Source organism: Dama dama, chromosome 17, assembly GCF_033118175.1.
Source record: "Dama dama isolate Ldn47 chromosome 17, ASM3311817v1, whole genome shotgun sequence".
Lineage (NCBI taxonomy): Eukaryota > Metazoa > Chordata > Mammalia > Artiodactyla > Cervidae > Dama > Dama dama.
In genome coordinates this window covers 45,243,229-45,730,815 of record NC_083697.1, presented here as the reverse complement: position 1 = coordinate 45,730,815, position 487,587 = coordinate 45,243,229, and the positions used below count along the sequence as shown (strand labels likewise).

General features: G+C 37.5%; 2 protein-coding genes and 1 pseudogene across 3 annotated transcripts; 1 reads left to right on the top strand and 2 right to left on the bottom strand.

The window, feature by feature from the left end:
* Window positions 1-1,753: 1,753 nt before the first annotated feature.
* SLIT2 (slit guidance ligand 2) lies at window positions 1,754-387,677 on the bottom strand. 2 transcript variants are annotated; one of them, XM_061164461.1, is made up of 37 exons: window positions 387,373-387,677; window positions 384,622-384,693; window positions 383,403-383,474; window positions 371,908-371,979; window positions 153,069-153,140; window positions 139,977-140,048; window positions 133,681-133,752; window positions 130,931-131,094; window positions 128,278-128,416; window positions 109,146-109,217; window positions 108,578-108,649; window positions 104,108-104,179; window positions 99,942-100,085; window positions 99,666-99,829; window positions 98,680-98,703; window positions 94,820-94,970; window positions 91,132-91,206; window positions 89,412-89,555; window positions 84,722-84,865; window positions 83,060-83,226; window positions 82,006-82,138; window positions 77,586-77,654; window positions 74,422-74,493; window positions 73,868-73,939; window positions 71,550-71,621; window positions 68,268-68,431; window positions 58,951-59,075; window positions 58,714-58,811; window positions 53,742-53,881; window positions 34,622-34,715; window positions 29,072-29,209; window positions 28,721-28,961; window positions 25,013-25,143; window positions 12,539-12,693; window positions 5,845-6,136; window positions 5,055-5,266; window positions 1,754-3,534 (listed from the first exon to the last, which is right to left on the bottom strand). In XM_061164461.1, exons 1-37 carry the CDS (start codon window positions 387,549-387,551, stop codon window positions 3,293-3,295), a joined length of 4,593 nt encoding a protein of 1,530 aa, XP_061020444.1. In that variant the 5' UTR covers window positions 387,552-387,677; the 3' UTR covers window positions 1,754-3,292. The 2 variants fall into 2 exon arrangements, with proteins under 2 accessions (XP_061020444.1, XP_061020445.1); XM_061164462.1 differs by lacking the exon at window positions 98,680-98,703.
* On the top strand, window positions 254,026-255,493 carry LOC133071916 (nucleophosmin-like; annotated as a pseudogene).
* A 148-nt stretch (window positions 387,678-387,825) lies between the features above and the next one.
* On the bottom strand, window positions 387,826-390,020 carry LOC133071842 (uncharacterized). Its single transcript, XM_061164706.1, has 5 exons — window positions 390,000-390,020; window positions 389,530-389,826; window positions 389,276-389,419; window positions 388,391-389,085; window positions 387,826-388,015 (listed from the first exon to the last, which is right to left on the bottom strand). Exons 1-5 carry the CDS (start codon window positions 390,018-390,020, stop codon window positions 387,826-387,828), a joined length of 1,347 nt encoding a protein of 448 aa, XP_061020689.1.
* Window positions 390,021-487,587: the final 97,567 nt, after the last annotated feature.

Genomic DNA, 487,587 nt, shown 5'->3' with positions numbered 1-487,587 from the left:
ATCTCAGGAAATCTGTGGTGAAAACATTCTGAAGATTGAGATAGCTATTATTCAGCAAACACATCTTAAACGGAACATATGTCAAATCTCCATGGCATATTATCTGAAGGGACCTCCTCACTCGTGTGAGACTTAAGTAAACACATTAGGGATGTTTAATTACTTTATCTTTTCAGATTACAAATGTATATTATTCTGTGTAGTAGCCTTGATTCTGAAATAGGCAAAATGGGTTTTAACATATTGAATTCTGTTGGAAATGCTCCAATGTAGTTTCCTATTGAAGAAATCCTATGGTCAAGGCCTTAGAAGTAAGCAGACTTTCATAACATGAATAACTGCCCTTAATTTGTTTCATTTACTAGTAATTATTTGACTACTAAATTTCCTCAAAGAAGAGCTCTTGTAGAAAGCAGTTGCATCATGAGGCAAATAATCCCTTAAGAAACTTGCTGAATCAATCCAATTTCCAACAAACATAATTCTATTTTGTGTCTTTATAAGCAAGAAGGAGAAAGGATAACGTTCTGGAAACAACTCATATTTCAACTTTTTTGCTTAAAAAAAACAACAAAAAGAAGTGTATAATGTAGATTACTTAAATGGACATAATTAGTACAGAGAATAATTGGGCTGTTGAAAGAAGGCACCACGGCTTTAAAGTCCCTTAGTAGAAAGGGTAGCAATTACTGAGCTCCTGCCTCTATCGCTTGAACACAAAACATGTGTGGGCTGAGAGAGCTGATGGGCTGAAATTCAGTTCCCCCATTTTTGAGCTGTTTATGCCTGTGGACACAAGGAGTATAAAAACTCACAGGTTTGTCGTGGGACATGAATGAGATATTTCACATAAAGTCCTATGTATAGCACCTGCCATATAATAAGCCCTTAAAACACAATGACTATTAAGATAACACAAATCTTTGCAAAAAGAAGCAACCAAGCAACCAGCGAGAATAAATACTATAAAAGTTTTATAAGGACTATATAATATTTATATAATTAAAATGCATTTTAAAGAATAGTGAATAATTAGACATTTGTGTCTGTGAAAGAGGCAGAGTATGTGTGTGTGTGTGTGTGTCTGTGTGCGTGCGCTCATCAATGCAAGCTCACATACACATGATTTTCCTACAGGGGACTTCCCTGGTGGTCCAGGGGTTAAGACTTCATGCTTCTAGTGCAAGGGGCGCAGGTTCAATCCCTGATGAGGCAAAGAAGATCCCGTGTGTGGCATGGCTCGACCAAAGAAATAAAACGACTAGGTTTTCTTGCAGGGAACCAAAGAACTCTTGATGGGTGAGGATTAACATTCCACTCAGTCAGTGTTATTTCCCTGTTCTGGATGGAATACATTGCTATTACCAATCCTTGCCTGAAAGCACCTGTGGAGCAAGGTTCTCTTTGTCTTTTCAAAAGTTTTCCATTTTGGTTCTAACTGAGGGGAAAAGAAGAACAGAAACAAAGTCCCATTTTGGTTTAGTTAGATTTCATTTTGTAATATCTGGGGGGAAGAAATGAATTGAATATGCACATTTTTTTAATTAGCCAAGAATGTGTTCTGCCCGCCATCTCTTTCATGTGGCCACACCAAACCCCGAGATGTGACAGTATACCAATCTCAAAACAATTTCTGGCAACAAAGATGTACTAGTTTCCTTCCCTGTTCTCTTGTTATCACCTTGATCAAGACATTCCTAAGGAGGGAGCTCTAAATAGCATGCAGTTTCTAAGAAAACCAACAAACTGAAGATGAAGTAAATATCTGTTTAATTTACATACATCAGTAGTGTAACTGATATTAGTCTGGAGAAAGACAAAGCACACTGAATTATACATGTACGTCTAGTTTTCTTTGTAAAAAAAAGTTTTTGGAAAGAAACATCTGCAACTTTACAGGGTACCCTGGGATTTTAATGAAGGAAGAGCACAGTCCACTATAAATTCTATTAATTCTACATTGTAATTTAGCAGCAAACATGTTAACATGGGAACATTAAAGTCATAAAGGAGCTTTATTGTTTGTGAAAAAAAAAATCACAGTTCTTGACATTACAGCCTTTTCTCTCCCCTCCCCAACCCCGGTAAAAGGGCAAAAAAAGGTCAAGGAAATATTAATTTGTAAAAGATCTACTTTTCTAGTGTCGATTGCTACACACCATTTCTGTTCTGGGAGGACATGCTGCAGAAGGGTGCTTCTTTCTGTACAGTGACCGTCCCACGCATAGACTTTACATGCCCTCTGCAGGTGTCCTGAATGAGGCCAGTAGGTCAGTGACATCAGTGGTCAGATGTCAAGGTAAACAAACAGATCAACACACATTTATCCCAAGATAACACCCTATGTTAGTACTATTGCCAAAAAAAAAAAAAAAAACCCACAAAAGAATCCTGATTTTTAAGTTTGAAAAATGTACAAAAATATCAGGACAATTATAAATTAATATATATTAAAGCATCGAGAAACAGCAAAAGGATGGCCTAAAATGTTAAGTACAATGTACTTTGATACAATAAATATTTCTCATTGAAACCGAATACTGTATAGGGCTGTTTAGAACTCATAGAAACAAAAATTCATATTATTACTAATTTATTTATCAATAATCTATTGGTTCTTTATCATCTCCTTTGTCATTTATATTACAAAAAATTAATACTGGAAATCGGTAGATAAACACTTTTGTGTGCTTCTCCTGCTAACATGCTGACGTTTAAAAAGAAGATAAAATTTATTTTAGCACTCTCGTCTCCTCTCATGAATGGAACCCTGGTCTTCAGGATACCTTATGTTTTGCATAAAATATTTCTCATCCATTCATTCCGGCTGTGAATTCTGGAATTCCATCCATCTGCCTTGCACCCTCACTCACACACATGTGCTTGGTCAGTCCTTCCTTGTGAACCATGTAGATGAGAACCAGGGCGCAGAGAATTATGCTCTGAGCAACTTCTCATCAGCAGAGAGAACCTTGTCTCTCTCTTGGGTATGTGCTTCTGCTGATCTCCAGCAAATTAGAAGCTGAATCCAAGTTATCATGGTTCGCATTGTTGTTCTAATGCCTTCAGGTGTATCATTCTTTATACTTCTCCGCATCGGGGAAGCTTTAGTTCAAGCATTTCTTCTTTTTTTTCTAAATGCAGAAAAAAAGTCTTCATTCTCATAATAAAAATAAGTCTGTTCTGTATTTTACAATATATTTCAAATATTTCCACTATGAAGCATTCATGAGTCCAACACGGTCAAGAAGTAGACAACATTTTCCAAAAACCAAAGCTGCCAGGGATGCGTTTAGGAGGCGCAGCGGGTACAGCCACACTTTACCACCTTCTCCACCTCGTCCACAAACGAGGACCCATCAGTGCATTCGAAAGAGTATTTCCTTCGCTTGCTCCTCAGAGGTCCGCAGCACTGCCCACCTGCACAGCCCCCTCTGCATTCCAACCGAGACACCTTCTTGGTCGTCTGGCAAGCAGCGTAGCCCTGCTGCTTTTGGTAATAATCTCTTATCCGTTCCCCTCGACAAGAGATTTCTAGAAAAGAACAAAAAGCACAGGCAGTGTAAGGGCAGTTGCAGTTAAGTTGTGCGAAGTGGCTATGAATCTACTGCTCAATTAGGGAGATGCTGCTTTGGCTTCCGGTTTGTAAGGGCTATTTTCAGCGTTTTGCTCAAATTTGGTATTACAGGCTGGTGGCACAGTCTGCTCTGTTCTTTGCAGAAGACTTCTTCTTGGCGTTTAGTTTGAGCAAGTGAATACTCTATACATGGACTATAAAAATACTATGCTTTTGGACCGACAAGAAAATTGGATTCCTAAATCTTCTCTTTTATATAGCAAAAATATACATATTCTGTTTTTATACTACTAACAGCTGGTTTTGTTTACCACAGGGCACCGTTTCAGAGAGTGTGCAATTTAATTTATTAGACCTAGAGTTTAATACCATTCAATCTGTTACTTAATACAAGTAACATTCCACTAACTTCATAAATCACCCGAATACAAACTAGTTCAAAAAGAGCCATCTGCTAGAAGCCTCCACGGGCACGTTCCTTTCATCTCATCCCCCATATCCACACAACAAAATCTCTGCCAGCTGGAGGTGAAGCACATCCTGTTCATGCAGACACAGGAGCAAGAAGTACGTGGGTTGAAATGTCAGCCCATTTCTATTCCTCTCTCCTGCATAATTTGCTATCTTAAATCAGTTGATTCTAAGGTCAAAGGTGATTTTGTCCTAAAGCTAGAGCAAAATTATTAGCATCTTCTTTTCTGTGCCAGAAGATGAATGAGTGATCTATACAGATGAGAACAGCAGATGAAGGTAAGAAAAGTGAAAAGTGTTAGTTGCTCAGTCATGTCCCAACTCTTTGCGACCCCGTGGACTATAGCCCGCCAGGCTTCTCTGTTCATGGGATTCTCCAGGCAAGAATATTGGAGTGGGTTGCCATTTCCTTCTCCAGATGGTCTTCCTGGCCCAGGGATCGAACCTGGATCTCCAGCATTGCAGGCAGATTTTTTACCATCTGAGCCACTGGGAAGCCCAAAGGTAAGATGGAATGAAGGGAATGAGCTTCTGCATAACAGAAAAAGGAGCATTTTCATAGCAAATCATGACGTGGGAAGACATGTGAAGGCCGTGTAAAATTCTGACAGTGAAAGTGAAAGTCACTCAGTTGTGTCCGACTCTTTGCGACCCCATGGGCTATACAGTCCATGGAATTCTCCAGGCCAGAATACTGGAGTGGGTAGCCTTTCCCTTCTCCAGGGGGTCTTCCCAACCCAGGGATCAAACCCAGGTCTCCCTCATTGCAGGCAGATTCTTTACCAGCTGAGCCACAGGGGAGCTCACCATGGAGGTTTAGTACCTTCCATATCTGTGCCTGCCTTACACTAGAAAGTAAATCAACAACAGCAACTACAAATAGTGCAAAGAGCTGGCATTTCTCAAGTCACTCTCCTCTCTGTGTGTCTCCCTCTCTCTGTTTTCAAAGATGACGGCCCCTCTTGCTCTGCCAAGAGAGACTGAGGGCCCAGCTGGCTCAACTCACCTCGATCACAGCTGTCCCCGGTGTATCCGCTGCTGCATTCACAGTAGGGCTGCCCCAGTCCTGAAAGCCTGCATTTCCCATGCTTGCACTTGATCGCCTGGCATGGGTTAAACAGATCCTCCTCTTCATCACAGAGGACGCCCCCATGGCCCTCTAGGCACTTGCAGCTGTAGGAGAACGCATTGATGGGCAGGCAGGTGCCATGGACGCATCTGCAGAGGAGGAGCAATGCAGGGACGGAAACGTATTAGGCAGAGAGGACAGGAACAGAGGGAGGGTGATGGAGGGAATGTAAGGGAGACAGTGCTAACGGACCGACTTCTTTCTCTCCCCTCTATCCCTTCCCCCTTTCCTTCTTTCCTTTCTAGGGTATGGGTTTCAGGCAGGTGCCATGGACGCACCTGCAGAGGAGGAGCAATGCAGGGACGGAAACGCGTTAGGCAGAGAGGACAGGAACGGAGGGAGGATGATGGAGGGAATGTAAGGGAGACAGTGCTAATGGACCGACTTCTTTCTCTCCCCTCTATCCCTTCCCCCTTTCCTTCTTTCCTTTCTAGGGTATGGGTTTCAGGCAGGTGCCATGGACGCATCTGCAGAGGAGGAGCAATGCAGGGATGGAAACGTATTAGGCAGAGAGGATAGGCACGGAGGGAGGGTGATGGAGGGAATGTATGGGAGACAGTGCTAATGGACCGACTTCTTTCTCTCCCCTCTATCCCTTCCCCCTTTCCAGGGTATGGGTTTCAGGGTTGGAGAGTGTGGGTTTAACTCCCAAGCAGCGCAAACTCACTTATTTCCGAGACAGGGGTCATTGGTCCTCTGATCGCAGAGTGGCCCTGTCCATCCTTCCTCGCACTCGCAGGTGAAGCCGGCCTGGCTGCTGGGCTGGCATGTGCCGTGGGCACACACCTTCTTGTGGCATGGTTCACAGCCGGGCAGGATGCCAGTCTGCATGGGCACCTTCCGGAAGTCCTGAAGTTCGCTGTTGATGTAAAGGTTCCGGATGCAACCGTGGAAGCTGGTGCCATTCTGCCCAGGGGCCTGGCGCAGAGCTGCGGCCACGTTGTTCTTCCCGGGCATGCCTGGGGAGGGACACCGAGTCAGAAGTCAGGTTCCCTGGGGTTCCTCAGCCAGGGGCCATCCGGACCCTCTTAGCTCTTCCAGTGGGATAGGAGCAGTCTGTGCGACTCTTCTTTCGGAGAACCAGACAGAACAAGCATCCTGTCCTGCGGTTCTCAACCAGGCTGCACATCAGAATCACACTGGATCTTTGAAGAAATACTGATGCTGGGACCTCAGCCCAGACTGATTTGATCAGATTACCTGGGTGGAGTGGGGGAGGGAGAAGGGATGTATGTTTCTTTGTTTTTATTTTTTGGAAGCTGCTCCAGGCAATTCTAGTGCACAACTAGAATAAAGACCCTAGGTTCACTGGTAGTCCATTTATAATTTTTAACATTTGGTTTTTAAAAACCTTATATAGAGGTAAATATCTATAAAATCTGAATTCGGGTCACTGTACTTAAAAGTAATTTTGAGAATGGGAGAGGGATTACTGCTCCTTTACCTCCACACCCAACTCCCAATTTGGACACACACCCCTGAAGCCTAGGGTTTCACAAAGCAGTTTATTCCCTGACCAACCCCAGGGCCCAGAGAGCTCAGAGGACATGCTCAATGTCACTAGTAAGACTAGGCTAGAATTAGGCTGATAAGACCAACTTCCCTAACCTCAGGCCATAGTTCAGTCTGTTGATTTTCAGAGGATGAGAGCTGAGGTTCACAAGGACCATTTGCCCAAGTCCTGACAAACTTCAAGCTGGCAACTAGTCCAGCACAACACTGGCAACGTCCCAAGCTCAGCCACGGATGTCATCGCCGGAAGAACTCACCCTGCATCCTATCAGGATAGCACCTCATTAACATCTTAATTTTTCCCTTGCTAATTGGGTGAAACATTCATATTCCAAGAAATTGGGGCTATAAAAGAAATTCTTCCAAAACCAGAATTTGCAATCATGTGTGTGTGTGTATGTGTGTGTGTGTGTGTGTGCTTAGTCGAGTTGTGTCTGACTCTTTGTGACCCCATGGACTGCAGTCCATCAGGCTCCTCTGTCCATGGGATTCTCCAGGCAAGAATATTGAAGTGAGTAGCCTAGCCTTTCTCCAGGGGATCTCCCCAACCCAGGAACTGAACTGGGGTCTCCTGCAATGCAGGCGGATTCTTTACCAGCTGAGCTACCAGGGAAGCCCCATCCATATCTATACACACACCGCACACACACACACACATATATATGCGTAGTGTGCTAACTTGCTTCAGTCGTGTCTGACTCTTTGCGACCCCATGGACTGTAGCCTGCCAGTCTTCTCTGTCCATGGGATTTCCCCAGGCAAGAATGCTGGAGTGGGTTGCCATGCTCCTCTCCAGAGGATATATATGCATATGTGTGTGTGTGTATATATATATATACACACATATACAAATATATATACACACATAAATATATACATACACACATATATACACACATGTATATTCCACTAGTGACAGTCATCTGGTAACCCTCATTTGGTAAAGCTGAGGAATCTTTCCAGACCCTGAAATAGTTCCTGGATGGGATCCCACGTGAAGCAGGGGATGGAGCCAAGGTCTTCAGAGCAGCTGACATTCTCCCCTGCACTCGACTCTGAGCTACTGGCTGGGGGGCTGAAGCTGGGAAAGACCATGGCTCTCACTCTCTAGAAGGTCTGTTGGTTCTAAAGCCCAAGAACCACAGTACTCTCTGGGCCCTGCCTTGTGGTAGCATTTTCTCTCCCATTCAAAGAAGACCCATTCAAGGTCTAGCAGGCACCAAAGTCAGACAGTGGCTTATACAAAACCACTAGGCTAGAGATCAAAGTCTGTATTTTTGGACTGTGTGCATTCGGGCCAGTCATTTCCTCTCCTCTGGGGCTCAGCTTTCTCATCTGTAATGCCCACGGATGCAGAAATACCTAAGACCTACCAGAGGGGGCGCTGTTCAGAAGGAGGCTTCCCTGGCCCCCGTCTTTCCCCACCTGAGATTCTGACCCAGAAGGAAGGGGTGGGCACAGAAACGTAAACATATAGCTCAGGTGAATCTGATGCAAATGGGCCTGGTCACACTTCACCAGGTACTGAATTAGGTGTCGTGGATTGAAAGTCGTGAGTTTAGGTTTTTAGTCTGCCTGTCTGGCCCCGGTAACTGGATTGCTTCCTAGAAAGGGGTCAAAAGGACATAATGTTCCATTTCCAGGAGAGGCCGAGTAACTGTAAATTTCTTGCTTGGGGGTAAGTTCTTCCTCTTCTTCTTTTTGAAGAGGCTCTCAAACATTATTTATTTATTTATTTTTCCATATGCGGAGTCTTTGCTGTGTGGGCTTTTCTCTGGTGATGGTGAGCTGGGACTACTCTAGCTGCAGCGTGTGGACTTCTCACTGCCGTGGCTTCTCTTGCTGCGGCACACGGGCTCTGGGGCACGCAGGCCTCGGCAGTTTTGGCACATAGGCTCAGGGGTAGCATCTTCCAGGCTCTAGAGCACAGGCTCAATAGTTGTGGTGCATGGGCTTAGTTGTTCCGTGGAATGTGGGATCTTTCCCGACCAAGGATTGAATCTGTGTTTCCTACACTGGCAGGTGAATTCCACTGAGCCTCCAGGGAAGCCCAAGGGGGTAAGTTCTTCTAATGGAATCATATTCATTCTGCGAAAACATGTGGACTCTAATATCTGTACATTTATGATCCTTTCTTCAGAAGTTAAAAAAGAACTTCTCCCAAAACTATTTCAAGAGCTCACACAACATGCATATATGCGTGTGTAAAGACTAAAATACAGACCCGTAAAGTTCCACGGCAGGGAGAAGCAATTAGTAAATGTGTTCCTTCTATTCCCAAAGTTAACAATGATACAGGTCTAGTTTTGATTATAGTAATTTGTAAACGAAAATGTTGATACATCACACATATAGTTACTTTCGGGAGGATATCATAAAGTAAAGAACTATCATAACTCAACGTTTTCAGGTGCTTGGTAGACTTCTGACCAGAGAACTAAGTTTTAATTGATAAAAACAAAAGTAAGGTCTAGGGATTTTTCCTTCAGCCTTTTCTCTATGCCATGGACCATAGCTGGGATTTACTGTTGATAAACAACAGTTACTTTAGTAGATACCTTTTAGCCTTAACAGACCCTACATGTTTCAGAGTGACAATAAAGGGACCGAGGGTCAACACTGAGATTTTGTCAACACTGTCCAATGGGGACATTAGGAGAGGATTTGTGATGTGCGGAGGGTGCCTCTATGTGTGGGTCTTTAAAATAAAAAATCCCGTTAATACAGGTCTTTCCTGTAGTTCAAACAGTAAAGAGCTTGCTTGCAATGCAGGACCGGGATTTGATCCCTGGGTCAGGAAGATCCTCTGGAGAAGGGAATGGCAATCCACTCCAGTATTCTTGCCTGGAGAATCCCATGGACAGAGGAGACTGGCGGGCTACAGTCTGTGAGGTCGCAAAGAGTCGGACACAACAGGACAACTAACACTACACTAATATGTGTTCTGGCTGGACTTTGTTACACAACAACATGAGGATTATATTGTTTTGTTTTACGGAAAGCTTATATCACTGGGTAGCTGAAAACCCAAGGGTGGGGAAAGCTGCCTCCCTGTTTTGCTAGAAAATACTCTTGGAGAGGTTTATAGCCTAGAATGTATCACCACCTTCAGGCTAGCCTCTCTGGGGAGTGTTCCTCTTTGCAGAGGTTGTCTACCTTTCTCTCCTTTGCTAATTCAGCTTCTCCTGCCTTCATCATAAAGAATTCAGGACTGTGGTCTTAGGACTGTATTATATTTTTTAAATGTGAATTACCCTGAGACTCGCCTCTGAGAGGAAAGGAAAAGAGCCCAGTGCTCTGTCTGGCAATGAGGCTGGTGGAAAGTGGTTTTCTTCAGGCTTGAGAGGACAGAGGCACTGTCTGCATTCTTCCAAGCCCTCTATCCTTAGAAGGACTGGTAGTGCTGACTTAAAACTCTTCTTCCCCCCTTTTTGAAAAATGTTCTTTTTTAAAAACATGGAATTCTGTTTATTTATTTTCTTTGTTGTTTAGTCACTAAGTGATGTCCGACTCTTTGTGACCCCACGAACGGCAGCACGCCAGGCTTCCCTGTCCTTCACTATCTCCTGGAGTTTGCTCAAACGCATGTCCATTGAGTCGGTGATGCCATCCGACCAGCTCGTCCTCTGCCTCCTCCTTCTCCTCCTGCCCTCACTCTTTTCAGCATCAGGGTCTTTTCCAGTGAGTCAGCTCTTCACATCAGGTGGCCAGAGTATTGAAGCTTCAGCTTCAGCATCAGTCCTACCAATGAATATTCAGTGTTGATTTTCTTTAGGATTGACTAATTTGATCTCCCTGCTGTCCAAAGGACTCTCAAGAGTCTTCTCCAGCGCCACAGTTTGAAAGCATCAATTCTTTGGTGCTCTGCCTTGGTTACTTACTTACTTATTGGCCATGCCATGTGGCATGTGGGATCTTAGTTCTCAACCAGGGGTTGAATCCATACCCTCTGCATTGGAAGCACAATCCTAACCACTGCACCACCAGGCTTCTGGCCCAAGCACTCTTATTCCACACTTATTTATTTTTTTAACCACATTCTAAAGGGGTCTTAGAAGATTCAGTGAAATGATTGCTATTGAAAGTGTAAAAAAAAATCAGGTGAAGGACAAGTTCGGAAACAAACAAAAAGTCACAGAAGTTAGACTGTTTACTTTTCTGCTAAGAAGTTGAGAAGTAAATGTCATTGCAGGTGGCTTTGCGTGCAGACAGACCTGAACTCAAACGAGGTCTCTATCATAGCTTCATAGCTTTGTGAACTTGGACACGTTCTACGGAATCCCTGAGATAATCCCTTAGGGATTATAAAACAAAAAATCATACCTACTTCCTACAGTCTCTGGGGGTAAGACTGTAAAAGAAGCATTGTGCTGAGAACACAGCAGTTGCTCAGCAAATATAATTTCTTTCCTCTCCAACCACAGGTAACATCAGTGACTTTCAACTGCTATTCATTGTAGCAACAATGGAGGCTCTTGCCTGTTAATGAATCCCATAGTGTGATTCCCATGAAGCAAACAGATCAGTCATCTTGCTGCTCAGACTTTATATAAGATACTTTTATTACAATGCATTGTGGTTTCATGAGGATGTGCCTGTCTTCTCCACTCCCCTGGGTACAGAAGGGATGTTCCTTTTCAGTTTTTTATTATTTATGCATCTATTAACTTAGTTATCAGCTTACAGCAGGTGCTCAATAAATCTTTAAAGCATTGTACCAAAGACTTTTAACTGCTTTTAAAAAAATTGAAATTCTATAGGAGTGTTCAGATTGTCTACTGCTAAAATTATTAAAATCAGAAGTGCTCTGGAATTACAGAAAATTTTCAAACCTGCTTTTAGGGAAGGCTTTGAGGGATTGGTAAAATTATGTAGCATCCCAAGGTTGTTCTTGTGAAAATAATTGATGTAAAGTTGAAAGTACCTGTCATGGTGAAGAAATTGGTTACAATGACCCATTCAGGAACTTTGGCTTATTTATCTGTAAAATGAGTTGATTTTATCAGTCAATTTATCTCAGTTCAATGTAATTTAATTTGATGAAACTCAATTCACCATTATATGCTTTCTTGCTCATTTGCTTGAAATTTGAAATTCTATCTCCAGGTTATATCTACTCCTCCAGATTTACGCAAAAGTTCAAGGTTTCTCTACTGCGGTTCTTTTTCTCTGTGCTCCTTCAGATCTCTGTCTATCCCTCACCTATTTGCTCATCTGCCCTCTTGTTGCTTAAAAATAATCTTCACTCTGTCTTTTCAAGCCCTAAACCACCTTTTCAACCTTCTGTCTTCATCATTCCCCCTAAGGTCTGAGCTCAACAAAAGTACTTCTCATTGCCCCAATACAATTTGTGAACTTAATTTGTTCATTCATTCATTTGATTTCATTAGTAACTATCCTATCCTGTAGATGAGTTTGCAGAAGATACTCCAGCATAGCGACATCTGACTGGGAATGTTACCCTCCTTAAGGGAGCTGGGATGAGTCATGTACTCCTCAGTTTGCATCGAACTTGTTTTCTCATCTTTTTCATTGTCTGATTTGACTTCTAACCAGCTTTCTTTTTCCATACACCAGATCAAATACTTATCTGATATGTAAATCAGCTAGCAAGTGATAGACACAAAGAAACATTAATGCCCTTCTCCACCCGACTACATCTTTAGTTAGACCAAGGGCCAGCATTACAAAATAGACTCTTACAACCATCTAGGACTCTTTCTTTTCTATCCTTGCTGTCCATCAATGACTGATCAATGACCATGGCACCAGGCATTAACAACTTCAGGATTAGTCTGTGATGAGAATCATGGGGTTTGGGAATCCACAAAATTTGGGAAACGGCTTACCTCCAACATAGAGAGGGGAGTCAAAATTCAGAGTGGACTGCTTTGACAAGTTGGTAATGATTTTGGGGCTCCCTCCGTCCACTGAGAGGGAGAGACTTTGATCCAGGGCGAGTAGTTCTACAATGTGAAAATTTCCGTCATTGATTGTCTCCACACTAAAACAAAAAACAAAACACAATAAATTAGCTGATTCTCCAGTTATATATTTATTAAATAAAAAGAGCTACAATACAAACTGGACTAAGTTCTTTTGGGGGAAATATACTCCTATCTAACATTAATAAAGATAAGTGGTTGATTTTAAAATGAATATTTTCAGGGAGATACAATCTTTTTTTATTTCTTACATAATATAAAAGTTTTCCTAGGTAATACAAAAGTTCTCCCATTGAGATAGCGTTGGTTGCTCAGCTGTGTCGAATGCTTTGCGACCCCATGGACTGCAGCCCACCAGGTTCCTCTGTCCATGGGATTCTCCAGGCAAGAATACTGGAGTAGGTTGCCATTTCCTTCTCCATGGGATCTTCCCAACCCAGGGATTGGACTCAGGTCACCTGCAATGCAGGTGGATTCTTTACCATCTGAGCCACCAGGAAAGCCCTCCCATTGGGATAAGTGGAAATGAGTACATTTTGTTACTATCTAGTCACAATCTTCTGGTTTTCAGAAATTATAAAATATAATTTATGCATTTTAATATTAGAGTTTCATTTCTTCAGCTGCTGTCATTCCAAATTGTGTTCAAAACACAAGGAGCCTAGAGCTGTGCCAAATATACTCTTTAGGCATTGATGTTAGGGGATCACTGGTCTCTGCACTCTTAAGCACTACACAGTAACACTTACCAGAATCAAACATACATATAAATACAGGAAGAACCAACTTGGTAAGATCACTGTATTTTTTGAAGTTTGTTAATTGAAAATATATCCTCATTTTATTTGCAATTTTCAGAAGATTTTCCATCAAAGGATATTACTATGAAGATGATTATGCTCAGTGGAGAGGTCGAAATAGCAGATTAACTGGAATGCTTAACATAGTCATATCTGGAGAATCTAGTGATGATAATGGTTCTTCAGTTTCTGTTCTATAACTTTAAAGGGCTGGGTCTAACAATCATTAGACCACCTTCAATGCCACCTTCTAAAAACTTTGAGAGGGCTTATGGAAATACATAAAATGGACAAAAACAAAGAGATTAAGAATTTTAGGTAAACAGAACATGACAAAAATGAAGTTGGGTGCAATTAGTAAGTAGGTGCTATAAGGTTTAAAGGTGACTGTTAATCTAGGACAAGTGTTATATCAGGCCAATGAAACAGGACAAACAAAGAAAAAATAGGATTGATAGTGAAAATTAAAGAACAAATATTTGAGATATTGATTGGAAAGACTGGAAAAATGGCTCAAAAAGGGAACTATGGGAACATATAATAGTAAGACTGAGAATACCTAATACTCCCCCAAGCAAGGATGCATGCGTGCTCAGTCACTCAGTTGTGTCTGACTCTTTGTGACCCCAGACTGTAGCCCACCAGGCTCCTCTGTCCATGGGATTCCCCAGGCAAGAATACTGAAGTGGGTTGCCATTTCCTCTTCTAGGGGATCTTCCCGACCCAGAGATTGAACCTGTATCTCCTGTGGCTTCTGCATTGGCAGGTGGATTCTTTACCATCTGAAACACCCAGGAAGCCCTCCCTAAGCAAAATGATTGCTTAAATTTCCAGGCACTGAAACTTAAATTTGCAAATAGGTCAAGCCTGGAAAATAATGAAAAAAAATGTATTGACATTTCTGTATTGTTAATATCACAGGAGTCTAATAAAATTCCATTGTTTGCCAGCATAGACCAAAATGATTTTTGTGATTTGACAATATAAACCATAATGCACAGCTGTGAAAACCCTTGATGTTCTCTGGTCTTAAGTAGTTAAAAGAGTCTACATGTGTGGGGATTTTGATATGCTGTTTCAGATATCATCTTTAAAAAAATAAATGTTAGATATGCCAATCAATTTTTTTGCCACTTACACATTTAATTACCCCAACAAATGACACGACTAAAATCAACAGAGGAAATAATATACAGGGAATACTGGTGGGCTCGCTTCCCCTTGTGGCTCAGCTGGTAAAGAATCCACCGGCAATGTGGGAGACTGGGGTTCGATCCCTGGCTTGGGAAGATCCCCTGGAGATTTCCTGGAGAAGGGAAAGGCTACTCAGTCCAGTATTCTGGCCTAGAGAATTCCACAGACTGTATAGTTCACGGGGTCGCAAACAGTGGGACACGACTGAGCAAATTTCACTACATGTCCAACTACAGGTGTGCTCAGTCGCATCTGACTCATTGCGTCCCCATGGACTGTAGCCTGCCAGGCTTCTCTGTCCATGGGATTCTCCAGTCAACACTACTGGAGTGGGCTCCCATTTGCTCTTCCAGGGGATATTCCTGGCCCAGGGATCGACCTCATGTCTCCTTCATCTCTACTAGTGATCAGTAGGCAGATTCTTTACCACTGAGCCATCTAGGAAGCCCCATATACAAAGAAAATACTTTCTTAATAAAGTTACATCCCAACTGTTAGTGGTCTTAAATATGGTTCCTCAAAAGTCATATGCTGAATAGTAATAGCAACTACTAGTTAGACATACAGATTTTGCAGGCAGATAAACCTGGATTTGAATTCTGGTCTTGCATTTATTAAATGTTTAACTTTAGATAAGTTACTTAATTGCTAATAAACTTCAGTCATCTCTTCAGTAAATGCTAATAAATATTTCCCTTTCCTATGGTTAAACTGAGGTCTATCCCTGTGAAATGATTTTTTGTTTTAATGCAGAGCAAAACATCTAGCCTATAGAAAGTGCAAAGTTAAATGGTATGCATTGGTATCACCATCTGCATCACCATCATCACCATCATTATATAAATAATTGGATACTATTTCAGGATCTTCTTCAAGAAGAAATTCAATTAGTTCAGCTTTATTTTTAACATTAACTGTAAGATGACACTAAAGATTGGTAGAAATATAATAACGCAAGCATACAATGCAAGAAGCACTATTGTTGTTCAGTTGCTCATTTGTGTCCAACTCTTTGCGACCTCATGGACTGCAGCACGTCAAGCTTCCCTGTCCTTCACCATCTCCTGGAGCTTGCTCAAACTCGTGTCCATTGAGTCAGTGATGCCATCCAACCATCTCATCCTCTGTCATCCCCTTCTCTTGCCTTCAATCTTTCCTAGCATCAGGGTCTTTTCAAAGGAGTCAGTTCTTTGCATCAGGTGGCCAAAGTACTGGAGCTTCAGTTTCAGCATCAGTCCTTCCAGCAAATATTCAGGATTGATTTCCTTTAGAATTGACTGGTTGGATCTCCTTGCAGTCTAAGGGACTCTCAAGAGTCTTCTCCAACACCACAGTTCAAAAGCATCAATTCTTTGACCATCAGCATTCTTTATCGTCCACTTCTCACATCCATACATGACTACCGGAAAAATCATAGCTTTGACTATATGGACCTTTGTCAGCAAAGTATACGGATCTTTGTTGGCAAAGTAATGTCTCTGCTTTTTAATACACTGTCTAGGTTGGTCATAGCTTTTCTTCCAAGGAGCAAGCGTCTTTTAATTTCATGGCTGCAGTCACCATCTGCAGTGATTTTGGAGCCCAAGAAAATAAAGTCTGTCACTGTTTCCATTGTTTCCCCCTTTTATTTTCCATGAAGGGATGGGACCAGATGCCAATGTCTTCGTTTTTTGAATACTGAGTTTTAAGCCAGCTTTTTCACTCTCCTCTTTCACCTTCATCAAGGGGCTCTTTAGTTCCTCTTAACTTCCTGCCATAAGGGTGGTATTATCTGCATATCTGAGATTATTGATATTTCTCCCGGCAATCTTGATTCCAGCTTGTGCTTTATCCAGCCCAGCATTTCTCATGATGTACTCTGCATATAAGTCAAATAAGCAGGATGACAATATGCAGCCTTGATGTACTCCTTTCCTAATTTTGAACTAGTTCTTTGTTCCATGTCTGGTTCTAACTGTTGCTTCTTAACCTGCATACAGGTTTTGCAGGAGGCAGATAAGGTGGTCTGGTATTCCCATCTCTAAGAATTTTCCACAGTTTGTTGTGATCCACATGGTCAAAGTATTTAGCATAGTCAATGAAGCAGAAGTTTTTCTGGAATTCTCTTGCTTTTTCTATGATCCAAGCACTAGTACCATACAAATGGCACGTGTTCTCATTAGTAATAAGCTTTTTAAGAAAAATTTTTGTTGGGAGTATAGCTGATTTACAATGTTGTGTTAGTAACAAGGCTTTAATAGATGATTTCTCTCCCAACTAGCCCAGGAATAAAATCCTACAGAAAATAATCTTCTATGATGATTCCACAATTTGTGCTTAGTAAAAATCACTGAACTGGAAAAAAATACATAATAAACTTATAATGATAGCTGAAGATTATGAAAATGCTTATGAGGTATATAGATGTGAAACTTGTTTTTTGATCTTATTTTCCCATTTATAAGTGAAATTCAGAATGACTACATTTTTCTCTTCCCCAAAACTTTCAACGTCTAATCTGATGATTCCAGAACTTGTAAGAGTTACCACTGAACTTAATCCTGTCTGTATTTCCCAGGAATTAAGTGAGGTTTTGCCAAGCTTTTAAACAGATAAGTACTGTGCAATTAATATTTTTAGATTCTTTGGTTTTACGATGATATTGTGTGGATGGAGCCTGATGAGAATATGGCCAAGCTAAGAGTATTCAAAATTAGTGTTTCAAGCTGTCTCCTTAAGCCAGAGATCTGGGGTTTGTCCAGGAGTTCTTTATTATCTATATACCCTTTTAAAATAAAAGGAGTTATTGACACACCAGTTGTTGCAGAATAAAACTGAGCCATCATTGATTTTACAGTCTATCATGGTCATCTCATACCTATCCACTTGCAATGTGTAACATCCTTCTGGGTCCTGATAAGTATTGACAAACACTCTCACTTCTCCCTAGGGAACTATACATTCCAGGTCCCACAAAAGTTGCAAGTGAACCACTTAACAGTAAACCTTTCCACTGGGAACATAAATTGCATTTACTACCATTATTATGTAATTCAGTTTTACTATACTCATCTATTACCTGAGATTTGTTTTCTTGTGTTTGTAAATGGATGTGTGAAAGCTGTTACTCAATTGTCTCATGCTTTGCTACAGAGTTTAAAAACTTGGGGCTTAAAAGAAGAGGGGCCTTAAATTGTCTTTGATTGCCTTTATATCTGCAGGACACATTAGCAATGACAATATTCCTTTCTCCATGATAAATTTTAAGGTATTTCAGTAGTGAAGATAAATATTTCACTTCCTTCACTTATGTGAACTCCTGCTTTTTGCCTTAAACACTTAGAGTATTTGTTGGCATACTCTGTGCAGTGGAATAGGAATCAGAAACCAGACAAATTCAACTGGCCATCTCATTTTGGTATCTCTGGGCTAAAGATGCTTCATCTGTGAAGTAGGAATGCTAATAAAAAAATTTCCCTGCCCAACTGTTTAAGTGAAAAGAAATGGGAAGCCAGATGGGATTAAATGTATTTATGTACTTGCATAAGATCTTTCAGAAGAAGTTTTTACAAAATAATTTATCACGTAAATGTGTTTTGGAGGAAATTCCAGATCTTCCTCAACTTACAACTGAGGAATATACTCACTGTAAATTGAAAATATGGTTAAGTTGAAAATATACTTAATACACTGAATCTACTGAACATCATAAACCTAGCCTGCCTTAAGCATGCTCAGAACACTTATACTAGCTTACAGTTGGCCAAAATCATCTAACACAAAATCTATTTTATAATAAAGTATTGACTATCTCATATAACTTATTGACTATCGGATTGAAAGTAGAAAAGCAGAATAGGATAGTTTTAAGTATGTTGGTTGTTTACATTGGTGGTTGCCTGAGAGCCCATGGCTGGCTTGCTGCCACTGCCCAGCATCACAAGAGAGTATCATACCACATATAGCTAGCCTGGGAAAAGATCAAAATTCAAACCTCTAAGTATGGTTTTTACTGAACGCATATTGCTTTTCCACCATCATAAAGCTGAAAAATCACTAAGTGGAACCATAAGTTGGGGACTGTATGTATGTAATTTAAATGAAAATGCTCTAAAATAGAGAGAGACTTCTACATTTGAACATAAGATAGGAGTCACATGTAAAACAATAGTATCTGCACCTGAGTCCTTATTCTTCAGTATCGGAGTATCCGAGCATGAAGAGTATCCATAAACCTCAGCATTACCAATTATCCTACTCTGCCTAGACTAGGCACTTTCCATTAGTTACTTCCAAGTCTCCCCATGAAATGGAAGCACAAATTGTTCAGAGTTACAAAGCTGGTAAAAAGTGGTGCCTTCCCATATAGCATGTCAAGAACTGCTGAGTTATTTACCTTGGAAAGAAGACTATATAAAATCTATCTACTGTATGTCTTTCCAACGATATTAATTCTTTTTTTCTTAATGTAAGCCTGTACGTTGCATAACCCAGAGGCTGTGTAGCTAAGCAAGCCTAACAGTCTGCAGAGGCAAGTTCTCTGAAGTTGTGCAGGTTCCCTGAATACTGAAACCAATGAAGGCATGGTCTGATCCTGCGCTTTTGTAACGCGTACATCTGATTTCCTAATTTTTAAACAGTAATGACTATGTTTTCAAAGAAGCTGTTTGGTTAGGAAAATGACATTAATTTGAATCTAAAGAAAGAAGCAAACAACTGTGATTAACATTTTTTTTTTTTTTTTTTTTAAAGTTTCTGCCTATCTAGATGAAAAGAAGGTCTTTTGAAGGGCAAGTGATTATCAGGCTACTTGAGAAAATAGTGTTACTCCGTCCCTGTCTGAGGGTACTGCTGATGCTGGCTTCAAGTTTGGGCTGTCATTCATTCATTCATAGCACTATTAATAAGTCCCTCTTTATGCTATTCTCTAAGTATTCTAACAATTAGGCACGTGTTCCATATTCTACATCCATCCACTTGTTGGGCTGCTTATGGCATCTTTGTTGCTGCTGATTAGCTCTCTTAGCAGGGTGCAGGCTAATATTTAATAACTGGCTCTCTGAAAAACAGAATGAGTCTGGATTTGTAGCATCTGCTGATTACTGTGGTGGAAAATATTCCCAACAGGGTGACATCAAATACGAAGCCTTGAAACTTGGATAAGAGAAGCAACGCACACCGTTAGCTCTCAGGACACAGCTCAGCTACATTACTTTCACACAAATGGTTTTCACATTGTGGTCCCTGGCCCAGAAGATCAGACGGAAACGAAGTGAAAACTGGGGCTCATCTGGGATCTGAATCACAAACTAGAGGTGGAGCCCAATACTCTGTATTTTAACATACTTTTCAGGTGACCGTGGTGCAGGTTATGTGAAATCAATTGCTCACCAGTGCCTATATGCAGGCCCTGTCAGCAGTATACATGTCTACAGGAAATCATGTAAGAAATATAATGAGGAAATGTGAAAACCACTTTAGTTCTACTGGAAAAGAAACCAGTACTACATCTTGGTTTTCTTAAACACACTTACAAGTTGTTAATTACTACCTCTAAACATATTTCTATGAAATAATGGTTCTCATGTCGATTCATTTGGGACAATAATTGACATCTAAGATCAAAAATTTTAAACCCAAAATACACGACAATAAAACAATATTAATGGATGCCAATTTCCCCTAATTCAACAGATTTCATTTTACTAAAATAAACAAAATCCATTTCCATTAATGTAGAAAATTAACTAGGTAATTGAAATGATGCACCTGGTGTACAAAATTATTCCCATATGTGATGCTCCCATAGCACATTAAATAATGCATAATTTGGGAAACAAAGTCTTACCGAGGTATATTTCACATAACATAAAATCATGCAATTAACTGAACTCAAATTCTCCAAGGTAAAAATAGGTAAAAATATTCCCTTTTAAAACATTAGTATAACGTATATTTAATAAAGTTATATAAAGTGGAAACACATCAAGATTTGAAAAGTTAATTCAACCAAAGAAAATATTTATTAAGCCACTTAGGTGAAAGCTGATGGCAACAGTGTTATTGACGGGCTTTGCTGTAATGATGGAGATGTGGTACTTTTTATCAGAGTGCATATTCTTATAAGGCCTGAGCAAGGACAGAGGCATTTAAATAAATGCTAGAATATTAGTAAGAGCAGAAATAGGACTTTGGACAAATTTCAAGTTGAAGGTGAAAGAAAGAAAAGGTTAAGAATAATTCATTATACCTATGATAACCAAGAAGATGGTGATGCCTCTCAATGAAATTAGGAATGTATCAGGGTGAAGCAAAGGAAATGAAGTTAGTTCTGGACATTCTGAATTTATGATCCCAACAGCTACCATCACTTATTATTTGGTATGCATTATAAATACTCCACATGTATCAAATCATAAAATTTTTACTACAGTCCTACAAAGATGAAACTATGATTTATTATCTCCATTTATCAGGTAGAACCAGAATCTGACTAAGACACACAGTTAATTGACAGCAAATCTGGGACTTGAATCAAGGCAGATTGTCTTTAGAGTGCCTGTTATTTTCCATTATTCCAATTTTGGTTTTGAGTTGTAATGATGTTCAAATGGTTCAAAAATCAGAATGATATAAAACTGTACTTATATACCAGTTGTGACTCAACCACATTCTTTCCTCTCTATCCCTCGTTTTTTCTTTATGAAAGTACATGGAAATAAAAATACAAGGACACTGTTCTCTACCTTACTTTGTTTTGACACTGCTCTCTACCTTTTTTTCTTTTGAACTGAGCAACAGACCTTGGAAATCTTTCAGTATCCTACATAGAGAACATTTGCATCCTCTCTTCCCCTCCCTTATTCCTTTTTCCTTTTACAGTATATTCCATTGTGTGGCTGCCCATAGTTTATTTAGTTAGAAACTTGGGTTGTTTCCTAACTTTTGTTTTTAGAACCAACACCACAGTGAATTACCTTGTGCATATATCATTTCTATGTCTCCAGGTATATCTTTTGAATAAATTCCCAGAAGTGGGAAAGCTATTTCCAAATTGCCCTTCATAGAAATTAAAAACATGATATACTTCTAGTGTTAATGTCTGAGGATAGAGGATGCACTTTTAACTCTTGCTGCACTCCAGGAATAGACACAGAAAGATTTTCCTCTATTGTTAGAAGGGAGATGATAATGAAGACAAAGTGAGGGAAGAGTGAGGACAGAGCTAAGTGTAGAATCAAATGCTCAAAGAGATTTTATGGGGTAGGTACCATATTATTGGAGAAGGAAATGGCAACCCACTCCAGTACTATTGCCTGGAGAGGCCCATGGACAGAGGAGTCTGCTAGGCTACAGCCCATGGGGTCACAAAGAGTCGGACACGACTGAGCGACTTCACTTCACTTCACTATATTATTACTTACAGATATGAATTTTAAAGCACAGAAAAATTAGTATTATGAATTCTGAAGCACAGACAAATTAAATAACTTGCTACAGTTTATATATAGTAATTGAGAAAGCCTAGATCTGAACACATGTCTTAGCCACTATGATTCAGTTCGGTTCAGTTCAGTCGCTCAGTCGTGTCCGACTCTTTGTGACTCCGTGGACTGCAGCATGCCAGGCTTCCATGCCCAACACCAACTCCCAGAGCTTACTCAAAATCATGTCCATTGAGTCGGTGATCCAACCATCCAACCATCTCATCCTCTGTTGTCCCCTTCTCCTCCCACCTTCAATCTTTCCCAGCCATCAGGGTCTTTTCAAATGAGCCAGTTCTTCGCCTCAGGTGGCCAAAGTACTGAGTTTCAGCTTCAGCATCAGTCCTTCCAATGAATATTCAAGACTGATTTCCTTTAGGATGGACTGGTTGGAATTCCCTGCAGTCCAAGGGACTCTCAAGAGTCCTCCAACACAACAGTTCAAAAGCATCATTTCTTCAGTGCTCAGCTTTCTTTATAGTCCAACTCTCACACTATGATTATTATTTGTCAAAAACTAGATTCTCCTAAGCTGTTGAAATCATTTAATGTTCTTAATCGTGTCTATGTCACAGGAACTTTTTTCCTACTTATTTGGAATACTACTATATTCATATATATGTGTGTGTATATTATCTATATCAATAGATCAATAAATTAATCTATGTATGATCTCTCTATTCAAATTCTTGGTGACTGTTGCTTCGTTTCTTTTACTTAAAAATAATGCAATGTTTGTTGATTGTTTTGACATAAACTTAAGAGCAAGAAATAAACAAATGTTATGTTTTCCCTGACCCTCATAACAGATGTCTCCATTAGATGATCTTCAAGCGGAAACCTCTACTTCTGGTTCATAACAAAAAGTGTGTGATATGATACTATTCTTTTTTTTATAGATGTTACAAGGTATACTCTATTGTTAGGCAAAAATCGTAATGAACATAAACTTGTAATAAGCTCTTTAGAGTAAGTCCTCATTTGGATATAATCATTTGGGTTTTTATAACTCATCTAGAAGCATTTTAAGTGTATTTTATGTGAACACTAACTTTAATAAGCCAACTCCAGGAACTTTTACTATAGTTTCTGAGAGTTCTATGCTGTTTCATTGCATAAAACAAGACAAACAAACAAAACACCAAAAATGAACCATAAAATCAATATTATGAAATCTTTTTAGGAGCTGAAACAAATTGAGGCTATAAAATTTAAGACCTAGCAACATTTAAAATATTGGCACTAATTCATCACCATTTAGAAATGAAATAACTATTGTAATCTACTTGGAAATCCATAATTATGTGTTTGTTTCCAGGCTCTAAATATTCCCAAGTGGCTTAGCTTACCACCAAAAAGACTTATTGAATTCCATTCATGGCTACAATTGGCATCTAATTTCCCAGAACCATTGTGAAAGATTAAATAACATGTGACGCACATGGAAAATATATAAGTATGAAGTCAGTAACACAGAGGCCAGTATCTCCATTTATGTCTCAGTTAATGCCCACAAACTTGGTGCCCAGTGCGTTTGGTCTACAAATGTGTTTTGTTTGCCACAAATGGCATTTTAAAAATGTGAATCATATTTAAGGAAGGAAAATTTTATATTTAAAGTGTTAATTTTTTTCTTGAAAAATCAGAAGCTCTGGCAAAACCTGGGTCCACATTTTCACATGGCAGCATTCAGGGAGACCCGAGTAGATGGGGTCTAGTCCTGTTTTGACAAACATTTGCTTTTAGTTCACTCTGCTTACAACCATGCCTATATGTTGCCAACACCAAGGCTGTTTGTAATACAGAAAAGCTTCTCTAAAAGGTTAGAATACTTTTAAGAATAAAAGAATGAGAGCACATATCATTTGCTTGCAATTAGCCCACTCAGTTCATTTAAGTTATCCACCTGGAAAAACTGACTGCCTATGAATTTGTGACCCTGCTCTAAATGGTGGCACTTATTTATACATGTGAAGAAATAAACTCGATAACTAGGTAGCTTGTCTGCCAAATGATTGGTGTTGACACCCAAAGGAGGGGCTCTGAAGGTTATGCAAAAAGCATACTTTGAGTAGTGTATCCTCCCCCATTCACATATCAGTACATCATTACCCATTTAGTATATCATCAATTCATTATATTATTAGAAACTTCCAAAATGAATGATACGATTATACACATCTTGGAGGTGTCCACTGGCTTCTTATGTGTAAGCTTCTTAAGGGCAGGAAGTTTGTTGCTGAAAGCTTAGAACTGTGCCTCGCACACATCAAATGCTCAATAAATACACATTGCATGAATAGTAACCTTAAATTTTTCCCTATACTGGGTATCCTGCATCTCTTTCTCTAGAGTTACTCTCCATCCATCTTCTCCATCCATCTTCTCCCTGAGCTGAGCCCTGAGAGGCTCATGTGTGAGCTGCATTACCGACATCAGTGGGTGTCTGATGTTTTCTGGCATCTGATTGGCCGGAGAGAAGTATGGGCAGGAGGTTGTTGGGAAATCAAGTATTTAAAACCCTGATTCCTTCCCTGAGGCTTGACAGCATTCCTCCATTGAAGGTGGAGGTGCTTCTTTCTGTCAGGCAGTCCTCTCTGCAATTCCTTTTCTGAGCATTGATTTCCATAACTGCTGTCTCCCCTCTTTCCTTCAAGCCCCTGGGCAGGAGCAATATCCTGAGTTACTAACTTCAGATCACTCCACTGTCCCAACCAATCTTTGTAAATAGTCATCTAATAAGTCTTTCCTCAATTATCCAACTTGAGTATGCGGTTATTGCCAGGCCTCTAACATACTTACAAAGTCTGCTGTAGTCAAATTATTCCTCCCCCCTCCACCCCATAACACAATAATAGAAGGAAAGCAGTTCTGCATTAAGCAATTGTTTTCACCTTTACCAGTAGCTGAGAGGTCCTCACCTGTAAATGGCAGAAGCTGGGTGGGAGCCGGTGTCATAGCTGGCACGAACTCGTCCTCGGTAGAGTTCTACAGCGATATGGTCTTTATCACCCTTATACAGGAGGATTCCACTGTCTTCATCTGTGGCAATCTGGTGGGAAGTAACCTTGACATTAGTAGGATGAATAGCTGTTCATACATACATCACTAAGAAGAAACAAGACTTCCTAGTGAAGAGCTTTTAGTCTAGTTTATTTCTTCTTTACGGGTCTGAGAAAATACTAATACACACTGAAATGATTACTTGAAAGATGACCCATTCCTGGATTACTTTGTTATAAATAAATTCATAAAGAACTTCAAAATGTTTTTCAAATTCATAAACACATATTTACTCTCTTTCCACGCATATTAGCAATGTTAAAGCTTAATGATTCATGTCCTATGAAATATGCAAAAATAAGGACATTACACAATTTATACTTCAGAAAATTAAAATTGAAAAATATTTTCCATATCAAGTTCACAGTGCCTAATGTGAATCAAGTTTCCCCTCTTATATATTAAGCTATATTGTCTCAGTCAACAATGATAAAATCTAATCAGGAATAAAATGGTCACATTTCCTTTCCGTTAAAAAGAATAATAAGAAACACTTAATATGCTTCAAGTAAAAAATAAATTTTAAAAAGGAAGCCAGTCCCCAAAGAAAAAAAGAAACTCTTAACATTACTGAATGTGCTTAGAACTTCCTTTGTGGGAGATTTTCACTTACCTGTTCGTTTTGCTCCTGTTATGGATTTTTCTTTTTAAGGTATATGTGAAATGCGATTGTATTGAGCACAATGGAGTTTCATGTTGCATGTTAAATTATGCCATGATTGGGGGAAATCTTTCTTTTTATTCTGCTTTCTGACTTTTTCAGGATTTTAAGACTTAAGCCCAAACACCACTGAGTACTTCTCATAACAACCTGGGTGGCAAATGCTGGAAGTTAGGGAGGCAGGCTTTTTAAAGAACGTCACCCTGCCTTCCGGGGTCCCATTCCTCGTGACTTCTCAAGAAGCCTTGGCCCCTTGCTGGAGTGCCAGGGTAAAACGAATAAGGAAGAGGGTCACAGGAACTTGGCTACACACATTTGAATGAAAAACATATTGAAATATCTTGCTGAACAGATAAAACAAACATGCAGCCCCAATCTGCCTCATGTAAATTTATGACCCCTAAGCTAGCCTAGACTAGAGATCTCTTCAAGAAAATTAGAGCTACCAAGTGAACATTCCATGCAAAGATGGGTTCGATAAAGGACAGAAATGCTATGGACCTAACAGAAGCAGAAGATATTAAGAAGAGGTGGCAAGAATACACAGAACTGTATAAAAAGATCTTCACGACCCAGATAAGCACGATGGTGTGATCACTCACCTAGAGCCAGACATCCTGGAATGTGAAGTCAAGTGGGCCTTAGAAAGCATCACTACGAACAAAGCTAGTGGAGGTGATAGAATTCCAGTTGAGCTATTTCAAATCCTGAAAGATGATGCTGTGAAAGTGCTGCACTCAATATGCCAGCAAATTTGAAAAATTCAGCAGTGGCCACAGGACTGGAAAAGATCAGTTTTCATTCCAATTCCAAAGAAAGGCAATGCCAAAGAATACTAAAACTACTGCACAATTGCACTCATCTCACACGCTAGTAAAGTAATGCTCAAAATTCTCCAAGCCAGGCTTCAGCAATACGTGAACCGTGAACTTCCAGATGTTCAAGCTGGCTTTAGAAAAGGCAGAGGAACCAGAGATCAAATTGCCAACGTCTGCTGGATCATCGAAAAAGCAAGAGAGTTCCAGAAAAACATCTATTTCTGCTTTATTGACTATGCCAAAGCCTTTAACTGTGTGAATCACAATAAACTGTACAAAATTCTGAAAGAGATGGGAATACCAGACCACCTCACCTGCCTCTTGAGAAACCTATATGCAGGCCAGGAAGCAACAGTTAGAACTGGACATGGAACAACAGACTGGTTCCAAATAGGAAAAGGAGTGCATCAAGGCTGTATATTGTCACCCTGCTTCTTTAACTTATATGCAGAGTACATCATGAAAAACGCTGGGCTGGAAGAAGCATAAGCTGGAATCAAGATTGCCAGGAGAAATATGCAGATGACACCACCCTGATGGCAGAAAGTGAAGAGGAACTAAATAGCCTCTTGATGAATGTGAAAGAAGAGAGTGAAAAAGTTGGCTTAAAGCTCAACATTCACAAAACTAAGATCATGGCATCTGGTCCCATCACTTCATGGGAAATAGATGGGGAAACAGTGGAAACTGTGTCAGATTTTATGTTTTGGGGCTCCAAAATCACAGCAGATGGTGATTGCAGCCATGAAATTAAAAGACGCTTACTGCTTGGAAGGAAAGTTATGTCCAACCTAGATAGCATATTAAAAAGCAGAGATATTACTTTGCCAACAAAGGTCCGTCTAGTCAAGGCTATGGTTTTTCCGGTGGTCATGTATGGATGTGAGAGTTGGACTGTGAAGAAAGCTGAGCGTCGAAGAAGTGATGCTTTTGAACTGTGGTGTTGGAGAAGACTCTTGAGAGTCCCTTGGACTGCAAGGACATCCAACCAGTCCATCCTAAAGGAGATCAGTCCTGGGTGTTCATCGGAAGGACTGATGCTGAAGCTGAAACTCTAATACTTTGGCCACCTGATGGGAAGAGTTGACTCATTGGAAAAGACCCTGATGCTGGGAGGGATTGGGGGCAGGAGGAGAAGGGGACAACAAAGGATGAGATGGCTGGATGGCATCACTGACTCGATGGACATGAGTTTGCGTAAACTCCGGGAGTTGGTGATGGACAGGGAGGCCTGGCATGCTGCGATTCATGGGGTCACAAAGAGTCAGACATTACTGAGTGACTGAACTGAACTGAACTGAATCTAGCCTAACCGTGTCTACTGGGGTCTGAATGACTTGCTCAAAGGTAAATGGTGACTTGGTAGAAAGACTTAAAATTTGAGTTTGTAAATTCAATTGGAAGTTAAATGACACTTGGCTGAATATTCTGTCAAGGTGTTTTCTGTCTCATTTGCGCTCTTGTCAGCTGCAGATTTCCTAAGGAAAGCTCCCCACTCCGCCCACCTTCCCACTGTAAAAAACCTGAACTGCAGAGCCACAGAAATAAATGAACCAAATGGCATTGTGCATGCTGAGTCACTTCAGTTGTGTCTGACTCTTCGCGACCCTGCCAGACTCCTCTGTCCATGGGATTGTCCAGGCAAGAATACCGTAGGGGTCGTCATTCCCTCCTCCAGGGGATCTTCCCCACCCAGGGATCGAACCCGCCTCTCTCACATACCCAGCATTGACAGGAGGGTTCTTTCACACTATGCCACATGGTAAGCCATTACCTAAGCACAAAATAAAGATATTTTGCTGCTGTCTTTCTCAGTGTGAGTGTGAGTGTGAGTGTGTGTGTGTGTGTATTTTATGTGATCAAGTAGTGAATAAAAATACCTGGTGTCCATTTAGGTTTGACAGACAGAAATGTTAGAGAGACTAACAGGAACTTTTCACACAAGCAGCATGATCTGTCATTGTGCTATGCCATATGTAACTGTCCCCTTAAGAAACAACATCACTCACAAACCGCCAGGCACATTTATGCTAGGAAGCTGACCTGATTTCAGATGAGATCAGCTCTTGGTAGTGGGGGAACCTTACCTGAAGAGTGATGTTTGTTTGAGGCCGGACCTTGGCGGAAGGGATCTGAAGATAAGACTCTTTGTTTACAAAATTCACACTGACCAGTTTTTCACACTTTTCTCCCTGGTAGCCAGGCAAACACTGGCATATTGGCTCATTGATCCTGATGATGCATTGAGCTCCATTCTGACAGTCAAAATTATCACAGGGGCTGGTACGAGGGAGAACCATGGGTGGAGAAAACTCACAAAACAAGCCACTGAAGAATGAACAGGAAAAAAAAAAATACATTGACTAGATGTTACTTAATTGCCAATATGAACTGAGTCCTATAATACTTTAAATACAAACATTCACTTGCACTGTTACCTGTAGCCTTCAGGACAGGTGCAGGTATAACCGTTCACCGCATCGGTGCAGTGGGCTCCGTTCTTACACTTGTGATCTTGGCAGTCATCGAAGTCGATGTCACAGTGTTCTCCTACGTATCCTGGGGTGCAGTCACATCTGTTTGAACAAGCAGGTAAATAGTTTCAAACCTCACTGAGCCAAAATGAGCACAACAGTTGTGTTTCCTCTAGGAAACTGGTACTGTCTTCGAAAAAACATTTAGAACAGGCTCATAAAGCCTAAACATTAGCAGATGCCTAGAAAACAGTACTATCTGCGAAGCCTTCCACGTTTCTCACTGTGATCTCTCAGAGGAACAGCAATTTCCCCTCTCAGATGACAGCATGCCTCCACAATCCAAATAAGATTAGACTAATTGCACTGGGGTTCACTCTTTCCTCTTTCCCTTCCTCCCTCTCTTCTTCCCTCACTCTATTTGGCTATGGTGTCCTCTATTTCCAGCTAATTCATCTGAGTACTGACATGATAAAAGTGTTGTGTTGTAAAACATATTAAGAACCTTAAGCAAATTTTTAAGAACAATTAACATTTTTAATTTTCCAATAGAGACTGGATACATTAGAGTAAAATATAATATTATGAAAAGCAAACATATTAGTATTAGATACTCTCTAATTCATCATGAATCCAGACTACTGTTAGGGCAGAATGGGGGCTGACCTAACTGGGTGGAGCAGGGAAGGTTGTACTGAATTCTTGGGACCCAATCCTGGACAGCTTTTCAGACTGTTCACTCTGGTGGTGTGGGGCAGAAGGGATGGTCTGGCTGCACAGCTGCTGAAGAACCAGGGATGATAATACAGCTGATGTTCTCTGAGCATGTTGCTTCAGGGCCTGTTCTAGTCACTTTTTCATATATGGATTCACTGGATTCTCTCCACAGTCATGTGACATTGGGGACACCATGCCTCCTTGCTACAAGTGAGGGAACAAGCCACAAACTGCCTTGCCCAAGGACATCCAACTGGTTTGCCATGGTCAGGAACTGAACCCAAGCAATCTGGTAAGAAGCCTGAATTTCTAACCATAGTTCTATGTTGTTAAATTAGTTACTCAGCATTCCCTTTAAAAACTTTTTCATCAGTGCCGACCACTGGAATTCTATCTATGACACCAAGACCCAGTACTTTAAAGGTGCTCAGAGAAAGGCAATATGGCATGTGCAGTGATTATTAAACTATGCTTTGTGAAGCTACTGGCACTCCTACAGATATGGCCATAAATAGGGAGGGGGCTTCTGGCAGCTTCCCTCTGTACCCCGCCACCCAACAACACTTAACTGCTGTGATTCATTAGTGTTACACATTGGCTTCCATGAGTATTTCTGTTTGGAGTTTAAGAAAGGGTTTACTGACAAAAAAAAACCAGGAAATTATTTTAGCCTAATAGTATTTAGACTTTGCAATTAGGCAGAGCTGTGTTCATATTTTGGTTTCATTGTGAAGTGTATGTAATCTTGACTACATTGCTTAATCTATGTGTTACTCCCATCTATAACATATATATAGTAATTTCCACCCCACAGGTGTTTGTTAAAAGTTTAAATAAAAACATTATCTACAAAATAATTTGCATAGCATTTTATATATAATACATGATCAATAAATAAGTTTTAAAAATAATTCTATGTAATTCTTTATAATTCTAAAAAAAAATCTTTTCATGGTTTAGACTGTACTAATTATTTACTTTTCTATTTCAAAGCCACTAAGATGTAAGTGAATGAGAATAATTAAAAACACTCTAGTGAACGTGGATATTATTGAATGCCAAAGGTTTTGCCTGAAAATACAAAATCAGTATTTAGGAGTTACTGGAGAACTGATGAATTAAAATAAATGGGAGTATATACCATCTAAGGGCACCACAGACTTGGCCTTGCATGTATGAATTAAGAAATGAAATGAGCTCACTGCATAAGCATGCTTGCTCTAGAGCCAGTGGTTTTAGTGCTAAATCATAACAAAGCAAAGTAAACAAGCCTGAAGTTAAATGGATTCTAAATGACCACAGACATTCTCAACTAGATGGACAAGGCCTGAGAAAAGGGCTTCCATCAATGTTAATGTGAGCAGGGCTGCTCAAGTAGAGAGCATTAAAAGAAAGAAGAAATGCTTTGGAACACTCTGAATTATTTATCTGAGAAGAGAAATCAAAGTAAAAGATAAGAGAACCACGTATTCACCAAATAGGCTGTCTAAGAGCTATTTTATATTCTTTTCTCGACAGATACTATTTTTCAAGCCCATTAGAACTCGGAGTCACATCATGACCAACATTTTGGCCTTTCTTTGACTCCTCAGGCAGAGTTTCAAAACAGGAAGAAAATATTTAATTATGAATTCCTTAAAGTTTATATTATCAATAAAATGTATCACATTCCCTGAACTCTATTATCTGACAAGGAACAAGGAAGAAAGCAAAGACTATAAAATATATCGTTTAGAAGCCCCAAAGCTGACTAAGTAAGATGTATGCTTGAAAATTCTACTTATGGCATATCATAGTCTAAAAATATCTCAAAGCAATTTAGGAGATTTATGAGGTATAGAATAAAGCAAGAGAACTAAAACCAGCTCTATTAGCTTAGTAATAAGAAAATGTAGTTGAAGAAACAGTACAACTTGTCCAAACAATATTTGTTGGTAGAAATTTTCTTTAGCAGCTTCATATAATTTTGGTTTCTAAGTCCACTTACTTTTTTGCAACTTCCTTTCCCACAATGTGCAATTATTCATAATATGGGATTAATAGCAAACACTATGATTTATCCTGTTTCCTGCTAAACTACATACAAACTCACAAATTACTGCTGAAAACCATGGGTTCCCAAATCAGTTAATGTTTAATCCAGTAAAATGCATTATAAGGAGCATGCAATCTAATTGATAGTAATTAAAGATACTGAATTAAGGGTAGGCTTTTTGAAGATGAACTTATTTTTGAATGGTTTCCTTTAAGTTTGACTAACAGTCTATCTTGTAATTACAATTCACAAAGCTTTGTGAAACCTGTCCAGCAGATAAGTCCTTCTGTAAAACCATCTGCTCTACTGATTAATTTCTCTAAGAAATGACAATATTTGTTATGTAAATGATGGAAGTTCAGTTTGCCAAATTCATTAAGGGGAGATCAAAGACATTAAGACTTAAAATAATATACCTATGTATTTGGAAGAACAAAATGCAATGCAGAATTTTGTATAAAATAAAGATTTCAATAAGACTTTTGTTTTTCCCACATACGGTTCGAAACTAAAATATGAAAAGTAGAATCAAATATATTTTCTTTTAAAAAAGCATCAAATAAAATCAGCAGGTGCTGCAACTGTATATTCTAAAATAATGAATTTTAAATCAAATTGAATTAAAATATTCTCTAAATGAAACTTGAGAGTAAGTATTTTACTCAGATTGATCTTCGAAAGGCAGTAGGGGTCAGGTGATATGACCCCATCTCCCATTCAACTTGGAATATTCAATAATCTGTTGACAAGTATTAATATGTTGTCCCAGCTCTAATCCACCTATTCTTATAAAACTGACCTGAGTAATTTTTAATTCTCTGAATCCTATGGCAACTAAGCCTGAGTATGAGAGGGTGAATAGCCATAAAGCTCCATAAAAACAAACGATGGCAATATTAGCACATGCCCTGACGCATGGCAGAGGCTCAGTAAATACTGGGTAAAGAAACCAGCGCACTGGGACGACCCAGAGGGATGGGAGGGGGAGTGGGGTGGGAGGGGGGTTCAGGGTGGGGAACACATGTGCACCCACGGGGGATTCATGTCAATGTACGGCAAAACCACTGCAATATTATAAAGCAACTAGCCTCCAATTAAAATTAAAAAATTAAAAAAATTAAAAGAACAAAAAAGAAACAAGTATTGCTCTTTGCTAGTTGTCTCCTGTAGGCACAGCTCAACCTGAGCCTTACAGTATCATTTCTGAGAATCCAGCTTATCTTCTGTAACAAACAGCCTGCCACGGTGATAAAGTGTAAACCTTCTCAGAGGTAACCTGTAGTAGAAAAACCACCCAGCTGGGGAGTTAAAATCCAGCTCCAGCTGTACCCTGAGGAACACTGAGGCCTCTGGACAGCCACGGACCTCTCTGGGTCATGGTTTCCTCGTGTGTAAAATAAAGGGTTCCTACAGGATGATTTCCAAACTACTGCCTGGCTAAGAAAAGAAGTTGCTGTTGATAGATCCTTAAAACATCACAGAATTCTACACATGACAGTGTATATGCTTCCATGCGTAAAACAGATAACCAATGGGAATTTGGTGTATGGCTCAGAGAACTCAGACCAGGGCTCTGTAACATCCTAGAAGGTTGCAAAGGGGTAGGCGGTGGGAGGGAGGTCCAACAGGGCGGGGACACATGTATACCTATGGCTGACTCGTGGTCAGGCCTGGCAGAGACCAACACAATACAGTGAAGCAATTTTCCTTCAGTTAAAAATAAATAAGTTTGGGGAAAAATGAAAAAACAAAACAAAACCAAACAAACACCCAAAAAACAAACAAAAATATTACAGAATTGTGGCAAAGGAATAATTTCATTTGATACGAAACATATTTTGGGAAGATTGCTAGCTGGCATGACTGCATGCCTTATCACCCCACCCAGCATGCACATGAGTGAAGCAGACACTGAGACAACAGACGTAAGCGGATTGTACCAAGGCAAGCTGGGACATGTGGTCACTCTGCGTCCTCCCTTTGGGTAGTTAAAAGTATTACTGCAGACCAAAACATTTTCAGTTACATTAATTTAAACTTCTTATTTCACCAAAGATGACTTCCATTCAGGTAACAAAGCATCTAGTAGTTATTATGAATTTATTTGGGTTTCCCTGGTGGCTCAGCTAGTAAAGAATCCGCCTGCAATGTGAGAGACCTGGGTTTGATCCCTGGGTCGGGAATATTCCCTGGAGAAGGGAATAGCTACCTACTCCAATATTCTGGTCTGGAGAATTCCAGGGACTGTATAGTCCATGGGGTTGCAAAGAGTCGGACATGACTGAGTGATTAAACACACACACACACACACACACACACACACACACATTCACAGGCCATTTTATTTCATACAAAACTTCCCTTGAAAAGTCACAGAACAAAAGGAAACTCTGTTGTACTAAAAAAAAAGCTCATACTGTAAATAAACATTTATAAAAATGCCAATAACCCTGGAGAAAATGCCCTGTAAATCCTGAGCAAAGGTGTGAAGCTAGATTCTGAAAGAAGAGGGTTCCTTAACCAAACGCCCTCCTTGGGACTTCCCTGGTGGTCCAGTGGCTAAGACTCTGAGTTCTCAATGCAGGGAGCCCAAGTTCAATCCCTGGTCAGGGACCTAGATCCCACACGCTGCAACAAAGATCAAAGATCATGCATGCCACAACTAAGACCTGGTGTAGCCAAATAAATAATAAATACCTAAATAATGAAAAAAGAAAGGCCCTACCCCCCAGTCATGAGCCTCAAGGCAGCCTCAGACTTACTTGTATCCCTTTGGTGTCAGGATGCACTTGGAGTCATGCTGGCAGGGGTTCAAGTCCTGGGCGCAGAAGTCCAGTTTCTCCTCACACAACTCTCCTGTTAACAGGGCAAATGGCATTAGGTCATAGAGAAAGGTTAAAAGCTTTCCTGCCAGTAGGCCGTGTCATGGGTCTGAGAGGTAAGCATAACTTGTGATTGGCAAAAATAAAAAGTCACAAGACATGGAAGCAAAAGATCCAAAATGCTGGCTCTGCTGCTAAACACTTCTATGACTTGGGACCACACAACTATGGTAAACTGTGACGAGTAGGAGCCCCTTTAGGAGCAGTATGCTGGAGGAAAAGGAAATATGTATGCTTTTAAATTTTTATTCTTTTATCCTTTTTTATTTGGACTTTTTATTGAGGTATAACATATATTCAAAAGATAAATGACTAGCTAACAAATGGTCACAGACTGAACCCATTCATATAACCAGCACCCGTATCTGAAAACACACCATTTACCATCATCATTTACCAGAGGCTTGACTCCAAGGATAAGTAACCACTACCCTGACCAAAGATTATTTGTGCCTGTTTTTGAGCTTGATGTAAACAGAATCATTTGGTAGGTATCCTTTTATATCTGGCTCATTCTGTTGTTTTATGTTTGGAAAAAAAACATAATTCTCAAATCTTCAGGGTCTCCAAGGTCTTATAAGCCCAGAAAAAAAGGCTGTTTCCCTTTTATGACTTATTGGAACGGCTCAACAGAATACGCCTCAGCTACATCCATCACAACAGAAAGAAAACAGCAAAAGGAGAATCAATCAAGATAGAGAACGTACGCTTCTTTCCATCAACTAGTTTATAAAGAATAATTGTCATCCATAAATAAGAACTATAAGCATAACCATGTCAATTCTAGACTCTCTGTGCTGAATTGCATGTCTGATTATCTCTAAGGAGATTTCTTCATATACAAATAACACAATCATATATTATTTTCAGACACATTGGACCAAATATGATTTTCAGTGAGAACACTTTCCTGATCATTGTGTGAGATTTTTAAGATGACGGGAAAGATATGAGATTTAAAAGTTCTTTCCTTTTCTACCTCACCTTTAAATGATTTTATATGCAGTAAATAAATGAATAAAGTGAAACATCTATAGGCAGCTGCTGTTCATTTCCAAGAAACAATTAGAACTTTTATGTGTTCAAAGTGTGTAGATTTAAAGCAGCACTGGTTAAAAAATCAGGAGTTTGAAGCAAATCTCTTTGTTACAGACTGTTCTTCTAAGGTATACTTTGCCAAATGGTAGAAATAGTTGCCTAACAGCTAAATTTGGTATATCATTTACACTTCAAGGATCTTTTCCCATGATTTAAATGCATACATGTACTAAGCTTGGAATTACATCAATGTGGTGTATGATAATTAGGTTTTTTCCTGTCTCTTAAAGAGAACTAATTGCACTAAAAGTCTCATATATTTCTTTCATAAGGAGACTTTCTGTGTCTTTAAATCTGTGATACAAAGAGTTTTTATCAACATATACATGATGAGCTATTTTTAAATAGGGTTTATTTAAAGCTTTTTACTTTCAACTAGTATTACTTTAAATGATACAGCTTGATGGGATGTATTCATTATAATCTATCAAGTTACTGTGATGAAAGTGCTGTCAGTTTTCAAATTAAATCTATCCAGTTGGATACAGACTCTTTACAGTAGTCTATATCTAAGGCAGCTTAAATATTATTCTATGTATGCTTCACTTTATACCCAAATAAGAAGTTATTTGAAAAATGATAAGAGGAAATGCTTTACTTCTTATTCATTGTGATCCAATCTAATCCAACCCAATCCAATCCAATTAAGACATTCTAAACCACAGTTCACACGGATGTACTAGATGATACTGATGCGGGGGGTTACAAGGATGGATGTAATGGACTCTGCTCTCAGTCAGCTCCCAGTCTACCAGCAGAGAAAGTCTGAGCTGGAGACAGAACATAGAGTAAGAACTTCATTTCTAAGAGAAGAAAACAGGAGTCAACCCTTTATTCTCTGTTAAGTATTTCTCCATAAACTTAAGGTGGAAAGGAGTGAGAAAGGAGATCAGTCTAAGAAACTGTTGACTAAACAACAGCTTTAAGACTAAGCATGCCAGCTTACATGTGAAAGCTACCTCAATATCAAGATTTCATTATTTTATAAGGGATCTATCTTAAAAGAATAGCATGTTGTTGTTGTTTAGTCACTCAACCATGTTTGACTCTTTTGTGACCTCATGGACTGTAGCCTGCCAGTCTCCTCTGTCCATGGGATTCTCCAGACAAGATTACTGGAGTGGGTATCCATTCCCTTCTCCTGGGGATCTTCCTGACCCAGGGACTGGACCCACGTCTCTTGTATTGGCAGGTGGATTCTAACAAATGAGCCACCTGGGAAGCCCATAAGAATCCATGGCAGCACATTGATCAAGACTAATAACTATACTAATTACTTTAGCCATCAGAACAGCAATGCTAATTGCTAAAGTTGTGTATGATAGATCATTGTGACCATCACATAGCTGCACATTTGACTCTGGTAAAACTGGCTGGTTACTTCCAAAGGATTTATCTTCATTTAAGTATCACCAAATATGATAATACTAACAAATAATACAAAGCATTATCTGTTTCCCATTACTGCCTGACTCACTTTTAAAGCCCAATCTTCCACCCTATATTCTTGTCACCTGTGCCTATTCACTATGTTATGAATTTATCTCAACTCTATGCCTGGGTTAATGGTGCTTCCTTTTGCCTTAGTAGCTTTAATAAGTTCTGCTGTCAATTTTCTCATCCATTATATAACCTATTCTTTATGAAATCTTCCTGGATCTTTTCAACCATCTGTTACATGTCATTAAGGGTGGCATTATACATCAATTTGTTTCAATAATTTTTATATATCATGTTTGCTTGTGATTCTCTTAAGGCACATGTATTTTATGTATTTATTTATTGACTTAATAAACATGTATAACAGTGCTTACTGCTGTGTATCAGGGAGGAGCTTCTCAGGTGGCTAAGTGGTTAAGAGTGGTAAAGAGCTTGCCAGTGCAGGAGATGCAAGAGACGTGAGTTCAATTCCTGGACTGGGAAGACTACCTGGAGAAGGAAAATGGCAATCCACTCCAGTATCCTTGCCTGGAAAATTCCATGGACAGAGAAGCATGGTGGGCTACAGTCCACGGGGTCAAAAAGAGTTGGACATGACTGAGCATGCATGCACGCTGTGTATCAGACTGCTTTAATTAAACATTGCATAAATATGTAGTCGCTTAATGTTCATGGCAACCATATAAGGTAAGCTTGTAGGGTTCTACTGCTTTGGGTGCACTGGGTATTCATTAGTGTTTATCTCATTTCTTCTCTTTGATTGGAAGATCATTGAGAGCAACGTGTTTTGAATATTTGTCTTTACATCTCTCTAGGGTATGGGATAATGACATAATAAAATAATATTTATTGAAAGAAACATTCATGCCTTTTAAGGAAAGAACTCTATCTTGTTGACCTATATTCAACTTCTTTCACTTCCACCTTTAGATATTTTTTCTCTTTAATTTCTACTTAATGATTAGCCACTCATCATTAACAATAACTAGCTTATGTTCCTTCCTTTAAACATCACTTAAACACTTTTTAAATATTAAAAATGTGTTTTCATTGAACTGTTCCTTGAATTTCTTCTAATTATATTGTGTTCTGCTGTATTTGAGGGAAGTCAGCTTTCAAATAACATCTCACAGTGGTAAGATATAGAAGTTTAATATAAAATGGGAAATGAAGCAAGCTCCATAGACAAATGCAGGAAGGTTTATCTAGTCCTAAACCAGTAAAAGGAAAACTGGACATTTGAACACTGTGTTAGATTTCTAAGAAGAATGGAAACAAAAGGCTCTAATAGTAACGCACTCATACGCTTTAATTATTAATACTACTGAACTATTTCTCCCAAACTTCACAGTATTGAGAGGACATTATACACTTTTTCTTTTTGGCATATGTATAGTCAGAGCTAGTACTGTGTTAGTGGAAAAATTAGGGGGAAAATAAAGGAAAGGAAAGCAACTGAATCTGTTTCTTTTTGTGATGATCCAAGGCCTTCTTGATATAATATCATCAAGGGCTCCCTCCTCTCCTGAAATGATGAAGTGTGTGAGGTGATAGAATGGATGGAAAGGTGAGCTATAATCTATTAACTTATAAGCAGGTCTTTACATTTCTAACATGGCATTGAGGGGAAGGTATGTCAGGCCATTGGAGTGGTTAAGGGCAATGTGTTTAGATACAGGTTAAATTTCAGTGCTCATGAATCCCTCAAGAGACAGAGTCTAGGCAAACGTTGGATTCATAATTTGGCTCCAATCAACTCCACAAAATCCCAGGAAATCCTATTTATTTGGCTTCATCCTGAGCCCTTAAAAGTCCCCAATGACAAAACAATAGCATAGAACCCAATTGTTGCCTGACATTTGTGATTTCACTTTTGATCAGACGAGTAAATTAATCTTCTTTGTGCTTCCAGCTTCCAGTGATTTTTGTTGATGAGAGGGCAAAGCTCTGTGTGTGTGTTGGCTGGTTGCCTCTGTTTAGAGAATAAATAGAGGAGTCAGCCAGGGAATGTACTGTTACTTTCTCAAGATTACAGAAGTTAGTGAATGATCAACTGAAAATTGTGAAGAAAGAACAGCACGTGTCCTAAACAGAGGGTTTTTTTTTTTTTTTTTTGGTAAGAAAGTGACATCTAGGTTTTAGATCACCTCTTCCTGATTGTGTCTGTCAGTTAAGTATGGCAGACAGTGAGGTTTGAAATGATTACGTTCTACAGTTATACTAAAGATTGCTGTTGATGCAGTAAGGCAGGAGTGATGCCCACTCCTACAAGTTATCCTGAGTCCAGAAGAAGATGTAATCCACTGCTTACTGAGCATCTGTATATGTGGTCTTTCTGAAGGACCCGATGTAGCAGTAATATGACTGTACATCCTGGCTTGCTCCGGGCAGTCCTGTGTTATACCTGCTGTCCCAAGGTGATTTTCAATAGTGTCCCCATGCACTCACATACACATGCCCTGATTTGGGTGACAAATGCTACGGTCACCTTGTGGGTGGAGCAGTAAAAGCTGGATCATCAGAGTTAATGCTCTGTTTGGAGTGAAGAGTGAACCAGCCTAAAGAGATCCTGGGGAGAAACGATTATCACTTGGGTGAAATGACATGTGGGTTCCTGCTTGGAATAATCTTCTGCGACTTTTTTGATAGAAAACAATGGACTGGTTGCAGAGAAGTGAACTATTTTATTGTTCTGGGCCCCAGTTCTTTACGAGTAAAATGAGGTTCTGGAATTGAAGTTGTGCAAGGTCAACTGTGGCTATAAAAAAAAAATTTTTTTAAAGGCAAAGTGCTCCTAAAGAGATGGCAGATAGCAAGTCAGCAAAGGAAGTATCATGCCTTAGCTGAACCAAACAACATTACTGCATCAGTGCTGAGAAAGAACAGTGTCGGCATGTACCTTAATTCCACTGAGGTACCAATACTGTGCGTATTACTGCAACGAGGCAGAAATCTCAATGTAATTGATAGTTCCTATGGGAAACAGTGCCTGGAGCTGGCCTTGTGTCCTGCTTCAGTTTAGATCCGTGGACCTAATTTTAAGGTTCCCTACTTCTTAAACACGTGCAGCCCTTCCTTCATCTTCATTTGTACTTCTGGTGTCTTAAGTCATCTTTTTATTTGCATTCCTTATTACCACACTCACTGAAATAGTTTTAGAACTCTTTCACAAACTTCTTGCCTGATATCTATGGTAAGATCTGCCTTTGCATTTTTTTTTAACAAGTGATTCTGGTAGTCGACCACCAGATTTTTAACATCACCATATATTTTGAGTACATACTACATAAGAAGACTTGTGTTAATGCTAGGAGTATGAGGAATGTGAGTATGGAGTATGGTGAATAAAAAAAATGATATCCTTGTTCTCATGGAGCTCATACATGAGAGGAGGAGGAGAAAGATATTGATCCAATAATTTCACAAGTAACTATAAAATAGCCTGAGTGATGAAGGCTAATAAGTGCTCTGGTTTGCTCTAGAAGGGCAACTGACTGTAAGGGAGTTTTTTTGGTTTTTTTTTTTCTGAAGAAGTAGGGCTTGGATTGTAGGTGAAGAGGGGATAAAGAGCACTTGCAGAGGTTCTATGCAGGAGGTGACATGGAAAACATGAGCTCGGAGACACTGGGAGTGAGCTGGGAGAGCATGGTGGCAGAGAAGGTCACAGCGGGTACCAGGGGCCACAAGGTAGAATGTCTTTACTTCATGAGCAGTGGGCGCCACTGAAGGGTTTTATGATGGAGGATGGCCAGATGGCATCAGTATCTTGGAAAGAACATTCTGGCTCTAGTGGAGGATGGATTGAACAGAGACAGATACAAATGGGTGAGAGATGACTCAGTTGGTACTCAGGTGATCGTAGAGGAGATGTAGATAGTCTGGAGAGACATTTCGGAAACAAAATAGATGGGAACTGGTGTTGGATTGGGTGGGCATAGGGGAGAGAGGAAACTGTCTGGGACTTCTAGATTTCTGGTATGAAGACTGGAACTACCTTTCAGAGACATGGAGAACACTGAAAAGATTAGGTTTTCTGGGGCAAAAATCAAGAGTTTGAAATATAGTGATGTAGCGTCATGGGTTGAATTGTGTTCCCCCCTAGCTCCCCCTCAAAAATATGGTGCAGTCCCTCAGTACCTCAGAATGGGATCTTACTTGGAGATAGGGTATTTACAGAAGTAATCAGGTTAACATGAGGTCTGTAGGTGGGCCCTAATCCGGTATGGCTGATGTTCCTACAGGTGCCTGTGCTCAGTCGTGTCCGACTCTTTGCAATCCTTGGGACTGTAGCCCGCCAGGCTACTCTCTGCATGGGAGTCTCCAGGCAAGAATACTGCAGTGGGTTGCCATGCCTCTTCCAGGGGATCTTCCCAACCCAGGGATTGACCCAGTGTCTCCTGCAGCTCCTGCATTGCAGGTGAACTCATTACCCCCGAGCCACTGGGGAAGCCCATGATGCTCCTAGAACAAGGAAACCCGGCACAGAGGGCAGCCCATACAACGGACAGAGAGTGAAGACGGCCTTCGACAGGCCAAGCAGAGATGTCTGCAACAGATCCTTCTCTCAAAAGGATCTAATGCCACCGATACCTTGCGTTTGGACTTCTAACCTCCAGAACTGTGAGACATTAAATTCCTATAATTTAAATCACCCAGTTTGTGACAGTTTGTTATAGTAGCACTAGTAAACCAAAATAGCTGGTAAATTCTAAATTACTAGGGGTTTATAGTGGGGAATAAAACTTTCAACTTATGCAACTATTTCTTTTCTTCCCTCATTCTCTTTTTCTCCTTACATCTTTCCTTCCCTCCCTTCCTTCCGCCTCTTTCCTTTTTTATTTCATTCCATGTGACTGTTTTCTCCCATGTCTGAAATACTCTTTAAAGCTTCTCCAACAGAGTCTGTAATAAGCAATGAACAAGGAGAGGAAGTGGCCCCTAACCATGACCTTTACACTTCAAGAGTCAAGGTTTGAAAAGAGCGTATCAGCATGGTTTAGCCCTCCATTCGCTGCCAGAGTTGGATGCCTCTCCACGAAGCACTTTGAGTCTTGGTTGACTTGGACCAATCAGTCCTTGGCCCTCTCTCCAAGAGGCATTGGCATTAAATGGTGAGGATTGCAGGACAGGCCACCCAAATAGTAATGAAGATTCTCCTCCTTTTAGGGTTAAAAGGTGATAATGGCAAGAGACTCATAAACTACTGTCTTATGTGGTGGGGGGGGGGGGCGGGTAGAAAGGTGAGTCTAATTTCTGTTTCATCTACTTGACAATAAATCTGGAGACTGGTTTGAACTTTGAATGACAGTTGCAATGAAAAACAACTACCAACATCTCTATTATCATTAATTACAAAATAATAATCTTGAAAGTGTTTTATTATATTACATCAAAGTCATCAAAGCTTGTGGTAGGTAGATGACACCTGAGTTGAGCCTTGTCACTAAAAACGACTTACATTTTCTATAAAGACATATTTCTTAAACATGCTTTTTCTTAAAATATACTGGTTTAACTTATGGCACTGTTGAAAATTCTTAACTGTGGTGATTCTTTGTCAAATCAACGAATAATGAAGATATCATATAATCCATGAGAGATAATATTAAATTTTTCCTGAAACTAGTAAGAATAGTATAAGAGGAAATTAACAACATATAGTAGAATTATTTTATATGTATTCTGGAGTGGCTGTTTAACTTGACTAAAATTCAAACTTAATTTCAGTTTAACAATTTTCATAATAATATATTAGGGAGAAACTATTTTGAACTAGAATTAGCAAATAAAAGGATGTACATGACAATGTCCTTACTCTGGAGGAGTTAAAATCTGGAAAAATTAGAGACATAAGATAGATGCTTAAGTTTCCCTTAAGTTTCATTTAGTGACTGGTATATGGACAGCATCATGCCCTACAAACTGGCTGAATAATTTATTATTTTATTTATTATTGAAAAATATACTACACAGATGCAAAATTCACTATTACCCTTAAAGAGACTTCTCTTGGCAAGGTAAACTGTGCCATTTAGAAAAGAAGACGTTTTTGAAGAGCTGTTGGATTGACAGTTAGTTGCTTTCCATCTACCAAGAAATTTAGGCAACAGCATAACTTGCAGAAGCTTACTCAGTTCTCAAACCTGCCTAACAGAGAAGAGGTTGTCCCTAGATCAGGGTTCCAGGAATTTTCCAACTCAACTCTGTTGATTATTCATTTTTTTCACTCACTGAGCAATAAGAAAGTGTGGGTTTTAATTAGTAAGTATCTCATGTATATTTTTCCAAAAATTAGCACTGTATGTCCAAATTGGCCATATTTACAAACATAACAAATGATTTTAGATATAGGCACATGACACCGTTGGAATGCTTAACTCTCACTAGTTTTTGCTAATATAAGCAGATTAGTTTCTCTCGTCTCTGAAACAGAAATAATCTCAGGGTCCATTCAGGGCACCATGGATGTATGAAGGGGGTGGGAAGGATTCCGCAGCAGCCTGTTCTTATTCCTATTGATAAACTTTACCAAGCTAGTTTCTTTTTTAATATGAAAGGATCATTGATATTAATAAAAACGGAAAGGTAACGTATGACCACAATCTGGATAACTGAACCAGAATTCTAGTGTTAAATTTAATCTGTTATGACATTTTCAAATACACTTATAACAAAGGAGGAAGTCTGGTTGAATTCCTGACGGCATCCCCAAGCCACAGAGTTCTGAAGGGTCAAACACATCATTCTTCAAATATTTGCATTGTGAGCGCTTCCTTCAGTCAAGAAAAACCTGGAAAAATGCTACTAATTCTACTCTGCATGAATTGGTACAGAAAGGAAAGCTATCAAAAAAAGGCAACCTACTGTAAATAAATTGATATTTCACTTCTTAAGTAACACTACTTGAGGGTAAGGGATGGATAGCTTTATTTATAGTTTTGTATCTCTTCATTGTCATTGCATTTGCCAGCAAATTATCTGTCACAAATTAGATACTCAATGGCTGTTGAAAAATGTGAAAGACAGCACTTATTTGATTGCTTTTCAGAGGAAAATACTTTATAAATGTTAAGGAGAAGGAGGTCTGGATGGCATAAGGGATAATGTAAGAAAGAAGAGAGAGTAAGGAACACTGGTAGCAGATTCGTGTTCTGAGATCCCAGCCTCAAGTATGCCCTTGCAGGCTGGACTTGAGAGACTACCCTGTTAACTCAGATATCCTGATAATCTTGTCTGCCAAATGATGACTATCCCAATGGGAAACAGAGAGGATGAACTCTGGAATCAATAGGAAGTATGAGTGTAAATGGCATGTTTGAGAAAGATTAAGATAAACAGACCTGAATTTTCATTATCCTGTTTTTCATTATCCAATTTAAAAAAATCCATGCAATTCCTTAAAAATTGTACATTTCTCATTTGTTCTTATTCATATAAAGAATACAATCCTCTCTCCTCTCACAGACCTTGCAGGGAGACGGATGGACTGTATTAGATAGTGGACACAGCTGATGGGATTACGGGAGTCATTCCAGGACGGGTTAATTGAATCGGACCTGAAAGAAAAGTATTTGTTTCCTCTTCTTTCACTGAACCAGGCCAGTCCTATTTGTTCCATGGTTTGCTCATTGTTATAATCCCAGGCACCAGAGCACATTAACATGAGCAGATGCCCAGTCGCCAATCTGAATAGTCAGTATCCTTATCAGTAGTGATAATAATAAATGAATTTATTTCCATCAGTAAGTAAAGAATTACTTATGAACAGAGAGTTTCTGCTTCTTATTTTCATAAGACAGTTAATTCTTCTTAAAGGTTCCTTTTAACAATAATCTGATGCTTTCTTACTTGTGTTTACTACCCTGAAATTTGTTCTATCAATTAGCAATAGTTAACTGACCTTCATAATATGATCAATAAACTATCCAGAGCATACCCACATCTCTAAACTTAATCAAATCTAACTGTTAGTATAGAAATATAGAGAACTGATCTTGAGGGGCTGTGAATTTTTGAAGATATATTAGCCACTGATAAATGTCCTCTTGGTTCAAAGGGTGTGCAAAATGGAACACCCACATAACAAACACTGCCAGAGTGCAATCTCTCATGAGATAAAGTTTATCATAATTCAAAACAGGAAGGCTCAAGGAAATATAAGTGTGGGAATTAATATGTTTCAAAAAAGAAAACCATTTTATATTCTCACTTTTGTTCTATATGATATGAAATGGGTGGCTGTATAATGCTCATTGGCCAGAAAGTTTGATTACACTTTGTATTCAGAAACTATTCTCTTTATTTAAAAACTAGTCAAGTAGCTATATTTTGCCATTCACTTTCTTGGAATGAGCAACGACTGCTTCGCACTGGTGAAATAACTGACCTAATCTGAACTTCCAATGAAGAATCAAAGCCGAAGAGCTTGACAAGGGCTAATGTTTTATGTATTCTCATATCACTTTCAATTCTGAGCACAGTATCCTGAATGATGTATTTTCTCAATAAATATCTTTTGAATTTTTTTAAATGGAAAAATTTACCTCTTCAAATAAATAAGCAAAAAAGGAGGTGTTTTTCAGTACTTCCTCGCTGGAACATTATGTCTAAATAGTGCAGCCAATTCCAACAACCACAAAAACTGCAGAAATATTTAATTTTGTTTTCGGAATAAATCAGTCCAAATTATATTGACTAAGGCTTGGTTAAGCTAAACTGTTGTTCTGGGCTCAATGGGCCTTGTCTATTAACTACAGAGCAAATAGGATCCTTAAAATCTTTTCTAAGATTCAAATGCATTTAAGAAGGCTTTGAAAGGTTGGAAGATATGTGAATGCAAACCATACAGTATAATTAGGCTGCCAAAGTACTCTCTCTAGTTAAAACAGACTGCAAGTACAACTGCAACTATATTGACACTGAGAAACAGACTTTACACATCTTGAGGCATAATTAATGAGAGAAGGAGCCATTGTTAATAACAGATCATGAAAATCCAAAAATATACAAAAAACCCTAAAAAAAGGCAGCCAAGTTGAAGAGTTCTTCAGTATTCAACATTTCCTTATACTTCAAAGTGTAATAAGAGGGCAAAGAAAACCAAAGGCTTGTTCGTAAATAAATCTTTTCCTTTGGATGTGAGTATGGTAAATAAAATGAAAAATAATAATTTTTTAAAAAGACAATACTGAAAACCACTGGGGGAGAAATTTCCTTCATGAATATAACTTATTTTAGGTAGAATTTTCTCTATCAAAAGTTTGTTAGAATTCCTCCATCATTGAGAATGACATCAATCATCTAAACCATGTCACTGTAGCAATGACAATTGAAATTAAATGATGGAAAACTTGAACTTGTCCTCTATGACAGCCCATGATATTTCTGGAGTATAGACATCTAACATTTTCAAGTGTTTTCTTATACATTCTTCCATTCTTCGACATTATTCTCAAACATCAAAATGAAGTGGGACAGATGTCATTAAAGATTGTGAGAGGCCCCAGAGTTGATACATTTTAGTGCCTGGATGAGAAATTTGAGCTTTTCCCATTAGCTTCATAAATTCATCAGTATCCCACCTGCCCTATGTAATGGAAGCCTGGTCATCAGGATATTAATTATACAGGCACCAATTAGACACTTTCTTGTTTTCATGTCTAGATTACGTAGATTGCTTGTCTGCATCTGAATTTTGTGACTATGGATTTACCCTTTTCAAAAGCGCATGATGGTCAATTATTTATAGCACGCTGAGGAGGCAGCAGAAGGAAAGCTTGTTTGGCGCTGAGGATGAGTCAGAACCACTATGGGATGTGAAAAATGCCAAATCTGGAAGATGGCAGCAAATAAGAAGGGACTAATTCCAGGGGAAGGTCCCAAAGTTAGAATGCAGGCCATGGGTTCAGTTAGACACTTGTTTGCATCTGGACCCCTATTCCCAGGTGACGCTAGTGGTAAAGAACCTGCCTGCCAATGCAGGAGACATAAGAGACGCGGGTCCAATCCCTGGGTCAGGAAGATCCCCTGCAGGAGGGCATAGCAACCTACTCCAGCATTCTTGCCTGGAGAATCCTCATGGACAGAGGAGCCTGGTTAGCTACAGTCCACGGGATCGCCAAGAGTCAGACACAACTGAAGTGACTGAGCACACACACATCTTCGGGTAAGTGCTTTGTTGCTGTTTTACACAAAGCGAGTGAACAAGTGAAAGTCGGTCAGTCGAGTCTGACTCTTTGTGACCCACAGACTGTAGTCTGCCAGGCTTCTCTGTCCACGGGACTCTCCAGGCAAGAATACCAGAGTGGGTTTCCACTTCCTGCTCTACAGGTCTTCCCAACCCAGGGACCGAACCCAGGTATCCTGCTCTGGCAGGCGGAGTCTTTACCGTCTGAACCACCAGGGAAGTCCTGTTTTATAGAACTTATTGCTCAAATTTTTATTGCTCATATTTACAGAGTTCTTTGGGGCTTCCCAGGTAGCTCAGTGGTGAAGAATCCCCCTGCCAAGCAGGATACATGGGTTTAGTCTCTGGGTTGGGAAGATGCCTTGGAGAAGGAAATGGCAACCCACTCCAGTATTCTTGCCTGGACAATCTCATGGACAGAGGAGCCTGGTGGCCTGCAGTTGATGAGGTCACAAAGAACTGGACATGACTTAGCAACTGAATAACAATAACAACAGAGTTCAACTTAACTATATGTCAGCTAATTACAGAGTTTCTTTTTACTTACAAAAGTCACTCTGAGTGCTATAAAGAAGTTGAAACTACATTCCTAGTTATGTTTGGGATTCAAATAATAGAAAATGATTTGACTGCTTTTAAAAGAAATTTAGTCAGCAGCAGGTTCTTAGAAATGGAGACATCTTTTATAAACATAAGCATGAAATTTAGTCAGTACATGAAACCACGTGGTGATTTAAAGCACTATCATACTGCCAAGCTTGCTCCTGAGAGTATGTGTGTATATATATATATGTATATGTACATATATATATAAATATAAATATTTAAGGACATATTCTTGTGACAGAATAATGGCCACTGTGTTTCCTGAGATAGAATCAGGCCTTAGAAGTCTCTCTCCCAAACCACCAATTGCTTTAGTACTTGTAAAAAAAAACAACATTTGACCAAGGATGGTATTGGATGCATTAATCCACAGAGAATGTATAGACTATATTTTTTACATTCTCAAATAAGACATAACTTTTTTTTTCATGCTTTTTAACTCTGCACATAGTAAGAATAAGTGAACAATTGATAAATCATCTGAACTATGTAGCAGAAAAAAAATGAAGAGGAGACAGATCTACGGTAAAATATAGTCCATGTTAGCCTTTGAATCATACTGCTAATGCCATATAAACAACTGGAGCTGTCAAGACAAGCACACCCTTTTAGGATAATGTGCCTGAACTTGGCACTTGAAACTTTTGTAAGCTGAGTGAGTAAAAATACAATATTATTAGGTATAATTCTGAATTTCTAAGATAAAAATTCAACAAAGATTACATGATGACTCCCAGGACATGCTGATCAACCTTGTCACTATAGGACTTCCCTTCCCAGACCCTGATATATTTGGAAAATCATACAGACTATAAGTGCCAAGGATTTAATATGATCTTTTTATGCTTTAAAAATACTGCCTAGTACACATGACATTCTATGAGTTTGACATCATTTAAAAAAAAACAACTTCTTGGGCTTTGTAATTTTTATCTTAGAAAATGTTTTAATAAATGTATACACCTTTTAATATTTTTCATGTTTCAAAATACTGAAGATATTAATTTAAAATTATGGGAAAATTCTCACTATTTAACATTTTTTCTACCTACACTCTACCTACTGCACTAATTGACTTACATTTTTCATGATAAAAATAATATATTTGTAATGTCTTTAAAAAAGGAAAAGCATACAGACAAGAAGAAACTAAAAAGCATTAGTCTTTCTTTTTTGCCACTTCTGCCCACTCAGAGAGTTTCTTTTGCGGCTTTCCAGAAATTGGTAAAGTGCATTTCAAACACCCTTTTGTAAGTGTTTGGTATAGCTATCCACATATCAAGGATCTGAATGACTGATTTGACATATTCATATCAGATTTCATTTTAGTCAACATTCCTTTTACCATGTACACACCATGAAATCTATGTAGCTTTAAAAGAAAGAGGGAAACGAAAATAAAATCATAATAGACTTAAAAGGCAACTAACCTTTTTCCACCTCATTCAGATTAGCAGCTGGCAGCAACAAAGACAGAAGAGACAAAAGACGTTTTACATTGCGGTACACAGCAGGGCACAGGAAGCCAAGGCACAGCATTAACAACAGAGAAGCCCAGGGTGAGACAGCAAACGGAAGCAAGGCTTACATTTCTTACCTAGAGCCGGGCCAAACGCACAAACAAGGAGAAAATGAGGCAAAAGGCAGACGCCATCACAGGGAGCGAGAGATCTCAGCTAAACCAGGCGACTTAACAGGCAGCTTTACTTGTAAGATGTGCACATAATGGTTTGTGTGTGGGCATTGGAGATTTGGAAAACAAAGAGATAATGGAAAAATTAAAATGCCCTGAATTTTTTCTGCAAAACGCATTCTAAGTCTTTACATGCCCAACTTGTAGGGAAACTTTCCTTTACTGAACATATGCCATTCCCATCAAGCAATATCCATGGTTAAAAAGTGATCAATTTTGTTTCAATTTTGTATTATGGTCCTATGAGAAGAGGGTTAATTAAGAAACAGTCTCAGAGCAGATACAGGGTTCTGCCTCTTAGGAAACGTGCAAAACCACATTTTTCAATGCAACACCTGAATTCATACGAGAGCTTATTTAAGAAAAGGTGTCAAGTTTTTCAGCATCTCAAGGGTGCTGTGTTTACAATGTTCATTTTTGTAACTTTTGAGCTAGGGTAATTTGAGGAATTCTTTGACGATTCACTTTCAAGGAATGCCTTGTTTTTAGAAAGGATATAATAAGAGCTTTTAAAAAATGATAAACCAGAAGAAAAAACACAACTCTCAAGCTAATATTGAATCCTGGAGTGGATTTTTAAATTATTTGTTTAGCCATTTCAGAGTCTTACTTAATCCTTAACACAGTCATTTTAATTTAGAGTCACAGTGAATTAAAACTTTTCAAAGATTAATCTTGTCTAAAGAATCCTAGCCATCAACAGTCATATGCTATACATAAGACAGATGATGGATCGAATTAAGTAGAAAAGAATGGTTTGGAGGACTTGGGTGGGGAAGGGAGAGTAAGGGTTACATAACAGACAGACAATGTTGACTCTTAAAATTTATGTTATCAATCTCTGAAGTAGGAAAGGACATAGTTTTGTCCTCTAATAAATCAATAACTATGTACTGTGGTATTTTGGTTACATGGGTTTAGATATATTTAATAAATTTCACAATAGTGGTTCATTTAATTTGAAAATGGGTAGCCGTGTTTTATAGCCTGCTCTTCACATCATGACCTCGTTCTAAGACTGCTTTCAGATCTCTGAATTTTCTCTGTTAACAAATCATATCCATTTTGATTCTTTTTTTTTTTTTCCATTTTGATTCTTGACGTGTGTGCTAAATGTAAATATTTTCACCATAGTAATTTACGAGCTTTCCCTATGAAGTCTTATTTGCTCCTAGTAAAGAGTTCATTTTCTCATTGAATGCCTCAGAGAGATAGAGTAAAAAAGTCTCCAAGCAGTAAAGCAACTTGCAACTTGAATGATTTTTAAACAATGACAACATTATTATATTCCCTGAGCACAGTAGGGTTTCTGTTCCAAGATTTCAGGCTCATTAATCAGATTCCAAACTTAAATCTCAAACAGTGCAGTCACAATATAAGGAAATGCCTCCTTAACTGCAGACTTGGATGAAGCAGACTTGGATAAAGCTCTGGAGTCCAATTTATACCTTCCTATAATTAAAGGCCACTTATGTGCCACTGATTTCAAAATCTGCAGATGGTTGCTTGATATTTTGTAAATGAGCTCATTTCACATACAGACAAAAATGCTACAGCTAGTAGATGAGATACAAACATTGCCTGGTTTAGGTATCTGCTCCAATGCCAATTCGCAAAACTTTTCACTTCCCACAAAATCCAACCCACAGTTACAGTGATCACAGATTCATATTTTGTATGCTATGAACTTTCTATTGAATGCAATATTTTTATTTATTCTTAGCCTGTATTAAGGCAAACTGATATTAGCAATAGATAAGACCAGAACAAGAAAAGAAACAAAAAAACAGAAGAGTCTCAATTCTTATTAAGCACCAAATAGCTCTTGACTATTTGGCAGGTTCCCACATCATAGCTTTTTGAGATGTCACATTTTGGTTCAAAAGTGTTTGTGCTAAGCTTTGGAGTTTTTTTTGCATATGTTTCAAAGAAAGAGATCTGACAGCAGGGAAATGAAGCTTTGTAATAAGTTCTCAGAGGAAGTTGCACTGAACTGAATCACTTTAAGGTGGAGAAAACATTCAAGAAGATCAGGTGTAGGAAGGGAGCCTGGGAAAAGGAAGGAAGAGAAGGTAAAAACAAAGACTCAAAGAAATGGATACAGAATAACATAGCAAATCTAAAGCCAAAGATGGACTCATGGGAATCAATTCAGAGGAAACTGCTACTTTATGTAAATCACCATGAAAAAGGCATGTGGGAACCTGAATGCAGTAGTGTTGTCAGGCCTAGGTTTTCATTGGTAAGGGAACATAGAAAAATTCCTGGCGTCTGTGCTCAGGAACACATTGGCTAACCAAACCGTTCTTGAAATTCTCAGGTCCAATTTGTCCTCATCAGAGTAGGATAGTTTAAGGAGGCCTCTGACATTAAGGGAATTAAGCTTTTTCTGTAATGATCAGAACAATGATGGGATAAAATAAGTATTCTAAGAAGGTACTAGCTCCAGATTTTAGTGCAAGCACTGGGCTGCCTGTATGAGGCTGGATTCCCCAATTCAATAAAACTCACAATCTCAGAATAACTCCGAGGGCTTCAGAATTTGTGCACTCATATGAATGGCAAGTACCTGAGGTGTGACACAGGTAATACTGATATGAATGTCAAAGCTTTGTAACACCTAAACTCTTCCTAGCCACGTTAGAACGTTAGTATGTTAGACCGACTCAGTGTCTTTAATTAATGTAACATAACAAAGAATTCAAATTCTGGCCACTAAGGAGTTCATGGGCTGCTTATATGTAATAGAGCAATTGGTGATACAACACGTTCAAATTTCTACTGGAAACAGTATTATTACGTCATTATGGCATCAGGTACTTCACTGTTGTGAAAAATAAATCATACCATGGAAAAGGCAGCTGCAGAATTTCTCAGACAGACCCAGGATGTCAAAACAAAAACTCATTATTCTATTTACCATTTTTTCCCATCAAGAAAAGTACCTCTTAAATTGCAAAGCTTGAGTATGCCATAAAAGCTTAAATTTCAATGCTTTTCTAACGAATCCTTGGGAAAATTAATCATACAGCTGTGCTTCCATTTTTCATGTTTAGAGATGTTAACCTCAGTCATTCAAGGAAATATTTTACCCTCTGATATTCTTAATTGTATATATGGAAATAAATACAATTAATAAAAAATACCCAGCCAAATGAAAATGGTAACTCTGAACAGAGTGACAGAATCTACTACCCCATTTATTTCTTACAAATAAAACATGAAACATTTTCCTTTTCTCTATCAACTTTAAAACTAAATGAAACAAGATTGAACCTATGAAGTTTCTTACTCAGAGTCACAAAAATCAATCAAAACAGACATTCTGACAGAATAAGTAAGTCATAAACTTGATGTTGACTTTACAGCAAATTGGTTTATCCAGGGCAGAAGTTTATCAGTTTCGATAGTCTTATGAGATTTATCACCCTTATTCCTGACATTTTGTATCAAGATAGAAAAAAAGGGGGAAGGGGAGATAATGGTCTGATAAGATTATCCAAAGTGATCAATGTATATATTCTTGACTGTGACTTAGTTTGAAGGATGAGAGTTCTAAAGGCAAACACTCTCGAATGAAGAAACAAATATGGACATGAAGAATTTCAAATGCTTAATTCTGTTTTGTCCATGTAAAGAAAGGCTCCCTTTTCAAATACATATTGGTGGGTTGGCCTGCACAGGAAAAGTGCTTTGAATGAAAATGTCACTCAGTTGTGGGACTGAAAGCTTCAGTATGATAATTTTCTTTGTGCTGGAAAGCATTACTTTATGAAGATGCCTGTGTTATAACTGAGCTCGCCAGGACTTTTATTTGGTTGGCTGAAACCATCTTTAACTCTGTTATTACATTATACCTAATTTCCAAAACACGAATCAGTTATTGAATAATACAATGGTTTACTACACACATGCAGCATAGCTCCGGTGGTGCTTTCAAACGCAGATTGATGGCATAGCAATCTCCCTTTTCCTACCTGTGTACTCAGGTGGGCAAAGGCATGTGTAGTTATTAATTCCATCGACACATGTAGAGTTATTTTCACAGTCATTATCTTCACAGTCATCAACATTGATTTCACAATTTTCTCCTTCAAATCCATCAGCGCAAATACACCTGAACACCAGGGGAAGAAAACATAAAAGAAATCTTCCTGCATTTTCAAACCATATGGTCTAAATATTGAAAAAACTAAATATACTCATCAGTTACAGAGCTTTTAACGACAGGAAATTGATTTTTAAAATGCTTTTAAATGACATGGTAAAAGCATCAATTTAAGGGACTATCCCCCAAATCAGAAACAATTTTAGAAAGAAAATTTATGCTGGCTGCAAGATGGCAAATGGTCCCCTTGTCCTATAAGTCAATAAATCAATACATTTGCAGGTCTAAAACATGAGCAAAGTTTACAGCCTTAGATAACTTAATCTTGAGTTGTACTCTAATAAAATAACTCATGCTTCTTTGCTCATAAATAAGGAGGAATGATTCTGACTTTTAAAAAATTACAACTTTCTACCCTACCTGTAATGTTCTTTATGTCTCAAAGCAAAAAAGAAACCTGAAAATAAACCTTTGTCTTCTTTGTTATTATAAAATGTGAATATTCTCTTTAAACCTTGACAAATACAATTTTCCCCCCACTGGCATAAAACACTGTACCTTTAATCTTGCTAGGTATCAGAATAATCTATGGGTAAAGTTTTGATGAAAAAGAGACTTCATAACAGAATGTAGAAACGGAGCATATGTATCATTAAGTGAAAGTTTCTCAGTCCTATACGACTCTTTGCAACCCCATGGACTATACAGTTCATGGAATTCTCCAAGCCAGAATACTGGAGTGGGTAGTCATTCCCTTCTCCAGGGGATCTTCCCAAACCAGGGATCAACCCAAGTCTCCTGTATTGCAGGCAGATTCTTTACCAGCTGAGCTAGGGAAGCCAACATATGTATTATAAAAAGTGACATTTCTAACAAGCTTTAGTACTAGATTAGCATTCTTATGTGAAATCATTATTGTCATTTTAAGAACTCTGTTTCATGATTCATGAAGTAGATCTGAAGTAATTGTACTGTAAGATTAAACAACTCCAGATTAAAAATGTTCACAGCATGTCTGTCTACTCATATTACGGCTTGGAAATGAATCATTAATTTTCTGTTTCAGTGGGATCTACATCTTATCATTACACACTGTCTGTTTTAAAGGAACACACAATATACAACAGATGAATATATGCTTTGCAGTAGGGGACTGCATGGCTAAAAATTAGTACAACAGAGCTACTACTTTGTCTTGACCTAATTTGACTTGATTAATATAATGTACACATGTGTTTTTAAATTGCTTGGTTTTGTAGCATCCTAATCTGAGAATGGGACTTCCCATGTGGGTGAAGAACCCACATATTAATGCAAGAGATGCGGCTTTGATCCCTATGTAGGGAAGATCCTCTGGAGAAGGGAATGACTACACACTCTCGCATTCTGCCCTGGAGAATTCCATCCATCGAGAGAAACCTGTCAGGCTACTATCCATAGGGTCAGACAGAGTCGTACATGACTGAAGTGACTTAGCACGCACGATCTGAGAATACCGCAACGTCTCTGTTTTTCAGTTCAGTTCAGTCACTCAGTCGTGTCCGACTCTTGGCAACCCCATGGACTGCAGCACGCCAGGCTTCCCTGTCCATCACCAACTTCCGGAGCTTTCTCAAACTCATGATGCCATCCAACCATCTCATCCTCGGTTGTCCCCTTTTCCTCCTCCCTTCAATCTTTCCCAGCATCAGGGTCTTTTCCAATGAGTTCGTTCTTTGCACCAGGTGATCAAAGTGCTGGAGTTTCAGCTTCAGCATTAGTTCTTCCAATGAATGTTCAGGACTGGTCTCCTTTAGGATGGACTGGTTGGATCTCCTTGCACTCCAAGGGACTCTCATGAATCTTCTCCAACACCACAGTTCAAAAGAAACAATTACTTGGCACTCAGCTTTCTTTATAGTCCAACTCTCACATCCATACATGACCACTGGAAAAACCATAGCCTTGACTAGATAGACCTTTGTTGGCAAAGTAATGTCTCTGCTTTTTAATGCGCTGTCTAGGTTGCTCATAACTTTTCTTCCAAGGAGCAAGTGTCTTTTAATTTCATGGCTGCAGTCACCATCTGCAGTGATTTTGGAGCTCCAAAAAATAAAGTCTCTCTCTGTTTCCATTGTTTCCCCATCTATTTGCCATGCAGTGATGGACTGGATGCCATGATCTTAGTTTTCTGAATGTTGAGTTTTAAGCTAACTTTTTCACTCACCCCTTTCACTTTCATCAAGAGGCTCTTTAATTCTTCTTCACTTTCTGTCATTTGTGTATCTCTGCACAAAGGTTATTGATATTTCTACTGGCAATCTTGACTCTTTAATTCTTCTTCACTTTCTGTCATTTGTGTATCTCTGCACAAAGGTTATTGATATTTCTACTGGCAATCTTGACTCCAGCTTGTGCTGCATCCAGCCCGACACTTTGCATGATGTACTCTGCATATAAATTAAATTAGCAGGATGACAATATACAGCCTTGATGTAGTCCTTTCCTGATTTGGAACCAGTTTGTTGTTCCATGTTCGGTTCTAACTGTTGCTTCTTGACCTGCATACAGATTTCTCAGGAGGCAGGTAGCGAGGTCTGGTATTCCCATCTCTTGAAGAATTTTCCAATTTGTTGTGATCCACACAGTCATTGGCTTTGGCATAGTCAATAAAGAATAAATAGATGTTTTTCTGGAACTCTCTTGTTTTTTCAATGATCCAATGGATGTTGGCAATTTGATCTCTGGTTCCTCTGCCTTTTCTAAATCCAGCTTGAACATCTGGAAGTTTATGGTTCACGTACTGTTGAAGAGTGGCTTGGAGAATTTTGAACATTATTTTGCTAGCATGTGAGATGAGTGCAATTGTGCAGTAGTTTGAACCTTCTTCGACACTGCTTCTTTAGGATTGGAATGAAAACTGGCCTTTCCCAGACCTGTGGCCACTGTTGAGTTTTCCAAATTTGCTGGCATATTGAGTGCAGCACTTTCACAGCATAATCTTTTAGGATTTGAAATAGCTCAACTGGCATTCCATCATCTCCAGTAGCTTTGTTCATAATGATGCTTCCTAGGGCCACTTGACTTCACATTCCAGGATGTTTGGCTCTAGGTATATGATCACACCACCATGGTTATCTGGGTCGTGAAGATCTTTTTTGTATAGTTCTTCTGTGTATTCTTGCCACCTCTTCTTAATATCTTCTGCTTCTGTCAGATCCATACCATTTCTGTCCTTTTTTGTGCCCATCTTTGCATGGAATGTTCCCTTGGTATCTCTAATCTTTTTGAAGAGATCTCTAGTCTTTCCTGTTCTATTGTTTTCCTCTATTTCTTTGCATTGATCACCGAAGAAGGCTTTCTTATCTCTCCTTGCTATTTTTTGGAACTCTGCATTCAAATGCTCTATCTTTCCTTTTCTCCTTTGTCTTTCACTTTTCTTTTCTCAGCTATTTTTAAGACCTCCTCAGACAACCATTTTGCCTTTCTTTTTCTTGGGGATGATCTTGATCACTGCCTCCTATACAATGCCACAAACCTCCACCCATAGTTCTTCAGGCACTCTGTCTATCAGTTCTAATCCCTTGAATCTATTTGTCACTTCCACTGTACAGTCATAAGGGATTTGATTTAGGTCATACCTAAATGGTCTAGTGGTTTTCCCTACTTTCTTCAATTTAAGTCTGAATTTGGCAATAAGGAGTTCATGATCTGAGCCACGGCCAGCTCCCGGTCTTGTTTTTGCTGACTGTATAGAGCTTCTCCATTGTTGGCTGCCAAGAATATAATCAATCTGATTTCAGTGTTGACCATCTGGTGATGTCCATGTGTAGAGTCTTCTCTTGTGTTGTTGGAAGAGGGTGTTTGCTACGACCAGTGCATTCTCTTGGCAAAATCTGTTAGCCGTTGCCCTGCTTCCTGTTGTACTCCAAGGCCAAATTTGCCTGTTACTCCAGGTATCTCTTGACTTCCTACTTTTGCATTCCAGTCCCCTATAATGAAAAGAACATCTTTTTTTTTGGTGTTTGTTCAAGAAGGTCTTGTAGGTCTTCATACAACCATTCAACTTCAGCTTCTTCAGCAATACTGGTTGGGGCATAGACTTGGATTACTGTGATGTTGAATGGTTTGCCTTGGAAACGAACAGAGATCATTCTGTCATTTTTCAGATTGCATTCAAGTACTTCATTTTGGGCTCTTTTGCTGACTATAAGGGCTACTCCATTTCTTCTAAGGGATTCCTGCCCACAGTAGTAGATATAATGTAGAGTTAAGTATAAAGTAGAGTTAAATTCACCCATTCCACTCCATTTGAGTTCACTGATTCCTAAAATGTCAATGTTCACTCGCCATCTCCTGTTTGACCACTTCCAATTTACCTTGATTCATGGACCTAACCTTCCAGGTTCCTAGCATCAGACTTTACTTCCATCACCAGTCACATCCACCACTGGGCATTGTTTTTGCTTTGGCTCCGTCTGTTCATTCTTTCTGGAGTTATTTCTCCACTTTTGTCCAATAGCATATTCGGCACCTACCGACCTGGGGAGTTCATCTTTCAGAGTCCTATCTTTTTGCCTTTTCACACTGTTCATAGGTTTCTCAAGGCAAGAATGCTTAAGTGGTTTGCCATTCCCTTCTCCAGTGGACCACGTCTTGTCAGAAGTCTCCATCATGACCTTGTTTTTAATACTGAAATATCTCTAATATCTATGAGAGGGACTAACACATATCTTCCTTTTGAATTGAATTTCTGTTATTCTTTATAAAATAAAGCCCTTGGATTTAAAAATAAAAAAATCATGTTTTCTTATTCTTGTTTTGATCCTTAGGACACAGAAGATCACAGAGTAATGGCCTACCAGAATCCATCCTTTTCTCCTTCTTTTAAGTGGCAAGTTCCTCCATGTTTACATGGGTTGCTGATGCATGCATGAATTGGAACATCACAGTCCTGCCCCTGGAGAAGAAATGGCCAAGTTAAGTTGCGTGCAAAGAAAATAGTTCTCAGCACATAAAGAAAGCACAACCGAATAATAAATACCCATCAGGGAGAACTACGTTTTCAGATCTTGGTTCCCACGACAGCTTCTACTCACCTTGAAACCATACGGACAGGTGCAGCGATAAAAGTCAACTGGATCGTTGTTACAGGTGCCATCATTTTTACATGGATTTGATAAGCAGGGATTACATTTAGCTAGAATATTGACATCCACAGGACCTAAAAAGTGATTGAAAAATATGAGAAGAGGATGATTTTTGTTTCCAGTTCACTTAAAACTATTTCAGTGTCTTAATGTACCAGTAAATTTTGTATAAGATTATTATACAGTAACAATTTTGTATAAAATTATTATAAAGTAATAATTTATCTTCCATGACACAAGTTATGGAAGTCAGCACCATCATATCATCTTTAAGAACAAAACAGGAGGCCGCCTCATTTGGGAGACAATGGTGAGAATCTCAGATGTCAAGGGGGACTCTAGGTTGTGCACTTAGGTGGTTAGGATCTGACATTGGCGATACCAGTGTCAAAGGGTCAGTGTCTTCATTAGCTGAACAACTTATGTGGATGCTTTCATGGCCAGTGCTTGCAACTTAGCTGTTTGTTAGCTGCATGGAAAGGTACACCATGGATCCCAAAGAAGCATGCGTGTGTGCCCATGTGTGTGCTGGGGGATTGGGAGGGCAAGTTTAATGAATATGCAGAAATTCATTAGTGTAATTACAAATGCAACAGTGTGTACCTGTCCTGCTATGATTAGTTCAGGATATGTTATTTTCCTGCAGGAGATACAAACAGTGTCACTTTTAAAATAAACCAAAAATGAAACCTCCAGTATATCCTTACTTATGTCCTTCTGGTTTTGTTAGCATATTGGCACGGGATGGGTAAGATTTCTGTATCTTTCTCACTGAAGAGGTCACTACTTGCAATCTCACCTCTTGGGGTACAAATTAAAAAACTCTCATAATCCATGAAAGTTCTAGATTAAATGGAGGTTAAATTGAAGTTACTTTCCTTTGGTTGCACCTATTTGTTCCTTATGTAAGTGGCTAACAATGTAGATAGTGTACTGTCCTCAATAAAATTGTATAAAGTTGACGATAATTTTCACACCATTTGTGAAAGCTCACTAGACTGCCTTTTGGAAACTGTCTGTGAGGACACTCTGGTGGAATGCCATTTTCATATTTAAAATACAAATATTGTATAGCAAACTGTATTTTCGCTTTCACCATCAATCTCTGTAGTTCTGTATCCTCATTGGAACAAACAGTCATAATTCTCAGTGCATGTTTCAGCATACAGAATTTCTAGCAAAGTTATCCGAGCCCTCTCCACTCCATTCCTATCACTGCTGTAACCTTCCAAGGTACCTCCACCCAAAAAGCTGTATGACTTCTGCTGGTATAAACTTTCTTTAGTCACATTTTTCTACAGTTTTTACACTGGTGAGCTGTTGGTCTACTTACAGAAACTCATATGAAAGAAAAATGTGAATTAACATCATGGCCATTAAAACTATTCATATCTAAACCTTAACCTAAGAAATACATATTCATATTTTGGTTTTGGAATGCAACCCCAAAAGGTAGTGTTCTATATTCTTCAGTTTTTCTATTAACAAACAGCTGAAATTTACTCAGACAGTTTCCTGTTTTGCTTTTTGTTCCCCTGTTTGGGAATAAATGAGTCCTGGGGAGGACTGTGTTAATGGAACGGGGTGGTGATTGTGCTGGGCAATACTTCAGTCATTAGGGGAGGCCTTGCCAGTGTCCCCTCTGCTTTTTCTTGATACCAGAATAACTAATGTAGTTGCTGTATCAAAATTATAGTCATACTGAGTGAAGTTAAGTCAGATAAAGACAAATATATGCTATCACTTATATGTGGGATCTAAAAAAATGGTACAAATGAACTTATTCACAAAACAGAAATAGTCACAGATGTGTTAAACAATCCTATGGTTACCAGAGGGGAATGGAGGGAGAGGGATAAATTGGGAGATTGGGATCGACAGACACAGTTCTATATGTAAAATAGATAACTATTAAGGATTAGTGTATAGCGTAGAGAACTATACTCAATACTCTGTCATGATCTATATATGGAAAGAATATAAAAAAGAATGTATATATGTATATGTATAACTGATTCACTTTGTTGTACACCTGAAACTGTAAATCAACTATATTCCAATAAAAATTATTTTAAAATTACAGTTGAGAAATTCCTCAATTAATAGCAAACTGAGCATCGCAGAAACTTAATTTCTCACACTCCAAATGTATTTATCAAATGAATTTAGCTATTCAGCACATTGGAGAAGTGAATGGTGGAAGTTACAGCAGTAAGTTAAATTAATGTCACACACCACAGTAAATGACTTTGTGTTTGCTAAAATGATCACACTAAGAATCATCACTAGGAAAGGAAATATATAAATGGTAATGGATCCCTGAGCTAGGCTAGAAGAAAGAAGAATCTTGGAACAAAGGCGTAGCATGAAGCAGCTAAGAATGTACATCAGCAAAACCTCAAGTCAGCAAATGCAAGGACTGTAAACATTCATCTGGCCACTTCCCAAGACCTTAAGGAAAATTGTCTTTAGTCTATTTATGTGCTTGCAACCTTGAAAGGCTGTGGTCTGAATGGAGGGATTCAGGGTTGGCAGCTTCTAAGTTTATTCTGTGGAATGTGACATTTTTCAAAAATTATGTTTGATTATTTAGATGAGAAGCTAGAGACTGTTTTAGGAAAAAAAAAACTGGGTAAGTTTTGAAGAATTATTTTAGTAGAGTGTGCAGATGATAAAACTGCCAGGCTGAAAAATAAAAAAAAAAAAAAGAAGAAGATCCTGCATGTTGCAACTAAGATCCAGTATGGTCAAACATTTAAAAAATAAAAGAACAACAACAACAAAAAACAAATCCAGGCTGAAGTAGTCTCTGCTCTGATTTTAGCACAGTCAAGATTTATTTAATAAATATCCACAGAGCCATATCTGATTAATAAGCACTATCTAATTTCTCCACTTTTTTCCAAGACCAAGTTTGGCTTTTTATACAGCAAATCTGCTCAACTATTTTCAGTATCTGCAATTTCTTGTGGGTATGGGAAAGGAGATTTGTTGCTCTCCTGACATATTCGGCCTAGCTACAAGAATCAGCAAAGCGAGCTTTCCCACATGCACAGGCTTCTCTTGATGATTTCCTTAACCACAAACTGTTTTGGTTTTGGTGGCATCAGAATTAGGAACATATTCTTCAGCTTGGTAAAGTTCATTACTATGGCAACCATCCTATTTGCTTCTCCTTTTTTCAAATCTCTCTTTTAAAATCAACTCTTCAAAGATAATTTCTTATTTACAGCTCTTGAGTTGGAGAGAAAGGTAGTTAAAAAGATGTTTGTGAATTATAGAATTTCCAAATAGCAGCATCCTCTGGTATGTCCAAATATCTTAAAATGATATGATTTCTCTTACTATTTTATTTAGATTATAATCCCACCTAACTAAATGTTCTTCTTATAACGTGATTTTTACATCCACCTAGTTTATCTAAATCCACTTATTTTTGTATTCTAACCTCTTGGAACTATATCCCTTGGATACACAAGTCAAACAGTGGAAGTATTGCTCTGTGTGTAAAATCAGGTGTGTTTCAAAGACAACTCAGGAAAAAAGTAGAGGTTACTTAACACTGGGAATAACTAACAAGCAGTTAAGTAATAGAGACATCTATGGATCAACTACTGAATGCCACTGTAAGAGAATGTGGAAATTGGGAAGGCATATTTTGGAATATGTGTTTTAAGTTTCTGCAAGGCAGGACTTCACTAGGTAAATGGAAATATGAATCTGAAGTTCATAAGAAAAGTCATGGCTAGACACTTGAAGCCACAGGGCTAAGGAGAGAACTCCACTGTGTCAATATTAAAGGGTGGGTAAGAAAAACAAGTCAGCAAAAGAATGAAGAGACACCGGGAATGTACAAGCAGCAGTGGAGGCCACCACTGTGTACGATGAAAAGGGGGCAAATAAACAAGCTAAAAAGAAGCTACTAAAATGGGCAAGAGAGAGCCCACTGGAATCCCTACAGTTTCAAGGAAGGGGTAGAGATGGTCCCTAAGTGACAGCGGGCTAAAATCCTACAAACGTGCATTATATAAATGGTTAAATAAAAACACAAAGATGGGTATTACACCTCTGGGATCCCTGGGCTTGGCCCTTTGCTACAATCACATGTGAACTTAGGCCAGAAAATTAACTTCTTAAATCACACTCAAGTGAAAAAAGAGCAATAATTATTTTATGGAGTTAATGTATCAGAGATAATATGGAAGTACACTATTTAAGAACGGAATACAAATCATTGGTTTCATCTCCTATTAAAATAAATGTCTGTTAAATTGTCCCCAGTGTTTGAAGTTTTTTAAAAAAGTATAATAAAAAAATAGCCTTTGCTTTTTAAAGACAGTGCTTTTGGCAAATAACTATGTACAAACCTGAATTTTTTTTTAGCCAGTAAGAAAATCATAACCCTCTATAGCTATGGCTATTTCAAATTTATAACTATGTGGTAGTGATACTAAATTTGAAAATGTAAAAAGAATTTGATAAAGTTTTAAATTCTACTTCAAAACTGACCTATTAAAATTTTCATTACTTCTAGTTTGGGTTAAATTATTTAATCCCCTTCATACTTTAAATAACTAAGGTCAATATTAATTAACAGTTTTGAGACAGAAAATAAAAGACTTTGAGCTTGTTAAGAATACCCCCTCCCACACACCCTCCAACAAAGGATACTGATTCACTGGGGGGGCGGGAAATAAAACTGATAACATTACAATATTATTAGTGAGAGATGTGGAAGTTTTTCCTAGAAATTCCAGAACCTAGAGCATTCTTAACTTGCAAAATTAGAAGAGAGCAACCATGTGGTGGTGGAATATTGGTCATTCTGGGATATGAAATGGTCCCAGGCTTCCTGACCCTTAGCTGATCGTCACAGATAAGTAATGAGATATGTTGAGCATCAGACCCTTGCCTCTTGATCTGGGTTCCTGGCCACCAGACTCCTGGCCACCAGACACCTGGCCATAGGAGCTGCTTCCCCTAATTTGTGTTCCATTCTTGTTCTACTTGACACACTACACCAGTCTCCTGTTTCCCAATGGACCGAGTGGTACTGCTTGTTGTTGTTCAGTTGCCTGGTTGTGTCTGACTCTTTGTGACCCCATGGACTGTAGCACACCAGGCTTCCCGGTCCCTCACCATGTCCCAAAGTTTGTCCAAGTTCATGTTCATTGCATCCATGATGCCGCCCAGCCATCTCATCCTCTGACGTTCTCTTCTCCTTCTACCCTCAAGCTTTCCCAGCATCAGGGACTTTTCCAGTGAGTTTGTGCTCATCAGATGACCAAAATGCTGGAGCTTCAGCTTCAGCATCAGTCCTTCCAGTGAATATTCAGGGTTGATCTCCCTCAAGATTGGTTGGATCTCCTTGCTGTCCAAGGGACTTTCAGGAGTCTTCTCCAGCACCACAGTTCAAAGGCATCAATTCCTTGGTGTTCTGCCTTCTTTATGGTTCGGCTCTCACAACCTTACATGACCACTGGGAAGACCATAGCCTTGTATATGGACCTTTGTCGGCAGAGTAATGTCTCTGCTTTTCAACACACTATGCAGGTTTGTCATAGCTTTCCTGCCATCCGAAGAAGCAACTGTCTTCTGATTTCATGGCTGCAGTCATTGTCCACAGTGATTATGGAGCCCACAAAGAGGAAATCTGTGGTATTGGTTACATTTCCACAACTGTTTGGTTTGGATATACATTATTAACATTGTATATATGTTTCTACCACCAAACTTCCATATTATTTTGTAATTATCCCTTAAAATGTATCTATCGGTAGAATATAAGCTCCATGAAGGCTAGAGTTTTTCTGTCCTATTTATTATTGTACTCTTAATATCTTGGAACCATTCCTGTTGTATAATAGGAATTCATGCAGTATTTGTTGAATGAAAGAAGCAATATACCAGTTGTTTACGTTAGACTGTTCATTCTTTTTGGTGGCTTCCCAGGTGGCGCTAGTGGTAAAGAATCCACCTGCCATTGCAGGAGACATGAGAGAAGCGGGTTTGATCCCTGGGTTGGGAATATCCCCTGGAGGGGGAAATGGCAACCCACTCCAATATTCTTGCCTGAAGAATTCCATGGATAGAGCAGCCTGGTGGGCTACAGTCCAGGGGGTCGCAAAGAGTTGGACACGACTGAACTGATTTTTCATCACATGGTTCACTCTTTAGCACATTTAAGTGTTTAATAAATGTCAAATTAAAAATGAACAATTTAGTTGCCTGTTAGCTGAAGCCTCCTGAACCAAGAACAATAAAGGGACTATTAGAAATTAACAGTATTCTACATTCCATGCTGGTGTTTTCAGTGAAAACCTGGAAAGGGCAAAATCTCCATTTTCTGCTTGAGCACTCTAATTTCATCTGATATTTAAAAGATGAAAACAGGACACCTAGGTTATAATAACAAGTCATGATCATCTGCTTCCCATTCAAGAATGTCCTAATCTGGGTATTTAATTAAATATACTCTGATGATGTATTTTAAGCAACTCATTTATTTCTGTTGTGCACTAAAACTATGATATACCACAAAGAAAATACTCTGCAAATGTAAGATAAAAATGGTGTTGAGAGAATTGATTTCTCAAAATAATAATACAGTGTTTGCTAGCAGAGAAAATATTTAAATTCTATTTAAATATAGATATGTAAACATGTTTGCAAATAAAGAATATTCATCTTCCTGTTGAAATTACATATTTACAAACTTTAATATTAGGAATATGTACTTACATGACTTTCATGAATAAATAAAACATATTAAACTGGCATAACTATGGCAAAAGTTAAATTAAAATATAAAAAAACAAAATATAAAATATTTAAAGCAGCATTATTTTATTACTTTCAAGCTCATAAAGCATGTAAGCTCAAAAACATAGTACTCAGTAGATTTCCCAGAGTTAATTATTTTAATGAATGGATTAGAATACTTTGCCCCTTACCAATCCAATTAGTAAAGTAAATATTTCTAGCAAAGCACATGAGACTGGTTCACAATATTTTGACAAATACTGGGCAATGTTGGGAAAGAACATTGTGAGTTTCAATGTTTGCTATCTTTCTAAAATTATGTTATAGAAGAACCGAGTAAATCTAAAAGCTTGTTAAATGCAGTTACACTATATTTATTGAGTTTTGAATGTTTATGCTTCTTGCATAGACTTTATACCTATGCTGTCCGGCTATGCAGTTTAAGGTATACCCCGAAGTGTGTGTGATGTGTTACTTTGGTAACAGTGAACAGTAAACTAAACTGCCACAGTTCCAACATTTTCTTGTATCACAGCTGGGCTCCTGCAGTTCCTCCGCTTGCAGGAGCGAGGAACTTACACTTGCCCGCTTGTTCAAACAACTGGCCTACACATTCCTGCAAGAAACCTTTCATAGCCACTCTGAAAGGACGTCTTCCTCTGAGCCCTGTAGCAACAGCACTACCGAATATGGTAGCCATTAGCTATATACAACTACATTTAAATTGAAATACAATTAAAAAGTCACTTCCTCACTTGCCTTAGCTACATTTCAACAACCACATGTGGCTAGCGTCTACCATATTTGGATAGCACAGGTATAGAAAATTTATATCACTGAAGAAAGTTCTATCAGGCTCTACTGATCCAGACCAATGTTCCCTTAGTATAGCTTATTTCCATTCATGCTATACTAAGAACAAACAACACTATTAATGGAAAAAAGTAAAATCAATTAGTTATAAACAGACATTTATTTTATGCATGTATGTTCATTTGTATTCATCAGATTTCTGAGAACATTTAATAGATTAATGTGAACTATGATGCTCTAAGAATGAATGTAAGTATGTAGCTTTTGTCAAATTGACATTATCATGAAATTATTTTTTCAAGAAATATCTCTATGGAATCCTAAGCTTAGAATTATAGATAAACACCAGCAGTTTTCAGAGTGGAGTATGAGCATCCCCGGGTACAGAGAAGTGTAAAAATAGTCTGCAGTTGCTCAACTTGCCCATATAGCCCTTCTAGAATTACTCTGCCCAATAACATGCCTACAAGCAAGCTTTATGCCAGTTTCTCATTCCCTATCTCCACTCTGACCTTAAAAAAAATGGTATACTTTCAGTCCACCAGAAATTTACCATGTGGCACACTGCCCCTAGGGAATGTCAGAGATTACCAACAATAATTTAAACCACTGGTTATTTGCAAAGGCTCTTGCAGTCAATGCACATAATCCCAGAGAGGCATTTCCAATAAAATTTACATTTTGAATATAAATGTTAACATACTGATAAATAACTATGCTGCCCAACCAATCTCAATAAGTATTACTAGCAACAATTACTTCTAAGAAAACTTAGAAACTCACAGATCTACTGGTAGCAAATTTTAAAAATGCAAATTATATACATATTTTTTGTAGCAAAAAATGATACAATTCTCCGAGGTATTGGAAATATAAATTCAAGGAGAAAAATAAAGTTCGAGAAAAAAGAACAATGCAAAATATTGAGGATCTTCTTTTTATTTCTTTCAACATTAGCTGTGATATTTAGATTTATTTGATTAGAAAAAGTGGAAAGATACACAAAACAACTTTAACATTGGTTATCTTTTGGCATCGTCCTTAATTGTTACATTTAGTTCTTTAGTCTCTTATTGTTCCATTTTCCTTTTCTTTAGATTTTCTATGTTGGGCATAGATTAGGTTTTGTAATAAGAGAAGAAAGTATTTGTTACTAAGACACTTATAGAATTCACAAGTACATAAAACAAAGGGAAAATAAAAGGATTCAAACAAGCAAGAAACAGCACCATCAACATAGGAAGAGTGCGGCACAAAAGGTGAGGCGGAAGGTCTGGCCTGAACGTGGGGAAGGGCCCGTGCCTCCTTACCTGGCATCAGGAAGCCACAGGGCCCTGGAAGCCCTAGGAGCAGGGTACATGTTAGACAAAGCAAAAGCAAAATATTTCACTTGTTAGAGGCCATGAGAGGAATTTCCAGAAATTTTGTACTCTTTATTTCTCCTTATCTTTTAAAGAAAACTTTGTCGTTTCCAATGGATTGTTTCCGCAATTTATTTGAAAAGCCTAGTTCTTTACTAGGTCTCCGCATGTAACTGCTCTGTCTTCTCCAAGTACAGGAGAAAACTAACTACTTATTGGAGTTTTTCAGCTATCCCTCTGCAACCTAGCAGCCCATGGTATTCTGTTTCTTTTTTTAAATTAATATGATCAAGTTTTATTTACAGAAGGACAAGTGGTTAAAAACCATACCTTGACATGTAAATTTTTTGGAGGGAGTTGTGAGAAGTAGTTTATCTGCCATTTCTCCAGGACCAGCACAGCGCGCAATTCCCGGCTCTTTGTATTCCGACTTTACCCAGTCGGATAACCACTGCATGTTACAATCACAGTAAAGAGGGTTGGCTCCAATTGCTCTGGAAAACACCACCACAAGAGCACACACAGGTACACGCACACACACACAGATATGGAAGTATTGTTATTTCCTAAGGGAACGTAACTCAGTGATGCTTACTAAAAGTCCCTATAGCTTTGCTGATGAAAATGAAAATGGCGGCATCAGGGATTAGGGATTCCCCATTTTTCTCACTTATGTGCTGCTGTGACTTAGTGAGTTGTCCCCCCTGTTAACACCTAGCGGGCTCTATAAGGTCTCCTTGCATTTGCAGACAGCTTTATACTAGGTGCAAGCAGGCCCCAAGTGTAGATGAACACTTCCTTCATTCACCAATGATTTACTTAGAATCCAATCATTATGCCAGGTTCTGAGGACTCCGCTATGAGTAATACATCATTTTTAACCTCCAAAACTCCTTCTGCAAAGGAGAGTAACATAAACTCATACCTACAAATAATTTTCACTAGAAGTGGTATAGTAGAAGAATTTATAACTGAACAGAGGGTAACTTCTCTGGGAGCCTGGTGGTTTAAGTCTGAACTTTTAGATATTTGGATTCAAGTAGGTGGAGAAGGTTGGAAAGGATGGTTCAGAGTAAAAGATCAGCATGAGACAAGAAAATAAGGATGGATGTGAAATAATAAAAGTGCATAAAGCAAGCTCCCCAGGGATTTTGAACTCCCTCTGTCACTTTAAAGTTTTTCATAATAGGAAATGAAAAACTGGTGCCTATTCATATAAGCAGCTATAGTGACAGGAAAAATAATCACGATAATAGCTAGCATTTATTGCTTTGTTGTGATATACAAGAACTGTGCTAAGCCATTTCTATTATTTATCTCATTTTATTCTAAATAGAAGAGGTATGAGATCAATACTGCTAATAACCGGTTTTACAGATTGAAAAACTGAGGCCACAGACATTAACCAATGGGTTTACAAGCTTGCCATGCCTGGACACAAACAGTATACACATGAAGAAGCATTTAAAAACTGATTGATTCTGATTTATAATTAACTTCAAATTAGTAATATTTCTAGGTATATGGTTTATGCAAAATTATTCTTATATGAAAAGACTTTCAAAATATCCTTACAAAACCACAATACTTTATATTGTAGCTGTTTTAATGCCCAACTCTGGCCAAGAATTGGAGTGAAGTAAATGTTATGCTTACATGTATTTCAGATTCAAACCTTTCTTCTAAATTAAAAATGAGGAAAATGATGTTTTTGAGCCATCGGATCTCATCTCTACTGACATTTCCTAAGGCCTCACGGTGCCAAGAGACACAGTAAGAAAAGTGAATGGGGCAGAGCTCTCTATGACCCAGGGGGTAAAAGACAATTGTATAAAATGAAATATATAACAAAATAAGACTCCTGACAAATCGCTCTCACTGTTGGGGAGAAACGTCACATGGTGCAAGCAGCACCGTCCTAGGCAGACTCTTCCAGTTCAGCCGTCTAATGGTAGCAGAGTGGCCTCCTTTAGTCAGCGCTCTCTGCCGCAGGGCACGGCCCTGCACCCCGGAGCCAGGGGTCTCATTCCCAGGGACGCCCGGGCAAGCAGCAAGTGGAATTTGTAGAGGAGCAGCCCTGACGTCCACTTTGAGGTAGGTGCTAGGGCTGACACGTGAAAAAAATGGAGGTCTTGCCTCCAGGAGCCTAGTAGTTTAATGTAAGGGGTATTGAAAATAAGCACCAGTCAGATGGACAAAAACCTACATGGATAACACAGCCTCTCTAAGGGAAATGCAAATGTAGCACTGTTGACTACTGGCTCCTATTCTCTGCCCATTCCCTTCTCTCAATTATCTGAACTTCTTATCTTCTTGGACTTTGGTAGGTTTTGGAGAGGAGGACAAACTGAAGAAAAAATAGAGCAACTTCTTCTGGAGAACTGGGAGCCAACTGACAATGATGTTTAAAGTGCCACCAGGAGACACCAAACAGCCTGACAAAGCTCTGGACTCCAGGGCTGGTCGCTGAACTTCCTCACAGGTTTGCTACAGTCTTAACAGTACAACTAACAGTTATGAAACAGAGGAATTTGATCCAAGTGAGATTTTTTTGGACCTCAGTAATAAACTGTTTTATTGTACTCCCAAAAAATATAGAGGTATAAACAACCTGCTATAAGAAAGAATGCAAAGGAAAAACATTTCACCCAATGTGAGGATTTGGCCATTTCCCTTTATCACACAATAATGTCTAAACATTTTCTAATTTACTTTTACATGGTACCATAGTCAACGCTAGGCTTCCCCAGTGGCTCGATGGTAAAGAATCCACCTGCGGTGCAGGAGTCGCAGGCAGGAGAGGTGAGGTTCATTCCCTGGGTACAGAGGACCCCCTGGAGAACTGAAATGGCAACCCATTTCAGTAGTCTTGCCTGGGAAATCTCAATCCAAGGGGTTGCAAAAGAGTCAGACACAGCTGGGCATTTAAACAACAATGAGAGTTAATGCTGAGTAATATTTGCTCAATAAATGAATCTAGTTTGAGTAAATCAGGGTGGGCTTCTTGGAGAAGGTGACCATTGGGATGTAACTTGGATAAACAAGGTTTGGGCAGACTGAACTGAAGGTGATCTAATATTTAGAATCAGAGAGTATTAAGAGAAAAGGAATACACTAGGAAACTGGGGGAATTCCCTGGTGGCTCAGACGGTAAAGAATCTGCCTGCAGTATGGGAGGCCTGGGTTGGATCCCAGTGCTGGGAAGATGCCCTGGAGAAGGGAACGGCTACCCACTCCAATATTGCCTGGAGAATTCCATGGACAGAGGAGCCTGGCAGGTCCCCGCCATGGGGTCGCAAAGAGTCAGACACAACTGAGAGACTTTCATTCATTCATTTACTCATTCAGGAAGCTGGGGAGTCACGTTTGTAAGAGGAGATATTTTTATAAGCAAAGAGAACTCAACTAACAAGGAGTTAGGAGCAGAAGAATAAATTAAGTCTACCTTATAAAGAGCACTGTATTTAGATTTAAAATATTTAGATCTTTAAAGATGGAATCAATCACATTTTATGATGTGACAATAAAAAAATGGCAGGGGACCACTTGTTCCAAACTCACTTGCCAGGGAGTGTTTGCCCTTAAACTCATATTTATGAAATAGATACTCACAGGTGTGATAATGCAGCAAGATCATTGAAAGCACCTTCAGGCACAACAGAAATGTCATTTCCATGTAAAGAACTAAAAACAAAAGAAAAGAAAAGTTAAATTTCCTATTATTTCCAGGGAGTTCAGAAAAATCCCCAATATATGAGTTTTCAGTAACAGTTATTTAAAATCAGTGTAGAAAAGATGGTATACTAAATAGTCTTCACACAACTGGGTATCTATTTGGGGAAGCAAAAAGTTAGCTCCTACTTCATATCATATGCATAATAAATTTTAGATGGAAGAGTTAAATGCAAAAATAAAACTGAAAATGTACTAAAGTAAAATATAGATGAATTCCTTTTTATAAACATGGGATATGGAAGGTTTTTTAAAGTTCTATGTTATAAAACTCAGAAATCATAATGAAGAAGAGTGATATATTTTTAACAATGTAAAATATATCCATAATATAAAACAACAAGCCCCATTGCTTAGCACAGGGAACTATTTTCAATCTCGTAATAAACTATAATGGAAAAGAATCTGACAAATAATATATACATATACGTATATATATGTATGTGTGTTTGAGTATACACACACGCACACACACACACCCACATAACTGAATCACTTTGCAGCAATAAGAAACCAATACAACACATCAACTATATTTCAATTAAAAAAAGATTACATATGGAAAACAGAATGGGAAGTATCTGCCACATACATCAGCTATAAATATATTAATTCCTTTGTAAAAAAGACCTGTAAACTTAGAGTCAACTGCATAAAGACAGGCATGTTAATAAGGAGAAGACAAAGTAACCATAGGAAATGAGAATTAATATCATCAAGCTAATAGAATAAGAAATGCACACACTCAATAAACACAATATACACAAATGCTCTAGTAATTGGAATTGCAAATTAAAAGAGGAGTGGAAAATAATGTTCCATCTGTCATATGACAAAAATGAAAGGATTTAGAATATTTGATATTTGCAAGAGTGTTTTGAAATAGGTAGTCTATTAAAATAATAAATTTTTAAATTGTTTGGTGGACAATAAGATGACTGCTCTCGGTATTCTTCTAATATGCTTGACAGTAAGATGGATGTGTAAGAAAGGATATTCATTCCAGCACTGTATAAAGTAATGAAAATTTGGAATCAACCCAATGACAGTAAAGATGAGGATACTTAAATAAGCTATGGTTCCTTCATTCTATCAAACAGTCTGTAGCAGGTAAAGAGTTGAGGAATATTATATGTGATGGAATGGCAAATCTAAAATCTAAAGCATATTGCTAAATAAAGTCAATGACAGACTTAAAAAAACCTGTTTATGGTTTTTAAGTTATATTGCTGTGGGCATAAATATATCAACATATAAAAACAAACATATAAAATAACCAGAAGATATCATTAAACTGTTTAACTGTCAATTCTGGGGAGAGAATTGGGATAGAAGACCCTGTTTTATTTCATGTACTGTAAGATACATTTTGTATAATAAAAATATTTTGTGCTGTATTATGTAACTTTTAAAGAAATTAAAATTTCCTATTTTTTTCAAAATTCTTTAGATCTATATAAAATTATTTCTGAAAGGTCCGTCTAGTCAAGGCTATGGTTTTTCCAGTGGTCATGTATGGATGTGAGAGTTGGACTGTGAAGAAAGCTGAGCGCCGAAGAAGTGATGCTTTTGAACTGTGGTGTTGGAGAAGACTCTTGAGAGTCCCTTGGACTGCAAGAAGATCCAACCAGTCCATCCTAAAGGAGATCAGTCTTGGGTGTTCATTGGAAGGACTGACGCTGAAGCTGAAACTCCAATACTTTGGCCACCTCATGTGAAGAGTTGACTCACTGGAAAAGACCCTGACGCTGGGAGGGATTGGGGGCAGGAGGAGAAGGAGACGACAGAGGATGAGATGGCTGGATGGCATCACCGACCTGATGGACATGAGTTTGAGTAAACTCCGGGAGTTGGTGATGAACAGGGAGGCCTGGCGTGCTGCAATTCATGGGGTGGCAAAGAGTCGGACACGACTGAGCGACTGAACTGAACTGAACTTTATATTATATCTTAAACTCATATATTATCAAATAAATGACCAAAGCAACAACATATTACAAAAGAAAAAATTATGTTGCCCAAGTAAAAGCTGTTGAGAAATGATACAGTAAGATATAATTTTCCATTTCTAAATTTGTAGTAAATTCTAATGCATATAATCAAAAAATCCCCAAAATAAAGCACTTATATTACTAAAAAGCAACGAAAGACCCAGATCCTCAAGAAATAAAGTATTTTGTTAAACATAAGATGCTTACAGTAATCGAAGAGACTTCAGTCCATCAAAGGTTCGAGGAGGAATACATCTCAAACGGTTATAACTAAGAATTCTGAAAGTACACACAGGCGGATTTGTTTTACTCAGATATCCCCAAATGGCCAAATAGCATTTTTAAAATAAAGCAACTGAAAAGGGTTACTTGAGCATCTTAAAAAAATTGAGGGCACAGATGCATAATATTTTGTTAATCTTTGTGCTGTTTCATACTACAACACAGTCAATTCTAAAATACAGTCTAGAGTGCTTCCTACGGCTGTCATTGGTGGTTGTCTCAACTATGCCCTCCAAAAGGTGACTTCCTCCGGAAGTCTATCTTAAGGATTTCTCCCAACCCTGCCACAAATGTAAGTTATTCTTTGTTTTCTCCCATAGAACCCAACACTTTTTATAGGATCTATATTTGTTTACTGAGGCTTTACTTGTCTGTTTCTCCCAACAGTATTAACATTCCTTGAGGGCAGAGACTGTTGTGTACACCAGGAATGTCCAGTGAATTAAGGAATTAACTTAGTACCACACTTTCATACTCACAAGGTAAGGAGCTGGGTCATGTTGCTGAAGCTCTGATTAGAGAGAGTGCTTATTCTGTTGTTACTTAAGTCTCTAAAAAAGACAAAGAAAAAACAGGTCTACTGTTACCATAGACATTGACATATTAGTGATTCTTAGAAAGAGAGGTTCTTCCTGTTCACAGTTGTAGCAGCGTTGGTTAGGACTTAGCTTTTGTCTGGAAATAACAAAACATTGGGTAATCCTCTGAAGTAGATAATTATTCATCATTATTCATGCCCAAGCCTGCTGAAATTAGAAACGACCACATGCCTTGCTCCGGCCAGTGAAGTGTGGCCGCCACCAGAGCTGGTTGAATTTCAGAACAAAAGCTTCAGAGTAAGCTCACTTTTCCCTTAACCCTCTGCTCCTTCCTCTGCAAGGCTCCTGACGTTCCACAGAGAAGCCCTGCCCATTGCTGGGTCCCAGGGCAATCACGTGGAGGCCATTAACAACAGACATATTTGACAGGTGAGAAACAAACCTTTGTTCTCGAAAGTTCCATCGGTTATACTTTATCTTCACTGTCACATACAAATAGTCAAATAGGATAACTGAAAGAATCCCTCATCTAATTACATTGACAAAGCCATCATTAAAAACAACACCATAATTAAAAACTGCCTTTGGCAAAGTCACTGGCATACAGTTGTTTCTTAGTAAATGTCTGTTTAATAAATGATGAGAAAATGAGAGAGATGTGAATTTTCTACCCATGCCAAATGGGTATTTACAAGCATCATTTGTATCACAGGTTGTAAATGATGTGCAGTGAACTTGATCTTATTTTTATTTTATATAATGTATACTCCTTGTGCTAAGTTGCCTCAGTCGTGTCTGACTCTTTGTGACCCCATGGACTGCAGCCCACCAGGCTCCTCTGTCCATGGAATTCTCCAGGCAAGAATACTGGAGTGGGTTGCCATGCCCTCCTCCAGGGGGTCTTCCTGACCCAGGGATTGAATTGCATCATTTATGTCTCCTGCATTGGCAGATGGGTTCTTTACCACTAGCGCCACCTGAGAAGCCCATATAATATATACATGATATACATAATATAATGACATATAATAATGATATTTTGTAAGCATAATAATATATAATGCAGCATAATATATAACATATATAATGATGTTTTCCATTCTGCTTTAGGAAAAATGGGTGAATATATACATACATACACTCACATACATAAAACAGTGTGATACACGTTAGGGAATATTCACTGATTTTTACCTAAAACAAAATGCCAAATATAAGACTAAAGGAAGATTGATGAATAAATGGAAGATTTGGATTTTAATTTATGTTCATTTATGTATGTGTGTGTATTTATGTTTAATATATTTTTCTAAAGAAAATTTATGAATAAGTACAAGACTTAGAAAAGATGCTTCAGATTATCCATATTAAAAGGTCAAAGTATCAGTAAAATGGACCAATGAAACTGTGAAATGGTGGGAATGTTACAGAAGCTTTATAATCCATCTTAGTTGCTGAAGTACTATGGCTAAATTTAAAAAATAAATACATTTATACTAGCAGTAGTTACCGGCCTGAATGTGAAAGCGAAAGTCGCTCAGTCATGTCCGATTCTTTGACACCCCATGGACTGTAATCCATGGAATTCTCCAGGTCAGAATTCTGGAGTGGGTAGCCTTTCCCTTCTCCAGGAGAACTTCCCAACCCAGGGATCGAACCCAGGTCTCCTGAATTGTGGGCGGATTCTTTACCAACTGAGCTATCAGGGAAGCCCAGTTACCTGCCTAGAGTTATATAATGAGTCATTGGTAAAACCATTTCTGGATCTATAAATTCTCATTTTTCATTTCCAAACTGGTTTTAAATAATCACACGCTGTCTCACAAATGAACCAATTCTGCTGAACTGACCCTTTGGAAATTGCAGAAATTTAATGGTTTATTTAAGAGAACAAATGTATGTAATCAGTTCTTGCTGCTATTAAATAAATAACTAGAGGGAGAACAAGTCATCTTGGAGGGTATTCTTTTTTTCTTAATTTAACCATTTGTCAGTTAATAGTCCTATATACTTCTCACAAAGTGTTTGATTTTCACATACTTTTAAGGAAAACTGAAAAGGATCAACAACATTTTAACTAGCTTCCACGTGCTCAGGGTAAAGTTTATAGTGAGAAACATAACTATCTAGGTAGTTACCTAGGTTAGTAGGTAGTTACCTAGGTTAACTAGGTAGAATTCACTAATTAGGATTAAATCCCTCTTCTAAGAATACTAGAAATCTAAGACAGTTATAATTACTCTAAAATCAAACAGACTTAAAAATAAAGTATTTCCCTTTATATCCAATATTGTTGCTGATTTTTGTTTTGTGACAAGTTTTATCAGTTACCAACAAGGCTACTCTAAGTGTGACATTATATATAGAAGATTATATCTTTTAAGAAATATTGTGCACATAACTAGATTGAAAGGAAATGTTTGTATGTTTAAATATACTCTTGCATTTACAATTAAAGACTTTAAGAAATTGTTTACATACATTAATGAAAGAGAGATGCTACTTTAGGATGACATCAAACCAAACGAAAAACAATTCAATGCTTGATGTTTATACTCAGAATGTCAGCATCTTTGTCAACTATACTTCAGTACTATGTAAGTAAACGTGGATTTTAGAAAATAAATTTAAATACTGGAAACCCATACCTTAATTCATAATGTATTATATGAGAATCAAGCCTAAAAACTAGATTTATAATATAGTATCAGTAACGCTCTTACCATCTGCTCTGTTTTGTTTAAAGTTGAGAATATAAACATTGTTTTCCATTTTTCTTTCCTTGGATTGTCATAAAATAGCTCACATTCATCTTCAATAGAAGTATTCAACTTACTCCAGGTCTATAATTCTCTGATACTTAGATTTAATTGTATTTGCACTTTACACAGACAGGACCTTCTTCTAAGATGCACCACTGCCTGACTGATAATCAATGAAGATGTAGCTAGTGATCCAGAACCACAATGAGCAAGACAAGAAGCATCTAACTGAAAACAATTTATAGAATCTGAAAGGTTCACTAAATCTTCTGCCCCTACTATCCACATTTACATGAAAGCAAATAAGATGTTGAAAACAGAAAAATACCATACAATACTCACATAAGTGTTAAATGTTTGTAGTTAGAGAGTTCCTTAGGAACCAGGGTAAACTGGTTCCCATCCAGATACCTAAAAACAAAGAAAATATTATTTTTTTAAAAAGTAACAGTAGTGAATCAGAAAATAGTTGAGCAATATTTCACTCTTAATTGAAGCAAGGAGACACTTGACAATTTTAGCTTTAAGAGGTCATGTTCCCAGATAGGATTGCGATTTAACAGAAGTAGAGAAAAAACACACACACAGTTGTCCAATCCAGTAGAATTCTTCTGTGGATTACTTACGCTAAATTATAAAACCAAGGAGACTGGTGAGTCCAGTCCTTTGTGCTTTATCTAAAAAGGCAAGGCATGTATCCAACCATTTGTGTGTCAGCAAGAAGCGCCAATCAGTCAACTGTATTTTTAATCAGGCTTCAGTGTACTTGTGTCTATGTGGGACCAATACCATGAAATGCATTCACTACTGGCAGAAACTTGTTACTACTGACAAGACCAATCTTCACTGCCTTATTGTATCAATATGCTTAGTAAATAACAATGGGTGATTGATCGGATATATTTAGGAATTTTAATGTAATTAGATTTCAGTTTAAAAAGATCTGAAAAATAGTTTTTACCCTTGTATATTTGCTTGGTGATATTAATTTTAGAAGGTTTCATAGAAAATTATGACATCTAATGCACAAAAACAGTACATTTATGTAAAAGTAATTAATAATCAAATAAAACATGTTAGTAAAATTTCCCTTTCCGACTAGAGTCAACAGAATGATGAGAAAATAAGGGCTAACAGACAAAACACAGAAATAAATCCTTAAAGGTATATCCATGATATCACACACACAAAAATAATTCCATCTCCTCCCAAGGCTGTTCTTTCCCAGAATGTAGATGGTGATGAGTAAAAACGTCTTTCAGCAACTTGGCCATCTGGTTATAGATGTGTCCACAAACAATTCTGCCACAGTAGGTATGCAGCCTACTGCTCCAGGGCTGTGGCCTATCTCCAGATCTGAGGTTGACATTCATATTTTTGCTAGATACACAAGTAGCTGAGAAATTTTCTAAGATGACAAGCTATTTCAAATATTTCAAAATGATAAAAGTTATATAAAAGGCAGAAGTTATCAAAATATGTAAAATGTGTGATGAAGAGTCAGGCTTTTCTTAGGACTTCTTATGCCTATTCAAATTCTCTGACTTTGTCTTATTTCAACTCCTCTCCCCTTTCTTTTCTCTAGCTAAGAATAGTGGTACCACTAGAGGGAAGCATAATCCCATATACCTCAGGACTTTCCCTTTATTCCAGAAAGCATTCTAACACAAAACTAAAAATTTTCAGAAAGTGCACTATGGTTGCTTACATGTAAAACAATCTAAGAGGGACAGTACATGGAAATGATTAAAAATAATGGATGCCATTTTTTCTGAATTGTTCACTGCTACATACTTATTTTTTCCGAATTCTTTAATAATTTAATATAATATGCACATGGAAATTTTCTCATACATGCATATATGTTACTGGAAAGAGGGATCCTGTTGAGGTGGTATGGTTCTAAGAAAAACTCTTGGGGCAGTAAAGCAAGAATGCACAGAGGTGAGTTAATATCTTTCTCACTTCTAGAACATATTTTCTTTTAAAAAATAAGTTTTTAATAATTTATAGAGGAATAGATTGAAGATTCAACTATCTGACAGAAGAAACACATAGATGGCATAGGCCAATCTAGCAGGTTCTCAGATATAGTTTAATAAGGAAGTTAAAAGGCAAACTACCGCACAATTGCACTCATCTCACACTCTAGTGAAGTAATGCTCAAAATTCTCCAAGCCAGGCTTCAAAACTACATGAACTGTGAACTTCCAGATATTCAACCTGGAGTTAGAAAAGGCAGAGGAACCAGATATCAAATTGCCAACATCCACTGGATCATCAAAAAAGCAAGAGAGTTCCAAAAAAACATCTACTTCTGCTTTATGGACTATGCCAAAGCCTTTGACTGTGTGGATCACAACAAACTGGAAAATTCTTAAAGATACGGGAATACCAGACCACCTGATGTGCCTCTTGAGAAATCTTTATGCAGGTCAAGAAGCAACAGTTAGAACTGGACATGGAACAACAGACTGGTTCCAAATCGGGAAAGGAGTACATTAAGGCTGTATATTGTCACCCTGCTTATTTAACTTATATGCAGAGTTGAGAAATGCTGGGCTGGATGAAGAACAAGCTGGAACCAAGATTGCCTGGAGAAATATCAATAACCTCAGATATGCAGACGACACCACCCTTATGGCAGAAAGTGAAGAAGAACTAAAGAGCCTGTTGGTGAAAGTGAAAGAGGAGAGTGAAAAAGTTGACTTAAAGTTCAACATTCAGAAAACTAAGATCATGGCATCTGGTCCCATCACTTCATGGCAAATAGATGGGGAAACAATGGAAACAGTGAGAGACTTTATTTTTTTAGACTCCAAAATTACTGCAGATGGCGATTGCAGCCATGAAATTAAAAGATGCTTGCTCCTTGGAAGAAAAGCTATGAGCAAACTAGACAGCATATTAAAAAGCAGAGACATTACTTTGCCAACAAAGGTCCATCTAGTCAAAGTTATGGTTTTTCTAGTAGTCATGTATGGATGTGAGAATTGGACTATAAAGAAAGCTGAGTGCAGAAGAATTGGTGATTTTGAACAGTGGTGTTGGAGAAGACTCTTGAGAGGCCCTTGGACTGAGAGGAGATCCAACCAGTCCATCCTAAAGGAAATCAGTCCTGACTGGTCATTGGAAGGACTGATGCTGAAGCTGAAACTCCAATACTTTGGCCACCTGATGCAAAGAACTGATTCATTTGAAAAGACCCCGATGCTGGGAAAGATTGAAGGCAGGAGGAGAAGGGGATGACAGAGGATGAGATGATTGGATGGCATCACCGACTCAATGGACATGAGTTTGAGGAAACTCCAGGAGCTGGATATGGACAGGGAGGCCTGGTGTGCTGCAATCCATGCAGTTGCAAAAAGTCAGACACTACTGAGTGACCGAACTGAACTGAAAATTATTTGATGGTAATCTGGTAAAAGGACAAAGGCATGGGTCAGTTAAAATGGTAGAAAAGAGATTCAGCATCAAAGATAATCTAAATGTTATGCTGAGTGTTATGGTCTTGGCTGGGTTATTCTTAGAATCAATTTGCCTATAGAATACTCTACAGGCATCTAGCTTCTCAACACTGGATGGCTAGTAATCTTTTGAAATAAATACATATCAAAATAACAATTAACATTTTAATTACACACACATATAAAGCAGGGCTCATAGTTAACTAACAACTGTGATTGGTACCGAGAGAGAGAAACTGAACACTTAACAACAGCTCACTCTTAGAGGGATGATCACACACTTTTTCTGTAAGTGTCAATTAAAGACCAAATTACAATTCGTAAAACTGCACATGATTTGAAAACAAGTTCTTTGATAACTGAAGTGACATCTTCTTGAACCTCATTACTTATATTCCAGGTTGCCAAAAGTTTATCAAAATTACTGGTTTGTTGTGCATGAATTCCATTTTTGATACATAGTTTAACACAGTTGAAAAATAAACAGAGGCGAAAGACTCAATCACATATCAAGCATCTGCCCCGGATCTTTGGTATAGAGATACTGGAATCGGACAGAGCCTGCGTGCAGCATTGTTCAAGCAGTTGATGCTTTGATTTATTCCATTCCACATATAAAGCAGGAGGCAGCTAAGCAAGTGTGCGTGGTGCTTAGTATCCTGTATATGTATAGTGGCCATGTAATTTGTGGTTATATATCAGTTTTGCAAGTGTTAGGGATCACTGGCCCCACATCCTTCCTAAAGGACTCTGATTCAAGTCCAAAGGGGCACTACCTCTTTTTAAGGCTGAAGATTATGTCAGCTTCTTCTACACCCTACATATTTATGTATCTCCTGTGGTGAGATATTCTCTAAGGGGACACGGGGTAAAGAATAATTAACCATATGAAATACTCTAGTCACTGAAGATAAACTAAAGATGTAGAATTTCTCAAGGTGCATTTGATAGAACGTTGGCTTTGCAAGATAGTCCATGAGAAAAGGGCTGTGGAGACAACCAGTTGTGGGAGGCACACTAAGGCTTACCTCCCCCCTGGGAGCTCACAGAGCACCTTTGCATAACAGAGGCACTGGGTAATCCTACAGTGCAAAACAAAGAGAAACACACAACCAGCCTTTCCCAAGGGGACCTGAACTAGCTCTTTGCTTAGGGTTTTATATGATACTAATGAATGGTCCACGGAATGAATGTACTTTGCAAATGAGACTCAAAAGATTTTTGTTTGGTCTCCATTTCCCTTGGTGTGCGAAACAGTACTCATTCAGGAAAAGGGAGAGATGAGCTCTACTTACAGCTCAGTGACGTCTCTTGGAATTCCTTTGGGCAAGATCTTCAAGGCTTTGTTGCTACATCGAACCACTGTGTCCAAGCAGGTACACTCCGCAGGACAGCGAGACAGTGGGGAACAGCTGTTGTCATCGTTTCCTGAATTGCCAAAAGACACATAGGAAAACCGGATTTGTGGCTCTGAAGGTGCCAGAAGGCGTTTTATGCCTTCAGTTTAACAAACACAAGAGACTTCAGCCATATAACGATTTATGCTTAGGGCATTAAGGATTTACAAATCGACACTGTATGTTCTGTGTAGGGCTCTTTTCAGACCGCCTAGGGCAGAGTTCCAGAAAACAATTCACAGTTAGTATTATCAATACGATTACAATGTTACGTTCTTTGTTCAGCTGTTTACACTTTTTATTAGAATTATAATTTTAATTAGAATATATAAATGTAAAGTGAATTATGGAAAAATTGTAAGCAGACATGAAGAGACAAAAAGGGACAGATTATTTTCTTTAAAAAGCTTAGCAAAAAATGTATGGGTCCCTCATTTGAAAATATAGAGCTCAAATGAACTCCACTTTTTGGCAAAATAATAGCACCTACATTCTACCTACATTACAGACCTGTTATGAGAATCAAATGCAATGATATATAGAGAGTACTAAAAATGAAAACTATTATTTTTGTTATGTTTACTAGAATTTCTATTTTATGAGTCAAATGCCTTTATCACTTAAAAATGGTAATTACTAAAACAGATGCTTGGAGTAATAAAGAAAAGCAAAAATGAAGCTATATAAATAGTATCAATCACAGGTTGAAAATGGGAAAATCTTTAAAAATGTTCAGAAACACATATCAAGTAGAGTTAGATGTGAATGTACAGTTGGAGCAAGTAAGTGCTTGTTGCTTAAAACAAAATAAAACCGCAAAACAAAGCAAAAAAAATGCATAATAACTACAGCTATCCATTACCTGAACCATGAAATGCTGCATATGCCCTATAGCATCGGAACAGTCACCAGAGAGTGTCTGTTGATCAAAGCCCCGGCTGGGCCTTCTTACCATCGTCACAAGTGAAGTCCTGAATGGCCACATCCTGGATGGGGATTTCTTTGAGGAAATAGGGCTTCTGGCAGCGAGGATTTCCTGTTACAATTCTTTTCCTCCTGAGCCATTCTCCCAACCAAGCCAGGTAGCAGTTACAGTTGAAAGGATTGGCCAAGAGGTTTCTAAGCACCACATGCAAACAATGCAGAGTTAAATTTAGGGGTCTGCTTTTGTATTTCTCAAAATTCCATGCTACCATTTTCCCACAACATACCACCCCCAATTCATGCTCAGTCACATACAACATACAGGATGCATTCACTGGCTACAAGATTTATGTCTGGAACTTAAACAATAAAAACAATATTTTCATATGAGAATTCTTCAAATAATTACATATGAAAAATAAAGTGAAGGTGGCAATTCAGAGTTTATGCAGGGTACCCTGATGGATATCTCATTTAGAGATAATTTAAACTTGTCAGAGATCTGACTTGCTGTCAAACTTCTCTACACTGATAATGCAGTAATTTAATATAAAGATGAAGGCTGATTACCTTATATTATTGAGTTTAACCTGACAACAGCTATTTCATTAATTTGTCATTTCAAGATTTCCATCTCTTATTTGCTCTAGGGAATAGGTTTCCCATCTAAACTGACAGCTGAGTTGATTAAATGCCAGTTATAAAAATGAATTTATTTCTACAAATCTCAATACTTTTGGCATTGCACCACTTCAGCACTAACCTATTGACAATCCCATTATTTATAAACACGGCATCTTTAACATGCACAAATTAGTCACTCGATGGAAAATGTCACATTTTATGTGGAAAGAGGATTAAATACGTTACTGATGGATAGATGTTTCCTTCAAATTATTTCTTCTGGGACTTCAGCTATGTTAAACATGATTTTTTTCCTTCTAACTACCTTTTCAGTTAAATTAGTATATTTAGATGCCACTCTCACCAGAAAGCCGTATCAGCTATAAGATTTATCATTTCAGATACTGCTTTTTTTAGATACTTACATACAAGGGGCTTAAAATACCTTTGTTTGTTTTGGAGAGTTTGTTTTCTGACACTTTCTGAGTTCTGCCTGTAGACCTACAAATATTCTTTATTCTTTGACTGTCTACATAAAATGTGCTCTTGGATAGGCTCACCCTATTTCTTTAATATCTTCTTAATATCATAGTAAATGCCCTATGGTGAGTTTTTATTGTCGGTCTGGTCATCATAATATATCTCCTGTCATTGTGAATGATCCTTTGAGTACAGTTTGTTGGCAATAACCCTATCAACTCTGTTTTATGATACTTGTACGGCAAAGACACCAATGTGAGAACACTGGGGAAAAAATACGTTTCTCTCATTTGCAACTCAATCAAATTATAAGATTACCATTTACAAATTAAGCCACATCACACTGTTATAAATAATTCACTGAAAAATACTATAATTTTTGTTAAATTTTAACATAAGATAGCAGGCAATATTGTAAGAAATATTAAAATAAGTTTAACATGATAAATTTGTCCTTAAAAATACCTGTCTTTAATCCTATGTTTATGAAACTCTTAGTAATGCATTAAATTGGTATCAATAAAAGTAATAAATATCAAACACTGGCTTAATTAGTACATCAATGAAGACTATATTTCATACTTACAGAGTAGATAAAGAATGGAGAGTATCAAAAGCTCCTGGTGCAATGGTAGTAATCTGATTATCATATAAAGAAAGCAAACGCACAGAGCTGAGTCCTATGAAACTGTCATTCCCTACACAGCTTATGCGATTACTTCTCAACATCCTGAGGGGGAAAAATACAACATCGTTAAGAAGATAAAATATCAATTTTGCCTATCTGAAGACCACAATAACCCCTCTTTGCAAATGCATAGCATTCACTCCTGCTTTCTGGATGTTCTCCTATCATAAGGAAATGCTGATATGTACAGTCATTTCCCTGTATCCCTGATGGATTGATTCCAGGACCCCCTGCATATACCAAACTCGTGGTCCTCCATATCTGCGGATTCTGCATTCACTGCGGATGCTTGAATCTGTGGATGCAGAATCCACAGATGTGGAGAGCCAGTCACACTAAGAAACCTGTGCAAGAACAAAATGCAGTGATAACACTCGGTTACAAAAACTCAAGAGTCTCAATATGGGCTTACAACCCTATCTAATGAAGGCAGAATGTTTCCCTTTGATGGTACAATTATGGTAGCATCATTACATAATATCCTGATTCACCCACACCTCCCTAAGCCCTGGAAGCCCTGTGATTTGTGTATTCTCTGAAACATTACATTTGTTGCTGAACAGAAAGGAGGCAGAAAAGAATCAATAGCCAGAGCGGATACAGGACTAAGGGCATCTCAGGGACTTACAGCCAAGTCAATGTCAACAGTGGCTGGGGGAGCCAAATTTGACTGAGCTTCCACAAAGCCTTTACAAACTATTTTATTTGTTTTGAGGAGACAACAGTTAAGAGATCCCAGTTGTTGCTTTGCCTTAGCCTGGCAAAGCAATAAAAGCTACTCTACAGTTAAGAGATCCCAGTTGTTAAGCTTAAACCGGTTTCTTTTGAAAGAAATTCTGACCATTTTTTCTTTAGTCACTGACATTAGTAGGATTAAAACTTTTATCATTTCCTCATCACTGCTAAAGTTCTGGTGGTTCTCAATTCTGTTCGCAAACTGTTTCTTTGCAGGGCTTAGAAGGGAATGAAAAACTTCTTTAAAAATCCATTGTAAAAATAAATAGTTGCCATAAACTTCATTCAGAATTGCTAAAAAGTTAATATTTTCCTTAATTTTTCTAGATGTGGTTGACCACCCTGTTAGAAGACTGCAAAAATAGCAACAAAACTTTCCTTTAAAATTCTACACTGTCCTCTAATAAATTAAAAGTACCGGCTTTCGCATTCTGCTAAGTTACAGATAACAAGAAAGGATAATGCCCTCCTTATCAAGGTGTTGTTTTGCATTTGGAAACAAATGCACAACAGAAAAGTATGACTATCAGCGCCATCCTTTGTCATAAATAAATAAGAACATTTGGTCTTAATCTTATTGGAGTCACAGACTTCTGGGAAAAGTTGAAAAAAGCTTTGCTTTCTGTTGCTGGAAAAATCTGTAAGCACACATATGTACTACATTTTGCCTGCAATGCTGGGGCTTCAAAGACCCACTGAAATATGTGCATGTACAACTAAGAGGTTCACTAGTCCTAAAGGGTTGAGAAGTCGGCAGGCAGTGAAGGGGGAGGGGTCTTGTCGAAATCTTCATAGCTCTAAGCTGAAAGATACCACTTAAAGCAATAGCTGTGTCCCAGTAAACCCACTGAAGGCCTTTCAATACCTTTAGCTTGTCTCTAAAGGATTTGTTTTGCAGCTTGAGGCACAGTGGGATTAAGTAGAGAGTTAGTGGGTGTCTACCTCAGATGCCTAAACACAGGAGGCATAAAGCATTTCTAGATATATAACGAAGGTGAAAACTGAATTTAGAGAACTTGTCTCATAGACAGTCCTGTGACTGGAGCTAGTCAGAAAGAAAGACTTTGATAAACTCCTTAGAGTGCTCTTATGGGCTGAACTGTATTCCTCTAAAACTCATATGCTGAAGCCTTGCATGCATGCTCACTCAGCTGTGTCTGACTCTTTGTGACCCCAGGGACTATAGTCTGCCAGACTCCTCTGCCCATGGGATTTTCCAGGCAGGAATACTGGATAGGGTTGCTATTTGCTCTTCCAGGGGATCTTCCCGATCCAGAGATAAAACCCACTTCTCCTGAATTGGCAGGCAGATTCTTTATCACTGAGCCACCTGGGAAGCTCCAACCCCTGATGGGACTGCACTTGGAGATAGGGGCTTTAGGGAGCTAGTTAAGGTGAAATAGTGGTTCAGATGGTAAAGTGGCTTCCCTGGTTGCTCAGATGGTAAGGCAGCTGCCTGCATTGTGGGAGACCCATGTTCGATCCCTGGGTCAGGAAGATCTCCTGGAAAAGGAAATGGCAACCCACTCCAGTACTCTTGCCTGGAAAATCCCATGGATGAAGGAGCTTGGTAGGCTATAGTCCATGGGGTCACAAAGAGTTGGACACGACTGAGCGACCTCACTAAGATGAAATGAGATCCTAAGGGGGAGCCCTGACCTGATTGGACTGGTGTCCTTAGAAAAAAGGACACCAGAGTTCTCTTGTCCCACACACAGAGGAAAAGCCATATAAGGACACAGACAGAATGTGGCCATCTAAAGCCAAGGAAGGAGTTTTCTCCAGAAACCAATCATCTCAGCACCTTGATTTTGGAATTCTAGCCTCCAGAACAATAGGAAAACACATTTCTGCTCTTTAAGTCATTCAGTCTGTGGTATCTTGTTATGGCAGCCCAAGGCTGACTAAAGCAAGCAGAGTTACAGACAGACCTCGCCTCCCCTTGAAGCCCCTTGTACAAGCCCCTGTGTCTTTGTCTTTTGAAGTAAAAGGCTAACTCAAGAGTTGATGATTGTGAAATATGAAGATATAGAAACAAATAGCCTAAAGAATTGTTAGGCTAGGGAACTGGTAACAATTTAGACCATAATTCTGCCACATGGCAGTTTCACAGATCTCCCAGTTTCTTGAAAGATACAGATACAGGCCTGATACACATTCCTAAGCTGTTTTTTAACAGGAGATAAACTCCCTTCAGGTAAAAACTGCTGACCCTAGAACTGGCTGAAACCAGAAAATCGATGATGCTTGAAACTTAACCTTGATGCCAATCAGTCCAAGAACTGTCCACGAACTGACCACGCCCTACCTCCTTGAACACTATAAAACTCATTACCCACTCCAAGGTGGGTCCCATGGTCTGGATGGCATTAGCCCTCTGTGGCCTCCTTAGCCTGGCAAAGCAATAAAAGCTACTCTTTTCTACTTCACCAATATCTTTCACCACCTTTCTATTCAGCACTGGTGAACAGAGACTGAGTTTTGGCAAACACCCCCCATTGCCCACCCTGACACACACTGCCCCTTTAAGGAGAAGGCTCTAGTAACATCAGTGACTCAGCCACTATCTAAGAAGGCAGGCTTCTGCCCGTTGCAGGACTTAGTTTTGCCAACTTACTGAGACAGCTTGCGGGAGGGGGATGGGGGCATGAGTAGATGTAGTCACCTGTAGTATAACTTCTCTGCCCTCCTTCTACACACTCCCAGTATCTACTCCATAAAAAGACCAAAGGGATATTTGCATGACATTTTTCACTTTGCCGGGACTCCGAATTAGCCCGTGAGAGGGGCCGGCAGGTTGTAGGCTGGTTGTGCTGGGTGGTTTGTCTCCAGGCTACCGTGTGTGCCCTTCACGGACAGGTGCTTTTTTGAGTGGGATGTTGATTGGGATGCTATTGAATGCTGGGGAAATGTCCTCTCCTTCACATCTGATAAAGGACAGGCATGAACTCCCTTGGGTCTCAGTTCCCCTGGGCGTGGCTCTTGGTGCCTCCATGGGCTAGGGTAGGCATTTAGGGGAGACATGGAGTTTAGCCTCTCTTCACTGCAATTCCCAAGGGCTGCTTCTTGCTTACAACTTCCTTCATATCTTCCGAAGGTTTCAGATTTGTTGGTGTTTCTTCCAATGCGTAGGCCACCACTTACACCAAACATATTTATATGCTTTAAAGGTTATAAAAACTACATAAATACACTGAATGAAAATTCAAGTAACTCAAGGTGTTGTCCTTACTCGTCAATTCAAGCCACATTTCCCTGGGCCAAAAACCTTTTAGAAACATGTAAGATTTCTTTTCCCAGCTTTCCTATCCCTGAGTAAGTAGACATACTCTTAACATGTTTTCTTTGAATTAGATAGTAAAAGAGACACCAGCAGCCAGTTTCTCTTTTTTTCACTAAGACCTTGAAAGGGAAGATGAAGTCTCGAGCTAGGCTTATTCTGCAGATTTGGAATGGGCTCTGAAGCTGGTGACCTTGGGCCAAGACATAGTATTAGACAGAGGAATTTGAATAAAAGGAAAGAGAATGATCATTTTGAGGAAGAACAGGGAGCCAGATCTGTTCAAGCACTGGAACCAAGATGATCTTTTTTTGCTGAGGATTCAATAGCCGGGAGAGACTATCGATCATTTGTAAGCAACATATTAAAGCCAGACATATTGGAGTTAGGAATTGTTTGCCTCTAAAATATGTATTTGTGTGTGTGTGTGTGTGAGAGAGATTGAGAGGAATGGAGAGACAGAGAGATGGGGAGATGAGGAAGAGCAGGAGCTACTCCCCCTCCCAGGAATATAAAGAACTGGGAATGACAACTCTGTGCTAGAAAAATCACAATGCAAATGAGAATACTTACAAAGTCTTGAGGCTTTCCAAGCCCTTGAACATCTTATGCTGAACATTTTCCAAACGATTACTCGTGAGAAGTATTTCATTCACGCCAGATGCGCCTTCAAACGCTCCCTCTTCAATGTCTGTGATCTTATTGTTGCTAAAGTTTCTAAGTAAAAATGATTGAAACAAATATTTGAAACAATTTCTAACAACAAGGGCACTAAGCAATGCGTCTGATCATTTTCTTTTACTGAACAACCATCTTCCACAAAACCTCTAAGCTCTTCACGGCCTGGCATTCCCAAGGTTCTGAAAAATCACCACTTTTTGATTCCACCAAGCCAAAGTGATAATAATACAAGCAGGAAACATCTATGCTGAAAGGTGCCCGCCCAATCAGGGATCCATCAGGGCCCCCAGAAATATAAAAACCTTGATGTCAGGCACTGCATTGTGTAAACTTTCATGTCTGCTGCCACACTTAATAAGTAACTTTTTTTCAAAGAAATGCCCCTGATTTAAACAGTTTAATGAATTCATTACTCAAAGAAGGCAACTGAGGAGAGAAAAGAAGGAAAAACTAGAATGGGCTTAGACAACATCAGAAATGCATCTGAATATGCGATTTTGCCCATAACCTCTCATGTAATAATGTGTCAGAACAACCAAATTAACTGCCCATATTCTGTATGATACAAAACATTAATGCTTGCCCAGAGGGCAAGAACATCCAGTTGAGGTAGGTAACATCTTCCTAGAGATTTTTTCTTTCTCAAGGCCCGCTCCAAGACCAGTGATGCCCACAAAATAAGGATCATTTTTAGGTACCATTTTATTCCTTTCAGAGCACTGCACATAGCAGCCTCTGAATAAATATGTATTGAATTGAAAAGCACTTTACAGCTAAAAAGAAAAAGCAGTCAGCGTCAGTGAGAAAGGAGGACGTTTCAGAATTTAGAAACTCTTTGGGAGGCACTATAACGTGCAGGCCAAGTGCACAGGAAGTACATTCAGTCTGCTCTGCCATTTCCACTCTGTCTGCCTGCGGCTCAGTCGCAGCATGACAGCACAGATATCATGAAAGTATGTTTCTATGCTCCTCCTGGTGTTTCCTGTTATGTTGACAGTGCTCCATGGCCCTACACTCTTGGCCTCTGTCCTATCCCTCCTTCCACCATCCCCAAGGGGGCTGGATTACTGTCTGAGTGTTGGCTGAAACTGCTGAGCTTAGAAACTTACTTTTAAAATATGAGTTGCACACATGTAGTAACGCACATGAGCTATCAAGCCCAGATTACCAATCATTAATTTTGACTATCTTCTAATGAAAGTTTAATGAAGCAAAAACTCAAACAGTCGACATGAATGTGCTGAAGGAGAAATAACAGCATGGTTTGGTGACTGGTGAAGGAAGTTACAACACATTACTGAACTCATCTCTAATGCACTTAGACTGGGGGGCTCCTGCTGTGACCACGTAACAGACCAGCCGTCATAGTTAAAGACACTAGGGGTTCTGCTATGGAAAACCTGGTCGCCATCACTGACATACACGGAAAAGAGCAAATTACTTAGGTTTCTCTCGGAGTTTACCCTCTATTCATATCACAAGTGGTCACCATATGGACATTTCTTTGAATCTTTAATTTTCCCGATTTCCTAAGAAATTGAAATAAAACTGCAAAGGTATAAGAGAACACAACACTATAGAAATTTTTAAAGATGGCTAATATATGGCTTACATTTTACGTAACTGAGGAAGTTTCTTGAAGATCCCTGTAGCTTCCAAAACTGTAAATTCATTATTGTTGAGGCGCCTAGGGAAAACAGAAACGGAGGAGTTTCATTTCCAAAAGTCAGGAAGAGATTAAATTTTATTTCTCGTACAGAATTAGAACATTATTTAATGACTATCCAAAAGAAAAATACCAGACACGTATCAGAAAATTTGTGGGAAGGATGGATATTTTTCAATTTATCCCATATTGTAAGGATCAAAATAAAACATATTAAGAAGCATATAGTAGAGAAAACCAAAATCAAAATTCAAAGCCAACTCTTCATTCAGTAATCTGTAAATGTTTTTTCCTCTTTTTTTCCACTCTTACCACTGCTTCCAAAGGCATTTTAGACCATTTTTTTCCTAGTCACTTGCTCCAGAAATGTTTTTATCAGCTACTTTACTGATATACTATTTCCAGACCATACACAGGGTACCCTTTTAAAGTGTACAATTCAGTGGCTTTAAAAATATTCACAAACTTGTGCAACCACCTTTGCTTTCTAATTCCAGAACATATTCATCATCCAAAAAAGAAACCCCCTACCTGTCAGCAGTCACTCTCAATTTCCTGCCCTCTGCTGTCTCAATCCTTAGCAACCAGTAATTGATCTTCTGTCTCTATAGATTTTCCTATTCTGAATATCTCTTATTAATAGAATCATACAAAATGTGGATTTTTGGCCTGGCTTTTTTCACTTTGCTTAATTTTTATAAGGTCTTTCCATGTTTAGCATAGATCGGTACTTCATTCCATTTTATGGCCAAATTATATTCCGTTGTGTGGACACACCACATGTGTTTATCCATTCATCAGCTGATGGATATCTGAGTTGCATCCACTTCTTGATGGTTCCTAGCAGTAATCCTGCTAGGAACACTGGTGTACAAGATTTTGTGTAAATGCATGATTTCAGTTCTCTTAGCTATATACATAGGTGTGAAATCACTGTGTCGTGTGGTAAAGCTATTTAACCATGCTAGCTACCTCAGGAAAAGCCAAACTGCTTTTCAAAAGGGCTGAACCATCTCATGTTTCCACCGGCAATGTATGAGGACCCCAATTTCTCTCACCTGTCACTGTCTTTTTTAAAAGCCGTTCCAGTGGATGTGAAGTGCTACCTCACTGTGGTTTTCATTTGTATTTTCCACATGCCTAGTGATCCTGAGTGCCCCATCATGTGCTTATTGGTCCTTTAGATATCTTCTTTGGAGAAATATCCATACACGTAATTTGATCACTCTTTCATCTGGTAAGGTACTTTTTTGAGCGGGGTCGGGGGAGGGAAGAACAGCCACACACGTGTCTTGCAGGATCTTAATTCCTCGGCTGGGGGATTGCACCCATGCCCTCTGCAGTGGAAGCTCTATGTCTTAACCAATGGACTGACAGGGCAGTCTCAGGTAAGGTAGATTCTAATCGCTGGGTTTCAAGAGCTCTTGATGTATTCTGGATATGAGTTCCTTACAGATAAATGTTTTGCAAATATTTTCTTCCCAGGAATAATTTTTAAAAATCATAATTTCTTAAAACACACACAATCTTTCCTGAAAGATAAACTAGGTACTAGTTTCTAAATTCATGAGTGACAGATAAACTTATCTTAAGTATTATCATGCTGAAAGATACAATTTGAATTGTTTGCAGAGTTATTGAACATAAATATAACTCCGTATATGACAGTAAACACAGAGTTTGGAGATTTTATTGCATGGTCGCCACACATTTCTAAAGTTCTAGACCTATGAAATAGCTTCATGTACTAACAGAAATTTTAAAAAAACATCCTTATAGCCACTAGGTAATTAGCTTCTGTCATCTTTTTGAAAGCAATGTATAATTTTTAAATATGTAAATTGATTAAAATTCATTAAGTAACAGGCATCAGCATAGGTACTGTGGGAGATAAACTATAAAACAATCCCTGTCATCATCAAGGGGTTCTAATCTAGCTGTACATGAAAGAATTATACAGACACAAAAAGACAACCAACTTTGCAAAGCAGTTAATGACAAATACCAGATGGTGCTAGACATAAACATTACTAAGATGTTCTAAAAGTGATGAGGTTTCATTAGGTTTTTTTCTTTTTTTTTTTGGATTTTTTTAGAAACCCTAGCATTAAACGTTGTACTTTTATAAATAAGTCAGTAAAGGCCAACACAGATGGACACAGAATCTATAAATAATTCAACAAATATATTTTAGAAACTTGTATGTGCTAAGCCCTATGTTAGTATTATAAATACAGATCTGCTCACACTTTATCATTTTCAGTTTTTCCTGCTATGTTATCCACTGTTCAGAAAAAGAAAAATATCTTTTGTTTTATACTTGATAATCACTGAATCCTTCCACTTATGAGTTAGTGAATTACAATAGTATAGCTGATAAAAAAGGACTCTGATTGAATTCACAATGAACAGAGGTTCAAAATGTTGACTCCAAACTATTTTATTTGGTTGCTGAAAAGACTAAATACATTAAAAAATGATTAAGTGCTTAGAAATGGGTTTGGACACAGTGAAAGTGTTAGTCACTCAGCTGTGTCTGACTCTTTGCGACGCCATGGACTGTAGCCCGCCAGGCTTCTCTGTCCCTGGGATTTTCCAGGCAAGAATACTGGAGAGTCTTCTTTCTCTAGGATTGTCTTCTCCAGGGGATCTTCCAGACCCAGGGATCAAACCTGGGTCTCCTGCATTGCAGACAGATTCTTTACCACCTGAGCCACCAGTGAAGCCCTTGGACATAATTCATACCCAAGAAGGTGAAAGTCGTTAAGTTGTGTCTGACTCTTTGCCACCCCACGGACTATACAGTCCATGGAATTCTCCAGGCCAGACTACTGGGATGGGTAACCTTTCCCTTCTCCAGGGGATCTTCCCAACCCAGGGATCGAACCCAAGTCTCCCGCATTGCAGGAGGATTATTTACCATCTGATCCACAAGGGAAGCCCAAGAATACTGGAGTGGGCAGCCTAGCCTAACTCTTCTCTAGGGGATCATTCCCATCCAGGAATTGAACCAGGGTCTCCTGCATTGTAGGCGTAATTCTTTACCAACTGAGCTATCAGGGAAAGTGAAAGTGAGTTGTGTCTTGACTCTTTGCCACCCTTTGGACTATACAGTCCATGGAATTCTCTAGGCCAGAATACTGAAATGGGTAGCCTTTCCCTTCTCCAGGGGATCTTCCCAACCCAGGGATCAAACCCAGATCTCCCGCACTGCAGGCAGATTCTTCACCAACTGAGCTATAAGAGAAGCCCAAGAATACTGGAGTGGGTAGCCTACTCCTTCTCCAGCAGATCTTCCTGACCCAGTGGTCTCCAGCATTACAGGTGGATTCTTTACCAACTGCTCTATCAGGGAAGCCCCCAAGTAATAAGTATCAAATGGATGTATTGTTATTAGCATTATCAAGTGCTAACTGAATTTTTGAGAGTTATTTTCTGTAGATGTACCTTGGACCAGAAAGAAGAAGGAAGAGAGCCTCTAATACTTACACTTGTACAAAAAAGAGTTATGCCAATGTGTGTCAATTAAAATTAACATAATTATTGAGGATGGAAGGGCAAGAAAAGAATCCCAACGTTTTGATGCTCTCCTTCCCTCCTTCTGAAACTGGATTTTGCTGGGAGATGAACTTACAGCTCTGCAGTGTACTGGGGAATGTGGTCTGGGATCTTGGTGAGTTTTTGATTGGAGCAGTCCACTGTGGTCCCTTCGCAGCGGCACTTTTCAGGACAAGCCAAATCGGCAAAGCAGTCCCCACTTAATTTTGATCGATAATCTTCTGTACCTATTGAGGAGTCAAGCCAAAAAAGAAGATACTGAGTCTGAAAGTTAGAATATTTGTTAATTTGAAGGAAGAAAAAAGTAAGGTAACTATAGATTATGCAGCAGGGAGACAACTTGGGGAATTTTGGTCAATGGATGTCAAGAAAGGGTTAAAACAAGGGCTTGGAATTTGCTGGAAAAAAGAGTAACCGGATTCACAGGACAGGAAAACATTAACAGAGTTGAGCTTTTCACAGCTGTACTTTCTGCTGATCCAGTTGTGAGCCATTCTAGCCTATTTGACAGCTAATCACACAATGGCTACTAATCGTGAAAAAGTTTATTTTTTTTCTCTGAGTCAAGAATTGAAAATGTATCCAGTAATAAACATATGCCTATATATCATTTTCAATCAGGGCTTTCAAGGCAAATAGATGGACTCAGGTTTTTCAATTTTCTATGGTCTTTTATTATTCTCTCCCTCTCACATAATCTTCAGAAATGCTTAAAAAGCCCTCTTTTGTTCATTTGGATTTTATAAAAAGAGACAAGTAAATCCTGATTTAAGCCTCAGCAGCTTGTCATGCTGTAGAAAGCTGCGTGACGTTCCATGGTGCTTGACGGAACCATGTTTTACTCATACCTGGCAACCACATGGTTAGATCAAGCACAACAGAAAATCTCGCTACATAACCACTACACCATCCACTAGGCCAAGGGTAAGACCAAGAGGAGAGATGGAGGGAAGCAGGAGAGAAGCTACAGACGCTCTGGAAACGTAATACTGTTTACATGACATGCATTCTTCCCGCAAGAATGTTTATGACCATAGTAAGAGTATTACTACCGAAGAGTTCCTGGAAACACAAAGAAGGGGCTATACTGAAAGGTGCCTCCCGCGTTCCTCAGAACTGCAGAATGGAAACAACAGCTTTTTCGGGAACAACATCCAGGGAGAAGTTGAAGGTGCGCTACAAGGACAACAGAGAGGCTCAACAGATCTGTGGTGTCTTCTTGAAAAAAATAAAAACAAATAAGAAGGCGCAAAAGAGTGAGACTAAAAGAAGATACATCAGGATTGAAAAGGGAGGATATTATGTTTCAGATCAGACACTTTTACTTACAGCCCAAATGGTGAATTCCTGAAAAAGTAAAGATCACCCAGAAGGAAAGAAAGATAGAGCAGACCCAAGTAAGATTCACATAGTATATATAAAACTCACTAAGGTCTAGTCCTTCCTCCCTGACTGTGGCAATTATTGGGGAATGGCCTGGTGTGACAGGAACCGTCATGCTTTGTAAACTTTCATAATCATTTTGTGAAGCACAGTGGTCTTACAGGAAAAGCAATGGCATACAAGATGCATAGCACAAATTAAGTTCTTGTCAAGCCCTTTAAAAGATGAACTCTCTTTACAAGATAAATTTTGTTCTGAGTGATCATTGTACTATCTAGATGCCATCCAGAATGGTGGTAGGCAAACAGACACGTAAAATGAAATAAAATGCAGATTATGAGATTGATCATCAAGGACTCCCACTGGAAAATTTGGACAAAACCTTAGGTCTTGTGGCTTACATGATTTTAATGACGTTTCCAACTCATAAATAATGTTACTGAATTAAAAGGAATCAGGATCTTGGAAGAAGTTCGCAAAGTTGAATATAATAGTTTCATTACATTTGGCAATTAATGTCATGACATTTATGACATGACGTGAGGATCTGTCGTATTGTGGTTTAAGTTTTTATTTTAAAAGTGAAATAAAGAAAATGCAGGGAATAAAGTGTAAAATGACAGATACACGAGGTATTTTACATTGAAAATAATCTGCATTCAATGCAATGACAATAATACTTATTTTATGACTACTCTCTCAGTAAGCTTAGATTTTAATTAATATCTGGGGGTGGGGGAGAGGGAGCAGAGGCTCAAATAATTTTTCTGAGTCCTGACTTCTAGAATTACGCTTTTAAATCATGTAAACTGAATAATCAGAAATTGACAATTAAGCCATGATATCTGATATAGAGGGTTTTTTTTTTTTTTTTTTCCTCGCAAAACCTATTTTGGCTGCTGTTAATCTTATTAACAGCATCACCGACTCAATGCATATCTGACTCGATGGATGGCATCACTGACTCGATGGGCATGAGTCTGAGTAAGCTCTGGGAGGTGGTGATGGACAGGGAAGCCTGGTGTGCTGCAGTCCATGGGGTCACAAAGAGTTGGACACGACTGAGCAACTGAACTGAACTGAATCTTATTAACAAAATTTTGAAAACAACCTGATTTTGTTCTTTACTTGGTGAATCTGAAATACTAATTTCTAATTATTGAAAAAGCATATTTAAATGTAATAGTTTGAATATTTTGATAATAATTATATTAACTTCTCTAATTTGGACATTTAAGTAATATCAATGTTATATCCTATGGGGGGGTTCTGTTTTTCAATATAACTTTTTCTGGGTAATAGTTATCAGATGACTTTCTATTTAATAATTGGGTAAAAATAATAAATTTTGAAGATTGCCAGTGAAGGTCAATTTTTCTTTTCAACATGTTACTTCTGGAGCCAGTGTAATATACAAAATATTACTGATCATTCAAGTCAAAATATGTGATAAAACAAAATCAGTTAAATGCATAAAATTATTCATATTATAATTCAACAATGGCAAGCAAGGTATAGTTCCTTAAAATAGAGACCAAACCTAGAATTCTTAAGAGAAAATGTGTTCTTTTTTACACTAACAGTTTAGAAATATCTTTATTTATAACTATTAAAATATTCTATAGTCGAGAATATACCCAGGAGATTACAAATGTAGCCAATGAGTTACTAACATGTATTTTTAAATAATAGTTTAAAACAAACAAGTCAAGAGGCATTTTACACAATTGGCAGGCAAGGAAGAAATAAGTAAAGAAACATACTTCAAAGAGCTAGTTCTAGAATCATCAGCTTTGACAGTGTTAAGACTGCAGTGGTAAAATATTTCAATTATTTTTCTAAGAAACACTCCATTCAACTAAGTTATTCAAGGCACTGGGTGCTCATGATACTTTCAGGGTGGATGTCAATCCTGCTTTCATGGAGTTGTTATACTGCGAGTCCAAAGATGCAAGAATTTCAGATCACAAACGAAGTACAGCTGCACATAAACCAGTAGGAAGCTGATGCTTTGGTATAAAAAGTGAAGCACAGCAAACCAAGTAAAGCAAAAAGTAAGGGATACTTTTTTAGTATAGAAAAATCTCTATAAAAGAGTAAATCTCATAATTGAAAACACAGTTTTGTGTGTTTGTGACTGATTGCATGTAGAACTAGTTCTTTGACAACAGAAAGGTCTGTCTTTAAAACCAGCTCAAGAAGCTATATTTTAAAAACAGGTTGAAAGGTCAGATATACAACGTAAGGAGAGAAAATGATTTAAGTAGAAAGCCATAGGTTCAAACATTTTAGCTACTGTGAGAAATTTTAGATAATGTGCCAGAGTGAGAGAGAGAGAAAAAAAAGTGGGTGTTTAATAATATATATGTTTAACATCAGAAGCTGCATGCAAAGGTCAGGTTTTCAGGAAACAGTTACTAGTGATCTATGCAGAATCTAGCTACAGAGTATCCACTGGACTTTTGAAAGCATGCATATCAAAGTTTTAGAAGCTAGGTTTTATAAGTGAGGAAAAGGTGTCTGCAGTTAGTCCTACTACCGAGCAAAACCTACCTGGAATGAAATACTGTTCTTTAGCTAAATAAAAAAAAGAGAAAAAAAATAGAAGATGCACCTGAATGTCAGCAAGCAGAGATATGAGTTATATTAGATTAAGAATGGACTAAAGTTACTATAGATAATTAAGTGAAAAAAATGTATATTCACAGCAGTGGCTGAAGTATAACCATGAGTAGAAATGCATCTAGAATCATGGACAATAAACGGCTTTTTTTGATATTAGCTTTTTAGTAAGAATTAACTGCCGAATGTGAAATAACGCCTGGAATAGTTAGGTAGTGTACTACCCAAAACATAAACAATGCATTTTATTTTGAGAAAATAGAAAGGATTATACCAAAGCAAATAGTAACTTTCAATGAACTAAGTTTTCTCTTTAATATTAATACAATGCACCTATATTTCACTTTTTATAAGTAAAGGTAATATTTCCAAAGTGTTAAAAGATGGCCTTTTAGAAAAAAATATATATATCCTCACAGTCCTGGTCAAAATGTGAGAACGTAAAGCTAGAAACAAAACATTGCTTTCCTGTGAGAAGCAAGGAATTCAGAGTACTCTGTTTTTCCCTACTTCTGAACCTGAGCAAATCAAGTAACTAAGTCTCAGTTCACTTTCTCAGAGAAACAATTAACCACTTCACCATTGCTCAATGGAAAACAATACAACAAACACGAGATTTAACAGGCACTGAGTTAGAAGGCCACTGTTAAATTCAAACCCTGGGATTACAGCCTGAAGTACCCAGGCATCTTTCTTCCTTTATTTCTTCTGCTGGATAGTGTGTTAAAAAGGTTACATGTAGGGATTCTATGTGAATGGTGTCTACGGTTCTCTTTATATTTTTCTTCATGGGCAGAAGAAAAAGAAATGCAATTCTGTAATGTTTGGCAATTTAGTCGAAGGTCAGCTGTCTCTACATCTCATTAACTACTGTTTTCAGCAACACAGGGGAAATGTGACACAAAGTAAGAAATTACCTGAACAACGGAATTTCTTGCTTTTGATCTGTCCAATTCTTTTGTTTGCCAGTCGCCGGGGACTGGTGCAGCGGGCGCCACTGGTCTCAATTGGGTTGGTATGGAGATAATCCGCCAGCCACTTGAGATGGCAGTCACAAATAAAGGGGTTCTGGGCCAAATGCCTTTCAGAAACACATACAGAACACTTTTACACACGACTTGCAATGAATTCAACTCTCAAATCCAGAATGAAAACAACGGTCATCAAATCTGATCCTGATTCTATATACATACATGGTTTGAATGGCCCGGAGAGGTGAAAAGGTCCCCTTGGCGATGGTCTGAAGCTTGTTGTCGTATAAGGAGAGAAGGTTCAGGTTGTGCAGATCCTGAAAAGCATCTACCCGAAGGCAGTTTATCTTGTTGGCATTCAGTAATCTGTTTGATCAAATAGTCATAGAATTAATTACAGTGTAGTATCTCATTAACCCACCTTCAAGACTCTTGTTCTTGACAAAATACAATCAAGAAATTCATTTCTTTTAACCTTGACACTAAGATTTAAATGTCATTATTGAGGTATCACAGGTTGAAGATTTGGGGTCATGGCAGATAAAGCAAGGGTCATATCTAATGATTGGATTGCCTAAATCTAGTGGTCCTTACACATTTATCCAACAAAAATTATTAAAGATATTCTCTGGAAGGTGCAGAAATACAGCAATAGACAAAGGTGGGTGAGACAAGCCTTTGCTTTCAAAGGCTCCATAAAGTCCTCATAAACATTAGTCCTTGGAGCTGCTCTATGAAAAAGAAGTCCAATCCATTTTCAGAACAGTAGCTGGAGTGAGACTTCTAAACATAATCAGATCACGTCACTCCTCTCCCAAACCATGAAGTAACTCCCAATTTGCTCTGAATAACCCAAGACCTGACAATAGCCCAAAATTCCCAATGGGATCTTTGATTCCCTTTTCCAAACTCTTGCTGTTCTTTAGTCACTAAGTCATGTCCAACCCTTTGCAATCCCATGGACTGTAGCTTGCCAGGCTCCTCTCTCCATGGGATTCTCTAGGCAAGAATACTGGAGTGAGTTGCCATTTCCTCTTCCAGGGGATCTTCCCAACCCAGGGATCAAACTCACATCTCCCATGTCTCCTGCATTGCAGACGAATTCTTTATCCACTGAGCCATCAGGGAAGCTCTATTCTGCAGTATAGATATCCAATCCACTTTGTTTGGCACCGTATCTCACAAACTTTTTTTTCTCATATGCTGCTGCTAAGTCACTTCAGTCGTGTCCGACTCTGTGCGACCCCATAGACGGCAGCCCACCAGGCTCCCCCATCCCCAGGATTCTCCAGGCCAGAACACTGGAGTGGGTGGCCATCTCCTTTTCCAGTGCATGCATGCATGCTAAGTCGCTTCAGTCATGTCCAACTCTGCGTGACCCTATGGACAGCAGCCCACCAGGCTCCTCTGTCCACAGGATTCTCTAGGCAAGAATACTGGAGTGGGTTGCCATTTCCTTCTCCATTTTCTCATATATTTTACCAATATTCAATATTAGGATTATGTGGAGCCATGGCTTACAGATCTGGCGCAAACGTCATCCTTACAGGTTACATGTCACCTTGTCTGTGCTTTTATTCATGCTTGCTTCAACTATGGGAATACACGGGTCCTGCTCTCCATCTGCCTCAACCATCTGGCCTATCAAGACCTCAGAGGAGGCTCACTTTCTCCAGAGCAAGACTTTTTCAGAATACAATTTCCACCCAACAAACAAGCTCCTTCCTCTGCTTTCCAAAGCAAGTTAGTCAGTGTTACCTAGTTTCATCAACTATTTTATACAGGCCCACATGTTTGCCTGCAGAGAGTTTAGCCTTCTGGGGGCAGAAAAGTTTTTGATAGTTATTCTCTCTCACCATTTAGTTCAGAGCTTTGATGCTTAGGATTTTAACAAATACTTGGCAGCTCAAAAATATGTGCTATATGGTTTGGGTGTGATGTCTTTCTATCTAACGCACTGAATACTGTTTCGCAATTTGCCCAACAGACCCTCTGTGGTTAACAAAGGGTATTTCAGTTTTACTTGCTTTTTAAATATCTCAACTCTCTGCCTGTTCAAAGTCAGGACTTCCTCGTGGTAGTTCTCTTTGCTGTACTTGTCTTTTTTATGTTTTAACTAACCTTTGCGTTTTCCCTGGTAGCTCAGATGGTTAAGAATCTGCCTGCAATGCAGGAGACCTGGGTTTGATCCTTGGGTTGGGAAGATCCCCTAGAGAAGCGGATGGCAACCCACTCTAGTATTTTTGCCTGGAAAATTCCATGGACAGAGGAGCCTGGCGGGCTATAGTCCATGGAGTCACAAAGAGTCAGACACGACTGAGTGATTAACACTTTCACTTTGCTTCTTTTTATTTTTTTATGGACATACTATTTAGGTGTGTTTTCTTTCTTTCTTTTTTTGTCCACACCATGTTCCTGAACCAGGGATCAGAGCTGTTTTTTTGTTTTTTTTTTTCAATCTTCTTTTAGGAACTGCAGTTTTGGCCTTCTCTGTGGTCTATAGAATCCTTTCCTAAGAGCTTATAGGCCTGATTTGAGGTACCTCCTCACTCAGGGCCATGATAGACGGCATATAGCTAACTAAAAGAGGAGTCAGGCAGCAGAATGCTAATAACAGGGAGAAAGCAGGGAGTCTGGGAGACAACGAAAGAAAGTGCTTCTCTGAGAATTTTGTACTTACTTTCCTTTCAGGTGGTCCAGAAGTCGGGGGAGAAATATTGAACACTACTTTCTTTCGTTCCTTCCATTTACCTATTTCTCCCAAATATCTCATCTGTTCAAATGGATCTAAGAAGCTTAACTGAATCAAATTCTCAGCTAACCTTACAGAGTCAATTGTGCCTTGTTAGTCCCGGCAGGCTTAGTCTAGGGACAGAATTTAAGGCACAGTGAGAAAGCTGGTTTTTTGAGTAAGATTTATCTACATAGAGATTCCAAGGGTTTATTAACCCATTTACTACATCAACTACCAATAAGTATGGGAGGAAAGGAAAAAAAGGTGCAACTTTAAGTGTCGATACCACACGGGGCAGTGGTAGCAGAAGAAATCAGAAGAAAATGGTAAAGAGAACAGTGCTAGGAAATTGTGGAAGAACTGATAGAAAAGCACATAAAAAATGGACAACACTTGGCTGTAGCACACAGCTATACCTAACTTCCTTGCAAGGGTTGTAAAATAATTTGATGCCCAAATAAAATCACTAGGTTACAAAAGTCAGTATTTAGCATGGCTGATTGGTTTGTTGTAAAATGAATTTATTGGGTTATATAGCATTAAGAAGAGAGAATGGAACAGAATTGACAGTACTATATATAATAAGGTTAAATATTGCTTTGTTAACAATTTGTTTGATGTGTGTATGTGTGTGTGAGTATGGATAGGGCTGTGATATATAATATGCTTCTGCATAATAATAAACAGTTAAAAATATGAATAATAGGATATAATGATAACCATACATTTATCAAGTAAAGAAAAAGATCCACATTTTGGAAGTTTGTGGGATTAGGAACACATTTTTACCAAGTAAATGGTACAAACCTAACACCAACAAATGCATACACTCAAAAGAGAAAACAGCATTCTAAACTTAAGAATTTTAAAGTAAACTGGCTGTGAGCTAGTTGAGAGCAGAAATTGTAGCATACTCATCTTTTCCTCCATAGCAGCTAGGTCAGTGTGTGCCCCAAAAGAGATATCCTATAAATGTTTGGGGATATGAATAGATTTTGATGATCCAACACTAACAATCTTAGTATTAACATATGTTTTTTTCAATCTCATTTTCATATGAGCATTCATTATGACATCTGGAGTCAATTCTTATTCTTATAAATTTGTATCATAAATACTTCTTTTGAGACAAATGAGTTGTAGCTGTTCTCTAAGCAGAGTGGTCTTTAAATATTAAAATCCAGGAAATTTACAGATGATTCTCTCACTAAAGATTAGTTTGTTAACACTCTGTCCTAGACTACAAGAGACCTTTTTTGTGTTGGGGGATTTTATTCTAGTATTGTCACTGTTAGAGATTTTTTTTGACAAACATGAATAAACATATCACCATGTCTTTCTCCTTCCTAAGTACTATTAAATCAAAACAGATAAATTTCATAAAGGGCAAAGATTGCAGAAACCTGAAATGACAGAACAGCTGGGACACTCACATTTATGACACTGTGGAAAGAAAGGTTTGGGGACAATTTCAAAGTATTGTGTCTTCAAATAAATAACCATCATCAATGTTAGCTTCACTAATCTTTTCCATTTCATTAAACTGTGTCATTTTGGATCAAATTTTTCTGAAGCCTTCATGAAAATATAAGATGGTACAGTGAGTAAAATATAATATTTAGGTTCAACCGATGAAAAACAATCAAATACTTACAGTAGCTGTAAGGAAAACAGTCCTTCAAATAAACTTTTCGGGAGTTCTGTGATTTTATTTCCATAGAGGACACTAGAAAACACATGATTTAAACAAACAAAAAGAAGTAAACTTAGAGACCAGCCAGCAAAACAAATTTATCCAAACAAACATGTTCAGGCATAAAGGAGGTTAGTAAGCTCCATATATCATAAAGCCACAGCAGAGTAAACAAACTTTAATTTGGAAATGTTTCTCCCCTGATTATGGTGTGTGTTTATGGTAGAAGGTTTGGAAACCAGAGAAAAACAAAAAATTAAGAAAAATTAACATGATTTATAATTTTAACTGTCCTTTCACAGAAATGTCCACTGTTAATGTGTCATGTTTTTATACACAAATACACACAGCTCTTTTTATGAAAGCACACGGGATATAACAAAGCAGAACGCTAACCTGGAATCCATTGTTCTTCAAAGGGGTAACATTTAGAATTATCACAATGGTTAAGAGTGAAAGGAATCCATATAAGTGTAAAATATTTGTTTTAAATATATAATGTATATACATCAGAAATGTAAAATTTGCAAAGACAGTGATCATTAATATTTATACAGACTTTTTAAAATGTATGTTCCCCAAAGAAATATGAGTAGGAATGCATCCTTGTGTCCTCACCCCGCCCCCCACCACATTAGCCGCTAAGTGTAACTATAAAGTGCAGGAACCTCAACAATCACTTTAGAACATCTAGTGCCTAGGCTTTGACACACAGTGATGTTCTAACATGGGATTGATGAATATTTATTGTTTGAAGAGGGAAATGAAGTAAAAATTAGCACAGGAATAAATCAAAGGGATTATCTTATTCACAGAAATGGTGAAATGAGAGAATTTCAACAGCAAGGAAATGAAAACAATCGACTCATCATGCTGGCTACTGACAACAGGTCTGCAATGACGCCCTTCTCTTCTCAGCCTCATAAAGGAGGTGAGGGACCATAATAATGTGAAGGAAAAGACAGAAATTATATTTTTAAGGGGACAAATGAGTTGTAGCTATTCTCTAAGCAGTCCATGGTGTCGTGAAGAGTGGGATATAACTTGGCAACTGAATAATAACAACAATCAAGAGTTATAAAAATGTGTATATAAGTTTTTAGTAAGTAGTTTCTCTCAGGAGTTTAAGGGAAAAAATCAGAGACAAATACAATATTTTATGTGCTAAATATTAATTGTGGCCTAATTTATAATGGTGAAAAATGAAATACAAATAAAATGTTCCCAGATTCTAAAGAAGAGGATTGGCTAAATATATATTTCACATTGATAAAAATCATGTTTGAAGAAATATTTGGGGACATGAAAGTATTTATGTATGATCTGTGCCGGTCACATCCAGCTCCTTGTGGCCCCATGGACTGTGGCCCATCAGGTTCCTCTTCCATGGAATTTTCCAGGCAAGAATACTGGAGTGGGTTGCTATTTCTTACTTCAGGGGATCTTCCCGACCCAGGGATCGAAACCGCATCTCTTGCATCCCCTGCACTGGCAGGCAGGTTCTTTACCATTAGTATCACCTGGGAAACCCTTATGATATTAAGTTTAAAACAGCAAAATACTGAAGAATATATTACAGTATAATTTCATTTAGAAAAATATACTCATATATACTTAGAAAAAAGTGGATGATCTCTAGATTGTAGGTGATTTGCCATTCAGAGGTCATTTGAATTTGCATCTATCTATCTATATATTTTAAAAAATTTTCTCTACAATGGGCATATATACGTTAAGAGTCAGAAACATTCGTCTGGAAAAGAAATAAATGGATATTATAAAATGTAAAATAAAAAGCTGAAATGAGAATCAAAATACGTTTGGCAGCTGTACCTGACTTCTGTTCAGAAAGGAAGGGAAATGACAATGCAAGAGAGATGAATCAGAGTGAGGAAAAAGCTGTTCCCTTTTAAGATGTCAGTGAGAGGTGGGATAAATTATAAAATATGAAGAAAATTCTTAAGGAAATAAGTCTGGGTACTATATTGTACAAGTAGACATACCATTTGTATAGATTCTAGTGGTATAGTTATATGGTTTGACATAAAAAGTCATTTACGTAGAATACAGATTTTTTAAAAAATGTAAGTCAGAGAAGAAACAATTTTAAAAACGCAGGAACAAAAGAGAATTCTATATTGTCAGACTCAAGGAGTAAAGGCATTAAGAAAGGGTAAAGCAGTACTAAGATATGTCTTTAGGTCAAGAATAAGAGAAAGAGGGCTTTAGGGAACAAATGATCAGATCAAGTTGGCACCAATTTGGGTATTCAATAGAATATCATTCAAGTAATGCATTCAGCAATAGATATTATACATTTACCATCTGCCAGGAATTTTGCAGGTTCTAAGCTTGGTGCCCAATTAAACTGAATCCACCTGTTACTTGTTCGTGTGTGTGTGTGCATGCTAAGTTGCTTCAGCTGTGTCTGACTCTGTGGGACCCTATGGACTGTAGCTTGCCAGGCTCCTCTGTCCATGGGATTCTCCAGGCAAGAATACAGGAGTGGATAACTTGTTCAATGTTCACCATTTGCCCATGTGCCAGTCACGATATAACCAAGATAAATAAAAGGTATGGTTTCAAAGAGTCAACCAAAAGGGTGCATGATTGCACTTTACATTTTCTGCCAGCAGTTGTTTCCCTGGTTTTGGACTTCATATACTAAAACAAACAAACAAACAAAAATGAACCTAGGCAGACACTGCAGGTGAAGTGATAGTTTTCCTTTTTTTTTTTTTCTGGTCCAAAGAAAACTGCAGTTTTCTGAGCAGACCAGCATCAGTTCAGTTCAGTTCAGTCACTCAGTCGTGTCCGACTCTTTGCGACCCCATGGACTGCAGCACGCCAGGCCTCCCTGTCCATCACCAACTCCCAGAGTTTATTCAAATTCATGTTCATTGAGTCAGTGATGCCATCTAACCATCTCATCCTCTGTCGTCCCCTTCTCCTCCTGCCCTCAATCTTTCCCAGCATCAGGGTCTTTTCAAATGAGTCAGTTGTTTGCATCAGGTGGCCAAAGTATTGGAGTTTCAGCTTCAACATCAGTCCTTCCAATGAACACTCAGAATGGATCTCCTTTAGGATAGACTGGTTGGATCTCCTTGCAGTCCAAGGGACTCTCGAGAGTCTTCTCCAACACCACAGTTCAAAAGAAACAATTCTTCAGCGCTCAGTTTTCTTCACAGTCCAACTCTCACATCCATACATGACCACTGGAAAAACCATAGCCTTGACTAGACGGATCTTTGTTGGCAAAGTAATGTCTCTGCTTTTTAATATGCTATCTAGGTTGGTTATAACTTTCCTTTCAAGGAGTAAGCATCTTTTAATTTCATGGCTGTAGTCACCATCTGCAGTGATTTTGGAGCCCCCCAAAATAGTCTCTCACTGTTTCCATTGTTTCCCCATCTATTTGGCATGAAGTGATGGGACTGGATGTCATGATCTTAGTTTTCTGGACGTTGAGCTTTAAGCCAACTTTTTCACTCTCCTCTTTCACTTTCATCAAGAGGCTCTTTACAATCCAGATAAGCTGGTACATCTCCTCCCCTTAGTATGAGTGTAAAGTATTCTACAAACCCCAGGTGTTTATCTAAGTATCACACATGTGTATCCTGAAATTCTCACTGGCTACTATTGACTTCGGAAGTTCCTAAGAGCACTGCAGTAATTTACATCAATAAGAACTCTTCTGTAAGCATCTCCTCAAACAAAGAAACCAGATTTCATTTTTAAACTCTAAAATTAAAATTTGAAATAATATATACTCTACTTAGTGGACTTCTGAAGATTTTATACAAATTTGAAGGAATAACAGTCTCTGTAAATTCACTTTAGAGTCACTCTAATTAATACAGCAATCTCCCTGGAAGTCCTTTTGACATTAAAAAGCTGTCATACTTTTCTTATATTTGTTCTTTGAGAGATTAAAGCTGGTTCTTTCAGGGAAGTCTTTAAGGTGATGAAGTAGAGGGTTGGAGGGAGGTCCTTTCACCGGTTATCTTTCACTGTTCTCTGCACGACTTTACCTAGTATCATTTCTAAATGGGACTGTAATTGTCCCCAGTGACAGTGACTATGGGTTTAGGTATGGGATTATAAATGCAGTGCTGATTGGAGCCTCCAAAGTAAACATTTTCCCTTTACTTCTGTAAGAAAACACTGTCAAAAAAGGGGCTCATACTCAATCTCTAAACAGTAAAACTATCGAATTCTAAAATATAAACCCCTAAAAATTGGCTGATTTTAGTGACAGGTAGCAGTTCTCCATAAAAATGATAAAATTCACTAATGACTTATAATAATTAATACTGTTAATAACTCATAGTAAAACACATAAAGGAACATATCCCCTAAATCCAAATTAAAACATAGAGCCATTATTCCTTATGCATTCTACTTTCCTCCAGTTATGTGGTCAATACTTACAGTGAATTCAGAGAGCGTAGTCCTTGGAAAGCATCTGGTGCTAGCTCAGAGATCTGATTATTGCTCAGGTCGCTAAGATTAAAAATAGGGTTAGGTTAAATTAAATATAATGTCAGTGAGATTTACTGCAGGAGAAAGCTATTTATTGCCTTTCCATGTCAGTTTTGCACCTATCAGTATGTGTATAATATTTGCAACATCTGAAGCATCCTAAACTTTTTAAAAAATCACACTTGTAAATCAATTATTGGCTATTTTTCTAAATTATTATTAAAGACGGCATGTCTTATTTTAGAAAACAGAACAGTTAATTATTTGACTGCATAATATATTGACCACATATGTTCACACTAGTGTGAATTAGTATGCTAAATTACAGAGAACTTAATAAATTAATATTTTAGCTTTTAACATTATACTATTATAGAACTAGCAACCAGATAGTCACATCGCTTAATATTTAAGCTGTCAAACACTTAAATATTCATACTTAAATGGATGTCTTTGCATGTTCATGACCTGTATAATTTTTTAAAATTTCATTGATTTCAGAATATTATTCACTCACATTCTTCTAAGCTTTTTATATGGTGAGAAAGCTCCAGGAGGGATGACCTTGATTGAGTTCTGTTCTAAACGTCTGCAATGAAAAATATATTCAATTTTTAAATAGAAATGTGAGCTCTCAGATATGTTTAATTCAAGTCATGACAAGAAGCAAAGGTGATACGCTTCCTGAGTGAAATTTTCTTGCTTTTTTCTCCAAAAAGACTATTAAAATTAATTGTGCTCCTCCCTAAACATGGTGCAAGATTGGGAGTAAAAACAAAGTAACTGTGAAAACAATAAGAAGATTCTGGTTTTTAAGCATTGTGGGTTCATTAATATTTAAGCCTGGACTTTGTATAAAAGAGAGAACACCCATGTTGGGAATACATTTTACCAAGTTCAATATCAGTAAGAGAAATATGTTCTAACAGTGAAGAGATGTAGAACATGTTTTAGAGATAACTATAACTCTTCCACAAAAGACATTATTGTTGAATATTAAATTTTATAAGCCATTTCCTCTACAGAAAGCATGTTATAGGTTGAAAAAACTGTTATATGCATAAAATTAAGTTTGAAGCTGCTTCTGAGGCAAAATCTTGAATTTTAAATCTGTAAGTACTACAGATATTTTTGGTAATACTCTCTGGACTCTGTCAATCCATTATGTGAATATTTCATGTGAAAACCACTGCAGGAAAGTGCATTTAAACACAACTGAAGTATTTTTATGATACACTAAAATCTGCAAGTTGAAAATAACCCTCTAACTTTATCTACTCCATACTTCTGCGATCAAGACAAGATTTTACCAGTCTAGTTATGAAAGACGCAAAATAGTATATTCCATAGGGTGTTTTGGTAAACATTTAGTCCATTAAAAATGCTGTTTCTCAGCCTCCTCTCTATCTGTACAAATATCCTCAAGTGCACTTCCCACCCCCTTCTCTCTCTTCTGCTCTGCATCCCAGAGAGCTGATTCCTGTGAACCACACAGTCCAGGCTCAAGCGCTGGCTTTTGTGAGACTTGGTCAGGGTGGGACACTGAAGGTGGGAGGAAGGGAGAAGTCAAAGGAGTCTCCCCTTTTCTGCCTCACGGGGTGTCCTCAGCAGGGGTCTCATTTCCTTTATTTTCACTCCTGCTAAGGAGCTCCTGACTTCACTCCTGACTTTATATAATATTAGCTTCTCCTTAGTTCTGTACAGTCCTGGGGGTGGAAGCAGCTTTCTAACCTCTGTGTCTACAGCTGTTTGACTCATTCATCATACTAATCCCATCTGCTGAAATACCTGGCATGAGTTCCATTTTTTCATCTGAATTAAAAAATATGTACACATATACATACGCATATACATTTATATTGGCAGGTAGATGTTTTACCATTAGTGACACCTAGGAAGCCCATTAGTATATTTACATATAAATAGAATATATATATATAGACAATTTATAGGCTATATATGTATCATAAACAGCAATTCATTTTTACTGAATGTTGGTAATACTTCGGCATTTATATGTATTACAAACATTTTTTTTAATGAACATCAGATCAAAACAAAATATTTCTAGGAGGTTAAGTCAAATTTCTTAAATTTTGTTCTTTCCTGATTCCAAATCCGTTATTACAATACCACATTTTCTTCGACAGTCTCAGGGTTCACCCTCTGACCTCTTCATCCCTACAACGCAATGGGCTTTCTCAATCTCTGTTGCTCTTGAACTCATTGTAGCATTTGATATTGTGACCAATCCTTTCCCTGGGATGTGACACTGTATGTTGCTTATTCTTGGTCTGCTTTTCTCTTTTTAATTTATGGCTTCACTTTCTAGTCCTCTAAAGTGAATTATTCCCCAAGTTTCTGTCCTTTTCCTCTCTCACACAAAAGGAAAAATCTCGTCTCTGACGTGCAATGTTAACCATGAGTCTCCCCCTCCAAAAAGCAGAAGTCATTTTGTTCATATTAAAGACAAACTTAAGCTTAAACTATTTATGGAATACATAAATAAGAAAATTAAAATCACTCATAATACATCAGATCAGTGAATTTTGTTTTTCTGCATATATATTTATTTTATATAATTGAAATTTTACTGTATAGAGAATTGTGAGTTGAATCCTTTACACTAAATATAATATCATCTATGTTTTCCTAATCATCAAAAGTTTTGGAAGACCTTATTTTTTAGGCTTTCTTGACGACTGTCAAAATGGTCCATAGTTTCTTAATCATTCTTTATTGTTAGCCATTGAAATTAATAATAATTTTACATTATTATTAATAATATTCAGTTATTTTAAGATGACTAGTGTGCGGCCTTTTTTTGAAGCCTTCCTTTACTTTCTTTGGTATGGTTAATTGTATCTTTCTCTCTACTCAAGAGTCTTTTCTTATAAACTCCTCTGCTCTTCTCTGACTGTATTAATTTTTCACATATCCCTCTTCTACCAGGCTGTTAGCTCCTAAGGGGCTGATTTACCCTAGAAGAAAACAAATAAATCCTATGAATAAAATAAGGATTTGGCACCTGGATTATTTATCTAGGTCTTAAGAAAGGGTTACTGTCTTCAAAAGCCCTAAGCATAGCAAAGGCTACTTTAACAATTTCACTGTTACATTTATTGATTACAACTTTATGAATTGGTGGCTTAGTGACATATTTTTTTTGTGATCCATTCTTGTAGTTGGATTTGAGTAGTTTAAAATGTCATAAATGAAATATAATAAAAACAAGCTATAGACGGAATACTATTGATTAAAGGACTTTCTTTAAATCTAGGTCAATGAAACATCATTTCAGTTTGTAAAAGATTTCTCAACATAATGTGATGATGAGAAAAAATAAAAATTCTTAGTGTCTAGTATAGTATTTTTCTTTTAACAGTCATGCAAAACCAGATCATGCAATTACTTTTTGTAAATACAATTTCAGCTTCTTAAAAATAAGGAATCAGCAATTATTCATTCATTCAATCTGCAAATATTTAATGACTACTCAGGGCAACATTACATAATTGGAGTTCATTAATGATTGAAATTATAGATATGTTTATACCCTCCTCATGGACATTTTATTAACAAAATGTCCAATTTTACAGTTACATTTCCAACTATTTGTTCAATGAAAGCTTTTTTAAAACTGTGCTATTCAGTACTAAGATTTCTGAAATGTCAATATTAACCACAAATATGGCCAAACAAATTCTATCACTTATCATAACTAAAAAGCTTCTTCACATATTTAGAATTTTTAAAATTAAATAATGAATTCAAAAATTCATTTCTTATTTTAAAGTCTCAGAACCTAGAATACTTATAATGATCCCTAATTGTTCTAATGGTATTCAAATATATTTTATTGTAACTTGGTTTGTGTTGAATCTGCAATTAATTTCATTGATAATTATTCCTGCTAAAATAAAATACAATAAGACATAATGAGTGAGGCTATTTATTTTTTTAGAAAATATATGCTAAAAAATTTATAAAATGAAAAGAATTCAAGATGAAATAATATTTAACTTTATATGCAAAATAGTAACTTAAATATAAAGTAGCAATGCTGTATATATTACTCCATATTGCAATGTGCCGTGACTTACTTTCACATGGCAATCCATTTCATTTATAACATAAGCAACAGAAAGCTGAACTATGCTCTTCTGTATTTATCTATTTATTTCTAACTTGTTCCAAAAAAAAAGTATTTGAAACAAAACTTATATGGTCATTTACATTGACTCAGCAGCTAATTGGTTTTTGTGGCATTGTCTAGCAATCCACTAAGGCACAACGTAATTGCCTTCTTCATTCAAAGAGACAGATTCTCATGCAGGGAAATATCCTACCACTGATAGATGTCAACAAGTAAATTTTAAAATACTTAAAAATGTCTATTTTTTGTCTTCAGTAGACAAAATAATATGTACTTCCTATAAACTTTTAGGTCTCTAGGATAAATAAGTTTTGTGTTTTATTATAAGGACTTCATAATATATTTGACAAATGACAACACACATCTCAAAAATTGCCCTTTTTCTTCAAATAAGAGGTAAGGATTAAAACCAGATTATAAAAAATAAGGAAGAAAAAATTAGAGTTTTCAGGTGAAGGTTAAAAAAAAAGTAAATGAAATTTACTTTGCTATTCTCTAATCTTCTACTTTAATAGCAGAGAATCTGTTGAATTTTATACAGTACAAATTTAAATCCATTGTTCCATGAAGAATCTGATTAAAAACATTCCAGTGTTACACAAACAGATAGTGTAAGGGCTGAGATATATTTGCATGCTAAAGATAAAATCCACCATAATTAACGGCCTTGCAAATGCTAGCCCTTCATAAAAAGAAAACTCAATATTTTGAATTTCAAAGTAAAAATAGATTTAGAAAACTGAAAAAGAGAGGGAGAAAGTTTTATAAACCCTATTTGATAAAAGAAGCTTTTTTCATATAAAAAACGTCAGAACCTTTTACTCCACAGAATGTATGTGAATAATTCCAAAACATTTCATCCCTGGGTATAAGTATATCTGAAAGCAATTTGCTATTACACTTCATCAAAACCAGAAGGGAGTTTTAGTAAGAAGTTCAATTTTAGTTAGAAGACAATTTTCTAACTGCTCTAATCAAAATATTCACAAGTATGCTTAACCAGTGAAGACCTTTCCTCCCTATTCCTATATATCTCTTTCCCTTGCTCTCTATTGCTTTTTTAAAAAATAAGTTTTCACACATTTAGAGTTCCTAAAGAATAAACAGCTACCAAAATACATCACATTCTGGTGTCTATTTCAAAGATGGTAGAAAATGGGAAATTATTAGTAAATCTCTCTGCTGTACCATTATGGACACTTAAAACATGGAAATCATATGCAGGTATAGCTGGGCTCTATGACACATAAATACTCTACTACAGTTACTAACGAACAGATCTTATATCAGGAAAGTGTAAAACATAAACTGTAATTGGGTGATTAAAAATTCCGACTAGTTCCAAAGACATTTACACTGAATTAAACAACATTAGTTTATTTTAAATGACACTTTCAGCTCACTAGCTTTCAATATCCAAGCATTAGTTTCAATAAATTATTTTGACAAACTATAAAAAATAACATCCACATGCCAAAGCTGAAATGGCTCTCCCCAAGAGGCATTTATGTTTTGTGTATGTATAGACATAAAGATTAAAAACATGTAGCTCAGTGAGTAAAAGTGTGAACTTTATATAGGCTTGGGTTAAATTTAGAACCTGCCACTGATTAGCTCTGTGGACCTTGCAAAAGTTACTGTTGGTTGCTCTGTGTCTCAGTTTCTCTTTCTGAAAAAGAGAATAAACCCTGCTATAAATGTTTTGGTATAAATTATGAGATGTAGAAAACATATATGGTGTATTTTTCCAGTTCCAAAAATAGTGGGAAAAGTAAAAATGAGGATATATATGTGTATATATGTAACATATAACAAATGGCATTATATAATATCTATAGCAAATATTAGTTACACATAAACACAGATTATATAAAGGAATAAATCTGATACATGACTTGATTTCTAATGTGAAATAAATATTTATGGTTCAAAACACATTTTTAAACAAATTAGCAAGACAGGTTTTTTTTTGCAGATAACTCATAACTGTATATTAAAGACCTACACTCATGCATCAGTCTTACGGAGGCTGAACAAGCAATACAAATGGTTGCTGTTCCCATGATCAACATGATTAAAAAAGAGCACTTACTCTAATTTGAAAACTGAGAAACTCAAAAAAGGTTTTTACACCACCAGTAAAGTATGAGTTTGGACTGATTGTTTCTGTAACATACAGCCCAGATGCTGATTATACATGGCAATAAAACTGACAGTTCTTTGCATTTTCCCCATCTGCTTTCAACGTAAATGGCAAAAACAGCTGCCAAAGAATAGAACAGATTTAATGGGGTGAAGGCTGGGGTTGCAGAATGACTTTAGCTTCTGAGTCATGGACTACTCAGAGTAGACAAACATTCTCATCATAGGTAATGTCAGCCCTGCATTTGTAAAAGAGGAAGCAATAATATTATTTTGCCATCAGAGATCCTCTTGCCTGTTACACAATAATTCTAAATAAGTACTTTATATTTTGGGGATATTACTTCTAACTTTAGCAGTAAATGCACGCCACTGAAATCTTTTATATGTCTCTACATAAAATGACCCAAGATTATTTTAGACTAGAATATTATTACTGTTATGTAATTGTGGTTACCAGAACTTTTTACGTTTAATAAATATCTTTAACAGCTGAGTGAATATTGGCCTCTAGAGGGACATACTTCACCTATAGCTGGCATTTTTGCCTTAAGACTATGTCCATCCTAATTGATTATCAACAATTCCTATTTTGGGATGACTTGTTCCTGAAAACTGTCCATTTCCTTAATCTTATTTTATTTCCTGTAATGTCATTCTGGGTATACAAAAAATTGATGTTTTCATAGTAAAAATAACTCTTTTCCATTTGGTCTTTAAGCATCTAAAGTAAAACAAAAATGTGTGTTTGAGTTCCTATTGACCTCATATTTCAGGCAATGACATTCTGAATGAGTGTTAAAATTTTTATGTATTTATATGGACACATACTCAAATGCAAACAAAAGTGCACTCAATACACAGAACCACATAATTTAGATTTAGAGAGAAAAATGGGCTAAGACACGTGACTCACCAATTTCAGGGTGACAGAGTACAGATTCATAATGTCAGTAGCAATCAGTTTTCACATATAAATTTTCCCTCACAATCCAAGAAAGACAAACAGAAGTTTTGCTGCTTTGTTTTTCATTAATAACTAAAATCTTTTGGATGCTTAATGTAAGTTAGGCATTGAACTAAGTCTCCTATTTGGTAATAATTTTAATTTTATAAACTTACGCAAATTACCTTTAATGGCATAATTCAATGAATAGATAGCAACTAGCCTTCTCCCCGACGCCTGCACAGAATTATTGCCCAAGTCATCTGTTATCTTTCCCTTAAAGTTCAGATAACACTATGATTGCTAGTAGAATTTGACTATAAAAGATTCAGCTTACTTTTTCAGGCTGATTATATGACCATCAATCAAGAACTTAATTCTTTAAAGGAATGACAATTTTATTCACCTGAGAATGAATAATACTTTGTGCCCCGGCTGTCTTCATTTTTATGTTAAAGTCTACACAGGTCTTATTCATATCTGATGGGTCTTCATATCTGATGGGTCTTCACTGCTTTCCTGTAGAAGTTCTAGTGACTCAACCACAATAGCACTTGAGTCACTTCTTGGAATAACTTCTCACTACTATCTGCTGCTAAGCCTGTCTTTATTATACCTTCTATAGACTCTTTGTATCAAAAGTGGTTCTCTACTCCATGTCAGAGTGATTTTTCTAACTAACAAAGCAAATCATACTACAATGCTCAAATTTTCCCCTTCTATTCTATTGTCATCAGGACAGTGATTTTTCAAGATTAGGCTTTCATTGTATGTTCTAACCACTAAAACTGTTTTAATTTCCTGAAAACATATAACTCTTTCACTTTTCTGGGTCTTTGCATATACTCTTTCCACTCTCTAGAAAACCCTTGATCTCTCTGCTTGCAAAACACATCCTCATACATGAAGACTCTTTGAGTCTCCCAGGAAAATCAAGATATTCCTTTCTCTGTCTTCCCATGCATAAGTATTTTATTACTTATCATGTAGCTTTTAAAATTTCTGTTGTATAAAACTTAAGTTCTCTATGTTTTAAACATTTTGAAAGCTGAAACTGTGACCTCTCATCTGTAATGCCTGATGCAAAGTAGGCACTCAAAAATAGTGTTGATTATGCAGTACGTGGAAAAAAATCTTACATTTCTACATGTCATTCTCTGTTGCAATAATGTTCATCAGACACTTTGGAATTTTTAAGGGAAACCAGTTGGAGCATCTGCTTTTACCCCTCTAGCCATTTGAATACTTCTTTTTCACTAATTCATTTATAATTTTATCATACTCATTTTCATATCTTATCTAACATTACAAATGTTTAATTCATTCTTCTACACTTTTCTCTTATGAAAGCCATTGTGGCTTTCTGCTTGAATGATCAAACAACTCAACAACAATAGAAGAACATAAAAAGTATGTGTATACATGCATCTGTAACATATACTTTATAGATATAAATTTTTGTGAAATTAGGGTACAAATAAGAAACAAATCAATATATTGAAAAGGCAACACACAGAATGGGAGAAATATTTGCAAATCATATATAATAGGGATTAATATCCTAAATATATAAAGAATTCACACAACTCAGTAGAAAAAAAAGCAAGTAACCGAAATAATGAATGACCGAACAAACTGAACAGACATTGTTCCAAAGGTAACATACAAATGTGGTGAGTAGCTATATGAAGACGTGCTCGACATCACTTATCATTAGAGAAATGCAAATGAAGACCAGTGAGGTATCACCTCACACCAGTTAGGATGGCTACTATGAAAAAGATAAGAGAAAAAAATTGTTGGCAAATATGTGGGAAAAGGGAAACTCTATGCACCACTGGTGAGAATGAAACCGTGATGGCAAACAGAACTCTGTGCTGTGCTTAGTCGCTCGGTTGTGTCCGACTGTCTGCAACCCCACGGACTGCAGCCCGCCAGGCTCCTCTGTCCATGGAGGTTCTCCTGAGCCACCAAGGAAGCCCAAGAATACTGGAGTGGGTTGCCATGTCCTCCTCCAGGGGATCTTCCCGACCCAGAAATTGAACTGAGGTCTCCTGCATTGCAGGCAGATTCTTTACCAGCTGAGCTACCAGGGAAGCCCCCAAAACAACTACAATATGATCCAGCAATCCCACTCTTAGGCATATACCTGAAGGAACTGAAATCATTATCTCTAAGCAGTATTTGCATCTCCATGTTTTTGCAGCTTTATTCACTAATGGCAAATTATGGAAACAACTGAAATGTACTATGACAGATGAATGGATAAAGGAACTGTGGTATGTACACTATGGAATATTACATAGCCAATAAAAGAAAGGGAATAGTGTCATTTGAGACAACACAGATAAATCAGGAGGGCATAATCTTAGTGAAGTAAGACAAACAGATAAGTACAAATACTGTATGTTTTCACTTATATGTGGAACCAAAAAAAAAGAAAAGATGATTCCAAAAAATAGAATAATGATTGGCAGAGGCTGGTGGTGGGGGAGGTGTATGTCAAGAGGTACAAATTTTCAGTTATAAGAAGAATAAACTCTGAGAGTCTAATATACAGCATGGTAATTACAGTTAATATATTTCAAGTATTGTATACTTAAAAATTGCTCACAGTAGAACTTAAGCATTCTCACCAGACACAAAAAGAGTTAACTATTTGAGGCGATGAATGTGTTAATTATCTTGATCTTTGTAATCACCACACAGTGAATAAGTATATCAAATCATCACGATGTACCCTTTGAATATATACAATTGTGTTTGTCAATTATTCCTTAGGAAAATTGTTAAAAAGGAAGTAAACTGAGGGAAATCGATGCAAATAATTTTCTTATCATGAACCTATGCTCTTAGTTAGAGATGCCAATGGAACATTTCAAGCAAAGATGGGCTCACTAAAGGACAGAAATGGTATGGACCTAACAGAAGCAAAAAATATTAAGAAGAGGTGGCAAGAATACACAGAAGAACTGTACAAAAAAGATCTTCATGACCCAGATAATCACAATGGTGTGATCACTCACCTAGAGCCAGACATTCTGGAATGTGAAGTCAAGTGGGCCTTAGAAAGCATCACTATGAACAAAGCTAATGGAGGTGATGGAATTCTAGTTGAGCTATTTCCAATCCTGAAAGATGATGCTGTGAAAGTGCTGCACTCAATATGCCAGCAAATTCGGAAAATTCAGCAGTGGCCACAGGACTGGAAAAGGTCTGTTTTCATTCCAATCCCCAAGAAAGGCAATGCCAAAGAATACTCAAACTACTGCACAATTGCATTCATCTCACACGCTAGTAAAGTAATGCTCAAAATTCTCCAAGCCAGGCTTCAGCAATATGTGAACCGTGAACTTCCAGATGTTTAAGCTGGTTTTGGAAAAGGCAAAGGAACCAGAGATCAAATTGCCAACATCAGCTGGATCTTTGAGAAAGCAAGAGAGTTCCAGAAAAACATCTATTTCTGCTTTATTGACTATGCCAAAGCCTTTGACTATGTGGATCACAATAAGCTGTGGAAAATTCTGAAAGAGATGGGAATACCAGACCACCTGACCTGCTTCTTGAGAAAGCTATATGCTGGTCAGGAAGAAAACTTAGAACTGGACATGGAACAACAGACTGGTTCCAAATAGGGAAAGGAGTACATCAAGGCTGTATATTGTCAGTCTGCTTATTTAACTTACATGCAGAGTACATCATGAGAAACGCTGGGCTGGAAGAAGCACAAGCTGGAATCAAGATTGCCAGGAGAAATATCAATAATCTCAGATATGCAGATGACACTACCCTTATGGCAGAAAGTGAAGAGGAACTAAAAAGCCTCTTGATGAAAGTGAAAGAGGAGAGTGAAAAAGTTGGCCTAAAGCTCAACATTCAGAAAACTAAGATCATGGCATCTGGTCCCATCACTTCACGGGAAATAGATGGGGAAACAGTGGAAACAGTGTCAGACGTTATTTTTTTGGGCTCCAAAATCACCGCAGATGGTGGTTGCAACCATGAAATTAAAAGATGCTTACTCCTTGGAAGGAAAGTTATGACCAACCTAGACAGCATATTAAAAAGCAGAGACGCTACTTTGCCAACAAAGGTTCATCTAGTCAAGGCTATGGTCTTTCCAGTGGTCACGTATGGATTGAGAGTTGGACTGTGAAGAAAGCTGAGTGCCGAAGAATTGTTTCTTTTGAACTGTGGTGTTGGAGAAGACTCTTGAGAGTCCCTTGGACTGCAAGGAGATCCAACCGGTCCATCCTAAAGGAGATCAGTCCTGGGTGTTCATTGGAAGGACTGATGCTGAAGCTGAAACTCCAGTACTTTGGCCACCTGATACAAAGAACTGACTCATTGGAAAAGACCCTGATGCTGCGAGGGATTGGGGGCAGGAGAAGGGGACGACAGAGGATGAGATGGCTGGATGGCATCACTGACTGGATGGACATGAGTTTGCGTAAACTCCGGGAGTTGGTGATGGACAGGGAGGCCCGGGTGCTGCGATTCATGGGGTTGCAAAGAGTCAGACACGACTGAGCGACTGAAGTGAACTGATGCTCTTAATAAAAATGAATTTTCTTTACAAAGATGATTACTCTTTTATTTAATTCAATAGCAATTAATGATATCAAGATAATGAAGATATGCATATAAAATTGAGAATTTTGCCATGATAAAGATGAAAACACTCCAATGATTATTAGTGAACTCAATGGTCTCTGGAACTAGATACAGTTTAATCTATAAATGTATTTTACCAAATTTATCTTATACTATTTTGCTGTGGAACTATCAAAATTGCTGTAGGGATTACACTAAGCATGGCTACTGATTACTAAGAATTAAGTAAGATGTTTGTTCTGAGGAAACACAATGGTGATCTTTATTTTGTATATTGAACAAAATGCTCTCTGCATTCTGTAGGAAGTGAAATTACTATGTATTTTTCTAAGCTCCTAATTTATAATGGAATCATGATATGAAAACTTCAGACAGAGATTTATTCAATACTGTCTAAATAATAAAAGGAAAAAGTGAAAGTGAAAGTTGCTCAGTCATGTCCGACTCATTGCGACCCCGTGGAATAGACCATGGAATTCACTAGACCAGAATACTGGAGTGGGTAGCTGTTCTTTCTCCAGGGGATCTTCCCTACCCAACGATCCTGCACTGCAGCTGGATTCTTTACCAGCTGAGCCACCAGGGAAACCTCGAAAGTCAAGGTAATTTACATGTGCTATAAAAATTAGTCAAACTACATATTATATTCATTTTTAAAATGTATGTTCAAAATCTGCATAATTAAAAGAAAATGAAACAATTACACAGCATGACAGCTATACTCTAAGCTAAGACATTCCTGAATACACGTTAAAGTAAAAAAGTCATGCTTGATTTCATGAGTACTTGTATCTTTCCTAATAAGCTAATATACAATAGACTATTTAAAAACATACTGATCAAACCTAATTTATATATCCCTACCATGGTGGCTCAGACAGTGAAGAATCCACCTGCAATGAAGGAGACTTGGGTTTGATCCCTAGGTTGGGAAGATCCTATGGAGAAGGGAATGGCTACCCACTCTAGTATTACTGCCTGGAGAATTCTATGGACAAAGGAGCCTGGTGGACTACAGTTCATGGGGTTGCAAAGAGTCAGACTCGACTGAGCGACTAAAGCATTCACTTTATCACCAAGAGAAACTCAAATAACTTTGAAATATGCAGATTCAAAAGTTGACTAGTACAATTTAATTGAAATAAGGATTCAAAATTTTGGAAGGGGCAAATGCAAAAATAGCATGTAGTAGGGTTAAACACAAGAAGAGTGCCTAAACAGAAATGGAGGACAAAGATACATTTTTAAAATCAGATAGTCAATGCCAAACATGCAGTTTATAATCAGATACAGCATTCAAGAATCATTCTCACTTTCCTTTCTTTATAAATATGCATGCAAGTGATCCAGAGGAAACAAAAGGAAAAAAATGTACTCCTAAACTTCATATCCAGCCTCCAACATTGTGAATTTCTTTGAAAGAGTCGTCTTTACTACTAGCTGAGTACAAGCAGTGCAGTGAGCTTATATCACAAAGTGAGTTCTCTTTCCATTTTACTCAATGTGTGCTTAACTGCTCAGTTATGTCCTACTCTTTGTAACCATTTGGACTGTACCCCTCCAGGTTCCTCTGTCCATGAGATTTTTCAGGCACGAATACTGGAGTGGGTTGCCATTTCCCAAATCCCAAACAAGCACTATAACTTGAGAATTTGCAACACATCTTAGAAACCACTAGACAACCCTCATAAGACCTGACCTGAGAACTTTACTACCAGAATTTCCCTTCCCAAAATTTGAACACAAATTTGAACAGAATTTGAAGATCAGAGAAGATCCCTGATCAGGGACTTCAGACAAATTAAAAGACAAATTGTATGGCTCCCAGCTTTGGAGGCCTGGAAAATGCAACCAAGATTAAAAACAGTAAGAACTAAGAGTGAACAAGACATACTAAATTGTCACAACCGAGGTCTAAATGTCCTCTGTGATTTATGGAATTTCTGTACAATGGTTTGGATAGGTGATATGCCATAGAAAATCTATAACTGGATTGAAGAGAACTAAATGTCTACTTTATAGCAATCTATCACATGGCATTCAAAATATTATACCTCAAGATTTAAGAAATTAATTCAGAGGATTTGATATACAGAGAATCAATTTGCTATTAATGATTTTGTTGCCATGGGTCAGACCATGTATAGACTTGCCTGAGGTTTTCCATCTGTATGAAAACAAGGTGCTCAACCAGCAGAGTTCAAAGCAGCAAAGTGCTGGACAGCTTCTGGGGCAGCAACAACTTTTTTCTAAATCTAATTCTACCTGATATTATACTTTCTATTTTCCCTCATCTATCTTCACTAGTTGATTCTCCTTCATCACATTTTCTTTTATTATGAAGAATAGAGGCTTGGAGGCTCTCCTGAGCTGGTGTCCTAGATCACCCACTTGTCCCCAATACTGTTCTTCTCCCCACCCACACAGTGTTAAGTTTGGGGACAAAAGTGGTAAAGAAAAAAGATATGGTCCTGCCCTCGTTAAGCTTGCAGTCTAATAAGGTAGTTTGACATTAACCAGAATATCGAATTAAGTTGTGATAACTTCTATACAGACAAAATCTAGGGAGATATGAGATTATTTAATAGAGGCTAGGAAAGAAGACAACAGTTCTAGACATAAAGTAATACAAATACAATTCCTATACCTTCACGCCTTGTCTTTCTCTCTGTTTCTTCCCTTCATATGTAAGTTTCTTAAAGTGTCCTGTTTTCTGATATTTGCCTCTTCTGATTTTTTTCACTCATCCCTTTTATGATATTCCAACAAGCTAAGCCACATCTACCTTTTTTTGGCAGCTGGATAGAAGATGGAACATGGGTTTTGGAGCCAAATAAATCTAAGGCTGAGGCAGTTTAGTCACTTCACAATTGAATAACTATTTTTTTTCTTTTTAAATAAGATTTCTTAATTGTTTTGAGCCTGGTCTATTTTCTTTCCTTTTTGTTTGGTCTCACCACACAGCATGCAGGATCTTACTCACAAATCCCTGCAGTGGAAGCACAGATTCTTAACCACTGGACCACTAGGGAAGTCCAGAGCTGGTCTTTTTAAAATAGCAAGATGAAGTTGTCAGCTTTCAAGGGATTAGAAATGTCTGATAACTTGCAAAAAAAAAAGAAATTCTACTGATAATGTATGATAAAAATCCAGATTGAAAACATTATATGAAAACTATGAAAGGAGTTTATGTTCAGTTCCTTATGTATTAAAAATATGGAACCCATAACAAATTTTAAAGAAGATGTTGCCCAGCTTTATTTCTACATTTGTGAATCTTACTGATTCTTTAATAAAAAATAAAAGAGTAATAAAATAAATGAGTCACTAAGCTACTAACTTGTGCCACTATAAAGAATGGTAATGGGGTATTTTGTTGGAGTTGAAGATCAATAGGATTTATTACCAGATGCTCTACTGATAGAGCTGATAATGTAATAATCAGAGAAGTAAAATTCACCTAGAGCTTTGCATGTTTCCATCTCTCCTTTATTATAGCTTTACCTGATACACCATCTCCTAAACACAGACAAACTCAATGGGACATATATTTAGTGTAACTTCCAGCTGCTAATTTCCATCATCATACAAAAATCTATAGAGCATGCAACTGTAAGAAAAGCTCTATGACAAAAAAACAGACTACATGAGATAAACTATTTGAAATGTTTCCTGTTCCTTTCAGTCTGTTACGTCACAACTCACTCCTCTTTTCTGTCGGCAACAGTATTTTCATCTCCTTTCCTATGATCAGGATTTGAGCAGTTTCCTTCTAGGTCCAGAACACTCTTGCTCCCACATACATCTTAACTCACACTCTCATGACTGTGTGTTAGTCACTCAGTCATGTCTGACTCTTTGTGGCCCCATGGACTGTAGACCACAGGCACTGTCCATGGAATTCTCCAGGCAAGAATACTGGGATGAGTACCTATTCTCTTGTCCAGGGATCTTCCCAACCACAGGGATTGAACCTGGTCTACTGCATTGCAGGCAGATTTTTTTTACCATTTGAGCCACCGGGGAAGCCCCTCATGACTCTCTAAACTTATTATTACTCTCTGATTATATAAGGACTGCATAATTCTGTACCTCAAAATAAATTCAAGTCTGCCCTTTACAGTGGCAATTGTCTTCTTAAAAAAAAAAATCCCTTCTCAGTCAAACTCTTCAAACTACTCCATATCTGTTCTCTTCAACATTCATCACCTCTAATCTTTCTTAACACTCTGAAAAGTGACTCATTTGCCTATCATTCCATCTGGAACCCTTCAAGAGTAATATGGTCAAGTTCTGAGACTTATTCTCAGATCTCTTCTTGGTTCATCAGCTGGAGTATCTGACTCCGCAGATCATTTTTCCTAGAAGCCCCTTCCTCCTTTATCTATTGTGGCCATCTGCTCTTTTAATTAAGTTCTCTCAGGTTTCTCTTCTTTTTCTCCTTTCCATTGGCCATTTGATGCCTTCAACTATCTACTTTGTTTTTTGCAATATCAGTTACTCCAAAGTCTTTGTCTAAAATCATGTCTTGCTCCAAATTATGACAGTCTTTATTATTATAGTATCTCTAAACACCTTATTGGACATTCAGTATTGCACAAATTTTGCTTACCATCATCTTCCCCCCCAGTTTTGGTACTGCTCCTCAGTTTTTTTATATACGATGTTATAACCACCATATCCATATCCCTCATACTTAAAATTTTGGCATCATCTCTGGTTCATTTTTCTCCGTTATTCTCTCATCTCATCAAATGCCAAATCCTATTAATTCTGCTTCTGTACTGGCTATCACATGTGCTTCCACATCATCATTCCAACTATTACTTCCTAGCTCCTGATCTCATGACCTCTCCCCTTGACCAACACAATAGAAGCCTCAAGCCTGGTTTTCTCTTCTGCCAAACCGGTGGTACATAGATGTCAGATTAATCTCCTTGGAGATTCAAACTCCTGTGTTCGAACACATTCCAAAGAAAGATTTAGATCCTCATACTATCAAGCGCCTCCATGAATTAGTTTCAACCTACCTTTTCAAATTTATCTTTTTCCTGAACTCTCCCAGATACCAAATACCCATCAAACTGAGTTCCTGTTTGGCAGTATTTTAGATTTCCATTCCTATTGCCTGTGCTCATAATGTTAATTACTTCTGAAAACTCTTTCTCATCTTTGCAATTACATTCACTAATTATCCTTCAAGGCCTGTCTCACACATTACCTCCTACATGAAGGCTTCAACAATCGAGGTATCATTCATTGAATGATTGCTATCTTCTAAGCACATGAGGGGGCTTCCCAGGTGGCGCTAGAGGCAGAGAACCATCTGACAAGGCAATAGACATAAGAGACGTGGGTTTGATCCCTGGGTCGGGACGATCCCCTGGAGGAGTGCATGGCAATCCACTCCAGTATTCTTGCCTGGAGAATCCCATGGACAGAGCCTGGTGGGCTACAGTCCATGGTGTCACAGAGTCGGACACAGCTCGAGCACGCACGCACAAGCATATGAAGCCCTACATATGTTAATTCTTTCATTACAAACTAACAACAATGGTTAGTTCAGAGGTGGAGACAATCCTATGAAGGATAAGTAGCTTGCCTATAGCTTCATAGTTAGTAAGGGATAGGCAGACTTCAGGTTCCAACTAAAGCTTTCAGACTCTAGTTAACTACTATAACCTGCTTTCCACTTTAGGCCCTCTGTAATAAACACCATGAACTTTAATTTTCCCTCTTTTACAATGTCTGTTACTTTGTACCTCATTTCACAGCTTTTAATTTGCATGCCACTTGATAGAGATCTCTGGAGAATGCATGCTGCTCTTCCATAGTAAGTGCTTACTTAATTAATGTTTGGCCTGAATAGATGGACACACAATTCTGTTATGTGAACACTTACTATCTTTCTAATATTTACTCTATCATATATTACATCTTCTAAGATGAGAGGCTTTTGGTAATCTATGGCTGTAAAATTCGATGGAGATGTCTGTTTTGAGGCATTATTTTCCATGATGCTTCAACATGTACTTCTTACTCTAATTAAGCTCAACTGTGCAATTCCTAAAGCGAAATGCTCACCGCCACCTCTGCCCTTTGTCCCCAGTGTTCCTCCTTTGCAGAATGTCACTTGCACTTTCCAAGGCACATAGTACTCTTCTTTTAATGTTAGTTAAAATATACAAATGTTCTTTGTGGCCAAGGTAGTGTTCCCTCAATTAAAAATTTGATGAAAATAATATTATGATGTGCAAATGTTTATTCTATTTCTGTGTCAAGCACTGCAAAGCTATAAGTACACTTTTAAGCACATATTAAATACTTTAAATTAATACTAGTGGGTCTTCTGAATTAAGATTATCCTCTGATAAAATAGGGCAGTTAATAGGTGAAAAAATAATGAATAGTTCTTGAAAATGACTTGATTTTTTCGGTGCTTGCTCTGGAGGCCTGTCGGCTTCCCTAGCGGCTCAGTGGTAAAGAATCTGCCTGCAATGCAGGAGCCCTGGCTCGATCCCTGGGTCGGGAAGAACCCCTGGAGGAGTGCATGGCAACCCAGCCTAGTGCTCTTGCTAGAGAATCCAATGGACAGAGGAGCCTGGCAGGCTACAGTCCATAGGGACGCACAGAGTCAGGCATAACTGAAACAACTTAGCATGCATGCAATATAAATCGGGGAGGCCATGGCACCCCACTCCAGTATTCTTGCCTGGAAAATCCCATGGACAGAGAAGCCTGGTGGGCTACAGTCCATGGGGTCACAGCGAGTCAGATACAACTGAGTTACTGAGCAGCAGCAGCTGCATGTAGGCCTATCACAAGAAGTTGTTCATATTTTATTATTTCAACCAAACACGTCAAAAATATTAAATTCAAATTTAGAGTTAATTTTATATATATGTATATATATATATATATATATATATATATATACACACACACACACACACACACATCATAGACTAGATGGTTAAGAAGTGATTTCTTATTTAGTAGATACTAAGGTAAAGATTTTCCCTAATGCTCACTTCCCAAGATGATAAAAGCAGCCCACTTTATATTTTATGTGACCTTGTTTTTATCCACATGACTTACATTTGGCAAGGACACAGAAATGAACCCAGCAGATGCATACAAAACAGGTATGAAATATTTTGTCAAAAGAACTTAACTTTTAATGGAGGCAGCCATTGGGTCAAATAAATTAAACGCTCACTAATTTAAAAATATTACATATTTTGATTTGATCTTTTTTATACTATGTAGCAGATTCATACAACAATTCAAGTAAAACAGTGAAACAGCATTTTAAAATGTGATGTCATGAGGAGGGAGACACCATCTAGTTATCTTGTTTCTATAATCTAGTACCCCACATTTTCTTTTACCGTCCCCTCACCATACCCACTCCAAGTAGAAATGGACAAGGGCAGATCTCTGGATTCACCTGGAGAGACAATGTACTCACATTCTTATTTTTCCTAAAGAGCCTAATAACACTTTCTGAAGAAAAGGCAAAGTACTATTTTTCCTTAAAATGCATTCCTTTTAATTCTACCTGAGCTAAAAAAACAAATACAAAAAAAAAAAAAAAAAAGAAAGAAAGAAATCCTAGCCACTTCAACAATATATTTAATTAAACAGAGTAAGGGTCAACACAATTTTGAAAGGAACATTTGTCTAAGCTGATCGATCAAACTGGCCTTTGAAATACCCAGATTCTCCTAAAGAAAATCAAGGCTTGGGTCACTGGGGAGGAGGGGATAAGAGGGAATTTGGGGCACATACATTTCTGTGATGGTCTCTGGCAGATTTGTGGGGATCTCAGTGAGACCTTTCCCACGGCAGTCTACGATGTTGTTGCTACAGGTACAAGCAGCTGGGCAGTGCAAAACACTGCAAGAAGGAGCCATAAATGACTGGTGACCTGAAAAAGAAACAAGCAGAAGTTGTATTTTTTCCTGAATTTCTTAAGTGTGAAACATGTACAGTTGGTTCAAATCACAAGCATGTTACTGAACAGAAATGCATGTATTTAAATATCAGATCATATGATGACACTATGTTTCTAAAATAAGTTTTAGGAAGCATGCATTTATGTCTTGGGATCAACATAGGTAAAACAAATGAAATCTTTAAAACTACAAAAATGATAATTTTTAAAATTTGAAAGATTTAAGAGAAAGGTTAAATTCTGATTTGAAACTAGAATTCTATACAAAACTATTATGAATTTCAAAAAAGCAGCAATTTCAGATTAATACCTGTATTTCATTTCTAATAAGCTTAGATAAAGCTTGGTCTTGACTGAATTTAAGTAGCTTAACTTACTTTAACTTAAAGAAGGAAAGGAAAATAGCAAAACCTCCCTCTTGGGGAACATAACTGTTGATACTAAATAAGTAATCTTGTGCAGATAAGTATGGGGAAAATAAATGATGCTAAGTTTGAGTTCTAAGTAGGTTCAAAATTACTGCTTTTTTTGAAGTCGTGATAGTTGTATCATGTCATTCTGTTAGTTGTAATCTAGATGACTTTTTGACTTTGTATAGCTTAAAATGTTAGCCTAAGTAGTTACACACAGGTATATGTTTTTACTATTCAATACCAAAATTTTTCTGTTCAAACAGTAAACAACAGACCATCAGGCATGTTGTAGCAAATGGGCGTCTGTAAACGCCGGGTTTGTCCCTGCAGCAGGGCCAGCCCTCTCTGCTCTGCAGAGAAGGGGCCCTAGCAGAGGGATTCACAGGGAAGAAGCTGCTGGCTAACTACTAACCCGATCCCTCTCAACAAGTTCTCATACTTTACAAAAATAGCCTCAGTCTAAATAAGAAACGTCAACTTGCCTTCTTCCTCATCTAGAAAACAGGAAGGAAAAAGTGAAGAGAGAAAAAAGTGGTTAGTAACGAATTGTTAGTCATTTCCTTATTGAATTTTTTATAAAGCAATCAGACCTATTGACAACATTCCATAACATTACATGAAAATTTGTTTGAATTACAAGATGAGAAAACACATAAAAAGGTTGAAAAGGGAGCAATAAAATAGAATCCTGAACTAGCGTGTCTTCTCACTCTGCCTTTAGGAAACTGATATTTATGATGCTTTGAAAGTGAAAGAGATAACTGCTCAGTTGTGTCCCACTCTTTGTGATCCCCTGGACTGTAGAGCCCACCAGATTCCTCTGTCCGTGGGATTCTCCTGGCAAGAACACTGCAGTGGGTTGTCATGCCTTCCTCCAGGGGATCTTCCTGACCCAGGGATCCAACCCAGGTTTCCTGTATTACAGGCAAATTCTTTACCATCTGAACCACCAGAGAAGCCTCTTATGATGCATTATAAACATAAATATTTAAAAATTTTGCTTTATTGTTATTTTGAACAAACATTTCTAAAGCAGAAACAGTCCTATATTTATGAATTATATGTTAATGTTTATGCAACATGTGTATGCATGTGTGGTAAGTCACTTCAGTTGTGTCTGGCTCTTTGTGACCTATGGACAGTAGCCTGTCAGGCTCCTCTGTCCATGGGATTCTCCAGGCAAGAACACTGGAGAGGGTTGCCATGCCCTCGTCCAGGGAATCTTCTCGACCCAGGGACTGAACCCTCATCTCTTACATCTCTTGCAATGGCAGGCGGGTTCTTTACCACTAGTGCCACCTGGGAAGGCCCTTATGCAACATATTAACATGTAATTTATATGAACTGGGAATCAGACTGTGCAGGTTGAGGTCCCTGAGCTCAACTCTATCACCCTGCACAAGGTTACTTACCATCTCTTTTTCTTAGCATTTAAATCTCTAATATAAAGATAATATTACATTTCTCTACAGATGTTATCAGGGAGGTAAATATACATGAAATACTTAAACACACAGAAAGACATGAAAGCCACCTATTGATACTTTACATAACCTATGTCTTATTTTTGTTTTTAGATTTTTGTTACTGAAGCCAGTCATTGATCTCTTTTAGGTAGAACTGAACGACTAGTACATATGTATACATGAAAAGTCTTTTATCACTTTTCAACTATAGTTCTATTACTTTTTCAATTTCCCAGCCAGGGAATCCAATTCTTGTTTACCATTTTTCCAATGGTTAATATCAAAGTAAGTATGATCCTACTTAAAGGGAAAATCATGCGTAGCAAGCAGAACTATGATCTCAAAAGTTCTTATATTTCTCTTGGAGTGAAAACTTAAAAATCCTTCATCACAACTTAGATACAAGTCATCAGTAACTGCCAACCATGCAGGATTGTCTTACAGCCTATGACCATCATGGTGAACACAAGAGGATTTCCATGGAGTGATTCGAGTACAACTGCAAAGGTTAGTGAGGAACAGTGAAGCCTTTCAAGCATACACCCTGCACAGTTCCTTACATCATGGCATATGGGAATATGAAAACAGAAAGGTTCTTTCTCCCTTACCGCTGCAGACAAATTCTCGTTTTTGAACCTCAGCTACATTGTGGCCCCTCAGGTGAGATGGCCCCATACACTGAGTGTAGAGGCCCACGCGAGGCCGTTGGCGCAGCCAGTCCGAAAGCCAGGCCAGGTGGCAGTCACAATATAGGTTGTTCGAGTGGAGTCGACTAAATGAGAGCCAAGCAGTTTAAAGCAAGAAAACAGAACGGAGTTATTTCAAAATTTGGAACTTTCATTCATAATAATATATAAGTCTATATCGCAACATAAAATAAGTTAAAGCTTAATATGTGCCAACTTAATTATTTTCCTAAAAATTAAACTGATAACCACAAACTCAAGTCCCTCTTCATCTACCGAGCTAAGCAAATACACAGAGGCTTGAACATGACCATGAAAATCTTTTGCCGCTGTCTATTCAAAGAAACAAAGAGACACACAGAAGTCCGAGGCAAATTGCTCTGCAGTCTCAACATACCGGCAGTCAATGGGGGTGGGGCAGAGAAATGGGAATATCAGAGGCCAGGTAGGGGTAGGAGGCATGTTAATAAAAGTTGTGGTTCCCAATTTGGTTCCCAGTTAGTCTTGTCATTATTAGTCTCTGTAGAAACTGCTGGCAAAACCTTTTTAGCAGGTCACTTTCATTTTTTGCTGAACCAGACAGAATAATAATTCAATATAAACTGCTTCTTTTCACATCCTGCTTCTGATTTCCTTCTTTTTGTTTAATCATAGTAAAAGGGATTAGCTGCTTTTGGTTCTTGGGGACACAGCCTCAAAGAGCAGGAATTGAAATTAAAAAACATAGATGGCTGGGAGTGAAGGAATTAAGCCAGTCCCCTCTACGCTGGCACAGATCCATACCAGATCATGGATCCCTTTCAAGTGGCAAATAGCACTTCTCCATTAATAAAATATCAGACAAATATATCCACTAAATTAGGTAAATGACTTCAAACTGGCTTTTATGTTTTCTCAAACTAAAGAAAAGGACACCCAAAACTATAAATCAAAGCATCATTCCCAGAATCATCTATGACACAGTAATACCATTTTAGCCCTTTTTAGCTGATGTGCTCGATTCTAACCCAATAACAGTAATGGATATTAAAACATGGAACTCAGTCCAGAAAGATAATTGGACCATAAAAATGGAATTTTTAAGTAGCAATGATAATATAGAATAATGAAACAACCAAAGCAAGGGAATTTAAAATTAGATGACTGTTTTACATTCTCCTTGAAGCTGAAGATACAGAACAGACTGTCTTCCATTGAAACTAGATGGCATGCCACAGGACAGGAAGGTACATTTGGGGACGGCTGGGTGACCTCTGGTGAAGTTTGCTAGGAGGTCAGTGGCATCTTTTGAAAGCTACAAAGCACATTCCACATCTTTGCTCTGTAAATATTTCCATCTAAACCAAGCACATTATAGTGATTCGACTAGATACATATACATTTGAAATGAGAAAACAATATAAAATTTTAAAAAGCTGAATAGTATGGCAAACTGTAGTGGATTTTTTTTACATGAAAATAAGACTCACTATCAAAAATGCAGATGGCAGATGTTTCTGCGATCTTAGTGGCTTTAGTTTTTCACAGATTGAAAGCTTGATCAATTTGTTTTTTTAAAAATTAGCTAAAGTTAATGAGAAACCAATTTCATCAAACAGAGTCTGAGTAAACCGGCCCCCTTCATTGGGCCAGATTAGTCTCAATCTGATAGCGCCAGGAAAACAAAATTTAGTTATGTCTGCTTACTTTCGGAATGATTTTATTTTGCTGAATATTTTTCCAAGGAAATTATAATGCCATCCCATGAAGACTCGATTTTAATGAGAAAACATGAATTAGTACTGACATCTAATTCATTAAAAAGTGGCAATTCAACTAATTTTTGATTAAAGAGGGAAAATAAATGTAATGTTTTGAGTTATAAGCTACTGTAAAAATGAAAGGTATTTTCAAAAACCTATCAAAATATATTTACCCTACTTAAACACACATTTTTTTTAAAGAAGTCCAATGCTTTGGTTATGTTTCCCACAATTTCTCACATATTGTATATGATATACTTTTTATGTCAAGGTGATTCGTGATTCTGAAACCCAATTCAAATGAGATTTATCTCTGAAAATGCTTTAACTAAATACCCCACCCTGGGTTTTGAGGATTAATTCTGCTCTTAAAGAAAAAAAAAAAAAAAATAGCGGTAGCAAACATTTTTATTAGAGAATAATTTTTATCCGTCTAAAATATTTTAATGTCCATCTGTAACTCCTGAAAAGATATTTTAAAATATAAATGCTGACACAACCTTAATTATAGAAGCACTAAAGGGTGATGCTGTAATTTTACATTACAAAGACTGTTGGAAAGCCAGTTTAGCTTTATTAGGATTGCTTGCTGTACAGTAATAAAATCATAAAGATTTACCATTTATCATTTCTGACAGCCAATCAAGGAGTCTTCCATTTCTTAATGAAATGTGACCTCCACAATAGCTCAAAGTAAATGTTTTTCTCCCCTCCCAAACTTCCCATAACATATATTATTTAAAAGGAAGATTTCAAGTTTTCAGAATAATAGTTCATTTATTTCAACATTATATCAAGAACTTTTTAAAAAGTGGTGTTTCCCTTGTCTAGCCCATGATGAACTAGTGGTCATATTCTTTACTTACTAAAAATAGTACTTAAGGGGAATCAATTGATTAAATTGATTTTATATATATTGAAGCTACTTACAAAGTCCTAAGTTTAGGCATATGGTTGAAACTTGCCACAGAAAGTCTAGTAATGTTGTTATTGTTGAGAGTGCTGTAGAATAAAAAAAAGTCAGAAATTTTAGATATGAAAATTTACTGATCATTCCATATGTTAACACAGAAAAAACTTCTTGTGATTATGTAGAACAAGTATCTGTATCTGGTAAAGATGGCATCAAGAAGGCACTATATTATACACAAGACGACAAATAAATTTCATACTTTAACATACTGCTATGCATTCACCAAGTACTTATTGCAAATGTATGACTTTAGCCACAGTATCTTTGATCGTGTAGCTTTATGCACTTTGTGTCTACATGTCTACTTCTGACACTGGTTAAGGAATGAACATTAGCCATTAGAATATCAGACAATAAAAAAAATTGAACAGTTACAGTTCCTTGAAGGGTATTAGTGTCCATGAGTAAACAAACCCATTTGAAGTCTCCAGCTGAAGTCTCACAACAATAGCACAGAATCAGTTCTGTCAGGTCCTGGAACAGGGTCCTGCTAATGGTTCGTAAAGAACCATGTGGACATCAGCCACGGTGGAAATTTGAGTCGGAAGAATGATATCTATATGTGGTATTTGCATTGAGTAGAAAAGATGAGACATGCTGTAGCAATATAGTAAAAATTTAATAGTCTAGCAGTTTTAATTTATTTATTTATATGGCTGCTCTGGGATGAGGGATGCAGGATTTTTAGTTGTGGCATGCAAATTCTTACTTGCTTATGTGCCACCTAGCTCCCCCACTAGGGATGGAATCTAGGACCCTTGCACTGGGAGCATGGAGTCTTAGCCACTGGACCTCAGGGAAGCCCCTTAGCAGTTTTTAGTTGTAGTCACACATCCTATTCTTTGTTTAGTGCTGTGTGGTGTGGTAGTGATCATGGTTTCTTGAAGCTGGAGTCTTGAACAGGGATGGTCAAGGGAGATACAGTGAAAATAAATACAGTCCTTGCTTGGTTCTAAATTGTCCTACTTTCCCTCTAACACAAGCATTGTCAGTTGTGTTATATTACTACTACTGTCTCTACCACAACTATTACTCATTCATTCATCAAACATTTCCTGAACAGCTCTTATTTTTATGGCAATATGAAATTTCTGAAACTAAATCAGGCATAAAATCCTGTCTCAAAATAGCATACAATTAACTGTGGAGACAAATTACCAAATTACAAAAACTTATAGTTAATAAGATTTAGAAGAGAGAGGTTTTTTTTTTTTTTCTCAGTCTTACTATGACAAGACAGTGAGAAAGATAGTTATCCCAGCAATGGGTGAAAAATGTGGAGATGGCAAGTGATTCCAGTACAAAGAAGATACAGTAGGGTGATGATTACATAGGACAAGTTGCTGAAGGAGGCAGGAAAGATGGTTCTTTGGTACAGTTGGATGCTGTGTGATACTTGAGAAGTGTTTGAATTAGACATTGAACATTCACTGGTCTACAGAGGCCAGACAAGAAATATACATGAGAGAAGTAGGCTGCTTGTAAAGAAATAAAATGGGGAAGAGAGATGGAGAAAAGCAGACAGACAGCTGGGGATGACAAGGAGCTTGAGGATGGTGATATTCTTTGTTGTAGCAGCTAATGTTCAGCTCTGATGAACTATTGCTCTGCTGTGATGGAAAGCTGTCAAACAATCTGATTTGCTCAAAAGAAGCTAGAAATGGAAGCTCTTAGACCAAGCTTCCTAATTTTTAAATACTGGCAACTTAAATGTTTCAAAGACTCCATGGGCTATGGGGCCAGTTCTGCTTGGGCTAAGTAAGATACACTGAGGTCACTTTAGACTAGCTGGTGGCTATGGTTATCAATGGTGGGATACGGGATATTCAGGAGTCAAGGAATTAACTTAAATTTCTCTGTAAAGCAGGCAGGATGCAATAGCTACAGATCTAGAACATGCACGGACTCTTTTTACTATCCAGTTTTGGAATGTATTGAATAATTTAAGACCTAATCTGACTGATCTGAATTAAGTCACATAGAAAAAAAAAAAAAAAACCGCTGAATGTAGGACCTATAAAGCACTGAATTGGTTGACTTACGTTATCTAAAATCTTCTAGTATTTCCCGGTACTCAAGTGAAATGAGATTTTTCTCAAACACCATTAAAACATATCCCGATGTCTGAAATAAAAGGTTTCACTTCTCAAAGGGATTTGCTTTAAATGACCCCTTTTCCTATCCTCAAAATTTATGCTGACTTTATATGGTTTAAATCTTCAGAGTACACAGCATACTGACTGTTGGATAATGCGACTTTGGGGATAACTTTTCAAAAAATAATTCACACTTAGCAGATATGCATTAATTTTGAACTATAGTTTCTTATGCTTAGTCATTCAGTCGCATCCAACCGTTTGCAGCCCTCTGGACTGTAGCGCACCAGGCTCCTACGTCCGTGGTGATTCTCTAGGCCAAGAACTCGAGTGGGTTGCCATGCCCTCCTTCAGGGAAACTTCCAAACTCAGGGATCAAACCCAGGTCTCCTGCACTGCAGGCGGATTCTTTACCGTCTGAGTCACCAGGGAAGTCGGTAAAGAAGAGAAGCCATTGGTTTCTTACAATTCCACACAAAAGTGTACATTGCATGCTAAAGCCAGTGAAGCCATTTGAAGACTTCTCAAAATGTCAATTCATTTAATTCAACTAAAGAAATTATCTTAGTATTTTTATTTAGTGTTGATTCTGGCAAGGGCTCCCAGGTGGCACAAGTGGTAAAGAACCCGCCTGCCAATGCAGAAGACATAGAAGGAAGGGTTTGATCCCTGGGTTAGGAGATCCCCTGGAGGAGGGCATGGCGACCACTCCAGTATTCTTGCCTGGAGAATCCCATGGACAGAGGCGTCTGGTGGGCTACAGTCCATAAGGGTTGCACAGAGTCGGACACAACTGAAGCAACTTAGCATGAAGCACGCATGATGCTGGCAAAGCAATATTGATGCTAATATCTGGTAACCGAACAATATGTGGAACCAATGAAATTATTTTGAAATTAATAGTAAGTGATTAGGTATAGTAACAGGCAGGTGTTATATAAATTCTTATTATGAAATAATGCAAATTTATATACTGCTTTACTTGTGAACACGTTTTCCTGTATGAAAGTCTATTTCTATGTTCAACCTCAAGATTTTGTCTTTGTAATGAGAATATATCTGTGTACAAAGGATATCCTGGTGGATAAATAAGAAATGTTAGTCTTGGTAATCATTTAGGCCCTCTCAGACTTCGATCTTGATTTATTCCTTCTTATTCCCAAGTGCTAAGCATAGGATTGGGCAGAGTCTGATATTGGATGGATATGAACCACTATGTTTCAATTCAATTAAATTATGTCTATTCTATAGAAAAGAAAAATAAATAAAGCATATAAAACTGGCAAGTCAAGGGATATATGTCATTTCTGAATCTAGTGTCCAAGGAAAAGAAAATACTGATCTACAATTAGTTTCCAGTGTTACTTTTGAGACAGTATCTTATTAGGAAAATAAACTCTAAATCCTATCAATGAGAATTTCCATAAAAAGTCAGTTCATTAAAAACATACAAGTGATAAACTATCTCCCTGCTTTCATCTACCTTGGTTTTTCCTTCTTGAACTTTATTTACTCTCTCCCTTAATATATATTTTAATAAAATAAATTTTCATCAGTGGCCCAGTATGTTTACACCCATCTTCTCCTGTTTGGCCTTAGTATATTCATACATTCACAAATGAATCACAAATTAACATTTTTAAAGATCTAAAACATTAGAAATCTGAAATTTAAGGTGATGTGCAAATTAATGCTCTTTCATTATTTCCACATGATAAAAAAATATCTCCCAAAGAGTCATGGATGATAGAATCAATCAAAATGGGTAATCTACTTTCTGAACTCTGTATTTAAAACAGTAACTCTACATTTAAGAAGCGCCAGACCAACTGTTTATAATGGGTGAACTTTTGATTTACATGTCAAGAGATTAGGAGATTAGAGTTTAACATATTTAGTCTTTCCAGTGCTCTATCCAATTTAGCCTTAATTCTTCATTAATTTATTTCTCTAAAGGTTGGGTCAATCACAAGCATTTAAAAAATTAATATATGTTTAAAAAATGTCTGCTTGACTTTATAGTATTTTAACACAAAACATTAAAATTTTTTGATAAAAATACACATTTCCTTGTTTCGTGCTGATTTTCATTATTTTCTTTAGCAAACAAACTCTGACCATTAGCTAGCTTTTTGAGATCTACATATTAAAGTACTCAAAAGAGTTCCCAACATTTTGAATTTTTATTTTGACTCCATGAACCATGAGATATTTATCATTCTTTGGTATGTTTCATGATAGTGTGTCTTACAAAAGTCATCTTTTAGATATTGTGTAAATCCAACAAAATATATGAGGTGACTGTGTTTTCTTGAATGTACTGCTCCTAAAAACAATGATATTAGTTTAGAACCAAAAAAGTAAATGAAGAGTTACTGTATTTGTGGGTAAAGTATTTCCAGTGCTGAGCACAGTATTTGGCACATAGCAGCTACTTCCTCTCCCTCTCTCTCTCAAATATATGTAGAGCACTCAACATACCCTCAATATATTACATATGTATTAGTTATTCTATATCTAATAAGTATTTAAGTTCTTTTGCTTAATAATGAAATATTTTATGGTATTCAATTCATTCAAAACGTTCAGTAGATTTTTCATAAAATGTTTGGTACCATTAGTAAGAAATTCTTTGATTTGATCTGTGCTATTCAACTAAACAGTACATGTGGCAGTCTCTTCACATATGAGTTTAGTGACATTGACTATAGTTCTGATGTCAGAGCACTATCAAGAAATCTTGGCTGTACCCCAGTTATTTTGACTTTGAAATAGCATTAGTGAACTTCCTATATTAAAAAAGGCTCTGGAACACAATTTTATTTTTATTTTATTTTATTTTTGGAAATACAATTTTAAAAGTGAACTTATAACTACAGTTTGTATAATAAGCACTTTAAATTTATTTTTCCTTTAGAATAAGATAGATTCTTATCAACATAGGTGATCTCTCATGTGGTTAGAGAATAGTATATATCCTCAGAACATTTTATTTCAATCAACTCATTCTTACATAATTCCTTAAAAATAATAACTGTATGTGACGCAGCTAGAAATTAGTTTCATTTATTCACAATTAACACCAAAACCATATAGAAAAATTGCTAAAATAAGCCATCCTAGTTGAAACAATCAACTTTATTCAGAATTACACTCCGTTCTTCAAACTCAATTTATAAAGCAATGGGATCTTTTTTTTGGAAGAATTTCATAATTTCTGATAACTTTTAACACAGGAACTAAAAATTCAAAACCTCTTCACATTTAATTTAGATTCAGATTGCTGGATAAATTGAGTCGGGGAGAATTATATCTTAGAACTATATTTTATTGGAGGGAGAAATTAGTAAGTATATTTAAAAAGTTAGAAAGGTGAATCTTTGGGGAAATTTTTCAGAAGTGTATAGGCGGCTTAAGCAGCTTTAGGATCTAGTTTTCGTTAAAATTATTTTTCATTATAATTAACAATGTCATTAAAATTATTTTTACAGTGTCAAATATCTGTAGAGATTACTCAGTTGCCTCTAGTCAATTTTTCAGCAAAGTCTATCCAGCAAGAAAGGACAGAAAATGCCAATTATAATCCAAATCTGTGTGTGGTACTTTATGAAGTCAGTAGACTTTAAAATGGACCTAATAGGCGGCTTATTAAATTTAGAAAGTACATTTTAAAATAACCTTACAAAGGTGGTAAGCTATCTAGTTAATATGATATTTTAAAATGAGAAATGTCTTTCCATCGCACAGCAACTAAAATATACCAACATATCAGCTCTTAAGGTTTTTTTTTTTTTTTATAATTTTTCCTGTACAACCGATGCTATCTATATATAGAGCAATTCTGGGAATTCTTACAAATCCCGTGTATGATACTGTTTTACCACAAGGAAAAATACTTAAAAGATAATACATGTGAACATTTGAGTGTCTTTCCAAAATTAGACAATTCTACCTAAGCATACAGATATGATATACAGGGTTTTGCACCCATGCATTTCCACTCTTCCCTGCATTTGCTCTGAGTTATTTAAGGGCTCTCTTTCTCTTTCAGAAACCATTCTGACACAAGATTTCAAGCTAACAGATAAGCATCCACGTTAGCACTCCCTAAACACAAAGCTCTGGTTAAAAGAGTAGGAGAAATAAGCACTACTTACAGCACTTCCAGGTCCCGGAGAGCCCTGAATGCCCCATCTTCAATACAGCTGATCTGGTTGTAATCCAGTTGCCTGTTAAACAGATTAGGAGAATATGTAAAAAACTGGACACAAGCAGGGTTAGGTGAAAGGAAGTCTCCTGAAGGGTCTCTCAAGCCCTAGCCGCAACAACCAAAATGCTCTCACAAATCCACTCATCTGCAGAAGAATGTCACAAGCCATTCTGGCCTCGGTGCAGCCACTGAAATCTCTTTTTGTTCTGAACTGTCTGTGCAAATAGCAGCCCTCGGAAAGCGCCAGTAAATAATAACTGCACCTTATATTAAATGCCATAGGAATGCAATTTCATTACATCAAGAAAAGCTATCCATTAAGAGCTTTCAGCGTCATCTTGCTGAAACAATTTCATTAAGGTAAAGGACTGTAAATCACTTAATGTCACATGCACCCCTCAGTGACCTAACAGAATCCATTTATCAGAGAAGCCCAGCTGCATGTTAATTTCACTATCCTTGGCAAGAAAGAGCAAGACTACTTTTAGGTTTTCTTCTTTTAAAAGCAGCTTTCCTTCAAGAACTTCAAATCAAGAAAGAGAAACGACACCCCATCTATCTCCTTGCTATTTCCAACTAGGCATATACTTTACAAAGCGACCAGTTGTTTCATATTAAGCTTCACTGTTTCCATAATTTGCACTATCATTAATGGTGAATCCACGGCACTGTAAATATTACAGACTTTTCAGTTAAAGAGATTCTCAAATTATACCACTCTCCAGAAACTAACTTTTTAAAGTATAAGAAAACTAAAAAAAAGAACAAAATTTATTTTCTCAAAGATGCTGATTTCAGCCCCAAACACGAAGAAACACATACTGCAGCAAGACTGTTAAAATTCTACATATATCTACAGTCAAACATTTAAAGCTGCATTAATTCATTCTAAATAACACAAAACTCAAATAAGTAAATCTTCTCCAGCAGTTATTACTCACTTATTAATGTTTAAAGATTGAAAATAAAGCCTGTTTCAAACTTAAGTTTGCTTTTTCCTACCGCTTGTTTGGGGAATTAAAATTTCCTTGTTCATACTAAGGAATTTACTTGGTTGAAACAGACAACTAAGTACTAATTCCCACTGCCTTCTCCTTTTTTCTTAAACAAATAACCAGCTTTTATCTAAAATCTAGTAGCCTGATGCTTAGTGATATTATTGTTCTTACAGAGAAAGTATTTTAATGCTTCACTTGAGATAGAAACCAAATGGTTGATGATATAGGTGAGTTGTCAGCCTTGCATGCATTGGGAAGGGAGGTACTTAAATAGGGTAAGCCTATGACCCTAATACAAAGATTAGGATCTTTGTATTATTTCAAGTGCAAGATTCACCAAAAAGGCCTAATTCACATTTGAGGTATGTTCTTAAGGGAACTGTTTGAAATAGCTGTTTTTCTCACAAGGCAATTGAATAAAGGTGCAATGATTTAATTCAGTGACTTTCAGAGGGGCCTCTTCAAATTCCCTACTTTAGAAATTATGTACATAGAGAATGTCTCATGAAATATACATCTCATTTTTAAGAAGGTCTCTGGGGGACATAAGCATACAGGAGGCTACCTTGATGCCATGCAAATTGTGCGATCTAAGACGTGCAATATAAAAAAGGTGAGCCCTGGAGAAGATACAATTTTATTGCCTGTATAAACTAAGGCTTTCCCCAAATAACAGCTACCACTCACGCAACTGTAACAGCCGAAGGCATCTCTGCTTATTAGGAAGTATGCAGACGTATAATTTTATTTTCTAAGAAGACTTTTAAAGACTCATGATGTAATATGGTTGCTGTGCTTCCAAGAAAACACTTACATTCTGGAGCACTTTTGAGTTTTACAGATTAAATTCATTTAACAATTAAGTTAATAGCCTTTTTTTTTTTATTTTAAAGTGCTAAATATATATCTACACTACTATTCTCTAACCTCCTGAACAATTTATCAAAGCCATTTAAATTAGCACAATGGCATGAAGTGTTACCCTTGACACACTACAAAAGAGAAATTGTTTCCAGACAAATTGGCAAAATCTTTTAATGCTATCAAATTTGCCTAATGCAGTCTCCAGGTTAATCTGTAAAAGGGTGAGCTGTATGTTTGCCCATACCTTATTATCCTTAGCTGTCAATGTATAAATCAGTGCTGACACAGCTTCTTTTAAATCATGCATACTATACACAAAGGGGAAGCCCTAGCTTGCCAGAAAGCACTCAAGCAAATCTTGTCCTACAAGTACTGAAAGGCAGATTACTTTCTATATACCAGCAGAAGTTGAGACGCTGGTGGAAACTTTGCTAATTTCATCCCTCTTTAACATTGCTCATGATTATATGCTGCTTCTGATTCTTAACAGAAGTCTAAGCCCTTATTGACACTAAAACATTAAGAATATGCGATTCTCATAGGACCAAATTCTTCCCGAAAAGTTTCCTGAATGCTGTCATGTCTCAGGTCAAATATCTTCTGGGAAGGAAAGTATTTTATGAAAACGTTACTCATTTGAAAGGATAATGAAAATCAAAGCAGACAATTTTTTCATCAATGGATAGATTTTTTAATATCCACAGTTACATTTATGGAAAGTGCTGTACCCACATGACTGCTCATGAGAAAATCTCTCTGCACAAACCTCTGTTTATCTGCATATGGTTCAAGATAAACAGTGTCAAAGCTGCACAAAAGTGTAATTTATTTCAGAGTTTCTGGACTATTTTTCTGCACCTTGTTTTTCTCACGCTGCTCACTTCCTTCACCACCTTTAAACCCTGGGCACTTCTGCTTTCTATAAACAGGAAAGGACGTGGTCAGCCACGAGTTTAGTGACACGTTTAGATGTGATTACACACTGTGCCATGGAATTGTTCAGAATTAAGTAATTAGTAAGAGGAAAACCTTTTCACTTTTCCAAGGAGTAATGTTACAGCTATTTATCCAGACATACAGTAAATTTGTTGATCTATGGATGATAAGAGTACTGGGTGTCTCTAACAGCTCGAGGGTCCTTTTCGAACATGGGCTACTTTCCAGGGAAAAGCGAACTAGCACTTTTCTCATTTTCCTGGGAGAAAGAATGGCATGGATAGGACCACTGGTGGTTTCCTTTAGACTTCTAACCTGCACATTCTCATCCCGGCTACTGAGTCTTCTCCTCCTTATTTTCTTCCTCCAACCCTCCTCTCTCTGTTCAAATTCCAAATCCCCCCCTCCCTCTGATCCACCACTGTCCTCATTTGTACGTGTGTGGTTTGAAGCAGAGGCTTTATCTTTAACTTCATGAAAATGATGTTGTTAAAAACACACTGCTTTTCCATCACAAAGTCAGGTCCGACTCTTCGCAACCTCGTGGACTGCAGCATGCCACTCTTCCTTGTCCCTCACCATCTCCTGGAGTTTTCAGATTTCTCTCAGCATTAACACTCTATGATTTTATTTTTAATGGTAACTATTTGTCTTCTGATGCTCTAGAATAACTCTAGACTGCTTATTTAATTAGCACTGCCTTCGACAACGCAGCGCACATTTATCGAGAGTGATCACTCTGTGCTTCTCTCACATAAAATTTCTAAAGTTGATCTGCTTTTCTTTAAGACTAAAAATAATTTAGCCTAGTTTCAGATTTGGATTAATTTTTGGTATGAAAGATAATATATAATGTTGCTAGATATAAATTTTAACAAAGAGGTATATTAAATGACAAAAAGTTTGAACATTTGCTTACTTGGCATTTTAAAACATAACTGGAGACACTGCATTGTGGAGACACCACAATTTTCTGTTTCCATTGTTAATAAACTATATACCATACTGTTTGAATTACATATACAAAACACATCTTCCTGCATTAACTTTAGTTGGTTTTGTCCTTATCCACAGAAAATTCATATTTCAGTGCAGTGTCCAAGTAATAAGATCTTATCACAAATTGATTTTCTTTTTGTAAGAATTAGAACACCATAAAATATACTTACCACTGAAACAATAGTGAACATAAAAAATCTTTAATAATTTCTAAGCCAGGCAGAGTCTGTACAGAGTGTCAACAAAATTGTTATGACTAGGTTACAATTTTGCCAGGGTTTTTCAGGCATGAGAAAGTTTCATTCATATTCAACTCACTACTGCAAGATGACAAACTCCAAGAATTTAGTTGACTTAAAACACATCAAAGTGATTAGAATCAGTATGAGAGAATAACAACATTTCACTAACCTGATAAAACATAAATGGAGAAAAAGAAAAAACGCTGGTAAGGATATGGGCAGAATCTGTTCTATTTCTTCCCTTGTGTGCTTAAAGTTGAGGTAAATATGAGTGTCTAAATATACAAATCCTATGCCAATAATGATTGTCCAACAAGTAGTCCAAGATTTAAGTTATAATATACAGAGGGCATGAGAAAAACTTAAATTAATCCATCCTAGAGAGAAGTTTCTGCAAGTATATCATTTACCTCAGCATGAAAGCACAACTGTGTTAGCCTGGGCATTAGTGAAGAAAATAATCAAGGAAAGGACTTTCTGAAAAATCTTAAATTACTTACTTTATTTGAGAATTTAACCCTTTTGCAATGTTTCAAGTAATGCTTTGTTTTTCTCACAGGTAGAAAGAATCTCAGCTTTTATTGGAGAAAGCCATAGGATAAAGTTATATCCATTTGTTAATTTATTAGGAGGAAGTTCAAGGCAGCTCTAAGAGAGATGATGGAGGAAAGACAACTAAACTGACCTTCCAGTTTTGGTAGGTCTAAACAAACTAATCAGGGAGGTAGAAATTGAAACTGACAATAATAATTGCTAGCATTTATTGAATGCACAGTAAATAGCAGGGTCTTTAAACACACCCATCGTATTATTCCTCACAATTACTTGAAAAGGTAGGTATTATCATTATTTTGACTTTACAGATAAGAAAAGAAGGCCCACAGAAGTTAAATAAGTTATGTAAAACAAGTAGTAAATGTTTAGTGAAACCTTGATTCAACTTTAAATCTATGTATTGTTGAAGCCCTCATTAGACACAGGTGGCTAGGAAGAGAGATTCAGGAGCTATTCATTCTGTAAATAGAGGTTTAGGCTGAATTTCTAAAGGCAAATTTTCAAGGAAGAAGTCCGCAGCAGAAAAATATTACAGAATTTCAGAGAAGGAAGAGATTGCCTTAGGCGAAAATAATAGTGTGAGGGAGAAGAAAAAAAATCCCTTAATCTCTAAAAAATGGGTAGAATCCAGTAAGACAGAAATAAAAGTGGGTATTCCCTATGGAGGAGACTGGTTCAAAGAACAGTTGTGAGCTGAGGCTCTATAATGTTCAGAGTAATGTCTGCAAGACAGAGATCGTTCTGATTTGAGAACTTGTGCACAGATTCAGTGGGAGAGGGTGCTGTGAGCCTGCACAGGTTTCCGAATTTTGGGACCAGTAGGAATATCTAAAGAGACTAGATGCAATGCCATCGGGTAAAACTCACTGATCTCTCAGAGAATAACCTATATTCCTATTAACCCTGTAGAACTATTGTAAACAATACTCCACTAAATTCCCAAGGCTTTACCATGATGCCTATAGCAAAGCGTTTTGTTTTTGTTTTAATAAGCGGAATGACTTTCAACCAGGAAGTGATGGGATGAAAAACAATGCTTTATGTAAACAAAATTTGGCTAGAACATTGAAATTCCCTAATGAGAATATAAACTGGAGTCAAAACTCAATTAGCAGGTTATTGTAATTGTTCAGAGGGAGAAAAGGATGGCTGGCTGTCCAGGGTTGGGGAAGCAAAAAACATAAAGATCTGTTCCATCTCAAGAACAACATGCAACCACTGAAAGGTCATGACAATGACTATTTTATACATATGTGAATCAGATTCCCGACTCTTCAATCAAAATTTCTTGTGTTTCTTTGTTTTGCTTTGGAAAATGATTATGAAGTTATGCTATATAGATTCATCTTTACATGAGGAAATGTTATCAATAAAAAGAGTGCTAAGGCCTCTGGAGACTGAGCACAATGTGAAATTGGAGAGGTTACTGGTTACAAACTTGCCCATGGGTACTGGGGATTATCACACTTCAGTGTACTTTTTTAGAGTGAGTACAAAGCAGGCGATTTACAGGACCACGGACAGTTCCCATGGTACTGACTATGGCGTCTGCTGAGTGCCTGATACACTTTACCTTTTAGAACCCGGTGGCTCAGAGGGTAAAGACTCTGCCTTCAATGCAGGAGACCTGGGTTTGATCCCTGGGTGGGGAAGATCCCCTGGAAAAGGAAAGAGCAACCCACTCCAGTATTCTTGCCTGGAAAATGCCATGGACGGAGAAGCCTGGTAGGCTACAGTCCATGGGGTCACAAAGAGTCAGAAACGACTGAGTGACTTCACTCACTAACTTCGCGTTACGGGTTACTCCTTGTGACCATAAGCAACAATCTAGATGTTAGTGAAAGTCACTCAGCTGTGTCCAGTTCTTTTCAATCTCATGGACTACACAGTTCATGGAATTCTCCAGGCCAGAATACTGGAGTGGGTAGCCTTTTCTTCTCCAGAGGATCTTCCCAACCCAGGGATGCAACCCAGGTCTCCCATAGTGCAGGAGAATTCTTTACCAGCTGAGCTACAAAGGGAAGACTTCTCGATGTTAAGAGAGGCTCTAGTCCTCATATCATAAAAATCAACTTCATTTACTATCTATATAAAAGAAGAATCATCTCCACAGATGTATTCGGAAGGTTCTATGCCCCACTAAGAACCACGTGTGATGTTTATTCTAACAGTAAGGATAGCAGGCCCCTTGAGTGAGAAACCAATCTCCCCTTCAAAGTCTCTCCAGCCTCAGGCTCACTGAAAACACTCTAGGAAGGAGCTGAGAGCAACAAAAATCACCATTTTAATTTTATACAAATGGATCTTCTTTTTATAATAATTATGTAATAAATACGTAGTTAAGTATGACGAGAAACATAGTGAACTAAACATGAAAAGTAGCTGATTATGGTCAACATTCTGTAAATATGATTTAACTTACAGGTCAAAGATAAGGTAAGTCTTGTATTTGAATGGTAAAATATATAACACACTCTTTGATTGTTAGGGCTTCCCTGTGGCTCAGACAGTAAACACCTGCAGTGCAGGAGACCTAGGTTCTATTCCTGGGTCAGGAAGGAATAGAAGGGAATGGCAACCCACTCCAGTATTTTTGCCTGGGAAATCCCATGGACAGAGGAGCCTGGTGGGCTCCAGTCAATGGGGGCCACAAAGAGTTGGGCACTAAGCGACTAACACTTTCACTTTCTGATTGTTACATATTGATTCTCTGTGACGTGGACAACCCTCGTTCCTTTATTATCATGAAGTCTGAGGCTCCCCTGGTGGCTAGTGTTAAAGAATCAGCCTGCCAATGGAGGAGATGCAAGCTAGATCCCTGGATGGGGACGATCCCTTGGAGAAGGAAATGGCAACCCACTCCAGTATTCTTGCCTAGGAAATCCCAAGGATAGTGGAGCCTGGAAGGCTACTGTCCACGGAGTTGCAAAAGAGTTGGACATGACTTACTGACTAAACAACAACAACAAAATGAAGATGATAGAGGAAAGAAGAGTAGATTGATATTTAAAAATTGGGAAGTGTGGAAAAAAAAACAAAATATATGTCTTCCTGTGATTGTACTGTACAACTGTGAATTTTCCTCCTATGGGTTTTAAATGATCATCCATCAATAAAATAAATGGAAGACAATAGAGTTTCAGAAAAAAATTCCTAAATAATATAATAGCGTGTAACAACATATAGATTAACCTTCTTTTTCCTATTTGCCAGATCTTATCACTAATAATCAGTGCATCCTAAATAGTTTTGTTTCTTAAAAAGCCATAGTCATGCATTCTTGTTTCCCAAATGACACCATGACTTACTCAAAGAGAACCAAGTTAAATCATCTTTTAACTTAAATGCTTGTCTTTAAATTAATATATAGTAAAAAATATAAATATTTTCCCCTCACCTATTTTAACCTATGGGTAGTTTTATTAGAAAAAGGGAGTACAGTTGATAACAGATGAAACTTTACTAGAATTTGTATCATGCAAGCAGATAGAAAATGAATGTATTCATTTACAAATAGCAAAGTTTGGAAAACAGAGTATATTTTGAAGATATACTGCAACATGAAAGAAGAATAAAAAATAGATATGATGTACTTTAAAGAGTGTATCTAAAATAATGCTTGTTGGAATTTAATTATTTTAAGTATTCAGGTCCTGTAACGCAAGAGACCCAGGTTTGATCCCTGGGTTGGGAACATCCCCTGGAGAAGGGAATGACTACCCATTCCAGTATTCTTGCCTAGAGAATTCCATGGACAGAGGAGCCTCGTGGGCTACAGTCCATCAGGTCACAAAGAGTCAGACACGACTGAGTGGCTAACACTTTCACTTTTGCAATCTCAATAACTATTGTCAACAATTTGAATTTTAAGTTCATAAATTGGTATTTTTTGTTTAAACCCTGGGATAACATGAGTAGGAATTATTTCACATAAAAACAAGAGACTCTTGGAAAATTTTTGAACTCATAAAATGTATACTTAGAGAATAAGCTTGCAAGTCTTAGCAATAAAGCAAAATTTAATTTGAATATTCTCCTAAATCATTCAATTGAATGGAAAAGCCTCATACATACTTGTAAACAAAACAGTGCCACAATGTAACATGTCTTCATTCAGAAACTGATCAGGAGATAGCCAAGCCTTTTTAGTCAGTGTTACATATATTAAATATACATACAAATTTATCAAGAAAAATAATATAAACAGTGATTATCACTTTGGTAAGGCATCATTTGGTAACGATACAGTATCAGTACTTGCATTCACACTTGATTGGAGAGTTCAAAAACACAGATGTAAATCCTATATAAAATGGCTTCCAGTGACTACTATAAACACTATTAGATAGTTGATATTTTGATATGATCTTGTTATTCTCAGATCTCACTGTCTCAAATGCCAGGAAAAAGAAACTGGTTTAAGTAGCAGCTGGAGAAAACTGTATAACAACATAAAATATAAAGGGTTTTAATCCAGTTTGGAAATTAATAGAGGTAAGCAAAAAAGTTATGGGATGTCCTCCCTGGAGATATTTAACAGCAAGATAAATGTCCATCTGTCTAGAATAGTTTTACTGTGGCTTGCCTGAAGGAAAAGGAATAAGATCTGTTAATTTGAAAAATTTCTACAGCATCAATTTCATATTGTCAGGATGTTGCCTTGAGCCTATTTAGCCAATCCACAAGCTTAAAGCAAGTACTTCCAGTGCAAATCTTCTCTGATACCTGGAATTTACTCAGAATAAAGCCTGAATATGTGGTAAATCCAATAAACCCAGTACAGTGCATTAGACCAGTATTTTAGACAGTGCTATACAAAATATCAAGGTCTTCTCTGTAGCTCAAATGGTAAAGAGTTTGCCTGCCATGCAGGAGACCAGGGTTTGATCCCTGGGCTGGGAAGATCCTCTGGAGAAGGGAATGGCAATCCACTCCACTATTGTTGCCTGGAGAACCCCATGGACACAGGAGACTGGTGGGCTACAGTCTGTGGGGTCGCAAAGAGTCGGACATGATTGAGCAACTAACACTACTCAAAATATTTATCCTGATGCAACTGAAGCACATATTTCTTCTGTAAAGCCTTCTTTTTCTCTTATATCTCTGGAAGACTTGAAATACTAGCCATCATGGGACCATGAAGCCTTGTCCAAACTGTAAATGAACAAACACACTGGCATGATACACAGGACAGAGCATTATGCCTCTCCTTCCCACGCTGAATGGGCTTCCCTTGTGGCTCAGCTGGTAAAGAATCTGCCTGCAAAGTGGGAGACTGCATTTTGTTTCCTGGGTCAGGAAGATCTGCTGGAGAAGCGATAGGCTTCCCATTCCAGTATTCTTGGGCTTCTCTGGTGGCTCAGTTAGTAAAGAATCTGCCTGCAATGCTGGAGACCTGGGTTAGATCCCTGGGTTGGGAGATCCCCTGGAGAAGTTCAAAGGCTACCCACTCCAGAATTCTGGACTGGAGAATTCCATGGACTGTATAGTCCATGGGGTCATAAAGAGTTGGACACGACTGAGCAACTTTCACTTCCCACATTGAAAATTCGTAATAATAATAATGTCAATACTTATGGACTTTTACTGAGCCATTACTTGATGACCTACGTTTACCATTTTAATAACAATATGAATTAAAATTTACTCTCAGTGCTAATATATTTTACCAAATACCTTTCTTAACTTTTAATGATAAAACTAAACTTCAGAGTCCCATGAAACTGAATTTCTTTGAATAGTATAGTTTGATCTATTGTTTAATTAACTATAAAATTTTAGAAAATTGTAAGCATGATCTTTTTTAATTAAATAAACCTATAAATGCATTAAGGTGTTTCAAGGTTATTTCCATGGTCTTTCACATGGTTACGTGGAAGCCAGTGAGAATAGCAGGAATAAACTGTTCTTTTGACCATCATCATTCAGCATCCACATAGTTTCTTAAGCCTCCTTTCCTCCATAAGAAAAGAAACCTTCAAAAATAAAGTCATTTGGATGCCATTCTACTCAGCTTTCTCCATATTCAGACTGCTATGCTTTCTGCTACTGCTGCTATTCAGAATCAGTACTGGTTCACCTTAAAGATACAGACATATTCCTTATATCACACACACACACACATTTCACTGCACTTTAATTTTATCCTCCAATCCCTTCAAAACCCAGAAATCAGGCCTTGAATAGGTCTTAATAAATTCTTACTTTCTCAATCTGCTTTTACTGACCAACATACAGTATGAACCAACCTCCTTGAAGATTTCTGTATATTTTCTTTTCAGTAATTCTTTTCTAAAGTATTCCCTGATAACCTCAAGCAACACCTTTATCTCTTTCTTTCCTCAGTACCTGTGGCACTTCATAATTTGTTTATAAATCAGGGTCTGGCACATATTTAGTACCCTCTGAGATATTTATATATCTATGTATTTTTTTCTACTTTGCAGCTCAATGTCTAATTGGTCCATGGTCTGTCTGATCCCTCACTAATATTGCAGATTAGTCCATACTCTAATCTTCTCTCTCCTTAGTACCTTTTTTCTCTAATAATCACAAGTGCAAGCAATTATTATATTGATTTCATAAAAGTAAAAATTAAAGCTCAGTGAAGTTTAATGAATTGTCATGTTTAAAAAAACAAAAACAAAACAGCAAAATATTCTGAGACTCCAGTCCTAGGCTCATCTCACGGTATTTATAATAATTGCGTTTAAACTGAAAAAAGGGAAATGATATGGGGGGGGGGGATTATTTCCCAAATCCCACCAAATCAATGATGCATTCCTCAAAGTACATTGGTCAGTATCTCACTTTTCTTTTTATCTCTAAACTTTTAGAATTGCACTTTTAAAGAAGAAACAAAGAGGAATTAAGGAAGAATCCCACCATAACCGGTATCTCACTCCCAAATGCATCCTTAAACCTGGGAGAAGGATTACTTGCAGACTTGGATTCCCTAAATATTGTTACTAAGATTAAAAGCCACCTGTTTTCAGGCTTTAGAGAGAATACTGCTAAAAGACTGCAAGAGGCAGTCCCAAAGGGTGGTCAACTTTGGCCATTACTGTTCTTTCACAGAGACATATAGACAACTTGAGTAGGTGCTACATAGGAATCTGTGTTGTTCTGACAAGAGATAATACATACAGGCAGTTTTGAACACCCTATATCTCTGAATCTATTTGAAGATTTTCCTCAGTATTCATTAGAGATTAAATCTAAACAAATAAAATCTCTTTAACATGTAAATGCTAATAAAAGTCTAAGGCCAGGATTTTGATGGCACTATATATTTATACTTAGAAGTCTATATTTTTCTATCTCTACCTGTACACTTAGAAAGTACAAATTTAAAACAAAAAACATTTACATTGAAGAGAAGATGTAGAGGCCATAGCTTATAGCTTTATAAACAGTCGTCTTCTTTGACGAAGGAAAACATCTGTCTCACATTCACTACTTGAGAAATGTTGGATTCCACCATGGAGAATTCTGAAAGTAAGTTAATTCTTGAAAGAGTTTCTGCCCCATTTATTACAAAGGTAAGAAATACTGAATTCCTGATAGTTAATGTCAGCACACAGGGGCTTTTCCCTTTACATTCCAAACTAATGTAGAAGCTAAAGAAAACACTTTATGACCTAGTTTCACAGTCTGTCAAAATCCGTCATTTTAAAAGGTTAATATGATACTTTAAAATTTATTAAGATACATATCGATAATGTTAGGATTGCCACTGTAATCTTAAATCTGATATGCAAAGAGCTATGTGCACTTACAAAACAACACATCTACACAAGACACTAGATTAAAGACTTACCAAGGACAAATACATGGGTTTCTTTTACTTTGCTTTTTAAAGAAGGCTATACATATCTTCTTTCATAAAGATGAAAGAGGGAAAATCTAAGAAAAGTATTCACACAAATTGAAAGACACTTTTCTCATTCTCACACTTCGGAATTTAATAAAAATGGTGATCTAAAAGCTATTTTAAAAAGCTGTAGCTCTAGGCCACAGGTGTCTCTAACAAGAAAATATTATCTACACTTTCCAGAAAAAAAATAGTCTGCATTTCCAATAAACACCAATAACAAGTGAAAAAGGTACTATTGAAATAAGCTCATAGTAAGAGGGAAGAAAATACATTGTAAATGTCTTTTAATCAAATCATTTCTTTAGACTTCACAAGATTAACCAACCACAAGGTATGAGGAACCTTGTGATATCAGTTGTTATTTGATAACTTCAGTTTCAAGACATCTTCTAAAGGAGACTTCCTTCAGATAACATGTAACAATGATTTAAAACTTATTGTTACAAGTTCTCCTAAGGAAGCATAAAATGCATAAGCTTTCACCATTTCTTTCCTGACACTTTATTTAATATGAATTAAACCTGGAAAATGGATTAAAAAAAACAGTATAAATTAGAAAAAATACTTACAGATTTTTAATATCAACTGCCCCACGAAAAGCTTTCCTTGGAATTGCCTGAATCTGGTTTTCACTGAGGTCGCTAAAAATAAAAAAAGGGATAAAAGATCAAGTTATAAATATGATTTAAGAGTTATCTTAATAATTATTGAGAAGTGATAAGTCACTTTCCAAAAAAGAAAGCTAAAGAAACACTAAATCATTGTAATTAAATTAATAACATTAGATGCAATTTCTAATGCAAATATTTTATATTTCTAATAGAAATTAAAAATTTGGACAAAATGGTCTCTTGAAGTAACTTTTCAGATCTTTAATTCCTAATAAGTTATTAAATATGGTTCTCTTAAATTTAAGAGTTGATTCACTTCTGTGTAAAAAACTATTTCTTTAAAACAAACAGTAAATTGTTCATAACTCAATTTCAAGGGATTCTAAAGAAACAGTACTTGTTATTTCTCCAACACCACTGATATAACTTAAGAAGTATATAGGAAAACAGTTCCATTTAACATCCTAGAGAAGACTGGGCAAAACTGATAAAACCAGGGCAGCATGATTAAGTTTTCATAGCACTTTAAGTAATCTTGAAAATGGAACACGGGAGTACTGGCCCAACAATAAAACCCACAGTTCTTGCATGAAATATTAACAGCACATTGATTTAAAACCTTCTTTAAATAATTCTATTATAACCATAAACACAGACCATCTATATTTGCATTTTAATTTAATCGAGAAATACATTTTAATCAAGGGAACAAAAAGCACTCTTTGAGCTGAAAGGAGAGTTTGTAAAAATTACTCATCTCATGAAATGGATCATTATTTTTCCTTCAGAGTTCAGACGCAATTCTATAAGCTCATATAGTATTATTAGCCTTAACAAGTAGGATATAAATACACAATGCAAGAAATGTCATGAAAAGAGGAAATTTTAAATAACGCTATCACATAGCAGAAAGCTGAAACAGCAAATAAATAAAGTATTAAAGTAACAATGAAGGTACTAAAATTATTTTTAAAATTCAAAATAACCGACGCTCATGAAGAAAGGCGAAGCTACTGACCACGGGTGTGTGGCTGATGAAACAGAGCCATTTTCCAATTATGCGGAGACATACTGGACAAATTCATCGACAGCCTCTCCCCCAGAGCTTCTTACGACCAGAGCTGGTTGCTCAGACAGTTGTGACCACACAATAGAGAGAACTGGCTGATATAGAGATTTAGTGTGTGGTTTTGACCTCATGAGCACCAAGTTTTAAACAACTGAGATTTGCATTTATATCTCAATATCTTCAATGTTCAAATTAAAAAATAAAAAAGGTCCACTAAGCAATCTGTAGAAACAAACGTTAGTCTGTTTAAAAAGTCCTTAGAAAAAAGAAACGTACATACATGTTTTATTCCAAACAGTGAATTTGTAAGACACGCTTATGTAGGTGTTAATGGAGCCATTAATGTCCTAAGCGAGCTGTTTTCAATAGCTTCAGTATATCCCTAAGAGTAATAAAACTTCATTTCCTTAAAAATTGCTTGTTTCTCCAGCTTGTCATTGATGCAGACTGACTTCCTTCCTTTGTTTAATTACATCCAATTAAGAATACATATTTAAAAGCCTTAATGCCAGAAACAGTGCTCAAAGGAGGCTCTAAGCTAAGAGAAGGTAAGAGAGATGCTAGAGAAAGACATTTCAGAAAGTAATAAGAAGTGAGAAGGGGAAAAACTGAGTTCAAGCAAATTTAAATCTAGAGCACTCCTTGAAAACCAACAGTGATTTTATCGTTGTGCCTTTGTCAATTCAATGTTTTCTCCCATCATTTGTTTTCTTTTTCCACTTCTCCTAGAACAAAACAAAGACTGCTTTAGAGACGGCGTGAGTGAGTGTGTGTATGTGTGTGTGTGTTCAGTCGAGCCCTACTCTTTATGACCCCAAAGACCGTAGTCCGCCAGGCTCCTCTGTCCATGGCATTTCCCAGGCAAGAATACTGGAGTAGGTTGCCATTTCCTCCTCCAGGGCATCTTCCCAGCCCGGCGATGGAGCCACGTCTCCTGCGTCTCCTGCAGTGCAGGCAGATGGATGCCACCGGGAAAGCCCAAGGTGAATAAAAATGGCAGAAATGCTGACTTCAGATTTTAGTCTTTTTGACTGCCTCAGGCAGAATTCTAGAACATAGAAAGGTTTTATTTTGCTAACACTTACCATCTTATCTTTTATATAAGAGTGAGTAACAGTTAGGCGCGGAGCCTTAAGATCAATGTGTCACTGCCCTAGGAATAGACTATCCTGTGTGGTCTCTGTGCTTGTGCCCACCTCACTCTGGCAGCCAACTTCAGTTATGGATCTCAGTTCCCTTAAGTGGGCAATGTTCACCCATGACAGGAAGAAGAACCTAAACAAGTTTTTAGTAGCTTCTGCATGCAATATTTAAATTTTAGAAATAATACAATGTCAAAATTTATATTTTAAAGCACATAGCCATCTTGTGAAGTAGGTATTATTATTATCATTGTTATTATTACTTATTATTGTAAAGAAACCAAGCTTCAGAGATGTCAAGTATTAATGCTAAACAATGACATAGACTGTTAAATTAAATATAGAGGAAATCCAGATAACTATTGAGTCAAGATGAGGGGATTTCTAAAGATGACACTGGGGGCTATTAAATCCATCTCAATATATCCTTTCTGTGATCTAAAACTTCAGAGATTTTTTTCTTAACTCATCCTAGCTTCTGACTTATGTCATTGGCATTTTTGTGTGAAATAAATGGCACAAGCAAGGAGTATGGAGGTGCAAAGCAGAACTTTCGGTCTGGTTTTCTTAGAAGGTGTAACACGCAGTGGAGTAATAAGAGACGAGGTTGGAAGGAGCAATCAGTGGTGTGATTAGTAGACATTTTCGTACCCACTGAAGAGTGAGTTCTTTCAGCCGACAGTGGTAGGAAGGGGAGAGTGGTGGATGAGAGCTGAGCAGATGTTCTTCCTTAGATTAAACTGTCAACAGAATTTAGCAGAATATCAGGGGTCAAAGACTCAAATCTAAATAACCAGATACAAGATTTTTATGATAGTTGGGGGAAAAGTAACGAGAATGTCAAACAATACAATAACTGTTAATAAAAACATTGCTTATTTACTCTGACCTAGTTAATGGATGAGGCATCTCCCACCCTTTAGATAGAAAAGGTGCAAAAGATTGAGAGGTACCAGGGCCACATGAAGAACCAAACTTAGAAGTGAACTGTATGTGGATGTAGATTAGGCAAAAGAGAGAGAGGAGATATGAGTCACTTTTAACTTAGATTAGAGGAACCATTAGCAAAATTGGGAAATCAGAATTTACAGTGTCTATTGTGAGCTTGGTTGTGAATTTTTTTTTTTCAATCTCACTATAGAGATGTGATTTTTTTAATCTCACAGTTTGATGACAACAAAGAGAATATAGGATAAGTAAAGCCTGAGTGGTACCATCTGAGAAGAGTGATTTAAAAGATCAGAGAAGTAACATTTATTGGAGACTTAGCTGACTCCAGCCACTTTCAAAATAAAAAAGGAATTTTTGGAAATTTGATGAGAACAATTGAGCTCAATATTTCTCATCCTCCAGTGTTGGTGTGGCTGGTTGACAGAAATTTAAGGAGAGGGTGAACATGCCAGAGGAATTAACAGCATAGACTACAGGCTGAGACTGACTGAGGCTGAATTCTTTAGCTCTTCCATTTGTTAACCACGTGACCTTGGGATAATTGCTTATGTTTTCTGTACCTCAGTTTCTTCATCTGTAAAATGGAACAATAACAGTGTCTATATTATAGGACTGTTAGAGGGATTCAATGAAATCATAAAGAGGTCAAAAAAGTGCCTGACATATAGTAACTACTATAGAGGTATTGGTTACATACACGTTACAGTTATTCTGCTAGGAGATTAAGTATATCTGCTCTGTTCCTTGAAAGACCATTGTAGGCAATGTGAGATATTACTGATGAGAGCGCATTATTTTGTGAACTATGTGATATGAGAAAAACGAGCCAGAACTACTGAGTTAGCAGGATAGAACTGCCAATGGAAGAGTCTGTAATTACATCACTGGGCAAGAGTGTAAAAATGTGCTTCAGAAAAGGAAATGGCTTGATTGGAGTTGATTTTTAGGAAGATTAATCTGGAAATTGAATTTTGGAGCAGGCAGGGACAATTGGCAAAGAGGCGCATTGGGAAGTATTAGGGAGAAAGGGTGGGTATCCAGTGAACTAGGCAATTCTTTTTGGAGAGCATTAAACAATATAGTGGAGAGTTGGGGTTAGGTCCAAACATAAGGTCTTTGATGCACGTTAAGGGGCTTGACATCGTGGGGAGAGTTTAGAACCACTCAACTTTACTGAGGAAGGCAACAGCAAAATGCAAAAATGTGAAAAGTATTTAGGGAAAACAAGTGTGGTCATTGAGGGGCTGGGATGGAAGACAAAGGGGCTAAATTTGCTTTGTAAAGTTTTGGACACAAACAAATGGAAAGATACCACATGCTCAGGGACTGGAAGAACTAATGTTGCTAAAATGTCCAAAATGATCTACAGATTCAATGCAATCCTTATCAAAACTCCAATGTTCTATTTTCCACAGAAAAAGAACAAACAGCCAACCCTAAAATTTATTTGGTCCCACAAAAGAACCTGAATGGCCAAAGCAATCTTGAGAAAGAAGAACAAAGCCAGAGGCATCATACTTCCTGACTTCAATCTATATTACAAAGCTATAGTAATAAAAATAGAAAGATATTAGCAGAAAAACAGACAGATCAATGGAACAGAATTATGTGAGGTAATATGGTGGGATGAGATTTTAGAGAATACCAAAGATACTTCTGTTTTAAGGCTTCTAACTAAAGAATCTGCCCGCCATTGCAGGATATGCAGGAGACATGGGTTCGATCCCCCAGTAGAGAAGATAACCCTGGAGCAGGACTTGGGAACTCACGCCAGTATTCTTGCCTGGGAAATGCCATGGACACAGGAGCCTGGTGGGCTATAGTTCATGGGGCTATGAAAGAGTCAGACTCAACAGAGAGACTAACACTTTTTACTTTCACTTTCAGTGGATATTAATAAAACACACTGTAGTGATCATTTAGTAATATATCCAATCATTTTGTTCTACACATTAAATGAATATTATATACGTCAATAAACTTGGGAAAATACAAAAAATTTACTGCAAATTATCAGGCATGATTTGGAATTTTCCATGTGAATTAAAATGACTGAATACATTAAATCTGAAAGTCTGGTTTATTCATTTTCTGAACATGATAAGAAAGTGAGAAGAGCTGGAAAAGACTGTCCCGTTCTGAAGCTAATCTTGGTAGGAAGGATATGAATACAGATGAACATAAGTAGTTTCAAACAGAAAAGGCTACTTGGTATTTGCACAATTCAAAAGATATATAGGCCTCCCAGAGCCAGGCCTGAGAAAGTGAAAGTGAAAGTTGCTCAGTTGTGTCCAACTCCTTGCAACCCCTTGGACTATACAGTCCATGGAATTCTCCAGGCCAGAATACTGGAATGGGTAGCCTTCCCCTTCTCCAGGGGATCTCCCCAACCCAGGAATCGAACTGGGGTTCTCCTGTACCACAGGCAGATTCTTTACCAACTGTGCTATCAGGGGATCCCTGGCAAGTGGTGCTAGTAGTAATCACCCTGGAGTTTCCCATTTTAGATCCTCCCCCTTCTACTCCATCCAACTCATTCACAAAACTACTTCAGCAGCATCTTTAATCAAGCTCCTCTCTCCCAGTTTCTATTGTCATAGTTCCTGTTGGATAACAATAGTCATCACCATTCCATACATGACTGAGATTCCAAACTCATACCTTTGTCTTAATTTACAATCCTTCACAATACATCCTCCACACTGGCACCACCCTTACATTTCCAAAACTGAAATCAAGTCCAACTGAAATAACCATCTCCTGAATTCTTACACAGTTCAGTTAAGAGGATACCATCCTTACAGTAGTTCAGACCAAAAACTTGGGAGTCCTCATCAACATCTAACATTCTTCTACACCCAACATGCAATCTACCAGCAAATTCCCTGAACTGTTCAAAATATCTTCAGAATCTGGTCTACCTACACCTCTGCTCCCCTGACGAAGCTACCGCTCCCCCGTCCTCTGGATTATCTTCATAACTTCCTATTTCTCTGTGTTTCCTTTGCCTTCTTATAATCATAGTTTGCATGTCTCTAATCAAAATTCTTCATTGATGTCCCATCTTAAAAGGATGGGAAAGCTCAAAGGATTACAAGGTCTACAAGACTCCCAAATGATTGATGCACACCTCATCACTTTGTCCTTTTTGACCTCATCTCTTTGTTACCACCACCTTGCCTACTCTTCTCCAGTTACACTGGCTTTCTTGGAATTTCCTGAAGCCTTCACATGTGTCTTATTTGGTGGGCCTTCCTTGATAGTTTCTACATTTCTATTTTCACTTCAGACCTTCATTCATTGATTCCATTCTCTTAAACCACCTGTTATAAAATCATCTTTCCAACTCTTTCAGCTTATCCACATTTTATTTTCTTAAGCACCTAGTTCCTATCACCATGAAATGCAGGGTTAAACACTGTTCAAGACACAGAGCAAATGGTACATAGCTCTTTTCGAATCCCCCAGCTGAGCCATATGCTGCTGCTTCTGCTGCTAAGTCACGTCAGTTGTGTCCAACTCTGTGTGACCCCATAGATGGCAGCCCACCAGGCTCCTGTCCCTGGGATTCTCCAGGCAAGAATACTGGAGTGGAGCCATGTGCTAAGATCTCTGTAATGTATTTGCTATATGATGCCGGGCAGGTCACTTACCCCTCTCTCCATTTGTGCACCTGTAGAATGAGCTAGGATAAATCACTCTTAGGGCCATTTTGCCTGGTCCAAACAACAATATTATTATTAATGAAAATTAATATTCAAATAACTAAATATCAAGAAGGTTGTTGCATAATTACAAGTTAATTATGAAACATTACTATCTATTATTGAGGAGTCAGTTATTCTCATCTTCTGTGCCCTTAAGCTGGCATGCACACTTATTACTGTAACACTCAAAAATTTTTAGTTGTTTTCTTGATAACTGTCTTTCTTTTGAAAGAATATGATGAATAAAGGCAGAGATTTTAGTTCATCTTATTTATATAGAATTCCTGGCATATAACAGGCTTTTAATAAGCAAAGGTTTATGGAAAGAAAACTAAATTCTGAAGAAAAATCTTACATGGCAATGGATATGTGTGAGTAAGGAAAAAAGGTGGTAAGTTATAAGCCTGAAGTTGGAGCACTGCTAAGTAGCAAAATCTGGTATTATACTCACAGCAAGGGGAAATAAGGAAAGAAAACTGGACTGCTGAAAGTACTTTTAAATATATTGGTATCAAGGCAACACAGGAGAGGTAAATGTCACTGTTTTACAAAACCTTGAGATATTAAACTAGAGTTCAGTGAAGAGATCAGAGGGAGAAAGACAGATTAATGAGTCTTTGTACCACTGTGAGAATTGAACATGGCACACATAAATCTTCTTTCAGATGATATGCATTGACAAATTTCATATTTGCAGGTTACTGTTCCTAGGAACCAAAACTTAGTGTACTGGAGACTTCAATATCTGAAGGTGGTAAAGTCAGGTGTGTTCTATTTCTCTCTCTCACTTTTATTCTCTCACTCATGCATCCAAAAGTATTTACTCACAGCATAAAATAAGATATAAGCATTGCTTTGTGATAATTCTGTTTCTTTTATGGTGTGTTTTTAACCAACAACTTGACCACTGCGTCTTGATAAACAGGGCTGTCTCTTCTACACATATCCTGTCTCTTCCTGGTCTTAATATAATCCAATGTAGCATATCTTTAAAAGAAATCATTTTTGTCCAATATACAAATGGTCTCTTTTCAGAGATTATTGGCGCTGTTTCTCTACTAAAAATTGTTTTGTAACTGTGGGCTTACAGCAACTTGAGGTACTCAGCAACCAAAGCTTTATCAAACATAGTAGTAATAATACACATTAGTTTTCTTCTGGGCTTCCCTGGTGGCTCAGCGGTAAAGAATCCGCCTGCCAATGCAGGAGACACAGGTTCAATCCCTAGGTTGGGAAAATCCCCTGGAGACGAAAATGGCAACCTACTCCAGTACTTTTGCCTAGGAAATCCCATGGAAACAGGAGCCCAGTGGGTTAAAGTCCATGGAACTGCAAAAGAGTTGGTCATAAGCTGGCAACTAAACAACAAATTTCTTCTAATTTCTAATATGCTTTGATAATAGTGCTTTCTTCCACATAAGAAAAAGTGTCAACAGGTTTTTATATAACTTACGGATGACAGTTGCAAGACTCCATCGACACCTAAATGTGTTCAATTTAGAATTGATGGATAAGATAATACTAAAAGATAACTTGCATTGGGAAAGTATTAACTGCCAGGTGATACACTTTGATTTGTTTCTATAATCATATCAGAAATACTTTTTTATTACCATTTGGAGGCAATGAACTGAAGTTTGCAGAGGTTATACAATTTAGCTGTGGTCATATAGCTAGTCTACTTGCTGACATGTCCCACAAGAGGCAAAATTTCCTGAGAACAGATACTGAATAATTCACCATTGCATTGCCAAGGCTTAATACAGTGCTCTGGCTGTGGCCATGCTAATTCGTTTCAGTCGTGTCCGACTCTTTGAGACTCTATAAAGCATAAATAAAAATGTGCACAACTGATTAGGGAATTAGGATTATACTTATTGACATTTAGATTTCCAAACAGATTATTTATTAATAGGTACTCGGTGTCTCCTTTAGGATATATTACATGAAAATGTCATGGTTTAATCTGGTAAATTAAGACCACTATATTATTTTCTTCCCAAAGACATGGTTAAAAATATTATTATTAAAATTATATTTTAAAAATATTATTTTAAAATATCCAAATATCTTTACTGAGATCAGTAAGATAAACGTAACAGCAAAGTTAGAATCATGGTGTTAGTATAAATATTACCTATTTCAATGGAACACAGTCACTGAAAATCTTTATTAAGCCTACACAATAGTCTCAGTTTCAGCTGATGGACATAAAATCTCTCTAATTTTCTCAATATTAGGCCCAAGGATGTGTGTGATTCTCACAATTTAGTCCATAAAACATGGATGCAAATAAAGAAATAGCAGTTTCCTGAATACAATTCCATTTGTGTCTGGAATTGCACTATTCATGTACTGAGACATATCAAAGATGTGATACTATTCTTTCATTAAAAAATCTCAATATAGTCATTAAGACCAGCATACATATATATATGAATAAAGAGCAAACACATATTCATGGTAACATGCATGAGGAAATTAAATAATGAGTAATAATAAGAATGATATGACATATAAATCAGGAAATGCTTTAGCAAGGAGAAAGCATCTGGGTCTTAGGAAAAGCAGTGGGGATAAACTTAAGAAGAAATGGGAAGCTGTTTCAAAAGAGACCACCATAAGAAGACGAGAGACATACAGATATATTAAGGGTGACATTTTTGGCACTGAATGGAAAGAAAACAAAATTTTGCTGCATTTAGCTATTAACTACAAGGAAAGAGAGTTTGTGTTGGGATCCCAGACCATTCAGATAAGATGACTATGGATTTTCAGTTAATCTTATTAGCAGGAGGAAGCAAGGTGCTGCTGCTGCTGCTAAGTTGCTTCAGAACAAGGTGAGCGAGCAATAAAACAAAACAAAATAAAGCTTCAGGAATCTTTGTGCAAGAATGACTAGAAAATAATATCTAACAATACCTACTTCAGAACATAAAGTTTTATTGTTTTCCTCCCCAGTTGTTCTTAAAGATATACTTACAATGAAGGGTCTTTGCCAATATATACACTTAATTCTGATTTTATAAAAACTGCTCTATAAAGATAGCCAACCGTCAGCCTTGCGTTCCAAAATTTACATATTCCAATTAAAAAGTGATTCTTAATGGCTATGAAAATATTTTCAGTTGAAGGCAAACTTCAGCTGGAAAGCTACAAATCAGTGATTAATAAATAAAATTGGCAAACTCAAATCTCAACAAATTATGACCCCCACCAACAGGAAACTTTTACAAATATAGACTTTAAGAGTTTTACTGAAATAAAATTTAGGTACATAAAAGTCTATCAGTTTAGACTATACAATTCAATGGATTTAAATCATTTAGAGTTGTTTAGCAACCATCATAATTTAAATTTAGAACATTTTCATTACCCCTAAAAGATACTTTAGACTCATAAGCATTCACTCCCCTCTTCCTCTCCCATCATGTAGCATGTATCCACAGTTCATTTCTCTTGTCAAACATTCCATTGTATGGATATAGCACACTTGTTTACTCTTCAGTTGATGCACGCAACAGGCTTTGTAGGGCAATTTAAAAATTAACAACCACTTGTGCTGGGGAAAAGTATATTTAATATTCTCTTTGATTTCTTTGTGGTAGTTTTGTTTTTGATTTAATATATCATTTGTTTACTATAACAGAATCCCAATTATTGGTCCATGGCCATCAAGGAGTGGTTACTACTTTAAATCATCTTGAACCCTTTCAGATACCATCCTCTCTTAGAAGACTTGTTGGCTTTGGTTCAACTGTTTACATTGAGCTATAGTGTTCTTCCCCTAATTTTACCTCCATAAACCCGCAACAGCTCTACAATATGAGACATATTCTTTTGATCTTGCTCATAGAATTGGTATAGGCTATAAAAACATCTCGATTTTTTCTGCTTTGAACTTGGGATAAAACTTTGTGGGAAATGAGTTGGGAAGGTGCTCAGGATGGGGGAGACACATGTATACCTGTGGCTGATTCATGTTGATGTATGGCAAAAATCATCACAATATTGTAATTATTCTCTTAATTAAAATAAATTAATTACTAAAAAAAACTTAAAGAAGCAGAGAATAGAATGGTGGTTGCCAGAGGCTGTGGGGAGGGGAAATGGGGAGTTACTAATTAATGAGCATGAACTCTCAGTTATGCAAGATGAGTTCTAAGAGATATGCTGTACAATGTTGTACCTACCAGTAACATACTGTATTGTACACTTAAAATTTTGTTAACAGGGTTGATATCATGTTAAATATTCTTATTAAAAAATAAAAAATAATAATCTGTAAATGTTACGATGCAAAAAAATAATGGGAATAGACATATTATTTTCTTATCACTGTTTTTATCCACATATGCATAGCCATACTGATGGTGACTTGAAAAAGCATTAAATTATTTTTTTCTAAATGTATGTATATTGGGACAGACAAAGACAGAGAAGAAATAGAGAAAAAAGAGAGAAAGATACAGAGATTAAAAACTCACTGTCTGAAATCATGGGTATGTGTGCGTGTGTATATATATATATACATATATATGTATATATATATGTACACATTTGGTGTGTAGATATCTTAATTGCAGATCACTACTCGTAATTTAGGTAGAAAAATATAAAATATTATGATCTAAGAAAGTTTTTCTTCTCAGATTTAAACAGATCTCAATGATTTTCAACTTCAAACAATCCTATATTACTATAACTCCTGGTGATAATTTTAGAAACCTCACGTGAAGTCTAGAATAGTCTCTAGAAAATTTATTTTAAATAGGAGGTACAATGAAAATAATTGGCAAATACATTCATCTAAGCTCTCTTTACAGATCCTCACTTAATCCTTCCATTTCTAAAAAATCAAGGCAACTTTCAAGAATATGTTCTTTTTAATCAGCACATCCCTCTTACTTGTTCTAAAGATTTTTAAAAGGTAGAATGTAATCTAATGGCACTGAAATACTGCATCAGCTTTTAACAAAAGAGCTAATACTGCAATGCTGCTATTTTACTGCTCACGACGTATGGTTTCTAGTTGAGTATCCCATTAACCTCAGAGTGCAATGATATCATTTTAATTATATAAATTGAAACAGCAATGTATAATACTTATATCACGTAAAAATGGATTCGCTCTACGTGAAAGTGTCTAAACTATCTTTCACTATGAAGCCATAAATTTGCTTTAGATGGCAAACCTGCCTGTAAATTTAATTACTGGTAATTTTATTTTCCTCCACAGTTTAACCTCTCTTAGAGTCTGACCGGGAATATCATAAATCTGTACTTCCATGGATTACTTTGAAAACTACTGAGTAATGATAAATTAGTATTTGCTCAGATTTTAACTTAGAAAAGCAGATAAATATAAGTTGCCAGAAATAAGTATGTCAACCTGTAAAAATCATCATAGCCGAAATTTGTTAAAAAGTATATTTTTTTAGTGAAGCTTTTACTTACATAACCAAACAATACATTTCATGGAAGATAACTATTTTTAAGCATCTGGTGGTGGTGGTTTAGTCGCTAAGTTGTGTCCGACTCTTGCGACCCCATGGACTGGGAACCTACAAGGCTTCTCTGTCCATGGGATTCTCCAGGCAAGAATACTGGAGTGGGTTGCCACTGCCTTCTCCAGGGGACCTTCCTGACCCAGGAATTGAATCCGGGTCTCCTGCATTGCAGGCAGATTCTTTACCCACTGAGCTACAAGGTAAGCCCTTAAGCATTTAAAGATCCAAATAGCTGTGGGTGGATAAGAAAAAAAAAATATTTCAAGTAGATGTTTGCATTAGTCCAAGAGAAAGACTAGTTTATAGGTAGTAAAGTCTCATACTACATATTCACAGAATTATCTGGTATCGTTAGAATATTTCAGGGGTCACATTCCAGGGAACTCATGTAATTTGGGGAGAGGTTGAGGGGTACAGGAGAAGTGTTCCCCATCAAGGATGCTCTCCTTCTTCATAATTCCCCACAGGGTAGCTATTCTAAAGGGAACAGAAAGGAAACATGGTTGTGATGGGTGAAAGTTAGAGCATTTCAATCTTAATTAAATGTGACACACACCAGGTGAGACTCATCCTGTCTTCCTGTGAACAGAGTGAGGAATACAGCCAGGTCACTCAAACTAGAGGGTTTAGACTCACATGGCTCTGCCACTTACTGGCTTTGTTACGTGGGCAAGCCACTCCGCCTCTCTATTCCTCACTCCTTCATCTGCAAAGTGGGGACAATAATACCACCCACTTCATAAAGGTATCACTTGGAAGAGCTGGAATAAATTAAAGCCTGTGCAATGCTTGGTGGGGTGTCACAGCCAGATACCTGTTTCTCTCTATTCCCTCCACTTCACGGTGAACTTGAGGGCTTGGTCTCTGCCTTAACCATCTAAGAGTTTTATCCTGGATGTGCCTTCATTAGCTCTATGACCATGGACTAGGTTTTTTTTTTTTTGTTTTTTCTTAACTTCTCTAAGCTTTAGATGGTAATGGACAGGGCGTGCTGCGGTTCATGGGGTCTCAAAGAGTCGGACACGACTGAGCAACTGAACTGAACTGAAGCTTTCATTTCCTAGTTTTTATATAAAGACTAATATTTAGAACCCATTTCATAGTGTTGTTGGGAATATTATATGAAATATTTAACAAAGGACCTCACAAGTATTAATGATAGTCAGTAAATGCTACATATTATCATTTTATTATGTGGAAATATACACCAACAAACAGGATTTTGGAAGATGCCCTATAATCTAGGTAAAATTTTAGTATACTAATCGTATCTACAAAAGTACAATTTACCAGAAAACAGAAAAGCCTTTTTGCACAGTTAAACACAGTATCTGTGAATTATGTTGCTGTCATTATCAATAACTATTTAAAACAATCCCAGTAAGCTCTGAGCTATTTTAAGATACATTTTAAATTCAGGGAATTTAAATTCATCATATACAGTTTCTGAATTACAAAGAAGGATAAGAGGTTCATAACCCATATCCGGGTATGCCACAATGTTTTGAATGTAAAAAAGCCATTGTATAATTACTGAAAGGCAATCTTAAACTAATGTTACCGTTTAATGCACAGTCCGCCCTTGATTATGCAGCTAGCACACATTTTCAGGTGATCCAAAACCACATCTTCATGATAGCATGATTTCTGAACTATATCTAAAAAAGAAGGTTCTGAATTCGGTGAGCTACCCAGGGTGGGGCCTCACGGATGGAGGAAATGGGGGTGAGTGTTTCCATCACCCCTGGTCACCCCCTCTGCCAGGACACAAGCCTCAAGTCAGGAGCTTCTCACTGCCGGTTGCCTACTCTCCCAAGCTCTCAGGGCTGATGGAGAGGAGACTGCCATGCTGCAGAGAGGACCAAACAAGACAAAGAAAACTCAGAGACACAACCCAGAGCTGTGCTGAAGCAAGAAAGGGGGAGAAATGTATACCTATGGCTGATTCATGTTGAGGGTGGACAGAAAGTAACAAAACCCTGTAAAGCAATTATCCTTCAATAAAAAAAAATTAAAAAGAAAAAAAATAAAAGGGAGAGAAAAGAACGGGGCAAAGAGAGACAAGGGGTGACAGAGGCAGGCAAAAGAGGGGATGAAATTAAGAGGGAAAAATGATAAATGGTTTAAGACAAAACAAAAAGACAACAACAGCAACTTGTGCAAAAGAAGAATCGGGGCTAAACAGTTTTTAAACTGCACGGTTTATTTCTTTTATATACTTTGGAGGAATGCATTTTTACTTAGCCATCATTCCATTGTTTTAAACACGCTGTGTGTGTGCTAAGTCGCTCAGTCATGTCTGACTCTGTGCGGCCCCATGGACTGTAGCCCACCACGCTCCTCTGTCCATGGGAATTCTCCAGGCAAGAATACTGGAGTGGGTTGCCATGCCCTCCTCCAGGGGGGGTCTTCCCAAACCTAGGATCGAACCCAGGTCTCTCGCATTGCAGGCGGATTCTTTACCATCTGAGGCACCAGGGAAGCCAGTTTTAAACATATATCATATTTAATAATCATAAACATAAGAGACAGGTATTGTTTTCACATTTAATATTCATAAACCTAAGAGGCAGGTATTGTTAGCACTCATATGCAGACGAGAACATGGAGCCTTAGAAGTGATTATTACCGTCAGCATTTAACGAGTACTGGGGATTCAGAAGTGAACAGAAAGTTCCTGCCCTCAGGAAGCTAAACCTAAAATGATCCAGGCTGAATTTGTTCTGGGCTTGGAAAGATGTGAGTGGAGAACACAAAGGCATCCACCCAGGTCTTTTCACTTGTTTCTTTATCTGGTGATGCCAGGGTTTTGCTAATTAGAACATCTCATCTACTGAACTTCGACCAGGTCAGATTATACGTTTTCAAGGAGACAAAACACACTTTAAAATTTCTAATGCAACTCAAATATTTTGTTTTGTCTTTGCCAGCTGTCAATGGGTACTGTAATCCACCATACTTTACTGAATCTCTTTTGATAATATACATCACAACATTTCACTGAGTTGATGGAGAACTCACTCCCGCCACTACCAACCGTTCCATTTGCTTAAAACTCTATTTAGACGCCAAAATCAACCCAGACACAATTGTGCTGTGTAAGTTAATCTATTGGCCACAGAATCAATTCTGCCCAACAACTGTTCCAAAAAGCCACTTAAATCAATTTGCTACAAAAGTACTGCATAAAATGATATGTGGGCGAACTTGACTTGGTTATTATACATAGAAAATTAGCTGCAGGAGATTCAGGGCTCAATCTGAGTGCAGTTCTCAGTCTCAGTGTATCTTTGTGAGGCATATTCACAATAAAATAATTCCAACACACACACGCCTTTTATGTGTGTGTGTGTGTGTTAGTAGGAAATTAACCTACCAAGTATGGACAGCTTTCTATTTACAAGATCTTGGAAACTGTATACATCTCAACAAAATTCAATATATTCTAAGCTAATGGCAATATTCCTTTTAGCTGTTTAGGGAACAAATGGACCATTTGCAAAAGAAGCATTGTCTGCACTACATGGGATTACTTCTTTAAAAGATGGATTAATTTCAAAGAAATGATAACCTTAACACTGAGGGGGAATGTGTGGTTTTGTTTGAACCCCCACAGAGAAAGTCACGTGAAAGTGGGACTGAGTGACTGCTCCCTACAGTGGACTGAACTCCAGGACTGAATGGAGATTCAGTACCTCCAGGACAGTCCCGCAGAGCTGGGACGGTTACCTATGTCACACTAGTGACCTATGTCCAGGGTAAGGCTGCTAGGTGACTTCATACTGAAGAAAAAAGCTTTGTGGAGGTTTAAAAAATATGTGTATTTATAAACACACCACAAATGTATTATTTTAACATTCTTTTTTTGAAATATACTTTATTTACACTGTATTAGTTTCAGGTATATAGCATAACTATTCAATATTATTACAGATTGTGGGTGCCTATTGTTCAGTTGTGTCCAACTCTATGTGACCCCTTGGACTGTAGCCTGCCAGGCTCCTCTGTCCATGGCGATTCTCCAGGCAAGAATACTGGAGCGGATTGCTATGCCCTCCTCCAGTGGATTCTCCCAGCCCAGGGATCAAACTCAGGTCTCCCAAAGTATAGGCAGATTCTTTACCATCTGAGCCACCAGGGAAGCCCATTTCAGATTATACTGCATTAAAAGTTTTTACGAGAGAATGGCTACAATTCCCTGTGTTGCTCAGCATATCCTTGCTGCCAACCTATTTTATACACAGTAGTTTATATCTCCTAATCTCACAGCCTTAATTTTTTCCTCTTCCCTTTGGTAACCATTAGTTTGTTTTCTCTATCTGTGTGTCTGTTTCTGTTTTGCATATACATTCATTTATATTATTTTTAGATTCCACATATAAGTGATATCATACATACAGTATTTTTTTTTCTCTGCCTGTCTGACTTACCTCACTAAGAATAATAATTTCTAAGTCCATCCATGTTGCTGTGAATGGCAGAATTTCACTTTTTATGGTTGGGTAACATCCTAATATTCTTACTCTTCGGTTATGGCTGAGATGAATATTTTACTTTGTTGTAAGAATAGATTATGCTGAGAAACATAATGGGGTCTCTCTTTCTCTTTGGTTCATCAGGTTACTTTATCCCAAGTATGGATGCAGGTGCTTTAATTGACTAAGGTTATCAATTGTGAAATGCACAGCATAACTTTCACTGTATCATAGGAATGTGTATAATTTCAAATCACATATTAGATTTAGAATATGACTTATCTGAATACATTTAATAAGCAAATATCTAAGTGTAATTCTTCATAACATTTTAGCAGAGAAGTTTGCTAAAATCAGGAGAGTAAAAACAAATTCATGTTTATTATTTGAAAAATTAATAAAATCATCAAACTTAGCTGGATCAAAGTTTTTTCTCATCAGTAATATAGGTATTTGTTTTTCTGTAGAGCAGATCTTTGAAAACAGGATATAGTCTCTCCCTATGTGGAGTGATTTACATGTTCTTTCATAGTAGCTGAGGGGATGGGATGAAGTGACACATCCAGATTCCTTCTATTATAACAGTTGTCATTTGTTTTATCATTTGTTAATTATAGTGATGTGCCAAAAGAAATCCACATTGGAAAAAATGGAATAGAACTGTAAATATCTAAAATGTGGCTTAAAATTCAAAATTCCAATATAAAATTTATTTGTGATGTTCTGTTTTCAATATCTCATTGAATGAGATGTAGCCCAACTCTATAGGGTACCCACATGGCTTAGTCAGTTTAACAAGATTTCATATTCATCCTTGTAGCATCATTTAGAGAAGGAAAGTAATTCTGCTTTCATTTTATGTATGGAGAGAATGAAGTGGCATGGGTCTCTAATGGTCTGCTAGAAGGAAAAGAAGTACCATCAGTATACGACGGAGATTCAGTTGCCCAACTCAGTTGATCAGGTTCAGAATTTATCAAAGGTACTTTTCCTCAAACAAAGAAACTAAAGTTGATGATGCTGAAAAAAAATTAAACAGGTTCTCAGCTACTGACTATACTCTTGACAGGTTAGCCATTTCAAATTATATTTTTAGGAATTTAGACAAAAACACTCAGCTGTAGATAGAGAAATAAATCACAGCAGTGGGTTTCTGACTGTATATTAATTTTTTAGCTTTAGTTATAAATTAAATACCTTCAACAATTTTATTTTAAAATTTAAATATGCTGTTATATCTCTTCTGTTTTTCCTTATAATATTTCTAGCTTTTAATTATCAGTTCTTTTGAACTCCTTAGTAGTCTCACTAACACTTGTATTACTGATGGTCTATTTTCTTCGTCTTAAGCAAATCAAATAAAAAAATAGGTTTTCTCTCTGTAAATTAGAAAACAGTGCAATAAAGTGAAACTTGTACATTGTCTCTACTTTTCAAGTAATCTGAATGAAAATATTTAACAATTCCTCATGGAAAAAGTTCCCCAATAATAAAAAATCATACGAATAAGCAAAAAATTAAATTGAATTAAACTGCATTTCCAGAGGCTCCTACCTAGACTTTTTTCAGTCCTTGAACATATAGACTATCACTATTTTCATAGTGACTAATGATAACAATTAAATGCAACTGAAGTAATCTTCAAAAAAGTGATGAATCTTCACAATTCAAACATAAAACTGAAAGTCCTTTTAGGGATGACAGGAATATTCTTTTCCCGATCCTCTCAAAGCAAAAGTAATTCTTAAATATCATACTCTGGGTTGCTTAAATAACTACACAGCCACTGGATCATATAATAATGCAGACTATTAAATACATAATCAGGATATTTAGTACCATTCAACTAGTACATTATTAGCACAATAATAATAGTGCATATTTTTGACAGATTAGGAAATACATAGATTTCTTAAGTCTCTCAGAAAGATAATAGATAGCAAGTTAGGTAGATAGACAGATTTATTCATGTTATTCTCTAGGCTCCAAACGTGACTGACTGGAGTATGTGTGTGTTAAGTCGCTCAGTCGTGTCCGACTCTGTGTGACTCCATGGACTGTAGCCCGCCAGGCTCCGCTGTCCATGGGATTTTCCAGGCAAGAATACTGGAGTGGGGTGCAATGCTCTCCTCCAGGGGATCTTCCTGACCCAGGGATCAAACCTGCATCTCTTATGTCTCCTGCACTGGCAGGCAGGCTCTTTGCCACTAGCGCCACCTGGGAAGCCCTCTGAAACCACAGAACTGTCTACTAAAGCAGGCTCCTGCTCAGGACATTCTTGGCTGCAGAAGTAGACACAGACCCAGGCATGCAAGCTCTGCACATGGCTGCAAGACCACACGCGTGTGGGTGCTTGATCCCTGCTCTGTGGGGGACCAGGTCTCGTGGGCAGACCTGGAGAACATTGCAGGAGGGGTTCTTCTGGGGAGAGGACAAGCATCCTGACCCAGCAGGCCCATGTTCAAGGCTTCCTGGCCTTGAGCCACAGACCTGGGCTCCCAGAGTCGCCTTCCCAAGAGCCAGGGGTCCCTCCCAGTACCCCCTTGTCACATCACCAGCCGTCTCTCTCGGTAGATACGGGAATCAGCTCTCCAGGGAGTCCAGATGCAGACAGCCATTCAGGGTGATGAGAAGGGTTTATAGGCTTGGTAAAATCCAAGTCTATAAAATATCCATTTCCTTTTGACCAGTTGTTTCTCTTTCTTCAGAATAATCCTGAACATCTTTTCACTGAGAAATTTCTGTAGATTCCTCTAATACTGTTTTCTATTCCCTTCTTTTATTTAGTGAATCAAGTGGCCAAAGATGCAATGATTTTCACTTCACTGCTATTGTGAAACAATTGCTTCTGAATTCATTTTCTGCTGTATTTACCATGAGTGTGAGAGTGTGTGTGTCAGAGAGAGAGAGAGAGAGAGGTATTTTTTAGTGTGTTTTTTTTTTTTTTCCCCAGGGCACATACCTGCTGGCTTTCGTCAGCAGTTTACACCTCACTTCTTTCCATGAAACGCAGCATATGGCACCCTCCCACATGAATGTCTTACCGATTAGCTCCATCTTTTCTCCTCAAATCAAGAAAGGATGTTGGGATTCAAATGAAAGCCAAGCTATAATATGGATAACCTTGAACAGACTTCAAAAATGGGAGCTTTTGAATTAAATTCACTTCAGCTGCTCTAACTCACGTTATGCATGGTGCACCTGAGGACCAGTCACCACAGCAGGCAGCGAGCACCTCTGGTTCTTTCTTGGACAGTTGCATCTGCCTGGCCCCTTCTCCGTTGCTCACGAGGTGCACAGATCTCTCACTGTAGCCTCTGGCTCCTCAGAGAATGTGTTGCCTTCCCAAATGACAAGGCAAACTGCTGGGTTTAAAAGTTGTTGCCAAGAAACTTAGAGGTTTTTATTAATAGTGGTAAGAAGTCAGAATCTTGTGGCTAATGGGTGACTAACAGGGAAAGAGGATTGATATTATGTGTCCAAAGAATGGCTTTCCAAAGAATACCATTTCTTTCTGCAAAGCCACCTCCTTAGAGCAAGCATTCATAAGGGCCACCTCTGTTTCTGTCCTGCTTACAATCCCCATATATCTTGGGGTCCTGAATTCCACATCTAACTTTTCTCCTGCCTTTGTTCTGGGAAAAATATTAACAATGCACCAGACCAAAAACTAAAAGTGTATAAGGTATTGTCGTCTTTCTCATTTGACACAACAAAGAGGAGCTGGGTGTATAGTGGATTTTCTGAAGATCATTTATTTGATGGAGTTACCCATTCACTCTCTGTACATATAGTTTTAATAAAATGAATAGCCAGTCTTAAATTCAGGATTGTAATATTATGCATCTAGAATTTAGTTAGCTATTCAAACAGATAAACATGTCAAGGGGCCTTTTAGAGGCAGCAATTCATTTAAATAATGCATATTTTTCTTTTATCTTTCTTAATTTGCAATTTGAAATTGTTAAGTCCTTGCTTTTAAAAGCTGCCTGATTCATTTCCGACCATAAGAAAAGAGATATTTGAACGGTTTGCTTTGCATACTGACTTTTGGCTTTTCTTGGCTCCAGACTGGCTGGAAATCCTGTATACAATTTCAAACACTTTTCCCAGACTTCTCCTCAGACTTCTCCCATTATTGCTGCTTCAATCTTTCTTCTTCATTATTCATTCTTTAAAAAGAAGCACTTCCTCACACTCACTCCCCGTTTGTAGGCAGAAGTGGTGTCTGGGGCTGCTGGGAATCATCCTATTGGGTTGATCCTTCCTTTATGGCAAAGCAGAGACAATCGGGGCAGAAAAACAAGAATCTGAGCTGGTACTCAGCTCTGCTGTTAATAACACCAGCTTCCCCCTTCAACCACTGGCCTCTAGAGACATACTGCCTTAAGTGGGCAAACCACTGAGAAAATTCCCATCTGACAACTGGCTATGAAGGGTCAAAGGAATTAACCTGTGGTTAAGGAGGCAAGGGTTTGCTTAAGTACTTTAAGCACACAGACAGTTGTCAAGCACAGAGACTGGAGCAGCTGGTTTCTATCTCTGATGATAAATGAATCAGAACAATGCCACAGTGGGAATGATGGCTTTTAGACAAGGACAAAGTCTCCCTCACATTTAGGAAGCAACCATTATGGGCCGGGGCTTTGTATATTTTATTTCATTTAGTCCACGCGACAGTTTCAGGGAACTCTTAAAGGAAACCAAGGTTAGAGAGTAGCTTTTCTCCTTCAAGGTGGCAAAATAAGTGGTAGAATTTGCGTTTGAAGCTAATTTTATAGAAGTGAGGAGTCCTTTCCACTATAGCAGTGATTCTTACATTTTACAAGGGAAAAGGGAACTTAGAAACCTTGGAAATTCTCACTAAATTGGTGGATCTGACCCTGGAAAACTACACATGGCCACATGCACAAGGTCATATGTGTTTGCTGCTGGTGCATGAGGTACAGATCTAATAAGTGCTTTGTGGTAAAGTGTGCTAACAGAAAAACAGCAAAAACTGGACCTGGTTACAGAATGCAAATGGTAACCTGGAGAAGAAATGGTAATATGAAAGAGAGAGGTGATGGCATAAGCCTCTTTCAGTCTTCTGATTCTATGTAAATCCTTTTTTAACATTTTCAACGACAATCAATAAAAATTCCTACAACTCTTACTTATGGAAAATACACTTAACTTAAAAACACTCTCTAAGATATTTTTAAAGGATCCAAATTAATAACAGAAATAAACAGTAAATTCTGGAAAATATGATGTTCAGGTAAGAAATATCGCCTTTTAAAGTAACACATTAATATAAAAGCAAGATTCCATAAAGAGTAGTCTTCAAGCACATTGAATTACTGAAGCAGAAACCAATTTATCATTTTAATAGCAGATAATTTAATAACAGGGTTGGGCACAGAGCTCTCTGCATTAATGGCTAGGAGAGGAGCAAAAAGGATGGAGGAAACTGACATGGCTCTTAGCGGGCTGGGGCTCATCAGGGCTCCCAGCGCATCACTGAATCACCCTCCGCAGCTCCCCTCCATGCCCTGGGTGCAGACAGGGTACTTATTTGGTGCCCAAGTAACAGGGCTGGCACTACTACAAAAGCAAAGAAAGTATGGGTTAGGATAGGACATGGGTAGGATATCTGGACAGAATGCAACAAAATCTTCTGTTATGGAGGCTCAGATGGTAAAGAGTCCACTGGCAATGCAGGAGACCCAGGTTCTCTCCCTGGATGAGGACGATCTCCTGGAGAAGAGAATGGCAACCCACTCCAATATTCTTGCCTGGAGAATTCTGTGGACGGATCCTGGTGAGCTACAGTCCATGGGGTCCCAAACAGTCAGATACGACTGAGTGACTAACACAGGCATAGAGACATAGGCGCTGGGAAACAAGTGTAGAGATGTGTGGCCCCACAGTATGAGAGTGAAGCTTCATGGCCCAGGTGGACTTGACAATGAAAAAGGTGTTGGGATGGTGGGTGAAAGGCTCAGGGGGAGGGGATATATGTCTGCTGCTGCTGCTAAGTCGCTTCAGTCGTGTCCAACTCTCTGTGACCCCATAGACGGCAGCCCACCGGGCTCCCCCGTCCCTGGGATTCTCCAGGCAAGAACACTGGAGTGGGTTGCCATTTCCTTCTCCAATGCGTGAAACTGAAAAGGGAAAGTGAAGCTGCTCAGTAGTGTCCGACTCGTAGCGACTCCAAGAACTACAGCCCACCAGGCTCCTCCATCCATGGGATTTTCCAGGCAAGAGTACTGGAGTGGGTTGCCATTGCCTTCTCTGATATATGTATACAGAAAGCTGATTTTTGTTGTTGTAAAGCAGAAACTAACAGCAACATAAAGCGATTATCTTGCAATTAAAAAAATACACTGAAAAATAAAAGTGTTGAATGCAATAGAAGGCAGAGACATAGAACCGAGGACTTGTCAGGCTAAGAGACTTTAAAGAAGTTTTTTCTTAAAAATGAAATTTAAAAGCAAGTTCCATGTTATCAAAAGATTGTGATATACATTAAAAAAAAAAGTGATATGGTAAAAGTGCTCTCCATTTATAGCTGATAGAGGCTTCCGAGCTATGCCAGGATTCTAACATAGCTGTGTCCGATCCAGCGCGGAGAGATAAGAAATGCCCCCACAAGAAAAGCTATCTCAACTGCAGTCAAACCAACATGACAGTTACATTTAAGTATCAACCGAGTTGATTTTTTTTTTTTTCTGGAGGTAACTTTTAGGGAAAATGGGAAAATACAAATAAAAACAAGATAATAACATTATTGCACATTTACGGTTGTCGCTTTCCTTGGGCCCCCTCCTGACTTGAGCCCAGTTCATCCTTTGTCATTTGCCATAAGGGCAGTTGGTGGGAGTGGGTCACTTGATCCCTCTCTTCAAGTTTCCCATCCTGGGCTTAACCTCCTGAATCTAGGAAGGCAAGTCTGTCTTCGAACTCACCAAGAAAATGGGGACTGTTCCTTTCCTTCCCCTCCTACACTGATCCAGGTACCTATACCCACAGTGACCCTCGGCCAGTTTCTCCTCATCTCTGAGGCCAAGGTACTATGTCTCAACCACACAGACCTCTTCCAGCACGTGTTAAATTAGTATTCCTTTTATCCTTGAGAGTCAAATCATGTTGTCACTGTCAATCCAATAGAGGCTTCTGCCCACCATCTGCCACTTTTGAATTCTGAGGCTTTCTTGGTCTTCTCACTCTCTTCTTGCCACACTGAGGCCCTATCCCAATCTCACGTGTTATTCCTTTTCTCCGGAAAACCATTTTATAATGATGCTCTGTACGGGTTATTAATCATCTGCCTTCAAAAGGCAGGTTATCAGTTATCCTTAAATATTCCAGGATGCCTTCTAGAATACAATACTTCCACCACCAGGTCTGCCTAGTAGGTAGCAAGTGTTCAACAGATACTTGATCATCATGGTTATAAAGCCATTCATAGTCTAGTTCCAAAATACATTTTTAGCTTCTTTTCAAGGTTTTCTCCTATTCTACTTCAATAGCTGATATTTTAGCTATGGTTCAATCAACTTGTGAGGAATGAATGAGTGATTCTTGCAAGCGCCTTGAGCTAAAAGTTATCTACTTGAACCAAAATGCATTTAAACTTTATGAGAAGATGTATCATTTCCATGCCTTGTCCCCTAAAGCACTGATCTCTGGAACTTTTAGTTTTCTGGGTTCTGTCCTTGAGAAATATTTTAGGCCTTTTTCTGGGAAGGCAGCTATGACTCAGGTGGAAGAAATTAAATCCTGTTTGTGTCTGCACACAGTAAAATGTAAGTCAAAATTTTAGTAGCTCTTCTAAAAAGACCAAAGTGAATCCTCTGTGCCCTCCTCGATTCTTCATCTTTTAATAAAAGACTTTCTAATCACCAAAGCTGTGTGTGCATGTACAAATAATGTGAACAGCATACAGGGAAAATGTCAGTGCATTTCCTGATATATTGCTATAAAAAACCTGGAGATCTCCCAGGCATGATTTGACCTATGAGAAACAGAATCCTATTCAATTCAAGACTCCTATTCATGTGACTTATTCTAGTCACTTCTAAACTACTGGAGCAAGGAAAAGTAGCCTTTTTCTATTTCAATGCATTATTAGCCAAATTTTCATTTTTATTTATTTTCCTCAGCTTTGTCTCGCATCTAAAAAAGTCTCCATCTGTAACCTGTCTAAGCGTTCCCTAGAAAAATATTAAACAGACAAGAAACTCTAGCCATCATTTCAATTGTAGGGAAAATTCCATGGAGTTTTCTGGCAAAATAGCAATGCCTCCTAATATTCCTTCTGCACCCTCAAGATAAATCTCACAGCGAGTGTGAAGACCCTGCTTCCAGCCTATGGCCTCTCCAATTTATCCTCCAGAGCTCTAATTGAGGAAAAATACAAACACAGTCACCTCTTCCTACCCTGCCAAGCCTTCAAAGTTTGCAAGGTGTGACTTTGGTACTTTTCCAGTTTGACCTCTCAGCCTCATCCATGTTCTGCACCCTTCATGAAACTGGTTCCCTTTCCCAACACACATCGCCTCCCCTTCTTGGCTGGGTGCTTTGTACTGACCATCCTGTCTACCCACTCCTCACCCTGCGTACACCTCCTTTCTCCACTCAGGAGGAACCATGAGCTCACTATGACGCCCCTTTAATCCAGTTTGCCTTTCCCCAACCATTCTCCTCCCCACCCACAACTATCACCTTAGTATTTTCCTATGGTTTCACTTAGGGATTTATGCACACCTCGATGGAATCATTTGCTTGGTTGTAATAGTGTTATTAATATATTCCTGTTTTATTAAAATCATCTTAAAATAATAAATTGGGTTCTCTGACTAGGCTAAATTATGACTAAGACATCATAATTACATAGAAAATGTTTTTCCCAATAAAGTAATTTAAGGTCCTTATAGAGAGGAAACAAACTTTGGTTAACATATAGAGTTCTGGGCTGAGGTGCAGTAGGTGGAATATTTTTAGGTGGGGATGTTTGCTAATCTAAAAAGGAATTACACATTGACTCATGGAGAGGGAGGGCATACTTTGAAGGAGCTTTTGTTGTACCTTGGAAGATACTTACTTCTAAACAACGCTCAAGGGCTGTAACATCTCTAACTCAGAAAGACACAAAGGACACCGATTATGGGTATTTGTGTACATACTGTATGTTTGTGTGACTGCCCATTTTGTGTATTGAGAGGGAGAGAGATAAAGTGGAAGAGAGACAGAATGAATGCATGAATGAATGAATACATTACCAGTACCATTATTATTTTGTAGAAGATGCATGTAGGAAGCAAGAAAACCAACCTAGACATGCTGTTGACTACATTACAGCTGCATTTAAACAAATTTAAATGAAAAATTGAAAAATTCTTGTGAGAGGTATAAAGACCTGATGTAAAGAGATGATCAGCTATGCATGGGATACACAATGCATCAGTGAAAAGGGCATCAGGGAATGATGTGACCTCCAGGTTGTGAAAGAAGAGGGTCTAAACTGGAACAGGATACAGATGCCCTCCTCTGCTACGCTGACCACCACAAGTTTTCACCAGATCCTCCTGGAGAGAGGATTTAAAGTCCATGTTAAAATCACCTTGACTATTGCTTCTTGGCCTTTTGGCTAAGATCAAGTGTAAAACTACCTTGACTAAACATGCGCTGTTTAGGAAGGGACTTTTATTTTTTTTTTCCTTCATATGGAAGCTTTACTATTTCCAGTTAATCCTTTTGTGGCCTGGATAAAAAAGTCTTGTTAACCCAAAGTGAGATATTCTAGTCAACGGTGGAGTATGATTTTAATTATAGGGGAAAAAATTGGCACTCAGAAATGCAGAGAGGCTAAAATGCTTTGTGAGGGACTAGCTTTGTCTGGTCAGTCTAGCTCCTTCACTGGTGAATTTGCTAAAAATTATGCCTACCCACCTTCCCAAACATTAGAGTATAACTAAATGCATTTTAGTTGGACTTGGAAGAAACAAAAGATATCTAAATATCTAAATAAAATACATTATTTTACAAATAAATTCAATCCATTTCAAATCATAAGGGCCACAAAACCTTCTAGAATTTAAAAGTCACAATTTGCATCAGTCTGAGCAAATTATAACTTCAGTTTCCGTGGTAATATTATTTAAAGGGTGTCATTAAACAGATGAGAGCGAGCATTCCAGTGAATTCTGTGCAGTTCCTGTTTTAGTCTTTGTGCTCTTTTCTACTGCCCCATATTTCAGTGTTTCCTTAAGCTGTACACATTAACTGAAGTTCACAATATACTATGCTATATACAAACCTGCAGCAGTCAACAAATGTAGACAGGTCTCAGAAATTGATTTAGAGTCTGCAACATAAGCATATCCAGTCCTAATAGTACACAAGAATGTATATCTTCTTTGGAAAACAGACACACGGTTCACACTCTGACTGGTAACAACACATGCTTGCCAAGCCCAGATGTAGTTTCAACTCCAGGGAGATGCAACCTAATGATGGATCAGTATAACCCAATCATGCTAACATTTGTACTTGGAACCCCTACAGTGTAGAACTGACAATATTTTTTTTTTAATTTCCCCTACCATGTTTCTTCAAGTATATCAAGATGTTCTGCCAGGATGACAAGCATATGATTGAATTTAATGGTATATAAAGATATGGCGGACTGCTTTCCAAAACGAAATTTCATAGTTGGAACTTTTATCAGTTAATTGCACTTCTGGCAACCCCTCAGAAAATTAAATTAAATAGTGGAACTATTTCATTAGAAGGCTTTGGCAAAATAAACCTCATAGATGGAAAGCTCTATATAATTAAAAATGCGAGGTGAGTTACTTTCTGGGTGCTTTTAAGTCATAGGTCTTAACTGTATGTCTCTCTTTCCTGTTTTGTAGTTAGTTCTTCATGGGCAGGGGCTGAACTCTACTTATAGTTTCCTACCAGAGTCCACAGTACAATGCATTAATGAATATTACTAAATTCACATAAATGGGGGCAGATATTAGTACACAGTGAGTTCTGTAATACAGGTTTGAATCAAAGCCCCTCTACTAATGAAATTAATGTCTGCTGTGGGTTGAACTGTGTTCCCCTCAAATTCTTATTCAAATTCTAACCCCCAGGACCTAAGAATGTAACCTTATTTGGAGACAGGGTTTGTTTTTTTTTTTTTTTTTGGTAGAGGTGATTAACATAAAATGAGGTCATTACAATGGGCCTTAATCCAATATGGCTGAAGTCTTTATAAAAATGGTAAATTTGGGTATCAAGACAAATGCAAACGAAGAGAGAATGTCACATAGACAGGGCAGAAATGGGATGATTCTTCCAGAAGCCAGGGAACATTAGGGATTGCGAACACCAGAAACTAGGGTGAGAGGCCCAGAACTGATTCCCCCCTGTGCTCTCAGAAGGAACCAGCCCTGCTGAAGCCTTGACTTTAGGTCTCCAGAGTTGGGAGGCAGCACGTTTCTGAGCTTAAGTCATCTAGTTTGTTATCCTCTGTTATAGCAGTTCTACCAAACTAATACACTGGACTCAAACAAGTCATTTTAGTCTCTGTGAGCATTATCCATAAGACAGAAATAATATCTCAGCACCTAACACATGATGAGTACACAGTAAATGTTAGCCTTGAAAATGATGAGGAAAATAATAATCCATCCAACACATGGGAAACACGTTTATGTGCAGAGCCCTGATTTACCTTCTGGGTAATAGCTGTTAATGGGCTTCCCAGGCGGCTTAGCAGGTAAAGAATCTGCCTGCAACCTAGGAGATGCAGGAGATGTGGGTACAATCCCAGGGCTGGGAAGATCCCCTGGAGAGGGCATGGCAAGCCACTCAGGTATTCTTGCCTGGAGAACCCCATGGACAGCGGAGCCTGGTGGGCTATGGTCCATGGGGTCACAAAGAACTGAACACGGCTGAAACAACTGAGCACATCACAGCGCAACAGCTGTTACTATGACAACATTCAAAGAGCCAACACGCAAGGGAAAGAAGACAAACAGCAGGTAAGTGAACAATAGAGTGGGCTTCCCCTGTGGCTCAGTTGGTAAAGAATCTGCCTGCAATGCAGAAGACCTGGGTTCGATTCCTGGATCAGGAAGATCCCCTGGAGAAGGAAATGGCAACCCACTCCAGTATTCTTGCCTGGAGAATCCCATGGAGAGGAGAGCCTGGCAGGCTACAGTCCATAGGGTCATAAAAGTCGGACATGACTTAGCAACTAAACCACCAAACAATACAGTATGTGAGATGAGAAAACTTCTAGAGAAAAATAGAGCAAGGAAGGAGAATAAGAAGCAAATATTGAAGCAAAAAAATTTATATAGTCTTGCCTGCATTGATAAAATATGAAAAAAAAAAGATTTATAAAGGATATGAATGAGGTAATATGCTATGTGGCTAACTGGGGAAGAACACGCCAGGCAGAGAAAACAGCAAGTGCAAAGGCCCTGAGATGGAAATATTCTTGACATAGTGTGTTAACAGCAAGGTGGCAAGTGTGGCTGAGCAGAGCAGAGCCAGCAGGGTTAGAGGTGTAGGAGGTGATGTCTTGGGGAGAGTATGTGAGTCAAAATAATGTTGGGATGGGTAGACCTAGGATGAAGCCACGAGGCTTTCTGGAAGCCACTTTAGCACTGGCCATTGCAGGGGAGATGACATGGTCTCACTTCTGTTTTAACAGGATCCCTCGGGCTGCTATTTGGAGAATCACAGGAAAGATGTTAAAGTGGAAACTGTAAAACCAGTTAAGAGGTTACTCTGATAACTGAGAGGGTATTGTAGGCAGCCTGGACTAAGTAGCAGAGTTGATGGGCAGCAATAAGATGGTGGATATATTTTGAATGTAGAGCTAACAGGATTCGCTATAGGACTGAATATGGAAGATGTGCTCAAGAGGAAGTTAAGGATGATCTTGGTAGTTTGATTTGAGCAAGGAGAAGACACCATTAATGAGGAGACAAAGTAAGCAGGAGAGGCTGGTTTGGGAAGCAGGACCAGGAACTCCATTTAGAAAATTAGAAGATGTAGATTCTTCCCATCAGACATCCAAATGGAGGTGGAGGATAGGCAGTGGGACACAGGTCTGAATTTTGATTAGAGACTGGCTAGAGATATAAATCTCAGAGTCCTTACAGGATTTCAATTTAAGAAACTGCATGAGATCACTAAATGAATTTGACCCAAAAAATGCTGAATTTATTAAATGCTTATTGCATTCCAGACAATTTTCTGTATGTTTTACATAAGTTATCTCATTAATTCTTGCAGGTAATCCTAAGGTGATTCAATAACTTTCATTTTGCATTCTAATTTTTTGACTTTGCCCACTTTTACAAGGAAGCTGTTTTTCATCATTTTAAGTCTTGCTGATCATAGCAACAGAGTGCAACACAATCATTTTGCATCTAAACCAAGGGTCAACAAACTTCTTCAGTAAAAGACCAGATAGTAAATATTTTAGGCTGTGCAAGCCACATGGTCACCGTTATAATTCTATGGTTACAGTGAGAAAGCAGCCACAGACTACACATAACACAGTGGGCGTGGCTGAGGGCCAATGAAACTTTATTTATAAAACCTGGCAGAGGGCAAGATTTGTCTTGTAGGCAGCAGTTTGCGGATCCCTCATCTAAACAAATGATTTGAATTAATTTGACATTTCAGGTTGATAACATCAGAAAACAAATAATCAGAAAAGGAGTAAAAAATTTCTCAGTGACAAGGTACCCTCAATATTGAATTAGAGGCTTTCAAATTCCATATATAGTGCTCTTGAGATTCAGAGTATCCCAGAATCTAGAAAATTTCCTTAAAAATGTGACTTGGTGAACTTCACCTGAGAGGACTCCAGGTTTTTCTTAAGAAGGGTTCTAGGGATGGAAATATGATGGCAGGAAGAAGGACAGGTATATGTACTGAAGTATTGATTGCCTTAGCAATCACACAGTTGTTACTTAGATTGTTGAAGAGGTGGCATGACCTTGGAGAACTACTGAACATTTCATGAGAGGAGATAATTTTGTTTATTTTAGTTCTTAATTCTTTACTCTGCAATATGATTGTTCTGAAGTCTTACAACTTCAGAAGGGCTTTTATGATTTGAATGCTTAATATGAAATGAAATATATGGCAGGATATATAAATTATACTTCATACTATCAGACAATAATTAAAGTTAACAATTCCAAGAATAATTAATAACATGAGGATATGTTCATTTTGCCATGTTAAGTGAATAGGTGGGAGACAAAATTCTGTATGTGGTAAGTCATTAATTTTTATAATTCAGGTAACTTCAAAATGTCCCTTGCATATGTAATCTTCTTCCCATTTCTACCACCATCACTACTCTTGATCTGGCCTTATCACTTTTCACCTAACCTAGAATATTAGCCTCTCAAGCAAGTTTTCAAGCACCAATTTATTCCTTTAAATCTCTACTCCTCAGACCCCCAATCAAACCATTGAATAGATGTGCCATCATTTTTTTTTTTTTAATGTGGACCTCATATAACCATTTCTTTCTCCTAATCTGTTAAGTGGTTTTCTAATACAAATAGAGTAACACCCTGATGATAAAGTTCCTACTTTAATTATTCCATACCACCTTTTCACTTATGTCTCCCCCACAAACTCCATACATCCATGATCAATTCCAACCATCTACTGAGCATGCTTTGCCCATCCCCACCCCTCAAGTGTCTTTTGTTATTTTGGTGGTGAAGTCTCCTGACCTGAAATCCCACCACCTACAAGAACCATCCCTTCCCCCATTTCCCCACTCCACTTCCTTCCATGTCTCTGCCTGCATCTCAGTCTCCTATGTGCCATTCTTTTCAGAGTCAGTATTAAAGGTTGTTACACTCAAAGCTATGCTTTTCCTAGTAGTCATGTATGGATGTGAGAGCTGGACCATAAAGAAAACTGAGCGCTGAAGAGTTGATGCTTTTGAATTGTGGTGTTGGAGAGGACTTTTGAGTGTCCTTTGAACAGTAAAATCAAACCAGTCAGTCCTAAAGGAAATCAATTCTCAATGTTCTTTGGAAGGACTGATGCTGAAGTTGAAGCTACAATACTTGTGCTACCTAATGTGAAGAGTCGACTCACTGGAAAAGACCCTGATGCTGGGAAAGAGTGAAGGCAGGAGGAGAAGGGGGCAGCAGAGAATGAGATGGTTGGCTGGCATCACCAACTCAGTGGACATGAGTCTGAGCAAACTCCAGGATAGTGGAGAACAGGGGAGCCTGGCGTGCTGCAGTCCATGGGGTCACAAAGAGTCAGACACAACTTTGTGAGGAAACAACAGCAATCTGCCTTTTCCAGATGGCCATCGTCTGGAGTTCAGGAACACTGTTATTTTTCATACTGGTATTTCTCCAAGTCCCAATCACAAAGTAGTATAGACAAGAGAGTCTATAACTCTTTTAATTCAATTTAAATTTTAGATGGGTATTTTATATCCTTACTAAGTGAAGTTTAAGAGAACTTTTGTCTGAAATAGGTCCCTGTGCTATACAGTTAATTCTTGTTGTTTACCTATTTTATATGTAGTAATGTGTATCTGTTAATCCCAAATTCCCAATTTATCCCACCACCCCTTTCCCTTCGGTAGCCATCTGTGAGTCTGTTTCTGTCTTATAAATAAGTTCATTTGTATCATTTTTTTATATTCCACATATAAGTGATATCATATGACATTTGATCTCTCTTTCTCTGTTTGGCTTACTTGAAAGTTGCTCAGTCATGTCTGACCCTTTGCAGCCCCACAGACTGTAGCCCACCCAGCTCCTCTGACCATGAGATTCACCAGGCAAGAATGCTGGAGTGGGTTGCCTTTCCCTTCTCCAGGGGGATTTTCCAGACCCAGGGATTGAACCTGGGTCTCCTGCATTGCAGGCAGATTCTTCACCAAGTGAACCACCAGGGAAGCCCAATAATATCTTGTAGCAATAATTAAAAGAATCTGAAAAAGTATATAGAGATGTATATAACTGGATCACTTTGCTGTACACTTGAATAACTGTAAGTCAATTCAACTTCAATTAAAAATCTAAAACATCAAAAAAAAAAAGAGAGAGAACTTTTGTCTGAAACTGTTAATAAAGTGATTTTTGGTCAGAATTAGTTCGTTATTCAAGGAACTTTACCCTCCGGACATATGTATCACTCACAGTAATTAAAGATGAGTACCAATCATTTAAAATCCATCATAGTAAAAAAAAACAAAAAACAAAATAAAATCCATCATAGTATACAAAGAATCTTCGAATAAATTAGAAAGACACAAATAAACTATAAATTACAGTGAAGGCATGCCTTCTGCCAGGAGAGCTGGGGTTGAAGACACACCAGCCAGTTAGATATCCTTGTTCAGAGAGAAACTTGCCCAACCATACAAAATGGGCCTGCCCTTGCTCCTCTCTTTTTTGAGGAGATTAATTTCATGGTGCATTCTAAAACTAAACCAAGTACTAAGGATACAATGGCAAAAAACAGCTTCATGTACAGAGGAGTGGGAAATCATGCCCTTTACTGTGACATGGAAGGAATAGAGTGTACTATATCTAAACAGGAGAAAGGAATATAAGCAATCGCTGGTTACATAAAAACACGCATTTGAGCTTCTTTATTTAAATTAATTATTGTGTCATATTTTAACAAGGTGACATTGGGGGGCGGTTAATTGCTTTCCTTGTCCAATGAGTTCCTTTGTCAGTTAGTCTTCTGTCGCCTCTTAATAAATAATGAAAGTTCCACTTCTGTGGATCCACTGGACAGTTCATTAAACAGGAATGCCTGTTGCTTCCTCTTCTGGTCTTAGGGCAAGGCTCTGCCAAAGCCAGGCCAAAAGGCTTTCTAACAACTAGTGATAATTCTGATCTGACTGGTTGTTGCTATAAGATTCAGAAGTTAACTTAATAAAGTATATGGCGTCCACATACATAGACACTCTGAAGAGTTTTTCCCGACTATGATTTTGGAAAGATTCTTTAATTTATAGACAGTAATAGGACAGTTGATACACAGATTTTTAAGATGATGGGGAGGAGATGAGAGAATACAATGTGGTTTAAAAAGATAAAAATTTACTTTTTGTAATTTTTTAAAAAGTTCAAATGGTTCTCTTGTTAGGTATATGTTACCACAGTGAATACTGTCCATATTAAAACACAAATACTTAAGTAAGCAATTCAATTAAGTCTAGAACACAGGCCTCACATTTCTGTTTGCAAATTTTTTTGCAACTAAATAATCTATTCAAGAACATCAGAGATTTTTTTAAAGTTCTAATTGTATAATATTTTTCCAGCTTGTAAAATGCCTGATAAGTACTCTTCAGATTTTCTAAAACATTCCCTTTATATAAGATTGTGAGAAATCTTCTGAAGCCAGCATTTATGGACTTAGAACAGAATACTCTGGGTCCAGGAACAATAGCCATTCACTCTAACATTGAGTAAGTCACTTTTCTTCACACCTCTGGTGGCCCAAGTTGAGTAAAAAAAAAAAAGAAAAGGCAAACAGTCCGCAGCAGTGAATGAAGGCTCTGGAATCCTTTCATAATATTCAAGTTGCTCAGGGTCCTCATGGAGAGGTCTTACTTCATTTCCCACACATTTCCTGACCTATTTTGTCTGCCTTTTCTCAGAAGGATTTTGCTTCCTCCACTGTTGACTAAGCAGTAAACTAATTATCTTGTTCAAATCCCTTTGTAACGCCCCTAATCCTATTAGTTATAAGAATGTCTGAATACTGACTGCAAACCTTTTCTCCCCCTTTTCTTTTTTAGAGAGAAAGGTCCAGAGGTTTGGTCCTCGAGAGGGGTAGTCTAGCCAGTTCACTGGACCAAGGCAAAGACAATTCTGGCCATCCAAACTCCCAGGCTGCCTATACATACAGAAAAAATACTCTATTATTCATTCACTCCTATTATTCATTCATTCCTATTCTTTCTCTCTGTCTTTCACACACACGCACACACACACACACACACACACACACACACACACTGGATTTAGTAATCATCCATGTCTCTTTGATTGCCTTATAAAAGTCAAGTTCTGAACACTCTTACTCACCCAGCGGAGTACAGTGAACCCTGGCCCCATCTAGGAGCTCAACTTCTCTTTCCTTCTTTTATCTGGAACGTTTTAATGAAGAGGGTGACGCTGTTACAGGAAGTCAAAGCCTTACGAAGCAGAGGAAATGAACAACTGTTACAACAGACCTCTACCAGCCCTGTGAGTCTTAACTTCTTTTCTTCAAAGCGCTCTCACAAGTCTTGTTAAAGGACTCTCTCTGCCTCTGTAGAAGACGCCAAGACCATTGCCCCCTGCTGTCTATTACTGAGAGAACTTTAATCACTTTTCCTTTTTTGTTCCCACTGGGGAAGGAGCCAGACTGTGGTGAAAAGCCTGCGGTCAGAGGCAATGTTAAGGAGCATGAAATTTATCTGACTTCCACAAAAGATGAATTCTACCCTTCCCATTCTGCTTTTGCCAGGCAGGCTGCTTTGGGTTGGCTGCTCTGTCTTAGAAAAAACAAATATTTGTTTTAAACATAGACACATGATGAGGATCCCGTCTTCCCATGCCATCTCTTACCTACATAGAATATCCATATCCTTAGCATAGAAAATCAACTCTTTATATTAGTAAAATAGTGTCTTTCGCCTTGCATTATTGTTTCTTGGTACCACAGGCAAGGTTTAAGAAATGATCTTGAAGACATTATGATATGTGTTAGAGAAGAATCTCCTCTTTAACATCTTTCTGGAGTCTGAGAAAAATTATAACAGATAAGAGAAAAGTTCAGATTCCTCAGGAAAGGATACAAAACTGCCAACCTAAAAAATTTCAAGGACTAAGCACTTGTACTTATCATATTCTTTAGCAGCCAACAGAGTCTTTTAAGACACAGAAGGTTGAGTTTCTACTGGACACTCTCTTGGCATATGAGAAAGAGTTAGACTGTTCTGGTGTGTGTGTCCATGGTAAGGTGCATGTGGATGTCAGTATGCAGAGAAAAAGGTGAAGGCTGTGAGGAAAGGGGAGGGTGTACACACTTCGAGCCATGGCCTGCTGCTCTAGGGAAATTCAAGGCCTAATGAAAGTGCCAAGTATTGGTTAGCAGCAGTTTGAAAACAATGAGAATACAGGCTTGGGGGTGATACTCTATTACCTGGTGTAGAAAGGATTCTAGGCAGTTAACAGGATTATGTTTGATACAAGAGGATGCAGAAATAGGTAAGTAACTTGTGATGAAGGGTAAGTTCAGAAGTGTTCATTCATGGAAACCCTTGTCCAGAGTAAGAAGCAGACTTCTTTCTGTGCTGAAAGACACTCTGTCTTGGAGATCAAAAGCATTCCACCTACCCAGGAAAAATACTTATTTTACCTGGTGCTGAAGCCAGGAACACATTTACCTGAGAGGTCATATGATGAGATGGCACACAATATCCTTAAAAACATCTCTACACAAATACAAGAATAAGTGTAGCAGCCGATTCTCAAAATATCCCTCCAGAAAGTCAAGGGCATGTCAAGGGCATACTAGCAAGAACTTCTGCTGGGACCAAATACAGCTGAGCATAAGCATGCGACTGCAGCAGCTTAGCTTGTGAGATACTGTCTATATCTCAAAAAAAACTGAGTGTGTGTTGGTTAGGAAAATGTGCAAGAAACATGAAAGAAAAAAAAAAAAAAAAAAAACGAACTTTGAAAAATGGCAAATGAATCTGAAAACAATAATTCTTATATTGTACTTCCTTAATTGCTTCATTTGTGCCTGCTTCATTACGATATAACCAACATCCTATGTCTGATAAATTAAAAAAAGAAAAAACATAAACATCCCATTAATTTGATTTCAGTTTTTCTTAAAAACATCTACATGCAAATGTAATCCTCAGATAACATGCAAGTGTTATCACCATTTCTAGTGATGGCCACTACCTACAGAATAAAATTCACACGTGATCAAAAGGACCGAACCCAGCCACTCTTCCTTGTTCTACTTCATTCTTACTACTCTCTTCTTCTCTCACTAATCACCTTTCTGTTTCACAGATGCATCAAAATACATTTATGCCACTGGGATTCTGCATTTTCTGGTCTCTCTGTCTCAAATGCTCTCCAGTTCTTGATTTATTCTCTGTACTGACAACTAAGCTCAAAGGTCCTGGTCTTGGAGAAGCTTTCCCTGACTCTTTCATCTAAAACAGCTCATCTCTCTACCAAGCATTCTGTAACCAAAGATCCTCTTTTCTTCATGTTTCTTAGACTGTCAACTGAAATTATCTCATTTATTTTTAAAATGTATTCACTTATTTAATCATTACTTCTAGTTCTCTGCCATAGACTATCGGTCATAAAAATAGGAATCTTTTCACCTTATTTATAGCAAGAATTTTGGTTCCTCCATAAATATTGGCTGAGTAGGTAAGAAAACCAAATCTTACACCAGGAAACACTGTGTCTTTCAAAATACAGGGTAGTAATTTAAATTCAATTCCATTTTTTCAACCTTTAAAGAAAGTGGGGTTGTAGATAGGACTTCATGAAGAAGCATGGAAAAAGAATTTTTGCCTTGATAATGAAAACAGAGGAACCAATAAACTCCCACTAAGGATAAGTCTTAAAAGTATTCTTAGGTTGCTGTCTTTCCTTTATTAAAGTATCATCCCATGCCCAGTAAATGCCTACAGACTTATGTGTTCAGAGGCAGCCTGTTCCCCATGAAGTACCTTCAGCTCAGTTCAGTTCAGTTCAGTCTCTGTTCACGACTGAGCAGTTGCATCCAACTCTTTGTGACCCCATGGACCGCAGCACATTAGGCCTCCCTGTCTATCGCCAACTCCTGGAGCTTACTCAAACTCATGTCCATCAAGTCTGTGATGCCATCCAACCATCTCGTCCTCTGTCATCCCCTTCTCCTTCTGCCTTCAATCTTTCCCAGAATCAGGGTCTTTTCCAATGAGTCAGTTCTTCCCATTAGGTGGCCAAAGTATTGGAGTTTCAGCTTCAACATCAGTCCTTGCAATGAATATTCAAGGTTGATTTCCTTCAGGATTGACTGGTTTGATCTCCCTGCAGTTCAAGGGAATCTCAAGAGTCTTCTCCAATACCACAGTTCAAAATAACCAATTCTTTGGCACTCAGCTTTCTTTATAGTCCAATTCTCACACCCATACATGACTACTGGAAATGTTAACTCTCTTTTGAAGGTACTTCAAAGAGAGTAAAAATCAAAAGTTCATCATTCTATTAAACGACCTGACAGCTCCGAACAAAACCACAGAAAATGTACTTGTTTCTAAGACACAAACTCTGAACAGGAAGGAAAATCAAGGCATATCCAAGGCTCAGCATGTCTGGGGCCACTGCCCCCACCTAGTCCCAACTTGACAGAACTGCAGTGATGAGGGCTCATGAGGAGTGTCCTAAAAGGGGAACAGGACAGCCAGCCACTTCAGCTGTCAGCAATTTCCCACTTAATATTAATGCTGCACAAATGCCCTTCTGTAAGCCATAAATATTAAAGTACTTGGAGCCCTTGTTTAACAACAACGATGAAGAACACAGAAGTGAGGCCAGGAACTCAAAGGAAAGTCTAGCTGTTAACTGGAAGGATAGGCCCCGAGTTGCCAAATGCTGTATTTTCTATTCTGGCCACTTAGGGGCACTCGAAGCCTGAGAAATGGCCACCAGAACCCAGATTTCAAGACTCCTGATCTTCAATGTGAGAACAGCAAAGAATGTAACAGAGGCATGTTCTGCATAGCCTCTACTGAATAGCCATGCTCCTCATCTGGGTACAGCTGTGCTTTCTTAGGCAATGATAACAAACAACAAAACAACAACAACTTTCAGGACAGGTTACAAGGTAAAGAAAGGCAAGGCAAAGAAGTGATTACCATGAATTAGGATAGTATTTTCTTTAGGTGGGCAGGAGGCAGGTTCACATGAGAGGAAAAGAAGGGAACGCATGTGGTGTGATGGCAAGGTCCCATCACTGCTCTGAGTGGCAAGTGTGAATGCTATGCTCATTCGTTTCAGTTGTGACCCTGTGGACTGTAGCCTACCAGACTCCTCTGTTCATGGAATTTTCGAGGCAAGAATACTGGAGAGGGTTGTCATTCCCTTCTCCAGGGGATCTTCCCAACCTGGGGATCGAACTCACGTCTCCCTCAGCTTCTGCCCTGCAGGCAGATTCTTCACCCCCTGAGCCAGCTGGGGAGCTCAGCAGGTGTTCAGGCACTTGCTCTAAAATTTTCTGTACAATTTTTGTATGATTCTCTGTCACAAGGCACTACTTTTTATCATAGTCACTTATAACTTCACACATACATACTAAAAGTGAATTTGAATGCAAGAGTCTTTAAACACAAGGAAGCATGGCCTTAGGAGTTAAACATGGGTTTCAATCTCCCTCCCTTACTCCCTAGGAGACTCTGCACAAGTGAGTTCATTTTTCTAGCTTTGTTTTTCTTTTCGGTAAAGTGTATACGAAAGTACTGAGTTTTCTGGGCCATGGTGTGGATTAGATGTGCATGAAGGCAAACAGCACAGAATGGATCATGGCAGCACAGAATGGCCTTGAAATGAGTTTTCTTCCATTCTCCCTCCCTCCTCCATTGCCTTCTTTAACTCCGTCAAGTTAGTTATTGGAGTCAGAAGTTAGAAATAAATGGAAACATGGTTAAAAATGGTAAAGAACACATGCTTAAGGGAATTGATTTTAGATAACATTCTACATGTGGTTGCCAGGTGAGCAAGAGGGGGAGAGAAGAAGTAATAATAATCTGCTGATCCTATCTAATCATTATTGATAAATTTTGAGAGACTGTTGTTACTATCTGACATTGTAAAACAAGAATGCAAACCCACAGCTTTCCCTGCATAGCTTTGCTTCACTTATTCAAAGACACTGGTGGTTTTGAAACACAGGAATAGTTCCTACAAGAACTCTGGCATGAAGCTGTTATTAACTAACTCAGGAAACAAACACCATACTCACAAATACCTAAAGTAGACAAGTTTTAAAAATGTAGTCATATACATTCAACATTTAGAACCCACAATGGTTCAATGTTCACAAAATACCTTTTGCTTCTCTAGAGGTACAGACCCATTCTATAAGAATACAACTTTCCTATGAGCTCTGGCTTTAGCAAAATGGTATCCAACAGGTTCCAGCATAAGTACCTGTGCATGTACAGAAAAAAGACACTTACTGACTGCATTATTATCAAAAATATGAACTTGAAGACTGGTTTTCTAATGAAGCACCCTCTGTGAAGGAAGCATAATTTAGTGGAAGAAGTCATGTGAAAGTGAACTGTCGCTCAGTCGTGTCCGAAGCTCTGTGACCTTGTGGACTGTAGCCCACCACACTCCTCTGCCCATGGGATTCTCCAGGCAAGAATACTAGAGTGGGTTGCCATGCCCTCCTCCAGGGGATCTTCCCGACCCAGGGATCAAACTCGGATCTCCTGCATTGCAGAGGTTCTTTACCGACTGAGCCACCAGGGAAGTCCACCTAGTTTAGTGGAAATGGTGTTGTTGTTAGAACTAAGAGCTATTGGTTCCAGCTGGACCACAACTATTCACAGGCTGTACATACCTGGGCATCTCTCTCCCTTGAAGTCTGTTTCTTTGCCTTTCAGTTGAGGACACTGGCACCTTTCCTGCTTATCTTGGAGATTTTCCAAGGATCAAATGAGATAAAATAAACATAATTACTAAGCCTTGGGCAGCTATACCACAACTATTGCATAGAGTTTGGTTAAAACCTAGACTAGAGGGTATAAAGTAAAACCCTCTAAATGAGTCCCTTCTCCAACTCTAAAATGTCTTAGTTTGGGGACCCTGAGCAAGTTAGCTACCTCTCGCTCACTACTGACTTCTTTGGGAGTAACATTGAAATCTTCCTCAGACAGTTGTTTTGAGGATTAGATGAAATAATATAAGTCTGATCCCTGATACCAGCTCTATACTATTTATCATCTTTTATATATGATACATATACACACCAGATAATCTTTTTATCCTGTTATCAGTGGCTTTTCAGCCAAATCTCATGTCCTGCTTTCTAAGCTCAGGTCTCCTTTCTTATCATTTAAGCCTCTCCCTCTTTTTCTTTTCCTCTTCAATAAATTTACAGAAACTAAAGCTACAATTTTACCTGTTCCTTACAATTTTAGTTATCACCAACATACAAATAACCCTACCTGTCAAACTTTGGAGACTTTCCCATTAATATAATATTACCCCGTGAATTTTCTCCAGGTCATCTCTGATCAGATAATCCACTACCAAGTCAAGTGAAATATGATTATTATAGAAAAATATTTTTCTGCTGTCACATATCCTTCTGCTAAACTCCTCATTTTCTTAAGAATGTGATTTCCAGACTCCGTGTTCATTCTTCTCCTAGCTTTAGCCTTGTGTTCCTACACAGTATTCTACAAATCTGCCCCTTCTATTCAGCTTCCAACACATAGAACGTTTAGCTGTTGCTGTGTTTGTTAGTCTACAGTCCTGGTGATACCCTTTCTTCCCTACCACCTCTACATGCCAGGCTCAGAGAATGAAGATGCTGGGTGATCAACAGTCATCTGGCACGAGTTAGGTACCCCACTAAGCACTGAGAATGCAATGACGAAGGAGGCAGCTTCTAAGTGTTCCTGATCTCAGGAAGCTCACAGTCTGAGCTTAACTAAGGAACACTGACCAAGAACAATCATTCACACACTAGTGTGACAGGGAAAAATCACAGGTTTCTAGAGAAGCAACAAAGGTGACATCAAAACCCAACTGAGAAATCAACAATACTACAGAAGAGTTCTGAAAAACTCATGGTCATGAAGAAGATTGGGATGTGGGGGAGCAGCAGGCAAAGGAAGCTATGGATTAAAAAGTACGGAAGCCGGCTTGGGAATGCAGTAACTTAAAGCAGCTGAAATCAACCCCAATTTGAGTTTTCTCCATATACAACTTCAAGCTTTTAGCTAAAAAGCTACTTTCCAACATGAAGTATCCTTATAAAATATACTTTCTTTTCTGATTTTTTAAAAGGCTTTAAGCATTTCCTAAAAACTTACTAAAATCGAATAAATAAATAAAATTGAACTTACTAAAAAATTTCCATTGGTTGAAAGTAGCTTTTTTTCTATCAAACTAACTTATGTACAGGAAGACGGAGGAAACTTGCCTTTAGAAAATAAAACAACTTTTGATAAGTTTTGATTGTAGCCAATCAATATGCTAGATTTTTAAGTGGAAACTTGCTTTCTACAATAGATACACACCACACCACACACACACACACTTGCTCTCTACAATAGTTACACACCACACACACACACACACACACACACACATATTTATGAACCTTTTTTCCCCCTGAGACTATTTCATTTATACAAATAAAAGCCATCAGAATCTTTGGCAATATTTGCTTTAAAAAAAAAACAAAAACAAAAAACTTGTTAAAAGTTCAGGGAAAAAATGAGCCATGAGATTTTTAAAAATGACATTAAAGAAACCTCAAAGTAATAACAAAAAACCTTCAAAAATACAATAAACTGAACACAGCATAAAACTTTGTGACAAAATAAAAAGTTCTTTTCTATAAAAAGAAAAGCCATCTATTAAAAGAACAGAGTTTTCCCAAGCCATAAAGTCTGAAGGTCAAAACAATCTAGAAATAACAAGAGCTAAAACAAAACTTCATGGAACATTTACAATGAACTTCAAACAGTATTTTAAAATGAAAGGAAAATTTAGGGAAAATAAGCAAACACATTTTCTTGGGAAATGGACAAAGGATTTCCTAAGTCAAATCACTCATTATTGATCAACTAAAGTATTCAGCAAGAACAAAGAAGTATGCAAAGGAAATACACAGACCTAATTTATTTGGATTTACAAATCTGAGGTTAGTGAAGTCTCACTCACTGTTACTTTAAAATCAGAGTTACTGTGGAACTGAGGCAAATGAGTGATGGATCTGAAACTAATAACTAAGGGATATCTGGAGATGGGAAAGAAAGGGTAATGCCCATTTGGTAAATCTCTGAAAGCAGGAGAGCACCCCAGAGCATACTAGTCAATGTATCTATGATTATCAACAAATATAAAGAATGCTCAGAAAGGGGATGTGTATACCAACTTTAAATGTTTCTTAGTGACAAATACTGCACTAAGACCAGGTCAACGTGGAATCTGAATTCTACAGAAACATGCTGAAGTACTGGACTTTTGTTGTTAATCCTAAATATTTTAATAAATTTAACCAATAATGTGAAATGAAATTTGAAATAGGAAACTATTATAAAATATCAAACATTGTTAATTCAATTATTTGAATATTTTAAGTATTGAAACCCTCTGTCTGAAACTGTAAAAATGTTCAAATAGAACAAAGCATACTATTGATAATTTTAAAATACCATAATATACATGTGGATAGTAGCTAACTTTTTAAGTTTTATTTGTGAATAAATGGTCACTGCAGTATTTGAAAAAACCCATATATATGAAATTTTGTTATATAAGATGCTATAATGTGGTTGGTATTTTTAAAGCTATGATAAATTTCATGGGTCTTCTGAATGTTTTTGACTTCATGACTTTCTCAAATTATTTTTTGACATTTTTTTTTCTCTACTAGAATTTTATTCTGGAATTCCATAAATATTATGATGGGTAAGTGATCTAATTCAAAGGCAAGAACTGTCAGAGAAAAATAAACACTGTCATTTATATGGAGTTAAGGTGCTCTGAAATTAATAAGCAGATAAAAATGTTTTATGGCTAGTTTGTACTTCCTTGATTCAATTTGACATTCCTGGAAAGTATCAGTAGTCAATGGAAAAAGTGCCAATAAAAACATTAGTCCCATGCATCTTAATTTCTATGTGAACTATGGATAAGTTGGCAATTAGCAAACTGTTTCATTTGTACGTTTAATTTACAAATTCTATGAAGTAATGCAAAATATTACCTTTGCCTGATAAAGCAATCTAAAAAGGTAATAAAAAGAGAGATACTTTAACCATATGAGAGGTATAATAAAATGATCACATAGGCCAAGATTAAATTCCTTTAAGAAAAGATATTTAATGGAAACATACTTAAAGCTCAAATATTTAAATGAATTCATAATCATTATTTATAGTGGTATAAATAAATACATAGGGCTTTCCTGGTGGCTCAGCGGTCAAGAATCCACCTGCCAATGCAGGAAATGCCGGAGTCACACGTTTGATCCCTGGGTCAGAAAGACCCCCTGGAGAAGGAAATGGCAACCCACTCCAATATTCTTGCCTGGGAAATCCCAGGGACAGATTTACTACAGTAAAAGAGTGGGATAGAACTTAGCTACTATACAACAACATCAAAATAAATACGTATCAGGCTTACAACTTTCCTTACTTATGAAACAATTTTAACACATATTATGAGTAAATATTTATTTTGCATTATGTTTATACATCTTCCCTATTTCATTCATTTATTTAGCAAACACATGTTTACTGTATGTATGTTAAAAGGCAACAACAGTACGAAAGGCTTAAAATAGAGGTCCTCTCTGAAATTGTAAGCAGTGGGAATGAAATACAGACTCCTGAGTAAGTGAGATTTCCACCATTAACCATTTATAATCAGAAAAATGCTCTCTCTTTTTACCTTGAAATACAATTTAAACTCTAAATCTATATAAACATGTTTAACATTGTATATAGCAAATTATGATTTAGCCACGTTAAAATAACTGTAGAAATTCACTACTTATAACTGTAGAATTCACAAAATCTTTCATTTTGGCAAATAGTTAAGAATATCGCAAAAAATGCAAAGAATGAGCACTTGTGATATGTTCACAAAAGGGATTGATTTACAGTCTTTCCATTACCTCAAGTCTTTTTTCTTGGTTTTTAAATATTCCCCTCTCCATCCCAATTAAGTTGGTTTTGGGTGAAAGTTAACAAAATAAAGACCCCACCAGTCTCCGTGTTGTGTACATGTCTATCACTGCTGGGTACGATCTCTACTGTGTGTACATGTGACTGCACTTTGGGTATAACTTGGTTGTAGCTATATGGGAAAAGACTCTAAAACAGAGTGGATACATGTACATCTACAACCTATTCCCTTTGCTGCATGGCGGAAAGTAAAACAACACTGTAAATCAACTCCAAGAAAAAAATATTTTTTAAAGGTTTAAAAAATAAAAAATTAGTTGTATTATATGCAAATTGTGAGTCCTCCTATGCTGGGGGCAGGGGAGATACCAAAAGAACACAGGATAAGCTAACTGGCTGAGCAGTAATAGAGGATGGCTAATAATATCTTAGAAAGTATAGAAAAACTTACGGGAAAAAAAACAAAAGCAAGGTGAGCAGGTTATAGACATGTTACCTAAAGCCCTCCAAATAATCCTAAATGGAATCTCTGGGGTTAATAGTTTCAAATGATAAAAATAGAAAGACGTTGAATATATGGACACCCACTTCACCCCAACCTCCTAATCCTCATTTCTCAGCTTCTCTTTTGCTTCACGGACACTGACTTTTTCTGTTTTCCCCAAATTCTGTCTTGTTGCTGTCTCAGATCCCTTAGGCATGAAATAACCTCTGTGGCAGTCTAACCTGTCTCATTCAGGTCACTGAATCCTCCTCGGAGAGGTCTGTCCTGACCAGCCCATCTGAAAGAATGCCAGTTCTAGTCAGCATCTTTCATTATATTGAAGCCACCATACCTATATGTGATGTTTATATGAGAATGTGAGCTTCCTGGGAGTAGAGACACTGCCTGATCTATCCAGACCAGTAATCCTAGTGCTTAGATAGAACAGTGCCTAGCACACAATAATAATGAAGGAGTGAAAAACTAAACACAGAAAAATACTGATGTTATGCTTATTATCTGCTGGAAGACGAAATAAATGCTTTTACATCTGTATGGATAGGGAATTAAATAAAATGGAAGAATTTCCAAAATTCCCTCAGCCACAAGAACAATACATAAAAACTGATGGTTAGGACTCAAACTCAATATTTCTATTTTAAGATGCAAAAATCTTATCCATATTTACTTTATCCTTTGTGTTTTTTGTTAAATAGATCTTTCATTGGCTCTCTGTCAACAGCAATCTTCCTTCCCAGATTTCTTCCATACAGTCTCAGGGACCTTTAATTATCCCTTCTCCTATGACTGGAGACTTTTTAGACACCAAAACCTTGAATATGAGGGTCATGTATAAAAAAGTGTTGTATATCAAAATTAAATTAGCCTGATGAAGTGTACACAACAATTATACTTAAAATGGTATCATATTTTTAGATCAAACTATATGAAACTGACAGGTTTTTTGTTAGGTCAAAATGATCAAATGCAATTTCCTATAGTCAAAACTGGTATTCTCAGATATACAGCACAGTAAAACTGTATCACTGGTAAGACGTGCCTCCACTAATTTTCACTTTAACCTGTATTCTTTTTCCCAAAATAGGCAAAGACAAATGAGATGCTACCCTCCTGTTAAGTTCTCAAGCCATGTTAATTCACTCCTGGATTAATTTCTGGTCTCATACTGATGTCCTGACTAAAATTCAGAAAAACTGGAAAATATTCTTAAGTTTTTTACAGCTGATTATCTGTAACCCACAATAGGAAAAAAAAAAAAGCATCCAATATGTGAGATCTTTGTGTGATACAGATAAGTGGATACACAAATACAACCATCACACTAAAATGACAGTTCAAAATGTACTAGAGGATATGAAGTAGGACAAGGAAGATAAAAAAATAAGCCAAGAAATGACCTTTGAAATATGATTATTTCCTCGTGACGAAGCATAGGGACAGCAGAAACATACTGCAATGTTATTACATCCGTGCATTCATTAGTACCACGCTGAAACAATTTCTGTAGATCTCTGACAAATGTAGGCTGAGCAATCTAACAAAAATGAACATGAAACCGAAGCATAAATAATAATCTTGCATGGGCATGCATAACTGCTGTCAAATGGAGAACATGGAAAGAGGAAAGCAGAGGAAACCTTCCATCAGGAATTATAAAATGCTTAGAGTCTCTCAACATTGAGCTGGATTTCATAGGCTGTGTATGATTGAATCCTAAGACTCTTATCAGCTTCTCACAGGAAGCTCCTCCTCTCATTACATTGTAGAAATAAGTCTATTTACAATACTTTTCTTAGCCTTTTGGGAAAAAGGCAATATTGATGCTTCCAATACAATAATCTGCAAAATAGCGGAATGGTTCACAATGTATTTTAAGTGGATTTATAAGAAAATGTGACCTATGCTTTTCAAAAAGTTCACCATTAAATTTTAAGCTTTCATTCTAACTCCATTACATGTTGCTCCTTTTAATGTCAGCAGGAAATCAACACTAAGCAGGAGACATATGGTGAAGAGAGGGACAGAGGAACTCATCATGAATCACTTTCCTTCACTGAAGGAGAAAAATAAAATGTTTATGTTTTTAAATGTTACTACAAAATGTTCCACCAGCAAGACTGAGAATTCTAAGTGGCATGTAATGATCAGAGTTCAGCCAATTTCAAAACATACTCTGGATTTAAAAGTTGTGCCTGACTTCCTGTAAAAGGCAAATATTTCTATAAAATAGCATTCATCAGATTCTTTATCAAACTTAGGGAACTTAAAGCTATCTCCATTTTAATATCTAAGCTAAACACTGGCAATGTTGCTTAACTTTTCTTTGAATTTCCTCTCTTCTAGTTCTAGGAACTAGTTCCAGAAGAGCAAAAAATAGTGTCCTCATCTACTTGGACTGCCATAATCAAATACCATAGAACAGGTGGCTTAAAGAACAGGAAAATTTCCTCTTTTACTTCTAAAGCTGAGAAGTCCATGGTCAAGGTGTCAGCGCGGTTGTTTTTGGGTGAGACCTCTATTTCTGACTTGCAGAGATCCCCTTCCCACTGCATCTTCGTATGCCAGATACAGGGAAAGCTAACTATCTGGCATACCTTCTAATTCCATCATAGGAGTCCCATCCTTAAGATCTCTACTAAACTTAATCACTGGAGGCCCCATCTCTGAAAAGGGCTTCAATACACACATCTGGGAGGGAGAACAATTCAGTTCATAGCAAATAGAGAGAGTGAATGAAACTACCAAACTCACAAACTTTAGGAAACATAAAGATGAGAAAAGGACAGTACAAAACAAAGATATGGCAAAATTTGTGAAAACACACCTTAAGTTTGCTTTTGGTTACATGAGAGAAGTTACTACTAAATCTAAGTGTTGACATTGCTACTGGATGATTGGTTTCTAGTTGAATCATGTCTTTTGTGAACTGCCTAATGGGGGTGGACCACTGAGTTGAAGCTAAAAACTCTTAGTTTAACATTCTCATTTTCCACCAACAATCAAAATACATAGATTTATCTAGCAGGTTTGAACCTACAGGGAAAACAAAATTTGTATGGTACCTAAAGAGTTACATCAGTCAGTTCAGTTCAGTCGCTTGGTCATGTCCAAGTCTTTGTGACCCCATGGACTGCAGCATGCCAGACTTCCCTGTCCTTCATTATCTCTCAGAGTTTGCTCAAACTCTTGTCCATCAAGTTGGTGATGCCATCTCATCCTCTGTTGTCCCCTTCTCCTCCTGCTTCAGTCTTACCCAGCATCAGGGTCTTTTCAAATGAGTCAGTTCTTCGCATCAGGTAGCCAAAATATTGGAGTTTCAGCTTCACCATCAGTCCTTCCAATGAATATTCAAGACTGATTTCCTCTAGGATGGACTGGTTGGATCGTCTTGCTCTCAAGAATGCTAGAACGTGTTTTCCCTGTGCATACAGTGAAAAGAAAGTATCTAAGAGCTGGTCTTTAGTCAGCAACTGATTCAGAGCTGCAGCTCCCTAGTTCCTGATCAGAACATGTCTTGGTTCGACGTATGACATCCCCAGCACTTGCTCATATTTAGGATTGAACTAACGTGATCCTCAGTTAAACTTTGCTTGACATCTCATCCTTTCTGTTCCCAGTTCCTCCTCTCTTCTTAGAAACACTTCCTACAAATTATTTCATATAAATCTTTGTGTAAGAAGTTGCCTCTGATGAACCCCATCTAAAACATTGCCTCGACCATATCTCAACACACAACCTCTAAGCTGGTCCTGGCATCTTTCCATTCTTCCTAACAGCAAATGGTGATGCTGTGAAACAGTGACTCAGCAACAAATGGCCACTTGTTCAGCAGCTCTCTGTTTTGATTGACTTTATCCTCAAACAATGCAGTGTTACTTCCTTTTGTCTCTGTTCAGAGAGTAGCCATCTTTCTCCTCTCTAGGGCTAAATAGTATCTTTATTCTATCTAATGCTATTCTAGCCTGGAATCTCATTCACCTTGGTGCCGATTGGTCAAGTATTTTTTTTTAAATCTGGCTTGCACAGACTTACAGGGAATTTTATAATAGTATTACATAATAGTAATAATGTACGATAAACAATACTTTTGAAATATCTGAATACATTTATGAATAACAAAGATTTTTACTGTGTTCCAGAAAGATTTTTTTAAAGAAGCAATAAAATAAACCACTGTTAGAAGACAAAAAATAATAATGGTTAACCTTATAATACTAACCATGTGTTACATTACTTTTTGCTCATCACAACCCTCAAGGTTTGTCCTATTAAACTGCTTATTTTTCAGACTAAGAAACTGAGGAACTTCGTTCAGTTCCTTTCAGTAACTTGCCCAGGGTCACATGGCTAGCAAATGCATAGCTGGGTTCCACACACAGGGAGTCTGGCATGTAGAATCTATTCTGTAAACCACTCTGCTAAAGAGACACTCTCTCTCTGCCAAGAAGCAAAAAAAAAAAACAATTCACACAAAAATTTCAAGTCAAGATGAAGAGGGAAAAGGATCTTTTTTAGATTTATGATTTTTAATGCCTGTTCAAGATATAATAGCTATTTTCACTGCTCTTAAAATTTTACTTAAGTGTTAATTCAAATAGACCTGTTAATATGATTAGGCTCTAAGAACTCAGATTTGCAAGTAGTCCAGAGCATAGAAATAACATGACCAAGGCATTCACTTTATAACTAACACCAGCAAAAGCACCAAGAACAATAATGAAGCTATTTATGGAGTAATTACCATGATCCAGGCATATGTTACAGCAGTACCTAGATTATTCTGTGTAAACTTCAAACACATTCCGTCAAGTGAAGTATTTATTTACCCCAATCTATAGATGAGAACACTGAGGCCCTGGGAGTTTAACATTCGTTTGAAGTCAAACAAATAAAGTTCAATATGCATTCTGACATATCATCTAGTAAGGAACTGGGCAGTAAATGGCCTTCATATCTTTATAGGGTTATATTTTGTCAATGCTAAATATCTACTCATTTTATGATTTAGGATTGCCTGGTAAGTCTTAGATGGAAGCCATGCAGTGAGGTTAGAGGACCGAGCCAGAGTTCAGGTTTAGAATGTACTGGTGAGATTGGCTAAGTGCCAAAGGAGGACCCTAAGTCAAGAAGTTTCATAGTAATTGTCTTTCACAACAGTTTTCTTGACCATCATTTCATAACTTTCCAAAAACACTCTACTGAAACTCATGAATAAACATGTTAAATATGGCAACTATTTCCAGTTACAAAGTTTTTGTTTCTTTCCTAAAAAGGTACTCAAAAATTTCTTTCTTCACAAAATTCAGATTCATCAGAACAGCGAGAAGAGTCAACATTTTTATGAGAGTAGTTACCTAATACAAGGACTTCAGCTATGCAAAAAGAACAAAAAAACAAAAAAAATGCTGACAATTCAATATACTTAGCTTGAGCAATTTGGTGATTTTTCCAAATCTTATTTAATGCTGTTTCATGTTCAAGCCAAAAAACAACTTAACTTGAAATGCTGGGAATTATTTTGGCTGATAAAAAATGAGATATTGTCATTTGGTTACAACTTTCAGTAGCAGTTTACAAATGTAACTTTAAAATAATTTGGAAAATAAATAAAAAGACAATAAACCCCTGGGGCCAAATAAAATAATTTGGCTTTCTCTTTTTTCTTCTTTACTTCCTGTTTTTCTGCACTTATATATTTGCTCATTGGTCCCTATTTACTATTTCATCCTAAGGGCAAGGGGAGAAAAAATGATTTTCAGAAGCTCTTATAACTTTCCCAACCATATGCAAACCTATATGTTTAATGAATTTGACTCTTAGGTCTTTGCGACTTTCTATGTACATATATATATATATCATACACACAATGTGTATATATGTACACAGTGTATCACACAGTGTACCACACTGAATCATTAATATGGGTTTATCCTTTCTATCCAGCATCAGAAGCCCTCTCTTGCCAGCATCTGGTGGCACACCCAAGCATGCAGGGCAGGCTGTTTTCAAGTCAGAGGTAGCTTTCAGAGGTAGCCACTGAAATGGTAGCTCTGCTTCTGTTGTATCACTCTTGTATCACTTCCGTTTTTCCCCTTCCCCCTCTCTTTCCCTTTTTTTCCTTTCTCCTTCTTTCCTTCATTTTTTGAGGGGTAACTTTCTTATCCTCTGCACCTTAGCTTCCACTTCTGTAATTTATAACTCTTAGTTCATAGAGTTCTACAAGGATGAAATTAGGCGATGTTTGCAAAACCTGACACCCCGTATGTGTTCAATAATTGATGGACGATATTTTTAGACAAACTGAAGGACCACAAGGGCAAACATAGTGTCTGATGCATGAACTGGCATACAAAGTGCTCCCTCAATATTTGTTGAATGAATGAATTTATTAATGAAACACTATCGTAGTGTGGTTTCCAAAGGCCCCTTAGAATGACAGATCTGCCTTAATACCACAGGGTCAAGTCAGAATTTGGGCCAGTCATCTGCTCATGGTTGTTGCAGCACATAGCCAGAGAGCCTCACACCAAAGCTAAACATCCAAGAAAAGGAGTGGGAGGAATGGGGTTTTGTCTTGGGTAATTATTTAGGAAGATGGTGTGATGAATCATGTCCTTGGTGGAAAATGATGAGCAGGAATGGCCTGGATATTAGAGGTAGTGATTATTGCTTACTGTTGGAATTATTTGCTCAAAGTGCTTGGGCTGGCTCTATTTTATTCAAGGAATCCATACAGACCCTTAGCAGAACCCCCAGTGAGCCATGTTTATTTATGTGTTGTATTGAGTTACTTTAAAGCTGTGGAGCTTCCCAGAACTAAATTTTTTTAAAAAGCAGAGGCACAGCCCAGAGGAACTCCCTGAAAGCTTGCACTTATTTTAAGATGGAGAAAACCATGTGAAGTCATAAAACACAGTCAACCTCCTGTTTTAACACCTAACTTCAATATAAGTAGTACAGTAATGTAGCTGTGTATATACATTGGTGCTATATATTCATATATGTGTGTGTATACTTATATTTATACACGCTTACATAAACACACACAAACCAATGTTGTTTAATCCTTATCCTAACAGTAATACTGTCAGGTAGGGCCATCTTTCCCATTTTGAAGATGGGAAACCTGAGTCTCTGAGAGGTTCTATCAACTACTTTAGGTTAGGCAGGGAACAAGGAGAAGAGCTAGGGTTGGTGACAGTGATGTCTGGACCTGGGTTCACTATCCCACAACCTTTTCTCATAGAAACAACTGGGGCCACATACTCTCTGAAGCCAACGGGAATTTTCAGTTTCTCTGAGTGATTTGCCAAAATTCATTGAGACAGTAGTAATTATCAGTACTAGTACGTAAACAGTATAGTGAACTACTAACTAACTGGTCAGGTACTGAAATCCACTGATGTTTATTCTACCCTAGTCCTTCTTCTTTAACCACTATACCTTATTATCTCAAAGTCACAGAGGAGTTACCAAATCACAACTTAAAATGTCATCATGGATTACCCAGGCAAGCTAACCAACATTAAGATACTGTTCTCAGAGAAAATCGGGTTCCCAATTTGACACAGAAAACGTGTACATAAATCTTTAAGACACAAAACATGGGAACTGCTTTTTAGTTACTAGCAACGTTCAACAGGATATTACTGTGGGAATTGAGAGCATAGAAAATCAAATATCACGTCTTATAACTGTCAGAGACTCAGATTTGTAAGTCTAGAAGCCTCCATGAGTCTAGGTAATGCACAAAGGTAGAAGTTCAGCTGTCTAGATATAAAGTGTTACCTTTAGTGTTTCTTTTACTCTTGCCCTGCCCATGGCTATCATGCATGTGGAATGTGGGCACAAATATAAGGAGTTAACAGAAAACCCTGTGAAAGGTTTCAGAATTGATAAGAAAGGAGATTAAATATGCACATGTGTCTGTGTTTGTGCGCACATTCTTTATAAAAATAATGTCAATAATTTAAAATTATAAAAATCATTAGATATGAAAAGTTACATGCATGCAGTGGAAGTTCCTGTGATTTTTATTAGTTTTCAGCAGTTGACTTATTTTCTAGATATTGTAGGAGCATTTATTTTCTAAGGCAACACAGCAAGTGTTATTATATCTCATTATTTACAGATGCTTTGAAATTAAAAATGTTTCTTGACATTTCCTTATCAAGATGGAGCATGTTGAGTCACATGGTGCCATCTACTGGGAAACTACTGAACTAAAACATAGTACCATCAGAGGCATTTAGTGAGAACAGAAAGTAACACACTCTGATACTCTTTACTTGAAGAAATGCCATTCATTAGTGATTTTTCTTATTGAGTGGGGAGTTAATAAGTATAGTGTCTTGAGAAGCCAAGTTCCCACCACAGTTTTCTCATACTTTTTTTTCTCTCTTTTAATTTGATGTTATTCTGTGTGTGTGTGTTATTTTCCTTTTTACTTGAGTCAGAAATAAGAGAAAGTATTTCTTAAATTACTTTTTTAAAAAAAGCAATTTTTTAAAATTAATAATTATTCATTGAAATTAGTAATTAAACACAAATTTCAGTATGTGACAAGTTAGAGGAACTGTTTGTAAGGCTAATATGCAGTTACTTCTCCTAGGAATTTCACCGGCATTTAAAAAGCCCTTGATGTTTTAGTTTGTGCAATACATAATATCAGGTTTGAGTCAGTGAAATCACCCTCAAGCTTTCACTACTGTTTGTCAAAGGATTATCTGACATTTTATATCAAAAGGAAACTATTCAATATATCCCATGGTAGACTTAATTGTTACCCTCAACCTATAACAAGACTTTTGGAATGAGAATGAGAGCAATATGCTGCATTGTCAGATTTTTCGGAAAATATAACAGGTATTTATATATCTGGGGCTTCCCTGATATATAAACAGATATTTACATATATGTGTCCTCCCTGGTAAAGAATATGCCGGCAATGTGGGAGACCCAGGTTTGAGCCCTCGGTCGGTAAGATTCCCTTAGAAAAGGGAAAGGCAATCCACTCCAGTATTCTTGCCAGAAGAATTCCATGGAGACAGGAGCCGGGTGGGCCAAAGTCCATGGGGTTGCAGAGTCAAACAGGACTGAGCTACAAACATTTGCACTTTTCTTTCATAACAGGTAATTATATGTTGTTGCATGGATATATCCATAAAGTGTCAGATAACAAGTCTTAATTAATCATGTGTGTTTTACTTACATTATAAATTTACTGCAGTACATTTTGATTCTTTGTCTCAGTTTCCATTATCACATGGAACTTTTCTGGACCACTTCATCTACCACGTGTGACTCTAGAGAGTTAACATCTAATAACAGCCCAAGGGATAAAACACACAAAGTCAGAAAGAAGACATTTAAATTGCTATTTACTTGGTTTTACATACGTAGATTCTTCCATTCATATATAATTCAATAGATATTTATTGTCAAACCCTCATCCATTCAGAATTTTGAATTAAGACAATGCCTCTGTTCCAGTAATACATTCTAGTGTACAAGAGACCCAATAAACACATGTAGTGAAAAGTGCTATAAATTTAATAAGGTGAAGGATAAAGAGGTACTGTGTCTAGGGTTGAGGGTGAATGAAAGGCATGTCTTCTTGGAACAAGTGGATTTGAGGTCACTAGAAGAGGTAATTTTTGTGCAGGCCAAAGGGATAAGAAGGCTCTGCAAGTCTGGAGCCAAAAAAGTCAAGACAGAAGGCAAAGCACGTAAAAAGTCTTGAAGTGGGAGTTAGTTGGGCAGGAAAGAAGATACCTCTCGTGTTATTAACAGAGAATGAGACTGGTGGGAAATAAATTAGAAGAGGAAGGGGGAGCCCTATCTCCAGAGCATGAGGATGAAGATAAAAATAGATCAGCAAACAAGAACACAGTAAACATGATACGGTAAGTCCAGCAGTGTGGTAGGCTCTCAGATTGATCATCCTTCTTTTACTCTCCACGTTCACCATATGTGGTGGGTATTACTATTCTGATTCCAAAGACAAGGTAAATAAAGGACAAGATGAACTAACTGGCTCGATGTCTCACTGATTAGTAGAAAGGAAAGCCCGGATATGACACCCAAGGCTCCATTCTGCTTGTGCGTGCTCATGTAGTCATATTCAAATTTGTCACACTTGAGTTAAGAAAAGGTTCTACAGAAGTTTAATGACTGGCAGGAGAAATTTCCTGTGGCTGCAAGAACATGGAAGACGAGTCAGAAACATTTAAGATCGGACTAAACTGGTTTAACTGAACAAGCAAACTTTTCCAAACAAGCCTTATGTAAATTGAATGAAGAACTGAATAGAAGATGTACTAAATAGAAGTCATATTTTTCTAATTGCTACCAGATAAATTTTGCTCATTCTGAAATTTCTTGTTTTAAAGCTTGTGTTCAACTTGACCAATGGGATTTATAGTCTTCTAAAACACAAGCCAGGGTAAGTATTATTAAAACAAATTATACTTTAATGTCAACTTTAAATTTAAAAGTTTAATTGGGGGAGGTGGTATGATTTTTTCCTTCATTCATGGATATTTAAACATTTTTGCTCAGTATCTCAGAATCATTACATAAGAGAAAGCATTATACACTGATCTGTGCTCCTCCCCAGTTCACACATTGAAGCTCTAACTCAAAATGTGACTAGTGAGAAGGTCTTTAAGGAGGTAATTAAAGTTAAATGAAGTCATAAGGGTGGGGTCTTAATCCTATAGGAGTAAATCACTGTGACCTTGAACTAGGCAGTAGTGTTTTAGATATGATACCAAAAACACAGTTGATGAGAGCTAAGCAAACTGGATTATCTAAGTATTAAATTTAAAAAGTGTCATGCTTCGTAGGGCACCTTAAAAAAAAGTGCCAAGAAACTTACAGAATGGGGGGACACATTTGCTAATCAAATATCTAATAAGGAGCTTGTAACAGGAATATATAGAGGACTCTTACGGCTCAACAATTAAAAAATAACCCAATTTAACTGTTAAACACAGAGTGACCACATGACCCAACAATTCCACCGCTAAGTTTATATCCAAGAGAATGGAAAACATGTCTCCACACAAAACCTGTTCATAAATCTTCAAAGCAAGGTTATTAAAAATAGGTAAAAACTGGAAATAATTCAAATGTCCATTAACTAAAGAATGAATAAATAAAATGTGGTAAATCCACATAATGGAATATTATTTGGACACAAAAAGGAATAAGTACTGATACATGCTAGAATATGTCTAAACACTGAAAACATTATTCTTGGTGAAAGAAGCCAGACACAAAAGGCCAGACTTCGTATGATTCCATTTATAGGAAATGTACAGAACAGGCAGACGCATATGCAGAAAGCAGATTAGCAGTTGGTAGGGGCAAATACAGCTAACGGGAGGGAAGCAAGAACAGGGAGTGAGGCTGATGGGCTCAAGATTTCTTTTGGGGTGATAAAATCGCTCTAAAATTAGACAGTGATGATGACTGCACAGCTCTTAAAAAAAAATACTGAATTGTATGAGTTAAAAGCATGAATTTTATGTTATGTAAATTCTCCTTCAAAAAAGCTTTCTTTTAAAAACACCATTGGTAATAAATGAACTTATTCCAAGTCTCTGAAATAAAAAATGTTCGCAAGCCAAAAAGTATTTATTTACTCTGTTAAGTTACATCATAAATGTAAAAGATATGATCACAGCATAGGAAAAAATTAATCTGAATTTTCTTCCATATGAGATCAACAGCTTTGATTACAAGTTGAGGCTAATAATAACAATATTATGCAGGGAAATACTGTTAAAATTCTTTCTCTATATAAAATGATTAATTTATATTAAATTATATCTAAAAATAATAGCATAAATTAATCATGTATTTGTTGTGCTTTATTCAGCCACAGGAAAATCTAATATATAATAGAAGACTCAAAGTGAGCAAATTTGCTATGCATAAATTTTTTAAAAACATAAAATATGCATCTAAGTTTTATTAACCAAGGACTCACTTGAAAAACCACCACCTTTGAAGAACTAAATAAAACTGAATATATATATATAAAAATATATACATGTGTGTATACATATATTCCATGAGAAAACTAACTGAATATGAGACAACATAACTCTGAAAAGCTTATCTTCCCCAGCTCACAGCCAAAATACTATAAAATGACAGATCATTAATGATGGCTTTTCACAACTCTCACTTTGAAGTAGGGGAACGCTGCTCTTTGATGCTCTCCCCTTTGGCTCTTCTCTCCCCTCCCTACTTTCCTGCACAGATTTACAAGCCTACATATTAAAGAATTTTCTAGTTCTCTGTCTCAACATGATATACAAAAAACAAACAGCTTAAAACACAATGGCTCAAACAATGCCTGTGTGTTAGTTGCTCAGTCGTATCCGATTCTTTGTGAGACGATGGACTACAGTTTGCCAGGCTCCTCCGCCCATGGAATTCTCCAGGCAAGAACATGGAGTGGGTTACCCTTCCCTTCTCCACAAACAACCCTACATTGACATTTTCCCACCTTTGTCTTTTCAGAGGGGACGCCTACCATGTGCCAGATGCTTAGAAGTTGGATACAGTATAAACGCCATGGGTTTTGGAGTAAGATCCATCTGGGTTCATATTCAAGTTCTACCACAAACAAGTACTGTAAATGACTTAAAATAATTCATTCTATTAGGTGGCCCAAAAAGTTCATTCGAGTTTTCCTATAAGATCTTAATGGAAAAACCTGAATGAACTTTTTGGTCAACCGTTTATCTTGCTGCACTTAGGTTTCTTGGACTATAAAGTGGTACAGGCATTCTTAATTGCTGGTTAGACACCGAGAAGATGTAATGAACCAAGATGCCAGAGAACCAGTATGGAATGTTGGATGTGAGCAGACCCAGGAGCCAGACTGCCTGACCTGGAATTTCAGCTCTACCCCTTAAAAATTGTGACACTTCTACCAAGTTATGGAACCTCTCCAATGCACTGTCCCAGTCTGCAAACTGAGGAAGGTAAGCTGGCCTATCTTACAAGTGGGTTATTATGATTAAATGAAACAATATGCTGGGGGCATAATAAGTGTTGCCTTTTAATGCTGCTAGTTAATAATGGGTGTAGGGAAGCTGAGGCTTTCCCAGGTGGCACTAGTGGTAAAGAACCCGCGTGCCAGTGCAGGAAACATAAGAGATGTGGATTCAATCCTTGGGTCAGGAAGATCCCCTGGAGGAAGGCATGGCAACCCACTCTATGTTCTTGCCTAGATAATCCCATGGACAGAACAGCCTGATCTCTATGGTCCACAAGTTTGCAAAGAATTGGACACAACTAACGTGACTTAGCTTATACCCATGCACATAGGAAAGCTGAGTCCACTGACTCCACAAGCTGTGTTCAGCCACACAGATATGAAAAAGATGATACTGCAAAATATCAGGTTTTGAGCTGTAGTCTCAATGGGCTTCCAAAGGTCTATGGAATCCTATAAATTATATACAAACACGCATGAGCACAAGTATATTTGAAAGGTGGGAATGGAAGAGGGTCAATGGATTTTATATGATTTTTCCAATGGGACATAGACCAAATTTAAAAAGCCCCAGGAGCTCATAGTTTAATAATGGATAATCTTTTTTCTTTCTCCATTATGAATACAGGACAAAAAGCCTGTATAAGAAAATTTGTCATTTAGAGCAATGCCATAAGCTGCAGTGATACAAACTCTGTTTACTCCCAATTTTTTCATGGTTCTACCAAGCAGACTGAGTCATCATGTCCCTGAGGCATCTTAAAGAGCTTCACTCACTATTGACTCAATGAGTATAAATTAAGTTCCAGAGTCAGAAGATCGGTTTCCATGCTGAATGAAATAGGAATGGCCTTGCCCCTAAAGGAATTTATAATCTCACAGGGCTAAAAAGACAGTAAAAGTCAAGTGCAATATCATGAACAAAAGGGAGGTTGGCTGAGCACAGAGGAAGGTCAGTAAACTGAAATTTTATCCCCAAGGAGAAAGGGAAATTAGAGTCAGCTTTGGGGCAAAGCGATGTTTAGGCTATGACCTGATCACAATTAGTAGAGAAGGAAGCTAAGGTCTCACACATTTCCCCCTTGAATAAAAAACTGGATGTACAAAAGTCCTGAAGTTCAAACAGAAGAAGTAATACAAAAAGTGAGGCCTGAAAGGGGTTTTTGTCATGAGTTTGGAATTAGGGATTACATTTTCCTGGAAGATTTACTCCATTTTTGTATATTTCTTTTTATTACATTATAGTGTAATAACTTCTTTCTATCCAACTTATTTCTCCTATAATTTCGCTTTGAGCACTTTGAGTTAGGTGTCATGGCATATGGATACCATATCCCAAGCTAATCACTGAGGCTGAAAAGCTGTTTAACAAGCCTCTGTTAAACAAATGAGTTCAAAAAAAAAAAAAAAGTACGAACATCACAGACTATTTTGATGCAGGTGATGATAAGGAACAATTGCTGATCACCACTGTTCTCAGATTTCCTCTGCTTTTCTTTATCTGGAGCCCCATCTCAGCATCAGCCTGAAAAGACTTGTCCATAATAAGCACTGCCAATCAAAGTGCTTTGTTTTGCTTTCACTTTTGATCAGAGAACAGGCCTTTTACAGTGCAGCAGATACAGTCTTTGGTGTTTGGCTCTTCTCCACTATGCTAATTTTTAATTGGATATGTAGGAACTTGAACTCTGCAAAGAAATTTTTAGCTTTCTCCAGCTACATCCACTTATGAAACTCAGTCAAAAGCTTGAAAATAAGGGGCACCTCATATTCTGCTGAAATCATGCCCATTGAGCTTTATTCAAATAAGGTGGACAAATAGAGATTTCACATGACATCACTTGGCCTTCTGAAAATACTTTCATGCCCCTGCCAACTGAGGGTCTTGATGTTTCCCTGGGTTGTTTGTGACTAGGTTGTTGAGATTCTGAAGTCAAGTTCTCCATTACTGCCTGCCAACTAGGAATGCTGAATTAGAATAGCTGAGGAGATGGCAGGATCAGTGAAAGGGTAGACATTATTTGGTTAAAACCAAAAAGAAATAACAAGAGGCAGACATTTATAGAATGCTTTTGGTCCAGTTTTGTTCTTCACAACCTGAAAAACATAGTTTGACCCAGATTACACTACTGATGATTCTATTGCCATATATATATATAAGTTTGTATGTCCATTGATTTTCTTCCATACTGGTCCCTTCATTTGTTTTTTCTAAAGACAAAACTCTAACCTAAAATAACTATTAAAAGGGAGGAGCAGGCACTGGGGAATTAAATTCCAATATCTAGAGACCGTCTAACAGTCTGTGTATTAAAAAACCTTCCTCATCACAAAACAAGCTACTAGCATTCATGTAACACACTGCATCCCTTTGGAACTCTCCGGAAGCAATCCTGTATGTTTAGACATAGTGGCATCCTGGGAATATGAGCAGTGTGCATGTGAGCCAAAGTTAGCCAAACAGCAGAAACAGAGATGCAAACAGAAAAAGGATGTATGGATACCAGGGGAAGGAGGCTGGGAAGGGGAGGGGTGGGATGAACTGGCAGATTGAACAGACATGTATACACTACTATGCATAAAACAGAAAACTAATAGAGCCTACCGTATAGAACAGGGAACTCTACTCAATGCTCTGTGGTTACCCAAATGAAAGGAAATCTAAAAACAGGGATCTATGTACACATATAGCTGACTGACTGTAGAGCTCAACTGTATATAGCGGCAACGAGTACAATATTGTAAAGCAACTATACACCAATAAACATTAATAAAAAATAAAAACACCTCAGGTGATGCTAATGTGCAGAGAACAAAACGAACAAAGTTAGACCACACCAAATCTAACTTTAAAAGTAATAAGATTTGGCTCTTTTGAAAGGTGAAGAATGTTTCCTGGGTAATTATCAAAGTAGATGTTTTAAAAATAAGTTGTTTACAGATTGTGTTGAATTTTTTAGCAATATAACATATTTAACTAAAAGTGCACAAGTCATTTGACAAAATAAACACACCAATATAAACAAAACAAATCACTCCCAGGAGCTCCCTTCCTCATGACTCCTCTCAGTCATTTATTTCTCCAAAGGAACACACAATTTTAATCCTTGCTATAGCAGATTAGTTTTGTCCATTTTTAGGCTTTATAGAAAATAAACTATGCAGTTTGTCCCTTATATGCCTGACATATTTTGCTCAACCTTATGTTTGTAAGAATCTATGTTGTATGTAGCCATGGTTTGTTTATTTTCATCACATGCTGCATTCATATCTATGGATTGAATATTCTCCAATTTATTTTTGTGTCCCATTGTTGATAAAAATTTAGGTTGTTTCACTGGAGGGTTTAAAAACACTGCTGTTAGGAATATTCTGGAACACATCTTTTAAAATTATTTATTTTTTTAATTGAAGGATAATTGCTTTACAGACTTTTGTTGTTTTCTGTCAAACCTCTCCATGAATCAGCCATAGGTATACATATATCCCCTCCCTCTTGAACCTTGCTCCCATCTCCTTCCCCCTCCCGCCCCTCTAGGTTGACACAGAGCCCCTGTTTGAGTTTCCTGAGCCAGACAGCAAATTCCCCTTGGCTATCTATTTTACATATGGTAGTGTAAGTTTCCAGGCTACCCTCTTCATACATCTCACCCTCTCCTCCCCTCTCCCCATGTCCATAAGTCTGTTCTCTATGTCTGTTTTTCCACTGCTGCCCTGCAAATAAATTCTTCAGTACCATTTTTCTAGATTCCGGACATATGCTATTAGTATGCAATATTGATCTTTCTCTTTCTGACTTACTTCACTCTGTATAATCGGCTCTAGGTTCATCCACCTCATCTGAACTCACTCAAATGTGTTCTTTTTTATGGCTGAGTAATATTCCATGGTGTATATGTACCACAGTTTCTTTATCCATTCTTCTGTCGATGGACTTCTAGGTTGTTTCGATGTTCTAGCTACTGTAAATAGTGCTGCAATGAACAATGGGATACATGTGTTTTTCTTTTTTTGTTTTTCCAGTTTTGGTTTCCTCGGGATATATGCCTAGGACTGGGATTGCTGGGTCATATGGTGGTTTTATTCCTAGTTTTTTAAAGAATCTCCATACTGTCTTCCATAGTGGCTGTATCAATTTACATTCCCACCAACAGTGCAAGAGGGTTCCCTTTTCTCCACACCCTCTGCAGCATTTATTGTTTGTAGAATTTTTGATGATGGCCATTCTGATGGGTGTGAGGTGGTATCTCATTGTAGTTTTGATTTGAATTTCTCTAATAATGAGTGATGCTGAGCATCTTTTCATGTGTTTGTTAGCCATCTGTATGTCTTCTCTGGAGAAACGTCTGTTTGGAACATGTCTTTTTTAAAATAATTTTATTTATTTATTGGCAGTCCTGGGTCTTCATTGTTGTATGGGCTTTTCTCTAGTTGTGGTGAACAGGGGCTACTCTCTAGTTGCAGTGTCTGGGCTTCTAATTGCTTCTCTTGTTGCTGAGCAGGGATTCCAGAGCTCACACATTTCAGTAGCTGCAGCTCCCGGGCTCCAGAGCACAGGCTTAATAGTTGTGGCTCAAGAGCTTAACTGCCCCACTGCCCTGGGATCTTCCAGGACCAGGGATAGAACCTGTGTCTCCTGCATTGGCAGGCAGACTCTTTACCACTGAGCCACCAAGGAAGCCCCCTGGAATACATCTTTTAAAATATGAACCTACACATTTCTGTTGAGCATCTACCTAGAAGTGAAATTGCTGGACCATAAGGGATAAGTTTAGTTTTAGCATATATTACAAAACAGTTCTCTAAACTAACTGTGCCAGTGTATGTCCCAAATGGCAATTTTTTGAGAGTTTCAATAGATTTAGGTCTACAGTCTTTGTTAGCACTTGGCTTTTGTTTTTTGTTTTCAATGGTCATATTAAAGGGTTAGCATTGGCATCCTACTGTGGCTTTAATTATTATTTTCCTGATAAATAATGATGTTGAACATTTTTTTAATGTGTTTATTGGCCATTTGTATATTCTCACTTTGAAGTGCCTGTTAAGACCTTTGTCCTTCCTCTCTGTTGTTTTATTGGGTTATCTGTTCTTTCTTACTAATTTAGAGAAGTTTTTAAAAAACTATGTAATTTATAAAAAAAAATCCTTCAGTGGTCATAGGTATTACAAATATTTCTCTCATTTTTATTTATGAAATGGGTCTCTGATAAGGATAAATTAAAAAAATTTTAATAGAGTTCAAATTCTCATTCTTTTCCTTTAAGGTTTGTGATTTTACATGTCTCACTTTGTGAAAAATGTGCCTAATCAATGATTTGGAAAAGATGACATTTCCAAGATATTTTCTTGCTAGGCACTTCATATTTCAATCTTCGATCTACTTGAAATTATTTTGGGTCTATCTGAGATAAGGAGTAAAACACAGTTGATTTCCTTTGTAAATCCAATAAACCTAGGACTATTTATTGAAAAGACTATAATTTCTTTAGGGCAAGTGAAGAAAGACTACACTATCAAACAAGGGCTGAGTCAACCCAGAAGTGATACACATCACATGCTATTTTCCAGATCAAGTCACATGGCCCAAAGAACAGCAAATGACATATGTGTGAATATTACTACTGCTATAAAATGACAAGATAAGTATCAAGCTTATATCATATGAAAATATACTTTCTGAATTATTTTACTATTCATACATTGGAGGGAGTAAACAATAACATATTCCTATATAAGAAAGGACCTAATTGGAGACTGATATTTAAGAATTAGCTAAAAGCAGGAATAACTTGCTAAATAGTTGCTTTCCAAGTAGAAATCACATGGAAAATTTGATTACGGCCACCACGTACTACTTAGTACATCAATACCATCTTCCATTTGTGTTCAAGTTAATAACAGTGGTCTCAGGGGTTTCCTGTTGATAATCACATATTAATTTAAAAAAAAAAGAGTGAATAAAGACCAACAGACAGATAAACAATTATGAAGAAAATAGTATGCCAGGCTCACTGCTTTGTATTCCCACATGTGGGAATAATCACTAGGAAAAAAAAAAACAAACCTCCAACACTACCATAAATTATTGTGATTGCAAAGGAAAAGTATATGTATCTTTAGCAGTGATGTCTCTATCTTATTCATATTTCTTAGTATAATACAAAACAAGCAACTCCCTTCATGTAAATTTTATATTTTCACCTTTAGGTTTCCTAGACTTCAGAACTTTCTGAGAGTTCTCAAAAAATGGATTAAGACAATTCCCTTACTTCAGCAGTTCCACATAAATCTATTTCAAAGGGAAGCAGAACATTCTTAGTAGTGAAATGAAATTTCCTAATTTTCTTAAACTCCTAGGACATAGACTTTGAATAGCACTACCTATTACATTGATCATGTGTACATAAAATAACAGTATATGTAAACATACATAATTGGATTTATCATGTGTTACAACTATCCACACAAGTCGATTGATTACATCTTCCCTGGGAGCAGGGACCATGCATTAGGTTTTATTTTGCTTTTGAATATTCACTGTATCTGCTGAAGAACATAAGGAAGTTAGACCATGAAGTGTCCCCCTGAGTCCCCTCCCCTTATTCATTCAATTCAGACATCAGAGAACTATATACAAACAAGTTCTTCTTTATAAGGGTTAAAGGGTGAATATTTGTGAAAAATCTTTGCAAGATTTTCACAGTATTTTATTAAGATGAATTCTTTATATTCTGTTTCTAATCACCCAGACTCACAGAATGTTGCAAGTGTTTGATTTTTTTAGAGACTATAATAATAATTTGGGGATATTAAGGCTCTATTATTGAAATACAGATTTTAAGTTCTTCAAAACCATTCCCATATTTGGCTATAAGTTTATAACTATAGAGACATGTGTTGTTTTATCTAAAAGTACAGGGCAGAGATAGATTTATAGTGATTCTAAGTTTTATGGACATTTCATCATGTTCATTCACTCATTAAAGAATGCATTTGTGAATTCCTTATTGAGCACATGATCTACCTCAGGTTTTGTGCTAGATTATCAAGAAATATATATAACAACTGCTAATACCCACTGAGCAATTCTTATGTGCTAGGCACTCTGCCAAACCCCCTTCCAAGAACTTCTCTTGTATTAACTCTCATTAGCCCTATTAAGTTAACCTTATATGATTCAGAGAATTAAGATGTTTGCCCAGGGTCACAAAGCTAGTGAGGGACAGAGCAAGAGGCTGGAACCAAAGTCGTCTTGTTCCACAGCCGCAGTCTCTAATCACTACACGATTCTGCCTCTGCTCCAAGGATAAGCAGCTTGTTAAACTGGTGTGCAAGAAAATAATCTGAGTTTTTTCTTAGTTAACTTTTATTGGAGTATAGTTGCTTTACAATGTCGTTAGTTTCTGCTGTATAGAAAAGTGAATCAATCACACATACACATATATCCTCTTTTTTGGATTTCCATTTAAGTCACCACAGAGAACGGAGTAGCCTTCCCTGTGCTATACAGTAGGTTCTCATCAGTAATCTGTTTTATACACAGTATCGATAGCACATAAAATCGGGAAAGGAGCATGGCAAGGCTGTATATTGCCACCTTGCTTATTTGAATCATATGTGGAGTACATCACACAAAATGACAGGTTGGATGAATCACAAGCTGGAATCCGAGCCTCTTGATGAAAGTGAAAGAGGAGAGTGAAAAAGCTGATTGAAAATTCAACATTCAAAAAACTAACATAATGGCATCAGGTCCCATCACTTTATGGCAAATAGATGAGGAAAAGTGGAAACAGTGACAGATTTTATTTTCTTGGGCTGCAAAATCACTGCAAACAGTGACTGCAGCCACAAAATTAAAAGATGCTTGCTCCTTGGAAGAAAAGCTATGACAAACCTAAACAGTGTATTAAAAGAGCAGAGACATCACTTTGCCGACAAAAGTCAATCTAGTCAAAGCCATGGTGTTTACAAGTTATGTATGGATGTAAGAGTTGGACCTTAAAGAAGGCTGAGTGCTGAAGAATTGATGCTTTTGAACTGTGGTGCTAGAGAAGACTCTTGAGAGTTCCTTGGACAGCAAGGAGATCAAACCAGTCCATCTTAAAATAAATCAACCCTGAATATTCACTGGAAAGACTGATGCTGAAGCTGAAGCTCCAATATTTTGGCTGACTCATTGCAAAAGACCGTGATGCTGGAAAAGACTGACGGCAGGCGGAGATGAGATGGTTCGATGGCATCACCGACTCAATCGACAGGAATGTGAGCAAACTCCAGGAGATAGTGAAGGACAGGGGAGCCTATCACGCTGCAGTCCACCAGGATGCAAAGAGTCAGACACAACTTTGCAACTGAACAACAACGACGTCAACTGCAATCACAATTCATGTGCCCCCGTCTTTCCCTCCTTGGTATCCATCCATATGGAAAACAACTGACGTTTTAATTTAGAGGCTATTTAAATCTTAGAAAATTTCCTTATTACACTTAAGAGTTTGATAAGATAAAGTAGATAAAGAATCCACCTGCAATGCGGGAGACCTGGGTTTGATCCCTGGGTTGAGAAGATCCCCTGGAGGAGGGCATGGCAACCCACTCCAGTATTCTTGCCTGAAGAATCCCCATGGATAGAGGAGCCTGTCCATGAGGTCGCATAGAGTTAGACACGACTGAGTGACAAAGCACAGCAAATCTTAGAAAATTTCCTTATTACACTTAAGAGTTTGATAACAGAAAGTAAAAACCAGCACTAAATTCTAAAAGAAAAGGATGTAAAATATATTATCTAACTTTGTTGATCACAATAATTAGGTCTCATAAACTCTGTTTTTGCCTAAGAGTGTATATATTAATAAAAAATGGTGAAACTGTGAAGATTTTAAAACTTAAGGATACATTGTTCAAGTCCACACTGTTATAGAGCAACTATCTTCGTTGGAGAAAAATTAAAACATAAAAGTTCATGTGGTCCAAAGAATAAATCTTCTAAACTTCACAACTGTGCTTTTTTTTTTTTAACACCACCATTGACTTGTCTTCAACTTCTGCATCAGATGACTAACAATCACTAAAATGGCAAACAGCTCTAACATTGCAAATTAAAATTTCAAATAAGCTTTGTACCTGCAAAAGGCTCTGACTTTGAGAAGGTTCTGTGAATCAAATGGTTTGCTAACAGCACCTATCTGTAACAAAACCACAGCACTTGCTCACCTAATAAAGCCCTTCTTTCATTGCTAATTAAGATAGTACCAAAGAAATAAATAGATAAATAAAGTTCCTTATTCAGTCATGAACACTGAATGTTCCCAGTAGGTGGTCTTTTCACAATTCAATTTCCCCAACAGGGACTAGAAGAGGAAATGAAACAACAAATTGTACTCCTGATGAGCTAAGCAGAAGCAGCTATTCTGTAGGGAGTCCTGCTAGTCAATTAGCTCATCATGTTAACAGAATAGCAATCCAGAAACCAGTGCCCCAACAACAAAGGTTCAAAAAAGTTAAGCTCAATGCCTCTTGGAACACTGTCTCCAGTGGAAACTCCTGGAAACTGCTGAGTGGTTTACTAATGGTATCCTAATAAATGATACAAAGCAAAGATCTATACTAAGTCAAAATATTGCATCATTACATATCTACATTAACATACTTAACTATTTGTACATATTTTTCATTAAGTGGCACTTATTTGCATTTCCTGAGTCCACTACAGCAAAAATGGTACAGAGTAGCACTATTTTAAATTACTATGGTTTCTCCAGTTTTCCAGTTATATACTGTTTAACTCTCAAAGATAAAATATAGCTAGTCTTCAATTTAATAAGTTCAACCATTTAAAAAATCTATATGTACAATACAACATGTTTTAGATTTAAATGGAATTTAGTGCAAACAATTACAAAATACATTATTATAATTAAAATAATGTAGATATATCTAAGAAATCTGAGAATTCTATATGAATGAATATTTTGTAAGATCAATATCATCTGACATTTATTTAGATCTTACAAAGTGGTTCTACTTGTATTTCCTTTTTCAGTCTCAATATTATGTTGTCTTACAGCTAGGAAAGTATTTCTAAGTCAAATCCTTCACCAAGTTTTAACTTCAATAGTATGTCTCTTACGACTTTTCCACATTTAAATCTTTATTTAAAAGTTCAAAAAAAAAAAAAAAACTAACATCTTTTCATTGTAGGTGTTTTAACTTTTTTTTTTAATCAAGACTGTGAAAACAGATCAGTGCTATTATCCTCATTTTACCTAAAAGAACTGAGGAACTATGATGAAAAATGGTATTTCCCAATGATTGGCAGAGACTGACTAAACCTTCAGCCTCTCAGTTCCAGAATCCTACTTGCATTTTTGAGGAATATTAACCCAGCAATGGATAAGCAGTATGTGCTGCATGAATGCTCAAGAAAAGTGTAAGGTAGAAAGTATGGAAGTATGGGGTGAAGGTAACCAAGTGGGCAATGAATTTGCTAAAACTAAGATCCCACATTATTCACTGTAAACAGGTATTTTTTTCCTCAGTATAACAATAATGTTAAATTACTTTTTTTCTTTAATTAGGTAGTACACAGTGTAGAAAACAAATACAGCTAACTAAAAACGTATTACATAGCAACAATAAAAAAGCATTTTCTGTAAAGTTCCTAGAGGAGGGTGAACTCTCCTGAAGGAGAGTGCCTGGGGGGTAACAATGCCTGCTAGGGGCGGCATTCTGCAAGCTCACACCTGGGAAACGAGGGTCACCACAGGAACAGCAATGGAGAGAGAGGAGGGAGGCAGGGAGAAGAGCTGTCATAAGATAACATCATGGTCAAGCTCTCATCCTCATCCTTCTCCAATCACCACCACATATTTTAAGTTTGAATTAAAGTCATTCATAACCGGGCAGATACAGAGCGATGGAATGTACAGTCCATGAGACAGCTTCTTTTGCTGGCATGTGGGGCCTGGAGCTGGAAAACACACACAGACCAGCAAGGACTCAGGATAAACTGGCCTATCCTTCTCTGCCTGGGGTGTGATTTTTCTCCATGGAAAATTTATGTTTTTTAATATTGGGTCATAAGGTGGATTTTACTTGAGTTTGCTCTTTACAACCAATTAATAAATATGAAAAATTTCAATACTAGTTTTTAAATGAGAAACAGAATTAGTATTGCTTTCATATATCTTCTCTTATTCCAACTAACAAATACAGCTAGTTATACTGTGATATACAGAGCTTCCCAGGTGACGCTCATGGTAAAGAATCTGCCCGCCTATGCAGGAGACGTAAGAGATGTCGGTTGGGTCCCTTGGTCGGGAAGATCCCCTGGAGGAGGGCATGACAACCCACTCCAGTATTCTTGCCTAGAGAATCCCATGGACAGAGGAGCCTGGCGGGCTGTAGCCCATAGGGTCACAAAGAGCTGGAAACAACTGAAGCGACTTAGCACGCACAGATATATTACATATACAACAAATAATCTCAAGTTTTACACAGATAACTCCAGTTTTGTACTTCTGACAAACAATAATTGTCACTCAGTTTTCTCAGGTGCAGTGATAATAGTGTTGGGGGGCAGACTTAAGCCTTCAGAGCCTTATGAGTCTCTGACTCAAATTTTAGATTCCACATCCTCCTAGTCATGTGAGTCTAAGCATTATATTTATTTACAGTTCCATCCTTCAAGGCCCACCTTCCTGTTTCTCTCTTCTATCCTCTCAGTTATCTCCAGGAGTTTTTTGTTCTTCAAAACTGATTGTCCCCAGCTTCCCACTTCTCCCTCTTTCTTTACAAGGTAAAAAAGAGGTACACATTCGAAGATCTGGAGAAGGTCATGGCAAGCCACTCCAGTACTCTTGCCTGGAGAATCCCATAGACAGAGGAGCCTGGTGGGCTACGGCCCATAGGGTCGCAAAGAGTCAGTTATGACCAAAGCAACCGCACATTCTAAGATCACCAATCAAATGAGAAAAGAGTAAAACAAGCATTTAAAAATTTTTTTTAAATGTTTAAATTCAAAATAAACCTAAGCATCTTCTAGAAAAACATTAAGACCCACTGATAAAATAATAATTCATTTTTACAACTAATTATTTATTAAATATGGTGTTATAGGCTCCAGATAAATGTTTTACATGATTTTAACTTGTTCAGTCTTCACTATCAACCTGTGAGATGGGTGTTATTAGTATTCCACTTTTAGATGAAAAATCCAGAGCTTAAGTAACCTGGCCAAAGATCCACAGTTAGAGGTCAAGTGCAGACAACAAATCCCTTCAAAACCTCCACATTGTATCAGGTGAGAGCGCACAGTTTAGTCTTGTGGCTAAAAGGACTCTTTTACCTTCCACTCTCAATCTAGATCTTGGAACTGCTCCCACAGGTATATGTCTGCAGAGATATCACAGAGTCGGTCTGTGAAGGGAACCCACACCCCAGCTGCACAGATAAGGGAACAGGCCTGCTGGATGGAGCTGGTTGGAGTCAGCATGCAGAAAGAAGACCTTCTCAGCTCAAGAGCATTCCCTTCCAGCCCTGCCGCTCACCCAGAAACATGATGTGTGACAGCATTCACCAAACAGGAAGTCAAGCCAATGGAGGAGAAAGCCAGAAGGCAGGCGGTCACAAAGGAATCAGCCAGACTGGCTCTGGATTTTGAGGTACAAAATTCGACTTGCTAGCAAAACTTATTTCAGTAAATGTCTAGCTCTGACCAACATGATTAACTAGAGTTCTTCCCACGAACTGGGTGGAGGGACACTGTTCTTTCAACACAGTTATCTTTGTGGTGACAGACAGATGATGAGATGAGAGAAGCCTTCTCCCTTTATCAGTCACTTTGTCTACTTTATTCCTTTTCCCCAAGCACTTCTGACTTCAATTTCATACTTATTCAGAAGATGATAATGGAGAAAGAAAATGATGACAAAGTCCACCCAGTTTGGATTCAGTGGTTCATCCTTGCAACCACATCCTCCCTCATCAACAACCCAAACTCACTCACACTTTGGGGCTTTTATTGCACAATATCCTAAAATCCCCAGCCCTGACTGAATTCAAGTGCCCATCTTCTCTATACAAGCATCTTAGTTGCTGAGTGCTCATGGAACAATTTCAGAGCCAGCTAGCATGCATATAAAATGTATGGTCACCACCTCTGAGCAGGATTTATCAGTGTGTGGCAATCCATGTGTTTGTCTGGTAAGTTCTCATTCTCTGGTTCTCCTGCTCTGAAAATTTCAACTATTTTCCAACTCCTGGTCCCCATTTCCACTGGCCTTTCTCATACCCTAGAGAAGTAACTGCCTTCTACTCACCAATGAAATGAAGAGGCGTTAAACAGAAACTCCCTTACTGTCCAACATCCATATCTATGAACCGTATAGCACCTTTACCTTTCCTTCTGTGTTCTGTATCTCTCTTACCTTCACAGGACCCTGGAGATCTCTATTACAAACTTTCTCCCCAGCCATTAGTCACTCTCTGCATACTGACTCCTTCCATAAGTGGGCAAATCTTGCCTCCCATCTTACAACAAAAACAAATAATTGCTCTCGGAATTCTGGACATTTGCTCATTTCTTCCAAAGTCAAATATCCAACAAGAGTTGTTTACTTTTTATTTGCTCACTTCCTGTTTATCCTAACATTTCTTCTACTCTGACCACTGAACCTAACACACTAGGTTAACTAACTAAGGTTAGTTTGGCCTTGATACCCATTTTACTAAATCAAAGAAACATGCTTAGCTTTTTACTAGATCCTTCTCCTTTACCTGACTGTTAAACGCTGGCTTCTTTTTTTTTTTTTTTTTCCATTTTTAAGCACCAGATGCTCCCACATACTCTTCATTGTTATTCCATATTCTTTCCTCCATCATAAGCAAACCTACTCCTTCTTTTTTTTTAAACTTTGTGTGTTTGTGTGTGTGTGTGTGTGTATGCTGGGTCTTGGTTGCTGTGTGTGGGCCCCTCTAGTTGTGGTGGGTGGGCTGAGTTGTCCTGTGACATGTGGGGTCTTAGTTCTCCAACCAAGGATCAAACCTGCATCCCCTGCATTGAGAGGCAGAGTCTTAACCACTGGACCTCCAGGGAAGTACCCCGACCTACTTCTACAGCTTCAACTCCCAGCTTAATGTCTATGACTTGTAGACTTATACTGCAATTGAGAGTTTTCTTCTGCACTCCAGAACCACATACTCATCTCAGTATTTCACTTGCTCCACAGTAGTCCAGACCTAATTTGAAGAAAAAAATAACACAACTTTAATGCTAAACTTATAACCTTCCCCATATCCAAACCTGTACCTCTTCCTATATTTCATATTTCATATGCTCAAACCATGTACAAGAACCATAGTATACTCATTCTTTTTCTATCAATCAATTGCCAAGTTTTACAAATGATCTCTTCTAAAAATTCTAGAATTATCTACTTTTCTTCATTCTGAAAGTCATCCTTCTAGACCAAGATTAAATAATCTCTCTCCCACATTACTAAATTACCTCCTATCTGCTTTTTCCACATCCACATTTCCCATTCAATTAATCTTCCCCAAGTAGCCAGAATAATCACCAAAATAAAATTTATAGGACTTATAAGTATGCTGATTACATTGAATTCATAAAGTTCAAAGGTTTAGAATGTTAAACTGAACTCCTTCATTAAAAATACAGCCCTAGTAATGTCACTTCCACGCTAGCAAGGGAACAAAAACACAAATGAAAAGATTTAGGGTGCATGAAGTCAAGATCCTTAACAGGAACTCTGAGTTCTTGGGCTTGGCTTTCAGTGCCTGGCCTCACATCACACCTGTATTTCTCGACAGTCAGTACACATGTCATGTAAAGTCCCAAACATCAGCTTTTTACCGGGTACTTTCCCTCTTCAGGTAGGTAAAGATTTCATTCTTTGATCTCAGATTATTATAGCCCTTCAGTTAGGGTGGTTTTTGCCATTCAGTACCAGGAAAGATATTCTATTTTATATTCTGATATTACTGTAACTTTTTCTTTGCAGTACTTATTGGTTTAATATAACTCTTGCCCTCCAGTGTATAAGCTGCCTCAAGGCAATAACTGTACCTGTCTTAAGCATTACAATCATAGTATAACATTTGATACATACTAAATACTCAAGGAATGTTGATTGACTGGGTCCCTAGAAAGAAGAGTAGGGAAAAGATTAAAGTAATGGTAATTGTCAACATACTATGTGAGACCCATAGGTTTTAAATAGGATCTAATTTACTCCTAACTCTATCATCAATTTAACTATATTAGTTGGTAGAACAGTTCTATCATTTAAACCTAAGTTTGAGCTACTTATCATGAGAATAACACTATGTAAGGATAAAATGCAATCCCCACTGATATTCACCTAATGTCATGATATTCACCTAATGTCACTGAAAAGAGCTGAGTATAGATGCAAATGAATTATTATGCTAGTAAACAATCACAGGACACTTAATATGTTCAATTACTGTTATGATCATTTTACATGTATTAATCTAATCAAAACTCACAACTACCTGTGATATGACATACCATGATTAACCCCTTTTATAGACACAAAAATCAAGACTCAGACAGTTGAATAATTTGCCTAAGGTTACTCAGCTCATAAATGACAAAGCCAGGATTTAAACCCAGACTGTCCTATGTGGCTTCAGAACATAATCTGAAGACTATGCTATGGGTACCCTCATTATAATATTGTCACAATTAATATTATCTTATTATTTGAAGAGAATATTTTTCTTAAACTAAATAGCATAGTATTGAAAAACTTATATTCTAATACTGACTTCTACATTTTTATAATTCAGCTATAGTATGAAAGGAATAAAGTTTAACCTGCCCATTAATAAAACACTGGATATAGAGAACACATGTCTTTTAAATTTTTACCATTTTGAATATTTTTCATACTAGTCAGCTTAACATTAAGCTGCTTATCATTTTTTAGAAGGTTGTACATATGCCACAAAGAAGATTTGTAAATATTATCCAAAAATTAATCTTTCATTTAATATTACATATTCTGATCCAATGATAATATTATGTTTACCATGGATAAAATTTTCAATTAATTTAAAATATAACTGAATTTATAATAACATTAGGATTTTGCATTAGCCAAGAAATGGATATTACTGATTGAGCTAAACATAAATAGAACTGAAATACATCCCAGATGTTACACATAATATAATGAAATATACTTGGTTTTAAGATTCCTGGAAATTATAGTTGATAATTAACACAAGAATCCACAGACTAGCGGAATGGAATATACGTTATAAACAGCAAAACTGAAACCTATAATCAATATATTACTAAATGAATAGCATGTTATTTATATTAGGAACTGGGAAACAAAGAAACAACACACATTTGGGAAAAAATTCAGAGAATACTGTATGGCAGCTAGATAACGTCTTCTGCAGAAGTCTACATGATAAAAGATCAATGATAAAAGTACACAAAGCATCTCCCAAAATTCTGGCCATAATATTACTTCTACCTTCTTGATTTTCCAAGATATTTTCAAATGTTGAATTCTCTGTTCTCCTTTTCAAACTCCAAATTCTGAAACCGTTTGTACCATCCGCCTCTACGTTTTTACATTCCATAACTTTTGAACCCACTTCAGACTGAGCTCCAAAGCTCAGCTGGGTCTGCTGAAGCCAACACAGCCAAACCAGACATAAAGAACCTTTAACTCCTCTGACCTTTCTGCAAGAAAACATAACAAACACGACAAAAATCTGGCTTTTCTTAAACATTCACCTCCTCGGTTATTCTTTTAGCCTTTTGCAGGGGCTCTATTAGTTCTTCTTTGTTCTCCCCCGTTGCCACATTCTTTCAGGGTTCTACCTTCACGCTACCTCTTTTCACAAGAGCTTATCCCCAGAGCTCCATCACTGCAACCCAAGGATCTCATGGACATGTCTCCATGGGTGTTTCAAAGGTGTCTCAAACATAATACATCAAAAATGGAAATCATCCTCTACTATTATCAACTCTGCTCTTTTTTAAACCAGAGATCTACATGAATAAACGACTGCACCATCCATTCAGTTATATAAGTCAGAAATTGGGTGTCAGATTTGAGTCTTCTCCCTTCTCAGTCTCCATTGAAACTGAAGTTCTTGATCACATCTGGGGGTAATGTGTCCAACTTTAACAACCAAATGTGATAGAAAAATTAAACTTGAAACTGTGTGCGGAAGGAGAGTGGATATACAGGAACTCTGGATTTTCTGCTCAATGTCTTAAGCATCTAAAATTACTCTGAGAAAGTTAAAATATATTAATTAAAAAAAATCACTTAAGGGTATACAGAGGAGAGTGTCAATAACAAGAGATTTAAAACTATTCTACATAAAAATTTTAAAAAGATAAGCACACTTGAAATATTCATCTTCACAAAGAAAATTAAGAGGAACCCATTATAGCTATTCTCCCAAAATTTTAGAGGAAAAAGGAAGATGTGTTCAGTGTCTCCATGAAAACAAAGCAGCATTGGCTAGGAGAAACTATAGAGAAGCAGCTTTCAGACTCTTATAAAAGAACAAACTATTTAGTAAACACAAAACTTTGAGGAGTAGTGAACTACTAAATCATTTGTTCAACACAGTGCTTTTGGGTTTAGGAACTGCTTTCTATTATCTCTTACTCTGTCTAATTACCATCCTACCTCTGTTTCTAGGTAGGAGAACAGATATCATCCTCATTTTATCAACAGAAAATGAAGACAAAGAGCTTCTGATTATTGGTGTGATTTGACCAAAGTTAGTCAAGTAGGTCCTTGTGTACAGCACTTAAATAATTGCTGCTACACAGTGGAATTTTACCTAATAGAGTCTCTATTCTTGGGGTCACTCACCAGCATATAAAATATATTTCAGAAAATATGATTTGAAAACAGAAATGAACTGATCACTTAATGAATAAATCAACCCAAAGTTTAATTCTAGGCCTCTTAAGTCTTAAGAAAGGGTAAGGTATGGTTAAGTAACTAATAATAGGGAAAACAAACAACATAAATAAATATAAAGGGTTTAGAAGAAAGAGATAACAAGGGATGGTTTGTTACAAGGTAACACGGCCAGATATATGATATTAAAACCTGCTTTTTAAGATGTATAGAATCCAGGAAGGAGAAAAGGGAAAATCTATTTTGGAAGCAGTCTGATAAGGAGCACTTTTAGAGAGCCCTAAACTAGTCTTTTTCTGGAACTGACTTTCTCCTGGATATAAGAAATGTAAAAAGAATAAAGAAGACACAAACAAATGAGATGATAATTCATGTTTGTATATAAGCAGCTTTAATATTGTTGAAATGTTCATACCCAAAGAAATCTACAAGTTCAATTCAATCCTTATCAAAGTCCTAATAGCACTTCTTATAGAAATAAAACAAATAATTCAACAATTCATTTGGAACCACAAAAGATCATGAATAGCCAAATAATCTTGAGAAAGAACAAAGAATAAAATTGACTTCTATCTTACACCATATACATAACTAATTCAAGATGGATTTTTGAACATTAAGGTCTGAAACCATGAATCTCCCAGACACAAACACAGGAAAAAGGCTTCATGACGTTCGTTTTGGTAATAATTTCATGAATGCAACTCCAAAAACACAGACAAGAACAACAATAACTATAGGACTATATCAAACTAAAATGCTTCTACTCAGTAAAAGAAACAATCAATAGAATGAAAAGAAAACATATGGAATGGGAGAAAACATTTGAAAACTATATGTTTGATGAAAGGTTAATTTCCAAAATATATAAGGAACTCCTACAAATCAATAGCAAAAACCTGATTAAAATAATACCCAAGGGGCTAAGGAATGGAACAGGTATTTCTCAAAAAAAGAAACACAAATGGCAAACAGGTATATGAAAAGGTGATCATCATCACTAATCAGCAGGTAAATGCAAATTAAAATCACGATGACATATCATCTTATACTTGTCAGGATAGTTATTATCAACAGACAAAGTTAGTTTTGGGGAGGATGTGGAGAAATTGGAAACCTTGTACATTGTTGCTGACAGTGCAAAATGGTACAGTTGCTATGGGAAACAGTAGAGATATTCCTCAAAAAATTTAAAAAATAGAACTATCTTATGATCCAGCAATGTAGCTCTGGGGTTAATTCAAAAGAACTGAATCAGGAACTTAAAGGGGTATTAGCAAACCCAAATTCACTTCAGTATTATTCACAATAGCCAAGATATAGAAGCAAACTGAATGTCAATTGACAGATGAATGGATAAGGACAGTGTGTATATAGAGAGTATATATCAACAATATATATACATATGTATGTGTATATATTGGTTCTCTGGTGGCTCAGCAGTAAAGAATCTGCCTGCAATGCAGGAGACGCGAGTCAGAAAGATCCCCTGGAGAAGGAAATGGCAACCCACTCCTGTATTCTTGCCTGGGAAATCCCATGGACAGAGAAGTCCGGCAGGCTACAGTCCAAGGGGTTGCAGAAGAATCAGATACAACTTAGTGAGTAAACAACAGCAACAAAAATACATATATACATATATATACCAGAATATTATTTAGCCTCATAAAGGAAGGGAACCCTGACATTTGTAGCCACACAGATGAACCTTAAAGACATCATACTAAGTGAAATAAGTCAAGTAACATAAAAGACAAATACTACATGATTCCACTTCTATGACGTATCTAAAATAGATTCATAGAATCAAAGAATGGAACAGCGTTTGAAAGGGGCTAGGAGGAGGAAGACATGTGGAGTTATTAATCAACAAGCATATAGTTTCAGTTCAGCAAGATGAGTAAGTTCTAGAGACCTGCTATACAACCCTATACCTATTATTAACAATATAGTATTGGATAATTAAAAATTTATGAAGAGATTTATGGGCTTCCCTTGTAGCTCAGCTGGTAAAGAATCTGCCTGCAATGTGGGAGACCTGGGATCGATCCCTGGGTTAGGAAGATCCCCTGGAGAAGGGAAACGCTACCCATTCCAGTATTCTGGCCTGGAGAATTCCTTGGAGTCGCAAAGAGTCAGAGATGACTGAGCAACTTTCACTTTCAATTAAAAATGTATGAAGAGAGTAGACTTCAGTCTGTGTTCTTACCACAGTAATATTTTATATCACGAAAGACAAAACAATGAGGATTCAGAAGAAAAAGTCCCTTCTCTCATTTTTAACTGTTCTGTATTAACCTCTCTGGTAGCAATATCAGGCCCAGGATTGCTATGAAGAACACATGAGATGCCTGTGAAACGAACCAAATTTAGTAATTTTGCCCACTCTGATAACTAGATAGGAGTCCATATACATCATGGCATTAGAGTGATCAATCTCTCAAGAATTGGGAAAAATATTTGAGCATTAATGTCATTTTTAGTCACTCACATTTATTTTTAAATAAATTAGTTAATAATTTTAAAAGCGCTGGGACCAGCAATGTGAACATAATTAGACCTACACAGTATTTGTTAAATCTATACAATACAATAAACATTAACTATCTACTATGTTCAAGGTCAGGGGTCTAAAGATAGAACAAAGACATGATGTACTTTTGCTTTTATTATTGTATGTTTTAGGTCATTTAAAAGATGTGCATATGGATATAAGAATAATAAAATGCAATTTGGGAGTACTTTTAAAAATTTACCATGGATAGCTCATGGTTATGATTCATCTTTCAAAAATATTATTTTACTTATATTAGTTAATTATATCATGATGTTTAATATTTAAAACATCACTACAATTCTCATCTAGGCTATTTTGAAAATTTCAGCATAATAAAAAAAATTGCCTTAAAAATTATGTGATTTTCATAATTCTAAAAAATATATGTACCCCAGTATTCACTGCAGCATTATTTACAATAGCCAGGACATAGAATCAACCTAGTCATCCATTAACAGATGAATGGATAAAGAAGTAGTGGTACATGTATATGATGGAATATTACTCAGCCGTTAAAAGAAATTAATTAGAGTCAGTTCTAGTGAGGTAGATGAACCTGGGGTCTGTTACACAGAGTGAAGTAAATCAGAAAGAGAAAAACAAATATCGTATACTAACGCATACAGTTGCAATCTAGAAAAATAGTGAAAAGTGAAAGTGTTAGTCATTTAGTTGTGCCCAACTCTGTGGTCCAGTGGGCTACAGCCTGCCAGGCTCCTCTGTCCATAGAATTCTCCAGGCAAGAATACTGGAGTGGGTTGCCATTCCCTTCTTCAGGCAATCGTCCCAACCCAGGGATCGAATCCGAGTCTCCTGCATGGCAGGCAGATTCTTTATCATCTGAACGACCAGGGAAGAAGTTTCACTTGCACTCTGTACTGATGAGCCTATTTGTAGGGCAGTAACAGAGACACAGACATAGGGGACAGGCCTGTGACCCAGCAGGTCAAGGAGAGGGGGGCTAACTGAGAGGCCAGCACTGACGCACACACAGCGCCGCACATAAAACAGGGAGCCGGGGGGTCTGCGTCACCCAGCGCCCTGGTGCTCCGTGAGCCTAGAGGGCTGGGATGGGGGAGAGCCGGGTGGGGGAGGTTCAAAACGGAGGGAACATATGTCTACCTAGAGCTGATTCATGTTGGTCTACAAGAGAAACCAACACAGCATTGAAAAGCAACTATCCACCAATTAAAAATAATAATAATAAAGTTATTCTAATAGATAAAGTATGGAGTTTTGTTGTGGTCAGCTTTCTTTTTTTTTTTATTTTTTATTGTATAATTAACTTTTTTTTTCATTTATTTTCATTAGTTGGAGGCTAATTACTTTACAATATTGTAGTGGTTTTTGCCATACATTGACATGAATCAGCCATGGATTTACATGTGTTCCCCATCCCGATCCCCCCTCCAGCCTCCCTCCCCATCCCATCCCTCTGGGTCTTCCCAGTGCACCAGCCCTGAGCACTTGTCTCATGCATCCAACCTGGGCTGGTGGTCTGTTTCACCCTTGATAGTATACTTGTTTCAATGCTAAAAAGATGGTAACGATAACCCAATATGCTAATCAGCTTTCTTTTAAAAAGTTTTTATAACTGGGTTTTAGTGAACGTATAAGATCAGAGTTTAACATATTTTGAACAGCTAAAGTTTGGTCTGTATGAGAGCAGTTAACTGGTTATAATTTCTAAAATGTAATACTCTATACCAAGAGCTAGCATGCAGCTATTTACAAAGGGAGCATATGCACTTTTACTTGCAATCTGACCAATGAGGCTATGATTATTTAAACCAGCCAAGCAACAGAATAAAATAACAGCTTACCCTCATACTGTTGCTGTAATGCTCTAACAGGCAAATTTGGATCACATCACTTATCTCCTGAAAAAAAATTCCTCAAAGGCCCCTAATCCCTGCAAAATAAAATTTTTGGTCCAAGCGCTTTGTGAGGTTCCTATTAATACATTTTTGCTTCGGAAACGGTGCCCATTACAGGCACCAGCCAAAATAGCCATCTGAAACATACTGCTTTTCCCCATGTTCTGCTCATCCTCCAAATCTGTAGGTGTGTGTGCATGCATGCTTGTCTGTGTGTGTCTCCTTATGTGGGGATGGGCCAACAAATTTCTATTTGTATCCCTCTCAACTCAGGAATTATATTCTAATTATGTTACCAAGCAAAGATGTTTCATGCTTACAGGATATAGAGAAATTGTAATCATGTAATGTAAATGACAGCATGGTTACAAATTTAAGGTAAAAAGATTCCCATACTGTTTATCATAGAGTAAAAAATATTCAGGACAGTTGGACAAGTGGTTGTGCAAAAAAAAACAAAAAGACAAAATTTTTACCAGAGAGTCCCTGAGCCATTATGGTTTTATTGTTCAAATATCCAGACACTACCAACAGTAACAAAACCTTAAGATCATTATTTCAAGACCGGCTGTGAACTATTAAGATATATAAAGAAAAAGAAATTGCTCTATCCAAGATTACTGCCATCAGCTACTACAGTCTAGACCTCAGTGCTTTATTTACAGAACTCCCTATTGACAAATGATAGAACTGCATAATGAGTATACAAATGTCTTTTCAAGAACAGATCTTGAAGGCTGTTTCTATAATAAAGCCTTCTGGCTGAATTATCAAAATGCAGTGTGCTGACAGGAGGGACAAGAAAGCACATGGGCTTTGTTGGCTTATAATGGATTCCATTTCTAGAAGCATGAAAAAGATGGAAACTAAAGTACTTTAGTAGGATTTAGATCTCTCGCTCCATGTGGTCCTACAATTTGAAGAATAGCAGGATATGTGGACAGTAGTTTTCTGTTTATAAGGGAACAGAGTTCTTTTAAAAATTCCCATTTAATAGACAAGATTAGTAGGTTGCTTGGAGAGGTGTAACACTACAGACATACCCATGGGGGTAAAAACCTTGCTATTTTGAAATAGTAACCCAATGGACTCTAAACAGGGAATTTATAGAATTTCAATTTTTTTTCAGAGAAATTTTTAAGTAAAGTTGTGTTATTTTTAAGGGAAGACTGAAACATTTAAAAAAAATAAGACACTTTCTTAAAATAGGGTGTATCCTGTAAAAATAGTCAAAGTTTTCTTTTTCTCAGTAGTTATGTATATTCAAATTTATTTTCATGGCTTTTCTCATTGAAAACTCTTTATACCTGCCTGACTTTAAACGAAGGGTTGTTAATACACCATCAGAAGTAGTCAAATGAAAGAAGGCCTCACACTTTCCATGAGTTGCAAAGAATCATTTTATTGTGTTTTTGAGGCTGTTGCTAATGCAACCAAGAAAAAGTCATCATAATTATAATAAAATAATACCACCATAACCAACTATCTTTTATTAAGTCACGTTATACAAAGGCAACCTGCATACAGATACAAGCACAACAGGATGTGATTGATTCGGCCTGTTGGCTGTCCCAAGAAAGAGTGCTGCCCTCAGACCCTGAGATCAGCAATATAGCCAACGCTAATGCCTGGAGCTTGCAAGGCAAAACCACTAATACTGGTTCAGCCTGACAAGTCACGAATCGTCTGTAACGAGCAAAACTTTCAAAGTATAAAAAATGATGATGGCTTCATCCTCTTGCACAGAAAGCTCTTGCAGAAAGAAAAGTATGAAGGAGGTGCAGCATGACTAAAGCATGCAAGCCTAAAATGTAGTGTCTGAAAACCACGTAACTCAAATGGCTTGGTCGTTTATATTAGCTTCCTGGGGATACTTGCACACGGGCCAGTTACCTGAAATAGAGTCAGGGGGCCCCCAAATAAGCCAGGGTGGCTACTCTCAATCAACCAAGAAGGTACAGATGTAATAAAGAAAATCAAGTGGTCAAGGTTTTAAAGGTTTTCAAGATTCAAGAGCAAAAAGCACCTATGGGAAAACACTGACTGCAGGTAATAATGTCAATACTTTGCTTGCCAGGAGATAACTGTATCCTTACATCTGGTTAATGCTTCCCATTGGCCCAAGAACTCACCCCCAAGGGTCAGGATACTGAAGGAATCAAAAGGCAAGAAATCTAATCAGGCTTCGATTTCCTCAGCAGACTCTCAAAATGGAAGAGACCTGAAGAAATTCAAATAGTATGAGCAAGGAAACACTTATATGTGTTTCTTAATTATTAGCTATAAACATCTCTTTTGCTGACAACTGTCATACTGTCAATTTCACCAAAGAACACAGGTTTATAATCTCCAGTGGACTAATGGGTGATAGCTGATATCCATTATAATATTGCCTTCCTATCTCTGATTTCAATATCCTATCTCTTCCTATAACAGGGTCAGCACATTAACATCAATGATACTTTTTAGAACATATTTTTATAAGAATTAAGTTGTCTTCAAAACAAATAATGGAAATAAAACATGTACAAAGATGCCAAGAAATCTTTACTGAGTCTACCCTGTAAAAGAGGCACATCCAGAAACCTCTACAACATGAGTCAGTTTAGGAATTACCAGCACCTACAATTCAGAAAGATAACCAAGTCACCCGTCATTGATTCAAATATTCGATCATCAGTAGGATACAGTTAATAAACCAGATACCACATCGAAACATACTATTAACCACATATTTTAAAGTATTGAGATTTTTCAACAATATAGTTTCAACAAATGAATCGTTTCATAAAAATTCCACCTTCAGTCTAATACATCAGCCATGAAAGCAATTTATCTGCTGAACAATGCAGTCAGCTTCTCCAAAGAATGTACTTTCTATACCAAATGAGATTTTTTCCACAGTTAAATAAACACTTGGTGCAATGAAATTACTAGCAGTTCTCTTGGTGGCCTCTGATCATGTGTATTTCCCTGCCTGTTAGATCTCCATCTGACACACTTTGCCTATTGTTCAAAAGAGTCATTTCACGCATCAGGAATACTATGATGTTTCTGAAATGGGTTATGTGCATCCTGGTTGATGCACTTTAGAAAACTACCAGATTATCACCAACAAGAGAAGCCTAGAGTATCACACGCATGCTTTTATAACGAGCTCTGTGGTTTAATCTATATAGAAAAAAAACTGTACCAACAACTCAAACTAACAGTTTTTACAAAAAGGCTTTTTGGCCTCTAGAAACAAACAGATATCTGTGATAAAAGCAACTTGTCTGGATACTCCCTGAGACACAGTGTATTTTCCATCCTTAAATGGATTATTTATGAGTACTATAAAATTACAATCCTGGAAACAAAATTATGGAAGATTATGTATTCTGGGAATGTGGGGTTTTTGTTTCAATTCACTTGAAAATTAGCTTGAAAGCAATTAGGTAGTGTTCGAAGAATTTCTTAGCATTATATTTAAGTGATGAGTTTCAGTAATTTTCAACAAAATAACAAAAACAAAAGCAGTTTTTTTAATTTTAGGATTGGTGTAATTAACTTAGTATATTCTAAAAATATAAAAGATCTTTTTCAAAATGTTCAGCAATTATGAGTCTGAAAAAATTGAGCTGATATTTTCAAAGTTGTTTTAATTATATTTCATTTTAATGCATTTTAATTTTAAAATGTCAATTAAAGAGACCTAACATTTAGATGGAGACTAGGACAAAACCTTAAACTAGTTCATTCCTCAATGCAGAAGTAAGCCTACAGTGCCATAGTAACTTTGTGATGTATTTTTCAAAAGGCTTTTCAAGTCAACCTGCTGGGTGATTTTAGAAACTCAATTCAGGTCCTGGAACCCCTCTGTCAGAAGATATCAAAGCCTATATAACTTGCACCCTAGTACTATCTCTGTATCATTTTTCCTATAGTCCACAGCAAAGTATTAGCCTGGAAAATAATGTGATAGTATTCACCACAACCATGTTATTATTTTATGCTTAAAGATGCTTATTGGTGAAGATAAGATCAATAGGACCAATTATTCAATGCATCGCAGCTTTCCTCCTCAAATATTACTTACCTAGAAAATTGAAATTCTGCATTTCAATAAGACAGCTGACTTTGTATTTAATTAGAATCGTGAGGTTAAATTTTGGAATAATGAATTCTGATCAAGCAAAATTGTCTAGTCTATAAAAGTGATCTAAGTTTCTGGCAGGGAGAGATATATCGGGGTTATATGCTAACCTTTTTTTTTTCCTGAAGTGGAATATGATCAAAGAAGTCTGGAAACCCCTGGAGAGTTTTGAATTCTAACTTCTGACAGAGCAAAATCTCATTTATTTGACTGTGCAAAGCTCGCTGGTGTTCTTATATGGAAAGAGTAGAATTCTAGGTAATTTAAGCAGGGAGGAAATGTACAAGAAGACTGAAGAATCAGGCTCCAAAGCAGGGAAGAGGATACTCAGTTTTGTCCGAAGAAGTCAGACATCCATAAGTATCTGTCCACTGGGGAACAAAGAGGAGTGAACAAGGCTGCAGGCACCAGCGGCTTTGCTGCCAAGGGTTTCTGCCAGCTTCTCACCGGCATAAACTCTCTCATCTGTACCTCCTCCTTAACATCTCATTTATTAATAGATTCCAAGTACCAGACAGGAATATTGAAGGCTGCAAATAAGACCTGTGCTCATCCCTCTGGTTATTAAAACTTCAACAAAGTGAGTGTCTGGACCTTTCCACTTTTGTTTGGGAAAGTATAATAATTAGGATGAGCTAGATCATGCTATAAGAACAAAACATTCACAAAATCTCAGTGACTAAAAAAGAAAAAAACTTTATTTCTCATTCTCTGTAAATCCCTATTGTTCATCAGCTGAGGACACTGCTACATGTTGTATTCATCCAAATGAAGATGGCCACGTGATCTAGTTGCCATGTCAGAGAAAAGCAGCCACAGAATGATGCTTATGAAGTGGAGTCCAAGGAATCCCAGGGTTCTGCAAGTTCAAAACTATTTTTGTAATAATACTAAAGTGCTATTTGGCTATTTTTTGTTTCTGTTTGATGATATAGCAACTCATCTTTAATAATAATTATCACAATAATATATTGATGGTATCCTCATAATAATAATTAAAATATATTAATGATGGTAATAACAGCTCTTACATCAATTTACAGTTATAAATTATAGGCACAGAAATGATCTCATTTGATTATCTTATTCTTGAAAGGTAAATATTAACAGTTACCCACCACACACACACAAACATATGTACACATAAACTTTAATGATAAGGAGACCAATAAGAAATAAATTTTTAAAAAGATAAGGAGACTGAAAATAGGTATTTTAAAGTTCAAGCTATAATGAACTAAAGTATTAGTTGCTCAGTCATGTCCGACTCTTTGCAACCCCATAGACTGAAGCCCATCAGGCTCCCCGGTCCATGGGATTCTCCAGGCAAGAATTAATGGAGTGGGTTGCGATTCCTTTCTCCAGGTGATGTTTCTGACCCAGGGACCTAACCCAGGTATCCTGCATTGCAGGCAGATTCCTTACTGTCTTGAACCAACAGGGAAGCCTTACATTAATGAATTAACTACTAATGATAATAATGAACTAACTACATTTTAAAAAACATCCATTTTGTTCATATCTCCAAAATATTTTTAATCCTGCTCCTGGCAGAATACAGTCCATGGGGTCACAAAGAGTCAGACACAACTGAGCAGGCACCCACACACTGACTGGGATTTCACTTCTCTTTTTTCAATCTGATTTTTCTGTTAATGACCTTAATGTATTTTTGATTATCTTTCATTGGGTAATTATTTTTCTTATTTTTGAGTTTGGTGAATTCTTCATTCTAGATACAAGTTCACTATTAAATATAAGATTTGCAAATATGTTCTCCTAGTTTGTGGCTTCTCTTTTCATTCTTTAATAGTGCCATTGAAAGACTAGAAGTTTTAAATTTTAATAAAGTCAAGGGTTTCGATTGGAACTGTGCTTTTGGTATCACACCTAAGAAATCTTTGGATTAAGTCTTTGGGCAGAATGTATGACGTTCTATGTGGATTTTTTTTATAGGTTCTATGTACCATCTTGAGAAACGTCCTTTGCTTTTTAGCTTCATGAAGATTTTTATCAGGAAAGGATGTTAGATTTTGTCAAGTGCTTTTTCTAAGAAGAGGTGGCAAGAATACACAGAAGAACAACACAAAAAAGATCTTCACAAGCCAGATAATCACGATGGTGTGATCACTCACCTAGAGCCAGACATATAGGAAAGTGAAGTCAAGTGGGCCTTAGGAAGCATCACTACGAACAAAGCTAGTGGAGGTGATGGAATTCCAGTTGAGCTATTTCAAATCCTGAAAGATGATGCTGTGAAAGTGCTGCACTCAATATGCCAGCAAATTTGGAAAACTCAGCAGTGGCCACAGGACTGGAAAAGGTCAGCTTTCATTCCAATCCCAAAGAAAGGAAATGCCAAAGAATGCTCAAACTACCACACAATTGCACTCATCTCAAACGCTAGTAAAGTAATGCTCAAAATTCTTCAAGCCAGGCTTCAGCAATACATGAACCGTGAACTTCCAGATGTTCAAGCTGGTTTTAGAAAAGGCAGAGGAACCAGGGATCAAATGGCCAACGTCTGCTGGATCATCGAAAAAGCAAGAGAGTTCCAGAAAAACATCTATTTCTGCTTTATTGACTATGCCAAAGCCTTTGACTGTGTGGATCAGAATAAACTGTGGAAAACTCTGAAAGAGATGGGAATACCAGACCACCTGACCTGCCTCTTGAGAAATCTGTATGCGGGTCAGGAAGCAACAGTTAGAACTGGACATGGAACAACAGACTGGTTCCAAATAGGAAAAGGAGTACATCAAGGCTGTATATTGTCATTCTGCTTATTTAACTTATATGCAGAGTACATCATGAGAAACGCTGGGCTGGAGGAAGCACAAGCTGGAATCAAGATTGCTGGGAGAAATATCAATAACCTCAGATATGCAGATGACACCACCCTTATGGCAGAAAGTGAAGAAGAACTAAAGAGCCTGTTGATGAAAGTGAAAGAGGAGAGTGAAAAAGTTGGCTTGAAGCTCAACATTCAGAAAAGTAAGATCATGGCATCTGGCCCCATCACTTCACGGAAAATAGATGGGGAAACAGGGGCTGACTTTCTTTTTGGGGCTCCAAAATCACTGCAGATGGTGATTGCAGCCATGAAATTAAAAGATGCTTACTCCTTGGAAGGAAAGTTATGACCAACCTAGACAGCATATTAAAAAGCAGAGACATTACTTTGCCAACAACGGTCTGTCTAGTCAAGGCTATGGGTTTTCCAGTGGTCATGCATGGATGTGAGTGTTGGACTATAAAGAAAGCTGAGCACCGAAGAATTGATGCTTTTGAACTGTGGTGTTGGAGAAGACTCTTGAGAGTCCCTTGGACTGCAAGAGATCCAAGCAGTCCATCCTAAAGGAGATCAGTCCTGGGTGTTCATTGGAAAGAATGATGTTGAAATGAAACTCGAATACTTTGTCCACCTGATATGAAGAGCTGACTCATTTGAAAAGACCCTGATGTTGGGAAAGATTTAAGGCAGGAGGAGAGGAGACAACAGAGGATGAGTTGGTTGGATGGCATCACCGACTCAATGGACATGAGTTTGAGTGAACTCTGGGAGTTGGTGATGGACAGGGAGGCCTGGCGTGCTGCAGTCCATGGGTTCACAAAGAGTCGGACTTGACTGAATGACTGAACTGAACTGATGAAGTACATTCATTGATTGAGAGCGTGGTAACTTAAAATAACACAAACTTTAAAGTTCAGTGACGGCTCTCAGGGTCAGAATCATGGTGTCAGCAGAGCTGAATTCCATTCTGGCACTAGGGGAGAATGAACTTCCAGGCTTGTTCAGGTTTCTGGCAGAATTCACTTAAATGTGTGGTTCTAGGACTGGAGTTTTTCCTTGTTGTGTCACCTGGGACCTCCTGCGGCTTCTGGAGGCCTCTCTCTGGACCTTGCAGATGGGGCTCCACAGCTTAGAAGCAGCAAGGGCACACGGATTCCTACTGGAGCTGCCGTATTTCCTCTGCCTCCTCTTCATCTGCTGTGCCTAGTGTTTTCCTTTTGCATTTTTATTTTCTTCCTAATTAATACACAGTGGAATTTTCCAGAGGCCACATAACACTGCAAAATTTCAACAGACTGAATACAGAAGCTGATATGAGCCTCTAACCTACCTCTTTTAAAACAAAAACTAAGTTTGAAAAAATGTAAAATAATGGTACTCTTTTCACTTTTTTGGGGTATGTGTGTATATTTATATATACCATATTTCTATATACGTAAACATGTGTGTGTGTGTGTATATATATATATATTTGGTGTGTGAAAGTCAGTCATGTCCAACTTTTTGCAACCCCATGGACTGTAGCCCAACAGGCTCCTCCTGTCCATGAAATTCTCCAGGCAACAATACTGAAGGGAGTTGCCATTCCCTCCTCCAGGGGATCCTCCTGACCTAGGGATGGAACTGGGTCTCCAGTACTGCATGTGGATTTTTTACTATCTGAGCCACCAGGGAAGCCCATACCACCTATACACATAATATATACCACTGTGAAAATATGTAATGGGCTTGTTTTCCTATTTTAAATGATTTTTACACACTTTAAAATTTTCTGTTTCAAGTTTTAATGCAGTAAATATAGATATAAATATAACATAGAGACAATGTACAGCTATAGCTGATCAACATAAACCAAATCTTTTTACAAACTTCAAAAATGTAAAAGACTGTAAAGGGGTCTTGTGACAAAAATTTAAGTTTAAGAACAACTCTAGTGAGTCTCATAACAGCAATAACATGATCTGACTCAGAAAATGCCCTCATCACTGCTCACACCTGACTGGCCAGAAATAGTAATGGACCCATCCTACTGGAAGGGAGTCAAAAAATTCTATCTTGTAGGGCAGAGTGCTGGAAATAATAAGAAAACATTAATGACTCTGCCACAAAAGGCAAACCCTGCCTCCACCAAGACTCACTTGTTTCCCCCAAAAGAAAAGTATACAAGAGGCTGGGATGAACCTATTTACAAAACAGAAATGGAGTCACAGATGCAGAAAACAAAATTATGGTTACAAAGAAAGAAAGGGGGAAGGGATAAATTGGGAAACTGGGATTGACATTTATATATATTATGTATTACTATATATAAAATAGATAACTAACAGAAACCTACTGTATAGAGCTCTACTCAATACTCTCTAATGACCTATCTGAGAACAGAATCTAAAAAAGAGTGGATATATGTACATGTAGAAATGATTCACTTTGCAATACAGCAGAAACTAGCACAGCAGTTCAGTTCAGTCCTCAGTCGTGTCCAACTCTTTGCGAACCCATGGACTGCAGCACGCCAGGCCTCCCTGTCCATCACCAACTCCCAGAGTTCACTCAAACTCATGTCCATTGAGTCGGTGATGCCATCCAACCAACTCATCCTCTGTTGTCTCCTCTCCTCCTGCCTTAAATCTTTCCCAGCATCAGGGTCTTTTCAAATGAGTCATCTCTTCGTATCAGGTGGCCAAAGTATTCGAGTTTCATTTCAACATCATTCTTTCCAATGAACACCCAGGACTGATCTCCTTTAGGATGGACTGCTTGGATCTCTTGCAGTCCAAGGGACTCTCAAGAGTCTTCTCCAACACCACAATTCAAAAGCATCAATTCTGTGTGCTCAGCTTTCTTTATAGTCCAACACTCACATCCATGCATGACCACTGGAAAAACCATAGCCTTGACTAGATGGACCTTTGTTGGCAAAGTCATGTCTCTGCTTTTTAATATGCTGTCTAGGTTGGTCATAAATTTTTTTCCAAGGAGTAAGCATCTTTTAATTTCATGGCTGCAATCACCATCTGTAGTGATTTTGGAGCCCCCAAAAGAAAGTCAGCCCCTGTTTCCCCATCTATTTTCCATGAAGTGATGGGGCCAGATGCCATGATCTTAGTTTTCTGAATGTTGAGCTTTAAGCCAACTTTTTCACTCTTCTCTTTCACTTTCATCAACAGGCTCTTTAGTTCTTCTTCACTTTCTGCCATAAGGGTGGTGTCATCTGCATATCTGAGGTTATTGATATTTCTCCCAGCAATCTTGATTCCAGCTTGTGCTTCCTCCAGCCTAGCATTTCTCATGATGTACTCTGCATGTAAGTTAAATAAGCAGAATGACAATATACAGCCTTGATGTACTCCTTTTCCTATTTGGAACCAGTCTGTTGTTCTATGTCCAGTTCTAACTGTTGCTTCCTGACCTGCATACAGATTTCTCAAGAGGCAGGTCAGGTGGTCTGGTATTCCCATCTCTTTCAGAGTTTTCCACAGTTTATTCTGATCCACACAGTCAAAGGCTTTGGCATAGTCAATAAAGCAGAAATAGATGTTTTTCTGGAACTCTCTTGCTTTTTCGATGATCCAGCAGATGTTGGCCATTTGATCCCTGGTTCCTCTGCCTTTTCTAAAACCAGCTTGAACATCTGGAAGTTCACGGTTCATGTATTGCTGAAGCCTGGCTTGGAGAATTTTGAGCATTATTTTGCTAGTGCCTTTTGTCTAAGGCATCTCCTCAGACAGTCATTTTGCTTTTTCCATTTCTTTTTCTTGGGGATGGTCTTGATCACTGCCTCCTATACAGTATCACAAACCTCCGTCCACAGTTCTTCAGGCACTCTATTAGATCTAAACTCTTGAATCTATTTGTCACTTCCACTATATAATCATAAGGGATTTGATTTAGGTCACACTTGATGGTCTAGTGTCATTCTATCCCAATATTTGTTAAGGAGAGATATGACTGTATGATACATAGAAACAGTTCTCAATAAATTCGTGTCTGAGAACTCACGAGCAGATTTTTTATTTTGTTTAAAAATGGGAAAATGAGGTTCACATATCGTATCTTTAGTTTTTTCTATTGCAGGCTCATTTATTATCCCATTTCAGTAAGTTTAATTCAGTTTGTAAAACTTAAAACTTTGCTTAGTGAAGAAATACTTTCTGAGTAATTTTTGTTTGGGATCTTTTGTAAAGATACACATTTTTTAACACCAACACAAACTTTTATCAAAGAAACAGGCTTAATATAAATGATATTTACATGTCAGATGAAGCCATAGACCTTATATAACTGAGGTTAGTAAAGAGTGAAGCCTGTGAAAAACTAATTCGAACAGTTGTCAGTTTTCTTGCCTTCTTTTAATTGGCTAATTTCAGTTGACTCTGTATGGAAAAACCAGAAAATTCAGCTTACCAGAATTATATTAAAAAAGAGTCAATAAGTTTTCAGTAAGTTATTGCCAAATTATTCTCCTGTGAATCAACTGTTTGAGTTTTTATACATTTACACATGCATCATACACATTATGGTATTTATTTGGAGGGAGGTCAAAGGACTCTTTGATTAATTCTTTTTTTCTCTTTCCTGAGGTTTGGCCAGAAGCGAAATTAAATGAAGTGTAGTTTCTAGAAAAATTAGATTTTTACTAAATTTGAGAAGATATATTATCCAATTGTGACCAAAGAAACCAAAAAAGGACACACAAATAGATACATAGTCTAAGTAGAACTCTCATAAGGAAGACAAAGAAACTATATGGTTTTATCTCTGCTAAAATGAAAACTGTCTTCATTTTGCTCTTTTATTCTACAAAAAGAACAATTATTTCACAAGCATGATGGAATGACATGAGTTACAGAAATGAAAATCAGAGAGCCTAAATTTTAATTGGTAGTTCTTAAGAGCCTGGATTAAAACTCAACATTAAAAAGACTAAGATCATGGCATGGGTCCCATCACTTCATAGAAAATAGTAATAGAAGGGGAAAAGTTGAAGCAGTGTCAGATTTTCTTTTCTTGGGCTCCAAAATTCACTGCAGATGGTGACTGCAGCCATGAAATTAAAAGACACTTTACTCCTTGGAAGAAAAGCTATGACAAACCTAGACTGCATATTAAAAAGCAGAGAATCACTTTGCCAACAAACATGGTGCTGGGGAAGACTCCTGAGAGTCCCCTGTACTGCAAGGAGACCAAACTATTCAATCCTAAAGGAAATCAATCCTGAATATTCACTGGAAGGCTTGGTGCTGAAGCTCCAAGCTTGGGCCACCTGATGCAAAGAGCTAACCCATTGGAAAAGATCCTGATGCTGGAAAGATTGAAGGCAAAAAGGGAAGGAAGCGACAAATGACGAGATAGTTAGCTAGCATCACCGACTCAATGGACATGAGTTTGGGCAAACTCTGGGAGATAGTGAAGGACTGGAAAGCACTGGCGTGCTGCAGTCCATGGGGTCGCAAACAGTCAGACACGACTTAGCAACGAAACAACAATAGCAATTGCCTGGCATGTGCTGAGGGGTCTGCAAACATTTTTCCATTTAATGCTTCTTAAGATCCTGATAGGTAAGTGCAGCCATTAACTTGATTTCACATATGAACAACTTGAGGCTAAGCAAGTTAAGGTCCAGATCTGAGTGCAAAGCCTGCATGACTAATTGCTCATTTTACTCCACTGGTTTCCTTTAATGTTGCCACGTCCTATGACCTTGGCCAAGTTACATAACTTCTGCAAACCTCACTGATTTATTCATCTCTCCATTAATCCATTTATTAATTTCTTCACAAATTCTTTCAACAAATACTTACTGAGCACCTACTGAGAGTCACTCACTGGACAAAGAACTACAAAGACTCATTTATAAAAAGAAAAGTTAAAAATGTCATAGGGGTCAGATGAAATTACATACTAAAGAGGTTTTATAGTCTAAAATGCCAATCAGGCCACAGCTACTTCTAATAAAAACTGCCATGGATATATTGCCCTCATTGTGCTCATACCATGTGATTTCATCACATCCATCCAAACCAGAGCCTACTGTTGTCCTCAAAACAGCTCCTTATCCTGGGCAGTGAACTGATCTGATACAACAGATCTTCTCAGTGGGTACCCATCATCTTGGAGAATGACTCATTAGTCAGATCAAGTGAGTGAGTCATTCCCATCTCAGCAAGTTGGAATGTGGGATGCCCGAAATGAGATTCTCAGAAAGGAGAAGCAGCAGAAGCAGACTGGCTAGCAGAATGTGTGTAAAGACTTGGGAAATTATACTGCATTATAGAGAGCATTTCAACTTTTGATGATGTCTATTTATACCCAAGACTTTTCTTGCTTTCATGGTCAGAGTATATCTCAGACCTTAAGATCTTTCAGGAAACATAGTACAAGATTCTAACTTGTTTTAAAACTGTAAAGCATATACATATAAAATTTGTTACCACCATTAAAATTACTAACAAGTGCCACAGTTTGGCTCAAGTTCATTAAATAATGGACGATTTAAACTTTTGGCTAGGATTTACTGATCTCCTTATGTGGCTATGTTGCAACATTATCTTTCAATGGTTGCTTTCTATTAATAATATTAAGCTTTTTTTAGGGGGTGTTGTTTTCCTCCATTTATCAGACCACAACTCGGAATCAATTACTGAAATCCTTGGTGACACTCTTTGTCAATATAATTGCTGAGTTATCTGAAGATATAGAGTCTTATATCTTACTTTTAGTCAGCTTTGTATAATTTATGAGAAATAAATTTTAAGTATACAATTAAAGAGTTTTAACAAAAGTTTGTAGTCCTGCTGCCAATATACCTATCATAATGCAGAATTATTCCATTGTCCCCCAAAGTTCCCTCATGACCCTGGCTGTCAATTCCTCCCTGGGTCTTGACTGCTGGCAACTACTGATCTATTCACTGTACTTTTGCTTCTCCTAGAATACCATATAAAGAATATTGCAGCGTGGAGTCCTTTATGTCTCACTGCTCTCACTTGGCATGAGGTTTCTGAGAGTTGTTATAGGTACCAATAGCTCAGTACTTTTTATTGCTGAGAAGAATTCCATTGTCTATAGATACCACTGCATTTGTTAAATCACAGTAACAGCTGATAAACAATAAGTTCTTTCCTACTGTTTGACTATTAATTAAACAGCTACACTGAATATTTGCATATAAATTTGTGTGTGGACAAAAATTCCATTTCTCTTGGAAAAAAACATGAGACTAGTAAGCAGTTTGCATATTGCAACCGTGACAAACCCAATTATTAGTTTGAATGCATTTTTTGATGATTCCTCAAGATTTTCTACCAAAATGAGAAAAACAGTAACATTAGAGAGTTCACTTCTTCCTCACAAAGACGTAGAATTTTTCCTTAGACTTACCGGTTTGGCTAGGATAGTCTATACAACATCAAATAGGAGTGGTCGGAGTGGACATACTTGGTTTGCTCTTGAACTCAGAGGAAAAGCATTTTACCATATTGGAGAATGATAACTGTAAGGTTTTTCAATGATGCCTTTTATAAGTTTGCAGAAATTCCCCTCTATTTCTAGCTTGCCAAGAGTTTCTACCATGGGTGAGTTCTAAATGTTAAATATTTTCCCTTTTTAAAAAATCTGCTAATATGTCAAACTGCAATGATTGATTTTTCAAAATTTAAAGCAAACCTGCATTCCTGGGATAAAACTGAGTTGTTCATGATGTATTACATTTTTTACTTATTGCTACAGTGATTACAATTTTTGAAAAGGGATATTGCATATATGTTCATGAGGGATACTGGATTACGTTTTTTTTTTTTAGTAGAACTGTCTGATTTTATTATCACATGTTTTGGGAAGTAGTCTGTCTTTCCCCATTTTCTGAAAAGGTCTTTGTAGACTTGACATTATTTCTTCAATAAAGGCTGGTAGAATCTGCCAGTGAAGACATCTGGCTTTGGAGTTTTTTGTTTGTGTTTTGTCTGGTGGAGAGAATTTCTTTTTTAAATAGATGTTAATTTTTACAACAGGTCTCAGTACACAGCAAAACTGGACAGAAAAATACAGAGATTTCCCACATCCTCCTTGCCTCACACATACAAGCACAGGCTTCAGTGTTACCTCATTCTATTAAAGTTAAAAAAAACATTGAAAATCACATACTGATTTCATTTGGTCTGCCACACTGTTTCCCTTTGCTCTCAATCTAAGGTCCACCTCAAGGGCCTTAGCAGCCATGGATTGGTTTCTGCTCCCAATGCATTTATTCCCTGATGTAGAATGTGGATATATGGCTATTGTCCTCAAAGGGGAGAAATGGTATCTATGGACGTTGGAGCAATCAAGCTTACATGCACCCCTACATGCTGTCAACAACGTGCTGGAAATTTGGTGCATTCTTGGACATCAAACCCTCAGGAGTGAGGGACTCACCACCTCACAAGTAGTTATTACATTTAAAGCATTCCCACTCTTAAACCATTCATTTATGGGAGGATATATAAGTTCACAGAGGCTGAAGAAGGAGTTGATTAGACAGTTATGTGCAATCAACACCAAAACCCAGGTAATCTGATTTCAAATAGCGTCAGAGTTCTTTATTTGTGGTCCTCAATAAGCTCTGGGTGTCACTGGTGGCTCCGATGTAAAGAATTTGCCTGCAATGCAGGATACCAGAGTTCAATCCCTGGGTTGGGAAGATGCCCTGGAGAAAGAAATGGCAACCCATTCCAGTATTCTTGCCTGGAGAATCCCATGGACAGAGGAACCTGGCAGGCTACAGTCCATGGGATCACAAAGAGTCGGACACACCTGAGCGGCTAACACACACGCACTTAGCTCTGAGAGTCTATAGGGATCCTGAGATCTTAAAGTTGGAAACAGTTTGAGATAGAATATGAAAAATGAAACATAGCTGACCTTTTAATCCTTGCCACTGTCCTATTTCTTCCTCAGAAATGTACAAAGTATAAAATAAAACTCTAAAATTAGACCCTTTTCAGGGTTAATTTGCAGATGTAACTGTAATGACCAGGTCATTAAAAAGATGAAAAATAAACTGAATAATCGTAGTAAAATATTCTTAAAATATAAATATTTTTCAGGCCTCTCTTTATATGCCAGGAAAAAGGAAATCAACAAAGCCGTACGTGTTCACTGTCACAGAATCTGCATGTTTTAGTTGTTCACTAGTCTTTTGGACAGTCTCTCACATGCAATGACAGACTGCAGAACTTCAAGAACAGAGCTCTGAGGCCACTTCTGCTTTAAGAATTATACAATGCATGTGTGTTCTACTATTAATCTACCTAAAATTTGAATGGGAAAAACATGATGAGCAACAAAAAAATGCTAGCTCCTCAAGCTAAAATTCTTAGAAATTACAACTAATTGTTTAATACCACTTATATACATACACATTTAGCCCTGTAACAACTGTTTTGCCATGTTTTATCACTCCATTTTTTCTAATTGGAACATCAATGATGATGCAAGCAGGGAAAAAAGCAATAGAAAAAAAGGCTAAATCTCAAATTTGACAACACCATATTGATGTCTGAAATGTTAACAGATTTCAACTCTGCAGCTTATTGACACAGAATTTTTAGATTTGGGCAGAAAAATGATTGATGTATTGAGTGAACATAAACCCCAAGTTTATACTGTCACAGCTAAGAAACCATAAATCTTTCCAAGGTATTAATGCACGAAAATTGAGTAACAATTGAAGCTATGTCTCCTGTTTACTGTCTCTAGAAGAAACAGGAAAATAAGGAATGAAGCTGCAAAGGACAGGTTAAGGGGGAGAAAGGGAAAGAAAGGGGAGAGAGGAGACAGGAGGAAGGAACGCGAAGAATGAAACAGTGAAAGGGAGGACAGGAAAGGAACCACAGGAATGGGAAAGGAGACCTCAGTTAGCAAAAGACGCCATTTACCACCGGGAGGGGCAGCAGGAAATGACTGACTCTTCGGTAATAAAAAGGACTGACATGCTTAGGAAGAGGCTATTTCAGTGCTAAAGAACAGAGAAATGGCAGCCTAAATCAAAAGTCCAAATACAAAAAGTAGTTGGGGTGAAAATGAAAGCAATAGATTAAAGCATCATTTTATCCATTTCTTCTGTAAGCAATCTTTTTCTTCCTACAAATAATAAGCGAGTTGGGAAAGTAAATGTTGCTGAAGGCAACTGAGTCCCTGTGAGATGTAAGTGAAGTATGTGCCCTGACATCCTCTTACCCCCAAGGGGCTTAGGGGCCGGAAGGGTACCGCTGAGGTTACAAAGGTGGTAACAAAGGCCTCCTTAGCCAGCTTTCCTGCCCCTCTCCTCTCCTCCTCTCAAAGTGAGATGGTTGCAACTGTTGATCTCTAAGTTCCATCATAGCTCAGAAAAATATAACTATGATTTTTAGTAAGAGGCAACTAAAAGTAGAAATGTATCTTCAATTTAAGAAGTGAAAAGATTAGCACATGATGAAAAAAAATGGGCTTTGACATTTTTCTCCTAAGTATCAAAAATATACCAAAACAGACCTTTGCATCTGGGCAATGATTGTTACCTGCCAAAGGGGGAGCTACTTCCATTCAAATTTCTTCCTTATTCTCGCCTATCTTGTCTAAACATTTAACTTTTATGCAACAGAAAATAAGCATCTTCTTAAAAAAATGAGCATTGTTATACATTCATTTGGAGAAGGAATTCTTGCCTGGAAAATCCATGGACAGAGGAGCCTGGTGGGTTACAGTCCATGGGGTTGCAAAGAGTCGGACGTGACTCAGCATGCACACACATGCATTCATTTATGCCCCACTCCAATTCATTTGTTGAAGTCTTATTCTAGGTACTTCAGAGTATGACCTTATTGGGAAATAACATCGCCACAGATGTAACTAGTTAAGATGAGGTCATTAGGTTGGGCCCTAATCCAGCTTCCCTGGTAGCTCAGCTGGTAAAGAATCCACCTGCAATGCAGCAGGCCCAGTAGGATCCTTAGGTCAGGAAGATCCGCTGGAGAATCCACTCCAGTATTCTTGGGCTTCCCTGGTGGCTCAGATGGTAAAGAATCCATCTGCAAGGCGGGAGACCTGGATTCGATTCCTGGGTTGGGAAGATCCCCTGGAGAAGGGAATGGCTACCCACTCCTGTATTCTGACCTGGAGAATCCCATGGACTGTATAGTCCACAGGGTTGCAAAGAGTCGGACATGACCGAGAGATTTTTACTTCACTAATCCAATATGATTAGCGTCCTTGTAAAATGGGGAAATTTAGACACAAGAGACATGCATCTAGGGAAGATAATACACCAAGAGATTCAGGGAGAAGACTGACCATTTATAAGGCAAGGAGAGAGGCCAGGAACAGATCCTTCTCTCACAGTCCCCAGAAAGAACCAACCTTGTAGGCACATTTCTTTTGGACTTCTGTTCTCCAGAACTGTGATGTAATAAACTTCCGTTGTTTAATCCACCCAGTTTGTGGTACTCAGACACTCACCCCTAGCAAACCAACAGAAGTACTCTCAAAGTACTTTCCTCTAAGCATCCTGCCTATATCAATACATATAATCTCACTGTATCTTCACAAGGTAGGTATTAGTCTAAAGCCCACTTTTACACAAATGGGGAAGCTGAGACACACAAAAGTGATGCTAAATTTCATATTCCATAAGTGTCAGAGCCAGGATCCAAACACAGTCAGTTTACCTCAGAGTCCATGAGTTTAGTCACCATACCTACCGCCTCTCATAGAGAACAACTCCTAAGAGACAAACTCTGCCAGGTTTTGCTAATACTTCTTTGTTCTAGATGCTGCTCACTGTTTATCCTGCCAAAAACCTTCCTGCCTCACATGGCTCCAGCCAACCACTCCATATCTTATTACCTTTCCTGGAATGGGCTGTGCATCTCCTATGCATACTCCAGAGAAGCACTTACTATATGGTATTATAACTGCTATTCAGTTGCTTGTTCCTCCCAGTAGATTTGCAGTCCTTGGAGCAACTGAATAGGGTCATTCATGGTCATTTTTTATATCTGTATAAAAAATGTCATTTTATATATTGGTTTACTTTTAAATCTTAGGAGTAAACCTAGCACATTGAAAGAATTCAATACATATTTGTCAAATGAGTAAATTACTGCTAAAGGCAGTCCTAAGGAATTCTGCTGGAGTTAACTTGAGGAGTTATACACACATACATATACCCATGTCTATTACATACACACATAAACGCAGTGGGCCTTCCCCAGTGGCTCAGATAGTAAAGAGTCTGCCTGCAATGAGGGAGACTTGTGTTCAATCCCTGAGTTAGGAAGATCCCCTGGAGAAGTAAATGACAAGAAGGAAATGACAGTCCAGTATTCCTGCCTGGAAAATCCCATGGACGGGGGAGCCTGGTGGGTTACAGTCCATGGGGTTGCAAAAGAGACAGATACAACCAAGTGACTAACACATATTAGCTATATGAAAAGAGAGACAAGATTTTAGAATGAATGACACCAAGGTATTAATACTGGTTATCATTAAACTTACATTTGAAACATTAAACACTTGACTTCCTTGAAAACTTTCCTTCAGAGAAATGGAATAGACTATCTGTAAAACACTGCATACACTAGAAAGTTAGGCATTTCAAAATTGGGGTTCATGTTACATATAATTGTAAACTGAAATCCAGGAGAGCTGATCCGATCGAAATCAACAACAGAATTAAAATCAGTGGCAAAAAATGGTTTTCTCGAGTGTGATAATAAAAGCAGGATTAGTTGATGTTTTTCTTCCAGCAATGAACATTTGGTTCTATCTTTCAGAAAGCTGCCAAACTAATTTTGATTATAAATTCCCTAGCAATTCTAAAATGCCATGGGAAGAGAGGTCAAAGACAGATGTGTTAGTTGAAAGAAGTGACTCAGGATTAGAAATGCTGCTTTGCATATAAATATAATGACATTTAGCATCCTGCACCTATTATTTACAAGGAACTGAGAATGGGAAAATAATATTTGTATATGTAAACACGCTCCCACAGTATATCCGTACCTAGTGGTTTCTTTAAAGGCAACTTGTAAGGTTTATAAAATAATATGCTTATCTCATTGTAGACACATTTTGAAAAATGGCATTTCAGAATAAAAGATATATAAGTTAAGAGATCTTTTCAAACTTTATATAGAGAAATACTACTCAACATCAATACGCTTGCTTCCAAGTTTGGTATTAAGATGCTTGATGTTGTGAATGGCCTTAAGCATCTCCTTTTCTATGCTTTATTTAATCTTACCCAGTATTTGTAGATGTGTAAAACTAGGAGAGTAGACATACCGATAAGGATCATAAAAATGGAAAATAAAGATTTTTCTCTAGTTTAAAAGTCAAAATTTAGCAAGATCCATCCAGCAGTCATGTACGGATGTGAGAGTTGGATCATAAAGAAGGCAGAGCAACAAACAATTGATGCTTTCAAATTGTGGTGCTGGAGAAGACTTTTGAGAGTCCGCTGGACTTCAAAGAGACCAAATCAGTCAACCCTAAAAGAAATCAACCCTGAATACTCACTGGAAGGACTAATGCTGAAGTTCCAATACTTTGTCCACCTGATGTGAAGAGTCAAGTCATTGGAAAAGACCCTGATGCTGGGAAAGACTGAAGGCAAAGGGAGACGGGGACGACAGATGATGAGATGGTTTAGATAGCATCAGTGATTCAGATGGATATGAATCTGAGCAAACTCAGGGAGACAGGGGAGGACAGAGGAGCCTGGTGTACCACAGTCCATGCAGTCGCAAAGAGTCAGACATGACTCAGCAACTGAACAACCCCATGCTATAGTACAGAGAAAAATATTAAAATTAGCAAAGACTACCCTGGTATGACTCCATTCTACACAGCTGTTCTCTGAACAGTAGTTGTTTATCTCTGCCCGCTTTCTCTTCCACATAATTGCACACCACCTGCCCATGAAAGATTGGATAGACATGGACATGAGCCCCCAAGGCCCCACAACTATCATTTTTGGTTGTGAACCAAAGGCTGACAAAGATTATCCCTTTAAGGTGGATAATGGTGAAAATGAGCATCGGTCCTCTTTAAGAATGATCGGTTTGGGGCTGGTTCAACAGACCAAGTGCACGCTGTTGAAGCAAGGGCAATGAATCACGGAGGCAGTCCAATTAAAGCAACACAGGCAACTTTGAAAACGTCTATAGAGCCAACAGTTTCCCTGAGGGTCTCTGAAGTACCACCACCTGTGGTCCTGTGGTTGACGCACGGGCCAGGGCCTCGGTGTATCAGTGGAGAGCGCTTAGTAGCTGGGAAGGAAGATGCAGAGTCAGAAGGCGAAGGGGAGGAGGATGTGAATCTGGAAATCATGTCACAAAGTAAGTAAAACTTGCTGCTGAAGACGAAGATGGTGGTGATGATGAAGGTGATGATGGCCCTGATGATGAGTAAGCTGAAGGGAAAGTTCCAATACAGAAATCTATTTGAGATACTCTGGCCAAAAGTGCACAGAAATCAAACCAGAATGGAAAAGACTCAAAACCATCAATGCCAAGATCAAAAGGTCAAGACTCTTAAAAAAAAAAGAAGACTCCTAAAACATGGGAGGACCTAGCTTTGTAGAACACATTAAGGTAAAAATGCAAGCAAGTGTAGAAAAAGAGGGTATCCTTCTCAAAGTGGAGGCCAAGTTCATCAGTTATGTAAACAATTGTATCCAGATGACTTATCAAGAGGCTATTTAGATCTATGGCAGTGGAGGAAGCCTATTTAAGAAAATAGTTTAAACTCTTTGTTAAAATCTTCCATCTTATTTCATCCCTGTAACAGTTGCTATCTGGCTGCCCTTTTCACAATGCAGAGTGAGAACTTTCCCCACCATGTCTGATAATGATGTTCAGGTTCCATGGCTGAGAATGTGTTGTCCAAAATGTGTTTTTTTTTTTTTAGTTTTTGAAGATGGAACTCTACCCTTTGCTTGGTTTTCTAAGTATGTATGGAATGTTATGATAAGACATAGTAGTAGTGGTGGTCAGACAAATGGAAATGAAGGAGAGACAAAAATATATATGTGAAGTAAACTCAGTTATTTATTAAAAAATTAGCTAAGGTCATTCATACTTACAAATAGAACAATGATGACTTGGGAAGTTAGAAAATCTAAAGAATTATTGTATTAAACTGTATTTCATCCTTTACTCTTTGGGTTTCTTTTCCACTCTAATTTTTATGAATTTAATGAGGCCTAAAAGAATGTCCAGTAATCATTCTAAAACCACAAACTCTGAAAGCAGATAGACCCAGGTCTGAGGCCAACTTCTGCCCTTTATGCACCATTTGACATCAAGCAAATTCCTCTCAATATATATTCCCCCATGTGTAGAATGGAATAAAAATCAACCCATCCCCAGAACTGGTTTGAAGACTAAATGAAACTAGGCTTCCAAGTATCTGGCATAGTGGTGGTACAAATAAAGAATTCCCCTTAAGTATTAGACATTAAAAGACTGTAAAAGTGGCTTAAGAATAAGATAGCTGGAACCCTTTTAGCCCACTCAAAGGAACAGTGATGATAACAGTGATGGAGAACTGGAATTTCTCTTTTTTCTAAAAATGTATGATACAGAATAGTTATTAATGAAACCTAAGTGGCTAGGTATGTTTTTCTGAGTTCTTCCTCGTAATTTAAATAAGTAAATATGCCATCACCAGGCAAGTTAAGACACAGTATTTTTGTGAATCCATATATATGGAAAGTGGCCCCCAAACAACACTCATTGCCTATTCAGTCAATGAAAAATAATTTGTCACCCATCTCCTTTTGGTAAGTTACAAGGCTGGGTACCAATGAAAATCTCATGGGGTTTTTGAACCTCAGGTAAGCATTAGGGCAACAAACAATGATGTGCGTCTGAGCAGGCATAACGTGCCATGGGAGATGGTCCAGGGAAGGGGTGGGGGCATCTTACAGAATCCTTCTGGCAGCTCTTGGGGAAAAGATGAGGGAGGACAGCAGAGCAACCCTTATGACACCCCCATGTGGATGAAAAAAAAGTGTTCCTTTCTCAATACAGTCACATAAACGTATATTCTGTTGAAAAACATGCCTTGCTCTTTTTTCATAATAAATATACAAATGTGTGTGTGAATGTTAATGGATGTGAGTGGGTGTGTGTGGCAGGTGATCTCTGAGCTTGTGGAAATGTGTACGTGTGTGCATTTGAATGTTTATGTCACTGTGTGTGGTGTGTGCATGGCTATGTGAGAATGGGTACATGTTTGAGTGTGCCTGAATGGGAGGTTTCACTGAGGTTTCACTAAGGTGCCCCTTAGACGTGTGCCTTGTGCATTCCAGAGCCTGCAAAACTGTAAGTGGCAGCTCCAAGAGGTGAGCCAACAAGAGGTTAGGAAGAACAAACAAGAAACTATGTCATCCCAAAATAACTGAAGACGGTCTCTGCTAGAGGTGGAGATTTGTGGAGAGAAAAGTAATATTATTTGAAAGGTATTTATGAAAGTGATGCCTAGTGACTTGATCATTAAGAGGATGCTGAAGTGGCATCGAGTTTAGGATAGTAAATAAATATCATTTATCATGCATGTGTTTTCTCCAAATCTCCAAAATTTACCCATGAGAGTTGGAACTGCCTCCATGTTACAGGAAATGTAGAAAGTTCACTTGCTCAAGATTACAACACTAATAAATGTTGACACTGGTATTTGAATCGAGATCAGTCCAATTTCAAAACAGATGCTTGTAGTCACTGTCAGAGCTATTCATCAAGGTTGTGAATTCAGGAAATATAGAGTAGTTCGAGGGGAAAGAAAAAGAAATATCTTTCACTCCTGCTAACTTTGGGATGCCTGTGCAGGTCTAAATGAAACTGTCCAAGAAAGCTGAGGATTTCAATCTTGGAACCACTTAAAGTCTAGAATTAAAACTCCTGACTCAGCAAATCGTATTGCTGGTCCCAGGCACATACTCATCTAAAAAACGTGTATCATGAATGCACAGAGGAGTGTTATTTAGGAAAGCTGTACCTTCATAAAATGCTTATTCTTCCTGTGTATGTTAGCTTATTTCATTAGACGCACTGAATGACTCAGAAAGGATAAGAATTATTAGGCTAGAAATGCAAGGACAAAAGAGAATGTTTTAATTTTCAAAACAAAATTTTTGAGTTTACTCCAGCCAATGTTTGTGGAAAGAGAAAGGAGTTTTCTACATTTTGAAAGCTCTCTGTCACAGATGAAGAATGAAACCTGGTCAACAGAGATCATCTAGTTTTAGTTGCAGATATGATGTTAGGCAGTGGCTCTCAAACTTTGACAGACATCACAGTCACCGGGAGGGCACGCTGAAACCCAGCTTCCAGGTCCCTTGCCTAGATGTTCTGATTCAGTGATTGGGGTTAGGGCTGGAGAATTTTCATTCCTAGCAATTTCTCCTATGATGTGGTATTGCTAGTACAGAGTACTCAGAATCATTCACTTAAGAAAAGTCTTCTTGTTCCTGGCACCTGCCTATACAAAATAGAAAACCTTTCAAGGAAAGAAGAACAGAGATCTGGAAGGGACATAAAAGTGAAAGTGTTACTCAGTCATGTCCAACTCTTTGTGACCCCATGGACTACAGCCTGCCAGGTTCCTCTGTCCATGGGGTTCTCCAGGCAAGAATACTGGGGTGGGTAGCTATTCCCTTCTCCCAGAGATCTTCCTGATTCAGGGATGGAACCTGAGTCTCCTGAGCTGCAGGCAGATTCTTTACCAGAAGGGACAAAACTAGGCTGAAAATGATACACAAGTACCATAAAAGAAGATACCAAAGTTCTTCAGCCAAGAAAGCAGAACCTCAACATACAGTCACCTCAACTGTCCCAGGTATAGTGACAGGGGCAGGCTGAGAATGGACTGGTGCTTTACTTCTTTTTATATCCAGCGCGATGCAAAAGCAGTGAAGCAGGAGAGGGAGAGGGACAGGGAGGACTGTGCGCAGACGCACCTGAGATAGCATCACAGCTATCTGATCTGGGATCGCTGTGCACAAAACCCAGTCCATTCTGTGTGCCTGGAAAAGACGAAACATGTCAAGAAGAAGGGCAGGCAAAGAGTGGTCAATCCAAAGATTCTAGAGATTGGGGGTTAGCCAACACTTTCTTAAAACTGATTGAACAGGGAGACTTCCCTGGCAGCCCAGTGGTTAAGACTCTATGCTGCCCATGCAAGGGGTATGGATTCCATCCCCCCAAAACAAACAAATAAACGATAAAATAAAATTGAGTTAACACTGGTTTATAACATTAAATATTTCAGGTGTACATTATATTTCAACTTCTGTATTCATAGTGTGCTCACCACCAAGGACAGGGAAGCCTAGCGTGCTCCAGTTCATGGGGTTGCAAAGAGTTGGACACAACTTACTGGCTGAACAACAGCAAAAATTCCCTTATTGTGTGTTCACCACCAAAGGTTTAGTTTCCATCAGTCATCATACAGATGACCTCCTTTACCCATATCGCCTTCCCCCAATCCTCTTCCCCCTTTGGTAACCACTAGTTATCCCCCTTCCCCTTTAGTAACCGAAAATTTGTTCTCTGTATCTAGGTGTTTGTTTTTGCTTTCTGTTTTTTGTTGTATTTCATACATGAGTAAAATCACACAGCATTTGTCTTTCTCATCTGAGTCATTTCATTTAAAAAACAGCATCCACTAGCTCCATCCACATTGTCACAAATTGCAGAATTTCATCTTTTTTACGGCTCAGTAGTATGCCCTTGTGTGTGCATGTATCTACACATATAACACAGCTTCTTTATCTATTCATATGTAGATGGACATTTAGGCTGTTTCTGTATCTTGGCTATCGTAAATAATGATGGAATGAACACCGATGCACAGGTGCCTACATTTCTTTGAATTAATGTTTTGTATTTTTCAAAGAAATGCATAGAAGTGGAATATCTGGATCATATGGTAGTTCTACTTTTAATTTTTTTTTAAGAACTGCCACACTATTGTCCATAATGGCTGCACCAAAGAACATAACCAACAGCAGTATATAAGAATTCTCTTTTCTCCACATCTATAACATTTGTTCTTGTCTTTTGGACAACAATCATTATAAAGTTCATGAAGTGATACCTCATTGTGGTTTTGATTTTCACTTCCCTAATAATTTGTGGTACTGAACATCTTCCCACGTGCTACACTGGCCATCTGTATATCCTTTTTGGAAAAATGCCTATTTAGGTCTCAAGCCAATTTTTCAAATAAGTTGTTTGTTTTGTCGTAGTTGAGTTGTGTAAGTTCTTTATATTTTTTAGATATTAACCCCTTATTGGATATGAGTTGCAAGTATCTTCTCCCATTTGGTAGATTATCTTTTTCATCTTGCTTTCCCTGGAAAGGCTTTATTTTTTTCTTAATATCTAAAAGATAACTTTACTGGGTAGTACTTTCTTGGCTGATATTTTTTATCATTCAATATTTTGATTATGTCATTCCATTCGCTGTTGGCATGCTGAGTTTCTGCTGAAAAATATGCTGATAACTTAATGGGGGCTCCTTTGTAGGTTACTGTCTTTCTTTCCTGTTGGCCTTTAATATTCTTTCTTTGTCACTGACTTTTGACAATTTTAATACGTCTTAGAGGTTTGTTTTTTTTTTTTTTGCATTGAGGTAATTAAGGGTCCTCTTAGCTTCATGAACTTGTATAATGCAGTTCCTACCCAAGGTCTGAGAAGTTCTCAGCTATCATTTCTTTAAATAAACTCTCTGCACCCTTCTCCCTCTCCATTATCTTTATGCTGCCTTTCCTAATGGAGTCAAATAGTTCTCATAAAATTTCCTCATTTAAAAAAAGAGCTCAGTCAGCTCTCCTCTTCCACCTATATCATTTTCATATTTGTATCTTCAAGCTCACTAATTCTCTCTTCCATATGATCTTCTCTATTTACAGTGTTTTCTAGGGCATTCTTCATCTCACTTATTGAATTCTTCAGCTCCAAATTTCTGTTTTGTTCTTTTTTAGATTTTTAGTCTTGGCAGAATATCCCTTCTGCTCACCGCTTTTATGTTTGCACTCATTGAACTTCCTTTTTGAGTGTTATTGTAGCTTGTTAAGTTTCTTCGTAACAACTATTTTGAATTCTCTATCAGTTAGACTGCAACATAACATGACTTTTAAGTTTGGTTGCACTTTGATTATCACTTTGTAATACTGTGTTACTGTAGTTTTTCACGATGCTTGATGAGTTGTTCCTCTGCCAGCATACTTGAAGTAGCAAACATCTTTCTTATTTAGGTAAAGCTTTTTTAAAAAAAGTTTTATTGGAGTACAGTTGCTTTACAATGTTTTGTTAATTTCTACAGTACAGTAAAGTGAATCAACTATACTTATATATCGTGACCCTGCTCAGTTGCTAAATCATGTCCGACTCTTAGGACCCTACGGACTGTAGCCCACGAGGCCCACTTGTCCATGGAATTTCCCAGACAAGAATACTGGGGTGGGTTGCCATTTCCTCCTCCAAGGGGTCTTCCCTACTGAAACACTGAACCTGCATCTCCTGCATTGGCAGGCGGATTCCTTATCAGTGAGCTACCTGCAAGCCCATAGGTATACAAATATATCTTCTTTTTTGGATTCCCTTCCCATTTTTTACTTTGATTCTAACAATCCCATAGGTTGACTATTATAAGTTTTTCTTTTATTTTTCAGTAGGTGGCGCTATAGCACAATATTTTGATTTCTCCTATCTGAGCAGTCTCATAGATTTGAGAACCAGCACTTTATAGCCTCTAACGCCTCCTCCAGACATGTTGCCAGTGCCCTCCGCGCTGCTGCCCGTGCCTTTAGGGTCACTGATGCCTTGCTGTTGCCAACTGCCAGTGTCGTTGCCTCTGGCATTACCGCTGGGCTTATTGTGCTTGCACCACAACAGGGGGAGGGGAGGATGGGAGGAGCCAGAATTGCAGGTGCTGGCTCAGACAATAAATAGTCTGCCCGCAGTATAGGAGACCCAGGTTCCATTCCTGGGTTGGGAAGATACCCTGGAAGAGGGCATGGCAACCTGCTCCAGTATCCTGGCCGAGAGAATCCCACGGACAGAGGAGCCTGGTGGGCTGCAGTACATGGGGTCGCAGAGTCAGACAGGACTGAGGGATAAGGGATGAACACCTTCACTTTCTTCTTCTTTCAGGGTTGCTGGGTTTCCGGGTACCACTGCCTCAGGCAGGGGGCCCAGAGTTATGTGTGTTGCTGCAACTGGAGGAACGGGGGGCAGGGGGCGGGGCGGGAGGGGTCACAGGTCCTGCCATCACTGATGCCTGGTTCCTTGAGATCCCTGAGGCTGCTGAGGCTGGGAAGCTGGAATCATGGGCCCTGCTGCCTCTGCTGCTTCTGGCTTCTCTGGGGCTGCAGGCACAGCGACAGCCGGGGGGCCAAAACTGCAGGCACCACTTTAGCTGTTCTCGGCTCTGCCTCCTCCTGGTGTTCGGTCCACCATCTTCAGATACACAAACATGCAGATCGCCCCAGCATCCTGGTGTGAGGAATAGAGAAGCCTTTGCTGAGATGTGTATGTTTTACTAGGTGTAGACTGAGAAGGAGAGATACAGAGAGCACAGCCTCTCCTACTGCCACGATGCTGACCTTCCTCTAGGCAAACGTTTTCTGAAAAGGGCCAGATGGTAAATGTTTGAGGTGCTGTGCAATCTTTGTAGAAACGCCTACCCTATGTTGCTGTAGAACAAAAACAGACATAGATAATGCATACGTGGATTGGTGTGGCTGGATTTTGCCCCACAGCAGCTGGATTTTGTTTGCATGCTGTAGTTTGCCAACCCCTGCTATACACTATGGGGATCTCAAAATTCAGTAGCAAAGGAACCTACTTTCAAGCCTATGTGAGCTTTACCATCCTCAAATGACCAGACCTGGTGGAAAAGAACATAAGATATTTGGGGACAATACAAGGCGTCCTCTCAAGACAATGTTAGACAATACCTCTGACCCCAGAGAAATCCAAGAGGACAAACACAACACAGAGAACAGAAGCACCTTGCTCTTGTTATAGGACCTGGGAATTCAGCCCTTCTCTCAGCTCAGAAGGTAAAGAATCAGAAGGTAAAAACCTGGGTTCAATCCCTGGGTTGGGAAGATCCCCTGGAGAAGGGAACGGCAACCCACTCCAGTATTCTTGCCTGGAGAATCCCACGGACAGAAGAGCCTGGTGGGCTACAGTCCATGGGATCGTTCAGAATTGGACACGACCGATTAACTTTCACTTCACTCAGCACCAATTTGGGAAGAAAACAGGAGTGCAGATTCGTTGAGAGAAGACACCTTCTTGATATGGAATAGGAACTTCAAATTGACTAAGGACTTAGCCAACCGCAATTGAATTCATCTGAAAGAGACCAATATAAACCAAAGGTGGCTGAAATAAATTTGTTTAGCAAAGTTACTTTCTCCATCAGTGCAGACAAAATGTAGTTACTGACAAATAAAACAGAATACTGTTTTTGTATATCTGAGTGTTATGTGTAAATCCCCACCACATTATAGAAGAAAAAAATTCACTTTTGGTATCCTATAGATTCACAGGGGACCTCCTAAAATTGGGAGTCAAGATATAAAACACTTCCTCTGAACAAACGATGTCAAATGTAAAGTTTCCCTTAATTCCTCATATTTACTACTCTCAGAGCACCTATCAAATTTTTTCATGGGCATTCTTTTTACTTGTTTATATTCCTGCCACTGGATCAAATGCTTCAATTGTAAGAACTACTTAAAAGGAGTTTTCCAGATCCCCCAAAAAGACTCAGGGCACAGAGTAGGTGTTTGAATTTTATGTTGCATTTATTTAAATTTATTTTACTTGACTAGAATTAAACGTATTGCTGTGAAACATCCTTATTAACTTGGTCTAGTGGCATATTTTGAGCACAACATTATAGAGAGATTGTTGTGGTTTACCACAAATACTTATAATTATTGTCAATTACCTTAAAAAAGTCAGAAATTGTGTTCAGACATTTCTCTTTCTAGCAGGCTACTGTGAACCTTAATCTGAGTCAGTCTGTTAAATTTCTAGTTTTAGAAATTCTCTTGCATCTCTCCTTCCATCCCACCCCTTGCCTACTCTATCTTTTTCTATCTCATTGCACCATTAAAAAAAAAAAAATCAGAAAAACACTACACTACAGAGCTGGATTATATAAGTGGTTTTGGCTTCACTAAAGAGTCCCATTAAAAGTTGCTCAGCTTCAAGAATCAGGTTTAAAGAACTACATAAAGTATGGACACAGAATCTGTCAAGTAAGACTTCTTATTGAATACAACTATCAAGTTTTCAAGAATGGAAAGAAGAGAGAAAGTGAGAAAAAAGGAGCAGTACTGTTGGCCTTCCTTTGCAAACCAATCAATCTTCAAAAGAAAACCAAGAGGCATGCTTCTACAGGCAGACCCACTAAAATAAGTTCCAAGGCTTATCACCCCTGTAAGAACGGACTGAAAGAACCCAGCTTTAGGAAGCTTTGCTGACAGGTTCAGCATGCTTTCTGGAGACACAATGACTCGGTGCAGCAGTGACAAAAAGGCAACCCCGCTTCAAGTTCATCCTTACCTTACCCCCAACACTGATAGCAAAGCCAGGAGAGCAATGACAGTGAACGTCTCAGAAATCTTTAATAAACTGAGTTATTCCAGGCAAGTGGAAAAAAATCAGGAGAAATAAATGGTACAATCTTTCACCCCACAACTCTTCTGAATCAATCAACAGGGTAACAGAAATAAAATGTGTAAATATAAACTTGTTTTATTTGGAATTACATGCTTTTGTTTAGGATGTTTTCTGAGAGGCCTAAAGATGTTTCAAATGCCTCTTTATTTGGTTTAAAATAAATAGGGCTAAACATATGAATTCATTTCCTTAAATTTCTTATTTCCATAGAGTGGAATACACCACTATGCAGTTTTCTAAGAAGCTTTAAGGAAGCAAATGGTTCCCTGAATATATTCTACTTGCTATGTCATCACCTGTTATTTTCTCTATGAGATTAACATTTTCTTTAATTATAGAGGAAAAACAAGTCAATTACCTTCACTAAAAGTGTATTTACCTTCCACTTTGTGCCTTAGCCTTGAGGAGGCACTCAATATATATTTGCTGAAAGGGCAATTGGTGAGATAGCATATTTTCTGGATGTGATTCTGGGTTGAAATTTCTTGTTTTTAAAAAATTGAATGACTTATCTACTGGGAATTCAAATGATTTCAAAATATAGAACGGCATTGTAGGATCTAAATACAGCTTTTGAGACACTGAAACGCTACCTGGCTTTCTCCTCTCTTCCTATAGATCAGCTCAGTTCTTATCCTAATTTTCCTTTCATTTCTTCAAATACTTACTGAGCGCCTACTTACTTTGTCAGAGGCGTACACTTGGAATAAAAAAAAAAAAAAAAAAAAAAGGAAAAATAGCAGCTATTATTTTGCCTGCACAAGATTTCTCCCCAACATCACCTAAGACTGTGGTGGGACTACCAATTACAGTCCTCTCTACCCATGGGTCACCAGCATGGTCACATGACCTAGGCTTAGCCTATAGTAACATTCGATTCTCCTCTGCTGGGTTTAGTTAAAGGGTAGAAATGGGGTCAATCAAGGCTAGTCATATGTCTTCCAGAAACATTTGATAAATGTATTTGGGAGCGAGAGGGGCTCCCTGACTCTGTTACAATGCAAACAGTTCAGTTCAGTCACTCACTTGTGTCCAACTCTTTGAGACCCCATGGACTGAAGCATGCCAGGCTTTCCTATCCATCACCAACTCACAGAGCTTGCTCAAATTCATGTCCATCAAGTCAGTGATGCCATCCAACCATCTCATCCTCCGTTGTCCCCTTCTCCTCCTGCCTTCAATCCCTCCCAGCATCAGGGTCTTTTCCAATGAGTCAGTTCTTCACATCAGGTGGTCAAAGTATGGGAGCTTCAGCTTCAGCATCAGTCCTTCCAATGAATATTCAGGACTGATTAAAAACCAGGTACATTAAGAGCCACAGACAGCTATCTTTTACACAATGTGTTGGGAACCTATTTATAAATGAAGGAAAACAGAGGGAAGTAGAATAAAGAATGAGAGAGAGAGGAGGAGAGAAAAGGAGAAAAGGGAAGCAAAGAAGGGTGGGAAGGTGGATGGATAAGTTTGAGAACAAGAATAGACACAGATGATAATAAAATGCACATCATTTCAGCCTTTGGATCCAGATAAACCAGCAAATCCTGGACTTGCATGTTAAATGAATCAGTGAATTATGGAACAAGTTAGCTGAAAAAAATTTTTGAAACTTGCAACTGAGTCATATAGTCTTCAACTTGAAGATTAAGACACAGCTGCACATAGCTAGTTACAGGTATTCTGCCTTGTATTATGAAGATTAAAATGCGATATTCCATAGGAAAATATAAAGAACCTCCGCCAGAAATGGGACAAAAGATGTGGAAGAAAGGCACAGGAGAGAGGACAGAAAGAGCATTCCAAGTGGAGGGATAAACGTGAGCGAAAGGCGTGGGGCAGAGTGTTCATTCAGTGACCCAGTGCTCACTTGCATCTTCTCCTCCTTAGCTATTTTCCAGGTAAGGGCACCCTTGACACAGCGTTGGCAGATGAAATGTGAGCCAAAGATTGCTGGGCTGGGTTTCTATTTTATTGAAACCAAACCAAACAGAAAAACAGAAGCTGACACAGTTCTTTAATATTGCTCCTTTCCACTTAACAATATTCATTGCTTGGAATATGGAAGAAAATTTGGAGATCCGGCAGCCACATTGTGAATATAAGGTGCAAAGTCAGCATACTAAAGTTGGTGCGGCAGAGAGGCAGAAAGGGCCTGGGTCTCTTGACTCAGTGCTGAGGAGTTACAATCGCCCTTAACTGCCTATCTGCCTCTTGACTTTTCTTATACAAATACCAACAGTTTAAGACTCGGCAATTACATGCTGTGTTACATGAATCATTCTTAACTAATATAGGGATGTTAGAAATAACAGAAGATACATGAGAAAAAATCAGAACTGATATCCAGCAGCTAAACAAAACACTTATAGGATGTACAAATGTATGTTCTGAATAGATGATATACCATGATGAACCTGTTGTTAAATAATTTGAGAATCACCACTCAGAAGAACAAAATTTAGTTAACTGGGGGGTATGAAGCAGTGAGAATTCAATTTGGAAACTTCACCTGGAATAGATTGTGGAGAATGTGAACTATAATTCTAAGGAGGACAATTTCATTTAGTAAAGAAAATATACAATTACATACATATGTAAGTGAAACATGCTATATAAAGAGTAAATTAAGTGCAATATTGAGAACAATTCTTAGAAATTCTCTATAGTTAGGATGTAAACCAGAAGGAACATCACAACTAACAGTTTGATTTTGTGACCTCCCAGTACCTCAATTCACTGCCTGAAAGTTTATTTTAAAACTTTAGAGTATTTGGGCTATAAAAGTCATAGTCTGGAATCAGTTATTAAATCATTGAAAACACCTGGCTCCTCATAGAAGTTATTTGCTTGCATTGGCTAATTTACATATGTGAGTGAGATAAAATGAAGCTCAAGTTTTTCTCAAAATAACCTTCAGAATAGAAAAATGCCTTACATGAAACAATTTTAAATGTAATTACACAAAATGGCAGTTATGATATTAAGCATAAAATTAAAGAAAACTGGAAACTAGAAGGCAAATTTTAATAAGATGGATACTGTCTGAATTTTAGACTATACAACTTGGTTTGATTTAAGAATTTTTAGATTTTCTTATTCCTAATTATCTGCTAACATCATAAACTGGACACTTAAGCTTTCTCTTCCTCTTTGCAGCGAATAGTTAGTTGAATGAATATTCCAGCTATCCTGAGATGCAGATCCTTTTTGTTTCAATGATTTGAATCATTATTGAAAACGAACACTGCTAACAAGCCTAAGTGCAGGTGGGCAGGATCCATGAAGCTGGCTTCCCTGATGCATTATTGAATTTGCAAACACTCCATGGGGCACTAATGCTCCATCCTGGAATTTCTCTAAGTGTAAAGTCTGCTTTCAGAATAAATCATTTGTGTACAAGCTGACCAGCATAACACCCTGATGAATGAGAGCAAAGATCAGCTTTCCCTTCCTCATTCCTTTCAAGTTGAAAAATCAATGGAAGATGGCCTTTCTGATCTGATTTTTCTGACATATATACAATAACTTTCCTTATTGCTAACTTAAAATAGAAAGAGGGAAACACTAACTCAAAATACTTGTGCAAATTTTCAAGCACAAACAGTTTTTCCTCTGCCTTCTCCAATTCAATCAGCAATCTTTTCAAAGACAGAAATATTTTGGCTCATTAAAAACATTACTCTATAATGATCTGTTCTCTTATAATTTGTTGTTGGAAAATACATGCTACCTAGATTTTATTGATCAGGATTTATGTTTAAATATTCCCTTTCTGGATCCTTATGGAAGTTAGTGATTTTCTTATTCATAAAGCTTTAAGACAGCACAGGAAGTCTGTGTATCTCTTCACAGATTTCTTTCTTTTTTTCACAAAGACTGAGGGACACAGTCTTTGTGGAAGACGTTTCATTTTATTGACTGCAGCTTTATAATATTATTATTGCTATCATTAACTTACTACAGATTTCCAAAAGAACTCTGATTAAGAATATATTGCTGTGCTGTAAGAATCTACCCAAACTGAAAACCCAGTGGAAAACAGGTGTCCTACTTTTACATATCACCATGGGACAGAAAGGAAACCCAAGGACAGAAACAAGCAAAAGTAAACACAAAAATTCTCTCTAGTTATTCTTCTTGTCTGCAGAAATAATTATGGTAAGGGAGACACAATACTATCATTTATTAATAAGTTATCAGTGATATATCTTTGTTTTCTTCTGTTTTCAAAATGGCATTCAAAAGGACTTAATCGTAATTTTTTATTTTTTTACTGCATATGTGAAAGATTATACACATGTTTCAAATTAAGAAAATGACATAAATCCCAAATATCTATATTCTCTTATTTTAATGTCATGATTATCCACTCTATATTTTTTTGAGATTCACTGTAAGTTACCCACTTAATAACATATTTTTATTTAGACATCTGAAGCTGAACCTAGTTCTAGGGTTTATTTTTATTTTATTGATTTTGTTATCAAGGTTTGATCTACCATAAATGCTGTTATTTTTTTCAGTATTTGAAGGTGTACTTAACCTAAGACCAAGTCCCAAGGCAATTTCTAAACATTAAACTTCCCTTTTAAATAAAATATTCCTCTTAGAAAATAAATTCTTAGAGGAAACATTTTAATATTAAGAAAGAACACTGTCAATATTTAAGTTCCGTAACAGAAGTGTGTGGTTAATATAAATAAATTTATAAAAATTAAACAGATAAACCAAATCTTCAGGATTATGTTACAGGAAAAATATATTTGTGCATATATATTCTACATATAGCTTTAGATATAAAAGTATCTGTTTTTAAGAGAATGTATGCATTGATGGGGACTTAAAAATACACAAAATTTTACAAAAACAAAATACTAAGAAATAAACCATAACATTCTCAGAATATAAAAATTAACTGAAATGCATATAACTCACATCAAAATTAGGGTAATCTGTAAATCTGATGAGAGTATTAAACTGTGCAAAACAAGCTATTCCTCTTTTTACCCTCAAATCCTCAGGATCCAGGAAAGGTATTCTATCACAGCCCAGCACTGTTCAAGCATCCAATACCCTTATTTCATTCCCTTGAGATTTTGTAATCTTGTTCCTCTTCTCTCTGCCTTCAACCACCCGCAAATCTTGGACTCCAGACCCCACTGCAAGTTTTAAGTCAGGTGAATAGAACCACCTTTAACAAGACAGTTTAGGGAAGATATTCTGGAGTAGGAAATGGCAACCCACTCTACTGCTCTTTCCTAGAAAATTCCATGGACAGAGAAGCCTGGCCAGCTACAGTCCTTGGGGTCACAGAGTTGGACATGACGGAGCACACATGCCCTTAAATCTTGAAGAAATCAGTATATTCTTCTATCTTGCTTTATAATCTCACTGAGTATACTTTCAGGCCCTCTCCCTCCCTCAGGGAAGTTGTCTTCTACAGTGGAGAGGAGTCTGCAGTGAGGGGGGACGCATACTCTAATTAGGTTTCCCCTTGGAAAGCATTTTTAATCAGGAAAAACCAGTCTCACTCAATATTTCTTTCTTAACGCAGTGCAGCAGCAATGGAAAGGGAAAAGAGACAAGAAGAAAACAAAAAATATCATGAATGCTGTATTTTGAGTCAAGACTGAAAGTCACTTTAAGGTTTCTGAATACACATTAAGGAAAACAGATTTAGAGATACCTAACTTTCATACTCAAAAAATGTTTTTCTATTGTAAAATCTTTAAAAGTACATAAGAGCTATTAAAATTAAGTCCTGCATTTTAATGTGCTATACATTCAATCAGGAAAGGCCAAAGTTTTTAATCCACTGGTACTTTGTAGCTAACATGTTTGCTTTATAAATTTGGATTTAATAATACTGTTGACACTAATGTTATTTGCACGAGCTCTAGAAAGATTCTGTAATCTAAAATTTTAAATGTCTTATTCTCCAGTTGGAGTTTTATTGTTTCTAATACTAAGTACTTTGGATATTTAAGGGTAAAAATAAAGTTCATTGATTTTTTTTCCCTTTTCAGAAACAATCTCTGTTTTCCATTCTGAACAATGACCTTACTACCACATGTCAATTCAGATTGATTAGTTGTGAGCCAAGATCATGTCGATCAAACCATCAAGGCCTCATGTTTATAAAAACTTCACCCCTTTCAGCTGGAAGTTCATAAAAAATTAAAAAGGAAAAGTAAACATTTTATATACAGGAAAGTGCATCTGCATTCCCACAGCCAAGGTCTATGTAACTCCTCAAAGCTGGACACAACTTACATGCCTCCCTCTTAAGAGAACATCTTTGATAAAAAGGATAGCATGTAATATATAAATAATATTTTTCAAAATACTTCTTATGTATTAAATTAAACAAAATTATGTTTTAAATTCACTGTCTGTGGTTTCTGGAAATTAGAAAAAAACTTTTAAGATCTTCGTTTTTTAAGAATGTAACTGTTAGTAACACAGTGCTTTATATATATTGAGAGTCCAATACATATTTGCTAGTTGGTTGGCTGGTTAGTTGGCTGGTTGGTTGACTGAATATTTATATAGATAGATACATAGGGATGCATGAATGGATGGATGGATGGAAAGAAGGAGGGTGGGAGGGAAAAATGGAGGGAGACAGGAAGGAAGGGAAGAAGACGGAAGGAAGGGAGATTCTAATAATGAATGTAATATTAATATATAAAATATATCCACCTAGAGCAAATATGAATTAAAAGGATGTGATATTCTTCATGAAATTCTTGGAAATCTTTGAAGCACAGTTTGAAAACTACTCACCTAGAAAGCCTTTAAAGTAATGAATACTGTAGGTTAAATAATAATCTGTAAAAAATAAGAATAGCCTCCTAAAGTAAATAAAAAGTCAAATATTAAACAGATTATCATTTGTTAATCAACTCTGGTTAGTAATTATTGAGATCTTTAGTTGATACAAAATGAGAATATAGATTCATTTTTACATAATAAGTAATAGCTGTTGAATGTTTGACAAGTTTCTTACACTACCTCTCAATATTTTGTTTATAAAATGGGAATAAGAGCCCACAGGGTGACTGCAAAAATTAGAGTTCATACATGCAATGTGTTTTCAACAGTGACTAGTTCCTATTAAGCACTCAATAAATAGTGTCTATTAAAAAAAAAAAAATCAACCCTTACAACTTTGAATGCTTCTAAGGGCATAGTATGTACCACGCACAGTTCTTAATAAACCGTATCAACAAATTTAACTTACCTATTCTATATATCTTGGTTTTAACTTATCACAATTTACACAATTTTTACAACAATTTTGTTGACTTCTCCTAGTACTTGGAGACACTATGTTTCTTGTAAAGTAGATGACAAAGTATAAGTTATTATCCTTAAGGATTCACGGTATAAAGAAAACCTATTTGCTAAGAACATTAAGTATTTTCATACTGAGAGCTTCAAACTGAGTAGAAAAAGTCTATTTCACAAAATAGGAACAAAAGCAGTATCCCTATGTTATAAAACAGGGTCCTGAGGCACCGAGAGTTTAGACAAGCTACCGAAGATCACAGAACATTCAAAATTTGAGGATTTACTTTCATTGATGGTACATTAATTTTTAAAAAATGTTATGCCATTCAAATATTACTTTTTTGTTCCTTTCATTCTTTCTTTCTCTCCCTTCTTTCCTCTCTCTTTCCTTTTAAAAAAAATAACTTGTCAAAAGATAGGGTTATAATCATATTTGGCATCCTGAGTCTCTCCTCATATTAAAGCCCTCCTGGTTTGTCTGGGATGAAGTGAAATGATGAAACCATTAGAAGTTCTAAGGAAGAAGACAGAGCCCAAAGGTGAGACTTTTCCTCCCACTTTCAGACACATCTGATACTCTCACTAATATATGAGCTATTCATCTCAACGGAGGAGGAATAAAATTCATAGGTATTCAACTCATTGTTGCTGTATTTTTAGTAGAAGTACTTAATGCAGAGAGAAAGCAAAGTGTTAATGCAATTTTCCTTTCAGTGGAGTTTGACTTAAGTGAAGACAGGGGATGAGCAGAATACTGTCAGAGGACCAGAGCTAGAGGAGAAAATGAAGAATCTTTCATTCCTTTTCACACCCAAGTATTACAGTTTTCCTTCACTGTGCTGCTCATGGAACACTCTTTTCTCTCAGTGCTTACCTCGTCTTCACAGTCTCTCTGACGTGCAGCCCCGCTCTTAGGAAGAGCCATCCTATTTCACTAACCCGTCCATCAAGCCATTTCCATCCTACCACGTCCAATCTACTTCCTGCTTGAAGTCTTTGTAGGTCTCTTACACATGAGGATAGCCAACTGCCAGGCATGTCACATGACTTCTCCTTACTGCTTCCACCAGTGCACTCACATTCATTAAAAAGACAAAATAAAAGCTGAATGCTTTCTGTAGTAAACACTGGGTTCTGAAGATTTCTTTGTTTGAGAAAAATGTGTATATTTTATTTTTTTGATTTTTTTTCCATTTATTTTTATTAGTTGGAGGCTAATTACTTTACAGTACTATAGTGGTTTTTGTCATACAGACTTTTGGACTATGTGGGGAAAGGCGAGGGTGGGATGTTTCGAGAGAACAGCATTGAAACATGTATATTATCTAGGGTGAAACAGATCACCAGCCCAGGCTGGATGCATGAGAAAAATCTGTATATTTTATTAGTGCTAGAAAGTCCTCTCTCATTTCCTTATTACAAAAGCCAATGAGTTTGGAGTTTTGTCAAAATGTTAAACATAGAAACGCCAGTATGACCCAGAAATTCCATTCCTGAGTATATATCCAAAAGAGTTAAAAGTAAGATGTGCAGATTTAAAAAAAAGAAAAAAAAATACACGAATGACACTGATTCAAGATTTCTGAGTCTCTTCTTCAGTCTTATTCATATGCTTTGTTCAAGCCCTGAGCACTGGTTGCCTAGAGCTTACGGTCTTTAGATGAAAGTAATATCCTTACCAATGTTATCGTCACAAATACAATCTTCCCAAAGTGTGAATCTGCATGTTTTGCCAATAATTGATAAATAATCTATAGATACCCTCTTTACCCAGTAAGGTGGCATGTGAATTTCTAAGGATATCATGTAAGGGACTTTGTGATATTGACTCCATGGACTTAACTAGAACCCTCTCCTGACTCACCAAAACACATTCTTTGTGGGCCACATGGAGCTGCTCACCAATCCACCTTCACCTCTGCACCAGCCTGGAACTCCCTTCCTTCTTCCCTCCTGGGTGAACACATCCTTCCAGACCCTAAAAGTACTCCTCAGTAATGCCATGGACCCATAGCACCTTCCACTCTGCTTCACAATCACCACAGTGAATATAATGACTTTGTATGGTTGTGATTTTCACAGGTAGGAGTTCCATGGGGGCAGAGTCAACATTTTAACTTATTTTCACATCTCTTACTAGGGGCTTGGCACATAATGGTCCTCAAAGGTCCAGAGTACTTTTTCTGGTTTCTATGGAAATATCAGAATACCTATTAATCCTTGTCTATTTCTGTTAAGAGCTCAAAAGGCAGGACCCAATTTTGCAGAAACTTTAATGGTACTCTAATTGTGTTGGTGGTGGTTTATCACATTGCGAATATATTATTCTTTGTGGTACATTATTGATGTGAACAACCCAAATCCCTGGCAGTTATGCTTATGGAGATCCAACCAGCCCATCCTAAAGGAAATCAGTCCTGAATATTCGTTGGAGGGACTGATGCTGAAGTTGAAGCTCCAGTACTTTGGCCACCTGATGTGAAGAACTGACTCACTGGAAAATGCTGGTAAAGACTGAGGGTGGGAGGAGAAGGGGACGACAGAAGATGAGATGGTTGGATGGATGGCATCACTCACTCGATGAACATGAGTTTGAGTAAGTTCTGGGAGTTCATGATGGATAGGGAAGCCTGGCATGCTTCAGTCCATGGGGTTACAGAGTCAGACATGACTGAGTGACTGAACTGAACTGACTGATCCTCAAGGTGATTACTTTATATGCCATCAGAGATATCATCTCTTGCCATATTAGTGAGGAAGTTAGAGGTGTAGTAGGAAAGTATATCCTCTGGAATTAAAAATGACTGGGAGAAATCTGATTTTAATTAACCTCCAAAAGCTTGAGTTTCTCAATTTGTAAAACAGGGACAAAACTACCCACCCACATCACAGGGCCTTTCCTAGGACTAGGGGGAGGTAAAATATGTAAAGCACTTTGGAGACAGATTGTCTCATTCAGAGCAAATACTTGAATTCTTTCTCTCATCTTTGCCTTGATAATTATTTCAAAATCACCATGATAAGCTTATTTTGATATTCCACTTGCCTTACCAATTCAAATTCACATGAAAATCAGACTCCCACCCTGATGACAACGAGAATACCAGATTTCTAAGTCACTGCAGATTTCTAAGTCAAAGTTAACTCAAATCAAGGAAAAAAGCAAATAATGATCACAACTTATTATCTAATAATGTTACTTATTTTAAAATGCAATAAGAAAAAAATAAAATGCAATAAGAGCATAAAGTTCAAAATCAAGGTATCTGACTTTCAAACTTTTCCATTTTAAAGGGGCCATGGGAAAACAATGTAACCATGATGGAAGAAGAACCAAATTTCCAGACTGAGAGACTCAGGTAGATACTAATTTTAAATATTTCCAAATAACATTACGCATTGCAAAATACTGGTTTAATAAAATTTTATATCAAGTTCACTTAGAATAAAATTTTCAGTTTAACTTGTAACACTTTTAAAATTTTCTGAAAGTTTTTTGCTTTGTTTTAAACATGCATGCCCCATAGACTGTGAAGCTGTTTTCCTATTTTCTACATTTATGAGATGATTATTTTACTAAGGAGATTTCAAAGAGAAACACTAGTGGCTGCATTTCCTGAGTCTTTAAGCCCTGGACTGGGAGGTATGGAAAGTGGCTGGAGAGCTTTGCACCGAAGAAGGAGCGTTTCCAGGCAACCCTGCACAGTTGAACAGCCACCGGCACCTGAAACAATGGCTAACGCTGGCAGGGCTCCATTAAAGAGGAGTCCACAGAAATACACTGAGTGTGTGTGGGGGGGGTTACCCTTTCTTTAAAGAAATCATACAGCTTAAATATGAGCTAGAGTAAATAATAAAGACAGAAATATTGGAGAAACCAATCTAGGAAAAACCAGTATACGCTCCATGTTCTTTGGTTTTCAGTGCCTTGGACACTACTTTAGGAATGTTGACCTATCTGCATGCGTGAAGGATTCACCTCTTTCTTAGCTGTCCATTCATACTGTGAATACAACCTGTTATACTATGTTTCATGATGGACCAATATCTAAGTAGGCGATCCAATCTGGTACCAGTGGTACCAACTTTAGCGTGAAATGGAAACACACAAATTAAAGTTGATGATGCTTAAAGGTTATCATATCATAGGATATTTGGCTGGGATGGAGAGGGCGTGGTAGAGGAGACATATAGAGCCTTTCTCCAATCTTTAGGAGAATCACCTATCTCAGAAATCCAACCATCTAGAAGTTTTGAATATATCTTCTTATGCTAGCTTCTGTTCTAACACAGATTAACTCATGTCTATTTCATTCAATGATCTCAAGTTGCTGAATGCCATTCCAGAATAAAGTGTCCATTAACACAAAGAATGAACAGTGAAGATTCATAAAATTTTGTAATCATTTAGCTGGATTCCTATTTAACAGTATCACTTACAGCATGACCTAATCTGTGTATTTTAAACATAAACAGACTTCTCATAATGCTAGTTCCTAAAAAGCCTCACTCGTATCAGTCAAATATGTACACTGCACTTATATCTTAATTAATAATGGAAAGTCACAATAATTGTCCTAATAAAAGTAAACTGTTATCTCTTTCAGTAGATATTTAAGGGAGATTCTGAGTTTTAAAACAATCAGAGATATATAAAAGATAACATCAGATCATTCACTTCTTTGCATATTTACAGGTGGCAGTGAGTCTGAAAGGATCACCTGCGATAATAGAAACAATCTGAAGTTTAGACTTCACTAAGTATCATGGAATATACTATCTTCTTAGAGCTGATGTGTATTAGAAGACTGTATTTATGTTTTAATTCAAAGATTTCACTCCAAATGTGCTTCAAAGACCATCTGAATTTGTTAGACACAGCAGCAATTAGAACACAAGGTATCTTAAGAAAATGCCTTTTAAAAAAATGTCATCTGTCATGAACACACACCATGCAGCCAAAAACAACAGCAGCAATTTTTGGAGAGATTTCTACAAAAGGAAATGTGAGTAGTAATTAAACACGTCACTTAAATGAAATAAAACTAGCCTTCTGTCAAGATCTAACAAATTCAGAAAACCCTCAAAGGCACTAATTACCCCATTCAATAGCTTCATAGTAAAAGAAATCTATAGAAGCAGGATCAATTTACATGCCATGGCCAAAGCTTTATCTGTTTACTAGCAGAGGTGTTAGCCAGTATGATTTAATATTCATTCAGCCGGAAGAATGCGTTACACATTGAAGCTATGTGCAATGCTGATAATTACACACCTGTTGCCATGGCAATTTTGGAAGCTGTCGTGGATATAATTAAAATTCCAAACCAATAAAATCACCTTACCAAAATTTGATAACTTTAATCAACTCAAAAATTAGGAAAATGTCCTTCCTATCATTTTAAACAATAACTGACAAATGAGAAAAGAAAGGACACATAAGATGCTATTCTTTCTTGCTCTTGTGATTCTCTCCTCTTTCACACACACACACACACAAACATACACACACACTACACGTGCAATTTTTTTCAAAGTTTTTTCTTTTGAAATCCTGACAGCAATTGTCTTAAGTCTATTATCATATTTCAGCAGATGGTGACAATATATAATTAGATTTGGTAGGCTTTGCTCACCAAGATCAATTTCTATAGTTTCCTCTACCATTTAACCATTTAGATTGTTTGCAAACCCTACTTAATAAAGAGTAAAGACATTTATAGCATGCTGTGCTCATTCATGCAAAAGTATCCCCATTTTTTTTAAAGCCATTCAAGGTACCTCCATGAGCCCTTCCAAGTACATGCCAGAAAGAAAAGGTTTATGTGCTTTTGTTTAAAACAGTCACCAAACCAAAACTTCGGGATAAGTTTCACGCCCTTAAATGTGTGCACGGTGATTGCATAGTTGGATGAGAATTTGGTGCCCTTGGTCATCCAATCAGTTCAGGACCCACATTAGGATTGTCAAGTTGTGTCAGGACTTTGAGCACTCACTGGAGTGCCTTTAATCCTCCAAGGTTTTCTCAAATGTCACAGCCATCTGGAGGAAAAGGAGCTTCCCCACTGGGCTCCACTGACCACAAATTACTTTCTAAAGAGAAAGACAACAATAGAAAGCAGTTAATAAATATTTGATTTTTTTTTTCCAGAAAGGGAAGGTAAAACACTACCTTTTCATCTTAATTTAGCATTAAATGCTTTTACACAATATACAAAAATGAGAAAACAATGCTTGCCTGGTATTTCATTTGAAGACAAATGCAAAAGTTCATTACAAAATTAAAGAAACATTTGAGAGGATATTTGAGTAGCTGCTAATGTAGTGCTCACTTTTCTTTGCAGTTTCTGCTAGTTTTAGAAGAACTAACCATTTTATCCCATGCAAGGAACAGGATCACTGTTAAGTTACCCAAAGTACACATTATTCTGTGGTCCCATCCACTTCCGAAGTTGAATGTGTAGAGTTACCAAAATTTTAGTAACTTGAGTTTAGAATAAACTAAAGTTCAGTGCAGTGTTCCTTCAGAATCCCCACTGCAAACTCTAAAAAGAAATCTGGTTTTAGTTTCCTCATTGGAGGATATGACTGTAATCCTCTTCTCTAAGGAAAGTTACTTCCTTGTCTGGCACAAGAATGACTGGGAAACCAGCTGCACTCTTTTGTAAGGGACACTATTTGCAGCTGCATTCAGGCCATAAGGTTCTGATGGGCTTACCTGAGCTGCTCTCCCAATGCAAGGGAAAAAAGTCAATAATAAAGATTTGTGAGATGTTTTGTATACAATGTAGTAAATGATGCAAGTGCCTACTCTCAGTAAAATGCTTTTTGTTATTATTAAATGTTGTGCATTATTTGCATGGGGTCTTGCCTTTGTAGTTATGCAATCTGTAAAAAAAAAAAAATTACAGTATACCTGGATAGAGTTGAAAGTCTTATTAAGCTTAGAGAACCCTCATTTGGTGGCTCAGCCGGTAAAGAATCTGCCTGCAATGCGGGAGACACAGGTTCAGTCCCTGGGTTGGGAAGATCCCCTGGAAAAGGCAACAGCAACACACTCCAGTATTTTTGCCTGGAGAATTCCTTGGATAGAGGACCCTGGTGGACTATATTCCATAGGGTCCCGAAGAGTCTGACATGACTGAGCGACTAACAATGATCACATGCTTAATTTTATCATCATCATACTTGTTTTTATTTTTTTAATGTCTATTGAAAGTATCATCCTTAAGTTCAAAATAAAATACTCAAGTTACACATTAATTCTACAATTTCATAATGCTTTAAAATAAAGGTTTGTTTTTTTCCTATAAAGTTAAAACTTTAATTTTCACAAAAGCCTAAAGTTTTACCTTTGCCAGGTGTTAATTCTCTGTCAGAAGGCATATAATTTTACACCTGCTACAAACGCACCTCAAATCTGTGCCAAGAGAAGTCTATTTTTCCTACTACAACACCTCTAGTTAAAAATAGGCTCTAATTTAGAACAAAGGCAAGATGAGATATACTCTGAGAACTTACCTGATGCATCTCCCTGGTCCACTTCTACATTCAAAAGACATCTCCTAATTATACAACATCAGTTTTCACAAAAGTATTTACAACATACTTTTTTATATTACTGTAAATTTATTTATGGAATCAAATATTTCTTGAAAGGCTGATAGTCTACTATGAAATTAATATGCTTTGAGAATTAGTAAATTTGAAGATCCAAATTAACTTTTCCTTTCCAGCAGTCAAGATAGTAGTGTTTACACAATCTGATATACTTATAAGTCCAAAATCTCTAGCCTTGGTGATTAATATTTACTATGCATTAACAAAGTGTTCTATTTTTTAGCTTGTATTAATCTGGATGAAAAAAAAATCTTTAACTCCTAATAATAAACACCAGACATATACAAAATGTCAGTTAAAACATGGGCATAAAATATAAGAAGGAATAAGAGGTGAGAAATAGCTTCTATTCCGCACAAGCAGCAAGACTGATGGGATCAGCCAACCATGAGTAGAGTTTGCACTGAGCTATGGTGATGATTTGAAGTTCAGTAAGTGACATGTTAAGTATTGCTATCACACAGTCGTTCACTCAATCATTGGAATGCTAAGAGAAAAATGACTGTACAAAAGAAAAATCACATACACAGAGGCATACAGCAATGACATTTTGCCAGGCTAGAGCAAGAGTCTATTCAACAAGCAACAGATGCACTGTCATTCTTGATCTATAAAAGACATTCGAATATCTGCATGATAAAAAAACACAAATGAAACCCAAGAATGTAACTGTCACATGCCAATCATGAATAAATAAATGCTGAGACAAGAGCTAAGAGGAGCTATTAAAGGTCCCTATTGGGAAGAAATCATCACAGCACAAAACTGTATTATAATTTAGGGAACTCTGTTGATACTTGGGCTCACAAACAAACTCCACTGCCTGGGAAAAAGTATTGTTCAACACCTCATTCAAGCATGACTGTTTATATGATGTGATAAGGACACGCAGACGCTCATTACTAACGCATTTTCTAAAATATCGTAGAGTAAAAAATATCATGTCATGTGTGTCTGCTTAGTCACTTAGTCGTGTCCGACTCTGTAGTTCTTTGGACTATAGCCCACCAGGATCCTCCTTCCATGGGATTTCCCAAGCAAGAATACTGGAATGGGTTGCCATGTCCTCCTCCAAGGGATCTTCCCAGCCCAGGGATCAAACCTGCGTCTCCCATGTCTCCTGCATTGCAGGTGGGTTCTTTACATGGCTGAGCCATTGGGGAATCATAGCAAAGCCACGTTTATGCCATTTAAGAAACAAACTACAACAAACCTCAAAACATAAACATGTACAATAATGTTGAGTTTCAAAGTCTATTGCTATAAACAGTAACAATGTTGGGCTACTATTCAAATATTTCATTTGCATTATTAAAAGATATTAAAAGTAGAACCTATACAAAATACTAAACTGTACTTCAAAATGTAAAAGGAAAGAAAAAATAAGCAGTCTAACATTATGTTGTTTTTACAAATAAAAGCTGAAGTTCTTTGTATATTCAAAGAGAAAATGCAGTGTTTCTGTAGAAACAATATCTATTAGTAGCATTTGCTTTTTAATTAAAAAATCAAATATTCACATAACAGTGATGTATCTAATGTTTTCCATATATTTTACTTTCTGGACTATGGGGAGAAATTGAAACAGTATTCTGCACAATCAGTAGAAGTGACAGTTTCATGAGATGAGGAGCAACATTATAAGATGAGCTCCAGTGATGTAATGATGATAGAAGGATGAACCATTGTATCTCATACATGAACTAGGGACATATAAAGATTACTGACTCTAGCCCTTTGCTGTCCACTTGAAACTATTACAACACTGTTAATCAGTTATACTCCAATATAAAACACAAAATTAAAAAAATAAAGGTTACCAATTCCAGCAAAATAACTTGCACATGCTTTGTGAAATCTGCTGATTCCAGATTATATTTTAAGTTATTTAAAAAATCAGTTTAGAAGATACTGACCTACCCTGTTAAAACAACAAACGAGGAGAAAAGCATAATCAATAAGAAAATACTCTATCAGCTACTCTAAGAAAAATAATCAAGATCAGAAGCAGTCCTACTCATTCCTTATTAATTAAGCCATGTTACAGACATGGTTAAGCTGAAAGGAATAAAGTCTAAAACTTCAGAGGGTTCGCAATCTGAATGAAAAATACATGATGCCCACCTCCCAGTCATTTAAGCCATATCTAAATAATTCCAAACTTAGAAAACAAAAGCATCACTATTGGCACAGTTTAAATACGAATGCAAGATAAAATGCAAATACTGCGATGATCTACTCTGTGGAGGACATCAGTTAGATTCAGGACTCTCATAAGATCAAAAATAATACAGGTTAGGGTGAAGCTGTGTGGTAGCTGAGGAGGCATACGTTATTTTACTCTTAAAGAGATGGGAGAGGTGTGTCCCACCATCTTGGAGCTACTCAGGGAGTTGAAAATGCAGAAGGAATTGGATCTCTATGCTGAGACTGTCCACCAGTCCAGAACTCTTATCTAAACAGCCCAGTCAATATTTGATTCTCCATTTCTACACGGATGTCTAATCTCCTTTCAAAGATGTCTCATTTCTTTTCAAAGGTGAAATTTCTAAGGTCACGGTTCCCAAACTGTGCACCAAAGCAACTAAGGGAATTCGTAGCCCCTGTCATATTTTATTTCTAGAGCAACACTGTGATACTTAACATATCTGGAGATTATATCAAGAATTAGCTTATAGTAGTTTACAGTTCAAGAAGTATGTGTTCATACTCTTGATACATTCCTTTTGATGACATCATATTTTTATAAAGCTGGGATTTAGAAGTTGCTATTTTGGTAAAGAATCTGCCTGCAGTGCAGAAGACCAGGGTTCGATCCTTGGGTCAGGAAGATCCCCTGGGGAATGAAATAGCAACCCACTCCACCCGCTGCCTGGAGAATTCCATGTACAGAGGAGCCTAGCGGGCTACAGTCCATGGGGTCACAAAGAGACCGACATGATTGAGCAACTAACACTTTCACTTTTTTTTAGAAAAAAAGCAATTGTTGCACAAAAATCAATGTAGAATAGAAAGTGAGGGTGGCAGTATCCAATCTGAATCTGAGGTCAAGAAACTGTATGGAGCCCAACAGGTACACATGTCCCCTTAGAAAGGTATTGTGGTTAGTTAAGAATGGAACAAACTGTCATTTGAAAAAAAAAAATATATATATATATATACACATATATACTATTTTATCAAACAGCTACTTAATGGTTAGGACACAAATCTTACTAAGTTGTTTAGACTTAACTACTTAATCAACAAAACTCTAGTAAGTTGTTAGAACATAAATCTTTATTAAGTTATTAGGATCTAACTACCAAATAAATGAACTGTTAGGTATTTCTTTTGAACTCGAGCTCCAGGAATAAATTCCTAAGAAATTAAGAACATTTGGAAACCTCTGGTAGACATTCACTCACCAAATACAGGAGAAATCTAACTACCTTTTCAGTTTCCCTGGTTGCTCAGCTGGTAAGGAATCTGCCTGCAATGCAGGAGACACTGGTTCGATTTCTGGATTGGGAAGATCCCCTGGAGATGGGAACGGCTACCCACCCCAGTATTCTGGCCTGCAGAATTCCACGGAGAGAGGAGCCTAGTGGGTACAGTTCATGGGGACACGACTGAGCGACTTTCACTTCACTTACATATCCTGATCTTTCCTTGGGAATGACACACTTTTCCCATTATCAGTCCAAGCACTTCACATGGAATTGACTCTACTATTGATTTCAGGAATGGACAAACTCCAGCCAGGCTAATTGGAACATCAGAATCCTCCTGCCTCACTGATGAGTTCAGAAGCAGATGTATGGCTTAAGTGGAGCCAGGGCAACACCATGGGACTTCCCACTGAGACGGCTGGAAAACAGGCAAGTAATTCATTTCTACCAAATGTGAACCAAGGAGGATGAGCTCCCAGAGCTGCAGGAGGAAGCTCTGTGAGGCCAGAAAGTAAAACCAACATCGAGAGAGTTGAAGACAGAGAGGCAGGCAAACCGTCTCGTACTGACAGAACGGGAACATCTATATTGCAATCACCTGGGACCACATGTTGAGCACTATGTGCCATTACCTTATCCTTCCAGTATCCAGCACAGTAGATGCCATTTAGAACCTTGCTACCCACAATACTATGAACTAGAAGCACTGACACCATCTGGAAGCTTCTAAGAAATGCAGAACCTTGGGTCTCATCTAAACTTAATGTATGAAAACCTGAATCTTAACAGGTGATTTGATGCACATTGAAGTTTAAGACCTTGTGAATTAGGGAAAAAAAAATTAAAAGTGTAAATGAGTAAATAAAAGCCAACACTGTCATGACTTTACTGCAAGACCTCAATTTTCCTGATTGGATTACACCAACAACATCTTAACTCGTTTCCTTCAGAGACCTATGCTCACTCAAATCCACTGTACATATTAAAACAGCAATATTTTTTCCCCTAAAACACAAATCTGTTCATGAAATGCTATGGCTTGAAATCCGTCAATGGCTCTCCAACAGCTTAGAGAATCAAGTAAAACAGTATAAGAACACCCCACTACAAATATCCAACTATCTACAGATTCATTTCTCTTCATTCATCCTCTGCGTTTGTGGCATCTGCCTTATACAAACTTGCAGTGACATACTCTGCCATCTCTATCTCTTGAGAAGACCTCCACCCCCACCTTTGCTCACTTAATTCTCTTATGTTCTATTTAGTTGCCTTACTTGTCCTTAAAAAAAAAAAAAAGTTTAGCAAAACAGTAAACAGCATGTGCTTTGAGTTAACCTGATGCTTTTTATGCAGACAGTCCATAAAAGTCATAACCTTTAAGAGCTCTAGATACATCTGCTACTCAAATTTGAATGCACTGACGGGCATTTCACATTTTGACTGATTTTTGGTGAAATGTTCATACCTATAACCTAGTGTCCAAAACAAAATACCACATTACAAAATAAGGCAAAGAATTCACTCTTCATAAATATGCACTAAAATATTTGACAAAGTTAACTGCATAGCTAGAATAGTATATGGTATCATGAAAAGTACTTGAAATCTGAAGTTGGATGGTGGGCTTAAAACTCGAATCTTTGGTCTAATAAATAAGCAGTCTTGAGATAGAGTTTCTTTTTATTTATCTGTTTATCTTTGGCTGTGCTGAGTCTTCGTTGCTGTCCGTGGGCTTTCTGTAGCTGTGGTGAGCAGGGGCTACCCTTCATTGCGGTGTGAGGGGTCTCACTGGGGCAGCTTCTCTTGCAGAGCACAGGCTCTAGGGTGTAAGGACTTCAGTAGTTGTAGTACGTGGGCTCAGCAGTGGCACATGGGCTTAGTCACCCCTGGCATGCGGGCCAGGGATTGAAGCTGTGTACCCGGCATGAGCAACTGGACTCAACCACTGGACCACCAGGGAAGTCCCAATATACAGTTGCTCAATGTTCAGTAAAACGTGAGCAAGATCTTGCTGACACGTAAGTGCCAGCTCCTTTTCTTTTCATCACCACCATCCCCCACTTGGCTACTAATCCAACTAATTTTTTCTCAGCTCCTTTCCTTTTCATTACCACCATCCCCCACTTGGCTACTAATCCAACTAATTTTTTCTCATTCTTTTTCTAAAAAAGAGTTAATATCTCTTGCCTATATATTCATTATAGTATAGCTTATATAGAGCTTTTCATATCTCAGTATATTTGAATTAAAACAATGACTCATAGTCTAAGGTGATCTTATCTCCTGAGGGGATATTTGGCAGTGTCTGGAGACATTTTTGATTGTCACAAGTGGGGGATGCTCTGGCATCTATTTGGTGGGGGTCAGCAACATTGCTAAACTTCCTACAATAAATAGGACAGTCAGTCACAGCAAAGAACTATATAGTCCAAAAATACCAATAGTGCTGAGATAGAGAAACCTTCAGTTACAGGAACAAATGCAGAATGGGCAGACTTCGTGCTACTAGGTTTGTCTCTGTCTAGGAAGCTGGCTCCACCAAGCTAGGAGAAACAGGATCAGAGCAGCCACACAGGAAGAAGAATTCATTTCAGATGAGGAAAGGGCCAAAGGTCCTCAAAGCATCCATAGGGAGCACCGGGACCTCTGCAATGATAAGATCCCAGTGTGCAGAAGGATGCTGGTCCAGGACACTCAAGACCTCAGCGCTGGCAAAAATTCCTGTACCCAGCCCAATTAAGGCAAAGAGCCAAAGAGCCACAGGTTTTCAAAGACCCATGGCGATTTTGGAAGAAAATACATCAGCGCTGGCAAAGATGAACTAAAGAGAGAGGTCCCGCCACTATTTTCTGGATAGTACCTAAAACCCTCAGTTCTTACAGGATCTTGGAGGATGCTATCATGACTGAGATTTAAGTTCCCACCTGATTGGTGAAATGTGAATTTAAAATCAAATTTAATTTGATTTAAAATATAGAAAGTATTATTTCTTACAAAAATTAGTGAAACACTAGCCACATCCCTTATGCATTCCACACTCAGTAACTACTAGTGGGTGTCACTGATATAAATCCTCTCAAAAGGAATCTGCATGTATTTATAAAGCATCTATTATGTTCTTGGCAAGGTAGGCATTACAGAAAATAAAATTAACTATGGTTCCTTTGTCTTCCCTAAATGCACCATATCAGAGAAGAAAAATAGCTCTCTTGTTTAAACAAAAGAAAAGAAAAAAATATATGAAAGATACTGTCCTAAGAGAGAACAGGATTTTAGAAAGCTAGGGGTTATCAGCAATGCTTCCTAACCCACAGGTTAAGCAGGACTAGTAAGATTAAAGGTTCTGTTGGTTAGATGGTGGCCAAGGATGACCATTCAGAAAATAGCTCACTAGGGTGAGTGGGCTTCCCTTGTGGCTAGAATCTGTGGTAAAGAATCTGCCTGCAATGCAGGAGACCTGGGTTCGAATCCCAGGTTGGGAAGATCTCCTAGAGAAGGGAAAGGCTACCTACTCCAGTATTCTGGCCTGGAGAATTCCATGGACTATACAGTCCATGGGCTCACAAAGAGTCAGACACCAGTGAGTGACTTTCACTTTCAGGGTGACTGGAATTAAAATTCCCAGGATGCCAAGGAGGGAGACAAGGGAAGGATACAAACTGTGTGTGGGGAGTTTGGTAGGAAAGGGAAAGAAAGAGGAAATGTTAACTATAGACCCATTCTCCCTGAAACAGATGGTTATTCTTTTCATCTAAACCCTCATACACCAAGATACAGTAAAAAATTTTTGCTAGTAATACTGCAATGTAGGAGTGTGGAAAGAATATTATCAAAATACTGAAGACAATGAAAAAGAAGATAATATTTAAGAACATTTCTCTAAGAATTCTTCCCAGATCACCCCAATGAGAAGGAATTCTCTGTTTTTTCAATTCCAGGTTGTTTACTTTCTCTTCCACCACTGCCACCTTGATCAGAGGGGTGTACCCAAATGTCTGTCAACTCTGCCTGCTAGACTGTAAGCTATGATGGCAAAAAGACCTTATGTTTCTATCGGTGTGGTTTTGACTGTATTTAAAAAGATCCTTTGCATAGACTAGGTTCTAAACAAATGAGAGATTACAGAATGAAAGACCATGGAAAATTGTAGAAAAAGCTTTATGGTTCTGAAGGTAAAAAACACTATCAGAAACAGAGAATTGATTGGTCTCCTAACATAAACATTTAGGCTTCTAGTCATTAATCAGTCTTTCCACCGTGAGACAGCCATGTCTTTGAAGGGGCCTATATATTTAGCACCTGGAACAGTGACTAGTACTGAATAATAGTTCAAAAGTGAACAAACAGATAAATAGAAATCAACTGCTTCATTTTAAAGCAGCATATTTAAACTTAGATTTTGGTCTAAGATTGCTAAGTTTCTGCTAAGTGTTCTAGCCTTGGTAAAACTTCGTTATGAGATATGGCTCAGATTTGAATAGAGCATAGGTCAAACCCCATACCCAACTCTCCCTAATGCTAAAGATATACAGAAAAATCTCTGAATGGAAAATGACATGGAACAACCCTGTTAATGTGTGTGATGGGTCTTTATTATTATTGATATCAATACTAAAATCGACAGCATTGTAATTCTTCATTCTATTGTGTTACCATGAGTTGATTATGAAATACTGTAAAATTTACCTCACTTTCCATTATCTTTAATACACTTCTACTAATCAGAAAAAGGTGCTTATGCAATCTACATTATTAACCATAGATTTTGGCACACAGTGTTAAGCAGATGTTCATATAATTTAAAAGCATAGTAGGATGAACACTTAAGGGAAAACACTAATTTCCTAGAAATATGATTAATCATTAGTAATCACAAATTGTACATATTTCTAAAAATCATGATCCAATCTGTCCATTTGTACAAAGAAATCTAGCAACTTTATTCCACTTACTGCCTATGTTCTATGGCCTTTCTAATATTATTACCTAATATTATTAATAAATTTGTCTTTGATGATGACTCCCAGAAACAAGTTCCATAAAGTAAACCATCTGGACAAAAATGGAATTTTATTTTAAAAAAAAGTACAACAGCCTATCTCACAAGTATTAACTCAACAGAATCTAAAAATCAGTGCATTCCAAAATAATTTTAAAATCTGGAGTAAAAGCACACATTAGAGAATCTACCTTACATCAAAAGAAGCTACAACTCTCAAATCCTTAGTGTGGGCAGGCACTGTAATTACTGAATAGTAATTAATCTCTAAAAAATGTCCGTCAATAAAGAGTTAATTACTGATTGGAGTGGATTTTTTGTTGATGTTGTTGTTTTTCCAAATCACACTACTTTAAAAGGGCAGGGAGTTTACAGTAAAGGAAAGGCCTGAATATGTCCCCTTGTTCTAATTACTTCCTTCAAATGAGCATGTTCAGTGGTGTTCCACTAGATTAACTTGCAGATGGATTTATCCACTCACTCCTGTGCCAGGCTGCTCCAGGTTCCTGTTGAATAAGGAATGACAAATGCCTCAAGGAAATTTTCTTTCCCTCTATTTGAAAACCAAGTCAATTAAAATGCACACGAAAATACACTTAAGAAACACCAAACATGCCAGTAAACAAAACAAGAAGTAGACTGCGACAGCTCTAGCAGCTAGCTGATGTCAGCTTGAGGGAAAGGAATCGGCTGCGATTCAAACACGGACTTAGTACAATATCTTATCCAGTTCATGTGTGCCCATAGAGGACATTCTCTGTGGGCATCCCAAGGGGAAAGCAATTCCATTACTTTCCCTTTGCTAAACTCTATGCTTTTGGGAAGAAGGACAATACCATCCTGGCTCTTTATTACAAAGGACTTTGTGAACACATCTTCAGGGTGCAAGACTTTCACCACTTGGGGTCCTATGGATTGACCCCTCTTTAAGGCCTCGGCAAGGGCTTTCTTCTTTGTGCACCTCACTTATCTATATAGTAACCTTCCCCTCCACTTTGAAGTGTCAGTCCTTATCTCACCTAAGTGGGGCCAACCAGCCACTCAATTTGAAATTCAAACAAATCATCTCAATCCTTCTTATTCTTTCCTTTTTCCCATAAAACTTATGTTCTAATACATTATACAACTTACTTATTAATTATATATTTCTTATTTTCTATCTTGTCTTGCTATAAGTTAAGTTTTATGAGTCTGGGTTTTTTTTTTTTTTTTTTTGGTTATTCTGGTCATTATTATACCCTCAGCACCCAGAAGAGAAGCAGCACTGGAAAATTTTCAATAATATTTCAATTCAATATTTCATTCAATAATATGAACAATATATTTAATGAACAAAATACAGATTCTCCTTGGCTTAAGAGAGATGATAATAGATGAATAAATAAGTATAACACATAACTGAATGTGTCAAGGGATTTGGGGTTTTGTGGTTGTTCTTTCTTCCCATTCTCTCAGGATTGGAGGAATATGAAAGAGAGAAATTAGCAAGAAAGGGACAAACATTAAGAAAGAGAGAGGATAATGGAGAAAAGTTTTCAGAGAAGGAAAGATTGGTGGGCAAGTTATTCAGAAAACAGGTATAATTATAATAATCTTAGATTCATTTGACAATGTGTTAGCAACCACATAGGCCCTAGAAAGATATATAATTGGATCCTAGAAATATATTGGGACCTTAGAAAAACATACAATGATGATATAGACTGTGGTAAGAACAAGAATGATATTTCTATACCTCAATTATGCATTTTTTACACTGACCGCTGTTTTCCAATGACTTAGGACCCTTCAGGACTAAAAACCCAGGACCCTGGCACAGCATACAAGCCATTTTAGGATAGTGTCCTGGGCTGTCATTAGAGTTTCAGGTGACTCACTGCCTTCAAAACAATCTATGCTCCAGCCACACCCAATCCCTTATGGTACCTAAAAAGGATAATGACATTTCATGCCTCTTTAATTATGTACTTTGGTGGCTCCTTCTTAAAATGCCCTTTACCCCAGAGTCCACACAAAAACTACATATGAATTCATTTGGTAAGACTCCTTTTAAACAACATTTTCTCTGAAGAATTTTTCAAGTAGCCCAAAGATTACTAGGAAGAGCTCTGGTGCAAAGAGTGGACTCACTGGAAAAGACCCTGATGCTGGGAAAGATTGAGGGCAAGAGAAGAAGGGGGCAACTGAGGATGAGATGGTTGGATGACATCAGTGACTCAATGGACATGAGTTAGAGCAAACTCCAGACAGTGGACAGGGAAGCCTGGCATGCTGCAGTTCATGGGGTCACAAAGAGTCAGACGTGACTCAGTGACTGAACAACTAAGAACATCTCTCTTTTCCTCCGGAAATCCTTGTTTATGTGCCTGTTTTAATATTAAATTCTGAGCCATTAAAAAGCAGAGTGTGTGTTCAATTATTGTCTACAAACCTGGTACTAAGATTCTTTCTAGCATACAATGGTTTTAAGCAAATATTTCTTGAATAAGTAAGCAAGTAGACTTCTGAGAAACTGTAAAATCCTAAACTGCCTTTTCAGAAACCACCAAATAAAAAAATAAATCAGGTTCAGTTGCATTACCATGTGAAGGGGTTGGTTATTATTTTTTCAATATTATAAACATTTGCAATCTATATGAAATATTTAATATATGCCATTTTGTCAAATTATTCAATTAACCACAATAGTGCATTTATTGAACAAGGAAACCAAAGATTGTTGGTCTTTCTTTTCACAGAAAAGGATTATGAAAATAACAGAGGGACCCCCTCCCTGACGTCTTCTAATAATATTCTTTTTTTCTGGAAAATGTTCAGACAGTAGGCTCATGAGTCCAATTTTCCTGAACATATGTAGCCATTACCCCAAAACAAGCTTCACTGTGTGTGTCAGGAAATAATGTGAATTTGCCTTAAAGCAGGGCTCCTGGCTCATTTCTATTATTTACCATAAGACTTCACAGGAGTGAGATATGTAACTCACGTTAACATATTACCCTCCATATTTCTGACTAAATGTGATGCTGGGAATATCCTGCCCCAAAGCTGACGCCAAAGGATCATGTTCTGAATCTTTTAGGACAGACTGTAGCACCAGCTTAATTCACTCTGATAATATGGAAGTAATTTTTGCCATCAGAAAGGAAGTCACCGCGACCAACAGTGTATTGATGAAGTAAAATGGACCATTGTAGGCTGGATAGCACATGCCCCTCTTGAACAACAGATATTTAAAAATACTTTCATTTTCTGTAATTTTAACACAAAGGAATAAAAATCCTTATGAGCAACTCTGTCAAGCTGCGACAATGTGAATGAGAGAAAATTTTAAATGTATAAAAGACAAAAAAATGAATCATTTAAATACAAAAAAGTCCTTTCCTGTGAGTGATATCCTGGAAAAATTACCGAAGAATTCATCCAAAGTGAGCATCCTTTTTCAAATGAGTGGCATTTGGAAGGTTTTCTGGGATTTCCCTTGGATTAACAACTCATTTATTAAGCAGCTTTCAAGCAATTACCCTGAACTTAGATTTTTTTGATCCACTGAGAAAGGTGGCATATGTACTGGCACCATTTTGTTTTCTTTTGAAATATAAGTGACTGGTACCTTTGGAGTTTTTAGTTCTTTTTAACCCGGGAGAAGCAAAGAGGAAAAGATCAACATTCAATCAGTTGAGAAAAGAACATGGAGGCTATTTGCTGCCTGAGACCAGCCTCTTTGCTTCTTGCCCACGCGGGTACTGTTGTTCGGCCACGCAGTCGTGTCTTTGCAACCGCGTGGGCTGCAGCACGCCAGGCCTCCCTGTCCGTCACCATCCCCCAGAGCTTGCACTCAGGCACAGACTAGCCTAGAAATGCTTGTACCGCGAGTCCTGGTACCTAGTCCAAGCTCGTTGTGCTCACAGCACCACAGGTCAACAGATAACAATAAACCCAAGAGACAAGGTGCTGAGGCAAGGAATACAACTTAATTCCGAAATTCGTCTGACCTAGAAGATTGCAGACTAATTCCTTCAAATAATCGTCTTATCAGGGTCTGGTTCTTTTATAGAACAGAGATAGGGGCAAGTGAAGAAATAAAGTAAAATGGTCATCAACCTTGTAAGTATCTCCTAGAATGGCAAGCCTCAGGGAGATGTGTTAATTTCTTCCCTCCTGTAGCCACCCACAGAGGGACAGGGTCCCGAACAAAAGCACTTTGGTTTAATATTAACTTAGAGGAGTAGGGTTCCCTGAGGCTGGCAGTTATGTATAAACAGCATCTTTTTAGGGAACAATAACAACGAGAAGCAAGGTTAAAGTAAAAGAAAGAGATCCAACATGGAGTCAGTTCTTCCCTGTAGCAATCCAATTCTGGCTTGTTTGAGTGAAGGTATCATTATTGACTTTTAACATTGAGCTCTAAAGAAACAACTGAAATAAATTCAAGCTTAGTTTCAGGCATGACTCTATAACTAACTAATCAGTTGATCTAGTGGCTGCCACTTAAAAGTTTTTTAGTTAACCTGTCCTTTGTTTAAAAGCAATAATAATACCTATACATCCTATTGTAGCAGCTTATTGAAAGAATTCTAATAAACACCTTGAAAATTCTTAAGTGAGAAATAGGAAGCAATTAGACCCCTGGAAATAAATTGCACACAACTCTTAACTGCTTTAGTAGCCGATCACAAACAAGTATTTATAAAGCACTAAAATTTTACAGAAGAAACAGTGTGGAAGTCCTATATGGTAGCAAAACTCCTGAAATAAAGATGTGGGTGGTTTCCCAGGTGGCTGGCTCAATGGCAAAGAAACTGCGTGCAATGCAGGAGATGCAGGAGACTCAGGTTTGATTCCTGGGTCAAGAAGATCCCCAGAAGAGGGCATAGCAACGCACTCCAGTATTCTTTCTTGGAGAATTCCATGGACAGAGGAGCCTGTCAGACTACAGTCCATGGGGTTGCAAAGAGTCAGACAAGGCTGAAGTGACTGAGCATGCAGGCATGTGGGATGTTAATTAAATAAATGCAGTAATGACTGGGGAGGGGCAGTAAGTAGTTGAAAGGTTAAAGAGGGCAGGCAGCCCTTTACCAACTCTGTGAAAACGGTTTCGCAACTGTGCTAATAATTGCTCTAGATAAGTCCACATCTTCACATTTTAAAGGAGAAACAAATCTCAGCTTAGTGGCACTGGAAGTGGAGGCTAAAGAGATTAAAAAAACTGCATTATGCCAGTGAATGTGCTTGAGCTATACATGCAGACTTTGATGTGTCTAAACGTCACTATGGAATGAGAAGTTATACATTATCAATCTATGCATCTGGAATATAACTGGATGGACTTTTGACATGATAATCTCCATCTTAGATATATCACAAAGGACCTGTGGTTAGCTAACCTCAGTCTTCGATCTCTTTCTCCACCTGTCAGTTATGAGGGGCACAGTGTCCATGTAGCAGAACAGTGCTGGACCTACCTTGAAGGATGAGCAGAGAAAGTAAGCAAATTCTACATTAAGTAATGTCTTTGCATTTTTCATTCGCCATCACTCAAATGGTCTTTCCCCTGATATTCACTTTCTCTTCTCAAATATTACTTCTTGAAAAGGAGATTGCCTGCCTAGAATAGCATCCATCTATCTCAAACATCTGCAATGAGTCTTTGTCTTCTTCCCTGTTTTCTTTTTCTTAATAGCACATACCACCCCCTGACATTGTTTTGTATTTGTTTACTTATTACTGTCTGACCCCTCTACATAACATCAAGAAATTTTCTGCTTGGTACATTCACTATCTAATGTGCCAGTACTTCAGTCATCAATACTTAATAGGGAATGAATCAATATTGGGATTAACAAATGAATGCCTACATTTTAATCACAGGCAACAGAGTTTCTCAAGGCCCTATGCACATCTACCATATCAGTTATGGCATGACCATCTACAATGGGTCAGCGACTGCAGAGGTGTTAAGTGGACACATCGGATTTGACACTAAAAGTGAAACAAGCCAGCTAGGAGAAGAGGAAGCTAATAGCTCACTGGACTGCAAGACGTGAAAGGACATACAGCACATCCAGGAGAACCCAGTATCCAAAGACGATATATGACAGACTTATCCATTTATTAACCACTGTATGGTCGTGGAGAAGTTACTTAACTATTCAGAGTTTCAGATTCCTAATCTATGAAATGGAGGAAATAATATAATTTCTTTTCCACACTGGATGGGCAACTGGATAGAAAATTACAAACTTAAATTCTATGGTAACTAGAATCATGCCTGGCAGGTAGTGGGCCATCCATAAACAGTAGTTATTATTAACTTTATTACTATACTATTACTGGGTTCCCCTGGTGGCTCAGTTGATTAAAGAATCCGCCTGCAATGCAGGAGACCCCGGTTCAATTCCCAGTCAGGAAGATCTGCTGGAGAAGGGATAGGCTACCCACTTCAGTGTTCTTGGGCTCTCCTTGTGGTCAGATGGTAATGAATCTGCCTGCAATGTGGGATACCTGAGTTTGATCCCCGGGTTGGAAAGATCCCCTGGAGAAGGGAAAGGCTACTCACTCTAGTATTGTGGCCTGGAGAATTCCACGGCCAGTATAGTCCATGGGGTTGCAAAGAGTCGGACACGACTGAGCGACTTTCACTTCATAGTACTAATACTACTGCTACAGAGTATTAGTCATGAGGTAATAACGTGTTTTTGATTTCCCATCTGCAGGTTCACCTCAGTCTACATGTCCCGATCAGTGTGCCCCGAGGCTAGAAAGATTTAAGCAGTTTTGATGTCCCTCTCTGTTATATTACCACAAATAATCAGTACTATTTTTCTCGTCTAAAATTTGGTGAGCTGATGCTGATTCTTGGACTCTTGATTTTTGTTTTGACTAGCAGTCCTTCTTCCCTGTGTTCCAATTTAAGAATATTTTGGTGGGGTGGGGAATAGCAAATTCACTAATATTTCAACTCATATTTAATTCTTTCTTCACTCTGTTTCATAAGAAAAGCTCAATAATCACTATGATATTGCTGTTATGGTTCAGTCGCTCAGTTGTGTCCAACTTTTTGTGACCCCATGGACTGCAGCACACCAGGCTTCCCTGTCCTTCACCATCTCCCAGAGCCTGCTCAAATTCATGTCCATTGAGTCAGTGATGCCATCCAACCATTTCATCCTCTGTCGTCTCCTTCTCCTCCTATGTTCAATCTTTCCCAGCATCAGGGTCTTTTCCAATGAGTCAGCTCTTCACATCAGGTGGCCAAAGTATTGGAGCTTCAGCTTAATCATCAGTTCTTCCAATGAATATTCAGGATTGGTTTCCTCTAGGATAGACTGGTTTGATCTCCTTACAGTCCAAGGGATTCTCAAGAGTCTTCAACGCCACAGTTCAAAAGCATCAATTCCTTAGTGTTCAGCTTTCTTTACGGTCCAACTCTCACATCCATACATGACTACTGGAATAACCACTATATTGCCCTTTATGTGAGTGAAAGTGTCCAATTCTTTGTGATCCCAAGGAATTATCTAAGCCAGAACAGTGGAGTGGGTAGCCTTTCCCTTCTCCAGGGGATCTTCCCAACCCAGGGATTGAACCCAGGTCTCCCGCACTATAGGCGGATTCTTTACCAGCTGAGCCAGAAGGGAAGCCCAAGCATACTGAAGTGGGTAGCCTGTCCTTTCTACAGTGGATCTTCCTGACCCAGGAATCAAACCAGGGTCTCCTGCAATGCAGGTGGATTCTTTACCAGCTAAGCCACAAGGGAAGCCCAAGAATACTGAAGTGGGTAGCCTATCCCTTCTCCAGAGGATCTTCCCGATCCAGGAATCAAACCAGGGTCTCCTGCATTGCAGGCGGATTCTTTACCAACTGAGCTATCAGGAAAGCCCCATTACCCTTTACACATGGCATCAAAAAGGTATCCATTATACAGCATTGTCACATTTCATACATTCATTAAATAATAAACCCTGCCATTTCATTGCTACTTTATATTGATTCAACTTCTATTACTATAAGTACAGAGTCTCGGCATGATGCACACTGGTGATGCTTTCTGCCTTCTTCCCTCAGATACACTGTCCCGATTCATGCAGCCTGTGTCGGACTCTTGAGAAGAATCCCTCCGGCTCCCAGATGATTTCTTTCCCAGCCTGCTCCCTCCACCAGGAGGCACTGCTAGGTCTCGGCCCCGCCTGTGCCTTGGTTCCGCTCTGACAGCAGTGTACCCTCTCCTACAGCACCCGTTCTCCCTGGGTTTTGCTAACACTGTTCTCTCTCAGTCCTTGGGACCTAGTCCTCTAGTCCTCTGGCCTTTGGCTCTTGCTAAAGTCCCTAAATGTGTCACCGTTCCTTGTTATTTCTCATCCCTGCCCAACCAAATGTTCAAAGCTTCCATCTAATGATTGCTGGGACCTTGATTAATACAATGTCATTCTATATGTTATAAAGAACATGTATTTCACATATACTTAAGGTTCAATCACCTATTCTCATGTTCAAACTGGCACATAATAGATATTCAATAAATACTTTGACTATTCCATAGTCCCTGATTTTTATTTGTTTGACTCTCAAAGTCCTAAAAATGCTTTAAGAGGCATCCTATCATCTCTAATTGCTAAAAATAGAACACAGTGTGTGTGTAATTTGATTAGATATGAGTATTGTCACCAAATCCAACATTATTTTTCCAGTGTTTACCCTCCCTAACTCTGTTTTCTGGAACATGCTGTCCCTGGATCCTCTCTTTTTTTCTTCATGCTATGGATTTCCCTGCCTTTTTTTTTTTTTTTTTTCCCTTCAAAAGTAGGTAGTCCCTGAAAAAGAGCATTAAGCTTGTTCTCATTAATCATTCAACTGTAACTTTCATGCAAATTAACAGCTTGATAGTAATATCCTCTATATGAATAACATCCTCTGTGTGTGTATCTTAAGCCTTGCCCTCTCTGCATTTTCAGCACAACTTTTTCTCTTTTTTCATTTCAAATCAAATCTTAGATATCTAGAAATGAATGCCTAAGCATTTTTTAATGGTTTCAGATTTAAAACTGAACATTTCCCATCTCATATATGACTTTTTTATTTCCATTAACGGAACCTGAATCTTCCAGGATACTAGGAGTCAAAAACCTCACGGTCATCATCAGTGACTAAACTCTCTCTCCCTTTCCCCAGACACAATTAGCAGCCAACGCCATAGGCCTTTTTCCATTTCACTCTCTGATTCTATTTCCTGTCCTCTGTTTTCACTGCCATTGACCTAAACTAGGACTCTCACCTGAATTATTATAATAACCTAAAATTGTTTTCCCAGATTTTACCTCTTCAATCCATTTCACACATTACTACCAAGTATATCTTCCTGAATAACTAGCTAAACATATTACTTTCTCAGTCAAAAGCTTTCAGTGGTTCCAATTCACCATATAATAATGTATAAACCCTTTGATCTGATATTCAAGGAATTTAATTAAATTATCTCAAGGAGATGGCTCATTCTTAATGCCTGTGATTTATATATGATTCTAGGTCAACATGAACTAGTCAAGTCAACGTGAACCAGTACTTCATACATATTCATTATTCTCCTAACTCTATGCCTTTGTTTCATCTTTAACTTCTGCTTGAAGCCCTACCATACACACCCAGTCGTGCATCTCCACATATCTAAATTCTACCCACCTTAAAGAGTCATCTCAAAAGCCACCTTCTTTATAAATTCTTCCCTTCACCCACAATCCTTCTCAAGTTCTATGTTCTTTATTTAAACCTCTCTGGATAAACTCCTAGCTATCTACATAGCAATACACAAAACTCCTAGATTATATTTTCCAAAGAGTGGATATCATTTTAATAGATTTCATTTGCATCTTTCAAAACATATAGGAAATAAAATCAAAATTACATTTTCTAATCATCTACCATAATGGTTAAATTCCCTACCTTCCATATACAGTTGACCCCTGAACAACAGAAGAGTTAGGGGCCCTGATCTTTTGCACAGTTGAAAATCCAAGTATAACTTACAGTTGACCCACTGAATTCACAGCTCTTCCATATAAGCAGATTCAACCAACTAACTGTGATCTTATAGTACTGTAGTATCTGCTATTGAAAAATGCACTTAAAAGTCAAACTTTGTTGTTCAAAAGTCAATTGTACTTTTTTCCCCCATGTATGAGCTGTTTTACAACACCTATATATTTTGCAGCTCTTTTTGATGAAGGTAAAACTACCAATTCAAACTTTCTAATTTTTGACAACACCTGGAGAGAAAGGAATCCCAGGATCCTGTGAAGTTAGTGTGCTCATTCTAACTGGTCATATTAATCCCTCTAGGATCAGGCAGAGAGCAGTCTCCCAGGCTCTTCCATATTGGCTCTTTTTTTTTCTTCCATTTGCCACAGTGATTAATCTTAGGAGAAGAGAGGCTGTATTGTCTGCATATTGCAAGAAAAGAGAACATAAACCATTTTTGATATTTCACATCTTAATTCTTTCCTCTCACCTTTCTGTTGCAAAGATAATTTGGAAGAACGATAATGAAGTATAAAATAAAACTAAATTAAAATTGTTTAGGAGAGATTTCTGACCTTAACTTAGCTGTCCCTGTTTTATCTGCTACAAATTCTGAGTTGAGAAAGCATATAATCCTTTCTTATGCGCGAAATCACTTCTCTTTGTCCACCAAATGTCATCTTCTTTGAATTCATTGAAACTCCTTGAGGGAAAGGTCCATGTTGCATTCATCTTTGTACTCCGGTGCACCCTTGTTCTGTGTACGAGTTATATCCAGTGAATGAGACTGCCTGGGTTTGAATCCTGGAAAATGAGGTGAGTCAGTTAAATTTCCAGGAGCTTCAGCTTCCTCATGTGTAAAATTAGGATAATAAAACCTTACAGAGCAGCTGGGAGGCTTAAATGAAGTAATGTATGTTACGTATTGGTACAGAATTCAGAATACTGAAGCAACACGCTTTTTAAAACAAATTAGTGAGTATCTTTTAGGAAATGAACAAATAAATTCAGAACCATCTGATGTGATGGCCTCATCAGTTATACAAATTAAATGCTAACTTAGCAACTTTCAGCTGAGATACATGCTATGGCTTTTCACCTATAAACTCTTGATCTTTCTTGCAAAGTTATTTTAAAATAATCATTTTTGAAAAGCTTTTTTTTTTTATAATCTGATTCTCTTTGTCTCGAAATGAGCTTCACTTTAGTGACTGTGTGTGTCAGCTAGACTGTAACAGGTAAGTTTTTGAGGGATAGGGCCATGTTTTACTCACATTTTATCTCATGGTTAGAAAATGTCTAATACAGATAAGCTTTTGATAAACTAAAGGTTATATTAAAATGGCTGACTGATTTTGCTTGTAGATTGTTATGTACTTATAACTGTAAGTAGATACAAGATATGAATATCAGCAATGGTTGTCCAGGGTTGCTGTGTGATAGCAACCATCCTCACTGGCAACATCCTGCATCTGACCTAGAGAAGACCATGTCATACTGGTTGAACACCAAGTTGCCTTTTCTTTAAATGTGAAGATGTTCAATAGATGCTCTGATTCTGAGAATTCAGAATGTCTATCTTTTGTATAAAATTTCCTAATCATTTCCAATCCTACTGTATTTTATATAAAAGCTAAGCAGTCATTCTTTGCTTAGGGCTTCCTTGATAGCTCAGTCGGTAAAGAATCTGTCTGCAGTGCAGGAGACCCGGGTTCGATTCCTGAGTTGGGAAGATCCCCTGGAGAAGGAAATGGCAACCCACTATAGTATTCTTGCCTGGAGAATCCCATGGATAGAGGAGCTTGGCAGGCCACAGCCCATAGTGTCGCAAGAGATGGATACGACTTAGCAACTAAACCACCACCATTGTCAAAAAATAATTGAAAAAAATTAAAAACCTAACACATTTTTCAAACAATATTTTTAAGGTACCAATATTTTGATAGCATCATAAAATAAAATAAATGAATATAACTGAGGAGAGATAAAGTCAGAAACAGAATTAGTAGTTCCTTAAGATTTTCAATAACCATTATAAAATTATGCAAAAAATATATCTTTAATCAAATTCACAACTCTGGGTACAGGAGAGCTTCCCTATATATTTGAATGTACACACACACAAATGATATTAGCTCTATTATAATTCTGGAATATTTGTGAATTTTAAAAAATTGCTAGCAGACGTGACATCTTATAAACAAACTTTAGTATTCAGGTTAAGTCTAGATTAAGTTAAATAAAAAAAAAAAAACCTTCCTATAGATGGTGTTATATAAAGATAATAAAAGAGCATGCACAGTCTATGGGGGTAATGTCACCCACAAAGGGGCAATAACTGGGTTTAGGGGGCTGCAGAAGTCTTGGATATTACAAAGGTTTGTGCCTCTCCAAAGTTCAGTGGAATGCAACAAAATATCTTACATTAGTATGTAATTTCTCTAGTAAAATAGAATTATGTTTAGTATAATTCTTCTCCCTGGGCAGAGATGATAATGAAAAAATGGTTGAAAATACAGATGTATGGAAAACATACATGCAATATAAAAATTTCTGAGTTCTCTCTTTTATCAAGCCAATCATAATGAACTTAGAAAAACTAACAATAATATTTCAAAAATTATAATTAATCAGGTCAATTGGCACCAATTTGTGAACCAGGTGCCCAGTTTCTATTATCTTTTAAGCAACATTCCAAAGTAAATGCAACAGACAAAATATTTTGACTTGTTCATCATCAAGTTCTCTTCTGAATTCATTCTTCATAATGTTTTCTTCTACATGCTCACTACCCATCACTATTTAATGGACAAATGTTATTTTTCAAAACAAATTACAAAACAGACCCTCTGTAGCTCAAAGCTTGACACAAATATTAGAAAACCAATTTCTTGGCAGCTTCAATTGGCCAAAGCATCTTTTTTCTTTGTCCTATGCAGTAACAGAGGACTAAAGGAAACATCTGTCAGTGAACACATTTTGAGAATAGGCTACACTCTTAGTTCAGATACACTCAGAACAAAGTAAGTTTCTCAGTTGCTAGAATGTAACTGGCAAAGCAAACTGCAGAGTGTTCCAAAGTTAATCTGTTCTCAATGGAGAGAGGAGAAAAGAAAGGAAGGTGAAAAGCATGTAATCATAAATGACTTAAGAACAATTACTTAAGAAATGATTTGGGAGCATATTCTTGTTAACAATTAGGAAATGCATTTTGTCTTCACATACACGCCACCCAAAGAAAATCAACTGCTTAAAAATACAGTGTGCTAACAACCAGAAAGTTAGCACACATCCAAGTTCTCAGCTTACAAAATAAAACATAAAAGATATCTCAGTCAATTATCAATACATCGAAAGTTTCATTTTTCCCAGAATTTAAGAGCACACTATAAAGTTTAACGGCTTTTACTGTAAATTAATATGAGTAAGCACATTCTCCACTAAATATTTTTTTGTTTCAAATAAAATGATAATTTCTAAAAAGTTATTAAACCATTTTGTAACTGGAAACTGATATTCAAATAAATTGACATTTTCAAAATTTAGTGCCTACTACCGACTCAATGGACATGGGTTTGAGTAAACTCCGGGAGTTGGTGATGGACAGGGAGGCTTGGCATGCTGTGATTCATGGGGTCACAAAGAGTCGGACACGACTGAGCGACGGAACTGAACTGAACATCTTAAGAAATATTTCTGGGCAAAAATACTATTTCCTTTCTTTTAAAAATAGGAAAAAATACTTGTGTTTTATGTTAAATTTCCCCTTTATTGCCCTTAAATATGCCCCATTAAAACCTAGTGCCACTTCTAAAATAGCAGAGTCAGAAACCTTAAGAAATCTACTACTCAAAAAAGCAAGAAAAGTAAAGGCAAAAAGATCAACTTTTTTAAAATTCTAAAAATTAACCAAAGACTTGAAACAATCTTGAAATAAGATGGCTTATTAAAAAAAAATACTCTAAACTTTAATACAAGCAATAAGATTTGTAGTCTTTCAGGCAACCAATTATTATCCCTCCTCCCCAGCTCCTTAGTAATAAGCCTGAAACCTAGCAGCCTCACATTCATGGTAGTTGAGAAAAACAGCAGCCCTCAGTGACCAGGAACAAGACAAAGATATTTGTTCTCACCACTTCTCTTGAACACTGTACTGGAAGTGTTTGCCAGGGCAATTAGGCAAGAAAAAAGATAAAAGAAATCTAGGTTAAAAGGAAAGAATTAAAGCTACTTCTATTAACAGATGGAATTACCTTGAATATAGAAAATCCTACAGAATACACATACATACAATTAGAACTAATAAATTAAGCAAGGTTGAAGAATATAAATCAAAATATGAAAATCAATTATATCCCTATACACTAGCAATAAAAAATCCGAAGTTAAATTAAGAAAACAATCTGCAGTAGCATTACAAAAATAAAATGCTTAGGAATAAACTTAACAAGGGAAGTAGAAAAGTTTGTGCACTGAAAATAACAAAAACATCCATTGCAGAAAACTAAATAAACCTGCATAAATGGAGAGATACCCCACATATGGGGATCAGAAGACTTATTATTAAGACAAAAACATTCCCCAAATTGATCTATAGATTACATAAAATCCTGATAAAATTTCAGCTTCCTTTTTCAGAGAAGTGACAAAGTCATCCTAAAATTCATGTGGATATACAAGAGCCCAAGAATATTCAAAATAATACTGAAAAGGAAGAACAAAGTTGGAGGACTTATACTTCCTGATTTTATGTTGACTATAAAGCTATAGAATCAAGATAAATGTGATACTGGCATAAGGATAGACATATATATCAACTGCACAGAACTGAAAGTCCAGAAATAATCCCTCATGCTTGTGCGCAATTGATTTCAACAAGGGTACCAGACAATTAACTTGTGAAATATAACTTCTTCAATAAACGGTATTAGGATAACTTGCTATCCACAAGCAGAGAAATAAATTTTAGCAGATGGAAGTAATTCTTTTGACCTTGGACTAGGTAATGGTTTCTTAGACATAACAATATAAATATAAGCAACACCAAAAGAACTTATAAATTGGACTTTATCTAAATTGATAACATTTTTTTCTACAAAATATATTATCCCTTAAAATGAAGGGACAACACACAAAATAGGAGAAACTTTCTGTAAATTATTTATCTGTTAAGGGATAATGTGAAAAATTCTTATAACTCAATAATAAAAAGGCAAATAACCCAACTGAAAATGGAAAAACGTATTAGCACAGACATTTCTCTAAAGTTTAGATATGCAAATAACCAATAATTACATGGAAGATGCTCAGTATCACTAGTCATTAGGAAAATGCAAATCAAAAACCACAGAGCCATACCACTTCACACTGGGTAACATGGCTGAAATAAAAAAGAGATAATAAATGTTGGCATGAATATGGATAAATTGGAAGCCTCATACATTGTTGGCTGGATGGTAAAACGATGCAATCAGTTTGGAAAATAGCTTGCCAATTCCTCAAAATGTTAAACATGGAGTTAGCCTATGAGTCAGCAATTGTACTCCTAAGTATACACATAAGAGAAATGAAAACAACGATTCACACAAAACTTGTAAATGAATGTGCCCTGCAGCATTATTTATGTAAACCAAAAAGTGGACAAAAACCAAAAGTCCATTAATTGATGAATGGATAAACAAAATGTCATGCAGCCATACAATGGAATATTATTTTGAAGTAAAAAGTAATAACTTATATCTACTTGCTATATTATGGAAGAGCTTTGAAAAACTAAAGTGAAAGAAGGCAGTCACAAAAGGTTACAAGTTACATGATTCTATGTGATATGAAATGTCCAGAATCAACAAATACATGGAGACAGAGAGTGACTGCCAGGAGCATGGAGACAGGGACCAGGGGCGGAGACTGCTAATGGATATTGGATTTATTTTCAAGGGATGATGATAATGTTGTAAAATTAGTGGTGACGACTGAACAATTCTACAAATATATCAAAACAACTCAATTACACATTTTAAAAATTAAATTGCATATTATGTGAATTATCTTCCTGGGATTGAACCCTGGTCTCCGACATTATAGGCAGATTCTTTACCATCTGAGCCACCAGGAAAGCCCATGTGAATTATACCTCAACCAAACTCTTATTTAAAAATCTAGCACTAAAGATTATTATAAGAAAAAAATGAATGAGCAAACAGAAAAAAGTTCTTAGTAGAGAGACAAGCATCATGGTATTCAAGGAATATCATGTTAGCTATAATTAGCTGTAATTACTGTTTGAAAACAAAAATATTTATCAAGATTGATTTTTAAATTAGAATAACTTAATATAGAACTTTTAATTTTTCAAGATGAATGCAATGTTCTTACCCAATGCTTGACTAATTTACTCTTGCAAATTCATAATATTGCTTTCATAAATAAATATCATTTGATAGCAAAAGCTGTAAAATGTATTTCATTATCTAGAGAGTGCTTTCTTCTGATACAATTCTTTGTCTTCAAGTAGAATTTTTCCTGTGTCATCATAATTTCCTTTCTCTATAATATTGTTTCTTATGTGAATGTACAAGAACCCATACTGAATTTTGCTGAAATTATATATTAAAAAACATGTCTGGTGTCAAAAAGACACTGAGTAACAAGTAAACAACCATGAACTCTAATAGTGCTTTCTGCAAAAATGCAGGGCCAATTTACAACACTGTGTCATATGTTTATCCCTCAGTAAAAAGCCGGATTTTCTTACATGTGTGAAGCTAAGTAGCTTCAGTCTCATCTAACTCTTTGGGACCTTATGGACCGTGGCCCACCAGGCTTCTCTGTCCATGGGATTCTCCAGGCAAGAATCCCGGAGTGGGTTGCCATGCCCTCCTCCAGCGGATCTTCCCAAACCCATGTCTCTTATGTCTCCTGCAGGCAGGTTCTTTACCATTAGTGCCACCTGGGAAACCCATTTTCTTATATAGAGGAGTTTGTCTACATCAAGTTTGCTATTTTGTTTGTTTGTTTGTTTGTTTATTTTCTCATAGGTTAACTTGAATGACAGCTGCAACTGGAGACCAAATTTTCATGTAAGCATGGGACCCAGTCTTGGTTCTGCTACCTTATAAATTTACCTGTAATTTACAACTTTTGTTTCCAATCAAAAATTGGACTATATAATCTGAAAGAGTCTTTTACCTCCATAAGCTCATGATTTGACATTTTCACTTCTGAATGATTATCATTCAGAACAAATTAATCCTCAATAGTATACATATTTCTCCCACATCATTATTTTTAGAGAAAGAAAGAAAATACCCTTCTCAACTCAAAAAAGTTCCAAAATTAAGCGTGAGAAAAGACAGGGAGTATACACTAACAAACATTAGTAAGGGTCTTGGGGGATTATATAATTATTATGTGAATAATAATTCATGCCTTCTAAGTGCTTTGAAGTTATTGTTTCCTTTCAAACATGAAATCAGCAAGTTGTTATTCTATCTCCTCAGACAAAAACACAAATAAAAATAAGCTATTTCTCAAAAACCAAACTGATGCAGTGTTATAAATGAGTAATAATTCACAATAGTGCTAACCTAACACCAGGCACATCATTATCACCAAATAGCTTATTTTTATTCATGCTTTGCACAATTGCATTTAAGATTTCAGTAGGATTTGGAGACCTCGAAACATCATGATGTTCTACAAGCAGAGGAGTATGATACACCCATGTGAATTGAGCTGTGCTGTTTCCTGGAATATTGATTTATTCTAAACTAGTTGAAAAGAAAAATCTATATGCCAAACAGTTGGTGAGGTGAAAAAAACCCACAAAAGTAAACTGATCATTCAGCGAGATTTGCAGAGCCAATATCACTGAAGTTGTGGTCACAGAGGTGTAAAATAAGAAAGTTTACGAAGCAATGCTAATGGTATAAGATTTAAATGAAAAAAAAAAAAAAACAAAGTGGGAAAAAGGGAAAGAAAGATGCAAAGGAAAAAATTAAAAGTGACAAAATTAGAGTAGCCACAGAACTTGAATACAACTTTAAAGGTTGGATAAGCCAAGAAAAGTCTGTTCATCTGAAAGGCAGCCCATGTCATTTCTCAGGACGGATGGGAAGCAATGTAAAATGTCAACTAGTGGAATTAGTTGTGACCCAAAGCACATTATTCACAGGCAAATAATTAGTGCCTGTCTGATTATCTTCATCACAAATGAAAACAAGAAGCATTGTTGTGTCCACATACTACTAAGTCAGCTCAGGATATTACTGGAACCATAGAGACATTTCCTCTGAAGGATTTAAAATTCAACTTTGAGAGGTATAAGCAAAATCCATTTTTCAGTCCTAATATAAGCTTACTTGGTATATTTAGATTGAATCTTCTCTTACTATTTTACTTTTATACTAGAAGTGACTTCTGATATCATCCATCAATCCTTTTAACAAGTGCTACCTTTACTGTAAAGCTTACAGACAGTATAAGCTGCTCATTCACCTATGCAATAGACACACTTCTTAAATTATAATGCAATATAAGTTTGTTACATGCAATTAATGTCATTATGCATAATAATTATTTTATGATTTGACACTATAGATTTTAATTATATCAACTTCATAAAACAGTTTATTAAAATTCTCTTAATAATTACATTATAATGCTTATTTAATGTCAGTCCCCTTGACAGACTGGATTTTTTTTTTTTTTTTTTTTTTAGACTGGATATTTTTTGAGTAAAATAGTCCATGTCTTTTCATTTTTATATCTCCTTCTCTAACACAGTGCTTATATCAATATGATGCCTGAGGCACAGTAAACAGCCAATGATAATTACTGAATGAATGGGTGAGTGAGTGAAGTCTCCAGCCTTAATCTCCTGTCTGAATGTTGAGCTATCATCTCTCCACTAGAGATGTCCAGGTATACGAGATATCTGGGATTGAGTGTATCTCTTCTGCATATCCTGCCCTGTTCTCCAGCTTCTATAGCTTGGCTTAGCAATACCATCATGAATCAACCAGGAGGTATCTCTCTGTGTCTCGAGCTCTCTACCGTCTGTCTGTCTGTCTTTCTCCTCTCCCCTCCTCCCTGCCCATGTATACTCTTCTCCCAGGAACACTCTTATTTTCAGTTCAAGGCCTAGCTCAAAGTCATTTATTTACTAAAATATCACCACCAGTCTAACACAGTCCATTTTTAGTTTATCTTTTCTGTTGTGAATCTCTTCATTCTAGACTGCATTTTTTTCCTTTTGTCTTTGAATTCATACTTTCTAGTGCAGTGCTAAGATGATGACTGAAACCTAATAACCATTTTTCAGCATTCTTTTCCTTAAAATTCTACATATCCAAACTCAACTTTTCAAATGTCACCTGTAAACCTTTCAGTCCATCCTATATATACTATGGCAAAACCATCAATTAGAACTAGATGAAGACAAAAAAGTAGATAAAGCTGCAAATATAAAATGCAATTTTATAATTAATGTTTTTAAATCTTACAGCAGATTTTAGAAGTTTGATGTTTTCCATGTTTTAATTTCAAATATTATTTGCTTAACATTAAAAATAGATTCCTCCTCTTTCACTTAAAGAGTTTAATGGGAAAGACTAGAGATCTTTAAAAGAAAATTAAAGATACCAAGGGAACATTTCATGCAAAAATGGGCACAATAAAGGACAGAAACAGTATGGCCCTAACAGTAGAAGAAGATATTAAGAAGAGGTGGCAAGAATACACCAAAGAACTGTACAGGAAAACGTCTTAATGACCCAGATAAGTTAAGTGGGCCTTAGAAAGCATTAGTATGAACAAAGTTTGTGGAGGTGATAGAATTCCAGCTGAGCTATTTCAAATCCTAAAAGATGATGCTGTAAAAGTGCTGCACTCAATATGCCAGCAAATTTGGAAAATTCAGCAGTGGCCACAGGACTGGAAAAGGTCAGTTTTCATTACAAACACAAAGAAGGGCCATTCCAAAGACTGTTCAAACTACTGCACAACTGCACTCTTTTCACATGTTAGCAAGGTAAAACTCAAAATCCTTTAAGCTAGGCTTCTACAGTACTTGAACTGAGGACTTCCAGATGTTCAGGCTGGATTTAGAAAAGGCAGAGGAGCCAGAGATCAAATTGCCAATATCCCTTGGATCACAGAAAAAGCAAGGAAATTCCAGAAAAACATCTACTTCTGCTTCATTGACCATGACAGAGCCTTTGACTGGGTGGACCAAAACAAACTGTGGAAAATTCTTAGAGGTGGGAATACCAGACCACCTTACCTGCCTCCTGATAAACTTGTATGCAGGTTAAGAAGCAATAGTTAGAACAGGACATGGAACAATGGCCTGATTTAAAATTGGGAAAGGAATACATCAAGGAAGTACATTGTCACCTTGCTTATTTAACTTATATACAGAGCACATCATATGAAATGCCAGGATGGATGAAGCTCACACTGGATTAAAGAGTGCTGGGAGAAACAATAATAAAACCTCATATATGCAGATGACACTACCCTAATGTCAGAAAGTGGAGAGGAACTAAAGAGCCTCTTAAAGTAGGTGAAAAAAGGGACATTGAAAAAGCTCGCTTGAAACTCAACATTCAAAAAACTATGATCATGGCATCTGGTTACATCACTTCATGCAAATAGATGGGGAAACAATGGGAAGACTGACATATTTTATTTTCTTGAGCTCCAAAATCACTGTGGACTGTGACTACAGCCATGAGATTAAAAGACACTTGTTTCTTGGAAGGAAAGCTATGACAAACCTAGACAGAGTATTAAAAATCAGAGACATCACTTTGCTGACAAAGGCCCATATAGTCAAAGCTATGGTTTTTCCAATAGTCACGTACAGATGTGAGACTGGACTATAAAGAAGGCTGAGCGCTGAAGAATTGATACTTTCGAACTGTGGTGCTGGAGAAGACTCTTGAAAGTCCCTTGAACCGAGAGGAGATCAAACTAATCAATCCTACAGAAAATCAACCCTGAACATTCATTGGAAGGGCTGATGCTAAAGCTGAAGCTCCAATATTTTGGTCACCTGATGTGAACTCACTGGAAAAGGCCATGATGCTGGGAAAGACTGAAGAAGGCAGGAGAAGAGGGTGAGAGTTTGAGATGGCTGGATGGCATCATCAACTCAACGGACCTGAGTTTGAGCAAACTTGGGGAAATAACGAAGGACAGGGAAACCTGGAGTGCTGTAGTCCATGGCGTCTCAAAGAGTCGGGCACAACTGAGTGACTGAACAACAACAGCAATCTGACTTGCAGTGAAAGAAAAACCATTAAGAGTTCATGCACTTAGTCGCTCAGTGGTGGCCAGGTCTTTGTGACGCCATGGACTGTAGCCCACCAGGCTCCTCTGTCCATGGGAATTCTCCAGGCAAGAATCCTGGAGGAGGTTGCCATGCCCTCCTCCAGGGGATCTTCCTAACCCAGGGATCAAACCCAGGTCTCCCATACTACAGGCAGATTCTTTACCATCTGATCCACCAGGGTTCATAGTACTGAGTTCAAATTCAAGCGTTAGCAAATATATTGTATTTACCATTTATCAAATTACTTCATTTGTCTGGACAGTTTCTGAGCTATAGAAGGAGTTATTGGTCTCACAGGTTTTCAAAATTTACAAGTTGAATTCTATACCTTTATTAAGACCATTCAAAGAACTGATGTATACATTCCACTTGGCCGTGAGCCCCTTTCTTCTCTCCCTGGAAATTCCTCAGGTACTTTCAAGGAAGCTTTTAAGATCCCTGGAACACACTTTGATAACTACTGCATTCGACAGAATCTTGGTGACTCCCATTCTACAACTCTAGTGTGGAATATGCTCTAAAATCCAAATGCATCGTGTTCCATACCATCATTGAGACTGTTTTTAAAATTAACATATAACCACAAAGAAGGTTGAGCACCGAAGAACTGATGCTTTCAAACTGTGGTGATGGAGAAGGCTTTTGAAAGTCCTTGGACTTCAAGGAGATCAAACCAGTCAATTCTAAAGTAAATCAAACCTGAATAATCATGGAAGGACTGATGCTGAAGCTGAAGCTCCACCACTTTGGCCACCTTATATGAAGAGCCAACTCATTGGAAAAGTCCATGATGATGGAAAAGATTGAGGGCAGAAGGAGAAGGGAGCAACAGAGGATGAGATGGTTGAATGACACTACTGACTCAATGGACATGGATTTGAGCAAACTCAGGGAGACAGTGAAGGATAGTGAAGCCTGGTGTGTTGTAGTACAAGGGGTCACAAAAAAGCTGGACACAACTTAGTGACTAAACAAGAACAAGATCAAAACTGAAGTTCCGAATTTGTAAATGTCTCTCAGGCTAGTATCACTCATTTAAAAATTTCAACATATATGAAACAAGTGATATAGATTCTTCTTTGACAGAAATAAGACTGCCACAATTCAAATAAGATAAATGATGTGTATTAGGGGGGTTAGCTGTTGGTGACAAGTGCTGTACTATTTCATATAATTTTAAAGTTTTGATATATATATAATAGCTAAATTATATTTAGAACATGTATTATTTAAATTTGAGTTAAAAAATACTTTTTAAATTATATCACTTAAGCATAAGGAGTGAGTTTTGCCTATTTTCCAGTGAAATGAAATAAACTGCTTTTAATTTTAAAGCACTTTCACAATAGTCTTTGACTATAAACAATTAACTCACTAATTACAAATAATGCTGGCTAATTTATTAAAAGAAGAAAAACAAGTGTTCAATGTTCCTTCCAATCTTAAAGGTTGTAAATAATAGCAATAAAGCTGCATTTATTCATTTTTAAATAAACTTTGTCAGTAGTTTTGTTTATTTATTTACAGGATTTCGCTCAGTCTAACTATTGATATATGACCATACTTATTTATATTGAGTTCTGAGGTTTCATTTTATAACCAAACTAAATTAGTTTCCTGGAAAATAAATAAGCAATTAGGGGAAAAGGTATCATTCCCAATTAGCTAGATTTCTGCTGGTCCATGTTTAATGTCATAATACAATAAAATAATCTGGCAAATGTTGCTGTTAGGAACTAGCTTCATTAGAAAAGTCAGGAAAAAGCTGTAGCTCTGCATGTCCTCAGCATATACTTGATAATTAAAGCCATATGCCTTCATCAATCTGGAAAGAATATGAATAATAGGAGGAGAAACAAAGAAACTAACTTAGAAACCTGTTTGAAATGGCTGAATATATAACTACGGCAAAAACTGTGCCGCATTTCTCTAAGTTTAATTTTAGATTTCCTGGAAAAAAATTTTCATCTTAACTCCTGATAAAATGTTTGCTAAGAAAAACATCATCAATATTCTAGCTTTTAACCTGAGCAGCTGAGAACAAACATCATTTAACAAACATTTCCTCATTCATGGAACATTGAATTATGTGCTTCAGGGATAATGTAAAAAGCGAAAGAAGACGCAGTCTGATAAACAATTAGCAAATTTTCTAAGTGGAGAGCCGGAACTTATTCTTGCACTTTAAAAAAGGCTTCAGAATGCTTTCAAAATGTCACACATGTAAGAGCAAATAGGTAAAATAAAAACTGAGTAGGTAACACCAGAAAGACATGGATCAGAGTCACCTGGAGTTCACTAAGTCATACCAGAAAGAGGTTATACCTAAACCAGTTTCTAAAGACAAGTGGAATGGTTGAAAAGAGAGAAAGAGAAAGAAAAAGCATGCAAATGCAAAGATATCCACAAAGAACAAAACCTTACAAATGTAAATGAGCAAGATGGGTACTCATGCTTTCTGGGGGTAGAGAAATCCACACTGGGATTAGTATGTTTAAGAAAATGTAGAGCCTGTGAGAGGATTCAAGAGAGTCAAATGCCCTTCAAAAGCATCAGTTTGATAAAATTAGCCAAACTGAGTCATCATGCATTTTTGGGTAGAGAAGGATGTTTAGATGGGAAGAAAGCAACAAAACCAGAAACACTAGCATCTTAGAAAAGCTATGTGATGATCAAAATGATTCTAAAATATATTTAGACATATATCCAGTGACTTTACTTGCAGACTGAATCATCCTTAACATGGAATTATCCTACAACCGTAAATGTCAGGATATGCTTTTTTTTATGCTAGTTTATTTTTTATGCTATTTATACGCTAGCTACTTCCAAAACAGATTTCTGAAGGGCACAGATAGAGTAAAATCATAAAAGAACATTAAAATAGTAAATGAGGGTGAGCAAGCATATCGCAGGAACACTTAACTAAGAAAAGTTACCACCATTAAACACAAAACTGGGCCCTGAATTTCTGGTAGCCAAAGCACATGTGAAGTAAGATGAATTCTCTCATTCCTTTATTTTATCATGACGCAAATATGATAATACATCATGTAAAAAATTGTGGTCAAATATAAAAAATACTAGTTCATTCAACTAGGAGTTAATTTTTTCCTAGTTTTGAGTTCCGAAAGGAATTTATTGTTTAGCTATTTAAATGAGAGATGCCAATTAGCATAAGGAAGGAATGTGTCCCTTTCGTCAAAATTACAAAAACTGCAAATGTTCTAGGTAGGGTTATTCCTTAAAACAAAGGCTGATGAAACTTAGGGCAAAATAGTTATAAATATTATACAAAGGCAATGCTTATAAAATGGGCTATATCTGCATTGTTTAATAGTTTGATACCGGAATTAGGAAGAGTCATTGGTATCCTTTTTAGCAAAATTACAAAGGTAAATGTTCTACTTAAGGGTAATAACAACCCCAGTCAAACTAAGGACAAAATACTTGGTTATACACATATAAAGGTAAATAATGTAAGTAAGCTCCATTTTGGCAATGCAGTGCTATACTTAGTCGCTCAGTCATGTCCGACTCTTTGCGACCCCATGGACTGTAGCCTACCTGGCTCCTCTGTCCAAGGGGATTCTACAGGCAAGAATACTAGAGTGGGTTGCTCTGCCCTCCTCCAGGGGATCTTCCAAACCCAGGGATCAAACTCAGGTCTCCCGCATTACAGGTGGATTCTTTACCATCTGAGCCACGAGGGAAGCCCATCTCGGCAATCTGATACACTAATTTGGAAGAATGACTGGTGTAGCAAATATTTTTCAGGATATTTGCTGAGTCGAAATTGACATTTTCTTTTTCTCTTCTTCTTTTTCTCCATCTTCTTATTCCCCTTCTTCTTTTTTAAAAAAATCTGTCTCACTTTACCCTACCTTCTCCAATACATCAGTTCAGTTCAGTTCAGTTCAGTCGCTCAGTCGTGTCCACCTCTTTGCGATCTCCAATACATAGGGGTGGGTATTTCATGACCCTGGGTCACTGACCACAGTTAACTGGATCAGAGTTGGACAGCAGACTAAGGGGGTCCTGTAAGATGCTTTTTTACCACAACACTGTTCGGAGGTACTCTCCCTGAGTTTAGGCTATTCCTCTATTGGAAGGGAGATAAACCAGAAACCAGTCAAAAGCCATCTTCTACCACTGCTTCTCTTTGTATTTAGTGGAAGATTAGATAGAGGAAGAAGGGAAGAAAGGAAAGAAAGGGGCACAGAAGTGAGGGAAGTAGGAGGGGAAATGTTAGGTAGTAGAATAGGGAAAAGGAGTCCAAAATGGCGGTGGCTAAAAGATAAGGAAGGGAAAAGCCCGCAAAAATAGAACAGAGGAAGGTCCGAGGACCGGAGTGAGGACTTCAGGTAGAACAGTGCTCCTGCCTAAGCCCAATTTGCACAGGACAGGCCCAGGTAGAAGAAAAAAAAACACACAAAAAGAGGAGCCAAAGGGCTCTCTCTCTCTCCCTCCCGCGCAATGGGGTGCTCTTCTCTTCACGTCTTTGGATCAATGTGCCCTCACACCTCGAAGATGGATTTTCCTGCTATCTTCTAAATAAAATAGAGCTGTAACACTGATTTCTCTAAGAGCTATAACACGGTCCGTTTGAGACCTGAGAGCTATAACACGGTCTGTCCAAGACCTGAGAGCTGTGACCCGCCAAGGGAGCTTTAAAGTCTGTCACTCCAAATCTTTGTTGTGATGAGACAAAGAACCGAGGTGCATACACTCACCTGACAGAAAATAACTTAGGAAGAGGAGAGGAGAGAGGGAAGAGAAGAAAAAGAGGAGAGAGAGAAGGAAGAGGAAATGGAGAAAGAGAGAGAGATGGACTGTCAATTCCTTCAGTTTTCCTTCAATGAGTTTTCAATGCTTGATTTTATCTTCAGGGTTTACTGAGGACTTGCAGGGGTGTTTTCTACTCTCTGTACATCTCTCTCTTTTTTAAAGGAATATCCCCAGCTCTTCATGAAGATAACACTGAAAACTAATAAGGACCTGCTGGACAGCACAGCGAACTGTACTCAATACTCTGTAATGATCAAATGGGAAAAGAATCTAAAAGAGAGTGGACATATGTATATGTATAATTGAGTCACTCTGCTGTACAGTAGAAAGACTGTAAATCAACTATACTCTAATAAAAGTAGAAAAAAAAAAAAAAAAACAGAAGGAAGCCCCTGCCCCTTTCAAAGCCAAGACCAAACCAATGGCTTTGAAGGCCAAGAAAGCAGTTTTGAAAAGCACCCATGGACACACACACAGACCTGGTCCTCACTCACTTTCAGATAGCCCAAAATACTGTGGCTCAGGAGGCAGCCCAAATATCCTCGGAAGAGCACACCTAGGAGAAACAAGCTTGACCACTCTGCCATCATCAAGTTCCCCCTCATCACTGAGTCAACCATGTAGAAAACAGAAGACCACACCACACTGCTGTTCACTGTGGATGTCCAGGCCAGCAAGCACCAGCTTAAACATGCGATGAAGAAGCTCTGTGACACTGACATGGCTAAGGTCATCACCCTGATCAGGCCTAATGGAGAGGAGGCATATGTTCAACTATGATGCTTTGGAATGTTGCCAACAAAATTGGCAACTGAGTTCACCTGGCTAGTTCTAAATAAAAGTTCTTACTAGACTAAAAAAAAGGAAAACCCCAACAACAACAGCAACAAATACCCCTATAATCACTACTTCTGCTTTAATGCCAGTGGAAGAAGAGCAAGGAATGTGTGGTAGGGGTGAGCAGCGTTTCACCGATACAACATTTTAGTTCATCCAAATTGCTGTAATGTACTGGGAACATGGAAATAGCAAAAGCAGTGGTGTTATGCCTAGATAGTGACCCAGTCTTCTACTCCAGGGGCCTCAAATGCCACATGATTAGGCCTCAGACTGGTTTGCTTGTGCCGTGATGACTGGCCAGCCTTATGTATTTTGAGCAAGCACTATTTCACTACCCTTGTGCTTCTGACTTGCTTCACATTTTTTTTTTTTTTCTCATGACCTCTCACATCTTATTATTTCTTCCCCCTCTTAAAAAATTTAGTTATTATTAACCAAACATTAACCATACATTCTACAAAGTGTTTTAGGTTTAAAGTAAATGATTGAGTAAATACAAATTGAACACACATATATACTGTGCAAGACACGTGGGAAGAATTCAAGAGGAAACATCAACAACTTGTTAATTGTGGCAACTCTTGAAGTGACACAGTAACTGAATTTAACTTATAACAGTTTATGTCTACCTACTTTTCCCATGATAATCTTCTCTCTGCCCAGAGACAATTTTTCTATAACCAGTAGGGTTCTATGGCTAACTAAATTGTAATATTTCTTTTCCATATATGGAGTATTCCTTTTCCATAGAATATTAAGGGCAAGTTCCATTTTGGCTGAACTCTGGTATCTACATACACTGGATTATTTCCCTCTTTTGCTTATGCTGCAGAAAAACTCAGGATAAAAACTAAGATTTAAATTTATATCTATTGTGAATTTGCCACAATGTATAAAAAATTTTTAATCTTATTTATTCAATTTATACAGCTAAAGCTCTTCATATCATATATGAATGAGTGTACATATAAGCATTTATTTTTTTCATTGTTTCCAATCCTCTAAATGTTAATGTCTTCATTCAAAGACAGAATCCATTCTCTTCTCCATCTATGTTACCCTCTTAAACTACATATGACTGAAAAGGTGAGGTTACTCTTTCCTGGAAAGCACGGTATCAGAATCTTGACATGGGCAAATGCTCTGGAAAATCCAAGGTCACGATGTATTTTCAACTGAAAATCTTCTACAGAGAAAAATTATTAGTATCACTGTGTATGTGGGAGATTTTTGCTCTAATCTCCATAGTCTTTCACATGGAGAGTACTACTCTCAAACACAATAATATTTAGTCCTTTTATCTGCAAAATGGAGATTAAAAAGTACTTATATCACAGAATTTTTATGAGGATATAGTGACATGTTTCTATGAAAGTACTCTGCAAACTCTGAAGCATCTTTAAAATGGTACTTCTTTACCTAATCCACTGATGCAGAAGATGCCTCTAATAAACATAGTATCCCTAAGAGCAGGGGTTAGAAGGTGACGTCATATTGACAAGGGGTAATAAAGGGCTCAGAGTGTTCAATACCATTAGTGTGTGTAGTCCTGAAAATTCATCATCAAAGACTACAAAGAATCCCTGTGCCAGACACTATGGGGAATTAAAATGGGTCTTAGACATTGACTTTCTTTTCCTAGTGCTTATTTTGGGGCATAAGGCGTGGAATATAATGATTAAAGAGAATAATGCATGATCACTCAAAAAAAAAAAAAAAAAAAAAACCACTGCTACTGAAATAAACACTTGAAGATTTCATTTCAGAGGAGTTTCATAGAAGTGAAATATAAACATAGACTGGGAGGAAACGGTTGGATTAAACAAATAGAAAAAAAAAATGATGAATAATATGAGAGGCACAGAGGAGTCTGCAATCCTAAAAGGCTAAGTTGTGAAGGAGAGGTCTGGGGAGAGAGGAAAGCAGGAAATGTACAACTGGAATCTGACTGACCTGTACAGAGGAGGATTCTCCTGGTACATGCTTTGTGATTCTTCCCTCATGATTCCATCCCAGCAAATGGACAAGTGTTACACAGTATTTCTCATGGATTCTCTCAGCAAAGTATACCATCTCTGCAGCCTCAATGGGCTAGAGTCAGGGAGAAATCTCTACAAGCTACGATATCTTGGTCACTGCATCAAAAGCTAGTCATTGTAAGCCAACAGCTTGAATGGCTGGGGAAGGCATTTTTGACTTCTCATTTTCTGCAAAGACTAGAAATGGTGTGGCCAGGGAGGAATTTCCCCTACTAGAAGAGCAAGAGGTAGTGAAAGCCTCAGGAACAGAGAAAGCAAGCGAAGTGGCAAACACAAAGGACTGAGATGGAGGAAAATCAGTAGAATTTTGGCAACTGATTGGTTGTCAAATGTCTCAGTGATTTGTAGCTTGAGTAACTAAGGAGAATTGGTAGATCATTATAGAATGAGGAAAAACATGAGGAAAAGCTAGTTTAGAGGAAAGGTGATAAATTGGGCTTTTAGTTGGTTGACTGTAGTTGCCTTGAAAACAGACAGATGGACATGTCTAGGAAGCGATCAGAGATAAAAAGCCTGGAATGTGAGATTCAGGCTGAAGTGGGATATACAGATCTATACATCATATACAGAATGTAACACCTGACCTAAGGCTTACGTGTTAGTGAAGGAGAGTGGGGAGCTGATAGTAAGCCACAACAGAAGAAGATGCTTTCATTAGCTTTCAAAAACAGGGATGAGGAAAAGGCTGCAGGGAAGGGGAAGAAAAGTAAGTGATTACAGAGACCATCAGAGCTGGTGATAAGAACACATGACATGAATTTTCAGAACACAGTTTTAGCCACGAGGTAGGGAGAAGAGTGAGTATGTGTGGAGCAGATGGAAGACAAGTAGATCAAGGAAATCTAGAGGGCAAAAGGGAGAAAACAAGTGAAAAGGGGGGAAGAGAGGGAGATTCTGCAAAAGTTGGAGGATCAACTAACAGAATATGGATGATATGGTACAATCACTGATCTGAAATGTTATAGAAAACTTTTGTGTTCTGAAACAGAAGGGGGAGAGACAGGTGGAGAGGAAAACAGAAGAAATTCTGAGGAAAATAAAAAACATTTCAGGAAATTAGCTCAGATGCTTGTGATAAGTCACTGCAGTTGTGTCCAACTCTTTGTGACTCCATGGACTGTAGCCTGCCAGGCTCCTCTGTCCATGGGATTCTCCAGGCAGGAACACTGGAGTGGGTTGCCATTCCCTTCTCCAGGGGGTCTTCCTGACCCAGGGATCGTAACCCGCGTCTCCTGAAGCTCTTGCACTGCAGGTGAATTCTTAACCACTGAGCCACTGCGGAAGTCCCAGGTCATAGGCTTATCAGAGTAGAAAGTGAGACCACTGCTGAGAAGAAGAAGTAGAGGCTTCTGTGGAAAAGAATTAGAGTTCAGCTGAGTCAGAAGGCAACTTAAGGCAGGAAGGAACTGGAACACGAAGAACAGGTAAAAGAGACAGGGTCATAATGTGTGTAGGAACAGGTGAGTGGGTGTGAGGAAGCAGACAGGGGGGATGTGGTGATCACAACGGGCCCATTTCCCTATTTCTTAAGCTTTGCATTTGCACTACTGGCAGATCAGAATGTAACAGCTTATAAAACTGCTTCGCAGTATCAATATTTTAAATTAAAATAGTAAGTATACATACAACTGACTTTTTGATATGTGTGTTTGACAAAGATACTATATGGTAAATATATTATTATCTATAATAATGGTAATGGTAGTAATAATAAGACAGAGTAGCATGCTCAGAGTACAGAGACTAATTTTCACACAAATTCTAAGAGCTAAGTACCATTAGTATCCTCTTTTTACATCTAAAGAGCCCAGAGCTTAGAAAAGTTAACTTGATTTAGATTATACAGATAATAAATGGCAGGCCAGAGATGCAAACTCAGGGCTGGATGATCCTGCTGTGATATCAAGGACTCTCATTTCTGCTCACAGAGAGAACAGCTACATCTCTCAACTGAGAATTGATGTGCACTGTGTGAACTCAGGAGGGAGGTGAATGACGGGACTGAGCTGAGGATGCAGCAGCTGGTGTGAAACTGTCACAGGATACGGAACAAACAGATAAACAGGCCAACTTATATATTCTTCTCTATGTTTATCTGCACATTCTCCCTAATACCAGCCTGACTAATAATAGAGTTAAGAGGAACAGTGTGTCCACACACCAGATCAATAAGTTGACGGCTGTATATGGTGACTACCTCCCTAGAAACCAGACATTCGATGTGAAAAGTCCCTTTGATCACTGGTGGAGATCACAACAGCCCTGGGGACTCTCAGAGCCCTGGACTATCTGCTGGACCGTCATGCCTGAGCCCTGCTGAGAGATGAGGAACATCTTTATCAGAGGAAGACATTCCAAACCAGGAAGGTATTCCCAGGAAGATTTTTCAGATTTTTGCTGTTGCTGCTGTTTGTTTGCTTTTGTTTTATTGCCTGGCCCAAAGCCAGGACAGCACGGATTCCTCCATCTCTAAAATCAGGAAAGAGAGCTATGAGAAAATTATGGCTTACATGCAAATCCACTTGCAAGTCCATTTTATTTATCCCTTCAACAACTTTTAGTGAGTGACTAATACCAAGCCCTGGGCTAGACAATGTGATGCGGCCCTCATGGAATTTCTGACTGCCATTAGCTAAAAATCACATGCAAAAATAAATAAATAGAATTTAAGAACACACACAAAAATACAACTTCAAATCTACTTGAGTAGATCGGTGGCATTATTACTGTTAAAAAGCAATTTGTTTTTCCAAAGTAAAAATCAAAAGGATACATCCATCCTTTTCTAAGTGTAATACCTCTCCTGCTTCCCTAAATCTGAAAAACATGAGCAATTTTATAGTCTAAGAATCACATCTCATTCTACCACCTGTCTTTGCGAGTACAATAATATTTCTGTACCGGTACAATGGACTGTGTAACAAATTTGAAAACACAGGAACTACTTAAGAGAAATATTTAGATTGTGTCTAATTTAAATAGATAGTCCTTTGGGCAAGGACTGTGTCTAATTCTATATTAGGTACAGCACATTGCAAAATGTTGGCACTCAATAAACGTAAAATAATAACAACAGTCTTTTCCCCTTTAGAGTATATAATTACATCTACCCCCTACCGTGCACCAAGCTCAGTGACAGATCTTTTGTTTATTAAATCCATGGCCCTGAAGGCATACAGTACTGCAGCTTCAATACGAACTGCACTAAAGTCCTCTCTCCTTTAGGTAAAACTAAGTAAATAAATCCCTGAAGAATATCTTAATTTAACCGTCCACCAACTATATTACTTAACCAAATGCAGGAAACCTTTTCAAAGTCCCCAAAGTGGAATCCAAACACTAAGTGGAAATGTTTTCTCAAAGTTAGTTTGGAAATATGTCATGGAATAAAATTACTCTTAGCTAATTTACCATTTCTCTCTCCTAAAGAAACATGTCAAGCTGCTGAGCCAAGCTCTAAGGCTTTATGCAGGAAACATTCAATAGGTTCCCATGCTTGTGTTCAAAATGCGCTATTATCCAAGTGGTCTGAACTGAGGAGGAAAAAAAAAAAAATGACTCATGTACAGCTTTATTTGAGACATTTGCACTACAATGAACTAAGCAAAGCAACAGGTCAAGTTAAAAAATATTGCAAAAAGCAACTGAGGCCGAAGCCCCTTCAAGGGGAATTTTGGACTGGAAAGCCCTTTTGCTTCATTTCATCATTATTTTCTTCTAGGTTCCCGTGTTTGTATTTGAATGCTTGCACTTGAACATTAGTTTCACAATCACCTATTCTACATTTGGTATTGATGAAGTTCAACATATGCTCAGCAATTCACTGCTACTGAAATAAGAAATGCAAATTCAGCTAAGTGCGCTCCAAGTCTAATGTTAAGCTGGGCCCCGGTTCCTTTGTAGTTTTTGTAGAGTATTATCATTAGTAGAGAAGGGTTAATGGCAAAGGCCGATGACTGTTTAAAAATTCACATTACCAAAGTGGATTACATTGCATCTACTGAGGGGATCAACAATGTAAGCCTACACTAAGCCATTATTGCAGAAACAAAGCTTTCATTTTAAGCCTTTGGAAACAAGCATAAAATGGACAAAAGAAAAAATTCTTCTGATGTAAGAACAAGGCAGGAACTACATGCTTTTCATCCTTACTCAGTTTTAGAGTCATGATGAATGTGCAAAAATGGACCATCTCCCCAAAGAACGAATCATTAAATATAACATATCAGCAGTTTGGAAAATGCTTCTTCTCTATAGTTAGAAATCCAACAGAAATCCTTTATGTAAATGTCTTTTTCTTTTTGTTGAGAATCAGTCACAACATGGAGAAGTACATTTTTTAGGACTGTTTCACCATTTGTTCTTTTATCTTCTAATGAGAAGAAAAAGAATGATTCTGAAAAATACATTCCCATAGCCAGTGTCATAGTTTACTCTTTGCAGTAGTAATTCATTACAAACAATACTGGAATGTGGTAAGTGAATGCTAAAACACCAGTTATTAATAGGAACAGAGCTTGGCCGGAGGCTACATGTACTTGGTAAGTATTATTTTGCACAATAAATTTGGAAGTACATTACTGATATCCCATCTTACAGATGTAGAAACTGAGGCTCCAATATGGGAGCCTCAATTTGGGATTCCCTCAATTATGGGAATAATGCTACCCAAAATATTCACAAGAATCAAAAATGCATAGTATACTAATGGATTACCAATAGGTAAAATATATGCATAACAGTAGTTCTAGCAGATTTACAATAGAATATATAATAAGATACACATACAAACATGTAAAAATAATGCATTTTATTGTTATAGTAAATAAATATGCTACATAAAATATATACTTTTATTTTTTGGTTATTAAAGATATATTATGTATTAAATAATACCATGATTCTATACTAAAGATAAGAATATAAAAACATGAGTAGAATAAAAACCAACAATTTTACAACTAGAATGCCAGGAATAAATACCTGCTAAAATATTTTCTTCTGCTTAGAAATCTGGGCTTAAAGATTGAAGTTTTATCAAATGGAAGTTGTTTTTTTTTAAGTGGGTAAGTATAACTCATGCCTGCTAAACTAGAATCTTTAGTCCAACAAGTATAATGCCTGTGGTATTCATGTTTCTTTAATATGTCTAAACTATCCTCTTGGAGAAGGGAATGGCAACTTGCTCTAGTATTTGCGCCTGGAGAATGCCAGGCACCGAAGAGCTTGGTCTGCTACAGTCCATGGGGTCATAAAGAGTTGGACACAGATGCACAGCCGAGCAGGAAACTGTCCTCTCTATCTTACTATTTTTTATGTATAAGAAATATCATGAATAAATATATAAAAAACATCTTCACTGGCCCTCAGTAAAATCACACCTCTGCTTTACCTCCTTATACTAAGTATATATTTAAGTGTTAGGAATGAAGGGGTTTTTATTTGGGGGTAAAAGTTGATAATAAGATATGTAATAAAACCATAATCCATGCTGAAAAAAAAAGAATAAAGTGACATGGAATTGATGACATGTTTACAACCTGCAGAACTGTAAACTCCTTGTAGGCAAAAGACCCATGAATATATCTTTGTTTCCCCATAAGGCTTAGCAAGCAAAAAACCTTGGAATAACTGAGTGAAAGAAGGCGTAAAGTCATTATGCCTTGCCCAGATCACATTTTCGGAGACTGGGCGGAAGCTGGAGGAAGATGACTTTATTTTGGGCTCTGTTACTATCCATGCTTGGCTCACTACAACTCCAAAGGGGGGGAAGAAAGAAAAAAGAAGTTCATGCTAAGCAGGAAAGACATTTCTAGACAAAAAAATATCATGCATGCAATAGCTCTCAAATATTCATATATATAACTGTACCATAAATAATTAAATATATATATACATATATGTAGAGAAAGCAAATTAGGAAATCTGGAAAACTCGGCAGTGGCCACAGGACTGGAAAAGGTCAGTTTTCATTCCAATCCCAAAGAAAGGCAATGCCAAAGAATGCTCAAACTACTGCACAACTGCACTCATCTCACACACTAGCAAAGTAATGCTCAAAATTCTTCAAGCCAGGCTTCACCACTATGTGAACCATGAACTCCCAGATGTTCAAGATGGATTTAGAAAAGGCAGAGGAACGAGAGATCAAACTGCCAACATCTGTTGGATCATTGAAAAAGCCATAGAGTTCCAGAAAAACATCTACTTCTGCTTTATTGACTATGCCAAAGCCTTTGACTGTGTGGATCACAATAAACTGGAAAATTCTGAAAGAGATAGGAATACAGACCACCTGACCTGCTTCCTGAGAAATCTGTATACAGGTCAAGAAGCAACATTTAGAACTGGACATGGAACAACAGACTGGTTCCAAATTGGGAAAGGAGTACATCAAGGTTGTATATTGTAGCCTTGCTTATTTAACTTATATGCAGAGTATATCATGCAAAATGCCAGACTGGATGAAGCACAAGGTAGAATCCAGATTGCTGGGAGAAATATCAATAACCTCAGATATGCAGATGACAATACCCTTGTGGCAGAAAGCAAAGAACTAAAGAGCCTCTTTTTGAAAGTGAAAGAGAGTGAAAAGGCTGACTTAAAACTCAACATGCAGAAAACTAATATCATGGCATCTGGTCCCATCACTTCATGGCAAATAGATGGGAAGATAATGGAAAGAGTGAGAGATTTTATTTTGGGGGGCTCCAAAATCACTGCAGATGGTGACTGTAGCCATAAAATTAAAAGACGCTTACTCCTTGGAAGGAAAGTTATGACCAACCTAGACAGCATATTAAAAAGCAGAGACATGACTTTGTCAACAAAGGTCTCTCTAGTCAAGGCTATGGTTTTTCCAGTGGGCATGTATGGATGTGAGAGTTGGACTATAAAGAAAGCTGAGCGCCAAAGAATTGATGCTTTTAAACTGTGGTGTTGGAGAAGACTCTTGAAAGTCCCTTGGACTGCAAGGAGATCCAAGCAGTCTGTCCTAAAGGAGATCAGTCCTGGGTGTTCATTGGAAGGACTGATGTTGAAGCTGAAACTTAAATACTTTGGCCACCTGATGGGAAGAGCTGACTCATTTGAAAAGACCCTGATGCTGGGAAAGATTGAGGGCAGGAGGAGAAGGGGACGACAGAGGATGAGATGGTTGGATGGCATCACTGACTCAATGGACGTGAGTCTGGGTGAACTCCAGGAGTTGGTGATGGACAGGGAGGCCTGGTGTGCTGCGGTTTATGGGGTTGCAAAGAGTCGGACACGACTGAGCGACTGAACTGAACTCAACTTATATAAATAGGTGTTTAAAGCTCTTGAATATAGAGTCCTCAGTACATTTCAATTATTTAATGATTGTAATATCTACTAAAACTAAGTGCAAATCATTACAGTAGATTCTATGACTCCACTGATGAAGGATTAATTAAACCTGAAATAGACCATTTTTAATAGCTTGAAATTTTCTTTTGTTTCTATTTTGTGTTTCCTCATCGCAGCATTATATATGACCATCGTGACAACTCAAACATCAGAGAAGTCAAGTGCTATGACTGACTTCCTCTACACTGAGGTAACAGTTTCATATACATTTCTTCCCTTTCTGCCTTTCTGTTTGTTAAAAACTCCAAATTTGAAATAACCATGTATAGAGAAGTATTAAGACAAAGATATGATCATAAGTTTATCACAAGCCTGTTGCTTTTCTCACTTAGTATTATATCACAGACATGCACCGAAGTCAATGGGGATAGGTCTAATTCATCATGCTACATACTTTGGGTTCACCATACTTCACTGAACTATTCCATTATTAATGAAAATCTATGATTTTCTCAGATTTTTGTTTTCACAAACACTGCTGAAGAATAACTTTGAAAACATATTTCCAAAATCAGTGCATTTGTGTTGAAATGCGCCTTTATTGAGAAAACTTGATTTTTATCTTAGCTTTTGTTATTACATATCATAATGTAATAAAGTGTGGAAAACAAAGTTTTACATATTTGTACATTTGCTTCTCTAAGACAGATTACAAAAGTTAAGCTGAATCAGGGGTATGTCCACATTTATATTTTTATTTTATTAGGTAATACAGACCACTTTCTAAAAAAATTACAATTAATATCCCTATGTAGAAATTTGCCTGTTTTCCCCATACCTTCACCAACACTGGATATCAATACTTCTCCATTTTGCCAGTCTTATGAACAGGATACCAGATACCCTTCTTTTGCATTTCCTGTGCTACGGGGGAGTTTTAGTAGCTTTCCATGAATTTATTAGCCATCTGCAGTTCTTCTTTTGTGAATTACCTCTTAATATCACTTACTCACTTTCCTTTATATCCTTTGTCTTTTTGAATCAATTCAAAAGACCTCTTTTTACATGAAAAATAACCTGTTCTACATTTTTCTTCTCTCCATTACTTCATGGGAATATGAATATAATGTGAGCCAAGAAAACAGCCCAGATTGCTGGATTGGTTTAAAATGAACATTAGTGACATTGACAAAAAGTCTGCAATAGTCATTTTCTAAATTATTAAGCAGCACAAGGACTGGTGTCTTTGTTAAATCATGTATCTTAAGAATCTAGAACAGAGCCTGGAAAAAAGTAAAAGAAGTAAATATCTACATGTACATGTATTTTAAAATCAACGTGCATGTATATATGTTAACCTCTAAAATTGCAAAATACAAAAAAAAATAAAATAAAATTGCAAAATACTTGTTTTCCAAGTGGGAAAGAAGGTTGCTTGTGCCTGCATTATCAGCCCCTCAGTCGTGTCCAACTCTTTGCGACCCCATGGACTGTAGCTCCCCAGGCTCCCCTGTCATGGGATTTCCCAGGCAAGAACACTGGAGTTAGGTTGCCATTTGCTTCTCCAGGGGATCTCCCCAACCACGGAATGAAATCTGTGGCTCCGATACTGGCAGGGGATACCACTGAGTCACCTCGGAAGCCCCAAGACTGTTTGCACGTTGTCATTATGTGGTTTTCTAATCCTTATCATATCTTAACATTAATTTAATCCTTACAAGCAGTTAGTGTTATTTCTCCATTAATGATGAAATACTGAAAAAGCTGTCCAAGATAACCAGGCCAATAAATAGAGAGCTGGAATATAAATCCATGTTTTTCTGACACCAGAAGTGGATACTCTCAACTATGTCATCCTGTCCATCAAAATGTATCCATAACTTGCAGTTGGCAGAAATATGCTTTTCATCTAATTTTCAACTTTAACTGCCCCAGGACTGAGAAACAATATAATTAAGATCTACAAACCAAGAACAACATTCTACTTGCAGTCATAATACATAAAACATTTAATTTTTGTGACCCCAAAATTAGCTGTAAAAGCATGGGCTCTAAGACTCTTAAGCAGTAATGTGGATAAATTTAAAAAAGGAAAAAAAATAAAAAAACAACAACAGGAAACAGAAAGCAACAAGAAGGCTACTTCCTACAGAAAGCCAAATACTGTGCCAAGAAGCTACAAGAGAATGTCATTAACTGAAACAAGGCAGTCTACGAATATCTTACAACTAGGTCTAGAAGTACCTAATGTTGTTCAGTAGCAAAGTCATGTCTAACTTTGCAACCCCATGAACGGCAGCACACCAGGCTTCCCTGTCCTTCACTATCTCCCGGGATTTGATCAAACTCATGTCCATTGAGTAGGTGATGCCATCCAACCATCTCATCCTCTCTTATCCCCTTTGCCTCTCAGCATCAGGTCCAATCACAAAATTGGAGACTCTCTTAATCATGTCAAATTCTAACACAAATCACAAAGAGATTGCCAAAAACATATGTTTACCAATAAAAGCATAAAAGCATTTCAGGCTACAAAGTAAATTTAATAGTAACCTGAAGTAAGAAAGATGTGAACTTTTTTAACCAATTTTGCGTGCTTGTGCTCATACACAGCATGAGTATGTAAGTTAAATCTCAGTTCTTTCAAGAAACAATTGTAAAAAATAAATATGAATAGGTATGTGTGTGTATATACTACTAAATAACATAATTTAGTAACTTCTACTGTATTACTGATTGAACAATTTTCTGTAACTCCAGAATGTTCTTAGTCATGTAGTGGAATTATTACATGTTTTTCTTCTTTCATTTTTTAAATGCTATTTCTTTTAACAACCGCCAGGGATTACTCGTGATTGGTCATCAAAAGTTCACTTAGGTGTCTGTAGTTAGTAGATATGATAAAAAAAATTCCCTCAGTCAAAAATGCCGGATTTTATTATTTTACATTCAGACTCAGCACAGTCTATTTTCACTATAAATTAGATCAAAACAGAAATCTCTCAGCTAAGAATTTGATAAAGGTGAGTAAAGACAAAAATGGGCTTTCCTGTTGGCTCAGATAGTAAAGAATCAGCCTGCAATGTGGAAGACCTGGGTTTGATTCCTGGGCTGGGAAGATCCCCTGGAGAAGGGCATGGCAATCCACTCCAGTATTCTTGTCTAGAGAATCTCCATGGACAGAGGACCCTGGTGCGGTCCGGGGGTTGCAAAGAGTTGGACACGACTGAGTGACTAAGCACAGCATAGCACAAGCAAACAAATAGTGAACTATTAGCTAAAATACCAATGATTATCACGTCTGGGGGCCGATAGGTACATAATTAGTGCTACAAGGCAATACTGCTGTGGAATAACATGGCTAAGAGTATTGAATGAAAACCCTTCTACCCAAAAGCCACATAGTTTGTTGTGGCAATCCAAAACTTTTGTTATTATTCTTTGTTTAGGGTTAGAGTTCTCTTCTTTTCTGCCAATCTTATATGTGAGAGAATATTCTTAAATGACAAGAAAGCTTAAAGGTTAATGTTTACCCAATACATTTTAAATAGCTAAATGATAACAATCTTTCTATTGAAAATTAAATATCAAAAATTATAATCAATTTCTTACAGAGCCCCATGAAAATTATCAGAATAATTAATTATTAAAACAAAGAAAATCTTGCAAATCAGTTATACTCCAATAAAGATTTTTTTTAAAAGAAAATCTGTGGTAAATTTGTCACTGAAGAGTGATAAAATATTAATTATAAGTTCTACTCTAAATAAAATTTTGGAATTTTTTCCCTTTAATATGCATTTTAATTTTATCTAAAACTATAGCACATACTTTCTTTAACTTTCCATAAGTAGTAATCACTCATAAAAATGTTTGGAGAATGTCAATTTGAACTGATTACATAAAACAATTTGTACTTCTCTGAGATAGACATATTTCTATTTTCAGAAATATAACACATAGCCCCAAAATTTTTATAACTTTTCAATGTAAAGTTATGAAGTCTATATGAGACAAGGAAAAGGCAATTGCCCTTTTGTTGGATGAGGAACTCATAATATGATTTAGTCATGAAAAGAAATGCTTAGCTGGTATTATAAAATAAAGAAACCCTTATAAATTCATTCTAATCTTTTACCACAATGACATTCATTTAATTTTTATGAAATAGTATCAATTCAACAAACCACTGAAATGACTTAGAACTTAAACATTCTTTCCCAAGAGATGTTTCTAGGAGTTTAAGAATTTTTTTAACTTTTTGTATACAGGTTCTTTGTTTCTTTCTTTGTATTCTTAAAAAATCTTCACAACAACAAAGACTTTTATTTTACAGACCTCAAGAATTGAAATGGCGCCTAAGATGCCATTTCTAAAATCCAATCACGATAGGAAACATCAAACTTTGCTCCTCTGGACCTGTTTTCTTTTTGCTGCTGAAATCCTGTTGCTTCAGAGGAGAAGAGAATTTCCAGTCTGGCCTCTGGTCCAGCCGCCCTAGAACGGCCCCCCTGCTCTGCCATCATCTCCCAAACTTCTGACACCGCTCCCCACGCAGCAAACTGTGTGCTGGGGCCAGACGGGACAAGGATGAGGATGGCGAGCAACAAAAGCCTCCAGGACATTCCAATGAAGATGAAATAATAAAGTTCATAGTATTTTGCTAAAGAATAAATTTACCCTCACACCATCCTATATGTGTGACAGTTTTCAATTATAATTATTAAACTCTTCTTGGTTTACATTAAAATGCCTCAATAAGTGAATAACCCAAATTTTCCATACCGTAACTTAAAACCAGTTATTTAACACAGTTAGTGGAAACCCAATATCTGATCCTATAAGAAAGAGTTTCATTTTCTTAAAAATAACACTCTGAGAAACTGTTCTGAAAATACAAACTTCTCAAGTTGCACACCTAAACTGTCATGGTCATAAAATGAGACTAAAATTCTTTAGCTAATCTTATTCGTGAAATATTTCATGTGCTTTTAGAAAATACCACATTGCAGCTAAACACCATTATTCCATTATGCTGGAAAATAACCAGTGGCTTACAGCAGTAAACAATTCAAACTGTATTCCTTGTATTGGAAAGCTAAAATGCTCACAGAAATAGAACTATATTAAAAGCCTTGAGAAACTCAATATGTTTTCATCTGAATACTAATTTATCAAATAACTTATTGGATACACATTTATAGTGGCTTAATAAAGTATATTTCAAACAAAATTACATTAATTTTGCAAGCAATCAAGCCTCAATATTCTGTGTAATTTACTAAACATTCCACAAAGAATAGTCCATTCCAATTACAAGGGTAAAACACAACAAAGAAAACCTTCCAATTAAACTAGTACTATTTACTGCCAGTAGCAGTGTGTAATATGTTTGAAAAAAATTTAGTAAAAATGCTTTTAATTTTACCAATTGGTATTCATATTAACTTGTATTTAAAATACAATCAGAATAACCATCTACAATGCACCAAGTCCTATTTCATTTCTATTTTATAACACTGCCATCGTAATATAAAGATACTCACATTTCATCACATTTTTTAAAAGTTAAATGGTATATTTATCTGAAAATAAATATCTGAGGGATAATCTTGTCATAACAACACAGTGTTAAATCATGATGTAGAGTTTAAACTTCAAAACCATTTTCTAATTTCCCAAATTTCCTATATGTTTATTTTTAATTAAAATTGTTTTAGCATAAAATATTGAGTTCAGTGCACAGGCATTTATGGACTACCTCTCTTGTGATAGGTTCTTGAGAATACAGATAATAATAAACACATTCCCTTTTTTTGAGGACTTATAAATGAAAGCTAACATGAAATTAAGTTAGAGAATGGGTCCAAGTAGCATTAAAGAGCTTTCAGTATAATTACATGGGGAGACTTAGGTTTGGGACAGAGTACTCTGCAGTAATTGGGGCAAATTCACTGATGGGAAGGAAGCAGTTCTTTAGCCAGCAAGACCACTTTAGACTAATGTAATAATCTAGGGCAATGGTAAACAGGATAGGAAAGGAAGGGAAAGATTCAAGAAATGCTTAGGAGTCAAAATTCTCAGTGATTAAGGATTACTGTATGTGAGGATGAGAGGAACATCTGAGTCTGACACAGGATTTGTGTCCTAGGTACTCAGGGTATGACGGTGCTGGGGGCTATAAAAGAAAAGAGGGGATGGAACACCTTCTTGTCCAGGGTGAAGGACGAGGAGATCAGCATAGAGTGAGAGAGACACATTTTTGTGCTCAATGCAAGTTTGAATTGCTAGCTTTTCATCCCAGTTTATACGGGCAGCAAATATTCACCTGTATGAATCTGAATGTCTGGGATGAAGATCTAGATTTTAGACGTGTTAGTTGGTGGTGCAGTTTAAAACTGGAAATTAGTGAGCTTGCCAAGAAAACATGTGTAGAATAAAAACAAAAAGGAATGAGAAAGAAATCTGAGGAGAGATTTGTGTGATGATGCTAAATTCTTCTGTCCAATGTAGCAGATGAAGACTAAGACCGGATAACTGGATTTGGTAAGAGGAGATTCAGAGGATTACCAATAATTTTAGTTAAAATGAGCTATTTAGGGGTGGCAGAGGGTAGAGGTTATCACAGTGAATTGAGGAATTAATGACAGATTAGGTAGCAAATAGATAATTATACCTATAAGATGCTTATAGGATTTTAATAAACAGAAAAACACTGAACAAGAGGAGAATTCATTTGTTCATTCTTTTTTTTTTTTTTTTTTGACAGTGGTATCTTGACCATACTTAAAGGCAAAAAGACAACAAAAAAGCAACAAGCTAAAAATATAGAAGAAATGGAAATAATTGGTGAAAAGTAAACCAGAGGGAATCAAGAAAAAATTAAAACATTAGTTATAAACTAGAAGAGGGCTCACTGCCTTTTATTTAAAGGTTGAAAGTAAGGATATGAGTCTATCAGGAAGTTTCTAACTCAGGGCATTCTAATTTTAGATCCTTCATACATTGGTGTTCTTACTGAACACTTTCGTCGTTGTTTCTGAAATACTTGAGAGTAACGATTACAAACAGAATATTTACTGTTTTAACTAAAAAACACCTCGAATAGGACTTCTGGCAAATATTATTTTAGTTAACAGGTATCGTACTATTGTTAATTGTCCATACCTGAAAACCAAGGGAACTGGTATAAACCAGAAGGAACATATCATTTTTAATTCTGAATTAATAATGATGTTAGGGCCTAAAATATCATAAGAATGGCACAAAATTAGACTTTTTGGGCTTCCCTTATGGTTCAGTTGGTAAAGAATCCACCTGCAATGCAGAAGACCCCAGATCGATTCCTGGGTCGGGAAGATCCACTGGAGAAGGGATAGGCTACCCACTCCAGTATTCTTGGGCTTCCCTTGTGGCTCAGCTGGTAAAGAATTGGCCTGCAGTGTGGGAGACCTGGGTTCAATCCCTGGGTTGGGAAGATCCCCTGAAGAAGGGAAAGGCTACCCACTCCAGTATTCTGGCCTGGAGAATTCCATGGACAGTCCATGGGGTCACAAAGAGTTGGACACGACTGAGAGACTTTCACTTTCACTTTTCACTCAAAAGTCTCCATAATAGGACTCAATGAGGAATGACAAAATCATTTTTACTTCAATGTTAGTAAATGCAAGAAAATGGAAAGCATGCACTCACAGCATCAAAATTTCATAAAGATAAATATACATGTTTGTATTTGCATACTTATAAATGCACAACTTTATGTATATAATTAGAATCTTAAATCTACTCCATTATAATATATAAAAATACACAGTCTGAGAAACAGTGCCTTCCCAACATGTTTACAAGTATACTCACATGCAGAGAAGTGAAGCCTATTGACAAACTTGTGTTTACTAAATAATACCACCATCTATTAGGAGCTGTATCCGTTCTCTAATCCCCACCTCTAGTCTTTGAGGAAGTTAATATTCACAGTTTACAGAGGCAGTTACTACAGCTCAAAAAAAGTCAGGTCAATAACATGCAGCTAAAAACTGTCAGAGCTGGTATTCCAAGCTCCTTCTAGTTGACTTCAAAGTCCATGCTTCCTTCACCATGCTGCTTCTTCTCATACATTTCCTTCTGACCTTAGAGATTCAGTATGAAGTACTGCTTTCATATCTAATCCATAAGCTTCTATCCACTCATAGCTCGTCTACAGACCTCTGCATTCCTGTGATTTAATGCATCAGGTTACCTCTTGAGACCATGAAGGGCTCCAGAGACCCTACAATGCAACAACAGCGTTCTCCACTCTCTTCTGGCCACTTACACAAACTTCAAATTCCACTCCCACACAATGAATACAGTCTGCCTTTCTGGACTCTGCCTTTCTGTTTGTTGACTTCACGCTCCTTCCTCTGCCCAAGGAGCCTATCTTCTCCACTAATCCCCCAAGGATCCATCACCTCTCAAATCTGATCTACAGCTTTCCACGAGTTGCATGCAGCCAACATTCCCTCTGCATAGCCCATAGGGCACATTTCAAGCACTTATCACTCAGAATCACATTAATTACTTTAATCTCTCTCCTGCTGGAATGTGAGCTTTTCAAAGGCAAGGACACTATTTTATTCAATGCAGAATCAATAGTCCATAAAGCAGTATGTGGCAGATAGTACATAACAAGTAACTATTTGCTATGTAGTAAAAACATACTGGGCTTTGAAGGTTGTAGGGGGAGCTGTCAAACCCCAGCTCTGTCTCACACCATCTGTGTGAGCTTGGGCAAGTCACAGCCTATGAGCTCTGTGTTTTCACTTGCATGGACTTACTTCCCATCATAAAGAGTTGCTATAAAGATTCTATAAAGATTTCAAGAAAACGGACACAATTTTTTGTGAGTCCCTGACACACATTTAGTTTGTTAGTCCCTCAGTCATGTCCAACTCTTTGAGACCCCAGGCACTGTAGCCCGCCGGGCTCCTCTGTCCGTGGGATTTCCCAGGCAAGAATACTGGAGTGGGTAGCCATTTCCTTCTCCAGGGGATCTTCCCGATCCAGGGATCAAACTCACATCTCCTGCATTGCAGGCAGATTCTTAACCATCTAAGCCACCAGGGAAGTCCGGCACACATTTAAATATTTGGTAAATGTTAGTTTCTTGTCTTTTCACCCCTACCTTTTTGAATGCCTGAATACAGTAGAGGTAAGATGAAGAAGTAAGTATAAGTGCATTTTTTGATTGAACAAATATTTCTCAAATGTGTAACAAGAATAAGAAACAATTGCAGGTTCTATGTATTTGCTGGGCTTCCTTGATGGCTCCATGGTAAAGAATCTGCCTGCCAATGCAGGAGACACAGGTTTGATCCCTGGGAAAGATCCCCAAGGAAATGGCAACCCACTCTAGTATTCTTGCCTGGGAAATCCCATGGAAAAAGTAATGAATTTCTGCACTCAAAGAGTTGAGATTCTTATGAGAAAAATACAAATTTTATGCAAATAATTATTTTTTAAATCAACGTAGAAGCTGCATACTCTCAACTAAGTGCATGGATATCACTAGGGAGAATGCAATGGAGAGTACAGCTGTTTTGGTTGGAGAAATATCAGAAGTGCTCACCAATAATCTGGAATTTAAATTAAGTTTTGAAGATTGAATATAAGGTGGAGTCATGAATATACAGAAACCTAGGTAAAAACTTCAGTATGAGCAAAGGCACATAGGCAGAGCCAAGGATTTCTCTAGGAATAATGGTGGGATGATCTGACTTGCTAGAGTACAAGAAGCACCAGAAAGTATAGTGGGATAAAGACCATAAACCCCAGGGAAAAGAACCCCACATATCTATTTAAAAGCACTATTTATCATCTAGTTTATAATTCTCCTGCATCCTAATTTAAAACCCATTACTCTATTTATTAAGACTTTCAAAGTTACACACAAGAGGAAAAGGGAATTAAAACATATGTTGGCATTTGTTTTACCACAATATGCTAACATATTGCGCACAGAAGCAAATTATAGTGACTGATTTAGTTGAGAAAGAGCAAAAGTTATTTTTATTAAGGAGTGATTTCATTTACAATTAATGTTGGCCTATGTCTGACTATTCATCCCCAGCTTGCAGGATGGTGAGAATAGGAAATATGAGTAATGATTAAGCAAAAAGTCTTGTGTATAAAATTAAAAAAAAATAAAAAGCAACACTTCCTGAGAGATGCCAATGTCCCTCTCCACTGACCAGCCCTCCTTTCTCCGTTCCATATTCAAATGTTCTACTGCCCCCTGCTGCTTTAGGTTTCAGAAGAGGGAAAAAAATAACAATAATAAGTCCTAAGTTAAAAAAAAAATAAGTCCTGTCATAGTCTTTCACTAATTTCACTGATTCCACCATTTTTCTTTTCCTCCTGGATGACCAAGGTTCCAAGGTTTGAGGGCTTATTTCTTGGCCAAGTGAAATTTTGATAGCAATGAAGGTATAGTAATTATGCAAAATTCTGTAGTAGAAGTCACAGCTTTGAAAATCTACACACTTGAGAAATCCTATTGGACACCACACCTTATTTAGGACTCCTAGACTGTGCATTTTCATCAGAAAGTAGTAATTACTCCCTAAAGACATAATTTGCCTCTCATTCAGATGGAACCCCAAACTTTCTAACTCAAGTATGCAAGCTGTGTGTATAATTAGAGGTTTCCCATGCATGGTATTCTGTATTTGTTAGATTAAATGTAATACAATGGATAAGCCTGGCTTAGCCTGTGTTACTGAAATTTGTTCATTAACTTCAGTTTGTTTAGCATGTGGCATAGACTAATTTTTTTTCTATGTGTTTTAACCTAAGCAGTTCCAGTTGAACAAATATTGCCCCCTTTTTTTGATATATGTGTGTGTGAGCTTACGTGTGTGCACTTGTGTTTACACCTCCAAATTACTATTCAGCATGTTAGGTCACAGAGTTCCATGATAACCAAAAACTAAAATAAAAAGAAACCTGTTTGGAAAGTTCTCCATCTAACAGTAATTAAATGTCACATCATTATCATAAATATGATTTTCTCTCAATACTGCATTCAGAAACAGTTTTGAGCACCTTTTATAAGCTAAAATGCAGTAAAGAATATTTATTCCTCTTTTCAGAAGTTCAGTCTAGTGTGCTAACAAAGGGCTATTCCCCTTGCATTTCTAATCTTTGCTAAATGAAAGTATCACAATCCACCAATTAATTCAACCTAGATACATGAAAGCTACTTTTCATTCTTACAAAGACTATACACTGCTATGAAACAAAGCATCCTCAAACTCAGTGACTTAAGATGGCAATCATTATCTCAGAATTCTGTGGTTTGAACAGGCAAATTTTCCTTTATATGGTAAATAAAAGCTGGGGTGCTCAGAGGGCTAGAAGTTGCAAATGGCCCCACAGTTGGGACTGGCTGGGGGCAAAGATGGGACTGTTGGCTGGGGTTTCCATTTCACTCCACGTGGACCCCTCTATGTCACTTCTTGAGGTTCCACGCGGTAGTTGTTCCAAGAAGATGCATTCTAACTGCAAGCATGCCAAGAGGACAATCCCCATTATGCCGACATTTATCAAACTTCTGCTTCCATCTCACTTACTAATTTCTCATTTACCAATGCCAGTCACAGGGCCAAACCCAGGTTCAACCAAAGGGACTACAGAAGGCCATGAGTACTAGGAGGTGAGTTTCAGTGGGGCCAGTGTAACAGCCTGCCACCACTCCTCTCCTTCCTTCACAAACACCTTTGCATTCTCCTTTCAAATGTTTCCCAAATACATTTATATTATCCATTTTCATTGCCTTATCAATCTTTAGTTCTCTTTCACTTTCTTTTTGGGGGGTAAGTATCTAGCTGGGCTTTTTAACTAAGGGTAGGGGGAAGAAGAGTAACATTCATTCAATGAATAAACCCGTACTAAGAGGAATACACTGCAGTTAGAAGTGTGTGTGAACAAGATACGCCCTCTACCCTCATAGATAAAACTCTGCAGGAGAAAATAAACAAAATTATGCTCCCAGTCCACCCTCTTAGTTGTAATTATTATTCTAATGCACAGATTTCAATATATCACAACTCTGCTTAGACATTTCCAATGTCTGTCCTTGACAACCATATGAGATCCAAACTCTGTAGCACCTTATTTAAGATAACTCAAACCAGTCTTTCCAGATTCATCTCCTACTACTTCACTTCAGCTTACCTCTTTCTCTCTTTCACAGATCTATGTCTTTATTCCTGCCACTCCATCCAGGTGGAATGCTCTTTCCCAGTCCTCAGCTCTAGGAACATGCAATTTTCTTTTGAAAGACACACTCAACTACTCTTCTACAAGACCTCCACAAACCCAGAAAGAACAAATAATACACATATGCCCCACCAGAGCCGGCACTCATCCTTCTAACTCAGTATCGATGTTCCACTGCTGTTCGTGTTGTTTGTCCTTTCAATGGACCATAGGATCTCTTTGGGCACCATGTTCATGGTCATGCAACTTGACGTTTTCTGCATCAAATAAAGCTTGGTACACAGGAGGAAACAGAGAAGAAGGCATCTCACATAAGTTCTTTCCTTTCTATGAAATGTGCACTATCTTTGAAATAAAAATATCATCATAGTTATAATTATATATTCAATTTAAGATGTCAGAACTGCTCTAATGAGAAATTAGGGTTAATAAAGGAATTTCTCCTCTGTAAAAAAAAAGAAATAGATGAATGAAATCTAAATTTAAAGAGCCAGGACACTTTGGTTCTATCCTTTTTTCAGTGCCTTGGAATAAGCATAATGTCTGCCTTCCAAGGCTGCTGCTAAGATAACATTATATTCTCTAACTCAGGTCACTGGACATGTTTGAATGAAATGTTGCATTCTTATAAATGCAACCCAAAGAGTGAAACTCTAGTAAAAGTAAAGCTAATGCTCACAAAACATAAAATTAAAGTATTACATATAACACTACTTCCAATTAAAATTCATCATGAGGATATACCCACTGAATCTTTTGAAAGTACAATATTTGAATTAATGATTTAAAAAAGCCTCATGTTAAACTTTAATTGTAATGTAGTTATAAGATTTCAATAAGTGAATGAATTTTTAACATGGTCATATAGATGAAGATGGTTTCCCAGGTGGCACTAATGGTTAAAAACCTTGCCTGCCAATGCAGGAGACATGAGAGATCCAGGTTTGATCCCCGGGTCAGGAAGATCCCGTGGAGGAGGGTATGGCAACCTATTCCAGTATTCTTGCCTGGAGAATCCCATGGACAGAGGAGTCTGGTGGACTACAGTTCACTGGGTCGCAAAGAGTTGGACACAGCTGAAGCAACTTAGCATGCAGCATAGATGATGACAGAACATAAATTTATATCATACAAAATCCAAATCATACGTAATCAGATGCAAACAACAGTGTGATACAATAAGCCACGGAATTCACAGTAAAGGACTTTATTGGATGATAAATGTTTGCTTTAAATCACAAGCCCTTCTAGAGTCAGGCCCCATTTAACATCCTACCTATACCTCCATCACTTACTCTTCTCCCTTGCTCTCTCACCCTGCTGGATTATATATGACATTTTCTCTAGTGGTTGTTACACTCCCAACATAAAATGGGACACTTCTGGAAATGAACAGAATATCCCTGACACCATGCAGCAATTTCAATAATCTGAAGTTTGGTCGACAGATGTGAGAGTTGGACCATAAAAAAGGCTGAGCACCAAAGAACTGATGCTTTCAAACAGGGGTATTAGAAAGACTCTCAAGAGTTCCTTGAACAGTAAGAAGATCATACCAGTGATTCTTAAAGGAAATCAACCCTGAATATTCACTGGAAGGACTGATGCTGGAGCTCCAATATTTTGACCACCTGATGCAAAGAGCTGACTTATGTGAAAAGACCCTGATGCTGGGAAAGATTGAGGGCAGGAGGAGAAGGGGGAGACAGAGGATGAGATGGTTGGATGGCATCACCAACTCAATGGACACAAGTTTGAATAAACTCCAGGAGATAGTGAAGGACAGGGAAGCCTGGGAGTGCTGCAGTTCATGGGGTAGCAAAGCGTTGGACACGACATGGCAACTGAACAACAGTAGCAACTGTACAGGTGTGTCGTTTCATCCCTCCAAGAGGGACCGTGTTCTATTTAACTTGAACATTCCACACTGTCTGGCGTGTAGTAGGCACTGGATAAATGTCAAATGACTGAAACAACAAATGACTGCACAAAATGAAACCTGAATTGTGTCTTTTAATGCAAATAGTCATTTATTTAAATTGTGAACACTCAATAAAAAGATTGACATTTATATTAAATATTTTAATCTGAGCTAATTCTTTATTCATTTACTTCAGGATAAAATATTACAAATTGAAAAGATATGCATTCTAGGATATAAAAAATAGATTATAACATGAGTAAAAGCACAATTCTGAAATGTATCATATGCTTCTGCACCCTTTGGCAAAACGAAGACAAAAAAACCTATTCCACATTTCTCTAGTTCAAATGTGCCACTTATTAGACATGAAGTGTTTCTGTAAATAAAGGTCAGTAATATCTCCTTTTCTTACCTCACTAATATAAATATCCATATGAAAAACCTCTCCTAAAGCTAAACTATAAAGCCTTAGTATTATCGAGCCCAAAACTTGATATCCAGTGTCTTTTTTTGCATTAGAAATCATTGAGACTGATGAACATTTAGCCCAATCACTGTCATGCATACTGAGGGAGAATTTTCCTTTGAGAAATAAAATATTCATCGCTTCTAATTATAAATGGTACTGTTGTCAAGACAACTTTTCTCATGAGGGATAGGATTATTCTAAAATAGCCTTCTTTAACAATTTTTTAAATCTCAGCACTTATTTACAATTGAAAATACATCACCCCTACTAATATCTCATTAATCAAAATACACTCATCTATTTAAAAGAAATGTTATTTGGGAAATATTTCAATAGAGTCCTCTTCCTTAGCTGGGCCAGGGAATTACAATTCATGACATGAGAATTTAACAATGTAGCACTTCAATTAAAAGCAGGGAGTCTGGAACTAATGTTACATAAGTAGCAGGCACACTAGAGTCAGCATGTCCAATTAATGTCTGGCTATTGGGGCAAAATGACATTCTGAGGCATGAAGAACAAAAGGGTAATTGGATATAAAGGGATCCCATTTTAACAAACATGAATCTACGTGGCCATTCCTATGAGTGTGATTCACTGCAACACTGCAAAATAAGAGACATTCTAATATTGAAACTTTCTTCAGATTATAACAAAGATATATCCAAACAGTCAACATTCTAAATTATACACGTATACTGTTAATCATTATTCATAAGTTCTTTACAAAATATTTATAATTTTTGAAGTTCTTCCATACCTCAGCTGACTCTCTCAAGAACCTGGTGAACAAACGGGGCAGTGAGCATGTAATTTTATAAATGAGAAAAGCAGATGTATACACTCTTCAAGGTCATACAGCCAGTAAGAATTCACCCTTCATTCATTTATTCATTTACCCCCATTTTTGCAAAGTATCTACTGTGTGGCAAACACTGTACTACTATATGTTGAGGGAATACAAAGATTAATGAGATTAATCTTTTAATTAGAAAATCATATAGCAGATCAAATTATTGTTAAACTGAAAATTCACTAAGTGTTATTGTATTTGGGCTCCTAGGAGCATACTGATATTCCAATACAGCTCTGGGCATCACAGAAGATAAGTTCAAAGAAAAAATAAAAAGAGTTTCATAGAGGAAAAAATGCATGTAAATGTTCTCTCTTGCTAAAATCAATCAATAAGTTGTAGAGTTACCTCTCTTGAAATTTAAAATAAGCAATTAATGCTTAAATAGGTATTTAGTACATCCATCACTGTTAGTCTGAAGACACAGAAAAATAAAGACCAAAGTTCTGCTACAATTGAGAACACAAGGGATGTGTATTTGTGTGTGTGTATACTGCAGGTGCCTAAACGTGAGACAACCCAAATAAATTTATCAATTATTAAAACCGAGGACATATACATATACTTGTAGCTAGCTAATGAAAGATTTCAAAATAAAATTACTGCACCAAAAATTATGAAATAATATGTATTCTAAACTGTAAAAACAATGTCCTTGCACAAAATAATTCTGTCTTTTGTCAAGGTAAATGTAAATATCAGACAGAAAAGTTTCCTAATCTCTGAGAATGTCTTATGACAAAATCAAAATATAGCCTATAGCAATATAAATAAGTAAAACCATTCCACTTTCTTCCTTGAGAACAGAATACAGAACTAAACATTTATGGAAATTCAATACCACCCTAAATGATTCATTGTGGTAGACCTTGAACTTAGTCAAAAATCTTTATTTTAAAGAAAACAAGGTATGTGGTTTTTTAAAAATTCATATAACAGTCATATGACTTTAATTATTAATATTTTATACATCTGATGAGTTTAAAAAGCAGAAAATATATTTACCATTTTTATTAACCTAATCAGAACTTACTATGTCTAAATGATCTTTGTGGGCATTAAAATGATCTATTTTCCATATTGATTTTTATTGTGAAAAGATTATGCGATTAACATTACCTTGAATAAAAACATCATACACTCGAAAATAATGACCTTTATTTCAGACTTTTCTAGGCATAACCATAACAGATTAATACATTTAGTATTATAGACTAAGAGATAATTAGTATAAAACACTGCACCATTTTAATGATTATCTGTTATGGGACCCTGTAAATGGCCAAGAGAGGCAAAGAAAGTATTTTTTGGCTTTGATAAATGGGTAACAGCAAAATGCCAAGCAAACTCAGCAGAATATGGAATTGGCTCCCCCTGTTGGACCTGGAAAGTTCACATTTTTAAGAATCACATTACAGACCTTAAAAAAAATAATTAAACAACATAAACAAAATAAGACCTACAAAATTACACTGGAAATCTGATTTTTTTATAATACTATTTTATTTTCATATTTTAATTTTTTTCTGGATTAAAGTCCTGCAAATCAGCATATAGTTACTGAGGAAAATTGGAATTACTTCTCAATTTAGTGAAATACATAAAATGTCCAAATGAAGTATATAATTTCATAAATGCTATTGTCTTCTTTCATCAACTAAAAAACATGTCAGCCTTTGAAATAAAATCTAGAAAATAAAAGTTACTTCTCACTAAAAATATTATTTGAAATAACATTCTGGTAATAAAATTTGTTTTTACCCTTCTTGATATATATACATTAGCAAGGACGTTTTTAAAAAGTGTGCATGTTCTTATTTCTCAGAGCAAAACAGAGGTTTTACATCTCTTAAGAAACACCTACATCTTTTGAAAATGGCTGTTATGATTCAGATGTTGGGTGGGTTGTCTTTAACCTGCTTCCCAGCTGGTCTGAGAACAAAGGGAGTGACAAGAGTGGGAATTAGTACAGAGCAAAGAAAACAAAAAAATAATAAAATTCCTACTCACTTATGAAATTAGGATAGTGGGGGAAAATACAGTCTAGACAGCCACTAAAATAAGTGTAAAATAACAACTATGATTAAGAGCAATTTTACATAATTGCAAAACAATGCAATAAACTGTAGTCCTCTATTTGCACACTAAGAATTTATTATCAACTTCCCCATGACACTGCCTCACCTCAACAAAGGCTCTGATAGTTACTGTAAAAAAACACAAGTTTTAATAGAAATGAAGCATTTGAAGGGTGACAAAATGGAAATCTATTAAAAATCACCTCTAAGCTCTAAGACCTTACATATCCGCAACATATCAAGATGCTTCTGTCAAACCCTAATTGTCTCTTATCATATTCATAGTTTAACTTTATGTCTTATCTTTCTTAAAACTTAGTCATTTAGAAAGTTGAGGTTAACGAACCTTATCAAAAAGTCGATAATAATAAAAGAGTCAAAATGCCATTCCCCACAGTGAATCTGTTAAATAAAGTGCACTGCTCTCCTTTCCAAGGTCAGGTGAGATAACTTGTTGTCCCTGCCTTGACTGTAAGTTCACAGGAGGGCTCTGGGACACTGAAAATGCAGAGAGAAAGGGACAAATATCAAAAATAGTTTTTTGGAAAATTCCTAAGGGACTATTTTCTTTTCAGAAAATTGAGAGAAAATACCCATCACTGCACACTTTGCTACACATATGCCTTCAGGACCCAGGACTCAAGCAAACATTGGTACTGTATCTTAGATATATATGGATTAAATAGGCTGTATGCACTGGCCTGGGAACGGAACCAATATTTACAACGTTGTTTCTATGGGAAAACATGTTCTAAGTTCTAAATAACTTACAAACGTTTGGAATATACTGATACAACAAGCTTTAGTTATGAGATCTATTAGGAAGACAGGATATAGATTACAGTTGACTTGGAGTCAATTCATATTGACCTCCCTTTTTTTTTTAACCTCCCACTTTTCCTTCATAGGCTGGCACAGGAATGAAATGTCACGATTTACACAGGTATATAATTTTCGTTTGTGAAAATCCTATGAGATTTTTAAAATTAACAACAAGAATACACATTAAATCTCTAGCAACCTTAATCTAATTCCAACATATTTCACCCTACCCTATTTCAGTTAGTCTTGTTGACATTTATTAGATTGACAATTTTGCCTAGGGAATGTCAAAAATGCAGTTTTCCAGATTTTGCTGGTTAGCAAACACAGATCTTACTGTACTTGGTTATTCTTTAATCTGGAATGAATTGTCATCTGCTGGCAAATAGCTCATTTAAAACATCCAAGTTCTTAGCATTCAAGTTTAAAAGGAGAAAAATTAAGAATATTTTGTCTCCAAACTCTGAGGCAATCATTTGAACATTTTAGAAATATAAAGTGGTAAGAAACAGAAGAACTTCTTTCAAACTTTAAAAATCAGGAAAACATAAAGTCTTACTTCAGATCAATCCTCTGCTTTTGAATGTATTACAAAAAAATGGAAACCATCTTAAAAGAATCTTAACTTAAAATAGCATGCATCTATTTCTCCTATTTCAAAATAGTTTATCAAAGCACGCTGTAGTAAAGATGTTTTAGAATGAAATGAGAACTAAAAAGTACAGTAAAAAATGCATATGAATTAAGAAAACTACTTGTAAAGAAGCAGGAAAACCAAAATTTGATCCAAGAGAGAAAAACAATGACACTCTGAAAATCAAGATATATTAACAGTAAACTGCTTTCAAGGACAATTACAAGAGCTTCTGACTGCACATAACGTAACACTGTGGGTACACGCTGAGCTGTCACCTTAACATTAGCAGAGAAGAAAGGGCAATTTCACTCAGACTCCGGAAAGTCATAAACAGAAAATTGCAAGTTGGAAATGCTACTCCTTTCATTCACGTTTAGACAGTTTCAATCTATTTGATGAAATCTGCACTTCGCTTTCCTTTTCAGAGTTTAAATTCAGTTAAACATACTAAAGGAAAGTTCCCATTCACTCATTTCACAGCTATCCCACCACACCAAGGAAGGAGAGCAGAGCAGCACCAAAGAAAGCAGTTTATTTAGGCAGCTAATACACAATATTGTTTACATCAAGGAAGCCAAGCATTTAATACAAACTAGATGGGGGTAACTTCCTGAGGCTTACTTAGCATCTGTGGTCCAGCATCACAGAATGGAATATAAGGGCACCGTGGGGTTGTTTACATGTCAATCACTTGTCAGTTTCACCAGTTCTCTACAAATACCCCTTGTACTTGGAAATTTCTTTATCAATCCCTGTAATTAGAATTTTTAAACACCGCAATAGACACTTTTTTTTCCTTAAACTACTAAATTAAATCACCAGCACAAAAGGAAAGGTAATGCCATGGTAACTTTTGTGAAGCTGAAAAATTGCATTTTTAACTTGTTTCTAGCTCGGGTCACTTTTTCACTTTTCGTTTTATTCTCTTGGTTTAATGCAAAATTCCACTCTCCATATCTTTTTTTAACATTTGACATTAATATGAGTAAGGGGAGTAATAAAATAGGCAAAAAGTTAACTAATATCTCTGTGTACAAAGTGAGAGAATATGAACTATTTTACCACCCTGCTCTCATAAGCATGAGTGAGTGAGTGAAGTCGCTCAGTGGTGTCCGACTCTTTGCGACCCCATGGACTATAGCCTACCAGGATCCTCAGTCCATGAGATTTTCCAGGCAAGAATACTGGAGTAGGTTGCCATTTCCTTCTCCAGGGGATCTTTCCGACCCAGGGATCGAACTCCGGTCTCCCACATTGTAGGCAGACGCTTTACCGTCTGAGCTACCAGGGAAGCCCCATAATAAGAGGTAATTAATGGACAGTCGTTTGGTTTGCTAGTATTTCTAGAATGTCTACAGTATGTTAAAAGTCAGTGGACAACAATCAGTAGAAAACTTGTTTGAACATGCAACTATTTCCTAGACATTTTCTTGGGTGGAAGAGACTTCAAGTATGACAAAGACCGTCATATAAATAAAGTGAAAATGTAGTTTATGCTACAGTATTCTGTATCAAAGAACCTGATAATTTGAGTATGTAACTCTGCTAACACTTTATTTAATAATATCTGTCCTTTATTCACCACCCTTTCTTTTCAAAAGTGTTGTTAAGAAAAATCAAGCCTATAAATTCAAGTAGATTTACTTACAATTATGTTTTCTAAACTGAGCATAGATCTAAGACTATTAGAAGAAAAAAGATCACTGTGTAGGAAAAAAAAGTTTGAAGGTACCTCCTTAGAATCCTGAAAATAATATAAGATTTTTTTTTTTGTTCTATTTCATTATATTGGGTTAAATAGCTTATCAGGCAGCTCAAATACCTTTCAAGAGGAGTGTGGTGAGGACTGGATTTAATTGGAAATAAATAAAGAGTTGCATTAACTGGCTAATAAGATAATGGTATGTCTTCTGCTCCAGTACAAACCAGTGGGAGAATTTCCCTCAAAACTCATGAACACATCAGAAACCAGGCACACAAATGGATCTTGCTCTAAATTGAAGTTAAATTAATATCTTTCCATTGAAATGAAAATCGGAAATTATTTACCCCAGGGATTTTCAAATTAAGATTTTTGCATACAAAGTGTTTCAGAGAGTGCCCTCAGGGAGCCTACCAGAGTAGGGAACGCCTTATCATCCTTGATTCAGAGAAATTATGGTTAATCTCTGTTATATAATGTCATTTAGTATCAGATTCACTTTTAAATGCAATTCAATGGCATAAAAATTAGAAACACTTAAGACACATTCTTGTGCAATCTTTCAACAGTGGCCTAGTACTGGGTACCTGGCACCAAGCATTCTACAAAGACTTTGAGGCAAACAGTTCCATCACCAAATTACCTGGACCTTCTGAGTTAGCTAGCATTTAAAAAGTTCATTGAGAGGATAATACCTCAGATGTTTTAGAAAGTCTGATTAAGTAGCTCCTAGATAAACTCTTCTAGACCTTTCAAGTTTTTTCAACTGATTCTCATACGATATTCCACTCAGGACTTTTTACATCCTCAGTGTTTTTCTCTGAGTATTTCTCCATTTGCCAATGTCAATATTAGGATGTCACTTCTCAATACATGTTCTATTTCATGGATCCAAGAAAATTTGAGTTTCATTCATGCCTTTACCTTTCATCAGCGAGGCTAGTCAATTTTCAGCTTTTTCATCTGTAAACTAAGGTAAGGTATAAAAACTAATAGCCCTTCTAGAAAGAATATATTAAAAATACACCTATAGCTTCTTGGAAAAGAAAAACAACATGTGAATTTCCTTTTCCTCTTCCTTAGAACCAAAAGTATTAGCCAGAATTAAAGAAAAAATAAGGCAAAAAAACCATCTAAGCAAGAATGTAGAATGAGGGAGAAAACTAATATATAAATGTTTAATCCAGTGGCCTGAGGATATAAACCCCAGTTTATGAAATATGAGACACAGTGGGGGCTAAGGCCTTTGGATATTTATCTGGCTTTATGCAGAGGCTGGTACAGCACCCTTAATACATGTTTACTTTCTAAAGACAGTAATAATAATAATGAGCATCATGTACATTCTGTGAATTTAAGGGTGGAAAGTGAAAGTGAAGTCACTCAGTCGTGTCCGATTCTTTGTGACCCCATGGACTGTAGCCCATGAGGCTCCTCCATCCATGGAATTTTCTAGGCAAGAGTACTGGAGTGGATTGCCATTTCCTTCTCCAGGGGATCTTCCCGACCCGGGTATCGAACTCAGGTCTCCCACATTACGGGCAGACACTTTACTGTCTGAGCCACCAGGGAATCCCCAAAATATAACAACAAATGCAAACAGTGTGAAATGGTAAGAAAAAGAAGGAAAAAGGATCTGGGTTCCTGGGGCAGGTGTAGACCAGGCAGCAAAGAGTCTTAGGAGGACCTGTACACGGGAGCCTGGACCTATGAGCCATAGTGAAGGCTCCTCCGCAGGCTGGGCAACCTTGGGCAGGCTACATAACATCTCTGGCACTTGTTTCTTCACCTAAGTGTCTAAGGTCCTTTCTAGCATGAGACTATACATTCTTTTATTCTAATACAAAAACTGAAGGTTACATTAATAGATCTATGCCTCTACTACTCCAAGCAACAGAATAAAGGAACCAGAGCATATATGTCAGGGAAAAAGGTAAGAAGTGACTCCAAACCCTGAAACAAAAGTAGTGCTCTTCCATGAAAGACTCTATGTCACACTAGTATACTTTTAGAACTTCATTTGTTATTAGCAGTACCATAATTAATCAAAGTGCCCTGGAAATCAGCTTTGTTGCTTACATAGGCTTTGCTTAAAATTTTAAAATCCTGTTCTCTGCATAAAACCATCATGATACACCATACTCATTGCAATTTAATTGCAAACATCTCTTTATATATCCTACTCTTCTCCTAATAGTATCACCCTGAATTTAGAACTCTGGACTGCGGTATTATTTCTATGACTATCTCTAGGCTTTAAGTCTTTCTGTACTTCAATGTACAGTCAAAATCTTTCCAGAGAATTATCTTGATCAGATGACCCTTGCCTTCCAAATAAAATCTAAAGTCCCTAGCCAAGCATTTCAGAGCCTTTAAAAATGGTCTCAATTTACATTTCTTGACTATTTTTCTCCTTAATCCAATACCATAAGCATATGAAATTTTTCTTAGTCAAAAAACATACCTTTTAACCATTTTAAATAATGTTATTCTCTCTGTATGGATTTTTTTTTTTTCATCTTGTGCTTTTGGAAACTACAGAAAGCCACTTAAAATAGAATCTCTGTGTTGCCCTCCTAGATACTGCAGTCAGAAGTGGTTTTACTCCTCCAAAGCCCTGTAGCACCACATGACTCAACAATATTCAGGACACTGATGGACACTGCATCACTGTATCATTACTCAACTCTTGTATGACGGCTTAAGATGAAAAATAAAAAAGGTTTGGAGGTTGTCATTTCCTCAGAAAATGACTAATCCATTAGCCAATCATCTAACCAAATAAATGTGAGCTTCCCAGGTGGCGCTAGTGGTAAAGAACCCATCTGCCAATGCAGGTAGATTTAAGAAACACAGGTTCAATCCCTGGGTCTGGAAGATCCTCTGAAAGAGGGCCTGGAAACCGCTCCAGCATTCTTGCCTGGAGAATCCTATGGACGGAAGAGTCTGGCAGTCCATTGAGTCACTCAGCTGGACACGCCTCAAGTGACTTAGCATGCATGCAGTTACATTTTAACTAGTTTAATACAGGAAAGGAACAAACTTTTATGTTAAAGCAACCATCACATCAGACCTCACAAACAAGCAGCTATGATTTTAGTATTCCTAATAAATATGAAAAAGTATTCTGCAGTTAGCATGCTCAAAAGTCAAAATTCTATAAAATGTCTACTTCATACTATGCCAACCACTTCACATAGGCTTATTTCTTTTAACAAGTCTGTGAATTAATTATTATTTTCATCTTATAGAAAAAGAAACAAGCTCAGAGTGGTTAATTATTTTGTTCAAATCACACATTTGGAAAGTGGCTGAGCCATGATTCCAGCTCTAAGCATGTTTGTCTATTTTGTGATCAGAAACCAACTATTCATTCATTAGTATCATATCCCAAAGGCAGTGGAGAAATGAAACACTTACTTTTTTATCTAAAGACTGAGAGTATGCCAATAATGGGGAAAAGAAGACTCCTCATAAACTCATTTGCAAGGAGAACTGACTTGAGAATTTTGGAAATTAAGGTAGACGCTTTGCCAAAAAGGGAGGCATTTGGATGAATCTGAACAAAGCCTGCAGACAATAGGCACAGTCCAACCATTCTCTTCTTCATCACAAGCACATAAGTGAGGAACAAGGGACAGACACACAATTCACACATGCACAAGTGCCACGGTGCATGGGATGTCCAAGATGTCATTACCCTGAGCATGCGTTTCTTAAGGCAGCTGAAAATTGCATCAAGAAGAAGCCATAAGTCAACGTGGAAACTACACTGACATTGGACTCGTAAGTTCAATCACAGTTCTCCATAACTGCTTTCATCACGTATCATTATCAGTACAGTTAGCAAGCATCCCCACCATTTATAATTTATTCATGCATTTATATAAATTTACCATTATAGTACCACTATACTATGAGTATTTTACTATACTATACTATGAGTATTTTAAAATTCAGAGAAACAAAGTTGAGAGAAAAATTTAAATAGAAATTTCTAACATTTTCTTCCTCTATGTAGGGTCATATGATCACACACAGCATCTCTGTGAAACATTTTTAAAGATAGCCCCTCAGGGGTAGAAACAGCCTAATGAGCAAAAGACATGCTGGATTTCATCTCCCATTCTCCTCCCCAGCCGGGTACTTGTATGCAGCATCCAACAGGCTCTTCAGTTTTTAAGATCACTAAAAAGTAGATTATGTTAAGCAATCCTTGAAGGATGCATATGCTGCAGCGAAGAAACTGAATTAAATGACAACTGCTTACTGAACGCATTTTCCAAGAATGATTTCAGTATCTGGGGAATGTCATACAAGACGTGCATTCAGTCACTGGGAAATATCTTTGGTGTGTACCATGTCAGAGTGGTACATGTCACGCTAAGCTCGGGGCAAATATCTTAGACTAGATTCAGTCTACCTCTTAGCTTAACAGACAGACAAATGAGAAGAACAGATATGATAACGACATTAATGGTGGGTGAGCAGTGCGGAGGTCACTCAGATAAGGGAACCATCATCCATCCTTGAATGGAGTGAAGTGCAGTGAAGGTAAATTTAAAGCGGAGACTAAAATAAGAGAAGGAAATGAGGATACAGACTTGAAGCAGGTAAGCAGTGGCTGGTCCTGAAGACCTTACAGTTTTCCAGCACATAAGTTATTGTGAGAAAAGATATATGGGGGAAAGTGAGGGACTTATACAAAACACTAAACTTTCTTCTGCAAACTGTAAGTATAACTGATGAAAAACACATGAAAATAGACTGACAAGACAATGATGACATTCAGTCAACATATTATATTCATTGAGCACCTAGAATATGCCAGATACTGCTCAGGTTTTAGGGAACCAATAATAAGTCAAGACCCATATTCTGTTTTTAAGACATATTGTGAAGAAAGAGCAGCCATAAAATAATCATACAAACACACATGCATTTAAAAACTATATCCTTGTAGTAGGTGGATGTGTAAAGAGAAGGTGATTTAACCTGGAGGATCATGAAAGGTTTACCAGAGGAAGTCATCTTTGAACTGGAATATAAAGGCTCTATATACAGAGATGGTTAGATAGCCTCATCAATTCAACAGACATGAATCTGAGCAAGTTTCGGGGGATAGTGGAGGGCAGAGAACACGTGCTGCAGTCCACGGGGTCGCAGAGTCGGACATGACTTAGCGACTGAACCACAACAACGGAGTAAAGCAGGGATGCTGTGAGACAACCATAGGGTATGGGAAGGCAGAGAGGGCTGGGCAGGTGGAACCACTGGCTTGGGAATGTGTATATATAAAGGCCCCGCGGACCTGAAAAGCAAGGATTATCTTGGGAACTGCGTGTGCTCATGCAGCTGAGCGCAGACAGAGAAAACAAGGGTGAAGAAAGTGGAATGAAGCCATTAGGCTGTTAAGAGTCAGGAGAACGGGGTCCAAAATGGTGGTCCGATGGAAGTGGCAGTTAGGAGGCCACAGGATGGCGGGAAAGGAGAACCACAGACCTGACTGAAGACTTCCGGAGGGAGAACATGTCCAACACACCCTGTTTCCTGATTGGTTTCGAGTTTATGCCTCGTTTGCATAGGTGTAACCAATCAGGCCTCAGGGACTGCCCAGCAGAGGAAACAAGGGATGTAAAAAAGGAAATCAAAACTGGCTAGGAAGACTCCTGCAGAGGTTGGTCCACTGTCATGTCTCAAGACTGCACTACTTACTGCTTGCTCAATAAACCCTGCCTGCTTGAGCTGTCTTGGCCTATTGCTTCAACTCTCTGCTGCAGCAATCTAAGGACCGGGGGAGAGAAAACTGACCTAACATAGCTAAAGAGTTCGAGGTGGGTAAACAGGTCTCAGGCCCACAAAAAAAGAGGCTTCATATCTTCACTGTTAAGTCATAAACTAAAAGAGCCCTTTCCCCTCTGTAGGCAAACTCCTCCCTCCCCTTCTCCTTTCCTTCAACAAACACTGACTGAGCATTCACCAGTCTGCCTCCATGATGTACTATTTTGGATGCTGAAGGTACAACAGTGAAGAAAACAGACTGACTCTCTGTCCTCATGAAAGTCACATTTTCGAGGAGGAGGCAGGTAATGAGATCTGTAAAATGTCATAAATGATATCTACCTCACAGGACTCCTGTGAGGAACAGAGAAAATTGCATGAACATAGAGTTTATAAAATGTAGACTCTTGTTTATAAAAAGACTTTTGAATCTTTTCTTGGGTGTACGAACTTAAATGTGAAAATCAGGCACCTAAGCAGATTCATAATGTTAAGTATTTGTAAGTGGAAAACAGTAATATAAAAGAGTCAAAGATGAAATACAGAAATACTGACCAAGAAAATATAACTACTCAAAGCAAGCCTTACATAGATTTTATTTTTAATTACCTCAAAAACCTGAAAGGTAGGTTTTATTATCCCTACACGTGAAGATGGAGCACAAAGTAATCAGCAAACCTAAGATGTTCCAGTTTTATGGACCTAAACTATAAGTTGCTATATCAGCAATTTTTCTAAATTTCTATAGGAAAATCAAATGAACAATTAAAATTTAAGTTCCTAACTGTACCAGACACTGTTGGTTATTTCCTCACATCAGTCGGTGCCTCTTCCTCAATCCTGATAGAATCCTAATCTGATTCACTTACCTATCCATCTGAAAGACCAGAGCAGTATTTTAAGTAGTTTAAATCAATCACCATATGCCATTTCTTTGGCAACTCTTGGTCTATAGTTGTAGACTTTAGACCTAACTTTACCTAAGTTGCGTCAATGAACTGAGATAAGGGATACAGAATCTACTGGGCAGGGGGGAAATATCGCCTCCCTTCTCTCTGTTCTTTATTTTCTTCTTTTTCTCTCTCCTTTCTTTTTTCCTCTTGTTTCTACTGCATATGAACCAGAAGAATTTCAACATGAAGCCCTAAATGACAGCCATTTTGAGAATTGGAGCAAAACCTTAATATAATCTGCCCTTGAGGATGGAAAAGTGGAGAGAAAAAAATGAAAAGCTATCTCTGAACTTGCTCTGTGAGTTCATAATTTTGCTTATTATTAAAACCAGATTCAGACAGGTGTCAGTTACTTGCAACCGAAACCATATAACTAATCCACAAACCACAAGCACTTATTTTCTGTATTTAAACAGTTTACCTCATCTTGAGACATCCAACATTGAATGTATTTAACATTGAAGAGTTCTTCCAAAAGCATCCACAATAAGCTGGCTGACATGAAATGTTATCCTGGATACAGAGCATTTCAGAAATGAAGTGAAATATTCTAATTCCCAAGCACATGTGTACAGCACATGAATTCAGGGAAGTGTCAGTGTTTCTAATAACCAGCAATATTTATTGAGAATTTACTAAGTGTAAGGACTTTGCTGATACCACAAACTCAATCTTCACAGCAACCCAGTAACATACGTAGTGTATTATCTTCCCCTAACAGGCAAGGAAACCAGGTTAGAGGAGAGTGTTTCCCACCCAGCACATTGCTGAAACTAGAGTTTGAATCCTATCCCACAAAATCCTGGCTCTCTCCACCACAGCATGCTGATTCACGTGCCATTTATTTAAATTCTAAAATAAATTAACATAATAACATTCCCATAATAAATATGATAGAAAACAACTGCGAGGCTGTTTGTCTGGACACTGGTTTAACAATCTGTATAAACATGCTCTAGTTCTGTCAAATATTAACTGTTTAAAAATTGGAGACACTATTACTGATTTTTTTAAAATATTTTTTAAGACACAAGTTTTCTGTTGTGATGATAGAAATGTGACTTGGAGGAAAAGAATGTAAAATCCTTATTAAATGTATCTAATAAACATTTATCAAGCTCCTATTACATGCTCAGTAATACAGCATGTACCTTGGGAGGCATATAAATGAAAAAGACTTAGAACCTGCTACCAGAAGCTTGGATTTTAGGAGAGAGAGAACAAAATCACTATGCTAAAAGGCAACTGTTACATAAAACTAACAGAGGCCTAAGAAAAACTATGTGGTAGGGCTGCAAAAAGGGAGCAGGCTCAGATTAAATTCTCCCAAAAAAGCCTCAGAGAAGAATTCATTTGAATTCATTATAAAAGTCTTCATGTAAGCTCATTTAGTCAACAAAGCAGTCCCAACTTTGGGCCAGGACCTAAGGTGATAGTGAGATAAATAAAATATGACCTCTGCTATGACAGCCTCTTGAGACATAAGGCATACTATCACCAAAAAGGGGGATGAGAAGTATTCTGTAAGGCAGTAAAGGAGAAGGAAGAGGGATAATCTGTGTGAGGCTTCTGTGACCTTTAAAGGGAGAGCACTGTTTGCCTGAGGCACTGAATTAATGAGGTCACATTTTCCTAGGTGAAATCGAGGAGGCCTTCAAGGTGGAGGCGGCATGATCGGGCTTGTGAAGAGTGACGAGAAGTCTGCCTGATGAAAAGGACAGGAGAAATAGCAGAAGCAGAACTCCACAGGCTCAAGAGTAGCTGACTTCAGGTGTGTAACTCTTCAAGTATAAGATCACGGAATAAGAATGATAAATTGAGACCACTGAGGAAACTTAAAGGCCAAGTTGGAGTTTAGACTACAGACCCTGGTGACTGTAAAAGTTTAGAGAAAAGTAATAGTTTTACTATTTATCAGTCTAACTACATTGGTCTAGTAATTCAGCTAACCACTGTAGGCTAGTTATTTCATTTATCCAATTGAGGCAGTGATATGTATTTATAAGAGTTCCTTTGAAAGTAATAGGGAAAGGTTTTGCTAAATCTAAACTGCCATGCTCATAGATCAAATGAGTATTGACTGGGGGAAGAACCTAATCCAAGCTGTGCTTTAAGAAGACAACTCTGGATGAAGAAATTTTGGAGCAGAGGACCCTAGCTACAAATTAAACTAAAGACAGGGAAAAGGAGAGGATTGATGGGTGCAGCTATCAGAAGGTAGAATCAACAGAACTTGAGAGTGGGGATAAAGGATGAGGAAATGAGTCAAGATGACGCTAAGCTCCAGGTCTTAAGAAGTGATGGACAAATGGAAGACAGAGGGGGACAAGCGCTCTAAGCACCTGTGCACTGTCAACAATGCATCAAACATCGTAAGGATTTAAATAGATTATATGGATCATGCCTTCTATGACAATTTTACCTAAAAGAAACTCTTAACTTTAGTCCAGTTAAAACACATGGTAATAAGCATTACACTGTAGTCAAATGCCAGCCTGCCACTGGGGCAAATTACTTCATCTCTTTGGGTCTCAGTTTTCCCATCTGTAATTTGGTTCCCTTTTATATTAATGAAAATCAACCCTGAATATTCATTGGAAGGACTGATGGTGAAGCTGAAGTTCCAATACTCTGACCACCATTGGAAAAGGCCCTGATGCTGGGAAAGATTGAGGATAAGAGGAGAAGTGGGCAACAGAGGATGAGATGGTTGGCTGGCATCATCGACTCAACGGACATGAGTTTGAGCAAACTCCAGGAGATAGTGAAGGACAGGGAAGCCTGGCATGCTGCACTCCATGGGGTTGTAAGGAGTCAGACACAAATGAGCAACTGAACAACAACATATTGCTGAAGATCCAATAAATAACTACTGATACAAATGAACCGCTTAGAAGAGCTCCTGGATCAGGCACTGAATTCATGAGTGTGACAGGGCTGACCTCAACCTTTCCACCCTCGTCACCACCACTTCCTCCAATCAGGAAATATTTCTCTTTGTGGAATGAAGGCTATGTTAAAGTAAAGCTCCAAAGCTTCTACAGAGTTGTTCAGCCTATGTCCAGCTATACACACAAAATGTCAGCATGTTTATCCCATGAAAAAAAAAAAAAAGGAAAAAAAGGTGCTTTAATTTGGATCAAGAAAATAACAGGGTAATAGGGTCTCCTGAGTTGTTTGTACAAGCTACAACTAAATCAAGTTTAGAGGCAGAAGACACTCCCTGGGTGCAAACTTCGGTCTGTCTGCTAAATGGTCTATCAGGCCAGGATCTGCAGAGGAATGTTAACCTTTGCTGCTGTTGATGGACTCAGTACCAGCCCAGGCACAGGCTGCATCACTGACTCAACTCATAGCTCTCCCTCCTTGATACACTTCCCTCCCCAGCTTCCCAGCTGAGCTGCCGTGATTCACCGTCTCTGTAGAGCCGGATTTGCTAAGATAAGATAATGGCCTTTTATGTGCAGGCGCTGTGAACTCCTCTCCACCCCTTGTACAGGGAAGACAATTTAAGTGGAAAGGAATAAATTGCTGGATTTAATACAGTGACCAAACACAAAAGCCTAATAAAAATGTCAGAAGTACATGCTCTAGAATGGCAAAGAATTGTAGAAGCACACTAAGTGTGTAAGCTGTGCCTTGGCAACCCAAATAAGGATACAAAATGATGAGATGAAACTTGCTGCCTCAAATGCTTCCTATTATTTTAGCAATTTCAATTTTGTAGTAATTCTGTAGCACTATTGCCTTATTTGCAAATTAAATAAAAGCACACACACAAATGTGTAAAATAGTCATAAAGAATTTATAAATACTATCAAAGATATTGTAGAATAGACTTTTCTAGATTCTCAATATTCACAGTGAGGAAACTGGTACAAAAAGCCAACTAGGTATAAGTGTGAATCTTACATTGACATATGACATGCTGATTGAACAAGTTTACTAATTGCTCTTCTCTTTAAACTTAAACACTATCAAGGGAGAACAAATACAAAAATAATAAAAAGTTAAAGCTTCAAATGCTTTCTGTAGCTCACTTGGTATGAAAGATGACTGTGGATCCTTCGTACTGTCTGCACTTTTATTTCCGCTTACAAATATCTGCATGCCCACTATATGTGAAAACTGCTCTATGGTGAGTAGAGATGAAAGTGCCTAAGCTCTAGAGGGGTATACAACCCAGGGAGTGGATTTTGTTAAAAAAAAAAAAAAACTAATAAACATAATATATAAACTATTGATATTTCTACAGTATACTAGACAGTCCAATTTATTGAACTCCCTTGGCTACAGGCACATGGATTAATCACGTTAAAAAGTTAAGTGAAAACACCTGCGTGTTGGCAGGTATCACCGTCTGGTATCGCACAGCCACAGAGGAGGGACCCCTCCACCCCCTTGGGTGGTGGCACCCTCTGAATGGCAGCGATCTCCGTAGACAGGAAGGAAAGCACTGCCTGGTTAGTAGCAAAGCCTGCTGGGATTTCAACATTCCAGAAGCAGGCATGTGAAGACAGAGACTGCCATGAAAATGGAGAACTCATGAAATAAGTAGGAAAAGAGAAGCAAAGAACAAGCAGCATGTGATGCATCACTGAACAGTTAGGTTTCCCGGTAGGGGGCGGGGGAACGCAGACTCAGCCAAAAAGCAATAACAAATCATTTTAATAGATGATGGTTAATGTCTGTTTATTTTTCCTCAACCTATTCAGGAGCTGTTGTTATGAAAAATATTTACCATCAATTGAACTCTGTGGCAGATGCGTTACATCCTCATTTAATCCTCTCAGTGACACTGGTGCTCTAATTATCTCCACCTTAAGGAAAAAGATATTGAGGTGGAGAGGTTAAGTAACGTGCTCCAAGTCACACCGTTAAGAAGTGTTTCAAGTGGAAGCCAGGTTTCAAATCCTGATAATCTGTTGCAAAACTTATATTCATTCATTCAACCAATATTTCTTGCACACCTACCACTATGCTCTGCCTTCATGAAACTTGCATTTTAATTGACAGGGAAAGACAACCAAATAATTAAAATACACAGTATGATAGACGGTGATGGAGAAAAACAGGAACATGGCGAGAGAGGACTGGGATACTCAGTTTCTTTACACAAAGGGAAACCCAACTACAACACAATGGATTCTTTTTATGCTTTTATTAAATCTAAAGCCACATAACATTGAGAATGTGTTTGTAAATATTGGATAATTTGCAGTGATTATTTCTATTAAGCCCATTTCATCAAGCTTTGAAGTAGGTTTGTTTTAGCTATAACGTGGTGTTTTCTTTGATATCTTTTCCCTCGATATTTAATATAAACAAGGATTGGCAGTCAAAGCAACATGCCAGGGGAACTAACAGAAAGGGAAAGCACCACAATTTCAGTAATGATCAGTATAAGTATCCTGTTGAGAAGCACCAATGTGGTATATGTAAAAACTGTCTTAGAAGCTTCCAATACTATTAAATTTTTTTCAAACCTAATCTGTTTTGTCCTTTAGTCCTTAGAGACATGGGTGTTGGTCAAAAATACTGAACATATGAAACTCTATGTTGATTTCAAAGTCCGTTAACCAAATACAAACCGTATATAAAACACTTTCAGCTTCAACAATCTCTGTGGAGTGAGAAAGACTCCTGCAAGTTCACGCCCAGCTGAGAGGATGCAAACTTCCCTGTGTTGCTGAAGAATGCTATGCACAGCAGGCTTCAGATGTTACAATGACAGAATCAGGGGAGAAAGAGTCAGGTGATGAAAATGTTTTCAGTCATTAAAATAGAGTTGAGTCACACTCTGTGTGTGATGGGATTCCCTTGTAGCTCAGTTGGCAAAGAATCTGCCTGCAATGCAGGAGACCCAGGTTTGATTCCTGGGTTGCGAAGATCCCCCCCTGGAGAAGGAAATGGCAGACAACTCCAGTATTCTTGCCTGGGAAATCCCACGGACAGAGGAGCCTGGAGGTCTACAGTCCATGGGGTCACAAAGAGTCAGACACGACTGAGAGACTCGGCACAGCACAGCACGTGTGGGACAGAGAAAGTCAGATCCCTTTGTAAGGATTTTGATACCTTAGCACTGGTATCTACTTGTGTGTCTGTCTGTGTGTGTACATATGTGCACATATAGCAAATGATTTTATATACAACATACATACATGTAAGCAAATATCAGCATTAAGATATCAAAATTCTTACACAAAGATCTAAGTTTCTCTATCCTTAGAGTTAACAAAAGAATGTCAAGTTTACTTTCAAAGGTGAACTGAAAAGAACAGATTTGTCAGGCCAATGCATTAAAAAAAAAGTTGTTTAGATCACTGTGTTGGCACCAGAAAAATAATATTAAATTTCAGCCACCCATAACTAAAACAGTTTTTATTTTTTTAAAGAAATCTCAAACAGAATTAACAAAAAGCAGCTATCTTTTGGAAGCTGCTCTTGCTATTTGGATTAATTGGTATTAGTGGGGGAAGCTGAGAAAAAGAAGGATCGTATAACCACATAACACTAAGAAACAAATTTTTTAAGTTAAGTGAATTTCTTCATCACAAGATGCCTTGGAGATTAACACACAAACGTCCACTGCAGTCACTACAGGGGATGTCTTTCATTATTTCCTGACACATTTGATTACAAAACTTTGCTCTCCCATCACTGCAGAGCACACTTTATGAATCACTGCTTTGAAATACAATACGTACAAAATAATCAGCAGAGCCATAAATACAAGGCACTAACATAATATACGCTTGAGAACCGGGGAGAAGAGCTCTAGTTAGAAAAGATCTAAATCTGAATTATCTTATAAAAATACAATGACAGCAAGTACCTTGCAACAGATATCACACTGATGATAGGGATATAGCATCTATTTAGAAATAACTGAACCTCTAGCAAAACATGTTTACTTATAGTTATTCAACTTGATCATTTAATTTAGAAAATAAAGCAATATCTGGACTGTATTATTATTGATTTATATCATTATTCTCTCTTTAATGTATGGTTTTTGAACAGGAAAGAGTTGAAAAATAACATCTGTCCATTTTAATAACATTCCATTATATGTATAGTTCCTCTTTTGCCCCTCTGTCATATTTAACTTAAGTCCTTCATCTGATTTTGATCTAGTATCCCATCTCAGGCAACAGAGTGATATCCAACAACCCAGAAAAGAACAAAAAGTAATGTTGATAACAATGGCACTGCCCATTGTGCAATACTTCATTGTTAAATTGACCGGAATAAAAGAAAAATTCTTCCAAGACCTTTTCATGTGAAAACCTTGCCCTGAAATAAGCTGAGTGATACACTTTGTGATTTTTAATGTAATTATTGTAGTTACAAGTATTAGTCTTGTTCCTCCAACTTGGTTTTTTTCAAACACACTATTTGCTGCAGTAACTTCCAGTGTCAACTAAATTCCAGAGGATTACATGGTGGGTGGGGAAAGGAAAAAAGGTATTTCCTTTTATCAAATATAACTATGTTGCTTTCTCATTCCATCACGTTCCTCTCTGTAATAAAAGAAGAATCCAGGGTGGTCACTTGGAGTACCTGATTAACAACTTTTCTTGAAACTATTCATTAGGTGCGGAATTCATTCTCCTTTAAAGAGAAGGAAAGAAAAACCACACCAACCCTGAGAGGGAATCTGTCTTTCAGAAACAGACTCCAGATTTCAGTCGCCTTCAGGATATTCAGGCTCTATACATTCTAATCTTCTCAAAATATAAGGAAAATTAATTGTCCAGGGTGCACAATGCATTTAGTAGGGTGAATTACAGAAAATGAAGGTACTGGCTCACAAACCCGTTAAAATTAAAAGATTATAACACAAATATGAACATAAAAACCTATGTCCACCATTATTCTTCCTTGATTTGCCTTGTTTATTTTTAATTCATTTCCTCATGCTGTCAGTTGTGATGTTTGAGGGACAGGAGAATATTGAAATTACTTCAGTTATATACCACTTACCTCCTATTGAGGGATTATCATGTATCAGGATTGAAGAAGGAAATGGCAACCCACTCCAGTGTTCTTGCCTGGAGAATCCCAGGGACGGGGGAGCCTGGTGGGCTGCCGCTGTCAGAGTCAGACACGACTGAAGCGACTTAGCAGCAGCAGCAGCGTGTATCAGGATAGTCACTTAATACTACATAACCATCAAATTTCCTCCAATTGTTTTCTGTTTTTTTTTAACCTAAGTCTTCAAACAATTTACATTTAATAGCAAAGTCATGCAAAATGTAAGCAGGTTATATTTGTTTAACACAGAAACTGCTTTTATTTTTTTTTTAATTGCTAATAGGAAAGAGAACAATCTCAAAATCATTCATCCACAATTTCCTCATCTAATTCCTGGTTTATTACATGAATAATTCTACCATTACAATTCTTACAAGTAGTCTGAAGAGTTCTCCACACATTTTTGAAAACAGAGCTAGAGCAAAGTTTTTATATATTTTTATTTCCTCTTCTTCCTTCAATTATGTCTGTGCATTTTCTAGAGACCAGGAGAATGTGAATATGAAACTCGCTCAGTCGTGTCCGACTCTTTGCAACCCCATGGACTGTATAGTCCATGGAATTCTTCAGGCCGGAATACTGAAGCAGGTAGCCGTTTCCTTCTCCAGGGGATCTTCCCAACCCAAGGACAGAACCCAGGTCTCCAGCACTGTAGGTGGATCCGTTACCAGCTTAGCCACCAGGAGGTCTTATGCTAAATTCTTGTCCCTCTTTTACCTGAACTACCAAATACTTTTACAAGCCAAGGAAAAAAAGTGTTAGTCACTGAGTCGTGTCCAACTCTTTGTGTGCCCATGGATTTGTAGCCCACCAGGCTCCTCTGTCCATGGAATTTTCCAGGCACGAATACTGGAGTGGGTAGCCATTCCCCTTTCCAGGGGATCTGCCCATCCAGGGGTCAAACCCAGGTGCTCTGCATGGCAGGAGGACTCTTTACCATCTGGGCCCCCGGGGAATCCCAAAAAACTGGTGCTCAAATCAAGTACCTTTGCTTAGCATCTGCAGCTAGTGAATAGCAGATTCAGGAATATAACTAGTACGTTTTTGGACTTATGATTCACATAGTTTATATTTCATTCCAAATTCAAACTACTGTTAGTGTCTTTTTCAGGCTAAGTTCCATCAAGGATTCACTTGGAAAGTGTTTCTTAGTCAAACTGCACTAGGCTAAATGCTATATATAAAACAAGGACAAATATAAGACAGGAGTCTTGGCAAAGCTCACACATTATTAATAGAATATAATACCCAAGACCACATTATGTGAGGCGGGTAATAAACATGGTGGCTTAAATAATAAACATCAAAAAATAAAAACAATACTGAGCACTTAACTATTGTCATACGTCATATTAAGCTTTGTTCATTTAGTGAATAACTTATTCTATACAGCATTCCCATGTGGTAAGTTTCAACCATCATCCTCATTTTACAAGGAGAACCAGGGCACAGGGCAGGAAATTGAGTGACATTCCCAAGTTTACCCATTAAGTGATTCAAACTCTGGCAGTCTGAGTCAACAGTCTGTACTCGGAACCACTACAATATAATTAATGATCATAGAGGTAACTAAAGCAGTTGAGAAAGGTTTGATAGAGGAGGTGAGGATTACATGAGGATGGTAATCTATGCTACTCTAAAGTGGAAGCAAGGAAGGAGTCCAAAAATGTGCTGGGAATGTCCAATCATTAACAGGAAAATCTGCTTGCCTGGGACACAGCATATACATTGTGACAGGCATGGGAAAGCTAAAGTGATAATGCAGAACTGGATTGTCCTGGGTACTGAAAGTCAGGCAAGAGAGTTTCATGCAAAACGGAAGTTAAAATTTTAACTCCCTAATCCCCACAGAGTGGACTAGAGTACTTCTAGATATTATATCTTCCAATCTCTTGCATGCAATGGTTTCAATGGAATAACTACAAAATATATTTGTTACATACAGTTAATTGTTTGCATTTAGATAAGTTACTCCTGTTTTTTAAGAAGCAAACTTGGAAACTTTATCTAAAATAAATCCTGAAATCTTTTTCATTGGTTTCAAGTTAGAGATTCTAAATAACTAATGCATAAAATTTTAACACTGACTTGTTTTCAATATAAGAGCATATCATTGCTTTTTTAATGTAAAAACAACATATTTATCTGTTAAATGAAATTTCCTATGATTTCTCTACATATTTACTCTTCAAACATTTTTGAGCATTCACAAAATAGCTGTTTCCCTAGCTCTCAGTATCCCCATTTCCAACCACATGCACACACACACACACACACACACACACACACACACATCTGCACACAACACCTATCTGGCTTGGAATTTCAACTGGTAGAATGAACTATATCATACAGAATATAATAATCATCTAGTATGTTAAGTAACCAGATACTGTCACTCTTCTCTTTCTCTTTCATACTTTTTAACTTCTGAGCACTTTGTGTTTTTAACTACCTCAAGTCAAAAGGTGGGTATATATAAAGGAGATAACATTTAAAGTAGTATTCCTACTTAAGGGGTTTTGTTACTAGACTCTGGATGGAGAAACAGCTTTGTAAAGGAAAAAAAAAAAAACAACTCAGTGTGAGTTAAAAAAAAAAGTTTTAGAGAAATGCTGAAACTTGATAGAAGTAGAGAAAGCACGTAACACTGTACAAAGTGCCTACATAATGCTCGGTAGTATTTTGTGAATGAGAATATAATTCTCAGTTCAAAGCAGGGCTTTCTATTAAGAGATTTCAATAACATTTAATACTCCTTGCACTCTTTTACCATGAATAATACAGAAAGCAGGTTTTATCCTGAGGCACTTGAATTTAAACTTTAAAAAATGGGAATAAATATTATTAGTTTCAGTATGAATAAAAGCAGTGTACTTAAATAAAACTACACTATTATGGTATAATCATTTCTGGAAAAGTTAAGAAAGATTTCACTTTAATAGCAAGTAACTTAGTAAATATTTTAAAGTACTTCACATGTCCGAATACGAAGTTGCATATCTAGATACAATGAGAGGAGTAACAGATATAAATTTTAATAACAGTTTTAGAAAAAAAGTGTTACTGAGTATGCAGTTGCCCTTGACAACTGCCCTATATTTTCCAAGTGTTATCAATTTGTCTGAAGACCACTCTTTTTTAGGTAATTGTATTTATAAAAGATCAAGGATAAATGAAGGCATTTGATAATATCAATCTTTTAGCAATTAATGAGGTTAATTTGAATTTTCATACTAACACTCTCATTCTTTCTACTGTTTATATATAAACCTCTTGCATCATATGATAGTAATGATCTCTAAATAATGATGCTAATATAATAACAGTGTACCTTTTTTGTCATAAAATTTGCTTGAAAATGATTACCTATTTTGACACTGATTCTTAAAAAAAAAACAATGTAACTACAGTGTAGCTTGAAAGATGTATAATGCATATATAGTTAGTATTATAAATGTATTACACTTCACATAAACTAATTGGCAGTTTCCAATGCTCTACAGCAGAAAGTTTAGAATGTAAATTAACTAATATTTAAACGACAGATGTTTACACAGAAATAAAGTGTTTAAGACATATTTTTAAGATCTGAATCTAGAAACTTTTTAAATAAGCACACCAGATTTAAAATGTAATTTAAATTAATATTTTAGGGGAGAAAGGGTCAAGGTTAAACTGTTTGTCTTCCTTAAAAAGTGTATAATGTCTTTTGTGTCTCTACTAACAAAAAAAAAATCTCAATGAAACTCGGATATTAAAACCTCCCAGGAAACCAACAATAAAAGCTGCTAAGAATTTCACAACTTTTTTTCCTTAGGTGTTAATTAAATGATCATTTAACACTGCAATGTAAACACAACATTTTCATCTCCTGACAGCACAGCCTATTATAAACCCGGGGTAATAAAAGTCTCGGTGTTAATGCTCTGAACCAAGTTCCCACCACATTCTAAGATGCCTTGTCGTGTCTAAGGTTAAGCATCTCCACACAAAACAAAGCTTGCTCCTACTCTACTTGCAGTGCAATTTTCCCATCGCCCAGTGACCTAGGTAACACTTTGAGCAATAAAGAATAAATTTAATTTCTCCAGCATTTTGTGAGGATTAGGAACAATTGTTGGCTTGCAATGACTTTTTATCCTTGGATTCTTTTCCTCCAGAGCATTCCTCTGGTCCTAAAAGAGAATTCTGATGGTTTAAGACATAGAACAAACAGAACTTTAAATTAGGCTTTTTTCAATCAATTGGAACTGTTGGAGGGGAAGCAATCAACCTTCCTCTGTGCTGTTCTCAGCAATTCACATACTTCAAGCTTTAATCTTTCACTAGTAGAAGAAACCTATCATGACGGGGCAAAGCTATCTTCCCATTCTGTTTCCAGACTTATTTATTTCTCTTTTCTTTAAGTTGTTTTTCTTTTTTTAACACTTAAATCAAGTTGCCATACTTAGCTGTTCACATTCATTTGGGGACATTTCAAGAGGCACAGATGTTCTCTTAATAACATTTCACTCCACTATGCTATTCCCTAGACCACAGGTCCCACCAAAGACTGGACTTTTTACTCTTCATTTCTTCCCTCTCTAGAATTTAAGCTTAAACTCTTGCCCCAAGTTTCTCATATCACAATTTATCAAGTGTCTTAAGGATAATTCTCTTTAAACAACTTCTTGATAGCAATTAACTTGGTTGTGGGTAATGAAGAGGACATATACCACTTTCATCTGAGGACAAAGCTTATGTACATGTAAAAAGAATTGGAGTTACAATAAAAACAAAACAAAAATAACTTCTGGCTCAAACCTATTTCACTATCAATCATCGTTTAGATGCAAAGTGCTAAACAGCTTGCAATTTGAACTGCATTTTAACAAAATGCTTAGTCTAAAAATCCGTTGAATATCACAATGCAGCTTATGTAAAGGTGGCAGGATGTTTCACAGGTCAAATCATACTTTGAATAAGCTCAATGGAACGCTTCTCTTACATTGTTTTTAAACTGAAATTTTAGTTAGTGATAAAAATGTACTTTAGCAATGCAATAAATCTTCTGAATAACTTCCGAAAGAGTTTATCTATGCCTTAAGGAGTTTACTCAGCATTTTCCAACTGGATTGTATTTTTCCTTCATTTTGTTATTCAGGACAACACATCATCAAAATAACAATTTACTATGTGAACTAACATAAATAGTTCCTGAGTCACAGCCTCTTTTTCTATCCTTGATTCATTTTATATAAGAATTTTTAAGTTATATGAATCATCAACTGGAAGCAGGTAAGAGATCTCATTAAGAACATTCTCGCCTTAATATACCTTGTGTTGCCACGTAAGGAGAAATGGAATGGTGCAAATGCACATTTTATGCTAATCTGCTTAAAAAGTTAACGTGGTTATGCTTATGCCTGTGTTATTACACTGAGAATAAATGCAAGAAGAAACATGAAAGTTCTGACTGTGGGCAACTTGCAAGGACATCTGTGTGACTATTACTTCGTCCCATTTTACACTGAGAGGACGAGAACTCCACAAGCATTTCTATCAGACCAGAAAGTTGACAATGTTCTTCTGAATATAGAATCTATATTGTGACTTGATATATTCCCAGGAGATAAATGTCATCCCTATTTTATAGAAAAGAAACCTTTGCTCTAAAAGTGTCCATTGATTTACAAAGATAGCAAAGCACTAACATCTGAGTAGGCATTTAAACACTAGTATTTTACAATATTAGTAAAATATATTTCTCGCAAAATAGATTTCAGTATCTTAAAATGTAATGTACATACAATAAAATTAGCTCAACAGAACGAATACCTTATGGTCACTTACTCCTAGAATTAATACTTATATAAACTTCAGTCACTAAATTATAATCTTGAGATTGCAGCGGCAATTTTATGATTTACAATCAAATTTTAAAATATTCCCTCCTGATATGTGTTCAAAATCTTTTTGACATGAAAACCATATACTTAAATTCATCTTTCAGAAAAACACACTCAGTCTCCATGAACTCTGAAGGCTTTAATCTACATATTACAGGTCAGAAGTTAGTAATGGCTGAGGTCCACAAATGCCACATATTATGTGGGCCACACACCATGGCAGTTTTCTCCTCGGCATGGATCACAGTATTCACAGTATTTACACTCACTGGCAAACCATGAGTATTTGCTGGTGGAAACAGAAACATTTACATTTGGGGAAGCAACTATTTAAACAAGTGCACTTGAGTGGGAAAGACCTTCCTGCACTTGACTTTCCTATGCCAGGAACTATGCTGCGGATTTCACACCCAAAAAATCTACTCTGGCAACAGTAGAAGCCTGCCAATTTCTGACGTTCTCCAGCAAAAGTCTTCTATTAGATCCCTCTAAAGTAAAAACTTCCCATGGGAGGCCTGGCAAAAATATCCAAAAAAATCTTAATCTTCATTGTTTTTATAACTTCTAAATCATACTATGGCACGTTGACTTAAAAATAAAAACACAAGTAAGCCCTGTTCAATGGCTTGCCTTTTTTTTTCATGGCAAGAGATAGGGGCTACTCTGAAGTGTGTCCAGGTAACAGCCTATGAAGAGTTTGGTCTACCTCTTAAAAACAAACCTTTTGTTATATAACAGTAATATTTTTAAATACTACTTATATATCTCTGTTTTTTAAGTAGCAAGAAGAGAGTCCCTTGGGCCCAATAATAATTAATACATTACTTAATAAATAATAAGGGACTTGGGATTTTTAATCACTGACAGTTAACACTTTCCTAAATGTTATCTCTCATACAGGTTCTTTGTTTTCAAAGATAAAGAATCAATCTGTTCCCCTTAGATAGGTGTCAGTGTTAATGATACAAACAGTGTATCCTTGCATCAAATGATGACACAGACACACCATCTTGAAGTTTCATTCTCTGCATCTTAAGCTTTCTGGCAGTCTCGGCACCAGAGATGGGAGGCAGCTATGATGACAGCTCCCTAGTTGAGTAATGATGTCGACCTGGCGGGACAGCGGTAACCGTGGCAACTGTAACCTGCAATTCCTGCATTACCACCGCTGGATTTACTGCGGCAGGGGCCAAACAGGCCAAGAGTAAAATGAAGCAAGAAACTACACACCTGACACCTCCAGGAACCCGCACTTTAATCAGAGCTGGCAGAAATTAACTCAGGAGGAATTCTGACACAGGCAGCAGGGCTGTCTTCTGCTTTTATCTTGGAATCCAAGAATCCTGAGACTTAATTGGCATCAGAGAACAGGGGCGGGGGGGAGGGGTGCAGTGGTAGTTCTATACAAGTATAGTATTATAGTAAATTAAGATATTTTTGCTTAGGTGGAAAACATCATTTTGATTTGTCAGTGCATACCAATAGACACTTCAATGTTTAGAAAACCTAAGGGGACAAACATTAATGAACCAAGGTATCCTTTAAATTTAATTTGGTTCCCCATTATTCATAATGCCTTCCCAGTGCTACTGTTTGCTCATTCAAGTTACAAACCCTGAACCCAACGGAGATTTAATTCAATACATCAAACACTTACTGAGAGCTTTCTAAAGGTCAAGCTTTATACTAAACCCTGAGGATATTTAAAAAAATATATTTGTAATGCATGTACAGCAGTATTTATATGCATAATTACAGAAAAAGAAAACTAATCTACTAACAATAGACAAGTATACTAGTGGTTATATCTGAGTGGGGAGATCATGAATAATTTATACTCCCACTTTTCTAGTTTTCTGAATTATCTAGACCTTTATAACATTAAGCATACTTACTCTTGTAACTCCTCAAAACCAAAATCAAAAGCCAAGGCTCCTTCTATAAGAAAGGAAAGGAAAGGAAGGGCAGCTTCATCATATATTTGTTATCTTTCCCAAATTAATTTTTATTTTAATAGAAATTTTTTCTCTTAAAGAATTGTAATAATTATCATCAGAAAAACAATTTGGAGAATCTGAGATCCTATCTGACAGCAAATGAACTGTGACCTGACCAATTGAATTTATTGCTCAAAATCTGTTTATCTCAGGTAAGGAGTCACTAGGCCATAAAAAGAGTCCTTGGCTTTAATACTACTACTTATAATGCTAGATAATTTAGTGGCTCCAAAGCTCACAAGGGAAACACCACTTGTTAACTAGAAATAAAGAGTTTTCATTTAAAGGAGCAGAAAAAATGAATCACTGGAACCTATGTATTTATTTTCATTTGTTAGCTTTGTTTTGTCTCAAGAGATACAAGTGAAAAATGAGTTTCTGCAACGTGGTTTGGCTACTTAAGCTTATGTTAGAAGTCTGGGTAAATATAATAATACTCAAAGAAATAAACTGAAAACCACAAAACAAATATTTATAACCAAATGCTTAACCACAGAACTACCAATGAAATGCCTCTCTAATGAGCCCAGATGAGGAGCTGCAAACTCAGGCCGAAAAGTGTGAATCACTCACTGGCAAGTCACCTTAAAGGTTATACTTTTCAGGAAGATTTGTATATACTACTCATAAATTTCCATCATAAGCAACCATTTCAAACGTCACTGTACTTCTGTCAGTTAACCCACTCTGAATTGCTCTGAAAATCATGTTCTCCACTCTTAATAAACTGATAACAAAAAGCAATCCTGGTTTTCGAGGAGGAGCCAAGTGAGAGGATGGAGAATCTCCGTAAGTAAGAAAACTATGTACTGTCTCTTTTAACCTCCAACCTATGGCCCTTCACTTTTCTTTCTTCTTTACTTACACTTCCCATCTGTCAACAAGTGCTTGTAATTTTATTACACTGTCCTGTAGTTTATGCAGAGTTGGTATTATTTTACAGAGTTCTGTTAATGGACTGGATAAATGGTAATGCTATTTAAACTAGTCTCCTGCTCCAGCACACACAGCTGCAACTGTACTACTATTTCTGAGCAAACATCTTGACCTGAACACGGAGTGCTCTCTCAACCCGTCCAAAGAGAAATTGGAGCAGACAGCAAAGGAAAAGCATATTTGGCCGCTAGCAGCAACTAACCGTGTCGAATCATAATTCATATACAGTGTACCCTCCTTTTCTTTTATATTGCATTTAGAGTTTTAAAAAAACACATGTGTGCTTCTTCACCTGGCATCTCATTTTCAGCCAAGAGTCAAATGGTGATTATTCCTTACAGAAGCACAAAGAAAATCTGTATAATGTCCAGTGGAACAGACTAGATTTAATCTAAGCAAACAATGATAAAAACCATTGTGTGAACTATAAAAATAAGTAAGTTTTTCATCGATTACGTATCCAGAAACAACAGTATTAAGTAACGGTAAAATATAAAGTAAGTTAAGAAAAGAACTAGAGATAATAAATTCTAAATTTGTTTCTTTCGAGAATTCTAGATGAGTATGGCTCTACTAAATTATAGAGTAGGGCAGTTGTGTGTGTGTGTGTACTCAGTCACTCAGTCGTGTCTGCCTCTTTGTGATGCCATAGACTGTAACCCACCAGGCTCCTCTGTTCACAGAATTTTCCAGGCAAGAATACTGGAGTGGGTTGCCATTATATGGTGGGCAACAGTAGCTCACTTAATATGCAAATTAGCCACCAGTCAAATTTTCCCTCTCCCAACATACTGCTTGTCCAAAATCCTGTATCCTTTGTCCTGTCACTTATCCTTCTTGTGAAATAAAAGTTCATTTTTAAAAGAAGATTTTAAAGGACAATTTTTGCATGTAGATCTGTGCAGATTTTTCCATCTGTTAGAACATTTGTTTCGGGTTAGCTACTAGGCACCTGTATCATATGAAGAATACTTGAACTTGAACCCATCTTCTTGGAAATTACACTAGCCAGGCAGTTAACTTCACAAGCTTTTGTTCCTTTATTTATTACATACTCTTACTGGTGGTGGTTTAATTCAATTAGTGATCATCATCATAAAAAATTGGTCACATGTAGCTGATAACTTTCCTCTCAAGAAAAAGATCATGGTTAACCATCTACTACATCTAATTCGGGTGAGACAACAGTGCCTCAACTCAAAAGAAGATAGATTCCTGTTTTCTGAGGCAGAAAAAATGTACACCTCTAAGTTTTCATGGGTATCCAGTGTCTATGTCAGGTGTCAAATCCCAGTCAATATTGAACACAAAGCCATCAAGCTCTAACTTAAGGAAAATCAAAGCATTTGAGTCCTTATAGACCCACATCAGACACAAAATTTTATCTTCCATTACTTCCCAGGGGAAATCCTTTGAGCCAAACAGGCACATTATAACTCATTTTCTAGTTGCCCGTTTTCCCCATTTTTTAACATGCTTTTAACTCACTAGAAGATGTTGCCTTAGAGTTTCATGGGTTCTGTTTCTTTCATTCACTTAAGGATATCAAGTTGTCTCTTCCAAAAAGTAACTTCATAAGGTTATAAAATCATAATATAACATAAGTGAAAAACCTTTGGCCCACTACATGGTATTGTCAAAGGAGGCAAATGCTAAACAGAGCATGATCTGCTGATAGGGGATTCGGCACTAGATTATACCACCCAAGAAAATTAATCCAAATACTTTCCAACTAAAAATCAAACATTCTAGTTTCTCAGGGACAGTGTTAAAGTTATTTCCTACATTTTCCCCTCTTCAGCTTAACAATTTTAATTCTAGCTGTACCAATCATTCCATTTAAATTGTATCTTCACAGCCACATAGAAAACAGACAATTTTCTAGACAATGTGGATTGTTTTAGATGCACATTGTTAGCAAAGTAGCAAATTAATTTAATAACACTCATCGTATACTAGCTTTGAAATCAATTCTTCAACATCCCCACAATCAAAAAAAAAGTTAAGGAAGAAAGTAGAATACTATTAAAACCACTTCTGTATCCATTCTTGGAAACGAAGCACAAATACTTAAATATAAATATTAATTTATATTCATCCACATAATCTTCATAACAGCCTACATCCAGTGTCTTTGGTAAAAATAGTCTTTAGAGAATTCTTGTTAAAAAGGCAGTCTCAAGGTTTCTTTATTTGATTCTTTTAAATTTACCTAAATTGAGCCAATTAATCAGCAGGGAACACAAAGCAGAAGAGAAATACTGCTAGGCGACTTTGGCTATCCTTAGAGGAATAGAATCGGAAAGTCAGACTCTAGAGACAAAACCTGGTGTGTAACTGGCTCTACCTTGGCCTGCTGGGAAAATTCTCTCCACAGTGAGCCAAGGTGTCAGGAGGCCCTAACAGAGATCCTAACAGAGATACAATGTGGGGGAGGGCTGTGGGAAGAGATCCTTCCTACTTCTGGAATTGATAACAACAATATTGAACTAGTAGGTTATGAAACCTTGGCTACAAAGTCAAGGTCGGAAGAGCAGTCTCCTCACTTTCCCCACAAGCTCCACACGTGGGACTCTGCAACCATACAGGTGGAAGTCAAGCTAAGCAATTTATTCTGTATATCCCAGTGATTTTTCACAACATCCACAAACATTGATAACCATTGTATTAATTTCCCCAACACTTTGCAGTTTATCTCCCATCTACACAAAATCATTCATATGGCTAAAAACCTACTTGTAAGAGCTGTCAAAAGTGTGTTTTCACCATTACACATTCGGTCACTGAACAAGCATTCCAGGGAGGAAAAAACTGATTCTGCCTAAAACCCACATTACACTCCTTTCAAAGAAATACTTCCATTAACAGTCGATGACGTATTTGATATGAAACCCTCTACAGTCATTCATATCACAGAGTTTGGAATTCTGGCTTTAAAAGGAATATTTAAGAGGAAATTTACAGTCCTCTATAAATACCTTATAATAGTATTTCCAGACTAATAAAGACTACTTGAGTATAGAAATGATATCAAAAAGGCAGACATTAAGAATCCCAACTTTACAAGAATACACTGCCAACTTCCTCTGGAAAGGAAGCACAGTGGCAATCTTTCCCTTCAGAACTTAATCAAAAGTTTCCATAAAGAAGTTACGTAAATCTCCTCCTCAAGACCAAAAAAGAATAATACAACTGCAATAACACATACATGAACCAATAAATGCTAACCAACTACAAGAACTGGAACCACTGGAAAACCAATCATAAGTTTCAAAAAAAGAAAAAAAGAAAGGCAAACTTTTAATCCATTAATCTACTGGTGAATAGATTCCAGGAAAGCACAAGGAAACAGATCCAAAATACATTTAATAAAACGCAAGGTACTACACAGAGCAACAATAACTATTTCTGTCTACTTACAGCCTGTATAGCTTCGAAGTCCCAAGAAACAGCAACTCAGGAAACAGCTGAAGGTGATTTCTGTTTAAACGCCTTTTGAGAAAAACAAAAACAAAGCATATGTTACATAGAAAGTACCCAACAATGAGACTGTGACTGAGTAGTGTCATGCCTCATCCTGTATTTCAGAAAGAATGAAATAACATTCAAGAGAATTCAAGCATTACAAATCAAAAGTTGGTTACACCTTTTGTTACAAGATTCTTTAAAGCAAATTTTCCATTGTGCTTACTCAGATGATGGTTACTGGGGCCTAAACTCTATATCCACAACCCTTGCAACATCAGTCAACCAGCACAGACACAATGAAAAAGGCTTTCTGGACTTGTTTAGCGAGTATGTATGTTTAGCGAGTTCAACATACAGCAGAAATACCCTATTAAATGGTGCCCTAAAATAATTCATATTCTGTCCCAAATGACCTAAATCTTCAGCCAAGTCACCGAAGGGAGACAGAAATTTCTATTTTTTTTTTAACCTTTCCATTTAGATTCACAAAAATGTATGAGAAAGTGTCAGCATGATTTGTCCCTCTAGGCAAAATCAGAAGAAAACTTCAATCCACAGTTCTTTACTCTCAACTGAATATGGCTGAGTTATAATTAACAGTGAGGGCAAAAATGTTGAAGTAATGTTTTTCCTAAAAATGTTTAACTGATACTGGGATATTTTAAATATTTTAGAAAAGAATTTGATTGCAACCCTAACTCAATTTAAGCCCAGGAGCCTGGCGAGCTCTAGTCCATGGGGTTGCACAGAGTCAAACATGACTGAAGCAACTCAGCCCGCACGCACTATATAACCAAGTTCTTTCGGACTATGAACACTTAAAAATAAGAGTGGCAAATTCTAGCCCCAGTGTACGAATTTCCCAATCCCATTCATTTTAAGTGTACAGCTTAACATTTCAGTAAAAATAAATGTCTAGCCTCTCTTTTTCCAAATTCAAATAAAATGATGACAAGATGATGTAAAATGCATACTTAAGTGATTTATAAGTTGTTGGACTTCCCTGGTGATTCCGCCAGTAAAGAATCTGACTGCAATGAAGAAGACCCAGGTTCAATCCCTGGGTCTGGAAGATTCCCTGGAGAAGGGAATGACAACCCACTCCGTATTCTCACCTGGAGAATCCCTTGGACAGAGGAGCCGACAGGCTACAGTCAACCGAGTCTCAAAGAGTCGGACAAAACTGAGTGACCAACACAATAGCTCTAGAGGAGAGTAAAGACATCCAGAAAGTAATGTCACACTGAAGATATCTGAGGTGTTTCTTGTCTTAAAGAAATTTATGTTAAGGGGACAGGAAAAGAGGGCATATTAATCTTACCCCCTTTTAAATGATAATGTATTTAAACGGTCATCAGATGGGAGTGGAATTACACTCATTTAGTCTCCAGAGGGTAGAAATGGTGCTAGTAATTTTAACTTTTAAGAAAGTATTGATAGATGATTATAACGAAGATCTTTGTAAGTATAAAAGATGTTAAGAAATGAATAGCCTTAGGAAGCTTTCAACTCATTTTATTATTATTATTATCCACATTATTCAAGGAGAGGCTATGTATTTTTTCCCTGCAACAGTATAATAAAAATTCTGCATTAGGTTAAAAGTTGGACCAAACGAACCTCAGAACTTCTTCCAAGTCTAAAATGCCATGAGGCAATGATGATTATGCTTACCATCTTTTGTTACATAATTCATATTATTAAGAGGTTAGTCATCTATAGATAGATGCTCAGAACTTAATAAAACGTATATAGCTCACAAAAATGTATGTTGAGACAATCAGAGGTAAAATCATAAAATTAGTAGTGAAAGGGTAGACTTTTCACTTAAACTAATTTTGGTGTTTTTTTTTTTTTTTTTTTTTGATGAATAAAGCACACAACAAGATTAATGTAAAGTGAAATCAAAAGCTTTTATTTTTTTCTTTGCCAGGCATAATTCTAAGGTATGAGTACTCCTAGAGTCTACTATCATACACTTTCAATAAACTATAATTTAATCATGATCTTGTTATATTTATGTCTGAAAAAATAATTACAAATATTCACAACAGTGGTAATGAGAATTTTTCTAGGAAAGACTCCCCATTTTCCAGAGAGGCAATCCCAATTTTTAAAATGACAGAGATGTGTTTTCATAATCTGATCCAAACCACTGGAGAACAAACATCGTCTGTGATTCTCCAACCAAAAGAAGGACATTTCTTCAGGTCCCCAGTCCTCACAGAGGCAACTCTCTGTATGGACTTTTCCCTTTTCTCCAAAGGGTCCTTTCTAACATCCTCTGTGTAATTCCCCTGGTTCTCCTGCATAAAGGCGGTTCCTCCCTTGTCTGTGTCTGCATATGCCTCTAGTATTTGATAAGCAAGAGTGCCTCACACTGTGTTACTCAAAACATTCACTCACATAAATGTCTGAGTCCCACCACACTGTGAGCTCTTCAAGCGTAAAGACTACGTGCTGGGTGCTGAGTCGCTTCAGCCGCGTCTGTCTCTTGGTGACCCCATGGACTGTAGCCTGCTAGGCTCCTCTGTCCACGGGATTCTCCAGGCAAGAACACTGGACCCAGGGATCAAACCTGCAGCTCCTGCATTGCAGGTGGTTCTTTACCACTGAGCCACCCAATGGGGAAACCCTGGAAAGACCATATCTATGTATTCATATTTCCTTCCCTCTTCCTTGGCACTTACTAGGTTCTTAGGAAATGCTGAATAAAAACAAACTGCTCTTTGCATTTTGATATAGTTTGGCAAAACCCCAGCATGTGCATTTTATGTTCAGCCAGCTTTCTCCAGACATGTTTTCTAACATGGCATTTCTAACAGGCGTTTCTACCTGCCTTAGGTTTTATGCCCCTCTCCAGATAATCAAAGTCCCACCACCAAACCTGCTTTCATGAGCCCTCTAGAGCAACTGCCTCCTTTCCTTTAACTTCCCCCTGTCATGCCTTTCTCAACATAATCTAGAAACTGGAAGGAATTCAATATGTTGAAACAAATTCAGATATCCAAGTGACTGAGAGCTGCCACTAGATTATGTGTTAATGGGTCCACACAATTTCAGATATTGTAAGAAAGAAGGCAATTCAGAGAGAGTGCAAGCAGTGTCTTTTCTCACTTTTTTTTCATATTCTTAAGGGATTCTTAATTCATTCTCCAAATAACAGTTAACTTACCAGGTGACAGTCAGTGTTCTGAGAAGTTCACATGAACTATCACATTCATTCTACCCCATAAGTAGGTGCCATTGTCACTGGTATTTTGGAGGGAGACACAGAGCTCATAGAAAGTAGAGCTAGAACCTAAATTCAGGTGGGCTGACTCCAGAACACACCCCCTGAATCACTCCTTTCAAAGAGACACAGTCTAAACATTCCTAAACAATAATTCAAAATAATGTAATCCTCAACTTTCCCTTTCAGCAATCTTTCTTTTTTGGGGGGAGTGGGGAGGGGAGGTTGGGGCAAAACGTAGTTTTACATAGCCCACTTCTTAAAAATCTATGAATGAGTCACCTGGAAATAAAACATCAAGCTTTATTTAAAAAGAAACTAGCTTTCTAGTCAGTGCACTATTTTAAAGATCTATTTAAAATACCTAAAGTTGAAATAAAAATGAAAATATGTATAAAATATTTTTCTTAAAATTCAAGTAATTTATCACTATATCATGAAAATTATTATAAATGATCTTAATGTGTCTAGACCAATCATGTGTATCAAGCAAAGTAATGTCATATAAAAAAAGGCAGATAACAGATGAAGTGATAACATGCATAGAAAAACAGTATGACTGCACTTTTTTAAAAAGAATACCAATACATTTTTGGTTCCTATTCTTCTAGTTCCTCTTCCATCAGTACCAAGAATAAATGGAAACACAAACATTACAATAGAAAGTGAAACTCTTCCAAAATATTCAATAAAGGAAAAAAAAATTAAGGCAGAGTTCCTCTGTACAATGACCAGGAATTAAATCTTTAAACTAAAGAGTACTTTTCAAAATCCAAAATTATGTTAAAGACTATCAAGGTGCATAATAATTTCTAAACAGAGCTGGAGAAAAAGTTGCCTGGCCTCTTCCAATGCTACAAAATACTTCTTAGTAGCTTGAAGAGCATCATAATAACTCTAATGCATATGTGTTAAAGAAGTTAAAATCTGATAGTCCAAGAACAGATAAACAGCATGTAGTGAATCAAAGTCATCTCAGAGGAGGATTTATGGAACCAACAAAAATTAGCAGCATTAAGCAGATCAGGTAGGTCAATTACTAACTGTTCCAGCAAGGATACTCAATTGTGTCCAAGGACACATAACAGAGATTCAGCGATATTCAGCTCCTAGGTCATCACTAACTAGATGGAATCTGCCCACAGGATCTGAGGACTAAAAATTCTCTGGATGGAAAGTCATGGTTTCAGAAAGGTGTGTAATGAGTCTCTGAGACACATTCTTTCAGGGAAAAGATGAGAGAGATCCCAGTAACTATTTCCTCTGGGTGGCCTTCAATGAGATGAATGATCTTTCTGTACCACACTAAAAACCGCAGGCCTCTGAAATGCAGATTCTTAAAACTCAACTTGAAGGGCATTATTGACAAGCTTTGTTTCTAATTATTATCTGCCACCCACTCCTGTTACTTATCCATTGTTAAAGGTTGGAGGTCTCCTTTCAACTTCCTCCTCAATCCAGTTAACATTTGCGACCTTCATCCCAATCCAAAATGTAAAATGAAAATGATTTTATCAAAGCTAGTAGGAAAGTCTCATATTTACCTATCACTGTAAATGTAATATATTTACAACGCACCTGATTCGAAACAAGTATTTGATGAACACTGCCTTTAAAAGTCTATCGTTTACAATCTCCTGTTTCTCATACATAAATGTCTTCTTCTCAGGTAAATTTCCATTTGTCTTTTATGCTAACATTTTTTAAGCAAAGATTTTTAACATTTAGCTAGTATTAGATAAATTTTATATTTTCGGCAGTATCAGTATTTTCACCCTTTATGCTCCATGGTAAGAGATCAAAATTTATTAATAAAAAGTTGCTTCCTCTTCACTCTCCTTACTTCTTGATAGTCTCTATACGTTCAGAGCGATTATGATAAATACTCTGAAAAAAATTTGGAGAAGGCTTTGCACTTTCTTCACATCTCTTCTATTGACTATATGCTATAAGAAGAAAATCAGAAGGAAAATGATAGTAAATATGGATATTTAAAAGTCAGATTTAATATAGACACATTTTATTAGCTCAAAAAGATAAAGTATTTCCAAAACTCAGCTTCTGAAAAACAGGAAAGGAGATGTTGAAATTTGTAATAATGAAAAGTTCAAACTCTGCATCAAGCATTTTGTGAAAAATACGTGCATTATCTTACTGAAACCACATACCATTACTATGAGATATAATAACTGTCTCCTTTAATGATGACCAAACACGCAGTTTTCAAAGATAAGACAATTTGACCAAGATCTCACAATGGAACTGAAATCAAGTATTTACTCTCATGTAATGTTTTAAAGGTAAGGAAGAGAGCTTGTATCTGTTTAAAAAGCACAATTGACAGTAAAACCAGTGAATATTTGCCAACGTTCCACAGGATACCAGGCAATAGCATATAAAATTACAAGGTGTTTTCACTGAGGGGAGGCTAGGTTATCTACAGTGAGGAGAATGGCAGCTGAGAGATAGGAGTCCCACCTGCATTCAGGGCGGATGGACACTGCCAAGAGAATAAGTAATTTTCTGTCGATGTTATCTTAAAGCAAAAATTCCAACTGCATTAAACCCAAATCCAAACTGTTACCAAAATCTAATTCTGAAAATGTTTTCACCAACACTCCTTCCAGTCCAGCAGATATAAATTGCTCTGAAACAGGTAAGAGCAGTATATGTAAAGTTCATGCAGAAAAGTCTCTCATTCCATGTTAAGTTGTAAAATTCAGTTTAGAAGGCATAATTCAAGCAGAAGGGTATCCAACAGGAATGAAAGACAGGAGTTCAATGTAAAATATTTGACATTGGTTGCTTCCACAAATACATTGGAACAGTGCAAACTAAACTACTCATTTCAGGGGAGACATAAAGGCCACAGCATCCAGCAAACACTGTTACAAAGGATGAGCCCAAAACAGATGTGGGAAAAATAAACAGCATTGCCGCTGCAGAATTTATAAAACGTTCCACAAAGAGCAAACAGAACTTCTCACCACCGTTCAACTTCAAGGCCCATTAAAAAACGTTGTATGAGAAACCCTTTCAGAGAGATTCAGTGTTCTGCTAAACTTCAACAGTGCACTTGCATTAAAGCCTTCTAAGATTACAGTCAGTAAATGCAATTTAAAATAGTTCACTATCACTTATAAACAGGCAAGAATAATTGGACATTTAATGGTTATCACAGATAAAGCGATTCACACTTGAGCATCGAGGTGCATGATTTATCTCTTACAATGTACGTATCAAGCTTCTTTACCGAGTTTGAGATGTTCTTTATAGAGACTTTCCCAAGAACAACTGCAGTGACTTTAAACTTGAGTATAAAGGTGCCAGAAAGTATGATGAGCTTGCATTCTTTTCCAAGTAGATTAGCACTGTTAGTATGTCATTACTTCAAGAAAAAGAATGTGTTATGTGTTGCTTATAAACTTGCAGGATGAGTTAGAAGAGGGATTCTCCACATCCCTAATGAGCAAGGGATTGGGGGAGACTTCCCTCAGACCTGTTCCACAACACATTCTCTGCTTGAACTAATGTGTAGCGACCTACAACCAAAATTCTAGAGTGTTGGAGTTCCTTAGTTTCACACTAGCTGTCACATGCCTATAAACGGTGTGCACACCCAGGGAGAAATAACTTAGTACCACCTTCAAAAAATACATGTGCCATTGAGATGTCCTTTAGGGAGAGAAAAGTGTGTAGTCAAACAGGCTCTATTGTAAAGACATTTCTAAACTGAGTTATTTTCTTTGTATCTACTTGGTAGAAACTAAAACAGACAAGTGAACATGTTTTGCAATGGCTTCATTATAACAATACTTTTAGGACTCTTTTATTCAAGCAAAAATGAGTATCAAATGACATAGTTAAAAAAAAAAGTAATCTGAAATCCAAAGATACAAAAACTTGGAATGGTTAAAGAAATATTGTCTTAAGAGCGCCATTACACTTTACTGATAGGAACAAAAGTACAACCCAAGCCTTTGGCTTTATCACTTGTGCAATTTCGTTATTGTAAGCGTCTAAGATATTATGAAGTTAATGAAATACCTAATATCCAAGGTTTTCAATGGTATGCTACTGGTTTTCATTAATGTAATATAGGCATATATGAATTTTATTTTGCATTATGAGTGTTTCATTGCATTTAGTACAAAATGCCCTACCATTTTTTTGAACAAACTTAAAAAATTTCAAAAACTTTCTCATACTCTTGCATTTGTGTTGTCAAGGAATGTATAAAAGCAGATGCTTTACAGTAGTGAAATACTGAAGTGGCCTGCATGCACACCTGCTATGTCGTTTCAGTCATGTCCGGCTCTTTGCAACACTATGGACTACAGTCTGCCAAGCTCCTCCGTCCATAGGCTTCTCCAGGCAAGAACACTGGAATGGTTTGCCGCGTCCTCCTTCAGGTATCTTTCTGACTTAGGGATCAAAACTGAATCTCTCATGTCTCCTGCACTGACAGATGGATTCTTTACCACTAGTGCCACTTGGGAAGCCCTGAAGTGGCCTGGGTCTCTCTAAAATGCCATAAAATATAACTTTAATTACTTCAGCATAATCCCATAAGACATAAGTGAATAATGGAACTTTACACCTGCAGAGAAAAGTCATGGGTCCCAGTGTGATTTTTTTTCAGCCTTCTAACACATTACCCACTAGTCAAGAAATACTTTGAATTAATAATTTTGTATGGAGACTTTATTGCGGATATACACAGGTATCTTCTATGAAGTATAATAAAGTATAATTCTTAAATGCTCCAGTTCTTCACTATAGCTTATTTGTTTTCCCTTACTTAGCTTCCATTGAATATCTAGTCACTTAACTATATCAGCTTTCATTTGAACGTTTGATCAAACAATATGAGACCTGTAATGCAGTATAAGACCTGTTAATGCAATCTACATCAGGCACATTCTCAAGGCTTCTTCTCATCCCAGATAAACAAGTACAACTGGCAACGCAGAGCACCCACGGGAATCTGCCAGGGCACATGTTAGGTCAAGGTGCACAGTGGGAAACTGTCAAAAGTGGATGTGCTGTGTGCTCAGAGTGTGTAGGTGTGATTAATACTTATTCCTTTTATGATGATTCATAACCACAGTCTGATCATCATATCATCTGATGTTTTCTATACAATACAAAGAAGTGAGTGAGAGGCAGTGAGGCAGTGAGAGAGGAAAGGAAAGAAGGAAAGGAAAGAGGGAGAGACAGATGATTTTAATTCCCAATCTAGTTCTTGGTGTTTTGACTGATAACCTTGAGTTCCATCAATTCTTTGAAGTGGAAAAAAAAAAATGTGCTTCTTTTGTACCTATATTGTTTTAACAATAATGATTTTTTTATCCTATACTAAAATTAAACTCAATCTGATAAAATGATCCTGTTTCTTAGAGATTAAAAGTTGGATTTCTAAAAGGAACAGCTCTTATCTTTTGTTCTCAGAGTCTTCTTTCTCTAGATCAAGTTAAAACTCTATCTACAAAAAATAAAAAGAAAAAACTTATAATTTTGAAATATTCACAAGGTATCATTTGGAATTGTTTTGATTTTATCATTTTAAAATGGAAAAACAAACTTAAAACCATGTATTGCACACAAATAAAGTTAATATTTTTATTTTTGTTCTTTACACAAAGAATGAAAGTTAAGTTGCTCTCTCTCTATATATATGTAGTATAAATGGCATTTACAACAAAAATCTGCATTTGTAGACCTTTTCATAATTTGGAGTTTGAATTTAAACTTCAGATTCAAGGTGCCAAAAACATAAGTTCACATGAGATATATTATTTAAAAGTTAATTCACTGGTTACTTCCAATGTATTACATTGTCTTTTGCAACTATTGGGAGGGGAAGCAATCTATGCTATGTTAATGACATCACCTACTACAATAAGAATGTATGCCATAATTATATCATTATAATGCCATAGTAATTTGATTATAGAACTCTCTGGGTAGCTTTTTAAATTTCTATTTTTTAATTAATATACTGAACAAAATATAAAACAGTTTATTTCACAATAACCTGAATGCATTCTTTAGCAAAACTGTTTGCCATTTAATGTATTTAAAAAAAAACTAAATATTTGAAAAGTGTTCCTAAGAAATGGTTTTGAATTCCAGAGTCCCAAGGAGATGAATTGGCTGTCAGATAACAATGTGTTTCCATCAGATGGACTTGGCAGTTGTAAACAAAAGGAATTTTCTCAGCTTTTCCTCACAAATATGAAATATTTGCTCTCTGCCAACAGCTGGGGTGATTTAAAGAAGTCCTGCATATATATTAGTTTTCATTCAAAATTACAAACCCTCCTCCCACTCTGAAACATCTTACTGCATCTTCACGGAACAGAAAATTGTTCTGAGATGAAGTGACACTCCCAGGGGAAGTCAAAGTCAAAAAATAGCACCTACTTACAACTTTAATCGAATTTCACATCATAAGGTATCTGGTTAATAAATTTTAGGAAAAGTTAATTTATTCAAAATGAAAGTTCAAACGATACTCCAAAGTGGCTTGAAAAATAATGAAAAGGTTTGTTTTGTTTCAGTGTTTCTGAAAATACTTAAAACTACAAAAGAAACCAAATAGAGACTTCATGAAAAGCCACTGAGAATCTTTCAAGGTCAAAGTTGTTCAAGAAAAAAAAACATAAATATACACACATATATATCTCACATGTATATATAAATCCTAAACACACACACACATACATGAATAAATATAAGTTATTGATGAAAAAAACTATTAACATTTAAACGATAATTTTAAATTATCTCTTCATCTTATCATTTAAATTATATTAATGCTTAGTTTCAGTGGATGAATTAAAAATAAATTTGTCAACTACTCACTAGCTTGTCACAAAAGAGATCAAAGAATAAACAGTTTCAGAGTATTTTTATATATTGAGATGGATTATGAACTTATGAACTTTGTTATAAACGTAACCAAATGTTTTCCTTATCTCTATTTCCTTCCCAAAACTAGCTTTAAGTAGTGGCTTTATATTTATTTTGAATCCCACAAATATATCCCTTTATTGTAATACTGTTCATGGAAAAATTCTTTATAAATAAATTAGGTATATCTGTATTTAACTTTAAGTTGTAAGTGTAGCTTCTATTTACAAATAACTTAGAAGTTGACAAGTCATTTTTTAATTTACAATTATACTGAATTAACTTTTGTAATAGGGCCCAATGAATCTGAGTATGTGCTATACCCAAAATGAACTTCATATCTCACTATTTTAAATAAAATTATTACTTTTACCTAAAGTGCCTCTTAAAACAGACAAGGAAACTTATTAAAATAATTGTCGCTACTTTTAATAGAGCCACTATTTGGCCTTAGAAATGCAAAGCTACTAACCTTGAATTATCAAGACATATGGAGATATATAATTCATATTTCAAGTTACAAATTGTGTATTTATCTTAATTCAGAGGCTTCTGTCTTTTGTACATATACACGTAGGCCTAAAATAATAATGGTTCTCAAGTAATATATATCAATCCATAAGATTTTGTGTCTGAAATAAAAAAAAATGCATTTTAAATTCTGAAGTCCACATTTGATCTTCTTGGGAAAAAAATAATTAATGTTAAATGGCATGCTTTGATAAAGTAATTCTTACTTCCACTTATCCTTAAATGCTTTTTCCAGCAAAAAGAATATTTAGAAAGCTACTATAAAATAATGAAATAAATATTCACCATAAGTGTTAAATATCAGAAAGCAAATCCTTATAACATTAAGAACTTTAAGTATTTCTTCCAATGCCATTAATGACACACATAGCAACATCATGGGAACTAAAATAATTATCAGCAAAATTTTGTTTTATAATGCCCCATAAATACAAATAAAAATACCACCTTTCCTCCCATAAGCAAATAAAACAAACTATATGAACAATAAGAAAAAACGTGCATCTCTAAGTACCAAAGCAATGGTTACCAAGGAAGTAAAAGTGTCAGGAAAGTAAGCATGTTTTTGAACTTTATCACAAATTAGTACTATTTAGGCAAAACTTCTATAATTTCTAATTGTAAATTAGTTTAAAAATCACTAATTCAACCTCTTGTTTTTGTAAATTTACAAAGACTAAGACATGAAATTAAAGACATGGTCTTTGAAATGCAAGTATTATTAAAAATATAGTTATGTCGTCATAAGTTTGGAATTGAAAATACTCACAGTCTCTCCAGTTCTTTAAGATCCTGGAATGCTCCTCTTTCAATGGTGGTAATCTTATTCTCCATAAGCTGACTGAAATGCAAAGTATAATAGGGGTCTTAATGTTAGCACTCATTATCTGAAAAAGTTTCAATTCAGCAACTTAAAACTTGTCCATTTACAAAGTTAAATACTGCTCTGGTTTCAGATTCAATACAAAACCTAACAATGATATATATGAAGAGAGTCAGGGAGGGAAAATAGTATCCTCATCACAAAACTTTCATAAAAAATACTAATTCAGTTTCTCACAAAATTTAGTCAGAATCCTGAACCTTAAACTATAGTATATCTTGAGGTGTAACCCATGATAATACAATTTTGATGGCTGGTTTTCAAGTGAATTCTTAACTGAATGAATCAACATACAATAATTCATCATACATATACTTCAATTCACTGATGGATAAATGTCAGAAATGGGAAGAATTCATCAAGGGCAAAATGTGTTTTTTAAAAATAAACGGTGAACACACAATGATCAAAAGTATATGTTCACTGCAATATAAATATTAAATTTAAATTTAATTAAAAGTTTGTAAGAAAAAAGTTTTACATTACACTGAATCTCAAATGATGGTTCACTCACAATTTAACACCCAAAGAAGTAATCACATTGCAACAATTTTATAAAAGCTGCAAAGTTAATAGATACAAGAGACAATTCAAAATATTACCAATTCAAAATATTTTAGTGGGAAACATTTCCCACTAAAAACTTGGCAAAAACCTGGATTGTTTTATTTTAATGTTAGAAAATATTTATATGTGTTGATTGCTAAAAAAGTCTGAACATTTTTATATTAGCAATAATAAAATGCAGACCCACTTAAATTCTTTCTAGTTAATCTCAAATCCTAAAAGTATATCAAATGTCTCACATTACGCATATTGTGAAAGCAATTATGTTACATTTTTATATGCATAAGCACTTAGGGTTGTTACAGCAAATATTTGAGGTCATTTCCATAATACTATTTTATGGCCTGCACCTAAACTTAAAAGCCTACATTTTTATTAAAAATTGTAGTACACTGATAAACAGAAAGGAAACCAAGGCCTGGTAAAATTTTATGTTTCTGTCATTGAGACAGTTTTTAAACCTGAGATCAGTAATGATTCAAAATCCACAACCTTAAAAAACATGGTAATTCTCCAAAACACAGAAGAACATACTTACAGAACTCTTAGGTGTCGAAGACCAGCAAAATCTGTCTTGGTAATCCTTGTGATGTTATTTCCATTCAAATCCCTAAGAGAAAACAAGTAAGAAAATGAAACTTCCATTTAATTTCTATCATTATCTAGTTAAAGAAAAATATACACTAAATAAGAACTGTGAGATAAAAGATCAGTTTCAATTATTAGTTTGCAAAGTAAAAGAGAGGGAAAGAGAAGGAAGTCATCTGTGAAAGAAAATTTTTAAAATGATTCTTAGCAAGTTTACAGTCTATGCTTACCAGCATATGACAAGAAAATGAAGGGATTCTGTTATCAAGAGTTCTCTTTTGTGTGTGTATGGGAGTGCTTTTCATTTTTGTTTTTATAAGGAGGTGTATATTAATTTCACATACTCTGCTATTTACTATAATTGTTATGAACACTCCCAAAAAGTTTCCTTCAGGAAGTTAAACGAACAATTTTCTAATATTATTCAGGGAGAAATTTTAAAAATTCAGACCCCTATCCTTAGGTGGCACCGTGGCTAAACTTCCTAAGGCAAAGAAAAGTTGAAATGTCATCAAAAGAACTGCACTTCAAAGACTGGCATTTATAGGCATTTACCTTCCAACAATTCTATGTTTGTATGAAAACTAAACTCTTTATTTGCAGCTCAGGAACCCCCGCTGCGAACTGTAAAGTGAAAACTACCAGCAAGGGCAATAATGGAAATAGTATTCAGACCCTGACATTTTGGTCCAGATTTCAGCACCACAGTTTCCTTGAGTCACAACCCCCTTTTCTGGCATCTTAGGTCAGGATCTAAACTTGCCCTGGTTTCAATCATTTCAAGTAAAACCAGGCTTTGCTGCAGTTTGAATGTTCTCCCCTTCAAGGAAGTAAACCTTACCTTGACTTTAAGACAGCATGTTTGGGGTCTATATTTAATGTGCTTATGTTGTCAATAATATAATTTTATAAGCCGCCACTGAGTAAACTATTTTCGGAAAATACTTTATAAATCCCTCTTGGGGTACATTTTTTTCAAGTACCTAAAACTCAGTTGCTATATTTATTTTTTCCCCCAAATTCATTCCCCTTTTGTTGAATAAGACGTGTTAGTGCTTAAACTTTAAACCATTCTGAATAGCATGAAATGACAAGCGCTAAGACTGAGTTTTGCATTGCCTTCCCAAGCCATTTTCCGTGCTGAGCAAAGCGCCATCGAATTGTTTGTTCCCTTTTCCAACTAGCTGACATAACCTGAGTCCTCAAGCCCCCATCCCACACAAACTTGGTAGACCACATTTTTGACAAGACCCCTTCAGTAGGGCCGCAACGTGCCCAGCGCTGCGGGCCTGGGAAGGAAGGCAGAAACCGAGTAGGGGTCAGGTCAGTGAGGCTCGGGATGGGGGAGCCATTTGCAAGGGAAAGAAGTGGCTCGACTTTAAACTGAGAGAGAGGGAAATGGGTTGGATACGATCGACTCGCAGCGCTGTGAGCCGCGCGGGTGGAGGCGTGCGAGGCCAAGCGGGTCCCCTCCGCGGCCCTCCACCCTCACAGCCCCGGGCGCAGAGGCCCGGGGAGCGCAACCCGGGAGCGCCTCCCAGGTCCTCCCTGCCCCGCCCGGCCCACGCGCAACAGTGAGGGAAGCGCGCCCCGGACGCCGGGGCAGCGGCCTCGACGTTCACAAAGAGAACGGCCTCCACGCTTCACTTCCCTGAGCTCGGAAAGCGCCCCACAAGCAGCGCGTGGGCCGTCATCACCCGCTCGGCTATTACTTCTTCATTAGGGACTCGTAGAGACAGGGAGGCGGGGATGTCTGCGGGCAGCAGAGCGCGAAGAAAGGAGAGGAAGGAAAGGGAGCTGCTGACACGCGCAGAGACGCAGAAACTGCCAGAAAGGTGGAAAGGGGGCACTGGGGCTCAGCAGGAAGGGCCGGAGGGGGCAGCCGAGGGCCGCGGGGTTACCAAAGCGGTCAGACCCGCCTTGACCGGTCCTGGTTTGGACAGCCAGCCCTAACTTCGCTTAGTCGATGGGACGCGCGGTCTGTCTCTGGAGTCCCCCGGCTCCGACACGTCCCTGGGGGGCTCTCCGCCGCCGCCTCCTCCCCCGGGAAGTGGGAGGCGGGGGAAGAGTAGCCGGGGGCTGCGCGCGGCCGCTATCCTGGGGCATCCTTCCTTCCGTGGGCCTGTGGAAGCGCCCCCGGGCGGGATCAGCCTCCCCACACCCCATCTCCTCTCCCTCCGTCCCCAGGAGGGCGACATAAAGCCCGGGAGCAGAGGTTTCTCTCGTTTGAGTACCCCCTTCCCCTCCACCCCCCTCCTCGCGCCACCCCGCGGTGACAAGAGCCGGAACTGAGCCCTGAACCGACCCGCGAGAGTTTCCAACCGCAAGGTGACTCAGTTTACGGAGTCCAAGGAACAAAGTCGCGTCTCCCTTGCCCCGGGCATACTCGACTCCTCTTTGCTCATCTCCCCGCCTCCCCAGCCTCAGAGAACCAGCCCGCAAAGGGCTGCGAGTGGCGGGACGAGAGCCGGAGGAAGGGACCTAGCGCAGTAGGCAGCGGGCCCGCCCCTCCTTGGGCAGTGGCCCCTCCTTGGGCAGCGCCCTCCCAGAGAGTTCAAGCCTAGGATGCGCGTTGAGAAAAGCTGGTGGGGAATGCCCCGGGCACAAGTCGCTGTGACTCGAGGTCCCTCCAGTCTAGATACAGGGGCTGCGCGACCCCGATGGGAGGGAGGGCCAAGGGGGAGAACGCGCCCATACTCACAGTCTCTCGGTGTTGCGGGGGATATTCCTGGGCACACTGCGCAACGCCAGCCCGTGACAGTCCACTGTGCTCCCGGAGCAGGAGCACTGCGCCGGACACGCTTGCGGCGCCACCTCGTTCAGGATCGCCAGCACTAACCCCAGAGACAGGGACAGCGTCTGCCAGCCGACGCCGTGCATCTTCCCCCGCCGCCTCCTAGCTCGCCGGCCCCGGGGGTTTCTCTTTAGCTCGTTCCTCTGCTCCAACCGCGCGGTGCCTGAGGCCCAGTGCCTCGAGCCCAGCCACCCAGTGTCCAGATAACGTGCACGAAATAATACAGAAGTAACAGTAATATTCAAGGCAGTAGGGCTGACACAGGTACACGCCTCTCAGCTCCCCTCGCCCTTCTCCTCCTGCAGGGCAGGCGCTCCTTGGGCAACTTTAGGTCCAGAAGATCAGTTGGCCTGGCCAAGGCTACAGGGAGACCCCAGAGCAGCGGGGAGCGGATCGCGCGTCGTCTGTCTGGCAAATATCAACTTGGCGGTAAGAGACCTGAAGCTTGCAACGGCTGATGAAGATCGTGAAGATGCAGGGGCCAGTTGTGCGTGGAACTGAGGTGATCCGATTCCACCGACCCCCTCTGCAAATCCAATTCCAGTGAAGACTGTAGAAGACAGAAGGAGGAGGCTCAGTAGGAATGGTGGCCTCGATCAAAGTGGGCTCTCCGAAACTAAAAGGCGCAGGAGCCCCGCGGGCCGGGAGCGAAGCACACTGGACGAGTGGACATGGCGCGCGGGGGCGCACGGGGCTGGCGCGCAGCCTGAGGGGCGCGGAACCGCGCTGCGGGGCTCCTGGCGTGACTCACTCACGCGGCCTCCCCCCTGGCCTGCAGCTCCTCCGCAGCCCCAGCCGGTCCCCGTCACATGCGCTTCGCTAAAGGATGTATGGGCAATTCCGCCTCCCGCCCGGCGTCCTTGGAGACGCTCCGCACGAGGGCCTTCCCCGAGGTCAAGCAGAAAAGACAAAAGGGCAATCGCACCGCCACAGCAGGCAGGAACATCCACTAGTCACGACCACGGCAAAGGAAATCCAAGAGGCCAAGTTGAGGATGAGAGCTCCTGCTAAGACTGAGTAGGGAATGGCTGGCAGGCCGGCCAGAAAGAGTGTGGAAAGGCCAAGCTGGAGGTGTCCGCCTCCCAGGTCTTCCCGGGGTGTTCCGGAGGGCGGAGAGATGGCAGTTGGGTCGGTGGGATCTGCTAATCCGAGGAGACCCCAGGAGGCAGCTAACTGCAGTCCTGTGTGCGTGCGTGTGTCAGCCCCTCGCGTCTCCCGGATACGCCGCGGCTCCGCAGCAGACACCTGATGGCAGAGGTGGAAGAAACAAGAGCAGCCTCCTGGAGGGGGGGCGGGGCGCAGCCCCTCGGTCTCCCCCCGACAGCCGCCCACAAGCGGGCCCTTCTTCTCAAAGTGCAGGAACTTTTCCCAGGCTTTGAATCCAGTCCCCACAGCTACGGTGGGAGTCCTCCCGCCGACGTCGCGACGCCGCTCGAATCCGGGCGCTGCACCTGACTCGGCGGCCGCAGTCCGGAGCAGCCCGTCTCCTTCCAGCACCTTCCCTACTCCAGGTGGCTTTCCGCGCCTCTTTCTGGGGGGAGGGAAGTGGGGAAGAGGGAAGGCGGCGGTAGGGAGCGGGGACTCGGTGGCTCTGTAGACTCCCGAGCTCCTGGCAAGTGTCTAAACAATAGGACGGACGCAGCAGCCCTAGTCTAGCTCGGCTGCGGGAAGGTGGGTTGTTGTTGTAACTGGAGTTGTTGGCTCGGGCTGCCTGGCGCTCAGCGCAGCCGAACAAAAACCCGGCCCGCGCTTCTGGAGCTGGCCGCGGGCCCCCGGACGCTCCCCTTTCTCCTCAGCGCTCCCGCCTTGCCCGGAAAGCTCGGCAGATCCCGCCTGCGCCCGGGAGCCACGGAGCTCCCATCACTCGCCGCCGCTCCCTGCCGCCTTTTTTAACCACCGTCTGCGGCAGCAGCCGCCGCCGCCGCCACCACCACCAGCCTCCGCCGTCCGCGTACTCCCCAAATAAATAAGCCCAAGTCAGAAGTTAAGCCGGCGCCGCCTTATATACCCGGCGGAGCCCCCACCCCCCCTCGGCCCCGCCCCGCGCGGTCCGGCGCCGCCCACTGGCTGAGCGCGGGGAGCCTGCACCTCGGCCGGCTGAGGTGAGGCCAGGGCTGCAGGCGCCGGGCGGAGGCGGCGGCGGGCGGCGCGTTCCCGGGCACCCCGGCTCGCGCCCTCGCTCTCACGCCGCGGCAAAGTTTGGCGGTGGGAGGAGGTTTCCCCAGCTGCGAGCTCTAGGGCCCCAGAGGTAACCCAGGCTGAAGACGGTCGTTTGCAGTGGGTGGAGGACAAGAGGGCTGCTTTGAACGCTGCTCGTAAATAGCGCAGCCGATGCCTTGCTGCAGCTTTTGCCACGCGATCCTAAGGGGGACTGCTAAGTGTTTAAAGCAGTGGGAGAGAAACAGAGACATTATGATAAAAAAAAAAAAAAATTACCGAAATAAATCTGCCTGAGCTCACAGACACACACATGTGTATTTTTGGGTGCTTAAAAGTTCAGAGTTTTTGCAAGTTGGAAAATGGTGCTTGTGAACCTTTTCGCCAGCCTTCCCCATCTCCGAGCCACCCCCTTCCGTTTAACCCTTTGTAGTCGGGCACTTAACACCGTGCTCAGTTGACGTCTTGAGTACAGACTTTGCTCACAAAACTCCAAGGGCTTCAATATATCTGTGCGATTTTACTCTCTTAGAAAAGAAGGGGAAAAAATAAATCCCTAGCAACGCACGTTGTAACCAGAAGGTTTCCTTTATTTCAGGGAGTTCTGGATATTTTTTCCCCACTGTTTTGGAAGAGAATTTCCTTGTTTCGTCTTGTCTTTTTAGTGTGATGTGTGTCTGGCAACTGCTCCCACTCTCCCGCTTCCCACTCCGCCCCTCCGCCGCCCTAAGCAAAAACTGTCACCATCGGTTTGAAATGACATCTAAATGAGTCGACAATTTCGCTTGAATTTAAAACACCCCACCTCCTTCTTCCTGGTCCCAGTCCACCTTACACCGCTTACACAGGAATTTGTGCAAGCCCCCAGCCTAATGCCAATCTCATAGCGTGATAATTATTTGTGTGGTTAGCCGTCACCCCTTTGAATGTGAGAGGACCCATCCAATTCATTTTTCTATTCCGTTCATCTAACAGTATACCCGACACACAGGAGGTCCCCTGGAAATTCATCAGTTTCTTTAACACAAGAATATCCTCAACTTGAAATTTCTCCAGTATACACAGTAGCTTTTCTCCTACTTAGGTTTTCCAAAATATCTTTGCAAAATAGCTACCCCTACCTATGTCATTTTGCCTGCCCTGAAAAACTTAAAGCCATTTTGAGGGCATGTCCAAAGACAGGGTCCCCATTAGATAACTGAATTGGAACCCTGGATTGCTCATTTTAATGCCACAATTTTATATTCATCTGTTCATTTATATACTTTGAAAGCATTTAACATTCATTAACTCATTTGTCCTTCTAGATTTTATCATAAAGGTCTGTTACTGTAACTTCCTTAAGAAGGAAAAAGTAGACACCATAGTCACATTTTTTTCTGCAAGGAAAATGAGATAAAGAATAAGTGTGTATCATTGATGAAGGACTCTTCTGTACCTCCCCCCACCTGACCCCCAGGGAATTTTTTTTAGTCTGTACTAGTAACTTATATGGTTGAAGTATGTTTACTCCCACACTAGTTAACTTAATTCCACAACTTTGATACCCTGTCAGCAACAAGATATGAGTATTTATGTTCACTTTCATCCACCACACAGAATCATGGCTCTGTATTTTAATTGCAAAAATGTATCTTGCATTCCAAATATTCACAAGTAATGTTATTTATATCATTGCACAATGCAAGTCATAGATATGAGTTCAAGTTTGATTCTTTCCCTGGCTCACTTTTCCTTCTGTGTAAAACCAAGAAAAGAGCCAAAAATACCACTTACAGCAACATGCCTACAGAAATTATATGTTTTAATTTTATGCAAATTTGAATAAAAAGATACATCCAGTGAATTTCATCAAGGAAAGAAAGGAAGACTACAACGAATTCCTGAGAGACACGGCACATTAATTTCTTTGTGTCATCAACTTTTTCAGGGAAAAACGGCAATTTATACATGATTTATATCAGATTGATCATTCAAAAAATATTAGTATTATTGCAGGACATTTTTGGAGGCCTCATTTGCTTTAGTATCATTAACTCTAGGTCTTCATTCTTTCTAGACTACATTGCTTCCAACTGAATTTTGAACTACTCTTTGACTTTGTTACACCTATCCTGAAGAAAACCTTCTGTGTTGCCTCTTGCTATCATATGAGGTCGCCATAAAGCCTGACGTTGTTTAAACAGAAGCAGTGACAGATTTTCTTTTCTTGGGCTCCAAAATCACTGAGGTTAGTGACTGCAGCCATGAAATTAAAAGACACTGGCTCCTTGGAAGGAAAGTTATGACAAACCTAGGCAGCATATTAAAAAGTAAAGACCATTTTGCCAACAAAAGTGCATATAGTCAAAGCTGTGGTTTTTCCAGTAGTCATGTACAGATATGAGAGTTGGACCATAAAGAAGGCTGAGTGCTGAAGAACTGATGCTTTCAAATTGTGGTGCTGGAGAAGACTCTTAAGAGTCTGTTGGACTGCAAGGAGATCAGATCAGTCAATCCTAAAGGAAATCAACCGTGAATATTCATTGGAAGGACTGACGCTGAAGCTGAAGTTCCAATACTTTGGCCACCTGACACAACAAGACAACTCATTGGAAAGATTGAAGGCAAAAGGAGACAGGGTGGCAGAGGATGAGATGGTTAGATAGCATTACTGACTCAGTGGACGTGAGCTTAAGCAAACTTCAGGAGATAGTGAAGGACAGAGAAGCCTGGCATGCTTCAGTCAATGGGGTCCCAAAGAGTCAGACATGGCTTAGTGACCGAACTACAACAAAATCCACTAAAGTCAACATTCAAGCCCCCTATTACCTTGAAAAAAAAAATCCAATTGCTAGCATGATTTAGAAAACAATTTATACACTTAAACACTCATACAGTAAAAAAAAAAAAAAAAGACAAAAAAGAAACAAAAACAAAAATAAGAAAACATTCTCTCTATTTACATTTTCTATGGAGAAAAGTTTTGTGAAATTGGGATATATGGGGAAAAAGAATAAGAAAGCAGACTTGATGCAAAATAGGTAAATATGAGTAAAAGCAGAGTTAGACAACAATATCATTGATTGAATTCATGGCACAAAATAATTCTGTGGATTTAACTACTTTAATGGTACTATTTTCCATTTTTGCATATTGTGTTCAGGTAAATTACATATTTTTTCTGATAATGTTTTTGTATTAGAAATGTAAATATTGAAATTTAATAGCATGGAAATTAAGAATTAAAATTTGTTTCATGCCTCCTATGTTCCAAGCTATTTGATAGAGTTAAAAGCCACAGTATAATTCTAGATGGTTGCTATTTTATTTGTGTTCAGGACGTTGGTCTTCAGCCAGGTCTGATTACCTGGCGCAGATGAAACAAGAACTGAGTTCCCTGAACTCATACCTGGTTCTCCTATACCCAACCAAAGAGTTCTAGAATTTCCAGGGATCAAGGAATCTGTAGTTCATCAGAAGCTATCACCCTCATCCAGGAGATGTTCACATCTCTCTGCTAAATCTGTTTGCATCATCTGTTTAGAGCAGGGGAGAACTAGGATCCATAGTTACCAGTGCCCAGTTACTAAAACTGGACCAGTTTTTGGAGCTAGTTTAAGCTCTGAGATGATTATCTAGGGCAATGGTTTTTAGAGTGTGGTCTCTGGACCAACAGCATCAGTAACACCAAGGATTACACTAACAGTTAGAAATACACAGTTTTAGGCCCCACCTCACGGTAGAGTCAGAAACTCTGGGGGTAGATACCACAAACCTGAATTCTAACAAGCCTTCAAGTGGTTTTGATACTCACTGAAGCTGGAGAATCACCAGTCTCCAGAGCTTCTCCATGGTTGCATCTGAGCCACCTAAGTTTGGAAAAGCAGGCAGCAATGAATGATTGATAGCACCTGCTGAATTGGCCTCAGTGTCTCATTCCCTGGCATTTGGCAAGTGCACATTCCTGATCACCTCTAGGGGGCACCAAAATGTTTTCTTGGACAGCCCCACAGAGGTAACAAGAATTTAGGCTCATTTTCCAAAGAAATGGCCTCGAGAAATTTGCTTGCATCTCAGCAGGCTGTTCTAATTGTTATGTCTCAGCCAGGTACAAAATTCATTACATAAGTTTTTTTTTTTTTTTTTCCAGTTTAACATTGCATATATGTATGGGAATAAGAATGCCTACTTTTCATGATTACCATGAAGATAAGATGGTATCAGTCAAACTAACAGCATAATACCCAGCATTGAGCTAGGTGCTTATTAAATAAAGGGCAGTATAATGATTTTCATCATTACTACCACTGCTCAGCAGTGAACATTTCTAAAATATTTTGTATTCTGAGAATAGCTTTGATATTTCTATTAACTATTATAATTATCAAATAGCTCCTTGTACTGAGCCCTGGGAAACCCTGGGAAAGGTGTATTTTAAGAGTAGAGAAAAGATCAAGGACAAAAGAGAGAAGATGGTACTGTTAGTTCCATGATAATTATGCCCCATAATCCTTTTTTTGAAGAGGGAAAGCTGGTTTTCCACTATAATAATTTATGTTACAAATAATGTTGTAATTTGGATATGTCACTGAGATTTTCTGGCCTTAGTTTTTCTCAATTATGAAAGGTTGAGATTAGGCAGGTTGAACAACAGATCCTTCCCAGTTCTCAGTAGTAATGTAGCTATATTCATTAAGTAATGGTGGTTTAGTCACTAGGTCATGTCCGACTCTTGTGACCCATGGACTGTAGCCTGCCAGGCTCCTCTGTCCATGAGATATGGCAGGCAAGCATACTGGAGTGGGTTGCCATTTCCTTCTCCAGGGGATCTTCATGACCCCAGGAATCGTATCTGGTTCTCCTGCATTGCAGGCAGATTCTTTACCGACTGAGCTATAAGGGAAAAGTATTATTAACTAATATCTGGTTCTAAACACTGGGCTTATCACCTTGTATGTGTCAGTTCCTTTACTTCTCAGGACAGTCTTCTGAGTTAGAAGCTATTTTTCTCTCTCATCAATAATTACAAAAACTGGGGTTACAGATATTCATTCAGTTGGTCTTGTTCATACAGCTGGTAACTGGCAAAGTAGCAATCAGTATTCCAGTCTGACACCAAATTCCATTTTATAAACATCAAATAAACTGCTTCTCAAATTCTGTGATTTGAATACTTTGTGCAAAGTTTCTTTCTGTATACAATTAAGACAAAAATGTATTTGGGAAGGCGAAGATGGAGTAAAGAAACATTTGAACATTAAATGTGTAAGATATTTGGGCAAGAACAACCACAAAATACAAGGTTAAAGAAATAGTTAATACTCAATGAGGCAGGTTAAAAAAACACATTAACATTTAAAAGCCGGAGGGAAAATAAACAACAAAAATTTTAACAGTTTTACAGGGTTAAAATAAATTTACAGGAAATTAACCATTGAGAAAAAGGAAATTCAGTTGCAAAAATAGTTTTAAATTGCCTAATCTTTTGACTTACTAAATCTAAAAATGCCTCCTGGATTTTTACAGAAGAAAAACATATTTCTGTGTTATTTGGGAAAGAGGGGGCAGGAACCCCTTACAACTTCTGCAGGCTCCTTCTACTAATTTCAGAAAGGTTGACAAGGTCACCGTATCAGGCTAATATTACAAAGATATTTGCTGTGGTGGTGATAGTTGCTCAGTTGTGCCTGACTCTTTGTGATCCCTTGGACTGTAGCCTGCCAGGTTCCTCTATCCGTGGAATTCTCCAGGCAAGGATACTAGAGTGGGTTGCCATACCCTTCTCCAGGGGATCTTCCCGACCCAAGGATCGAACTCAGTTCTTCTGCATTGCAGGCAGATTCTTTACCATCTGAGCCACCAGGGTGACTGGCTTAACATAAACTCCCAAGGCTAAATAGTATATATTTTAGATAAAAATCAAATCTCATTAACAGAAGCAATTCATAACCACTATTAGAAAAATATAGTTCAAAGTGTGTACCTTCTTAATGGTCAAAAAGCCACTTTCTCACACAAAATAAAGAGTCACAATAATGTCTTAGAGCAAGAGTTAGCAAAGTTTTTTCTGTTAAGAATCCGATAGTATTTTAGGCTTTGTAGACCAAAAGGCAAAATCAGGGATGTTATGAAGATACAGTATAATAAAGAAAACAAATTTATACGATTTTGCCGATGTAATTAAAGATAGAGCTATTGATTCTAATTTTTTGTAATATAGATCTACTCATGAGAATTATAGAATTCTTTGCTAGGGGATGATATTGTTTTAATTGGGGTCCAAAGTAGGTGTTTCCTATCATCAAATCAATTACTCGATATAATAGATAAAAATCATTTCTAGCTCACTGGTGACATCAAAAGAGGTGGTGCTAGTGATAAAGAATCCACCTGGCAGTGCAGGAAACACAAGAGACACAGGTTCAATCCCTGGGTCAGAAAGATCCCCTGCAGTAGGAAATAGCACCCCATTCCAGAAAATCCCGTGGGTAGAAGAGTCTGGCAGGCTGCAGTCCACACGGTCGCAGAGAGTTAGACGTGTCTGAGTGACTGAGCACACACAGATATCACAAGGGGTGGCAAATACACTTTGACCTTAGTCCAAAGAGGTGGCTGTTCAGTGGTTGAGGTCATAGTTTCCTAAAGGGTTATGTTAGAATTTGAAGGGATGTGGTAAAGATAAGAGCCCTGAGCTCCAAAGTGGCTGCATTTTGACAAGCAATAAATGCCTTTTTCAGTATTATCTACTGCTCTATTTCTTGAACTCTGAAATGCAATTCTGCAAAAGCATTTAAAGAAAATTTAAATTCATTTCATTTTAATATAAAATAAATTAGTACAAGATATGCTGCATATCCATTTCTTGCATGTGCTTATCTGTTGAACCAGATGGTCTTCATGTAGAAAATGGAGATAACAATAAGTAACATTTATTAAGTATTTACAATGTGCAGGCATTATTCCAAGTGTTTTACTTTATTTTCTCATTTACTCCTCCTGGAAAACTATATTTAATCTTATAGAGACATAGTTAAGGGAAAAGAAGGTTGAGTAACTTGCTCATATTACTTTAAGGATGAGGAAAATGAAGCTAAGAAAGGTTAAATAACCTGCCCAAGGTCACTCAGCCAGAAAAGAGTGGAGCTAGAATTTTAACCTCAGCAGCCAGGGTCCAAAGCATTAGGCATCTCACTAATTTATGAATCATAGGAAATTCATGATAATGAAATGCAAACTATGTATCTGAAAGAACTGTATGCATTGTAAAATAATGTATTATTATTTACATTATGATTATTACTTTTAATTGAAGATGGTGAATACAAAAGCAACATACAAATATTTAGCAGAGAATCAGTAGAGTGAATATAATTTGATGAACCAATTCTCTTTTTATCTCTGTTTTGTATTAATAGAATTATTTCATTTCTCTTTCTTTCCTTGGGATACACTCCCCTTAATTGCATAAGACAAAAGGAACATTTTCCCCGCTGAAACAACATGGAAATTCTACAACAGGTGAGGCAAGGATGATAAACAAGTCTATGTAAACTTAGGAAAAACCATTATATAAGGAAGAATCTCTAAGTATAAACAAAGAAGTTTAGCTGTTCAATAAATAAAATGTCACATCTGAAAATCCAGAAATATTACTTTCGATCTTTCTTACTAGTCTTTGCTTGTTGTGTAAGAAATATCAATTCATAAAATACGTACTGTTCATTGTGATTATGAGATAACACAACAGAAAAATATAACCATATCCGGTTTCCCAAGCAGTTTAATGAAAATATTATGAAAAATAAAATGTGAATTATTATAACACTGTTTGAAAAAGTATATAAAAATAAAGTAACTTCTAAAAGCTTGTTCATGCATTCTAAAGTGCTTTATTTTGTGATTAAAGTAGGCACTATAGCTGTAGATCTATTTGAGATCTCAGTCAACACTCTGTGTGTGTATGTTTTCCATGCATATATTCTTCTTTGGTGTCTTTGCCAGGATCTTATTCAATTTCATTTTTCTTCCTTAACCTATCATATGTGGAAAATAAGAGATTATACGTTACCCTATTTTAAAGAAGTTATGAGAATTAAATAAATTAATCCATAAAAGCACTTGGAGACTTCCTGTTCTGGAACAAGGTACTATAGGCTCATGTATCCCCCATCTTTACTCTAAGTACAACTAATGCCTTGGAAAGGATTCAACAGACAATGATAAAAGGATTAGAGAACCAGAAAAAAACAAATGTGGACTGACAAGGGGGGTCAGGACCTGAGGAATGACAACACTGTGAGGTTCCTGTTTCCTTTTGTCTCACGTAGTGCCAAGAAAGGACAAATCCAAGAAAGACTTAACGGGAAGCCCTGCTCCATATCTAGGGCACCAGCTGGCTGAAATCGACTTGAAGCAGCAGCTTCAGAGACCCCAAAGGCCAGCCTACCCCTGCTCTACTATCGAAGGCACACTAGCAGGTAAGCTGACCCAGTGTCGGGGCAGCATCCTTGGAGCCCAGCTATTCCTATCTTCCATTCTGCAGCGTAGGAGACTCAGGCCTAACATTTTCTGCCTCTCCTCCACACCTTGGCAGAAGATGATCCAAGATATTACTTCAGTAGTAGGAATTGAACAGGAGACCCAGCAGCATCAGGATAGCAAAACAGGCCAGAACCACATTGCAAAGCCTATGAAAAAGTAAAGTGCCATTAGAACTAAAACTCATAGAAGGAGGCCAGAAACTATATGCTAAATCTAAACAGGCTGACTACGCGCTAAAAGAGATTTAAACAGCATCAAGAGTTTCCTAACACAACACACATAATGTCCAGAATACAATAAGAAAATCACCCACCACACTCAAACCCAAGAAAACCACAATTTGAAGGAGAAAAGGCAATTGACTGACACCAATTAGATGGTGGGGGGACATCAAGACATTTCAGATGAAACAATACTAAGAGAATTTGTCTTGACAGCCAGTCTACCCTAACAGAATAGCTAAAGGAAGTTCTCTAAGACAAAAGGAAATGATGGAGGAAGGGAACTAGAGACATCAGAAAGGGAAAAAAAAGGGGAGGGGGTAGTAAAAATACGAGTAAAGACAATGCAATTTCCTTCTCTTCTGCTTTCTAAATCCTGTTTGATAGTAGAACCAAAAGCACAACACTGTTATGTGATTCTCAAGGCATGTAAACATTGAAGATAATTATATCAATAAATGAGTTGATTATCATTTTCACATCAAAGGATTATTTGATTTAGCTTAGAAAAAAATGTATATTGGGCCCTATTAACTGTTTGATACTGTTTGAGATGCCGGAGAAATAGAGATAGAAAAGACATAAATCTTTCTGTTGAAGAACTTTTTGGTTACTGGGTAGATGATGTAAAAATAGGCTTAGCAACTGCTCTGATGCATATGATGAGAAATATATATATATGTATATAGTAGTGTGACAAAAACTAGAAGGTTGATGCTGTTCTGTGATACCGGGAAAGACCCAAGGAAGACAAAATAATATCTAGGGTTTGAAAGACTGAAAGGAGTTTTCTTGGTGCATGATTTGAATGATTAGAGATCTGAACAATATAAAGCCATGATCCAATGCTTTAGTCCATAAGGAAATATACTATCTTACATTACAATAAACCCAGAGTCAGAATTGCCCCAGAGTTGATAGATTAGGCAGTGTATGTGTGTTAACACAAGCCTGAAAAACTCATAGAAAAGCCATCATAATAGTGTTTATTCCTCACTCATGCTTCATGTCCATACCTGGGTCTGTTGTGCTTCATGTCATCTTCACTGTTTTTCCACATCATCTCCATTTCAAAAACCAGACTCACTGAGAATACTATTCTTAAAACATTCAAGGAGGAAAGAGAAGGAGAAGATTCATCTTTTGACTCTTGAATATGACTTACATGTGATACTCATGACTTCTCACATTTTGTTAGTCACGTAGTCACTTAACTATCTTTATACATGTATATGTACATAAAACCCAGATAATAAATGTACATATAATGTACATATGTATATATTAGGTTGGCCAAAAAGTTTGTTCGGAACAGCTTATGAAAAAGGTCTGAATGAACTTTTTGGCTGACCCAAAATATAGACATTTTGAAGAATCTTTTTATATACACAAGTAAAATTGGCTTTTAAAAATTTACTGTAAGGAATTGGCTTATACAGTTATGGAAGCTGGCACATCCCAAGATCTGCAGTCAGCAAGCTGAATACACAGGAGAGCTGATGGTATAAATTCCAATCTGAAGGCTAGAAGATTCAAGATCCAGGATGAGCAAATGTTTCAGTTCAAGTCTGAAGGCAGGATAAAACAAACAAACAACGTTCCAGCTCTAAGCAGTCAGGCAGGAGGAATTACACTTGTTCAGGGGAGGGTAAGTCTTTTTTATTCTATTCAGACCTTCAGCTGATTGGATGAAGCCTGTTCACACCTGGGAGGACAGTCTGTTTTACTCAGAGGATCAGTTTAAATGCTAAACTCACTCAAAAACACCCTCACAGAAATACCCAGAATAATATTTGATCAGATACCTGGGCACCTCCTCTCCCAGTTAAGTTGACACATAAAATTAATTATCACAGTTTCCAAAGTGCTTGCACTTGATGAATTCAGGTTGTACTTGGGCATCAGAATTCTTTAAAGCATGGTCTCATGTGCAGCCAGCCAGGATTAAGAACCACTATACAAGAGGGTGATGTCCCTTATCTGAGACTGGGGGAGGGAGGGACTGATACTAGAATTTTCTGCTTTAAGTAAACTGTCTTTTTCATTGCCCAAATTCCTGACTATTTTAGTATCAGTATTTGCTCATTTCAATATTAAATATAGAGAGAAAAAATTATATTTCTTTCTCCAGTTTTGAGTTCATGGAGAGATAAAGAAACTGGTCGTGGGGGTGAGGGAAACCTACAAACTGACATGCCATTAACAACAAAGAGAGCCATCTTCAGTAGTATTGTACTCAGATATTGTTTTCTTTTAGTATACTACATGATTTAATTTTGTAAATACAGCGAGAACCAAATGAGAAATCTTTATTCCAGAGCTAATTAAATGAGTAAACACTACTACCAACCCCAACCTCTACAGAAAAATCTGTTGTTGTTCACTTGCTCAGTTATGTCCAACTCTTCGTGACACCAAGGACTGCAGCACACGAGGCTTCCCAGTCCTTCACTGTCTCCTGGAGTTTGCTGAAGTTCATGTCCGCTGATGATGATGCTTTCCAGCCGTCTCATCCTCTGCCACTCTCTTCTCCTTTTGCGTTCAATCTTTCCCAGCATCAGGGTCTTTTCCAATGAGTCAGCTCTTTGTATCAGGTGGCCAAATTACTGGGGCTTCAACTTTAGCATCAGTCTTTCTAGAGAATATTCAGGGTTGATTTCCTTTAGGATTGAGTGGTTGGGTCTCCTTGCAGACCAAGGAACTCTCAAGAGACTTTTTCAGCACAACAGTTTGAAAACATCATAGAAAAATAGACAGTGAAATAATTTAATTTACTTAAGATTGGCAGTGAAATCATAACAGGAGTCTAGGGTTATTTAGACAAATTCTTATAATATTATTTTGTTTTCCAACATATGTATGGTGTCTTTTACTTTAAGAAAATTTCCACTTGAGGATTTCAGAGATCAACTTGATAGATCTATCTGATACATAAACATATATATACTTCTTATGTAGACATATTTTTGATATATGCATATATTATTATATTTGTGCATTTTACTTTGTATCTTTTTATTAATTTACAATGATAATTTGTCATATCATAATTAATATTAAATTTTACACAGATACATAATATGCCAGTATAGATATTTTATTTTCCTTCAATTCTTATATAAGGACATATATTTTTATTTGTGGTTATTAGTTAAAACTTATTAACCCTCCCTATTCAGGTAAGGAATGTGAAAAAAAATACTCACAGCATTTAAAAACCTTAAAAAAGAACCCCTCCACTTTAATCACATACAAGATGGATTCATAAATTGAAACCTGCTTAATTGGCAATTAAAAGCTGTAGGACAATGTTGTCTCTCTGTATTTTCAGAATTAAGTTCCAGCTGTTTTGAAAAAGCAACCAGAAGATTGAGAGAAACTGCCAAGTATCCTGGAGAGAAACTGGGAATGAAGAGCCACATTAGCTTCTGTTATTCTAAAGTCATTGCGTTACCAGCAGTAACTATAAATCCTGTAAGTGGAAAGAAAGACCACAGGTTCAGAACTTTGCCTGCTTTTCACAGGGAAAAGTAGCATACCTTTCGGGGTCTGAGATAATATTCACAATTCATCATGTTTTCCCACCAGTTTTACCATTAAATGTTTATTTAATTTGGAGAATGCTTATTTTTATTTAGAAGCCCATGTGGTTAGTGTCACTATAGCCATTGGGAAATCTACATTATAATGTAATAAAACCTCCCATCTCTGTATGGTATTCAACTCACTCTGCTTCTCACAGGGTAACCCACTGGCCTGATTTGAGGGCATGATCCACTCAGCAACAAACGGAACAGAATGTGTAATCTTCTGCATGCTCAGGAGACTGAAAGCTGGACATATTTGGTGAAGAGCATTACAGACCATCGCTTTCTGCCCTTCAGGTCACCAGGTATTCAACTCAGTCAACATCTCACATGCAAAATATGCTCGAACATTCCCCCAAAAAGTCAACCCAAAAGTTCCGTTTTGCCATGATACCAAGTTCAAAGCTTAGGCTGTTTGGGAATGATGCAGTAGACTCCATATCAAATCTGCGTATGATTTCTCTTGCTCAGGACGCTCTTGAATAAAAACATAATTTATTTTCCATGCTCTCCAAACATACAATAGTAGAACAGGGATGGAGTAACTGCATTAATCACTTCCATTTGGAAAGAGGAAGAACAGAAGATTCATGGCAGGGAGTAACCTGATCCACAACAATTCTGATATCCTACCGGGCAGAAGTGGTGAGGATCTTCTGCTTTAGAAAGTGAGAATGGGATAGAAATGTTCCCAGATTAGACTCCGGTTTTGCTTCCTGCCAGAGAAGACTCAAGTTCACTCCTTTTCTCCCTGATCTTTGACTCTATCCCGTTTGCCCCATCTGCAGTGGGCATTAGTTAGGAGTATGTTTTCCTTATATGCTGAGTGGCTTTCCCCCTCTGCCTCATAGCCACTAAAGGAATGGAATCAAGGATCATTTTAAGTTTCTTACAGTCTCAGGCATTTATAATTTGGGTTTATATTTTTAATCTGTTTGGTTTAGTTGGCAATACATGGTGATAGGCGCCCACATTTCTTTTCCAAATAGACTTTTTAGATTGGAGGTAATTTTTTGAAACAATTTTGCTCTGCTGAGGCAGTAGTAACTGAAATTGCCAACAAATTTTGTCAAGAAATATTTAAATTCAGAAACAAGCTATTAATTTTTAGCATATTATGTTCAAACAATATTCAGGGGTGTATAAGTATCAAATCATAGAAAAATATTTTTCTTAACAGTTCAATACATAAAATCAAATATTTATTGGATTTTATGTATTGAACTGTTATCATATCTATTATCATTCCATCATCTTTTAAAATTGATATTTAGATCCATCTGTGTTACATATTTTGTCCTTTCAAATTTTTAAAAGTTGCATGTTATAAGGCAAACCAAAAAGAGCAGTAATTTTTCAATTTTGTCAAATTTCTATTCTATCAGGAGTATAATTTAATTGGTTATTTAAAGATACAAACTTTCAGTGAGTAGTAGATACATCATAAAGATTTAATGCACAGTATAATGAATATAGATAATAATACTGTAATTATATAGTGAGATAAGTATGGCTACAACTGCAATCATATTACAATATGTAAACATTTCAAGGTAACACGTTATACACCTTAAATTAACACAGCTTATATCTCAAATTTATTCAATAAAACTATGACTGTATTTTAATCTTAAAATGACAAGAAATACAAGTTAACAATACAAAGATTTTTAAAAGTCTAATTATGAAGGGACATGGGATTTGAATAAATAAACTAAGAAGCTCTACTCATTGCCGATAAGCACATGAAAAGATACTCAACATCACTAGTCATTAGGGAAATGCAAATCCAAACCACAATGCCATACCGCCAGCCCACAGGAAGGTGGCTATAATAAAAGGGGCAGATAATAGCAAGTGTTAGCAAGGATATGGAGAAATTAGAATCCTCATACATTGCTTGTAGGGATGTAAAATGGTGTCACTGGTTTAAAAACTAGTTTGGCAGTTCCCCAGAAGGTTAAAATGCAGTTATCATATGGATCAGTGATCCACTGATCAGCCCCTAGGTATATATACAAGCAACTGAAAACAAATGTCCATGCAAAAGCATGTACACACATGTTCATGATAGCATTATTTATAATAGTCAAAAAGTGGAAACAACCCAAATGTCAATCAACTGATCAATGGATAAATACAGTGTGATACATCCATACAAGTGAATATTATTGGATTGTAAAAAGAGTGAAGTTCTGATATATGCTACAATGTGGATGTAACTTGAAAGCATTATTGTTTAGTGAAAGAAGACAGACATAAAAGGCGATGTGTGTGTGTTCAGTAGTGTCCAACTCTTTTTGACCCCCATGGACTATAGCCTGGCAGGCTCCTCTGACTGTGGAATTTTCCAGACAAGAATACTGGAAGATAGTGCCATTTCCTCTTCCAGGGGATTTTCCCGACCCAGGGATCGAACCCATGTCTCTTACATCTCATGCATTGGGAGGCGGATTCTTTACCATTAGTGCCACCTGGGAAGCCTGTAAAAGGTATATGGATGTCCAGAAAAGATAAATACAGAGGCAGAAAGTATATTAGTGCTTTTCAGGTATGGAGAAAGGTTGTTGTTGGACAGGGGAGATGGGAATGACTAGTGACTGGAGACTAGTGATTGGATTGGTAAGGGGCTACTGTTCAGAATGAGGAAATGTTCTGGATTCAGATAGTGGTCATGGTTGCACAAAACTGAATATACAAAAAGCTACTGAATTGCATGCCTTTAAAGGGTGAATTTTATGATATGTGAATTATATCTTAATAAAGCTATTATTTAAAAATATGACAAAATTAGATTATGGTGATGCTTGCACAACTCTGTGAATATACTAAAAATCATTGAACCGACCACTTTAAATGGATGGATTTTATGGCATGTGAAATTATCTCAATAACTGTGTGAAAGAAAAAAAAAAGACCAAGAAACACTTTCTTTAGAAATTGGTGATTATTTGTATTATTCTTTCTACTTTATAGGCCTGAAAACATTTTTGTTTCTTTATTCTGAAGTCCTATATTTTTTTGCAATGCAATTTTTGCTATATATTTCATGTATTGTTTCTATTGACTTAAAAACACATATAGTTTTGTTTCTTCTTTATAGACAGCTTTTAATCTGTATTTTTTGAATTTTAAAAAATGTAACAGCTAAATTTAGATTTTTTTTGCTAAGTTTCTGTTAACCTTTTTGCTAACATGCAATCGCTCATGATAAATAACATAATAGTTCTGATTCATTATTAATTTAAATCTTCATCCAAGATCAAGTTTCACTCTTTGTGGGTCTTCTGTTCAGTTCAGTCGTTCAGTCGTGTCTGACTCTTGGCGACCTCATGAACCGCAGCACACCAGGCCTCCCTGTCCATCACCAACTCCCGGAGTTTACCCAAACCCATATCCATTGAGTCGGTGATGCCATCCAGCCATCTCATCCTCTGTCATCCCTTTCTCCTCCTGCCCCCAATCCCTCCCAGCATCAGGGTCTTTTCCAATGAGTCAGCTCTTCGTATCAGGTGGCCAAAGTATTAGAGTTTCAGCTTCAGCATCAGTCCTTCCAATGAACACCCAGGACTGATCTCCTTTAGGATGGACTGGTTGAATTTCCTTGTAGTCCAAGGGACTCTCAAGTATCTTTGACACCACAGTTCAAAAGCATCAATTCTTCAGTGCTCAGCTTTCTTCACCGTGCAACTCTCATACCCATACATGACTACTAGATAAGCCATAGCCTTGACTAGACAAACCTTTGTTGGGAAAGTAATGTCTCTGCTTTTAAATATGCTGTCTGGGTTGGTCATAACTTTCCTTCCCAGGGGTAAGCGACTTTTAATTTCATGGCTGCAATCACCATCTGCAGTGATTTTGGAGCCCCAAAAAATAAAGTCTGACACTGTTTCCACTGTTTCTCCATCTATTTCCCATGAAGTGATGGGACCAGATGCCATGATCTTAGTTTTCTGAATGTTGAGCTTTAAGCCAACTTTTGCACTCTCCTCTTTCACTTTCATCAAGGGGCTTTTTAGTTCCTCTTCACGTCTGCCATAAGGGTGGTGTCGTCTGCATATCCGAGGTATTGATATTTCTCCTGGCAATCTTCATTCCAGCTTGTGCTTCTTCCAGCCCAGCGTTTCTCATGATGTACTCTGCATATAAGTTAAATAAGCAGGGTGACAATATACAGCCTTGACGTACTCCTTTTCCTATTTGGAACCAGTCTGTTGTTCATTGTCCAGTTCTAATTGTTGCTTCCTAACCTGCATACAGGTTTCTCAAGAGACAGGTTGGATGGTCTCATATTCCCATCTCTAAGAATTCTCCAGAGTTTATTGTGATCCACACAGTCAAAGACTTTGGCATAATCAATAAAGCAGAAATAGATGTTTTTCTGGAACTCTCTTGCTTTTTCGATGATCTAGCAGATGTTGGCAATTTGATCTCTGGTTCCTCTGCCTTTTCTAAAACCAGCTTGAAAACATCTGGAAGTTCACAGTTCATGCATTGCTGAATCCTGGCTTGGAGAATTTTGAGCATTACTTTACAAGCGTGTGAGATGAGTGCAATTGTGCAGTAGGATCTCTGGGTCGGGAAGATCCCCTGGAGGAGGAAATGGCAAACCACTCCAGTACTCTTGCCTGGAAAATTCCATGGACGAGGAGCCTGGTAGGGTACAGTCCATGGGATCGCAAAGAGTCGGACATGACTGAGTGACTTCACTCACTCACTCACTCACTTGAGCATTCTTTGGCATTGCCTTTCTTTGGGATTGGAATGAAAACTGACCTTTCCCAGTCCTGTGGCCACTGCTGAGTTTCCCTAATTTACTGGCACATTGAGTGCAGCACTTTCACAGCATCATCTTTCAGGATTTGAAACAGCTCAACTAGAATTTCATCACCTCCACTAGCTTTGTTTGTTGTGATGCTTTCTAAGGCCCTCTTGACCCCACTTTTCAAGATGTCTGACTCTAGGTGAGTGATCACACCATCATGATTATCTGGGTTGTGAAGATCTTTTTTGTACAGTTCTTCTGTGTATTCTTGCCACCTCTTCTTAATATCTTCTGCTTCTGTTAGGTCCCTACCATTTCTGTCCTTTATTGAGCCCATCTTTGCATGAAATGTTCCCTTGGTATCTCTTATTTTCTTGAAGAGATCTCTAGTCTTTCCTATTCTCTTGTTTTCCTCTATTTCTTTGCATTGATTACTGAGGAAGGCTTTCTTATCTCTCCTGGCTATTCTTTGGAACTCTGCATTCAGATGGGAATATCTTTCCTTTTCTCCTTTGCTTTTTGCTTCTCTTCTATTCACAGCTCTTAGTAAGGCCTCCTCAGACAGCCATTTTGCTTCTTTGCATTTCTTCTCCATGGGAATGGTCTTAATCCCTGTCTCCTGTACAATGTCACGAACCTCCATCCATAGTTCATCAGGCACTCTGTCTATCAGATCTAGTCTCTTAAATCTATTTCTTACTTTCACTATATAATCATGAGGGATTTGATTTAGGTCATACCTGAATGGTCTAGTGGCTTTCCCCACTTTCTTCAATTTAAGTCTGAATTTGGCAATAAGGAGTTCATGATCTGAGCCACAGTCAGCTCCTGGTCTTTTTTTTGCTGACTGTATAGAGCTTCTCCATCTTTGGCTGCAAAGAATATAATCAATCTGATTTTGGTGTTGACCATCTGGTGATGTCCATGTGTAGAGTCTTCTCTTGTGTTTTTGAAAGAGGGTGTTTGCTATGACCATTGCGTTCTCTTCACAAAACTCTATTAGACTTCGCCCTGCTTCATTCTGTACTCCAGGGCCAAATTTGCCTGTTACTCCAGGTGTTTCCTGACTTCCTATTTTGGCATTCCAGTCCACTATAATGAAAAGGACATCTTTTTTTGGGTGTTAGTTCAAAAACATCTTGCGCGTCTTCATAGAACTGTTCAACTTCAGCTTCTTCAGCGTAACTGGTTGGGGAATAGGCTTGGATTACTGTGATATTGAATGGTTTGCCTTGGAAAGGAACAGAGATCATTCTGTCGTTTTTGAGATTGCATCCAAGTACTGCATTTCAGACTCTTTTTGACCATGATGACTACTCCATTTCGTCTAAGGGATTCCTGGCCACAGTAGTGATATAATGGTCATCTGAGTTAAATTCACCCATTCCACTATTCTGCTGCTGCTGCTGCTGCTAAGTCATGTCAGTCGTGTCCAACTCTGTGTGACCCCATAGACGGCAGCCCAACAGGCTCCTCTGTCCCTGGGATTCTCCAGGCAAGAATCCTGGAGTGGGTTGCCATTTCCTTCTCCAGTGCATGAAAGTGAAAAGTGACAGTGAAGTTGCTCAGTCATGTCCGACTCTTAGCCACCCCATGGACTGTAGCCTACTAGGCTCCTCCATCTATGGGATTCTCCAGGCAAGAGTACTAGAGTGGGGTGCCATTGCCTACTCCGACTATTCTTCTAAAATATCTTATATCTTGCCTAATTAAATCCAATTGCTTTAATATTATTTAGTTGGCATTGTTATGTGTCCAAGTATGGTTATATGCTCAATATTTTGAATTTATTTTATCAAGTTATTTGTTCCATGTTTGGGCAGATAGAAAAAATAACTGTATGGTAATCTCTAAATTTTTCTAAGGAATGTCATTGCTGTTAGTAAGTCATGGTCATGTCTCCTAGCAACAAAATCTAGCTATATACTGTACACATTCCTAGGTTTTAGGCCTAGATTCTACTTTGTATACATTTCAAATTATCAATTATGTTAACATCATTATCATAGCAATAGAAAATCTTTTATCATTGCTAAAGATTAAAACAAAGAAGGCAATGACACCCCACTCCAGTACTCTTGCCTGGAGAATCCCAGGGACGGGGGAGCCTGGTGGGCTGCCGTCTTTGGGGTTGCACAGAGTCGGATACAACTGAAGTGACTTAACAGTAGCAGTAGCAAAGATTGAAAACTGTTTTTTAGTACTTAAGTCAAAATGTATACTTGATCCATTAGGTGTAAAACCAATGAATTCCGTTCTATTATTTGCCTTTGGGAATTCAACAATAATTATAGTGAATACTAGCTGTTCAACATAACTTTTATCCTTGCCATAATCATATTGAATAGTATTTACTTTTTATTTATTTATAATTTCTTATTTTATTACTCATTAGACTAGTAATCTAATATTATTTTTCCATCCCAAATAGTAAAACTCATTATTTTTTATTTTAACTCTATTTTACATGATCAGTTTTTTTCCAACAAATTTGGAAATGAAGTCTAATAAACTGAACTTTTTACTTTCCTTTCTATAAATATTGATCTTGTTATGTCATACAAAGCATTGTTAAGCACAGTTAGCATTAAGTGTGTGATATTATTTTCTATTTTGGCAGTGATATATTGGCATTTACTTTTCTTTGTTGAATGTTATTTATTGATATTTACTCAAACTTTAGAGTACTAGTAACTGCATTTTTGAATTATTTTAATTTTTTTCTGTTGCAAAGTGTTTCTTCAATCACAAACTTGTGTATCCAGTTATGGATACCTTCATTAGTCAAGTCAAGATTAATTGGGAAACATATAAATAAGTGTAGTAGCAATTCTTTGCCATCGACTTAGAATAAAAATACCAAATGTGCACAATTTTTCCTCCTTTTAAACAATTTCAATGTAAAATTTAATACTAAACTTTCTGTCATGTTTATCCAATAAAACATTATAATCATTAACTTGAGTCAGATTGTATTTTACAGAAACACTCTCATGCTGTCAGAAGGAAGTGACAGCCATTTTCCAAGATCATAATCTGAACCACACAGTAATTTTTGAGGTTTTCTTTCAACTTGCCTATTTTATAAATGTGCTTTTCATCATCCTTTAATCCAGAGATCATTAAAGGGTGTATTTGTTTTTTCTGAGTTGTGAATTCATTGTGGATAATTCTCTTTTCATTCTCATTGTTTTGAGCTGATTTTTACATATTCAGTTATTAAGAAAATGAGGTTGTTGGGATTTCATCTGACCTCTTGTTCATTTTTATTATTACAGTTGGTAAATCATCATTAAAGAAAGAAAATATAAGGCCTTATTTGTAAATTTTATGCACTTTGGCTCACTTCCATTTCTTCTAGATTTTTAAAATTTTAAGCAGACTGTTCCTTTGAAGATTTTCCATTTCTTTTATTCCCTAATCTGCACTTCTGTGTTATCTATTCCTATCACAATCTCAATTTGTACATTTGAAAGGACAAATAAAAAGATCGTTTATTATTCAAAATGCACAAAATGTTGCAGTTCATCCAAAAGTATAACTAAAAGAAAATGAAAAACATTGATAATTCCTATTATATTTTCAGGAAGTTGTTTTTCTAAAACATTCAAAATTATATGTTAAATTAAAAAGAAAGATATGGTATTTTGCTACTAATATGATATACTTTAAAATAAAAATTTAAAACAAAATTAAATGTAATTCTAGTATCAGTGCCCATCTAGTGACCAGAATAAAAATATCCACATCATGTTTTACATGTTAGATATGTATGCTTGTGCATATGGTACCCAAATCTACACACATAATATATCTCTGTCTATATATATGCAATCTATATTTTTAAATTAATAAGACTTTTTTTTTAATATCAGAAAATGTTGTTACACTATGAGGAACTCAGCACCCATGTATACTTATTCATGGTTTATTTGGTGTTACCCTTTATCCCCTCTGTAGATATCTAGAATTATATGTTCTTGTATTTTTTGTAATATTTTTCATAGTATGTGTTGCATAAATCTCTGAATGACAGGGAAGATTTCAGTAAATTCCAAATTTATGATGGTGTTTGCTATGTATAGTGACATTAGTTTATTGCTTCCTTGCATCTATTCTTCCTTGTACCCTTGTTAAAGGTTCTCAGATAATCATTTGGGTATTTTCTTCACCTACGCATTGTACAGGTAGAGAAAAGATGACCATTATCTCCAACAATAAGCATAGTCATACAAATCATCATCTTCTAATTCCATGGTCTCATAACCATTCACAGTTAATTCCAGTCTCATGCTTAGAACAGTAGGACAGAAGTTTCCTCTCTCCTACTAGGTAAAAACGGCCAAGATCTAATTATCTATGTAACTCCTAACAAAGTTGGCTGTCAGTCCTACGAACTGCAGGGGCACCCTCCTTAAAATGAAGCTGACACTTCATCTTGGATGGCAGATGGGAAAGAAAATAAAAATGAGTTGGTTTTTGTATCACCACTACCTGATAGCCAACCCAAGGAACAGGTACATGAACCAATCAAGGGCCAACAGATGTGCTCTCCTTGGAATTTCAAACTTGATTGGAGTAACACAAAGGGATAAAAATTGTGGTGCTCATTCATCAGGGAACAGTGCCTACAGAGAATATCTTTTTGTTCCTGCTACATAGATGACTGGATCCATTCTCTTTCCTTTAGAAGCCTAACCTGATTCTTCAGTTCTTCCTTGGCTCCTTTGAGCTATGCTGTATCTTTGCAATAAATTGATTTTTGGCTTAAGTTAGAGTCTTTAACAATTTGGATTATTATTTAGCAAATATTCTCTGTTTTCCTATTTGGCCATTTCCTCCTTTCATTGATATTGAACTTGGTTGTGTGGTTTGCTTTGGCCAATGAAACTAAGTCCAGTCAAGGCCAGTATAGGTCAATCCATCCTCAGTTGATCTATAGATGCGTGAGCATGGATGAATAATTGTTCTGATCCGCCAGTGTGGGGATGATTTGATAAAATTTATTACTGCAGTAATATATGACTGTTATTACTTGCAAATATCTGATATCGCGTTCTCTGCAAAACCAACGTTGCAGAGGGATGAAGGAAAGAATAAAGCTAGAAGTCTCACCGGCAGATTCAGCTCCAGCTCTGCTGTGAGACGGGCCTATATCCAAATCATACTTTCTGTGTGACCATGACACTAGCCAAAACTCAGTGAATCAGTTATCCAGTACTTCTTTTTGAGCAATAGCTTCATCAATAGCACATCATTCAATAGCTTCATTCAATAGCTGTCTCTCAAGAAGTGGTGTTACTATAAAATGAAAAAAGTAACAGGAATGTAAGAGTGATGCCACTCTTAGTTCTTCACTAAAAGCACATTTGGACCCATCTCTTTAAGTAGAACATGTTAGTCTAGTCTATCTTTAAAATATTCAACTTAGGAAAAGCAACTAGAAAAAAACTTCAAAAATGTTTTAAAAACTTGTTTATGGAAGCATTTGAATCAGGTAATCAGACATTGTGTTTATTACTACCTGCTTAGTGGACTGATGGTTAAGCGATTTGCAATGTTTAGATATTTCTCAACCTCTTAACTATTAAAATTTCAAACCAAAGCAATAGTCCTTATTTAAGGCATGAAGTTTGGCAATTTGTTAATGATATCTATAGATTTGCATAGATTAGCACATTTCTAGGGCTGCTCTAAAGGAAATTCATTCCTACACCTGATATTTACTCCATCACTGTTACCAAGGGTATGTCGTATAACTTTAGACAGAGTATAGCATTGTATGAACTTCTACTGGAATATTTTGCTTGTACTTGCACTTGTACTTCTTGCTTTTTAACTCTATGGGAAATGTAAAAGCTCTCTATTATTCCATTTAAGGAGAGACTAAAAGGGATGAATAGTACAATTAATAATTTTCTGTGTTTGGCTTTAGAGTTCATGTGGTTAGACAAACATGTTTGGGAATGGATTTGAACATGGGCTCTCTAACTCTGCTGTTTCAGTTCATGTAGATCGAAGGCAGCTCAGTGAGGGCGGATGTGGTTCTGAGTAAACAGGGATGATTCAATAAATGTTGATTAACACACAATGCCAAATTTCTCTACTTATGTGTTTATAAGCTTTGAAGAGTCAAAGCATAAAATTAGATCTGATATTCTCTCCCAGAGCTTCCCATGCAAAGCAGATCATTTCTGAACTCAGAGGTGGATTCAGAGTAGCCCTAAAGTGGTTTTTTGTGTCTAGTAGGTCCAAAGAGATTCTCAGTGATAAGTCACTTCAGTTGTGTCTGACTCTTTGTACCTCTATGGACTGTAGCCCACCAGGCTCCTTTGTCCATGGGATTCTCCAGGCAGGAATACTGGAGTGGGCTGCCATTTCCTCCTCCAGGGGATCTTCCCCACCCAGGGATCAAACCATGTCTCTTATGTCTCCTGCTTTGATAGATGGGTTCTTTACCACTATCGCCACCTGGGAAGCTCAAGTCTGGGCTATGTTCAGATATGCTTGTCATGACTGTTCTCAATTTTTAAATGGTTGCAGTACATTCAGTTGGACTGTATTACTTTTCTGTGGCTGCTGTAATAAATCACCAAAACAACAACTGATTATCTTACAGTTCTTAAGTTCAGAAACCCTAAAATCAAACTGTACCTAGGGCTGCATCCTTTCTGGAGGCTCTGGGAGAATATTTCCTTGATTTTTCTGGTTTCTTGAGGCCACTTGCATTCCTTGGCTTGTGATTTCTTCTCCTGTCTTCCAAGCAAGGGGTGTAGCAACTTCAAATCCCTCTCTCTGATTTCCTTTCCCATTGTCACATGTCCTACTGTAACTCTAATTCTTCATCCCTCCACCCAAAAGGCTTTTGTGGCTACACTGGGAACATCCAGATAACCCAAGATAACAGCTCCATAGCAAGACCCTTAACTTAATCACATTTGTGTAAGATGACATGGTCACACATTAGGAATAGACCCAGTTAGGAAGTGGACATCTTTGAAAAAGGTGAAGTGATACTTGCTCGGTCGTGTTCAACAATTTGTGACCCTGTGGACTGTAGCCGACCAGGTTCCTCTGTCCATAGAATTTTCCAGACAAGAATACTGGAGTGAGTTGCCATTTCCTTCTCCAGGCGATCTTATCAAACCCAGGGATCAAACCCTGGTCTCCTGCATTGCAAGCAGATTCTTCACCATCTGAGCCACCAGGGAAGCCTCAGGCAGAACATTATTCTCTCTACCATAATGACAGAAACTCTGAGGATCGTAAAACCCCACTTTATGAGAAAAAAAAATTGGAGAGGAAATAATTCTTTGCAGAAACCTTGCTGCTAACAACACATGTAAACAGCTTGCTCTTTACTTTATAAAAAATAATTGAGATTGTATACATCATTCTTACATTATTAAAAATATGCTCTAAATTTAAAAATTACCCACTGATTTAATTACAACTTATCTTGATAATATGTTGCGAGATTTTTTGAGTAGTATTCAGTGTGAGGTAGCATGTCACCAAGGAAAAGCCAGTTACAAGAAATTTGTGGGAAGTTAACTGTATACCTATATTAGTTTAAAAAAAATTGAATGATTTATATTTAAATTTCAGTGCATACAATTCTGAAGGTTTAGTTATTGGAAAAATATAATCCCCAAACATAAATATGGGTGGCAATATATAAGTCGCTTCATTTCAAATTGGTTGAACATTTGCAACAAAACTGATACTGATAAAAATAAATTAACATATATTTTTTGCAAGAACAGCAGAGGAAAACCACCACCAAATCCTGTAACACTGTGATGCACTGATAGCAAATCACCTTTTTTGAATTTTTTAGAAATATTCTATCTCTGTGAACATGCAATAGCAATTCAGGTAGTTTGCTAAGCATTTCCTGAAATTCAGATTTCTTAGTAAAATACTAAAATAGAGCATTTCAGAAAACTTTTTGAAAAGAGCTAATTCTAATATAAAATTCCAAAATACATTGATATTTAATAACTCACTCAGCAGGTTACTAGTAAGTAGCACTTAGATGTATGTAAATCAAGACAGTTCTGAAAGATATTTCATTCAAACACTGAAATTCCAAATTTTTTTTTTCACTTTTTTGAATCAGGCTCTGTCCATTGTGAGGATTCTTGTGCCTTCCAATGTCATTGTTTTAAAAAATACTTTCTTTAGATATCTCCCTCCTCTCTGGAATTGCCTTCCTATTCCCATCAAACATTTCCCTTTTGGTTAATTCCTTCTCATCCATAAGAAATCACCCTCAGCCATTGTTAGGTTCCTAGATGTGTATTTCCATATGATCTCAGAGCACCCTATTCAGTTACTTCTCTTATTACTGGTAACATTGGGAGTTCATTGTAAGTGTGGAACCTGTGCTATCCATCTTTGTAACCCAGTATCTCTCATAATACACTGGAACATTGTCAAAGTGTATTAACATTTAAAGAAAAAGAGATATTTAGAAATGATTATAATAGCATAAATAGCCAATGTTTGTAGAATTTGTATTAATACTGGATGCCAAGCACTCTTTCAGGCATACTTAACATGTATCTTACAAATCAAAAATTAAAAGTTTATCTTTACAATATAATGAGGTGGGTTCTATTTAAAAGATGAGAAAACTGAGGCATAGAGAAATTAAGTAATTTGTTTAAGGTCATTTAGAATTGAAATAAAAAAGAAGGCAAAAAATATATAAGAAAATCAGTAAATAGGAGGCGAGAAAAAAGGAAGGGAAAGGGAGATTTCAGCAACGTGTTGATTCCACTGGAACCTGCGATCCATTGGTTCTATGAGCTTGTTTTTCATTGTTTTTCATTGTTTTTCACCTTCCTCATGCCACCATCTTCCTCATTACCTATGCTAAGTTTAAGACCATCATTTTCATCACTCACAATTTTCTGATTGTGTCCTACTTGCTAAGCAAGTGCAAAAAAAGAGTATGACAGGCTTGTCTGCTGTCACCAGCTTGTTTAATCTATACACTGAACACATCATGAGAAATGCAGGGCTTGATGAATTACAAGCTGGAATCAAGATAGATGGGAGAAACATCAACAACCTCAGATATGCAGATGATATCAGCCTTGGGGCAGAAAACTAAGAGGAACTAAGGAGCCTCTTGATGAGGGTGAAGGAGGAGAGTGAAAGAACTGGCTTAAGACTAAATACTAAGCAAGGTCCAACACTGATCAAATCCAGTGGTTTGCTTATTCCACATCTGTATCTGTAGCTGGAGGGGAAAAGTGAACATGGCTAAAGAGGGCTAAGAAGGAAAAAAAAAGAACCAAAACTATGCTTACTGGGGCATCACTTTTGGATTCACTATCACTAACCTCCAGTGACCGTGCCCTTCCCCTATTTAGTCTCTCACCTGCCAAACGGCTCTTTCACAGTTTCTATTATTTCTTCAATCCCCCAAAGTTCCTCTAATTTCTCGCTCTAAGATGACGATCTTATTCCAATCACAATGAAACGATAACACTCAAAGAGAAATGCCACACAACCCTTAAAACACATCCACCCAACTTCCAGTTCTATCCATATGTGTCTCCTTGTTTTTACTACAAAAAACTACTTGCAGGTAAGGCTGAGCCCTCCACTTATACACCCGATACCATCGCTTCTCACCTGCTCAAGAATAAAGCTCCACTAACCCCTCTTTCGGCCTAGCATTGTCAATTTTTTTACCTGGATTTTTGCCACTAGCTTACAAACATGTGGTCATGTCTCTCATCTAAACAAACAAAAATGACCTTAAAAACCAATGTGACTTCACACTGCCTTCCAACTATGCCCCTTTAAACCAAAAATCCTTGAAAGGTTAGTCCATGCTTGCTGTCCTAAACTCCTCTCATCCTATTTTCTCTTGCTGCTGCTGCCACTACTAAGTCGTTTTAGTCATGTGACCCCATAGACGGCAGCCCACCAGGCTCCCCCGTCCCTGGGATTCTCCAGGCAAGAACACTGGAGTGGGTTGCCATTTCCTTCACCAATGCGTGAAAGTGAAAAGTGAAAGTGAACACACTTCAGTTAGGCTTTTTGCCCACAACTCTCCCAAAAGAGCTCAATCAAGGTCACCTATGACCACTCATTACTAAATCCAGTGGTGAATTCTCAGTCCTCATTTTAAATGAACTTTCAACAGTGCTGTGTTGGTTGGAGCTGATCAGCCCTTCCTGGTAGAAACATTGCTCCCAGAGAACAGTGTCTCCTAGTTTTCCTTTTGTTCTCTCGGCAACTCAACCTCAGAATGCTTCGCTACACTTCCTCATACTCTTGGCCTCTAAACCAGAGGTCTGCAAGCCTTTCATTGGTGCCTCTCCTTGCCCATTCCTAATTTTAGTTGACATCTAAAGATTTTCATCTTAAGTTTACATAGTTGCAAAAGTGATGTGCTAACATATTTTAAATAGGGCCATTTTGCATAGAACCATGACATCACACTGACAAATATATCCAGGGAAATAATAACATTATAGCTATTTGATACACACATTTATCTGTTTTAAAGTACATGAACATGGCTCTCTTTGCAGTAGGAAATGATAAACCCTTCTCTTTTCTCTTCAAGCTATTATTTCCATTGTGGTCCCAACACAGAATTTTGCCCTAGTATAATTTTAAGCCATTTATTGTGAATTATACCTTTAGAAAGATTCACGACAAAGATGTACAGCTCAAGAATTTGTCACAATGCAGACTCATGTAACCAACATTCCAGAGACCAAGTAGAGCGTTTACACAGCCTAGAAGCTCCCCAAGCCCTCCCGATCAAGATCTTTTCTTCCCTTTCCTATAGAATCACATATGTTTCTTAATGCTTTGTGTGGATCTTTCTTTTCTCACTAGTTCATGTTTCTGTCAGTGAATATTACGTATTATTACTGTGCTCCACGTCTCTTTCTCTTTTTCATTGTTTCTGTGTGCGCTCTCTAAGGAACACTACTCACAGCGATGGTGATAGGAGCAGTTTCCTTATAAAAATGTCACTTAGTTCTTCAACTACATTTCAAGACTCTACACTCCCTAATTAAATGATCCACCATCACAAATTACTTTTAATATTTTTGGTAATAACTGTATTGAACCCCTCTAATTGATGGCAATAAAAAAACCGGAAACCACCTGACATGTATAAAAATTTGTTGTCAGCCCTTAAAGTCTAATTAGACACTAATACTTTCAAATTTTCCCTTGTTTTGAATCCCAAGGTGTTAACACCTGAGGCAATGCAGCATAGGAAGATTCATAATGTGTGAAAAGTATATCGTATGCAAAGTGCATAAAGGTAAAATACATATTTTTTTGGCCATGTTGCCTGGCTTATGGGATCTTAGTTCCCCAACCAGGGATTGAACCTGGGCCAGAGCGGTGAAAACGCTGAGTCCAAGAGTCCTTACTACTGGATTGCCAAGGAACTCCTAAAGTGAAATATTTTGAAAAGAGAGGTTGGAAACAAAAACACCCAGGTTGCTCAACTGAAGAATATCAGGTCAGTTAATTCTAGTCATGATTACTTATACCAAGTTGAGGACAAGGAAAGTGACTTCCTCAAAAGTATCCCAGCCTGAATATTCCTTTGAAAATCTTTTTTCTTTTTTTAAAACTAAATAGGTAAGATTTATTAGCAAATTACAGATGGCAAGAGAGAGTAACTGTGACTTGTCAGATCAGGAAAAATTATCCACAACTTCTTTCAGAAAGAAAAATGTAATCCAGAAAGACAAAAGAATGGAAAAATGCAAAAAGGAAGATAAAAACTCAGAGAAGTCAGTAAGAAGACACTTCAGAGGAAGAGAGGGGCAAAAAGAGAGTCTGGGCAGTGGTGGTTGGTGGTTTAGTTGCCAAGTGGTGACTGACTCTTGTAACCCCATGGACTGTAGGCCCGCCAGGTTACTCTGTCAATGGGATTTCTCAGGCAAGAATACTGGAGTGGGTTGCCATTTCCTTCTCCATCCTTTGAAAATCTTATGTGTATTCCCAGAATACACATAATCTAGTTAGATATCCTCAGGTTATACATTAGAATTTTCAGGATTTTTTCCTTGGACCATTTTTCCTTCTTATATATTGACTTATCCAATCTCATGGCATGACTTTAAATATTACACACACAAACACACACACACACACACACACCCCATCTCCCAAACCTATATCTAGAGCCAAGATATCTTCCATAATTCCACAAGGATATAAACAACTTGATATTTGATATCCCCATTTGGATGTCTAGTACACATCTCAAAAGGGTACTTGCAAACATGAAATTCTGAGGCCCTTCCCCACCTGAGACCTTATCATCCTTTAGTCCTGCCTCTCTTAGTACATTAGAAAATTCATCATTCAAGTTACTGAGGCTAAATATTTCTTGCTGCTCCTTGAACACACCATGCACATTCCTGATTCTGATTCTTTGTATTTGTTTCATGTGTATAGAACCTTCTTCCCCTAGAGAACTTTGTGTCCTGTTTCTTCACTTCTTTCCAACATTTGCTCAAATATATTTGATGCTTTCTCTAATCATTTTAAATACAGCAAGTATCCTCTCACTACCTCCTGAAAAGGCTCTCTTTTCTGGGCTTTATTTTTCTTTAGAGTGCTTATCATCTGACATCCCATAAAGTTTACTTAATTGTTTGTTGTATATCTCTTCCCACTAGACTGTAAGCTTCATGAATGCTGAACTTCTGTGTCTTTTAAAATGTTATTTGACATTCCTAGCATGTAGAAGTGCCTTGGATATGGTGGCCACTTGATAAGTATTTATTGAATTGAAGAATGAATACATTAATCATGGGGTGAGTGCAGGCATAGTTGCTCTGTCATGTCCAACTCTTTACGACTCTTTGGACTGGAGCCCACCAGGATCCTCAGTTCATGGGATTCTCCAGGCAAGAATGCAAGAGTGGGTTGCCATGCCCTTCTCCAGGGGATCTTCCTTACCCAGGGATCGAACCTGCATCTCCTGTGTCTCCTGCATTGCAGACGGATTCTTTACCTGCTGAACCATCAGGAAAGCCCAGTCATGGGGTAGAAGTCAACAAAATTACTCAAGCTCTCTGAAACAAGCTTATGGGATGATTTGAAGGTCAAGTCAAGCATGATGATGATGAAAAGAATATAGGTAGTGAAACAGAAAGGGAACTTATATTACAAGAATACCTGTTTAAAAAAAGACTGATTTATAGCAACATAGAAAGAACTGGATATCAAACCCATTTGAGTCACTACTGAATGAGAAAATATAAATATTCATAGAACTGTGGCAGCAGGATTTGAATAGCTGACTACTTCCAAGGGAACCACAGTGATAGTGTAAGCATACTAAAGATGTAATTTCTTAAACATTGATTTTTAAAACTCTCTTTATTCTTAATAACATCTCATATTTGAGCAATCAAATTAGAAAACATTCACTAGTATCAAAGTTAAAAAAATAAATGTCACTTTCTACATTTTTTTTCAAATTTCATGATCAATTCTGGTTTACTGAATATGATTAACAATGCAAAGCATTTTAGGAAAGAACAGAGCACCAGGGATGAAATATCAGTCCTTCCACTTGAAACAGAACTGGCATCCTAAATTTATTCTGAATGTGGAAATTAGACTGTCTGAACTTTTAGACTATGAGAACTTTCAGAGAAATTACCTTATTGCATTGCAAACTTTTGTTTCATTCCTCATGTCAACTAAGTTGGCATTTGAATATTTGATCAGTTAAGAGAGCTTGGTATATTTTGGAATCAAGCAGGTTTTTTGTTTTTTTTTCTCCTTGTGTAGTTTCTTGGTGCAGAATTTGATGCACTGGAATTTTTCTTTGTGTGTGTTTGGATCATTGTGACAACCTTCTTTTTTCTAGTTTCAGTGGTGCATTACAGGGCTTGGACTTAATAAAGGCTGAGTTTTCCTCCCATCAGGATGTAGTCATAAAATCAATGTGTAAATGGTGACTCACTCTCATTAGTGGGGCAAGATTTCGTAATCTTACAAAGATTTTCCTAGAAAATCACTCATGCTTTATTGTGTATATATCCAGTTGCTATAAAATTGGCACCCCTTCCCCAGGCCGTCTGGTACTGTCTATCTGAATTCTGGAAGTGCTCCAGGCTGTTAACCATGCAGGTAATCTGTAGCATATTCTTCATGCTCCTACCTGGCTCAAAGGTGAATAAGTAGATTCACTTCCTTAAAACTGATTATCAAAGTGCATGCAATGGGTCCTCAAAACACATTTGCTCACTTTATATAAATATGAAAGCTAGAAATTTATTTATTAACATTTTCAGGAAACAGAATTTCCTAATTTTTGTGTAAGGTCAGAATTTCAGATTCTGTGCAGACAGATGAAGTAATCCATTTATGGACCAAGTCACTCTTACAAATTAGGAGGAATGATTTTTTGCAGTACCAAAAAATCATTGAAAACATTGTTGTATAATGTCTAGAAGTTTTCTTGCTGAAAATTTACTCTTGCAAAGTATGTTCTCATCTCTATTTAAAGGTAGATATTCTGAGGATCTAACATGGAAAATCTACAGTTTTATTCTTCACATACAGATTCTTTATGGAAATAACATTATAAAATAAAGTGAGATATAAATAATACTTGCTTCAAATTATGTTTACTAAGCCAAAATGGCTTAGGTAAATTATACTTAATTTTAGCTTAGGGAAAACTTACATAACATCCATGAAATAGATTTAGCTTTTTTGTTAAGATTTCCTTATCTTGATTATGAAAAAATTTAACAAATAACTATTCTACCTATCATTAAACAAATAAATCTCTGTCACTGCTGACCATTCAGTTAGGAGACATAGTTCATTTGTTATCACCTTTTCAACTGGGGTCTTGTTACTTTTTAAAGTTCCCTGGAAATCGCTGCTTTTTGTATCTACCTGGCCCTACTTTTAATCTGCACAACCTATTTCAATAAACTGGATGAAAATTCAACTAGCCTTTTTGCAGATGTATGCAATAGTAGTATCAAATAGAGAACGAAACAATCTACTTTTAAATATTTTTATTTATTAACTGGTTAGTTAAAAATCTACTGTCACACTACTGTACATATTCATTGGGTTAAATTCTCCTGGAATTTAAATTAATTTCTTAGATTAAGCATCAAATTCTCATCCTAACAATATAACAAATGAAATATTTAAAATCTCCTTAAAATAAAAAACACTTAACAATACATTATTCAAAGGAAAAAGAGTTAAAGATGCAAGGATAATCTATTAAGAAAGTAATGGAAAATCTAGTAAGGAGTGAAGAATATAACATAAGAAACATAAATAACCCCAGAATTGGTCCATTATTCCAGATCAGTGAGTATTTGAGTGTTCAAACAGGCAAGTATCCTAAAACCACAGTAAAAGAGCTATTTGGCTAGATTTGGTGGGAAGGCATTCTTCAAGATGAAAAATTGACAGCTGAAGTGTCTATGGCTTCGTAGGTGGTAAGAGTTTCCCTTGAGACTCTCACTCAAGACAGCTCTCTGGTTAAGTTGAAAGTGAAAGTGAAAGTTGGTCAGTCGTGTCTGGCTCTTTACAACCCCATGGACTATACAGTCCATGAAATTCTCCAGGCCAGAATACAGGAGTGGGCAGCCTTTCCCTTTTTCAGGGGACCTTCCCGAACCAGGAATCCAACAGGGATCTCCTGCATTGCAGGCAGATTCTTTACCAACTGAGCTACTAGTTAAGTTAAGAGTCATATATCTTCACTACCCAAGATGAGAACTGAATATAAAGAATTTTGAGTTTAATCCATGGGGGAATGCATTTCTAATTGTTTACATATACATATACATACAAAAACACAAAACACATACACGCATAAGGAAAGAGGCTCCATGAATGAGAGTCAATAGAAACAATAAAAGACACAGTCAGATTCAGGAAAACCCACGCTGTTAGAAATATTATACAATACATTCATTGAATGGGTTAAAAAATCTGACAGAGATGGAATTAAGACAAATGTTAAAAATTACTCAGAGAAGAACAGCAAGGCAAAAAGAAGAACTATTAAAAAGAGCATTTGAAACATAGAAAAGACAAAGAAAGAAAAAAATTAATAAATGCAAGAGAAGTAAAGGAAGGAGAAGGACAAAAAGCAGCACAGCAAAGAAGGAACAAAACAGAAACTAAGATGATAAAAGTAAATCCATTTTTATCAGGAAAAACAAAAAACGTAACAGACAGTTACCACTCTTGCCAAAGGTGGAAAATTTTTTTCCAACATCCCACAGAATTACCATTTAGCTTTATTGACCTTCTTCAACATTTCTCATGCAGCAAAATGTTGTTTACAATGTGTGGATCTTTAACTATAAGAATAGATGTAAGAGAAAGAGTATAAAATAATATAATAGACAAATAATAACCAGATAAAGCTTGTGTGACTAAGTAATGACTAAAGGATCAGATCACCTCACCAGAAAAATACAATTCTAAACTTATATACATTGAGCAACATAGGTTCAAAATTTATTAAAGCAAAAGTTTCCACAATTACAAAAAGAAACAAATGATGTATCAACAAAATTGGCTATTTTAATATACTCTTGTTAGCATTGGGTAGATCAAGTAGATAAAACAAGCAATAGATAAGCTTGATCTCATAGATGTAGAGGGGATATATAAATAAGTTTGATCCAATACAGAACTGGAAAATATTTATTCTTTTCAAGCTCACATGAACATTTATAAATTTAATCAATGTCAAAAAGCTATAGGCCACAGAGTAAGTCTTAACAAATTTCAGGGAACTGGTTTCATTTAGATCACATACTCTGTTCATAAAATATATATATTTGTTTTAGTTTGTATATTTAGTTTACATATATATAAACTTCATAGATATATACAAACTAAAAGAAGCATAAATTTCCCATACATTTGGAAGTTAAAAACTCACTCCTGAAACAAAGGTGCAAACAGACTTTTCACAGAAAAGAATTGTCAATAAACATAAAAAAGACTCATGAGTCAGTGGTATGCAGTGCAACACAGGAGATGGAGGTTTGATCGCTGGGTCGGGAAGACCCCCTGGAGGAGGAAATGGCAACTCACTCCAGTATTCTTAACCAGAAAATCCCATGGACAGTGGAGCCTGGCCGGCTACAGCTCATGGGACAGCAAAGAGTTGGACACGACTGAGCACAGCCTAGCAACAGGAAAGACTCAGCATCATTAAAATTATGAAATGCAAATGAAATCTCCAATGAGATGCCTTTTTAGTCCCAACAGATTGGCATATTTTAAAGAGCCTGACAATCTTGAGTGTTCAGGGGGAAGTAAACCTTTCCACAAATCATATAAGTGGGAATATACTTTGGTACAAGCTTCTCTGGTGTCTCAGTGGTAAAAAATATCCTCCTGCCAGTGTAGGAGGTGTGGGTCAGGAAGATTCCCTGGCAAAGGAAATGGAAACCCACTCCAGTAATCTTGCCTGGGAAATACCATGGATAGAAGGGCTTGGTGGGCCACAGTCCATGGGGTCGCAAAGAGTTGAACATGACTTGATGACTAAACAATAACAATAAGTACTTTGGAAAGAAACTGGCATTATAAAGTTGAGGATGTACAAACTTGCCAACCCTGTGATTGAATTAAATATAAACCCTTCAGAATTTCTTGCACATATTCACCAAGGGCACACATAAGAAGACCCTCAATTATGTTGTTTGTAATACCAAGAACGCTGGATACAACCCAGGTGTCCATCAGCAAGAAATGGATAAATTATAGCATCAATATGAATGACTCACATTATTTTGAGCAAATAAAGCAATACTAAAAAATACTTTTTGCCTTTGTTTTCCTATTGGAGTGGTTGACTTTATGATTTACAAGTTTCTTTTGGTCATATTTGGAAGTAGGATTGTTGGAGAAAGAAATGGCAACCCACTCCAGCATTCTTGTCTGGAGAAACCTGTGGACAGAGAAGCCTGCCAGGCTACAGTCCATGGGGTTGCAAAGAGTTGGACACGACTGAGTGACTATCACTCGTTCACTCATTTACTTGTTTTTTTTCTCACTGCTTTGTACCAGGGGACTCATTAGTGAGAGGATTTAAAACCAAGCTGTGTGGACATCAACCCAGCTCTGGAGGCCTTTAGCCTCTCCAGACTCTTGCCAGCGAGACCAGCAAGTTCTCCCTTTCTCTGAATTCACAGCCCCATGTGTGGTTATTCTCTGACTGAAGGGTGGGGGACCTCCTCTCACAACTCACCAGTGGCAGAATTCTCATCTCGCTGTGGCCATTACATTACCTCTCCCCTGCCCAGCCCAAAGGAATCTTCCCTATTTTAAAGAAAAAGGAGACATCGCTCTTCTGAGGGTCCTCTCTGGTTTCCTAAAGATGTCAGGTTTTGGACAACAAGTAAAGAGAAAGCCCTCTTCTCTCTGTATCTTAACCTGTTACATGCCATTGTTCTTTTTACCCAGCTGTTGTCACGATGCATCTGTACAGAGTCCAGAGGTCAGAAACCAGTTTCAAAGTGGGGACTTGCCTCTGGTGTGTTTGTATGTGTGTAGGTCATGTAGATATGTTCCTGTTCTTTCTATAAAGTTGTTATCATTTTTGTACTGAGATCTAACTCTGGGCATCTGATTTTGAGTTTTCTGTGTTTCTGTTAGAGGAAAGTATGCGATTAAGTCTGTACTCCTTTCTGTAGTTTTTGCCTTTGAAATTTGAGTAAGCCTCTTTGAAACGGTCTATAATATATTTAAGACTATCAGGGGGCTTCCTTGGCAGTCTAAAAGTTAAGATTCCACCTTCCAATGTAGGGGTTCGCTCCCTGGTTGGGGAACTAAGGTCTCACATGCCATGGAGTGCAACCAAAAAAAGAAAAACTATCTTGTGGGAAATTCCCTGGTGGTCCAGTGATTAAACCTCCATGCTTCCACTGTAGGGGGCCTGGGTTCAACCCCTGGTCTGGGAACTAGGGTCTCCATGCCTCACATGTGGGAAAAAAAAAGTCTATCTTGTGTTGGTGATGAAAAATCAGGCTAAAAAAAGAATCTTTCCAGTCTGTACATCTCCTTTTTGGTATGGTCATGAGGATTCTCCTGGGACTCTTGGTCTGTAGTGGCTAAAGATTGCAAGCTTCTTCTATAATGGTGCTTTGGGGCCCCACCAGGAATCCTGTTAGGACTGAAGGTACTCGGGTCCCAGCTGGTGAACGTGTTGCATGTTGCTGGCTCACTGCAAAGGCCTCCCTGGGAATTGCCCTGCCCCGAACTAGCTATTTCTCCCGTAGGTAGGCTCCTCTCCAATGACAGCCACAAACCAGTGTCTTATCTGTGATTTCTGAAGGTTCATCCTGGTATACAAGCTTCTCATGGTATAGGCATCTTTGTTGCAGATGCGTTGAGTTCCAAGTGCTTCTGCTTCTTCTACTGAGTCCTACTGGTCTCATTTCTATGCAAGATACTCTCTAATACAGGCAAATTTCTATGTCAGAATCTATTTCCTGGAGTACCCTAAGACATCATCTCTCTACTGGACCACCACACCTTCAAAATTTGCCCTTTTGGGTTTTTAGTTGTGGCTGTATTATAATAATATATCGTACAATTGTATACAATGTATAATAATAATCTTAAAGACCTAGTAAGATATTCCTGTATTTGAGTTTACTTTCCATTACCTAATTTTTTTCCACAACTCATGTGTTTGGTGGTAGGCACTATCATTCTTCCCATTTTCCAGCTGAGTAAATGGGAGATTTATAGAATGGCAGGTCTGTTTCCACACACTACATATCCAGGCTAGTCTTCTATTGAGAGATGAGTTAAGAGACAGGAAGTACAGCCCCGAGGCATTTTCCTCAAATATCTCAAAAAGGCCATAAGATGCTGCATCTGATTATGTTTCAGTCAAATAAAAGAACTCCAAATAGAGGTCCTTATTACTCATGCAGGAAACTCTTGACTGTAACCTTGTCTCTGAAATAAGGATGGCTGTGATGTTATGCCAGATTTGTTAAACTCTTCCTGCCATTCTGCATCATTTTCTTGGACAGAATAGTATGAGTCTGTCTTTCAATGTCTCTATCTATAATATACTAGTCAAAATTCCTTGACATTTGTATCTGATGCTGTTCCTTCATTTCACTGCTGATTAAAATGTCCTACACCTTTGCAAACTTTGGTCCTTTTGCTAGGTTTCTTGAGAGAGCAACACAGGGTTTGAAGCTGGTTTTTGAGCTTTCATTAAGTTACCTGGGTTTTGTTGTGTAATGATACTTTGCAAGCATTTTTTTCCTGTTAATAGCTACTATTTAAAAATCAAATCACTGTACTAACTAATTAATCTCCCTCTATTGATGGACCAGGGGCTTCCCTGGTGGCTCAGTTGTAAAGAATCAGCCTGCCGATGCAGGAGACAGGAGTTCAATCCCTGGGTCAGGATGACCCCTTAGAGAAGAAAATGGTAACCCACTCCTGTATTCTTACCTGGAAAATCTCATAGACAGAGGAACCTGGCATGCTACAATCCATGAGGTCTCAAAAGGTCAGATATCACTTAGTGAGTAAACAACAACATTGATGGACCAAGGGCTGTGACTTTTTTTTTTTTTTTTTGTAGTGTTTTACTAATGATGCTTCATATATACTTAGATATATTTAGTTGGCATCTTCTTAATTTTTAATTAGGTTAGGATCTTAGAAATAGATACTGTATCAAAAGTTACAAATCCTTTGACCTCCTTGATAGTGCTAAATTTCTTTTCTTAGTTTGTTTGCTCTTTTTGTCAATTTAAATTTATTTCTACTATTAATATACACAACAGCTTTTCTAGGAAAATTATGTCAAATTGATACATTCAAATGTTATGTGTTAGAATTTCTATTCAGTGGTTAGTTTTTCTTATTGTCATTTTAGGGCTTTTTATACATTAAGAATATTTACCTTTTGTATATCATTCTTGTATCCAATGTCTTTCCTGTTATGCAGTTTGCGTTTGTTGTGCATTCTGATTAGAATCTCTATATCTGTTTTGTTTCATTGATCCAGATTCAGTTCTTGTGAGCAACTATACTTTTTGGGTCATTATAACTTTAGAAGGCATTTTAATATCTAGGATATAAATTGCTACTCAACTTCATCATCAAATTATTCACAATAATTCTTCACAGTTTAAACTTCGAGATAAGCTTCACATTATTTTTTTTTTTTAAATTATAAAACAACTAATTTGGGATTTAAATGCTAATATATCTATAAGAATGTGCACCATATCATTTATAAAATAACAAAGGAATGGGCACAATGCTTGTGTCCATTAATAAGGAAACCAATTAATTGATTGAAAGGGGAATATCAATTAATTCATAAAGGAATTTTTAAAGGAGTCTCAGTACAAGTAATGAGTATAAGGTATTTATAAGTCAGCAAAGAGACAGTGTTATTTGGGCAGGTGACTTATGTTCCTAGAGGATAAGGGATTAAACTGGGGGAGGGGGTAGGAACTGATTATGGATTTCTTTGAAAGACAGAAAGGAAGGAAGTTTAGTGTGATTTGAAGATTATGGGAAATTGTGAAAGACTGAACAAGTGACTGATTTGTTGAAATTAACATTTAATAACAAGAAGAACTAGCACTGATTGTGTCATTGTTATATGCTAGGAATTCTTCCAACTACTTTATAATTCATGAGAAACTCCAAGCACTTGGTATTACTCTCACCCAACTCTACCTCTAGCGAAATGGTGACACAGTGGGATCAAGTACCTTTTCCAAGGTTGCACAGATGAAACATGGCAGTATGGCTTCAGAGTTCACATTCATTTATACCTGCAGTGGTACAGACCTTTTCCCTTCTTTTCCATCACTCCCCAGCAACACCAAACAAGAACAACAAAAATCAAACAAACAAATCTGCTACAAGATTTTTTCCAAGATTTTTTTCAAGATAATTTTCCCCTTTAAGAATTTCCGTAGACTAGAGCCCAAGTTCATTTGAGAAATCATCAAAGTCATAGCTATGGTTAAAGGAAAACCAACAAAAAAAGCAAAACCAAACTTTATTTTCTGATTATGCATGATGCAAAGATAGGGATTTCTGAAACTCTACCCAGTGCTCAAGTAAAATCACTTCATGTGTCTCCAAGTTGTTATTCTTGTTTCTTAGAAAATTAGTGTGTATTTATAAATAAAAATCTAAGAATGTACTTCATAGAATCTTTTAAAGTGGTGCTGAAAAGCTTAGCTTTGGCAAGACTGTTTCTTAGAAAGGCTCTATTTTTAATATTCTGTGTACTTTATATTATTATTACTACTTCACCATGCTGACAGTTTGTCTTAGTGAAATCTCTCAAAAGACAAATAATACTTTGAAAATGTGTTGACTAAAAGAAATTTCCAGGAAAAAAAAATGTTACTGTCAAAAGCATCATAAAACTGCTATTAATGGTGGCGGGGGGAGTGGGGGCGGGCAAGTTTAATCTTACAGCAATTGACTTCTAAACCCATATTCTGCATAATTGGTGTCCCAAGTTTTGTTTCAAATAGAAATTAGTCATAAAAAGGAATTGCTGAAATTTCAATGATCAATAAAACCTAGCTGTCATATAATATCACAAATGAGGTCTACTCCAGAGAGTCATATTGTACTATGCATTAGCCCAATGATCAGGTATAAAAATGGTATATTTCAGAGGGATTTACAAGTTTGAAGAGGTATTTCTATTCAGGGAAGAGGACGATGTGAGAAAACTTTGTAAAACTCATCTGGAGAATATAATGGACAAAATCTTTTATATAGGGCGATCCCACAGCATTTACAAAACACTTCCAGCATTACTCTCCCAATTCCATAGGTGATGCTCTTAGAATTGCTGTCAACTTCTCTTTCAGTTTTGACCTTGACACATCAGTCACTACCTGTCTCGCTTTCTCATTGCTTTGAACATGTACTCTACTGATCTTTTTTCATTAGCAAACTCAACGTGATCAAAACACATGATTGCCATTGTGATTCTATGGATAGCCATTTTTCCTCCTCTTTCTTCTTCTGAGTACCCCAAAAAATAACTTCTGACATTAACTCATTTGCTTAATTCAGGTATCTCTCCATCCACCCAGTTGACAAGTGTATAGAGGCAGCTATAACATCCAGAATACAGACTTGGAAGTCAGATTGCTTAAGTCTATCTCCTAGTTCTGTCAATTTTTTTTCCTAGGCATGCTAAGTTGCTTCAGTTGTATCCAACTCTTTGCTACCCTATGGGCTGTGGCCTGCCAGGCTCCTCTGTCCATGGGATTCTCCAGGCAAGAACACTGGAATGGGTTGCCGTGTCCTCTCCGGGGGATCTTTCCAATCCAAGAATCGAACCTGCGTCTCTTATGTCTTCTGTGTTGGCAGATGGATTCTTTACCACTAGCACCTCTTGGGAAGCCCTTTTATTCATATAAACTTGAAGAATTTATTTAACCTCTTTCTTCAGTGCTCTTATCAATAGAGCATAAAATAAATAAACCACCTTTGCGGAATTGTTTCGATAATTAAAGGGGCTGATTGATAACAATGTTGTTAAGTGCTTCGAAGTAGAGGTAAATGGTGCCATGAGAGCTTAAAACAGGAATTTGACCTAGTCAGGTAAGTCAGAGGCAGAAACCATGGGATGTTCTGCTTAAGAACAAAGCCAAAGAATGAGTTCACATGAACTTGGTAAAAAAAAGGCGAGAATGTGAAAAATATAGGTAATGTGTTTGAGAGGAATCAGGATGAGTACAAATGGAGAGGGAAGGCTAGTCACTAAGTTGTGTCCAACTCTTGAGACCCCATGGTTTGTAGCCCACCAGGCTCCTCTGTCCATGGGATTTCCCAGATAAAAATACTGAAGTGGGTTCCATTTTCTTCTTCAGGGGATCTTCCTGACCCAGGATTGAACCTGTGTCTCCTGTGTTGCGGGTGGATTCTTTACTTGACTGAGTCACCATGGAAGCCCATAGACACATTAGGCCATTTTAAGAAAAGAATTCAAGAGAAAGATGATGGGAGACTGCATTAGGATGGTGGTAAAAGAGATGGAGAGAAATGGTTGGATTTAAGAGGTGTCTACGAAGTAAAATGGCCAGAATGTGGAATGAATTGTACTGGGAGAGGGAGGATGAGGAAAAGGAGGGTGTTATGGATGATTCAAGTCCCAGGCTTGTGAAACTTGTGACTCAAAAGATAGGTCGAGTGTTTGATTTGGGACATTTTGCATTTCAGGCACCCAAAAGGACAAAATCTAAAGGACTCTTTTTATTCATCATTAACTATTTTTGACAACTTTACAGTCAAATGTACTCTTTGAAGTCTAGCATTCAATGATTTTTACCAATTCCAAGTGTTTCTACTCTTCCTGTCTCTAAGGTGTCCTGTTCAACCTAAGCACATCACTGTCTTTGAACATTTAACCTACTCCCTTTCTGTTTCTCCCCACATATTCTTATTTTCTTTCTTTTTGAAATTTTTAAAAACCTCCTTCAAGTAGACTTTCATAAGTAGTCCATCTGATGATGATAAAAATCTGCTTCCAGTTCCATCTGTATGCCCAGCACTATAGTGCTTATTTGCATGCTAATTTGCACTTACTAATACATGGCTTTAAAAAATCATTTTCCTTATTTTATGTGTGTAGTTTTCCTCTTTCTCTATACTGTATATTGCCTCAGATCAGGAATCAAATGTTCTATTTATTTTCCACTTGTCCTTTTTCCCCCTAGAACAATCTGCAAGATTACTGAAACAAACAAAAAATAAATTTGGTCTCTGACCAAATTTTCCAAGATGGGTGGGAGGAGGTAGGAAAAAATGACTGACTAATCCTGGTTTGTTCATTGTCTCAAAGCCACAGAAATTTTTCATCACTATTCCATTTCGAATTTTTTCCCCTTGTACCCATCTCAGTGGATGGAATTCATTCAGAAATGGCAAAAAGTAACAAGTCAATATGGACGAGTAGAACAAGCATGAGTGTTGGACACAGACATTAGGTTTTATTGATCTCTCACCTTGGACATGTCGCTTAACCTCTCTGAACCTGAATCTCCTCATTTTCAAAATGGAAATCTTAATATCTAACCTACATATTCATTCACAGTCTCCTTTGTCCCTTTGCATCCTAGCTTCACCAACCTGCATAAATACATTCTCAATTTAGACATGTATTTCCAGTTAAACTTGATGCTGTCTCCTTATATTAGTATTTGCAGGAATCAGTATTTTAAATAAATTTAACTTGAAGATCTTAGAAATAATATTAAAACGCAATAGCTCTCAGAAACTTCTATAAAGGTCAAATAGACACTTTCAAGGCCAAAATGTTCTAGAACTGGAAAGTGACAAATATATTAAAACACCCACGGAGAAACCTGTTTTCACTTTGGAGTAAATATTTTTTTTGTCATGAAAAGATTGCTGCATTGAATGGATAAAACTGCCAAAATTTAGAGGAAGTTAAGCAATGTCGGTATGCAATTAAAAATAAATTAGTCATAGCTGTGATCAAGGGGATTTCCAAACTGCATTTGAGAAGATCACAAAAATTAGCATTAAACTATCATTGAAAAGCAAAAATAAATAAATAAATTGCTTAAGTCATTTTAAGTAAGAACTTAAGAATTCAGTGAATATGCAGGGTGATGTTCATTTTTAAAAATCTGTTTCTTCAACCTATACCAAATTAATCAATCTACAAATCAGAAACTTCCATATTCAGTTTATAGAATCATCAACATTGAAAATATATATATGTGTTGAAGTAAACATATTGTCAAAGTTTTAAGGTTTTTCCTAACAAGGCAATAAAATGATCCACACAAAGTTTCTTTAACCCTATAAATAGCAATTTTCCTCCATATTAATATTATATTAACATTGTTTTCCAAATGTATTTTATAGCTCTAAGCAAAAGTTTCAATTATGAGAATTGGATTTTAACGTGAAAAACAGCAGAAACATCACTTGGGCAAATTTTGTTGAAATCCAAAAAAATTATAAAAGAGTTCCTCTTGTGGACTTTTTTCTTATATATGGTGAAACAGCTTTGGTCTTTATCTGGAGACAGAAGCTAATGGAAAGTTGGCAGGCACCCTAATCCCATAGTTATCAGGAATGCTGGCTAAGCCTGCCCTTCTTGGCTGTCAGACTCCTCCAAAGCCACAGCATCTTGAGGTGTGTTCTGGGAAGGTAAACCCTTGTGTTTGTAGCATTTCCCCAGCCCCTCAAGGCACTACTTGCTCAGGGATTTGACTGCCAGATTCAGCCCGTTCTCTCTTTCTCTTTAAAAAAATTATAATTACTTTAAAATACTGAAGTATAATGGCTTACAATAGTGTAATACTGTGTTAGTTACTGTATGTGGAATTTAAAAAAGAATACAAATGAGTCTGTATACAAAGCAGAAACAGACTGACAGAGAAACAAATTTATGATTACCAAAGGGGCCATTCAGTTCAGTTGCTCAGTCATGTCCAACTCTCTGCGATCCCATGGTCTGCACCACGCCAGGCTTCCCTGTCCATCACCAACCCCCTGGAGACTGCTCAAACTCGTGTCCATCAAGTCAGTGATGCCATCCAACCATCTCATCCTCTGTCGTCCCCTTCTCCTAGTGCCTTCAATCTTTCCCAGCATCAGGGTCTTTTCCAATGAGTCAGCCCTTCACATCAGGTGGCCAAAGTATGGGAGCTTCAGTATCAGTCCTTCCAATGAATATTCAGGTTTGATTCCTGTTATGATTGGCTGGTTTGATCTCCTTGTGGTCCAAGGGACTCTTCAGGGTCTTCTCCAACATCACAGATCAAAAGCATTAATTTTTTGTCACTTAGCTTTCTTTATGGTCCAACTCTCACATCCATACATGACTACTGGAAAAATCACAGCTTTGACTATATAGAACTTTGTCGGCAAAGTAATGTCTCTGCTTTTTAGTATGCTGTCTAGATTTGTCATAGCTTTTCTTCCAAGGAGCAAGCATCTTTTAATTTCATGGCTTTAGTCATCATCTGCAGTGATTTTGGAGCCCAAGAAAATAAGGTCTGTCACTGTTTCCCCCTTTTTTCCCCCATCTACTTACCATGAAGTGATGGGAGCAGATTCCATGATCTTAGTTTTTTGAATGTTGAGCTTTAAGCCAGTTTTTTAAACTTTCCTCTTTCACTGTCATCAAGAGTCTCTTTAGTTCTTCTTCACTTTCTGCCATAAGGGTGGTGTCATCTGCATATCTGAGGTTATTGATATTTCTCCTGGAAGTCTTGATTCCAGCTTGTGCTTCAACCAGCCCAGCGTTTCACTTGATGTATCTGCATATAAGTTAAATAAGCAGGGTGACAATATACAGCCTTGATGTACTCCTTTTCCAATTTTGAACCAATCTGTTGTTCCATGTCCAGTTCTAACTGTTGCTTCTTGACCTGCATACAGGTTTCTCAGCAGACAGGTAAAGACCCCAAAGAGAAAAGGGGGTGGATAAATTAGGAGTGTTTATTTATTTTCATTAAAAAAAATGAAAAAAACATTTTTTCTCAAGGGGCTTCCCAGGTGGCTCAGTACTAAAGATTCTGCCTGCCAACACAAGAGACCTGGGTTAGATCCCTGGGCTGGGAAGATCCTCTGGAGAAGGAAAAGGCAACCCACTCCAGTGTTCTTGCCTGGGAAATCCCATGGACAGAGGAGCCTGGTGGGCTACAGTCCGTGGGGTCGCAAAAGAGTCAGTCACAACTTAGCAACTAAACAACAATTTTCTCTCAAGCCTTCAAATTATTAAATGAGGTCTAGTCACATTAGGAAAGATAATCCTTTTTACTCAAAGTATACTAGCTGAAATGTTAGTGTCTTCTAACAAACACATTTATAGCAACATCTAGGCTGATATTTGACCCCCAAATCAGATATTACGACCTAGCCAAGTTAATGCATTTAATTAACCACCATACCTACGCCGCCACCTCTGTACACCAAGCTCTTTCACTCTCTTCCTCTCAACTAAAGTGTCACTTCTCTGTGTGTGTTCATTTGCTCAGTCATGTCTGATTCTTTGTGGCCATTTCCTCCTTTAGTGGATCTTCCCGACCCAGGGTTGAATCTGCATCTCTTGTGTTACTTGCATTGGCAAGTGGGTTCTTTTGGATTATCTCCTTCCAAGACTAGGTCATATCCCTCCTTTATATGCTCCCAGAGAGCCCTGTATTTCTCCATCAAAGCTGTGATTTAATTCAGAATCATGTGTTTGGCTGTTTCTTCTCATGAGGACAGAAGACATATTTAATCGTTCACTACTGTGATCACTGGTCCCAGGCACTGTCTTGTACAAGGTCAATCAAAACCAGTGAATCAATGAACACTCTTAATTAGAATTAAAGAAAGCATAATTAATGAATACATGAACTCTCCATGTGTCTACTGAGTGCAATTTATAACATATTTATAACTATCATGCCCCTGTTTCAAATGTTTCATCTGTACTAATTATAAGTAATAGACCAATAACATTTGCTGGATGCTTTCAATAAGACAAGAAGGCACTCTATATTAACTCATTCTATCAGGCAGCTCTTTAGTACCATCTCAGATCCTTTCAGCCTCACTGTGTCCAAGGCTCTTGGCCACAACTTCTGCTCCGTTCCTGGTAATTGCAAAATCAATTTTTCTGGAACACCCTGAGTTCACTGCATCTTAGGCACCCCTGTTACATCTCCCTTTCCAGCACCAGGGTTTTTCTTTCTGTGGCTGCTGAGATATAATCATTTCAGGATTCCATATTTGCCCAAACTGGAAATATTGGGGAGATAAAGCACTGAGGAACAAATCTTTGACCGATAGGGGAGACAGAAGAAAAAGTCTCTTCATTTCTCCAATCACCCCTACCTTTCACAGACTGTCCTGAGACATCACAGCTCACAAGGCCTACTGGGAGATGGTCACGTGGTATTGAGTTGACATGTTACCTGGGACTGGGCAAGGGTCAGTTGCATACCGTCCCATTTTCCCTCTCTCCTTTCCTGCTTCACTCCCCTTTTCCCTCATTCTGGCTTTTGTGGCGTTGAACTCCTCAACACTGTCTTTATCTTAAAAACTTTTAATTTTGTTTTGGGGTATAACTGATTAACAAGCGATATTGTGATGGTTTCAGGTGAACAATGAAGGCATGTAGCCATACATATGCATCTACCATTCTCCCTCTAACTCCCCTCCCATCCTGGTGTCGCATAACATTGAGCAGAGTTCCATGTGCTATATAGTAGGTCCTTGTTGGTTATCCATTTTACATATAGCAGTGTGTACATGTAGTCTTGACATAGAAGCTTTTGCCTTAGGCTCTGCTTTCTGAAACACCTGGGCTTAAACTTTCCTTTAATACTCACAGTAGGAGGATAAGAACCAGTTTGTGTCTTAAATGTTCATCTTGGCTGCAGTGTGTTAACAGATAGAAGAGGGAGAAAAGAAGGAGGACGTATTTAGGGATTTATGGCAGTGGTCTTAATGAAAGATGACCGTGACTTGGGAAAGAATGACAGCTGGGGAACTGAAAATAGGTGAAAAAGTTTGAAAGCTAGCTTACTCTTCCTTCCTAGTCCTTCTCATGGGCACTATTATTGTTTCTTTCTTTACACAGTTGCCTATTCAACTGTGAATGGTCTGTCTATAGGAATTGTTAGCTTGTTTAAAAAATGTAGTATCTTTCTGTTGTATGAATTTGGCAGAATGACAAATCCAGAAATTTTGAAAACCATACAAATATGTGTGTATATATACACAAATGACTTAATTTCGTTTCTTTTTATGGCTGAGTGGTATTACATTGTATATATATGTATCACTTCTTTATCCATTCAGCTGTTGATGGCCATGTAGGTTGTTCCCATGCCTTGGCTGTTGTAAATAGTGCTACAATGAACATTGGGATACATGTGTCCTTTTGAATCATTGTTTTCTCAGGATATTACCCAGTAGTGTGATTGCTGGCTCATATGGTATTTTTACTTTTAGTTTTTGAAGGAAACTACATCTCCATAGTGGCTGCACCCATTTACATTCCCACCAACAGTGTAGGAGAGCTCCCTTTTTTCCACACCCACTCCAGCATTGATTGTTTGTAGATTTTTTGATGATGGCCACTCTGACCAGCTTTTTCCTTAATCATCTAAGCCTTAATTTGTCTCATGAAAATTAGCACAATGATATTCTAACATTTGCAAACTTTGGGTTGTGACAGACTATTCCTGGATTAAGCCAGGAGCAGAGGGGTTTAGAGATTCATTTATTTGATTCATTGATTGATTTCCTTTATTCAGCAAATAGCTGCTGTGTTTGCTGTGTGATAGGCATGGTTCTTGGTGTTAGATGTGGCAGGGAGAAAGCAGACACACCTATGGCCGATGGCAATTCATAACACCGTGGAAGAGGCAGAAGGTAATAGCAGATATGAGAAAAGTTAGGAAGATGAAAGTGGGATGGGAGTATGGAGGTGGCAGAAAGCACTTCTTTGGAAGAGTGTCAGATGGAGTTTCCCTGAGGAGATATTTGAGAAGACACCTAACAAAAGGAAAGGAAGGAGTAATGAGAATGGCTGGGATGTGAGGGTGGGAGTCATTCTAGGTAGAAGTAAAAGCAAATGCAATGGGCTGAACGACAATTCTTTTGGCTTCTTTAAAGCAAATCAGGAGATGCAAAAGGCATTAGCAAGGGTTAAAGAACTGAGAGGCCAAGAATAGCGATGGCTTCAGGAAGGGCTTGGTTCAGGGTTTAAGTTCAATTTGGTGTTGTTTGAATTTGTTTTCTCTTCCTCTATCTTTTGGCTCTATTTCCTCTTTTCTGGTTCAGATCTCATACAAGCTTCCTCTTCATGGTGTCTAGGTACTTCCACAGCTCCAGGCATCCTGGATTCACCAAAAGGAGAGTCACCCTCTTCCTGGTAGATCCTGAAAAACCCTTAGATTTTCTGTAATCACACATAGCCACAGTAATCCCTACAGAAGTCACAGGACCAGCAGTTGGCTCTGGGACCTGGACTTTGGCCGTGCAACTTGTTCCATCAGGGACTAAAGAGTGAACTAAGTAAAGGGCAGGAGTGCTCAAGAAGATTAGGGCAATGATGCTAAAAAAGAAAAAAAAAAAAAGAAAGAAAGAAAGAAAAAAAAAAGAGAAAGAAAAAAGAAATATAGAGCTGCTAATGAAATAAAGTGAACAAATATTGGCTCAGCAAAAAAAAAAAAAAAAATCTACTACACAGGAGGAACTATAATAACTTCTATCATCATCGTCACCATCCTCATGAATATTATCAATAATGGGAGAAAGGCATTGCGATTAAGATTGTATAGCACATCGTTTTGTGTTTATTTTTACTTCAGCTTATCAATTTAATACACTTTATGTATTTCTTTTTAAAATATGAGCTTATGTTTGTCAGTATGGCAGACTTCTTTTAGAAAAATAATTTTTAATCTTTTTAAACTTCCTAATTCAAGAATCCTGTCCTTTATTGCTAACTAGAACCAGATGGATCCACCCAATGGGTACAGATAGCATTCTGGTGGGCAAATTTAGCAGATTCAGCAGCTCTTACTGACTACAGAAGGGACAGCCAGCTTGACCTTACCTCTGTAAGTGCAGGTAACTTAATAAAGTAGACTGTGATTCCCAGGTGGTGCAGTGCATCTGAAAATGCAGGTGACGCAAGAGATGCAGGTTTGATTCCTGGGTTTTGAAGATCCCCTAGAATAGGAAATGGCAACCTGCTCCAGTATTCTTGTTTGGAAAATTCCATGAAGAGAGGAATCTGGTGCACTACAGTTCATGGGGTTGTAAAGAGTCAGACATACTGAATGACTGAGCACTGATAGACGATATGAGCATGGGGTTAATACATTTTTTATTGAAAAAAGGAAAAGGCATATTATGATATAGTTAATAAAGTTAAATTGATAAAAATTAGTTTCAATCTGTCAAGTAGGTATCACCAACATTTTTTTTTTCATTTAAAAAAAATTTTGCCATACATTGACCTGAATCAGCCATGGGTGTACATGTGTCACCAACATTTAATTAAAGGTAAATATTTGTCTCATAGGGCTTAAAATTTGGCAGACCATTGATATTTTTAGTGCCCAATTTAGTTAACTATTCACATACACATGGGAAAAATATCAACCACACAATTCTGTTATGTAAAACCTGACATATTATACATGTGCCCTGTTTATCAATTTGGTTTTTTTTGAGTTGTGCTAGGCCTGGCTTCTAGATAAAGTTAGCATATTTTCAGCTTTATAATATTCCTGTATGTGTAGGTTTACCAATATTAAAAAATGAAACAATTGCTCTCAAAATAATTAAAATATTTTATACCACACATCACATACTGTAAGCAGTGGAAACATTTTAAACCATATTTATAGTTTGGAAAATTGGCCTTTACACAGTGGTTTGGCTCAAAACACAGATTTGCAGATTTCAGTTTCAAAATAGATATCTTTGCTCATGAATTCAACTTCTCCTTCCCCCGATATCATTGAAATTATACAAGAAGTCTAAAGATAAAAATATGTCTATGTGGCATTGGAAACAGAATTTCCATCAAAGACCGAGAATCTTTGATAAATTTTTGGACAGTGTCAAGCAGTTGGAGGCAAAGGAGCTGTCCTGACTGTTAGGTAGGTGGGGAGCTTCTCTCCCTGAAGACTGGGAAAATAAACACCTAGGCTTGGAATAATAAGAACTAGAGGTGGGAATTAGCTAGCTAGATAATCTGGAGTGAGTTCTATTTATTAAAGTTCTTTGTACTCGTGACCAGCTACAGCAGACTTCCTCAAACCTTTCTTGATACACAACAAACATGGAGAAACAACACACAACAGTTGGCATAGTAAGGGATTTTGCTTAAGGCTTAGCTTTATAATAATTTTTACCTTTCCATTTGAAGACGTAATTCAGAATTAATTCTTGGCCACCTTACAGGCTAGAATGGGTCAGAAATCAGTCACCTGCTTTAGAGGATCTGCTAGAAAAGATGAAACATATCCATCCCTGTGCCTTGTGGCCATCTGGATACCCAGGCCAGCAGAATCAAACCACAGCAAACATAAACATTCTCTTCCTCTTTCATAGCGGATGAAAGCTTAAACACAATCTCTGAAAAATAAACCACAAATCACAGTACTAGGCAAACATAGACCTCTTGTTTAAGAATATGCAGACAGAGAAAAATTACCAGGTATGTGAAAAGACTCAGTAGTCCAAAAGAAAATAGCACTGAACAATCAGTCCAGATGTGTTCCTGTGAAATGGAATTACTTCATGAAAGAAGGAAGAGAAACTCAAAGTCTGTCCATCTTTTATTACAACAAAGTTAAGGAACAAGGAAACTGCTCCTAAGGAAAATTATTACTACTAAGTTTTTAAAAGCAAGCCTCATTCAAATGAGGAAATATAATGTGATTAATGAATCAATTAGTGACTTAGAAAATAAGGTAAAGAAATTCTCCAGAAGTAAATAAAAATATAAAGTAAGAAAGATAAGTTACTGAGGACAGAGCTCTAAGAAACCAATATATTTATAATACAAATGCCAGGGAGTAAAAGTAAAATAAATGGAAGAGAAACAAAAATCAAAGTAAGAAAAAGAAACTTTCTGAGTAGAAGATAGACTATATAATTTTAGGATTAAAAGGGATTATTGAATTTAAAATAAAGTAATGAAGAAAAAGTATATAGGTACACATATGTTTGAGTTTTTCTTCATAATTTCAGAGACGCATATCAAGTTCAAAAAGTATGCATGTTGAGACGAGAAAAAAGATATTACCTACAAAAGAGAAAAATCTGGATAATTGCTTTTCTTTAAGACAGTTATAATTAAGCAATATTGATAGAGATTTTAGAAAGAAAGACAGTGACCCCAAAATTTTACTTATTCATAAATAGCAATGCTGAGTTATGTGGCCATAACTTATATGTATTTTCAAATTTCCATTCAGTTCTTCGGTTTTTGCCAGGCATGTTTCTTAATTTTCCTTGCAATTATGTGTGTTGATGTGACAGTTTTCTTCCTATTAGTTCAAATAACTGAAAGTGTTTAAACTTCCAAGAATTCTCCTTAAAAGGAAGTAGTAACTTTAGTTTCACTACTCTCTCTACCTACATTCTTCTGTTTGGAAAGTACATGTGATAACTGGCACTTGAGCAACCATCTTGGATCATGAAAATGCTGTGCACTCCATGGATGGCAAAGTATACAGCCTGGATAACCAACAAAATTCATGGAGTTACCAGATCAGGTCTGGACTTCTTATACCCAGGCTTCTTTTAAGTTAGAGAGAAATAAGTGTTAATGTATTTTAAGCAATTTTTCATTTAGAATTTTCTTAGATGTAGCTAAACTTGATCTGAAACAATATGACATATAGAAAGAAAAAAATCATACACTTGTAAATATTCATAAATAAAAAATCTGAATATCTGTCCTAAAAAAGTATATTTATAAAATTACCCTGTTCATCTGATAAATGAATAAAACTAATGATCTGGAATATGGGCAAACTGGTTGTAAAAGAAGTGACCATAGGCAGAGTGAAACTTGATTACTGTTATTACTGATTGTCAAATAATTGTTAAAAAGGATATAATACGGCTGTTTAAAATGTATTAACATATTAAGTTAATACTAATAATCTGGTTGTAAAAATCTAGATTTTTCTCCATAAAGTGTCAGTTGTGGAGGAGAGGAAACACAGAACACAAGCCCCTCATCCAAAGAAAAAGGATAAATGATTTATTCTAAAATGAATCATTGCATTGGAAGAAAAATAGAGGTTCATATTTTAAAATGTGATTCTAGAGGCATCCACTACTAGAATGAAAATAAGCAAAGTTTTGAGAGCTTGCAGTGAACAATGTTGGATTCATGATCCCCAAAGTAGAAGATTTAGCTTCAGGACCAGGGACCAACCTTGATCACTCAAGAACTTTTGTGTAGTGGAGTTTTATTAAAGTGAAAAAGGGACAGAGAAACCTGACATAGACATCAGAAAGAGGATGGGGAGTACCCCCCTCTCTAGTCTAAGCAAGGGAGTTATATTCTTTTCTAATCAGTTATTACAATACATCAAAAGACAGCCTCAAAGTTTTAAATATCTTATTAGACCCACTCCCATAATTTGCATTTTAACAGGATTAGCCATAAGGTTTTCAGGAAGGAGAAACTGTCCCCCAGCAGGACACGTTGTTATATAATCCTTACTACAGAGTTTGGAATGAGTTGTTTGTTGTGTAATGATCAGTTCCAGGCTTAAAGAGAAAAAAAAAGTTTCGGGTGACTAAGGAACATAGAGAAACAAAAGGCATTTGTCCTTTCCTCCTCCTTGGGAATTTCAGACCCTTATCTCTTCTTTGAGAGCCTCAGACTCCCCTCTCGTCCCTGGGGACCCTGGACTTCCTATCGACCTGCCTAGGAACTGACTCTCTCAGTTTTACATCTTTGGAGACAAGATAAAGCAATAATAACAGTGGAGGCATAGTAAAGGATAGGATAAGAAAAGAAAACAGTCATGCAGTATAAATAGAAGTATAAGGTGATAGAGTTCATTAATTAGAATTATCTGAAATGCAAATGAGACTAATTTGACTTCAAGTTCAGAAACACATTACGAGTTATTTGAGCAAAAGTGTAGAATCTGTTGCTTCATTCTTCCGAAAAGCCCAGGAGTCAGAAAATCCCTGGTGCTCATTCTCAAAGGAGGAATCTCTGATCCTTCATTCTTTCTGTCTACTCTGGAATTTATAAACTTCCCTAAGAAAACCTAAAGACATAGACTAGGTCAAAAAATGACACTCAAATCTTTATTGTCTATATAACAAATGCACTAAAACAGCAAAACTCAATATTTTAAATGGATTGGGCAAGTCAATGTTGGGTAAATTAAGATTAAAAAAAAGATAATATGTAAAAAATAAATAATGATAAAATGATAGAACTATGTTACTATAATAATACACTGGATATAGTGTGATGGTTAATTTTATATATTAACTTGAGTAAGATCAAATCAGTCAATCCTGAATAATTTTTGGATAATAACAACAAAGGAAATAATAAATATTATTATTAATAATAATAAAGGAAATCAACCCTGAATAATTTTTGGAAGGACTGATGCTGAAGCTGAAGCTCCCATACTTTGACCACCCGATACGAAGAACCAGCTCATTAGAAAGGACCCTGATGTTGGTAAAGACTGAAGGCAGGAGGAGAAGGGATGACAGAGGATAAGATGGTTGGATGGTAACACTGACTCAGTGGATATGAGTCTGAGCAAACTCTGGTAGAGAGTAAAGGATGGGGAAGCCTGGTGTGCTGCAGTCTATGGTGTTGCAAAGAGTTAGGCACAACTTAGTGACTGAACAACAACTTGATGGAGGATAGGGTATCCAGATATTTGATTAAACAGCATTATTTCTAGGTGTGCCTGTGAGGATGTTTCTGGAAGAGATTAAAATTTAAATTGGGAAGTTAAGCAGAGAAATTTGCCCTCTCCAGTGTGGGTGGACCTCATCCAATCAGCCAAAGAAGCACTGAATAGAATAAAAGGCTGAATAAGAAATAATTCTTTCTCTTTGCCTGAGGGCTTTTGAGCTGAGTCACTGGTCTTCATTGGCCTTCTAGGTTTTCCCAGGTGGTGCAGTGGTAAAGAATCTGTCTCCCTTCGCAGGAGACATGGGTTTGATCCCTGGGTTAGGAAGATCCCTGGAGTAGGAAATGGAAACCCACTCCAGTATTCTTGCCTGGAGAACTCCATGAACAGGGGAGCCTGGTGGGCTACACTCCATGGGGTCACGAAGAGTTGGACTTGACTGAGCGAGCACACAAGTGTTACTATCACTCTCCTGGATGTAGACTTCTCAGCCTCCATAATCATCAGAGCCTATTCCATTCCAGAAGTCAAATATAATACACATAGGTTCTGCTTCTCTAAAGAAATCCTGACTAAAACATAAAATAATGTTTATTTCATGATTGCAAAAATGTTGGGACAATAAATTCCTTCTGTAGTCCCTCCTCTGACACTTATGATTGACCTTCTCTGCTTCTCTTAAACCTGAGTGTGAACCAGTGATCCAATGAAATGTGAGTGGAATTTGGCGTGTTATTTAGAGGTAGAAACTGTAAAACCAATATGATTTTCCAGGTTCCCTTCCTGATGCTCCGTAATTTTGGCAGCCGTTAAGGGGGAAGTCTCTGTCAACCTGAATTCCTAAGTTATTACATGGTGTCCCCTTGGCACCTCAAACAAAGCCTCTCATATGAGCTAAAAAGGTTTTCTTGTTCTAATCTAATAGGATTTGGGATTGTTTTCTTACTGAAAATATAAGAGTATAGACTTCTCTGGCTTGTACTATTTACATTTTACCTGAACAAATAAAAATTATATGACGATTTAAAAAATACTGATGAAAGTATCAGAAAAATTCAACACCGATACCTGATAAGACCTTACGGTAAAACATAAATAGAAGGATACTTCTGTATTATGATAAAGAAACTCACTAGAGCTAATAGCACACGAGGTAAAATATTTGATAACTAGGGTTTTCTCCAATAATATTTCATATTTTTCGTAAAGTGCTTGTTAGAGTGGTCAGAATAGATGAGAGGTAATTTGTAAAGTGAAGATATTGTTTTTATATGTGACCTATTGACTACTTTGAAAATACTTGAAAATTCATTTAAAAGGGTACATATATGATAATTCAGAACAATGACTGAATTTTTAAAACTGCAAACTTTAATAGTTTTGCATATTATAGAATATCTAAATTTAGGGTTCAGTTCAGTTCAGTCACTCAGTCATGTCCGACTCTTTGTAACCCCATGAATCGCAGCACGCCAGGCCTCCCTGTCCATTACAAACTCCCGGAGTTTACTCAAACTCATGCCCATTGAGTCGGTGATGCCATCCAGCCATCTCACCCTCTGTCGTCCCCTTCTTCTCCTGCCCCCAATCCCTCCCAGCATCAGGGTCTTTTCCAACGAGTTAACTCTTCACATGAGGTGGCCAAAGTACTGGAGTTTCAGCTTCAGCATCAGTCCTTCCAATGAACACCCAGGACTGATCTCCTTTAGGATGGACTGGTTGGATCTCCTTGCAGTCCAAGGGACTCTCCAGAGTCTTCTCCAACACCACAGTTCAAAACCATCAATTTTTTGGCACTCAGCTTTCTTCACAGTCCAGTTCTCACATTCATACCTGACCACTGGAAAAACCATAGCCTTGACCAGATGGACCTTTGTTGGCAAAGTAATGTCTCTGCTTTTTAATATGCTATCTAGGTTGGCCATAACTTTCCTTCCAAGGAGTAAGCGTCTTTTAATTTCTTGGCTGCAGTCACCATTTGCAGTGATTTTGGAGCCCCAAAAAATAAAGTCTGACACTGTTTCCACTGTCTCCCAATCTATTTCCCATGAAGTAATGGGACCAGATGCCATGATCTTAGTTTTCTGAATGTTCAGCTTTAAGCCAACTTTTTCACTCTGCTCTTTCACTTTCATCAAGAGGCTTTGTAGTTCATCTTCACTTTCTGCTGTAAGGGTGGTGTCATCTGTATATCTGAGGTTATTGATATTTCTCCCAGCAATCTTGATTCCAGCTTGTGCTTCTTCCAGCCCAGCGTTTCTCATGATGTACTCTGCATATAAGTTAAATAAGCAGAATGACAATATACAGCCTTGATGTACTCCTTTCCCTATTTGGAACCAGTCTGTTGTTCCATGTCCAGTTCTAACTGTTGCTTCCTGACCTGCATACAGGTTTCTCAAGAGGCAGGTCAGGTGGTCTGGTATTCCCATCTCTTTCAGAATTTTCCACAGTTTATTGTGATCCACACAGTCGAAGTCTTCGGCATAGTCAATAAAGCAGAAATAGATGTTTTTCTGGGGCTCTCTTGCTTTTTTGATGATCCAGCAGATGTTGGCAATTTGATCTCTGGTTCCTCTGCCTTTTCTAAAACCAGCTTGAACATCTGGAAGTTCTTGGTTCACATATTGCTGAAGCTTGGCTTGGAGAATTTTGAGCATTACCTTACTAGCATGTGAAATGAGTGCAATTGTGCGGTAGTTTGAGCATCTTTGGCATTGCCTTTCTTAGGGATTGGAATGAAAACTGACCTTTTCCAGTCCTGTGGCCACTGCTGAGTTTTCCCAATTTGCTGGCATATTGAGTGCAGCACTTTCACAGCATCATCTTTTAGGATTTGAAATAGCTCAACTGGAATTCCATCACATCCACTAGCTTTAAAAAGTCTATCTCTGATCTCAGGAGATCTCTAAGTCTCTGAAATTATGTGCAAAATTATTTGTGGACATTTTATTCAGACATATTTCCAGAGATTTCATCAGTTCTTCAAGGAATCTACAAACTGCAACAATTAAAGACACAACAATATCAATCAGCAGAAGATAAAAATAGGGAGGAATGTAACAACAGATATTTAAAAATGCTTGTTTTCAGGATGTGTTTCAGTACAAACAAAAAGTCCTAGAATCCTACATAAAGCCAGAAAAGACAAGTGTACATAAATGCATGAATACATTTGTCACTGTAATGAACTCAATATTTTAATGATGTACATTCTCCTTCAAAAGAGCAATGATACATGTACACAGATTATACTGTAAAGTTAAAGGACCAATGATGAATTAGGTATTCTATATTTCTGAGAAATATATGTTATACTGTGTGTACTTTGTGTGTAGTATATATAAGTAATATATTCTTAGTATAATTAATTATAATTATTATTAGTATAATTAATTAATATATTATGCTAATATTATCATAATACTTATATTTAATATTATTAGTACAATATATTATCAGTATCATGTTAACTATTGATTAATTATATAATTAATATGCAACATATCAATATAGTATATATTATATTTAACTCGTGAAGACATCTTATAACTCAGTAAAAGAAAAATCCAAATAGTAAAAAGAGGTGTGTGGCTGTAAAAAGATAATTCACAGAAGAAGAAAGGTGCAATAAACATATGGATGTAAGAAACAAGGAAAGGAAAGTAGCTAAAGATGTGTGAGATACCATTTTTTAGTTTTTATTTTTAACTTATTTGTTTTTAATTGAAGTATAATTGCTTTACAATATTGTGTTGGTTTCTGGGATACATCAATATGAATGGGATACCATCTTTTATTGGAAAAGGTCCACCACTATCACCATGCTTCTAATTGTCTATTTTCTATTTCACTTTTCTTCATAGCAAAATCAACTTATAACATATTATATGTATTGTCTAACATAATGTAATATATATATGTATATATATTTTGTTTACTGTCTCTTTCTATTATAATGTAAGTTCCATGAAGACAGAGATTGTTACATGATGATTGCCCATTCTCAAAAACTACATAAGAGAAACCCTACTTTATTGTATGTTTGCTTTGACCAAGGAGCTTCCCTGGTGGCTCAGGGGTAAAAGAATCTGCCTGCAATGCAGGAGAACCAGGTTCAATCCCTGGGTCAGGAAGATCCCCTGGAGAAGGAAATAGCAACCCACTCCAGTATTCTTGCCTGGAGAATTCCATGAACAGAGGAGCCGAGCCTGGCAGGCTACAGTCCATGGGGTCGCAAAGAGTTGGACATGACCAAGTGGCTAACACACACTTTGACCAAATTCTCTTTAATATATTCTTTTAACATAAGACATTATCTCTAATTGCCTAAATGCAAAAGCACTTGCTCTGGTATATTTCCAAGAGATCAGGTTTACAATTGTCTTGCAGTTTCTTTCGCACTTATTGACCTGCGTGTGCTACTGCTGCTGCTAAGTCACTTCAGCCGTGTCCGACTCTGGGCGACCCCACAGACGGCAGTGTGAGGCTGCGGCATGACAGGCAGCCTAGCTTAGGAGTAGGCCTGGTTTCCCGGGGTAACATGATTATCAGGCCACCTGGAGCCAGCCAATCAACATGCGTCTAGCAAACAAAAGGGAACCTATCAGGGAAAGCTGAAAAAGCCCGCGAACGCCCAAGTTTGAAAAAAGCCTGTGAAGGTTTGGGCCAATGAAATTACTTCGCAAACAGGTAACCAGTCCGCTTAAGCCAGCCACCAGCTGCTTATGCGCACCCTATAAATCTGGGTGACCGTTTGGGCCCGGGGCCCTCTAACCCGGCACCACTGTGTTGGTTGCGGCAGGAGCCCTGACTCGAGTCAGCAATAAACTTCCCTTTCTTTGCCTGTTGCCTTGTCTTGGAAGCCTTCTCCCTTCCCGCTCGGGGATTCGGACAGCGAGCATAACAGGCAGCCCACCAGGCTCCCCTGTCCCTGGGATTCTCCAGGCAAGAACACTGGAGTGGGTTGTCATTTCCTTCTCCGGTGCGTGAAAGTGAAACGTGAAAGGTGGAGTCGCTCAGTCGTGTCCGACACTTAGAGACCCCATGGACTGCAGCCCCCGGGCTCCTCCGTCCATGGGATTTTCCAGGCAAGAGTACTGGAGTGGGGTGCCATTGCCTTCTCCATTATGGACCTGTAACATATGTTTTATAAAGAGACATCACCATGATTCTGCATTGTCCATCCTGGTTCTGTATTGTTTATTTGCTTCCACATGACCCAAACCACAGACTTTCACTTGCAAGTATAGTTCAACAGCACTCAGGGATGTCATCACCCACAGGGGATTAGAATTGACACCACCAGGCATTTCTCTGTTCGAGTGCACTGACCATGCTGGATAGGTCTTGGGATTGCTAAATGAAGATTTCACAGGGAAATCACAAATTAGCCTAAAAACCAAGTAAGTAGAGCAATTTTAAATACTAATGGACCTATTTTCCTCCTCAACTTCCTCTTCTCTTCACTCCCCTTCCTCCTCTTCTACCTGCTCTTCCTCCTTTTTCCTTTTTTATGATGAACCGGGGAAAATTCTCAAAGTTTGGTTCTGTTGGATTTGGTATGTCAGAGAAAATCATATGGTAAAAAAAATCACAGGATTTTCTCTCAGGTTTCAGCTAAAGTTACTATTAACGGCAAGCAGAGAAAAATGAGAAACAACAACTTCTCATTTATGGTCCTAAGAAAAGTTTTAAGATCATTCTTCAATTCAGACTATTGTTTTGAAGGCAACAAAAGAATTCATAGTAAAAAGCAAATCATTTAATAAGTGGAAATCATTGATTTGACACTAACTACCAATTCATTATTAACAGTTTGTCTTCACATTAAGGATTGCAATGATTAAATTAACGAAAATTGCAATACTTTTTGGAAACCTATAACATTTTTGTTTAATTTTATAACTGTCTGTCTTCATGGGGTAGTTGTTGAAAACTCTTAATTAAAAAAATCAATTGAAAAAAGAAAACCTAAATGCAATACAGTCCAAGCATCCACTGATGAACACAAGGCTTGTCATGTTGTGGCCACCACCAGCCTCCCCTAATCTTGCATCACCCTACCATCTTCACTTCACCCTCAGTCACTACAGAAGAGCTGGAAGTTCTGCAGAAATGCTTTGCTATTCTGTACTTCTGTGCCTTTGCTCAAGGGAACACAATGGCAAGTTCTAAGTGTCTGTTTTGAGAACTTCATTACTCCATCAGGGTATTAATGTTACCAAACCGAAGTTCGTGTCCCCAGAGAGGCCAAACAAACTGCAACATCAGTTTGGAGGAGAGAAAGGTTTACTGAAGGACCAAGCAAGGAGAACAGGTGACTCATGATCAAAACCCCTGAACTCCTAGGTGGTTACTGGGGAGAAGTGTTTATAGACAAAATTTGGGGTGAGTGACTTTCTTCTGATTGGTTGCTGGTGAGGTAACAGGGCGGTGCTCCAGGAATTTTGTGCTCAGTCTGAGGTTACCATCCTCCTCTGGATGGGGGCCTTAGTTCCCCCTGAAGAACTCAAAGATATTGTAATGTATTTCCTTCTTGAGGAACCAGGACATTGCTCCATCACTGTACTATAATTTCTTGACTGCTTTTCCTTTGTTTCTGCATTTTCTCACTTCCCTAAATTTTGAGTCTGTTCTTTGGGACTCAGGGATGTTCACGGAGGCTGAAGGAAACCTATTGTGTACAAACAAGAAATAGCAGACATGGAAAGGAAAGGATCTTTGTCCTTTTAGTTTAGGGATTCCTAAAAAGACAGCAGTTGCAGGCAGATGTGCCTAGTGGCAAATATTCACTGGAGGCAAATGTGTTAGTATTTTAGTGGCAGGATTTAGCTAGCCATCTAGTTGCAGGTCGTGAATACCACTGATTTCATAAACAGAACCTCCTCCTTAATGTCCATTATGCTAATTTGCAAAACCTGTGATCTTGTTTAAAAAAAAAAAAGATAGCTAGATTACTTCAAGTACCTCTGTCTCTAAATGCCAAGACCCACTCTCGAAATGTTTTCTATATTAGGACAATTGACTGTCCCTAGGACGTGACTGGAAACTAACATACGCACATCATACTGACAATGCTGAAGTGATTTTAACAGATTTAAGACAAAGCAAGAGAAGAAAATGATGTGTTCATTTTGGGACATGTTTAATTGGAGATAGGAAGTGGGGATAGCTCAGCAAATGTTCAATTATACAGGTTTAATTTCTGGAAAAAACTTATGGCTCCACATTCAATTTGAATATTACTAGGGTGTGGTGCATTTTTCTGTGCCGATCAAGCACACTTTCGGCATGTGCTGACCTCTTCCGTAGCCTGAACCCATATGGCGGCTATCTAGAAGGGTCACTAGAATAAAATTTGAGTTCTCAAGAAATTACTGTGTATATCATTTCAATCACCCTGTAATTCATTTATTCAATAAGCTTTTCTTTTGTTAACTTTGAGTCCAACACTGTAGTAAATACTGAAATTGAATAGCAATATGAAAGTCACTCAGTAGTGTCTGACTCTTTGTGACCCCATGGACTATACAGTCCATGAAATTCTCCAGGCCAGAATACTGGAGTGGGTAGCCTTTCCCTTCTCCAGGGATATTCCCAACCCAGGGATCAAACCCAGGTCTCTGGTATTGCAAGTGGATTCTTTACCAGCTGAGCTACCAGGGAAATGGAATAATGAATAGTAATAATTGCTTTTGAAAATTGTGCAAAACACAAAGAAATACTTTTCCTTATTAAGAAAATTTATATATGAATATATATGTAAAGTAAGAATATCATTTAGCTATAGAAAAGAAGGAAGTCTAACCATTTGCAACAATGTGGATAAAACTTGAAGGCATTATGATAAGCGGAATAAGTCAGACAAAAAGAGACGGTGTGAACTCACTTATATGTAGAACCTAAAAACAAAAACATCTGTACAGTCAAAGCTATGGTTTTTCCAGTAGTCATGCATGGAAGTGAGAGTTGGACCATAAAGAAAGCTGAACTCTGAAGAATTGATGCTTTTGAACTGTAGTGCTTGAGAAGACTCTTGAGAGTCCCTTGGACTGCAAGGAGATCAAACCAGGTAATCTTAAAGGAAATCAATCCTGAATATTCATTGGAATAACTGATGCTGAAACTGTAGTTCCAATACTTTGGCCACCTGATGCAAAGAACTGAATCATTAGAAAAGACCCTGATGCTGGGAAAGATTGAGGGCGGGAGGAGAAGGGGACAACAGAGGATGAGATGGTTGGATAGCATTACTGACTCAATGGACATGAGTATGAGCAAGCTCCAGGAGTTGGTGAAGGATAGGAAAGCCTGGTGTGCCACAGTCCATGGGGTCGCAAAGAGACACACACGACTGAGCAAATGAAGAACAACAAAAACACTAAATTCATGGAAACAGAGAATAGAATGATAACTGCCAGGGTTTAAGGGTGGGCTGTAGGGGGACATATTAGTTAAAGGGTACAAACTTCCAGTTACAAGATGAATAAGTTCTGGGAATCTAATGTATAGCATGGTGATTATAGTCATCAATATTGTATTATATATGTGACAGTTGCTATGAGAATAGAGTTTCAACATTTTCATCATCAATAATAACAAGTTGCATATTAAATAATCTTTTTGCGATGAACTTTTCACTATATCTCTGGAGAAGGGAAAGGCTACCCACTCCAGTATTCTGGCTTAGAGAATTCGGACACACCTGAATGACTTTCACTTAGGGCTTCCCTTGTGGCTCAGAGGGTAAAGTGTCTGCCCACAATGCGGGAGACCTGGGTTTGATCCCTGGGTCGGGAAGATCCCCTGGAAAAGGAAATGGCAACCCACTCCAGTACTCTTGCCTGGAAAATCCCATGGAAAGAGAAGCCTGGTAGGCTACAGTCCATAGGGTCACAAAGAGTCGGACACGACTGAGCGATTTCACTTTCACTTTTCACTATATGTATATATATTTCAAGTCATCACATTGTACACCTTAAACTTACACAATGTTATACGTCAATTATATTTCAGTAAAGTTGGAAAATAAAAAATGATAGATTAGTACTATCCGTAAAATTAGGGGAATCTGAAAAGCCATGGTCATAATCTGTATCCTAGGTCATGGAATGTAACCTGGAGGAATTCCACCATGCAGATAATATTTATGACACAAAAGCTTCACTTCCTAAAGTAGCAAGTCACTGAAGATGAGCCTCCAGCTGCTAGAATAGAGTAGAAGTTGGGTGAATAATTAAAATTTTTTCCATATTTAAAAAATTCTAGCAAAAAATTGATCTCTGGGTTTAAAGTAATGGGATTCAGTAATGTATAATAAGGTCTCACCAGAGGTTACAAAATTGAGGTGCAAACTTTCCACTTGAAATTGTAAAATTAAAAAAATAAATGATTTTTTATATATGTATGCACATGAACAGGGCTTCCCTGATGTCTCAGGTTAAAGAATGTGCTTGACAATCCAGGAGACATAAGAGATGTGGGTTCGATCCCTGGGTCAGGAGGATACCCTGAGAAGGGAATGGCGACCCACTCCAGTATTCTTGCCTGAGAGTCCCAAAGACAGAGGGATTGACATGCTGCATAGTCCATCTGGTATCAAAGAGTCATATATGACTGAGTGACTAGGCACAAATGGTACACATGCCCATATATACATATACTTTTTCATTCCCTATGTGTGTAAATTTATTATATCTATTTTTATTGGGAATAAAAGAACCAGCCTGTTTTAAGTTCTGAAAAACATCTTGAATGCCTTTACAAATGTTACAAAATTTCCAAAACTGTTTCGCCAATCACAGTTTCTTAATTTTATGACTTAAGTGGATGTCAAGGGAAATTTAATCCTTATGTTTCTGAGTCTTCTGTATTTGGCCCATCCAAGTGTTTCACAAGAACCATTTGATGTCTAAAGGGTCTTAGAGACTCTTTGTTTCAAGCATGTTTAAGATTATTTTTTCAGAGACAAGCAGTATTTTATCAGGATCAAACAGAAATAAAATTCAGAAGCCTTAAATTATTTTGAAAATATATAAAGACTGATAAACGTTATCAATGTATATTTAACACTTGCAGTTTTACTATGGTCAAAATGTGAATATACCGAAGCGATCTTAGATCACTTTGCTTTTTTTTTTAAATGTATTTTTCTTTTTGAGAAAGCAACAGAAATTAGGGTTAATAACCATTTGAACAAACACCAAATTGAAACTTACATGGTATGAACTGAATATGGTAAGCAAACATATTTATTCTGGCATCCAAGATCATCTGATCTTTTCTTTAATCAATAACTACTTCCTGAAGGGTGGCTAGGGAAAACATATGTAGGAGAACTGTAGTTAGCAAAGCAGCAGTCTGTTTGAGTGTTACACTTTGGTTCCCAAATCTAACATAAAACCCAATGACCTAAGTTGAAACTTGTAAATAATGCATGGGTCCTGGGACAAGCTTGTTAGGTTTGAAGTTTGACTAAATGTGATCTTATACTTATGTGATCTCTTGATGACCTCAAATTCTTAAGCTGTAACATAGAGGTGATCACAGTTCTTGCTTGTTATGATATCTATGGCCATGAAATTAAAAGACTCTTGCTCCTTGAAAGAAAAACTGTGCAAATGTAGACAGCATATGAAAAAGCAGAGACATCACTTTGCTTACAAAGGTCCATATAGTCAAAGTTATGGTTTTTCCAGTAGTCATATATGGATGTGAGAGTTGGACCATAAAGAAGGCTGAGCACCAAAGAAGTGCTTCTTTCGAACTGTGGTGATGGGGAAGACTCAAGAGTCCCTTGGACAACAAGGAGATCAAACCAGTTAATCCTACAGGAAATCAACCCTGTATATTCATTGGAAAGACTGATGCTGAAGCTAAAGTTCCAATACTTTGGCCACTTAATACGAAGATTTGACTTATTGGAAAAGATGCTGGGAAAGATTGAGGGCAAGAGGAGAAGGGGGCGACAGAGGATGAGATGGTTGGATGGCATCACTGACTCATTGGACATGAGTTTGAGCAAACTCTTGGAGATAACAAAGTTCAGGAAAGCCTGGTGTGCTTCAGTTTACAGGGTCATAAAGAGTGATGTGACATATTTAGTGACTGAACAACAACAACAACAATTTATCTTCAAATGTTATTTATTTATTTGGATGCACTGGGTTTTAGTAGCGGTGATCAGGGATTGAACCCTGGGCCATCTGCCTTGGGAAGGCATAGTCCTAGCCACTGGACCCCTGGAGGAGGGCATGGCACCCCACTCAGGTATTCTTGCCTAGAGAATCCACATGGACAGGGGAGCCTGAAGGCCTACAGTCCATGGGGTTGCAAAGAGCTGGACATTACTGAAAGACTAATCACAGCACAGCCACTCGACCACCAGGGAATTCCCTATCTTCAAATATTCTAATATAGGTGCAGTATATTAAAAAAGATGAACACTTGAAAAACATATTGAAATGTATGCAAATTCTTCTTTTGCTGATAGCATAGTCAACATAATATATTTTGTAATTTTAGTTTGTTAATGGTGAATGTCAGAAGTAAGTTGTTATTTGAAAATTAGAGTAATGAATGTTAGAAATAGACTTTAGTTAATTGAAGTTCTTTTTAAAAATTTATTTATTTTAGATGGAAGGATAATTGCTTTACAATATTGTGTTGGTTTCTGCCATACATCAACATGACTCAGACATAGGTATACATATGCCCCTGTAAACTTGAAGTTTTTAAAGATGTGTGGATTGACTTAAATATTTTAAAAATATTACCATTCATGCTCCGTCTTTTCAGAACAAGGCAGAAACATCTAGGGAGACCAGTAGCTTTTATCCTTGGGGCTAGTGTCCATATAGTCCATTGGTTTGGGGATTTTTTTTTAACTGATGCTGACTTTGTTGTTAATGGACCTCTGCCTTTTAAATATGTGGTCATCTGTCTTAAATAATCTATTCCTTCATGTTGGAGTTTGGAGCACATAAAAGGACAAACAAGATTGATTAAACCTGTAGAACAAGTTGCATAAACTGTTCTGTTCCTGCTCAATAATAAATAATTCTTTAATTAATTATTTTAATATGTGGCAGATTTTGATTTGTGGTTTACTTTCTTTACAACCTCCTTGTAGAGAGATTTTGACCAAGTTGCAAACTCATACATCTCACATTGCTAATGTGGACAACATCTACCACCAAGAATAAGAGAGTTAGCTTTGCTAACTCTAATAACCAAATTGTCTAAATAACCAAACTCTGTGCGACCACACAGACAGCAGCCCACCAGGCTCCCCTGTTCCTGGGATTCTCCAGGCAAGAATACTGGAGTGGATTTTCTTCTCCAATGCATGAAAGTGAAAAATGAAAGTGAAGTCACTCAGTCGTGTCCAACTCTTAGCGACCCCATGGACTGCAGCCTACCAGGCTCCTCCATCCGTGGGATGTTCCAGGCAAGAGTACTGGCATGGGGTGCCATTGCCTTCTCCGACTTAGTGACTTAGCAGTAGCAGCAAATAACCAAATTGTCTTATTCAAGTTATGATGCAACATTGTATGGTTGATATGACAGATAACGAAGTGATCTATGTGACCTGTTGCTAAGTCGCTTCAGTCGTGTCTGACTCTGTGTGACCCCATAGACGGCAGCCCACCAGGCTCCCCCGTCCCTGGGATTCTCCAGGCAAGAACACTGGAGTGGGCTGCCATTTCCTTCTCCAGATCCATGTGAACACTCAGGACAATTACTGGCATGGAATAAGAGCACTGCATAGAGTCGCTACTATCAGGCTCAAATGGTCTGGAACCAAAATACACCATTTGCCTTCTATTTACTCTGATACATGTCTGAGTGTCAGATTTTACATCAACTACAGATATAGCCTCTTCTTTTTCAGAAAGAACACAAGGCTTGTGCCAACGTACAGGCAAAGATGGTCCCAGCCACCCATCTCAGGTCATCTTCGGCCAGGCACAAGTGCAGCTCATATGCTAGTCTGTGTAATATATTTGGAAAGTGGAGAATTCTTAGAATAGAAAAGTGGGAGCCAGGGAAAGATTTTCTTTCTTTAGCTCTAAGAAACTAGTAGGTCCTACAGATCCTCACAACATGCCTAGTAAATTCCTGAGCCTCTGGAACTTAGGTCCCATGAGAGATTATGAAATTTAACCAATCTATGCTGTCTTCTTGAATCTGGGTTGGCAGAAAGGAGGAAGAAGTCTTTGATTTCCTTTTCCAAAAGCAAAAAAATGGCACTAAAAAGGTTAACATGTATGCTCCATACTTCAAATAGTGGCTTGACTGATATGATTCATTAAATTATATATGTGTGTGTGTATGTATATACATATATGTATATGTTTTGAACATAAAACACACATATATACATATATATGTAAATGCAAATATACACATATATATCTTGTGTATCTATATATCTATATACATTGAAAATATATGGATAAATATAGAAATATGATTGTTCAATTTTTGGTGCTTTTAATTATTTCATTTCCTTGTGCAAACATCTATATTTTTCCAGTGGATGTATATAATTGTAATGATGACAATAAGTCCACAAATAAAATTAGTTTCTTTGTATTATTTTTGCTTTCTTGCTTTTTTTTTAAACACTCATTCTCCTGAGAAGACCAAATTAAGGCCAGAGCAAGGTTGTATGAATGTGTTTATCAAGATGGCATCTCTTTTAATATAATCAGTGGCCTTTAATGTGATCTGACATTGATTATGAGCTTAGAGCTGATGGCAAAATATCTCAGAAAATGGAGGTATTTCAATGTATCAAATAAAGACATCCTTCCTCATTCAAATCTGGCCCAGCACAGGAACTGTCTAGGGCAAGTGGGAGAACTTTGATAGTCTCAGCTTTTATTCATTTTCAGAGTTTAACCCTGATTCATTTTACCTAAATCAAGAAGCTATTTTTATGGTCTGATCATGCATGCTTTTCATAAGCAGCAGAGGTACTGCATATCTGTTCCAAGTCAGATTTTGGAAGCACTTATTCTTTTTGAAAGTTATTTTTTTTTTCCTGTGGCATTTCATGGAAAACATTTGTTCCCGCCAACAAGTTATGGATATGTTTCTTAAGACAGAAAAGATTCTTAAAATGAGTAAGCTAATTGAATCATGGGAATAAGTGCAATTAAAGAAATTTTGGTTTATAATACAATCATGTAGTTGGAAAGAATTTTGAGAAGTCTACTTCAGCTCTTCTATTTAGGCTAGAGGATACTACCAAGTCTCCCCCACCTCCAACACACACATACACACACACACACACACACACACACACGGGTATCTGTACTAGTTTCAGAGCAATTTAGGAAATGCAATATAAGCCCATATGGGGAATTCTGCCTTCTAGTAGTTCTTATGATTGTGAAGTTATTTGAATATCTTTTGTTTCCAATTATAAAACACCATGAGAATGTCATTTTATTATTATTATTTTGCATTATCATTTGGAATCTGATTCTGGGGCCTCCATATATCGTCTACTCTTCTATCGATCATTTCCCACAGCTTCCATCCTCTTTCGCGTGTTAGGAATAGTTATTTATTGCTTCTGTTAAGAGTAACAAAGATGTACCTGAGTTAGCATCACAATTCAACGGCTCTGTAACGTCAATATGTCTAGGCTGAACTGCCTTTCCCAGAATGCCCTTTTTAGGTATATTTCACTGGAAGCAGGGGATACAGAGAAGATTCTATCCAGAGCAGAGGAGAGGAAGGTGAGCAGCAGCCAACTTATAGTACACATATATTGTTGCTGATCAGCTGACTTCCCTCCCTGGTGTGAAGCAGCAAATTGACGTGCACCTGCCCTACTTCCTCCTTGATCTTCTTCCAGTTGTCTTAGTTCTTGGCCAGGTATGTGTCTGTGTGTGTGTGTTCAGCAACTTGGGCAAGGGCCGTGTCTTCTGCAAGATACCTATTTGAAGGTCAGTGGCTATGAAAATGCACGCAAACTTCAGCCAACTGTTGTGGAGTTCCAGATGGTTCTCATGGAGTTGCAGTGGACTGATGACCTTCTTTTCCAGATGGTTTGCCTTAGTAACTTTGGGCTCTGACATTAGATGTGAAGTCAGCCTTGTGGAGACTTCTTAGCCTACACCCACAGTTGGGCAAGCAAATTCCCTGTAATACATTTCTTAATATGTATCTCTATATCCTAATTGTTCTTCTTTGGTTGGACCTTGTCTGTTACATGATAGGGAAAAAAAACTAGGGATCAACAACTGAGATTAAAAATCAAGAATGTCCCTCATTTCTGCCTTTCCTCAGCCTCACTTCAAGCATTTCTTTTCTTTGTATAGCATCCTTGTGCATCTATGGTGGAAAATATCTCCCTGAGAGTAGGCAGAATCTTTCAAATGTCCAGCCACCTGATGAGATGCTAATTCTTTTATTGAGTGTCTGCCTTACAATGTGACAAATTCTAAGACCTCAGGAAACAGACTCTGTTGAACCCATTTGAATCACATAGTCTGGCTTGGAATGATCTGTAGTATCTAGGGAGTCAGGTTGAAAAGGAAGGAAATGGGGTATGTCTGGTGTCAACCATCGTTCCATCATTCAAACAACTTTGTCAAATGCAGCAGGGGCAGGCTAAACAGAATGACTGCTGGGACTTCAATGGTACTTTCCTGTAGACAGGAGAAATTAGGGATTGAGCCGAGCACTCTTGGATAGGCCTGACAGCTATCGGGACATACTGATTTCATTATCGCTGTGACGGTTGTTTCTGGCTGGTGCCAATTCTGATTAGCTGGTGTCTCTACCATGTAGGTTGTCAAACATTTCCAACATCACCCCTGCCCACCGATTTAGCTCAAAATGTTCATTCTTGTTAAACATTTGTAGAGTTCATAATAGGTTGTTAGCACAATACTGATATGAGGGGAAACAAAGATGAATGAGTCAAGATTGTGGTCTAAGAAGTGTCAGGAGAGACAAACACTTCCAACTTGGAGTATAGCAAGCACTGGGTTTAGAGTCAAATATATTCTATTTATTCTTTGCCCAATAATTTGCTATGTTTTAGACCAGGTAACTTTATGGCACAGTAGCTTTGTACAGAAATAGACATCTGCATTCTAAGTTGCTCACTTAATAATCTGAATGATCTTGGGCCTGTTATTTAATCTTTTCAGGGTAAAAATTTATGTCTAAAAAAGAAAGATAAGATTTTAAGAATTAAAAAAAGAAAAATATGTGAAAGAGCATAGTAAAACAGCAGCAAGTGACCTTTCATTTTTTATTTAATTGAACTTTTAAAAATCAAGAATGTTGAATGTCTTCAAATTCTTTTCAGCAACTAGATGTATAATCATAATTTTTAAGTTTGGTCATTAATTCAATCAATTACACAAATGGATTGTTCAATATTTTACCATCCTTATATTTGCAGAATTAATCCAGCTTGACTTTTTATTATTCTTCCAGATTTAATTAACCAACAATATATTAAATAAAAAATTTTAATCTGTATGTAGTGGGTATGATCTTAATGCATAAACTCTATTGTGAAAGAAATATCACGGTTTTTATTACTTTTAAATCAATTTAATTCCAACTGCAAGTGCATATGCCCCAAGGTTGGCAGGGAATTCCATGTCAGTTATTCTCGAGTCTTTGTCCTATTACGAAGGTAGCATAAAGTTTCTGGGGTCTTACAAAGTACTAGGCATTGGAGGTACCCCTTCGTCTTCAGTCTTCTCTGCTCCTCAGTTACTCCCAAGCCATCTATTATTCAGTCTTTGATCCCTATGCTGCCGTTTTCCTCAGAGGTTTTACTGCCTTCTAGAAGATGCTGGAGCGCAGAGTTCAGGCCCCTGACGTTTTTAGGGAATTATAAATCTATCTTTCTCAGCAGTTTGAGGGGATTTCTTTTTTGCTTTCCTGTAAAGAAAAACTGATCTCCACCATGAAAATACTTAAACTGGTCTCTTCAGTGGAGTTTTTGCAGAAGAGGAGAGAGAATTGTTTAAAAATCCTTGAGGCCGCAAATCACAGATCATAATACCATGGGGCTGAGTGGGGGCAAGAATAGTTACGGAGAAGAGCAACATAATTTGATTACATGAATAATGACATTTTGCATTTCTTCCATGCTTTGTAACAATTTAAATAGGATAAAAATATCATTTCTTCTCAGAATTTGAAAGAACTTCTTACTAAAAGCACCTGAGCTTCATGTCTTTTCAGAGAACATTTCTTTTAAAGTGTTTCAGTTTACTACACAGTTATTGGTGTATTCAGATTTTCTTAAAATAACTTTGGTAACCACAGTTTTTCTAGAATTATTATTTATTTCATTAGGGATTATCATATATATCAGAGAATTATGCATAGTATTGTAATTTTCGAAATCTTACTTGTTTCTGGGATCATAGTTTTGTCTTATTTCTGCATAATGTTATTTAACTATTTATTTTATCAGACTACTCAGGATTGTGTATTTTGCTATTGCTTTTCAAAGATTCAGCTCTTGGGTTTTTTTATTCACTCTAATTTAATTTTTCTTATTTCAAATGTTTATTTATACCCAGCAACCTTGTTTAATAAGAAATGCACTCAGTGTTGTGCGTAGGCCTCAGATGGCAAGAATGGTCATATCTGAGACGAAATGTGGCTGGTTATCACTCTAATTGTCTTGTAATCTTATAGTAGCTGTTTCATTCTCATTGACCAAAAGGTTTATTTTTTTGTATGTTTTTAAATAGAGTATTTAAAACTCACCATTATTTCCTGTTTTTGTTTTATACATACATGTACAAGCACATTTTTCCTTAGTTTAACTGAGTTGTGGTCTACAAAGAGATTCTTTGAAATTTTAGTTTTGAGTTTATATTAAGTATCTTATATTTTAAATATTAAAGTCATTTAATTAATCCCTACTTTCTCCTTCCTAAAGAATATGAGGTTGAGTTCAAAACCAGTTCCAGGTACTTTTCTGCCATTTGCCCTGAATTTGGTCTATCCACGGTTCAATCTTGCTTCAGGACCTTCATAAGTGATTATCCATTTTTCACTTATGCTCTGGTGGAATGTTGATGCCTCATTTCGTGGAACTTTCTTTACATTTTACTCATAAAACACTTGACTTTTATTCTCTTTTTACCTCCTTCACTGTTAGTTTTCAGCCATTTCGTTAGCTACAGTTTCTCTGTGTATCCCCTTACTGTAGTTTTCACTAGAACTTTTATCTTTGATTCTGTCTCTGACCCTCTCTCTCTTTTTTTTTGCAAATCACATTGTGTTGGCCAAGCTCTTTTATTTCTATAATGTCAGCTATTTATTTTACATTTTCTTATCAGCACCTAAGTCCACCTTTTTTCTAACAATCTCCTATTGAGCATAATCACCAGAACATTGTGCATTTCCATGAAATTAATAACATATCAAATATAAGCTAATAATAAAAAATAATTTCTAACACATAATTTCTAGAGTTGAAATATTCTCAAAGACTTCAACAAGTATAAAAATTTTTTGATTAATACAACATAACCTATAGTAAAGAAATGGAATATGTCTTTCACACAGTGAGTATAATAAAAATTCAAAGAAAAGATGACCTTTGAATTAATTTAGATGTATTACCATTTATTTTATATATCGTGTCTCTACAGTTTTCTCATGTTAGGTAGCTTTCTTTTTTTTCTGAATTTCTTTCTATTAAATCTTATTATTTTCATCATTAAGTCTAACTTATTCAGTTATAGAGCATTCTAGAATTGTTTGAAGATATGCCTTAGATTATGGATAAAATACATAAATGTAATTGAGATTTCAACATTAGCCACTGTGAAACTTAGTTATATTTCTTATCTCCGAGCTGTTGAGGAAAGTTTTGTTAACATCACTTGTCAACCAATTATGTATCAGCCTAATGAGTATGCAATACCCAAATAAGATATTTCTCTTTAATTAGTTTGAATTTTATGACATATAGTGTTGCCTGACAAAATCTTATTAAAATATAAGTAACAAATATTTTTTCTTTTTCTAAATCTTCCATGCTTATCAATCTTCAACATAATTAGATGAAATTATGTCAGACAGAAGTGTTCTTTAGTAAGTTACACTGGCCCTTATGTAGTTCCTAAAGTCTTTTAGATATTTTTGAATTTACTTTAAAAAGCAGTATAACCTGAAGTTTTTTTTTAATTTGGATTTTTCTATTCATGTGAATAAAAGCAAAATATATATTTTAATAAGAAAACAGATTATATTAATTGTGTTGATATGGTTAATTGATGGTTATTTATAGAATAAGTATGAGTTATTCTTAAAATAAATCACTTTTAACTTCCAATTTGCCTTCTGAACTTCTCTTTCTGGCCAAATAAATTAACAGTCACATTTAATAGTTGACAACTTGGAAGAAGCTGCCAAAAAAAAAGAAAAAATCAGTTGGTTCTGGTGAAAACTTTGATGATAGCTTGTTATAATAAACATATGACCACTGCAACAATGGAATCTGATATGGTGACCTAATCTCTACTTTGACATTGCACATCTGCTTATTAAAAGCATTGTTTTACTCTGTGCCCCTTTGCTTGCTTGCCAAATGCCCAACTTTATATTTATCACTTAAATCTTAAATCAAGTTGAGCTATCCAAACTAGAAAATTTCTGCCCCATTTCATTGCCTTTACTTTGGAAATCCCTTTTTTCTCATTTATATTTTATAGCTCTGGATCACATAGAAGTGATAGTGGCAGCTAGCCTTGTTTCATAATGGTCCAGAGATAAAAATGTTTTTGGAGCAAAGATTTCAATTAGAGAATATTCAGATTTTGAAATAATCATTAGTAGCTTATTTTTGCTTACATTTTGTTTTTATTACTTAATTCTCATAGATAGTTGCTGACTGAGGCTGGAGGAAGGAAATTATTGCTCTAATCCTGATATGATAACTAGGTGGTCAGATTTAGTAGGCAATGTCCTGTAAAAAGAGAAAGATCAACAGCCAGGAAAATATTCAGTCAAAGGAGAAGCAGTTTTAATTTTTTATTTGTTACAATATATTTAAAGGGACATAATTCACAAAGAATTTTTTTTTTCACAAAGAATTTTTAAGATAACCAAAATGCTCTGTATGCAACTATAGTGATGGATATATGTTAAAATTAATTTGTCCAAATCCATAAACTGTACATCATTGAGAATACACCCTAATGGAAAGTATGGACTTTAGGTAATTATGATGTGTTTATGTAGGTTCATAAATTGTAACAAATGCAGCACTCTGGTAGGGAATGTTGATAATGGGGGAGGCTATACTAATCTTAAACTGCCCTAAAGTATAGTCTTAAAGATGAATAAAGAATAACATTTAAGAATCCTTGCTGTAGTGTGGTAATGATAACAATAGCATAAGAGTGTGTTAAGTTTTCTAAGAAATTGCCAAATTGTCTTCCAAAGGAGCTGAACCATTTTGCATTCCGTCAGGAATGTATGAGTGTTCCTGTTGCTATTATGGCTACTACAATAGGTGTGCAGTGACATGCCATTGCACTTCTAATTTGCATTTTCCTGAACCCCACGTCCAAGGTCAGGAGCGGTGGTTGTGCTTCAATGGACCGGCCGTGTGGATACCCCACGTCCAAGGTCAGAAAAACCCCAGTAAGACGGTAGGCACTGGAGTGGCTGTGAGGAGATAGCCCACGTCCAAGGGAAAAGGAGAAAACCCAGTAAGATGGTAAGTAAGTAAAGTTGCCCAGTCGTGTCCGACTCTTTGTGACCCCATGGACTGTAGCCTACCAGGCTCCTCTGTCCATGGGGTTTTCCAGGCAAGAGTATTGGAGTGGGTTGCCAATTCCTTCTCCAGGGGATCTTCCCAACCCAGGGATCGAACCCGGGCCTCCAGCATTGCAGACAAACGTTTTACCATCTGAGCCACCAGGAAGCCCAGGAAGATGGTAGGAGGGGCGAATTCGCGTTTAGAATCAAACCCCATTCCTGCCAGAGACGCTCAGAGGGCTCAAACAAACCTTGTGTGCACCAGGGCCCAGGGACCCCACAGAGACGGAGACAGAACTGTGTCTGAGCGTCTCCTGTGGAGGGACGGGCCGGCAGTGGTCTGCCGCAGGGACAGGGGCTCTGGGTGTGGGTATGGCGTAAGTCCTCCTGGAGGAGGTCGCCATTCACCCCAGCACAGAGCTGTCAGAACTTACACAGGACTGGGAAATAGACGCTTGGAGGGCACAACAGAACCGTCTGCATCAGAATCCAGGAGAAAGGAACAGTGACCCCACAGGAGACTTGCCTGTGGGTGTCTGGAGTCTCCGGCGAAGGGGTGGGTCTGTGGTGGCCTCTGCAGGGTTGGGGGCACAGACTGTAGCAGTACATGCCTGGGATCTTTTAAGGGAGGTCACCATTCTCTTCATTCCCTCCACCATAGTTTGACCCCAGGTAAACAGCAGGGAGGGGACACAGCTCCACCCATCAACGGAAAATGGGATTAAAGATTTACTGAGCATGGCCCCGCCCATCAGAACAAGACCCAGTTTCCCCCTCAGTCAGTCTCTCCCATCAGTAAGCTTTCATAAGCCTCTTATCCTTCTCCATCAGAGGGCAGACAGACTGAAAACCACAATCACAGAAAACTAACCAATCTAATCACATGGACGACAGCCTTGTCTAACTCAGTGAAACTATGAGCCATGCCGTGTAGGGTCACCCAAGACAGACGGGTCATGGTGGAGAGTTCTGACAAAATGTGGTCCACTGGAGAAGGGAATGGCAAACCACCTCACTATTCCTGCCTTGAGTAACCCATGAACAGTATGAAAAGGCCAAAAGACAGGACACTGAAAGATGAACCCCACAGGTTGGTAAGTGCCCAATATGCTACTGGAGAACAGTGGAAAAGTAACTCCAAAAAGAATGAAGAGACAGAGCCAAAGCAAAAACAACACCCAGCTGTGGATGTGACTGGTGATAGAAGCAAGGTCCAATGCTGTAAAGAGCGATATTGCATAGGAACCTGGAATGTTAGGTCCACAAATCAAAGCAAATTGGAAGTGGTCAAACAGGGGATGGCAAGAGTGAATGTCAACATTCTAGGAATCAGCAAACTAAAATGGACTGGAACGGGTGAATTTAACTCAGATGACCATTATATCTACTACTTTGGGCAAGAATCCCTTAGAAGAAGTGGAGTAGCCATCATAGTCAACAAAAGAGTCTGAAATTCAGTACCTGGATGCAGTCTCAAAAATGACAGAATGATCTCTCTTCGTTTCCAAGGCAAACCATTCAATATCACAGTAATCCAAGTCTATGCCCTGACCAGTAACGCTGAAGAAGCTGAAGTTGAATAGTTCTATGGAGACCTATAAGACCTTCTAGAATTAAGAGCCAAAAAAGATGCACTTTTCATTATAGGGGACTAGAATGCAAAAGAAGGAAGTCAAGAAACTCCTAGAGTAGCAGTCGGTTTGGCCTTGGAGCACAGAATGAAGCAGGGCAAAAGCTAATAGAGTTATGCCAGGAGAACACACTGGTCATAGCAAACACCCTCTTCCAACAACACAAGAGAAGACTCTACACATGGACATCACCAGATGGGCAACACTGAAATCATATTGATTATATTCTTTGCAGCCAAAGATGGAGAAGCTCTATACAGTCAGCAAAAATGAGAGAGGGAGCTGACTGTGGCTCAGATCATGAACTCCTTATTGCCAAATTCAGACTTAAATTGAAAAAAGTAGGGTAAACCACTAGACCATTCAGGTACAATCTAAATCAAATTCCTTATGATTATACAGTGGAAGTGAGAAATAGATTTAAGGGACTAGATCTGATAGAATTCCTGAAGAACTGTGGATAGAGGTTCGTAACATTGTACAGGAGACAGGGAGAATCCTGTCTCCTGGCATCCCCAAGAAAAAGGAATGCAAAAAAGCAAAATGGTTGTCTGAGGAGGCCTTAAAAATAGCTGTGAATAGAAGAGAAGCCAAAAGCAAAGGAGAAAAGGAAAGATATACCCATTTGAATGCAGAGTTCGAAAGAATAGCAAGGATAGATAAGCCTTCCTCAGTGATCAGTGCAAAGAAATAGAGGAAAACAATAGAATGGAAAAGACTACAGATTTCTTCAAGAAAATTAGAGATACCAAGGGAACATTTCATGCAAAGATAGGCTCAGTAAAGAACAGAAATTGTAGGGACCTAACAGAAACAGAAGATATTAAGAAGAGGTGGCAAGAATACACAGAACTGTTCAAAAAAGATCTTCACAACCCAGATAATCACGATGGTGTGGTCACTCATCTAGAGCCAGACATCTTGAAAAGTGAAGTCAAGTGGGCCTTAGGAAGCATCACTATGAACAAAGCTAGTGGAGGTGATGGAATTCCAGTTGAGCTATTTCAAATCCTAAAGGATGATGCCATGAAAGTGCTGCATTCAATATACCAGCAAATTAGGAAAACTCAGCAGTGGCCACAGGACTGGAAAAGGCCAGTTTTCATTCCAATCCCAAAGAAAGGCAATGCCAAAGAATGTTCAAACTGCCCCACAATTGCACTCATCTCACACACTAGCAAAGTAATGCCCCAAATTCTCCAAACCAGCCTTCAGAAATATGTGAACCGTGAACTTTCAGATGTTCAAGCTGGTTTTAGAAAAGGCAGAGGAACCAGAGATCAAATTGCCAACATCCACTGGATCATCAAAAAAGCAAGAGAGTTCCAGAAAAACATCTACTTCTGCTTTATTGACTATGCCAAAGCCTTTGCCTGTGTGGATCACAAGAAACTCCGAAAAATTCTGAAAGAGATGGGAATACCAGACCACCTGACCTGCCTCTTGAGAAATCTGTCTGCAGGTCAGAAAGCAACAGTTAGAACTGGACATGGAACAGACTGATTCCAAATAGGGAAAGGAATACGTCAAGGCTGTATATTGTCACCCTACTTATTTAACTTACATGCAGAGTACATCATGAGAAATCCTGGGCTGGAAGAAACATAAGCTGAAATCAAGTTTGCCAGGAAAAATATCAATAACCTCAGATATGCAGATGACACCACTTTTATGGCAGAAAGTGAAGAAGAACTAAAAAGCCTCTTGATGAGAGAGAAAGAGGAGTGTGAAAAAGTTGGCTTAAAGCTCAACATTCAGAAAACTAAGATCATGGCATCTGGTCCCATCACTTTATGGCAAATAGATGGGGAAACAGTGGAAACAGTGGCTGACTTTATTTTTTGGGGTTCCAAAATCAGTGCAGATGGTGATTGCAGCCATGAAATAAAAAGACGCTTACTCCTTGGAAGGAAAGTTATCATCAACCTAGACCACATGTTAAAAAGCAGAGACATTATTTTGCCAACAACAGTCCATCTATTCAAGGCTTTGGTTTTTCCAGTAGTCATGTATGGATGTGAGAGTTGGACTGTAAAGAAAGCTGAGCACTGATGAGTTGATGGTTTTGAACTGTGGTGTTGGAGAAGACTCTTGAGAGTCCCTTAGACTGCAAGGAGATCCAACCAGTCCAATTAAAAGAAATCAGTTCTAGGTGTTCATTGGAAGGACTGATGTTGAAGCTGAAACTCCAATACTCTGGTCACCTGATGCGAGGAGCTGACTCATTTGGAAAGACCCTGATGCTGGGAAAGATTGAAGGCAGGAGAAGAAGGGGAGGACAGAGGATGAGATGGCTGGATGGCATCACCAACTCAATGGACATGAGTTTGAGTAAACTCTGGACGTTTGTGATGGACAAGGAGGGCTGGCATGCTGCAGTCCTTGGGGTCACAAATAGTCGGACACGACTGAGCGACTGAACTGAGCTGAACTTAAGAGACTCTTATTGTAAATCAGTGTTGGATTTTGTCTAACATTTTTTCTGAGCTATTAATTATTTCCATGTGATTTTTCTTTTTTCACTTGTGCACGTGATGGTTTACATATTAACTTGTTTTCAAGTACTTGATTAGACTCGCATGTTGTCTGCTGTGCTGTGTTCGGTCGCTTGTCATGTCCAACTCTTTGTGACCTATGGACTGTAGTATACAAAGCTCATCTGCCCACGGGATTTCCCAGGCAAGAATACTGGAGTGGAAATGTCCTGCCATGTCCTCCTCCAGGGGATCTTTTTGACACAGGGATTGACCCCATGGCTCCTGCATCTCCTGGACTGCAGGTGGATTCTTTATGCTGAGCCACCGGGGAAGCCTAGTAATGTCCATAGAATATGTAATGATGTCCTCATCATTTCTGGTATTAAAAATTGATAGCCTCTTTTTGTTTTCTTATTTAATTTGCCTAGAGGATTATCAATTTTATTGATCTTTACAAAGAACTATTTTTTTATTATTGATTTTCCAGGGTATTCTTAGTTTAGAAAGTGGATGCTATAACTGTCATCCCTTAACACAGTAGAATTCATTTGTAGTTTATTTGCTCTTCTCATCTCTCCATGTAGAAGAGGTAACAAGAGGGTCTGTAAAATAGTCTTGCCCACCTCATGTGATTTTATCTTGGGTCAACAAAGAAAGTTTTGTTGCTCTACAACATGTTAATTTGAAGTAGAACAAGCAAATATTCTATTTTTCACAATACTAGTAAAATTTCTGCCTCAATATAAGTCTTGTTGGAGCACAGAGTTCATCATCCCAACAAATACTAGTGTAAATCTGACTTAGTTGATTTGTTTTTGCAACAGATACAAAATACAAAATATTTGCTATGGACAGAATTCTTATTTCTCCCCCAAATTCAAACCTTAGAGTCTAATCTCCTATTTGATAATATTTGATGTGGGGCTCTGGAAGGTGATTAGGTCATGTAGCTGGAGATCAGATGAATAGGAGTACTGCCATTCTAAGAGAGACTCTGGTCTCTTGTTCCCCTTATAGTATATGAAGACCCAGTGAGAAGATGGTTTTCTATGAATTAGGAAGTAGGCTCTCACTGGACATCAAATCTGCCGGTGTCCTGTCTTTGGACTTACAGCCTCCAGAACTATGAGAAATAAATATTTGTTATTTAACAAATAACAACCTGGTCTACGTTTTTGGTGGGTTTGTTTGTTTATTGTTGATATAGTAGCCTGAATGGACTAAAGACAGTACCAGAAAAAATTGTTTTTTATCCTACTGCAATATTTCTAACTGGCCTAAGGAAAAAAATTATTCTTTTTTTGATTCGGTTTCCTAGTACATGATTTCTTTTGCTTTCTTTCTTTTTTTTTTTTTTTTGCATCAGATCCTTTAATGTCATAAATGTTCCATCTCATAATTAAATATGTATCCAGCACTTAATGTTTTCAGTATACCTGGCAGATATTGCTGGTTATTCCTTTGAACAAGACTGTGAAGTAAGTTACCACTGAGTTGAGAGCATCATATTTTAGATGAAGGAGATGAAGTTGATTGAGAGATTGCCCAAGGCCATTTAATATATTAATGGCAGATATGGAATTAGAATTCTGTCTTCGGTGTCTCTGCTTTCACAAAATCAGATGGATTTGAGTTGAATGTTGCCTTAAATGAAGAAAGAAGTTTCAAGGAAGGGGCATGTGGGTCTAGCCTGAGGAATAGCACTTTAGCAATCTAGTGGATGTGATTTTAGGAATACATTTGTCTCTTATTCTGACATGGTTTTCTTTATCATGCTACATAATTTCTGTTGTTAACAATTTACCAGGAAGAGATCTTATGTAAGATAGAGGAGATGTAAATAGCCTAGTAGAGTAAGTAAGCTCCCTCTTGCAAGCAAAAACTGAGTGAAATAAAGAAGCATTTGCAATGATGGTGTATTAAATGCAGACCCACTTCTCGTTTCAACTTTTGTTATTGACAAGCTCTCAATTCTCAAACAACCTACAAATTTATTCAACTAGAGTATTAAATGGAGTACATATCAGATCATTATATATATGACTGCACATATAAAACTCCTTAAAAGACTATCACTTACTATATTAATTCCTAGTTTTGGGGGGCAGATATATAAAGCATAATATCAAAGAAAACAGAACACTACTAGAATCTGTATTTCTATTTTTGCTCAGACTGTTGTTTATTTTCATTTATTCATTATAGTAATGTGCATTAAATTAATTAGCTGCAACAGAAACTTTGAATAATTCAAAGAGGCACTTTAGGAAAATTGCATTTTTTTCCAGCTGGCTACATCATAAGTTTGTTATGATGAATAATAGTGAGGCAGCTGTTTGGGTTGATTTATTGCTCTTACATAAAAAATTCATAGTATAATTTTTAGCAGCAATAAGACTATTTATAGCAATTACCTTTTTCAATGACATCATTGCAGAGATGCAAGGGAATCCATAGTAGTATTGGTTATTCTGAACCTTAGAAGAGAACATGTACTACAGGATCAAAAGGAAGTAAGAATCAAAGATATACTATTCAATCCAGCTTCTTGGAACTGTTAGAAATGTGTTGAATCTAAGAACACTTTTTATGTTCGTGTTTTTACTATGATTTTTGACTAGAAGCTCTTTTTGGAAAATGTTAATTTTCTTAATGTCCTTCCAATTAGTCTTTTGTTTTCAATTTTTCCCATTAACAAAACTCAGTGGAAAATAATTTCTCAGTGTGCTGATTTTTATGTTTGCTTTTGCTCTCCGCACCCTATTTTCCAATTCCAACCAGGCACTCACCAGATCTCCCTTCTCTGTTAGTCTCTGCATTCCTCTTTGACCTGGAATTATAACTTCTATAGACTGCCTTACTTGATTTTGTAGCCCTTTTGGACCATGAGTTTAGACCTCTGTCCTCTAGACTGTCCCCGTGGTCAAGACTTTTGTAGCTCTTTCAAGCCAACTGCTTTTGAAAGGTGGGTGATTTTGCAAAATCAATGAATTCTATGAGTTTTGTTGTTAAACATCTTACTTGGTTAGAGAAATGTGTGAAATGCCTGACAACTGATCCAGCATTATTTAAGTCCACAGTTCTGGTGCTGGCAGAAATGTATACGGATGGTAAACACATATCCAGAGAATGTATTAAGTCCTATTGGGAAAAGTCCCTGCTTTACCTACCAGATGGCTATCTGGTCCCCTGAGGATGGTGTCATATAAGGATTCAGAACTGGATTCATCTTTTGGCTGAGCAAATAGACCTGTACACATGCTCCTATATTGTATTGTTATCATAGCCAGTGTACTTGGCCTTTGGAAAATGTGGTAATAACTGAAGAGTGAATAAAAATATCTATGGGACAGGACATCTTCACAATGAAGATGTGACTTCACATCTAATTTCTGACTTCACAATGAATACTTCCTTTTGCTTCAGATCAGTCTGGCTAGAGATTTATCAATTTTATTGAGTTTTTCAAAGATGCATCTTTGGATGGTTTTACAGATTTTCTGTATTATGTTCTCTTTTATTGATTTTCACTATGATAGTAATTCTTTCTTTATATTTACTTTGGGTTTCATTTGCTCTTCCTTTTTTTATTCAAGTAAAATATGGATTCATTGATTATATATTTTTTACTTTTTGAATATAGGAATTTAGCGCTGCAAATTTATAAGCACAACTTTGGTTATGTCCCACAAATTTTTATACATTGGATTTTTATTTTTACTTATTTCAATAAATATATATACTGACATTTTAAATTGGAAAATAATTGTTTCACAGTGTTCTGTTGGTTTCTGCCACACAACAACACAAATCAGCCGTGTGTGCGGTGCTGTGCCTAGCCGCTCAGTTGTGTCTGATTCTCTGTGATCCCAGGGACTGTATTCCCCAGGCTGCTCTGTCTGTGGGATTTCTTCAGGCAAAGAATACTGGAGTCCGTTGCCATGCCCTTCTCCAGGGGATCTTTCCAAGCCAGGGATCGAACCCCATGTCTCCCTCATGGCAGGTGAGTTCCTTACCATCTCAGCCACCAGGAAAGCTCAAGAATACTGGAGTAGGTAGCCTATTCCTTCTCCAGGGGAACTTCCCAACCCAGGAATCGAACTGGGGTCTCCTGCATTGCAGGTGGGTTCTTTACCAGCTGAGCTAGCATATGTACATCCTCTTGAGACTCCCTCCCACCTCATTGCCGTTCCGCTCCTCTAGGTTGTGACAGAGCGCCGAGCTGAACTTCCAGTGTTTCCTTTTAATAAGTCCTTGACCCCAGAGTTATTTAGGAATGCATATGTTGACTTCAAAATTTAGTTTCCAGATACCTTTGTGTTTTTATTACAAGCCTAGTTCCACTGTGGACAGAAACCATAATTTGTTTAGAAACATTTTATCAATTTTGAATCTTTTTTATTTTGTGGTCTAAATTATGGACTTTCTTGGTAACTCTTTTCTGTGTACTTTAATGCAATGTTTATTCTATTATCATTAGATTGAGAGAGCTATAAATGTCAGGTAAATAAAATTGGTTATAATGTTATTCAGCCTTCTATATTTTTACTGTTTTTCTGTCTATTCATTCTATTTGTCATTGGAGAAGTATTCATTTTAACAAGAGCTAAAATCCAACTCTTAGTGTGGATTTATCTGTTTCCCCTGGAAGTTGTACTAAAAAGCTGTTATAATTAGTGGAGCTATTACATGTTCTATGGATGAATTAACTTCTTTGTTAGACGAAATGCTCCCTTTATCCTTGGCTATATTCTTTGTTTTGAATTTACTGTATTTAATATAAATGTAGCCAAACCACCTTTAAAAAGTTGTTAATGTAGCATATCTATTAATGTATTTTTTCTTTATTCTCATTGTTGCTTTATATTTAAAGTATGTTTCTTGTAGGCAACATGCAGTTTAAATTTTTTTAAAAACAATCTGAGAATCTCTCTTTTATTTGGAATATTTAGACCATTTACATTTGATTTGATTACTTGTATGGTTGGCTTTAAATTTACTATCTTGTCCAAGTCAAGGGGACCTCTGGGCAGCTCGGAAATTCTGTTGCCATTTGTTTCTCCTCTTTCAAGGATGACCACCTTTCATTGCTGATGGGCAATATTTTGAAAACTGTTGCATGGTATGTTTTCAGCTAGCTTTTCACTGATTTTAGATGTGAAGGTAAATCTAGTCCCTGTTAATCTTTAACATCTAATTTCAATTGAATGAGATAACAATCAGTTAATAATGAGAAGTTTAGTTCTCATAGACCTGTGATCGGATATTCAATATTAAAAAGAGCCCAACTGCCAGTGTGAAATTGATGTTCAAATACATGTGAATATTTGGCAGAAATGTATAAATGGTTGTATAGCAAAACTATAGAATTGGGCACAGTCATGTTCTTTTTTTGAAATTTTCCAGAAGTTTTGTCTAACTTCTTTGTATCAAACAACTGCTTTTGCTGGCATCAGTTCAGTTCAGTTCAGTCGCTCAGTTGTGCCTGATTCTTTGTGACCCCATGGACTGCAGCACGCCAGCCTCCCTGTCCATCACACACTCCCAGAGTTTACTCAAACTCATCTCCGTTGAGTCGGTGATGCCATCCAAACATCTCATCCTCTGTCGTCCCTTTCTCCTCCCGCCTTCAATCTTTTCCAGCATCAGGGACTTTTCCAATGAGTCAGTTCTTCGCATCAGGTGGCCAAAGTATTGGAGCTTCAGCCTCAACATCAGTCCTTTGCCGGCATAGGACCCCAAATCATGGCAGTTTGCACTGCAGCATAGACCTACTGATTTTATTCAGGCTCCAATCTAATGTCTTAGGACATCTCATGAATTAGCCAGTGAATTAGTCAGATCATACCTAAATGTAGTATATTTTACTTTCATAATTTTAAAAGGCTCAACCAGTTTTGTGCCTATTAAAAGTAGGTGGTACATGTTTCAGTAGTTTATATTTCACTTTAGAAGAAATATCCTGTCCTATCTCAGACCATTAAAACTTTATAGATCTATCAGTATGACAGACTTAGGCTCTTGAGATTTTACAAGGTTTATCTTTCAACCCTTGGTATACATATGTCTTATTAAGGCATCTAGTATATGCCACTTCCTACTTATAGACCCAATTAACATAAGGTCATCAGTTTTAGGGGACAGAAAATGATTAAGTTCTCCCAAGTTTATATTATGAAAGGCAGTATGAAACTTGACTAGACAGTGCCTATCGGTTTCTATCCTTGCTTTGTGAAGGCAAATTGCTTATAAGTGTTTTTCATGATAGGAATTGGGGAAAAATTATCTAAGTCAGTGTTTCTTTAACAGGAAAATGCAAGAGAATCATCTTAAAGACTTGATAAAACACAGATTTGGGGCCCCCACTTCTAGAGTTTCTGACTTAGACTATGGGGAATGGGATTCAAGAATGTGCATATTTAATGAGTTTGTAGGTGATACTGACACTTTAAACCATCCAAGTGACAGGGGTCACATTGATTTTCTCCAGTAAAGATGTTATATCTGAAAACAGAGTTGCTATAGGAATTAATGCCTGATTTTCATTGTAATGATCCATAGTCAATCTTCTAGACTAGGTTTCCATCAGCAAAAAATGTGACTTAACTGGGCATGTATTAAGAATTCCTGTACCCCTTACTACACACATCTTTCTAGTATATGATGGTGATACTGTTCTGCATTACCCCTAGTGATGGAGCATTGTTTTTGATTTGCTGTCTTGGCAATAGGTGAATAATTAGAAGCTTTCACTTGCTTCATCCTAATGTAAATAACTCACAAATAACCCTTAGGATAGGTCAGTGGTCCGCTTAGACTCACTCTGAGATGAGTCAAGTCAGGATTACATCTGTAATTTGACCTCAATAAATGCCTGCCAGTAGGGTACCAGGAAATGGCAACCCACGCCAGTACCCTTGCCTGGAAAACCCCACGGAAGGAGGAGCATTGTAGGCTATAGTCCGTGGGGTCGCAAAGAGTCGGACACGACTGAGCGACTTCAGTTTCACTTTCACTTTCAGGGTACCAGGATGCATTTAGAGTTTCTAGTGATTAATAGCAATTCAGAGTCTTTACTTAATAATCCCTCCCCCCAGAAGTTCTGAGTGTTTCCCTTTCACCATTGCATAACCTGGTTAACAGCTAGAAGTCATGAAGAGAAGGTTTGGGGAATACACGATATTCCTCAATGGCTACGTTGCTGATCCTTTCTCAAAGGGAACCAACTTTCACTTCAACAAAGGTGCTTTAGGCATGTGTATTGACTTAGACCTTGGAACTGGATAAGAGGCTATGAATTCCCATTATGATGACATGAATTTGATTTCCAACACCTAGAAAGATTTGACAATTAGATTTTCAAGACCCAGAAATTTTCTGTTTTTATATATTAAGCCATACCTCACTAGTTTTTTCATTTATTTTATTCTGAGGGGCTCAGTGGTTAAAAAGCCACTGACATAGATTAATGCAGGTCAGAACACTATGATCAACTCAACACTTGCTTATTAATGTGATTTTAAACACCTTGTTTCTGATGGTTAATCCCTTTGATCTGGTCTCTACTACACTGGCAGGCCATTTTTCTACTGTAACATCAAGCCATTTCTATTGCAGCATCTTCTACCATCAGTCATCTCTGGCCCATAGGACACATGCAAACACAGAGAGTTTCAGAATTGCTTTGGTAAGTGGAGTGTCCTCCAGGCTCTTTCAGCGTGTTTGGTAAAGGGTTGTTGAGGTGGTTACACATAATAAATCTGCCCTAATAGTCCCATAATCCTAAATCTCAGATTCTCTCTTCATCATCAGTGATTTTCCACTCAGGTTGCACATTAGAATTACCTGGAGAGTTTCAGAAAACCTGATGTCCAGGATATATCCCAGAATGTTAAAATCAGGCTCCATGTGGGTGGGACCAAAAGAGTAATTCTTTTAATGCTTTTTTGCTGATTTCAATGTACATCCAAGGTTGAAAGCCACTGCCCTGTGTCAGAGAATTTCTACCATTGCCTCCTCGTTAACTGTAAGCCAATGTTGAACCCAAACTTCAATTAGCAAGACTTTTGGATGTGAACAACCCTCTTTGGGTACTTAAAACCCAAGTCCTTACCTTTCAAATCTCAGCTGAATACACCTAGAATTTGCAGATTCAAAATTCTTGTCCTTTGCCTATATTTGCCCAAAAGTCCTTGGGTCTTACTCTTTTTCCATGAGTACTCTTATCTTAGCATAAGATATGGCTGGATTTTTCATTTAGTGGGCTTTAACCACTGTACAATTACATTCAGTCCTTGGGCTTGATTCTCATTCATACCTTCCCTTTGGCTACTGGACATAACAGATTCTTTTAGGTTTCCATAGAAGCTTTCTGATTTTTCATTCATGTTCTGAAGCAGACCGTCATTATTTTTGGTCCCTTTCTCTTGCTACAATCTTTGTAATAACCACTGTTGCCATAGTGACTAAGTGCCACAGACACTTGATCTCCCAACGCCTTCATTGCATCTGTACTTCATCTTATGCCACCACCAGTGATTATTCGGCTAATCACAATGTCACAGCACGCCAGAGATTATCAGTGTTCCATTTCCTGAAGCAAAGAAGTTATCTGTGAGATTCTCAAATATTCTACCTACCCATTCCAGGAACCTATTTTAAGGGTGTTTCCTGGGGCCACTTCTTGTGCCAATTGCTGAATTACTGAAGATCCTGACAGGAAACAGATGGTACATTCAAATGGTCTGATTAAGGAGAATTTAATAAAAAGCTATTTACAGAAGTACAAAATAGGAATAAGAGAAACCAAAATAAAAAAGAGTTGGTAAAGCACCCTGGAACTAGCAGAGGTTGGGAGCTTTTACTATCCCTAGGTGTGAACTGTACTTTCCTTCCATCTTCTGTTGTTATCTTCCACTGGACAAACTCAGCCAAGGTAATTTGCTGCCCAACTGGTGAGGGATGTATTAATAGTTGATGCATCACATAAAACAAAAACAAAAAACAACAACAGCAAAAAAGAACACATATAGAAAGACAGGGGAAAATGTAAGGTAGGTCTAGAAACATAAATGGGAAAATTCAGCAGAATGTTTAAATTGGATATCTCCTCTAGCTCCAACATGTATGTAAAGCTTTTATTTGACATTTCAATTGGGTGGTAATGCATCTCAGACCTAGTCTATTGAAACACATATGTACTGTCACCCACTTAAATCCAGTCTGCTTGCTGTCAAAAAGAAAAGCTGTCTAACAGCAAGAAAGTGAAAAGTAATTCTTAATACCATGCTTTCTTTTCCTTTTCAATCCATGTCCAATTCTTGTTGGATTTTTAACTTTTCAAATATTTCATGTTATCTCTTTACTTCTTTTTATCATTATTAGAACAGTTTTACAGTATAAACATTTCCAGGCTAACATTACTTCTTTATGTCATGGATAGAGACAAATTTGTCACTATTAAAAAATTTAGACTTTTTATTTTGAAGTGTAACATAGACCCAGGAAATGTATAAACCCTAAATGTGAAGCTCAATAAATGATAACAAAGTGAACACTCATGTAAACATCACTTGGCCAAGAATTAGGACATTTTTAATACACCAGCTCCCCTGTGTCGCTTCTAGCCACTCCCTCTTTTCCTCCTATGGGAGACCTGTTATCTTGACCATGAACACTATGTAATAATTTAGTGTCGTCATGGAGACAAAACAGCTTTGTTGAGATAGAAGTTCACTTAATTTAGAATATTTCCATTATCCTGGAAAGAAACTAAAGCCAGCCACAGCCACTCTCCGGTTTTTCCCAGTTCTCCATCCCAGAGTACTAGGCAGGACATCTTACTTTCTTTTTCTATAGATTTACCTATGCTAAATATTTCATAGCATAGAATCATGTTGCACGTGGTCTTTTGTGACTGACTAGCTTCTTTCACATAGCATAAGGTTTTCGGCATTCATCCTAGCATGCATCACTACTTCACTCCTTCTTATTACTTAACAATATTGCATTGTATGGATTTACCACATTTTATTCATTTAGCAGTTGGTGGGCATTTGGATTATTTCTACTTTTTATCTAGTATGAATAATGTCTCTTCGAACATTTGCGTACAAGTTTTTGTTGCACAATTTTTCTTTAAATTAGATCGTATTAAAAGAATAATTTAACCAAGAGTGGAAGGAAAAATAACGACCCTACAAAGATACCTATGCTTTAATCCCAGAATCTATGAATGCTATGTGAATACATTATGTGGCAAAAATAACTTTATAGTTGTGACTAAAATTATAGACTTTGAGGTAGGGGGAATTATCCTGAATTTTCAGGGATGGGTACAATCTAATCTCTCAATATTTACTCTTTGATGTTCAGTTTTTTATGGACCATAGCCTGACAGGCCCTTCTGTCCACGGGATTCTCCAGGCAAGATTACTGGAGTGGGTTGCCATGTCCTCCTCTAGGGGATCTTCCCAACCCTAAGAGATGTGGGTTTGATCCTTAGATCGGGAAGATCCCCTAGAGGAGGGCATGCCAGTATTCTTGCCTGGAGAATCCCACGGACAGAGAAGCCTGAGGGCTACAGTCCATAGGGTCGCAAAGAGATGGACACAACTGAAGTGACTTGGCATGCACACATTTACCTTTATTCTAGTACTAAAGTAAACTAAAGTTTACTAAGTAAAGTAAACTAAGTAAACTAAAGTTTACCTTTATTCTAGTACTATAATATATTGATTACTGTAGCCTTGTAGTAACATTTGAAATCTGAAAGTATAAGTCCTCCAACTTTGTTCCAAGATTGTTTTGGCTATTCTGGGCCCCTAGAATTTCCATATACATTTCAGGATTAGCTTGTCATTTTCTGCACAATAGTCAGATGGGATTTTGACAAGAATTGCTTTGAATCTGTAGATCAGTTTTGGGAGTATTGCTATCTTAATATTTATAATTCTCGAGGAAAAGGTCTTGCATTTTTGTTTAATCTATTATTTTATTATTGATTCTACGGCAAATGAAATTGTTTTCCTAATTTCATTTTTGCATTATTCATTGCTAATGAGTAGAAACAATTAATCTTTAAATTGATCTTGTTTTCTGTAATCTGACCTTTTGTTGTTGTTTTAATTGCTAAGTCGTGTCTGATTCTTTGGCTACCCCATGGACTATAGCCTGCCAGGCTCCTCTGTCCATGGGCATTCCCAGGCAAGAATACTGGAGTGGGTTGCCATTTCCTTTTCCACGGGATCTTCATGCCCCAGGGATCTTCATGCCCCAGGAATTGAACTCGCATCTTCTGCATTGGCAGGTGGATTCTTTACCACTGAGCCACCAAGGAAGCCCAGGCAATCTGACTGCGTTCATATATAAGTTCAAAGAGCTTTCATGTGGATACCTTAAGGTTTTTTTTTATATACAAGTACTTGTCATCTGCAAGTAGAGATAGTTATACCTCTTCCTTTCCATTATGGATGCCTTTAATTTTTATTTTGCTTAATTGCCTTGGTTAGACTTTCCAGTACAGTGTTGAATGGAGTGGCAATAGTTGTCTTTTTTATCTTGTTTCTAATCTTAAGGAAAATGCATTCAGTTTTTTCACATTAATTATGCTGTTAGCTGTGGGATTTTGTACCTCATCTTTTCCTTAGGTCAGAGAGTTTCCTTTTATTACTAGTTTGTTGATTATTTTTATCATAAGAAGTCTTATCAAGTAGCTTTTTTCTGCATTAATTGAGATGATTATATGGGTTTTATTCCTTATTTCATGAATGAGGTGTATTAATTTGACTTTTTTTGTTTTTGCAACTTTGCATTCCTGGGATCCATTCCAGTTGCTCTTTTATAATACTCTTTTCTTATGTATTGCCAGATTTGATTTTTTGAATTTTTTGAGAATTTTATGTCTGTGTTCTTAAGGGAATTTTTTTCTAGTTTTCTTAGGATGTCATTGTCTTGATATCAGAGTTTACTGCCAGCATATAATAAATTGGAAAGTATTCCCTTTTCTTTTATTTTTTGGTATGAATTTGTGATGGATAAGTGTTACTCTTTACATATTTTATAGAATTCACCAGTGAAGCTATCTGAGTCGGGATTTACTCTGTTAAAGGCTTTGAAATTACTAATTATATGCTTGCTCTAAGGCCTATTCAGGATGATTTCTTTTTGAGTCAGTTTTATTATTGTCCTTTCTAGGGATTTTACATTTTGTATAAATTATCTAATTTGGTGTCCTATCCTTTTACTCTTAACCTATTAGCATTTATATTCAATGTAGGTTTTTTTATAGATAATATATAGTATATAATTGGATCTTGCTCTTATATCTGTTCTAAAATATTATGCCTTTCAACTTGAGTGTTCAAACCATTTACACTTAAATGTATTTTGGAGTATAATTTTATCATCTTTCCATTTGTTTCCCTTCTTGTCATAGTTGATTTTTCTGCTACTTTTTTTCTCTCTTTTGAATTCATAACATGTTTTGCATGATTCAATTTGATCTTATTTTTGGCTTTATTACATGCACATTTTTGTGTCATTAATGTTTGTACTAGGGTTTTTGATATGCATTTTTAGCTCATAAAGTTCATTGTAATTTATAGCTTGCCTCCAATTGATATTTTATTAGTTCACAGAAAGCATAAGAATATTTTACCAGTGTCATCCACTTATCTTCTCTTGGCTTTTGTGTTATTATCATTTTTACTTCTGCATGTGGCAGAAACCCTACAATGCACTGATATTCATTTTGCTGTAAACAGCTCAACATCTTTAGTCATTCTTTAGATCATATTTAAAAATATCTCTTTTACATAGCACCACATAGATACCATTTCTCAGTCTCTCTGGTCCTTTGGATAAATCTATATATCAATCTGATACATTGTTTCTGCCTGAAGGACTTTCTTTCACATTTCATATCATGCAAGTCTACTGGATATGAATTCTTTCTACTTTTGTATGCCTGAGGAATTGTTTATTTATTTTGTTGCTGAGAGATATTTTTGCTAGGCATAGTTAAGCTAAAGAATTTCTTTTTCAATATTTTAAAAGTTTCTCTCATTATCCAGCTTGCACTTTTTTTTCTAGTGAGAAGTCTTGTCTTTCTTTGTTCTTCCCTAAATAATGTGTCATTTTTCACAGGCTGAGTTTAAAGCTCTTTTTTTTTATCACTACTGCTAAGCTCCTTAATTACTTAATTATGATGTAACTTCATGAAGTTTAATTTATGTTTATTATGCACAGATTCCATTGGGCTTCATAGATCTAAAAGGTTACATTTTTCATTAAATTTAGAAAATTTGAACTTCTTTTTGCCTCTTCCTTCTTTATTCCACTTCAGAGACTTTAATTATACATGTACTAGGCTGCTTAAAATCATCCTACAGATTACTAACACTTTATTCCTTTTTTTAAATATTATTTTTTTCTGCAGTTTATTTTGGATAGTTTCTGTGTCTTTGGCCTTAAATTCACTCATCATTTCTTCTATAATATCTGATCTGCTATTAATCCCATCCAGTGTATTTCTTAAAAATCTTAAACATCATAGCTTTTAATTTCTAGATCATTCAGCTTTCCACTTAACATTTTCAAATTTCTTCTGGTTTCCTGAATATACACAATATAGTTATAATAACAGCTTTAATGTTCTTGTTTACCGATTCAAGCATTTATATCATCTGGTGGTCAGTTTGGAGTGACTAATTTTTCTCATTGCCATGGGTTGTATTTTCTTCCTTCTTGGTATATCTATTTAATATCTTATTATGTGGTAGATATTGTGATGCTTACATTTTTGGGTGCTGGATATTTTGCATTGCTGTAATATTCTTGGGATATATTTTTTCTGGGGTGCATTTAAATTGCATGGAAGTCATTCAACCCTGTCCAGTCTTGCTTTCAAGCTTTGTTCTGCAGGACCAGAGCAACATTTATTCTAGGTTTAATTTTGTCCATTACTGAGGTCACACTGCTATTCTGTGTGTTTTGTGCTTCATGCTGTGAGTTATGAGGTTTTCCAGCGTGGTTGGTGGGGAAGGAAACTAGTCTCTGCCTTGGGTGAACTTCAGGTATCACTCCCTCTGATTCTTAGGGCTTTCCTTTTCCTGGCCTCATATGCATTTGGTAATCTTTAGCCAAGGACTAAAGGATGACTTGCTGCAGATTTATAGAACCCTCTGCATGTGCAAATATTTTTCTCCCCCTTACAATGTTCTGAAAACTAGCTATGTTGGCTTTCCTGGTCTCCCAGTTGTTTCTTCAACTCAGGGAGAATATCAGGTTCCTTTGGGTTCCTCCTCACTGTGCTGTAGCCTGGGTGAGTAGTAAGCTGGGACATTAGTAAAGCTTAATTCAGTTTTTACTGTCTCTCATTGGGCACTAAGCAATGTCCCATGCATTTAAAACTGATGTTGTTAGGAGTTCCCTGGTGGCACAGCCAAATAATAATAAAACAAAAATGATGTTACATGTAATTTGCCCTTAGTTTTTAACTTGTTTTTAGTACAGTAGTAAATCTGGTTTCTGTTATTACATCTTTACAGAATATGAAAGTCCAATACCATATTGTTTTAATGAGTTTTAAGTTTTACATCAATGTCATTATTTCTAAATTTCATGCAACTTTAAGTCATGAAATCTAGTAGTACAAGTCTCTCGACCATATTCTTTGTTTTCCATGTTGTTTTTGGCTATTTTGAATTCTTTGCACATCCATGTAATTGTTAAAATTGTCTCATTAATTTCTACCAAAAAACCTTGATAGAAAATGCATAAATGTATATAGATCAATTTGCAGGAAATTTCCATGTTAACAACATTAAGTTTTCCAAACTCTGAAGTCAGTTGTCTGTTCACTTAGTTATATGTCTTTAAGCTTATCTCAGCACTGCTTTGTAGTTTCCATTGTAGAGATTTTAGTTTCCTTTCATTAATTTTTTGGCAAAGCATATTACACTTTTGATGCTATTATAAATGGTATTTTACATTTCAGTTTTCATTTGTCTGTTGATAGTATGTAAAACAACTGATTTTTATATCATATATTGCAAACTTGATAAATGCATTTGTAAGTTCTAATATTTTTTAAAAAATTCTTTGCATTTTCTATATCCCCTTTCATGTCATCCATGAATTACAAGTCTTAACTTCCTTAGTTCCTGGGCTTGAAGATAAGATTTTTAATTGAACTTTAAAAGTGTTTTGCTATTGTTTCTTTAAATATTTTTTCTTCCTTTATTTATATCTTCCCATATAGGATTCAAATACCATATATAGGATGCTGATCCGCTGATCACCTTTTTCCCAATCTTATATTCTTTGTGTACTTTTGTTTGGATAATTACTACTGGCATATCTTTATGTTCATGAATGTTTTCTTCTGCTTTTCTTCTTTGATGTTAAAATACTCTAATAAATTTTGTTTCTTACTCTGTTTTGTTGTTGTTTAGTCACTAGGTCATATCTGACTCTTTTGTGATCCCATGGACTGTAGCCCTCCACGTTCTTCTGTCCATGGGGTTCTCTAGGCAAGAATTCTGGAGTGGGTTGCCATTTTCTTCTCTAGGAGATCTTCCAGATCCAGGGATTGAGCCCGGGTCTCCTGCATTGCAGGCAGAATCCTGACCGCTAAGCCACCAGGGAAGCCTTCTTATACTATACTTTTCAGTACAAAAATATCAGTTTGATTCTCTGTTATCTGCAGTTCTCCTAGAAGCATTCATATCTTCAGCCATTTGTTCCATCTATACTATGCATGTTTTAACAGTTTTATAATATTTATCTTAAAGTTCTTGATGACTAATGATGTCATTTGAACTATTTGTGATTTTGTTTCTGTTGATTAATTTTCTTCTTGATAATGGGTCACATTTTCCTACTTCTTCATATCTCTTCACATGACAACATGACATGTGGAATGTCCAAAAGAAAAATGGGTTTAAAATTTTTATATCTTTATCTACAACTTTCAAAGTGTACAATTCCTTTCTCTCACTGCACACCTAAGTTGAGGGGCTGCTCTCTGATTCCAACACAACTTGAACTGAACTTTTTAAAAAAAGAAATTTCTAACAGCAATTTTAGGTTCGCAGCAAAATTGAGAAGAAGGTACAGAGATTTTCCATATATCCCTTACCTCCACACAATGCATAAACTCCTTTATGATTAACAGCTCCCAGCAGAGTGGTATATTTGTTACAACTGATAAAATGACACTGACATATCCAAGCCACCCAAAGCCATACTTTACATATCCAACATCCATAGTTTACCTTAGGGTTCTTGGTGTTGTACAGTCTGTGGTGCTGGACAAAGCATATAATGACTTGAATCCATCATGACAGTATCAAACAGAATATTTTCACTGACCTACAAATCTCCCACCACCCAAAACATTTTCATTAGAATGTATTCACCACTGGTTTCAAATGGGATTATGGAGACTGTAATTTGCCATTTAGTCTAACTCCCAAATTTTAGAGCAGTAGCCACAGAAGGCTATCCTTTGATCTTTCCAGGATTTGAGCTGGGAGTGATTTGGGTTAGTTGAATTTGGTTTAATTTTGTGTTATACTTCAGCAAGTCCTAGAATCTGAGTGTAGTGGTATTACACAAACAGTTTTCCATCCATTGCTAGTTTTGACACTTTTTCTGCCCTTCCCGTATCAACATTTCTAGAGAAGAGGATTGTTAAGATAAAATATTTATTCTTGCATTTGGGGCTTTTCCAGATAACATTGTATATTGCTACCCATACTGTTATTTAAAATTCATCTGATTTTTCCTTGTAAAATCTTTTCATCTAGGTATGCCTCTCCTCTGTACATCTGCACTCATATCTGACACTTATCTCTAGGCATTGAAGCATCTGCAAAGGTCCATCTATGAATATTTCATCTTTCTTTGATATTATTTATGGACTATGAATCAACCACTCTTTAATAGCATTGTAGAAAAGTATGTTTTATATTCTATTAGTTTTTTTCTTGTTAACACAAATGCTATGATCTTCCTTATCCTACAGATGTCAGTTACTTTAGCAGATAAACTGAAAACTAAAGAAAGTCTCTTATAAAGTGGTGTCTTTTACATCTCCTGCATTGGCAGGAGGGTTCGTTACCACTAACACCACCTGGGAAGACCTCAAAAGCCACATATGCCTTTATTTAATTTTTCCAGTGAATCTGGCTGCATCCTGGAGTAATGTCCTTCCATAAGCTGTTCCTTCATCTTTCAAGGCCCCTGACACCTAATTCATCTAGTTAGCTCCTAGTCATTTAAAAATTCTCAGTGACAATATAGCTTTCTCAGTGTTAATTTCCCAGGCCAGGTCAGATTCCCTTACTATGTATCATCATAGCTTCCTGGATTTTTCCCTCTTAGCACTTTCTGAGTTTGTAATTATATAATTTTATGATTATTTGTGTATTTATATTTCTTGATACTTAGATGATAAGCTTCAAAGGGTAAAGTCCATGCTTATTCAGCTTAATAATATATTCTTTATGTACAGGTTTTTTTTTTATACATTTGCTTATAACATGTAAAATTTGGGAGAATACAGTTCAGCCTATAACAGTTTTTTCCATAAAAAGAGCATATTAAATAACTATTTACTGAGTTATAGTCTCATACAGTATTTTTCCATAGAAAGAGCTCATTAAGTGTAAGTAAGTGTTCGTCGCTCAGTTGTGCCCGACTCTGCGATCCCATGGACTGCAGCCCACCAGGCTCCTCTGTCCATGAGATTTTCCAGGCAAGGATACTGGAATGGGTTGGCATTTCCTTCTCCAGGGGATCTTCCCAACCCAGGGATCACATCCGGGTCTCCTGCACTGCAGGCAGATTCTTTACTGACTGAGCTACAATGGAAGCCCAAGAGCTCATTAAATAACTATTTATTGCGTTAATGAACACATGAATGCATATTACCTGATATAATGTAATTCAAGTGAGTACCAGACTCATTGCTTGCCTCTGAACACAGTCTGGTGTGTGTACATCCCTCTTATGGTGAATAATTCAGAAACAAGCAAATAGTCCTCTTGATAGTTGTCTTCTGTTAGAGTGGTGTTCAAAATTTCCACATGTGACTTTGGAGCTTACTTTGTCTACCATACCACCTGTACATGGAAGAAACTGAAATGAGGTATGTGGATGGCTAGGGGAAAAGGAATACAAATACATTCATTTCCACTTCCCATAATATTTGTTGTAAAAACACATTCATTGTAAGGACCTAATTAAAATTTTTTTCATATGTACATCTAGGAGCAGCTAGATAGCTTTGACATTTTATTATCAAGGTTTTATTGACAAACTACTGTGAACCAGATATTTGTTTAGGCACTGGAAATAACTAATGAATGATGTATAATGCTTTATTTTAAGATTTATATATTCTACATGAAAAAAAGACAAGTAAAGAGGAAACTACATCTAAGTTTTTAAATGCTGTGAAAACAGAAATTGCACATTATCACAGGAGCACATTTAAAGACTACCTAATTTAATTTGGGATATATCTGCTGCAATGTTTTTTATTGAAAATGATTTAAAAAAAACAACCCTGAGCTATGTTTAAAAATGGATTTATGTGGTTTGATATCTTAAAAGTCCAAGAAGAGTTTGGTGTCTTAAAACACAGTTGGAATCAAGGCTCAAACAGTGTCATCAGCTGTGAATTTATATCCATTCCTTGGTTTTATTCCATTCTTGTTCATATGCTAACTTCTTTTTCAGGCTTCTGGAGGTGGACTCTGGCATCAGAAGTTGAAGTCTTCCTGCTCTCATTCCCAAGTCCAGGGGAAGAGAAAGGCCCTCTTCTGTAGTAGCCACCACAAACCTGCTATTCATATTGAATTATCTCCAGTCACATGTCTGCAGCTAAGTTAACCACTGTGATTGGTGGTTTAGTTGCTAAGTCCTGTGCGACTCTTACGATCCCATGGACTGAAGCCCACCAGGCTCCTCTGTCCATGGGATTCTCCAGGCAAGAATACTGGAGTGGATTGCCATTTCCTTCTCCAGAACCACTATGGCCAGCATCATAAACTAACCCACTTACTTCCCAGGTGCTTACTCAACCTGCAAGGACTAAAAATGGAAGGTGTTGATTCCAAATGAAAACTGTAACTCAGTGGTAAAGAATCAGCCTGCCAATGAAGAAGACGTAAGAGGTATGGCTTCAGTCCCTTTGTCAGGAAGATCCCCTGGAAAAGGAAATGGCAACCCACTCCAACACTCTTGCCTGTGAAATCCCACGGGCAGAGAAGCCTGGTGGGCTACAGTTCATCGGGTCACAAAGAGTCAGACGTGATTAAGTGACTAAACAACAACATTGTAGGTACTAGGGAGATAGAAGAGGCCAAACAGAATTTCTGATCATTTGAATCTTATATTTGAGTGGGGGAAGAGAGTGATAAGTGAACAGGCAGATGTATACTATACCAGATAGATATAACTATTATAGAGAAAAATACAGCTGAATGAGAGGTAGAGGACAGGCTCTTAGGCAGAGGATTTACTGTTTACT

Excerpts from the sequence above, each read along its gene's own strand:
- SLIT2 (XM_061164461.1), bottom strand. The coding sequence starts at position 387,551 with ATGCACGGCGTCGGCTGGCAGACGCTGTCCCTGTCTCTGGGGTTAGTG. Across the intron at positions 133,753-139,976 it reads CTCCGGGACCTGGAAGTGCT|CACTCTCAACAATAACAACA; the intron begins GTAAGTAGTGCT and ends TTTATTCTACAG. Across the intron at positions 74,494-77,585 it reads TACAAACATTTAACACTTAT|AGACTTAAGTAACAACAGAA; the intron begins GTGAGTATTGTA and ends TGTCTTTTTTAG.
- LOC133071842 (XM_061164706.1), bottom strand. The coding sequence starts at position 390,020 with ATGGGGAAGGCTGGCGAAAAG. Across the intron at positions 389,827-389,999 it reads TGGGGAAGGCTGGCGAAAAG|GATCGCGTGGCAAAAGCTGC; the intron begins GTTCACAAGCAC and ends AGTCCCCCTTAG. Across the intron at positions 388,016-388,390 it reads TGTTCCTGCCTGCTGTGGCG|TCTTCACTGGAATTGGATTT; the intron begins GTGCGATTGCCC and ends TGTCTTCTACAG.